This window comes from Myxocyprinus asiaticus, chromosome 45 (genome assembly GCF_019703515.2).
Source record: "Myxocyprinus asiaticus isolate MX2 ecotype Aquarium Trade chromosome 45, UBuf_Myxa_2, whole genome shotgun sequence".
Lineage (NCBI taxonomy): Eukaryota > Metazoa > Chordata > Actinopteri > Cypriniformes > Catostomidae > Myxocyprinus > Myxocyprinus asiaticus.
In genome coordinates, this window is record NC_059388.1 from 12,630,887 (window position 1) to 13,201,978 (window position 571,092).

The 571,092-nt window shown below is 39.6% G+C and overlaps 10 protein-coding genes, 3 long non-coding RNA genes and 3 pseudogenes across 21 annotated transcripts in view; 6 read left to right on the forward strand and 10 right to left on the reverse strand.

Moving 5' to 3' along the window:
* Positions 1-40,201: 40,201 nt before the first annotated feature.
* Positions 40,202-42,158, reverse strand: LOC127435426 (fish-egg lectin-like; annotated as a pseudogene).
* Positions 42,159-56,234: 14,076 nt separating this feature from the next.
* Positions 56,235-67,221, reverse strand: LOC127435447 (uncharacterized). The gene is made up of 3 exons (XR_007896209.1): positions 67,093-67,221; positions 56,472-56,538; positions 56,235-56,336 (listed from the first exon to the last, which is right to left on the reverse strand). It is a non-coding gene; the product is annotated as an uncharacterized LOC127435447 (long non-coding RNA).
* A 7,298-nt stretch (positions 67,222-74,519) lies between these two features.
* On the reverse strand, positions 74,520-76,479 carry LOC127435425 (fish-egg lectin-like). Of its 2 annotated transcripts, none has more exons than XM_051688918.1 (6): positions 76,383-76,479; positions 76,092-76,182; positions 75,721-75,948; positions 75,417-75,628; positions 75,074-75,201; positions 74,520-74,932 (listed from the first exon to the last, which is right to left on the reverse strand). In XM_051688918.1, the coding sequence occupies exons 2-6, from the start codon at positions 76,147-76,149 to the stop codon at positions 74,791-74,793; spliced, it is 768 nt and encodes a 255-aa protein (XP_051544878.1). In that variant the 5' UTR covers positions 76,150-76,182; positions 76,383-76,479; the 3' UTR covers positions 74,520-74,790. The 2 variants fall into 2 exon arrangements, with proteins under 2 accessions (XP_051544878.1, XP_051544879.1); XM_051688919.1 differs by having other exon boundaries at positions 76,092-76,179; positions 76,383-76,472.
* Positions 76,480-100,378: 23,899 nt separating this feature from the next.
* LOC127434919 (uncharacterized) lies at positions 100,379-106,310 on the reverse strand (annotated as a pseudogene).
* LOC127434920 (uncharacterized) lies at positions 105,839-181,680 on the reverse strand. Its single transcript, XM_051687978.1, has 38 exons — positions 181,530-181,680; positions 180,257-180,323; positions 179,251-179,613; positions 178,698-179,021; positions 178,351-178,617; positions 177,823-178,110; positions 177,161-177,245; positions 175,183-175,240; positions 174,650-174,969; positions 166,455-166,730; positions 166,119-166,239; positions 151,538-151,699; positions 150,244-150,356; positions 149,205-149,491; positions 148,939-149,057; positions 147,517-148,105; positions 147,220-147,368; positions 146,188-146,794; positions 145,796-145,904; positions 145,550-145,582; positions 145,410-145,462; positions 145,012-145,228; positions 138,801-138,892; positions 137,893-138,153; positions 137,477-137,767; positions 137,248-137,399; positions 136,953-137,040; positions 134,336-134,451; positions 128,288-128,357; positions 127,621-127,980; positions 126,992-127,315; positions 126,641-126,911; positions 123,325-123,557; positions 112,636-112,902; positions 112,218-112,517; positions 111,616-111,703; positions 108,531-108,597; positions 105,839-108,347 (listed from the first exon to the last, which is right to left on the reverse strand). Exons 2-38 carry the CDS (start codon positions 180,297-180,299, stop codon positions 108,075-108,077), a joined length of 7,836 nt encoding a protein of 2,611 aa, XP_051543938.1. The 5' UTR covers positions 180,300-180,323; positions 181,530-181,680; the 3' UTR covers positions 105,839-108,074.
* On the reverse strand, positions 144,086-154,183 carry LOC127435440 (uncharacterized). 4 transcript variants are annotated; one of them, XR_007896199.1, is made up of 9 exons: positions 150,466-154,183; positions 150,188-150,278; positions 149,205-149,512; positions 148,755-149,057; positions 147,220-148,429; positions 146,240-147,002; positions 145,550-145,904; positions 145,012-145,184; positions 144,086-144,918 (listed from the first exon to the last, which is right to left on the reverse strand). It is a non-coding gene; the product is annotated as an uncharacterized LOC127435440 (long non-coding RNA). The 4 variants fall into 4 exon arrangements; XR_007896201.1 differs by having other exon boundaries at positions 145,012-145,228; XR_007896198.1 differs by having other exon boundaries at positions 145,012-145,904.
* On the reverse strand, positions 165,795-173,259 carry LOC127435442 (uncharacterized). 2 transcript variants are annotated; one of them, XR_007896203.1, is made up of 4 exons: positions 169,315-173,259; positions 168,471-168,526; positions 167,015-167,373; positions 165,795-166,730 (listed from the first exon to the last, which is right to left on the reverse strand). It is a non-coding gene; the product is annotated as an uncharacterized LOC127435442 (long non-coding RNA). The 2 variants fall into 2 exon arrangements; XR_007896204.1 differs by having other exon boundaries at positions 168,732-173,259.
* Positions 181,681-184,822: 3,142 nt separating the features above from the next.
* On the forward strand, positions 184,823-197,578 carry LOC127435410 (integrator complex subunit 13-like). The gene is made up of 17 exons (XM_051688875.1): positions 184,823-185,073; positions 185,680-185,928; positions 186,323-186,397; positions 186,509-186,711; positions 187,256-187,336; positions 187,444-187,534; positions 191,158-191,286; positions 192,413-192,497; positions 192,709-192,801; positions 192,899-192,988; positions 193,463-193,641; positions 194,766-194,930; positions 195,377-195,531; positions 195,658-195,888; positions 196,120-196,259; positions 197,101-197,236; positions 197,338-197,578. Exons 2-17 carry the CDS (start codon positions 185,704-185,706, stop codon positions 197,372-197,374), a joined length of 2,115 nt encoding a protein of 704 aa, XP_051544835.1. The 5' UTR covers positions 184,823-185,073; positions 185,680-185,703; the 3' UTR covers positions 197,375-197,578.
* A 4,558-nt stretch (positions 197,579-202,136) lies between these two features.
* On the reverse strand, positions 202,137-230,252 carry LOC127435418 (ras association domain-containing protein 8-like). Of its 2 annotated transcripts, none has more exons than XM_051688905.1 (5): positions 229,967-230,252; positions 212,900-213,082; positions 210,462-211,354; positions 203,461-203,590; positions 202,137-203,175 (listed from the first exon to the last, which is right to left on the reverse strand). In XM_051688905.1, the coding sequence occupies exons 2-5, from the start codon at positions 213,009-213,011 to the stop codon at positions 203,054-203,056; spliced, it is 1,257 nt and encodes a 418-aa protein (XP_051544865.1). In that variant the 5' UTR covers positions 213,012-213,082; positions 229,967-230,252; the 3' UTR covers positions 202,137-203,053. The 2 variants fall into 2 exon arrangements, with proteins under 2 accessions (XP_051544865.1, XP_051544864.1); XM_051688904.1 differs by having other exon boundaries at positions 212,900-213,086.
* Positions 230,253-237,339: 7,087 nt separating this feature from the next.
* Positions 237,340-248,106, forward strand: LOC127434921 (N-acyl-phosphatidylethanolamine-hydrolyzing phospholipase D-like; annotated as a pseudogene).
* LOC127435437 (voltage-dependent L-type calcium channel subunit alpha-1C-like) lies at positions 244,589-477,837 on the reverse strand. Its single transcript, XM_051688932.1, has 47 exons — positions 477,245-477,837; positions 396,276-396,612; positions 389,831-389,936; positions 318,811-318,950; positions 315,826-315,965; positions 315,058-315,219; positions 314,770-314,972; positions 310,144-310,247; positions 308,944-309,116; positions 304,075-304,165; positions 303,440-303,466; positions 302,852-303,012; positions 301,614-301,839; positions 301,046-301,247; positions 300,830-300,950; positions 300,112-300,226; positions 299,721-299,841; positions 299,411-299,480; positions 297,298-297,433; positions 296,818-296,947; positions 296,648-296,707; positions 296,371-296,477; positions 294,223-294,310; positions 293,998-294,105; positions 293,839-293,891; positions 293,598-293,744; positions 292,960-293,161; positions 292,239-292,397; positions 292,031-292,141; positions 290,897-290,980; positions 283,036-283,173; positions 282,174-282,239; positions 281,904-281,995; positions 272,647-272,803; positions 272,315-272,442; positions 272,081-272,177; positions 271,895-271,997; positions 269,836-269,937; positions 269,621-269,748; positions 269,368-269,502; positions 265,817-266,157; positions 265,636-265,662; positions 264,795-264,911; positions 255,223-255,338; positions 254,989-255,086; positions 254,554-254,898; positions 244,589-253,567 (listed from the first exon to the last, which is right to left on the reverse strand). The coding sequence occupies exons 1-47, from the start codon at positions 477,369-477,371 to the stop codon at positions 253,217-253,219; spliced, it is 6,552 nt and encodes a 2,183-aa protein (XP_051544892.1). The 5' UTR covers positions 477,372-477,837; the 3' UTR covers positions 244,589-253,216.
* Positions 472,136-484,504, forward strand: LOC127435412 (mRNA-decapping enzyme 1B-like). The gene is made up of 10 exons (XM_051688887.1): positions 472,136-472,440; positions 472,876-473,035; positions 473,198-473,238; positions 475,092-475,219; positions 478,370-478,436; positions 479,162-479,285; positions 479,403-479,528; positions 479,624-480,253; positions 481,933-482,100; positions 482,222-484,504. The coding sequence occupies exons 2-10, from the start codon at positions 472,886-472,888 to the stop codon at positions 482,300-482,302; spliced, it is 1,515 nt and encodes a 504-aa protein (XP_051544847.1). The 5' UTR covers positions 472,136-472,440; positions 472,876-472,885; the 3' UTR covers positions 482,303-484,504.
* Positions 484,505-491,737: 7,233 nt separating this feature from the next.
* cacna2d4a (calcium channel, voltage-dependent, alpha 2/delta subunit 4a) lies at positions 491,738-539,643 on the forward strand. 2 transcript variants are annotated; one of them, XM_051687879.1, is made up of 38 exons: positions 491,738-492,256; positions 494,284-494,365; positions 495,697-495,813; positions 496,099-496,158; positions 496,257-496,419; positions 496,508-496,639; positions 500,937-500,997; positions 503,695-503,845; positions 503,964-504,038; positions 504,141-504,230; positions 504,308-504,421; positions 504,507-504,585; positions 504,887-505,020; positions 506,087-506,164; positions 508,363-508,443; positions 508,599-508,673; positions 508,780-508,866; positions 508,960-509,031; positions 509,144-509,205; positions 509,989-510,056; positions 510,144-510,189; positions 510,312-510,409; positions 510,558-510,651; positions 510,751-510,843; positions 511,199-511,329; positions 511,429-511,497; positions 527,921-527,982; positions 529,985-530,032; positions 530,147-530,209; positions 531,358-531,428; positions 531,529-531,604; positions 534,026-534,078; positions 534,171-534,226; positions 534,407-534,427; positions 534,689-534,806; positions 535,762-535,877; positions 539,012-539,094; positions 539,255-539,643. In XM_051687879.1, the coding sequence occupies exons 1-38, from the start codon at positions 492,168-492,170 to the stop codon at positions 539,348-539,350; spliced, it is 3,264 nt and encodes a 1,087-aa protein (XP_051543839.1). In that variant the 5' UTR covers positions 491,738-492,167; the 3' UTR covers positions 539,351-539,643. The 2 variants fall into 2 exon arrangements, with proteins under 2 accessions (XP_051543839.1, XP_051543837.1); XM_051687877.1 differs by lacking the exons at positions 539,012-539,094; positions 539,255-539,643 and adding exons at positions 505,242-505,259; positions 529,847-529,861 and having other exon boundaries at positions 511,199-511,497; positions 535,781-535,878.
* Positions 512,725-524,547, reverse strand: lrtm2a (leucine-rich repeats and transmembrane domains 2a). The gene is made up of 4 exons (XM_051687893.1): positions 524,218-524,547; positions 521,127-521,290; positions 517,195-517,791; positions 512,725-516,083 (listed from the first exon to the last, which is right to left on the reverse strand). Exons 2-4 carry the CDS (start codon positions 521,185-521,187, stop codon positions 515,626-515,628), a joined length of 1,116 nt encoding a protein of 371 aa, XP_051543853.1. The 5' UTR covers positions 521,188-521,290; positions 524,218-524,547; the 3' UTR covers positions 512,725-515,625.
* Positions 539,644-545,450: 5,807 nt separating the features above from the next.
* On the forward strand, positions 545,451-559,484 carry LOC127434860 (serine/threonine-protein kinase 38-like). Its single transcript, XM_051687889.1, has 14 exons — positions 545,451-545,649; positions 546,837-546,976; positions 547,128-547,179; positions 547,449-547,571; positions 551,531-551,614; positions 551,721-551,844; positions 552,088-552,242; positions 552,416-552,518; positions 554,134-554,195; positions 554,297-554,414; positions 554,625-554,748; positions 555,343-555,438; positions 555,550-555,641; positions 557,866-559,484. Exons 2-14 carry the CDS (start codon positions 546,843-546,845, stop codon positions 557,991-557,993), a joined length of 1,395 nt encoding a protein of 464 aa, XP_051543849.1. The 5' UTR covers positions 545,451-545,649; positions 546,837-546,842; the 3' UTR covers positions 557,994-559,484.
* Positions 559,485-561,176: 1,692 nt separating this feature from the next.
* Positions 561,177-571,092, forward strand: part of gsap (gamma-secretase activating protein) — a 19,911-nt gene continuing 9,995 nt past the window's right edge. The window contains exons 1-21 of one of the 2 annotated variants that reach the window (XM_051687883.1): positions 561,177-561,712; positions 561,867-561,928; positions 562,151-562,207; positions 562,370-562,439; positions 562,658-562,705; positions 563,365-563,453; positions 564,304-564,373; positions 564,492-564,541; positions 564,638-564,742; positions 564,913-564,969; positions 565,085-565,131; positions 565,262-565,341; positions 566,590-566,667; positions 567,555-567,641; positions 567,737-567,829; positions 567,894-568,114; positions 568,213-568,282; positions 568,376-568,455; positions 568,616-568,696; positions 569,285-569,419; positions 571,066-571,092. The exon at positions 571,066-571,092 is cut by the window's right edge and continues 32 nt beyond it. In XM_051687883.1, the coding sequence (XP_051543843.1) occupies positions 561,625-561,712; positions 561,867-561,928; positions 562,151-562,207; positions 562,370-562,439; positions 562,658-562,705; positions 563,365-563,453; positions 564,304-564,373; positions 564,492-564,541; positions 564,638-564,742; positions 564,913-564,969; positions 565,085-565,131; positions 565,262-565,341; positions 566,590-566,667; positions 567,555-567,641; positions 567,737-567,829; positions 567,894-568,114; positions 568,213-568,282; positions 568,376-568,455; positions 568,616-568,696; positions 569,285-569,419; positions 571,066-571,092 (1,695 nt within the window). In that variant the 5' untranslated portion in view covers positions 561,177-561,624. The remainder of the gene's footprint in view (positions 561,713-561,866; positions 561,929-562,150; positions 562,208-562,369; positions 562,440-562,657; positions 562,706-563,364; positions 563,454-564,303; positions 564,374-564,491; positions 564,542-564,637; positions 564,743-564,912; positions 564,970-565,084; positions 565,132-565,261; positions 565,342-566,589; positions 566,668-567,554; positions 567,642-567,736; positions 567,830-567,893; positions 568,115-568,212; positions 568,283-568,375; positions 568,456-568,615; positions 568,697-569,284; positions 569,420-571,065) is intronic. The other variant, XM_051687884.1, reaches the window with a different exon arrangement.

Consider the following 571,092-nt stretch of genomic DNA (forward strand, 5'->3'; position numbering starts at 1 on the left):
TGCTTTACAACAAATTAAGAAAATATAAAGAAACTATGTCCCCTCAACAAAACAGCAAGGGTGGAAAAGAGCTATCAATAAAAAAGCACCATAATTTACAATTCCAAGTGAAGAGGTTCAAATCTGGATCTACAGAGCATCAATGAGTTTTAATAAATTCATCTCAACTCCTCTGTCTGCTCAGTTCTATCCTCCCTTACTCTATAATAATGTCCTCAGTGGCCTGCCATGTTCCTTTAAGATAACTTCTCCCAGCCTTCCAATAGGCTACAGGGCTCCATGGTGACCAGACATCCCAGTCAGCAGATTTTATTAAAGTGTCTGCTACTTATCAAAGCTTGGCCTGACGATGATACTCCATAATAAGCCTCTGCAGGTACTGTCTGTGCTTTGTTGGTGATTCCCTGAGCTAGCGACAGCCTCCTTCTCTCTCATCACAGAGCTGGTGCACTATCTAAAGTCTTAGAGATATAGTAAATAGGACGAATGTACTACTAAAGACTGCTGAGACATTAATCAAAGGCACTACGCAGGTTCATGCCATTAGGAAAGTGTTAAAACAAACAAACAGAGACATATATTTGACCTGGGCTTTGGCCTGCCCAAATGGTGGTAAACAATAGACCGTTAAGTGTTTAGGGCATCTGCGTCAAATCTGCTAATGGACAGTCAAGTGGTATCTTTTCTGACTTGACCCTCTGCTGAAGTGTCAGATAGGTCTCAAGGCACCTATTAAAAAAAGATGAAAGACACTGGCCAGTCAGTGTTGGTGGGGGGTGGGAGAATATGAGAGACTCACCAAGTGAGCACTGTATTGATCCATAACGATGAAGTGTCTACAGAGGGTTAATCTTTAATTGTACCCTCTATGGAAAGGATTAGGCGTAAGCTTTGACTAGTCTGATGGAAAAAACACTTTGGCAAATTCACCTGAAGGTGTGTTATAAAAGGATGTTGAGATGGGGGAGAGTGTGGTAAAGACGAACAGGGTTGTCATGTGACATGTGAAAGCTTTCTCTCACCTGCATTGACTATTCCCAAATGTGAAGATGTGAAAATCCAATTAGCACTCTGTTTAAGAGATGGCAGGCATGTTCGCACTCGTTGCCACATGTCTTGGGGCAAAACGGAAGTTGCATGTTTTTTTAAAACTGGGTCTAAGGTCAGATCTTTGACCTATGTGAATTAACAGTCCTTGTGGCCTGTGTTTTGTGTGGCCATAAGTCACCATTAGAATGTATGTACATTCTGTATGTACATAGGGCTGTACATCTAGATTATTAGACAGGTGGAAATTTCTGTCCAGGCAGCAGGCAATTGATTCTTACTGAGGCCACCAATTATGGAATATCTGTGAGGCCCTCAGTCAATATCCCACTGCTGGATGACCAGTGGGTGTGAAGACTAGAATTGCTAAACAGATAAAGCTGCTTATGCATGCTGATATAAATTGCTGTTGAGTCAGCTTGGTTTTAAGATTGGGTAAAAATAATGATAAAGCAAGCAACATTGGAATGCATAATTTCAAGGTATCGAAGTGACCTAATTATATTGAAATATGCATTTACAGTATGCTCAAAATATAAAGCAGAAAACTAGCATGTGGCAAGAGAAAGTTTGATATGGAAACAGCTGCAATAGAGTGATTTTCTTGGAGAGAGCCATAGAGATTAATCCTAAAATTGCTGTGTATCACTGACACATTTTTTATGTACATACATTAACTGAAAGACAATTAATAGTGGAGTACCAAACCATCACATTGTTACAGAACACAGAACGAATGAGGGATTGATCTAGAATGTGTGACAAAGTGACGCATGTGACCATGGTGCAGATGCCATATTGACCAACACCTGCACTGTGCCGGTGTCATGCAGTATTCAATCAACCCATGAAATCCCCACTAAGTCAGGTACACACTATGTTTTTGCAGTCTGAGACAAATTTTGGTGATCATAAAAGATTTTTCTTGTTGTAGGGCAAAATCGACAGTCTTTGATCGCTTAGTGTTACATCTCCAACAATGGCTAATTAATAGCCTTTGCAATGAATCATAGCCTCAGACAAAGTTCTGGAAGTGCTGGAATTTTGCATCACACTTGTACAGTGTGGCTAATCATACAATGGCCAGATAAGATACAACACCCAGTTAACTCTTTTAATAGGGACGACTGGGACCAAAGTACAAGCACCAATCTTAAAGGAATATTCCAGGTTCAATAAAAGTTAACCTTCTTCTACAGCATTTGTAAAATAATACTGATTACCACAAAAAATAATTTCAACTCGTCCTTTAATGGACCGTAAATATCATACAGCTCGCACCTGGCTTTAAGTAGTTGTTTAAAATGCCTGATCAGAAGTGTCTGTTACTGTTACTAATGCTGCAGTCCATTAAACTCGGAAAGTCTGATTTTCCAACTTCCTACAACGCCACTTGAAGTCATAATTCCAACTGGTGCAGAAATGTTCAACTCCGATTTCACCAAGATGCAGGTGCGTGACATTACACAAACATGTCAGCACTCATGGACAAAAACAAAATAAGTGATAAACATTCACTTTTATTAAGTAATATCGATAAATGAGTCAAAGTTCCTACATTCAATTATATTAAAGCTAGTTTAACAAACGCCTGTAGAAACAGGTGTATAGAAAATGGTATATTATACTCTCTTTTCATAATCGTACACCTGTAGCACAAATGCTAGCGTTGCAGCATTGTTTATCAGTTGGGTTGCTAGGAGACGTCTCTGGTAACAGTTAAACACCTGCTAAGCTAACAGGAGTGTTGCAGTTTTGTTTCCTTACATGTCATCTTCTGAGCATCAGGCAATAGAATGCATTTATGGTCAGAGATCGGCGATATCATGTAAGAATATCCCACATACGAGTTGAATGGAACGCAGCATAATGCCTGTTGTAGCTGATCACGTAAATTAAGTCAGTAAAAACAGTATTATATATACATTTACCACATAACACAAAATTCAACATGTTTATATAATTACTCGAAGTACTTGTGCTGAATATGTTAGCTTAGGAAGATCATTTCTTATCTTGCTAACTTAGCATAGAAGGCTAATCTGTTATTATGCTAACTAAAAACACAAAAAGAAACATTTCATTTTACCATTTGTGGCTTTGGTTTTATATGTGATGTGTCTAATAGTTTACGCAACATTAATTTTTGTGTTTTCATGATTAAGACTGCATAAATATTTAAGCAATTTTGTAGGATTTCCAATTAGGCACAGAATAGAATACCAAAAGAACTTACAGTTGAAGTCAGAAGTTTACATACACTTAGGTTGAAGTCATTAAAACTCGTTTTTTAACCACTCCACAGATTTCATATTAGCAAACTATAGTTTTGTCAAGTAATTTAGAACATCTACTTTGTGCATGACACAAGTAATTTTTCCAACAATTGTTTACAGACAGATTGTTTCACTTTTAATTGACTATATCACAATTCCAGTGGGTCAGAAATTTACATACACTAAGTTAACTGTGCCTTTAAGCAGCTTGGAAAACTCCAGAAAATGATGTCAAGCCTTTAGGCAATTAGCCAATTAGCTTCTGATGGCTAATTGGAGTCAATTGGAGGTGTACCTGTGGATGTATTTTAAGGTCTACTGCCTCTTTGCTTGACATCATGGGAAAATTAAAAGAAATCAGCCAAGGCCTCATAAAACAAAACAAAAATTGTGGACCTCCACAAGTCTGGTTCATCCTTGGGAGCAATTTCAAAATACCTGAAGGTACCGCGTACATCTGTACAAACAATAGTATGCAAGGATAAATTACACAACCATCATACTGCTCAGGAAGGAGACGAATTCTGTCTCCTAGAGATGAACATAGTTTGTTTCGAAAAGTGCAAATCAATCCCAGAACAACAGCAAAGGACCTTGTGAAGATGCTGGAGGAAACAGCTAGACAATTATCTATATCCACAGTAAAACAAGTCCTATATCGACATAACCTGAAAGGCTGCTCAGCAAGGAAGAAGCCACTGCTCAAAAACTGCCATAAAAAAGCCAGAGTACAGTTTGCAAGTGCACATGGGGACAAAGATCTTACTTTTTAGAGAAATGTCCTCTGGTCTGATGAAACAAAAATGTAACTGTTTGGCCATAATGACCATCGTTATGTTTGGAGGAAAAAGAGTGAGGCTTGCAAGTCGAAGAACACCATCCCAACCGTGAAGCATGGGGGTGGCAGCATCATGTTGTGGATGTGATAAAATGGCTTAAGGACAACAAAGTCAAGGTATTGGAGTGGCCATCACAAAGCCCTGACCTCAATCTGAGAGAACATTTGTGGGAAGAACTGACAAAGCGTGTGTGAGCAAGGAGGTCTACGAACATGACTCAGTTACACCAGTTTTGTCTGGAGGAATGGGCCAAAATTCCAGCAACTTATTGTGAGAAGCTTGTGGAAGTCTACCCAAAAAGTTTTACCCAAGTTAAACAATTAAAAGGCAATGCTACCAAAAACTAACAAAGTGAATGTAAACTTCTGACCCACTGGGAATGTGATGAAAGAAATAAAAGCTGACATAAATAATTCTCTCTACTATTATTCTGATATTTCTCATTCTTAAAATAAAGTAGTGATCCTAACTGACCTAATACAGGGAATGTTTTCTACAATTAAATGTCAGGAATTGTGAAAACATCCTGGTTACTTTCGTAACCTCCATTCCCTGATGGAGGGAACGAGACGTTGTGTCAATGTAGTGACACTAGGGGTCACTCTTGGGAGCCCTAAACACCTCTGCTTTTTGAAAAAAGGCCAATGGAAATTGGAGAGTGGAATTTGCATGCCACTCCCCCGACATATAAAAGGTATAAAAGGAGCTGGTATGCAACCACTGATTCAGGTTTTGTGCTGAGGAGCCGAGACAAGGTCCCGGCCATTTCAGCGGATAGTTCAGCATTGTGGCAAGAGGGACACAACGTCTCATTCCCTCCATCAGGGAATGGAGGTTACGAAAGTAACCAGGACGTTCCCTATCTGTCACTTACTCGACATTGTGTCGATGTAGTGACACTAGGGGTCCCTATACAAAACGCCACAACTAGCTAAACTGTGTTACGTGGACTGGCGGTGCGAGACGAGCAGACCACTGTGTGCCTCGTAGCCAGCACACCAGGCCATCACGTAACCTCCTGCAACACTCTTATGAGCGTCGAACGGTCCTTCGGGAACATGTCGACTGCCCAAAAAATAGGGGCAGGCTAGCCCAGCCGTGGCTTCTTTTCCTCATTTTTTTCTCCCCAAAAAGAGTGGAATTTGTTAACCGACTGGGGCCATAAATGTCTATGTCGGGGGGGTGTCAATCCGAAGGGGAAGACACCGCAAAGACCACACCCCACCCGGGGAGGGGGGAGGGGGGTGTATTTTGAATGGAAATACATCACATGGTCTTACCGAGTCTCATCAGAAGTATGTCATGTAGAGAAGTCCCATGGTAGGTCCTACCCGAGGGGGAGGAGTTTCTACAAACACGGTGACCAAGGAAGACGCAGTTTACCAACAGGGAAACAATTTAGCCACATGTGAAGCACCTACCTCAGTACAGGGCCTAGTTAGCACACGTACTAGACTGGCAGCAAGTTTCTCCGCAAACTCCTCTGCCACAGGGCTAAGGAGGAAAGTCATCCAGGGATCACAACTTGTGAACATGACTGGGAGTCAAAAGCGTACATCTTCACCTCATGGGAGGGGAAGGGCGCTATGCACAAGCGGTACACCTGGCCAGCTGTCCTGGAACTTACCTGTTCGGACCTGACAACACACAGGACGAAACCGGCTCAATCCGGAGATTATAGAACCTCGCAAAGGTGTTGGGTGTTGCCCAGCCCGCTGCTCTGCAGATGTCTACTAAAGAGGTGCCACTGGTCAGGGCCCAGGAGGCCGCTACCTTCCTCATAGTGTGGGCTCGTAGTCCCACGGGGGCGGCACATCCTGGGCGTGATATGCCATCATGATGGTGTCAAAGACACAGTGGGCGATCCTCTGTTTGGAGACAGCGCTTCTTTTCCGCTGTCCACCAAAGCAGACAAAGAGCTGCTCGGAGCTTCTAAAGCTCTGCGTGCGATCCAAATAGATGCGTAAAGCACATACTGGACACAGCAAAGCCAAAGCTGGGTCTGCCTCCTCCTGGGGCAGCGCTTGCAGGTTCACCACCTGATCCCTAAATGGGGTCATGGGAACCTTGGGCACATAGACTACAGAGAGGTCCCACGAGGGCATGAGGCATGGTCTGGAGGGATTCAACCTCCTAGCGCCTCTCAAGAACCTGATGACCAAGTCGTGCTTCCCCAAATACTTACCATCCACTGCCTCGTGATGTGCCGAAATGGCGGCTACATACACCTTCAAGGTGGAGGGGGACAGCCACTTCTCCAGCCTCTCCTGCAGGAAGGAAAGCACCGATCTGACTGCGCATCTCTGGGGGTCTTCGCATCGGGAAGAACGCCACTTCAAGGCATACAGGCACCTCGTAGAGGGAGCCCTAGCCTGAGTGATCGTGTCAACCACCGCGGGTGGTAGGCCACTTAGATCTTCTGCGTCCCATCCAAGGGCCAGATGTGGAGATTCCAGAGGTCTGGTCAAGGGTGCCAGATGGTGCCCTGTCCCTGAGAAAGAAGGGGAATTCACCAGGGGTGGGGGCTGTCGCGAGGAGTGTGAGGTCCGAGAACCACATCTGGGTGGGCCAGTAGGGTGCTACTAGGACAATCTGCTCCTCATACTCCCTGACCTTGCACAGGGTCTGTGCAAGTAGGCTCACTGGGGGAAATGTGTATTTGCATAGTCCAGGGAGCCAGCTGTATGCCAGCGCGTCTATACCGAGGGGTGCCTTGGTCAGGGCGAACCAAAGCGGGCAGTGGGAGGATTCCCGGGAAGCAAACAGGTCTACCTGTGCTCGACCGAATCGACTCCAAATCAGCTGGACCACCTGGGGCATATCTCCCCTGAGCATAACCTGTCATGACAGCGCGTCCACTGCGGTGTTGAGATCGCCCGGGATGTGAGTGGCTCGTAGCAACTTGAGGCACTGGTGACTCCAGAGGAGGAGACGGCAGGCGAGTTGTGACATGCAACGGGAGCATAGACCGCCTTGGCAGTTGATGTATGCTACCGTTGCCGTGTTGTCTGTTCAGGCCAACACGTGCTTGCCCTGGATCAACGGCCAGAACCTCCGCAGGGCGAGCAGTACTGCCAACAACTCAAGGCAGTTGACGTGCCAACGCAGCTGCGGGCCAGTCCAGGAGCCGTCGGCTGTGTGCCCATTGCATACGGCGACCCAGCCTGTCTTGGAGGCATCCATCATAACCACGACGTGCCTGGAGACCTGCTCTAGGGGAACCCCTGCCCGTAGAAATGCATAGCTGAGTCGGACGGTCCGGGTCAGCCATCGTGATGGGTTGGAAAGCGCGAGTCACGCGTCCAAACTCCAGGCGAGGGGGACCAAGGGGATAATCACGTCGGACGTACCGGCGAGTCCAGGGACATCGAAGCACTTACCTGGCTCCTTATACCCACCATAAGATTGGCCGGGGAGGGGAGAGGAGGAAAATCGTCTCTGCAGTCCATCGGAACCAACCCGGTGTGGGCATGTTTGTGCCACAGCTGGGCACGCTGGAGCGCCGAACCTGCCAAAATGGGACAGTGGACGGTGGTCGTGACTACGGCTGTGCACACCTGACATGTGACCCAGAGAACAAGGAAACCACTCTTTTGTTGAAGTTTTGGGTACCGCAGCCTCTTGGGCATGCGGCGAAAAATGAAACAAAATATTCTCCTCCTGGCCCTCCACCGGGGGATGGAGTGGTCTGTCTACCAGCTCCGTGGAAGTGGGTCTCCTCGCCACTGGGTCGCCCATCTCAGGGGCGCTTCGAAGCCTTCCTAGGGTTCTTGGCGGCTGGCATCTGCTTCCTGCGGTGGGCTCCACGCCGGGCTGCGGGGGCGGGCTGCAGCGGAGCCTGGCGACGAGCAGACGGGGTGCGGGGTCTTGAGGCGTGCTGGGGCAAGATGTGTTGAATGGCCTCCGTCTGCTGCTCCACCGCAGAGAACTGCTGGGAAAAGTCCTCGACGGTGTCGCCGATCAGGCCAACCTGAGAGATGGGGGCGTCAAGGAACCGTGCCTTGTCAGCCTCTCTCATGTCGACCAGGTTGAGCCAAAGGTGGTGTTCCTGGACCACCAGTGTGGACATCGCCTGCCCTAGAGATCGCGCCGTGACCTTTGTCACCCGGAGAGCAAGGTCGGTCGCCGAGTGCAGTTCCTGCATCAATCCCGGGTCAGAACTACCCTCGTGCAGCTCTTTTAGCGCCTTGGCTTGGTGTACCAGCGGCACCGTAGGCCTTAGCCGTCAGAGACGATGTAAACCTACAGGCTCTGGATGGGAGCTTTGGGCCTTATCCACCTGGAGGATCACCTAATACCCCTTGGCCGCCCCACCATCGAGGGTTGTGAGAGCGGGGGAGCTTAAAGATCAGGACCGGGTGGTAAAAGGTGCCCCCAACGATCTTGTCAGTTCCTCATGCACTTCTGGGAAGAAAGGAACCGGGGCGGGGTGCGGCCGTGAACCAATCATCGAGCCGCGAGGGTTCAGGGGAGAGTGGAGGGTTCCACTCTAGCCCGACGCTCGCGGCTGCCCGGGAAAGCATGTCCGTCATCTCTGCATCGGTCTGAGAATGGGCGACCACGCTGCGCTCGATAACTCATCGTCTTCCCGGGCCCCGAATAAGAGGTCGAACTCGCCCTGAGGCGAGCCGGCGTTCTCATCCGAGAGCCCGACCGGGGCAAGCGAGCGTGCTGAAGAATGGGAGGTCTGTGGTGGGCTACCTGGCGGAGGTGGTCCCATTGGAGTCCCCAAATCACCCCCAGTGCTAACCGACGCGGCCTCATACCCGTAGATAGAAGGACCGAGGTGGGGAGCTGCTGGGGTGGCTTGCTTTCTTACTAAGGCAAGCCGCGACCGCAACGTTGCCATGGTCATGGTTCTCACAATGAGGACAAGACCCATCCACGAACGAAGTCTCCACGTGGGCAGCGCCCAGACACGTAAGACAGCGATCGTGGCCATCAGAAGCGGAGAGATAACGACCGCAACCAGGAATAACACACAAACGGAAAGGCATCTTTAAAAAGACGTTCCGTGTGTGCCACTCTTTTAGAGTTGAAAATATACTCTTTTAGAATATACTCTCTTTTTGCTGTTCTGCCGAAGCGCCCAGGGGCGTTCTCTGCAGTCCAAGGGTGCAGAGGGGGAGAAGCCGCTGAAATGTGCCGTAAATCCAGCAGACGAGGTGAATGAACTCGGTGAATTCAGTTCAATGAATAGAACCGATCGGCTCCGAAGAGAAAATCTGAATGAGTGGTTGCATACCAGCTCCTTTTATACTCGTATGTCTGGGGAAGTGGCATGCAAATTCCACTCACCAATTTCCATTGGCCTTTTTTCAAAAAGCAGAGCTGATTGGGGCTCCCAAAAGTGACCCCTAGTGTCACTACATTGACACAACGTTGAGTGAGTGACAGATAGGGAAACTAAGTTTAAATGTGTTTGGCTAAGGTGTACACTACCGGTCAAAAGTTTTGAAACATTTGACTGAAATGTTTCTCATGATCTTAAAAATCTTTTGATTTGAAGGCGTATGCTTAAATGTTTGAAATTAGTTTTGTAGACAAAAATATAATTGTACCACCATATGAATTTATTTCATTACAAAACTAAAATTTTATAAAAAAAAAAAATTAAAATAAGTTTTTGAAATTGATGACTTGGACCAACTATTAAAGAAAAGCAGCCAATAAGTGCCGAACATAGATAGGAACTCCTTCAATACTTTTTAAAAAGCATCCCAGGGTGATACCTCAAGAATTTGGTTGAGAAAATGTCATGAGTTTATGTCTGCAAATTCTTTGCAAAGGGTGACTACTTTGAAGATGCTAAAATATAACACAGTTTTGATTTATTTTGGATTTTGTTTAGTCACAACATAATTCCCATAGTTCCATTTATGTTATTCCATAGTTTTGATGACTTTACTATTATTCGAAATGTGAAAAAAAAAAAAAAAAATTCTAATAAAGAATGAGTAAGGTTTCAAAACTTTTGACCGGTAGTGTATGTAAACGTCTGACTTCAACTGTATTTCAGTTAATAAATTTGCTTCGGGGTCCTGGGGAAACAGAATTTAATGGGGGGAATGATGACTCCGGAAACAGTGATGCTGAAATATCAAGGTAAGCACAGATACAGTGAGCATTCCTCATTAAATACAAGATGCAAATGATTATTTTATAGGAACATTTACTTTCCAGCATTTATCAGCTTTTATCATATGTATAAAACTAGACTAGACTTTCCATCTGCATTATAGTAGTACAGATACAGGTTGTGTCTGTTGTTTGGTCTGTTTCTTTGTGAGAATCCAATTTCCAATGTGTTTGCAAGGCAGATGCATCGACATTACTCTGAGGACCAAGAGCTGATCTTGTCCAAATCCCCATATGGACAATTGATTCAAGGAGCAGAAATGTAAAATATTACCTGTACATGACATTACCTTGTGCTGTCGATTGCATTTCCCTCTCTCCTAATTTATCTCTTGCTGTTTTGATTTTTCTAACATCCTTACCTCCCGTTTTCCCTCCCAACCCCTCTAACTTGTCCTCTAGCTCTAATTTCTCTTTTACATATAACACACATACACATACTAGTCTGATCAGCTTCTGAGTTCCTCGTATTTTTCCCCCATAAAAGCAGATCCTCGTCCGTTGGTTTGCATGACTCCAACAAGAACCGAATACAAATTCAATAAGAATCAAAATATTACAAGTATTGCCTTGTAATATACAGTAACTTGGCTTTGCTTTAGAAGTACAGAAGCCATTATATCTTCTTCTGTCATCCAACACCTTGATTACACACATTCACACCCCCCAGTGGACTCAATTGTAACTGCAAGATTTGGTGAGAAAATCAGAGGGAAAACAGCGTAATTCAGCGCTGCTCATGGCAGGCAAATGCAGAATGGAAAATAACTTTGCAATATTCGAGTAGTGATTTTAATACTCAAGTAGCTAGTGCAGAACGAGTACTCAATTAGTCAATGACTATGAAATTAAATGCCTGTGTATGTTATAATGCAGTTGAAATGTTGATCGGGTTATAGTGATAGCCTTAAAAGTAGCCTCAACAGAGGTCTTTACTCAAGTCAGAGAAACATCTATCACTATGACCAGAACTTCTGGCCTTGGAGGCGCTGGCTTGTGACACCTTCAACATGATATGGGTGCAATCTGGGAGAGCCATTTATTCCCTGGGAAAATAATGTTCCAGAACCTAATCTCCCAGGCCTGCTACTTGAAACCTCCTAATGCTTTAAACCTTTGACACCCCACCAACCTGGGGAGAAAGCTTTATTGGCAGCTTTGAAAATCCCCTGACCTCCATCCCCCTACACCAGCAGGAGACACCTGACATGACATATGACACCCACAAGGCCTCGCCCCCAGTCATCACTTCTTCGCATTGCACTTGGCAGTAATTTGCCCATCAATCTATGCAACTGTGTCACTGCATAAATCAGCAGCTACAGTAGATCGGCAGCTGATATTAATGAGTCATCGTAGTTGTCACCATGGCAATCAGCCTAGAACCTCAGCCCTACCCCTTTCCCCAAGCTGCGGCTCTTTATTGTGATTTATTGGAAGACATACATCGTATTCCACTTCCCTGTCCACACCATTAGGTCAGGCAGAGGGTTTTGACCCCGAGGTTCAACAGAAGGGCTCCACCCAATACTAAAGGGAATAAAATGTGCAAGAATGAATTTGATTGTGTAGTGATGTCCTTTCAGCCATGACTTTTCTCTAGACCTGTCACACTACATTCAATCTGAAGCCACTGATTTTTTGAGTAACTCAAAAAAGGCTTCACCAATTTATTTCTGGCATTTATTGCTAAAATGTGCTGCTTTTGAGATTGCCTTAATGGTGCAGGTAATAAAGACCACATCTTTTTCAAAAGAGTTTCCTTTTAAGCTTCTTTCATTTGTTGTAAGTTAGGGTATAGTTGATGACCCAAAACAGAGTTAACAGAGAGGTCTCCATATGTTTTTGTGTTGTGGGTAACAAGCGTAGTCTGTACTTTATTTCAACAGGCAATAAAAAAATAAAAAAGTGATTTGTACCACAGGAAAATTGGGATCCTCAGTATGCTCTGTCACTCCTTGGCAGCCCAGTTCAAATCTTGCCTGTATGGTTGACTGAGTTGTTTTAATGAATCGTGAGCAACATGGTCTTTCAATGCACCAATGTCCTTTAAAACTCTAAACCACAAGATAAACAACCTCTCCACTTAATAGTAAAAAAAAAAGGCTTAAAGACAAATAATGGCCTGTGGAAAAAAATATATAGGAAAATACATAAGAGCCATTGTTAGACTTCTATAATCATAAATGGTTGTCCTATTTCCACATCCAAAAGGCCTCAGAATGGGTAAAAATAAATTTGTGTCATTTTACAGACAAAAGCCCAGAGGAGACCGAAACATTAAGATATTGAATGTATGTCAGATCCACAAATAGGAACCAGAAGTCACCAGAGGCTTCTGTTGGTGACACATGTCTGTTGTTGTCGAAGATGGGGTATATAGCATAATATATAGCATAAATCAGCAAGTAATCCCCCATGATTCTCTTGTTTACAGCTTGTTGTTACTCTCAAGGGTTGTTGTCCTCCTTGACATTTTAGTCACTGGTGTGCACCATACTGAGCTGACCAATCACTTTACATCTGAATATAGGTCTGATGCTTTCACTACTGTCAGAATCTAGACAGAATCTAGACAGAGACCAGTTAAACTCAAACCGAAACTAAATGAAATTGTTTTTGTCAACTCAAATTGATATAAAAAATAACAATTGAAAGCTTAAACTAAAATATTTGTATGACTCCATAACTTACATAAATTAAATATAATTTACCACACATTAACTGGTCTTAGTTTTTTATATAATGTTATATTAATTAAAAATATTAATATTTTATTTGAATTTTGTTTGAAAATATTTTTACATTTATAATAATATAATACATAAAATTATTTTTGAGGATATGGAAAAAATGTGAAACACAAATGACTTTGCATGTCCTGTAAAAACAACTGGAATCGCCATGATTAGGGGGGTGGAGGGAGGTTTATAAAGACTTAAGTTACAGTATGCAAATGTAAAACAACCAATCAGAGAAAACAGATTCAATGTTTCTCTAACAAGATTGGTTCATAAATATCCTATTTGTTTAACAACACGGCCTTCTCTTCATCTGGGTGCCATGGGGGGTAAGCACTAGTTAAATATTACCAGGCTTCCAGCATCAAAGAGTCTGAACTGCACAGTACTGCTAGGATACCAGGCTTGATGGGAGGTGGAGGTCGGGTAGGTGGGGGAACCCTGAATCATATGGATTTCGGAGAGCCGCAAGAACACCAGCAGTGATTAAGTAATGTCTGGTGGTGAAAATCCCTCAAAGAGGTATTTAGAGAGGCTGGATGCCACTAATGAAAGAAGTGATACGCAGTGCAGCTTAAGGTGCTCTCAACTTCTCTCTAGCTTTGTGCTCAGACTACTTACAACCTGATACTGATCTCAATCACTGCATCAAGTATGCATCCTTCTCTAAAAAAATTTTTTTTGGGATGTCTGAATACTGTATTCATGATACAGTATGCAAACAATACCTGGGTGACATACACTGAGATTTGGAAGTGTGCAGCCAGTAGACACTTTGCTATCCCAAAATTCCACGAGAGTTGAAGAGCTGTCAAATTTAAGAAGTTCAAATATTAAAAAAGAACTGTGAGCTGGCTCTTTTCAAATGTAATTCCTAGTCCTAGAAAGTTGTTCCTAGTGGATAAATTGTACGTGTATACCCGAATAAATTGTGTTTGCTAGGTGAAAGGGCATGGCGAATGTATTATATCTGAGAATTTATTCATGCTACCCAAATGCATAAATACAAAAAGTAATTATTTAATGGTCGAGAAGTAAGTTCTTCTGAAATTCAGTACATACTATGTACTGTAGTACGGGAATTCGGTGCATGTCAGGTGACATATACAATCATTTAGAAAGCACATAAACGAATAATAATGTGAAATAATTTACAGCGAGTAGTCTCATTAGCCTTTAATTTTTTAATAACACTTCATATTAATTTACTTTGAGCGCTGTTGAAAAAATTAGAAGGGTTACAGTGAAATTAATCCTATCATTGCTTTGTCTGTTGAAATCCATTTATATAACCCTGCCAAGAGACACCCTGACTACAGTAACTCTTAAGCATTACACAACAGAGGCTCTCTCTCCATTGAAATTCAACACACCTCTCACCACACTACAGATGGGGTGTTTTAGACGTTTTGTTTAATGTTATCTGTGGTGCTCTAAGAGCGTCTCTCTGGGGTGCACCTTGATACCATTTGCCAACATTCCCCACGACAGAATCAATGGCACTGAGAGCTAAACTTTGAGGAGTGCTCTGTGTATGTGCATTTAATTGGGCTGGGGATGAAACAACGAGGGCCTTTTTTTGCAGGGAGCATCAGTATGTCATAAGGAATCTCTTAAAGGCACAGTGGCGTATCTACCTGTGCAGTACATCCTGAGGATCCAAGCAGACATAGTTGAATGAAGAGGGTGAGTCAGTCAGTAGGTGATGTAATTGACTGGAACAATTATGACATCAGAGCAACAACACATCTCAGATATGCAGGGCCTCTCGAGGTCTTATATCAGAGACCAGCAAATCATATATTACTCTTACGGAACAGTGACAACACCAAAGCGAATCCCCATTATTATGCCCCATCAGGTTATCCTTAGGGAGTCAATAAAATGCAATGGACTTCAGATGTTTTATAAAATAAAACCAGAGCATTGTGATGCCGCCCACTTCCCATTTTGATAACTTCACAGAAAATGACTCTTTTTAAACTGAGCAATGACGCATGGGGGACGTGTGCATTATTAATGGGGGACATGTTTACAGTAAAAGGTTTCCATAATTTTTTTAACCTTCAAATCACAATGCCGTATATTCAATTTTCACTGCTAAAAGTGGAAACGGGCAGTTTGTTAGGAGCCATTTTCACCTGATCTGACCATTTAAAATTACTTCCATTAGAGTTACCTACACTGTTTTGTATGTCATAACATCTAAAATCATTGTAGATGCTTTTATTATTTTAATATTAACAGCATTTCTTCTTACTAATAACACAGTTTGTAGCTGTATCCTGCCATATGGGCATATGTACTGACAGTATCAAAACCAGTTCTGTCTTGATGGTTCACACTGTTGCACACAGTGACAAACTGTTGAAATGTTAATACAGCCCATGCATTATAAAACTGTTCAAACATCTGATAGCTGCCTGTTGCAGCTTTGTTTCATCATTTTTGATCATCCATGTTTTTGTAACATTTACTGCAGCAGGTGTCTTGTTGAGAGAGTGCTAAGCTCACTGTGAATGTCTTTGATATACACCGATGAGCCAAAACATTGTGACCATCTGCCTAATATGCTGTTGGTCCTCTACGTGCCACCAAAACAGCGCCGACCCGCATAAGCATGGACTCTACAAGACCCCTGGAGGTGTCTTGTGGTATCTGGCACCAAGACATTAGAAGCAGATCCTTCAAGTCCTGGAAGTTTCGAGGTGGAGCTGCCTGGAAAGGGCTTGTTGGTCCTGCACATCCCACAGATGCTCAATCAGATGGAAATCTGGGGAATTTGGAGGCCAGGGAAACACCTTGAACTCTTCATTATGGTCCTCAATCATTCCCGAACAATGTGTGCAGTTTGGCAGGGCCCATTATCCTGCTGAAAGAGGTCACTGTCATCAGGGAATACCATTGTCATGAAGGGGTGTACCTGGTCTGCAACAATGTTTAGGTAGGTGGCACATGTAAAATTGACGTACACATGAATGTCCGGACCCAGGGTTTTCCAGAAGAACATTGCCCAGGGCATCACACTCCCTCCACATGCTTGTCGTCTTCCCAAAGTGCATCCTGGTGCCATCACTTCCCCAGGTAAATGGTGCACACCTACACAGCCATCCATGTGATGTAAAGAAAAACGGGACTCATCGGACCAGGTGACCTTCTTCCATGTCCAGTTCCGACGCTCGCATGCCCATTGTAGGTGCTTTCGACGATGGAGAGGGGTCATTATGGGCACTGTGACCGGTCTGTGGCTATGCAGCCCCCAAATTTTCTGTGACTTGTGCCACAGTAGACCTTCTGTCAGTTCAGACCAGATGGGATAGCCTTCTTTGCCCTCGTGCATTGATGAACCTTGGGCGCCCAACACCTTGTCACCGGTTTAAGGTTTGTCTCTCCTCGGACAACTGTCAGTAGGTACTCAACACTGCTGACAGGGAGCAACCCACAAGCCTTGCTGTTTCAGAGATGCTCTGACCCAGATCATCTGACCAAGGCCCTTTGGCCTGCCATCAGAGTCGCTCAGGTCTTTACTCCTGCCCATTTCTCCTGCATTCAACACGTTGATTACGAGAACTGATTGTTCGCTTACCATCTAATCTACCCTGGCCTTGTTAGGAGATGAGCAATGTAATTCGTTTTACCTGTGAGTAGTCATAATGTTTTGGCTTATCGGTATACATAATATATCTATAATATAGTGTATTACTACCATCCATTACAATTAAAAGGAAAAATGTACCTAAAATGAAAGATACCAGTTTGTATGAAGCAAAATGTAGGTTTGTAAATGACGACATCATTTAAATTGTTTAGATAAACTATCCCTTTAAGCTCAATGAACTCATACAAAACATTTACACTGATTATTTACACACCCACCGAAGCACAAACTACTCTAATATTTCCAAAGTCTAGGGCAGAACAAACCAGCCATATTTCGGTAATGAGAGAGGATGAGCCTATGAAAATGAGGCAAATTACTCTCATTCCCAAACAATGTACCACAATGCCCTCAAACACACACAACAACACACATCCAAATGACAAGAGGTGCCTAGCAGCCAGCATTACACTCCTCCTGTCCTAGATTGGTCCTGCCACTACTCAGAAACTGCGAATGGGAAAACATGGCTTAGGTCGGTACAAATTGCTTGGCTGGTTCTTAATGCCAGATGAAGGCTGTGGATCACTTATACACTCTCTGGGAAAGAAGACAGGGAGAGGGAAAGAGTGACAGGCGGCAGAAGAGGATTTTTCCAAGTCATCGCTGCCTTCCTTTGTTGGGCAAATTGGTCACAAAGGAAAACTCTGCCATTCCCGGAGCAGGCTAATTAGAGACATGCTGGAAGATCTATGACTTAAGAGTCCATCCTGTTTCTGGCTTCATCTCTGGGTTTACATGGCTGACAGGCCCCAACTGTCCAACTGAAAACCATAATCCACTGCAGTACTTCAGTACATTTTTAAAAATGTTATACTTTGAGTATAAATAAAATTATTAGTGCTAATAATAAAAGTATTAGTCGATTAAAATTTTGTATCGCGGTTAATCGCATAACACTTCACCAATATTTCTGAACACACTGAACTCTATGGTGTAAAGTGTTAAGCTACAGCTATAGCAAGTCTTCGTAGCAGAATGCATCTTGCACTATGTCTTTAAGAGGGCATCCGCAGGAGAGAGAGAGAGGAAGAAAAGAGGAAGTAGGAGGTGGGAAGGAAAAGAGAGGAAAAAAAGAAGGAAGTGGTTTGCATGTATGTGGGGACTTTTGAAGGAGAATACAAATGTTGTGAATAAGAAAAAGTTAAGAAAAAAATAAAATAAAAAATAAAAAACCCTGAGAAAGCAGTGTGTTCATCTACCAAAGGGATCCTGGATGTGAATTCATTTCTCCTTGCTTACGTGGATCTGTGAGATGATCAAATGACTTTGAGGTCAACGAGCTGGTTTGGAATGACCTCCCTTATTTTTGCTTTGATCTCAGTATACCTGCTGTTATTACGGATTATTATATTTTTTACCCCATTTATTACCAAGTTTTCCATGTACGCGAGTGCCCACTCATTTTTTCTTTTTTGTTTTTTTCTTCTTCTGTCTCTCTATTTCTGTTTATTTTGCGTATACTATATTTTTTTGTTTTCATAGGTTTCTTTTATGTGAATTTTTGTGAGTTGTAATATTTTTTGGGTAAAGGATAGATGGTTGTTTATTTATTAAAGGGGTTTCCTGAATGAATTTTCATTGAAAATTAATCTTAACCTGTAAGAGGATTGATTTTTTTGGATTACTGGAAAATGTCTATGAGGTATCATTAAGTTGGCAGTGCCGGGACGAAAATTATAAGATGAAAATCTTTGTATCTAGATACACTGTGACGTACAACGCCAAGTCAAAGGCATACCATGGTAATCATCACATTATACACATCATATGATTAGATATTCTGCTCGCTTAAAGGTTGAACTTCATCCAATTCTCATGTGTTCCATGAGCTTTAGGTATGAAACAGGATGTTTGCCTCTCTCCTTCCCTTAAGCAAATTCATGCATGCACCTTTTTTTACCCACCCTTGGCAATAATTCCCACACCTGCCGTGCTGGCATAAATAAATGCCCTCTCATGAAATCTGTATGCCTGCAGCTGAGAGAAAGCTAATGACATTCATTACACCACACTTGGTCTGACAGACTGCATGTGTGGATTTTGTGTGTAGGAGGATGATGTAAAATGATTTAGGATTCAAACTGAATCGAGTGTTAAAGGTATAGTTGACCCAAAAATGAAAATACTGTAACTATTTACTCACGCTCATGTTGTTCCCAGTGTTATTTTATACACAGTTATATGTTTTAGTCGTAGTTTTATTCTTTTGAAGAAAATCTCCTTTAAATTAAAAGTCAGTGTTTAGTTGTGTCATATTTGTTAATATTTGTCAAATAGCATTAAATTTAAGTCAACAAATACAAAAATCTGTTGATGAAAGAATGTCATACTGTTCAAGTTCACCTGTTCATTCGCTAGAATGTCTGTGCAGATACAAGTTGTAATACCACAGACTGTTTTTGTTGTGGATATAGTAATTCATTTCACACTCTAAAAAATGATGGGTTATTTTTTCAACCCAAACACTGGGTTGGGCCTGTTGGGTCATTTTATTGGGTTATTTTCTCTCTGTTGGATAGTTTTGGGTATTATTTGTGTAATCCAGCCACTTGGTTAGTGGCTGGGTCATTTTCACTGGCAGTAGAAACTATACACCCCACCCCCCACCCTCGATGGAACAACCCAGTGGTGGCATCAGAACAGCCCAGCTGATGAGTTCCCTGACGTGGACTTTTTAGATCGTTTTCAGGAGTGAGTGGTTCCCAACGTGGACAAATTGGAGGATTTATTTGGTGAAATAAGGTTTGTGTCAGTGTTTTTACCTATAATATAATTACTGTACACCAGAAAATGCAAAGATACCATTCCATAATCAGAACTGGACAGCTCATATGACATCAGCTGTTATTAGATGTCATGCTAGCTTTGTGAGCTTTGGCTTTGCTAGCCTGTAATGCCCACTAGACGCTGAATAGGTTCATTTACTTTTTCTGATTTTTTTAGTAATGCAAACGTCTCCTTTCCGGGAAATTTGCCATTTTGAATCCAAAATATATCACCTACATGATTAATTTAGTTCATACCCTGTATCACCCTGTCTACAATGGACGCGAGTAGTGGGTCGTTGATATGAAGGCCGTCTCACAACACTCGCGTCACAGGTTTCAGAGGTTCAACACACCGCTCTACGCAAGCGTCATGCGGGGCTTTGTCCAACACATGAAAATTGTTAGTGTGTATGGTAAACACTAAAAACGTAATTCAGTTTAGAGTTGAAAAAGTCAGGGGGAAAAAACTATCTAATAACTAAATAATTAACTATTGAATATCAAATCAAATTCTGAGTTTTTCTTTGTACTTTAAAACAATCACCAGTGAGGCAAACACTTGTGTGAAAAATCACAAACTCGTGCAAACTTCGACCTGTTATTGCACAGAAACATTTACATTTATTAACCATGCTTACAGTATTCTGATGACTGTTAGATTGCAAACAATATGGGTTGATATCTTTCTTTAACCTTTTTGCTTTTCTTTCTTATTGTCTTTTTGTAGGTTGGAACAAATATGGCGGAGTACCTCCAGCAGGCTGAGATGTCAAGGCCTTATTCCCCCTATACAGGTGCATCTCAATAAATTAGAATGTCGTGGAAAAGTTCATTTATTTCAGTAATTCAACTCAAATTGTGAAACTCGTGTATTAAATTCAATGTACACAGATTGAAGTAGTTTAAGTCTTTGGTTCTTTTAATTGTGATGATTTTGGCTCACATTTAACAAAAACCCACCAATTCACTATCTCTACAAATTAGAATATGGTGACATGCCAATCAGCTAATCAACTCAAAACACCTGCAAAGGTTTCCTGAGCCCTCTAAATGGTCTCTCAGTTTGGTTCACTAGGCTACACAATCATGGGGAAGACTGCTGATCTGACAGTTGTCCAGAAGACAATCATTGACACCCTTCACAAGGAGGGTAAGCCACAAATATTCATTGCCAAAGAAGCTGGCTGTTCACAGAGTGCTGTATCCAAGCATGTTAACAGAAAGTTGAGTGGAAAGAAAAAGTGTGGAAGAAAAAAATGCACAACCAACTGACAGAACCGCAGCCTTATGAGGATTGTCAAGCAAAATCGATTGAAGAATTTGGGTGAACTTCAAAAGGAATGGACTGAGGCTGGGGTCAAGGCATCAAGAGCCACCACACACAGATGTGTCAAGGAATTTGGCTACAGTTGTCGTATTCCTCTTGTTAAGCCACTCCAGAACCACAGACAACGTCAGAGGCGTCTTACCTGGGCTAAGGAGAAGAAGAACTGGACTGTTGACCAGTGGTCCAAAGTCCTCTTTTCAGATGAGAGCAAGTTTTGTATTTCATTTGGAAACCAAGGTCCTAGAGTCTGGAGAAAGGGTGGAGAAGCTCATAGCCCAAGTTGCTTGAAGTCCAGTGTTAAGTTTCCACAGTCTGTGATGATTTGGGGTGCAATGTCATCTGCTGGTGTTGGTCCATTGTGTTTTTTGAAAACCAAAGTCACTGCACCCATTTACCAAGAAATTTTGGAGCACTTCACGCTTCCTTCTGCTGACCAGCTTTTTAAAGATGCTGATTTCATTTTCCAGCAGGATTTGGCACCTGCCCACACTGCCAAAAGCACCAAAAGTTAGTTAAATGACCATGGTGTTGGTGTGCTTGACTGGCCAGCAAACTCACCAGACCTGAACCCCATAAAGAATCTATGGGGTATTGTCAAGAGGAAAATGAGAAACAAGAGACCAAAAAATGCAGATGAGCTGAAGGCCACTGTCAAAGAAACCTGGGCTTCCATACCACCTCAGCAGTGCCACAAACTGATCACCTCCATGCCACACCAAATTGAGGCAGTAATTAAAGCAAAAGGAGCCCCTACCAAGTATTGAGTACATATACAGTAAATGAACATACTTTCCAGAATGCCAACAATTCACTTAAAATGTTTTTTTTATTGGTCTTATGATGTATTCTAATTTATTGAGATAGTGAATTGGTGGGTTTTTGTTAAATGTGAGCCAAAATCATCACAATTAAAAGAACCAAAGACTTAAACTACTTCAGTCTGTGTGCACTGAATTTATTTAATACACGAGTTTCACAATTTGAGTTGAATTATTGAAATAAATGAACTTTTCCACGACATTCTAATTTATTGAGATGCACCTGTATACTACACTCAACAAAACAGGCCAGCACATAGATCATTTTGAATTCTTATTTTAATTTAATTAATTTTATATATTTTATTAATTTACATAAATAGTTTTCTAGTAATAGACACAATAATTATAAGTAACATTTAAGGGGAAATTTCACCTATAGGCACAGGAGGGAGGGGCAAAGAGACATGAAAGAAAGCAAAAGATGAGAGCGGCACATCACTGAACAAGGGAGGTCCCCCATTATTGTTTATTAGGGTAATTGCCCAAAAAATGCTCCAGCAAGTTGTAGTTTTGAGGCTTCATATGGGTTGACATGCAACCATATTTGCAGAGACCCACTGGGCTGTTAAAAGAACAAGAAATTTCTGTGTGTGGCATGTTTGTTCACTGCCTGTTGTGGTTTGTACGAGTTCTCCCTTATGTTTTGAAAGCAAATAGTTCATTATAATTGTGCCTTGTTAAGGGTCATTATCCATTCTGTGTGTTTTCAGCAGTGGAACCAGAGTTTTCATACTACTGTGGCAGAGAAATGCCCTTGAGACCAAATTTCTAAACAAGCTTTACAGGATAAGATGAGACAAAGTCAATAACTCTGAATGTCTATGGACAACATGCTTACACAGGAAATTGAAATGTTGCTCCCGAAAGCTCATGTACCCTAAAATCAGCCCCATTTAGCCAATTTACTGACAACTGCCATCCTTCATCAGACATTTCAACATAAACTCAAGCATGATCACATTTTCCTATAGCGCTACTTACAGCGTGTTGCTCAAGCAACCTCTGAGACAAAAGTTGTAGGCTCTTGGGAACCAAGTAATAGCATTCACATGAACAAAGCTAAGCACGATTTTGAGGTTGCATTTTAACTCTTACGTTTTTACTCCACTGATGGTTTGGTTTAGTGTTGGGGTTTGGGTTAGTGAGTAGAGTTCATTAAGTATGCCTTCCCGTTGACTGTATTACATCATTTACAACTAAAAATAAATTTTGCTTTTGGCGCCACCCGGAAACTGGAGCTCACACAGTTATACATGTTAGTCAGCTTGCGGAAGATAATGGAATTTTGGTCAAATACATGCTATTTTCTCTGTGTAAAAAATTTACAATATGCCACAAATGGTTACTGATAAACGTAAATGTTTATGGCCGAAATGGCAAGCGCTAACAAGGTAGCTGCATTTAGAAAAGTAAATCAAATATATTATTCACTACAGATACTATATTCTTCTCCGCCATATTAAAGATGTATGTATCCTGCCAACTAAAAAACTCTGGTTAAGTTTCTAAGTTTCTCAGTCTTAATAACGCAATGGGGGGTTTGTCTTCGTAATCTTTTGTCAAAATGTAATAATTTTCTCCACTTTTGGCTTACATCACAAAACCACCCCACCAACCACAACATAGAGACCAATTTTCACCATCCAGTTATTTACCAATGGATAAAATTCCATTCTATTGTTTCAACTTGGAAGTACGTCAGATTATAAAATAAAATGGCATTTTATGCTCTCTGTAGCTCAAGTGCTAAAGCATGGCACTAGCAATGGCAAGGGATTTCCCAGAGAATTCATTAGCTGATTAAATGTATAGCTTGAATGCACTATAAATTGCTTTGAATAAAAGTGTTAAAAGCGTTCGTTAGATCCATAAATATAAATGTCCCCTCATTGTTTAGGAAAATGCGACTTTTGCAACCCTAGCCATAATAAAGTGACTGCTTGATAATATTTCTTTAGGTGTTTTCTTATAAAGGTGATTTTTTAAGGGTAATTAACATAAGATGTGTCTTGGCAGAGATGCTGTGCCCTATCGTGAGTGATTAAGAGGGTGTTCAGTGTTACTGGTGTCAGCATAACATTAATGACAAACAATTTGGCCCTTTGTAATTCAAATAATCTGAACCAATAACAACCACATGCACATAACTGTGGCACATATCTTGGCTTGCGATGCTTTAATTTAATATGAAAATCTCACAGCACGCTTCATTGCAGTGGCATCCGAATATGACAGATTATTGGGAAGTGACTCATTTTCCAATCTCCAATCTGTATCCAGAATACAGACCTACACAGAATACAGGCCTGTTTTCTCAATTGCCTTGATTAATAAAGCTCTAAATCTAACTGTGGGTCACACAGTGCTCTAAAACATAAACACTGAACAGAAATGAGCACGGATGTCATATCAGAGATATTTAAACAGCAGACAATCAGCAAATGTAGACAGAGATCAGTAGGGTGCCAAAGGGGAGCAGATGCACTTTTTGGCCTGCCAAGATGATCCACAAAAATCCATTCGCTGATTTAGGTTTGATAAAAACCCATGACTTCAACTGCCATTGCCAGAGAGTACAGAATCATTTTAAATTAATTAATGATCCAAAACCTCTTCATTACTACTGTGTCAATGATAGGACAGCTTGGATAAAAACATGATGGACCATACATTTTCTATTACCCCAAAACACCCTTTAAACAAAGCATGGCTCTCTCGCACACAAAATTTTATGATACAATGCATGCCACACTAATTGTTGTAGGGAAGGAAAACCATTTCTTCCTCTTCAGCATTTTCTAGATTCCCATTCACATAAACGCACAACACACACATTACAATCAGTGCAGGTCCCTAGACCCTGCACTGTGAGGTGGAGAAAGCCCAAGTCTAATTCTCTCCTAATGGCAGCTTGTGTAGAGAAATACACACAGAGGGAACAATCTCACTCAAGCACAACCACAACCTCAAACTGACACCTAAATTGAGTCAATTGGATTCTGGCTGCACCTCCAGGATAAAGAAAGACAGGGCGATTGTCTAGGTTATTGGGCTTTGGTTAATTAAATGAGTTCACAAGCCTTTCAACTTCACTGACCCCAGCGCCAAAGCTAACAGGACACTGAGATCTAATTGAAATAAGACTGTGTGTTGAAGCTCTTTGGAGATAAACATAAAAACCTTGCAAATTTCTGAATGAAACATTTTATGAAAAGGTACTGGAGGTATGCTGGGGGTCTATACAGTGTTTTGAGTAACAAACACTCAAGGTCTGTCGGCTTTGAGGTGGAATCCACTTTGAATTCACAGACTAGGCCTCCTTTACAAGTAAGAACGGCTGATGCAATAGACATTGTTTAGACAAGTGCTGTGGTGAGGCTTCTAAAAAAAAGAAGAAGCAAAAAACATTCATTGGATTTGAAAATGTTGCCTTCCACTCAAGACTGATGTTCTTTCTCCATCCATTTCCAATGTGCCTGCTTCAGCAGTGGCCTCATGAGTTCATTAAAACAGAAAGATCTATGACGTGAAACCACATTTAGCCTCCATTTCACTCCTGACAGAAATGAGGGAGTGGTATGGGATCAGACTGGGGGCGTCTTTCTAATGTGCCTCGCAGCCTATTCGCTGCTACTTTACATTCAGATGGGACTAGAGAATGAGAGTAAATTGCATTGTGGATATATCAACATGCTGGTCGCTGTGCTGTCATAACTATAGTGCTCTGTTATCAGTTTGAAGCCCTATAGTGTCCTTGTGCGTGCCTCACTTGTGCCCTGCTGGAATTTATGAGTACTCCTTCCAGAGAAAATACAGTAGGTTACTCTATTTGAGTTTTATGAGTTTTAAGTGGTGTTATGTCACATTTCATTCCTTTTTTTATTTCTGAATGTTAATCTTGAATACTTGGTACTGTTTAAAAAATAAAATAATTAAAGCACAGTTTTCTTAATCTGTATCTTTGCTCTATTGTTTTTATTTGCTCTATTGCTTGTAATGTGTTTCTTTGTTCTTATTTTATTATTGTTTTAATTTTTTTCAATTGCTTGTAATGTGTTTCTTTGTTCTTTTTTATTATTGTTTTTATTTGTTCTATTGCTTGTCAATTGTTTATTTGTCCTGATTTTATCGTTGTTATTTTTTCAATTGCTTGTAATTTGTTTCTTTGTTCTAATTTTATTACTGACTGTTTACATGTCTTGAATAATTACTAGAGAACTTAAAAGACAATATGGTAACACTTTATTTTTGATGGTCCCAAATAGATATTTAACTGAATATAAGTGACTTCTTAACTGGCTTGCTATAGCTAGTAAACATTGTTTCAACAAACATTCAGTAGACTTTCAGTAGCATGTATATAGATCTTTATTAATGACCTACTTACATTTATCAAGTGTCATGCAATAGCTAATTAACAGTGTTTCAACAAACATTCAATAGACTTTCAGTAGTTTGTATATAGATCTCTATTAATGACCTACTTACATTATTGTTGAGAACAATAATAAGTTCATTAAAAGGCCATTAATAAAGATCTATATACAGGCTACTGAAAGTCTACTGAATGTTTGTTGAAACACTGTTTACTAGCTATAGCAAGTCAGTCCATAAGCTGTTATTTTGCTGCTGTTATACAGGCTATTGAAAGTCTACTGAATGCTTGTTGAAACACTGTTTACTAGCTGTAGCAAGCCAGTTGATAAGTCACTTATACTCAGTTAAATATCTATTTGGGACCATCAAAATAAAGTGTTACCGACAATATTTACTCAAATTAGTTAATATTTTGTTGGGGTTTTGAATGATCTTATAATTGCTTTCATATGTATGCAAAATGGATATTATTACCCCAAATTAATCTGAGTCGAACCAAATCTAAATCAGAACTGAAAAGGAATCTAATCAAATCAATAAATCTGTAGAATGGGCGAATCTAGACTGAGTCTAGCTTGGGTTATTTCCCTTCTAGTTTGCCCCTCTTTTCCTCATCATTTCCTTTTTTCTCTGAGTTGCCAGTATACAAAAAAAAAAAAAAAAAAATTATAAATAAAATAAAATAATAATTAAAAAATGATATCCATCATACACACACACAAAACACACTGGTGGCAAAAAAAATAAATAAAAAAAAATAAAATAAAAAAAAAAACATATGGAATGATTTAGAAAACAAAAAAGAACATTTTTAACACCCATAATACTGTATTCCCAATTCATAACAGCCATCGTTTCAGAAAAAGCATGATACTATTAAAATGTCCCCTGAAATGCCTAGGTGTGTAAAAACACTCTTTCATCCAAAATCCTGAATACTGAACAGATGAATTGAGGTTGCAGAGATAAAAAGAAAGGAAGTAGTTTTTCATTATTTTCTCTATTTCTCCCACTCAGAGTCAGTGCAGGCCACAGTCACAGACAAGTGCAGGAAAGACTGTCGATTTGTCATGACAATCTAATTCACAGGCATCGAAGAGTCGCTTCACAAGCCATCAGTGTCAGAATGCTCTCTGCCTTTAAAGGATCCAAGTGACAAATCAGTTCCCCCTTTCTCACTGTCTCTCTCCGTCCCATTACTCCTAACAATCTCTTTTTCTGAATCTCCCTCTCCAAGCAAAGGAAACTGCTTTGCACCCTCCTCAACTTCTGCAACCACTGAGCAGGCACTATTTCTCAAGCACCTTACCATTATCTGTGGCATTGTTTGCCTCCTGCTGTTTTCCAAATTTTATCCAAAGCAACATAGATTTTTTAAATGTCTCGGCAAATCTTTGTAATTTTTTTATTTTTTATTTTTTTAATCTGGAATATAAATAGTAAGTGAATATAGCCCTGATTTAACCTTAAAATACATGATTGTATATATTTATTTATTTTTCACTAATATTACTATTAGTAATTGTTTCTGTGCCAAAAAACAGTCCTAATTTATTTTTTATAACCACTTCCAACCTAATTTACAGCTTAGTATGTGAACCATTTGGAATTAGCTGGTTTTCTGCATTAATTGTTCATACAAAGTAAGTGAATCCTTTGATTTAATAATTGGCCGATCCTCCTTTGGCAGCAATAACCTCAACCAAGTGTTTTTGGTAGCTGCAGATTAGACCTGCACAACGTTCAGAAGGAATTTTGGACCATTCTTTCTTACAGAACTTTTCAACTCAGCCATATTCTTAGGATGTCTGGTAAGAATGGCTCTCTTGAGTTCATTCCTCAGCATCTCTATTGGGTTAAGGTCTGGGCTCTGACTGGGCTACTCCAAAAGGTGGATTTTCTTTCTGTAGTGGATTTACTTGAATACTTAGGGTCATTGTCCTGCTGCAATGTCCTCACCCAACTTTCCCTGAGCTTCAGCTGGCACACAGTGACCCTGACATTATCCTGTAGGATATCTTGATAAACTTGGGAATTATATTTTCCCTTGATGATGGCAAGAGGTCCAGGCCCCAAAGCAGCAAAGCAGCCCCAAATGATTATGCTCCTTCCACTGTGCTGCACCGTTGGGATGATGTTTTCATGATGATATACGGTGATCTTTTTACACCATACGTAGTGCTGTAAGTTCTTCCCAAACAATTCAGCCTTAGTTTCATCAGTCCACAAAACATTTTCCCAGTAGCGTTGTGAAGTGTTAAGGTGGTCTTTGGCAAACTTCAGGCACACAGCAATGTTTTTGTTGGAAAGCAGCAGCTACCTTTGTGGTGCCATGGACACCATGTCTGTTTAATATGTTCCGTATATTAGACTCATGAACAGAGATGTTAACCAGTTCCAATGATTCCTTCAAGTCTTTAGCTGTCACTCTAGGGTTCTTTTTTTACATCACTGAGCATTCTGTGGTGTGCCTTTGAGTCATCTTGGCTGGACGGCCACTTCTAGGGAGAGTAGCCTCAGTACTAAATCATCCCCATTTATAGACAGTTTGCCTAACTGTGGACAGATGAATATCTAAGCTCTTTGAAATAACTCTGTAACCCTTTCAACTATATGCAAAGCAACAATTCTTGGTTATAGGTCTTCTGAGATCTCTTTTTTTGCCAGGCATGGTCCACGTCAGCAGACGCTTCTTGTGAATAGCAAAATGTTTGAGTGCTTTTTATAAGTCAAAGTAGCTCTAACCCACACCTCCAATCTCATTTCATTAAAAGAATGCCAGGTTGGCCAAACCCTGACTCTAATTAGCTTTTTTTGACATCTTTAGCCAAGGGATTCACTTACTTTTTACACAGCACTGTGAACTTTTAAAGGGATGTGTTCATTAAAGACATGAAAGATTATAACTGTTTGTGTGTTGTTATTAAGCACATTGTGTTTATCTAAACTTGTGACTTTAATGAAGATGAGATCACTCTTTATGACCAATTAATGCAGAAAACCAGCTAATTCCAAAGGGTTCAACCCTTTGGAAATAGCTGGTTTTCTGCAATAAGTTAAATTTATGGTAAAATACTGGCAGCCAGAAATGTACCATATAAAAAATATGGTGACCATGTTTCAGGCTTTACTGGATGTAATTTTGATTTACTGGATGTAATCCTGTATATTTAACAGTTCACTACCATTTATATTTTTAAATGATATTAATTTGATACACTAACCTTCTGGAACTATAAGAGTCACTTTTCACTTTAAAATGTATTGTAAATCACCATAGTAACTTTAAAAGTCCACATGTTGACTTAAGGTTCATCATGTGGTGTCACTCACATAAACACCATAAGGGTAACACATGTGACACTAAAATAATGCAATAAACATTAACTAAACTAAATAAAATATAACACAGAACACCCCAATGTACATAAATGATATTAAAAATAAGAAGAAACATAACTATTCCCATAAAATATAATGAAATGTGATAGGTCACTCAAAGACTTCTGGGAACACCTGGTTATTTTTTTTCACCATTTTAACAATAGTTTACCGTAAAAGTACATGTATCTCATTAATTATACTCATTAAGTATTATCATAATTATTACATCTAAAAAACAAAATTTTACAAAAATATTTTTTACAATATTTTACCATAAATTACATGTATTATCTTGTTAAATTTATATTCCTTGTTTAACATATATGTTAAGATAATTACCTATTAGCCAATTAACGTTTTTTAACTGTGGCATTCTTTTAGCATTAAAATTATAGAATTTATTTTTTTACAGCATTATCATTTTGAAGCCCTACAGTGTCCTTCTGCGTGCCTCACTTGTGCCCTGCTGGAATTTATGAGTATTCATTACCTTGTCCTAGAGAAAGGACATGTTACTAGTATGGTCCATTATGATTTTTTTTTTTACAGTTGGTGACCCCTAAAACTAATCCACTAGTATTTAACCTACTCTAGTTGAGTATAATATAGGCTTAGATGTCTATATTGGTGGAACAGTCTTGTTGACATGCTAATTAAATTCAAAGAGAAGATTTAATGGAGGTGTTTGGTAGGATAATTATTAATCAACACTAAGATGTGACAAGTGAGCTAATTGATAATGAAATAAAAACGCATCTTTTTATTCCTCTAGTGAAACAGATTCGATTTTGGCTTGTTTCTCACCAAACCTTATCATATGTCACATGTAATTATTTATGACTTCTGAATTATACTTTTGTATTATTTTGAAGCTTGAAGAGGTCACCATCCACTGACATTGCAAGACATCAGTGACCATAAACATTTTTTTCTACATTTTTCCCTTTGTGTACTGAAACAGAAAGAAAGTAATTTGGGTTTAGAACAACACGAGGGTGTGTAAATAATTTTCATTTTCGGGTGAACTATCCCTTAGCATCTCAAACAATCTCATTTAATTGACAAACAATGTGCATCCTGCTCAAGCAAAAGAAAGACCTTAAGATGAGAGCCATAATGGGAGCTACAAAATTCAAAATGAAACAGAAACAACAGCCGGGAGAAAAACACAAGGAGAAAAGGGAGTTAGGGCATCTGCAGATGGAGGTGGGAGGAGAAAATCTTGAGGCGATTGAGGGATAAACTGTGAGTGGAGTCCTTCAGGGTCCACTGCACCGCTAGTGAAAGTGGCCACCAGTTCATATCAGAAACCATGTGGTGACAAGTGTGAGAAAATCTCATTAACTCTCTGCCAAGAGAACTGATTCATCTGTCTTTACATGGTTCCTTTTGGCAAGCCTGAATTACAGTGATTCTACCATGTGCCATTCAGCTCTCTAGTTCTTTCACTGTAGGCTACAAAATGCCCTTTGAGAGCAATTTGGGAGAAAGTATGATCAAATGAACTGGATTTGGACCAAATATGAGTGTGAAGGATAACATAATCACGTAGAGCAACAAGAAATGTCTTGTCTTTGATGACCGTGAAATCAGGAGACGATTAAGAAATGCGCAGAGGCAATTAGTATGAATGCGTGTAATACTCCAGCATTCACTGCATGGATGATATCTGTCAAAAATAAGCCCCTTACTTGGAATCCATTCCATCCTCTGTGAACTACAGATAGGATGACACCGGAACATCCATTATTATGACCAGAGCTTTTTGGTAGCAGCCAAAATGATCAAACATGCCACACGCAAACAGGGTTTGGTCACACGCTGGAACCCTTTACAGTGTTTGGATTTCTTTGTATTTGGGAAGTTGAGATGACATGTCAAGCAGTGACAATAGTGTATACTCCTTTTAACCCTTCAATTGACATCACTTTTCTCTAGTGTTCTTTAAAGGGTTTTGTCATTTGGTGCCACCCAAATCAAAAATAATTATTAGATATGATGCTGATAAGTCAAACTATGAGTGTCATTTATCACACATTGTTACTTTCTGAACAAAATATTCCTTTTTAAATAAAGCATGGCAGCATGTGACACAGAACAAAAAGATAATAAACAATTTGCCATAATATAGAACCAATAAACATTTTAATGTACACCAGATATGTCTAATAAAACATTACCATAAACTGATTTTTTTATTATTATTGCTGTCATTTAGAGCTGCATTTAAATAAATATGATCATATTTTCTGGACAATCTTCATGGTCATATTCCCTGGAACATCACTGGGGACTGAAAGGGTTAAACCTGTTTTAAACAGCATTTTATTATTGTATATGCAGGTATTACCAGAAATATGTATTTTTGAAAAATCATGTCACACAGTACGACTTTTTAAGCCTAAAAAACTATAAAGTGGTTGAAAATGGTGAAAAACATGAAAAAATGGAAAAGACATGATGTGAGGTGATTGCACACAAACTCAATACTAATTAAAATCTCTTAGATATTCATATGCATTTAATCTAAAATCATGATGTTAAAATGACCAGTCCATGTCATAAGCCAACTACCTAATTTCATAACTACTAAGTAGCTAATAATAATAATAATGATGATGATAATAATAATAAAAAGCATGGCATTATTTTGTGGATTTGATTTTACACATTGTTAAATTGTGGTATTGTTTTCTCCATCATAATTCAAAATAACATGTAATATGTAACCTGGGCATTATAATGTAATGTGTTACCCAGAGTTTTTAATGCACAGAAGGAAGGACAATTGCTCTGATTTATTTCTAACATGAGAAACGTGCAAGAAGAGAGTAGTGCACCTGTCTAACGTGTATTTAATATGTAACGCATCAGATCCAATCTGATCTGATAAATGATCTGTCTAAATGCTCTTTGCATTTTCTGCTGAAGCATTTCAGTCAGCGCGTATTTTGTTGCATCCCTCAGCATCCTTAATGTGTGCGTGTGCAACAATCACTAACACTTTATCAACAGTCAGAGCGCAATGTTTCAACAATTTCAGCCGGTGAACAAGTGCCAAGACACTGGAGTACCCTTGCCACTTTTTGTCACTTAAAAAAATAAAATAAAAACAATTTTAAAAAAATCAGTCTCTTACTCTTTGCTTTCATTTTTGTAACTGATGAAGGCTCGTGCAAATGATGAGCATCACTGATTCGGCAACAGTTGAGACACGATATCCCCATTAAAATATCCATTCACTTCAGTGCACTTCATTTTATAAATAAAATGCAGCATTTCGTACCTTTCCCGAGGTTTTCAGTCTGTCCGTCCCGTTATTTCTCATCACCTCCTCTCACGACACCTTTCAGACAGAAGCAGCGAATTCCACAAAAGCCCCCTTACCTGTCAGCAGCTCTAGCAACGGCGGATGAACTGAAAGCGGAGATGTTTTAAAGGCAGTCTTGGCGCGGATGGGCAGTAACTCTCTCCAGGAGATGTTAATCCGCGCTGAGATGTGAGAGCGACTGTCACTCCTATCTGTCCCCGCGAGTCACCCGCTCTCACGAGCCAAACCCAGACGACAAACAAACGCGCATGTCGCCTGTAATCATTCTCATAACCACAGTGCGGCGCTGTTGTCTTCATAACGATAATGTCGCGGGTTTGACAGTGAGGGGTGAATTCGTTGGTACGCCAGAGTTGAAAAAATGCAGACGTCTGATCGGTCTATCTAGCCACTGATCTTCAAATGCCCCGGAACCTGAATGAAAAAAAGCCATAAATGAATGAAAGTAAATGAGGGCGTGCTCACTGCCATTCTATGTTGTCTGTAGAAGCGTGTTGAAGCATAAGGAGATGTTCCGTTATACACAAGCCCAGATGTTTATATTAGTCGTTTTAACTTGCATGATATGACATGACATGAAACTGTTTGCACAATGTTATCAAGCTTATCAAATAAAATAACGGTGTTTTAAAACCTATGTGGTTTCGTGAAATTTGACTTAATTCACAGTAAGAGATTAATTTCGAAGAACAGTCATAAATTCAGCAGAATTAGGATAGAAAAAATAGGATAATGAACAAATATCGCTTTGTATCCTGTTACTGGGGATGAGGAAATAACTTTAACCCTTAACTCTCCAAGTCACAAAATACTGAATGCAATATGCTGCTTTAAAATCGGTATAAAACAGGGCATATTGTGCTTGCGTAACGTTGAATTTAGACACAATAAAACGACTGTCAAATGATTTTAATGATACATAAAAAAAGAGGGACCCATACACAAGAAAACGCAGTTGAACCAATCCAGTTTTCCAGTAGTATCCGAAACCTAAGACAGCTGCCTCATCAAAGGTTTTTGTGAACTGTGAATATAATGACAAGTGTATAGCCAGTTCTCTCTCTCTCTCTCTCTCTCTCTCTCTCTCTCTCTCTCTCTCTCTCTCTCTCTCTCTCTCTCTCTCTCTCTCTGTTTCAGCACTGAAGTAGATTTGAATAACTTTGGTTAGATTACTTCGCATTCTAACTGTGTATGTTGATAAATAACTAGTCAATCCTGGAAGCTGGTCTGATATAAATTGGCCATATTATTATTATTGTTATTGTTATTATTATTATTTTAATACATTGGCCATATTATTATTATTATTATTATTATTATTATTATTGTTATTGTTATTATTATTGTTGTTGTTGTTGTTGTTTTTGTTATTATTATTATTTTAATAAATTGGCCATATTTACTGCAGAATGTTGTTGTGATGACGTCACAACCAGCCCAGTTTGCTGCCCCGCCCCCCTTTTTGTTTAACTTATAGGTTCATAATTATATAATTACCTAAATAATAATAAAAAGAAAACTTGCAGTAAATAATCAAGAATACACTAGCCTATTGTGTTTATTTTTTAAAGGGTTGTTAATAAATTCAAATTTTTATAAATTACTTTGTTGATAGGGGCGTGGCTGAACGTCTGTAGAGAGAGAGGCCTGGAGAGGAAGATTGGTAAGGATTGACACCTGTGGGAAATTATCTCTAACAGCTGTTCTGTGTTGCAGTGAGAGCTGGAGAGGGATAAAAGGGCAATCCAGACTGCTTGAGGGGAGAGAGAGAGAGAGAAAGAGCAACACATGAAGCTGACTATGTGCAGTTGTTGCTGAAAAGCAAACCCCTTTGTGTGTTACACTGAAAAATATGTTGAATAAAAATAAATATGTTGGATTGTTTAACCGGCTCCTACTTCGAAGAGAACTAGTGAACTGTTACAATTACATGATATACAGATACATTAATCACAGTTAATCACATTTATCAATATTTGCTATAAAAATCCCCCAAATGAAGATAATTCATAGACATTAGGCTATTGACCTGTTTCATGTGACATCCCTGTATGACTGCGCCACCATGTTTGTGACCAAAATTCCATTTACCTTCAATGTGCAAAGCGGGAAGCGACAAATGTTGGCAGTTTTTTTTTTTTTCTATTTATAAATTTCAAAAAGGTGATACTGCTGTTTAATTACCAGAGCCAAAATGTAATTTATCTTTCAATAAAGTGTTATCTTTTAAGTGACACAGCTTAATTTTACCAAAGACAAGCAGCGATGAAGGGGGAGAGTGGGGATAAAAACACTTTTGGGTTTTTGCTCATTTATTTAGTCATTTCAGTTATCTGTTAACGTGTCAAATATATTTATAACATCATCGATTTGGTTACAATTAAACTGGAAATGCACATAGGATGATGTTATTCATAACACCCAGACTGTATAAAAGTATGCTATAATTCTAACACATTGTAATAAATAACAAATCATTATAATGTGAATACTGTATTTAGTATATATTTAATGTCAATAAACAACACATCATAATATTATGAAGCAAAGACTTTATTCACACCGCCAGACTACAATGTAAACATATTTGTCATATTCACTAATATGCCTCAGTTGCTTTCTATGTATTCTTCATGAGATAAAAGCAGCTCTTACATTCATACAGACGGGAACGTCACAGATGTTTTGTAATATTGTGACCAAATCAGAACAGAAAACAACACAAAGATTTGTAACTTCTGGACAAGAGATGTTTACGGTGAAGTACCGGTAGGTGTGTGCACTCACCGGGTGACACAAACGTACAGAGATGAATCGTGGATAAAATATATTTACATTTCCACAAAAGTCAAATTTTGAAATATTTGTGCTGACCTCAGACCTGTATTCACCTTTCCTGGAACTTAGCATGGATCAAAAGCATTTTTTGAGGTTTTTCTTGATATCGTTTCACTGGTGTTTTTCCATTCACTGCCATTGTTTCCTCCCGCTGATGGTCACAAATATGGCGGCTTCGGGGAAAAGTGACGTCACTTATACATTGTCACGTCTAGATGTGTTTTTTTTTTTTTTCCATGTTTTGTGTTCATGTCTTTTATTTTAAAGTTTAGTTCCTGTTCCTGTTTAGGTCATGTGGTTTCATGTCATGTTATTTCCTGTTTCCATGCCATGTTTGTTCCTCTTTCCTGGGTCATGTGATTTCATGTTATCCTCCATGTTCTTGTGTCTTGTTTTCATCGGTTTATTGTCTTGTCACCTTGTTATCAGTTCTGTCTTGCAATTGTTTATCATTGTCATGTTTCTCCCTTATCCATGTATTTAAGCCTCATGTTTGCCAATGTCCATTGTCAGGTATTGTGAATGTAACTTTGCTGGATTGTCCAAGTCCAAGTCCAAGTCCATGTCCACGTCCATGTTTTTGTATTTTGTTCACATTGGGAGTTACGGTTTTTGGATTTCACGAATGATAATAAACTGCACTTGGGTTCATCACACATCATTGTCCCTTCACCTACGTTACAAACATTCATCAGTCTATTGTTCTTTTAAGAGAGGAAGACTATTCCACGCGCTACTGACTTGAAAGAAAAAAGCAAACTGGATCGAGACTTATGTCTCTGCAGAACAAAAATGGGCTTTTCCCAATCAGTGGGTGTTTAAAAACCATTGAGATTCCCTACTTTCATTGGATAGTTTAGAAACGGCCATCCTGGTTTGATAACGGCCACATATTGGAAAACACCCATTATTGTTCCGCAGAGACCTATACTTAACTGGATCTGACCAGTACAGAGAGAGAAGTGGATGGCCCAGAAGCACGACAACAAGAGAATTCCATCAGAGTCTCTAGTTTGAGAAACAGACTTCTCACAGGTCCTAAACTGGCAGCTTCAGTGACTAGTACATACTCTTCAGTGAAGAGAAGACTGTAGGATGCTGGCATTTAGACAGAGTTTTAAAGAAAAAGCAACATCTGACACTGGAAAATAAGTAGAAAAGGGTAGAATGAGCAAAATAACTTAAAGACTGCATGGTAAATGATTAGACATGAGTATTATGGATGGATCAATCAAAGTTTGAGGTGTTGAGGTACTTTTAGAAGAGTCTGATCATGAGGTCTGTGAAGAGTGTCCTACAAACCAATCACATCTTTGGGTGCTACAGAAATCATGCAGTGAAACTTCATCTGACTATCTTAATACAATGACTGCTAGAATGTCTAAGAAATCATTGCTACAAGTAGAGGATTCGTGGATGAACAGGAAGTTTGAAGAATGCATCATTTATTACATTTAACTTGTAACATTATAAATGCCTTTACTGTATTTCTTGATCAATTCAAAGCACCATTAGTGGAAGAAAATACAATAAAAATAATAATTCTCTTTCAAAAACACAATATCATGATTCTAAAATGTCCTCCACAGTCAATCCTTCAGACAAAATTGTCAGAACATTGACTGACATAAAATGTGTTCTGTCCTGTTTACAGGAGCTACACATTGCGACACATTGAGAACCAATGTGGCACGGAGTTTTACGATAAGGCCTATGTTCAAGTTGGAGTTTGGAATGACCCATGACATTATTGCCATAAAAAGGTAGGGAAGATATATATATATATATATATATACTGTATATACGCATGGGTGTTGAACAATCACTGTGCTGGAAAATATCAAACTGCACTGCCTGGCCAAAAAACAAAGTCGCTGACTGAAATTAAATAAGCAGATACCTAAGAGCCTATGATTGGATCATTATTGCAGTGATTGATATGTTTCAGCTGGCAACAATTCTTTTAACCTTAACTGACAGAATGTGTAGCTTCTCATTTCATAAACAACCATGTCGGAAGACTTATCCAGTGGTCGTGGAAAAGATGTTACTGTGTTTCAGAAGGGGCAAATTATTGGGCTGCATCAAGCAAAGAAAACAACTAAGGAGACTGCTGAAATCACTGGAACTGGGTTAAGAACTGTCCAGTGCATTATTAAAACCTGGACTGATAGTAGGGAACTGTCAGCTTCACGGAGGAAATGTGGTCAGAAAACAATCTTGAATGATCATGATCGGAGATCACTAAAACTCTTGGTGAAGTCACTTCGTAAAAAAACGACAGTAGAACTCACGGTTATGTTTAATAGTGAACTTAAGAGCATTTCCCCATGCACAATGCAACGAGAACTCACAGGATTGGGACTAAACAGCTGTGTGGCCACAAGAAAGCCACTTGTTAGTGAGGCTAATTGTAAAAAACAAATTCAATTTGCTAGGGTGCATAAAGATTGGAATGTGGAGCAATGGAAAAAGGTCATGTGGTCTGATAAGTCCAGATTTATCCTATTCCAAAGTGATGGGCGCATCAGGGTAAGAAGGGAAGTGCATGAAGTGATGCACCCATCATGCATAGTGCCCACTGTACAAGCCTCTGGAGGCAGTCTTATGATCTGGGGTTGCTTCAATTGTTCAGGTCTACACTCAGCAAAGTTATGTGGCAATAAAATGAAGTCAGCTGACAACCTGAATGTACTGAATGACCAGGTTATCTCATCAATGGATTTTTTCTTCCATGAAGGCATGTGCATATTCCAGGATGACAACGCCAAGATTCAACAGGCTCAAATTGTGAAAGAGTGGTTCAGAGAGCATGAGGAATCATTTTCACACATGAATTGGCCACCACAGAGTCCTGACTTTAACCCCATTGAAAGACTTTGGGATGTGCTGGAGAAGACTTTACGGAGTGGTTCGACTCTCCCGTCATCAATACAAGATCTCTGCCAAAAATTAATGCAAGTCTGGACGGAAATAAATGTTGTGACATTGCATAAGGTTGTGAAACAATGCAATGACGAATGCATGCCGTAATCAAAGCTAAAGGTTGAAATGAAATATTAGAGTATGCAATTTTTTTTTTTTTTTTGGTCAGGCAGTGTATTTCAGAACAGGGTTGTAGCTGAACTCTGCATTAAGGTAGATCTCTTGGAGGACTGAAACCTTTGAAGAAGAATTTTGACACATATCTGAAAAGGATGAATTCATAATTGTACACTTATCAAGCATACTGAAAAAAAAAGAAAAAGAAAATATTCAGCATTACATTTAACTTACTTTATAAAATGGATAGCTGTGCACTGTGTCTAGCCCAGCCTTTAGTCATGACTATATACACACTATAGCCTCTCGTACTTTTTAACATAAATAAAATAAAATAAAAATAGCAGGTTCTATAATATACCACATACTCTTTCAGAAACATTTATATGCAATTTATGCAATTTTGTTTATATTATGACATATGTGGTTGCGATAAATATGAGGAAGTTGATCTCTTTTCTCTAGCTCTGGGGAGAATTTCGGGTAGTATGATGTGTGTTTGTGAGTGGATAAATATCACAGTCATATTTAAAAATGATGAACCTGGAAAGCGTTGTATTCCACATCACCACAAGGCTGCACTGTGCTCTTGTTTAATTCGTCCAGCCAGCATTGATGTGTTACCATGGTGATTTTTTTTACCATAAAGTGCTGTGTTCTGAAAGTCTAAGAGAACAACTGATTGATGCCGTTTCCTTGTCCACCGTAAATTCAGTACAGTAAATTCATAATCTCTCCTATGGGCTGGTATGTGAAACACACAAGGGCATAGATTCCACGGGAGATGGGGTGAGGTAACCCCCCCCCCAATAATCAAAAGGAGCAAATGCAACCAATATTTATACCATGATCAATGGAAACATGTAAATGCTTCGATGCCAGAGTTTGTTCTAGTAATTAGCAACTTCCCACCTTCAGCATGTGGCTGTGACTGCTGCGCATCTCTATCACAGAGATGTGATTGATCTCCTTGCAACTGTCTCTGTCTTCTCCAGCTGCCTTGCTCATCATCCAGTCAAATTGCATCATACTTTACTGAAACCCAATGGGCAAGAAGGTTTGACAATTGCTTGGTTGCGATTTTCCAAAACTTAAACACCAAACATGAGTCAAATGAATCAAAGGCAAATTAACTGTATCCAGAATATTTCTTTAAGAGTCCACGCATTAACTCGCAGAGCTGAAACAGTTAAAAAAGAAAAGAAAAAAAGAATAAGTTACCTCTCAGATGGCAGTTACAATTATTATTTTGCTATTAATATGATTAATTTCTAACTTCAAAGCTGCAAAGACCTTATATCAGGATTTAGGGGTCAGGAACAGGATTGAGAAGCACTGGTCTGGATAGTCTTGTAGTATCTATAGTGTACATGGAGCTACTAACATGGATTGCATGGATTCTTGTACATTATTGCTAAATTATAGTATATCAGTAATGATAATTATCTAGTGATTCGCTGATTGTGTAACAGTATGGCTCATTTGTGCATCTTCATTTAACTTTTATTTACACCTCACATTAGTCCTATAACACCATATTATAGTATTATATTTATCTAGTGATCATTTTATTATGAAGAAAAATAGATGTAACAATCCAACTCATTTGTGCATCTTCATTTAACCTTTATTGACACCTCACAATATTACTACAGTATAACACAATGTTGTTATAACTCATAAAATAAAACAACACTGATGTGATAGACATTATTAAAGCTATTTAAACCTTGTAATAATAAACACATGAATAATAAAGCTTTATTGGCTCAACAGCAAAGAAAGGAAATAGAAAGATATTAATGGAAAAACAAGAATAATTGTAATTTTCTGTTTATAATGATAGTTGAGTTGTTGCAGTGATGAACTTCATGGAAATTCAAATGCATCTCCTGATGGATCCATCACTACAGACGACCCACAACCTCCCCAGATCAAAGCTCACATGCTTATGGCCATTTGGACATACAACAATTGATGTCCAGCTTGAGCCAGCAGGATTGCTTGATGAGACGTTATTTCTAAAATACACAAGTGTAATAGTTCTTTCATATACTGCGTGATTTACATCAGAAAATCATTATCTTATTGAAAAGATCATTTTTGTTCATATTTGACAACTATCTAAAATCAAGTTTTCAAAGTTTTAACTATCAGCTCACCTTTGCATTAAAGTCCCCAGAGTGTCAACACCATAGACACTGCCATCAGTTCCAACTTCAACCATGGACAGGGTTCCATTTATTATATCAAAAATACCAGACCCTCCACAGTTATTACCTGTAACATTCTGTACAACAAAACAAGATATTCAGACAACTCTCAAGAGACATGGCCACCAAGCAACATCTGTTTCCAATTCCTTTACTGTGACAAGTATTTTGCTGCATATACTGTTGCTAAAGCTGCCTAACTTGATGACGCCTACTTTGCAAAACCTAAATCCCTTTCCTCCTCAGTCTTTATCATGAACTGTTCAAACTTTACTCTCAGTTTTACCATTACCTTTATGAGGACGACATTGCTAAAAGAGTTCACTCCCCAACAGCTGTACGGGCCACAGCTGTAGTACTTCAACTTTCCTGGAAGTTTTGTCAAAATAAAATTGTCGCTCGGCCCATTGTTGTTAGCTTCCTTATTTAAGCAGAAGACGTCATCCACAGGAGAAACACCTGCAATAATTTGGTCACCTCCCGCATCGACCTATTTGAAAACAGCTAACAGTACAATGAAGAGATTGATCAACAATACATATTAAAGCCATGTGTTGTGACTCTGCACACAGGAAGGGCATTTAAACTGATTTTACCTGAAATCTGCCTGAAGTTACCATTCTGAAACTTGAAAAGAATGTTTGCTGAATTCACGCCCAGCTCTCCAGCAGGTCCAACACTGAAGTGCTTCAAGGATGCATTTATCCTTATAAAACTGTTCCCAATCAGTAGGAAAACTTCATTTGCATCGTTCACTCCGCCCACTAAGCCTATCCCAGCATCTATCTGCTTCAGCGTACCACTTATCACTTCACACTCTATAGCTATGTGAAAAATATAATAAAATAATCAGTGATTTCAGTTGAATGAGAATGTTTTTTTTTGTTTTGTTTTTTTTTAAATAACGTATTTTATGTTTATTATTATGATACAATTACAAATCCCTAAAAAGACATTCATAGTTTACCCAGAGTGTAGAGGAACTGGCAGCTACAAAGTAGCAGGATGCACTGATAAGCTTTCATTTCGTCACTACGCAGAGTATTTGCCTGGTCCTGCTGGTAAACAGAAATCATTTATGCCAATGAATTTAGGAAATTGTTTGTCTACATATACACAGTTTGACATCTATTTGTCATTTTAATTAATTCCTTATGACCACTTGAAATACATAAGGCAACATTTTTTTCGATATGCAAAATCTAATGAAATGGCCATTGTAATCCAACATTACAGTAATTATTTTGCATTAGCCAACCTTCTCTTGTTCTTCGATGTGTCAGTGGATTCAGCAGTCAATGTGCACCCTCCCCTTCTCAGACTACAGGAGCCGAACTTCTGTTTGTTGCTTCAACGATGTTTGGAAATGTTGAGGGGTAGTCAAGTTTATATAGTTGCAGCTTGTTTCATAATTGGGCACGGGGAAAACCTGCTTTAGGGAATTATGCACTGGAATGAGGATCTATTGTTGCGTGGAAAGATCATTTGCAAAAAATTATGTAATCAGGTATACAACAGCACGTCATGTTCATGTTAATGCGCATTGACTGAACATTTCTTGTCACATGTTTTATTTCTTTTTATTTAGTTATTTATTTGTTGGTTTGTATGATTAAGTGATACATAGACATGATGTTTAAAATGACCTGGTGCAAGCAGTTGAAGAGATACATGCCAAAGATAGTTTTCTTTAGCTCCTTTCATATAGATATTTAAATATTACACAGAGATCTTATGGTAAACGAGAATATATTGCTATTTGGCCTATTGTGTATATTCCATCAAAATGAAAAGTAAAAAAAAAAAAAAAAGTTCTGATCATCATGACATATTTTGCTCATAATCTCCTTGGAGTGGCTTTTAGGAGTCATTATTGTTACTATTGTCAGATAAATGAAGTAATATGGAAAAAGGGCAAAAAAAATTCTGACTAGCACTTTTACTTTAAATTACATGAAAGTGTTTAGTGTTGAATTACCCAAAATGGGAAAGATGCTTCTCTTTTGTTACCCAACTTGATTATGTAAAGAGATGCAAATTGTTTTCATGACATTACAGTGTAAATGACTGTTGTAAGGAATGCGACCTCACTTGAAAGTCAACAACTTGAAAACCTGACCTTCAGCTGTAAAGTCATAAAAAATATCTCAGAAAGTACAAGAACTGACATGAATATACAAAACAAAATAGACACTTTTCATAGCCTGAAACACATTTCTGCCTTATTTAGCAGCGTAATTCTAGCAAACGTTTTTCTTTTTATTATTGTTATTATTTTACTCTGCTGCCTTGTGCTTCACAGAAACCTGGCTGAGTGAAGCCATTCTGGACAGCGCGTTTCATCTGCCGGGCTTTTATCTGTTCAGAGCGGATCGCATCACGGAGTTAACGGGGAAAACGAGAGGCGGTGGAACATGCTTTTACATCAATGAAAGTTGGTGTACAGATGTAACAACGTTAAAGAAGATGTGCTGTCCTAATTGGAAGCGCTCTTTATTAACTGTAAGACTTTCTACTCACCGCTGGAGTTTTCCTCGTTTATTCTGGTGAGTGTGTATATCGCGCCGCACTGCAATAGCTGACTGATCAAATCACAGACACAGAACAACAATACCCGGACTTGGGGATTTTAACAAAGCAAACCTCACACGTGAACTGCCCAAATACAAACAGCACATTACATGCCACACCAAAGACAGAAATATACTGGATCACTGCTACACAACAATAAAGGATGCATTTCGCTCTGTTCCTAGAGCAGCTTTGGGACTATCTGACCACTGTCTGGTTCATCTTCTTCCAACCTACAGACAGAAATTAAAATCTACTAAGCCTGTAGTAAGGACTGTAAAGAAATGGACCAATGAAGCAGAGCTGGAACTACAAGCCTGCTTTGACTGCACTGATTGGAGTGTTTTTGAGGCTGCAGACACCAATCTGGACGAGCTCACAGATACTGAAACATCATATATCAGTTTCTGTGAGGATATGTGCATTCCTACTAGGACTTATTTAACATGTAACAACAACAAACCATGGTTTACAGTGGAACTCGGGCAGCTTCGTCAGGCCAAAGAGGATGCTTACAGAGTTGGGGATAAAGTTTTGTACAATCAGGCCAGGAAAACACTGAATAAGGGAATCAGAGTGGCTAAAAGAAGATACTCTGAGAAGCTGAAAAACAAGTTTTCAGCTAACGACCCTGCATCAGTGTGGAGTGGCATGAAACAACTTACGAATTACAGGGCTCCTACCCCCAACCCTGTGGTGGACCAACAACTGGCTGACGACCTGAATGTGTTCTACTGTAGATTTGAAAGGCCCAATCTCACACCCCAAACCCACTCTGACCTCCACTTCACACAAACACCAACACCTCCTGCAACCCCCCTCTTCCCCCTTCCTGCTACTCAACCTGCACTTAACATCTGTGAAGATGATGTGAGCCGCGTCTTTCGAAAACAAAGGATAAGGAAAGCACAGGGCCCAGATGGCATTTCACCTGCATGTCTTAGATCCTGTGCTAACCAGCTGGCCCCCATCTTCACACAGACCTTCAATAGATCACTGGAGCAGTGTGAAGTCCCATGCTGCTTCAAACATTCCACTATCATCCCCATCCCAAAGAAACCAAAAGTCACAGGACTTAATGACTACAGACCTGTCGCCCTGACGTCTGTGGTCATGAAGTCATTTGAGAGACATCACTGGACCCTTTCTAGATCCCCTTCAATTTTATTATTGAGCAAACAGGTCTGTTGATGATGCCGTCAACATGGGATTGCATCATATCCTGCAACATCTGGACAGACCAGGGACATATGCAAGGATCCTTTTTGTGGACTTCAGTTCGGCTTTCAACACCATCATCCCAGCTATTCTCCGGACTAAATTACACCAACTCTCTGTTCCCATGTCTATCTGTCAGTGGATTATCAGCTTTCTGACAGACAGGCAGCAGCTTGTGAGACAGGGGAAATTCACTTCCAGCACCTGTACAATCAGCACTGGTGCCCCCCAGGGATGTGTGCTCTCCCCACTACTCTTCTCCATCTACACCAATGACTGCATTGCCAAGGACCCCTCTGTCAAGCTCCTGAAGTTTGCAGATGACACCACTGTCATCGGCCTCATCCGAGATGACGATGAGTCTGCATACAGAAGGGAGTTTAAACAGCTGGCTGTCTGGTGCAAATGGTGGAGATGATTGTGGACTTTAGGAGGAATCCCCCAACACTGTCCCCCCTCACCATTCTAAACAGCACTGTGGCAGCAGTTGAGGAAGTTCAACCTGCCACAGGCGCTGCTGATACAGTTCTACTCAGTAGTCATTGAGTCTGTCCTCTGCACTTCTATAACTGTCTTGTTTGGTTCAGCTATGAAATCGGATATCAGAAGACTACAAAGGACAGTTCGGACTGCTGAGAGGAGTATTGGTTGCCCCCTGCCCTCCCTTCAAGAACTATACACTTCCAGAGTGAGGAGAAAGGCTGGAAAAATCACTCTGGACCCCACTCACCCTGCCCACTACCTTTGTGAACTGTTGCCTTCTGGTCGACGCTTCAGAGCTCTGAGCACCAGAACCGTCAGGCACAGGAACAGTTTTTTTCCCCAGGTTATCCATCTCATGAACAGTTAAAACTGCCCCTTTGAGCAATAATTAATGTGCAATACACAGCTTAGTCTTTATATATTATCCAACACATCCTACCTCTTCTGCCATTACATTCCCTTGCACTGTACATAACCGATTTGTATTTAGATCTGCACTACGTATGTGTATGTGTATGTATGTATACATATTCATATATGTGTATATGTATGTGTGTATGTATGAATATATATATATATATATTGTCTATTGTGTATTCTATATATACTTTTTTCTTTTCAAAATGTATCTATTTTTTATTTTATTTTAATTCTTTTTTAAAAGTCTTGTTGCTGTTTTTGTATTGTTGTGTACTGGAAGCTCCTGTCACCAAGACAAGTTCCTTGTATGTGTAAGCATACTTGGCAATAAAGCTCATTCTGAATCTGATTATTAATTTGGATCAATTAATTTGGATCAAAAGGTGGAAGCGGGAGCCGGTTTCAACAGTCAGGTGAGACCGATTTATTAAACTCCAACTTAAATGCCAGGAACTCAAAGTATTGCTTTTCAGCATAAAACAAACACAGTTCAGCTTTTCAGCACAATAATAAACTCTCTCTGCAACAGACATGCAGTCTCTGGTGTGTGCCAGTCTCTCTCTCTTTCGGTGGACTGGGCCGTCTTTTATATCCCCCGACTCTCACTGTGAACATAGAAATGGTAATTAGTCACAATTCATCTCAGGTGGATGTCCTTACCGCTTTCTCTCTCCCCAGACAGGTGCTGTTGCCTTAAAACAAGGAGGTCCCGGGTTCGAGTCCCAGCTCAACTTGGCCTTTCTGTGTGGAGTTTGCATGTTCTCTCCATGTTTGCATGGGTAACCTCCAAAAACATGCAGGTTAAGTGAATTGGAGACTCGAAATTGCCCCATAGATGTGAGTGAGAGTACCCTGCCACTGGGGGTTGTGTCAGGAAGGGCATCTGGTATAAAACCTCTACCAAATCAAATATGTGGTGACTGAGCAGCCAAAAGAAAAAGAAGCAGATTATTTGTGTTAAATTACCCTGGCATTAAATAAAAATGAACTACTCACCACTACGATTGGGTTACTAAAACAACTGCTGAGGGAGTAATAGAAAATTTGGCACCTTTCAATCTCCTGACTGCATGCCATAATCCACCACTCTTTAAGTTTTTCTTTTTTAGTCAGAAAGAAGTATTTAAAAAAAATATATATATATATATATATATATATATATATATATATTATTGTGCATATTTGCCTTTAAAAGCCATTTAAACCCAGCACATCTGTTTTCATTTTAACCATACACATGGCTCTCTTTGTGCCCGCTGTATGTGCATGAGAGAGCTCATGCTCATCTTTTTTTCTTAATTTATGTACGTTGTTTTTCACAGTGTTTGTTTTTGCACTATTTCCTTGTATTCAGCTACTGCTTTGGCAGTTAAAATATAGAATTATTTGTCCTGCCAATAAATCTAGATACAATCTAGACACGACTGATGCCTTGCCGCAGGAGTAAGCCATCTACCCTCGTGCCTCAGACAAAGAAGGGAAAGTGTGCGACCGACAGACCCTTACCTGGATCAAACCCTTCTCTCAAACCACCGAAAATAAACCTTTATGTTAATTTTTATTTATTATTATAAGTAGTATTAAATTAAATATTAACAGTTGAGACAGGTAACAAAAGGCAGATTCGAAATCTGGTCACTCACGCAAAAAAGCATATTTGCAGTGTCTTTAATCTCTACATCACTTTGTCATACTTTTTTTATGGTTCCACCAGACTACTGAGTGCAAAAAGCCAGGCTATCGCAAATAGTAATTGTGCATTAGGGATGAGTAAATTGGCAGCAATAGTACTTTGTAAAAGTAAGAAAGAAATAATAAATCCTAAATAGTCAAAATAGTCTCTTCAAAACTGCTGCTTTGTGCGGTACACAGCCTATCAGGGGTAAGGATGAGGACATTGTGGGCCCAGAGACACAACCAAAGTAGTGGGAATCTTCGACCAAAAGATTAGATTTGAATATTAAAGATTAGATCAACTGTAGGTTTTGAAGCTGAATGAGCAGTTTGGTATTTGTGATGAGTCAATTTAAAGATATAATTCATACATATTTTTACATTCAGATATCTTATGTATGGGGCATAGGAGGCTTTGTGACAGAGAAAAGATCCTGCATGGGTTCGGGGCTTACTATGAGAGAAAAATCAGCAGTCTGAGTGGACAATTTTTATATTCTCCTTAATGTGAGGATCTGCTAACAACAAACAAATCACAATTTACATCACAACAGTGCAGCTTAAAGAAATACTGCTAGCTATAGTTAAGTATAAATGGGATTACTTTTGTTTTTCTTTGCATGCCATCCATATCAGAGAAAATGCAATCTCTGAATTAATATCACAGAATTTGAGTCTTCTTTCTGTTTGTTTATTATGAAATGCTGGTAACATGCTGCTTACTAAAGCTAAATTTTAAGAAAAAATAAAAAAAACCCTGATTAGCCTCTTGTACAGTATGTTAGCCTAAACATGTTCTGTCCCCTTGTTAACTTGTCTTAACAAACCTAGTTTATCTGGCTCAGCTGAATTGTCAGAGTTGATTGACACACACAGGCACGTGCAGATAGTGTCAGACATGTGCAAATAGTTTCCCTTTGCTTCATTCTTGTTTACTGCAGTGTTTTTTTTTTTTTTTTTTTTTTTTTTAAAGAATGCATGTTTTCATCTAAATTGAAAGATAATGAGTTTCCTCATATTTTGTAAAATGAAACTAAACAAGTGAGGTAGTCTAATCTAGTCCTTTTTACACTACAGTAAAAATATCAGTAAAAACATCAAAATATCCTTAAAACAAAATGTAATTACTTGAGAAGAAAAATTACAAAAGATATTAAAAACTAAAGATATGAAATGTAACAAATTTTTTGAGGTTTATGCTTATACAATTTGTCTGACAAGAAAAAAATATATATATATTTTCCCATTGAATTACAGTTAGCTTATTTTCCTTAACCCTTATTATTATTAGAATTGTTTTTTTTTTTTTGTTTTTTTTTCAAGTTTTAAGCTTAAACCTCATTAAAAAAAATTAGATATCTCTGAAAACAAGACTTAACATTTTATGTCATTGTGCTTCTAAATTTAATGTACCTAAGAATGTTTAGATATTTAAAAAAATAAAAATAATGAGTAAGAATATACGTTTTTTCTCGGGTAAGATTTTTCCATTCTTCACCTGCATGCACCCACAAGTTTCATCGTGCAACTGTCTGATTCTGCAGAATTTTATTATGTGTCAACCTGCTCCCAATTTTCTTCCCATCCGCTCCCATTCGTTTTAGGTTCTGTTTTCCACAATCCTGCATTTTTTCCCTTCTGATCTCACAAAGCTACCTATTTTTCTCAATAACATTGTAAATGAAAGTATAAGAGAAAAAAAATAGAGGCTAATTGGCCACAATAAAAAACATAATAAAAGCACATTAAAAGTCAATATGACTTCTGACATCTTCTGAAACCGTAAAATCAATTTTTATGATAAATAGACCAAAATTTAAGTCGCTATTCACTCTTAAATCAAATTAAATCATTGATCAATCACTCAGTACAACAACGACATGTCAAGAAAAAGGTCCCCCTTAGTTGTTTCGCTGTTTGAAAATCTAAGGGGGCAATGGATCGGCTGTTGATACCAGTTGTAAATGGACACACACACATGCATTGGATGTAAGCATGTGAGGTAAATGACACAGATCATATTAAACAAGCTGTACAAATGATTTAAAGTCCAGGGGCTGGATTCATGAAAATCATTAGAAAAAAAATAAAAATAAAAGTTCTTAGGATAAATTATAAGAAGATCTTAAAAAGGTATCTTGCTATTAACATTTAAGGTTTAAGAAAAAATATAAAAAAAATATATATATCACAGTTATTTGGGGACCATTGATGTTTGCACATTTAGGCATTAGGCAATTCATTACAAGTCTTTGGTAACTACTTAAAGTAAATAAAACTGAAAGTACCACAAATACATTTCATAACTAAATGCATAAGCATCAAGTCACACCCATTGTTATTTACTTTGAGAAGTTTCCAAAGATTTTTGACTATTCACACGTGCAGCTGCATTCACCACGAGACACGAGCACTCTATATAGCACAACACACACATGTGAGCATTTGAAAGTAGCCAGCTGTAGTCAAAGAGCACGTGGGTACTGAACTGAATACTTGGTACTGCCAGTACTTTTAACATCGGTGGTTATTAAAATATTGAACTGAACAGAGATTCCGCAGCACCCCTTGTCAGTCGTGGCGGCACCCAGTTTGCAAGCCACTGATATATACAACAGCCTAGAACCAAACACTGTGTGTACGATATATCTGTGATAAGGCTAAGCATTTTGTGTTTTGTGTTGTGTGAGAAGTGGAGCGTTGGTGTGTGATGTCTATGAAGGCATTTTGCTGCTAACACTTTGCTCACGGTAAAAACATGGCAAAAATAGTGGTTGGGTAGTGTTTACTGTAGTTTGCTGAGAAAAACTTTGAAAACATTTTGCTTTTGTATTCAGAGTTGTAACTAGAGTTGTGGTGATTTTTAAAGTCATGTTTATTTGCTTATGGACTTTCCAAAACCTTGCTTGGTGAGGCAGATCAAGAAAATGAAGATTTATACTCAGAACCTAAACTCTAATTGAGACATTTCCAGCTCTGTGCATTAAAGACAAAATGACTGCTAGTGGTTTGCAATGTTCTGCATATTGTTTAAAACTTTTCTCCAGTAAGACAGCTTGACAAATTTTGTATTCAGCTATCTCGCATATTTTACCATTTCTCTTGTCGAGTAACTGTGTCTGATCTTATAGTGCGCTATCCTTACTCCTTACTGTAATTTTCCTTTTGTTTAAAAAATCTACATCTTTATATAATGACTGGCATGTTTTTCTGAGCCATTAGGTCTCACTGGCATGGCTAAAAACTAAAAGATAAAGTTTAAAAAAATTGTAGATGTTGGGGATGTATATGAAAAAGACAAACTAAATGTAACACTACGGCACATTCACAATACACGTAAAAATGTTGTTTGCACATTAAATAAAACATAAAAATATAACAACATTATGTTGTTCAGACAAGCTTTCAGCGCTTGTTAAAATATTCTTAGCTAACCTTTACAATAACACCCCATTATGGTCAACACTGTAGACTGGACACTACCATCAGTTGCTAATACTTCATCCATACTAATACTAATACAGTACTTCAGACAGCAAACAAAAGTGTATCCCGTCTCATCAGGCGTTACCGGCACGTTCTGTACAACACAAGGTGACAAGATTGGAAAAGAATCAAGATGATACAGATGATACCATCTGGAATGTAAAACCTTCTGAAATGTCTTATGTCACTTTGAAGATTTGATCAGACTGTATAAAGGGAAAGAACCTTGTTGAAAAAAAAAAAAAAAGAAAAAGAAAAAATATATATATATGTGTGTGTGTGTGTGTGTGTGTGTGTAAACAAACTCAAATGACAGTTATCTTTCACACAGATACGGTAAAATTAAACAAGCTGTAGAATGATTTAAAGCCCAGGAGATGGATTAATGAAAATCTTAAAAAAAAAAAAAAGATAAATAAATAAAAATATATTCTAAAAAGTTCATAAGAATTTGTCTAGCTATAAACGTTGACAGTTTATGAAAAAATAAATCAGAACATACTTAGAAAAATTTTCGGGAATACAAAATATTCTTAAGAAGAAAAAGGTAGTTAAGAAAGATTTTATCATTAAGAATGTTTTGTGAATACGGCCCCAGGATTCTCATTGTGCAAACAGTAATGTTTCTTAAACAAATCAGGTTGACATTTTAAAACATTTCTGAATAAAATAGTCATCTGAGGACCATGGATGTTTGAACATATAAGCATTAGCAAATTCATTACATCTTTGATGAATAAGTGAATAAAATTGGAAGCACTATAAAGACATTTCATAACTAAATGCATAAGCATCAAGTCACGCCCGTTGATCCGTGCAGATTGTTATGCAGCAAACACAGATAATGAGTTTCCTCATGTCTCAGCCAAGACAACAAACATGATACTCATGACACTGTATTGGATTTTTAATTTGGAGAATATACAGTGTAGAATAGGGATGTTAAATATGGCTGCATTTCCTTTTAAAAGCTGGGCAAATTTGGGTTGTGAGCATGGTCTGTACACTAAAAAGTATTCTTTTAAATACAGAAACAAACTATTGAGAGAATAAGTCACCATACCTTCACGACCATCATCATATTGTTTTGTGTTCAAGAGATATTTCTAAAAGAAAGGCTCAATGGGTTCAAATTGCTGAGTGTATAACACTACATCAGAACTGTAGTTATATAAAAATGCAATGGGTAATTGGAAACCTCACACTGTTTCATTGATACAAATTGCCATGGAAAGTTTGTTACAGTACATAGGTGATTTCAAATCCTGAACTGTCGTATTGCATTAATAATCAAAATGTCATTGCTCTATTTGTAAATTTGTTTCACTGGACCCTTTTAACATGAAGCGGAAGTGGTCATAGTTGGGTAAACTATGGTGGCGATCGGGAAGACAGTAATAATCAGTGCCACTACAGTGTTCCTATTTGCACAAATTCTACAATAAAATGTCTGGATTTGTGTTTCCATGGATTTCCAAAAGATGCTGAACTTTGTACAAGCTTGGTGGGTTCAGGCAATTAAACACAAATAAGATAACTTTGTTATTAAAGGATGAAGGACTTTCGTCTGTGGACGGTATTTTCAAGATGAGGACTTACAGCAGTGGTGCACAGGTGGAATTCTGAAACTCTTTGAAATCTGAGATGTACTTTCACTGTTTCATTGGAATGATTACACATCACAGCTGACACGAGAGAGTGTGTGTTTGACAGGGTTAGATATCGGATGGGCCTCTACACTCCTTCACTTGCTGTGTCACCCCCATCAGGTGTTAGTTGCACCAAGTACAACTAATAGATTTGTTAACTGTGCCCTCTTTTTTGCATTTTTGCAATTTATGGTGACAGATTTGTAGATCGTCCCTTTAATACATAAATATGTGCCTGCTGATTTAACGCTCAACCTCTCAATAATAATTTATTTTAATAGACTTACCTTTTTATAGACTTACATTTACATTTATGCATTTGGCAGACGCCTTTATCCAAAGCAACTTACAGTGCACTTATTACAGGGACAATCCCCCTGGAGCAACCTGGAGTTAAATGCCTTGCTCAAGGACACAATGGTGATAGCTGTGGGAATTGAACCAGCAACCAGTTATGTGCTTTAGCCCACTACGCCACCACTACTCCAATTTGTAACCTTTGTTGAATTTAGAACTGTTGATGGATGATATTGGTCAACATCTTCAAACGTAAATGCAGGCAAAACTTTGAAGGACTGTGAAAACACATATACCTCGGCAGCAGCCATAGTTGCGTTTACCCAACTGTGACGACTTCCGCTTCGTGAATGAGGAAGTGTGAAAAGGGTCCATTACAAGAAAGCTTTTCAGGCATTCATTCAACAGTCTCTTTAGAGTTTATTGGAGCAGAAGAGGTCCAACATTTACCCAACTGCACATAGTACTGCAGTCACACTACAGCAGTTAGTATCTTCTCTCTGTTCTGTAACTAAAAAATGTGCTAAACAGACTCATCCTCCTCATTCAGACTCACCATGAATTCAGTTACAGTAGGTCAAATTTCTTCCACTGAAATGGGTCTGTTCTTAACTAAATTCGAACCACTGCCCCCCATGGCTGAAGTAAGAAGTGTTTTTGAACATTTGGGCACATGTGAACTCCAGTTTCCTGGTGAAATGTCCACAGAGAGGCTCCATTTTTCAGTGAACCATCCTTTTAAGTTGCCATTGATTTCTGAATGGCCTAAAGCTTCTTTGAACCTTTTCATCAGTAATGTCAACATTTCCGTGTGCCCCGCGAAGTACTTTATGGGGAAGTAATAGTAATGACGATCATAATGGTAATATTGTAAAAATTTAATTAATGTTTATTTTATAAAATGGCTACAACAGTGATTGACATGGGCATTATTTGATGTTCCACTTTATTTTCAGATTCTGCGTTCACGTGTAAAAAGAGCCTGAGTCATGACTAAAAAAATTCTGCTTCAAATATATAGGGGAGACTGGGGCTAGTTGTCACATTTTTTTACTCCATTTAATATTTCTCGGGGTATTTCTCATTTTTGATCATATTGTGAAGTCTTGGCCCCCAAAATAGAACACTATTGAACATTAAAAAAAAAAAAAGAAAAAAAAAGAAAAGAAAACAGTTCATTGAACACCTGTTGACCTTTTGTGACAACATAGTCCAATAGCAGTGAATACTTAATAGGGTAAGTTGCCTGCAACTTCAGCTACATTTACAGTAATATTTAGTAAAAAAAAAATTATTAACAAATATTTTAATTAATAAGGTTTATAAATGTATAACATTCAAAGTAAATTTTTTAAATGTTATAATACAAAGTTCTGGGAGTGCCAGAAAGTTTGTGCTGCAGTCATGCAGTATGACTGCTCTTACGATGGCCAAATACCCAGTCAGTGCTGTTAGTCAGGATGATTGGGCCCAAGTCTTGAAAAGATTTTACTCTGCTTTAGACACATTCTTTATGTATTTGGCGATTATAGACTCAAAGTAAATAAAGCTAAAAACACTACAGATAAATCAAGAACTAAATGCACAAGCATGAAGACATGCCTATTGATCCATACGGATTGTTTTACAACAAAACCACATAATGCGTTTCCTATTGTCACACCAAAACAAGCTACAGTCTTTGTGTTCACAGCCTGTCAAGAATTATGTTTATGAAGTCGTCTTTATTTGCTAAAAAACAAATTAATATTCCAAAGAATGAAGCAGAAGGAGGATCTGTCAACTGTTCATTCCTTAGAACAAGAACACATTTCAACTTTTTGGTTAAATTTAATACCTTCATTATTAGGTTGACCCTTGTTTTAATGTAAATGTAAATTTAAGCAATGTGTCCCTCATATTAGGATGAAGAATCTGAATCTACCGTAATCTACCTGTTCAGCAATCACTGTAATAACCAGTGGATGGATTTGTCTATATGGTGTACTTACTATATGTTCACTGATGACAAACAACTGTCTACAATAGAATCATGAACTGGTTCTTAAAGTATTGATTGTGGCCCAAAGGCTGTTGTCATAGATGGTTGTCTATCCTTTTAAAAGCTGGCCATATTTATGTAGTGAGCATGGTCTTTACACAGTTTTTAAAAAAAAAATTTTTTTTATTTTAAATACAGAAACAAACTATTGAGAGAATAAGCTTCATCATACCATTCATGAACATCATCATTTTGATGTGTGCAAGAGCTATTCCTATAGGTAAGGCTAAATTGGGAGAAATGCGAAAATTTAGCAATATAGACCTATTTAATTGAAATGCAATGGGTCATTGGAAAGCGCAGACAATTTGACTCAAATTGTCACAGAAAAGTTTGTTACGTGAGTGATTTCAGATCTGTTATATTGCTAATAATCAAAATACCATTGCTCTATTTATTTCTACAGTTATTTATGTTTTAATTTTTTATTTCAAGACAGCTGTTCCACAATCTCTATAGATATTAGTGGATCAGAAGAGGTGAACCATCTCCCAAACTGCACCTTGGCAAATATGCTGAAGAGAGTGCAGTTGTCTAAGCAATTCTGCAGACAAGTTACAGAACATCTTGCTGTTCTTTAACTTGTAATATGCTAACCTGGAGATTAGAGCTGTGTATGAAACTGTGTATGAAGCTTTGATTGACAGTTTATGAAAGTACAAATCAATTAAAATGATCATGAAATGTTAAAGCATTTTATTACTGAAAGAGATAGAGAGACAGACAGACAGACAATCAGTTGATTATAAAGTGAGTGATCATACAAAGAGGCAGGTATTCATTAAAAAAATATACACTAAAAAAAAAAAAAAAGTGCTTGCTGTTTACATAGGCCTCTATGGCATGTATTTCTTAATCTTTCAAGCAAAATAAACACTCACTGAGCACTTTATTATGAACACCTGTACACCTACTTATTCATGCGATTTCCTAATCAGCCAATTGTGTGGCAGCAGTGCAAGGCATAAAATCATAAAGATATAGGTCAGGAGCTTCAGTTAATGTTCACATCAACCATCAGAATGGGGAACAAATGTGATCTCAGTGATTTTGACCTTGGCATGATTATTGGTTCCAGACGGGCTGGTTTGAGTATTTCTGTAACTGCTGATCTTCTGGGATTTTCACGCACAACAGTCTCTAGAATTTACTCAGAATGGTGCCAAAAACAAAAAAACATCCAGTGAGTGGCAGTTCTGTGGTCAGAAACACCTTGTTGATGAGAGAGGTCAACGGAGAATGGCCAGACTGTTTTGAGCTGACAGAAAGGCTACAGTAACTCAGGTAACCAGTCTGTACAATTGTAGTGAGCAGAATAGCATCTCAGAATGCACAACACATCGAATTTTGAAGTGGATGGGCTAAAACAGGAGAAGATCACGTCTGGCACTTATATTAGGACCATAGTGTTCCTAATAAAGTGCTCAGTGAGTGTATTTAATAACTGTTTGATCTACCTTGTCACTTCCCATAGAGCTCTTTGCATTTGCCACTCCTGTAGGATGATGAAGGACTGCAGCATAGTCTGCAGTAAGTGAGAAGATGCACCTGATTTCATGTGACGTTAGGTTGGTGTTTGTAAAGTCAATGGAGGAATAATTGAGGGATTGCAGACGATTCAGTGTGGTGGCTCCAGTGGGTGTCAGCATGACTTTACTGGCATAAATAGATTCCTCCTCCTCCTGTGAAACAGCCTAATGGATTGATAGGTGTGAATCAGTCTTGGAAATCTGTTTTTGTTAATGAAGTGTATTTGAGTGTGTTTACTAGTGTAGTTTGAGTCAGGGATTCGTTTGAGAATTAATGTTTTTGTGTGTGTTGTAACTCACTTCATCAGTCAAAATAGCTCCCGAAGTTCCTTCTCGTTTAGTTTGTGAAGGTTTTCCATTCCCCTTTCTGAAAAACATGAGTTAATGTTAGATTAATTTCAACACTAACTTCTCAGATAGCAAAATCAGTCAGTCAGACTGGACTGCAAATATAATTAACAATAGGACAGATGGCATATCCACTGGTCACAAAAGCATTTAAACACTTAAGCCACACTTATGTGTATGAATGTGTGCAATGTGTGCAAAATATAACTTTTTTTTTTTTTTTTTACCCAATTTGGAATGCCCAATTCCCAGTGTGCTTTTAAGTCCTCGTGGTCGCGTAGTGATTCGCCTCAATCCGGGTGGCAGAGGATGAATCCCAGTTGCCACCACGTCTGAGACCATCAACCCGCGCATCTTATCACGTGGCATGTTGAGCGTGTTGCCACGGAAACATAGGCTTCACGCCATCCACCACAGCATCCGCGCTCAACTCACCACGCGCCCCACCGAGAATTAACCACATTATAGCTACCACGAGGAGGTTATCCCATGTGACTCTACCATCCCTAGCAACCAGGCCAATTTGGTTGCTTAGGAGACCTGGCTGGAGTCACTCAGCATGCCCTGGGATTTGAACTAGTGAACTCCAGGGGTGGTAGCCAGCGTGTTTTACCACTGAGCTACCCAGGCCCCCCACGCAAAATATTATTCTTGACATTTTCTCCGAACAACACTTTTCTGAGCATGCAATTGCTGTTAGCCAACCAGTCCCATGATTGTATATATGAAGTCAGTTCCCCTCAAGTTAACACATAAGGACATGTTTCACTAATGTCTGACACACAGAAAGTGTCTTGTCTTCATTTTGAATAGTATTCATATTACTTATATTGTTTAAATTTAAACCAAGTAAAAAGTTTGTGAAATGTTTTGCTCTAAAAGTGTACTTGTATATATTCCACTTGGTTTAATATCTAATTCAATGACATTCAAGCACTTAAGTGTAGCTGCCAAGTGTCAGAATCCTGTCACTTTGTCAGACTGGGTTTTTGTTGTGACAGGATCCTGACTCTCTTTTTCTGTGTCTGTGTGGTGTTTAATTTTTTGTGTCCGTGTTGTGTTTCATTTTTTGTCTCTGTGTGAGCGCATGGCTTCGGGTTGTGGTTTCCCTGCTGTGTACTTTTTGATCGGTTTTGTTCCATGTTTGGAGCGTGGTGTCTGGATCCTGACTCTCCTGTCTGGTTCGGTTTTGGTTCTGATGTCGGGGTCCAGAGAGTCTTGCTCCATGTCTTGTCTTTTATTGGCATGAGTGCATTGAGGTATTGCACTCTGAATGAGCCCATTAAATCTTGTGTCCCAGATTGTGTTGAGGGTGGGAGTCTTCTAGAGACCATCAGGCTAGCCATGAAATGTGATGAGTTTATCACTGCCTGTGCCTTGGAAGACTTCCAATCCTCATCCCAACCCGAGGACGGGGGCACCATCCACACAGAAGTGGATGCCTCGACCACTGCTTCCGCACCTCAGAAGAGGAGGAGGAGAAGGAAGAAGCCCAGCCCATCGGCCGAGCCCACTGCGGGTGACAGTCTGGAGGTGTTGGTTCCCGTGGCTGACCACCAGGAGGCGGAGGAGCCCACTGCTGACTGCCAGGAGGCGGAGGAGCCCGCTGCTGTCAGCCAGGGAGTGGAGGAGCCCGCTGCTGTCCGCCAGGGAGCGGAGGAGCCCACTGCTGACCTCAAGGAGGTGGCGGCTGTTCATGCAGCAGTACTTCTGACCTTCTGGAAGAGGAGGTGGTGAAGGGCCCCTGCCACTGTTCATGGCCATGGAGGCCATTTCCCCGCCACTGCCAGCGTCCTTGGCCACTGAGGCCGTTTCCCCGCCGCTGCCAGCGTCCTCAGCCACGGAAGTTTCCCCCTTCCATGTCAGCTCTCACGGCCATGGAGGCTGTTCTCCAGTCGCTGACAGCGCTCACGGCTATGGAGGCCGTTCCCCAGGCGCTGCCAGCGTTCCTGACCACGGCGGCTGTTGACAAGCTTGTCCTGTTCCCTGTGGTCATCAAGTCTGTCCAGTTCCTTGATGCTGTTGACGAGCCTGTCCAGTTCCCCGTGGCTGTTGACAAGTCTGTCCAGTTCCTTGTGGCCGGCACTTAGATTGTTCACTCCCCATTGGCCGCCGCTCTGCCTGTCCAGTCCCAAGTGGACGACGGCTGGTCTTCTGATCCCTGTCCAGTGGCCACCACCCAGTTTTCTGACCCCTGTCCAGCTGCCACTGCCCAGTCTTCTGATCCCTGTCCAGTTACTGCCGCCCAGTCTGCTGCCCTTCCTGTCCTTGCCACCCTCCTCACCTCCCTTGTTCCCTATCTTAAACCTCCTCACAGACCACCGGACCAAGTCCCCTCCCTGAAGCCTTCTCCCCAGCCACCTAACCCCGCCCCCTTCCTGGATCCACATCACTGCCTCCAGATCCTGTTCCTTTCCTGAGACCCCTTCCCAGGCCTCCAGACCCCACTCCCTTCCTTAAACCTCCTCCCTGGTTCCTCCCTGGTTTCCCTCCCTTCCCACCCTTTTTTGGTCTTCCTGTTCTATGTTAGTGCTTGTTCTGTTTGTCTTGTCTGGTGTTTGATGTTCCTCTTTTGGGATGCCAGGAGGCATCCCTTTGAGAGGGGGTAGTGTCAGGATCCTGGCTAATATTTACACACCTAACATTGATGATCAGGGCTTTTTTATCGATCTCGAAGGGATGTTGCAAGCCGCTGGCACCACTTATGATATAATATTGGGAGGAGACTTTAATCTATTGATGGACTCTATTGATCATAGTGAAGCAAAAGTGTGTAAGCCCCCTAGAACAACATTGACGCTTCACAGGATGTGTTCAAATTTGGTGACTTTTGAACCTATCTGGTAGGGACTATACATTTTTTCATCAGTCCATAAGATTTATTCCAGAATATTTTTTTTTTTTATGTTTAAGTCCCTCATTTAATCTGTTGATTGTTCATTTGGAAACATCTTAGTCTCAGATCACACCCTGGTGAGTTTTAGAAGTGTTGCCACATACGGAGAAAAATAAATCATATAGTTGGCACTTTAGTGTATCCCTTGCAAAATCTTGATTTCCAACAAATGTTAAAGACTGAAATCAGTGTTTATATGGAGACCAACTGGTCTTCATATCTTCTGTGGGCGTGGCTTGGGAGGCACTTAAGGCGGTTCTTAGGGGCCGGATCATACAGTATACCTCATTCATCAAGAGATCCAAGGCACGAGAACTCATGGAGTTGGAAAGGAATATTAAAAGTGCAGATGCAGAGCTGAAGCGCCGAATGTCATCTGATGGCCTCAGAGAATTGGCCCGATTGAAATACAGATATAATACTATTTTGTAGTGGAAAGTGGAGTTTTGGTTATTCAGGGCAAGACAGTCATACTTTGAGTCGGGGGACAAAGCAGGGAAGCTTTTGGCTAGATATATAAAGCAGAGAGAGTCTTTTTCTACCATTCCCTCAGTGAAATCTGCTGGTGGTGAAATTTTTACCTCAGCCATTGATATTAATAATGCCTTTAAACAGTTACATCATGATCTTTATAGTTCCACGTCTTCGTCTACTGATGAACCATTAGAACTCCCTAAACTGATGACTGAGCAAAAAAATTCTCTTGATTCTGAGATAACCTTGGAGGAGCTTGACGAGGTAAGTCCTTATCTGCAGACATGGCTCCGGGGCTAGATGGTTTTGCCACTGAATTTTTTAGATCTTATGCTACAGAATTGGCTCCACTTTTGTTAGAGGTTTATATGGAATCATTAAAGAATGGAAAGCTACCCCCAACCATGACACAAGCCTGGATCAGTCTGATTCTTAAAAAGGACAAAGATCCAAGTGAGTGTAAAAGTTACCGTCCAATTTCCCTGATCCAGCTAGATGTAAAAATCTTGTCAAAAATTTTGGCTAACCGATTAAGTAAAGTTATGACATCTCTTATACATATAGATCAGGTGGGGTTTATTTGGGGCCGTTGCTTTTCTGATAACATTAGGCGTTTCATCAATATCATGTGGTCAGTGGCAAATGATCAGTCTCCGTTCGCTGCCATCTCACTTGATGCCGAAAAGGCGTTTGATATGGTAGAATGGGATTATCTTTTTAAGATTTTGGAAATGTATGGCTTCGGGAGTACATTTATTGGTTGGATTAAGTTACTTTATAGACACCCTGTAGCAGCAGTATCAAATCACTTTATTGTCACACAGCCATATACACAAGTGCAATGGTGTGTGAAATTCTTGAACAAAGTACAAACAAACGGAGCACAAACAAATTTATTAATTTCAGATTATTTTACTCTGGATAGGGGCACTCGGCAGGGTTGCCCATTTTCTCCATTATTGTTCTGTCTTGCCCTGTAGCCATTAGCAGCCGAGATAAGAAAGGATGATTATTTTCCAGGGGTGATGGCGGGAGGTGTGGTGCATAATCTTCTGCTTTACGCAGATTATATTTATTTATTATTTGTCTCTGACCTTACTAGATCTATACCTTGCCTCCACAGAATTATTAATTCCTTTTCCAAGTTCTCAGGATACAAAGTCAATTGGTCTAAATCTGAAGCTTTGGCTCTGACAGCGTACTGTCCAGTACCGGCTTTCCAGACAGGCGCCTTCCAGTGGCCCAAACAGGGCATTAAGTATTTGGGGATTTTATTCCCAGCAAATTTGTCTGATTCAGTTAGTGTTAATTTTGACCCTTTAATAAAAAGTTTTTCGAGAGATGTGGGCTGGTGGGCTTCATTGCATTTATCGATGATTAGGGAGGTTAATGTTATTAAAATGAATTATATTCCAAAATTTAACTACCTGCTACAATCTCTCCCTGTAGATGTCCCTCTCTCCTATTTCAAGTAATTTGATAGCATAGCGAAGTCCTTCATTTGGATTGGTAATTGAAATTGCATTTCGATAAATTACATAGGCCGATTGACAAAGGTGGGCTAGGCCTACCCAAGATTTTATTTTATTACAATGCGTTCAGTCTCAGACATTTGGCTCATTGATCACTTCCAACTGAGAGAGCCCCTCCTTGGTTTGTTATTGAACAGGAAGTTCTTGCCCCTATTTCGCCATTGCAAAGTCTCTCTATCAAACTAATCGGAGAAGTTACACCCCGTTATTTTGCATTTTCACTCGGTATGGACAAAAGTGTCCAGAATGTTTAAATCGGACATTTATTTAAATGTTGCCTTGAGCATATGGCAGAACCAAAGATTGTGTATTGGTAAGTCCCCTTTCTGCTAGTCAGAGTGGATTGTGAGGGGGGTTGCTACACTCGGTGACCTATATGAGATTGGAGTGTTGAGATCGTTTGAAAATTTGGTTCAACATTTTGTGATCCCCAGATCTCAGTTTTATAGGTATTTACAACTGCGCCACCTGCTTTGTACTGTTTTTGGGAGTAGCACACACCCTCCTAAAGCGGCAGATACTCTGGGAGAGGAGATTACTGCTTTTGGAAAAGGTCATGAGGCATCAGTGTATTACTCCCTGTTAATTCTGAGTCTGGGGGATGGAGCTTTAACTTCTCTCAAGAGAGAATGGGAGAAAGATTTCAACTTGGTATTGGAGGAGGGAGTGTGGGCTAGGATTCTTAAAAATGTCAAGTCTGCATTATGCAATTCAAAATTTTGCATAGATTTTATTGGACCACCTCTAGATTGTATAGGCTTGGTCTTAAAGACACACCCACCTGCTGGCGATGCCAATCGGAGGATGGAGACATGGCCCATGTTTTTTGGTGGTGTGTCGAGATCCAGAAATTGTGGTTGAAGGTTCAGAATTTTGTGTGTGATGTGGTAGGCACTCTGGTTTCGTTTTGCCCCAGACTTTGTGTTCTGGGCGATGGGGCGGACATCGATGTGGGGGATAGTCATACAGAGAACTGGGTTCTGACCTGTGTGATGATCGCCAGGCAGGTTGTTTTGAGGGGTTGGAGGTTAGTTGGTGTGCCCACATATCCAGAGTGGTGCACCGAGATAGGGAGGGTGGCGGCTTATGAGGAGGTGTCATTAGGAAGATGGGGTGACTTGGATTTGTTTGTCTGGAAATGGGGCAGGTATTTTGAGATTTTTGAGGGCTCTCGGGTGGGGCGTGGAGAGAGTAGTGTAATATAGTTTTAAGTAAGAATGATTATTATATATATAATAATTGTCACATTGTCACAGAATTACAACAACACCAGATGAGATGTGTATTTTAAACCAAAAGAGAGAGTTTGGTTGAGAAAATTCCCTCAGTCTAGTGCAAAAGAAAATTTCAGATCTGAACTCGTGCCAAAATGGAAAGGACCCTATCGGGTTGTGAGGGAGCTTGGACCAGTCAACTACCAAGTTGTGTTAGAAGCCACAGGAGAGGATGGAAAAACTATCCATGTTTGCAACCTGAAAGCCTGTTACCCAATAGCAGAGGATCTGGACCGTCAGGAAAGACAAAAAGTAGTAGACCTTTAATGGGTTATTTTCTCTCTGTTGGATAGTTTTGGGTCATTTTTGAGTAATCCAGCCACTTGGTTAGTGGCTGGGTCATTTTCACCGGCAGTAGAAACTATACACCCCTCCCCCCATCCCCGATGTGACAACCCAGTGGTGGCATCAGAACAGCCCAGCTGATGAGTTACCTGACGCAGACTTTTTGGATCGTTTTCAGGAGTGAGCGATTCTCAGCACAGAAAAATTGGAGGATTTATTTGGTGAAATAAATTTCCTTTATTTGAGGAAATGTTTTTATCTATAATATCATTACTGTACACCAGAAAATGCAAAGATACCATTCCATAATCAGAACTGGACAGCTCATATGACATCAGCTGTTATTAGATGTCACGCTAGCTTCGTGAGCTTTGGCTTTGCTAGCCTGTAATGTCCATAGATGCTGAATAGGTTCATTTACTTTTTCTGAGTTTTTAGTAATGCAAACGTGAGTTTTTAGTGATGCAAACGTTTCCTTTCTGGGAAATTTGCCATTTTGAATCCAAAATATATCACCTACATGATTAATTTAGTTCATACCCTGTATCACCCTGTCTACACCGGACGCGAGCGGTGCATCGCTGATATGAAGGCCATCTCACAACACTGCATCACAGGCTTCAGAGGTTCAAAACACCGCTCTATGCAAGCGTCATGCAGGGCTTTGTCCAACACATAAAAAGTGTTAGTGTGCATGGAAAACATTGAAAACGTAATTCAGTTTAGAGTTGAAAAAGTCAGGGGGAAAAAATAACTATCTAATAACTAAATAATTATCTATCGAATATCAAATCAAATTCTGAGTTTTTCTTTGTACTTTAAAACAATCACCAGTGAGGCAAACACTTGTGTGAAAAATCACAAACTCGTACAAACTTCGACCTGTTATTGCACAGAAACATTTACATTTATTAACCATGCTTATAGTATTCTGATGACTGTTAGATTGCAAACAATATGGGTTGGTATCTTTCTTTAACCTTTTTGCTTTTTCTTTCTTATTGTCTTTTTGTAGGTTGGAACAAATATGGCGGAGTACCTCCAGCAGGCTGAGATGTCAAGGCCTTATTCCCCCTATATACTACACTCAACAAAACAGGCCAGCACATAGATCATTTGGAATTCTTATTTTAATTTAATTAATTTTATGCATTTGATTAATTTACATAAATAGTTTTCTAGTAATAGACACAATAATTATAAGTAACATTTAAGGGGATATTTCACCTAAAGGCACAGGAGGCAGGGGCAAAGAGACATGAAAGAAAGCAAAAGATAAGAGCGGCACATCACTGAACAAGGGAGGTCCCCCATTATTGTTTATTAAGGTAATTGCACAAAAAATGCTCCAGCAAGTTGTAGTTTTGAAGCTTCTTATGGGTTGGCATGCAACCATATTGGCAGAGACCCACTGGGCTGTTAAAAGAACAAGAAATTTCTGTGTGTGGCATGTTTGGTCACAGCCTGTTGTGGTTTGTGCGAGTTCTCCCTTGTGTTTTGAAAGCAAATAGTTCATTATAATTGTGCCTTGTTAAGGGTCTTTATCCATTCTGTGTGTTTTCAGCAGTGGAACCAGAGTGTGCATACTACTGTGGTGGAGAAATTTCCATGAGAACAAATTTCTAAACAAGCTTTTCAGGATGAGATGAGACAAAGTCAATAACTCTGAATGTCTATGGACAACATGCTTACACAGGAAATCGATATGTTGCTTCAGAAAGCTCATGTACCCTAAAATTTACCATTGCCTAAAGTTTCAGGATCATTTTAAATGAATTAATGATCCAAAACGTCTTCATTACTGCTGTGTCAATGATACGACAGCTTGGGAAAAAACATGATGAACCATATATTTTTAAGGCAGAAGTATGAGACTCATTGTAAATAGAAACCCAGTGACAGAGAACCCCATGAGGGCATCTGCAGATGGAGGTGGGAGGAGAAAATCTTGAGGAGATTGAGGGATAAACTGTGAGTGGAGTCCTTCAGGGTCCACTGCACCACTAGTGAAAGTGGCCACCAGTTCATATCAGAAACCATGTGGTGACAAGTGTGAGAAAATCTCATTAACTCTCTGCCAAGAGAACTGATTCATCTGTCTTTACGTGGTCCCTTTTGGCAAGCCTGAATTACAGTGATTCTACCATGTGCCATTCAGCTCTCTAGTTCTTTCACTGTAGGCTACAAGATGCCTTTTGAGAGCAATTTGGGAGAAAGTATGATCAAATGAACTGGATTTGGACCAAATATGAGTGTGAAGGATAACATAATCACGTAGAGCAACAAGAAATGTCTTGTCTTTGATGACCGTGAAATCAGGAGACGATTAAGAAATGCGCAGAGGCAATTAGTATGAATGCGTGTAATACTCCAGCATTCACTGCATGGATGATATCTGTCAAAAATAAGCCCCTTACTTGGAATCCATTCCATCCTCTGTGAACTACAGATAGGATGACACCGGAACATCCATTATTATGACCAGAGCTTTTTGGTAGCAGCCAAAATGATCAAACATGCCACACGCAAACAGGGTTTGGTCACACGCTGGAACCCTTTACAGTGTTTGGAATTCTTTGTATTTGGGAAGTTGAGATGACATGTCAAGCAGTGACAATAGTGTATACTCCTTTTAACCCTTCAATTGACATCACTTTTCTCTAGTGTTCTTTAAAGGGTTTTGTCATTTGGTGCCACCCAAATCAAAAATAATTATTAGATATGATGCTGATAAGTCAAACTATGAGTGTCATTTATCACACATTGTTACTTTCTGAACAAAATATTCCTTTGAAATAAAGCATGGCAGCATGTGACACAGAACAAAAAGATAATAAACAATTTGCCATAATATAGAACCAATAAACATTTTAATGTACACCAGATATGTCTAATAAAACATTACCATAAACTGATTTATTTATTATTATTGCTGTCATTTAGAGCTGCATTTAAATAAATATGATCATATTTTCTGGACAATCTTCATGGTCATATTCCCTGGAACATCACTGGGGACTGAAAGGGTTAAACCTGTTTTAAACAGCATTTTATTATTGTATATGCAGGTATTACCAGAAATATGTATTTTTGAAAAATCATGTCACACAGTACGACTTTTTAAGCCTAAAAAACTATAAAGTGGTTGAAAATGGTGAAAAACATGAAAAAATGGAAAAGACATGATGTGAGGTGATTGCACACAAACTCAATACTAATTAAAATCTCTTAGATATTCATATGCATTTAATCTAAAATCATGATGTTAAAATGACCAGTCCGTGTCATAAGCCAACTACCTAATTTCATAACTACTGAGTAGCTAATAATAATAATAATGATGATGATAATAATAATAAAAAGCATGGCATTATTTTGTGGATTTGATTTTACACATTGTTAAATTGTGGTATTGTTTTCTCCATCATAATTCAAAATAACATGTAATATGTAACCTGGGCATTATAATGTAATGTGTTACCCAGAGTTTTTAATGCACAGAAGGAAGGACAATTGCTCTGATTTATTTCTAACATGAGAAACGTGCAAGAAGAGAGTAGTGCACCTGTCTAACGTGTATTTAATATGTAACGCATCAGATCCAATCTGATCTGATAAATGATCTGTCTAAATGCTCTTTGCATTTTCTGCTGAAGCATTTCAGTCAGCGCGTATTTTGTTGCATCCCTCAGCATCCTTAATGTGTGCGTGTGCAACAATCACTAACACTTTATCAACAGTCAGAGCGCAATGTTTCAACAATTTCAGCCGGTGAACAAGTGCCAAGACACTGGAGTACCCTTGCCACTTTTTGTCACTTAAAAAAATAAAATAAAAACAATTTTAAAAAAATCAGTCTCTTACTCTTTGCTTTCATTTTTGTAACTGATGAAGGCTCGTGCAAATGATGAGCATCACTGATTCGGCAACAGTTGAGACACGATATCCCCATTAAAATATCCATTCACTTCAGTGCACTTCATTTTATAAATAAAATGCAGCATTTCGTACCTTTCCCGAGGTTTTCAGTCTGTCCGTCCCGTTATTTCTCATCACCTCCTCTCACGACACCTTTCAGACAGAAGCAGCGAATTCCACAAAAGCCCCCTTACCTGTCAGCAGCTCTAGCAACGGCGGATGAACTGAAAGCGGAGATGTTTTAAAGGCAGTCTTGGCGCGGATGGGCAGTAACTCTCTCCAGGAGATGTTAATCCGCGCTGAGATGTGAGAGCGACTGTCACTCCTATCTGTCCCCGCGAGTCACCCGCTCTCACGAGCCAAACCCAGACGACAAACAAACGCGCATGTCGCCTGTAATCATTCTCATAACCACAGTGCGGCGCTGTTGTCTTCATAACGATAATGTCGCGGGTTTGACAGTGAGGGGTGAATTCGTTGGTACGCCAGAGTTGAAAAAATGCAGACGTCTGATCGGTCTATCTAGCCACTGATCTTCAAATGCCCCGGAACCTGAATGAAAAAAAGCCATAAATGAATGAAAGTAAATGAGGGCGTGCTCACTGCCATTCTATGTTGTCTGTAGAAGCGTGTTGAAGCATAAGGAGATGTTCCGTTATACACAAGCCCAGATGTTTATATTAGTCGTTTTAACTTGCATGATATGACATGACATGAAACTGTTTGCACAATGTTATCAAGCTTATCAAATAAAATAACGGTGTTTTAAAACCTATGTGGTTTCGTGAAATTTGACTTAATTCACAGTAAGAGATTAATTTCGAAGAACAGTCATAAATTCAGCAGAATTAGGATAGAAAAAATAGGATAATGAACAAATATCGCTTTGTATCCTGTTACTGGGGATGAGGAAATAACTTTAACCCTTAACTCTCCAAGTCACAAAATACTGAATGCAATATGCTGCTTTAAAATCGGTATAAAACAGGGCATATTGTGCTTGCGTAACGTTGAATTTAGACACAATAAAACGACTGTCAAATGATTTTAATGATACATAAAAAAAGAGGGACCCATACACAAGAAAACGCAGTTGAACCAATCCAGTTTTCCAGTAGTATCCGAAACCTAAGACAGCTGCCTCATCAAAGGTTTTTGTGAACTGTGAATATAATGACAAGTGTATAGCCAGTTCTCTCTCTCTCTCTCTCTCTCTCTCTCTCTCTCTCTCTCTCTCTCTCTCTCTCTCTCTCTCTCTGTTTCAGCACTGAAGTAGATTTGAATAACTTTGGTTAGATTACTTCGCATTCTAACTGTGTATGTTGATAAATAACTAGTCAATCCTGGAAGCTGGTCTGATATAAATTGGCCATATTATTATTATTGTTATTGTTATTATTATTATTTTAATACATTGGCCATTTTATCATTATTATTATTATTATTATTATTATTGTTATTGTTATTATTATTGTTGTTGTTGTTGTTGTTTTTGTTATTATTATTATTTTAATAAATTGGCCATATTTACTGCAGAATGTTGTTGTGATGACGTCACAACCAGCCCAGTTTGCTGCCCCGCCCCCTTTTTGTTTAACTTATAGGTTCATAATTATATAATTACCTAAATAATAATAAAAAGAAAACTTGCAGTAAATAATCAAGAATACACTAGCCTATTGTGTTTATTTTTTAAAGGGTTGTTAATAAATTCAAATTTTTATAAATTACTTTGTTGATAGGGGCGTGGCTGAACGTCTGTAGAGAGAGAGGCCTGGAGAGGAAGATTGGTAAGGATTGACACCTGTGGGAAATTATCTCTAACAGCTGTTCTGTGTTGCAGTGAGAGCTGGAGAGGGATAAAAGGGCAATCCAGACTGCTTGAGGGGGAGAGAGAGAGAGAGAAAGAGCAACACATGAAGCTGACTATGTGCAGTTGTTGCTGAAAAGCAAACCCCTTTGTGTGTTACACTGAAAAATATGTTGAATAAAAATAAATATGTTGGATTGTTTAACCGGCTCCTACTTCGAAGAGAACTAGTGAACTGTTACAATTACATGATATACAGATACATTAATCACAGTTAATCACATTTATCAATATTTGCTATAAAAATCCCCCAAATGAAGATAATTCATAGACATTAGGCTATTGACCTGTTTCATGTGACATCCCTGTATGACTGCGCCACCATGTTTGTGACCAAAATTCCATTTACCTTCAATGTGCAAAGCGGGAAGCGACAAATGTTGGCAGTTTTTTTTTTTTTTCTATTTATAAATTTCAAAAAGGTGATACTGCTGTTTAATTACCAGAGCCAAAATGTAATTTATCTTTCAATAAAGTGTTATCTTTTAAGTGACACAGCTTAATTTTACCAAAGACAAGCAGCGATGAAGGGGGAGAGTGGGGATAAAAACACTTTTGGGTTTTTGCTCATTTATTTAGTCATTTCAGTTATCTGTTAACGTGTCAAATATATTTATAACATCATCGATTTGGTTACAATTAAACTGGAAATGCACATAGGATGATGTTATTCATAACACCCAGACTGTATAAAAGTATGCTATAATTCTAACACATTGTAATAAATAACAAATCATTATAATGTGAATACTGTATTTAGTATATATTTAATGTCAATAAACAACACATCATAATATTATGAAGCAAAGACTTTATTCACACCGCCAGACTACAATGTAAACATATTTGTCATATTCACTAATATGCCTCAGTTGCTTTCTATGTATTCTTCATGAGATAAAAGCAGCTCTTACATTCATACAGACGGGAACATCACAGATGTTTTGTAATATTGTGACCAAATCAGAACAGAAAACAACACAAAGATTTGTAACTTCTGGACAAGAGATGTTTACGGTGAAGTACCGGTAGGTGTGTGCACTCACCGGGTGACACAAACGTACAGAGATGAATCGTGGATAAAATATATTTACATTTCCACAAAAGTCAAATTTTGAAATATTTGTGCTGACCTCAGACCTGTATTCACCTTTCCTGGAACTTAGCATGGATCAAAAGCATTTTTTGAGGTTTTTCTTGATATCGTTTCACTGGTGTTTTTCCATTCACTGCCATTGTTTCCTCCCGCTGATGGTCACAAATATGGCGGCTTCGGGGAAAAGTGACGTCACTTATACATTGTCACGTCTAGATGTGTTTTTTTTTTTTTTCCATGTTTTGTGTTCATGTCTTTTATTTTAAAGTTTAGTTCCTGTTCCTGTTTAGGTCATGTGGTTTCATGTCATGTTATTTCCTGTTTCCATGCCATGTTTGTTCCTCTTTCCTGGGTCATGTGATTTCATGTTATCCTCCATGTTCTTGTGTCTTGTTTTCATCGGTTTATTGTCTTGTCACCTTGTTATCAGTTCTGTCTTGCAATTGTTTATCATTGTCATGTTTCTCCCTTATCCATGTATTTAAGCCTCATGTTTGCCAATGTCCATTGTCAGGTATTGTGAATGTAACTTTGCTGGATTGTCCAAGTCCAAGTCCAAGTCCATGTCCACGTCCATGTTTTTGTATTTTGTTCACATTGGGAGTTACGGTTTTTGGATTTCACGAATGATAATAAACTGCACTTGGGTTCATCACACATCATTGTCCCTTCACCTACGTTACAAACATTCATCAGTCTATTGTTCTTTTAAGAGAGGAAGACTATTCCACGCGCTACTGACTTGAAAGAAAAAAGCAAACTGGATCGAGACTTATGTCTCTGCAGAACAAAAATGGGCTTTTCCCAATCAGTGGGTGTTTAAAAACCATTGAGATTCCCTACTTTCATTGGATAGTTTAGAAACGGCCATCCTGGTTTGATAACGGCCACATATTGGAAAACACCCATTATTGTTCCGCAGAGACCTATACTTAACTGGATCTGACCAGTACAGAGAGAGAAGTGGATGGCCCAGAAGCACGACAACAAGAGAATTCCATCAGAGTCTCTAGTTTGAGAAACAGACTTCTCACAGGTCCTAAACTGGCAGCTTCAGTGACTAGTACATACTCTTCAGTGAAGAGAAGACTGTAGGATGCTGGCATTTAGACAGAGTTTTAAAGAAAAAGCAACATCTGACACTGGAAAATAAGTAGAAAAGGGTAGAATGAGCAAAATAACTTAAAGACTGCATGGTAAATGATTAGACATGAGTATTATGGATGGATCAATCAAAGTTTGAGGTGTTGAGGTACTTTTAGAAGAGTCTGATCATGAGGTCTGTGAAGAGTGTCCTACAAACCAATCACATCTTTGGGTGCTACAGAAATCATGCAGTGAAACTTCATCTGACTATCTTAATACAATGACTGCTAGAATGTCTAAGAAATCATTGCTACAAGTAGAGGATTCGTGGATGAACAGGAAGTTTGAAGAATGCATCATTTATTACATTTAACTTGTAACATTATAAATGCCTTTACTGTATTTCTTGATCAATTCAAAGCACCATTAGTGGAAGAAAATACAATAAAAATAATAATTCTCTTTCAAAAACACAATATCATGATTCTAAAATGTCCTCCACAGTCAATCCTTCAGACAAAATTGTCAGAACATTGACTGACATAAAATGTGTTCTGTCCTGTTTACAGGAGCTACACATTGCGACACATTGAGAACCAATGTGGCACGGAGTTTTACGATAAGGCCTATGTTCAAGTTGGAGTTTGGAATGACCCATGACATTATTGCCATAAAAAGGTAGGGAAGATATATATATATATATATATATATACTGTATATACGCATGGGTGTTGAACAATCACTGTGCTGGAAAATATCAAACTGCACTGCCTGGCCAAAAAACAAAGTCGCTGACTGAAATTAAATAAGCAGATACCTAAGAGCCTATGATTGGATCATTATTGCAGTGATTGATATGTTTCAGCTGGCAACAATTCTTTTAACCTTAACTGACAGAATGTGTAGCTTCTCATTTCATAAACAACCATGTCGGAAGACTTATCCAGTGGTCGTGGAAAAGATGTTACTGTGTTTCAGAAGGGGCAAATTATTGGGCTGCATCAAGCAAAGAAAACAACTAAGGAGACTGCTGAAATCACTGGAACTGGGTTAAGAACTGTCCAGTGCATTATTAAAACCTGGACTGATAGTAGGGAACTGTCAGCTTCACGGAGGAAATGTGGTCAGAAAACAATCTTGAATGATCATGATCGGAGATCACTAAAACTCTTGGTGAAGTCACTTCGTAAAAAAAACGACAGTAGAACTCACGGTTATGTTTAATAGTGAACTTAAGAGCATTTCCCCATGCACAATGCAACGAGAACTCACAGGATTGGGACTAAACAGCTGTGTGGCCACAAGAAAGCCACTTGTTAGTGAGGCTAATTGTAAAAAACAAATTCAATTTGCTAGGGTGCATAAAGATTGGAATGTGGAGCAATGGAAAAAGGTCATGTGGTCTGATAAGTCCAGATTTATCCTATTCCAAAGTGATGGGCGCATCAGGGTAAGAAGGGAAGTGCATGAAGTGATGCACCCATCATGCATAGTGCCCACTGTACAAGCCTCTGGAGGCAGTCTTATGATCTGGGGTTGCTTCAATTGTTCAGGTCTACACTCAGCAAAGTTATGTGGCAATAAAATGAAGTCAGCTGACAACCTGAATGTACTGAATGACCAGGTTATCTCATCAATGGATTTTTTCTTCCATGAAGGCATGTGCATATTCCAGGATGACAACGCCAAGATTCAACAGGCTCAAATTGTGAAAGAGTGGTTCAGAGAGCATGAGGAATCATTTTCACACATGAATTGGCCACCACAGAGTCCTGACTTTAACCCCATTGAAAGACTTTGGGATGTGCTGGAGAAGACTTTACGGAGTGGTTCGACTCTCCCGTCATCAATACAAGATCTCTGCCAAAAATTAATGCAAGTCTGGACGGAAATAAATGTTGTGACATTGCATAAGGTTGTGAAACAATGCAATGACGAATGCATGCCGTAATCAAAGCTAAAGGTTGAAATGAAATATTAGAGTATGCAATTTTTTTTTTTTTTTTGGTCAGGCAGTGTATTTCAGAACAGGGTTGTAGCTGAACTCTGCATTAAGGTAGATCTCTTGGAGGACTGAAACCTTTGAAGAAGAATTTTGACACATATCTGAAAAGGATGAATTCATAATTGTACACTTATCAAGCATACTGAAAAAAAAAGAAAAAGAAAATATTCAGCATTACATTTAACTTACTTTATAAAATGGATAGCTGTGCACTGTGTCTAGCCCAGCCTTTAGTCATGACTATATACACACTATAGCCTCTCGTACTTTTTAACATAAATAAAATAAAATAAAAATAGCAGGTTCTATAATATACCACATACTCTTTCAGAAACATTTATATGCAATTTATGCAATTTTGTTTATATTATGACATATGTGGTTGCGATAAATATGAGGAAGTTGATCTCTTTTCTCTAGCTCTGGGGAGAATTTCGGGTAGTATGATGTGTGTTTGTGAGTGGATAAATATCACAGTCATATTTAAAAATGATGAACCTGGAAAGCGTTGTATTCCACATCACCACAAGGCTGCACTGTGCTCTTGTTTAATTCGTCCAGCCAGCATTGATGTGTTACCATGGTGATTTTTTTTACCATAAAGTGCTGTGTTCTGAAAGTCTAAGAGAACAACTGATTGATGCCGTTTCCTTGTCCACCGTAAATTCAGTACAGTAAATTCATAATCTCTCCTATGGGCTGGTATGTGAAACACACAAGGGCATAGATTCCACGGGAGATGGGGTGAGGTAACCCCCCCCCCCAATAATCAAAAGGAGCAAATGCAACCAATATTTATACCATGATCAATGGAAACATGTAAATGCTTCGATGCCAGAGTTTGTTCTAGTAATTAGCAACTTCCCACCTTCAGCATGTGGCTGTGACTGCTGCGCATCTCTATCACAGAGATGTGATTGATCTCCTTGCAACTGTCTCTGTCTTCTCCAGCTGCCTTGCTCATCATCCAGTCAAATTGCATCATACTTTACTGAAACCCAATGGGCAAGAAGGTTTGACAATTGCTTGGTTGCGATTTTCCAAAACTTAAACACCAAACATGAGTCAAATGAATCAAAGGCAAATTAACTGTATCCAGAATATTTCTTTAAGAGTCCACGCATTAACTCGCAGAGCTGAAACAGTTAAAAAAGAAAAAAAAAAAAGAATAAGTTACCTCTCAGATGGCAGTTACAATGATTATTTTGCTATTAATATGATTAATTTCTAACTTCAAAGCTGCAAAGACCTTATATCAGGATTTAGGGGTCAGGAACAGGATTGAGAAGCACTGGTCTGGATAGTCTTGTAGTATCTATAGTGTACATGGAGCTACTAACATGGATTGCATGGATTCTTGTACATTATTGCTAAATTATAGTATATCAGTAATGATAATTATCTAGTGATTCGTTGATTGTGTAACAGTATGGCTCATTTGTGCATCTTCATTTAACTTTTATTTACACCTCACAATAGTCCTATAACACCATATTATAGTATTATATTTATCTAGTGATCATTTTATTATGAAGAAAAATAGATGTAACAATCCAACTCATTTGTGCATCTTCATTTAACCTTTATTGACACCTCACAATATTACTACAGTATAACACAATGTTGTTATAACTCATAAAATAAAACAACACTGATGTGATAGACATTATTAAAGCTATTTAAACCTTGTAATAATAAACACATGAATAATAAAGCTTTATTGGCTCAACAGCAAAGAAAGGAAATAGAAAGATATTAATGGAAAAACAAGAATAATTGTAATTTTCTGTTTATAATGATAGTTGAGTTGTTGCAGTGATGAACTTCATGGAAATTCAAATGCATCTCCTGATGGATCCATCACTACAGACGACCCACAACCTCCCCAGATCAAAGCTCACATGCTTATGGCCATTTGGACATACAACAATTGATGTCCAGCTTGAGCCAGCAGGATTGCTTGATGAGACGTTATTTCTAAAATACACAAGTGTAATAGTTCTTTCATATACTGCGTGATTTACATCAGAAAATCATTATCTTATTGAAAAGATCATTTTTGTTCATATTTGACAACTATCTAAAATCAAGTTTTCAAAGTTTTAACTATCAGCTCACCTTTGCATTAAAGTCCCCAGAGTGTCAACACCATAGACACTGCCATCAGTTCCAACTTCAACCATGGACAGGGTTCCATTTATTATATCAAAAATACCAGACCCTCCACAGTTATTACCTGTAACATTCTGTACAACAAAACAAGATATTCAGACAACTCTCAAGAGACATGGCCACCAAGCAACATCTGTTTCCAATTCCTTTACTGTGACAAGTATTTTGCTGCATATACTGTTGCTAAAGCTGCCTAACTTGATGACGCCTACTTTGCAAAACCTAAATCCCTTTCCTCCTCAGTCTTTATCATGAACTGTTCAAACTTTACTCTCAGTTTTACCATTACCTTTATGAGGACGACATTGCTAAAAGAGTTCACTCCCCAACAGCTGTACGGGCCACAGCTGTAGTACTTCAACTTTCCTGGAAGTTTTGTCAAAATAAAATTGTCGCTCGGCCCATTGTTGTTAGCTTCCTTATTTAAGCAGAAGACGTCATCCACAGGAGAAACACCTGCAATAATTTGGTCACCTCCCGCATCGACCTGTTTGAAAACAGCTAACAGTACAATGAAGAGATTGATCAACAATACATATTAAAGCCATGTGTTGTGACTCTGCACACAGGAAGGGCATTTAAACTGATTTTACCTGAAATCTGCCTGAAGTTACCATTCTGAAACTTGAAAAGAATGTTTGCTGAATTCACGCCCAGCTCTCCAGCAGGTCCAACACTGAAGTGCTTCAAGGATGCATTTATCCTTATAAAACTGTTCCCAATCAGTAGGAAAACTTCATTTGCATCGTTCACTCCGCCCACTAAGCCTATCCCAGCATCTATCTGCTTCAGCGTACCACTTATCACTTCACACTCTATAGCTATGTGAAAAATATAATAAAATAATCAGTGATTTCAGTTGAATGAGAATGTTTTTTTTTGTTTTGTTTTTTTTTAAATAACGTATTTTATGTTTATTATTATGATACAATTACAAATCCCTAAAAAGACATTCATAGTTTACCCAGAGTGTAGAGGAACTGGCAGCTACAAAGTAGCAGGATGCACTGATAAGCTTTCATTTCGTCACTACGCAGAGTATTTGCCTGGTCCTGCTGGTAAACAGAAATCATTTATGCCAATGAATTTAGGAAATTGTTTGTCTACATATACACAGTTTGACATCTATTTGTCATTTTAATTAATTCCTTATGACCACTTGAAATACATAAGGCAACATTTTTTTCGATATGCAAAATCTAATGAAATGGCCATTGTAATCCAACATTACAGTAATTATTTTGCATTAGCCAACCTTCTCTTGTTCTTCGATGTGTCAGTGGATTCAGCAGTCAATGTGCACCCTCCCCTTCTCAGACTACAGGAGCCGAACTTCTGTTTGTTGCTTCAACGATGTTTGGAAATGTTGAGGGGTAGTCAAGTTTATATAGTTGCAGCTTGTTTCATAATTGGGCACGGGGAAAACCTGCTTTAGGGAATTATGCACTGGAATGAGGATCTATTGTTGCGTGGAAAGATCATTTGCAAAAAATTATGTAATCAGGTATACAACAGCACGTCATGTTCATGTTAATGCGCATTGACTGAACATTTCTTGTCACATGTTTTATTTCTTTTTATTTAGTTATTTATTTGTTGGTTTGTATGATTAAGTGATACATAGACATGATGTTTAAAATGACCTGGTGCAAGCAGTTGAAGAGATACATGCCAAAGATAGTTTTCTTTAGCTCCTTTCATATAGATATTTAAATATTACACAGAGATCTTATGGTAAACGAGAATATATTGCTATTTGGCCTATTGTGTATATTCCATCAAAATGAAAAGTAAAAAAAAAAAAAAAAATGATAAGTTCTGATCATCATGACATATTTTGCTCATAATCTCCTTGGAGTGGCTTTTAGGAGTCATTATTGTTACTATTGTCAGATAAATGAAGTAATATGGAAAAAGGGCAAAAAAAATTCTGACTAGCACTTTTACTTTAAATTACATGAAAGTGTTTAGTGTTGAATTACCCAAAATGGGAAAGATGCTTCTCTTTTGTTACCCAACTTGATTATGTAAAGAGATGCAAATTGTTTTCATGACATTACAGTGTAAACGACTGTTGTAAGGAATGCGACCTCACTTGAAAGTCAACAACTTGAAAACCTGACCTTCAGCTGTAAAGTCATAAAAAATATCTCAGAAAGTACAAGAACTGACATGAATATACAAAACAAAATAGACACTTTTCATAGCCTGAAACACATTTCTGCCTTATTTAGCAGCGTAATTCTAGCAAACGTTTTTCTTTTTATTATTGTTATTATTTTACTCTGCTGCCTTGTGCTTCACAGAAACCTGGCTGAGTGAAGCCATTCTGGACAGCGCGTTTCATCTGCCGGGCTTTTATCTGTTCAGAGCGGATCGCATCGCGGAGTTAACGGGGAAAACGAGAGGCGGTGGAACATGCTTTTACATCAATGAAAGTTGGTGTACAGATGTAACAACGTTAAAGAAGATGTGCTGTCCTAATTGGAAGCGCTCTTTATTAACTGTAAGACTTTCTACTCACCGCTGGAGTTTTCCTCGTTTATTCTGGTGAGTGTGTATATCGCGCCGCACTGCAATAGCTGACTGATCAAATCACAGACACAGAACAACAATACCCGGACTTGGGGATTTTAACAAAGCAAACCTCACACGTGAACTGCCCAAATACAAACAGCACATTACATGCCACACCAAAGACAGAAATATACTGGATCACTGCTACACAACAATAAAGGATGCATTTCGCTCTGTTCCTAGAGCAGCTTTGGGACTATCTGACCACTGTCTGGTTCATCTTCTTCCAACCTACAGACAGAAATTAAAATCTACTAAGCCTGTAGTAAGGACTGTAAAGAAATGGACCAATGAAGCAGAGCTGGAACTACAAGCCTGCTTTGACTGCACTGATTGGAGTGTTTTTGAGGCTGCAGACACCAATCTGGACGAGCTCACAGATACTGAAACATCATATATCAGTTTCTGTGAGGATATGTGCATTCCTACTAGGACTTATTTAACATGTAACAACAACAAACCATGGTTTACAGTGGAACTCGGGCAGCTTCGTCAGGCCAAAGAGGATGCTTACAGAGTTGGGGATAAAGTTTTGTACAATCAGGCCAGGAAAACACTGAATAAGGGAATCAGAGTGGCTAAAAGAAGATACTCTGAGAAGCTGAAAAACAAGTTTTCAGCTAACGACCCTGCATCAGTGTGGAGTGGCATGAAACAACTTACGAATTACAGGGCTCCTACCCCCAACCCTGTGGTGGACCAACAACTGGCTGACGACCTGAATGTGTTCTACTGTAGATTTGAAAGGCCCAATCTCACACCCCAAACCCACTCTGACCTCCACTTCACACAAACACCAACACCTCCTGCAACCCCCCTCTTCCCCCTTCCTGCTACTCAACCTGCACTTAACATCTGTGAAGATGATGTGAGCCGCGTCTTTCGAAAACAAAGGATAAGGAAAGCACAGGGCCCAGATGGCATTTCACCTGCATGTCTTAGATCCTGTGCTAACCAGCTGGCCCCCATCTTCACACAGACCTTCAATAGATCACTGGAGCAGTGTGAAGTCCCATGCTGCTTCAAACATTCCACTATCATCCCCATCCCAAAGAAACCAAAAGTCACAGGACTTAATGACTACAGACCTGTCGCCCTGACGTCTGTGGTCATGAAGTCATTTGAGAGACATCACTGGACCCTTTCTAGATCCCCTTCAATTTTATTATTGAGCAAACAGGTCTGTTGATGATGCCGTCAACATGGGATTGCATCATATCCTGCAACATCTGGACAGACCAGGGACATATGCAAGGATCCTTTTTGTGGACTTCAGTTCGGCTTTCAACACCATCATCCCAGCTATTCTCCGGACTAAATTACACCAACTCTCTGTTCCCATGTCTATCTGTCAGTGGATTATCAGCTTTCTGACAGACAGGCAGCAGCTTGTGAGACAGGGGAAATTCACTTCCAGCACCTGTACAATCAGCACTGGTGCCCCCCAGGGATGTGTGCTCTCCCCACTACTCTTCTCCATCTACACCAATGACTGCATTGCCAAGGACCCCTCTGTCAAGCTCCTGAAGTTTGCAGATGACACCACTGTCATCGGCCTCATCCGAGATGACGATGAGTCTGCATACAGAAGGGAGTTTAAACAGCTGGCTATCTGGTGCAAATGGTGGAGATGATTGTGGACTTTAGGAGGAACCCCCCAACACTGTCCCCCCTCACCATTCTAAACAGCACTGTGGCAGCAGTTGAGGAAGTTCAACCTGCCACAGGCGCTGCTGATACAGTTCTACTCAGTAGTCATTGAGTCTGTCCTCTGCACTTCTATAACTGTCTGGTTTGGTTCAGCTATGAAATCGGATATCAGAAGACTACAAAGGACAGTTCGGACTGCTGAGAGGAGTATTGGTTGCCCCCTGCCCTCCCTTCAAGAACTATACACTTCCAGAGTGAGGAGAAAGGCTGGAAAAATCACTCTGGACCCCACTCACCCTGCCCACTACCTTTGTGAACTGTTGCCTTCTGGTCGACGCTTCAGAGCTCTGAGCACCAGAACCGTCAGGCACAGGAACAGTTTTTTTCCCCAGGTTATCCATCTCATGAACAGTTAAAACTGCCCCTTTGAGCAATAATTAATGTGCAATACACAGCTTAGTCTTTATATATTATCCAACACATCCTACCTCTTCTGCCATTACATTCCCTTGCACTGTACATAACCGATTTGTATTTAGATCTGCACTACGTATGTGTATGTGTATGTATGTATACATATTCATATATGTGTATATGTATGTGTGTATGTATGAATATATATATATATATATTGTCTATTGTGTATTCTATATATACTTTTTTCTTTTCAAAATGTATCTATTTTTTATTTTATTTTAATTCTTTTTTTAAAAGTCTTGTTGCTGTTTTTGTATTGTTGTGTACTGGAAGCTCCTGTCACCAAGACAAGTTCCTTGTATGTGTAAGCATACTTGGCAATAAAGCTCATTCTGAATCTGATTATTAATTTGGATCAATTAATTTGGATCAAAAGGTGGAAGCGGGAGCCGGTTTCAACAGTCAGGTGAGACCGATTTATTAAACTCCAACTTAAATGCCAGGAACTCAAAGTATTGCTTTTCAGCATAAAACAAACACAGTTCAGCTTTTCAGCACAATAATAAACTCTCTCTGCAACAGACATGCAGTCTCTGGTGTGTGCCAGTCTCTCTCTCTTTCGGTGGACTGGGCCGTCTTTTATATCCCCCGACTCTCACTGTGAACATAGAAATGGTAATTAGTCACAATTCATCTCAGGTGGATGTCCTTACCGCTTTCTCTCTCCCCAGACAGGTGCTGTTGCCTTAAAACAAGGAGGTCCCGGGTTCGAGTCCCAGCTCAACTTGGCCTTTCTGTGTGGAGTTTGCATGTTCTCTCCATGTTTGCATGGGTAACCTCCAAAAACATGCAGGTTAAGTGAATTGGAGACTCGAAATTGCCCCATAGATGTGAGTGAGAGTACCCTGCCACTGGGGGTTGTGTCAGGAAGGGCATCTGGTATAAAACCTCTGCCAAATCAAATATGTGGTGACTGAGCAGCCAAAAGAAAAAGAAGCAGATTATTTGTGTTAAATTACCCTGGCATTAAATAAAAATGAACTACTCACCACTACGATTGGGTTACTAAAACAACTGCTGAGGGAGTAACAGAAAATTTGGCACCTTTCAATCTCCTGACTGCATGCCATAATCCACCACTCTTTAAGTTTTTCTTTTTTAGTCAGAAAGAAGTATTTAAAAAAAAAATATATATATATATATATATATATATTATTGTGCATATTTGCCTTTAAAAGCCATTTAAACCCAGCACATCTGTTTTCATTTTAACCATACACATGGCTCTCTTTGTGCCCGCTGTATGTGCATGAGAGAGCTCATGCTCATCTTTTTTTCTTAATTTATGTACGTTGTTTTTCACAGTGTTTGTTTTTGCACTATTTCCTTGTATTCAGCTACTGCTTTGGCAGTTAGAATATAGAATTATTTGTCCTGCCAATAAATCTAGATACAATCTAGACACGACTGATGCCTTGCCGCAGGAGTAAGCCATCTACCCTCGTGCCTCAGACAAAGAAGGGAAAGTGTGCGACCGACAGACCCTTACCTGGATCAAACCCTTCTCTCAAACCACCGAAAATCAACCTTTATGTTAATTTTTATTTATTATTATAAGTAGTATTAAATTAAATATTAAGAGTTGAGACAGGTAACAAAAGGCAGATTCGAAATCTGGTCACTCACGCAAAAAAGCATATTTGCAGTGTCTTTAATCTCTACATCACTTTGTCACACTTTTTTTATGGTTCCACCAGACTACTGAGTGCAAAAAGCCAGGCTATCGCAAATAGTAATTGTGCATTAGGGATGAGTAAATTGGCAGCAATAGTACTTTGTAAAAGTAAGAAAGAAATAATAAATCCTAAATAGTCAAAATAGTCTCTTCAAAACTGCTCTTGTACACAGCCTATCAGGGGCAAGGATGAGGACATTGTGGGCCCAGAGACACAACCAAAGTAGTGGGAATCTTCGACCAAAAGATTAGATTTGAATATTAAAGATTAGATCAACTGTAGGTTTTGAAGCTGAATGAGCAGTTTGGTATTTGTGATGAGTCAATTTAAAGATATAATTCATACATATTTTTACATTCAGATATCTTATGTATGGGGTATAGGAGGCTTTGTGACAGAGAAAAGATCCTGCATGGGTTCGGGGCTTACTATGAGAGAAAAATCAGCAGTCTGAGTGGACAGTTTTTATATTCTCCTTAATGTGAGGATCTACTAACAACAAACAAATCACAATTTACATCACAACAGTGCAGCTTAAAGAAATACTGCTAGCTATAGTTAAGTATAAATGGGATTACTTTTGTTTTTCTTTGCATGCCATCCATATCAGAGAAAATGCAATCTCTGAATTAATATCACAGAATTTGAGTCTTCTTTCTGTTTGTTTATTATGAAATGCTGGTAACATGCTGCTTACTAAAGCTAAATTTTAAGAAAAAATAAAAAACCCTGATTAGCCTCTTGTACAGTATGTTAGCCTAAACATGTTCTGTCCCCTTGTTAACTTGTCTTAACAAACCTAGTTTATCTGGCTCAGCTGAATTGTCAGAGTTGATTGACACACACAGGCACGTGCAGATAGTGTCAGACATGTGCAAATAGTTTCCCTTTGCTTCATTCTTGTTTTCTGCAGTTTTTTTTTTTTTTTTTTTTTTTTTAAAGAATGCATGTTTTCATCTAAATTGAAAGATAATGAGTTTCCTCATATTTTGTAAAATGAAACTAAACAAGTGAGGTAGTCTAATCTAGTCCTTTTTACACTACAGTAAAAATATCAGTAAAAACAACAAAATATCCTTAAAACAAAATGTAATTACTTGAGAAGAAAAATTACAAAAGATATTAAAAACTAAAGATATGAAATGTAACAAATTTTTTTAGGTTTATGCTTATACAATTTGTCTGACAAGAAAAAAAAAATATTTTCCCATTGAATTACAGTTAGCTTATTCTGCTTAACCCTTATTATTATTATAATTATTTTTATTTTTTTTTCAAGTTTTAAGCTTAAACCTCATTACAAAAAATTAGATATCTCTGAAAACAAGACTTAACATTTTATGTCATTGTGCTTCTAAATTTAATGTACCTAAGAATGTTTAGATATTTAAAAAAAAATAAAAATAATGAGTAAGAATATACGTTTTTTCTCGGGTAAGATTTTTCCATCCTTCACCTGCATGCACCCACAAGTTTCATCGTGCAACTGTCTGATTCTGCAGAATTTTATTATGTGTCAACCTGCTCCCAATTTTCTTCCCATCCGCTCCCACTCGTTTTAGGTTCTGTTTTCCACAATCCTGCATTTTTTCCCTTCTGATCTCACAAAGCTACCTATTTTTCTCAATAACATTGTAAATGAAAGTATAAGAGAAAAAAAATAGAGGCTAATTGGCCACAATAAAAAAACATAATAAAAGCACATTAAAAGTCAATATGACTTCTGACATCTTCTGAAACCGTACAATCAATTTTTATGATAAATAGACCAAAATTTAAGTCGCTATTCACTCTTAAATCAAATTAAATCATTGATCAATCACTCAGTACAACAACGACATGTCAAGAAAAAGGTCCCCCTTAGTTGTTTCGCTGTTTGAAAATCTAAGGGGGCAATGGATCGGCTGTTGATACCAGTTGTAAATGGACACACACACATGCATTGGATGTAAGCATGTGAGGTAAATGACACAGATCATATTAAACAAGCTGTACAAATGATTTAAAGTCCAGGGGCTGGATTCATGAAAATCATAAGAAAAAATAAATAAATAAAAGTTCTTAGGATAAATTATAAGAAGATCTTAAAAAGGTATCTTGCTATTAACATTTAAGGTTTAAGAAAAAAATATAAGAAAAATATATATAACACACAGTCATTTGGGGACCATTGATGTTTGCACATTTAGGCATTAGGCAATTCATTACAAGTCTTTGGTAACTACTTAAAGTCAATAAAACTGAAAGTACCACAAATACATTTCATAACTAAATGCATAAGCATCAAGTCACACCCATTGTTATTTACTTTGAGAAGTTTCCAAAGATTTTTGACTATTCACACGTGCAGCTGCATTCATCACGAGACACGAGCACTCTATATAGCACAACACACACACATGTGAGCATTTGAAAGTAGCCAGCTGTAGTCAAAGAGCACGTGGGTACTGAACTGAATGCTTGGTATTGCCAGTACTTTTAACATCGGTGGGTATTAAAATATTGAACTGAACAGAGATTCCGCAGCACCCCTTGTCAGTCGTGGCGGCACCCAGTTTGCGAGCCACTGATATATACAACAGCCTAGAACCAAACACTGTGTGTACGATATATCTGTGATAAGGCTAAGCATTTTGTGTTTTGTGTTGTGTGAGAAGTGGAGCGTTGGTGTGTGATGTCTATGAAGGCATTTTGCTGCTAACACTTTGCTCACGGTAAAAACATGGCAAAAATAGTGGTTGGGTAGTGTTTACTGTAGTTTGCTGAGAAAAACTTTGAAAACATGTTGCTTTTGTATTCAGAGTTGTAACTAGAGTTGTGGTGATTTTTAAAGTCATGTTTATTTGCTTATGGACTTTCCAAAACCTTGCTTGGTGAGGCAGATCAAGAAAATGAAGATTTATAGTCAGAAACTAAACTCTAATTGAGACATTTCCAGCTCTGTGCATTAAAGACAAAATGACTGCTAGTGGTTTGCAGTTTTCTGCATATTGTTTAAAACTTTTCTCCAGTAAGACAGCTTGACAAATTTTGTATTCAGCTATCTCGCATATTTTACCATTTCTCTTGTCGAGTAACTGTGTCTGATCTTATAGTGCGCTATCCTTATTCCTTACTGTAATTTTCCTTTTGTTAAAAAATCTACATTTTTATATAATGACTGGCATGTTTTTCTGAGCCAATAGGTCTCACTGGCATTGCTAAAAACTAAAAGATAAAGTTTTAAAAAACTGTAGATGTTGGGGATGTATATGAAAAAGACAAACTAAATGTAACACTACGGCACATTCACAATACACGCAAAAACGTTGTTTGCACATTACATAAAACATAACAATATAACAACATTATGTTTTTCAGACAAGCTTTCAATACTTGTTAAAATATTCTCAGCTAACCTTTACAATAACACCCCATTATGGTCAACACTGTAGACTGGACACTACCATCAGTTGCTAATACTTCAACCATACTAATACTAATACAGTACTTCAGACAGCAAACAAAAGTGTATTCCATCTCATCGGGTGTTACCTGGCACATTCTGTACAACACAAGGTGACAAGATTGGAAAAGAATCAAGATGTTACAGATAGTACCATCTGGAATGTAAAACCTTCTGAAATGTCTTATGTCACTTTGATGATGTACCAGATTTTATAAAGGGAAAGAACCTTGTGGAAGTGAAAAAATAAATAAATATATAAATACTTAATTACACACATATATACATATATATATATATATATATATATATATATATATATATATATATATATAAAAACAAACTCATGACAGTGATCTTTACACAGATACTGTCAAATTAAACAAGCTGTAGAATGATTTAAAGACCAGGAGATGGATTAATGAAAATATATATATATAAAAAAAAAAGGATAAATAAATAAATAAATAAAAATATATTCTAAGAAGTTCATAAGAAGGTATCTAGCTATAAACTTTGACAGTTTATGAAAAAAGAAATCAGAAAATACATAAGAAGTCTTTTCGTGAATACAAAATATTCTAAAGTAAGAAGAAAAAGGTAGTTAAGAAAGATTTTATCCGTTTTTGTTTTTTGACGTCATATGGGAAGCTTGGGAGGAAGGACCTTCGAATAGTAAAAATCAAATTCAATACGTTCTTGACCTTAGAGCAAAACTCCACACTTTGGAGCAGGTAACACAGGAGAATTTGCTACAAGCACAAGAATGTCAACGCCGACTGTAAGACAGGGGCACTCGACTATGGGAATTTGCACAGGGAGATAAAGTGCTTGTATTGCTGCCCACTTCGAGCTCCAAATTTCTCACCAAGTGGCAAGGACCCTTTGAGGTCACACGATGAGTCGGAGATCTCGATCATGAGGTTAAGCGAACGGACGGGAGGGGCACGTCAAACCTACCACCTCAACCTCCTCAAACCATTCCAGAGAGGAAGGAGCTCAGGCCGGAGGTATCTCCAAAAGCAAGTTCATTCACCCCGGTCCCTTGCGGAGACCACCTATCACCGTCGCAGCTTGCAGATATTGCCAGATTGCAAGCAGAATTCGTGGATGTGTTTTCACCCCTACCTGGTCGCACGAACCTCATAGAGCACCATATCGAGACCACCCCAGGGGTGGTGGTTCGTAGCCACCCCTATTGTCTTCCTGAACACAAGAAAAATATTGTTCAGGAAGAATTAGAGGCAATGCTTGAAATGGGCATATTACAGGAGTCGCACAGTGATTGGGCCAGCCCGGTAGTTCTGGTACTGAAGAGTGACGGCTCAGTCCGTTTCTGTGTTGACTACCGGAAAGTGAACGCGGTGTCCAAATTTGACGCTTATCCAATGCCGCGAATTGACGAGTTACTCAATCGGTTGGGCGCAGCTCAATTTTACTTGATGCTTGACTTAACGCATGGTTATTGGCAGATCCCTTTAACTCCAATGTCCCAAGAAAAGATGGCTTTTTCCACACCATTCGGATTACACCAATTTGTGACTCTTCCATTCGGTTTGTTCGGCGCTCCGGCCACGTTTCAGCGCCTTATGGACAAGGTCCTCAGACCGCACATGGCATATGCCACCACATATCTAGATGACATAATTTACAATAATGATTGGCAGCAGCATATGCAACATCTGAGGGCTGTCCTGAGAGCGCTGAGACAGGCGGGACTCACCGCCAACCCGAAGAAGTGTGCAATTGGGCGGGTGGAATTAGGTATCTGGGGTTCCACTTGGGTCATGGGCAGGTGCGTCCACAGGCTGACAAAACTGTCGCAGCAGCCTCGCAGCCTGCCCGGCGCCCAAGACCAAAAAGGGGGTAAGGCAGTTTTTGGGGCTGGCTGGCTGGCTGGTTACTAATGAAGGTTTGTGCCTAGTTATTCACCAGCCCGCTGACTGACCTTACTAAAAAGGGGGCTCCCGATCCAGTCCAGTGGACAGATGTGCCAACAGGCCTTCCTTAAAGTAAAGTCTGAACTGTGTGGGGGGCGGCTTTTTCATGCACCTGATTTCTCTCTCCCCTTTATTTTTCAGACTGATGCATCTGACAGGTGGCTAGGCACAGTGCTCTTGCAGGAAGTGGGGGGAGGAACGGCCAGTGCTATTTATTAGTCACAAGCTCACCTTCAAGGAGACAAAATATAGTACCATCGTGAAGGAGTGTCTTGCAATAAGTGGGCTTTTCTTACCCTCCGCTACTATCTGCTGAGGCGGGCCTTCACCCACTGTTCTGATCATGCTCCTCTGCAGTGGCTCCACTGCATGAAGGATACTAATGCGCAGATCACCCGTTGGTATCTGACTCTCCAGCCCTTTAAGTTCGAGGTGATCCACAGACTGGGAGTGCAGATAGTTGTGGCTGACTTTCATCCTCCTCATTCAGACTCACTGTGATTTCAGTTACAGTAGGTTAAAGTTCCTCCACTGAAATGGGTCTGTTCTTAACTAAATTCGAACCCCATGGCTGAAGTAAGAAGTGTTTTTGAACATTTGGGCACATGTGAACTCCAGTTTCCTGGTGAAATGTTCAGTGAACCATCCTTTTAAGCTGCCATTGAATTCTGAATGGCCTAAGGCTTCTTTTAACCTTTTCATCAGTAGGGTCTAAATTTCCCATCAGAGTGTGGGGATTTTAATGCACACAGTACTTTATGGGGAAGTAATAGTAACGACGATCATAATGGTAATATTGTAAACAGCTACAACAGTGATTGTCATGGGAATTATTTGATGTTTCACTTTATTTTCAGATGTTGCATAGTGCTGCAATTAGCGCGGTCATGTGTAAAAAAGCCTTTGTATTCAGAGCCATGACTAAAAAAAGAGGCAGAAAGACAATCTGTCAAAAGTTAACAAGAAGGAATAAAACGTCTTGGTTACTTTCGTAACCTCCGTTCCCTGATGGAGGGAACGAGACGTTGTGTCAATGTAGTGACACTAGGGGTCACTCTTGGGAGCCCCAAACACCTCTGCTTTTTGAAAAAAGGCCAATGGGAATTGGCGAGTGGAATTTGCATGCCACTCCCCCGGACATACGGGTATAAAAGGAGCTGGTATGCAACCACTCATTCAGGTTTTGTGCTGAGGAGCTGAGACAAGGTCCAGGCCATTTCAGCAGGTAGTTCAGTGTTGTGGCAAGAGGGACACAATGTCTCGTACCCTCCATCAGGGAACGGAGGTTACGAACGTAACCAGGACATTCCCTATCTGTACCTCACTCGACATTGTGTTGATGTAGTGACACTAGGGGTCCCTATAAAAAAACACCACAACTAGCTGAACTGTGTTACGTGGACTGGCGGTGCGAGATGGGCAGACCACTGTGTGCCTCATAGCCAGCGCACCAGGCCATCACATAACACTCTTATGAGCGTCGAACGGTCCTTCAGAAACAAGTCGACTGCCCAACAAATAGGGACAGGCTAGCCCAGCCGTGGCCTCTTTTCCTCTTTTTTCTACCCAAAAAGAGTGGAATTTGTTAACCGACTGGGGGCCACAAATGTCTACGTCGGGGGGTGTCACTCCCAAGGGGAAGACACCGTGGAGGCCAAGGAAGACGCAGTTTACAGACAGGGAAACGATTTAGTGGAAGATATATCACATGGGGTCACCTATGGGGAACCAGCATATGTGGAGCACCTACCCCAGTACAGGGCTTAGTTAGCATGTGTAATGGGTCGGCAGCGAGTTTCTCCACAAACTCGTCTGCCACAGGGCTAAGGAGGAAAGTCATCCAGGGATCACAACTTGTGAACACGACTGGGAGTCAAAAGCGCACGTCTTCACCTCATGGGAGGGGAAAGGCCCTATGCACGAGCGGTACACCCGGCCAGCTGTCCTGGAACTTACCTTTCTTGTACCTGACAACACATGGGACGAAACTGGCTCAACCCAGAGATTATATAACCTTGCAAAGATGTTGGTTGTTGCCCAGCCTGCTGCTCTGCAGATGTCTACCAAAGAGGCGCCACTGGTCAGGGCCCAGGTAGCAAGAGGCCAGGAGGCACTGCGGGTGGTAGGCCACATAGGTCTTCCACGTCCCGTCCAAGGGCCAGACGTGGAGATTCCAGAGGTCTGGTCACGGGTGCCAGATGGTGCCCCATCCCTGAGAAAGAAGGTCCTTCCTCAGGGGAATTCGCCGGGGGGGGGGGGCTGTCACGAGGAGTGTGAGGTCCGAGAACCACGTCTGGGTGGGCCAGTACGGTGCTACTAGGACAACCTGCTCCTCATCCTCCTTGACCTTGCACAAGGTCTGTGCAAGTAGGCTTACTGGGGGAAATGCGTATTTGCGTAGTCCCGGAGGCTAGCTGTGTGCCAGCACGTCTATACCGAGGGGTGCCTCGGTCAGGGCATACCAAAGCAGGCAGTGGGAGGATTCCCGGGAAGCAAACAGGTCTACTTGTGCTCGATCGAATTGACTCCAAATCAGCTGGACCACCTGGGGGTGGAGTCTCCACTCTCCCCTGAGTGTAACCTGTCATGACAGCGCATCCACTGCGGTGTTGAGGTCTCCCAGAATGTGAGTGGCTCGTAGCGACTTGAGGCGCTGCTGACTCCAGAGGAGGAGATGGCAGGTGAGTTGTGACATGCAACAGGAGCGTAGACCGCCTTGACGGTTGATGTATGCTACCGTCACCGTGTTGTCCATCCGGACCAACATGAGCTTGCCCTGGATCAACAGCCGGAACCTCCGCAGGGCGAGCAGTACTGCCAATAACTCGAGGCAGTTGATGTGCCAACGCAGCTGCGGGCCAGTCCAGGAGCCAGCGGCTGTGTGCCCATTGCATACGGCATGGAGGCGTCCATCGTAACCACAACACGCCTGGAGACCTGCTCTAGGGGAACCCCTGCCCGTAGAAATGCAAGGTCGTTCCAAAGGCTGAAGAGGTGGTGACAGATCGGCGTGACGACCATGCGATGTGTCCCGCGGCACCGTGCCCATCTCGGGACTCAAGTCTGAATCCAGTGCTGAAGCGGTCTCATATGCATCAACCCGAGTGGTGTGGCCACTGCTGAGGATGCCATATGCCCCAGGAGCCTCTGAAAAATTTTCAGTGGAACCGCTGTCTTCTGTCTGAATGCCTTCAGACAGTTCAGCACCGACTGTACGTGCTCGTTCATGAGGCTCGCCGTCATCGAGACTGAGTCCAACTCCAAGCCGAGAAAAGAGATGCTCTGTACCGGGGAGAGCTTGCTCTTTTCCCAGTTGACCCGAAGCCCCAATCAGCTGAGGTGCGTGAGCACCAGGTCCCTGTGCGCACACAACACATCCCAAGAGTGAGCTAGGATTAGCCAGTCGTCGAGATAATTGAGGATGCGGACGCCCACTTCCCTTAGCGGGGCAAGGGCTACCTCTGCGACCTTCGTGAAGACGCGAGGGGACAGGGACAGGCCGAAGGGGAGGACCTTGTACTGGTACGCTCGGCCCTCGAAAGCAAACCGCAGAAAGGGTCTGTGTCGAGGTAAGACCGAGACGCGGAAGTACGCGTCCTTCAGGTCTACCGCCGCAAACCAAACTTGATGCCGGACACGCGCTAAAATGCGTTTTTACATCAGCATCTTGAATGGGAGTCTGTGCAAGGCCCGGTTCAGTACTCGCAGGTCTAAGATTGGCCGCAACCCACCGCCTTTCTTCAGTACGATGAAGTAGGGGCTGTAAAACCCCTTCTTCATCTCGGCCGGAGGGACAGGCTCTATCGCACCCTCTATCGGTCGACCGCAACATTGTCCTAAAATACCCAGTCAGTGCTATTAGTCAGGATGATTGGGCCCAAGTCTTAAAAAGACCTGACTCTGTTTTAGACACTTTTCTTTATGTATTTGGTGATTATAGACTAATAAATAGACTAATAAATAAAGATAAAAGCACTACAGATAAATCAAGAACTAAATGCACAAGAATGAAGACATGCCCATTGATCCATATGGATTGTTTTACAACAAAACCACATAATGTGTTTCCTATTGTCACACCAAAAAAAGCTACAGTTTTTGTGTTCACAGTCTGTCAAGAATTATGTTTGTGAAGTCATCTTTATTTGCTAAAAAACATACTTATATTCCTTAAGAATGAAGCAGAAGGAGGATCTGTCATATGTTCATTCCTTAGAACAAGAACACATTTCAACTTTTTGGTTAAATTTAATACCTTCATTATTAGGTTGACCCTTGTTTTAATGTAAATGTAAATTTAAACAATGTGTCCCTCATATTAGGATGAAGAATCTGGATCTACCGTAATCCACCTGTTCAGCAATCAGTGTAATAACCAGTGGATGGATTTGTCTATATGATGTACTTTGTGTTCACAGATTACAAACAACAGTCTACAATAGAATCATGAACTGGTTCTTAAAGTATTGATTGTGGCCCAAAGGCTGTTGTTATAGATGTTATCTATCCTTTTAAGAGCTGGCCATATTTATGTAGTGAGCATGGTCTTTACACAATTTTATTTTTACATTTTAAATACAGAAACAAACTATTGAGAGAATAAGCTTCACCATACCATTCATAAACATCATCATTCTGATGTGTGCAAGAGCTATTCCTATAGTAAGGCTAAATCGGGAGGAATGCGAAAATTTCTATATCAGAACTGTAGCAATATAGACCTATTTAATTGAAATGCAATGGGTCATTGGAAAGTGCAGACAATTTGACTCAAATTGTCACAGAAAAGTTTATGTGAGTGATTTCAGATCTGTTATATTGCTAATAATCAAAATACCATTGCTCTATTTATTTCTAGTTATTTTTTTATTTTTTATTTCAAGACAGCTGTTCCCCAATCTCTATAGATATTAGTGGATCAGAAGAGGTGAACCATCTCCCAAACTGCACTTTGGCAAATATGCTGAAGAGAGTGCAGTTGTCTAAGCAATTCTGCAGACAAGTTACAGAACATCTTGCTGTTCTTTAACTTGTAATATGCTAACATGGAGATTAGAGTTGTGTATGAAACTGTGTATGAAGCTTTGATTGACAGTTTATGAAAGTACAAAACAATTAAATCGATCATGAAATGTTAAAGCATTTTATTATTGAGAGAGATAGAGAGACAGACAGACAGACAATCAGTTGATTATAAAGTGAGTGATCATACAAAGAGGCAGGTATTCATTAAAAAAATATACAATAACAAAAAACAAAAACAAAAAAACAAGTGCTTGCTGTTTACATAGGCCTCTATGGCATGTAGCTTCTTAATCTTTCAAGCAAAATATACACTCACTGAGCACTTTATTATGAACACCTGTACACCTACTTATTCATGCGATTTCCTAATTAGCCAATTGTGTGGCAGCAGTGCAAGGCATAAAATCATAAAGATATAAGTCAGGAGCTTCAGTTAATGTTCACATCAACCATCAGAATGGGGAAAAAATTTGACCTCAGTGATTTCGACCTTGGCATGATTGTTGGTTCCAGGAGGGCTGGTTTGAGCACTTCTGTAACTGCTGATCTTCTGGGATTTTCACGCACAACAGTCTCTACAATTTACTAAGAATGGTGCCAAATACAAAAAACTTCCAGTGAGTGGCAGTTCTGCAGATGGAAACACCTTGTTGATGAGAGAGTTCAACGAAGAAAGGCCAGACTGGTTCGAGCTGATAGAAAGGCTATGGTAACTCAGGTAACCACTCTGTACAATTGTATTTAGAATGCACAACATGTCAAATTTTGAAGTGGATGGGCTAAAATAGGAGAAGACCATGTCTGGCACTTTATTAGGACCATAGTATTCCTATAGTGTTCCTATGAAAGTGCTCAGTGAGTGTATTTAATAGCTGCCTGATCTACCTTGTCACTTCCCATAGAGCTCTTTTCCTTTGCCACTCCTGTAGGATTAAGGACTGCAGTAAGTGAGGAGATGCACCCAATTTCATGTGACGTTAGGCTGGTGTTTGTAAAGTCAATGGAGAAATAATTGAGGGATTCTAGATGACAGTGTTGTAGTCAAGACCACCTAAACCGAGACCAAGTTAAGACCAAGACCAGAGTGTATCGAGACCGAGACAAGACCAAGACTTTGAGGTGTTGAGACTGAGTCAAGACTAAGACCAGACCGGTGCGAGTTCCACACTGCATGACACACTTACAATAAAATGTGGTACATGCAAACCATAGGCACTCCAAAGATCCACATTCCCATTAAAACACCCATAGAAAACAAATGAAGATTCCTCTTCATTCCTCTTCTTTATGTGTGTGTGTATCAGTGTACCATGAGAAATGTCTTGATAAAATAATCAAAAGGCACTGCAGAGGTGAATTTTATGTGTATGAATTTTCCTTTGTTTTCTATGAGTAAACAAATACAAACAAACACTAAGGAGCTGAAATCAACTTATCCATCTTTACTCAACACTCCTTTTCCAAGTTTTATCATCCACCTAAAACAATAACATTTTTGTGCAAGCATCGCATCAGGTTTTCTGGACGACTCTTCCCCTAGAAACCATCATGTACAGAATATATCAAACAATTATTCAATCCTCAAGTCTTCACTTTTCTCTGTCTTTTCTTAAACAAAACATTATTTTTTTTGTTGTTGTTTTTGAACCCAAAACATTCATTGTATAAATGTGTGCAATTTGCTAACCACATGACTAAATCTAGAAAATAGAACAAAGAATGCCAAACATAAGCAAAGCAGCCTATTTAAAATGTAAATTTTACACACTGACGCATTACTCTCCACTCTCTGCTGTCACATCTCTTGCTCTCTCACCCAAGTGAGGGAGCGCATGTAGTGTTTATGTCGGAGCTGACATTTGCTAAAGTTGATGTAACGTAACTTTATATACATTAGCTACATAGCTTTATGTGGCCTGTCACGTAATTGTTTATCACAAGCAAAAACAACTTGGGAACAACAATTTGTCACTACAAGCCCTGTCCCCTCAATCTCTCACAAAGTTAACACTGCATTAGCAACATCCCTCAATATATGTTAACTAAATTAGGTAGCTTGCGCATCTAGCTAGGTGGCAAATAGCTGGCAAGCAACTGAAACTAGCGACCTAAAAAACAGTAAATACATAGGTAGCTAATATGTATAGCTAGTACTTGCTTAATCTCGTTGGGTGAGGGGTGAAGATGAGTTTAGGTACAGATGCTGTGTTCCATTCAAATCGGATGTGGGATATTCCACTTGAGATCTCTGATCTCCAACTAAAGGCATTCTAATGCCAGATGCTCGGAAGATGACGTTAAGGAAACAAAACTGCAACGCTTCTGTTAGCTGAGCAGGTGTTTGACTGTCACCAGAGATGTCGCCTAACAACCCAGTTCATAAACAGTCTGCAACATTGGCATTTGTGCTACAGGTGTACAGTTATCAAAAGAGAGTATAATTTACTATGTTTTGAACACCTGCTACTCTGCTAACATTTGTTAAACACGCTTTAATGTCATGTAATGTAGGAACTGACAAATTTATCGATAATATTTAATACAAATGTAATGTTTATCACTTATTTTGTACATCTTCCTGGGTGCCGACAAGGTTGTGTGACGTCACACCCTTGCATCTCAGCGAAATCGGAGTTTAAAATTTTTGCACGACTTTCCAAGTTGTAATTACGACATCAAGTGCCGTTCAGTTGCACTTTTCCCAGTAGTAAGTTGGTAAATCTGACTTTCCAAGTTGAATGGAATGCAGCAAGAGGCAGACTGCTCATGTTAGTTAGCTAGCTTTGCTATCATCACTTACACTTAGCTTACCTTTCTTTATGCTTCCTTTCTAAGTGCCGATAAAAGTTTGACGTGGTCCTAGCCGTCTCGTTAAGCATTGCATTGCAGAATTTACATACTGAAGTGTGTTTTCTTTTGGATGCTTTTTTTCAGATGAACTCTTTGTAGTTTAGGTCAGTGTTTCCAAACCTTTTTTCTGCCATGGCACATTTTTTACAATTACAAAATCCCATGGCACACCATTTTCCCACATAACCATCATCGATAGTTTTCCTTATCAAGAACTTGTCCATGTTTTCAGTCTGTCTTAGTAGCATGAACTCTTAATGTTTGAAATTCGGCTATGCAAAAAAACACAAGTAACATAGGGATCGCTGTATAATGAGGTCGCAGATGCCAAGAGTGCTAAATGGATAATGAGAAACCAACAAATTTGTGCCTTTTCCAATTTGTAGATTTGTTCTTGCAAATTAATTCTTGCAACGCACAGCAAATAAGTGTATTTATTTATTTATTTACTGTATTTTCCGGAAATAAAGTCGCACCTGACTTAAGTCGCACATGGTCTAAATCACGTTGTTGGTAGAGAGAAAAAAACACATAAGTTACACTAGCAGAGGTTGGATCCGGCAGGCACTAGGACCCAAGAGCAGCCACCCAGATGTCAAACGTGCTCCATGAAGATTACAGTACCTCAGAATCTACACATCGTATCACAGTGTTTTTGGACTTGTTTAAAACAGGAGAATTTGCTTTGAGTAATCGTATGTGTAATATCTTTGTGAGCTACATAAGATATGATGATGATGAATAAATGAGAGAAACTACTGATTGAACCACTGCATCCACATGTGCCTTTACTCCATGTTCTTCTAATATTACAGGTTATGTCAGGAACATAACAACATCAACATGGGAGCGCCCTCCACAGGTAAGAAGGATTACATACATACACTATCATATCTCACATCCCCTTCAAAACAAAATGTTAACACATTTTAACAGCACATTTCACAATATACTTAATTAGGCCAACAAACACTATATTACCTTAATGTTGTCTGATATATCCTTAGAGTACGTAATTTTCACAACAGCATTGTGAAAACATTGAACACTTTTGATTACTTTTTCAGAGTAAAATATCACATTCACATTCTCATAGTCACTTTATCTTAACCAACTCTAGATATCATATTTTTTTCGGTGGTCTTATCACTCTTCCAAACCTTGACCTTTTTACTGGTTCTTCCAAATTCACGGTATCACTGTGTCCTCCACAGGCAAAGTCACTGACAACAGTCCAGGCGAAGTCACTGTAACATCTGGCTTCACAGATTAACTGCTATCAGGTTTAAATCATCTGGTTGTTGACATGATTACTTTTTTGCTTTCAGCAGGTGATGTTGATTTCTTCTGTAGGTATTACCTTCAGGCATTTGAACCTTAAAATACCTTGATTTCTCATGATTCCTCAAAACAACTGCTGGTTGCCATTTGTCTTTTACTCTCACCTTTTCTCTTTCCTTTAGTGATGGTAATTCTTTTGCTCCTAGATCAAAGTATTGCTTTTGTTTCAGCTGCCTTTTCTTAATGCGCTTGTGCACATTGGAGTACAGTTGTGGCTTCAACAGTTTTGCTGATGTCAGCAGTTTTGTTTTCAACCTTCAACCCATAAGCATTTGTGCAAGGCGACAGTTCTACACCATACAGTGGTAAGTTCCTGTATTCCAGTAAAGCAACGTATGGATCTCTTTGACTTTCCTTTGCTTTCCTCAACAGATTTTTCACTGTCTGAATCACTCTTTCACTTTATCTATTCGATTGTGGAAAACCCAGACTGGACGTTGTGTGCTCAAACTTCCAACTTGTTGCAAATGCATTGAATTCAGCACTCGAAAACTGAGGTCCATTATCAGTCAGTACTGTGTCTGGAATTCCATGTCTTGCAAAGATAGATTTTAGAGCTGTCACAACATTGTTGGTTGTTGTCTGACTGAGTTTGAAAATCTCAGGGAACTTTGAGTAATAATCTACACACAGTAGATACTCGCCTTGATCATAATGGAACATATCAACTCCCACTTTTGCCCAGGCTCTTTCTGGAATTTCATGACAGATGAGTGGCTCTTTTGAGTTGTTTCGCTTAAATGTGTAACACACATCACATTATAGCACCACATCTTCAGTCTGTTTAGCCATGCTGGGCCAAAACATCACGTTCTCTTTACCACTCCTAGATGAGACTCATGCACTCTTTCAAGCATTTCAGCTCTCAATCCTTTTGGTACCACAAGTCTAGCATTCTTGTAGATCAGCCTTCAACACAAGTTAATTCTTCTCGGAATGTCCAGTAATTCCTGATTTCTGCTCAACTTTGCGTTGGTGACAGGAGATTGACATGTAACTCATCTTCTAAGAGTTGCTCTGACTGTTCACACAGATAAGCTGTGCTCAGTGTGTCTGTGATCTGTAGTTCTCAGGCTTGTAGTTGACATGCAAATCATAAGGTTGCAGCTTCAGCAACATTCTTTGTAGTCTTGGAGGTGCCTTGTGTAGTGTTTTCTTGAAAACGGTCTCAAGAGGCTTGTGATCTGTCTCCACCTGCATTGACTTGCCATAGATGTACTGGTGGAATTTTTCACACCCATACACAATTGTTAAGAGTTCTTTCTCTATCTGCGCATATCTCTTTTGACAGTAAGTGCTCTTGATCCATATACTACTGGCTGGCCCTCTTGCATCACAACTGCTCCCAAGCCTTTAGAGCTTGCATCCACGGACAAAGTTACTTCTTTGTTGACGTCATAGTATTTGAGTTCTTTGTTCAATTTCAAACTGATACATCTGACACGGTCTTGCAGCAAACTCAGTCTCTTGTCATGCTGTTCTACAGTTTCACCCCAGACTAAGATGTCATCTACAATGTTCACAACTCCTTCTAAGCCTTCCAGCCTTTGGGTTATGCATTTCTGGAAAACTTCCGGAGCTGAGGAAACACAGAAATGTAGTCTCAGAAAATGATACCTTCCAAATGGGGTATTACATGTGCATAGCTTGGAGCTCTCTTCATCCAATTGTACTTGCCAGAACCCATGATTAGCATCCAGAACTGAGAATTCTTTAGAATTTGGCATTTCTGCTATAATCTCTTCCACTGTGCGTAATGGGTAATGTTCTCTTTTTATCGCCCGATTGAGATCTTTAGGGTTGATGCAGATTCTGATTTTAGTTCAGTAAAGACATCTTCATGTTCACTCATGATGTCAGTTTTTTCCTTGTTTTCCATTTTGTACACTCGTTTTATCAGACCTAACTTCATGCATGCTTCTTTGCATAGAATTGCTGGTGCGTCTTGCTCTATGATCTGAAATTCCAGTTCTTGCACACACTTTTTGTACTCACACTTGAGCTTTACTCTGCCCTTTGGCTAACCTGCAGCTTGACTTGAGCAGTGGAACATCTTTTAGTTTAGCAAAGTCTTCTGATGACAGCACATTACAATCTACACCTGCATCCAGTTTAAAGGTAAGCATGCGGTGGTTTATCTTTAGCGTTTCAGTCCATTGTTTGTTTTTATCTTCACTTTTTGAGACTGTGTTGATTTGTAAAATATCCACTTGCTCTTTGTGCTTAACTTCGATGCTGCACATAAACATTTGACCATCCTGTTCAATCTCATGAACTTGTTTATCCATCTTTCTGTATTGATTCTTTTTTCTTTGTGATTTGCACATTCTTCCAAAGTGGTTTTTCAGCAAACATTGCATATTTTGCCGTACGCCAGGCATTTTATGGGCTCATGAACGTATCCACACTTCATGCATTCGTCCTTCTCGCACTGTTTAGAGACAGATAGTCTTTTTACTGTTTTCTTTTTGTCAGCTTTATTCACTGCAAACTCTGCTTCTTTATTCAACGCTTTGTGTTGCTTCGTTAGCACGACAAATTTCCACAGCATTTGCCAAGGTCAAATCGGGCTCTCTGAGCAGCCTCACTCTTACATTGTCACTATTCATGCCACAGACAATGCAATCTTTGATTAACTCCTCTATTAATTGTTCAAATTCACACTCTTTAGCTTTATTTTTTAGGTCAGTTACATATGAATCGATAAATTCATTCTGTCCCTGTGTTCTTGTGAAAAACATGTGCCTCAAATATGTAATGTTCTTACGCAGTTCACAGTATCGTCTGAACTTTTCCTTAAGCACATCCAATGTATCCTCATAATCACCAAAATCCATGGTATTAAATACCTTTATAGCTTCATCTCCTGCAACGTGAAGTAAAGTTGCTCTCTTTATCTTCTCGCTTTTCTCCACAATGCCATTTGCCGTAAGATAGAGCTCAAACTTCTGGATCCATGTTCTCCAGTTTTCCGCTAAATTTCCTTCGAAGCACAAACTGTTTGGAGGTCTTAGCTGCTCCATTTTTACTTTCTTCTGACATCATGTAATATCTTTGTGAGCTACATAAGATATGATGATGATAAATGAGATACAGACTACAGGTTGAACCACTGCATCCACATGTGCCTGATGTTCTTCTACTATTACAAGTTACATCATGAACATAGCAACATCAGCACAGGAACGCCCTCTACAGGTAAGAAGGATTACATACATACATTATCATATCTCACAGTATGTAACAGTTCTCATATTCTCTTTATGTTTCATGAGAGAAGCGAGACAATTAAGCCACATCTGTTCATAACATCTGTAACTCTATGCTGTTCACAAATAAACAGCTTTTAGTCTGTGAGTAAAACAATACACCTGCTGTATTTTATTCATTCATTCGGTTCACTGACTGAATGTTTTTACTACAAGTGTGATGATGAAGCATCATTTTATGGGCATGTGAGGGGTTGTGTTTGTCAGCGGTCTAGAGTTTGTTAGAACAATAATGTTATGATGGACAAAATATATAAACTGGTTGCGTAAAATACTTCATAATGGAAAATATACTAAATTGGCAACTTTAAAACATTCTACCATCTCTATGCCTTCACACAGTGAAGTGGTTGGGAAACACTGGTTTAGGTAGCCAGACCATATTACAGAAGATTTTGCTGACATCTCTCAGACAACCAGTTTCTTCTCCTGTCTCCCGCATTCACTTTCTTGGAGTGCCTTTGGAGGGGGGTGGGGAGGGGTGACAGCCGTTAACAGTAACAAAACTTTCAAATTAGAAATGAGCCAAGTTATTGCTTGCATTTGAAGCAGGAAGTTTTACATCAAATCACAGTAATGATGTTAACAAATAAATCAGACAATGCACAAGCAATTTAGTGCTGTCCCCACAGTTGTGGTCTTGACCGATCTTGAAATAAAATCCTGGGTCCTCTTTGTCTGAGACCGTGACAAGTCAGAGTAAAAAGGCGACCATTCTGTGACGAGACTGAGACCTTCAAAAAGTGGTCTCGAGACCAAGACCGATTTCGAGTAGTAAAACACTGCTAGACGATTCAGTGTGGTGGCTCCAGCAGGTGTCAGCATGACTTTATTGGCATAAATAGATTCCTCCTCATCCTGTGAAACAGCCTAATGGATTGATAGGAGTGAATCAGTCTTGGAAATCTGTTTTTGTTAATAAAGTGTATTCGAGTGTGTTTACTAGTGTAGTTTGAGTCAGAGATGCATTTGAGAATGAATGTTTTTGTGTGTGTTGTAATTCACTTCATCGGTCTAAATGGCTCCCGAAGTTTCTTCTCGTTTAGTTTGCGAAGGTTTTCCATTCCCCCTTCTGAAAAACATGAGTTAATGTTACAGTAATTTCAACACTAACTTCTCAGATAGCAAAACCAATCAGTCAGGACTGGCAAATATTAATAACAATAGGACAGATGACATATCCACTGGTCACACCTATACACTTAAGCCACATTTATTCTTGACATTTTCTCCGAAAAACACTTTTCTGAGCTTGCAGTTGCTGTCAGCCAACCAGTCCCATGATTATTTTAATGGATATATGAAGTCAGTTCCCCTCAAATTAACACATAAGGATATGTTTCACTAATGTTTGACATGCAGAACGAGTGAAAATACTTCTTGTCTTCATTTTGAATAGTATTTATGTTGCTTATATTGTTTAAACCAAGCAAAAAGTTTGTGAAATGTTTTGCTTGAAGTGTACTTGTATTTATTCCACTTGGTTTAATATCTAATTCAATGACATTCAAGCATTTTTAAGTGTAGCTTCCAAGTGTCAGGATTGTGTCACTTTGTCAGTCTGGGTTTTTGTTGTGACAGGATCCTGACACTCTTGTTCTGTGTCTGTGTGATGTTTCGGTTTTTGTCTCTGTGTTGTGTTTCGTTTTTTGTTTCTGTGTGAGCACATGGCTTCGGGTTGTGGTTTCCCTGCCGTACGCTTTTTGTGTCGGTTTTGTGTTTCATGTTCGGAGCGTGGTGTCTGGATACTGACTCTTCTGTCTGGTTTGGTTTCGGTTCTGATGTCGGGGTCTGAAAAGTGCATTGCTCTTATGTCATCTTGGCGGCATGCACTCACGTCAATTGTTTGTGTCTGTCTCTCGTGACTGCGGTCATGCTTCGCGTTGCACGCACTTTGCACTGCATGTCTGGGTCGTGAGCCATCTTCATGTTGTGCTCTCGCACAGGTGTCTTGTCTCGTTTTGTTGCCTGTTGCGTGCATTGTGTGGTGTTTGCCTTGCGATGTACGCTCAGGCTTTGTGTAGTGTAAGAATGCATGGCATTGCTTTGTTGGCATTACCATGCATTCTTTCATCCTGTCTGTCGGTTGGCATGAGCAAATGTTGCCTTATTGTCTTGGCAATATGTGCTTGTGCCATTCGGGTGTTTGTGTTTTGTGAGAGCACATGGTTTTTTTGTTTTTGTTTTGCCTTGTGTCTCTCAGTACTGCGTAATACCCCACCTCCTTGTCTGCCCATTATCAGTTTATTTGTCTCACCTGCCCTGCCTGTTAACCTGTTGATTTCTCTCCCTATTTTAGTCTCCTCGTGTATGCTGTCCTGTGCCAGTTCGTCTTGTTCTCTTGTCCTGTCGGTCCTGTGTTTTTTGCTCCTTTTGTGATTCAGCCTGGCCCATCTGTGTGATTGCTGCCCTGGACCTTGTTTTTCCCCTACGGTGTTGTTTGTGTTTTTGTCTTTGTTTTTAGAAATAATAAACTCTTTTGTTTCACTCTGCATTTGGGTCCTGCCTCTGCTAATTGTGACATTATGAACTGGCCCCTAAAGGACCCAACAGAGATGATTTTTATTTTAAAGAAATCTGGTTTTCCTGCATGCCAGTGTGCTGCACAGGTTAAGTCCGTGTGAGGTATGCCTTGGAGATTTTGGCATTGTCCTCGGGTCTGGGATACAATCAGACCTCCCTTATTTATGTTTTTTTGGCAGGTCTGAATGAGCCCATTAAATCTTTTGTCCCAGATCGGGTTGAGAGTGGGAGTCTTCTCGAGACCATCAGGCTAGTCATGAAATGGGATGAGTTTATCACTGCCTGTTTCTTGGAAGACTTCCAATCCTCATCCCAACCCGAGGACGGGGGCACCCCCCACACGGAAGTGGACTCCTCGACCACTGCTTCCGCACCTCAGAAGAGGAAGAGGAGAAGGAAGAAGCCCGGCCCATTGGCCGAGCCCACTGCGGCTGACAGCCTGGAGGAGTTGGTTCCCGCTGCTGACCGCCAGGAGGTGAAGGAGCCCGCTGCTGTCCGCCAGGAGGTGGAAGAGCCTGCTGCTGACCGCCAGGGGAAGGAGGAGCCTGCTGCTGACCGTCAGGGGCGGAGGAGCCCACAGCTGACCGCCATCTAGTCTTCTGACCCCTGTACAGCAGCTGCCACCCAGTCTGCTGCCCTTCCTGTCCTTGCCACTCACCTCACCTCCCTCATTCCCTATCTTAAATCTCCTCCCAGACCACCGGACCCTGTCCCCTCCCTGAAGCCTTCTCCCCAGCCGCCAGACCACGCTCCCTACCTGAATCTTCCTCCCAGGCTTCCAGACCCAGCCACCTAAAAAAATATTTTATAGATACTGCTGTGGCAGATTTAACAAGTATGAATCCTTGCAACTATCCATTTTAATTAAAAATTACTCTCCAGAGTGAAAACTTTATATGAGATGAAAAATGTTCTGTGATTTGAATGCAGATCAATGGAGGATTCAGTTTTGTGAGCTGTCTAGCACCCCATTGTGTAAAGGCAGATGTGTCTAACAAAACAGGTTATTTCTGACAACATTTGGGTCAATATCAAAATATGTTGACAAACAGCAAAAATAGCGAAAAAAATTAATTAAAGGTATCATTCTATAACCTAACCTTTAATGATATGATATGGCTTGACTATATGTGAAATTGTCAATTGCCTGAAAAAAATTCTTGTCCCCTTCATCTGGTCCAAAACTTCTATGACATGTAAAGTTATTTGTGTATTTATTTTGTACTTATTTTTAATTAATTAGTGCAAGGACAAACAAGTGTGCAAAAAAAGCTAAACAAAATTATTATTAATTTAAATACATTAAAAATAATGTTTGTCCCTTGATTTCATGGCATTGGTGTTATCAATGTTAAATTATTTGCCTTTATTATTATTTTTTTAGTTTTCAAAATTTCAGTCAATACTTTTGCATTTTGTCTTTGGAGTTCACAAAACTGAAATTCACTTGACTCCTGAGTGAAGTGAAACAGTTTGTCATTGCCATGAGTGTTGGTGGTGATACACTGCAGAGTGGATGTGTGTGTGAGTGAGTGATAATGATGGAGCTCCTCAAGACTGTGCTACTCAATCTCTTTTTACTGATGGACATGTCTGTAGCGTTAGTGACAGGACATCCAGACGGATGCCACTCCAGTGTAAGAAAGGGATTCCCATCAACCTCACAGCAACATACATCAGTTACATTAGTTCTGTGACAGCTGGAATGAGAGAGAGATTTTGGGTTTATCTAAAAGAGTGTGGAAGGAAAGAGTAAATTAATATGTGACACTATAATTGGAGCACATATTTTTTGAAGGAGAAAATAAGTAATCTGGAAAGTAAGCATCATAAGATCAGTGAAGCAGATAAACAGTGCATTACATGTAACATTTATTGTAAGATTGTTCTGTGCTGTTTTGTTGTTGACCTTTAGTTGGTAGGTGACAGTGCAGGTGAAAGTGACTGTATGTTGAAGGTGTTTAGCAGTGACGTTGAGATGAGGATGAGTTCAGTTTGACTCTGCTGCTCCTGTAGACTGAGAGGGAGTCTGTGAATGAAGCTCCATGTGAGAGTTGCTGGAGGAGAGGAGCAGAGAGTCTCAGCAGAGCAGAACAGACTCACAGAGCTCCCCTCCAACACCTCCTGATGACTCTGCACCACCATCTGATTCACATACAACTTCACTGTGGGTTTATGAGGAGACTCTGAAATATACAGAGAAATGTTACATATATGACAGATACTGGTCAAAAGTTTTGGCCACCTACGTTTTTAAAAAAAAAATTATTATTATTATTGAATTGAAGGAGTTCCCATGCAAGTTATTTTGAATGAATCTTATGCATAGGCACAATTTGCATTCGACTAATTTCAAGTATTTAATCATAAGCCTTCAGTTCAAAAGGTTTTTCAATATCATGAGAAACACACTCTTTTGGATGTTAGTGTATGAAAGAATAGTAAGTGGTCTGTATTGTTAAATGTAATGCACAAAATGACCATCTAATATTTGCAGAATGCAGAAATTTTAACTATATATATATATATTGTTTCAAGAAGAAAAAATGTAAAATGTGGGGGGAAAATATTGCTCAGGTAAAGTAAAACTGTAATTGTCATTATGTTTAATCTCATAAAATTCAACCAAGTACATAAATCATTATTTTAATTAATGATGCTATAACAGATATATTTATACTGTAGTAGTTTACAATTAGTAATTTACAATAATTTCCTCTAATGATGTCACTCACCTCACACATCCATTTCAGTCCTCCATTACTCTCAATCCTGAAGAAAGATTTGCCCCTGTTTTGTGAATCAACAGTAGAAAAGACAGTGGTGCGGTCCTTGTCTTTTAATTTCCCTTTAATTTTGTGATTACTGCTGCTGGAGTTGATGTGTCGTGATTCCCCGTGAATGCCCCTTTTTTTTCTCTGCAGCGAGTGCACATGCACAGGAAAAAATACACTATGAATTTTCAGACAGTGTGCAATCTGGAGAGGTCATACAGTATATAGTTTGATAGATTGCTCTGCTGACAGATGACAGAAATTCCCATTCATCCATGCTACACGGTTTCATTTTGATGTAGCCAGGGAGTGCAGAGTTTTTTAAATCTTTATCTCCGGTGTAATTAGGTTGTTTTAGCTTTTCGGAGCAGTAACTGCATCTCTAAATAAGTTTACAATAATAAAAATACCCTCGCGATTCATAAGATATCATTTTAAAGGTCAATTTCAACATTATAATCTTTATAATATTATATTATTAAAATACATCACCTTAATTTTGATTCAGGCAATAACATTTTAAACAGTCAATGTCATAATAATATTCTAATATATTGTTTTTAATGTGGATTGATGACAACATATATGCTTCGGATCACTGACGTGCACAGAATGGGGGCTGCAGGGGCACAAGCCCCTTTCGTTTACAAATCTAAAGGTTCCCTTCAAAAATGTAAAGGCGCTCTTTTAAGCGGAGGTGCCTTTAAGAGCATGGAGGTGCCTTTAAGAGCGCTGAGATTTAAGCGTAGGTGCCCCCCTAATTTTTAAGATTTGCTCCTAAGTTTCCACGTTTGGAGCTACTTTAAGCCTTAAGATTTTTTGTGAATACTGGCCTTGAAGTACAATCTCCGTGAACATTCTACAGAATTTGCAAAGATGAATGTAAGTGAAAATATGGTAGGTATAGGCTAATTAATTATAGACACCCTTACAATAGAAACAAAACCAGGTACAGTGCACTTTTAATAGTTTTGAAATTACTCAATGTAGCTTTTTAGGAAGACTACTTGCTGCAGTGCTTGCAGCCTTACGACAGGCCAGCTGTTTGTTCATATTTGTTTTCTTAACCCTAAAAGGGCAAGAACATAATGATAAAGACAATTAATTTATTGATGTTTTCCAACACATTAGGTTCAAATCCAAATAATACATTTCTGCTCATCTCCCAAATATAGCTTTTATTTTCAATTTACAAAATACAAAATACAGTTTTACAATTTGTAGAAATCATGATCGAAAAAATGACATTTGCGTTGATGCTTCTCAATGCTTAATCGCAGCGCAGCAGTTAGCATACAATGTGTATACTATATTACTAATACATTTTATTTGTAAAGTTTAAAAAGTGCTAAAGGCATGCAGAACAAAAATGGCAGTGCTAGAGCAAAAAATAAATAAATAAATAAATAAAAGAAAAAGAAAATGACAGGACAGGAAACAAAGAAAATCACCAACAAATAAGCGGCAAATTAATAGCCTAATAATTTTTGATTGTAATAAATGCTAATGTCTGAAGAAAAAAGTATAGTTTTGCCTTGTTGGAGTAGTTAGTTTTCTTTATTTTTAGGAAGGTAAGTCCATTTAGAATTAAACTAAATTACAAACTTAACTGCTGCAGGGCAGTATCATTGACCATTTTTCTTCATATAAAAATTTTCTATTGTTTATTATTAATAATATTGCAATGCACCTTGATAACGTGAATTTTTTGTTTTGTTTTGTTTGTTGCCAGATTGACTTTTGTGCAGCTTCAGAAGATTTGGCATATCAACCTGGTTTCATAGAATAACAGTTCTATACTAACATTTTTTGCAAAATTAATTTTACGTGCCTCGTTAAACATATCACAGCAGTTTTCTGGTGAAATAAACACAAGAGGTGCAATAACAATGAGGTTTCTTTTTTCACTTTCACACAAATCACAAGTAAAACAGCAGATTAACAGTTCATAAATACCTCTTTTTCACTCAGTTTATCACACAATGCTACCTTATGACATTGAAGCAATTTTTTTTCGAACCCATTACTTGTTATTATCACAGTATCGGTTAGGTTTAGGGTACAGGGATTTCTGTTTTGTTCACCTCACTTTTTTCACACAATCGGCTTAGGTTTAAGTACAGGATTTAGGGTTAGGACGTCAGTTTTGTTTATATATATATATATATATATAAACAGATGGGGTTTTTAAGGATAATGCTCTATCATCTCACATTTGCTTTTTATGACACAATTGGTTAGGTTTAGGCGAAAGATTTAGGTAATGGAGGTAGGTTTTGTTCACTTAATACTCCATAGAGTGTTAACCTTTAAAGCCTCTTCTTTTTGGAAGAACATTTAACTTTTAACCTTAAAACTGCGGTGACACATGTAATAAAACACATAATTTCATTTTGCAAAAATGTTGCCACAATGAGAAATGAGAATGTAATATTTTTACTAAAGGAACGTTGTTGCAGTTTTCTTTTTTCTTTTTTTTTCTTTTTCATGGATCCCAAATCTTGTGCTATAACATTTACTGATTATATGTGTGATGGAAATAGCTGGGCCACGCAGAGTAGCTGTTGTGTCTTTGTATTATTGATTATTGTCCAGAAGAGGGTGCTATGGGTTAATATGCTGGTCTCTGAAAATCTCTGAAATGTAACTTCTGGAAACTCTGAGTCTTCATGCTTACCAGGATTTAAAAATACTACAGTAGCATCACACATATGTGTTTCTGCAACAGCCAGTTACGTTACAAGCTGCTTATGCTGGTCATAAAACTTGTATACTCGCAGTGAAAACATGTTGCTCAAGCGTGATTATCCAAAGCACGCAGCCAAGTTTGTTTATATTAGCACTTGTCACACACACACACACACACACACACACAAAACTAATCTACACTCTGCCCCCTCTACCGGCTGTGCAGTGTCACATGCAAAAATAACTCACTCCAGGGGGCACTGCAGGGGAATTTAGACCCTACTCATGAAAAGGTTAAACATTTTAAAACACTGCATAATACAAGCATGAAATGAGCTCTGATGACTTGTGTTGTGCATAAAAGTGTATTTGTGGCATATAATTATCAATTGGGTAAAAAAAAAAAAAATGAATGTACTGTCGTGGCATGAAATGGTACTTTAAATTTGTAACTAATGCAAGCAAGCAGCCTATCTTTCTAGCTCTTTGGATGGCAATGTTTCACTTGTACATAAAGATCAGAAACTTCAACAGGCTGTGTGAGCAAATCTGGGTCAGTTTTCTTAGACACATCTTATTTTGTAACTTGGTCTACATTCATGATGAATTGTGGCTTTCTAGCTGCACTGGGAGCAATCTTAGCATAGGTGATATTTACATATGTTGTGCCTTCTGATGGTTCCTTGTCTGGTATGGTTTGATTTTTCTGGGACTACATCACAGATGTTGAAATGTTGCTGTTGTGCTGATGGCCGGCACCTTCTACTGAGCTCTCTGCTCCTGACACGCCAACAGAGTAATGTCGGACAACAGCGTACTCAGCAGTAAGTGAGGAGATGCCCCTGATCTCTTCTGACTCTGGTTGGGTTTTTGTAAAGTCAATGGAGGAATATTGAAGGGATTCTGGACAATTCAGTGTGGCGGCTCCAGGTGACAGCATGACTTTATTGACATACACAGGCTCCTCCTCATCCTGTGAAACAGCCTAAAGGATGAACAGCAATGTAGAATCAGTGGTGGATAACAGAAGTATACTCTGTGTATGCTGTGTGTGCATAAAAGGGTTTATGAGTTTATGTAATGCCATATATATATATATATATATATATATATATATATATGTGAGGTTTTTATCTGAGAATGTTATACAAACTTTAGGTATACGCACCCTATCAATCAAAATGAGTCCAGTTGTATCTCCTTGTCTCTTCTGTGATGATCTGCTGTTTTTTCTTCTGCAAAACATGTGCATGAAATAAAATAAAATCAAATGTGCCTAATAATGTGGTTCTTAATATATATACATTGATATAGTTCATTTTACTTTTTTAATTAAAAAAGAAAGTATATTTCTCAGAGATTTGAACTCTAGATGAGAGTCCAATGAGCCATTGTCAGGATCTTTGGTTGATCTGGTGGTGAGTCTTTCTGTTTTGTCGTGCTTCCCTATTTCCCAACGTGTCTTTGTTTGTTTGTTATCCCGCATGCTCGTAGTTTGGTGGGCTTATTATTATAATTAGTTCCACCTGTCTCTTGTTTCCCTTCCCCTTTATAACTCCCTTGTGTTTGCTGTCTTATGCCAGATTGTATTGTGACTTACCTCATGATAGTTTGGTCTCCTGTCAGTCTGTTTGTTCCTGCTGTTTGTTTCCATTCGTTTGTGTTCAGTGCCAGCTTCCAGTCAACCTCCTAATCTTTTCCAAACTTCCATATTGCAGCAGACTCACACCACGCATCATCTGGTTCTTCTCCTCCACTCTTCACCTCTATCCATCGGCTGTGTTCTCCATTCCAGTCTGGCCATTATCGGCGGAAGAGTCCAGGATCTCCATTCCCCTCAGTCCTATGTTTCTGCTGCCATCTGCTCTGTGCATATCAGTGCTGTTTGTTTTGGACTATTAATGTTTGCTAGGATTTAGTTAAAGTTTAGTTAACTTTCCATTGCTCTCTGGGTCCTCTTTTACAGCATCCTAACATTACAGTCTGTCCAGCATGGACCCCTCTGAGCAACCGGATCTGATGTCAGCAGTGTCACAGAAGGGGATTCTGCTGGGTCGCCATGAGACGCAACTCTCCACCTCCAATCAGGTTTTAGAAGCCATGGCACATCAACTTGCTGATCTCAGAGCAGATGCGGCAGCTGCGGAATCAACTGCTGCTGCTACCTCCCCTCTGTCATACCTCCTCCTCCCGCCAGCCCCCTTGTTCAGCCGAGATCGTAGCCACGCCTCAACCCGCCTCCTCCCTATGACAGTGATCCTCTGGCCTGCAGACCTTTTTTATCTCAATGTTCTTTGATCTTCTCATTGCAATCGCCATAGTTTCCCACCGATTCCGCCAAGATCGCGTATATGTCATCACTCACCTCACCGGATGTGCTTGTGAGTGGGGAACAGCCTGTAGGAGGCCCAGGCAGCTTGTTGTGCAAGCTATGAGGAGTTTGCAGCTGAGATGAACAAGGTCTTCGACCAGTCTCTGTAAAGGAGGGAGGCTACACATCAGTTGTGCAATCTTCGCCAGTAGAAGTGATCAGTGTTTGATTATGCCATTGATTTTCATTCTCTTGCTGCTGCCGGGGATTGGAATGAGGGGGCGCAGTGGGACCGCTTCCTACATGGGTTAGCTGAGCGTATCAAGGATGAGATTTATGCCTTGGATCTGCTCCATCGCTTTGATCTGGTGAGTCTGGCGGTCCAAGTGAATAACAATTTGACTCTCTGCCATCGACTCCTCCACTCTCCCCACGCCCCGATATCCTGGGGGGGACACTATGTCAATTGAGTCTGCCCCTATCCGACGCACTAAATCCCCCCCCCCCCACTCTGCTGGATGGGAAGCCAACATCACTATTCTGTGTTCATCAACTCTGGGGCTGAGGGGAACTTCATTGACTCCTCCCTTGCCTTCCAGTGGGGCCTGCCCATCCTATCTCTGCCATCCCCCCAAATGGCCAGTGACCTCAGTGGGAGAACTTTGGAGAGGATTTCTCAGGTCACAGCCTCGGTGAGTCTGCTTATTTTTGGCAATCATGAGAATGAGATTGAGCTTTACCTTATCAGGTCGCCCTTTGCTCATGTAGTATTAGGGCATTCCTGGTTAGAAAAGCACAATCTTCAAGTCTGTTGGGCAGAGGGTTCCATTTCTTCATGGAGATCCTACTGCCTTGAGCATTGTCTGGGAGCTGCATCCTCTCCTGTCTTTTCCTCTCCTATGTTTCAAGTCAAACTGGCAGATCTTACTGAGGTTCCAGCCGTTTACCTGGTATGGGTGTTCAGAAAGTCCTGGGCTGCTTCTCTCCAACCACATTGCCCAAATGATTGTGCTGTGGATCTGCTGCCAGGAACTTCTCCGCCTTGGGCCGTCCTGAGCAGGAGGCCATGGATAAGTACATAGAGGAGTCTTGGGCAGTGGGGCTCATCCGCCCTTCCTCATCCTCAGTTGGCACAGGTTTCATCTTTGTGGGGAAGAAGGATGGTTCGCTGCAACCCTGCATCGATTATTGGGCACGGAATGACATCACCATTAAGAACAGGTACCCGTTTCATATACACTGTAATATATACACTGTATATATTATGGGCGCCAAACAGGAAAGAATGATATTAAACCAGTATCATTGGTAATGTATTGAGTTTAAATCTCTGAGAAACATACTGTCCTTTTCATATATATAATATATATATATATATATATATATATATATATATATATATATATATATATATATATAAATAAAAACAGTATATATTTGTGCTCATTAAATTTATACCACCAGGGGAGCCATGCTATTGTGTTTCCTAGCAAACCTTGATGGCTACATTAATAGTGGAATTAAAAATCCTTGAAAATGTATCTCTGATTTGATTTATTTTAAATAGTAGTCAGCTTTTCATCATGTTATGGCACTAATAGGCTAAGCCCTGGAAGTAATTTATTCCTAGCGATGGCTCTGCAAAGCAAATTACTGTTTTGAGATTAATACCACATTTTAAAGTTCATTAATGTGACAAAGTGTCTAAAATTGTCAAAATAAACTGTCTAAGCAGTAGGCCATTTAAATTAATGACAGCACTTGACCTGGAGGAATCATTATCATCCATTCTCTATGTTAAACAATTATCACATTATTTTCCAACATTCAGTCAGGTATCAAATTTAATGCAGGCACTGCTCATGTCCCCTTCTAATTCACTTGTTGTAATGTTAAGTGACAAAGTGTTTGTCATGTTACCTCACATTTGTTGTGTACGCACCGTGCATAGAGATGCATAATGATAAACAAGAACATTATTAGTGAAGCCCCAACAGCAACTCCAACCAGCAAAGAGAAAATGTGGAAATCTTGAAGGCAATAATAATAAAAAAAAAAATTAATAAATTAGTATTTCAAGAGACATTGATGTTATTTAGAGAATCAGCTACTGTATATTTAATGAAATAAAGCTAATTATTTCACTTTCTTTTTCTGTTTAGAAGAAAGAGTTTCCAGAGTCTACTGCATACTACAACAGGTTTTGGAGTGTGGTTTTTAACTATACCGGTTTGCATTGTAAGCAAAAATCCTTAGAAGAATCCTCTTTTAGGCTACTGTCAAACAACTCACTTTGGAGAGAAGTTTACACTTAGTGTGTGGCATGTGAGGAACATTTTAAGAGATCTGCTTTAATTTACTAAAACTCACATTAAGCCTTTGGCTTATACTTTCTCCAGTGCATCAACTACAAACAATCGAAGTGTAAAAAATATTTAAAACAGTCATTTTTATGATGGCATCTGTAAAATACCAATTAGTTTTAATGAATTATATAGTTTATCATAAGTTTAATTTCTGTATAGGTTAATGCAAAGAACTTACCTGCTGACTCTTGATGATACAGAAGCAGTTGAAACAGTTTGCTGGCAGTGCCATGAGTGTTGGTGGTGGAACACTGCAGAGTGGATGTGTGTGTGATTGAGTCATGTAGAGTGATGGAGCTCCTAAAGACTGTGCTGCTCAAGCGCTCTTCATAGATGAACGTGTTTGTGAGGTTAGTGACAGGACGTCCAGACCGATACCATTCCAGTTTATGAGAGGGATTCCCATCAACCTCACAGAAACACACATCAGTTACATCAGCTCTGTTACAGCTGGAGGAGGGCGAGATTTTGGGTGCATCTGAAAGTATTAAACAAAGAGAAACACAGAAGATGTGATAAGTACTATAATACTGATGAAGATGATTTGATGATGATGAGGATGACTGTGTTGTGAGTGAAGATGCCTTTGTACTCACACTGAATATCCAGTAAAACTGATGCATTTTGTTTGCCATGCTGGTTTTGAGCTGTGCAGTAGTACCAACCACTGTGTGCAGTGTTAGTTTCACTGAAGGTGAGATTATATCCAGTCTCAAGTTGTTCAAACTGAGATCCATTGTCTCTGTACCAGGTGTAGTTGATCACTGCTGGATTTGCATCACTGCTGCAAGTCAAAGTCACTGAACTGCCCTCCAACACAGGTAGGGATGGAATCACTGATATTTTCGTGTCTTTAGGAGTATCTGAGGAGAAAAGATAAAAGATTGATATTTGTAGCTATCCTAAATGTTAGCTGCATTTTCATATAGCCAATTTCACGTAACTCCCAGTGACTGTCAGCAGTAAATGTCAGTTACAAAGGAGGCCTAACAAATGACATTTGAGTTTTCAAAGCAGTATAAAATAATTTTAAAAGGGATTAGATCTATGCTCAACTTGCAGATCCATAAAATAAATAAATGCATAACTATTTCATTGTCAGGTACATTTTATAAAGGTATGCAGAGCCACATGTGCTGCTACCCCACAGACAGGAACAGCACAACATTTGGTAGTCTGTCCCCATAACATATATTTAGATAAATATCAACTTGAGTAATAGTAATATTATCTCTCCTTCTTTCCCTTATTACTTCACTGCAACTCTGTTGCTGAACTCAGAACAGACCTCAATAAGTAAAAGTTGTGTTTATGTATTCAGGTTTCTGATGTGAGAAATCCAACAATTTTAGAGCAAGCTTTTTAGCAGCTTAGTGTCAATAAATAAATATATTTTTTAAAATACCCTAAATGAATATTTTTTTGTTTGTTTTGTTTTTTGTTGTTGTTTGTTGTCTTTACTTTTCATAACAGGGAACAGCCATTGGTAGCACTGAACATTGTGTTAACTTATTACATGTGTCCAAGAATGAGTCACCAATCTGTATTCCTTAAAAAAAAAAAAATTGAAGGTACAATGACCATACAGTGCATCCGGAAAGTATTCACAGCGCTTCACTTTTTCCACATTTTGTTATGTTACAGCCTTATTCCAAAATTGATTAAATTCATTATTTTCCTGAAAATTCGATAAACAATACCCCATAATGACAATGTGAAAGAAGTTTGTTTGAAATCTTTGCAAATTTATAAAAAATTAAAAAAATCACATGTACATAAGTATTCACAGCCTTTGCCATGACACTCAAAATTGAGCTCAGGTGCATCCTGTTTCCACTGATCATCCTTGATGTTTCTACAACTTGATTGAAGTCCACCTGTGGTAAATTCAGTTGATTGGACATGATTTGGAAAGGCACACACCTGTCTATATAAGGTCCCACAGTTAACAGTGCATGTCAGAGCACAAACCAAGCCATGAAGTCCAAGTAATTGTCTGTAGACCTCCAAGACAGGATTGTATCGAGGCACAGATCTGGGGGAGGGTACAGAAAAATTTCTGCAGCATTGAAGGTCCCAATGAGCACAGTGGCCTCCATCATCCATAAATGGAAGAAGTTTGAAACCATCAGGACTCTTCCTAGAGCTGGCCGCCCGGCCAAACTGAGCGATCGGGGAGAAGGGCCTTAGTCAGGGAGGTGACCAAGAACCCAATGGTCACTCTGACAGAGCTCCAGCATTTCTCTGTGGAGAGAGGAGAACCTTCCAGAAGAACGTCCATCTCTGCAGCACTCCACCAATCAGGCAGGAAGCCACTCCTCAGTAAAAGGCACATGACAGCCCGCCTGGAGTTTGCCCAAAGGCACCTGAAGGACACTCAGACCATGAGAAACAAAATTCTCTGGTCTGATGAAACAAAGATTGAACTCTTTGGCCTGAATGGCAAGCATCATGTCTGGAGGAAACCAGGCACCGCTCATCACCTGGCCAATACCATCCCTACAGTGAAGCATGGTGGTGGCAGCATCATGCTGTGGGGATGTTTTTCAGCGGCAGGAACTGAGAGACTAGTCAGGATCGAGGGAAAGATGAATGCAGCAATGTACAGAGACATCCTTGATGAAAACCTGGTCCAGAGCGCTCTGGACCTCAGACTGGGGCGAAGGGTCGTTGTCCTGTTGGAAGATGAACCTAAGCACACAGCCAAGATAACAAAGGAGTGGCTACGGGACAACTCTGTGAATGTCCATGAGTGGCCCAGCAAGAGCCCAGACTTGAACCCGATTGAACATCTCTGGAGAGATCTGAAAATGGCTGTGCACCGACGCTCCCCATCCAGCCTGATGGAGCTCGAGAGGTCCTGCAAAGAAGAATGGGAGAAACTGCCCAAAAATAGGTGTGCCAAGCTTGTAGCATCATACTCAAAAAGACTTGAGGCTGTAATTGGTGCCAAAGGTGCTTCAACAAAGTATTGAGCAAAGGCTGTGAATACTATGAAAATTGTTTTCTTTTATTTTTTTTTTATAAATTTGCAAAGATTTCAAACAAACTTCTTTCACGTTGTCATTATGGGGTATTGTTTGTAGTATTTTGAGGAAAATAATGAATTTAATCCATTTTGGAATAAGGCTGTAACATAACAAAATGCGGAAAAAGTGAAGCGCTGTGAATACTTTCCGGATGCACTGTACATGCCTAACATGAGAGACAGGTCAATGGAAACCTTTCTAATAATTATTACTAATAATAATGATGTAAATCAGACTGACACTGACTTCAAGCAAAAAATAAAAAGGATAAAGAAATTAAAACGAAGGCTTACCCAGTTTATACTGTCTCTTGAACTAAAGTTACTTGTTCCCTTCATAACTTAAAACACACACAAAAAAACAAAACAAAAAAACAAGAAAGGCAATAACAAACATGAGAGAAATGACCTTCAGATGTTGATGAAACAGTATACATATTTAACAGCATTTAGTTAAATTAGGCCTAGTCAAAGCACACTGAGTACACATACATCCCAGATATCATTTTAAGTACTATAAGCCAAGATTATCAATGGGTTCCATACTTTCACAAATGTCCAAGGTTTGTTTGTTAAATTGTGTCTCAACTCCTCTAAATGCAACACGTTACCTACATATTTCAAAGGTGGGCATGGACTCCATCTTCCATTTCTGTAGTATAGATTTTTTTTTTTTTTTTTTTGCTAATAACCATACATAATGAAATAGCTTGTGACTGATATTTATCTCCTATACTTTCAGTGTCCCCCAAAATGCCCACCTTTGGATCTGGTGCCAGGTTAACTGTATACGCTTCTGAAAGAAATTCAAAAATATGTCGCCAGAAGGGCTGAATTTTTGGGCATTACCAAAAAGAGTGGAACAAAGTGCCTTCTGATATATCACATTTATTACAAGTAGAGGATACATCAGAGTAAATGCTGTGTAGTTCGGATCTTGAATAGATCCAAACTACTGTGTAGTTTAGATCTCGTGCAGCCTATGAATGACTTTGAATTTAATCACCAAATGCCTAGCATTAATAGAGCATTTGTGTATATTCTCAAGGCAATTTTCCCATGTTTTGTCTGTTAATTCCGCAACAAATTCCTTTTCCCATTCTTCCTTGATATGATCTGTATTTGTGTTCACCCTTTCTAACAACTGAGCATAAAACAAAGAGACAGCACCACGCTCAAGTGGGTTGTGTTGACTTAGGGCTTCAAGAGTTTGATGAATAGTTACATTTTCAAATCCATTAAGGTGTTTTCTCGTGAAATCTCTGATTTGTAAGTATCGGAAAAAGTCAGAGGGTAATAGTTCATATCTTTGTTTAAGTTGAGTAAATGATCCGAAGTGATTGTCAATTTATAAGTCCCTAATTAAACCCTTTTGTTTCCACTGGGAGAAAACCATTATTATTACATCTTGGGCTGTCCAGATACATGTGCGGGAGATTGAGATAGGACCTGTTTCCATATTTTAAGAGAGTTATGGATTACTACGTTCCCATTATATAACGTCATGGTTACTGGTGTAACCTCCATTCCCTGATGGAGGGAACGAGACGTTGGTGTCGATGTAGTGACACTAGGGGTCAGTCTTGGGAGCCCGAGACACCTCTGGTCTTTGATAAAAGGCCAATGAAAATTGGCGAGTGGTATTTGCATGCCACTCCCCCGAACATACGGGTATAAAAGGAGCTGGTATGCAACCACTCATTCAGGTTTTACGCTGAGGAGCCGATATAAGGTCCGGCCATTTCAGCGGGTAGTTCAGCATTGTGGCAGAAGGGACCAACGTCTCATTCCCTCCATCAGGGAATGGAGGTTACACCAGTAACCATGATGTTCCCTATCTGTCACTCACTCGATGTTGGTGTCGATGTGGTGACACTAGGGGTCCCTATACAAAACGCCACAAGGCTGAACTGTGTTACGTGAACTGGTGGTGTGTGGTGGGCAGACTTGCTGTGTGCCTCATAGCCAGCACACCAGGTCGACACATAACCTCCCCCAACACAGTCATGAGTGTCGAACGGCCCTTTTCGGGGACAAGTCGACTACCCAGAGATAGAGACAGGCTTAACCCAGTCATGGCCTCTTTCCCCTTCTCTTTTTCCACTCCCTAAAAAAGAAGGGGGATTATCCGACTGGGCCGCCAGGTCTAGTTGGGGGGTGTCCCTCCCAAGGGGAGGACACCGCGGAGACCACACCTCGTCCCAAGAGAGGGGGGGATATTTAAGTGGAAGAATACATCACATGGTCTTTCCAACCATGTGGAGAGCCTTCAAGGTAGATCCTGCCCAATGGGGGAGGAGTTACTACAACATGGAGACAGGGGCAGAGGGGCTCTGCCCAAGGAAGATGCAGTTTGCCAGCAGGGAAACGAATTAGCGGAAGATATAGATCGCATGGGGTTAGCCTTACAGGGAACCGCCACATGCGGAGCACCTATCCCAGAACCGGGCTCTTAGTTAGCGCGTGTACTGGGCCAGCAGCAAGTCTCTCCGAAAACTTGACTGCCACAGGGCTCGGAGGAAGTCAACCAGGGAACAACTTTTGTGAACACTACTGGGAATTAACAGTGCACGTCTTAAGCTCAAAAGGAGGTGGAAGGCGCTATGTGCAAGCGATACACCCGGCCGGCTATCCCGGGCTTATCCGCTTGTGTTGCGTGCCACTACCTGGGACGAAATCGGTTCCACCCGGAGGTTGTAGAACCTTGCAAAGGTGTTGGGTGTTGCCCAGCCCGCTGCTCTGCAAATGTCTGTTAGAGAGGCACGTCTGGCCAGGGCCCAAGAAGCCGCTACACCACGGGTAGAATGGGCTCGTAGCCCTACCGGGGGCGGCATGTTTTGGGCGAGATATGCCATAGTTATGGCGTCAATGAGCCAGTGGGCGATCCTCTGCTTGGAGACAGCGCTTCCTTTCCGCTGTGCACCAAAGCAGACAAAGAGCTGCTCAGAGATTCTAAAGTTCTGCGTGCGATCCAAATAGATGCGTAAAGCGTGCACCGGACACAGCAACGACAGGGCTGGGTCTGCCTCCTCCTGGGGCAGTGCTTGCAGGTTCACCACCTGGTCCCTAAAAGGAGTGGTGGGAACCTTGGGCACATAGCCCGGTCGGGGGTCTCAGGATCACGTGAGAATAGCCCGGACCGAACTCCATGCACGTTTCGCTGACAGAGAACGCTTGCAGGTCACCTACCCTCTTGATGGAAGAGAGCGCAGTCAGGAGGGCAGTCTTCAAGGAGAGTGCCTTAAGCTTGGCTGATTGCAAAGCTCAAAGGGGGCTCTCTGTAGACCCTGAAAAACTATAGAGGTCCGATGAGGGAACGAGGCGCGGCCTGGAGGGATTCAGCCTCCTGGCACCTCTTAGGAACCTGATGATCAGATCATGCTTGCCTAAGGACTTACCGTCGACTGCGTCGTGGTGTGCTGCTATGGCAGCAATGTACACCTTCAAGGTGGAAGGGGACAGCCTCCCTTCCAACCTCTCTTGCAGGAAGGAAAGCACTGATCTGACTGCGCATCTCTGGGGGTCTTCCCAACGGGAAGAACACCACTTAGCGAACAGACGCCACTTAAAAGGCATACAGGCGCCTCGTAGAGGGAGCCCTAGCCTGAGTGAACGTGTCTACCATCGCAGGTGGGAGACAGCTTAGGTCTTCCGCGTCCTGTCCAGGGGCCAGACATGGAGATTCTAGATGTCTGGGCGCGGGTGCCGGATGGTGCCCCTTCCCTGAGAAAGAAGGTCCTTCCTCAGGGGAATTTGCCCGGGGGGAGCTGTCGCGAGGAGCGTGAGGTCCGAGCACCACATCTGGGCGGGCCAGTAGGGTGCTTACCAGGATGACCTTCTCCTCGTCCTCCCTGACCTTGCACAGGGTCTGTGCAAGCAGGCTCACTGGGGGAAAAACGCATATTTGCGAATTCCAGGGGACCGGCTGTGTGCCAGCGCGTCTATGCCGAGGAAGGCCTCGGTCAGGGCGTACCAAAGTGGGCAGTGGGGAGGATTCTTGGGAGGTGAACAGGTGCGCCTGTGCCTGTCAAATCGACTCCAAATCAGCTGGACCACCTAAAGGTGGAGTCTCCACTCTCCTTTTAGGGTAACCTGTTGTGACGGCGCGTCCGCCGAAGTGTTGAGGTTGCCCGGGATGTGAGTGGCTTGCAGCGACTTGAGGTGCTGCTGACTTCATTGGAGGAGACGGCGGGTGAGTTGTGACATACAGCGGGAGCGCAGACCGCCTTGACGGTTGACATATGCTACTGCTGCCATGCTGTCTGTCCGAACTAGCACGTGCTTGCCCTGGATCAACGGCCGGAACCTCTGCAGGGCGAGCAGAATTGCCAGTAACTCGAGGCAGTTGATGTGCCAACGCAGCCGCGGACCCGTCCAGAGGCCGGCGGCTGCGTGCCCATTGCCAACAGCGCCCCAGCCCGTTTTGGAGGTGTCTGTCGTGACCACGACGCGCCTGGAGACCAGAGCTCGTAGAAACGAGAGGTCGGTCCAAGGGCTGAAAAGACGGTGACAGACCGACGTAATGGCCACGCGGTGTGTCCCGTGGCGCCATGCCTGTCTCGGGACTCGAGTCTGGAGCCAGTGCTGAAGTGGCCTCATATGCTTCAACCCGAGCGGGGTGGCCACCGCCGAGGATGCCATATGCCCCAGGAGCCTCTGAAAAAGTTTCAGTGGAACCGCTGTTTTCTGTTTGAACGCCTTCAAACAGGCCAGCACCGACTGGGCACGCTCGTTCGCAAGGGACAGGTTCTATCGCGTCCTTCCGTAGGAGGGTTGCGATCTCCGCGCAAGGTAGCAGCGTTTTCGTCTTTCACCAAGGTGAAGTGGACACCGCTGAACCTGGGCGGATGCCCGGCGAAGTGAATCGCGCAGCCGAGTCGGACGGTCCGGACCAGCCCTCGTGATGGACTGGAAGGCGCAAGCCATTCGTCCAAGTTCCGCGCAAGGGGGACCAAAGGGACAACGTCATCAGATGTACCGGCAGGTGGGGCCTCGCGGCAGGGCGGAGCTCGAGTTGCCACACCACGTCGTGGCCGTGCTGAGTCCGAGGACATCGAAGCACTTACCTGGCTCCTTGTGACCACCCCCGGAACAGCCTGGGACGGGGGAAGAAGAGGCCTGTCCTCGTGACCCGTGGAGACTGTCACATCGGGGGCGGATTTGTGCCACAGCTGGGCGCTCAGGGCGGGAGACCGCCGCTGGAGCGCCAACCTACCAAATGGAGTGGTGGATGGTGGTCGTGATGCCAGCCGTACACACCGGATACGTGACCCAGGGAACAAGGAAACCACTCTTGCTGAGCTCTTGAGTACTGCAGCCACTTGGGCATGCAGCACAATTAAATGCAAAAGGTAACAAAAAGATGAAGATCTGCTTACCAGCTCCAGAGCAGCGGGTTTCGTTGTCCCTGGGTCGCCCGTCTCAAGGGCGCTTTGAAGCCTTTCACAGGTTCTGGGTGGCTGCGAGACGGGTGGCGTCTGCTTCCTGCGGTGGGCTCCACGCCGGGGCCAGGCCGAAGGGGCGGGCTGCGGCGGAGCCGGTGCAGTCACCGCAGGGGGACGCCCTTGGCGATGAGTAGATGGGGTGCGGGATCTTGAGCCGCGCCGGGGCAGGATATGATGGCTAGCATCCATCTACTGCTCTACCATCGAGAACTGCTGGGCAAAGTCCTCGACGGTGTCACCGAATAGGCCTGCCTGGGAAATGGGGCAGCAAGGAACCGTGTCTTGTCGGCCTCACCCATCTCGACCAGATTGAGCCAAAGGTGGCGCTCCTGGACCACTGGAGGCATTGCTGTGATGTGGCATGGAGCAGGCTGAGGCGTTGCTGTGACGTGGCATGGAGCAGGCTGAGGCGTTGCTGTGACGTGGCACTCTGGCTCGGCGGCGGCCATGTCGTGGACCTCTGGCTCGACGGCGGCCATGTCGTGGACCTCTGGCTCGGCGGCGGCCATGTCGTGGATCTCTGGCTCGGTGGCGGCCATGACGTGGAACTCTGGCTCGGCGGCGGCCATGACGTGGAACTCTGGCTCGGCATCCGCCTCCCCCACAGTGAACGGGGAACCAATGAACCGTAGGGCAAGGTCGATATATTGAGCCAGGCTGAGGGAACTGCGACCACCAGGCATCAAAAAAGAAATGGACTCATTCAGTCCAAATCTAAAACAGTCTTTGAGGGCAACCTCATTAAAGTCCACCTGGCTGGCTAGATCGCAGAAGTCCTCAACATAGTCCTCCAGGGGACGATTCCCCTGACATAGGCGCAGAAGTAAAACTGCTGGGTTCATGGTGGGTCAAGTATTCTGTAACGTATGCTGGCTGCTGACAATGATGACAATGACGAAGATGACGTGAGGATTAAGAACCCAAGTGCAGTTTATTTATAAACATGATAACCAATAACCCTGACTACAAAACAAAAACATGAATATGGACTAAACTAGACTAGACTTGACTATGGCTTGACTTGACTATGGCTTGACTTGACTATGGCTTGACTTGACTACAGCGTACCAAACACATACCATAACATTCAATACTTGACAACTAGACAATGAAAACATGAGGGCTTAAATACAAGACATGGGAGAACATAAACCAATGAGCAAACAGAACTGATAACAAGCTAATTAAACAATAAACCAATGAAAACATGACACATGAACATGGAGGGAAAACAGAAATCACATGGCAAGGGAACAGGAACTAAACTTTTCAAAATAAAAGACATGAATCAACAAAATACACCTGACAGTATCAATATTATTATTAATTAGCAGTAAGAGGCATTCATTCACCTTTATCCCAGTTTATTGCGAACCCAGAAAATATGTTAACTGTTTTGAGAATGTTTAAAAGAGGTGGAATAGATGTTTCTGGTTTTGCTTTGTACAAAAGTATATAATGTGCATATAAATATATGTTTGGGTTTGCCGTTAATTATAATGGGGGCAACTTCCGCATTCTGCCTTGTGCTTGTGGCCAATGGTTCCACAGCTAGTGCAAACAGATAAGGGGAGAGGGAGCAACTTTGTCGTGTACCTCTGTATATTGTAAAAGGAGCTGGCAATGTCTGGGACCGAAGCCCCTGGTTTATCATGTATAATACTGATCTATTGAATAAAGTTTACCCCAAATCCAAACTTTTTAATAGTTGTAAATATATATGGCCATTCAATTTGATCAAATGCTTGTTGTGCATCTAATGAGATCAAACATGCTTCTGTTTTGTGTGTCCTACAGATTATATTAAAAAGGCGTCTCAGATTTGAGTGAATGTGACTATTTAGCATAAATCCAGTCTGATCTTGGTTTATGATTGAACATATATGCTCCTTAAGTCTATTAGCTACTATCTTACTTACAGTTTTGGTTTCTATTGGAATAAGAGAGATTGGGCGATATGAAGACATTTCCATTCTGTCTCGTCCTGGTTTTGGTATTAAAGCTATATTAGCTTTGTACATTGTTGGGGGGAATCTAGATTGAGAAACTGAATGATTAATCATACAGAGAATCATGAGGGCAAGCGTCTACCAGAATGCTTTATAAAATTCAGCACTAAAGCCATCTGGGCCTGCATATTTGTTATTAGGGAGATGAGTGATAACGTCATTAATCTCTTCCAGAGTAATTTTAGCTTCTAGCATTTCGATTGCCTCTTCACTTATTCAGGGGAGATCTGTGTTAAATAAGAATTTATTAATTGCATTAGTGTCTATATTTCCTTTTGACTTGTACACATCTTTAAAGAAGTCAGTGAAGCATTTATTTATCTCCTTGGGATTGGTTAAGACATCGCATCTTTTTGTTAGAATCTTATGAACGGCCTGGGATGCTTGTGCCTGTTTAAGATGCCAAGTTAGTAATTTATGGAGTGTCTCGCCTAGCTCAAAATGCCATTGTTTAATCTGGTAAAGCAGTTTGGTTATTTTTCTAGAGAGAATAGAATTGTATTTGCTTCTTAGTGTCAGAAATCTTTTTAAGAGTGGTTGGAGAATATTTAGATCTATAAGCTGTCTCTAGTTTAGTAATTAAATTATCTATGTCATTTAATCTCTTTTTATCTTCCTTATTTCTCCTTATTTTAAATGAAATTATGTCCCCTCTAAAAACAGCTTTCATTGATTCCCATAAAACTGAGTCTGTGATATTGCCAATATCATTTTCAGACAGGAAATATGTAAAATGTTCTGCTATATACTTACAGAAATTAGTGTCATTCGATAGTGAATTATCAAATCTCCAGTTGTACGTACCATTTTCCAGCTTCAGTTTTAGATCCAGTGATAGTAGGGCATGATCAGATATTAATCCATTATGATATTGAGTGGACCTGACTGTTTGCAGCAGTTTGGAGTCTATAACAAAAAGATTAATTCTGGAGTCTGATTTATGCACTGCTGAGTCAAAAGAGTACTCACGATCAGTTGGATTCAAACATGCCAGACGTCCACCAAACTGAGATTTTTTAAATAATTTTGTATCACAACTGCTGATTTACTTCTCGTGGTTCGACTAGGTTGTGCATCTTTTGTTGGATCAATGACACAATTATAGTCATTCCCTATAATTACATTTGATAGAGTAGGATCAGGTATCTTGTCTAACACTTTTTCAAAAAATGATGGCTCATCGTAATTTGGCCCTGTCACGGTTCCGGCATGTGTACCGGCTCTAACTTTTGTTTGTTTTTCTCTCCCTCATGTCTCACAGGTGGAGCCAGCACATGTGATCAGCATTTCCATGGGAACGCTGATCGATCTCAGGGAGAAGCTGATCACGGTGATGAGTTACATGCCCGCTTCCACCTGCTTTCCTCTAATTGCTTATTCCTTGTGTTTCCCCTCCTTCTTTGCCAGTTTGTGTTCGCTGTTACTGTTCACATGTTCGCTGTCATGTTCACTGTTTGCTGTCTAAAGTTTCTCTCTTGTGAAGTTGGAGCATGCTCATGTATCTGTTGGTTGCCTGTCTATAGAGGTGCGGTTACCTGCCTGCTTGCGTTCACTCTCGCCAGTTGGTGCCCAGTACTGTGGAAGAGGATTCCTCGACTTCTGCCCGTATCTCTGGAGATTTGTCTGGGCTTTGCTTGCACCACACCAAGCTTCTATGGACTCTCATCGGAGTGCTCCAGACTTCCACTATGCACACACTCGTCTTATGTACACCCATTCCTTCCAGCAGCTTATTGGATCAGCCGTCTGTTGCCGGCGTTGGAAACGCCTATCTGTGATTCTCTTGTAACCAGCGGCTTGTTGGATCAGCCGTCTGTGGCCGGCATTGGAAATGCCAATCTGTGACTCTCTCTCGTAACCAGCAGCTTGTTGGATCAGCCATCTGTGGCCGGCATTAGAAACATCTATCTGTGACTCTCTCGCTACCAGCGGCTTGTTGGATCAGCCGTCTGCAGCCAGCGTTGCAAACACCATACAGTTTCTCCACATTCTCTGTCAATAAAAACTACTCATTTGTCAGCTTTTGGGTCCTTTTTCTTCCCCCAACCCCAAACCGTGACAGGCACATACAAGTTCACCAAAGTGATGGGAACTGAATTTATTTCCCCACAAATTATTAAATATCTGCCATTTTTGTCGGATATACTGTAGTTTGTTTATGAATGAATGGAACATGTTTTTTTCACAATAATCGTGACATCCCTTGATTTGGTGGAAAAGTTTGACTGGTATATTTGAGCTGCCCACACCGATTTAAGAAGAGCTCTTGCTGCTTATTTAACGTGAGTCTCCGGTAGAAATATAATTTCACCATGCAATTTATTAAGATGCTATTAAGACACTTTACGTCTCTTCACTGGATTATTCATACACCGCACATTCCAACTCAGAAGTCTTATTGTGCCATCTCCGTGTGCTTGACCCACTTTATGCATGTCTAAATATATGTGCAAAGGTGAAAATATTCATTGACATCCGATTACAATTTGAATGAACTGAGCTTTTCAACAGAACCATAGCTACAGTATGCATTCCCTTACCTCTCTCTTCTCCTTAAGAACAAATTCCTGAATATAAAGACTCACGGTCAAAACACTTCCCTCCCCCCTCCCTTTCTAAACAGACAAATAAGTGAAAAACTTCGGTACACTCACCACCCATGCAACGTAATCTTCCATATCCCATCGTTGAAAACCAACGTCCCAATCTCCTCCAATTAAACGAGAATGAAGAACTAACATTTATTTCTAAGGTTGGTTTACTGAAAAATAATTGCACACCTTTTAACATTCGTCAACCAATCAGAACCAAGCATTCAACAGCCCTGTGGTATAATATTAAGTAATACATATACATTAATGATAATTTTCTTTCTACAGTATCGTAAACACCAAATAATACCATAATCAATATAACACCAAAATACCCACACGCTGTCCAGTTGGCAACTGTTTTCCAGCACTCATGTACGGCATGTGCGCACTTGCAAGATGAACGCTCATGACACACGATTGCAGCTGTGTGTCTGGTCTACATTCCTGTCTTATATATTAAATATTAGGAACTTTACATTTACATTGACATTTAGTCATTTAGCAGATTCTTTTATTCAAAGCGACTTACAAAATGAGGAACATAAGCAGTTTGTCATACAAAAGTCGACAATATTCGCAGTATCACACTACTAAGTTCTAATCCTACCTGAGGTAGTACAGATGTTAGAGCAGAAGAAAGACACAGAAAGTGTTTTTTTTATAAATATAGATCCATCCAGATGCAGTTAAAAGCATGCAATTTCTTATCTTCGAGCAAATCTAAAGCCTAGACAAACATTAGTGAGACCTTTTAGTTTTAGCTTCAGTAACATTTAAAGATTTACTATACATAATTGACATCTTACAGACTGTCCAATCAGCTCTGTCTTTGGTCACAATTAACTTTTATTGTATGTGAATGAAAGTGAGAGATTGACAATGAATGGTGAATGGTGATCAGACAGTGACAGAGCAGTTTTGACATAAATAATATGCTAAATATCTCCTTTAGAGTTCCATATAAGAAAGAAAGTCAAACAGATTTGTAAAGAAATAAGGGTCTGTAAATGAAAACTATTGAAATAATTTTCATGTTTGAGTGAATTATCCCTTTAATGTCATGTGATCTGTATTTTCCACTGGCTCTGTCCTCTTAGAAATGTGTGACAGAAACTGCTACAGAAAACACTGTGTCGAAATGTGTCACACCAAACTGATCATGTCAGTGTGGATTTACCATACACAGAGTTCAAGTTTGTGAATATTTACACGACACTAGTTTTGCATTATTTTACGGAATATGCTTGGTCTAAGATTTAATAAAGTCTTTTTTTTTTTTTTTTTTTTTTTTTTTGTATTAATAGTCATGATTGTATAGTAAAAATACATAAAAATAAAGTGGTATTACTAAATGTACACTTAGGCACTAATGAAAGTTTCAAAACAGTAGTCGGAATTTTGTATATGTAATAGTTAATAACTATATTGTGAGAGATCAGTTAATTCCAGAATGTTGTTTGCTATAAAATGCTGCTGAATGTGAATAAAGCAAACGAGCATGTCAAATAGACTGTTAATACTCACACTGAATTTTGAGAAACACTGATGAGTTTTGAGAGCCATGTTTGTTCTGAGCTACACAGTTGTACAAGCCTGTGTGTTTTGACTTTAACTTCTTGAAGATGAGAGTTTCTCCAGTCTGTCTGGTCAGGTGCTTCAACTTTCCTTCATTTTCTCTGTACCAGGTGTAGTTGATCACTGCTGGATTTGCTTCACTGCTGCAGGTCAGATTCACTGAACTGCCCTCCAACACAGAGTCAGGGGGAAACACAGACACTGATGTGTTTTTAGGAGAATCTGAGGGAGAAAACAATTCAGGCAATTACAATCAAAACATGAACAAGTCGAAACTGATCTGAAGCCTTGTCTGTTCTTACACTGAACATGCAGCTTTAGGGACTCCTGTGCTGTTTTATTGTTGTCCTGTAGCTGGTAGGTGACAGTGCAGGTGAAAGTGACTGTGTGTTGAAGGTGAGTAGCAGTGAAGTTGAGATGAGAGATGAGTTCAGTTTGATTCTGCTGCTCCTGTAGACTGAGGGGGAGTCTGTGAGTGGAGCTCCATGTGAGAGTTGCTGGAGGAGAGGAGCAGAGAGTCTCAGCAAAGCAGTACAGACTCACAGAGCTCCCCTCCAACACCTCCTGATGACTCTGCACCTCCATCTGATCCACATACAACTTCACTGTGGGTTTATCAGGAGATTCTGAAACATACAGAGATATGGGGTTATTTGAATGACACCTGAAAAAGAAAAGGTAGAAACATGATAGAAAGCATATGATTTTAGAGGTGAGAGTGCATGATAGCACGCTGTTTTGTACGTTTCTGAATATAAAAGTATAAACTACATCTTTCATATCATTAGGAAAATGATGATAAAAACATAATGGAAAATCTTTCTAAGACTAAGTAAAATGACAATGATTGTATGACAAATACTTCTAAACTTTTCTAAACATTCATTTAGCATGTTACATTTATTAGTTAATCAAGACAGAAGTCACTCACCAATGACATTTATAGTGACATAGCCTGTTGTGTAGGTATATTTCAGTCCACCATTACCCTCAATCCTGAAGTAATATTTTCCACTGTGATTTGAACTAATGTCAGTAAAGATTGTGGTGCAGTTCTTCTCTTGTAATTTTCCAGTTATTTCCCCTCTAAAGTGTTTTTCACCAGGATTTCTGGAGTCAAACACTGTATTATCATTAGGTTCATCTTTAAGCCACAGTCCTGCAGCACTCTGGGTGAGGTCTTGGTAATAGTCTTTCTTAATGTCAAATGCACACTTTATGGTCACACAGGATCCACTCAGAGCTTCAATCTTGTCTGGCAGACTGATGTGCCAATCACTACACAAAACACCTACAACACACAACACAAACATGTGAAGAAGGATTTAAAAATAATTTTTAAAACACATTCTAACAGAATATTGTTGTCATAAACACACATTTTGGTTGAACACTGATTTGCTCACTCAACTACTATTATGTCTATCCCAGTAAGAAAAAATTATAACATTTACTAAGTAAAACAGTAAGAATAAAAGCAAGTGAAAAAAGTTTTACAACAACACTGCTCTGTTTTGAATTATATTTGAGGGAGAGAAGTTTGAAAACATAATACACGTGGCTAGAAATGTTGTATGAATGGAAAGACACACTCAAACCTTTCAACAGAAAACTGAGAAAAATTGTTTTCTCTACTGTCCAAATGTCCATCCTTTCATGAAGATCGCCCTATAGGTAAAACAAATAAAATATATATATATTTTTTTAATTGGATCAATTTAGGCAGTGGGTAAATTGGATTATCTCCTGAATCTACTCTCCAAAGAACTGTTTACATTTTTTGTTTTTTATACTCTATTTTGGAAGGGATCGTCTGTGATTGAGATAACCACTTGGGGAAATTTTTAAATGCCAAAAACTGTTTATTGCATGTCAGATATTTTGTGTCAAAGTTGTCAAAGCAGGGTTGTCCATGTTTTAAAATATATTACATAAAAACAATTATGTAAATGATTTGGGTAAATCTAATTAACTGTAAATATTAACTAAACAAGGCCCATTCTTTCCATAATGGTGGCTGTGAAGCCCAACCCTTAAAACTTGTCATTGCCCTCAAATTTGTATGATTACATTCACATACATGTTTCATCACTTAATCAGAATCTTGCACCACTTACAAACATTATAATACCCCTAATTTTTACATTTTAGAAGTTGGTTTATAAATACAGAATAATTAATACCATACTCCAAAGGATTTGGAATGGGATTCACAAAATTTCATAGTAATTGAATAACAAAATTATTTGTATCAATTATTTGTAATTTAGCAAAACAGTTTTGTTTGAAAAGCAAATTGTTAAATTTTCCTCAGGTCATCTAACTTACCCCGTGACTAACAGGAAATACCAGCACTATACAAATGCTTAGAAGTAATGGACACAAAATGAGGACCATTGACTGGGATTGCAAGATACAAACTCAGTTTTTGGAAACAAACTCCTGTTTGGAGAATTTGCAGGTTTATATGTTAATGTCAGTATTGAGTCAGAATCTGTTATCGTTTGGCACAGTTTGGTTCACTGGTCCCCAAGCAATGTTCCACACAATTTGACTTATTCATATTTCTAACTTGATTACATTATAAATACCTTGTTTACACTGAAAAATGAATGTAACAGAATAACTGGTCAATTTGATGAATCCATTAGCTTTAACACAAAAACTTCAAATAAAATTGTTTGATGATTAATATGATAGTAGTATATCATAGAAAATTTGAGGGAGAAAGTGAATCAGAGAGAAAATAAAACTGACCTTCCTGAGAGCAGAGTGTTGTAAACTTCTGTTTAGATCCCAAGTTCTCAGCTGCACTCACGTTGATTTGAGACTGAGAGAAACTACCATACTATGTCAGAATCTGTAACATACTCTACTGACTGACATCAGATGTACAACTTCCCTTTTTAAACACAGCAGACCAGCACTTCCTGTATAATCATGAATTCCTTGCACAGACAGAGACTTGATTTAGTGTGTCCAAAAGATGTCAAACCCTGTAGTGCTGCTTATGCATTTGAAACTGTACCCTGAACTGAACACATTTACAGTTTGTAGTTATTTCCTTTTAAACTGCATGTAAACAGCAAAGTTTAAAACAATTGTTTTAGTGCATTGGATAATTGACAGATGAGTGGATGGTACTTTGCTGCTATCCAGGATGTATCAGGATGGATTAGCATTTACACCTCAAATGTAATGTGGTCATGTGCTGTTTTGACCCCCTCTATCAAATAACAAAACATTTCGTACAATGTTTACACCTGTATTTAGTGCTATTCATTTGTGATCGGATCACCTGAAATGCATCTTAATACCGGTTGTATTAAGCACCCCCTTTTTAGTGAGATCATTCAAGGGGCTGGTGACATCAGAAAAATTAGGCACAAACCTTCTGTAATAGCCAGCCAGCCCCATAACCTGTCTCACCTCCTTGGGATGTGGGCAGGCTGCTATTGCTGCGGTCTTATCAATTTGGAGTCGTACCTGCCATGACCCAAGTTGAAGCCCAGATACCGTACTTCCACCCTTCCAATTGTGCACTTTTTCGGGTTTGCTGTGAGCCCTGTGTTGGGCCTCATGTATTCAGATAGAAGACAAAGGCAGGCCTAACAGTCAAAAACATTCCTCAAGCCCCCTCCTTCTAAGTCGTAAATCTTACTGATAAAAATCGCGCCAAAATCAAACAAAGGGAGTCCAAAACAGACTACAGATCCATGAAGCCTTGCCCTCTAAAGGATCGAGCTCTCAACTCCTATTGGATGAGGCACACAACAGAACGTCCCTCAAACATGACATCATCAGGACTTCAAATAATTCTGAAATGCTTCCAAAGTGGCTTCCAGCGACTTTGTTCACCGAATACGGACGTAGCTTTTTGCTGCTCTCCGGTGCAGCCTCGTGGCATAAGGAAGTAATGTCCGACTTGAAACTGTAGCCATACAATCTCCATCTCGCTGGACGAGTTGAGATTACTCTGTGTTCAACCGAACACTAACGGATCCGAAGGAGACCGCCGAGCAATTCGCATCTTCATCCGTTTGCCTACAGAAGTGAAGAGATTAAAGATTTCTCTTCCATCTTCAATCAAGTCGACATTTCTGAGTTCTCCACCAGCCCTCCGAGAATCAACAGCCGTACCGCCCACCGACAGCGCGAGAAAACGGCCCCCCGTCATCACCCGAGCCTCAAGGAACCGGGTCAGAGTTAAAGGACGGAGGAAAACACATTCTACCTGTGTCCTCATGCGATTCAAGCAAGAGGTTTACGTCTGGGCAGAGATAGAATATTATAGTGTGTTATTCTTGTGTTTCAAAGTTTTTTTTGCTTGTACAGTTTACGGACCGCCATGTCCGCTAATTATTAATACTCAGGGTATTAATTATCACGAATTTGTTTTGCTGTATTGTGGTCCAACCAAATTGGACTGTTGTGCATTTTCGCCATTGCGGGTGAGACAGCAACTGAGTTCATCCATTAAAGAGTCAAATAACAAGAGACTTTTACGAGCCCCGCTCGTAAAACCGCATCTCTGAGTGATGAACACGGCTGTTTTATCTCCAGCTATCATGAAATCAGCTTTAGGGCTGTCACTTAATAATCTCTCTCTCTCTCTCTCTCTCTCTCTCTCTCTCTCACTAACCACACTGACACACACACACACTGTCACACACACACCTTGTGTTATAGAATTATTTTTATTTCCATATCTAATCATATCACTGTTTAGTTTGTAGTTGTGCGTCAGAAGTTTATTGACTGCATTGTATTAATTATTAATTGATATTACTGCATAAATAAACTTTGTTATATTACAAAGAGAAGTGTTTTGGTTTGTTTTGCATACGCCTGTGTCATGCTGACGGGATGTCAGTGCTCGGATTCAAACCTTCATTCATTGTTTTTTTCCCGAAAATCGATATTCTTCGGATGTCGATTTTCCTAAGAAAACAATCTAATATTGAGACTGTTTTAATATTCAGTTATTAGTCCCTGATTTCAGGGTGGTGCCCCGTCAATGTTAATCCTTATTAATATTCTATTGATTTTTGATAATTGATAATTATCTTTGATTGAATTTGAATGATCAATAAGATAGTGTTAATTTTAATGTTTCATCGACGTTAACAATTAACGATTATCTTTGATAACTGTTGATTTAAAGGATTAAAAAAAAGCTAACATTCATTCTCATCAAAGTTCTATTGATTTTAATAATTAATAATTATCTTTGATAACTATTAATTATTGCTAATAACCAAACTTGCTCCTAAACGTAGCGCACTACATTTACTGGAGCCCCATATGAGGTTTTAATGAGTTAGATCCAATTAATTAATTTAAATATTGATTAATAACTACAGAAATAATTATCAATTATTTCTGATAGTAACACTGATCTAAACAACCAGTAAAGCCCTACACCTGCCCACCTCAGCGACCTCAAGACGGCTCTCAGATGCAGCATATGCCTCTGCCAATCATTACTGTATATAATGATGTCATCTAAATAGGCGATCGAGCAATTCATCAATTCGGGGCATTGGGTACGCATCAAATTTAAACACTGCATTGACTTTCCGGTAATCAACACAGAACCGGACTGACCCATCACTCTTATGTACAAGAACAACTGGGCTGGCCAAATCGCTGTGTGATTCTTCTATTACCTCCATTTTGAGAATCGCCTCTAATTCGTCCCCATCACCTTTTTCTTGTGCTTGGGTACGTGGTATGGATGACTATGCATAACCACTCCCGGTGGGGTCTCGATATGGTGTTGTATGAGGTTAGTACGACCAGGAAGAGGAGCGAACACGTCTGCAAATTCTTCTTGCAGCCTGGCCACCTCCGTGAGCTGGGACGTTGAGAGGTGGTCTCCACAAGGGACCGGGGTGAATGGATTGACTTTGAACTTCACCTCCGGCCCGAGCTCCGCCCTCTCCAGAACTACCATCGCCATGGACACGGGGACTACCTCTCTCCATAATTTAAAGAGGTTGAGGTGGTAAATTTGATGAGCTCCGCCTCTATCCATTCGTTTAACCTCATAATTGAGGTCCCCGTCTCACCGTGCGACCTCAAAGGGTCCTTGCCATTTGGCGAGTAATTTAGCTTGATGTGGGGAGCAATACAAGTACTTTGTCTTCCGGTGCAAATTTCCATAGCTGGGCACCCCTATTATAGAACCGGCTTTGTTTCTCTTGAGTTTGGAGCAAATTTTGTTGTGACAACTGACCCATTAGATGGTGCAGTGTTCGTTCCTGTCCCAAGTGACCCACCATTGGATTATGGTGAGCTGCCTGGAAAAGTGTTTCCTGAAGGCTCCTCGGGACTAATAACTGGGTTGTATTTTTGTGGGTCTGAGTGTCCTGCATCACTCGATACAACCGGTCCCTAATAATTGAAAAGTATGGATATGTGAGGGCGATGTCAGGCTGGAGCTGCTGGCCATCAATTACTCTCACTTGGTCAAAGGTGTGCCTAAGGGTTTCCTCACGTGACTGCTCTAGAGGGAAGTCCCCCTCTGGGAATTCCCTAAGGGTGGGAATGCTGGAGGATTCCCCTCCTGCGTCATTCTGACGCTGAGCAGACATGGACGGCCCCGACTCCACCTCCCCAGCATCACGTCACACATCACACACCGTGTTCTCGCTTTGCAGGACCCATCCACACACAGTCCTGTACGTCCCTGCTCAACTGGGGGCATACTGTGGCGTCTCAGCTCCCCATAACTCCAACAGACTGGCCCAGGCTTCCCGGCTGCACCCGTGGCGGAGGACACATCAACCTGGGAAGAACGACAGAGAGGGGTAGGGGAGGGAGCCAGCGGGGTGCCGGTTTGGATGGCACCACTCCCTGTTTCAGGGGAGTGGGTATAGGGCAAGAGGGAGGAGAGGAAGGGGCAAGAGGAGGAGGAAGAGAAGCAAGAGGGAGAGGAAGAGAGAGAGAACTGGACTGCAGCTCGCCGGCTTCCGGGTAGGCTGCCATGTGGTCTTTGGCCAGCTGGGCGATGTCATCCACTGATGTGGGGCGATGGCATTGGACCCACTCCGCGGTTCCTCAGGGCAGACAAACGGTTAGTTGCTCCAGCACCATCAGGTCGATAACTTCCTCCACACTGCGCCCTTCCTCAGCCAGCACCCATCTTCAGCAGGCATCACAGAGCTGCTGGGCAAACATGAACGGGTGGCCGGCGTTGCTCAGGGTGAGGGAGCGGAATCACTGGCGATGTTGTTCGGGGCTATGGCCAACCCGTTGCAGGACAGTGACCTTCACCGTAGTCCAGGCGGTACTCAGCTCCAAGGCCTGTCAATCCTCGGCCTGGGCTTGGAGGAGCTCCTGGAAATGTTGCTCCTGGGCAAGGATGGCTTGATGATAGGTCTCCTGGGTGCTGGTCAGGGCACAGATGACTTCATCCAGCGGTGAGGTGTCCATAGCGGGCCGTCTTCTTCTTTTTTCCCGGGTTTTGGCACCAGTGTAGAGGGGTTAGAGTAGGAAGGACATGGGAGTCGGTTTCACAGTCCACTTGAGTCAACTTTTAATGCAGTTATCTTCAGCTTCACAACAAAGTATTGGCTTTTCAGCTTCACAACAAAATATTGGCTTTTCAGCTCCACAACAAGGTATTGGCTTTTCAGTTTCACAACAAGGTATTGGCTTTTCAGCTTCACAGCAAAGTCTTTAGTACACTCGTAGCGACTCTGGTCTCTCTCTCCGGTCTGTTGCTCTGGTGGCCTTTTATAGCCCGTCTCTGTCATCACTGAAACGAGACACAAGTGTTTAGAATCAACAATCACCAGGTGATGGCCCTTACCGCTTCCTCTCTTCCCAATGACAGACACAACCAGGTCCTGCGCCACAGCCCCCTCTTTTCAAAACACTGACCCTTAAAAGACAGTTTTAATCAGAGATGGAGCAAGAAACCATCTCAATGTCACAGGAAAGAAAAACTATGTTAAAGCTGAAGTATGTAATTTCTTCACAACTTGCACAACCAAACGAACTTGCAAAAGCAAACAGTCAGATAGTCCGGCTCCCAAATAACTCTATTGGTTGAGTAAAGTTGTTGGGACGGGTCTAAGCAGGTCACTCAAAACCAGCAGAGCAATTTTCAAAGTTCAACAAATACATAATGGTTACAGTTTTCGAGAAACTATGAATGGGTTACTTATAGCTGTCTCTGCATATTAAGCTGTAATAGGAGAAATTATTTTAACAGGAAAAGTTATATACTTCAGCTTTAACATCATGCAATTTGATGTCAGCAAACACAAACAGTTATGCAGAAATTGTACAGGAACAAGGATGATAATTTTCAATTTTGCAAAATATATAGATATACAGTATGTATATTAAAAGAGATGATAAAGAAAGGGCACAGCATCTGTTTTCTAGCAATACCACACAAGTGTGTTCTGCTTTCTTCCCCCCTAATTGTAGCATTTTTTGTGGCACATTTATAAGTCAGTTTTCCTGAACAGAAATGTGATTGTCTGTCAGGGGATTACAGATTTTCAGAGGGTTTATTAGTGTGAATGAACAATGTGTGGCTCCTTGAACCTAGTCCTCTTTAAAGAACCAAACTCATACCCCTTTAAGTGGAACACAAAGTGGACGAGTACAGGTTTCTGTCTTCAAAAAAACATTTAATTGATCTTCAGCATCAATTAAACATCTATTATATACGGTGTTGGGTAAGTTACTCTAAAAAAGTAATTAATTACTAACTACTAATTACATCTTCTACAGTGTAATTAGATTACTCTACTAATTACTCTGCCTTTAAAGTAATTGCATTACTTATTACTAATTACTTTCTAAAACCCTTATCAGCCTCGATCAGATGAAAAATATAAGGATAGACATGAAATTGTTCTTTTAATTCTTTCCAATAAATCATATAAAATCAAATAAATTATTCATGAACTGGCCAAAGAATTTAAGGGTGCTGCATTAAATTAGAAAACATAAATTTTAACACGTTAAATTTCGATTTTAAATTCACTATTGTTTTATATAGAATTGTTCTATAGTCTATAAAGTATTTAAATTACTGAAAAATTAAGAGTAATCCCTTACTTTACTTTTTCAATGAAAAAGTAATTTAATTACAGTAATTAATTACTTAGTAATGCATTACACCCAACACTGATTATATATTACATTATAAGTAATATTATGAATATGCAATATCATATTATTACATATTACATGTTGTTTTATCCATTAAAAGAGAAAAGTAATTCAGCACAACTAAATGCTTTGTATTTTATATAATAAATAGGCTTACTAAATAGGTGTACGGTAACCTGTCAGAAATGGGAAAGTCAAGTAAGCCCAGAGTGCTTTGTATTCACAATGCATGTTATTAGCGACCTGAACCACAGGCTGCAAGCAAACCGTACTCAGACCACCCCTCAAAATGGCCAGTTCGGTTCGCTTTAAAGGGGTCTGAGATCGTTTAGTGATCACATATGGGTCAAAAATCCCACTAATAATGCTCAGACTCCTGAAATGAGGCAAGTGTGAAAACACTGTGTCAAAAGCATGAAAACGCATGAAGTACGTGACCAATCTCCACCATTTTTGATGATTAGTTCCTTAAAAGTGGCACTTTATCAGCATTTGTGGTTCAGATGTGTTGCATAAGAGCATTCAACACAATAAGAGCTGTGACATTTAGCAGTACTAAGTGACTAATACAAGAATCCAAGGCACTTTAAACATTTTTAAAAGCATTTATTTAGTTTATAGTATCATTATTATTAGAAACCAAAGGGTGAATTATTTATGAAAAAAAGAACCATTCAAAATGAGAAGAAGAGAGTTCCTATACCAAAAGAGTGAACATGAAGAAATTGCTTGTGTTATATATATATATATATATATATAAAGCTTATTAACGGACAGTAGTTCATAAAATGACACAAAATTCATAACAGATTAACTATAATATGTCTAATGCTGTTCCAAATAAAAGTTTGGTAAAAGCTTGTTTATTGAGTCCTGTCAATCGCATGTCAAGGATATATAAGCTGCTTCACTCTCTGCACTTCCCCATCTCCAACTTTATTTCTTAACACCATTTATCATTGGTAAATTACCTGTCTATGTATATTTCTTGCTTTTATCACATAGTCCAGGGGAATCGTAGAGCTTGAGTACCTCCGTTATAAACAGCACACCAATTCCATTTACAGTATATGGTCTAGGATAACTGTATATGAACCTGTGAACTCATGAAACATATTTGTTGTTTACTGCGTACTTCCTTAAAATTCAAAGTCTCATACTCAAAGCTTTGAGCAGAGAGTTGTAGAGAAGCATATGTGCTGGACTCCTTCTGAGCCTGAAAACAAAAACACTCTTACAGATCATCATCACCATTAAAATGTAACTTTGTTATTCTAATATTTAAAATAAAATTAGGCACTCACCTTTATCTTGGTGGACAATCTGGGAGTGAAAAGGGAATTTTAGGTTACTAAAATGATGTATATTATAATGTTTCTCTATATAGAAATGAACTGCTGAAATTTATATGACATACTGTCTAATTTTGTAGAGCCCATGTCCAACAGTCAGAGCATACAAGGGGAGAATTAATCTTAATATGATCAGGGGTGGAACTGTAGCCTTTTGACATTCCAAAATCACATGATGAGCACAATAAAGATCCGCTTAAATAATTATATATCTGTGAAATACCTGAACAATTTGTCATCAGTTTGTCATTTTTTCATACAATTAAAAGTTACATTTGAATTTAGGTTGGTAAAAATTACCTGTTGACTCCTGAATGAAGTGAAACAGCTGTTTCTCATTGCCATGGGTGTTGGTGGTGACACACTGCAGAGTGGGTCTGTGTGTGAGTGAGTGATGTAGAGGGATGGAGCGCCTCACGGCTGTTCTGCTCAATCCCTCTTCATTTAGGTACGTGTTTGTAGAGTTAGTGACAGGATGTCCAGACAGATGCCACTCCAGTTTAGGAAAGGGATTCCTATCAACCTCACAGAAACACACTTCAGTTATATCAGCTCTGTTACAGCTGGACGAGAGCGAGATTTTGGGTTTATCTGAAAGTATTGAACAGAGAGAAACACAGAAGATGTGATAAGTATTATACTGATGATGATGATGATGATGATTATGTTGATGATGATGATGACAGTGTTGTGAATGAAGATGCCTTTGTACTCACACTGAACATCCAGTAAAATTGATGCGTTTTGTCTGCCATGCTGGTTTTGAGCTGTACAGTAATACCGCACAATGTTTGTAGATACACTGAAGGTGAGATTATATCCAGTCTCAAGCAGTTCAAACTGACATTTATTCTCTCTGCACCAGGTGTATTTGATCACTGCAGGGTATTCATTAGTGTTGCAGGTCAGAGTCACTGGAATGCCCTCCAACACAGATCTGGATGGAATCCCTGATATTGACGTGTCTATAGGGGCATCTGAAAAGCAGAGATTGATATAGGCATTGCTATAGGCAGAGCATGCTCCCATAAATATTAGCTGCATCCCCCTTTAGCCAATAAATAAAATAAATGTTGCAAATGAGCTCTGACAGTTGACAATTTGATATATGAGATTTCAAAGCAAAATTAACCAACAGAGATACTCTGTTTCTGATGCATCAAACAAAAACCAAAAACTGCAGAACAACATATTTGTACATTTTTGTAGCTCTTCAAGTAACACCTCAACTGCTTAATGTTGTTTCAAACCCTTATAACTGTATTTTTTCCATGGAACATAAACAATTTATATTTAACAGAATGGATAAGTCTGTTCTGTCGCTGGTCACCACTCGCTATCATTGTATGTGAAAGAATGACAATGAAAGTAAATAGTGACCAGACAGGGACAGAGCAGTTTGGACATAAATAATATGCTTAATATTTCTTTCAGCATTGCACAGAAGAAAGAGAGTCAAACAGGCATGGAAAGATATAAGGGTCAGTAAATGAAGACAGAATTTTCATGTTGACTGAACCTATTCATATTTTCATGTTTTACAGTAATGGCAAGTTTTACCACTGGCTCTGTCTCTGTCTGGTTAGAAATGTAACAGTAAGTGCTACAAAAGACACTTTGTCACGATTCACTGAACTGCCCTCCAACACAGAGTCAGAGGGAAACACAGACACTGATGTGTTTTTAGGGGCATCTGAAGACATAGACATAAAATACCTAAGAACATTATGGAAATTATACACTATTAACAGTATAATATAACAATATAGGCCTGGTTTGAATGGTAAACATTCTGGCTATTCTTAATGTTTTTAATAGATTTTGATTTAGGCTCATTTATAACCATGCTTATTGAAACATCCTTTGAACATTGAACTTTTTGTAGTTTTGATTGTCATACTTTTCAGCAGCCAGAATTATGTAAAATCGAGATATAGAGCACAGAGATGTTTTGGAGATAGCCTTGGATTTTGATTAAGCTTGGTCTCTGACTGTATGTATCAGTCAATCAGTCACACTGAGGGTAATATATTATGAATATACAGTATACACAGATCTGATACAAAGATATTTTATGGACATTTATGGATAAAGGTATTAGACTACCCATTAGTTATCCCTTTTTGAACTTGAATTTAGTACAGCTTGATATAGTTGTATGAACAGTGATGTTTAATAACAGCAGCAGTCTAACAAGCAGGACATTTTATGTTCTTCTTAGAATTAGTAATATATTTTAGGTTGATTGTTATGATTCAGTCTAAAGTTCTAGCAAATGTGGGTGAATGAGCAAGTCAAATAGGCTGTTGATACTCACACTGAACGTCCAGCAGCACTGATGAGTTCCCTATCTGTCACTCACTCGACGTTGTGTCGATGTAGTGACACTAGGGGTCACTCTTGGGAGCCCGAGACACCTCTGGTCTTTGATAAAAGGCCAATGAAAATTGGCGAGTGGTATTTGCATGTCTCTCCCCCGGACATACGGGTATAAAAGGAGCTGGTATGCAACCACTCATTCAGATTTTCTCTTTGGAGCTGAACGGTCATGCTCACTGAGCTGAATTCCCATGACTGTTCGTTCACCTCTGCTGGATCTGACGGCGCATTTCAGCGGCTTCTCCCTCCTCTGCACTGGTGCACTGCAGAGAATGCTCCTGGGCGCTTCGGCAGAAATAAAAGAGTATATTTCTCTAAAAGAGTTTATTTCTCTAAAAGAGCGGCACACACGGAACGTCTTTTTAAAGACGCGTCTTTTTAAAGATGCGTCTTTTTAAAGATGCCTTTCCTTTGTGTGTTATTCCTGGTTGTGCTCATTATCTCTCGCCTTCTGATAGGGCACTGCTCACATGGAGACAGCGTTCGTGGATGGGTCATGTACTCATTGCGAGAACATGTCCATGGCAACGATGCGGTCGCGGTTTACCTTCGTAAGAAAGCAAGCCACCCCAGAGGCTCCCTGCCTCAGTCCTTCTACCCACGGGTATGAGGCCAGCACGGCTAGCACTGGGGGCGATTTGGGGACCCCAATGGGACCGCCTTCACCGGGTATCCCCTCGCGGACCTCCCATTCCCCAGCACGTCTCATGGCGAGTTCGACCTCTTATTCGGAGCCCGTGAAAGTGATGAGCTCTTGAGCGCAGCATCAGAGAGCGGGCTCGTCCAGTCGGATGCGGAAGCCTAAGATGGGCTCCTCCCTTCGGGTGCGGTCGCCCAGTCACAGGCTGATGCGGAGATGACGACATGCTTTCCCGGGCAGCCGGGATGATTTGTTCCTGGGCTCACGGCACCACTCAAAGCCATGCCCCGCTCCCGTTCCTTTCATCCCAGAAGTGCATGAAGAGCAGACCAGGTCGTGGGAGGCACTTTTTACTGCCCGGTCCCGATCTTTCAGCTTCCCCACCCTCACTACTCTCGATGGTGGGGCGGCCAAGGGCTATTCGGCAATACCCCCAGTGGATAAAGGTGCTCGCGGTGCAGCCACCTGGTGCGGGCGCCCAAAGCTCCCGTCCAAGGCCTGTAGATTTACGTTGTCTCTGATGGCCAAGGCCTAAGATGCCACTGGACAAGCCACCTCCACCCTGCATGCCATGGCTCTCCTGCAAGTCCACCAAGCCAAGGTGCTAAAGGAACTGCACGAGGGTAGTTCCGGCCCGGGAATGCAGGAGCAGCGGTTGGCGACCAACCTCGCTCTCCGGGCAACGGAGGTCATGGCGAGGTCTCTCGGGCGGGCGATGTCCACCTTGGTGGACCAGTAGCACCACCTTTGGCTCAACCTGGTCGAGATGGGAGAGGCCGACAAGGCACAGTTCCTTGCTGCCCCCATTTCCCAAGTTGCCCAGTCCAGCGACACTGAGGACTTTGCCCAGCAGTTCTCAGTGGTGAAGCAGCAGACGGAGGTTATCCGGCACATCCTGCCCCGGCACGGCTCAAGATCCCGCACCCTGTCTGCTCGTTGCCAAGGGCGTCCCCCTGCAGTGACTGCACCGGCTCCGCCACAGCCCGCCCCTTTGGCCCGGCCCCAGCGTGGAGCCCACCACAGGAAGCAGACGCCACCCATCTCGTGGCCGCCAAGAACCCGCAAAAGGCTTCGAAGCGCCCCTGAGACGGGCGACCCAGGGACGACGAAACCCGCTGCTCTGGAGCTGGTAAGCAGACCAATACATCCCCTGGTCGAGGGCGGGAGGAGAATCTTTTTTTACCTTTGCATTTAATTGCGCTGCATGCCCAAGTGGCTGCAGTACCCAAGAGTTCAGCAAGAGCGGTTTCCTTGTTCCCTGGGTCACGCATCCAGTGTGCACGGCCATCATCACGACCACCGTCCACCACTATTTGGCAGGTTTGGCGCTCCAGCAGTGGTCTCTCCACCCCTGAGCGCCCAGCTGTGGCACAAATCCGCCCCCAATGTGACAGTCTCCACGGGTCACGAGGACAGGCCTCTTCCTCCCCCATCCCAGGCTGTTCCGGGGGTGGTCAAAAGGAGCCAGGTAAGTACTTCGATGTCCCTGAACTCAGCACGGCCACGACACGGTGTGGCACCTTGAGCTCCACCCCGCCACGAGGCCCCACCCGCCGGTACGTCTGACGAGATTGTCCCTCCGGCCAAGATGAAGAAGGGGTTTAACAGCCCCTACTTCATTGTACCAAAAAAAGGCGGTGGGTTGCGGCCAATCTTGGACCTGCGAGTATTGAACCGGGCTTTACAGAGACTCCCGTCCTAGATGTTGACGCAAAGACGCACTCTAATGAGCATCCGGCATCAAGATTGGTTCGCGGTGGTAGACCTGAATGATGCGTACTTCCACGTCTCGATTCTATCTCGACACACACCCTTCCTGCGGTTTGCATTTGAGGGTCGGGCATATCAGTACAAGGTCCTCCCTTCTGGTCTGTCCTTGTTCCCTCGCGTCTTCACGAAGGTCGCAGAGGCAGCCCTTGCCCCGCTAAGGGAAGTGGGCATTCGCATCCTCAACTATCCCGACGATTGGCTAATCCTAGCTCGCTCTCGGGATGTGTGGTGTGCACACAGGGACCTGGTGCTCTTGAACCTCAGCCGACTAGGGCTTCAGGTCAACTGGGAAAAGAGCAAGCTCCTCCCAGTTCAGAGCATCTCTTTTCTCGGTTTGGAGTTGGACTCAGTCTCGTTGACAGCACGCCTCACGAAAGAGCGCGCACAGTCGGTGCTGACCTGTTTGAAGGCGTTTAAACAGAAAACAGCAGTTCCACTGAAACTCTTTCAGAGGTGTGGAGAGAGGGTAATATCTTCTCTTACAAGATTTTGCAGTACATCTGTGAATTCATGATGCCATTGATGAAGTACAATTCCCCCTCACCTTCAGCACTCATACATCCCCAGATAAGAACTTTACCACCACCATACTTCACTGTGGGGACCATGCACTTCTCATTGTACACCTCCCCCTTGTGACGAGATACATTTTGGATGCCATTAGATCAAAAAAGATTTACTTTGGTCTCATCAGACCAAAGTATGGATTCCCAAAAGTCCTCACCTTTGTCAATAGCAGTGTTTCCACTATCGGGCCAAATGAGGGCGTGCTAGTGCATGCCAGGGCCAGTTGCGTTCCCTCTGTCCAAACAAGGCCAACCGGGATTTGAGGCGGGTTTAGTGTCAAAAGTGGTGTTTCACCAAACATGACAGGATATGTTTCCAGTGCACAAGGGTACAGGTTCGGGGGAAAAATAACTGAAAAATGCGGGCACTGTACAAATCCGTTAAAATGCACTATGGACAAAGCGGTGCCCAAAGAAATTACTTTCCATGGTTTGGGTGAACTTTCATAGATGGTGTGCTGGGAAATCTTCTCGCTGTTAGTGGAGAGACCACTCGGGACACCATGGCAGTTACAGTCAGCGAGTTGTCAACGCTAACTTATCTTGCTAGCTAACTAATGTTTACATTCGATATAAACTCGATATTCTATATAACTAGATATCATGATACCTCAGCTTGAGCTTTCCTCTTGCTTATGAAATGGGCGGGGTGTGTGACGTTGGCACTGGAGCGGCGTATTATGGGTGGGTTTTAGGGCAACGCTGTGGGGTTATTGGCCCAATGGTGGGAACACAGATCGATTTTGGTCTTGCGGATCATGGTCCAAGGCTACTGGCCCCTGCTGGCCAGTTGATAATCCTGGCCCGCACTGGCCCGTAAGTGGAAAAGCAGCTATTATGGGCCTTGGCAGAGGCTAAACGGGCCTTCTCTACCATGCATTCCACTTCTATGCAAGATGCGTCTTACTGTGTGAGATCAAACAGTCACTCCAGTTTGTCTTTCCCCAGATTTTGCCAGCTCTGAGGCACTAGCTTGGTGATTCTCCCACACTTTTCTTAGAAAAATTCGCTCATCACGAGGTGAAAGCTTACAACGACGCCCTGAAGATTTCAGGAAACTTAACACAAGTCCATACTTTTTGAAATTCTGTATCACTTTTGCTACTGTTTTCTGACTTAATTATAGTGATTGCCTAATCCTCTTGTACCCTTTTCCTCTTTTGTGCAATTTAGTAATTTTCTTTCTCAAGTCTCCTGACAATTCTCTCCCATGTGGTGCAATTATTTTCAGCATTAATTCTGACAGTGATTCAATAGCTTAAGTTACAGTTCCAGCTGTTTGAACAGACTCATCTGCTGATCAACTGCCCTTAATTAGCACCAGGAAAATTTTATAACATTTTATTTTGTTACTGTCAGGAGGGCGTATTCATTTTTGTAACATGCCTTTAATCATTTTGATAAGAAAATCATATATTCCTGTTTAGTATTAACATGTTTCACTGGTAACTGATAAACCTTTGTTTTTCCATCATGATATCATAGGAACCCAAAATATGTCTTATTTGTAAAGTGAGAATTTGTTAGGTTTTAAAAGGGGTGTGCACATTTACGCTGTGTACTGTAGATACTTTATTGATATTAAAGCATAAATAAAAATAAATGGTTTACATTTACAATGAGGTTTCAAGTACACTAAAAACTATGTTTAGATGAAGATGAGAGGAAATTTAGAGACAGTCTGTGAGAAAAAGATGAATTAGCTATTCACACATTATGAAGAACACATACAGTATAATAAATTCTTTCTGTGAATAAACATCTTTACATTTCTTCATGTTTTTCTCTTGAATAAATTAATGATTTGAAACTTTCTGTGTGATTTAAAATCACATACTACTTCGATTGTGGTCTTTGATAAAGTTAAACAAAACATGTTTGGATAAAATTATTCCCACAGCACTGATCATTCATAATAATTTAATTAAATTAAATTAAAAAATGTTTTACTTAAAATGGAAACATGATCATTCATTCCATTTGAACATTTTCTAAATGAGAAAGAAAGATTTTTAAAATCAATGAAGAATTTTGAGGGAACCGTGATGATCTAGCAGTCTTGGCAGCAATGCTTTTTTACTTGTGCATAAAGGTCAGAAAATTCACCTGACTGCTATAGTAGCTTAGTCACTTTCCTTTGATAGCACTTCGTGTGTGACTACATCTGCACTCATGACCAACTGTGGTCCTATGGGAACAGTCTTGGGATGGGTGATATTTTCATACATATGTAGTGTCTTATGATGGCTGAGAGGACACTTCTCTGATCTTTGCCTCTCTGTCTGGTTTGGTTTGATCTTTCTGGAAATCCATCAAAGTTGATGAGATGTTGCTGTTGTGCTGATGGTCAACAGCTTTTACAGAGCTCTCTGCCTTTGTGTCAGTATCTGGTTCACAAATGAGAGAGGATCCAAACAGGTTAGTGCAATTCAGGTCAGTTTATAGACAATAAACAGTGGAAGGTCTGGTGATCGGTGAACCTGAACTGGCTGGCAAGTCGAGTGGATTGCCCGGTGGGGTCTGGGTAGGGTGAGGGGCTGAGGGTAAGCAGTGAGGCCCAGGAGAGAGGCAGGTGACTCCACAGCAGAGAACAGGTGGTTGGGAAACCAGAGGAGAGGGGCCGTGACTTTGGAGGTGAAGATCCTGTAGCTGCCTGGAAGCAGTCAGAGGAGAAATTGTCTGGGAACAGACTGACAACTAAGACAAGGCAGAGAAAAACATAATTAACCTGAAAGATGTTCAGATGGCTGGAAAGCTTGTAGGAGAACACATGACGATCTGGCACAGAACTGAAAACATGAGGACAATATATAGGGGAACAAATGAGAAGGGTAACGAGGGAGACAGGTGGAAATACTGAATTGATAACAAGGCAAACAAGGGAACGGGTTAAAAAACGAGACAGGAAACTGGTGAGAGAGCACATGGAACCTGAAAACAAACAGGCACATGAGGGAACATAGAGAAAAGACAAAAGAACAATTTCACTGGCATATCACCCCAGAAACACAACAGTACCTCCCCTCCCAGGAGTGCCACAGGGTGGCCGACCTGTGACAACAGTGGAAATTGTCAATGTGGGATGGATCCAGGATGTCCCGGGCCGGGAGCCAACATCTCTCCTCCTGGTCTGTTGCCCTTCCAGTCCACCAGGTACTGGAAATCCCAGCCCCTCCTTCTGACATCCAACAGTCGCCGGACACTATATAGGTCCCATCAGCTAGCCGGGGTGGGAGAGATAGGAGGACGGGCAGTCAGACTGACACAGGGATGAACAGCAGACCCTCTGGACACTCCTCCAGGGCGGTGACCGTCCTAACCACTCTCCTGACCCGAGCCTCGATCTCCCACGACACTGCCGCCACCACCATCTCTGGAGGGATGAGCACAAGGCACAAGGGTGAGTCAAATTATCATGAGGGGATTGTTGTGATAGGGCTGCTCCAACTCCCACCTCCAACGCATCTACCTCCACCACAAAGTGACAAGCCGGGTCAGAAAAAATAAGAACAAGGTTTTAAGGTTATCAAATGCTGCTTGAGCCAGCAGCGACCACTGAAACTGAGTTCTGGTGGAGGTAAGATCAGTCAGAGGTGCAGCAACTTGGCTGTTATTCTTAATAAAACATCTATAAAAGTTGGAAATCCCCAGGAAACTCTGCAGTGACTTGCGAGAGTCTGGGGTTGGCCAACTGGATACAGCCCTCACCTTATCAGGATCCACTTGAATTCCCTTAGTGGAGACAAAAAACTCCAAGAACGGAACCGACCGTGCATGGAACTGACACTTCTCCAAGAGTTGGTTCTCAAGCAGCCTCTGGAGGACCTGGCGGATGTGCTGTGTGTGTTCTTGGAGAGACTGGGAGAAGATCAGTATGTCATCCAGATACACAAAGACAAAGTAATTTACCATATCTCTCAACACGTCATTCACAAGAGCTTGGAAGATGGCCGGGGCATTAGTCAATCCAAAGGGCATAACCAGGTACTCAAAGTGTCCTGTGGGTATATTAAACTTCCACTCATCCCTCTCCCTTATGCATACCAAGTGGTAAGCGTTGCGCAGGTCCAATTTCGTGAAGATGGCCACTCCCTGCAACAGCTCAAAGGCTGTAGACATGAGTGGTAGGGGATACCTGTTTTTGATGGTCATGTTGTTCAGCCCTTGATAGTCAATGCAGTGCCGAAGCGAACCATCCTTCTTCTCCACGTAGAAGAAACCTGCACCCACTGACGATGAGGAGGGGTGAATGAGTCCGGCTACCTGAAACTCCTCAATTTATTTCTCCATGACCTCTCATTCCAAGTCCGACAAGGAATAAAGCTGGCTCGGTGTGGAGAAGCACCAGGCAGCAGATATATGGCACAATCATAGGGGCGATGCGGAGGAAGAGACGCAGTCAGAGACGGACTGAACACCCCTCGCAGGTCATGGTTAACTGCTGGAACACCAGAAAGATCTGCAGGATTGACTTGAAAAACAGGAGAAGTGGAGACAGGAGATGGTGACGAACCAAGACAATTTTCAAAGCAAGAAGGGCTCCAAGAATAAATGGAACCCTCCGCCCAAGAAATATGAGGATTGTGCTTTACTAATCAGGGATTCCCCAAAATGATAGGGGTAGATAGGAAACTGATTAGGTAAAGCACAATTTTCTCTACATGATTGCCAGAAACCAAAAGACTCACCAGGATGGAGGCTTGGGTAACTCTCTTCAGGGGTTGGCCACTCAGACCGCTAGCATCCAGAGAAAAATCCAGATCTGTTACTGGAAGACCCAAATGTCTGGCCAATGAAGAGTCAATGAAGTTACCCTCAGCCCCTGAGTCGATGTAGACTAAGCAGGGGTGTTGAAGATTATCACAATGCAGTATGGCATGGAGTGCGTGAAGGGGTCGGATCCACAGAAGTCACACTCACCAGAACACCCCTTACTACTGGTGAGCAGCGCCTTTATGGGCAGGTGTTGACAAAATGACCAGAACCTCCACAATACGGTCCCAGAGTAAGATGTCGCTGACTCTCCTCCTTTGCCAACCGAGTCCAGCCGGCCTCCATGGGTTCAAAGTCAGAAGGTAGGTCAGGAAAGGCAGAGGCAGAGCCAGAACATTGGGGTCCTGCCCAAGCACCAAAGGGCCGAGAAGCACGATGGCACTGGCATAGTGCTTGCTTGTTGTCCACCCTTATAGCAAGGCTGACCAGGTCTTCAAAGTGTGGTGGTAGATCCAAGGCATAGATTTCATCAAGGATGTGGTCGGTGAGCCCATACAGGAAGGCATCCCACAATGCACCCTTGTTCCAATCCCCAGAAGCCGCTAAGTCCAATTGCGAAAATCCGATTGCGAAGTCCGAGACAGAATGCTCCCCCTGTTTGATGTCATACAGCTGGCAAGTGGCCTCCATGCCCCGGAGAGAACAGTCTAAGATCTTCTTCATATTAGCTGAAAATGAAGTAAAACTGGAACAGAAGGAGGCCTGAGCATCCCACACTGCAGTTCCCCACTCATGGGCCCATCCAGTCAGCAGGGTGATGACATAGGCCACCTTGGAAGCCTCAGAGGGGAATGCAGAGTGCTGGAGGGATAAAACCTGAGAACACTGGGATAGAAATGATCAGCAGGATAATGGCTCACCATTATAGGGCTCAGGAGGATTGAGGCAAGGTTCAGACTGCGGCAGGGCAGGCCGGTCATCAGGAGGAGCAGAGGGAGCGGCTGGAGAAGCAGGCTCATGGGTGCTCCGCAGCTGTTGAAGCTGTTATGTAAGCTCCGTGAGACGGGCTGCCATGGCCTCCAAAGCCCCGTTGGAGGCATTCAGCTGTTCCGCATGACAGCAATGAAGGGCGCCCAGCTGGGTGACCAACAGCAGCTCCAATCAGGAAGATTAAAAGATTGTCATCTAGCAAGCAATACATTAAAAATGTAATGAAAATGTAGAAATAATTAAGTAAATAATTATGTGGGGAACCACAAATGTCGATGAGAAATAATGTATTTAATGTACAGTATATTAATCTAATGCATTATAAAATATCCTCTTTTTGTTTTTGTTTTTAGGAGTTCTATAACGTGCACTATGTTTCATTAGGTTTTGTTCGGTAACCAAAAACACTTTTCAGAATAGAAAAATGCTCTTTTCACATCCTGACAGCTTCTCACTTACTGCTGAAGTGTGTCACTTAAGAAAATTATAATAATTTTTTATATGGGAGATTCAGATTTACCTTTCTTCTGAGGCTGAGAAAAGAGATTCAGTTGAAATTCTTTGCTGTCATTGCCATGAGTGTTGGTGGTGGATCACTGCAGAGTGGATGTGTGTGTAACTGAGTGACGTAGAGTGATGGAGCTTCTCAAGACTGTTCTGCTCAACCACTCTTCACTGATCAACGTGTTTATAGAGTTAATTACAAGACGTCCAGATAGACGCCACTCCAGTTTAGGAAAGGGATTCCCATCAACCTCATATAAACACACATCAGTGACATTAGCTCTGTTACAGCTGGATGAGAGAAAGATTTTGTGTGCATCTGAAAAAAGGGTTAGAGAGAGAATGATATGATTTTAGGGTGTCTTGTGGAGAAAAGAACTAATGACACCACAACATTATCAATAATGATAATGATGATTCCATAAGATCATGACTGAAACTAGCTAAATCAATTTAAAGATCCTACATGTAACATGTAATGTGAGGTTGTGTGCTGTTTTGTTGTTGTCCTGTAGCTGGTAGGTGATAGTGCAGGTGAAAGTGACTGTATGTTGAAGGTGAGTAGCAGTGAAGTTGAGATAAGAGATTAGTTCAGTTTGACTCTGCTGTTCCTGTAGTCTGTGAGTGGAGCTCCATGTGAGAGTTGCTGGAGGAGAGGAGCAGAGAGTCTCAGCAGAGCAGTACAGACTCACTGAGCTCCCCTTCAACACCTCCTGATGACTCTGCACATCCATCTGTTCACATACAACTTCACTGTGGGTTTATGAGGAGACTCTGAAACATACAGAGATATGGGATTATATATGAAAGACATTCAACAAAAAAAAAAAAATTGAAACATGATAGAGTTTAAAGATTAGATGGCATGATAGCATGCTGTTTTGTGATTTTCTAAATAGTAAAAGTGCAAATATCTTCTGATCTGCCATCATTTGTAAAATATTTAATTTCAGATATACTGTAATAAGTAAATATATCATCTGGAAAAATGGTGGGAACATCATTTTTGCCCATTGAAAACCTAATCAAGACAACTACATCAAAAATACACCTCTCAACATTTAAACAGGTATGCGTGTGGAAATTTGTAGAAATGTGTAGAAATCATACAATACATACAAGTGTGTACTTAGAAAAAAAGACAGATAGATAGACAGGCAGACATATTGGATGGATGGATGGATGGATGGATGGTCAGACAGACAGATGGATGGATGGATATATGAATGAAAAAATTAATGTAGGATGGATCAACTGATGATGATAGATACATAGATAGATAGATAGACAGATAGATAGATAACTTGTTCCATCCTCTTGTAGTTCAATCTATTTACGTAAATAAACCAAACATGTAGTTTAGACATATTCATTTGGTTATGTTTTAATTGTAATGAGAGCAAAATGGCAAAATCTGATGAAGGATTTCATAAAGGTAGAGTTTCTGACCTTCCTCAGAGCAGAGTTTAATATCTCCTGTTTAGATCACCAGTTCTCAGCTGTACCACCTGCTGATGATTTGACACTGAGCAAAACGGTGCTGTGTGAAGAGAATCAGTAACACAATATACAGACTAGCATCAAATTCCTTTATCATCATGTCTGTCCAGGACTTCCTCTGGTATAAGCATAAATAGAGATTCTATTCACAGGCAAAAGCTAATAAAGATGCATGCAGATTTATGCTGTGGTTACAATGTGCAGCAAATCCAGCAGTGATCATCTACCTGGTAGAGAGAGAATGAAGAACAGTTGAAGCACCTGACTGGACAGACTGAAGAAACTCTCATCTTCAATATCATCTCAACACACAGCGGCTGGTATCACTGTAGAGCTCAGAACAAACATGGCACTCAAAACTCATCAGTGTTTCTCAATATTCTGAATGCAAATTTACAGTATTTTTGACTTGCTTGTTCCCTATCTGTCACTCACTCGATGTTGTGTTGATGTAGTTACACTAGGGGTCGCCCTTGGGAGCCCCAAACACCTCTGATGTTTGAGAAAAGGCCAATGAAAATTGGCTTGCATGCCACTCCCCCGGACATACGGGTATAAAAGGAGCTGGTGTGCAACCACTCATTCAGATTTTTTCTTCGAGCTGAGCAGTGTTGATGTATTCCACTGCCAATCCATTCGCCTCTGTAGAAAGCAAGCGATCTCCGCGGCTGTTGGATTTCATGGCGCATCACAGCGGTTTCTCCCCCTCTCGCACAGATAAGTGCGGAGAACGTCCCATGCATGAAGAACTCACAAAGTCGTGGCGGGCACCTTTCACTGCCCGGACCGGGCTTTCGAGTTCTGCTGCTCTCACCACTCTCGGTGCACTTGTGCCTGCAGAGCACCACCACCTGGGCTCCCATCCAAGGCCTGTAAGATTACATCGTCTCTGATGGCAAAGGCTTACAGTGCCTTTACAGTACCGCCTCTGCTCTGCATGCCATGGCCCTCCTGCAGGTCCACCAGGCCAAGGCATTGAAAGAGCTGAACGAGGGTGGTCCTGACCCGGAAGTAATTCAGGAGCTGCGCTCGGCGACCGACCTCACCCTACAGGCGACGAAGGTCACAGCGCGGGCTCTTGGGCAGGCGATGTCCACGTTGGTGGTCCAGGGGCGCCACCTTTGGCTCAGCCTGGTTGAGATGAGGGATGCCGACAAGGTTCGCTTCCTTGATGCCCCCATTTCCCAGGCTGGCCTTTTCGGCGACACCGAAGACTTTGCGCAGCAGTTTTCAAACGATAAAGCAGCAAACCGAGGCCATTCAGCTCATCTTGCCCCGGCATGGTACAAGATCACGCACCCTGTCTGCCCATTGCCATGGCGATCCTCCTGCGGCGGCAACATCGGCTCCACTGCAGCCTGAGCCAACAGCTCGGCCCTGGCGTACAGCTCCCCGCAGGAAGTTGATGCCCCCCGTCTCACGGTCCGTGACCAAGAACCCCAGGAAGGCTTCTAAGCGCCCCTGAGATGGATGACCCAGAGGTGAGGAGACTTGCGCCACATCCCCCAGTGGAGGGCCGGAGGAAGAATCCTTGGTTCCCTTTTTTGAGTTCGCCACACGCCCGAAGGGCAGTTGTGGTTATGACAGCCTCATACCGAGCATTCATGGCCAGGGCATTGCAGGTGTGGATTTCCCACCTCCACACACCCGGCCGTGATGCACATACACCTACGCACAGGCGGTTGTGGCTGGAAACGAGGACGCTCAGCCTCCTCTCCCATCGCTGACCAGTCCTACGTTGGGTATGCAGAGGAGGCTCCACCCCCAGGTGGTCCGGCTGATTTGGAGTCGATTTGGCGAGGCACAGGTAGACCTGTTTGTCTCCTGGGAATCCTCCCATTTGTGGTATTCCCTGACTGAGGCCCTCCTCGGCTTGAGTTTCTCCCAGTGAGTCTATATGCACAGACATTGTGCAAGGTCAGGGAGAACGAGGAACAGGTCCTGTTGGTAGCGCCCTACTGGCCCACCCAGGCTTGGTTCTCGGAACTCATGCTCCTCGCGACAGCCCCTCCCTGGAAAATTCCCCTGAGGAAGGACCTTCTTTCTCAGGGACGAGGCACAATCAGGCACCCACGACCAGACCTCTGGAACCTCCACGTCTGGCCCTTGGATGGGACGTGGAAGATCTGAGTGGCCTACCACCCATGGTGGTAGACACTATCACTCAGGCCAGGGTCCCCTCTACCAGGCGACTGTACGCCTTGAAGTGGCATCTGTTCACGAATTGGTGTTCTTCCTGAGGCAAAGACCCACAGAGTTGGTGCTTTCCTTCCTGCAGGAGAGGTTGGAAGGGTGGCTGTCCCCCTCCACCTTGAAGGTGTATGTAGCCGCTATGCAGCACACCACGATGCAGTGGATGGTAAGTATTTAGGGAAGCACGACCTGTTCATCAGGTTCCTTAGAGGTGCAAGGAGGTTGAATCCTCCCAGGCCGCACCTCGTTCCCTCATGGGACCTCTCTTTGGTCCTGCTGGGCCTACAGAAAGCCCCTTTTGAGCCCTTAGAGTCAGTTGAGCTGAAAGCCCTCTCCTTGAAGACGGCCCTCCTGACTGTGCTCACCTCCATCAAGAGGGTTGGGGACCTGCATGCATACAGTGATATGTGCCTATCGTTCAGCCCAGCATACTCTCACGTGATCCTGAGACCCTGGCCAGGCTATGTGCCCAAGGTTCCCATTACCCCTTTTAAAGATCAGGTGGTGAACCTGCAAGCGCTGCCCCGGGAGGAGGAAGACCCAGCCTTGTCGTTGCTGTGTCTGGTACGCGCTTTGTGTATCTATTTGGACCGCACAGAGAGCTTTAGATGCTCCAAGCAGCTCTTTGTCTGTTTAGGGGGACAGCAGAAGGGGAACGCTCTCTCCAAACAGAGGATTGCCCACTGGATTATGGATGCCATCGCGATGGCATACCAGGCCCAGGGTGCACTGTCCCCTTTGGGACTACGAGTGCACTCTACCAGGAGCGTAGCTTCCTCCTGGGCCTTGGCCAACAGTGCCTCTCTAACAGACATCTGTAGGGCAGCAGGCTGGGCAACACCCAGTACCTTCGTGAGATTTTATAATCTTCGGGTTGAGCCAGTTTATTCCCGTGTGTTGGTAGGTACAAACAGGTAAGGATGTAGGCAGCTGGCCGGGTGTACCATTGGCACACAAGTGCCTTTCCCCTTCTGAGGGGAAGACGTGTGCTCTTTCATCCACGTGAGTTCCCGGGATCGATGAACCCTGGATTCCTCCCTCAGCACCTGCGGCAAGCAAATTCAGGGGAGGAATTCAATGCCAGGCCCAGTACTTGTGTCAGTATGCCCTGTTCAGGTCATCCCCTGTACTGGGATAGGTGCTCCATATGCATTGGTTCCCTGTCGGTAACCCCATATGACGTAATCTTCCATGGTACGGTCTCCCTAATGGTAGACCCTTGTCTCCCCTTGGGCAGAGTCCCCTCTTCCACTGGTTGCCATGTTTGTAGAGCTCCATCCCCTCCGGGTAGGACCTGCCACGGGGACTTTCTCCACATGCGATACTGCCGATAAAGAAGCGGTAAGCCCATGAGACGTATTTCCTCACAATTACCTCCCCTTCGAGCAGGGTGTGGTCTCCGCGACACGGACCTACCCCGACATGAATACGTTTTGGCCCCAGCTGGAATCAAGTGAGTTCTTTCTCCGGGAGAAGAAAGAAGAGAAAAGGCTGAACCAGCTGGTGCGGCCTGTTCTCATTGTGGGCACGTCTGACCCCCTATGCTTTCGGGGGGCGAGGGTCCATACAATGTGAACGGGGCATTGGGAAGTTTACGATGGGGCCGGTGCACTTCTTACTTGGCACGCAGTGGCCTGCCTGCACCTGCACCGCCAATCCATGTAACACAGTTCAGCTGATTATGGTGTTTCATATAGGGACCCCTAGTATCACTACATCGACACAACGTCGAGTGAGTGACATATAGGGAACGTCTAGGTTACTGTTGTAACCCCCATTCCCTGATGGAAGGAACGAGATGTTGTGTCCCTCCTGCTACGACACTGAACTACCCGCTGTGATCGCCGGGACTCTGTCTCGGCTCCTCAGCATAAACCTGAATGAGTGGTTGCACACCAGCTCCTTTTATACCCGTATGTCCGGTGGAGTGGCATGCAAATTCCATTCGCCAGTTTTCATTGGCCTTTTCTTAAACATCAGAGGTGTTTGGGGCTCCCAAGGGCGACCCCTAGTGTCACTACATCGACACAATATCTTGTTCCCTCCATCAGGGAACGGGGGTTACAACAGTAACCTAGACATTTGCTTTATTCGCATAACATCTTACAGCCAAGAATATTTTGAAATGAATTGATCTCTCACACTATATTTACTGTATGTATGGGATCAAAATCCCTTCAAAAGTATTGCGGAAATAATAAGCATGAATCAAAATAATAAGAGTGAATCAAAAAATAATAAGCGCAGATAAAAAAAATAATAAGCGCAAAAATAAATAAAAAGCGCAGATCAAAATAATAAGCGCAGATCAAAAAATAACAAGCATGAATCAAAAGTATATAAACAGATTTCAAATATGCTGCAAAAAAAAAAATGTAAAGCAAAGTCATCAGAATTGCAAACAAAATCATGTTTTCCTTGGTTATATTACAGGTTTTTTTTTTTTTTGTGCTCTCTGACAATTTGTTTTGTACGCTTACGCTGTATTTTTCTTTGCTTTTGTTTCCAAGTTCTGTGCTTGGTTTTCCAAAACTTGTGAGTAGAGTTTCATGTAAATCAGGGGGCATTTTGTGTCCCTATTGGTCCACTAGTTCTTGATCGACAGCTCCTCCTCTAGCCAATCATTCGAAGAGGGGAGATGACGTCACTCCAATGCAACTCAGACGGCTGTTGCTCAATATTATATTATTTGTGGTTGATAGATACACTGCTTGTGTCTCTTTTCAGTTTCCTTTACGACTCAGTACACTTGACTTTGCATAGTTACGCATATGGGGAGTGCCTTCACGACCTAGTTGAAACCTCTCTATAATAACGGCAATATTCTAATATTGGCTATGGTTTTTGAGCCCCTCCTGTTTTGCCGCAAAACTGTCTGCTATAAAAACAGGTGCACAAACACAAACACAGCGATCATCTCTTGTCTAGAAGCCCTCTACCTTCGGCGTCAATATACACAAGTCAGCGGGCGGAATCTTCGAGGTAAAAACTTTCCGTTCCCCTGCAGTGGAACACTGAACATCGAGGTGAGGCGGTGAACATCACACCGCTTCGCCGATTGATGCTTCGCTGGTGAACGGGCCTCAGCATCCTGATTCTCCGTAGCGCTTTGGCAGGGTTTGTGTATCCTTACAAAGCAATTGTATATGGTGTATTGTATACTGTGTGATATAAATATAAATATATATTAATTTATATATTTATATATCTAAAAGAGTCACTTACGTGTTCGCGTCTTTTTAAAGATGTCGTTTCGTAAGTGTTCTTTGTGCGAGAGGCACATCCCGCCGTCAGATCAGCATGAGAGCTGCGTTTACTGTCTGGGCCACGCCCATGCAGAGTCAGCTCTCATGGAGACAGACTGCCTTCACTGTGAGTGCATGAGTCTCAAGACGCTTCGCTCATGCAGGGCGAGGGATGTGCATGCACCACTGACAGGGAGATGCTCCGCATCCTTATAAGGGCAGTCGAAGAGCTTCACCCTGAGTGGTCTCCCCCAGAGGAACCTGAACAGTCTCGCCTGAATGAATGGTTCCAGCAGTCCGGACGCCGTCAAACGGCAGTGTCCCGCAAATTCTTCCCCGAAGTTCATAATGAACTATCCAAGTCATGGCGTGCAACCTTATATGGCGCGCTCGCGCAGTGACACCATCCTCTTTAATGTGGATCACGGGGAAGAAAACGGTTATTAAAGTGGCACACCTCTGCCCAGCGAGTAACAGAGCGTGGAAGTCACGCCCCATACATCCTTCCAAACTGTGTCGACAAATGTCTGCACTGGCGGGAAAAGCTTACTCAGCAGCAGAACAAGCTGGATCAGCACTCCACACAACGGCGGTGCGCCAGAAATTTCAAGCCAAGCTCCTCAGGCAAATGGACGAGCACGGCTTCGATCCAGAGATATTCAAAGAGCTCCACACCACTACAGATTTAGCACTGCATACCACGAAAGTCACTGCGCAGGCCATCAGCAAGTCCATGGTCAACCTGGCAGTTCTGGATCGACGTATATGGCTGACCCTCACAGAAATGAGTGATAAGGAAAAAGCCACTCTGTTGGATGCTCCAGTGTCTCCAGCCGGCCTCTATGGTGGCTCTGTGAATAAGTTTGCTGAGCGTTACGTCACGATTCAGCAGCAGTCACAGGCTATGAGACACTTTATGCCCAAACGGAGTATATCACAGCCGGTTTGCCCTCGCTCTGTTTCGAGCCAGCGCCCGACTAAAAGCCCCATACCTGCTGCCTCACCGGCACCTGTGTATCAGCACGCGCAGCAAAAGCACTCCTGATGGGCACAACCCTTTGAAGCGGAAAGTAGAGTCCGCGGTTACTCCAAAAAAGGCTCAACACAAAACACTGTTCCCCATCTCCCCACTATTGTTTGTTGGGAAAGGAATATTGTTGTTCACAATATTGTTCAAAATGTTGTTTCTGTGTCTTGCACTAAAATAAATGCAATAAAAAATGCAACAAGTGCAAAAAAGAATACAGCATTCATTGCAAATGCATGAGATGCTCACACATTCTCCATAAAGAGCCCCTTTTTCCTCTTCAAAGCACACACATTATGCGTAACTGCTTCCCTATAGTGAGCGTCGCATCATATCATACAGTGAGCAAACTAAATGCTCTCGGTCCCGTTACACGGATGCGTGGCGAGCCCTAATGGGTATTTCAGAATGGGTGCAAAAATTATCAAACTTGGTTATACAATCCAATTTTACACACCGGCCACCCTGTTTCAACGGCGTTCTATCTTCCACGGTTTCATCCAAAGACGCGCCAGTGTTACGAGCCGAAATATACAGTATTGTGAAAAATGCAATAGAGATTGTGCCAAATTGTCAAGCACAAAAATGGTTTTACAGCCGTTATTTTCTTGTTCCAAAGAAAGACGGTGGGCTTCGGCCAATCCTGGATCTGAGACATTTAAATCGCGCACTTATAAAGTGCCCATTCAAAATGAATACTCAGAAACGGATCTTATCGCATGTACGCCCACACGACTGGTTTGTGTCGATAGATCTGAAGGATGTGTACTTTCATATCCAAATTGTACGACATCACAGGATGTTTTTGAGACTCGCGTATCTGAAACAGCGTATCAATTCAAAGTCCTACCCTTTGGACTGTCTCTGGCTCCTCGCACATTCACGAAGTGCATCGATGCGGTTCTCGCTCCTCTGAGACTGAGCGGTGTACGCATCTTGAACTACCTTGACAATTGGCTGTTCCTGGCACAATCAGAGGCTCTATTATGCCAGCACAGAGACGTACTGCTTCAGCCATTCTGCAGTGTCCGCCTCAGTACAAACAGGGGAGAACACTTCCACTGAAACTGTTTCAGGAAGCATTGGGATTTGTGGCGATGGCATTCCATTAGTTTCTTACACATGAGACCTCTTCAGTGCTGGCTCAAGTGCCGTGTGCCATGACGTGCTTGGCACCAAGGGTGCATGCGCATCAATATACAGTATCCCTCCGCTGTATAGCTGCTTTAGCACCATGGACAGCTCCTGCGTTTTACCAGCGAGGTGTCGCGCTGGGGCAAGTTGTCATGCGGCGCCTAAAGCTATCAGCTGTATTTCTAGCCTTAAAGGCTTTTCAATCAGAAATATCAAACTGTCATGTCCTGGTTCGCTCAGACAACATGACAGTTGTTTCATATATAAACTGCCAAGGTGGAATTTAGGAGATTTCACCCTCAAACTATATTGAGGATTTGGGAAATATCTGGCAAAACAGAAATCAATCTATTTGCCTCAGTGGAGAATACCCACTGTCCCCTCTGGTACTCGAAGTCCCAAGTTGTCAGGCAGAAAGTGGTGACCATGGATGCTTCCAACACAAGTTTCAGGGCGGTGTGCAATGGATGCCTGACTTTCGGCACCTGGACAGGTGCGAGGAGGGCGTGGCACATGCAAATATACATTTCCCCCGGTTTGCCTGTCATATGCAAAGTCCGAGAGGACATGGAAACGGTTCTATTAGTTGCGCCAAAATGGCCCAAACAGCCATGGCTTCCGGAAATGATAGAGATGCTGTACAGCTTGCTCACCATGGGAAATACCACTGAGGAGGGATCTCCTCTCAGGCGCGAGGCACAATCTGGCATCCCCAGCCCCAGCTGTGGAACCTGCATGTGTGGCCTCTGAACAGGGCGCACTGCACACACTAGAACTGACACGTTCAGTCATGAACACCATTTTACAAGCCGGAGCACCGTCCATGAGATGCCTCTACACACTAAAATGGAAGGTGTTCAATGATTGGTGTAAAATTCTAATATTTCTTTAAGGGCGATTAGATGCAGGACTCACCCCATCAATGCTCAAAGTGTATGTGGCAACTATATCTGCGTATCATGCACATGAAGCCGGTGCCTCTATAGGCCAGCATGATTTAATCAAAAAGTTAACTTAACTTTAGTCCTAAAAGCTCTTGCAGGGCTCCCCTTCAAGCCTTTGGACTCTGTTGAACTGCGCATGCTCTCCGTTAAGACCACACTACAGTTGGCTCTGGCCTCAGTAAAACGCGTCTGTGAACTGCATTCACTATCAGTCGACAATTCATGTCTGGAGTTTGGCCCTGGTCTTTCAAGAGCCACTGTAAAACCCAGGAAAGGCTATGTACCCAAGATCCTAACCACGTTCATCAAAGTGCAGGTGGTTCACCTTCAGGCCTTCTTCCCTCCTCCATTTAATTCGGATGAGGAACAATCATTGCATTGTTATGACCTGTACGGGCACTACATGCACATGTTGAGCATACTTGCCAGTTCAGACTGTCTGATCAGCTCTTTATATGCTATGGAGTACGCACAAAAGGAATGTCTGTCTCCAAGCAAAGGCTCTCTCACTGGATTGTTGATGCAATTACCCCGGCTTATGAGTCGCAGGGTAAGACTTGCCCAATTGGTGTTAAAGCACACTCAACTAGAGGCATGGCCTCCTCATGGGCATGGACATATGTTTTGCAGCAGGATGGTCCTCTCAAAACACATTCGCAAGGTTTTACAACCAAGACGTAACATCTCTTTTTTTTTCACAGTCCTCTCTGTTTAGAGCACTTGCTATGCATTAGCCAAATATATATATATATATATATATATATATATACTTATGCCCTTCCCTTTAAGTACGGGGTCCCCATCATTTGCACAGCCGCCTGCAGTCAGGCCGTTATAATTTACCATAAAGTTGCAAGCACTTTCATTACAAATATACTCCCTTCTCGACTGTGCTCATAAGGAGTTAATTCATACTACATGACTATAGTTCATATATTCGTTATGAGTGCTCTCCTCCTAGCCATCATGAGGATCACTCACTGCGGCATGCTCATGTCAGTCGCCGTCCCACAAGACTGCGCCGCCATGTTTCCTCTCTGGGAAGTTATGTCGTGTAGTGCGGCATGATGGAATTCTGTTCCCCATATGCATAACTACGCAATGTCAAGTGTAATGAGTCGTAAGGGAACGTCTCGGTTACGTACGTAACCTCGGTTCCCTGAGATGAAGGGAACGAGACATTGCGAACGCTAGCCGCACTACAAGACTCAGAGTTCTTGAGGCATGAGCGATGCGCTCCTTGTTCTCAGTCAGAAATTCTGAGGAAATGGTGTTTGTGCACCTGTTTTTATAGCGGACAGTTTTGCGCCAAAACAGGCGGGGCTCAAACAACATAGCCAATATTAGAATATTGCCGTTGTTGTAGAGAGGTTTCAACTAGGTCGTGTATGAAGGCACTCCTCATATGCATAACTACGCAATGTCTCGTTCCCTTTGTCACAGGGAACCGAGGTTATGTACGTAACCGAGACGATTTTCTGCCAGCTCTAGGAAACAATGTGTTGTCTGAGTAGGCCATTACCATATGTTCTCAAATGTGCACTCAAATATTGTAAACAGCATGTCATTTTTGTATTATTTATTTGTTTATTTATTTTTGGTACAAATGCTCTGACAGGCCTCAGAACTGTTTTTGATTACAGAAAGTCATTGTTGTTGATATGCCAGAAAATTACATTTGTAAGATTATGTTTCTCTTTCTTTGAATATTAATCGCTTTCTAGCACCTTTCAAATAATGATTAACTGAAAGGCTACATGAATGACATATACAAATATCTGAAATGTATTAAATCAAAATGCAATATTTTATGTACAGATGGAAAAAACACTGCACCTAAACATAAAGACAGCACGTATTGGTAGTCATAAATAGCATAACGTTTTATGCTAATCTGAAAACGCTGGTTTTACATGATGTGTTTCAAATTAATAAATTAAAGAGGAAACAGAGAAACAGTCTGTGAGAAAAAGATAAGAAAATGTATAGCAAGAAAATAAGGAGCACCAGTTTCTTCACAGAAAATACGCATGCAGATTAATTACAGTGTGAAGCTAAATAAATGATCTGAATGAAGAAGTGTTATGATATTTACAGAACTGACCTTTGAAATTTAAGCTAACGTTAGTTCTATTCTTGAGAAAAGATGTTATTTAGTCTGTGACCTGAGACCAGTCTCACCTAAAACAGAGAAAGCAACAGTCAATCTGAGAGCATCATATTGTCATAAATGCAGACCAAAGTTTACTTTTTTGTTTGTCTTTTGCTACACAATAAACTTATTTTCACATAAAGTCAGCATATTGAATAACTGAATAATTTAAAGAGCGACAAAATAAAGAAGGTAATCAAACATAGCTGCTGTAGTTACTGTTCAGGATATTTATTCATTGCAAGACTAACCAGTTTATAAGCATTTATAAAGCCAGAGTTTGTTGAAATGTGACACTAGGGCTCTTGGTTAATTATTGTTTTCTGGTGTGCTTTAACTGATCTCAAGTCTGTCTTTATAAGGATATTCTCAATCTGAGTGACAAACTCTTCAGGAAAACTGTGGGAACCATGGCTAATGCAGCACTTTAAAGGTGCAATATGTAACAATTTTCATGTAATATTCACCTTTTTTTTGCCAACGTGTGAATGGCTTGTAATGCAACTTAAAAAAATGAGCCCTTTCCGGACTTCCTAGGTTGCCTATTAAAGCCTGTAGACTGATTTTCATGCGAAGGGAGCAGGTCGTTTTTGCCGGGAAAATCCAAAGGATGTGATGTTTATGCGCACTCCCAAAAGCCTTGCCTCAGTGCTTCTCTTCCGCTATTCAAGTGTCAACAAACTGCAACACTAGGTAACATTATTTTAGAGATGGAATCCAGCAAACGCTCGTCTCCCAGCACATCACCAACTCCTACACAATCTCAGAGTAAGCCAAAAAAAAAAAAAACCTTTATCTACTGAATCCCATCTGGCTAAGCGGGATCGTGGTCGAGCGAAAAATAAAGTGAACATCGGCAGGACATTTGATTCCTGGAGGGACCTTCGTTTAGTTTTGGGGATCAAAACCAACCCTGAATTCACATTCTTCTTATTGGACATGTAAGCTTACATAACTGCAAATCATGTGAAATATAGTGCCATAAGGATTGATCTGTGTAATTTTAGCTAAACTACAATAACACATGAAATGAATGCTAGACAATGTTCAAGATGATGTAAAAAGACCCATTCATTAGTCTAACATAACTTGGTTATACAGAAAATATATACATTCTATTATTATAAAACAATAGCGCATCGATATATCAAAATGACATTTTTGATGGAATCACATCAATACTGAATTGTGTCAACATATTTATAATGAACAGTCTATTTTATAAACAGCTAAGTCATCATCCACCAAATTTAGCTAACAGCTATTGAAAAGCTGGCTAGCTAGCTAACGCCGACATTGGCTATCGTATAAATGTAGTCAATGTATCATGGAAAGAAAAGTGATTACTTCAAACTACAGTCTTGCATAGTCAGACCTATATCCACACTTGTTTTAGCCCTGTTCCAGCACTGAAGAGTCAAATATAATATAGTCTCAAAGTTTGTAGTAAAACAATCATAACTGTATAATTTGAATTATGCTACCTCATCTGTCATCATGATGCCGGTGAATAACATTGTCTCTTTGTACATTACGTCATTGTTTTGGTCAATGCTCGCTCGCTCGCATCCCTAAGGAGTGTGTGCACGAGAACGAGCAACAGCTTGCTGCAGCTCACTTAACGGCCACAGGTGTCATTAAAAACAAGGGTTTCTGAATCTTACATACTGCACCTTTAAGCAACACTGTGGCCTACACTGCTTCTCCATTTTAGACACAGTATTTTCTGAGACATTTGTTACATGCTACTCATCGTCTGCAATGACATGCATATGTATTTTCCTTAAAAGTGTAATTGTTTGTAGGATTTTAAATGTTTGAGATGGTTTAGATGCGTTTGATTATGCTGTGGCCAGTCTTGGAGTCAAGTATAATATTTGTCATTACAAAAAAGACTAATGAGACACATTATTGCTATTGTGTTAAGATATTAAAATGAAAGACAACAACATGAATATTAAATAAAAAAATAAAAATAAAATTTAATAAAATATTCAAAATTAGATGGTGATAATAGAGAAGAGAAAAATGTATCCATTACACCAAAAAGTAAACATGATCCTACAAAACATCTTACAAAAGAAAATAAATGTCCATAAATTTACACTATTAAAAAAGATGTTAAAATAACAAAATAAGGTCAGAAATAATTATTCATAGTTCCCTATCTGTCACTCACTCGACGTTGTGTCGATGTAGTGACACAAGGGATCGCTCTTGGGAGCCCCAAACACCTCTGATCTTTGAGAAAAGGCCAATGAGAATTGGCGAGTGGAATTTGCATGCCACTCCCCCAGACATACGGGTATAAAACGAGCTGGCTCGCAACCACTCATTCAGATTTTTTCTTCGGAGCAGAGCAGAATGTATGCCGCATTTCAGCGGCTTTCTCTCCCTCTGTGTGATCAGTGCAGAGTACGCCCCTGGGCGCTTCGACAGCCTCCAAAAGAATATATATTCTGATAATTAAGAGTATATTTTCCTCTAAAAGAGCACGCATTGACAGACAGCGTCTTTTTAAAGATGCCCTTCCGTCTTTGTGTAATTCCTGAGTGCGTCCAAAATTTCTCCATCTCCGACGGCCACGATTGCTGCCTCATGTGCTTGGGCAGTAATCATGTTGAGGCAGCGTTCGTGGATGGTTCATGTTCTCATTGCGAGAACATGACCATGGCAACGTTGCAGTCGCAGCTTTCCTTCTTCCGGGGGAAAGCCACGCCAGGCCTTCTACCTACGGGTATGAGGCCAGCTCGGTTGACGCTGGAGGTGATTTGGGGGCTCCAATGGGTACGGCTCCGCCGGGTAATCACTCACGGACCGCCCATTCCCCAGCACGCTCGTCCAGTTCTGGGATGAGACAGGCAGCTAGCCTCAGTGCCAGTCTAATGTCTCTTTCGGAGCTCACGAGATGGATGAGGTTTCGATAGCAGCATCGGAGAGCGCGTTGGTGATGTCAGATGCCAAGGACTCAACCGGGCTGCCACCTTCGGGTGTGTAGGGAGATACTGTACGTTTTACTCATTAAAACTCCTGACTAATATTCACCTGAAAAACCTTGTCTGAATACAACAAAATTTCACTCGATTTCAGTGGCCCCCGCTGGGCATTTCACTAGGGAACTGTAGCTAAATGTGTAATTACGCATGTAATTTCCTAAAAAATGTTGCCACAGTCACGTAATTTTCATTTTTCAATTTTTACAACAGTACAACCCATTGAACACATTGTACATCTATCCCTCAAAGCCTCGTTATCATTCCCATCAAAAATAAAATATGGCGCTGAATAAGGTTCATTGCTGATACTCTGCCATATTAGCAATTTAGGATTGATGAATAAACATTCTATAGATAATAGTAATTTTGCAGTGGGTGGAGGGTAAACCTTATACAGCTCTGGAAAAATTAAGAGACCACTCCAAATGTTCAGTTTCTCTGGATTTACTATTTATAGGTATGTGTTTGAGTAAAATTTTAAATTTTGTTTTATTTTATAAAGTAATGACAACTTTTCTCCCAAAATCCAAATAAAAATATTGTGATTTAGAGCATTTATTTGCAGAAAATGCCAACTGGTCAAAATAACAAAAAAGATGCAGTGTTTTCAGACCGCAAATAATGCAAAGAAAACAAGTCCATATTCATTTTTAAACAACACAATACTAATGTTTTAACTTAGGAAGAGTTCAGAAATCAATATTTTTTGGAATAACCCTGATTTTCAATCACAGCTTTCATGCATCTTTGTACGCTTTCCACCAGTCTTTCACATTGCTGTTGGGTGATTTTATGCCACTGCTGACTCAAAAATTCAAGCAGGAATTTAACAGACACTGGAATGGGATGGCTGCCATACATGTAGAGATGCTGATTTAAGAAACAGTTGGAGTGGTCTCTTAAACTTTACTTACCGGAGAGCTTAGAAAAGAATGTTCATTTGATAACATCCAAAATTGCTTTGAAGATATTAAACATTGGCTGGCAAACAATTTTTTGCAATTAAACGAGAGTAAAACTTAAGTTCTGATTTTAGGTCCCCCCATGTCCTCCTTACCTGGCCTGGCCGCTCAGTTAGGTCCTCTGTCATCAAATGTACAAGATCATATAAGAAGTTTTGGAGTGATTTTAGATTCATCATTACTTTTTAATAAACAAATTAGTGCCGTTGTCAAGGGTAGCTTTTTCTACCTGAGATCGATCACTAAAGTCAAAATTTTCTTTCCAGCAAAGACCTGGAAATTGTGATCTGCTCACTGATTTCATCAAGGTTAGATTATTGTTACTCATTGTACATTGGCCTCCCTCAAACCTGCCTACAGCTGGTTCAAAATGCAGCAGCTAGGCTTTTGACAGGATCAAGAAAGAGGGATCACATTACCCCTGTATTAGCGTCTCTACACTGGCTTCCCGTTAAATTCAGGGTCAATTTTAAAATTCTGCTTTTTGTTTACAAGTCACTATCTGGTCTCACGTCCAAATACATTAGTGATCTTCTCGTCCCTTACTCCCCCACCAGAGCACTCAGGTCTTCTCATCAACTTCTTTTGAATGTTCCTCGTTGTCGCTATACATCCAAGGGTGATCATGCTTTCTCTGTGGTAGGTCCTAAACTCTTGAATAGTCTCCTTTACTATGTGAGGTCAGCTTCTTCAATAGCCATTTTTAAATCCTCTTTGAAAACGTATTTATTTTCTTTAGCTTTTGAATTGGACTTTTAATATGTTAAATTAAGTAAATACTTGATGTAGTTTTTAAATTGTATTCTTTTTATTTATTATTATTATTTCTATTATTATAAAAAAAAAATTTTTTCTTGTATATAATTCTGTCGTATATTTTTGAGTGATTTGTAAAGCACTTTGGGTCAACTTCTGTTGTTTTTAAATGTGCTATATAAATAAAGTTTGACTTGACTTAATTTTTTCCAGAGCTGTATACTCTTGAAGTTATGGGATGGGAATAATTCTAGAATCATGCAATTGTATTTGTATTACAGAGAGTTTGGCTTGAAGTTGTTTAATTAAAGAGCTGAAAATTACCTGATGTATTTTGAGGATAGGGATTCACTTTTCAAACTCTTTGCTGTCATTGCCATGGGTGTTGGTGGTGACACACTGCAGAGTGGGTGCGAGTGAGTGATGTAGAGTGATGGAGCTCCTCAAGACAGTGCTGCTCATTCACGCTACACTGATCAACGTGTTTGTAGAGTAAGAGACAGGACGTCCAGACAGATGCCACTCCAGTTTAGGAAAGGGCTTCCCATCAACCTCACAGAAACACACTTCAGTTAAATCAGCTCTGTTACAGCTGGATGAGAGAGAGATTTTGGGAGCATCTGAAAGAGAAAAACAGGGAAATTTAAAGAAAGAGTTAATGATAATATGACACAGGTGGAGCACATATGAGAAAATAAATAATGCCACTGAAAACTAAGCTTTGCAAGATCAATGAAACAGACAAAAATGTATTACAATGAACAACAATGTAATGTCAGGTTGCTGTGTGCTGTTTTATTGTTGTACTGTAGCTGGTAGGTGACAGTGCAGGTGAAAGTGACTGTGTGTTGAAGATGAGTAGCAGTGAAGTTGAGATGAGAGATGAGTTCAGTTTGACTCTGCTGCTCCTGTAGACTGAGGGGGAGTCTGTGAGTGGAGCTCCATGTGAGAGTTGCTGGAGGAGAGGAGCAGCGAGTCTCAGCAGAGCAGTACAGACTCACAGAGCTCCCCTCCAACACCTCCTGATGACTCTGCACCTCCATCTGATCCACATACAACTTCACTATGGGATATGAGGAGATTCTGAAACATACAGAGATATGGGGTTATATGAATGACATCTGAAGAGGGTAGAAACATCATAGGATATGAGTTTAGGTGTGAGGAGGCATGATAGCATGTTTTGTAAGTGTCTACAGTAAATACAGTAAAAGTGCAAATATCTTTTGATCGGCAATCATCAGTAAAGTCTTTCATTTCAGTTTGAATAAGAAAATATATGGTGGCATGATGAATAGTTTTAAACTTTTCTAAACATTCGTTCAACATGTTAAATATTTGAGTTAATCAAGACAGAAGTCACTCACCAATGACATTTATAGTTCTGTAGGTATATTTCAGTCCACCATTACCCTCAATCCTGAAGTAATCTTTTCCATTGTAATTTGAACTAATGTCAGTAAAGATTGTGGTGCAGTTCTTCTCTTGTAATTTTCCAGTTATTTCCCCTTTAAAGTGTTTTTCACTAGGATGTCTAGAGTCAAACACTACATTCTCTTTCTGAAGTTCATCTTAAAGCCACATTCCCACATTCCCACAGCACTCTAAGTGAGGTTTTGGTCAAATCTTTCCCCCATACCAAATGCACACTTTATGAGCACACAGGATTCACTCAGAGCTTCAAACTACTCTGGCAGACTGATGATGAAATCTCTACACCAAACACCTACAACACATATACAAAGAAGAATTTAAACATTACAACACCAACAACCACTAACCAATGGTCATACAGTACCACCTTTTTCCTATGTCTCCTGATGCTTAGTGAGAAACATGGGCGTTACTTCCGTTATCAAGTAAACACAACTATTGTTGCGGCATTCGTCCATTCATTCTTTCATTGTGGTGTTGGGATTTTAAGTAGAGCGTGTGTGATTTCATGAGGACATACTGTACATCAATTACTATATCAGTGTGATACTGAACGATAATAAACTTCAAAAAAGTCATGAAGACAAAGAAAGCGTGAACAACCGGCACACTGTTTCTCCCAGATACAGTTGAGATTTAATTTAAGCACAAACGTAACATTTTGAGCAAAATTATCGGTTGTTTTAGTGGAGGACCTATGTTAGTTCAGCTTCAGATGTGTGTGCTTGTCATCTTGTCACCCTTCATGTTCAAATCAGACAGACACACTAAGGAAGAGCTGTGAAAATCTCATCCTAGGGTATGTAATCGGTTTTTCAATATTCTGATCAGACGGTTAGTTTAAACTCTATTCGGTGGGTGATTGACTGGTGAGGGGTGGTGCTTCGCTGCAGTCCGGGACACATCAAGACACCGTTTTAAACCTCAAATGCGATGTGGTTTTTGACTACCTCTGTATGTGTTTTTTGTGACCCAATAACAAAACATTTTGCACCCCGTTTACAACTATATTTGGTGCTGATCATTTGCGAAAGGATCATCAGAAACGCGTCTTATTACCAGCTGTGAACAGGGTCTAAAATGACTGCAGCCAGAGCTAGGGAATGCTATAGAATGTCTTCCGGCGGAAGTTCCAACCACATTCATTTCCCCAGTAAGACCCCCAGGAAAAAGGTGGATAAACACAAACACAGTATTAAATATTGCTTTTATAATGGCAGCCGGAGTGGGGTCAGTCTCACATCTCAAACTTTACAACCAACACAGTTGTTTTTTATAAAGCAGACTCAACAGTAAATGCAATGCATTTAGTTGTTGCAAATACAATAAGTCTTACATGGTTTGAAGCACTTAAAACTGATGATCAAATGAAAGAATAGATATACAAACCTCAAAAAATGATTTTCTCTGGTGTCCAGAAATGCATCCTGTCAGTAAAGACTGGCCTTTATGGGGGGAAACACACGCAAATGACAAAAACTGCTGAAAATATACAATTAAGACACACACACAAAATAATAATTGTAGAAGTTTATTAACAAGCAAATGTTGCCCAAATGATCCCTGGCTGGTTTCATTACAAACTCACAGGTTGTGAACTTTCATACATGGCACGCAAATTTGATTAACCTGAGAGAAACTGAATCTGACCTCTCTGAAAGCAGAGTATTTTAATCTCCTGTTTAGATCCCAAGTTCTTAGCTGTAACACCTGCTGATGATTTGAGACAGAGAGAAACTGTGCTGTGTGAACACAGTCAGTTACACAATACACTGACTGATATCATGCATCCTTTATTGCCCAATCAGTCCAGTAGTTCCTGTCTTAGCATGAATAACTGTAGAACTTCTACATTTAAAACCTAATGTTCTTGAAGTAACAACATACCTTTTACACTGTTATAGAACACGTTTACACATGTACACACATGGTAAACAGAATACCAGCATGCACAGTCTTGACAAAAACAGGACATACTAAAGATTCTGTTCTCAAATCTTATAATACTAAACCCTTTTTTAACTGTACAGTCAAAAAAACAACCACCACCTTTCAAATAAATGAATAACTGGTAAGCTGTAAGAACTGGTTCATATAAAAATGAAATATTTACATGTACTGACATTTACAGAAAGTGTCAGTATCCCATATGCACATGTGAAGAATATAGCACTTCCAATTACAGTATATTAATATTTTGTAAGTAATAATATTCTCATTTTTGTGCACTTACTTGAAGAAACTGGCTTGATGAGATTCAAATAGATTGGAGTAGTGAATAAGTTAAAGAGGAAACAAAGAGACAGTCTGTGAGAAAATGATAAGAAGATAAAGACATAGTGTGACACCAGCTACTATAGAGTAAAGATGAATGCAGATTAAATTTTTTGAATTTTGGGTTCCTTGCCACAGTCTTCTTTGGCTTGACTTTTTTTGATGAATCTGCTCAATGAGGACTTTACAGACATTACATCATAATTTTGTCAAGTCAGATTTCACTTGGTCCCAAAGTGATACTAAACAAAAGATCTCAATGAATAAGTATGATATATGCAGGCATGACCTTCAGAAACCAGGGCAACAGTAGTTCTAAGGTCAGATATGAGATCTTAAATCTTGACATCAGCAGCCTCCTTGGTGATCATGATTTCAAACTCAGTTACACTTCCCAGCACCATCTATAGCGCTCTGTGCACGTGTCAAGCTCTAGGAAGTGTAATCAAGCTTGTAATCATGAGCGTGTCTAGAGACTGCAATGACAAGGTGTTTTCACCCTAAACCGATTGGATCGCTTTTTTAAGACATGTATTTAACCAATGGATTACTTTTATGCTGCATTTGGAGCTTCAAAGTTTTGGTCACCATTCACTTACACTGTATGGACCTACAGAGCTGAAATATTCTTCTAAAAATCTTTGTTTGTGTTCTGCAGAGGAAAGAAAGTCACACATGTGGGATGGCATGAGGGTGAGCATGTTTGCAGAGGTTCTATGGATATTTTAAAGTTATGACAATATTCACACCGGTGGGACCCATTTTTATGATTTCGCCTTTGGTCCCACAAACCCATAGGCCGATCCTGCTTTTGGCACCACTGCTGTGGACACTTAACCCAGAAAAACTCACGCGTGCCCTTACATTCAACAAAACTTCCAAATTCGGCCACTGGGGGCAGTGATTCGCATTGTGTTCAGCACAGACCAGTTTAACTTTCGACCTACATTTGTTGAATTCACAGTGTGATCAGACTGTTTTAAATTTCTGTTCACTGGTAAAGAACATAAAAGAGTATTTTTTAAAATAGCTTAATGATTATTTTAGATGCCCACAGTTACAGTATGATGCCTGAAGAGCAATCATAACACAACATGATGAATGACGATACACCATTTATAATGTTCACTAAAAGAGCTGTAACATGTTTTTTTTTTTTTTTTTCTCCCAATTTGGAATGGCCAATTCCCAATGTGCTTTTTTAAGTCCTCGTGGTCACGTAGTGATTCGCCTCAGTCTGGGTGGCGGAGGATGAATCCCAGTTGCCTCCCCGTCTGAGATTGTCAGCCTGCACATCTTATCACGTGGCTTGTTGAGCGCGTTGCCATGGAGACATAGCGCATGTGGAGGCTTCATGCCACCCACTGCGGCATCCACGCCCAAATCACCACGCGCCCCACTGAGAATGAACCACATTATAGCGATCACGAGGAGGTTACCCCATGTGACTCTACCCTCCCTAGCAACCGGGCCAATTTGGTTGCTTAGTTGACCTGTGTAACGTCTGTGTAAGATCAGTGATGGCTAATTACACTTTGTTTGAAAAAAACTTTGTTTGAAAAAAAACCTTTTAGCCTTTTGACATTTGCATATAAATTACTGACCTGGCCTCCACGTTTACATTTATATGGGTGCTAAATTGCAGATGGTCTTTATCACTATCAAAAGGATGCTAAAACAGGTCTCCTCTGAAGTGTCTCCATCAAGCTTCAAACACATTCCACCATAATGGGCGACTCCCCCCCGTGCCAGGCACCAGAGCAGTTGTCTGTCTCCAGTAATTCCAATACACGTCACACACACACCTAAAGACATTTTCTCTATTTAGGCCATAGTAAGCAGTTATAAATGTATCTGCTATGTGCATGTGTTGTATGTATATTCCCCTATTATATTAACTTGGTTAAAACCCTTTACTTGTATTAGTTAGACGTTAAATGCCTATATTCAAGTGTATGAGTGTATCTCTGCTTTAATATCGTCTGGAGGTTACCTTCTTGGTATCAAAATGATCTTCCCTTTATTTCTCACACAATAATGTACACCATGTGATCGTGAAATGCATCGAACAATTCTTACTATGTTTTGAATTAAAAGCTGCACTAGCGGTCCAGATCAGCAATAAAATGCGAATGGGCCATAAACGGAGACAAAGGATGTTTCTCCCGCTCAAAATGCATGCCTCTGATTGGCCACTCCACCCACAAAATGGGTGCGGCAATGAACTATCAAAACTCCAGAGCGCAGACTAATCATCGCTCAAAACTTCTTCTTCTTGAGACCAACCCACTCCAAAACTCTCTCTTGAGTTTAACCTTCTGGCAGTGTTTACCGTCAAGTAACTTTGTGGATTTCCTGTGGACTTCTTCAACTCACTCCTAAAGAAATCATCGAGAACCTCATCTACCGCATCAAGACTCTTATTCAGCAACAAACCAATGCAAGTAACCATTTACAACTGATTAGATGCGCGTTTAAGTTTGAACCCCTTTTAAGGTGAATTGTGCCTCTGATGATTCTCATATAGGTTGTGGTTAACTGATGTGAAATATTGCCATTCTGTGCTCTCTCTCTCTCTCTCTCTCTTTTCCTTACATTCCTTCATTCTATATATGTATGTTTGCTTAGTTTGTTTGTATGTTAGTTATAGTTTCATTTATTAAATCCCTTATATTCACAATTGATTGTCTCTGTGTTCCGCTCACAATTCAAAGTCACTGAATGTTGCTCCTTGCTACATGCTAAACTACTGCTAGCACTGTATAAGTAGGAAGGCTATTGTTCCTTGGCCAGGAAAGTAATCTTCTTAGAGTTGATAAATAATTATATTGTCTGCTCGCTGGACGGACGGATCAAGTAATTGTAATATCGATTCTGCTACAGTTAATTCTAAGATCTAATCTAAATATTTATTATTAATTATAACCAGTTATAATTAATTATAAATAATTCCCTTTTAAGCTAATTTGCTACACCTGGCTGGAGTCACTCAGCACGCCCTGGGATTTGAACTAGTGAACTCCAGGGGTGGTAGCCAGTGTCTTTACCACTGAGCTACCCAGGCCCCTGTAACATGTTTTCTTTGGCAAGGTAGGGTTTTTAAATCCTGTTCACTGTTAAAGAGTAAAATAAATTTACTATTATGACTACTGATGATTTCAGATACCCATAGTTCTGATTCCTTACCTTTTAATACAGGTAAGCTATATTAAAAAATCTATTTAATAGGTTCCTACAGAAGTGAGCAATTGTCTAGCTGATCAAATCTACTGATCTACTACAGTATAGTAATTGTTTTAGAAGTCGGCATTGTTCCAAGTGAAATGCACCATAACATCCTGTGTTGACATTCTATGTACTTAAACTTCCCCTTTCACTCAGCAATGCAAGCATGCCAAATATGAGTGTAACCTTTTTAAAAATATTTTGGATCATCAAAACAGTTGCTTGCAGTTGTATGTTTGTGTCTGAGTTTGCCATTTTCACATCTGAATTGTACTATATTGATTGCCCAATTATATTAAGCACATGGATCTGCACTATTCCAGATGTAAGAAGGTTTATATTTTAATTTTATATGATATGATGAGTAGTTGTTTGGTTTTGAAAACAGTGCTAAGCTATACTCTCAGACCAAAAAATACCTTTTAAGGTACAAGGGCTGTCTCTGGGGTGGTACCCTCAAAGGGAACTTTTTTGTAAGGAGTGAAGAGGTAAGAAATCAGTCGAACAAAAATCTAAGTATAAGAATGTGTACTTTAGAAAGACTCTCCTTAGAGAGTGTGTCATTCACTAACCATGCACATACGCTAGCACATATGTGAACGTTTTAATGCAGAAATCATGATTCATTAATAAGTTTGCATGTAATTGTTTTCTATAATAACTCTATTAACACTTTTTATATAGGCCTAGACTACATTTGATGATATTTCAGACTGCTTCTTTTTATGCAGAACCTACACAGATCTCACAGATCGAACAAAAATACACATAATTTTTATTTGAAATTGAAACTAATGGCAACATTGTTGAGGATATTCTTCTCTGGGATTGGTTTCAGGAACAAGAGTGCCAATTAAATGCATAAGACATCATGAGTTGTTTTTTTCTTTTGATGAGTCACACACAATTTAGCCTTCTTAAAAATAATATTAATAAATATTATACTTATATATACTTATAAATATTATTACCTTAAATATAAAAATGTTTGTGAAAATGCAAGCTAGCCTAATTTTTGATGCATCTTTCAACATGTGTTGGTCAGCCAGGCTGCATTGCTCACATTTTCACAGAACTTGGTCAGAGTTCAATATCACCCATGTAAATTGAGAGCAAAGCCAGTGGTGTTATATTGCCATCATGCAAAACAGGTGTCAACACAAAAAGTCTGCCGTTTTCTTATGTCAAATTTGTACATGGCTGTTATTGTGAAATTAGGCATAGATGCACTCTGAATTGACCTCGTGTTACGAGACACCACGGTGACAGATCTCTGTTTGTTACAGCACAACTCTGTGAAAAAAACAATGACACCAAAAGTGCCTTTTCAACGATCAGTCAAGAATGTGTTGCAGTGCATTACAGAAAATGTTTTATGGGGTGGGCATTTTCCAGCTAAGATTTAAAGGGTAATATTTTGTACTTAATTTATAATATTTAATATATTGTAAAAATAAAAATAAAATAAAGACAAAGAGAGATTTGAAGAGATGAATATTTGTATGGATTCAAGTATAGAGTAAAGCAATAAAGGTTATGAGGAAATTTCACACATAAAAAGAAATTATCTGAATATGTTTTTTTAATGATCTGAATTGAAACTTATGTGTTATTACATTGCAATGCACGTATGCATATGATATTTCAAGCTAAACACTCATGTCATTTATGCTGTATTAATGTGGTAAGTTCCTTTAAAAATTATTAAAGTAAATAAGCAGTAAAATAAGCAGTATTCAAACGTACATTTAAAAACAGCCCTTTCCCGTGGTAAAATCACAACAACCCATGGCGTCTCTTTGATATTTGCTTTATTATACAACAGTTAGTTCTGGTCCTATAAATTGACTGGACTAACTGAATATCAGCATGGCTGTGATTAGCTTCACTCGCTTTGAGGCCTTGTGTGTACAGCCGGATCACAGCCATGTTGATATTCAGTACAACACTGTTGTTCTTACAAAGATTTTACCATGGTTAAGGTATATTAAAGGGGTTTTATTGCTTTAATTAAACAGCATATTGCTTATTTTATACAAAATTTGGAGACCTATAATTATGTCTATGGGTTGTGAGGTTTTTGTATTTGTGCATAAATGTCAGAAGCTTTGTTTGCTGCAGAAGCAACCTGGATATGGGTGGTAAATTCATATGTTGTATTTGATCTGATCTTAGCCTCGCTGCCTGCCATGGTTTGACCATATTGGACCACAGCATAGTCGGCAGTAAGCGAGGAGATACCTATGATCTCTCCTGATTCCCGTTTGGTATTTTTGAAGTCAAAAGAGGAATAATGGAGGGTTTCTGGATGATTCGGTGTGACAGCTCCAGCAGGTGACATCATGATTTTATTGGCATAATCAGACTCCTCATTCTCCAGTGAAACAGCCTAGAGGATGAAAAGGGGTTTTACTGCTTCAATCAGTGGTGAAGCACTTTAAAAAACAAGAACTACTAGAGAAAACCAGAGCAATGTGGATGGGGTTATTGTGTGTGTAAAGATTCTAGTTTTCTATTCTAATTTAATTGTTTATTATTTAATTATTGTTGATGGGTACTGTAGCTTTTGCATTTGTATCTGTGCATGTTTGTTATTACATACCCCATCAGTCACAACAAGTCCCATTTTGTCTTCCCGTCTTATCTTGCAGATCCATCTTCTGAAATAAAACAAAAACTTAAAAATATAACTGCTTGTACCTCATTCAGTAAAAGATAGTTCATCAGCTATTATTATGCAATAGTAGCTATTGATATTTAATATGCCAATAGCATATGGATTGTAAGTAGAGCTATCAAAATTAACGTGTTAATGCATGCGATTAATTTAAAAAAGTTGAACACGTTAATTTTAATTGCATTATCATTAATAAAGCATAACTTAACAGCATAAATACTGGTTGGAAGGGCGGAACCTTTGTAATGTGTCTGCTTGAAGTCATTACACTGACACACACTTCACAACACACACATCAGTGCTTCTGTGTCAGTTATAAAATGATGGAGAATTCAGTTCTTACACTGCCTTCACGTGCTATCCGAATTATCGTAAATCGTTTCCCACTCAGAAGTTGCATGTGAATGACCCCTCAAGTCGTAATTACAACTGGGAAACTCTGAGATAATTTTGATACCTGAGTTTCCAAGTTGGGAGGAGTTGTGTACTTTCAACATGGCAGAGGAGAGTACGGTTTCTGTAGAGAATGACTGATTTTATTCATTGTTAATTGTTAACGTTTGCAGTTTTGTTTTTTTATCCCCTTTTCTACCCAATTTGGCATTCCCAATGCTCACTAGATCCTCGTGGTGGCGCAGTTGCTCACCTCAATCTGGGTGGCGGAGGACAACATTTCAGTTGCCTCCGCAACTGTGACAGCCTGTGCATCTTGACATGTGGCTTGCTGGGTGCATTACTGCAGAGACTTAGTGTGTGTGGAGGCTCCTGCTATTCACCATGGCATCCATGCACAACTCACCACATGCCCCATTAAGAGCAAGAACCACTATATCATGACCATGAGGAGGATAGCCCATGTGACTCTACCCTCCCTAGCCAATTTGGTTGCTTAGGAGGCCTGGCTGCAGTCACTGAGTCCACCCTGGATTCGAACTCGTGACTCCAGGGGTAGTAGTCAGCGTCATTGCTCAGAGCTACCCAAGCCTCCCAGTCATATTCATTTAGGCATATCAGAAACCATTTGATGCATGTTTTACATTTTTACAATGTGAAAATAGCTTGTATTTGACCAAAATTCCATTATCGTCAACAAGCTGAGTAATATGCATTATGCTGTCAAGATAATGGTTCCTCAAAAAAAATGTATGAATGAACCTGATACTGAATGAACGATGGTCCATGTACTCATAATTACCTGTTCAGAAGTTTGAAGTAGGATAATTTCGATAACACATGAAGGCAGCAGGGTGGCGCTATATCGGGGGGGGGAGACAATTTTGACTGCTTTTCATATGGAGATCAAAGTGGCGATGGACGCTGGTGTTTACGCTCTGGCGCAAATCTTAAACATGCTTTCATGACTGCTGTTACAAAGCGGATTGCCACTGTTTGTCAGCTGATTAATGTTGTGGATGATGAGAGTTTACGATATTTAATGCCCATTGCAATGAATGCAACCTATTGGAACTAATTCTTTTAATTAGTCAACCTCACACTTAAACTTTGGGAAACGTTTAATGTAACTTAAATTAGTGCTATTTTAGTACATTTCTATCTTTATACTGTGAAAGTTGTTTGGAAAATGTGAGTAAAGCATTATATTGTTACATATTGTCTTGTTTTCTTTCCTAAAAAGGAAATAAATGCATTTTGACAGGAAAACATATAGTCAGATTTCAGCACTTTCAAAATCTGCAATTAATTGCGATTAACTACTGAAAATTATGCAATTAATCGTGACTAAAACTGACAGCACTAACTGTAAGGTAGGTGCACTCTTATTTGTGAAGCTGCTTTGGAAACTGTTTTTATTGTAAAAAGTGCTTTATAAAATACTGTACATTTAAATTGTATTCTAAGATCATACTTTAGTTATTACTTCAGGTGACCACTGTCAACTTACTTGTACAGGTGTGTTATGATACATAAGATCGCCATAACTGAAGCCCCAACAGCAGCTCCAATCATCAGGGAGTAAATATTAAACCCTGTTAAATCAAGAAGCAACAGTTGATGGCAAATCACAAAGGCTGTATTTTCCAAAGAGTTACAGTACTGTGTCACGCAAATATTTCATCAAATATACAATGGCCCCAAAAGGTATTGGCAGACTTTTGTACACAGTTATTCTCAAAATTATTTTTAAGTAACTGGAATCAAGATGATTTTTAATGGATGTATGAAGTAATTTCCCCTCACACAGGTTTAGTTCATCACATTAAAAACTATGGGAATGTTCCACAAAGTTTGACCACCAGAAAGTGTCAAAATAATTGTTTTCTTAATTTTGAACAATAGCTATTGTTTTATAAATTGAAACCTAACAAACATCTTTTTGTAAAATGTTTTGCTGGGAAAGTGTGTTTGTGTTATATTTATTTCAAAATAAAGGCATTGGTTTTCTTGTTTTTTCCAATAATGCAAAGACATTCATTCATTTTATGTGTGGCTTAAGTGTTTAACTACTTTTTGGGGCCATTGTATCTGAATTACTGTATTTTATTTTGTAAAAATTCATAGCTGGCTGATGCATTGCCATGATAGATTAATTGCAGAGAAATGTACATGCAGTCTGTTGGATTTGAAACTCTTTTCTTTTAGTGCCATGAGTGTTGGTGGTGACACACTGCAGAGTGGATGTGTATGCTGGAACTGAGTGATGTAGACTGATGGAGCTCCTCAAGACTGTGCTACTCAATCGCTCTTCACTGATCAACGTGTTTGTAGAGTTAGTGAGAGGATGTCCAGACAGACGCCACTCCAGTTTAGGAAAGGGATTCCCATCAACCTCACATGAATAAAAAATGATATCCCTACAGTTACTGCTTGAAGAAGTATAGATTTGGGGAGCAACTAACAGAGAAAGAGATTGAGAAATGTCAGTGTAGTAGACAAACTGGACACTTCTCTATAACCTTCCTTTTACAGTTTACATTGTTTACAATAACTGAAGATGGCTAATATATATTAACAATTAAAAAAATGTAAAATCATATGGGTTTCAGGCAATATGAGGGTGAGTCAATAATGACAGAATTTTTGGGTGAACTATCCCCTTAAATTCTTTACATTTCACAATTCCTTAAAACTCACATTGAACATCCAGCAGCACTGATGAGTTCTGGGTGCCATGTTTGTTCTGAGCTACACAGTAATACCAGCTTCTATGTGTTGACTTGATCTTCTTGAAGATGAGAATTTCTCCAGTCTGCAGCTGTTCTAACTGTCCTTCATTTTCTCTGTACCAGGTGTAGTTGATCACTGCTGGATTTGCTTCACTGCTGCAGGTCAGATTCACTGAACTGCCCTCCAACACAGAGTCAGGGGGAAACACAGACACTGATGTGTTTTTAGGAGAATCTGAGGGAGAAAACAATTCAGGCAATTACAATCAAAACATGAACAAGTCGAAACTGATCTGAAGCCTTGTCTGTTCTTACACTGAACATGCAGCTTTAGGGACTCCTGTGCTGTTTTATTGTTGTCCTGTAGCTGGTAGGTGACAGTGCAGGTGAAAGTGACTGTATGTTGAAGATGAGTAGCAGTGAAGTTGAGATGAGAGATGAGTTCAGTTTGATTCTGCTGCTCCTGTAGACTGAGGGGGAGTCTGTGAGTGGAGCTCCATGTGAGAGTTGCTGGAGGAGAGGAGCAGAGAGTCTCAGCAAAGCAGTACAGATTCACAGAGCTCCCCTCCAACACCTCCTGATGACTCTGCACCTCCATCTGATCCACATACAACTTCACTGTGGGTTTATCAGGAGATTCTGAAACATACAGAGATATGAGGATATACTGTATGTATGATCGGCCATCATCAGTAAAATATTTCAAGTCAGTTTGATTAAGAAAACATTTTATATGTATAAACATCAGGGTAAATCTTTCTAAGATTACGTAAAATGGCGATGGTGGCATGATGAATAGTTTTAAACTTTTCTAAACATTCGTTCAACATGTTAAATATTTGAGTTAATCAAGACTGAAGTCACTCACCAATGACATTTATAGTGACATAGCCTGTTCTGTAGGTATATTTCAGTCCACCATTACCCTCAATCCTGAAGTAATATTTTCCATTGTGATTTGAACTAATGTCAGTAAAGATTGTGGTGCAGTTCTTCTCTTGTAATTTTCCAGTTATTTCCCCTTTAAAGTGTTTTTCACTAGGATATCTGGAGTCAAACACTACAATCTCTTTCTGAAGTTCATCTTTTAGCCACATTCCCGCAGCACTCTTAGTGAGGTCTTTGTCAAATTGTCCATCAATCTTGAATGCACAATTTATGAGCACACAGGATTTACTCAGAGCTTCGATCTTCTCTGGAAGTCTGATGGACCAATCACTACACAAAACATCTACAACACACTCAACACAAACATGTGAAGAAGAGCATGCAATGACATCTCAACCATTTTTGTAGCCATATAAACACACCCTTTGTTGACTAGATTTTGTAGTTGAGATGTAGACCTCATTTGAAGGCCATGACTGGAGAATCAGAAATGTTTTGCATATATCTAAACACTCAGAGCAGGAACAAATATTTTCAAAATGTCAAAAAAAAAAAAAAAAAAAAAAATTAAAAAAAAAAAGCCATGCAGAACATCTATATAAAAGCATTAAAATGGTAAAATCAGTAAACAACCTGAATGGATGTTCTATAAGAAGTGATATTAGATGTTGTTTTTTGAAGGTTTAGATCTTACTCCACAATGTCTGCTGACTTTTTGTAGTTATTTTGATATCTGAGCTTTCTGTACTACACTACACATTAGAGAAATCTGATGGATATGCCTCTAAACATTTAGGCCTAGTTTTACACAATAGGCTAAAAAACAAACAAATGCAACACAACACACATTCATGAAGAAAACACAATAAAACTCTTAGTCATTTATTTATAAATGCTGCATAAAAGTGTTTTATAAAAAGTATTTTATTGAAGCAACAATCAAAACATGAATTGGTAAGGGTAAAGGAGAAATACACACACTGTACCTTGTAAGAGAAGGCCAAAAAATATTTTCTCAGAGAGACCCATCTCACTATTAAAAGATGGTTGGACCTAAGTGAGTACAAAGTTAGTTAGTACAAGTGCAAGTAAAAAATAGCCATATGATACATACGTACATATTGTAATAAAGTATAAATACTCTACTTAATGAAGTACTTTACTCTCCTGTTGCTAGATCTACAGATGCCTTTATATCAAGAGGATGTTGTGCAAACACAAGGAGTGTAAGTGAGTGTATTAGAGAAATGCAGAACATTACAGGACTGACTCACAGACTGTGGATCAAAGTAAAAAACGACATTGTTTTTTGCTGAATTGAATTGTTGCTTTAAAAAAATTTAAAATAAAAAAATAACTGGCAGCTGTGTTTGCCAGAATAATTATGTAAAAAATACAGTAAAAATATACCTGTAAATTTTACAGTTTAAAACAGTTGTAATTTAAATGGCCACGATGGCACAGTAAAAAAAAAAAAAAAAAAAAAAATATGTTAAATTTACAGTAAAAAATAAACTTGATATTAGCCTTCTGAAACTGTCAAAATCTGCTTTTTACTTTATAATGTATTGTTAATGACCGTAGTAATTACAGAAGGGCACATGATGACATGAAGTTCACCAATAGTGGCTCTTCCAGGAGCAATAATCAATAAACATGTAGAGAGAGTGCTCGGTGTCACTCACACAAACACTAAACACCATCAGGGTAACACATGTGAAATTAAAATAATACCGTAAACATGAACTAAACTGCATTAAATATAACACAGATCACCCCAATGTACGTAACTGATATTACAAATAAGAAGAAACATAACTATTTCCATAATGAAATGTGATGGGTCATGCAGGGAACTGTGGGAAAACCCGATTATTGTTTTGTTTTTTTTTTTACTGTAATTTTAACAATAATTTATTGTAAAAAGTACATGTACTTTCTTGTTAAACAATGTAAATTTTTACCATTAATTATACAGGACAATCAGACTTTTTACATCTAAAAAATGTAATTAGTACAACATTTTATTGTAAAAAGTACTGTATTGTCTTTTAAAATATATTAAAAATGTTTACTGTATATCTTACATTTAATATTCGTTAATAAATTAATGTTTTATTTCTGTAGCATTTTTACAGTCTTTTAATCTTGGAAAGATAAACGAACCGGGTTTTGGAATCATGTTTTGAGAGTCAAGACACCTGAAAATATTACAACAACAATTAAGGCTCTGCTGTTTTGGAATATTAAAATACTTACCAGAGAAGGCTGATAAAAATCTTGAGAAGTCTTCACAATATAATTGAAATCTTCTGTTTAAATCTGCTGTTTTTAAAGAGTTCCAACGCTCTGCTGTAGGTTAACGCTTACTGGTGATTTTAAAGTGGAAGGAGCTGTGCTGTGTGAAGATAACACACTCACTGATATGAGCTATTACACCTCCCACTTTTACTCAGCAATGACAGTTCTTAATCTTGCTGTTCACAAACAGAGAAATCTATGCAAATTATTATCAAACATATTGGACAATCAATGCCTTCAAGCAAACTGCAATTGCTTTGTCAGTCTTTCCATGACAGCATAATTTGTGTTGCAAGTTCAGTGTTTCAGTGTTATGCTCATGGATTGGATATAGAATTTGTCCTTTATTATAGTGCCAAAAATACATACAAAAAGTGGAAGACATATAGCTCTTATATAATATATTGCATCAATATAGTTCTTGATGCACACAAAGCACTTACACAGGATGTAGACACAAACTCCTGCTCTCGTCTGTTCTGCTTTCTGTTTTGGTAACTAATTAAGCAAGAGCACATATAACAACTGACAATTAATTTATTATTAATAAAAAAATGATAATTACTTGATTAAAATAATTTCTCATTTTATTGAGACTGTCTGGAACAAACGTGACAGAAACTGTAAAACTACAGTTTAACAAAAGTACATAATAACGTGATTCTAGATGATGTTTTAAACATTAAAAAGCATCCATGAATAAATGATGTCCTGCTATGCTTTGAGTATTTAAAACTGACATAGTTTATAAATAAGAGTTTATTTAATTTTAGCCATATCACAACACATAAAAAAGTAATTAACACCACCTAAAAAACCCGACATTGTTCCTTTTGAAATAAAATTGTCTTTAAAAATATTTGAAAAGTAACTTGATTTAGTCAAGTGATGTTGTTGCATTGACTTTTTAAGTTTGGCAGACATTAAGCGTTAAGTTAAAACAAAATTTCAGTTAGTTGACTCAACTCACTATATCAATTAATTAACATTTAAAAATTGTAGTTAAGTCAGTTTAAAAGCACAATGGTTAGACTTGATTTATTTAAGTTTTAACAACTATGAAAAAAGTCTAGTTGACATTAAATTCTTATTTTTCTCAACATATATGACTAAACTATTTAAGAGTACTACTGGACTTTAATTAATAGATTTTTAGAACTTTTGACAAAGTTATCTGAGACTAGCTTTAACTATACCTGGAGAATACAAGTATCCTTTGTAATGTTCTTTCATGCACAGGTTGGTAAAAAAAAAAAAAAAAAAAAAAAAAAACTTTTACTTTTACTGGGAAAAAAAATAGTGTAAAAGTCTCAAAAATTAGACTATTACGTACCAGTAGTACAGTAGTAAGCCTTTTGTAATGACAGCTTAATAGTTCTACTCCATTTAAATGAGGAGCTTGAGATAACTGTGTTATGTTATGACAAAGAATGTATACTCTCTCATAAGAACCAGTTGTTACCTTGATTTTCAATAATATTTTTCACAAATCTGTTAAAGAGGCTATATGATTCCCAATATTCCCATATATTGTGTGTGTGTGTGTGTGTGTGTGTGTGTGTGTGTGTGTGTGTATATATATATATATATATATATATATATATATATATATATATATATATATATATATATACACACTGGTGGCCAAAAGTTTGGAATAATGTACAGATTTTGCTCTTATGGAAAGAAATTGGCACTTTTATTCACCAAAGTGGCATTCAACTGATCACAATGTATAGTCACGACATTAATAACATGAAAAATTACTATTACTACTTCAAAGAGTTCTCATCAAAAAATCCTCCACATGCAGCAATGACAGCTTGCAGATCTTTGGCATTCTAGCTGTCAGTTTGTCCAGATACTCAGGTGACATTTCACCCACACTTCCTGTAGCACTTGCCATAGATGTGGCTGTCTTGTCGGGCACTTCTCACGCACCTTACAGTCTAGCTGATCCCACAAAAGCTCAATGGGGTTAAGATCCATAACACTCTTTTCCAATTATCTGTTGTCCAATGTCTGTGTTTCTTTGCCCACTCTAACCTTTTCTTTTTGTTTTTCTGTTTCAAAAGTGTCTTTTTCTTTGCAGTTCTTCCCATAAGGCCTGCACCCCTGAGTCTTCTCTTTACTGTTGTACATGAAACTGGCGTTGAGCAGGTAGAATTCAATGAAGCTGTCAGCTGAGGACATGTGAGGTGTCTATTTCTCAAACTAGAGTCTCTGATGTACTTATCCTCTTGTTTAGTTGTGCATCTGGCCTTCCACATCTCTTTCTGTCCTTTGTCTTTGAAGATTGTGGTGTACATCTTTGTATGAAATCTTCAGTTTTTTTGGCAATTTCAAGCATTGTATAGCCTTTATTCCTCAAAACAATGATTGACTGATGAGTTTCTAGAGAAATCTGTTTCTTTCTTGCCATTTTTGACCTAATATTGACCTTAAGACATGCCAGTCTATTGCATACTGTGGCAACTCAAAAACAAACAAAGACAATGTTAATCTTCATTTAACAAACCAAATAGTTTTCAACTGTGTTTGATATAATGGCAAGTGATATTCTAGTACCAAATGAGTAATTTATCATGATTACTCAAGGATAAGGTGTCGGAGTGGTGGCTGCTGGAAATGGGGCCTGTCTAGATTTGATCAAAAATGACTTTTTTCAAATAGTGATGGTGCTGTTTATTACATCAGTAATGTCCTGACTATACTTTGTGATCAGTTTAATGCCACTTTGGTGAATTAAAGTACCAATTTCCTTCCGAAACAGCAAAATCTGTATATTATTCCAAACTTTTGGCCGCCAGTATATATATATATATATATATATATATATATATATATATATATATATATATATATATATATATATATATATATATATATATATGACTAAACTATATATATATTATATATATATATATATATAGTTTAGTCATATATATATATATATATATATATATATATATATATATATATATATATATATATATCTTGCCAAAATAAATAAATATGTATTTATAAAAATTATATACTTTTTAAATATGAATGGTGTAATTCTGTTAATAAAATGACACACAAATCTAATTTATGTCACTCATAGTACATTTATTCAATTTATTTAAATTATTACTTGCTGAAATTAGTAAAGGTCATCAGTAGGGGACATGCAGGCGAGTTTCCAGAATGCCATTTTGCCCCAGGACCGTTTTATGTGTATGTCTGAGTTCATAGGGCGATATTTGACTGACGGACACGAGTAACGGCGTATTTTGCCCCCTGCGCTGTCACTGTCAGTTTGGGTTAGCTAGTTTACCTCTTTACCCCCGTTCCGTTTTAAGATTGCGTCCAATCAGTTGTTGTATTTTATGTTTCTTTTTAATTTTCCAGTCGCAGTTTGTGTAAGCGAGTGATTTTCTTGAGTGCACGTTTACCGCAGATGGAAAACTATGTGACGATGCTTGCAGACTAACGCTAGCTGATATTTTGTGATACACAGGTGATAAAATGATCATCTATATAATTATTAATAATTACCTTAAGCCCCCCAAACTTGTTCTTTTCTTAAATTCTTTCTTTAAAAAAGAAAAAAAAAAATACGTTTTTCTCAGAAAGCACGTTTATTTACAACCCGTGTGTAATTTACTGTTGTTTTTTGTTTACGTTGACGAAATGTTCATTAATACTGTTTTATAAGCAAATGTACCTATGTCAGAACATTAATGTTTTATTTTAGTCTCTATAGTTTCATATAAAGTGTTTTTGTAAGTTCGGGTTCTATATCCCTCACATTCTAACATTCTTTGTGCAAAAGTCTCTAAGCCTGCTTTCTATATAATTGCATGGGGGAACAGATCTGCTGTTGACAGCTTTGCTTTAGTTAGTGGACACACATGTATCATATCCTTTAGCTTTTTTTTTTTTTTTTAATCAAGATTAAGCTAGGTTAACGTTTATTTAAATGTATGAGGTGTGTGAGGTACGCAGGACATGTCAACTTTCAAAAAAAAAAAAAAAAAAAAATGTATGTCAATTACCCTTATACCTCTCATTGGGATGAACCCAAGAAGCCATATATTTAATTCACCTATTTTATTTCCCCCAGTCTCTATGCTGCAGGTCCTTTAAAATGAGGATGTTCTCAGTTTCACACAAAACGGCCTTTGTAGTCGATCACTGCCCGTACATGGCAGAGTCCAGCCGGCAGCTGATCGAGTGTGACATGCTGACCAAAAGCCGCTCACATGGTGTGATTCCTCTGGCTCCAGTCTCCAAATCTCTCTGGACATGTGCTGTTGAGTGCTCCATGGAGTACTGCCGGATCCTGTATGACATTTACCCCACCAGGAAACTAGTAAGTGTCATCTAAAATCCCGTGTGGCTGCTTAAATGGCTAATTCAACCAAAAATACTGTTATAATTTACTCACCTTCGTACTACATCAAACTGATTTAACTTTCTTTATTCCATGTAGCACAAATTTGGAAGTTAGGCAGAATGTTAGGGACTGACAGCCGTAGTCACCATTCAGTTTCATTTTATGGAAAAAAAGATACTGTAAATGTGAATGGGGACTGAGGCTGGGACATGCTGCCTAACATCTCTTTTTGTGTTCCATGGAAGAAAGAAAGTCATGTGGATTTGAAACAACATGAGGGTGAGTAAACGATGACAGAATGTTTGTGAGAACTATCCCTTTAATGCACAGTTAGTAGGGACTCTGCTTACACTTATGTGTTGTCTCTCAGGTAAATTACATTGTGAGTGATTCTGAGGTTCACATCCTGAACAGCTGGAAGCAGGAAAACCAGAACACACAAGAGGTAAAGCGCATCTCTTTATGCATATCCATACCAAACACCCTGCTTCTACAAGGGTAATCTTAGCATTGTGCTGGACATGTGTTGAAGTGTTTGTCTGTGGTGTTTTGTTAGTTGATGGCTGCTTTGGCAGCTGTTGGGCCTCCAAACCCTCGTGAGGATCCTGAATGCTGCAGTGTGCTGCATGGACTGGTGGCCGCAGTGGAATCGCTATGTAAGATCACAGAATACCAGCACGAGGCCCGTACTTCTCTGATGGACATGGCTGACAGAGTGGCCAATAGGGGGCGCATTATCTGTCTCACTAATGCCAAAAGGTGAGTACAATTAATACAGTACATAGGGGACTTATCGTTTAGCAGCAGCTTTCTATCCGGAGCGACATACGTTAAAGAAGATTTCGGGACGAAACTTCAGGAGTAACCTGCCATTAAACGACTTGCACAGAGGTGATGTGATCTGCGTAGCTGTACAGTCCCAGATCATTAACCCTAAAGTTTCACCTAAATAAATGGTGAATAATTACATATAATTGCATGGAAGAAAAGACCTGAGCCATATACAGGTGTACAGACCAGAATATCATAGAGACTTGGGAGTGGGCTTATTTGACTTAGGGCAATATGCAAAAACCCATAACACCCTAGAAACTGCATAGCAATGTGCTAAAAAACACTCGGAACACTTTAGCATCCGCATTGCTACACCCGGCAACCACCCACAAAACCATAACAGTATGGCAGCAACAAGCATTGCTCACATTTTCACCAGATAATGAAAAAAAGTCTGTTAATGTTATATTTCAGTTACAAATTTTCTGACATTGCTCTATTAGTAAAAGACTCTGTCTCTCCCTTTCAGTGACACTCATGTCAGAATGCTGGAGGACTGTGTGCTGGAAACCATTCAGGAGCAGAATAAACTGGCTGCAGGGTCTGATCGGTCAGTTATGATATAAAGTAGATTGAACTAGTTTCACTTTGATTCACATGGTATTACCATGCTTATATTTCTGGGTTCTCCTTTTGGTGTATGTTTGACCTGTGCAGACTGATGCCTATTCAGCAGTGTGAGCTTGTGCTGGTCCACATCTACCCACAGGGCGATGACACTCTGGTCTCAGACCGCCAAAAGAAAGAGGTAAAAAGTCTTGTGCAAACAGCTGCTTCCACGTTTTACGTAGTGTAGCTCAAGCGTTTCCGTTAACAGCGTTCAGCGCACCTACATGCAGAGCTTTATTCATGGGTAGGCAGATTATTTCTACTTTTTAGGGCTGTCAGTTTATTAAAACTATAAATCATGTTGTTGGCGTTAACGTGACTAGTCTCAAATATATCATTTGCTGAAATTTGCCTCAAAATGTATATTTTCCATGCCAAATGTAGCATTATACATCAAACATACTGTATAACCTGCAGCAGTCTAGATTTTTAAAATATCTTTTTTTTTTTTTTTTTTTTAAAAGAAAGATAAACATAATTGTTGATAAAAGTCAAAATATTAAAGGTGCTGGAAGCGATTTCTTTCATGAAAATGTATGCAAAAAATGTTCCTACTCCCTGAAAGATATTAGTGAAATAAGTGTCATGAGATATCTCACTAGTCTCTGTGACAGCTCTAGACTCTGTAAACACCAAACAAAAATGTTTCCGAGGACAATGGCGCTTTCAGCCTGTCAATCATTTTGCGCATTCTTCTACTATTGTAGTTGCAGCGAATTATTGAGGCTTAATGCATTTTTATGCCATGTTACTCATAACAGTTGTCAGTTGAGGGTGACTTCAGCACCCCATGTTGCATTATATGCCAATGGTGTTCTAAAATTATTTTTTTTCCCATGTTGGTGTGCCTATAACTCCAAAAGTATTAAATACATCTTAAAATTAGGGCTGTAATCACGATTAATCATGGTACATGCTACATTAAAATATGATCATCAATATATTTTATTTATTCTTTGTCTCAAAGAACTTGCAAGAATTTGGTTAGACATCATTTATTTTAAATCATATATATATATATATATATATATATATATATAAAATTCTTTTTTTTTTTTCATTAGACACATTTCTACATGTATAAATCTTTGATAAAAGTGGACAATGCTGTAATTAAAAGTTGGGCAAAATATTCTGGCATTTTCCAGTGGACTTTTTTCGCTCAAGTTGGCAGATTCAATTTATATCAAACTTTATTAGCAAAGTAAACTTAAGAGTATATTGCCAATGCATTATAGACACTATACATACAGATATGAAACAGACTGAATGAGTTTAATTTGCTGAAGTTTAAAATCTCAAAACTATTATTTTCTCTAGCTGCCGTTAGGGCTGAACGATTTGGACAAAAAAATCAAATTGCAATTATTTTATTAAAAAAAAATTTTTTTTTTGATTGCGATTTGAACTGCGATATGATAAACATAAAACAAAAAACATGTATGATTCCTTATTAAACCATATTTTGCCCATGCTTTACTGCCAACCAGAAATACTGTTCTAGAAAGGGTGTTCACACTTGATTCCTCTAAAAAAAACCAAACTACATAAATAAAACAGTGAAACAGAGGGGGTGGGGGAAAGCATTACAATTACATTGCATCTGTCTGCTTTGTAAAAAAATAAAAAATAATGTTTGTCCAATTTGTGAATTGGTCAGTTCACTTTTAATCATTATTTTTTTGAAACCCAGTCAACTTGAATATTATATTATTGCAATAATAATAATGTTAGGTTAAGAAATTATTATAGAAATATATTATTGTACAATAATTATTAGCATTATTACTATTATAATTTATTATTATTATTATTATTATTTAATAGTAATGTTTTTCTTTAATGATTTATTTTTATTTTTTATTTTTTTTCCCTTTTCTCCCAATTTGGAATGCTCAATTTCCACTACTTAGTAGGTCCTCGTGGTGGCACGGTTACTCACCTCAATCCGGGTGGCGGAGGACAAGTCTCAGTTGCCTCCGCTTCTGAGACCGTCAATCCACGCGCATCTTATCACATGGCTCTCTGTGCATGACACCGCGAAGACCCCCAGCATGTGTAGGCTCATGCTACTCTCCGCGATCCACGCACAATTTACCACGAGCCCTATTGAGAGCGAGAACCACTAATCGCGACTACAAGGAGGTTACCCCATGTGACTCTGCCCTCTCTAGCAACCGGGCCAATTTGGTTGCTTAGGAGACCTGGCTGGAGTCACTCAGCACATCCTGGATTCGAAATCGCGTCAATACTCGCTGAGCTACCCAGGCCCCCACTAATGATTTCTTAACTTACTATGCAGTCCCAGTAATCCCTCAAGCCTTTTTTCAAACCAATTTCAGCGGAAGCCTTTATTTTGAAATCTGAAGGGACAGAAATTTCTGTTGTTTGAAGTTGTGTTGACAACAGCCTTTTAATGCAGTGAAATGCTCTCATCTGCCTTGCTTTCAACAAAAACCCACTCTCATAGGATTATTTTAAATGCATGTAGTAAATTGTAGCGGCCAAACATAGAAGTATGTGACATTACGCAAATGTGCAAATAAAGATCTGGGGCGCTTTAAATAATGCAATCATATCACGATAGCACACCTAATCAAGCTCAGAGCACATCTGTCACTCAGAGGAACCAGATAAATAGAGTTTGTGTGTATGGAGCACAGAACTACTCTGAAACCACATGTATAATGCAATGATCCCATTGTATTTAAGAAAGCACTACACACTACAGACAAACAGCCGTGCACATAGGCGCAGCACAGCAGGCAGCGTGTTGAGACTATTTATTTATTTAATTAATTAAATTGCAGCCCTCGCGGTTTGAAAATCGCACTGGGTCATATCGCGATTTCAATTTTATTTCAGTTAATCGTTCAGCCCTAGCTGCCGTTCAGTCTCTTTCGCGCACACACTGGGTCTCTCTCTTGTGGTTTCGTTTTTGACACTGGTTCAAAAAACAGGGAGTGACTGTTTTCAGGCTATGGGAAGAGATTTGGCAGCTTGCCCGTATTTCTCCCACACCTGGCTCACCACTTGCGGGTGAAGTCTCCATTCTCCATACGGTAAATTCGCTCCCATGTTTATTATGCCCGGGACATGTGTCGTGCGTAATGAATTAGCGTGCACTGCTCCACACTGTACAGGGTTTGCAGTCTAGTCGCCCGTGTACCTCCTGGAAATGTATATATGCTAATTTTAGCAACAAAATAAACAGATACTTCATTAATAGCGTTAATTTTGTATGCGTTAAACAGTCTAGAGATTATTAATCGCAGAAATTAATGCATTAAATTTCCAAGCCCTACACAATATCCTTTTAGATTGTGGTTTAGAACAAACGTTTCTTTTGGAATCTTTATATTTAAGCCTCTCTGTGGTTAAATTGCAGAGTTATGGGGGCACCATTTGTAAATTATTACATTTTACAAATTTTCAATGGTCGAAAGCCAAATGTGGGTCACATGGTATGAAGCTAGTTTTTCTTCTCCAACAAAGCAAAGGTCTGAAGTACCAAAAATTTTAAACAAATGAAAACTATCTTATATTTTGGCTTATTCCTAGTAGCCAACCTTTAATTAGATTACCGCTTTGCATACTCTGGACATTCTCTCAACCAGTTACATGAGGTGCCACCTGGGATGCTTTATAAACATTATCTATATTACTATTTATATCCTAAATTGTAAACATTATCTATATTACTGTTTATATCTTAAATTTGTTAGTATGTGTCTTTCTCTCTGCTATGTGTGTGTGTTGCAGCTCTCGTCAGTGTTGAGCAGTGATGTTCACAGTGTGCGTGCTGGACGCTATCTGGCATCTAAACTGAATGTGCTGGTTCAGCAGCACTTTGATTTGGCCTCCACCACCATCACCAACATCCCCATGAAGGTCAGACTCACTGTCAAACACCTTCCTCTTTGCCAGTCTCTTCTCTGCCTCTCTTCATCACTTGGATGAATATACCAGTTTCTTACACAGCTGCTGTTTTCATGGTTTATTGTTTGTTTTGCTAGCCTACATTAAATGTCTGTGAGCAGGTCAGTACTTCACTAGAGTTACTATTACTATTCCAGATCAAAACCCCTCATCCAGCTCTTGCTAATCTTTGATAATAAAGAGGAGCTTTTAAAGAGCTTTCATTCAATTATGATGCACTAATTTTAAAAGCTTTAACATAAGAATAAATAAAGCTGGGTAATACTTATGAAAATGTTCCAAATTGTATTATTTAAATTAAAGTCAACACGAAATTAGTATTTTCCATATTTACTTTCATGAAACACAGTCCTTATTGTACAGAATTCAACGAGCAAAAGACGGAAAAGTTTTCTTTTTGTTATATTTCATCAAATTTTACTGGATATTCTGAACAACATCACATTACGAAAATAAAATGGGTTGTGAATGTCGTTTCATGTTGACTTTAATAGACATATAATGGTTGGTTTGCAGATTGCAGATCTTTCTGATTAGCACTAGCTGGATGGACAATTGACCCTCTAGAGCCCCTGTTAGCCCCCTGACCTCTCTGTTGGGGCGATCTCTCCCTCTACTCTCTTGCTTTTGCTCTTAATCGCTCTCTTTCTCCTCCTGGGTGATGTCTCTTACCCTAGCTGGGCGTGGCCGAATGTGAAGTGTGTTTCATTGGTCACTTGCGTTTTTGTAACTCAAAGCCATAGTTCCCTGCACACTAGTGTTAGGGTGTTTGTGTTTGAGGACATTACGGTGACCCCAGGGATGAAACGTCCTGCTCCACAAAGTCTCCTGATCCTTCTCCTCTCCTCTTGTGTTTTGAAGCTCCATTTGTAGCTTCAAAGCCTCTGATCTCCACAGCATATGATCCAGCTGGAAGTTTCAGAGGTCTTTGTAGAAATTAGATCTGAGAACACAGTTATGTTGCAAACTGTGCTCCTCAGACATGAAAGCAGCAGTAGATTGTGGTGTGTTGTAGTGTAGAATCCTAGCTGCTGATGTATATGTGTGTGTTTGTGTGTTTTTCTCTGTGTGTGAGAAGGAGGAGCAGCACGCTAACACTTCAGCAAATTATGACGTTGAGCTATTGCACCATCGGGATGCTCATATGGAATTCATCAAGAGTGGTGAGTGTTATCAGTCCCTCTTTCCATCAATAGTTCAACACAACCTTCATTTCATTATATAAAGCAGATGGAAATTAGATCAGAGCAACTGCTTTTAAAGGGACAGATCACACAATAATGAAAATTCTGTCATAATTTACTCAGCATCATAACATTTCATACCTGTATGATTACTGTTATTGCGGTTTGTCTCTGTTTGTTTTGTGTGTAGGTGATTTGCACATGGCTGGCAGCACTAGCAGAGACAGTGGCCTCAAGGAAACAGTCACACTCAAATGGTGCACTCCACGTACCAACAGTGTAGGTGAGTGCTTAGAACTGTGGAACAATGTAGTCCTCAACTTTTTTCAGGTGACTGATATGTTTTGTGATTTTACATTTTTTTATTAATTTTTTGGCAGAGCTGCATTACTGCACAGGGGCCTATCGCATATCTCCTGTTGACGTCAACAGCCGACCATCTTCCTGCCTCACCAACTTCCTGTTGAACGGTACTTGCAAAATTAACTAATGTGAACGTTTTAAAATCAACTTGAAATCAAAATGCAACTGATTTACTTTAATAATCATTCCTGGTCCTATTCTAAAGAAAAAAATTCAGCATAATCTTTCGTCAAAATGTAATAGCTTTGCCTTTGAAACAACTTCCTCTTTCAGTTGATGTCACCAAGCCCTATAATTTTTCAATCCCTCTTTTCAAACCACTTTCCATGATCCAAATAATTCCTGATGGATACATGAAAGTTCCAGGCTAGATTTTTTTCTTAAGTTAAATATCCTGTTTATATCACATTATTGGAGGAAAATGGGTAATGAACTTCATTTCATGTTGACTTCAAGTCACTTCCAATATACTCATCAGAGCTGGTATTTCTTTGCTCCAGTAATGGAAAGAAAAGCTGTTAAATGAAAGTATAGAAATGTAACCTCTATTGTCTCCTATCCTTTTTCTGTTGCCTTTTCAGGTCGCTCTGTGCTGCTAGAGCAGCCCCGCAAGTCAGGGTCAAAGGTCATTAGTCACATGTTGAGCAGTCACGGAGGGGAGATCTTTCTGCATGTGCTGAACAGCACTCGATCCACACTGGAAGACCCGCCCTCCATCAGCGAAGGCTGTGGGGGAAGAGTGACCGACTACCGCATTACTGTAAGCTCAGCCAGCACTGCCTGACCTCTCAGCTTTGACCTTTTGAAAAAACTGACCTCCTAACCCCTTCCCACACAGGGATCACAGATCAGTATCGTTTACATTAACTGCATGTTGTTATGTCAACACATCAAAACATCAAAGCATGGGTAATAAAAATTATCAACATCCAATACAACATTTAGCCCAACAGAAATATTAATGGATTCACATATGTTTACTTTATAAAGAATTATTCTTCATGTCCATTTCCACTAAGCTATAGAACTCAACTAGGAAGCTAGAGTTGCACTAGTTCAGTTCTTTTTCTAAATATGGTCAGAGAATAGTTTAGGACATCATACCATACCATAGTAGGATATTAGCTTTACAAACTCTGTTTAAAGCATAAAACATATGATTTGACTGAAGAGACATTTTGTAAATATATGGTTTGTCTGTCATTTCCATGTGGCCTCAGGTATTTGTATAAGTTTATAGACAGTTCTGGAGCTGTCACTGCAGTAGAGCTGAACGCTTGCATCAGCTGCAAGATGAATATTCTTTAAATAATCTGCTTTCTGCCTTATTCTATGAATGGAATCCACATGAATCAGTAAAAGACACTCATAGCAACTCTATTATGATTTGAAGATATATGTACTAGATAATCTGTAGTTGTCATGTTAACCATTCTGCATTCATGTGATAATACTAAAGGCTAAATCTATATGCGTTCATAATCACATGACATGGTGTTGGAAGATGTTTAATAAAACTCTTTTAAAGTTATTAAAGAACATTATCAGACTTGTGGCTTTTGCTCCATTGTGTTTCTATGGATCTACCAAATATGGATCTATAAAAATATGTTATGGAAAATAATTGCTGATCACTACAATAACAATAATTTGAGCTTTTCCAATATTTTTCTTCATGACTTTATTCATCATGACTATTAATTCTAGCTCTTGGACAACAGACTTTCAAGTGTCTACTTTTAAAAAACACCACAATCATGCCTGTAATACACTTGTGCTCAAAACAAGGGGGCGCAAGACAACATTAGCCAAACTTTTTAGAGAAGCATTTATATTTCCTGTGCCAGGCTGTATAGTAAATTTGCATTTAATCGCTCTCTGTAGGACTTTGGTGAGTTTATGCGAGAGAATCGTCTGACTCCGTTCCCAGACACAATGGTGGATACAGTAGGTAGAACTCCAGTTGAGAGAGCCAAAGCCCAACTAGAACGACACACACGGTACTGGCCAATGATCATCTCTCAAACAACAATCTTCAATATGCAGGCGGTGAGATACACCATCTAATTATTTATTTACCTGTTTAGAGTTGTTCTCCTTTTCTTCAAAGAAATTCTCTTTTTAAGGATTTTCATCTAAAAGCTTATGCTTGAAATAAGTGTTGCAGACAAACATAATCTGTACCTGCCTATGAATTCAACTACCAATTAAAAATGTACATAATTACTCCTTCAATACTGTTTAAAAAGCATCCCAGGTGACACCTTATCAGGTTGGTTGAGAGAATGCTATGAGTGTGCAGAGCTGTAATCTAGTCAAAGAGTGGCTGCTTTGAAGAAGCTAAAATGTCATTATATTTTTGGTCACAACATAATTCCCATAATCTTCCCAAGCCATGAAGACTCCCATAGTTTTCATGGCTTTACTATTATTTAAAAATGTGGAAAATAATAATAGAGTATGAGTAGTTGTTTCCTAACTTCTGTTTGTTCCAGGTGGTGCCATTAGCTAACCTCATAGTGAAGGACACTCTAACAGAAGAGGATGTGCTGACCTGTCAGAAGACAGTCTATAATCTTGTTGATATGGAGAGGAAGAGTGACCCTCTGCCAATATCAACAGTGGGCTCCAGAGGAAAAGGACCTAAACGGTAAGAATATTCTTGTGTGTGTGTGTGTTTGTGTGTGTGTGCCACTAGCATTCCTAGATACCTGTATTTGGAAAAACACATATAGAATGTGTGTGACTATATCTGTTTTTGTTTGTGTGTGTGTAGTGACGAGCAGTATCGGATCATGTGGAACGAGCTGGAGATGCTGGTTAAGACACATGTGGGCGCCAGTGAGCGGCATCAGCGTGTGCTGGACTGTATCGGTGCCTGCCGAAGCAAACCCCCTGAGGAGGAGGAGAGGAAAAAAAGAGGACGGAAAAGGGAGGACAAAGAAGACAAAACTGAGAAAAATGGAAAAGACCCAGAGGAGAAGAGCTGGACCGCAGACTCTGAGAGGTGCTAGCCACAGTACAAATTTACAAAAATAATGAACATGTAACAAACTTTAACTTGGGACATTAAGACAGGACAACATTTAATATGACATTTAAAAATATTTTAAGTACTTTAAATTGCATTTAACAGGCCACAGCTACTACAGATTGATGACTGTGGATTTCAATTTCTTTATTAATGTCCTCCTCTTTGTCTACGAATCTGATGGAATAAGTGCTATTTCATCTCCAGGCTGAAGGGGGTGATGGAGCGTGAGAAGGATGAACAGAGTGAATGTGAGATCATCAAAGATTCGCCAGACTCTCCAGAGCCCCTGAACAAGAAACCTCGCTTGGCCATTGAGGAGCAGCAGCCTCCAGATAAATCTAAAGGTTCACAATTCTGTGTTTTTGAAGGGAAATCAAGCATATCTCATGATGATATATGTACTGATGATTTAGTCACATTGGATCATTTTACAGGTTTTAACATAATCCTTTTAACAATGCAAAGTTGAACAGGACATTTTTTGGTGATACTCGAGAATGTGTTACAGCTTCTAAAAGCCACTTTACATGGTACACTGTTCCCAGTTTATTTTCAGTGTGAGAACATATGCAGCACTGAAAGCTGCACTGCTTGCCAAGCTTGCATCCAAAAATGTTAACGGCCCCAATAGCACATGATTTATCTTCTTGCGGCTGCCATGTGTCATTGACTAATAAGGGGTGATTATATTTACAGCCAAGTAAACTGTATTTAGCTTTTCTATGGTCAAAGAACAACATAGAGTAATAACAATTGGAAATGGTATGCGTTACAAGATACTCACTGTAGTGTGACAATATCACAGTATCACACACATCACACAAGCTAACAAACAAACACTGATACTGAGTGCCCACATACTGAGGGACCTTTTGTGGGACACCATGATTTTTTTACTAATCACACCCTTGATTGAGACTCTTCGATAGAAGCATCAGCTGCCTCAGTCGGTTTAAGCACAACATAATTTTTTATGGTCAGCAAAGACACTTTGATGTTCTTAGTCAGAAAGGTCTGTGTAATCATCACCCATGTGCCTGAGTGAATGGAAAAGCCATTTGCATGACCATTGCATGGTGCACAGTCAGAATGTGGCATGACAAGGTATGGCAGCCTATCATATCCATTCGTTAGTGATCTATGATAAGCAGAAAGAGCTGTCAAATAAGGTCTCTTCTTTTTCAGGTCCTGTCTCTTTACTTAGCCTTTGGACCAATAGAATCACCCAGGCCAACTCCAGAAAGCATCAGGAATTTGCAGGAAGACTGAATTCTGTGAATAACAAGGCCGAGCTTTATCAACATCTGAAAGAGGAAAATGGGTGTGTTAAATTCTTGTTTGTCTAATCAGGTGCCATGCTATCACATTAATCAGTAGGATTACAGTCATTTTGTGTTTACTCACTTTGTCTTTTGTCATTAGGATGGATGTTCATGAGAATGGAAAAGCCACTAGATGATGTGTGGAACACATCTCTTCTCATCTCTGCAGGATCATTGATTGGTTGAGAGACTGATGTAGTGACCTTGCGGCATGAAATCAGATGTTTTTTTGCCAGGCAAAGAACAATGTTGTTTTATAAGGAGATACTTTTTATATGCTTTAGTTTGTACAAAGAATGTGAAATATTCTGAAACGGTAGAATAAAAATGCTTGTAAAGTGTGTTTGGGTCCGTGGTTGAATTTTGTGTGTATTTTGCAGGATGTTTAAGATGTCCTGGTTGATTTACCTACTTATAAATTAACCTAAACATTCAGAAAGAATCACAGCTTTACTTCTGGAAATGCTTACTGCATGTACAATAAATGGATCCACTGCTGTGTGACATCTGCTCAACTGCAGACCACAGGAAAGCTGAGTCAGTAAACAAAACAGATGAGTAAACACAGAGCGTGTAGTAGGACAGATGCTGGTCTGGCTAGTTTAGACGATTTGTAGATACAGTGGCAAGAAAAAGTAAGAGATCCATTTGGAATGAGCTTGTTTTCTGCATTAATTGTACATAAAATGTGGTCTCATCTTCATCAAAGACACAAGTATAGAAAAACAATGTGTTTAAGCTAACAACATACAAACAATTATAATCTTTATTGAATACATCACATTAAACATTCACAGTGCTGTGGAAAAAGTAAGTGAACCCTTGGATTTAATAACTGGTCAATCCTCCTTTGGCAGCAATAACCTCAACCAAGTGTTTCCAGTAGCTGCGGATTAAACGAGCACAATGTTCAGAAGGGATTTTAAACCATTCTTCCTTACAGAACTGCTTCAGCTCAGCCATATTCTTAGGATGTCTGGTGTGAACGGCTCTCTTGAGGTCATTCCACAGCATCTCTATTGGGTTATGGTCTGAGCTCTGACTGGGCCACTCCAAAACGTGGATTTTCTTTTTATGAAGCCATACTGTAGTGGATTTACTTCGATGTTTAGGGTTATTGTTCTGCTGTATCACCCAACTTCTGCTGAGCTTCAGCTGGCTCACAGCCACCCTGACATCCTGTAGGTTATCTTGCAGCAAAGCAGCCCCAAATCATGATGCTCCCTCCACCATACTTTGCCATTGGGATGATGTTTTCGTACTGGTATGCGGTGCTCTTTTTATGCCAAATGAAGTGCTGCGGGTTCTTCCCAAACAATTCAACATTAGTTTCATCAGTCCACAAAACATTTTCTCAGCGTTGTGGAGTGTCAAAGTGGTCTTTGGCAAGCGTCAATGTTTTTGTTGGAAAGCAGCAGCTTCCTTCGTGGCCATGGACAGCATGCTTGTTTAATGTTTTCCATATAGTAGACTCATGAACAGAGATGTTAACCAGTTCCAATAATTCCTTCCAGTCTTTAGCTGTCACTCTAGGGTTATTTTTACCTTATTGTGCATTCTGCGGTGTGCCCTTTGAGTCATCTTGGTTGGACGGGCAGTTCAAGGGAGAGTACTCATAGTCCTAAATCGTCTCCATTTATAGATAATTTGTTTAACTGTGGACTGATGAATATCTAAGCTCTTCGAGATAACTTTGTAACCCTTTCCAGCTTTATGCAGATGATTCTTGTGAATAGCAAACTCAAAATGTTTGAGTGCTTTTTATAAGTTAAAGTAGCTCTTACCCACACCTCCAATCTTGTTTCATTTATTGGATGCCAGGTTTGCCAACTCCAGACTCTAATTAGCTTTTGTTGACATCATTAGCCTAGGGGTTCACATACTTATTCCAACCTATACTGTGAATTTTTGAATTATTCAGTGTGTACAAGAAAAATACAATAATTTGTTTGTTATTAGTTAAAACATATTGTGTTTGTTTATTATTGTACCTTACCAGATTTTAAGACACATTTATACATAAATGCGGGTAATTCCAAAGGGTTAACATTACTGTTTCTCGCCATTTTAAAAAGAGATGAAGGGAGGTTAGTGTTGAGTTTTCTGATTCTGGTGAGGGTGTTATTATGCAATTCTAATGCTTGTTTTCAAACTGTGCACACATATCCATTATAGGTGAAAGTGAATGTTTGGGTGGGTGTTTGATCACTGGCACGCAATGCTTCTTTATCTGAGCAGTACTCTCCACCTCAGCACTGGAAAACCTGCAGCTGCATTTTACTAAGATCCATCCAACAGGGTAAAACAACTAGCCAAGTCTACATTCCACATTCACTGAGTCTGCCTCTCCGAGCACTTCTGTCGGTGAAAATCCACTAGGGAAACAGGCTTTTTAGAACTTAGGTCTTTAACCAGCTGCTCACCCTAATTAACTTGAGAATGTAATTGTTCTGATATATTTAATACTAGCATTGTGGACACTTGTATTGTAACTGAGGATTATGAGTGAATATTTCAAGGATGAAAACAACCTGTGTTCATTAGGTTCTAAATACTCTACCATTTAATTTGTTGACTAGATGATAATGTTTAGGTAAGTGATAATGTACATCTCAAAATAAACTCCAAAAGGATGATCAGGACCCCGATGTGTAAGCTTTGCGATGGGATCCTGATCACCCGTTGGGGTTTAGTTTGCAATAATTACCAACTGACTGTACATTTTTATATTCGTAACACAAAAATTAAATATACATGAAATCTTTATTTAAATAATTTTATTAGCTTCTAGACTAACTTAAAGCTATCATTAAGAAACTAGCACAGCTATGAGAGAAATTGCATGGGGCAATGGTCACTTATACAGTTTTGCGTTCATTGTACGAAAATATTTAACTGCAGAATACTGCGATTGACCAATCAGAATTAAATATTCCAGATAGCCGCGTAATGTAGCTAAACAAACAAATACACACACACACACACACAAAACATAACATACAAGTTCCAGATTGCTTCAATTACCAGTAAAAACAGTGATGGACTAGTCTAATTAATTTTTTATTTTACAATGTTACTGCTCATCATCTTTTCCACTGATGGCATAAATATTTTATGCTGCTCAATTAACAAATCATTTCAGGGTATTTTTTCAGGCATTCAATGCTTCTCTAGAAGGAAGAAGTTTAATGAACATAATTTTTTAAAAATAGAGTTGAATAAAAGTCTCTTGCCCAAAGGTATTTTGGTTCTGCATTAAAGGTCAAAAGTTGTGATCCAGAGATATCAATTCATGAAGCAATTTCCTTTATAACAACTGTCAGCTGAGTTAAATGTTATCGTAGTCACACCTGTGTGCGTAACAACAGATGATAGAAGCAAACACATTAGTCCTGCAGTTTTGCACCTCAAGCCTGTTACAACTAAACATATGTATACAGGCATTTGACACATTTATGTAATAGGTGCCAAAGGTGGAACTTCAGGCCTTGTTGAGTATCTCAGACAAGCTCAAAACAAAGTCAGTACATGCCACAATACTAAAAATAAAAACATTTAGTTCATTTTAGCTGTTCAACAAAGAGACTGTTGTGCATTTTTTTTTTCAACTATGTTAAAAATAGTCCTCTGTATTCTACATAGTGATATGTTGCTGTATGCTATTTATATATTTTTTAATTTTTTGTAAGGCATGCTTCTCAAACATTACCCTCTTCATACAGAGATGACTGGGTTTTGTTAATGTGCCATCCAGGCATCCAAATGCTCTTTTACAGATCACGATAGTGAGCACCACTTCTGTGTAAAATCAACATGACTGCTACATAAAAAAAAATGAAATACAAAAATTATCAGTAAATGTGGAGGCAGATGGATCAATTCTGTTTCAAAGGTTCAGATATATTAAAGGGATAGTTCATACAAAAATACAAATCTGTAAGCAACCTCAACCTTGTGTCGTTCCAAACCTGTTTACCTTTCTTCTTTGGAACACAAAAGATGTTACAACATATGTACCCCATTCACTTTCATTATATGGAATGAAAACATCAATACTTAAATAATAATAAAAATAACAAAAACTATTTGTTTCACAGAAGGAAGTCAAATGGGTTTGGAGTGGCATGAGGGTGAGTTAATGATGACAGAATTTCCATTTTTTGGTGAACTAACCCTTAAAACTGTTAGATGTAAACGCACACCTTATATTTTAAGGTGCAGGTCATGGCACGTATATAAAGAAAATAGCTGAGCTGTTTGGTTTTCTTTTCTTGAACTAAAACTTTAAACACTATTTTCAAAAAGACACAAAATGTTTCATACCCATAAAGATTACCTTAAAATACTGGCTTTAGCAAAATAACCAAGGTGAAAAAAAGTAAATCAGTAGTTTACAAAAATATCAATTAAAATCCAGAAACTGCTACAGCAAATCTAAATGAAATATTTCTTATGCACGCTTCTAAAAGATCTTTACTTATATCCACTGTAAATGTAAAAAAAAAAAAAAAATGGAGCCACAATTAATTTATCTGAATGAGGCTTTAAGGGAGGCAGATCCCGCTACAGTCAAATATATATATATATTATTTTTTTAAATCATGTTGTAATTACATTTTAGAGCTGCTTCCCTTTGCACATAAGCAGAATTTCACATCTCCGCCTTCATGCAGGAACTGGCTCTCCAGAACACTTTGGTTTGATCTGAAATAAAATACAGTTCTGAAAACTGGTAAAAACACTTCAGTTTTGCTGAATTCAGTAAAATAACAGAAAATGTGTAACTGGTGTGATTTTTTTTTGTTTTTGTTTTGTTTTTGTTAGCAACTGATAAAAGTCAACTGTAGATATGCATTTCAGAGATATCAGCTTAATAAAAAGTATGACTAATAATTTGCATTTATTGGCCAAAATGATTTACTGCCATTTCATTGTGACAGAAAACCCACGCAAAATGCATTAATACAGACCAGTAATTAGAAAGACTTGTGCATAGCTGCAATACGTTGTGTACCTGCATCAATTAAAAGGTTGCTTTTTTAACAAAAATCAGGTGCCTTCAATTTTCTTTAAGAAGATAACAAAAATTCCACAAGCTACTTTCATGCAAAAACATCTCTCTCTTCCTTTCTCTCATTCTGTCTTTTTTATTTGCATATCACATGCACCTGTTTTTCCTGATCAGTACAGAAAATGTTTCTTCAGCTTTTCAGATTTCAGTAAAATTCCACAGCAGATGTTTTGGCCAATAAAGTGCTAAGGTGAAACTTCACCCCTCTCCATGAGCTTTCTTCCTGCTGAAGAGCCATAAAATATAAACTGCATAATTTATCATCCATTTAGCATCTTTCCATAATTCCTGCTGCCTACATACTTGCATTGAGAGTGAGGTGTTCCTGGAGATTCATAAACATTCTTGAAATGAAAGACATCATGATCTGACCTTCACCAGAAAGTTGATAGGTAGAACATACAGTAAGCTGAGTCAGCATGTCTTTTCTCTTTTCTGTATGAGTCTAGCAAAGACATGTACAAGGCCTTATTGAGCTTTGGGTCCAGTGAATGTGAGCAAACATTGAGCTGGAGATGTCTTTGTAGGTTCTTTGATAAAGCACTGATTGGGGAAGACCAGTAAATCACTATCAATCTCCAAAATAAACCAATGTGGACTAATTTCGTGTGGAGTGAACAAAAGATTCCTCTGTAAGTGCACAGAGTTTGTTCGTAAAGCGAAAGGTTAATGGTCTGAGATGACATGAAGTCATGTAGGAAATGCAAACTACATTGGGATTTAGATGTTCATGCCCAGTGCAAAATCAGACGTAGATGCCTTCAGGGTTAAAGGTTGTGTTTAGGGGACTCTGTAGAGCTCGTAGATCATTGGGAAGTTGACGGGCTGATCCAAGTCGCTTCAGACATCCAGACTGAGTCTCTGTATCTGAGAAAGACACAAGACAGATCAAGCCCAACATAGCAACACTTGCTTAACCAATGGTGTGAGTTTGGCATGGGACTATATTTTTTCCAACCAATGCAGATAAGTGGGAGGGATTTGGGAAACCTATTTGAAAACATTAGGAAATTCCATTTGGTGACGCTAGTGGCACAGAAATTACACGCTTCACCTTAAAAGCAATTGTATTTTTTTATGAAACGTTTTAAGAGGTGGAAGTTTTGTAGAGACAAAAATGAGGCAGAAAAGAGAGTTTCTGTGCCTGTGTACCTGTGTTGGCTTCCTCCTCAGCAGGATCTGCTGGCAGCACGGTTACTTTGGTGCCAGTCTGTTGGATAAACTGTTGGAGGTTCACCTGCCTCAGCTCCTTAGTTAACTGTTCGAGCTCTTGCTCTCTCTCCTAAATCAATCAAACAATCAATGAAAGGAAACGTTAAAGAATATAACATCTGAAATCAAAAATGAGATCCTAATGAAATTTTTATCCTGTTTACCTGTCAAATTTTCAAGAGCGTCAAAGAAAAAGTGGCAACGGATGCAAAAAATCTGCCTGTTCCAAAACCTGACTATGTCATTGGCGACTAAGGTAGTCTAGTTAGAATTCAATACTGTAAATTAGGGATTTAGACAGTTATACAGTTTTAAAATTAACCACACTATCGGTTAAAAATTAACTGACAGGTTAAAGAAACAACCGAGAGGTAATTTGATGGGTCTATCCAAAGGGCTCTAAAATAATTATCACGTGGAGCAAGAGGGTGTTGTTATTACGTAAACCACTGTCATCCTCTCAGTCAGAAAGACAAGGATATATGAAGCATGCACTGTGGGACCATTTGGTATGTGAAGACGACATGTTCCAATGCAAATTGGAGTTAAGTAGTAGCACAATGCGTTACCATATAAAAGCAAACATCTGCAAGACTTGACATCTAAGAGCATATGTTTACAGCCCCGCATTTCACTTATGTTGCACAGGAGATGGAAGTGTGATGCGCGGATGGACGTCAGTGCTTTCAGAGCATGTATCAGTCGCCGGGCTTCCCGTCAACCGGCTGCGTACCATGCTGACCCCTGTCCATGTATATACAGTACATATATACAGTTGAAGTCAGAAGTTTACATACACCTTAGCCAAATACATTTAAACTCAGTTTTTCACAATTCCTGACATTTAATCGTAGAAAACATTCCCTGTCTTAGGTCAGTTAGGATCACCACTTTATTATAAAAATGTGAAATATCAGAATAATAGTAGAGAGAATGATTTATTTCAGCTTTTATTTCTTTCATCACATTTTGAAGTTTACATAGACTTTGTTAGTATTTGGTAGCATTGCCTTTTAATTGTTTAACTTGGGTAAAACATTTTGGGTAGTCTTCCACAAGCTTCTCACAATAAGTTGCTGGAATTTTGGCCCATTCCTCCAGACAGAACTGGTGTCACTGAGTCAGGTTTGTCCTTATTGTCCTCCAGCATCTTCACAAGGTCCTTTGCTGTTGTTCTGGGATTGATTTGCACTTTTCGCACAAAACTACGTTCATCTCTAGGAGACCGAATTCGTCTCCTTCGAAGGATGCGGTACGATGGCTGTGTGGTTTATACTTGCATACTATTGTTTGTACATATGAACGTGGTACCTTCAGGTGTTTAGAAATTGCTCCCAAGGATGAACCAGACTTGTGGAGGTCCACAGTTTTTTGTTTCTGAGGTCTGAGCTGATTTCTTTTGATTTTCCCATGATGTCAAGCAAAGAGGCACTGAGTTTGAAGGTAGACCTTAAAATACATACACAGGTATGTCTCCAATTGACTCCAATTAGCCAATTAGTCTATCAGAAGCTAATTGGCTAATTGCCTAAAGGCTTGACATCATTTTTTGGGGATTTTCCAAGCTGCTTTAAAGGCACAGTTATGTAAAATTCTGACCCACTGGAATTGTGATATAGTCAGTTAAAACCGAAACAATCTGTCTATAAACATTTATTGGAAAAATTACTCATGTCATCCACAAAGTAGATGTCCTAAATGACTTGTCAAAACTATAGTTTGCTAATATGAAATCTGTGGAGTGGTTAAAAAATTAATTTTAATGACTTCAACCTAAGTGTATGTAAACTTCTGACTTCAACTGTATATACAGTTGTGCTCAAAAGTTTGCATACCCTGGCAGAACTTGTGAAATTTTGGCACTGATTTTGAAAATATGAATGATCATGCAAAAAAAAAAAAAAAACTGTCTTTTATTTAAGGATAGTGATCATATGAAGCCATTTATCATCACATAGTTGTTTGGCTCCTTTTTAAATCATAATGATAACAGAAATCACCCATATGGCCCTGATCAAAAGTTTACATACCCTTGAATGTTTGGCCTTGTTACAGACACACAAGGTGACACACACAGGTTTAAATGGCAACTGAAGGTTAATTTCCCACACCTGTGGCTTTTTAAATTACAATTAGTGTCTGTGTATAAATAGTCAATGAGTTTGTTAGCTCTCACGTGGATGCACTGAGCAGGCTAGATACTGAGCCATGGGGATCAGAAAAGAACTGTCAAAAGACCTTTGTAACAAGGTAATGGAACTTTATAAAGATGGAAAAGGATATAAAAAGATATCCAAAGCCTTGAAAATGCCAGTCAGTACTGTTCAATCACTTATTAAGAAGTGAAAAATTCACTGATACCAAGCAAAAGTCAAGTAGACCAAGAAAGATTTCAGCCACAACTGCCAGAAGAATTGTTCGGGATACAAAGAAAAACCCACAGGTAACCTCAGGAGAAATACAGGCTGCTCTGGAAAAAGACGGTGTGGTTGTTTTAAGGAGCACAATATGACGATACTTGAAATAAAATTAGCTGCATAGTCGAGTTGCCAGAAAGAAGCCTTTACTGCGACAATGCCACAAAAAAGCCCGGTTACAATATGCCCGACAACACCATGACACGCCTCACAGCTTCTGGCACACTGTAATTTGGAGTGACGAGACCAAAATAGAGCTTTATGGTCACAACCATAAGTGCTATGTTTGGAGAGGGGTCAACAAGGCCTATAGTGAAAAGAATACCATCCCCACTGTGAAGCATGGTGGTGCCTCACTGATGTTTGGGGGGGTGTGAGCTCTAAAGGCACGGGGGATCTTGTGAAAATTGATGGCAAGATGAATGCAGCATGTTATCAGAAAATACTGGCAGACAATTTGCATTCTTCTGCACGAAAGCTGCGCATGGGACACTCTTGGACTTTCCAGCTCGACAATGACCCTAAGCACAAGGCCAAGTTGACCCTCCAGTGGTTACAGCAGAAAAAGATGAAGGTTCTGGAGTGGCCATCACAGTCTCCTGACCTTAATATCATCGAGCCACTCTGGGGAGATCTCAAACCTGCGGTTCATGCAAGACGACCAAAGACTTTGCATGACCTGGAGGCATTTTACCAAGATGAATGGGCAGCTATACCACCTGCAAGAATTTGGGGCCTCATAAACAACTATTACAAAAGACTGCACGCTATCATTGATGCTAAAGGGGGCAATACACAGTATTAAGAACTAAGGGTATGCAGACTTTTGAACAGGGGTCATTTCATTTTTTTCTTTGTTGCCATGTTTTGTTTTATGATTGTACCATTCTGTTATAACCTACAGTTGAATATGAATCCCATAAGAAATAAAAGAAATATGTTTTGCCTGCTCACTCATGTTTTCTTTAAAAATGGTACATATATTACCAATTTTCCAAGGGTATGCAAACTTTTGAGCACAACTGTATATATATATATATATATATATATATATATATATATATACATACATACACACACACACACACACACACACACATGGGCAGGGGTCACTTTGGTATTTTTCGACACAAAAATGGTTAGGATTGCCCAGCAGCACAATTTGTGGGTAGGCTGGCTGTTTTTATTCTTCCATTGTTAAACTGCTAAAAGTTATCACCTCGTAGGTTCATATGGCGTGCAAGTGATCCATTCAAAATTTGTTTGTTATGAAATATAAGAATGAAATATATTGTTGAATATACAGTTGTTCATTCAAATGGTGATCTGTCATGTGAGCCTGTTTTGTTTCAGCCAGTACAGAACTTTGTCATGCCTGTTTGGTCACTTGTTTAATTCATGGTTTTAACCATTTAATATTGGCAGTTAGTCAGTTAAAATAATTTGGCAAAATTTGCTTCCCTACTCTAAATACAAGTGTGCCTGGGTTATGTAACTGATGACTGTACAGTCAGCCAGTCGTTATAACAAAATAAATGGGTGGTCAGGACCAGAGAATGTGAGTGGAGTGAAGCAGCAACAATTTCTCCTCCACGCTCAAAGTATTCCATTTTTTCTCCACAATTTGGCATGCCCAATTCCCAATGCGCTCTAAGTCCTCATGGTGGCATATTGACTCGCCTCAATCCGGGTGGCGGAGGACGAATTTTAGTTGCCTCCGCGTCTAAGACAGTCAATCCGCGCATTTTATCACGTGGCTTGTTGTGTGCATTACCGCGGAGACCTAGCACGTGTAGAGGCTCACGCTATTCTCCATCGCATCCACACACAACTCACTATGTGCCCCACCGAGAGCGAGAACCACGCTGTAGCGACCATGAGGAGGGTAACCCAACGTAACTCTACCCACCCTAGCAGCCAGGCCAATTGGTTGCTTAGGAAGTCTGACTGGAGCCACTCAGCACACCCTGGATTCAAACTTGCAACTCCAGGTGTGGTAGTCAGCGTCTTTACTTGCTGAGCTACCCAGGCCCCCCTCAAAGCATTCTTTAATCACTCCGCTCCAGCTCCACTCCGGATTGTCCATTTCCCGCTCCTCGCTCCTGGATTAGAAAAACCCTGCTCCGTGTTCGCTCCATGGCAAAATTAGAACCTAACAACCTCTCCACTGTAAAGTTATTTCAATATGCTTTTAAATATCACAACCCTCCACGCAGAAGATGTATTAAATGGAAAAATAAATACACAATACTAAGAGAAAAGCTACATGTGCTTTATTGGACATAAGCCTAAGACTAAATTTGATTATTTGTATAGCTTACTTTTGAAACATGTCCGCAGCATTCTCTGGATTTTATAAATTAAATAAGTTACTAGACGAAAAAATAAAAATAAATTAAAAATATAAATTACTAAGCGAAAAAAAAACAAGATTACCAGAACGAAAACTAAACATTAATTAAATCAAATTAATAAATTACCAAAAAAAAATATATGTTAGACCTATGTGTTATTGCCTAATTATTGCCTATTATTTTCTATTATTGCACTTCTTTTAATTAACCTTGCCCTATAATAAAAATTACATTCTCAGAATAAGACTATCAAAACTATATGTCTAATGCAGAGTTCACTTTTAGAAATACTAGCTTTTTAATTTTTTTTAAAGATTTTAAAAATCTATCTCTCTCTGTTTGCATTTGCTGAGCTTCTTTATCTGCAAATGTATAATGCATAAATTAGCCTACGGCACTAAAATAAATTTAGATGGCAAGCATTAGTGGTGCGCTCTTGGAGTTAGAGAAAACAATGACACTCAATGACATTTTTTTAAAACCCGCTCTTCGCTCCAGGCAAAATAATGCCGCTCCACTCCTCGCTCAACTTCCACACCGTTTCGTTCACATACTCTGGTCAGGACAGGTTGACTGTACATCATGCTGCTTCTTACATGGCTACCTAATAAATTAATAAATAAATGGACATAAAATATTGATTTGCATTGAAGTTGTGTTATTATGTGAAAAGAAAGAGACTCAGGTCTCTGTCAGAGTTCTGATGAACCTGCTGGTGCTTATTTTGCGAAAATGACCGTCTGACTGCTTGTTATCCTCATTATTCTAATGGTGCAATTACAAATTGGACTGGAAAATATCCTAGTCCTTCACTTCATCTCTAAGCTCTAGCATCTAGATCTTTTACATAACATCTGCCACCACTACCCTCCTCCCCCACCCAGATCCTTAACATGCTGCAAAGCCGATTAGTTGCATTGGTGGAACTTAAGACCAAAGAGCCCAAAAACAAAGCAGCTGCAGTTCACAAGGTCTCAGCAGTGCCATGATTCTACTGCATGGAACACAGTTCTGGGAAAGATTGTTTTTTGATTAATTTGTTCTGTTGCTTGTTTTTAGAGCTTCATAGTGAACTCTGATTTCTTTCAACTGTTATGGGCCTTTTCCTCTGCATGGTTCAGCTCAACTCGACTCGACTCTGCTCGCTTTTTGGGGGGTTTCCACTGTGGATAGTACCTGGTACCTGATAATTTTTTTAGTACCACCTCGGTCGAGGTTCCAAGCGAGCCAAGCCGATACTAAATGTGACGTCAAAACCCTGCAGATCACTGATTGGTCAGAGAGAATCGTCACTACCAGCATCACTGGATTTGCGACACGGGACATCAACCCGCTAGTTTTAAAGTTAGCAACAGCGACAGCAATATCATTTGTTCACGCGACTTTCAAATTGTAAAAAGAAACGGCCGTGCGCAAAACCATGCCGTGGTCAATAAATGAGGTGCAGACATTCCTCTCGTTAGCGACGAAAGAAACGACGCAAAACGAAAAAGTATTTCAGGAAGTGTCTCAGCTGTTGGCCGCACACGGCTACCACCGGACCTACCAACAGTGTAGGGAAAAGTTAAAAAAACTTAAAAGTGACTACAGAACCATCAAGGACCACAACAGCCGGAGTGGTTCAAACAGAAGAAAGTGGAAGTGGTTCGACCAAATGGACGCTATCTATGGCAATAGACCGGCGAGCAATGGGAGGGAGAGTGCCCTGGACTCGGCATTGTTGGAGTCCACGATGGAGGATGGTACGTTTTGTTACGTTAACTCTATATTCTGCTTGAAAGCTTCACTTTATTTAGTTGACCAGCTATTGGAAAGCTTGCTTCTAAAACAACCAGGCCAATTTCACTGTTACACTTGTGTAAAATCACCATGCAACAACTGCTTTATGCAGCACAATGAGCTAGTAGCTAACAGCTAGCGGTCGTGTTATTGTTTATGGTCAGTAATGTTTGTGTCGCGTTTTAGATGATGTCACGGCAGTAGAGGCGGGGCAACATTGACGATCAGCTTATAATCCCACCCAAGTTGAGGCGGCACTAAACTGCAGTGGAAAAGCAAGCTCAGAAAAGTAAAGCGAGCAGAGTCGAGTCGAGTCGAGTCGGACCGTAACGTGCAGTGGAAAATTGCCATTAGTGTAAGTGCATTGTGATCTCCCTTCGGGTAATCTTACCTGTAGCCTTATGTTTGACTGCCCAAGTGAGAGCTCCACAGCTCTGCAGCTGCTCTCCAGCCTGCCGGCCTGCTGCGCCTGCATGTCCAGCTCGGCGTGAGCCTTTTCCAGCCGTGACCGGACCTCTAATTCATCTGCAAGCCGTGTCTCCATCAACTCTTGCTGCAAACGCTCAGCCTCCAGCCCTGCCTCCATGCACTGAATGTGTGCCAGGTACTCTCCCAGTTGCTCCTCACACTCATGTACACGACTGCGCAATTCTTGCAGCTGCTCGTGTAGTTGCCTCTCGTTCTCCTGCTCAATCTGCAGCTCGTTTTCCCAGAATTCCTGCTCCTTCATCTCTGCCTCATTCCTGCGGACCTGTTGCTCCAACTGGACCAGCTCCTCCTCTTCTTCCTCCGTCAGTTGCTGCTGAAGCTCCGTCTCACAGCACTGCAGTTTCTGCTCTAGGACGCGCAGCTTGTCCTTCTGCAGCTGCACCAGGCGGGAGAGCTCTTGAGTAGGGCCTGGCGTGCTGCTGCGGTTCACCGTTCGCTGTTTGGCCTCACCCTCACGGCTCTTTCCGAATATGTCACGTAGCCCTTTGGCACCACTGGTGAAAGTAAGCGACTTGCGTTTTGGCTCACGCCGTTTGAGGGATCGGTCATTGGCTGTGGGGCGGAGCTTTGCCATAGGAGGGAGGCTTTGGCGATATAGGCTGCGTTCGGGGGCCCTTGCAGAGGTTTCAGAGGTGGGGCGCTCGCTCAGAGAAGGTCCTGTACGTTGAAGCACCAACTGCACATCACTAGCATACTGACCCCACTTATTTAATGACACTACAGGATTCTCATGGGGGGCCAGGTGCCTTTCTGTCTCGCGCCATTTTTCTATCAGCGTATAGCGGCCAGTGCGACCTGCAACACAACACTTTGTCATTTACATAATTTGCACTTTATTTATGGGTGTTTCTTCAACTTTGGGCACTTTTAGCACTATGGATTTCTAGAAAGTAAAGTCTCATTTTTCATCTGTCACTATTTTTATTATTATTATTTGATTACTAACAATGTACAACAGTGTATGTACATGCATCACAGGAGATTTATGTCATTTGTCATTTTTTCTGAAAGTCACAAAATTTCCCACCACATTGTCATTTCCAGTACTTCTCAAATACTGTATTATATTTAATAGAATTCCGTGGTGGATATGACGGTGATGGAAATGATATTTTTAATGCATATTAAAAGCTAATTTGATAGTTAACAATTTATGTATCCGAAATACACAAAATTAAATAATATTTTACAACTTTTTGCATACTTTAAAAAAAATAACAGCTTGATTGGAAATGACGGCCAATAAAAAATTCTGCTCACAGGTGCTATTTACCTTGATTTTTCTTTGTTTTCATCAAATGAAAAACTACAGAAATCACTTGTGTCATATTTAATCTCAAGCATGCTCTACACTTACATTTTTGAATACTTTGTTAACAAGTACACTTTTGAAGAAAAAAACACTATTAGAGACAAAATTGTTTGGAGTGGTGGAAATAATGTGAGAACTGTGGGAAAGATGTAAGTTTTATATGTAAAATGTATAACACTGTAAATATTGAAATGGTTTGTTTATTTCACTCTTTGTTTAGTTATGATTTTAAACATGTAATCCTTTGTATTTTTACAATGGATTTTTATAGTTCAATATTAAAGGTCTGCTAAAACAATTAAATCTATACATACAAATTTGAAAAGTACCTAAAATAAAAGACATTTTAAAACATTTCTAAGTTTTAACCTTCATATAGAAAATAGCTTAAATCTGTTAGTTTTAATAAAAATCAACCCCTAGGACATGACATTGCTCGAAGTTGAAGAAACACCCTTATACACCCCTTTTTTTTAAGACATTAGATTTTAGACTGATATTTGATTCATGGTAATTTGCTCTGTGTTGACAACTTGACAAGAACACAGACATTGTTGGCGAAATGCTCTGCTAACATACTGACAAAGATTTAACTTTCCCAGAGAAATGCATTTGACATTCCTTACCAGAGGCCAGTAGCCTCAGTGGCACAGAGATTTTGTTTAATTCCATTATTTCATGACCAAGTCTAGTCTTATTTTTTCCAGTATGGGGTGAAAGGGTCAAACTCTGAGACTAGAATGGGACAATACTTTATTTCACTGTTCCAATCTCTGATCTCAAAGAGGGCTTGTTGTTAAGGAGACAAGCATAGTGACAGTTATGTTGTGCAAAAAATAGGAAAGAAGAAGGGGACCTAGGGTGGAACATTGAAAGCAATTTAAAATTTGTAACAATGTGGTTGATTTCCAAGTTAATTCACCTATCTAACTGCATTAAATTTGAGTGATAAAAAAATACAAATTTAGGTCTAGTTTCTACATGTATATGAAGGTCCACTGTTATGACGTCGCAATGCAGAGTCTCACCTATAGCTTGGGCCAAAGCGATCACAACCTCTTGACATGTGGTGACCTCTGTGACCCCGCAGACGATGCGCTGCACTCCATCCACCCATACCTTCAGCTCCATGCCTCTCATCTGGGTGATGTCATTCCACACCTCCACAGGCACCCATTACGGGTGCTCTTGTCTGCATTCTGCTCTTATCACTGCCTGGACCATGGAAACAGAAAAACTGTGCTGTTACGCTTATATAAGAAATAATTTAACCACACACAAAAGTCTCTTTAATCTGGTAATAGTAAGATCATGAGGGACTTAACCAGCCCTAAATTCTTAATGATTCTTCTCCAAAGTGTCAGACTGGCAGATCTTTAGTTCCTGGTGTTGACTGGGAAGGTTTGGGTACTGCAGTGCTATAGTTTCTCTCTCAGCTTGCTGAAAGAAGCCCTGGTCTGTTATTAATGTCTTAAAGTCTGTAGGCTCTAGCCCACTCTGAAATGCACACATTTACATTCAGCATAGTGAATGATTGACTCACTAATAATAATAAGTTAGTCGTGGTGCAAGAGTAAGTAACTAGGAGCAGTTGGGAGGTTATTTAAACCAAGCAAATAATTGCAGAACAATTCTTTTAAAATTTCACCCTTTTATTCACCATTTGGCCTGCACTCGTTCAATATAAAATGGCCCTGCACTGTGAGAAATTAATTTTTTAAAGTACAAATATTCCATGTAGTCTCTCAATTAATGAGGTATAAAAATTGCATACAAATATTTATTATTATATTTATAAATGAATGAGCAAAACGCGGTGTAAAATCATTTTAGTTTGAGTATAGCATGTCACACCACAGGACAAGTGCTCAAAACTCCCTATTTAAGATTTATTCCATGTCCTATGTAACATTCTCTAATGTTCTTAACTATTTTACATGCCTTTTTTTTGTGCAAGATGAAATGTTGTTTACTGCACATCATTGCTCTGAAGGAAAGCATTTGTCTGGACAGCTGCCTCTCCTCTCCAGTGGCAGTGCGCAGAGGGATGAGAGTGATTTATCTAGCTGTGAAGCGTTCAAGCTGAAGAACTGGTCCAAATAGGCCAGTGTGAATGCAATGGTTGGTGCCCACTCCCATGAGACACACTCATAAAGGATAAGTGAGATGAGCTGTAGACCCTGATAGGTAATACGTCTTTCAGCGTGTGTGTGAGAGAGAAAGTTCTGTTTGTCCGTAGTGTTTATTGTTTTGGGCGTCTGAAAGCTGAAGTGGCCTCTACTCATGAGTTATTGCAGATGTGCATTGGGATCTATCCTGATATACCATCTTCTGTGCAGCTGGTATTAAAAAGTGCAAATTCAGAAGTGTGTGTAAATATGTTAAATGTTGGGGTCAGATGCACCAAAGTCATTTTACTCTTTTCATTTCTACTCCTATTCAGGGGAGATAAGACAAATTTGTGTTTCACAGGTACTTTATCATTTTAATCCTGTCAAAAACTGTTTTTCTCACAAATCATAATCTCACAAAAAAGTACACTACAAATCACCTACTGTTTTTTGTCTAACTCTGGCATCCTTTGATAAATTCTGTCCATATAGGAATTACTGTGATTGCAGCATATATATATTTTGTTTTCACCAAACATCTCATTTATTTTGAGTTTCACTGAATACTGTAGCTAAAGCTACATTTTTGAGCATTTTAACATTTTTTATACATTTTAGACCTTTTTTCCAACTTTCAGGGTTAAATAACAGTTGGTGGTTCAAGTAAGTCTTGTTTATTTCAATGCGTTTTGAGATGCACATATCCAAAGCACATGATCTTCTGTAATGCCTAGGGGCTGCTAACCGTCCTATATTATACGGAAACATCTCGTATTTGAGGGAACATAATTGTGCTCTGTTTTAAATCCATATGTGACGCCGTTTCAGTGCTCATTCTGGAAGAAAGACTCAGCTAAATGATGGTGAGAAAAACTTCATGGTTACTGGTGTAACCTCCGTTCCCTGATGGAGGGAACGAGACGTTGTGTCGATGTAGTGACACTAGGGGTTACACTTGGGAGCCCGAGACACCTCTGGTCTTTGATAAAAGGCCAATGAAAATTGGCGAGTGGTATTTGCATGCCACTCCCCCGGACATACGGGTATAAAAGGAGCTGGTACGCAACCACTCATTCAGGTTTTATGCTGAGGAGCCGATATAAGGTCCGGCCATTTCAGCGGGTAGTTCAGCGTTGTGGCAGGAGGGACACAACGTCTCGTTCCCTCCATCAGGGAACGGAGGTTACACATGACGTTCCCTATCTGTCACTCACTCAATGTTGTGTCGATGTAGTGACACTAGGGGTCCCTATACGAAACGCCACAACTGGCTGAACTATGTTACATGAACTGGCGGTGTGTGGTGGGCAGACTGCTGTGTGCCTCATAGCCAGCACACCAGGTCGACACGTAACCTCCCCCAACATAGTTATGAGTGTCGAACGGCCCTTTCTGGGGACAAGTCGACTACCCAAAGATAGAGACAGGCTTAACCCAGTCGTGGCCTCTTTTCCCCTTCTCTTCTTCCATTCCCTAAAAAAGAAGGGGGATTATCCGACTGGGCCGCCAGGTCTAGTTGGGGGATGTCCCTTCCAAGGGGAAGACACCGCGGAGACCACACCTCGCCCAAAGAGAGGGGGGATATTTAAGTGGAAGAATACGTCACACGGTCTTTCCAACCATGTGGAGCCTTCAAGGTAGATCCTGCCCAATGGGGGAGGAGTTACTACATTCATGGAGACTGGGGCAGAGGGGCTCTGCCCAAAGAAGACGCAGTTTGCCAGCAGGGAAACAAACTAGTGGAAGATATATATCGCATGGGGTTAGCCTTACAGAGAACCGCCACATGCGGAACACCTACCCCAGAACAGGGCTCTTAGTTAGCGCGTGTACTGGGCCGGCAGTGAGTCTCTCCGAAAACTCGACTGCCACAGGGCTCGGAGGAAGTCAACCAGGGAACAAAGTTTGTGAACACTACTGGGAATTAATGGCGCACGTCTTCAGCTCCAAGGGAGGTGGAAGGTGCTATGTGCAAGCGATACACCCGGCCAGCTATCCCGGGCTTATCCGCTTGTGTTGCGTGCCACTACCTGGGATGAAACCGGTTCCACCCGGAGGTTGTAGAACCTTGCACAGGTGTTGGGTGTTGCCCAGCCTGTTGCTCTGCAAATGTCTGTTAGAGAGGCACCCCTGGCCAGGGCCCAGGGAGCCACTACACCCCTGGTAGAATGGGCTGGTAGACCTACCAGGGGCAGCATGTCCTAGGCGACATATGCCATAGTTTTGGCATCAATGAGCCAGTGGGCGATCCTCTGCTTGGAGACAGCACTTCCTTTCTGCTGTGCACCAAAGCAGACAAAGAGCTGCTCAGAGATTCTAAAGCTCTGCGTGCGATCCAAATAGATGCGTAAAGCACGCACCAGACACAGCGATGACAGGGCTGGGTCTGCCTCCTCCTGAGGCAGCGCTTGCAGGTTCACCACCAGGTCCCTAAAGGGGTGGTGGGAACCTTGGGCACATAGCCCGGTCAGGGTCTCAGGATCACATGAGAGTAACCTGGACCGAACTCCAGGCACGTTTCGCTGACAGAGAATGCTTGCAGGTCACCTACCGACGAGCCAGCAGACTCATCCGGAAGCCCGATCGGGGCAGACGAGCGTGCTGGGGAATGGAAGTGAGCGCAGTCAGGAGGGCAGTCTTCAAGGAGAGTGCCTTAAGCTCGGCTGACTGTAAAGGCTCAAAGGGGGCTCTCTGTAGACCCTGAAGAACTACAGAGGTCCGATGAGGGAACGAGGCACGGTCTGGAGGGATTCAGACTCCTGGCGCCTCTTAGGAACCTGATGATCAGGTCGTGCTTCCCTAAGGACTTACCGTCGACTGCATCGTGGTGTGCTGCTATGGCAGCAACGTACACCTTCAAGGTGGAAGGGGACAGCCTCCCTTCCAACCTCTCTTGCAGGAAGGAAATCACTGATCCGACTGCGCATCTCTGGGGGTCTTCCTGACGGGAAGAACACCACTTAGCGAACAGACGCCACTGAAAGGCATACAGGCAACTCATAGAGAGGGCCCTAGCCTGTGTGATCATGTCTACCACCGCAGGTCTTCCACGTCCCATCCAGGGGCCAGACATGGAGATTCCAGAGGTCTGGGCGCGGGTGCCAGATGGTGCCCCATCCCTGAGAAAGAAGGTCCTTCCTCAGGGGAATTCGCCAGGGGGGAGCTGTCACGAGGAGCGTGAGGTCCGAGCACCACATCTGGGCGGGCCAGTAGGGCGCTACAAAGACGACCTGCTCCTCGTCCTCCCTGACCTTGCACAGGGTCTGTGCAAGCAGGCTCACTGGGGGAAACGCATATTTGCGCATGCCAGGGGACCAGCTGTGTGCCAGCGGGTCTATGCCGAGGGGGGCCTCAGTCAAGGCATACCAGAGCGGGCAGTGAGGAGGATTCTTGGGAGGCGAACAGGTGCACATGTGCCTGTCGAATCGACTCCAAATCAGCTGGACCACCTGAGGGTGGTGTCTCCACTCTCCCCTGAGGGTAACCTGTCGTGGCAGCATGTCCGCTGTAGTGTTGAGGTTGCCCGGGATGTGAGTGGCTTGCAGCAACTTGAAGTGCTGCTGACTCCAGAGGAGGAGACGGCGGGCGAGTTGTGACATACAACGAGAGTGCAAACCGCCTTGGCGGTTGACATATGCTACCGTTGTCATGTTGTCTGTCTGAACTAACACGTGCTTGCCCTGGATCAACGGCCGAAACCTCCGCAGGGCGAGCAGAATTGCCAACAACTCGAGGCAGTTGATGTGCAAATGCAGTCGCAGACCCGTCCAGAGGCTGGCGGCTGTGTGCCCATTGCAAATAGCGCCCCAGTCCGTTTTGGAGGCGTCTGTCGTGACCACGACGTGCCTGGGGACCAGTTCTAGAGGAACGCCTGCCCGTAGAAGCGAGAGGTCGGTCCAAGGGCTGAAAAGACGGTGACAGACCGGCATGATGACCACACAACGTGTCCCGTGGTGCCATGCCCATCTCGGGACTCGAGTCTGGAGCCAGTGCTGAAGCGGCCTCATATGCATCAACCTGAGCGGGGTGGCCACCGCCGAGGATGCCATATGCCCCAGGAGCCTCTGAAAAAGTTTGAACGCCTTCAAACAGGCCAGCACCGACTGGGCATGCTCGTTCGTAAGGTGCGCCATCAAGGAGACTGAGTCCAACTCCAAACTGAGAAAAGAGATGCTCTGAACCGGGAGGAGCTTGCTCTTTTCCTAGTTGACCCGAAGCCCTAGTCGGCTGAGGTTTGAGAGCACCAGGTCCCTGTGTGCGCACAACATGTCGTCGAGATAGTTGAGAATGCGAATGCCCACCTCCCTTAACGGGGCAAGGGCAGCCTCTGCGACCTTCGTAAAGATGCGAGGAGACAGGGACAGGCCGAAAGGGAGGACTTTGTACTGATACGCCTGACTCTCGGATGCAAACCGCAGGAAAGGTCTGTGTCGAGGAAGGATCGAGACATGGAAGTACGTATCCTTCGGGTCTACCGCCCCGAACCAATCTTGATGCCGGATGCTCGCCAGAATGCGTTTTTGCATCAGCATCTTGAACGGGAGTCTGTGTAAAGCCTAGTTCAGAACTCACAGGTCCAAGATTGGACTCAACACACCGCCTTTTTTCGGTACGATGAAGTAGGGACTGAAAAACCCCTTCTTCATCTCGGCTGGAGGGACAGGTTCTATCGCGCCCTTCCGTAGGAGGGTAGCGATCTCCGCGCAAGGTAGCAGCGTTTTCGTCTTTCACCAAGGTGAAGTGGACACCGGTGAACCTGGGCAGATGCCCGGTGAAGTGAATCGCGCAGCCGAGTCGGACGGTCCGGACCAGCCCTTGCGACAAATTGGAAAGCGCAAGCCATGCGTCCAAGTTCCGTGCAAGGGGGACCAAAGGGACAACGTCATCGGACGTACCGGCAGGTGGGGCCTCGCGGCGGAGCTCGAGGTGCCACACCACGTCGTGGCCGTGCTGAGTCTAAGGACATCAAAGCACTTACCTGGCTCCTTGTGACCACCCCCAGAACAGCCTGGGACAGGGGAGGAAGAGGCCTGTCCTCGTGACCCGTGGAGACTGTCACATCGGGGGCGGATTTGTGCCACAGCTGGGCACTCAGGGGCAGGAGACCGCCGCTGGAGCGTCAAACCTGCCAAATAGAGTGGTGGACGGTGGTCGTGATGACGGTCGTGCACACCGGATATGTGACCCAGGGAACAAGGAAACCGCTCTTGCTGAGCTCTTGAGTACTGCAGCCACTTGGGCATGCAGCGCAATTAAATGCAAAAGGTAACAAAAAGATGGAGATCTGCTTACCAGCTCCAGAGCAGCGGGTTTCGTTGTCCCTGGGTCGCCCGTCTCAAGGGTGCTTTGAAGCCTTTCACAGGTTCTGGGCAGCCGCAAGACGGGTGGCGTCTGCTTCCTGCGATGGGCTCCACGCCGGGGCCGGGCCGAAGGGGTGGGCTGCGGCGGAGCCGGTGCAGTCACCGCAGGGTGATGCCCTTGGCGATGAGTAGATGGGGTGCGGGATCTTGAACCGCGCCGGGGCAGGATATGCCAGCTAGCATCCATCTACTGCTCTAGCATCGAAAACTGCTGGGCAAAGTCCTCAACGGTGTCGCCGAATAGGCCTGCCAGGGAAATGGGGGCAGCAAGGAATTGTGTCTTGTCGGCCTCACCCATCTCGACCAGGTTGAGCCAAAGGTGGTGCTCCTGGACCACTAGTGTGGCCATCGTCCGCCCGAGAGACTGCGCCGTGAGCCCCGTCGCTTGGAGAGCGAGGCCGGTCGCCAAGCGCAGTTCCTGCATCAATCCCGGGGCGGAACTACCCTCGTGCAGTTCCTTTAGCGCCTTGGCAGACTTGCAGGAGAGCCATGGCGTGCAGGGCGGAGGCAGCTTGTCCAGCGGCACCGTAGGCCTTGGCCGTCAGAGACGACGTAAACCTACAGGCCTTGGACGGGGGCTTTGGGCACCCGCGCCAGGTGGCGGCACTCTGCGAGCATAGGTGCACCGTGAGCGCCTTTATCCACCGGGGGATTGCCCAATAACCCTTGGCCGCCCCACCATCGAGGGTAGTGAGGGCGGGGAAGCTGAAGAGATCGGGACTGGGCAGTAAAAAGTGCCTCCCGCGACCTTGTCAGCTCTTCATGCACTTCCGGGAAGAAAGGAACAGGGGCGGGGCGTGGCTTTGAGTGGCGCCGCGAGCCCAGGAACCAATCAACGAGCCACAAGGGTTCAGGGAGGAGCAGTGAGTTCCACTCTAGCCGACGCTCACGGCTGCCCGGGAAAGCATGTCGTCATCTCCGCGTCAGCCTGTGACTGGGCAATCAATCCCGAAGGGAGGAGCCCAGCTGAGGCTTCTGACTGGATGAGCCCGCTCTCTGATGCTGTGCTCGAGAGCTCATCACTTTCGCGGGCTCCGAATAAGAGGTCGAACTCGACATGAGACGAGCCAGCGGACTCATCCGGAAGCCCGATCGGGGCAGACGAGCGTGCTGGGGAATGGGAGGTCCGCGGGGGGATACCCGGCGGAGTCGGTCCCATTGGGGTCCCCAAATCGCCCCCAGTGCTAGCCGCGCTGGCCTCATACCCGTGGGTAAAAGGACCGAGGCGGGAGCCTCTGGAGTGGCTTGCTTCCTTAAGAAGGCAAGCCACGACCGCAACGTTGCCATGGACATATTCTCGCAATGAGAACATGACCATCCAAGAACGCTGTCTCTGCGTGAGCAGTTCCAGACACGAAAGACAGTGATCGTGACCGTCAGAAGGTGAGAGATAACGAGCGCAACCATGAATAACACACAAGGGAAAGGCATCTTTAAAAAGACGCTTCTTTAAAAAGATGTTCTTTGTGTGCCGCTCTTTTAGAGAAATATACTCTTTTAGAGAAATATACTCTTTTATTTCTGCCGAAGCCCCAGGGGCATTCTCTGCAGTGCAACAGTGCAGAGGGGGGAGAAGCCGCTGAAATGTGCTGTCAGATCCAGCAGAGGTGAATGAACAGTAGTATTCAGCTCAGTGAGCATGACCGTTCGGCTCCGAAGAGAAAATCTGAATGAGTGGTTGCATACCAGCTCCTTTTATACCCTTATGTCCGGGGGAGTGGCATGCAAATACCACTCGCCAATTTTCATTGGCCTTTTATCAAAGACCAGAGGTGTCTCGGGCTCCCAAGAGTGACCCCTAGTGTCACTACATCGACACAACGTCGAGTGAGTGACAGATAGGGAACAGCAGCACTTTGTACAAAAGTACAATACAGAAAAGGTTTAGTTTGAAACGCTTTTATGTTTCATTTGATTAGAATGTTTCATGTACATTTGCCTTGTTATAGGCTAAACACTATTTATTGCCAAAACAACGATACTGTAATCCAAGTAGAAATACACTATTTCATGTTAAGAATTTTCTCTCCCATAAAAATCTATTATAATGCATGGTTGCCCTTGAAGGCATACCATTTTTTTTAGCGATGTACACAGTACTACTGTTTAAAAAACGAATGACCCCGGTTTTAAATGGAAAGATGGTTCGTTGAACTTTAAAAATGGAAAAGGAAAATATTGTCTTTTTCCATTGATTGCAGCTTCGTTCTTTTGGCCAAAAGTAGTGTTTATTAAAAGTGAAGCTTAGTAGAAATTTGGTTCTTGCTGGCTGTTGTATTAAAGAGATTTTCATTTAAAGTATATTAGGGGCTGTTCACACTGAATACGTTTTTGAGTCCGTCCATGCTGTTTTTCAAATGTTTTCCTCTGTAAACAAGCTATTGGTGGACCTCTTTAACCATTGTGCCACAACTCACACGAGGCCCTGTTGGAAAATAAAAATGCCCTGTATTTAAAGCTGAAACGTCTCGTATTTGACTAGTAGACAGTTGGCAACCCTAGTAATGCTCCAATCCAGACAATAAACATCCTATGTTAAGAATAGTAACTCAGGATTATTTAGCAAACAAATCCTGTCTGAATAATGCTTTGGTAATTAACATCAGAGCATGCTAATTTTAAATCTTTTCTCTGGTGTGTTTTGATACTATGCTGTGATCAGTCTCTCACTGGCTAACCTGAAGCCATGAAGATATTTAACCATTCACATGTGCTTTAGAAAACTCTCATGAAGTTGTTAATAAAATGTTTTGTCCCAGCAGTTCAGCGAAGTTACTCAGAGTTGTGCTGTTTGTTTTCATTTCGGTTTTGACTACTGTGTCAAAGCCCTACCCCCAACAGTATTACATGTCAGCTGCAGAGTCTTTAACTGCATTCACATGAGTGATACAGGCATTTGCTCCAGACAAGCTTTGGCTCCACAACCTGAGGCTAAATTTAACGAACTCAAGGCTTTGGCGGCCTGTCACTGTAAGGTAGAGCCCAAGCAGCTGCTAAAAGAGATGTAACACGTCTGCACTCACATTCCAGTCGACATATCTGATGAACATAGATTGGTACAGCACATATGGCCGGATCCAACATTAATCTCGTTTGATGTAACAGTCCCAGCATGCAGTACTGCTCTGACATGCTCTGTCAGGTTAGTTCTTTCTCAATAACCCAGGGCTGTTGAACATAATCGACAAATATTTTATAAAACAATCCTGCAAATTCCAGATGGAGAATCCTTCCAAGGGTCTGCACTTTCAGAGCCACATTTTCTACTAATTCTGATTTTTTTCCCCAACAATATCTAGCATAGATCGATTAGATAGATAGTTGCATGAGTGTATATTGCAAAAACACACAATCTGATTTTTCCTATCCAATGGGCCAATTTCATATGTGGTTCTAAATTTGATGTGTATCTGATTCTCCTCTGCATTCGCAATTTTTTGTCATTGTAACACGACCGATAGGCTAGAACTAGTCTGAAATCATTATTTGGCACTCAGTTAGGGAGTGCATGGAGTTTTCTTTAAGAGAATCATGGAAGCAGTCAGTAGAGCCAAGACGAAGTGAGTTAACTACCCAAGCAAAATTACAATGCAAGTTACAGTAAAGGCTAATTTATACTTACTGGGCGAACAGGCTTTTTTTAGTTCACCTAAAAATTATGACGAAATGCACTGATGTTTTTGTTCTACTAAGGTTTTAGTTTGGTGATTTTCACCTGTTGACATGGTTAGGCCGTGATATTCTTTATTTACAATTGTGCATGCAGCTGAGGAGATTGTAGCTAGCTAGGTTACTATCTTAATGTTAAAAATTGCTAACTTTAGCCTTTGAAGGCAATCCACAGAGTGAAAGACCTGCATTATTGTCGTTACTTCCGTGGCTGGACAGTATGTTAAACACCAGCAAAGCTAAACATACAACAAACTAATTTTAATAAAACACTGCACTTAGCATAAAGGTAGGCTTTGTTCATCTAGTGTGCTTCAGTTCGTTCAGGAGAAAAAAGTTTGGCTTCTTCCATTGTATACATTAGGCTTAACCACTCTGCCTACTAATACATTTCTCAGGCCACGATGGAGCATTAAGTCCTGACTGTAATTGCACATGCCTCTGTGTGCATTCTCTGTGAAGAGCTCAAGTGGCAATGCACTCAATTGCTCTTGGTCAAAATGCCCAACTTGGTTGGGTGTTAATGTATACACACTAGGTTATATGTCTAACATGAATATAAAAAGGTGTGAGAAAGAAAAAAAAAATGGATATGTCAAAATAACGTCTCAAAATGTAAATTCAGCTGCGATGTAAAATAATTGTAAAAGCATACCTGACAGCTCATTTAATGGTAATGTGCCACAATCAGCCTACAGTTAGGCTTATCGTTTTTGTAACACTTATTAATAAATGTAAATGTTAATTGAATATTGGTGTATTTTATGTTGTTGCTGCTGTTTTATGAATACAATCAGCTAATTGGGTGTGCATTACAGTGATTTTACCACAGTTAAGGGGGTTTTAGGCACTCCGCTTCATGTTGTGCCTAAGAACATCCCTTACCTGTGGTAAAATCACTGTAATGCATGGCCCCTCATGGCTTATTGCTTTTTGAGATAGTCTTTAAAAGAGTTGTTCCACTGTATAATATTTTGTCTTGGAGTTTTATCTACAGCACTTCAAAACTTCTACAGGATCCTAATGGTGTGTGGACTGTAGTGGGGGGCTGTTCTAACAAGGGTCCAAACAAACACAAAGGTCTGCTGGAGAGACTCACACCCCCACAGGCCTCCCAGCATGACTGGACACAAACAATCTGTCTCCATGGTGATGGTTTTGCAGCTTTGTGAATCTTTCACATGGCTGGCTGTGACCAGCCTGGGAACCAACAAACACCAGCAATTAAGGAACAATCTCTTTATTTCAACTTTTGTCCATGTCCTACTGTATAACTTTGTCCTTTCAGGAGTTCACAGCTGAACAACGCACAGATCAGTCCATTCGGGAAAACCCTGCTGAGCTTCACAAACTGACACTGAATTTAAGCCATTTACAGGAAAAGTGTTTGTCAGTACAACCTCTGTTTTGAGGATGAGAATCCCTGAGTATGATTCATTAACACATAGTAACTGAGTTCAGTTTCTTTAAGTAACTTTAGTGTGAGGTGAAAATCTTATAGTATGCAGCTTTACATGAGGGAAGGGAACCTAAATATATAAATGCCCTGCAGTTCAACATAATGTAATTATGGACATTTAAAATAAATATTAAGTTTCTGTTACTGAGGGGGGCCTGGGTAGCTCAGTGAGTAAAGATGCTGACTACCACACCTGGAGTCACAAGTTCAAATCCAGGGCATGCTGAGTGACTCCACCCAGGCAACCAAAATTTGCCCAGTTGCTAAGGAGGGTAGAGTCACATGGGGTAACCTCCTCGTGGTCACTATAATGTGGTTCTCGCTCTCAGTGGGGCAAGTGGTGAGTTGTGCATGGATGCTGCAGAGAATAGCATGAAGCCTCCACACACACTCTGTCTCCACAGTAAGGTGCTCAACAAGCCACATAATAAGATGCACAGATTGACGGTCTCAGATGTGGAGGCAACTGAGATTTGTCCTCTGCCACCCGGACTGAGGCAAGTCACTACGCCACCACGAGGGCTTAGAACACAATGGAAATTGGGCATTCCAAATTGGGGAGAAAAGGAGGGAGGAGGGGGGATTCTGTTATTGAGAAAAGGTAGGATCAATCTTGCTTCCCTTTATATTGGATAGTAAGCAACTTTCCATCAATTTTTATAAACAATTTGAAAGTTGTGTTTAAGCAGGAAATCTCTGTGTGAGATGTTAACTTAGCTGTTTTGAGAGTCACTAGCTGCCTTCAACACTGCTAGTGAACTTTGCCATTGAATGGACACTCAAACAATAAATTAATAACTAGATTTGCAAAAACAATCCTTAAAGAATATGGTCAGTGGTGCCAAAACTCGCAACCACAATTCCAGGGTGTAGTTGGTTGCCAGGGCGTTTCTATATGCTAAGGTGTACTGAGTGTTTTTAATGTGTTGCTATGGGACTTCTAGGGTGTTCTGGGTGGATCTAGGTACAGTAGTTGCTTACTAGCCCAAGTCAAAAGGGCCCACTTCCATGTCTCCATGATATGCTGGTCCCTAGATATGGCTCAGGTCCCTCTTACAATGTAAGTCTATGGAGTTCATTGATGAATATTAAAACTTGAATTTAGGTTTTAAAAAAAACAATAAAAACCTAACCTTAAGTAAGTGCATTAATAACAAGCATCACTAATTGCTAGTAAAAATAATAATGAATGAAATGTTCCATTAACAAAACAAGAGAAACAACAAACAAAAGGTGATTTTCTCTGTTTAATGTCCTTGTCTTTCTCTTGACCAGCAGACAAATCCCTTCATTTCCTTGAGTTGGAGACTTTGGGTTCGAAAGAGGGAAGTGAACCGTCTATGATCTACTTGTGAAACACTCCTATGAGAAACCAGCAAAATATGAGTGCAGGTAATGAGTGTCCTGTAATACCACACTTCATTCAAACACTTCTGAACTGTTTAAAGGGATAGTTCACCTAAAAAAGAATTTCTCACCCTCAAGCCATCCCAGATGTGTATGACTTTCTTTCTTCTGCAGAACACAAATGAAGATTTTTAGAAGATCTCTGCGCTGTAGGTCTATACTATGCAAGTGAATGGTGACCAAAACTTTCAAGCTCCAAAATGCACGTAAAGGCAGCATAAAAGTAATCCATACGACTCCAGTGGTTAAATCCATATCTTCAGACATGATGTGATAGGTGTGAGTGAGAAACAGATCAATATTTAAGTCTTTTTTTACTATAAATCTCCACTTTCACATTCACTTTCATATTCTTTCACATTTTGAAAGTGAAAGTGGAGATTTACGTAAAAAAGGACTTAAATATTGATCTGTTTCTCACCCACACCTATCATATAAGTCATAAACATCTGGGATGGCATGAGGGTGAGTAAATGATGAGAGAATTTTCATTTTTGGGTTAGATTTGCACTGATGTAGTCGATCACCTGGACAAAACTAGTCATTACGTACAAACTGACAGTAATCTTATTCAAACAATTTAAATAAACTTTTCCTGGCCTTGGTGCCACAGTCACCTGATCTCTGACCTGTATCACATTTCTAACCAGTAAACAGACCTGGATGAAATCTTTCAGATTTTTTTTTTCTGCAGAATATGTTTAAACATAGTAAAATGTGTTAAACAAAACTGAGAGTACAACACTATTATTGGTACCTGAGAGCATAACTGAATTAGCCTAAATATTTAAGAAACAAACATAAAATAGTGAGAAATGCATAGATGTGTTTGTGTATGATGGCCGTTCTAAATCTGTGGAAATCTGTGGGTGTAGATTCCATGTTAGCCTACCAGTAATGCATCAACAGAAGAGTCTACTGCAGCTAACTCAGATCCTGATCTACAATACCATCATGCATTTGATCATGATATTACATTTTACATTTACATTTGGCAGGCACTTTTATCCAGAAGTGACTTCCAGTGCATAAAAGCTACACTTGTTTTATCAGTTTGTGTGTTCCCTTGGAGAATTCAACCCACGACCTTGACAGTTCTAATGCAATGCTCTACTAGTAGAGCTACAGGAACACATATTACATACAAGTACATCTCTTAAACAGTCCAGAGCATCCTGCATAGTTCCATATCACTACCAATGCACTGCTGTCTACTCTCACCTTCACTCTGCCCTTCTTCTTCTCCTCAGCTTTCCTTTGCTTTATTCTCTCTTCTGCTCAGGAGTTATTTAACATACCCTTGCTGTTGTTTTCTCTGACGCGCTATCCATGATCAGCAGATCTGCTCAGTGAGTGTTTGATGAGCCAGCTGTTGTCATATTAGACTGTGTGTAATGAGAGAACAGTTCTGTGAATGAGGTGTAAAACAGTTATAAGAGTGAGTCAGTCAAGGGTTTCAGGTCTCAGGCTAGCTGCTACGCACAAAACTAAAAAATTAGGCAAACACAGTTTGAAGAGTGAATGTGTCAGTCAGGGTTCCCACACGTCCTGGAAAACCTGAAATTTTGCAAAGCAGTTTTCCAGTCATGGAAAATGAAAAAACAAAAATCCTAAATGTCCTGGAAAATAATGATATGTCCTGGAAAATATTTTAATATACTAAAACTGTTTGATTGTGTTGCTAACAAGGTTTTGTTAAATGTACAAAAACATGGTAATAATCCGGGACTCTGGATTGTTGTCAAATAGAAAAGTTTTTATCACTTTGTCACTGTTGGCAGCTACGCATTGTGAAACAACGTCAACAGTTGACTGTCATGTATGAAGCCCTGTTACATACATTTTCTGCTCATCTGCTGTCATCTCTTCTTTGCTCCGACGGCATAGTTTAAGTTACTACTAGTGCAAAATAGGATTTGTTCCAACATTGCTGTTGTGTTAACTACAAAAATGTTTTGGGGGCCTGGGTAGCTCAGTGGTAAAGACGCTGGCTACCACCCCTGGAGTTCGCTAGTTCGAATCCCAGGGTGTGCTGAGTGACTCCAGCCAGGTCTCCTAAGCAACCAAATTGGCCCAGTTGCTGTGGTCGCTATAATGTGGTTCGTTCTCAGTGGGGCGCGTGGTGAGTTGAACGTGGATGTTGCTAGGGAGGGTAGAGTCACATGGGGTAACCTCCTCGTGGTCTCTATAATGTGGTTCGTTCTCAGTGGGGCGCGTGGTGAGTTGAGCGTGGATGCCACGGTGGGTGGCATGAAGCCTCCACACGTGCTGTGTCTCCGTGGCAACGCACTCAACAAGCCACGTGATCAGATGCGTGGGTTGACGATCTCAGACGCGGAGGCAACTGGGATTCGTCCTCTGCCACCCGGACTGAGGCAAATCACTATGTGACCATGAGGACTTAAAAGCACATTGGGAATTGGCCATTCCAAATTGGGAGAAAAAAAAAAAAAACTACAAAAATGTTTTAAGTTGTAAACTTTAGACAATGACGACAGTCGAAACGCAGATTTTGTTTTTGAAAATGAATTCACACCCCGAGGTGGTAGCATGGTGATGCAACCTTTACACGTGTGAATTAATTTTCAATAATTCAACCGCTTATCCACAGCATTACGTCGTCATGGCAACAAAGTTGTAAAGTTGGATATAACTTTACACAGAAAAGGTTAGTAAGCGATTTTGTCAAATTAAAATCATGTTAACACGCATATTGTTTGTGTCTTGTGGCTATAATTTTGAAACAATGAGTATTTTAACGTTTACGGATTGGCTCCATTCACTCCCATTGTACGTGCCTCACTGGAACCCAGATTTTTATTTTTATTTTTTTTAAATAAAATAAAAAAGGAGTGTCAAGTCAAAATTATTTTTTGTGGTAATCAACATTATGCCACAGATGCAGTCGACTGATCTTAACTTGTATTGAACCGGAATATTCCTTTAACAGACACCCATGAAAGCAGCTGTAAAGCACATTATTTTAATCACAATGGCTGAAGTGGGGCCCCTAAGTCTTGTGAAAGATCTTATAGTCAGTTTATGTAATCATGTCCATCAAAGTCCTTAACAAAAATAACTGCTGTACTACAGATACAGTTTTTCGGTTTCATAATTATTTATTAATTAATATGACTATGAATATTCAGATCAATTGATCAAACTGACAGTAATTACTTCTTACCACATGAAAAAACATGACAGTCTAACTATTGCATACCAGGAATTAAACTCTGTATGTGGAAATTCACAACCAATCCTCTACATTGCTGAGATGACATTGTATTCTTTGACAACATTTGGGAAAAGGTAGACGATCTATTGGCTATAATGTACATAACTTATACTGTGTATAAAGTTTAAATTTGAAGGTGCTGGATTGTGAACTTTGTAGTGAATGATGTCACAGTTTGGCAGAAAAGAGGGCAACACTTCTTAATAACTTTCATAGTTTCATTAGTCATAAGTCATTAGTCAACAATGCATTAGCTTATATAATGCTTAACCTGCTGGAACAATTTTAACTAAAACCAGCCTAAGCTGACCTGCTAAATAGTACCCAAATCCCATCTAAAACCAGCCCAGACCAGCTTAGACCCCCCCCCCCCCAATTGCAATTATGAACAAATCAAATAATGTCATGAAACTTTGATTCCAATATATATATATATATATATATATATATATATATATATATTTCAGTGTACTTGAATTACTGATCTGTTAGTGTTTGTTAATTACGTTATTATGAAAGAGTTTCATTTGTACGATTCAGTGCTGTAATGTTTATAAGTTCAGGGATGGCTGCAGGCCTGCTGCTGTTTTGATGTAAAACAGTGACCATCGCACAGCTATTTTCACCCGTTAAAAACACAGATGAGAATAAAAGCTCTGACACTGACTGAACACTGTCTCGTGTCATGCGTCTGTTCTCGTGCGTGTGTTGATTAAACGCCTCGCAATCGCGTTGTCCACAACTATTTAAAGATGCCCCATGCAAACACGTTTAATGCATGTCGGACCTCTATCGGGCTTTACCGATTGTCCAAAACATGGTGCAGAGAGGTCTGTTTAAAATCATATCCATACCTGCGTGTGCCTGCAGTCGTTCACGAGCCTCAGTCCGGGTCCACTTCACTCCGTCTGTGCAGAACCGAGTTTTGCTTTAATGATCTGATTTATACCAGCAATGTTACCAGAACACTCTCTTCAGACGAATATATTAAATCCGGCCCGGTCCGCATGTTAATATGTGTCCGCTGGCTTAAGTTGTGCGCGTGGTGTGACCCGTTACATCAGCAGCAGCTCTGCGCTTCACTCGAGTAAATTCAGTGAACGGGACACCGCGCGAGGCATCATGGACGGACCGCTTTAAAGCTGCACTGCCCGCACTGAACAAGAGTGCTCAGCACGCGCGCGCGCGCGCACACACACACACACACTGTGAGTTCTGCAGATTCAGGGTTTGTTTTGGAAAGTCCACATTGCTTATTAAAATTACAACTTCATAACACTTTTCCCCACAACTTTGATTAACAAACATCATTAATGTAATGTAATGATGATCATGTAATGATCAACAGATCAGTAGTTCACATTCAAATATATGAATGTCCATTAATTGGTAACACTTTACAATGAGGTTATGCTCGTTAACATTTATAAATAAATTAAATAATGTTATTTCATTATAACAATATTTTTTACAGCATTTATTCATCTTGGTTAATGTTAATTTATGAAAATAATATTATATATATATATATATATATATATATATATATATATATATATATATATATATATATATATACATTAACTAATGTTAACAAATAAAACTTTTATTTACAAAATGTATTAGTATATGTTAAAAACTGTGTTGTGTAAAGTCCTCAATTGTCATGGTAAAGTTAAAGATACCTTTATGGAAAAGGTAAATGTTAAAGTGCCTCATGAAAAAAATGCTCAACTTTTAGAAGATTATATCAGCTCTGTAGGTCCATACAATGCATGTGAATGGTGGCCAAGACTTTGAAGCTTCAAAAAGCACATAAAGTCAGCATAAAAGTAACCCAAATGACTCCAGTGGTTAAATCAATGTCTTCAGAAGTGATATGATAGGTGTGGGTAAGAAACAGATCAATATTTAAGTCTTTTTTTACTACAAATCTTCACTTGCACATTCTTCTTTTGTTTTTGGCATTTCGCATTTTTCAGGCATATTGCCACCTACTGGACAGGGAGGAGAATTTATAGTACAAAAAGGACATAAATATTGATCTGTTTCTCACCCACACCTATCATATTGCTTTAGAAGACATGTATTTAACCACTGGAGTCGTATGGATTACTTTTATGTTGCCTTTATGTGATTTTTTGGACCTTGTAAAGTTTTGGTCACCATTTACTTGCATTGTTTGGATCTACAGATCTGAGAAATTCTTCTAAAAATCTTTGTGTTTGTTCAGCAGAAGAAAGAAAGTCATACATGTCTGGGACGGCATGAGGGTGAGTAAATGATGAGAGAATTTTCATTTTTGGGTGAACTATCTCTTTAAGGCAAATAACTTAATCAGTAATTCACAACTTTATTCATGTTTAAGCCCCAAAAAATTTATCAAATTAATTTATTGCCCAAAACATAGATTAAAACTTACATGAACAGTCTCTTATTTTTAGATTTTCGATTAGAGACGCAATACACGCTGTTCACTGTCCGGGTGATTTTCATTCAGATTAGCAAATCGATTCAAAGAATGACCGCTTTTTGAACCAATTTTGCAGATTCAAAACAATCTGATTGATCAAAAGATTCGACTCTAATGATTTGTTCACAAATCGGACATTACTATAACCGAGCCGCATGCAGTTTATATTACACTTTTAGTTTTTAATCAGCTTTGTTCAGTCGCAAAAGTAACTAAATGTATTGGAGTAAAATTATTAATTTTCTCTTCAAAATGTATTGAAGTAAAAGCAGGGCCGTAGCAAAGATTTCTGGTCCCCCTGGCTGTATATTGCTCTGGGCCCTTCCTATTAGCAAATACAGTTTTGAATTTGTTGTGGGCCCCCCTGGACCTTTGGGCCCCTAGAATCATTACCACCTTTCACCCCACTAGCTACGGCCCTGAGTAAAAGTGAAAGTCATCAAAAATATTATATATATAAGTAGAGTAACAAAGTATGTGTACTTCATTACTATACACCTCTGGTTGAAATGAATATGAAACAAGTAATATTACCTAATGTAGTTAACCAGTGTTAGTGAATACAATCTTATTGTAAAGTGTTACCCATTCATTAATTTATTAATTATCTGAGATATTTTTTTTATGTAATCAATGAATGTCATTATTTAGTGTACTACTCTCAACAAGTGTAGGTACCTTATTTAAGTAGTGCCATGTTTATTGCATGCTAATTAACACTTAATAAAGTTGAAACTATTCTTTCTCCGTTTCACTTTCATCTCTGTTCTAGGCTGTACTTTTCTGAGTAATTTTGAAACTTTGCATTGCATCACTTTTTATATTATTTACTGTGAACTCAATGTAATCTTTATTTATCTTTCACTTATATACTTTATCGAACATATTAGAATACACAGATCAGAGTGCATGGTAAACATGTTCATTGTTGGAGAGATTGTGTGATATTCAGCTATGATGGGATTATCCACCAAGAAATCTGTAAACTATCACTCTGAGTTATGTAGAATAACATGGTATGCATCTGTTTCTGATAGAGACCTGCTGCTGACCTGCCTGACTGCAGGGCACGGTCTCCTCCCTTTACACATGTGTTCTGTGAGGCTATTAAACAACAACACAACATACCACCCTCCCCCAATTTCAATAGTGTTGAAATACTATTATGTATTCTCCTAGTAATAAATCAGTGTTACCCCATTCAGATCTTTGAGTTCTCTACTTATGAGCTGATAAGATAAATTAGGAATGTTAGATAAGGGAGAAAACCAAAATAGTAGTGTAGTGTAGTGGTGAGGACACTTCTCCAGGACCTAGATTGGGAAACACTGTAATAAATCATTAGAAGTTGATAACTGAGGAGTTACATTCATTTTCCATGTATTAGATGTAAAAGAGTTATTTCTATGTATGGTTAAATGTCGAAAAGAACATGTAATCAGATGTTTGTCGAGTTATTCTTCCGTTTATTTTGACATGTGTGTGATGATTTGGAGACCAGGCACCCTTGACAGACTTGAGAGGGCAATGGAGTTAAATGCAGTTGCAATATTTTACCACAGGAGAGCAGTGGACTCAACAAGACTGAATCATTTGTGAATCTTTTTCAATTATAATGCTACTTTCCAGTCACTGTGATTAGAAATGTGAATTAAGTCATTATAAATGTGCATTTGTGACTTTTAGGTGGACGTGAGCGAGAAAAGCACGTACATCGTGCATGTGTGTTGTGTAAATTATGCGGAAGTAACTGCAAGGGTTCACGGTCGTGTCTAGAAGGGATCCCTCTCTCGTCAATCTCGCGAGATTCTTACACGGCGTTAATTTGAAGTCGCACTGCAACGAGGAGCGGTCGTAAAATATTATTTTTAATTGTCTGTTTTTATGAATAGTCAGTTTGATGATCAATTCAAGCTCTAAAATAAATATTTCACATAATAAATTTGATAACTTTAGCTCTACGCTACTTGAGGTCATGAGATTGTTGGTGAGTGGAGAAGGACATCAGTCAGCTCAGTTGTTCAGTGTCTGACTGCACTCCAGTGGTAAAATATTTGCCAATTGTATAAGAAGTCCCGGGTTCTAATATGCAACTTTATATTTTAATAAACAAAGATTGAATCCGCACTACGTGTAAATAGTTTTTGACAGATAGCCTACTATTTGCACTCCTAATTAAATACTAACTGTGGTGTGTTTATTTAGAGTCCCACAGACACCCTGCACCAACCTATCGCTATGAGGAAATCAGCCTTTATATTCATTTTATTCATTATTATAAGTAGTATTAAAGAAAAATATTAAGAGTGGAGACAGGAAACACGATGGGGAAAACTGGGTCAAAAGGAGGGTTAGAACGCAGGTCATCCACATAGAAAAAGCCCATTCATACCATCTTATCACACTAAGCCATTGCAAAGACACTTAAGTAGCAGTTTGTCTTTAATTTCTTTCTTTCCACCAGACTAGGTGTTTACACCTAGTGCAAATAGTCACTCTATGATAATGATAATAATAATGTTATATTATTGATATTATTGAAGTTTCTAATGCTTTCCATAATTAATACGCACAAGCGAAAGCATCTGAACAGAATGCGCATGCGCGAGAAGTTGACGAGAGAGGGATCCCTTCTAGACACGACAAGAGTTCACAGCCCCAGCAGACCGTTTGAACGTAAAACTATGCTGCTGACACTTCGACATGCGGTCTGGAGATTGTCAGCTGTGTGCAGAGGATCCACTGTCTGCTTGCGAGATTGCATCTGTATAACATTCGTGACTAGCAGAGGGAAACATTTTGGAATGTGACACGAATGCAGATGAACACCATTTAAGACCTTCATGTGATGTACTATCCTGTAAGCGTAGAATATTATGTGTTGCTATTTGTTTCTGTGATGAGGCTATGCGTTTATATATATATATATATATATATATATATATATATATATATATATATATATATATATATATAATTAGTTAGTATTATATATATAAAATTAGCTAGTGTTAGGCTATTATTTGTGGTGGTAATGAAGCTGGTATCAAAACATCACATTTCACTAAGACTACTGAAATGTTAAAAGTGTTTCTGAACTCCAACGTCACGTGATCCTGATCTTGGAGAGCATATAAATAAATTGCTAGAAGGGACTTTAACAAAACAGTCACAGTAACAACAATCAGAGAAAGTTGGTGAACTGTTCAGAATTGTATGAACTCTTGCATTAATTTTACCTTTATAACGAGCTGTTTTTCTCATCCATCAATTAATAAATCCGGTGTCGTCTTTATGAAAATGTTTTAATAGTTAAATGAGTGTTTTTCAGCCACAAATGCTCCCTTTGGAATCACATTTGCCATTCTACTCACTTTAATTATTTTCCGATGTCTGTCGCCCTCTTGTGGTACAATATTGTAACTGCAACTGCCTAAATTGTTAAAGCCCTTGATACATAAAATCAGCTGGTCTTCTGGTGCATATTAATACAGCTTTATATATATACAGCTCTGGAAAAAATTAAGAGACCACTGCAAAATTATCAGTTTCTCTGGATTTACTATTTATAGGTATGTGTTTGAGTAAAATGAACATTTTTGTTTTATTTTATAAAGTACTGAAACATTTCTCCCAAATTCCAAATAAAAATATAGTCATTTAGAGCATTTGTTTACAGAAAATGACATCTGGTCAAAATAACAAAAAAGATGCAGTGTTTTCAGACCTCAAAAAATGCACAAAAAAAAATAAAAAAAAAATTTAAAAATGCAAAAACAAAAAAACAAGTTCATATTCATTTTTAAACAACACAATACTAATGTTTTAACTTAGGAAGAGTTCAGAAATCAATATTTAGTGGAATAACACTGATTTTCAAACACAGCTTTCATGCGTCTTTGCACACTTTCCACCAGTCGTTCACATTGCTGTTGGGTGACTTTATGCCACTCCTGGCGCAAAAATTCAAGCAGCTCGGCTTTGTTTGATGGCATGTGGCCATCCATCTTCCTCTTGATCACATTCCAGAGGTTTTCAATGGGGGTTCAGGTCTGGAGATTGGGCTGGCCATGACAGGGTCTTGATCCGGTGGTCCTCCATCCACACCTTGATTGACCCGGCTGTGTGGCATGGAGCATTGCCCTGCTGGACAAATCAATCATCAGAGTTCGGGAACATTTTCAGAGCAGAAGGAAGCAAGTTTTCTTCCAGGATAACCTTGATTCATCCTTCACAAAGACGAATCTGCCCGATTCCAGCCTTGCTGAAGCACCCCCAGATCATCACCGATCCTCCACCTGGTCATCTAATGGTTAGACTGAGACCTGGAGAGCAGTGATGTGCACAGACCTTAGCAGGTCTCATTTTGAATGAGTATTAATTATAAATACTTAACTAATTTATTTGCTTTTTGAGTATTTAACCATTTTCTGGTATTTACTGTACATATTTTTTTCCATTTTTCCTTTATAACAAATAATAGTTTATTTTTTTACATTTCTCACAAAAAGCACCATGGTAATACACTTGTTTATTTATTTATTTTCAGACATGGTCTGTGATAACCCCATGTTTATGACATGTCATAGTAAAACCATGGTAATTTTAAAGTACCTTGGAGTACCATGACAGTATCATGAAATATGAACATGATAAATCATTCAGTACCATGGCATTACCCTGCTAACGTGGTGCACGGTGCAAAGGCGTGATGAGAAAGTGTGAGCGCGAGGCGATCGGCTGTGTTTCGCGAATGCTACAGGGTCCTTGAGTAACGTATAGCATGCGAGTAAGGGCAGCCAGTGGAGTTTCTAGTGCCCCCCTAGGGAGCTGGTGCCCTACGCAGACTGCATAATATGCATATAGGGAGCTGTGGTACTGTGGTAGCCTAATAATATTTTTCTGAAAGTGATTAGTCTAATGGCTTATTAGATTCCAACGCCCCTACCTCCATCGCCTGGCATTGGTCCCGAAAATGTCCGGGTTCCCCACAGCGCCAGCAGACTGGCCCAGGTTTTCCCCCCACACCCCTGACAGTGGAGTCACCAACCCGTGAGGGAGGCGAGAGAGAGAGGAAACTGATGGGTTAGGGAAACCCCTAGAATGGGGCGCCAGTTTTGGGAAACTGCAACCCCGTTTCTGAGGTGCAGGGCCAGGAAAAGGGGGAGAGGAGGGGGAAGGGCGAGAGGAGAGGGGAAAGCGAGAGATGGGGGCTCGCATGGGTACGCCGCCAAATGATCCTCAGCCAGCTGGATTGCCTCTGTGAGCGACGCCAGGTGGTGGCACTGGACCCACTCAGCCATTACATTTGGTAGTTGCCTGACTTGTTCTGGATTACGGCTGACCCACTGCAAGATGGCCCACTTTAGGTCTGCGTACTCCATAGCGTTAGCGACCGTAAGTTGTTGGGCCGTGAGCTGGGCTTCTCCAGACAGCAAGGGCAGCAAACGGGCTGCCCACTGGGTGTTCAGCCAGCCCTACGCTTAAGCCGCCTGCTCGAAGAGCTCGATGAATGCCTCTGGATCCTCTTGTGGCCCCATCTTCACAAGCATGATGTGGGTTGGGGCTATAGCTGCGGCTGGAGTACTCCCCTGGGCCATCAAGCTCCGCAATACCTGATGGTCTTCCGCCTGGGCTTGGAACAGGACCTGGAAACACTGCTTCTGCTCCGCACGTAAGTCCAGAAGGGCCTGATGTTGGGTCTGGTGGATGCCATCAAGAGTCTTGATGACTTCGGCGAATGGCGAGGACTCCATGACGGCGTTTCTTCCTCAAAAAATATCCTGGGTTTCAGCACCACTGTAACAGGTTCTCTCTAAAATGAGGAAGCGGAGGCCAGACAAATTTCCACCTTCCCTTGTCTTTTTATTTTGCATCACTTTTCAGTGTCACAGTAATCTTTACACACACACACACACACACACACACACACACACACACACACACACACACACACACACACGCACACACTCTAAGCTCTGGTGTTCTCTTATAGATTGAACAGGACTGCAGTGATTCAGCTGTTTGAAATGCTGCAAACTAAATTACATTTCTGAGACTGCTTCAAAGAGGCCATATAATGAGGAATACATTTTTCTTTATTTTTGGAGGTGTAAGAGTTCTATGTAATAAGAAAATGCTAACTTTTAGTACTTTTAGAAGAATATCTCTGTTCTGTAGGTCCAAACAATGCAAGTTAATGGTGGCCAGAACTTTGAAGGTCCAAAAAGCATATAAAGGCAGCATAAAAGTAATCTAAAATATCTCCAGTGGTTAAATCCATCCATGTAATCTGAAGCGATATGATAGTTGTGGATGAGAAACAGATCAATATTTAAGTCCTTTTTTTTTTTTTACTATTAATTCTCCTCCCTGCCCAGTAGGTGGTGATATTCCAGAAGAATGTGAATCTTCAAAACAAAAGAAAAATGTGAAAGTGAAGATTTATTGTTTAAAAAAAAAAAAAAAAGGGACTTAAATATTGATCTGGAGACATAAGGATTACTTTTATGCTGCCTTTATGTGCTTTTTGGACTTTCAAATTTCTGGACCCTGTTGACTTGTTTGGACCTACAGAGCTGAGATATTCTTCTAAACATTTGTGTTCTACAGAAGAAAGTCATACACATCTGGGATGGCATATGATGAGAGAATTGTTATTTTTGGGTGTACTATCCCTTTAATAATATTTAATTTACTTATATATGGGGTAATTATACATGGTGTATAATTGAGAATTTACTCTGTCTGTTCTCAGGTTCTGGACTGCTCGTTGCCAGTTCTGGAGCCTTATTTTATCCAGAACCCAGATCAGTGCGGGCAAACCGGCTCATCTTTGCGTGCAACCTAGTTGGGTCATGCTACTGTCCTGGTAGAGATGGAGGGACTGGTGATTCTGACAGACCCCATGTTCAGCAAGAGTGCCTCTCCAATGCCATTCATGGGTCCGAAGTGTTACCACGGCCTGCCTTGCACTGTAGAGTAGCTTCCTCGTCTGAACGTGGTCGTGATCAGTCATACACACTATGATCATCTGGACGCATGTTCAGTGGCAGCGCTTAACACTCGATTTGGTTCTGACCTGGGCTGGTTTGTGCCGCTTGGCCTAGCGGACTGGATGCAAAAGGCAGGCTGTAAGAATGTAACTGAGTTGGACTGGTGGGTGGGAAACCGTATTTCTGGGCACGATGATGTCACGTTTTTTTTGCACACCAGCACAGAACTGGTGCAAACGCTCACCTTTGGATGACAGTAAAGCATTATGGAGTAGCTGGACTATCATGGGGTCCCACAGTCGCTTCTTCTTTGCTGGCGATACGGGATACTGCTCTGCATTTCAAGAGATTGGAAGACACTTTGGACCGTTTGACCTGGCTGCCATCCCTATCAGAGCACACCTGCCAAGGTAAGTGTCAATCAACTAGTAAGTATTTTGTTTATATTTAGACTATTTATTTGTTGGAAATCAGTCTGATACATTATTGATGGGCTGCACTGTCTGTGTTTTCTATTTTGGTTTGTGTGTGTTTGTCTAGGTTGTTTTTAACAGGAGTATAGTAATAATGTGATATAAATTCTCTTGCTTAAAGGGATCATGAAATCTCAGCATGTGGACCTGGAGGAGGCTGTTCAGGTCCACATTGATGTGAAGGCAAAAAACTTGCTGGCCATACACTGGGGGACGTTTGCTTTAGCCTATGAGGTATGAGCCCATCTCTCTCACATAAACACAGACTTTCTTTAATTTTCTCTATCTGATGGGGTTTTTCTGACTGTGTGTAATTGCTGTCCAGCCGCTGTTAGTGGAGCCCGGTCTTGTTTTACTGCATCAGGCTTTACTTGTACGTCTACTTATTATACTCTCTCTGTGGAAGTGTTTGGCATACAGAGGCATTTTGGATTTTTTTTTATTTTATTTTTTTTAGCATATCTTAGGGAACTTATTTATCTACTTTTCTATTTATTATTATTATTTTTGCATTTTTGTCTTAAGATTATGTTGTGTGTTATATACACTACCAATTAAATTGTATTTTAAAGACATTTAATGTAATAAAATAACACAAACGAGTGTATGGGAATTATATTTAGCATTTTTCGTGCATATCGCCACCTACTGGACAGGGAGGAGAATTTATAGTAGAAAAGGACTTAAATATTGATCTGTAAGTTTAGGATTAAGGCTGCAACTCTTACCTTAATTGAGAAAAAAATTGTGGGAACCAACAATTTCATGTTTTTCTCTGAATTTATTTAGCTGACCATTTTATGATGATAAAATATGTCTATGTGTATATTGTATTAATATATATTCTATAAATACATTTCAAATTCTGAATGTTTACCCAGTAAATTAATGTACAAGGTATGAACTTACAGAAGTGGACAATATGTATGACATTTACATCCTGTGAATAAGAAGAGCTCTTCTATCCATCCATTAAATTTTAACCTTGGGGTTTTAGTCAAATTTCCCTCAATATTGTAATTCGGCCAAAATCAGTTACTATGAAGAAGTTGTCAAGAGATTTATTGATGTGTTAGTGGACTGCATTGAAGAGCTTGCCTCATTCACAGACATAAAAAGTAATGCAATAGTTTTTCTTTTTTTTTTTTTTGTCATCTTCATCAGTTCAAGGGAGAAGGATCCCAGGAGAACTATTCTTCATGTGCAGGCACCAGTGGCTCACTGGTATGAGGGCTGCAACTAGAGCAGGAGGTCCAGGCTTTGATCCTGGCCAGTACTGGGCCTGCACTGGAACTGGTGAATGTATGCTAAAACACAAGAGGTGGGGGGATACCTGAGTGGTGTCCCCCCCGACTCTCTAGAGAGTTGCCCACAGGGGTTATGTGTCAGGTGGAGAGGCTTGGACATATATTACATAAAGCTGATGCACTCAAAAACATTTATAATTCAAGGTTACATTTTAATTCTTGTGTTTCAGTTGGTACTTGAACCCAGACCTCAATAATCTTAAGGCAGTACTTTACCATACTGAGCTATCAGATCCACACAACTTTAGCATTTCTTTGGAGCTCTTGTCAGTAATGCTAAATAATCTTCCTTTTTAAAGGACAGTGATATTATTGGTGTTCTTGATGGGATTTGAACCTAGATCTCAAGGCACTGCTCTACCATACCAGATCCACATGTCATGGAGAATTATTGTCAAGAGCTGCAAAGAAACAATCAATTCTCAAATATTGGTCTCTTTTAAAAACCATTGTGATAAAGTATGTGTCTCAGCCAGGATTTGAACCTGAACCGCAAAGATTTTTAAGCTGTACTTTACTATACTGAGCTACCAGATCCATAAAACCATGTGGCTTCTTTGGGGCTTTTCTCAATTATTCTCAATCGTCCCTTTAAAAACAACTGTGATCCTATTTTGTTTTTTGCCAGGACTTGAACCCCAAATTATCTTGAGGCAGCATTCTACAATACTGAGCTACCAGTGTTCAACAACTTTGTACTGTCATTGGGCCACTTGTCCTTAATAATTTTATAGTTCTCAAAAAATTACCCCTTTTAAACCACTGTGAATCTATTTATGTTCCTGGGCTTTGAACCTAGACCACAATGAGCTTGAGACAGTGTTGTAGACCATTAAGCTACTAATTCATCACAACTCCAGTGCCGCTTCAAGACTCTTGTCTTAAATAATTCGGTTTTACTGAAGATGACATTAACTTCTTTAAAGTAGCAGAGAAAAAGGAAAACATATAAAGATAAAAATATTTGGAGAGAATGCTCATACATTCTCTCTGATATTTCATGAATTTTTTTTTAAAGATTTAGGATTAATTTAACCTTTCTTTTTTTTTTTTAAGCCAAGATAGTCAGGCAGTTCTCTACATAAACTCTTAGATGACAGGGAGCAAATCTATTTTCTGAAATATTTTATGTTACCTCATAATACATTTTGCATTACCTCGCTGTAGCTTTATCAGAAAATTAACCATAGTTTTACTACAGTAACCATAGTTCAGTTTTGGTATTTCTAAACCACAGGATATCCAAAAATTTTTTGGTAAAGGCATGTTTTTTTTTTTTTTGTGTCATCTTTTTTTTTTTTTTTTCATGGTAGGACCCATGGTTTTAAAAATCAAGTTACAGTGTCACTATAGTAAAACCAGTAACCATGTTTTTTTTTTTTGTTTTGTTTTTTTGGCAGCAGAATGATTGTTTTATGATATTTTATTACCATAGTTTTGGTTTTCCTGTATTATCACTATGGTTTTGCTTTAAATATCATGGTTGAAATATTGTTACTGTAGTTAAACCATGGTCAATTTTTAGGTTACTATGATTTTACTACAAATACCACAGTTGAACAATGGTTTCTGAGGTAAAAAATATGGTTAATTTTCATAAGGGATGGATAAAGCTATTGTGAGGGAACCTCAAAAAATTGCAACAGAATGCAAAACTTACGGTAATAGAATGCAAAAATATTCCAGAAAATAAATTCACTCCCTGTCCTATATAGGACTCCATAGACAACATCAAAAACATATTTTAATGCATGCTTACTGCCATCCATTGGCCATTTTAACACTGCAAAGTTTTCATTTTTTTATGATTAACATTTTTATTAAAACACAGAAAAACAAAACATAATTACACAAAATCAACTTTTAACACCCGCTATCACCCCTCCTCCTCCCCAACCCCAACAAACACCTCTGTGGTCATACATGAACACATACAAAAGAAAACAAAAACAAAAACCAAACAACTAATAAAGAAGAAGAAAAAAAAAGAAAAAAAAATACATATATATAAAAATCACACACATTGACAATTACCCCTCTCTCTCCACTATTCCACACGAGAACCCTCCAAGAACGCTAAGTATCTACCCCATTTCCCAACAAACAAATCCAAATTCCCTAATCTTCTATAAGACCCTTCTTCTAAGGCCACCACTCTCCCCATCTCCGAGCACCACTCCTGAAAAACTGACTTCCAACCCCTCAAAATCATCTGTCTGGTGACCATAACACTGGTTAGGACACAGTCCTCCAGGTTTATTCCCCACATTGATGACCGCCCCATCTCCCAGAACACAGAGTCTGGGGCAAAACGAAACCCGAGTGCCCAAGACGTCACATACAAAATCCTGAACCCTCAACCAAAACCCTTGCATCTTAATGCACCCCCAAAAAACATGGGTTGTGTCTCCATCCTCCAATTGGCATTGCCAGCAGGTGGGTGTATTTTTAAGACCAAGCCTATACAATCTAGAGGGGGTCCAATAGAATCTATGTAAAATCTTGAATTGCATAAGGCAAACCCACAGACTTGACATTTTTTACAATCCTAGCCCACACTCCTTCCTCCAATACCAAGTTTAAATCTTTCTCCCATACTCTCTTGATAGATGTTAAAGCTCCGTCCACCAGACTTTGAATTAACAGGGAGTAATACACTGATGCCTCATGGCCTTTTCCAAAAGCAGTAATCACCTCTCCCAGAGTATCTGCTGCTTTAGGGGTGGTGTAGCTGTAAATTCCTATAGAACTGAGATCTGGGAATCTCAAAATGTTGAACCAAATTTTCAAAGGATCTCAACACTCCACTCTCATATAGGTCACCGAGTGTATTAACCTCCCTCACAATCCACTCTGACCAGCAGAAAGGGGACTTATTAATACATAATTTTGGGTTCAACCATATGCTTGAGGCAACATTAAAATAAATGCCTGAATTAAACACTCTGGACACTTTTGTCCATACCGAGATAATGGGTGTAACTTAACTTCTCCGGTTAGTTTGATAGAAAGGCTTTGCAATGGCAAAATAGGGGCAAGAACTTCCTGTTCAATACAAAACCAGAGAGGGGCTCTCTCAGGTGGAAACGACCAGTGAGCTAAATGTCTGAGACCGAATGTATAATAATAAAACAAAATCTTGGGTAGGCCTAGCCCACCTTTGTCAATCGGTCTATGTAACTTATTAAAATGTAATCTAGGATGCTTACCATTCCAAATATAGGACTTCGCTATGCTATCAAATTTCTTAAAGTAAGAGAGGGGGACATCTACAGGGAGAGATTTTAGCAGGTAGTTACATTTTGGAATACAATTCATTTTAATAACATTAACCTTCCCAACCATAGATAAATGTAATGAAGCCCACCTGCCCACATTGCTCGAAAACCTTTTTATTAAGGAGTCAAAACTAACTCTAACTAAATCACACAAATTTGCTGGGAATAAAATGCCCAAATACTTAATGCCCTGTTTGGGCCACTGGAATGCGCCTGGCTGGAAAGCCATTACTGGGCAGTATGCTGTCAGAGCCAAAGCTTCGGATTTAGACCAACTGACTCTGTATCCTGAGAACTTAGAAAATGAATTAATAAAACACTGCAAAGTTTTTTTTTCTTTTTTTTTTCTGTTTATTGCTCTCTCTCTCTGTTAGCATTATCTAGAACCTCCTGCAGCTTTGCGTGGGGCCATGGTGAACTGTGGACTGAATCCAGATCAGTTCTTCACTCTTCATCACAGAGAGTCATGGATGATCAAGCAGTGGACCACGCACCCTTTCCTCTAAACAAAAAAAACAAACAGGAAGTACACAGACAATACACAAACATACTCACCTGGACAGAATTTTTTTATGACAGTATTTTGAAACCTGCAGATTGTACTGATCCAGTGGCTGGACTCTGGATTAATTATAAAATAAATGTTGAAAACAATAGTTTAGATGTATGTTTTTTACATAAAATGTCGTGATCTGGCTGTAATAAAATAATGCTGCTTCTGGATTGAACAAATGCAGAAATAAGTGTTACAAATGCAGTATTTACTGTAGATGCTCTTCTGGCTAATAGAATGGAGTTTCTGTTCTTCAGTATGCTAATGACTAGTTGGTCTGGTGTGATCTTACCTGGGAAACACTGCAGAAAAAATTTGAGCATGAAACCATCAATAGATGACCATTGTTTTCAGTAATCACAGCATTCTTAAGATGCAGCACATGAAGGACCAAACCTTAGGAAATTCATTTTATTTGCAATTGTTTAATAACATCATTCCTCAGATAAAAATGCAATATTACAGGAATATACAGCAGAGATTAATTTAAAACTTCTTGTCAAGAACCATACAATCTAAAGATATTTTTTTAGTTTTTATTTACTGGTAGCGTGCGTTATAAGCAAGACACACTCTGTCACCAAAGACAGACTGACAGATACAGATACAAACTGTACAATCACTTATTTACAAATCCAATTTTTTTGTTGGTTTTTCTTTTCACTTTTTATTTGAAAATAGGAGTAGAAAAAGTGATTGAATCTTCAGATTTATGTAGCGTTTCTTTTAAAATCTAAATGAACAAATGAAAGAATGATGGAAATGAAACAAGAGCCTCAGCAAAAGCAGAGGAGGGAAAGACAGACCATGCAGACGTCTCACTGAGGTTTCAATAACACCTGGGCTCAAAAGTTGATTAAATATTCCAAAATGTGAATGACCTCTGATGGTGTTTCGTGAGAGACCTGAATGGTCAGCACGGATGCCTTCGAATTCTACCAAAAGCATGACACGCATCTAATTTTGTTTAATTCAAATCATAAATCTAACAAACTCAGGACCTCGAGACTATATATCCCATCCGCACCGACGTAATAAAAACTACTAAAGCTGCTCATGTGGTCATCAAAATAAAGCAACAGAGACGATCTGTTCAAAGATTCCTCCCTTTGTGTGCGATGAGTCATCATTACTAGTTAAACATGAACCAAATCAGCCCCGACCGCAGGAAAAATAGTGTAACACTGATTATAGTTTCTATAACGTTTTCTTTAACATCTGCTCTAGGCTGAAAGAAAGAAAGCTCTTTAAGGTGCTGTCAAGGAATTATCTCCCTCAGTCCTTCCACCCATTAGAGAAAGAGGGAACCAACCAGACAAAAAGCAACTCGGCCAGATCCAACAAATCAAGCCCAGAGCTCGATGCACTAGGGCTGGGCGATAGGACAATGTTATCGGATATCGACGATGTCTTACAAAGATCCCGATGCCGATTGCAAACAGACGATGATCGACAATACTGGGAAATGGCAAAACCATGGCTCAGGGAAGTCGGCAAATATATTAAACAGTGGCCAGGGTGTGAAAAAAGCACCCGCCACCCGCAAAATTTGACGAGGCTGAATCCAGTTCACAAGTTCCTCGTCCAAATGTATTGCGCGGGTAATTTTGTATCTACCCGCAACAGGCGGGCGACATCTCGGAGTGACACATGACAAGAAATGCTGTTAGCCACAAAGACGCGTGCTTGAAGATAACACACTTTATTATATTTTTAAGAACAGACAAAAGAAAAGCCGACATTGCTCGTATCTGATTCGCTGTTTGTTCAGAGGCGTGCAGCACGAGCCTGTCATGTGGAACAAGCATATGTAAAGAGTTTTTACTATTTTTTTCTTGTTTCATCCGTCTGAAAACTAATAATGTCATATATGAGAATGCTGCAAATTATCTCAGATTATCTCGGGAGGTGCTTTGAGTTTAGTTCGCTTTATTTCCACGTGGTTGGCATACATTGTGAATGCAACTCTGCAGGTTCAGTAATATATATCTTTGTATTAAAGAAACAAAGATGAAAGTGATTAAAATCATAAAATAATACAAGACACGTTCACATTGAACCTAAAATTGAGTTCTATTTTTTTTTCTTTAGGCAGCATTAACTGTATTACCAAAACGCAAAACAAACACAAATTCGATAAGAACACACATTTGGCAGCATTATTTTAGGAACACAAGGGAATTTATTAGGCTTTATTATTATGATTATTATTAACTTTACATTTATGATTGTCTTTAGTTCTTAATCTGTAGGCTATTAGTAATTTTCCACCTGGTGTCATTGGCGGATGCTTGTGTGATGGCAAATGGAGCCGTTGGAGACTGTAAATGTTTAAATAAGGTGGTTAAATGAGATTTTTTGGTCACTTCGTTATTTTATTGCTTTTTTCATTTAGTTTAAAGTGCAATTTGAATTTAGACATGTCTTCTATGTTTTTCGTGTTTCAATGAATGAATTAAATCTTTAAAGCAAAATCAATAAAGCAAAAAAATTCACCGACCCTCGGCAGGGGGGTTGACGATGCAATCGGATATCGCAATGTTTTTTAAGCAATTATCGATAAAATAATTTTTACATATCGCCCAGCCCAACGATGCACTCAACCTGATCAAGCAAAGTATTACCCCCTTCTCTGCTGAAAGCAAGCAGGATGTAAAAATATGTTCACTTCAGTCTTACATGGAAATTTGTGCAATATGGTCTCATATTAACTTTTAGAGGTTAAAATCTTTACTGTTCCACCCATCTCTTTCTTTCTCTAGTGCTACATTCGCTAGGTGGAACCTGAGGCAGGGAAATGCCACTCAAAAGCCTCTGACTGGTTTAGATAAAATCTTCTGCATTCTGTGATCATTTTCTTATTCAGTATTTTTGTCTTGTTTTCCAGTAAAATATGGAAATATTAGGCATGCCATAAAATATTGATTATTGATCAGCACATTATTATCGGCATATGACATTTAAATTAGCATGCTTTCTAATTCACTGTCATTTGGCCTTGTTTAATGTAGTCTGTCATAATAGCATTGGAAGACCAGAAGAAGGTGATATAACATTTACTGAAGCCAGTCGCAGATAAGACATGGCAAACAAGTCCAAACTGTGAATCGAGTCACACACGTCACATTGAATCTAGTCACTGTGAATCTACACACAAATGTTACGAAGGTTTTTGTACTTCTTCAGGAATAAACAAAGTGACATGGATGAGTTTGCAGATTAGTGTATAAAAGTAGTGTAACTGCGCAAACTGAATGATTAGAAATTATTATGCACTTTCTCTGTATGTAGCCTTGAACAGGTCTTTCATTCAAGCTGTCAAAATACATTGTGTAGGCTATATGAAAGATACTTATACACAATATATCATCCGGTAATGTCTAGAGTAAATAATATATGTCCTTTGATAATGATTTGGGTCGCATTTAATAGGAAACTATGCAATGCAATGCAGCATGCTGTATGCTGCAGAATTCTGAGCAGCCTCTGGAGATGGCGAGTAGCAGCAGCAGTAGTGTGTGCGTAACTTTTTGAGAAAATAGTTCTTTCGAATTTTAGAACGCGCCATGGCGTCTGCCAGATGCGTTCGGTGTGCGACACCCTTTACCCTGCCGCTCACACTTTACCAAAGTTGTGTTGAGAAATATGTTTGAAAAGACAAAGACTATTGTGCAATGAGCAGCCCTATTTATATCTGAAAAAAATGACGATATATCTCAATAATATTCAGGAACATTTTCTGACTATTGTTGCGTGAAAAAGGCCTCAATCCCAAGCCTAGTAAATATCCTTAAAACAAGTACGTTTATGCTTTTTTTTTCTTGTTTTAAGCACAAACCTCACAAAATTTAGTTAGATTTATGCTTCAAACAATAAACAATTTGCCATTAAAGAAAAAAAAAAAAAAAAAAAAAACTTACATCAAGATATATTCTCTGAAAAAAGTTGTATTATCTCTCACAGTTTTGCTTGTCAAGTAAATGTATCTTGTTTTAAGGATGTTTTAGATATTTGTACTGGAAAACAAGACAATAATACAAACCAACCCATGAATTTGGTTTCCAAATGTCATCAGTGTATCAAAAACACTGATATTAATGCTAACACACACCTGAAGACCTCTCTTACCTACTACAGGAAAATAAAACAAATCTGCATTAATTTATCATTATGAATAAATTACTAATAATGAATAATTTATCGTAATGAAACTATGGCAAGATTGACATTTTGAGCTTAGGGCGAAATTAATATTTACACAACAATCTAAAATCTATGCATAAATTCATCCTTTACTTGGATTATGTTTAAGATGTATCAAACTAAATGTGGTTTAAATGTGCAAATTGTGATTATTGCATCACCACCTTAGCTTTTAGTTTATCATTAAAACTCATTAACGTACTACATTAACTTATTATAATATCAAATTAACAGTCATGTAAAAGGAGGATATTAGAGATACGTGCTACACAAAGGTTAAACCAGAGGGCAGACATTGCACCTGTCCAGGCTATCTCTGGGTCAAAGGTCAACCCCACAGCACGTCCCTTCAGTCTGACACATGCAGAATTCCCATTAAAACACACATGAACCCAGAAAAATCATACACAGAACTGCCCAGCCAAATATTTGGAATACAGACGTCCTTAATAAATCCACTAACTAATCTGAACATTTTGAAAAATCTTTCCTATAAAGGTAATGTTCCTTCATTACTGGGTTCATCCAAATAAAAACAATCACCCTAAAAATTAAGAAACTACAGTAAGATGCTTCAAATAACTTGGTAAGTGGTACTGCGGTTTACTGTAATGTGTCGTGGATTTGAAGAATTTTGATAATGTTCCATTGCTGCTCATTTACTATGGGTCATTTCCAATAATACTGGAAAACCAAAGGCTGTTTTCCTATTTTCCAAGGGCTATACATTTCCAAACACGGCTTTAAATCTTGCAATGTTGCCAAAAAGAAAGAAAGATAAAAATGCAAGATCTTTCAGTAACCTACTTTCACAACTTAGACTTTATTCTCAGGGAAATTAGTGTGTTTACTGCTGCTACAGACGGTGAACTGAAATACACGCCACAACCAATCAAGAGTTCAATGGACTGATGCACCATTCCCCATCCGATAAATATCTCTCATATATTAAAATATCTAAAATAACTTCTGATTCTCTGAGAGAAGAAAAGCTACAATTAAATGATTTGGAAAAAATTATCTAAGGGGAAAAAAAACAACTCACTGAGCAACCCATAAAATATTAAGTCAAATATTTGGTACATTTTACCCCAGTCCTGAGCAAACAATGCTCTGGTAGAGCCACCTTCTTTTCATTTGCTGTTACTCAGCATTTAATTCAATACAGGGGCTGTTACTGTGTAATGAAAGCTTGTAGCTTATCCAGACAGTATCATATGCAGGTGATCAGAGGGCAATGTGATGTGTCGATCTGAATAAAGCAGCTCTGAAAAAGCCCTGCAGTTTTAAATTACATGATTCATCTCATTGCACTCCTCCCTTAATAAATGCCCGTCTGTCCTGCTTAATAGGCCATCGTACAACTGGAGTTTCAAAAGGAGCTACTGCAGTGAATACGAATGATTTACTCTATATTTCTCTATATCATAAATTTAATTTATCATAAATCTATACATATAAGTCACTACATACATTCTCATACACTGTTTTGTGTAGCCATTTTAACCCTGACCTTCAGCAGATATAGATGAGTTTATATTTTCTCTTCTCATGTGTTAATTCTTCACTATAGTCTATAAAAATATACAATCATTGGCTAATGACGGGAGAGGAGGAGTCTGTCTGCTAGGCCCATTCTTCAGACTCCAGCAAGAGACAAAAATTCAAAGTTACATCCAACCTCTGATCTCCGATCAGATCAAATATCCTCCCCAAAATGCAGATTGTCCATGAGACATGAGAAATTACACATAAAATTTAAGGGATTTCTAATATTTTACTTGCAGCCTCAAACATGGTGATAATTCATGTACTGTAAATGACCAACAACCCACACAGTCTAAAATCAAAACAAGCCTGTTAACCTGTGTGGGTTTCACTGTGATTTCTGCTGAAAAACAGGACGGTGAGTGAATGGAAAGATAAAAAAGAAAGAGGGAAAGTATCAGAAAAAAGTGATAGAGAGAGCTGCTCTTGCGTATCATGCACCTTTCAGCTGGATGAGCACAAGATATGCAAAATCAGTTTCACACCAACAAGATGTGTCTCTCTCCCATCTGTATTTACACCTTCACGATCCATTTGACTCATCATCGTCATCAATGTTTCCTCAATGTTTAAAATGAAAACAAACAAAAAAGTTACTAAAAGCTTGGCACACCAAAATAATCCTCATGCAGAGATAATTTAAACCAACTAAGGAAAAAACATCAAACCAAACTGACCCGCACAAGATTATTTCAAAAGACTCAATACTCAAATGCACCCGATTTCAAGTATGACAGGTTTCTTCAATTTAAAGTTCTGTAACGTAACACACAACAGTGAATATATTCTCTCTGTATCTTAGATTTTTGTACAGCTGTTTTTCTGAATGAAACTGTTGCACAGTCAAAGTTATTGCATTGTTTTTGCATATCTTGTGTTATGCTAGCACATACGCATGCACGCACACATTCATTCTGCATATACTAAACACAAATACAAACACGGCCTTCATACCACACATGCATACCTGCACACATTCATTCTGCATATACTAAACACAAATTCAAACACGGCCTTCATACCACTCATGCATACTTGCACACATACGCACTCGGTTCCGCACTCTGCATATACTAAACATGGATTCAGACACACACATACACAACCAAGGCCTCAAAATATTCCTGGGGCAGCCTCACAATGACACATGGCACGTGTGTTTGGAGATATGAGAGTGTGGTGGTGTAAGTGGTGGCTTTGGAACAGAGCAGGTGGGTTCTAGCTACATTTTTTCATGGTTTTTTTTTTTTCACAAGTTTTGCATTATCTTCAGAGCAGAGATTTCCTGCAAACATTCAGGAACTCATTCACAACCAAATGCACAGGACCGGTGAAAGAAATCTAAGGTATGTATGTAATTCAGGATTTCAATGTCCAAGACCTGGAACAAAACCCCAGTATATTATCTATTCATATACGGAAAGAAAGATTCATATAATCATATTCTGAAGAAGTGTGCAAAACGGTGACATAACTCCTAACCCAGTCTAGTGTGTGGCACAGACAGAAAGACTCCTGGAAGCGGATTGGTCAGGTTTTACATTTGTGGATGTGTTTAGTGGATGCCTTCCATACCGTTTACACATTACCAACACAATACTGACACTTCAACATCTTATTTGCATAATAGATCAAAAAATAGTTCTGTGTATGTGTGTGTGCGCTGAACTGCATGGATACAGTGCTAAACGCAGCGAAAAAAATATTCTTAACAATAACAGTAATAATAATAATTGTAATTAATAACATTGTATAATGACACTGCTGATGTTGGTACTTTCATAATGAGTTGATATTATGGTAATATATTTAGCCCTGTGTGAACTACATTAGAGTTTTTAAACTGATACGCTACCCAGACATCCCTGAAAACTCCACCCTCTCTCTCCTCAAAGTGCACCTTTACTGACCTTCAGAAGCTCTGCTGTTTCCTGTGTGGAGCAGGTGGGGTCATTGACAGAATCGCAATGTTTCATTAACGCCCTGTCAACTGAATGTTTCTGTAGATCAGCAGTGAAGAAACGTCAGTAGTTTCAGAACAAACATGAGTCCAATCCAACAGCAGCAAGGGAAACCATGAGACCTGCCAGTGCTACCTGCATCCAGGTAAGTTACACTGCTCATTAAAAGCTTGTGAGCTACCAATAAACATCATGAGAGAGAGACTGAACACCTCCGAACATGCTTCACCTCTGATAGGAATAAATAAATAAATAACATGTTGTCTGTAAGAGGCATTAGCAACACTGCATCCGGTATAAACTTCTTGAATGCCTTCAATAATATTAATAATTTAGGAAAAAACAAACAAAACAAAAAAATCAGCATCCATCAGTGTGCAGTCCAAGAAAAACAATGTCACAAGTACCCAAAACTGGAAAAAAGGAACTAAAAATGGCAGAATACCGAAGCAGGCTACTGATGCAATGACCTGTATTTTTCACAGCTAACAGCTACCTGAAAGCCATACCGGTACACAAGAGAGAAATTCTGGGAGTTCAGTCTTTCTACTGATAACAGAAAAGCTATGTGCAGGCTAAACCAGAGAATTACGGGTAGAAATCGTGAATTAAAAAAGCAGCAAAACTCATAAAAAGAAAAATAAATTTGTAAAAGGAGAAAAGTGATTTGGGGGTGGTTGCAAATGACACTTCTGAAGAATGGATGGACAGCCCCGTAAAAGGAGAGAGAGCAAGGACAAAAGAGTTGCTAATGTGTCTGAGTGGGCTTTACCACTCCAGTTTGTCCAGAATTTTCTCGAACCTGTGACAGCCCCTGGACGGAAAATTCCCGACACCTGCTCAGCACCACACAGCCACGCCGAAGAACTGCAGGAGAGGAGGAGGGGCCGTTGAGTCTTAAAGGTGACTTCCACCACACACAAGTCAGCACAAACTCACTCTGTTCACCACTGAGAACAAGCCCACAGGTGCACACCGGTAAACAGATCCCACTCAGTGAGCAAGAGCACATCTTTTCCCTTCATCCCCTGCTCAGTTAGGGTTTTTCATTTCTTCCTTACTGCAATCCCTTAATCAAGGTTGTGAGAACTGTGAGGCACTTTAGAAACACACACAAACATGTACACACGCCTACTAGCTCGTGCTCTCGCAAACACACAGAAGAACTAAAACCCAACTCGGTCTCAGCGAAGCAGAATGGCCTTATACCCCTACGGCAGGTACACGCAACAGACTGGTCAGACTGCAGGACAGCAGTGTCCTCGGAGAGAGCTAGGCTAAGACACAGGAAGTCCTCTGTGCTGTTGTTCCCCCTACAAACTTGTCACACACTCCATGTCCTCGTCCTCCATCAGGGCGCTGTTCCGCTGCCCTGCCCCCTCAGAGTGGTCTAACTCTGCCCCCAGCAGTTCATCTGGCTCTGTGGCAGTGGAGAGACCCAGTGCGTGGCTGCAATGAGACTCCTGTGAACCAGTGTCTCTGCACTGTACGAAGGGTAGCAGGTTTCCGTTGGTGTTGGGTGGGGCATTGGCATTGAGAATGTTATCAGCAGCGTTCTCCATCTCCTCCATGGTCATGTCGCAGGCGTCTGCAAGTTCCTGCTTCGCTACCTGGATGAAGGAGGGATCCTGTGCATAGTGACCCAAACCCTCAGATATCAATACCTGAACAGAAACAAAACACAGAGAGAAAGAGTAACAGACATGTGATCTAACCATTTGTTCACTTTGAAAGTGCAAATCCAGTACTAAACAACAAACTCACAGCCAATAAGAACATATTTGATTACTATGTGAAGCTCAGTGCGTTCTTGTGGACTCGTTGGAAGAAAATAATTATTAGGTTGTTGAATTTACATATCGTAGCACATCTCAAAACTAGCACAGATGTATTCTACGTCCTCCTGTCCTTTCGAGTTTGCCCTTTCAAGGTAGTTAGGCATGACTGATTTTCACAAGAACACAAGTCCATTCTTTGCATTCTTAACTTTGAGAAACACCTGTGGGTGCCAAAAAAACGGATGTGTTATTATTCAGGTAAGTTGCTATACATTTATTGACTAACTTACTTGCTCTGCCATATTCTCTTCAAACATTTGATCCGCCATGACAGTAGTTTACAGTTCACACTAAAGTCCACTAAACTGCCCCTTACGACAACATTGAGTCATGTACTTGCATTTAGTTGTGAACTGCATTCTGACACATTTTGGAATGCATCGACACACCCAAAATCAAGCTTGCATAGCTAGAAGTGTCTGCGTTCGCATACTTGCATAGAGTATGTTGAGGGGTTTACAGTGTTGTGTCTGGCTGGACACGGTGTAAAGTTGAATTCAAACTGACAGTGATTAAATTGCTGGAGGCCATGTCGATGCACTGCTTGCCGCTAGTAGGCATTCCAATTCAACTATAGTATCCAGCTGTATCAGGAGAGAGCTCCACTGTCTGCACTCTCATTGGCAGTTGCTGTATTGTGTCTTTGCATTAAGTTAAACAACTCAACTTCATTGTATCGGCAGCAGCCATTGTCATTAATGTTGCCTCAGTTCACCAACTCATAATGAAAATGAATGACTTCTGGTTGCTTTGTCACAGCAAACCACTGTCACTGTGAATGTACCTTATGAGAGAGGGAAAGTGCTCCTTACCGCCTCCACGAGGCTGCCGGCGCTCCCGTGGGCTAAGGATATGGAGTCTTTGCGTGTGATTGGAGGAACTGTGAGGGATACAGGTCGCTGCGTCCTCTGCACTCCCCCGCTGTGGTTGCCGTTACTGTCGCTGTACCACGAACTGCAGTTCACAGACGGCATGCTGCTGTTGAGCTTCTCATATGATCCGTTGCCCTCTAACCGGAGAAACGGAACTGGCTGGTAGCAAGGCCCTCCCCCGCTACGGCTGCTCGGACTTGCAGGGGGTGTGGAACACAGACGTGTGAACAAAGTTGGAGAATGACTCCGTCTTAGTAGGGGACTCAAACCTGCCACAGCCAAAGCCTTCAAATATAAAAATGTGAACATTTTAATGAAAAACACAAAGAAATCCCAGCACTAGAGTGTCAAACGTGTTTGTGTCTATAAGCTCACCTGATGATGTACTAGGTGCAGTGGTAGTGCTGTCTTCTGAGAAACATCAGCTCTGCTCTGCTTTCTCAGACACTCCAAGTGAAAGGAAGACCGTCGACCTGTTTTTGTGCATATGTGTGGTTAAAGAATTTAAAAATGCATTTCACTCCACATCACATTTGAAGCTACAAAACTAGTTACTGTATTGACATTTTTGATATGTATTCAGTGTAATGAATGTGTGGTATTCTTTACCCAGTGCAGTGGGACAGAGAAATGTCCTTCTCCGTGGAGTCAGCCTCCTCTCCTCTCCCACATCCACCTCCACCATAGGAGCCAATTGCTTGCTCTCTTCATCCTGAAACTCCAACCTCACACACACACACACATTCAAAGCATTATGGACAGAACATCAACAATAAAAAAAAAACTCTGAAAAGACAACCACATTCTTTTATAAAATGGATAGTTTTAAATTTGACTGGATAAGCCGCAAACATGAAACATGCACTCTTGTGATCGCACATGGTTTTAATTTTATACTTCTGTGCCAAGTCAGAAAAATCTGTGGTTTTTACATTACTTTAACAACCATAACTGTAAACAGCCTACAGTTAGGCTAATAAACTATATATTAATAAATGTATTGTACATACATTTTGAACATTAGTGTGTTTGTTCTTGGTGCTGTTTTATAAATCAACAGGTAACGCAAGTTTGTGCCAGCATTACAGTGACTTTACCATAATCCAGGGGGTTTTATAGACTGGGTCCATGGCGTGACGCACATTTATTTTTATTTTTTGGATTTTCCCCCTTTAATTTCTCTCACAATTTGGAATGCCCATTTCCCAATGTGCTTTTAAGTCCTCGTGGTCGTGTAGTGATTCGCCTCAGTCTGGGTGGCGGAGGACGAATCCCAGTTGCCTCCGCGTCTGAGATCGTCAACCTGCGCATCTTATCACATGGCTTGTTGAGCGCGCTGCCACGGAGGCTTCACACCATCCACCGCGGCAACCACACTCAACTCACAAATATATATATATATATATATATATATATATATATATATATATATATATATATATATATTCAATTTTTATTGATTCCATACAACAACTTAAATAAACAGAAAATGTGGAATCAAATTATATAAAATTATAACCCTTCCCCCCAAACAATATCCAAATTCTAAATGCCCTGTTTGGGGCACTGGAAGGCACCTGGCTGAAAAGCCATTACTGGGCAGTACGCTGTCAGAGCCAAAGTTTCGGATTTAGACCAATTCACTCTGTATCCTGAGAATTTCGATTATTTACATAATTCTGTGGAGGCAAGGCATAGATCTTGTAGGGTCGGAGACAAATAATAAAATATAATCTACATAAAGCAAAATCTTATGCGCCAGACCTCCTGCCACCACCCCTGGAAAATCATCCTCCTTTCTTATCACGGCTGCTAATGGTTCCAGGGCAAGACAGAACAATAAGGGGGAAAGAGGGCAACCCTGACGGGTGCCCCTATCCAGAGTAAAATAATCTGAAATTAATCAATTTGTTTGAACCGCCGCGGGTGTCTATAAAGTAACTTAATCCACCCAATAAATATATCAAATGCCTTTTCCGCATCAAGTGAGATGGCAGCGACCAGAGTCTGATTATTCGCCACCGACCACATGATACTGATGAAATGCCTAATGTTATCAGAAGAGTTATGGCCCTGAATAAACACCACCTGATCTATATGTATAAGAGGTGTCATAACTTTACTTAATCGGTTAGCCAAAATTTTTTACTATATTTTAACGTCTAGCTGGATCAGGGAAATTGGACGGTAACTTTTACACTCACTTGGATCTTTGTCCTTTTTAAGAATCAGACTGATCCGGGCTTGTGCCATGGTTGGTGGAAGCTTTCCATTCTTTAATGATTCCACATAAACTACTAGCAAAAGTGGAGCCAATTCTGTAGCATAAGATCTAAAAAACTCCTCGGCAAAGCCATCTGGCAAGGCCTTAATTACCTCACCAAGCTACTCCAAGGTTATCTCAGAATCAAGAGCATTTTTTTGCTCAGCCATCAGTTTAAGAATTTCTAATGGTTCCACAAAGTTTCTAATATCCTTATCAGTAGATGAAGACATGGAACTATAGAGATCAAGAATTCTTTAAAAGCATTATATTTTTTTATCCCCTTTTTCTCCCAATTTGGAATGCCCAATTCCCACTACTTAGTAGGTCCTTGTGGTGGTGCGGTTACTCACTTCAATCCGTGTGGCGGAGGACAAGTCTTAGTTGCCTCTGCTTCTGAGACCATCAATCCATGCATCTTATCACGTGGCTCGTTGTGCATGACACTGCAGAGACCCCGCATGTGGAGGCTCATGCTACTCTCCGCGATCCATGCACAACTTACCATGCACCACATTCTGAGCAAGAACCACTAAATGCGACCACAAGAAGGTTACCCCATGTGACACTACCCTCCCTAGCAACCGGGCCAATTTGGTTGCTGAGAAGACCTGGCTGGAGTCACTCAGCATTCCCTGGATCGCAACTCCAGGGGTGATAGTCAGCGTCAATGCTCGTTGAGCTACCCAGGCCCCCCAGAAGCATTATAAATATCAATGGCCGAGGTAAATATTTCACCCCCAGCAGATTTCACTGAGGGAATGGTAGAGTAAGACTCTCTCTGTTTTATATATCTAGCAAGAAGTTTTCCTGTCTTGCCCTGAATAGCCAAAACTCTACCTTCAGCAACAAAATAGTATTATATCATTATTTCAATCGGGTCAATTCTCTGAGGCCATTAGACAACATTCAGCGCTTCAACTCTGCCTTGGCACTTTTAATATTCCCTTCCAATTCCATGAGTTCTTGTGCTTTGGATTTTTTGGGTGAATGCGGCATACTGTATGATCCGGCCCCTAAGAACCGCCTTAAGTGCCTCCCAAGCCACACCCACAGAGAATACTGAGGACCAGTTGGTCTCCATATAGACACTGATTCAGCCTTTAACATTTGTTGGAATTCAGGATTTGGCAAAAGCGATACATTAAAGCGCCAACTATATGATTTCCTTTTCTCCATATGTGGCAACACCTCTAAACACACCAGGGTGTGATCTGAGACTAAAATGTTTCCAACTGAGCAATCAACAACTGTAAATATCTGTAAGACCAAGATTTTTACACATCCTGTGAAGTGTGAGTGTTGCTCTAGGGGGCTTGCACACTTTTGCTTCACTATGATCATGGACTGAATCCATCAAAAGATTAAAGTCTCCTCCCAATATTATATAATGAGGGGTGCCAGCGGCTTGCAACATCCCTTCAAGATATATAAAAAAGCGGCTTCCAACATCCCTTAAAGATCTATAAAAAAAGTCCTGATCATTGACGTTAGGTGCATAAATATTATCCAAAAATTTTCCTAAATCTTCCTAATTTCTCTTTACTCTGTTTGAAACATTTGAATTGTAGATGTTTACTTATCAGCATAATGACTATTATATCAGCATAATGGTCTCCTTGGCAGGAGACCAAGGAGACCAGAGCAGATCAGGCGGATGGCCAGGTGACCAGGGAGACCAGAGCAGATCAGGCGGACGGCCAGGAGACATGGGAAGAGACTTGGGAATGACCTCTGTGGTCGTGGGCGGAGACTCGGGAACAATCTCTGTAGTCGTGGGCATGGGCAGAGACTCGGGAATGACCTCTGTGGTCGTGAACATGGGCAGAGACTCGGGAACTACCTCTGTGGTCGTGGGGATGGGCGGAGACTCGGGAATGACCTCCGTGGTCGTGGGCATGGGCAGAGACTCAGGAACGACCTCTGTGGTTGTGGGCATGGGCGGAGACTTGGGAACAGAAACTTTTCTTCTCCTTCTCCTCCTCCGGATGGCAGAAGTTGACAACGCTGGCTCTGGGACAGACGAGGCTGGCAACGCAGGCTCTGGGATGGGCAAGGCTTCTAGCTCGTTGGCCTTGGCAGGTGTTGGCTCATTGGCCGTGGCAGGCGTGGGCGCTGGCTTGTTGGCCGTGGCAGGCTTTGAGACCACTCAAGCCGGGGTCAGTGTAGGGAGAGGAGGATCCTCAGATTCCTGGGTTAACCTCACATATTCCCTCCATGTGTAGTCTCCCATCTCAGGCAATTCCCTCCACCGATAATAGGTTAAACCTATTCGGTATATTGCCTTGAGATGGGAGTCCTCAAAACCTGTGAGGCTGGCAATGGCTCAGAAGAAATGGGAGTATTCCCTAATGGGTATATCCGCCCAGCTCAATTGAGTGAACATGGCTGCTAGATCCATTTTTTGGTCAGTCTTTCTGTGATGAAGCTGGTGAGGAATGAGGATCTAAACGCAGCTTTATTTACGAAAGGATAAACAAAGAAACTCAGAATATAAAAAACAAAACACGGGAAACCAAGCACAGAACATGACAACACATGTAAAGACTGACAAACTAACCAGGGGAAACAAGGGCTTAAATACACAAGGGAAGACAAGGAACACCTGGGGAAACAATCAGAGAATGAGGAACACATCATGAAAAAAACTACAAAGGACTACAAAACCACAGGAAACAGGAACTAAACAAGAATTTCAATATAAAAGTCTAAGCAGAAACACAGGGAATACATGACAATATTTCTTACGCTTAAGAAGAGAAATAACCTTTGTTCTTTTTATGGGGTGCCCCAACCCATTCACATTCCACGTGGAGAGAGACAATCCACTCATATTAACTTTTGACATATTAGAAAAATTAGACTGTGTGTCAAAAACAAGATTATAAAGACCACATTCCAACATTAGTGCAACAATCAAACCCTGAACTTCCCCCAGAACCAAACAAACAGAAAAAAGAAAAACATGCGCATTAACCCCGCGCACGACAGCTCCAACTGGCGTCCATCCTATGCCTACGAAAATCCCCATGACAGCTTTGCCGTCAGATTGCTCAAGTCCGGTGTTTCTATACAAATTTTGTGAGGCAGAATTACACAGCAAAAGATAATCTGTAAAACAAACTCCAGCCAATAGGCGGAATAAACACAAAGAGCGTGTAGATTCATCCACAGAACTGTCTCGAAGGAGTATTACTCCACAAAACTTTTTGCACTATTGTGTAAATATCACCTCACTGTGGTTATCTTTATTGTTATTAATGTTTTGCTATTATGTGTCTACTGCCAATCCTTAAGAGCTGCTAAACTGTTTTTCGTTGTTTTTAAAACAATGACAATAAAATCTATCTATCTATCTAAAACAAACTCCAGCCACTAGGCGGAACCAGCAAAAACCCAAAAAAACCCCAAAAAAACCACTCAGTTCCCTCGAACAGTCAACTGAATGTTCAGTGAGCCGGTCCACTCGGCTGCAACATGAGTGCCACAAATTACCTAATCACTCCAATGTCTTGCAAGAAATACTCCACAAAACAAACTCCAGCCAATAGGAGGAGTAAGCACAAAGAGTGTGCAGATTCATCCACAAAACTGTCCCAAAGGAGTGTTACTCCACAAAACAAACTCCAGCCGCTAGGTGGAACCAGCACAAAAAGAAAAAAAAAGGCGTTCAGTTTCCTCGACTAGTCAAGTGAATGTTCAGTGAGCCGGTCCACTCGGCTGCAACATGAGTACCACAAGATAACTTACTCACTCCATTGACTTTATGAAGTACATTGCTTGCTGTGGGTATGTGAATGTTTTACAGCCATCCTTAGCATCTATTCTCAATTTGGCCAGGAATATCAGTGCAAAAGCGACCTTCTGTTGATGTAAAAGTTACTTCCATTCCTTGAATCGATCACGTTTCTCTCATCGAATTCGCAAAGTCTGGGAACAAGTAAATGATGTGGTTTTTCCAAGAAAGCCTTCCTTTACTCCTCGCCTAGCATAACACATGATCTTTATTGGATGATCTCAGAAATTTGGCCAGAATTGATCGGGGCCTGCCTCCCTCCGCAGCTCGCAGAAAAGGAACCCTGTGAGCTCTCTCGATTTCCAGCTTATGGCCTGTTATATCAAGCAGATTCGGAAAGAGCCCGTCCAGGAATTTCACCATATCCTGACCCTCTTCGGCCTCAGCAATTCTGACAATACGGACATTATTCCGCCGGCTACAGTTCTCCATGTCCTCCATCTTCTCCCAGACACACTCAAAATCCACCTTGATCGCTAGCGGATTAGCAGATAATTCCCTCTCAGATGACTCCAGATAATCGATCCATTTCTCGACATCCCCCACTCTTGTAACCACCTCAGAGAATTTTGTCTCCATCGCAATGATTGATCGACATATCACAAGATCCTCCAAGTTAGTAATGACCCTTGGTCAGCATTGCTGACATGTTCAACATCTCTCGCCGCATTTCCTGCAATTCTCCGACTAAATCGACTCCCTGACTCGGGGCCTACTCGGCGGCATCAGCTTGAGCACATAAGTGTCTTTTAATGTCTCCAGAGACCAAGGATTTTGAATTCTTTGACATATTGTCCTCCTAGAACAAATATGGAACAGAGTGTATCGAATCTCACCAGTTTATGTCATTAAAAGTGTTAAAACCATCAAAGTGCACAGAGCTCGCCGTTCACAAGTCCGATGGCGTCATGTGACTCCCACCCTTTGCTATATTGAAAGCAATACAACTAAACATTATATGTTTTACCTTGTGAATTTCATTGTTTTTTTTAATGTACGGTAATTTCAAATCAGACAACTGCAACACACTCCGAAAAGGTTGAGACAGGGGTAATTTAAGACTAATAACAAAATTTGATGAGTTAAAATAACAAGACAATGTGAAACAGGAGATGTTAAACAGGTGAGGTAATCGTGTCATAGTACAGTTGAAGTCAGAAGTTTACATACGCCTTAGCCAAATACATTTAAACTCATTTAAAAAAGGAATTTTTCACAATTCATGACATTTAAATCGTAGAAAACATTCCCTGTCTTAGGTCAGTTAGGATCGCTACTTTATTTTAAGAATGTGAAATATCATAATAATAGTAGAGAGAATGATTTATTTCAGCTTTTATTTTTTTCATCACATCCCCAGTGGGTCAGAAGTTTACATACACTTTGTTAGTATTTGGTAGCATTGCCTTTAAATTGTTTAACTTGGGTCAAACGTTTTGGGAAGCCTTCCACAAGCTTCTCACAATATGATGCTGGAATTTTGGCCCATTCCCCCAGACAGTTCTAATGTAACTGTGTCAGGTTTGTAAGCCTCTTTGCTCACACACACTTTTTCAGTTCTGCCCACAAATTTTCTATCGGACTGAGGTCAGGGCTTTGTGATGGCCATTCCAATACCTTGACTTTGCTGTCCTTAAGCCATTTTGCCACAACTTTGGAGGTATGCTTGGGGTCATTGTCCATTTGGAAGACCCATTTTCGACAAGCTTTAACTTCCTGGCTGATGTCTAGAGATGTTGCTTCAATATATCCACATAATTTTCATTCCTCATGATGCCATCTATTTTGTGAAGTGCACCAGTCCCTCCTGCAGCAAAGCACCCCCACAACACGATGCTGCCACCCCCATGCTTCAGGGTTGGGTTGGTGTTCTTCGGCTTGCAAGTCTCACCCTTTTTCCTCCAAACATTACGATGGTCATTATTGCCAAACAGTTACATTTTTGTTTCATCAGACCAGAGGATTTTTCTCCAAAAAGTAAGATCTTTGTCCCCATGTGCACTTGCAAATTGTAGTCTGGATTTTTTATGTCGGTTGTGTAGCACTGGCTTCTTCCTGGCTGAGCAGCCTTTCAGATTATGTCGATATAGGACTTGATATAGATACTTGTCTACCTGTAGAGGTCTTAGCTGATTTCTTTAGATTTTCCCATGATATCAAACAAAGAGACACTGAGTTTGAAGGTAGACCTTAAAATACATCCACGTCCATTTGACTCCAATTAGCCAATTAGCCTATCAGAAGCTAGTTGGCTAATTGCCTAAACTAGGATTGACATCAATTTCTGGAATTTTCCAAGCTGCTTAAAGGCACAGTTAACTTAGTGTGTGTAAACTTCTGACCCACTGGAATTGTGATATAGTCAATTAAAAGTGAAACATTCTGTCTGTAAACAATCGTTGGAAAAATTACTTGTGTCATACACAAAGTAGATGCCCTAAATGACTTGACAAAACTATAGTTTGCTAATATGAAATCTGTGGAGTGGTTAAAAAATGAGTTTTAAACACCTAACTGTATATAAACTTCTGACTTCAACTGTATATAAGGAGCCTCCAAAAACAGCCTAGTCCTTCAAGAGCAAGGATCATTCGAAACTTGTCAATTTTCCAACAGATGCTTCAGCAAATAATCCAGCACTTTGAGAACAATGTTCCCCATAGACAAATTGGAAGGATTTTGGCCATTTCACCCTCTACAGTGCACAACATATTTAAAAGATTCAAGGAATCTGGTCAAATCTTGGTGCGTAAAGGGCAAGACAAAAACCACTTCTGAATGCACGTGATCTCTGATCCCTCAGACATCACCATCTTAAAAAACATAATTCATCTGTAATAGATATCATGAACATGGGCTTGGGATTACTTTAGTAAACCTTTGTGAGTCAACACCATTTGCAGCTGCATCCACGGATGCAAGTTAAGACTTTACTATGCAAAGCAGAAGCCCTACATCAACACTGTCCTGCAGTGCTGCCGACTCCTTTAGGCTCGGTCTCATCTTAGATGGAAAGTAGAACTGTGGAACCATGTTTTTTGGTCCGATGAGTCCACATTTCAAATAGTTTTTGAAAAACACAGCTGTCGTGTTCTCCGGGCCAAAGAGGAAAAGGACCATCCAACCTGTTATCAGCGTCAGGTCCAAAAGCCAGTGTCTGTATGGGCCTGGGGTGTGTCAGTTCCCATGGCATGGGTAACTCGCATATCTGTGAGGGCACCATTAATGCAGACAGATATGTACAAATTTTGGAGCAGCATATACTGCCATCCAGCACAGTCTTTTCCAGGGATGTCCCAGCATTTTCATCAGGACAACTTCAAACCACATACTGGCTGAATAAGCAGAATTATGCTAGATTGGCCTGCATGCAGTCCTGACCTGTCTCCAATTGAGAATGTGTGGCGCATTATGAAGCACACAATATGGCAATGAAGACAACATACCACTGTGCTGAAGACCTGCATAATGGATGAATGAGGGAAAATTTCACTTTTTAAACTTAACAAACTTGTGTCTTCAGTGCCTAAATGCTTAATAAGTGTTATTAGAAGAAATGGTGATGTTTCACAGTGGTAAACACTCGACTGTCCCAACTTTTTTGGAGTGTGTTGCAATCATCTGATTTGAAATGACTGTACATTAAAAAACAACAACAGTGAAATTCACAAGGTAAAACATCATATAATGTTTAGTTGTAGTGCTTTCAATATAACAAAGGGTGAATATAATTTACAAATCACTCCTTTTTGTTTTTATTAGCATTTTTCATACTGTCCCAACTTTTTCGGAATTGGGGTTGTATTAAATGATTCAAAAATACAATACAAATGCAATTCACACAAAACAATTACTTGAATACACCTCTTCTGTGATGAAGCTGAGTATAAAGTCATGATGATATTTTTTGGGGGGCTTAAAGTCAAAAATGTCTTGTGGTGTAACCATCTGGAGATAGTAAAAAAAACAAATTACATTAAATTTTGCATTATACCTAACGCCATTCCTTAACGGTGGTAAAATCACTGTAACGCACAGCCTCTTGTTGCTTATTTCTTGATTAAACATACTGATATTAATCTAGGTGAATAACAGAGAGGCAAGAGAAGAATGGAGTATTACAAGTCAATTGAGAGCATGGCCTGATGTCTCTCATCAAGAAATGTTTCATCATATGTCTCGTCTGTAGACACTTCCTCTGGCCGTATTATAGGGAGACGACTGTCACTGGAATCAGAGCTACACACAGATACACACAAAAACACACAAGTGAGCTATGAGCATGAAAACCTATCTTCATTTGTAACTCTGCAAAAGAGGAAATATTTAAGAAACACCAGCAAAGCAAGGAACCTGGACCTACACATACAGATAACAGCAGTTATTATCTACCCAGGCTCTCTCATAAGGCTGTAATAATGTGCACACAATCAAGCGTAGCAGCTTAAGGTTTGTTTGCCATGGTTTCCAGTATCTAACCACAAACCTTATGTAGCAGTTTTAATAGATTGTGTCACATTATAAAAGCACTGCTATTATTCTGGCATGGAAACCTTATGATTCAAGATTTCAGAGGAGAAATAGTTTGTCAAGGGGCACTTCATCAAGACTAAATAAGAGTGTATCTTTTTATGAGGATTGTGATTTTTAGTTTAACAGCGTGCAGAGCTTCATGAGAAACTGATGAGTTTGTATTTGGGTTGAAATGAAGAGCCCATCCAGTACTGTCTGGCAATAACCAACAGAATGATTAGAAACCAACCAACGTGAGTTTGTCTAGCTACTGATGTTAGGCCTTGCACATGCTTATTCATCTGTAAGCCAATCAGGGAAGCCACTAACAAATGCTGCCAGAATTGGAGGACAATTCTCTGTGCCCTGAGAATTTAGTATGGACAGAGCATAGAGCAGCTTCCCATAACCATGATGTTTCACTCTCTGAATCTTTGTAAGAGGAACGTACCACATGAAAGTGTCATAGAAACAGCTCCTGGTCCACACAAGGTGATCAGAGGGGGAGACAGAATATAGTCAGGGACCAGATTCTGAAAAAACTGAAAATCTAACTTGCATGCCTGTCGCCACCTGAACCACTCCAAACATAAAAACAACATATTCATTCACAATATACATTTTAACCGTACCTTTTGTTAGGAAAGCACCATGTGGGCCGTGGCAGTGGGATGGTTGCAAGAGGTGGTCCAGTGTATCCGTCCACTGTGCTGACAGTAGGTTTAGGGTACCGATGTCCAATGCTGGTGTTGTTGGCATTGTTGATGTTTGCGTTGGATCCTGAGGAAGAGTAACTGCTCGGAGTAAAGGTAGAGTCGACAAGCTTCTGATGAGAGGGAGATTCGGCCTCCCCGGGGCTCCCGGACTTGCTGATGTGTAACGGTCTTTGTGTTGTGAAGGACTGTGGGAAGGATGCGTGGCCATCACTCTGGTGGTAGTAGTTGACGTGGTTACCGAAGAGGCCGCCAGACCGCTGCAAAGACAGACATACAATCAACATAAACACATTAACACTTACATGAACAGTCACATTTACACACCTGGGCCTAATTGCAAGAAACGTAAACCTTGTGCGACCTTCGGGATATTTTTGTCTTTTTCATTTTGGTTTTTTTCGATCATTTTGTCTGTGTAAATGCCAACGGCATAAATTTTGCCAAAGGTATGTATTTTTGGGGGAACTTTTGATATTTCAACCTCAGTTCCAATAACACATCTATAATACACTGTGTACACAAAATAGTTACACTCAGGACCTTATGGACAAAAATGTCCCCATTTAAACCCATTAAAACTGCAATATTTGATCCCAGTGCCATTAAAGCATAAAATCATGAATTCTATGATATGATACTTTCATTGCATGTGTGTGTGTGTGTGTGTGTGTGTGTGTGTGTGTGTGTGTGTTGTGAAAAACAACAGTGGCATTATGTAAACAAACTGTGAGTTTGTTTTTTAAATCTGACACTGCACAAAAAATAATAATGCATCAAAATCAATGTTGTTGCTAATCATTGACTTATCCCAGACTGTGATAATGCAAAAAAAAAAAAAAAAAAAAGTAGTATATGGAAAATAATTCATTTTTTGTGTTTTTTTTTCATACAAAACAACAATGGCATTATATAAACAATCTGGCATTTAAATGGTTAAAATCCTGAAAATGAATTCATATTTGGTAGTTATGATCAGGACTGATGTTGGTTAAAAAAAAATAACTCATTGAAAGTGGAAAATAATATTAATATATAATATTATTATGGCAGTTTTTTGATGCGGACATTTTTGTCCTCCAAGGACCTCTGAGAAACTTTTTTTAAATTGACGCACAAGGCTTAAGAAAATCTTTAATTATGATTTTAAGGCTATTGTCACTAAAGGGTTTTCTTAACTTTATGGGGCTTCTTACAACCGGCTGCTGATCACTCAAAGGCCCCGTTTATACCTGAACATGCATCTCAAAAGTTCCAGTGATGTTTGATTAAATTATATCATACAGATGGTCTCCGATTTTGTCACTACTTCAATTAATACATCAGTGTGTTAAATAGGAATGACCTGATACAATTTTTTGAGACCGCGTACGGATACCGATACTTTTCGGTACTCACCGACACCAATACCTGTTTTTTGTTTTTATATTATTTTTTTATGTTGCAGTTTTTCAAATGCAATACTGTCAGACTGATGATTTTAGGACAGCATATTCATTAAGTTTCATCAACTGTTACTCAAGACAAAGACATAATAAAAAATGTCATTTTCAAATGTCACAAAATCATCAAAAATCTAAAATGTTACAAAAAATGTATATTAAAATAATCGCTATAAACAAAACCAAGAGAGCATTTCAAGTAATTTTTAGCTCTCATATTGTCAAAAATGGTCAAAAATTTAAAATTACACACACACACACACACACACACACACACACACACACACACACTCATGTTGGTGCAGCTATCATTATGAGGACTCTCCATAGACATAATGATTTTTAAACTGTACAAACTATAGATTCTATCCCCTATCCCTAACCCTACCCCTAAACCTAACCCTCACAGAAAACTTTCTGCATTTTTACATTTTCAATAAAACTTCGTTTAGTATGTTTTTTTAAACGATTTAAATTATGGGGACACTAGAAATGTCCTCATAAACCACATTTATAGCATAATACCCTTGTAATTACCAGTTTGTAACCTAAAAAAATGTCCTCGTAAACCACTTAAACCTGCCCACACACAAAAAATGTTTTTATATAAAAACCAACATGTAAAGGCTGTCAAATAATAAGGGCTTTTCTTTTCTTTTTTTCTTTTTTTTTTTTTTTTTGCTAAATTTTTTTGGGGCCAGGTACATTTATGTACAGAATTCTCAATGTAGGGCCCTATAAAATCTGTTTAATTTTTTCACAAATTCAGATTTATTTGATTTTTTCTGAATTCTGTATTTTATATTTTAATTACATTTTATCATAAAAAGGGTGTCTAAATAAATGAATTCATTAAAACTTTAATCAAATTAAAATAGAACAATTCATTTTCAACATAACATTGAATTATCTTTATCATATAAAGTACTTTTAGAAGGATTCTTCACAGCACAATCCAAAATACAACATTGGAGTTATTTTTGTCAAATAAATGTGCTGCACAACACAGCATCATAGATGTAAGATATTGCTTAAATTTAATAAACTTATTATTGATCCATTAGTAGTATGGATAGTAGTAGTAGTAGTAGTAGTTGTAATAGTATTACAGTGAATATGACATAACTATACAGTTTATTATTAATAAACTTCATTTTCTTTTTAAGCCGTTTAAAACACTTGTTATAAAAGGGATAGTTCTGACACAAAATTTGTATTGGATTAGCCATGTTCATTTGACTGCACATCATTTGAAGTCTATATTAATGCACAATAATAAGTTAATAATAATAAGCCATAAACAGCCTCCAGTTAGGCTAATGAACAATATTACTTGCTCTGAGGGTGGTTTGAGTAATCCAAGACACATTGTATCCCATTTACACCTGTATTTAGCACTGTCCACTTGTGATGACTTGTGATGATTACCCGAGATACATTTTAATATCATGTTTAAATGGGGCCAGACACACATGCAAACACACATACTGAAAACACAAAAAAATTCACTCTCTCAGTTCACCCTGCACTCGTATTTAGACAGCAGTGACTATCCAAACTGTCCATAAATGTCCCCCAACATCACTGATGACTGGAAAAAAAATCAGTGTGCTTGTCATATTACACAACTCTCAGATACACTTGTTTATCTGTGTCTGTATGGTATGATGAGGGCAAAGCACTAATTTCTAATGATTTCTCATATATGATAAGCTTGTCAAGTTTGAAAATTACACTCATGGGGAAACTTTACCTAATATGAAAAAAGCATAATTATAATGACTACATTGTCCTATTAACAAATTAATATTTCATAATTGGTCTTCATTGCTTGGAAATAAATCTACTGTAAAGAAGCAGCTTTACTACAGCTTCACCCTCGTAAAAAGCAGATGATTTTTAGACAACTCTGTTTTGCAGGTTTGGCTAATGGTCCCATGCAGGTGGGCAGAAGCTCCAGCAGCAGAAGCAGCAGATGATGTGAGCAGAGTGGGAAAGAGGAAATAAGAGGCAATATCGGACCTTTACCCTGAAGATATCATCCTCGGAGGCAGTACACACGGTTTCCTTAATGGCTCTCTCCAGCTCCTCCTCCACCGTCAGGTCTCCTGATATCGCTCGTCTGATCTCTGGACCCATATCATGCAGTGTACGCAGGCCAGCCTGGTACCAACACACACAAACAGGCATATCCATATGCAAACAAACACACTTAAAAATGCAGTTTGTTTGTAAAAAGATGCTGATTCTTTCAGTTGTGTGTGACTGGTAGTGAACCCACCTGCAAAGAAAGAGCAGTCTTTGGAGGAATTTTGGCCACCAGGCCCTGTTCCTTGCGTTTCTTAAATTTCCTGAAGTATTCCTGAATCAGGAATGTGGCATAGAACTTCCCCACCGTTACTTCATCATCTGTTGAAAAACGCAACACACACTCAAGAAAACTGCAAGGCTGAAAGATCAGACTAACATTGTGGTGACCATCCTGCCCTATCCCACCTCCAGCAGGGGGGACAACTTGGTCCAGCAGTTTCATGCTTGTCCTCTTCCAGATCTTCTTCACGATGGCCCTGAGCTCTTCATTCGCTTGCTCCAGGTTACCTGTTATACACATGCACGTTTACTTGAGTTCTACAACAATTAATAATAATCGCTAATGAAAAAAATTGACAATGAATTTCATTATCTATTAGTACTTTTAGGATATGTGCAGCGTGCATGAAGAAACTATATCAGTGACATCACTGATAAAAAATGTGTTTGCATGATAACTTGGCCAAAAAATGGTGGAGACAAGCTGAAGCGGAAAAAACATAACCCAAGTTGTCCAGCGCACAGGAGCACTTTACGTTAAACATTAAATATCATACGCATACAGCTTAATGTGGGCCATCAGGTGCGTTAAAAGAATGCTTGTGCTGTATGATGCTTTTGACAGTTGCTTCTTAGGTTTAAATGCAAGCATAACTGAAATCCTACATATAATGCAAGTAATAATATTTTAGATAACAGTAACTGTACAGAGTCCCTAATTGATAGAATATAAATAAGAAAATTCAAATTTATAGAATAAAGACGTTACAGCATTCTACCTCTTACCAGTTAACACTTACTGTAGATAGTGGTTTTGTTTTTCTTTATTTTAATTTATAATTGAGTGGTTTAAATTGTCCTGCTGCTTCAAAACTGAGGACAGATTTATTTTTATTTATTTTTTTATTTTTTTTAAACTATATGCAATTTATATTGTAACTTGAGCTTTCAGAATTAACACGTTAACATATGCGATTCATTTGAAAAGTTTAACGCCTTGATTTTTCTTAATCACGATTAATGCATTTACCATTAATACAGCATAAACTAGCATAAACACTTGTTGGAAGGGCAGAACCTTTGTGTTGTGTCTGCCCAGAGTCATTAAACTGGCGCACACTTCACAACACACACAACAGCGTTTCATCAGTTATTCAGTGTCAGTGATAAAATAATGGAGAAAGGACCTCTTAGCGCTATCTGATGTACAAAACAAGTCCAGATGGGACTTGTGGTAAAGATCAAGTATTTTTCAGCCTATCTAAGGCACATTTATTTGCCACAGAAGCACATTAAGTCTTAACTATCACCAAAATGCAGAATGAGACATTATTGTCTGCATGCACTTTTCATGTGGAGTTCAAAGTGGCGATTGACACTGGCATTGCTGCCCTGACACGAATCATAAATGCGGCTTCAGTTGCTGTAGCAAAGCGGATAGCCACTGTCTACTGGCAGATTCATATTGTGAAGGATGAGAGTTTAAGAGATTTAATGCCCATTGCAATAAATATGCAATCTATGCTGAGACTAGTTCTTTCAATTAGCCAAACTCCCACTTAAACTTAGGGAAACATTTAATATTACTTGAATTGGTGCTATTTTAGTACATTTCTTGTGGAAGGCTTTGTTTGGAAAATGTTAATAAAGCATTATATTGTTACATAATGTTTTGTTTTATTTCCTAAGATGGAAATAAATGCATTTTGACAAGAAAATAAGTATATATTGTGTCAAATTTCAGCACTTTCAAAATCTGCGATTAATTGCGATTAACTACATAAAAATTATGCAAATAAAAATTTGAATCGACTGACAGCACAAATATAATTTTTTTTAAAATATTTTATTATGTATTTATCTTTGTTTATATATGTGTTTATATAAATATAAATATAAATATAAATATAAAGGTATAGTAACTTTACCATAGATTTCTATTGATTTTAAATATAACTAGTTACAATTTTAGAAAACATTTAGCATTTTTTAGATATTTTTAAAAACATAATTATACATACATACAATTACTTAATTTATATATCGTTTTTACAAATGAGGACATCCCAAATGTCCCGAAAGGAATATGTTGTCAGATTTAGCTAACGTTTGGAGACAAATCTGTCCCCAAAATATAGTTTAGTATGTACTCACACGTAAAGTTCAAGAGAAGATCATGTGGCCAGATTGATAAAAGCCTATACTTTTAAAGTGTGTATGTGGGTGTGTGACATTATGTTTACACCTTCAGTCTTGATACGCAGGGCTGTCCTGACTAGGGCAAATAGAGTTGCATTGAACATCACTGTTCCGTCACTATTGAGAGGCATGTTCATCGACACAAGTCGCTGCACACAAACATACAGAAAATTAGCGAATGTGAGGGAAGCTTTTTGGAGTTTGTGAGTTTTGTGTGTTTGTTTGTGTGTACCTTGCAAGCCACTCTGTGTGGGCAAAGTTTTCCAAATCCGAGGGGAGGCTGAATTCTGCGCAGTAAAGTCACCACGTCCAAGTGCTTTATCCGACCCCTGCAATTCCATCACCATTAAACTTTAAAGCTCTATTTACAGTCCAGCCTTATTCATTACAAACAATACACTGATCTAGAAACAGCAGCTTGTAGAGAAAGTAACTGTGAGGGATGGCAAAACAGGGAGTGACTGACTTGGCTTCAGGGTCGTATTCCGCCCATATCCTCTTAAACTCATCCAGGTGATGTGGACCCAGAATCGACCAATCACGTGTTAAATAGTCAAAGTTGTCCATGATGACTGCTACAAAGAGGTTAATGATCTGTGGGATAGCAGGGTCATCATGTTGTGTTAAGAAACCCCCAAATGACACCCGCAGCCACAGTTCTCTTAGTATGGATATGGCAAACATAGTTTACAATATCCATAGTAACACAGTATACATATATCCGTAGTAATTTCACAGCTGTTAAATAAAAAACAGTTGTTTATTGGAAAGGAATACTGATGTAATACAAGGACTCACCAGGAAGGCACAAAGCATATAAAAGCTAACAAAGTAGAAGATGGCAAAGTGGCTGCCACAGTCATCACTGGCAGGGCCGATCTCTGACCCCTTGTCACATGGACGGCTTGGCATACAGGCCAGCATGATTTCCTGCCATGCCTCCCCTGTGGCACACCTATACAAATAAATTTGCTCACAGTGAGAGAAAGACAGCAAAAGACAGAGAGAAAGAGCGAGAGAGAGACAGTGAGTTCACTGTACATGCACTTTAATTTCAGTCAGACTAAAGCAATAATTTGTCTTTTTAAAATTACATGTTCTATTTCATTCCTACTGAACGCCAGAGGCAGTGTAAGTACTAGTGCATTACTGTCATGCCAGCCAGATAGGTCAAGAGCATATACTAACAAAGTCACGTGGTGATGTTGGCTGAGCCCTGGGAGGTTATACATCACAGTAGCTCAGCACCAAGCCTCTTTCACTTTCTCACTTATAAGAAAAAATGTAAAAAAAAAAAATGTGATACACTGTGCCTTGTGGTGCAATCCGGCGGCAATTTATCGGAGTAGTTGATATATTTTTCATCATATTTTTCCACAAATATTTTTTTTTATGGAATTGCTTTTCGGTTCTACCAAGAGGAATTTGATTACTCTTTATTTTCCTCTTCCTGAGCTAATTAGCACTCTACTTCTAGCCTTACAGTTCTATCCGAGAGTGATTATCAACTGAAGTGATAATAATTCCTTAATTCCTTACATTTTTAAAGCACTTTTCTAGGCACTCAAAGCATTTTACATAGTACAGGGGGAATTCTCGGGAACGTGACGGCCAAAAAATACGAGGCCAGTCTCGTTGGAAAAGTCTGCCTGAGACCTCACCGAGGAGCCCGGCCCCGGCTCTCTAGCCCACCCAGACCCGGACACACAAGCCTGGGAAGAACCGCAACTACCGCCAGCCCTATCTCCGGAACCAGACCGGTCTCATCCGATGCACCTCGAAGAGACCTTTCTGACGAGACCAGCCCGACATCCATGGGTGGTGCGGTTCCGGAGGTAGCAGCCCAGGACCGCCCGCCGGCCCGCATCTCCCGGTCCACCCGAGACCTTTCCTCTCTAGCCCACCGCCACGCTGAGCGGCAGCCCCGGGAACCAGGGTTCGATTCTGGAGAGGGAGCCTGAGAATAGGCTACCACATCCAAGGAAGGCAGCAGGCGTACAAAGTAGTGATGAAAAATAACAATACATCACCAGTGTGCAGCATCAACCTGGATGATGCGACAGCAGCCATAGTGCGCCAGTATGCTCACCACACACCAGCTATTGATGGAGAGGAGAGTGATGTAGCCAATTCAGGAATGGAGATTATTAGGAGGCTTTGATAGATAAGGGCCAAATGGGGGTAATTTGGCCAGGACACCATGGTACACCCCTGCTGTTTACGAGAAGTGCCCTTGGATTTTTTATGACCACAGAGAGTCAGGACCTCGGTTTAATGTCTCATCCAAAGGACAGTACCTTTTTACAGTATAGTGTCCCTGTCACTATACTGGGGCATTATGACCCACACAGACCACAGGGTGAGCACCCCCTGCAGCTTACTCACAAGATACTTATATGGTTTCTGCCAAAACTTGCTTCACTGAGAGCAGTTCATATTTCGGGGAGCAGATGCTCTATTTGCTGAGACCTACTACATCCCGGAGAATGGAAGCTTCATCCAGATGTAGTGCAGGAGATGTGGCAGTGGTTTGACAGAGTGGAAGTGGATGTTTTTTGCATCAGAGTTGACCACTCACTGTACCTTATGGTTTGCAAGGACAGAAGCATTGAGCCCTTTGGTCAGGACGCACTGTCTCACAAATGGCCGAACTGCCTACGCTATGCGTTTCCTCATAATCCACTGTTGTGGGAGACATTGCACATGGTTTCCCTTCTTGTAGCACCGCGAAGGCTGGCCAGGACTTGGTTTCCTCTGCTTCTGAAGCTCTTAGTAGGCAGTACATGGACTCTTCCCCTCAGAAAGGATCGCCTCTCCCAGATGGAGGGCTGTGTCTGGCACCCTGACCCAGTCTGCCTGCATCTTTGGGTCTGGCCTCTGGGTTGAAACCCTTCTAGAGGATTGCGACCCTGCAGTGGTTTACACTATCACCAGTGCTAAGGCTACTGGAAGCTTTTTTCTGCATTGTATATGGTATGTGGAGTTGATCCTTTAAAACATCCAGGTTACTTGCATAACCTCTGTTCCCTGATGGAGGGAACGAGACATTGTGTCAATGTAGTGACACTAGGGGTCACTCTTGGGAGCCCGAGACACCTCTGGTCTTTGATAAAAGGCCAATGAAAATTAGCGAGTGGTATTTGCATACCACTCCCCCGGACATACGGGTATAAAAGGAGCTGGTATGCAACCACTCATTCAGATTTTGTGCTGAGGAGCCAAAACAAGGTCCCGGCCATTTCAGCGGGTAGTTCAGCATTGTGGCAGGAGGGACACAACATCTCGTTCCCTCCATCATGGAACGGAGGTTACGCAAGTAACCAGGATGTTCCCTATCTGTCTCTCACTCGACGTTGTGTTGATGTAGTGACACTAGCGGTCCCTATATGAAATGCTGCAACTGGCTGAACTGTGTTACATGAACTGGCAGTGTGTGATGGGCAGACCACTGTGTGCCTTGTGGCCAGTGCACCAGGCTGACACGTAACCTCCCCCAACATTGTTATGAGTGTCGAATGGCCCTTTGGGGACAAGTCGACTACCCAAAAGATAGAGATAGGCTAGCCCAGTCGTGGCCTCTTATCCCCTTTTTTTCACTCTCCCCCAGAAAAAGGAATTAACAGACTGGGGCCACCAGGTCTAGTCGGGGGGTGTCACTCCCAAGGGGAATTCACCGCGGAGACCCCACCCCACCCAAAGGGGGGTATTTTGAGTGGAAATATGTCACATGGTCTTGCCGATCTTTGTCGGAAGTATGCCATGTGGAGAAGTCCCATGGTAGGTCCTACCCTGTGGGGGAGGAGTTATCTACAAGCATGGTGACTGGGGCAGAGGGGCCTCTGCCCAAGGAAGACGCAGTTTACCAACAGGGAAATGAATTAGCGGAAGATATACGTCACATGGGGTTACCTACGGGGAACCACCACATGCAGAGGGCTTAGTTAGCATGTGTACTGAGCTGGTAGCGAGTTTCTCCGCAAACTCGTCTGCCACAGGGCTCGGAGGAAATCAACCAGGGAACACAGTTTGTGAACACTACTGGGAGTCAATGGCGCACATCTTCAGCTCAGGGGAGGTGAAAGGCACTATGTGCAAGCGATACACCCGGCCAGCTCTCCCGGACTTACCTGCGTGCCACTACACGGGACGAAACCGGTTCCACCTGGAGATTGTAGAACCTCGCAAAAGTGTTGGGTGTTGCCCAGCCCGCTGCTCTGCAAATGTCAGAGGCCCAGGAGACCGCTACACCCCTGGTAGAATGGGCTTGTAGCCCTACCGGGGGCGGCACATCCTGGGCGTGATATGACATTGTTATGGCGTCAATGAGCCAGTGGGCAATCCTCTGCTTGGAGACAACGCTTCCTTTCCGCTGTGCAACAAAAAGCTGCTCAGAGACTCTAAAGCACTGCGTGCGATCCAAATAGATGCGTAAAGTGTGCACCGGACACAGCAATGTCAGGGCTGGGTCTGCCTCCTCCTGGGGCAGCGCTTGCAGGTTCACCACCTGGTCCCTAAAAGGGGTCGTGGGAACCTTGGGCACATAGCCCGGTCGGGGTCTCAGGATCATGTGAGAGTAGCCCGGACTGAACTCCAGGCACATTTCGCTGACAGAGAACGCTTGCAGGTCTCCTACCCTCTTGATGGAAGTGAGTGCAGTCAGGAGGCCAGTCTTCAAAGAGAGTGCCTTAAGATCAGCTGACTGCAAGGGCTCAAAGGGGGCTCTCTGTAGACCCTGAAGAACTACAGAGAGGTCCCATGAGGGAACGAGGCGTGGTCTGAAGGGATTCAACCTACTGGCACCTCTCAGGAACCTGATGATCAGGTCGTACTTCCCTAAGGACTTACCATCCACTGTATCGTGGTGTGCCGCTATGGTGGCTACATACACCTTCAAGGTGGAGGGGGACAGCCACCCTTCCAACCTCTCCTGCAGGAAGGAAAGCACTGATCTGACTGTGCATCTCTGGGGGTCTTCACATCGGGAAGAACACCACTTAGTGAACAGACGCCACTTAAAGGCATACAGGCGCATCGTAGAGGGGGCCCTAGCTTGAGTGATCGTGTCTACCACTGCGGGTGGTAGACCGCTTAAGTCTTCCACGTCCCGTCCAGGGGCCAGACATGGAGATTCCAGAGGTCTGGTCGTGGGTGCCAGATGGTGCCCCGTCCCTGAGAAAGAAGGTCCTTCCTCAAGGGAATTTGCCAGGGGGGGCTGTCGCGAGGAGCGTGAGGTCCAAGAACCACGTCTGGGTGGGCCAGTAGGGTGCTACCAGGATGACCTGCTCCTCGTCCTCCCTGACCTTGCACAGGGTCTGTGCAAGTAGGCTCACTGGGGGAAACACTTATTTGCGAAGTCCAGGGGGCCAGCTGTGTGCCAGTGCGTCTATACCGAGAGGTGCCTCGGTCAGGGCGTACCAGAGTGGGCAGTGGGAGGATTCTTGGGAGGCGAACAGGTCTACCTGTGCCTGCCCAAATCGACTCCAAATCAGCTGGACCACCTGAGGGTGGAGTCTCCACACGCCATGTTGTGGCCGTACTGAGTTCAGGGACATCGAAGCACTTACCTGGCTCCTTGTGACCACCCTTGGAACAGCCTGGGATGGGGGAGGAAGAGGCCTGTCCTCGTGACCCATGGAGACTGTCACATCGGGGGCAGATTTGTGCCACAGCTAGGCACGCAGGGGTGGGGAGACCGTCGCTGGAGCGCCAAACCTGCCAAAATGGAATGGTGGACGGTGGTCGTGATGACAACTGTGCACACCGGGTATGTGACCCAGGGAACAAGGAAACCGCTCTTTTGCTGAACTGTTGGGTACCGCAGCCACTTGGGCATGTGGCAAATTAAATGAAAAGGCAACAAAAGATTCTCCTCCCAGCCCTCCACCGGGGGATGAAGTGGTCTACTTACCAGCTACAAGGCAGTGGGTTTTGTCGTCCCTGGGTCGCCCGCCTCAGGGGCGCTTCAAAGCCTTTAGTGGGTTCTTGGCGGCTGGCCATGAGATGGGTGGCGTCTGCTTCCTGCGGGGCTCCATGCCGGGGCTGGGCTGAAGGGGCGGGCTGCGTCAGAGCAGGTGCAGTCACCACAGGGGGACGCTCTTGGCGACGAGCAGGCGGGGTGCGGGATCTTGAGCCGCGCTGGAGCAGGATGTGCCGGATAGCCTCTGTCTGCTGCTTCACCGTCGAGAACTGCTTGGCAAAGTCCTCGATAGTGTCGCTGAATAGGCCAACCTGGGAAATGGGGGCTGCAAGGAACCATGCCTTATCGGCCTCTCCTATCTCGACCAGGTTGAGCCAAACGTGGTGCTCCTGGACCACCAAGGTGGACATCGCCCGCCCGAGAGACCGCGCCGTGACCTTCATCACCCAGAGAGCAAGGTTGGTTGCCGAGCGCAGCTCCTGCATCAAATCTGGGTCAAAACTACCCTCATGCAGTTCCTTTAGCGCCTTGGCTTGGTGGACTTGCAGGAGAGCCATGGCGTGCAGGGCGGAGGCGGCTTGTCCAGCGGCACTGTAGGCTTTGGCTGTCAGGGATGACATAAACCTACAGGCCTTGGACGGGAGCTTTGGGCGCCCACGCCAGGTGGCGGTGCTCTGCGGGCATAGGTGCTCCGCGAGTGCCTTATCCACCGGGGGAATCGCTGAATAGCCCCTGGCCGCCCCACCATCGAGGGTAGTGAGGGTGGGGGAGCTGAAATATCGGGACCGGGCAGTAAAAGGTGCCTCCCACAACCTTGTCAGCTCCTCGTGCACTTCCGGGAAGAAAGGAACTGGAGTGGGGCATGGCTGCTTTGAGCAGCGCCACGAGCCCAGGAACCCATCATCGAGCAGCAAGGGTTCAGGGGAGAGTGGAGTGTTCCACTCTAGCCAGATGCTCGCGGCTGCCCGGGAAAGCATGTCCATCATTTCTGCATCAGCCTGTGACTGGGCGACCGTACATGAGGGGGGGAGCCCAGCTGAGGCTTCCGCGTCCGACTGGATGAGCCCGCTCTCCGATGCTGCGCTTGAGAGCTCATCAGCTTTGCAGGCTCCAAACAAGAGGTCGAACTCGCCGTGAGACGAGCCGGCAGACTCATCCGGAAGCCTGATCGGGGCAGACAAGCATGCTGGGGAATGGGAGGTCCGTGGGGGAATACCCGGCAGAGGTGGTCCCATTGGGGTCCCCAAATCGCCCCCAGTGCTAGCCGTGCTGGCCTCATACCCGTAGGTAGAAGGACCGAGGCGGGGAGCCGCTGGGGTGGCTTTCTTATGAAAGCCAGCCGCGACCACAACGTTGCCACGGTCATGTTCTCGCAATGAGTACATGATCCATCCACGAACGCTGTCTCTGAGTGGGTCGTGCCCAGACACGAAAGACAGCGATCGTGACCATCAGAAGTTGAGAGATAATGACCACAACCAGGAATAACACACAAACAGAAAGGCATCTTTAAAAAGACGCGTCTTTAAAAAGACGTTCCGTGTGTGCCGCTCTTTTAGAGAAATATACTCTTTTAGAAAAATCTACTCTCTTATTTCTGCCGAAGCGCCCAGGGGCGTTCTCTGCAGTGCACCAGTGCAGAGGAGGGAGAAGCCGCTGAAATGCGCCGTCAGATCCAGCAGAGGTGAATGAACAGTCAGCTCAGTAAACATCGACCGTTTGGCTCCGAAGAGAAAATCTGAATGAGTGGTTGCATACCAGCTACTTTTATACCCGTATGTCCGGGGGAGTGGTATGCAAATACCACTCTGCAATTTTCATTGGCCTTTTATCAAAGACCGGAGGTGTCTCAGGCTCCCAAGAGTGACCCCTAGTGTCACTACATCGACACAACGTCGAGTGAGTGACAGATAGGGAATGTGATGTTCCAAGAGTCTTGAGCTTTCTTCAACATCTTTTGTATGATGGTAAGGCAGCCTCCACACTGAAAGTGTATGCTACTGCCATTTCAGCCTACCGTGTACTGGTTGGTGGCTCTTCTCTTGGATCTTATAGTCTTTTCTGCAGCTTTTTAAAGGGTGCAAGATGTTTGAGACCAGCCTGGAATCCCCATTTTCCTGTGTGGGATTTGCCTCTCGTGCTTACATTCCTGTGCTCATCTCCATTTCAGCCCTTGCAGAGCGCTGATCTTAAATGGGTGTCCTTGAAGACTGTTTTCGTGCTGGCTATTGCTTCTGCAAAATGAGTTAGCAGGTTACTTGCACTGTCTGTTAGAAAATAGTGCTTGCATTGGTTGCCGGAGGACTCTGGGGTTGTCCTTTGGCCCAATCATTCTTTTCTTCCTAAAATTCTCCTTCCTCAGTTCATTAATCAGTCCTACAAGGAGGCCAAGAAACCATTGCCTGAAGGAGTGTCCTACCATTCCAATAAGGCAATATCATGTTCGTTAGCTGCATTCAGAGTCTCCTTGACAGACATCTGCAATGCTGCCACCTGGGCTTCTCCATGCACTTTTGCTCGTTTTCATAAGGTCAGTGTTGCTGCCCCTCATGCCTTGAGCTCTGCAGTTCTTTAGAATCTGCCTTAATTATTCATTTACATTTGTGCATTTGGCAGATGCTTTTTTCCAATGTGACTTAAAGTGCAATTAGTACAGGGATTGTCCCCCCGGAGCAACCTGGAGTTAAGTGCCTTGCTTACAGATACAATGGTGGTGGCTGTGGGGATCAAACTGGCAACCTTCTCACCACTCATTACACATTACTAGTTCTGTGCTTTAGCCCATTACGCCACCACCACTCATTCAGGTGGGTGACATTTCTAATGGCTATGTTGGTATGGGTCATCCACTAGTACTTACACTGCCTCTAGAGGTCAGTAGGCATAAAACAGAATGCTTTGGTTCTGTGAATTCCAGATGACCATCAGGGTTCTTAGACACTCGGAATGTGCGAGAAAGGCGTACTGAGGCTGGACGCTGAGCTACTGCGATGTATAACCTCCCAGCCTACATCACCACGTGACCTTGTTGCTATATTCTCTTTACCTATCTGGCTGGCGCAGCGATAATCCACTTGTACTTACACTGCCTCTGGCAGTCATCCAGAATTCAAAAAACCACAGTTACATGGGTAACTAGCATTAACACTTTAGTCAGACTAACAGACACAGATAATGCGATTGTAGCTCGGCTTCATCCAGGGCATGTATACACCTTAATCGGACCATACCTGGCCTCTGCATTGTGCGAATGTTTAGTATGATGAACAAATGGTCTACCTTTTTTACTTTAAACACCCATAATAATGCATTATAGACGTGATAGTTACGGGCACTTTATATAAAATCATATGGATATCAATCAGAGAATTAAACATCCACAGCTCATTCTTTTACCATGTTTCAGATAGATCACTGACTATTGTTTTGATCTGTGATGTGTTTCAAATGACTGCATTTATGGCCAATATTTGGGAAGCAATAATTTTGGATTTGCAATTTGAATTATAATATGATAAACATTCATCATCTGATATTGCCACTGCTCAGCGTGTGCCACACACCCACTAGAGAGCACCGCTTTCTCATTCTGACTGTGAATGCAGACTAAAATGGCAGCCTCTTCATGCAGCTGGTTTAGTTATCGTGCAAGGCTATATTGCAATTTCAATCTTAATTCAATCAGTCGTGCAGCCTTAATAGATTCCATACCAATGTCTCAGAGGTCAAAGTCTAGGTTTTCTATACGTGTTTCATGCTTTTTCCTCTTTCCATTTCCATTTTTGTCAAATCAGTAAAGTGTTTATTTTAAAAAAAAATTTTTGTCTAGACTAAAAATGTTCTGATGTTTAGACTTTTGATTATACATACAACTAGTTTGATATACTGGTAATGAGAACTTTCTACAAGAAGTAAAATTTCACATTTAGACTGCAATAGTCACGTTCTTAGTGCTGCAATTCCTTCAGAGGTGACATGCAAATTTAAACATTTAATTAAACATTGGACACATGAAGACTGCAGGTTGACTACTCAAAAACACACTGTACCACTATTATAACTATGCATGTAAACATATTGAGAGAGATAAAGAGGTAGAGAGATACAGAAAGAGAGAGGGGGAAATGGTAGAACTGACCTGAAGAGCAGCAGAACAGCTTGTGGAAATGTCTGAAAGTTGTTGTTGCGGTTGATCTCGGTGTTGTCCCTCAGGGCAATCTTACCAAACATCTGTCGAGTCAGAGATATAGCAACCATCATACATCACTCACCACCAACACTGGACACCAACTAAAGCAACAATAACAGGCTGAAAAATGTTGGGCAAGATCCTACGTCCTTAAGTGAGATACTAAGGGAGAAACGGAGAGCGAGAAAGAGCTGGGAAGGAAATGGTTCAAGGTCTTACCTGCATTCCAATGACGGCATATATGAAGAATAGCATTACGATAAGCAAAGCAACATAGGGAAGAGCCTGTGAAGAAAGAGAGGGAGACAAAGCAAAAGAGTACAGGTAAGACTCAAATCTAACATTCTTAACTCTCTAACACCACGTCTACACTGGAAGCGATTAATGTTGCTATATTATTGTTTATTGTAAAAATTGTCTACTGTACAAACACAAAATAATTGAAATGCATATAACCACAGAATGTTCACAAACAATGGACCAATCAGTTCTAAGCTAGACTTCAGCAACAGTAAAATATGTGAATGTCTTTGTTTCCAACTTTATGTTCAACCAAAATACATTGGTTTAAAAGTTACATTTGAATAGACGAAACAGTTTTACACATAACGTTAGTATTGCTTCAACTGCATATACATACATTTAGAAATGTATTAGGCCAGAAATGTGCTGACTTTAATGTAACAGTCATAAGTTATAAAACAAAATCAATAAAAAAAAAATCTAATAATTCACATTTTAATTTATTTCAGTGGCTAAACAGCTGTGCAGCACATCAAAAATAGAAAAAGGACTTCCACCAACTGGAAGTGCATCATGATGAGAATGCTTTGCTGGTTATATTGGGAATTATCTAGCTTTGTTTAATCACAATGAGCTGCTCTCATCCAGTGTAGACAGTGTAATAAGGAAACCAGTTTGTTAGTCTGTAAATACAGTGGCTACAGGGTGTTAAATGGTGTGTAGTCTCCCATAGCCAGACTTAGACAATTGGCATAAAGTCTGGACCACGCTGCAGCTTATTCTGACCAAGAGGCATCCAATAAGACATAAATGCACTGTCTAATTTCTTTCTCCTCACCTGAAAGGATTTAATGAAGGTCCAGAGCAGAGTCCGAATGCCCTCTCCCCGAGACAGGAGCTTCACCAGTCTCATCACTCGGAACAGCCGAAAGAATGTGATTGAAATCCTGGCGTTATCTTCAGTGTTTTGGAAGCCCTTTTTCAGCATGACACAAACACAAATGCATATTCATAGGCAGACACAGAACAATTCAAGGTGACACATGCACACATTCAAGTCAATATGTCTACAGGAACATGTTAAACACTTCCAATAACAACACACTACAGAGACACAGGAGATGTCTGGGTGGCTTTATGAAAACATGGCAATATTCCAAATGAATGCAAAGCATTTCTACACTGCCTGGCCCAAAAAAAAAAGTTGCATACTCATTATTTAATTGGACCGCCTTTAGTTTTGATAATGGCGTGCATTCGTTGTGGTATTGTTTCGACAACCTTATGCAACATCACAACATTTATTTCCGTCCAGAGTTTAATCAATTTTTGGCTGAGATATTTTATTGATGACGGGAGAGTCGAACCACTCCGTAAAGTCTTCTCCAGCGCATCCCAAAGACTTTCAATGGGGTTAAGGTCAGGACTCTGTGGTGGCCAATTCATGTGTGAAAATGATTCCTCATGCTCCCTGAACCACTCTTTCACAATTTGAGCCCGATGAATCTTGGCCTTGTTGTCCTGGAATATGCCTGTGCTGTCAGAGAAAAAACAAATCCATGGATGGGATAACCTGGACATTCAGCATATTCAGGTAGTCAGCTGACTTCATTTTATTGCCGCATAACTTTGCTGAGTGTAGACCTGACCAATTGAAGAAACCCCAGATCATAAGACTGCCTCCAGAGGCTTGTACAGTGGGCACTATGCATGACGGGTGGATCGCTTCAAGCGCTTGCCTTCTTACCCTGACATGGCCGTCACTTTGGAATAGGGTAAATCTGGACTCATCAGACCACATGACCTTTTTCCATTGCTCCAAAGTCCAATCTTTATGCTACCTAGCTAACTGAAGTAGTTTTTTTCCAATTAGCCTCACTAACAAGTGGCTTTCTTGTGGCCACACAGCTTGTTAGTCTCAATCCTGTAAGTTCTCCTCGCATTATTCGTGTAGAAATGCTCTTACTTTCACTATAAACATAACCGTGAGTTCTGCTGTTGATATTTTACGATGTGACTTCACCAAGAGTTTTAGTGATCTCCGATCACGATCATTCAAGATTTTAATCCGACCACATTTCTTCCGCAAAGCTGACGGTTCACCACTATCTTTCCAGGTTTTAATAATGTGTTGGACAGTTCTTAACCCAATTCCAGTGATTTCAGTAATCTCCTTAGTTGTTTTCTTTGCTTGAATCAGGCCAATAATTTGCCTCTTCTGAAACACAGTAACATCTTTTCCACGACCACTGGATACGTCTTCCGACATGGTTGTTTAAGAAATGAGAAGCTACACACTGCATCAGTTAGGGTTAAAAGAAATGTTGCCAGCTGAAACATATTAATCACTGCAATAATGATCCAATCATAGGCTCTTAAGTATCTGCTTATTTAAATTCAAATGCCGACTTTTTTTTTTTTTTTGGCCAGGCAGTGTAGATGAGCCCTAAAATAATACAGCTTACCAGCTTATCACATAATATAATTTATATCCTACCTGTCATGGAACTATAACACTTCTTACTTATATGTCACATACAAAGTTTCTAAACCTTAGACATAAAATTACTCTCAAACATCATTCACTTGTTTACAATTCTCAAAAATTTGATACTTTACTTATATGTAAATATAAACACAAAATTGCTGACCTTAGTACTATAAAGCTGCTTTAAAATAGCTAATTTCTAATTTGTGACATCATATCTACACCTGCACACACAGCCTGTAAAAAACACATAAAAAAATTCAAGCAAACAGAATTAAGCTCCATGCATGTGGACATTGCACAAAAAAAATCGTTATTTCAAAAGCCTCCAGCTGAGTTCAGAGCTCCGCCAATATGGCGGTTAACTGTAATTCCAGAGCTGACCAGCAGGGGCCGACACTGCACCACACAGAGAGAGAGAGCAATGACCATGTGACTACAGCGCACTAATGACAGGCATCGCAGCCTAGGGAAGGGGAGAGGTCAGGGCGACGGACACACTACCAGCATAAACACGTGCCTGTCCAGTGCCACAGTGATGAGAGAGAACATGTGTGTGCATGCTGAATGACAGTTGGTGAAGAAGGGGTAGAGAAGGTGATGGCTGGAATGAGAGGTGGGGTTTTGGTTACCGTTGGTTCGTACCATTGGTCTTACCACAGAGGAGGGGGGAGAGGAGGAGGGGTCAGCTGGCTTCAAAGAAAGGCAGACAGATGAAATCTATAGCAGCGCCAACCACCCACAGTACACCTGCCAAAGTGTGTGTTTGTAGGTGTGTGTGTACAGTATGTGTCCATCTGTGAGTGCGTTTACATGCACGTTCTTACATTGATTGTGCTAAATAAGCTGACAACGTATAAGGTCATGTTAATGCTTTAAACTTTTTTCTTTATCAGGTTAAGGCCATAAAAAATGATTGCAACACGTAGATTTTTGCCCATTTCCGCAAATTCACTCTGCATGTAAACACCTTTACCAGCTTATCCAATGTGGGCAAGTGTTGTGCACATGCCTGTTTACATTTCGACGTTAAAAGCAGAGAGTAATCAGATGATTTGATTGGTCACGTAAACACGGTTTTCTTGTGTTGTCTGAATTTTTTAATTAGCCGAATTAGTTATTAGTTATCAGTGTGCATGTAAACACACTCAATGTGTTTGAAGTACGTCTGTTGGGTCACTTGCAGGGGAGACGCCTCATAGCATGTCTGTCTTTCTGCCAGCTGAGGGCGCTACAGCACATGGTTCATGTGAGAGGGAGCCATTCGCTGTTCTGCATCCGCAGACTTGAGGATGAGTGAGTGACACACGCAGACACATGCACAGATTTAACATCTCTCATGAGCTGAGTTATTGGGATAATTCACCCAAAAATAAAAATTCTGTCATTTACTCACCCCCATGTCATTCCACACCTATACGACTTTCCTTTTGCTCTATCCATGGCCACCATTTACTTTCATTGTATGGAAAAGAATGACAATGAAAGTGAATGGAGACCAGGGACTATGCAGCTTAGACATTCTACTAGATAACTCCTTTTGCAATGCATGCAAGAAAACAAGTCATATGGGTTTGGAACAACATGACGGTGTGTAATTGATTTTTATTTTTAGGTGAACTATCCCTTTAAGAATCTCTCAGCAGACCCATCTCGGTGTGTATGTTACTGTGTGACTGTAAGTGTGTGTCTGAGAGTGTGTAGGTGTGTGTTGAATTTCTACATGCAGAGAGACTAATCCCATGCAGTGCCACAGTACTCTCAAATATCTGTCTTTATATTTTCATACAGTAATGAGGACTAGATTCATTAAGTAATGTAACTGTAGTAGAACTGCAGAGGATCTGGCAACCCCAACCATGCATGTAGCTCACACATTACAGAACTGGGTCAACGGTATAACTTACTCCATATGGGTGAATCTCATGAAACCTGATGTCCCAGTCATATTTCACCCCAAAATCAAAAGAAAAATTATTTTAGGACCATTAATATTTTTTGCATTGTTATATTATTTTCATGATATTTAAGTGCATTCCCCCCATTAAGCAAACAAATATTTTTAACACTTTTTACACATATAGCCTTTTCCAGAAAATGTACTGCAACTTTCAGGTAAGAGGTCATGTGTGAACACAACACTTTTGAAAATACTGGTAAATGTTGCTCTGGCAATTTCCCTTAATGATAAGTTGTATCAGATAACTTATACATTTCCATATTGAGGGTATGTGTGAACAGGATCATTGAATTAACTAATTCATTAATAAAATATCTATACATATTATGGTAATGATAACTTTTTGTGTGTGTGTGTGTGGGGGGGCGGGGGGGGGGGGGGGGGGGGGGTATGGCCATAATTGTCTTATTTGTTTTGATTTTTCTTTTGATTTGGGGATGAAATGTAACCTGGGCATGTTTTTCATGAGATTCACGCAAATGTGCATCTGTGAGACAGTTACCATGATAAAATCTACACGCAGAGCCACTTTCAGAGGACTGACCAGTATCATAGACATCATCTCACATTGCACAGAAATAGAGATTGAACACAAACTGGTAGTAAACACTGCCCCCTGGAGGCTGGCCGATAAAGAGCCATAAATTCACTTGTTCGCCAATGAGAGTTATATGAACGGGTCTTAAATGGCTCAGCTATTTCAGTTATTGTGATTGTGATTGTGGCCGTATCTGTCAGCCTAAGCTTATGACACAGGGAGCAGGTCTACCCAGAATGTACAGGTGTACAAGAGCACCAAATTAGAAAGAGAAAAGAGACAGAGGAAAAACACTGATAAAAAGGAGGAAAATGCAGAACAGAGAGACAGAAAAGAGAAGGCATTCATAGAGAAGGATGCAATATGGCATCATCAGCAAGACAGAGCTGGCAAACACTCACATCTCTCCACCCCCTGCTTCTGTCCAATCAGACAGTGCAAATGAGAGAGTGCCTCTAACAGGCAGGGAGGAATAAGCACTGAGAGGAGCAGAGCAGCCTCAGGGGGAGGAGGGGTTACATCAACGCTTTTTCAGAGTCATCCGGTTTCACTCTAATCTCCTTGTAGCACTGAGAGGAGGGACTGGCTATCAGCACGGATTCATCAGTATCATATTTCAGATTGCTAATCAGATTAATTAACGGGTTAAGGAAGCATGAAAAAAGTGCTTTCTTTGAGTTTTCTCAAAGAAAATAAAAGGGAAAAAACAAGATTAAAAAAAACCCAATCCAAACACAATGCTGGGTCAAAGGTCATGCGTTCAGATCAAATGAGATGGTGGATGAAGAGAAAACTCCAACCAAACCAAACCCAGTCAGTGCTGAAATGGATGTGTATAGCACAACAGGGTGTATATCTCAGACGAAACTGTTGTCAATCATAAATGACCTTCATAAACGTCTTTTGATCAGAGAGGAACAGCTTAACTTCAAAATGGACCGTTAGATGGGCTTGTAATTTTGTAAGCATATTTTATGTAGCTTTATAACACAGCTTTCTAGAATACATGATTCTGATTGGCCAATTGCAGCATTCTGAGGTCAACAATGTCTGTATAATGACCGCTATACAGTATTATTACACGTCTCTCTGAAATACTCGATTCTGATTGGTCAGTGGCGCAATCTAGCAGTCTGATATGTCTGAGCAACAACCACACATACGGGGATATTATATTATATATATATATATATATATATATATATATATATATATATATATATATATATATACACATACATATTGCTATTTGCACTTCTGGTTAGATTCTAACTGCATTTCATTGGCTCTGTACCTTTACTCCGCACAATGACAATAAAGTTGTATCTAATCTAATCTAATCTAATATCAGACCGGTCATCCGGGTATTGCGAGTCATCTTTCCTAATTCTCATACCACTCTGCGATCTCTACAAGTAAGCTAATAAAATCATTCCAACTCAAATCAATGTTTCATGTCCATTTATTTGACAAGTAGTCTTGTAATAAGATGGATAATGAGTAGTCAGTCATTTATGCTAAATAAACACCAACAGAACTCCGATGCAAACTGGAGGTGGAATTCAGCTGTTCAGCATTTTTATCCTTCTCACATAATTACATCATTTCGATGTAAATCAATATTTCATATCCATTTATTTATTTATTTGGCAAGTAGTCTTGTAATAAGATGGATAATGAGCAGTCAGATGTTCATTTTCACAAAGCATAAATACCAACAAAACTCTGACGTATACCGGAGGTAGAATTCAGATGTTTAGCGTTTTCTTTTTTCTCACATAAAAACATACTGTCATTTCAATGTAAATCAATATTTCATGTCCATTTACTTATTCATTTGGCAAGTAGTCTTGTAATAATCTGGATAATGAGCAGTCAGACAGTCATTATTCAGTAAATAAACACAAACAGAGTTCTCTCTGACGCAAACCGGAGGAAGAATTCAGCTGTTCAGCGTTTTTATCCTTCTCACATAATTACATAATTTCAACGTATTTCATTTCATCCATTTCATTATTTATTTGGCAAGTAGTCTTGTAATAAGCTGGATAATGAGCAGTCAGAAAGTAATTTTCGCAAAATAAACACTAACAAAACACCGACGCGAACCGAAGGTGGAATTCAGCCGTTCAGTGATTTCTTTCTTATCATATAATTACATAATTTCAACGTATATCAATATGTCATGTCCATTTATTCTATATTTCATTAGTAGCTGTGTAATAAGCGGGATAATGTACAGTCAGTCAGTTGTTATCGCAAAATAATACTGCAAAATTATCCCTTACTAACTGACCGAAATTCAAGGCAGCTGATTTCTTACACTGTGCAATCTCTTACTTCTTACATAGTAAAAATATTTCTCAAATCAATATTTAATACCCATTTATTTATTTGGTACATAGTCATGTAATAAATGTGATAATGTCCCAGACTGTACAGTATCCCTTATTTATATTCTCAGAAAATGGAGGACATAGTGTTATCTTTTATGAACAGTAACAAATGTCTAATATATATATATATATATATATATACATACTGGCAGAGAAAAAAAGGTGTTGTCTAAGTTATATTTACTGTAGACATCTAAAAATTTGAAGAAAAGGAAAACATAAATATTACATTTGTGAGACTGTCAACGATTAAAAGTGATTACAAAACATGGCAATTATTACTAGCATGGAAAAAGTTGCCAAACACAAATTTCAAACTTTCTTTGAGAATCTGGGCTCTTCTGTCATAAAGACTTTGAAGGTTTATGATAGACTCAACAGTAATATCAAAACAATCATAACTAATTAATGAAACTAATTTCCAATCTTTCAACAGAACACCTCCCAAAAAGAAATAATGAATCAAATAATGCAATGTCCATATTGACTGAAGTCAGAATATATCACCCTGTGTGGGCTATACAGGGTTATTCATGCCTATGTGTGCAGGTGGAGGGTTAAAGCAACTCATATTTGTTAGTCTGGGGGGTTTGGGGGGAGGGGGGTTGCAGGCAGGCAGATTGAGAGAGAGAGAGATTACTTACGTTAACCTCTGTGATGGCTATATCAACAACACTACCCACTACAATAAGGGCATCAAACGTGTTCCATGCATCAACAAAATAATGCTGGACAGAAAATAAAAGGAAAATGAAAAAGAAAAAGGAGAGAGGAGAAAATAAAGAAGAAAACAGTTACACATGGACATTTACCTCACATAGGACATGAGGGAAAAAATCATAAAATCAAATGACGGGTGTATGAAAGAAAAACAAAATCAAAGATTCCCATGATGACCCGGGACCTGTCATGCTCCACAGCGGCAAACTCTCACAATCACACCCTGAAAAGAACGGTCAGGGCTGCTGGGTTAGTTCAGGTGTGACTGTTAGTTACGACAAAACAACATACATCACAGCCTTGAAGAAGAAAACAAAGCTTGCGCCCTCTCTTTCACAGGTCTACCGACAAATGTTCCGTTCCGAACCCCTGTCCTGCATGTGTGCCCTAAACCTCTCACCACCAGAGGGCGACCAGCCACAGCAGTCATCTTGCCATCAGAAAAGGAAGTGAGGAGACTTGAGGAGACAGCAGGAGCAGAGAATGAAGGGAAGCACAGGGGAATGAAAGACAGCAAAGATGGACGAGAGAGCAAGAGAGAGAGTAGATGAGTAAAGAGAGAGAGAGAGTGAGAGAGAGAGGTGGCGATGTACTTACGTTGATCTCACTCAGAATGACGTCTATAATGCTGCCAATTACGATGAGGAAGTCAAAAACATTCCAGGGGTCACTAAAGTAACCCTACACAGGACGAGGGGGGAGGTGGGGGTGAGGGGTGAGAGAGGGCAGTTAGAGATGCAGAATTGGCCAGCACCAGCGCTCCTCGCACAATCAACATCCCAAGCGCTTGTTAGCCAATCACCATTCAACACAACAAAATCAGCTGATCTACATTCCAGCTTTATTCTAGGCTTGGAATTTCACTCATTAGTGCTGCCTGCCAGTGAATCTTTATGTTTATCTGCACAAAAATGCTCTTTGTTTTATGTAAATGCTCTCATTTACTGGGATAACAAATCAAACTGTTTTTTAGGGCTCTAGTTGAAGCTAAAGAGCATGTCTGTCTCATCTTGGGCAATTCTAAGTGGCTTAGAGGAAAACGGATGGCATCTCTACATACACCATTTTTACAGTATCTGATTTGCACTTAGTAGACCTTTAATGGAGTGGAAATGGCTGCCAAGTTATGCAAGACTTAATACTCTTTAAAAACCAACTGTTGGAATTACTGGCTGTCTTGTGTCTAAAAGGCACACAAGCTGTGAGGAAGAACAAAAATATCTCAACTGGGCGGAAATCATAGTAAAACATTTAAGGTCACAGTTAAATAAGGTTAAATAGGTGAGATCTGATATTTCTGATGATAAGCATAGTGATATCCGCTTGTAAAATTGCACCTTTATGATAAAACAAACAAACAAAACAAGCAAATGAAACAAACAAAACATAAACCTAGTGGATACCTGCAAAATTGGTTATTAAACAGCACACAACCAACTACAGCCTATAACCCATAGAGACATTATAATGCATTATAATAAGTCATCTGTTGTAATTATGCAGATGTTTTTTCTTAATTCATTATACATAATATTCTTTATAGATTTTTTTTTTTTTTTTTTTACAGAGATGTCTAATAATGAAACACAACTGACTGTTTAATTTAGAACTTGTTTTTATCTATGGCATAAAATTAGCCACGTTCGTATAATAAGCAAAAGTAAAGGTGTGTCTGAAGGGGCGGGGTTTGTGGAGGGTGTGTCTGAGGGCGGGGCTGTGCTGTGGTCATACCCTGGGTTTGAAGGCGATGAGTTTGAGGATCATTTCCACAGTGAAGAGACCGGTGAATAACATATTCAGGATATTCATGGCTTTGTTGAAGGACTGAGATTGACCATGATGCTGTAAACACATAATCAGCAAATCCATTCAAAATGTTGAAGATGAATTTGTATTAGTGTAGTTTAAATCCAGTCCATGAATCGCTGAGGATACTGACCTGCATGGCCAGGCAGATGGTGTTGAGCAGGATGAGGGTGAACATCAGGTACTCAAAGTAGGTGGAGTTTACCACGTACCAAACTTTGTACTGATATGGGTTCTTAGGGATGTATCTGCGCAGGGGGCGGGCCTTCAGGGCATATTCCACACACTGACGCTGTACACATATACACGGATGTATGCACATGTTACATACAAACATTATCAAAATACACTCTGTATTTCTGTCAATCACTCTAAGCTGCTTATTTTACAATCAGAGACCAGTGTTATTATCATTAATGAAAATGAAATGAAAACATATTTGTGTTAACTGAAACAAAAATTAAAATTAACACAGTTGGAAAGGATTGAAATGTTTCTAAAATAGAAAACTAAACTAAAATATAAATTACACTATAATTTTGAAAGTAACATACTGTATTCCCTTTGGCAGCCCCCAAAAAATAAACTAAATTGAAATTAATAAATTCTGACATAAACTAAAACTTACATAGTGAAAAGTAACGAAAAATAAAATAACCTGGAATGATAAATTGAAAATAAATTAGCAATAAAAACTAAATTAACATTTTTAAATTACAATAACCCTGCAAGAGACACTATCATTTCAACTATCAAATATATTTATTTGTATCCAAACCAATAAGCCACACTTCTGTATACACTTTTCTAATACTAGCAGGATCTGCACAGTGCAAAACATTAAACACAGGTACCTGGTTCTTGTCCAGCTCACAGTTTTTGTACTCTTGCTCTCCTTGCTCCTGAAATGTCACAATGACGAAACCTACGAATATGTTCATCATGAAGAAGGCGATGATGATGATGTAAACGATGAAGAATATGGAGATGATCACGCGGTAGTTGTAGATTGGGCCGACATCCTCAGCATGGGAGTCTATGGCTCTGTAGAGCAGTCTATGGGACAAAAAGAGAGAACTTCCTGTCAGCCCCTCTGGAGAAGAACAACTACATGATTCAGAATGTAGAGACATCAGGCAAAGTCCTTTTAATGCAAGTCAGGTCACTTGGGAGCCATATTACAAGTACAGCACCTTACTAATGGGGAAAGGCCAAAACTGTCCAAAACTGTTGTCAAAATTATGATAACATTTAAAATCAGCAATTAATTTTGACAACAATGGTATCCTAAATTGTGCTGCTGAAATCCCGAAGAAGAAAAAAACTACTTTTCAGACTGAGGCATGAGGACTCGACTAAACAGACAGACGATGTCTCCATCAAAAAGGTGATTATCTCTTTTATCTGTAAAGTGGGACTTCCATTCCTACAGTTGCAATATTTAGCACTGCGATTTCTCTGATTTATATGTACTGTTTATGAGTGAACGCACCCTGGCCAACCCTCGAAGGTGGACACGGCAAACAGAGCCATCATGCCCTTTAGGACGTCATCAAAGTTGAAATCACTGTTTTCCCATAAACGCTGAGCTTTCTCTGGCTTGCCAACATTCCCATCTTTGTACTCTATGTAGGACCCCCTGTAACACACACACACACATATACACATGAATTAGCCTTGGGCCGTTTGTAAATTAAATGCAAACTTTTTGTCCAGAAAGAAAGTGATGTTACCTGCACTCTGCCTGTGTTTGTTTTGAGGTGTCTGAGCAGGAGAAGAATTTTCCCTGGAAAAACAAAAAGACAATATCAGAATCAGTTAACATGCAATAATATATTACAACACAGATCTGCCCAATACTAAAACATGCTTTATGAGATAGCAGAACTTACCTTAAAGAGTTGAACACCAATGCAGGCAAACATGAACTGCAGCAAAGAGGTGACGATGACGATATTCCCTATGGTGCGGATGGCTACAAACACACACTGGACCACGTGCTGTGGACACATGCACCCCCAATCAAAATAAATACAACTCAGCATATCACAGGTCAGAGTTATCTAAACATAATTGTGCACAAATGTTTTGGGAATGAGAGAGAGAGAGACACTCACTTTGAGGCCCTTGGCTCTGTTGATTGCTCTCAGGGGCCTCAATACTCTCAGCACTCTGAGAATCTTCACTACATTAATGGCACTTGACCTGTGAATCATACCACAGTCAGGCATTGCCAATCAGACCAGCTAATTACTGATCACATGATTAAAACAGCATCAACACTATACAGATTTCCATGTTTAATTAACAAAATGTTCTGTCAATTAGTTAAATATCCCTGGATAAGTGTATTAGTTTTATAATTTAAAAGAAACAATGCAATTTTTTTTTATTTAGTTTTACACTGTCACATGGTCTGATCATAATGCATCAAAAAATATCTTTTTGCATATTTTATTTAAAGGTCACCCAAGCCAGATGCAACTGGATTAGGGGGCAGTTTTTCAAGCATAACTTTGAATTTGCATCAGATTTGGGTTTGTAATTAATATATATATAATATATATTATATACACTGATCAGCCACAACATTAAAACCACCTGCCTAATATTGTGTAGGTCCCCCTCGTGCCACCAAAACAGCACCAACCCTATTGGTGCTATTCTTCTCTTCACAATTGTACAGAGCGGTTATGTGAGTTACCGTAGATATGGTCAGTTCGAAACAGTCTGGCCATTCTCTGTTGACCTCTCTCATCAACAAGGCATTTCCATCCACAGAACTGCCGCTCACAGGATGTTTTTTTTTTTTTTTTCACCATTCGGAGTAAACTCTAGAGACTGTTGTGCATGAAAATCCCAGGAGATCAGCAGTTGCAAAAATACTCAAACATGCCAGTCTGGCACCAACAATCATCCATGCGATTATCTAATCAGCCAATCATGTGGCAGCAGTGCAGTGCATAAAATCATGCAGATAGGGGTCAGAAGCTTCAGTTAATGTTCATATCAACCATCAAAATGGGGAAAAATGTGATCTCAGTGATTTGGACCATGGCATGATTGTTGGTGCCAGATGGGCTGGTTTGAGTATTTCGGGTCACATGGTCTTGTTTTTGCGTGGGATTGGGTTTTAATTTCATGCCTGTACAGACCTCTTACTGCCTTTAAGTCCACCTGGGAAGCTCCTACTGTACATCTGAGTCAGCATTTGTTATACAACATGTTACGCATTCAAGTTGGAAACAAAATATGGAAGAAGCAAAACTAATAAAAAATAACCTGCTGGCCTCACTAACACCTCTTCAAGCAGCAACCTTAAGGAGAAGGATATAGCTGCAGTCAGAGCTCCCAAAAGGGGCGGTAGCCCCTAACCTAACCCTTTTCCTAACCCTAAGCCCCCTTTTGGAGTTGGTGAAACTCCCTTATGAAGTAACCCCCCCCATTCTGAAGTAACCCCACCCTCTTTTGGAGATTCTGCCCTCATTTGGAGATGTCCGGCCTGCAGCTACACCTACTATCTTAAGGCCTGGGTATACTTTGTTTTTCCATGTTCCGCATCAGATCACGCCCAGTCGACCACGTTGCCTTTCAAAGTATACTCTTCTGACCGCAAATAAATACGAACACGCTTGACGCATGCCCACTACAAATGCTTTGTGATACTCTTTAGTACAATCAATGGCAGGCATGTGCGCCGACGATGCACACAGACGAGGACCGCGTCCGTGTGTCGAGAAAATCTGGGCCGACGGTGCGATCAGCAATGCAGACAACCGAAGTATATTGGCCTTTAGTTTTCCACAGGATGTCTCCCTTCCAGGCACTGACCATGCTTAATCCTTCTTAGTTTCAGTGCACAACCAGTCTAGAGCTACAGGGTGATATGGCTTCTTTTTATTTATATGAAATTAATATTATTAATATAATATACAAAGTTATTATTAAGATAATATTGTGTCATCAAGAATTCAGAGTTTCCCACTTGAAAATACGACTTCACTTGTTCATTCATGTGCTCAGAACTCGTAATTACAATATTTCCGACTCCAGTGAAGGGCACATCTAACAGTCTAATGTTGTTAATTCTCTTAGCGTCAGTGATTCCAAACAGAAAACCTCCTGATTGGTCAGACATGAAATTAATAGATTTTCATTGGCTGGAATTAAAAGAAATTGCGCTGGATAGGTTAGTTATTTTTGGCATGAGAAGCACTGGCATTGGTCAGTTTGTGAGCAGCTGGGGAAAGTAGGTGGGTACTCACTGAATCCCAGAGGAGATCAGAGACACACTGACCACCACCAGATCCAGAATATTAAAATAATTCCGACAAAATGATCCCTTATGTAGGAACGCTCCATACGCTGTCATCTGAGAGGAGGAGTGGACAAATGGAGAGACAGCAGGGAATTAGACGAGAATAAAAATGAGAGAAAGAAGGGCAGAGATAGTGAAAAAGTTATAGCAAGGTAGGTATTAATAGCATGGAATGTTTTTAACTTGTGAACAGGTGAACATTTACCTTTAAAATGTAAATTTACCTTTAATATGATCTCTATGGTGAAGATTCCTGTAAACACATAATCTGCATAGCCTAGAATCTAGCAGAGAGAGAGAGAGAGAGCGAGAGACGGAGAGACACATATCAAAGCCTCATAACAGCAGCACTACAAACACGACGATGCATAAGTCAATCTGCTTTTGTGTGTACCTGATTCCTGAATGAGTCATTCTTCACTGGGTCCTCGGCTGCCAGTGAAATACTGCTCAGCAGTATAAAGAAAAGGATTAAATTGGTGAAGATGTTGTGGTTTACAATCTTATGACAAAAAGCCCTGAACCTACAGAGAGAGAGCACAAGAAAATAGGTTTGAGAGACATTTTTGGGTTTAAATATAGGCTAAGTAATGTAATTCACTGATTAAATGTCTATTCTGCACTACACAGCTAAAACACAGTAATTATGGCTACAATGTGAATAAATTAAGTTTTTTGATTGTCCAGCCAAATGTAGATAGTTAATAAATCTTGCTCTATTTATTTCTGAATCTGAGCATAGTTTAACCAAACTTGTATGTCAAAGGACAGATCATAGTCTGAGAGATTTCAGAGATAATATTTCAGTTATAACTCAGTTTGGTTTTGGCTTTGCAGGGCAGTATTGATGTGTATGAGTTTGTGTGTTTCATACTTGTTAGACGGGCTGAAAATAAAGAAAGCTCTGGCCTCTGGCATGGGGACAGCTTTCTCCTTCAGCTGAATGTCTGAAAGTGGTCGCGGACGAGGACCCACTGGCATCTCTGGCTCCTCATCATCATCCTCTCCTGCTACAAAGAGACAGAGAGAGAGAGAGTGAGAGAGAGAGAGAGAGAGAGAGAGAGAGAGAGAGAGAGTTTTTGGAATGAAATCCACACTAGCTGAATTTCAAGCATGCAATGAAAGTCTGGCATCCCTCAATAGTCCCACAGTATTTTCTGCATCACTGAAAAAAACACTGTGTATGAAAAGGGCTGAAAACTAGAGGTGGGAAATGCCACTGACCTCTTGATTCGGTATTACAATGATATTTAGTTGCCGATTTAATATGTATTACGAATTTAAAATTATTGTGATTCTATAAGTACTGATATTCGATGCTACGATATACTGTTTTTTTTTTTCCTTTTTTCATAAAACAAGTCAATCTTGCCTAGGAAGAAATGTTTATTGAAGAACAGTTGTGTCTACAAACTTAGGCATTTTTTTCACTCTGTAATACAGAATATACAGATAAAAGTAAATGGTAAATAACAAATACAAAGTAAGACAACTTAACGTCTCCATCTAAATGTTTTTATGCTCACCTCTAAATGCCAACTCACCTTATATATTCTGTGTAGTTTAACTATTAGAGCTGTGAGAACGCGTTAACGCATGCCATTAATTTAAAAAGTTTAACGCGTACATTTTTCTTAATCGCGATTAACGCATTTACCGTTAATACAGCATAAATAAGCATAAACACTTGTTGGGAGGGCTGAACCTTTGTAATGTGTCCACTTGGAGTCATTACAATGATGCATACTTCACAACACACACACACAAAAGCGATTCTCTGTCAGTGATAAAATTATGGAGAAAGGACCTCTTTGATGTACAGAACAAGCCCAGATGGTACTTGTGATAAAATAAAGTATTTTTCAGCCTATGTAAGTCGCATTTTAATTACCATAAAGCATGCCAAGTCTTAACTATCACCAAAACGCAGAATGTTTTTGTCTGCAAGTGATTTTAGTGTGGAGTTCAAAGCGACTGCTGTAACAAAGTGGATAGCTACAGTCTCCCGGCAGATTAATATTGTGGAGGATTTGAGTTTAAGAGATTTAATGCCCATTGCAATGATGCAACCTATGTGGAGACTAGTTCTTTCAATTAGTCAAACTCCCACTTAGACTTTGGGAAACGTTTAATGTTACTTTATTGTTACTTGAATTGGTGCTATTTTAGTGCATTTCTATCTTAATACTATGGACTAAGGCTTTGTTTGGAAAATTTTAATAAAGCATTATTTTGTTACATATTGTTTTGTTTTCTTTCCTTAGATGGAAATAAATGCATTTTGACAGGAAAAGAAATATATATCGTGTCAAATTTCAGCATTTTCAAAATCTGCAATTAATCACGATTAACTAAAAAAAAAACTTTTTTTTTTTTTTGATTTATCGTGATTAAAAAATTTAATCAACTGACAGCACTAATAACTGTAGAAATAATATATTTTTTACAAATACCACATTTCTGCCAAAATACCATAGATAATATAGGTGTTACTAGAGCAAATCTATAGTACTATTTTGTGAGGGTGGTAATTTGTTGATTGGAAAGCCTTTTCCTTTTTCGTGCATGGCACAATGTTTTCTCCCATTTTCTTAGTCAGTACTGTTTAGAATGTTAGGGTTGTTGATATGGTTTTAAACTAGTTTAATCACCTAAACATTTGCGGTTTTGATATAAATTAAAATGGAGCAGCATCCTGCAGCCTGACATTATACTTCATCTAAAACTTGTTTTTTTCTTCTTTTTGTATAATTATTGTCTATGCAGATATCTTGCATTACATTATTTGAGAGGCTACATAGAATATTTGCACTTATAAAGGTTAATTTGTCACACAACAAAACTATTTATTGACATGAACTGCAAAAAAAGAAAGAAAAAAAAGAAAAGAAATGGTGACCAGTCAACCCTAAAATATATTTATATAACCAAAAATCTTGGTGTTAGAAGTGTTTTCTGTTTTTTCTTACCAACTGCTCTTAAAATACCTGGGAAATCATTCACAGGATATGGATTCTTCTCCTCATTTTCTTCACCTGTGTATTCATCCATGTTAATCTAAAATCGGACAAACACACAATCAAAATCAAAAATTTTACACAAATTACTCTTATGAAGTCTGTTATGACTCCCCCCAAAAAGCTTTTATTTAGATGTGTTTGAAGCACTATATGTGAGAGATGATGGAATTACAATGTTACTGAGACATCCATGCATATAAATGGCCATGTATTTGTGTGTGTGGTGTGTGTGCTGTAAGAGTATATTTGTGTTTGTATGTTGCCTCTTGCAAGTGACCTTGGTGGCAGTTGGCATTTCTCCGTCTGAGGTGATGGATTTTAGCTCAATCTTCTCCTCTTTCTTTTCATCCTCCAGCGGAGGTTTCTCAGAGTCCTGGCGTTTCTCTGGACTGGCCGTTCTGTGAGATAGACAGAAATTGCGCCATGAATGTGTGTAGATGCAGCTTTACAGTCCCGTTAAGCACCTGTATTTTTACGGCTCTTTAGAGGATTAAAAACATTTGAGTAAAATGATACTTAATTTTCTCAGTGTTACACTAATGAAGTAATATCTGATACAGTCTTAATGAGCTCATTAGGCTGCAGACGGCCAATACTCATAGGAAGGTTTTATAGGCCTTCAGACCATCACAAAGCATTGCATTGATTTGAGCTCAGAGTCACTGAACCTGGCCAGCTTCTTCCTCTCTTTCTCCTCCTCTTCCTCTTTCTGTGCTGATGTCAGGCTCTCAGCATCTGCCAGGTTGTCCACGGCAATGGCCAAGAAGACATTCAGGAGGATGTCTGTTTAGAGTTTAGGAGCTTTTACAAGAAATCTGACAATACAGAACTGATGAAATTAAACTGAGAATTAGCAAAGTCAATTAGTAGAATAAAACAGAAGTGCAGTTTTCTGTGATGTTGTGTTCATTAAGGCATTTGCATTTAATTGCTTTGTGTTGTGTCTATTGTGTTGTGTTTTATGAGTAGTTTTGTACTGTGTGTTCTTTAGCAATAATAATTTTAAGTATGAGATGCCATGCTATTTTGAGTGTTTAGTCTCTGCTAACATGTATTGTTTAGCACAATATAGCATGGCCTTAAGTGCTTTATTGCTGTAATGAAATGGGTACTGTATAATAATAATAAGGACACTGATTTTCATTAAGCAAATTCATCATTTTGCTAGAAGATATTGTTCCAGACTTGTAAACAGAAACAGAATGTTATTTTATGTGTGTTGAGCAGTGATAGACACAGTAGTAAGATGATCAGGTAATTTATGTTACTATATTGTGTATTTTAGCACAGCTGGAACGCAGTATTGACCAATCAGCATCCAGAACCATTATTATGCCTTTTATCATGAATCATGTAATGCTGTGTAAAACAAGTTGCGCAGGATACAGTTTCCGCAAATGAAGAGGATGATGAAATAAATACAGACTAGCATGCCAGGGAAGGAAGGCCCTCCATACGCCATGATGCCATCATACATCACAGAGTTCCAATCTTCTCCAGTCAAAATCTACAATCACAAAATACATTAAATTCCAACATGGATGGACTGTGTTTAAAGACACATATGAACAGTGTTTGCTGTGATTTAATCTGCAGCAGAACCTGAAAGACAGTGAGGAGAGACTGGGGGAAGTTATCGAAGGTGCTGCGACGCGTCTCATCGAAGTTGAACTTGCCGCCAAAGAGCTGCATTCCCAGCAGACTGAAGATGATGATGAAGAGGAAGAGCAACAGCAACAGGGAAGCGATCGAACGCACTGAGTTCAGCAAAGAGGCCACCAGATTACTGAGAGAATTCCAGTACCTGAGAGAGGGCAGTCAGCATTAATGTAATGTCACGCATCTACACTTAACACGTAACGTGGAACAACACTTTCTAGTGGAACAGATGACTTTCTTTCTTCCATGGAACACAAAAGGAGATTTTAGGCAGAATCCTAATTAACTTTCATTGCCTGTTTTCCCATACAATCAAAGTGAATAGAGACTGAGGCTAAGATCCTGCCTAACATCTTCTTTTGCATTCCACAGAAGAAAGAAAGTAATTCAGGTTTGGAATAACAAGAGGGTGAGCAAATGATGACAGAATTTTCATAATTGGGTGAACTATCCCTTTAATAAAACACACACACTCATCTTTAACACTGCTAAATGACTTAATAAAACACACCTGGTGATCTTGAAAATGCGAAGCAGACGGACACAGCGCAGAACAGAGATGCCGAGGGGTGACATGATCTTAATCTCCACCAGAATGGTCTCCAGAATGCCGCCACACACCACAAAACTGTCAAAGCGATTGAAAAGGGAGACAAAATAGGCCTGTAGGCCCAGGCTGTACATCTTCAGCAGCATCTCACCGGTGAAGAGAGCCAGCAACACCTTATTGGCAATATCTGTAGGCACATACGGTATACAACATCATCATTCCTCTATTAGAAGGTTTATTTATTGCACTTGCTTTTTGACTCGAAAAGGCAAACTAATATAAAATACTGTAAAATACATTTATCAGGTTTGAAAAGCCTCAGAATAACAGTTATGTTATTTATTTAAACTTCTACAGTAATGTTAAATGCTTAATTATTTCATGAGCTAAAAAAGTAGTGTTGCATATTTAAATAGCTACAGTACTGTAGTGTTGTATAATTAAATAGCTACAATACATGCAACAGTTTCTGCCCACTTTTTTAACAGTCTGGTTGCCAAAGTATGTTTCACATAATTTTTTTTTTCTTTTTTTATAGGGATTTCATAAAATCCTTCATAAAACAAAAAAAGCGACCAAATATACCAGCTCCGCGGTGAATCACAAGCAAAAAAGTATCTAAAATCTGACAAAAAGACAAAGGTACAAGACTGTGTACTTAACAATGAGGGAATGAGCTACAATTCTATGAAGCATTAAGAATGACGTAAACCAACAAAAACTATTGATTTAAAGTGGTTGATTCTAAGTATAGAAAATATATTTTAAATTAATTTAAGAGTGTAGGGAGATTGACTCGACTGCATCATTCGCAGTGGGAGTGGGTGTGGGCGGTCACTGCTAGGCACTTTTGCCGTGATTTTAAACATGTTTGATTTAGCTATATGTTTTTTCAAAAAACAAAGCTGAAATAATGTGGACTGATTGCTTTAGCAGAAGCATATATATTTGATTAACAACCTCGGAGCTCACGGCAGGTCTGACTTTAAAGGTTTATAAGTTATAGTTTTACTTATAAATTATCGGAATTTTACTTCAGAAAACAGACTGCGATCTACATAGCAGTGTCATATATTTATATAGCTAGAAATAGCAAGAATAAAGAGAATAGTGTTGTATATTTAAATACCTACAGTATTGTGGTATTTAAATAGTGCTGCTTATTTAAATAGCTACAATCCACAAGTACTGTTGTGTACCTTGTACATTGGTGAGCCAGTCCGGCTGTTGGTGGTGCTCAGAGGCAATGGTTAGTGTGTTCAAAAATACCAGGAAAATCACCAGCCAGTAAAATACGTTCGACTTCACTGCTGCACGGCACTTTCGCCGACATAACCGATTCCACCGCCGAGAATAACGACTGCAGAAAGTCAGACAGAGAGAGGAATATAAGGTACTCCTGCAACAAAGTTAAGGCTTAAACTCATTGGAACATGAGGCCATTCTTACCAACAGGAAAAAAATATCCCAGTATTAAATAAATGCAGTTCTGGAAATATAACACTACAACAAAGTGTGTTTCTACTGGCTGTGATGGAAATGCTCCCGCACTAGAATCTTTTGGCACTAAGGACCTATAGCAAACAAATCAAACTTGAATAACACTGGCAGTCTGAGTCTGTTAGAGGGTATGCAGCCAATGATTAGAGGGCAACCATGATGCTCAAAACACAACACTGGCATCAAAACACAACAAAAACACCAGACAGACATACAAAAAACACACACATATATGAGGAGAGGTAAGGAAGGCAACCTTGCCTTCAGACAGTATGTAATGTACTAACCTGAATTTGGATTTGGAGATCCTATTTCTGGAATGGAAAACAGAATGTATTATACATACAGAACAGACACGACATCATGAAGGACAGTGTTTCCACAAAGACAGCAGAACAGGGGTGCCAGTCAGGTGGCCCTGCTCATACATCATCACTTTATGTAGAGAGCGCCACTATGTGGAACAAAGATGATGAGCAGGAGCAATTAAGGGGCACCCACAAAGAAAGAAAGAAAGAAAAAAGAAAGATAGATAGATAGATAGATAGATAGATAGATAGATGGATAGATGGATAGATAGATAGATAGATAGAAAAAAGAAAGAAAGAAAGAAAGAAAGAAAAAGAACGAACAACACTGAAGATCATGGGAGTGAGAGGAGCCGCCTGCTGACCATGCCTACCAGCCCTCTAACTCAGTATCTCTTAAAATCTTTTAAACCATCATTCAACCTTCTAACTGAGATCTTCTGTAAAGGTATAAATACCAAAAACAAACTTTTGCAGAAGACTACAAATTCTTGCATAGGTCTGAAGAGCATTTAAGGAGATTGAAAGAGTCTAGAGGAAAACAGAGGAGAATATCAGGAATGGGAATAGGAGGAGAAGAAAAGGAGAGGAAATGAGGTGCTGTGGAGACTTACGCCATGCGAGTACAGCATGTTTCTCCTTCTATATCTCCGGCTGGGGCATTATCAGTGTTCACTGACTCATTTTCACTAGCTGGCATACTCACTGCACGAGAGAGAGAGAGATGAATTACCAATAAAGATAATACTGATTGCACATCAAAAACTGGATTTCACTGAGACAATTTCACATGCATGCTAACCAGTGTTGGGTGTAGTCCAATTACAAAGTGATTAGTTACTGTAATCTAATGACTTTTTAGTCCAAAAAGTAGTGTAATGCATTACATTTTAAATTCTTGTAAACAGATTACAGTTACTGACTTTCAATTAACTTAATTACTTTTAAGTACATTATAGGGTAATGCTTATTTCTAATATTTATTCAGAATCAGTGTTCGGGAGTAACAGAATACATGTAATGGGATTACGTATTATACATAAAATATTAAATATTAGTAACTGTTTTCCAATAGAGTTACAATTTAAATAGTTGATAATCAGAATATAGTATTTTCAATCAATATTTTGATTACTGAAGAGATTGCTTTGCATTTAATTGTCATTTGTTTCATTTAATATCGAGTCTATTCAGTGTGAAAACAATTATCCATTTAAATGATGCAATCTGAGGAGCTTTTGAACAGCGGTAAAACACTTTCTTATGATGTGTTACATTCATACAAGCAGACAGAGGGTGCTTCCACAATGTTATGAGTGAAAAGGTGGATATGATGTCATTGGGGAACTTTCCCTTTGGGAGCTTAATATACAGAATCCACATTCGATCAGATTTCGTTGTTGTGCACACTCTTCAGTGGGGTTTTAAAGTAGGTTTGGAGTTGCAGAAATAGTTATCTTTGTGTACATTTTCACGTAAACCCTCAGATTTATGCTCAGCTAAAATGTTATCTCTAGCCCTCTTACATGAACCTGTTATCAGGTACAGTTATATTTTTCTATCAAGAAAATCCACGTTAGATCATAATTTCTTTATATTAGGGCAAAGATGTCCTGCAAAAATCTTATTCTTGATCAGAATTATCTAAAAGTCATTCGACAAATCTTTAATCTATCTTGATTTAAAAGCAACACTGCATAAGATATTTAGGCTTTTTCAGAGAATGTATTTTTAATATAAGTGTATTTTGTCTTACTGTACTGGCAGATTTTTTTTTCACTTGTTATGTAAGCATAAGCGTAGTTCTAGCAGGAATATCTCAGGATTCATTCTATCAGGGATCTCATCCAATCACAATACAGCCTCCACTTTATAAGCCCACTCAGGTGTTTCTCATAGTTGGCTTACTTCCATTGTTTTTACCCCCCTCCACCCCATCATCACCAGTTTAGATCCTGTCCTGGGCAGGGGTAAACTCCGCTCCCTTGCCGTCACCTCTTCTGGCAGGATCCGACGGTTCAAGCAAGTATCAGAGCGCTAAACCGTTGGACGTGGTTTACACCAAATGATATAAGTATTTCTACGTTCACATTAATCCCAATAATCCTGAATCTTTTCAGATAGAAATTAACTTGTTTATAGTCAAACTAGTGAAAAAACTCTGCCAGTGCTGAAGTAATCCATAGTATTTAGATTATGTTACTAACCTTGAGTAAACTAATGGATTACTCTACAAATTACATTTTACAGCATGTATTCTGTAATCTTCATTGTTAAGGAAAAATGTGAGGTGCTGAGTGTATGACTCGTGTGTAACAATGAGCAAGAAATAATATAGACATTTTAGATTTGTTGAGCAGAAAAGTGTTTAAAAAAGTAACTTAAATGTAAACTAATTAGTAATGTGATTACGTTTTCAATTAAGTAATTAGTAAAGTAATCGGATTATAATTGTAGATAAATAATTAGTAATTTGTAGTAAATTACTATTTTTAAGTAACTTACCCAACACTGCTGCTAACACACACACACACACACACACACACACACACACACACACACAGGAACTAACTACCAACCTGTAAAAAAAATATAAACCATTGTAAATGATGAAGAGAGAATAAAAAAAAAACAGGGAAAATAAATGAGTTCTTACTATTATAACGGTAGATGCACACACGGTTGCAAAATTACACATTTTATTTAGCTGAAAGGCTTAATGTCTTGATCGGGCACCTTTCAAAAGTCTGATGTGTATACACTGTTCTTTTTTCATACCAAACAGACCCAAAAATCCTAATGACAGTCAACCCAAACAAACTATGGCTTCCTTTGTCTATATTCATTGTCAGATGTAACCTTTAACATCTTTTAAACATGTGTGAGAGAAACAAGCTTCAGTGCACTAGAAAGAGCTTAGAAAGATATATATCCACATTTCAAATTCAAACACACGCACATGTACAGGTTTCACGGGTGCTGAATCTTATAACGATAACCAAACACATTTTAATGAGTGGCAAACAATCGAAAAATAAAAATAAAACAAACAAAAAACAAACTAAGAAACTTCCCCTGCAAATATGTAATGTAATAGAAACTGTTATAGGCCAAAACATATGCTAATCTACCAATCAACATGCAGACCATGCATAGGGGCGGGGTCAAGCAGAGACTGAGAATTCCATGCTGCAAACTTATTGGTTCTGACCTTTTTCCCTAATTCTATCTCACAGATTTGTTATTCATAAAACACCTTCACATTATTATCCACACTACACTACCCCTAAAATGGGATTATGTGATTATGTTTGTTATCGGATATTCCGAGACAGGATTACAGATGTCAAACAGTGACATTACATCATCAGTATGCTGATGATAATTAACATATTTAAAACAAAGTGATTGTTATTCCTGTAATTTTCTAACAGATATATCAGCTAAAACAAATATCCTCAGTCTAAACAAATCCAAGCACAGACAGAAGGGGGTAAAGCAACATGCATCAATGTTAGAAGAAATTCAAAAATCGAAAATTCTTTCCAAAAGTACACCTGCATAAACATCTCAACATGACTGTCAGAGAGAAATCAGAACCTCATTTTCAGCACCACCTGAACCATGGTGTGCTCATCAGAACTGTTTCTATCTGGACATCACATGCAGCTCGACTCTTAAGACAAGTCTAATGTGTGTTTGGAATTTTATATAAATCAATTATTCTGATTAAAATACCTGGAGAAAAACCGACATGCTCAAAGTCCAGATATTTCAAACAGACAAACTCATACCACCAAAACAGAGCAAAAGTCCAAATATCAAAACACGCAGATCTTCATGCCCATACGTCATCATTCAGAATACTAAAGCACGCAGGAACTGGGCAGGGGTAACCATCACCCTCCATACCCAGATTGTCCTGACTGAGGGATTGTAGGATGGGTCGGGGGGTCAGAATAAAGGTTTGGGGGCCTGTTGCACTTTTGCCATGCAAATGCTTAAGTAAACCGTGGTTGCTATGGAGACGCACACGCCTTACGAAGTAGAGCTGCTTTTTTCTTCACCTCTCCGCGGATGTACTGTAAACGATGAGTCTTCCCTGAAAACAACAGAGCAAGACTCAAACAGTCAGAGACATACAGGCTCAAACATATACACCGAAACAGAGACGCCACCAGTCCTCTCTAGCCTAAACATTTATCAATGAGTGAGGAAGACTTCCCCAACATAAGACACAAACAAACACACACAAAGAAGAACTTCATAGTACACCTAAATTGCTTACACGTGCACACACACACAAGCAGATTTGAAGAGTATTCAGTGTATACACAGACTGTGTATAGTCTGATAACATCTATCCTATAAAATATAGTATCTCTGTTGCATTGCTGAGGTGCAGTTCCACTTTCTGCCACTAGATGCGTGCCAATATGAGGATTAGACAATATACGGATATCTCAATATGCATGTGTGTTAAGAGTGTGTGTTCCAATCTGATATCAGCTAGGGGTTGGACTTAGAATTCACAATCTCAGGCTCCGAAAGGCCAAGTCAAAAATAAGTCCAAACACACACACACACACACACACACACACACACACACACACACACACACACACACACACATACACACACATACACACACACACACACACACATACACACACAAGCTTGTGGGGACTTCCAATTCACATCTATTATTCTCAGTATAAACTAATTGTAACTCTAAAACAACTTCAACCCTAAAATAAAACCTTAAACCCAAAATTGGCATTTTTTGATATGACTTACAGTACTGTAGGACATTATCTAGATCCTTTCCGAACATTTTATCTCCAAAAGAAGGCTTTGGTACTGTAGTTTTTGCTTCTTTTAAGGGCATTTAGAAAAAGTCATTCATCCATCCTTCCATCCAAGTTGTACTGTCAGTTATGAGTCTCTGACCGACTTGTAATAACGAAAAAGGTAAGCATGTTGAGACAGAGACAGACAATATTCTGCACCATCAAACTTTTGTGCAAAATTGCTGTTTATTCTCTAAAGCAAGAGGTAAAAACTGTTTCTATACCCACAATAAATTTGACCAAATCTAGATTTATAGAAGCAGCGTTTGCTTTTAATTGTTCAGAATACTTTGTATCCAATACACTGTTTAAGATCCATAAGATGTAAAGATATATGTAGATATAAAGACTGTTCACCAGGTCAAGATAAATGAAACTGTAATTCATGCAGATAATTACAGATCCAGAATAGTCAAAAGTATTCATTACAAAAACAAAGGTCAGTCTCTAAAGAATCACTTAATCATAAGATGTTCCAATTATATATATATATATATATATATATATATATATATATATATATATATATATATATATATATATATATATATATATTTGCTCAGACAAACCTCTCGCACACACATGAACATTAGAAACACAGAGTTCTTCCCTGCCCCGTTCTCTTGTACTCACGATTTCTCGGCTTGTCGTCGTCCAGTCCTTCATCATCATTCTCAGGGTCGATATCCTCTGCCTGTGTGATCCAGTCCAGGTAGCCCTTTAGATCCTCCTCCAGCTGCTGTTTCTCACGGAGCTTCTGGAAATCACCGCGAGCTTTGGCCTTTTCTCGCTCTTTTGAGAACTCTCTGAGAAACAGAGAAAGAGACTTCCCCTAAATATCCATACAATAAACCAAACATCTGAATCAGAAGAAATGAATCAATCAATTACACAACAATGCACAACAAATTCCTAAACAGGCAGATAATGCAACATCTGAATATTTTCAATGCATACAGAAACACACAAATTACACTTTGATATTAAGAACCAGGTAGGTGATCAGAAACTCATCTTATTCAGAAACAGAAAGGCCTTGTTTACACCTGGTAAACAAGAGATCACCACTAAATACAGGTGTAAATGGGATCCAAAATGTTTTGTGAGCCGACCACTCAAGCCACATTCAGAGACATTCCAAAAATACACCTGAGCACATTGTATTAGTATTGTAAATATGAATGTGTCCAGGACAACAGCAAAGGAATGCCTACTCACCTAACACTGTACATAAACAGCACCAAAACAAGACATTTTAATTTTGCCGTTGGGTAACAGATTTAAAAGACAACAGTCTTATTGTGGGGGTTTATAATTTAAGTTGTTACATCGTCATGGCAACGAAGTTGTAAAATTGGCTATAACTTTGCACAGAAAATGTTAGTAAGTGATTTTCTCACACTAAAATCTTGTAAACATGCATATTGTTTATGTCTTGTGGCTATACATTTGAAACAGTGAGTATTTTAACATTTACATACTGGCCCCATTCACTTCCATTATAAGTGCTTCACTCTTACGCTCTAAGAACAGAAGGGTTAAGTAATTTTTTTTATTTTTTTTTTGTGGTAATCAACATTATGCAACAAATTCTGTTGAATGAATGAATATTTCTTTAATACCAGGTGTAAATAGGTGTGACTTCACCGCTCACCTTTATTGTACACACTGGCTGTTAAACAGAAAGCACACAGGAAAGGACAAATCATACACCCAAACACACACATAAACTAATCCTCCCCTGCTGAAGATTTGAAGGTCTATTCCAATAAAGGATAAATACTGAGTGAGAGAGAAAAATAAAAAGAGGGAGGGAGAGATAGTGTCCCTTACCCGCTCAGAACACCAAGAACCAAATTAAGAACAAAAAAGGAGCCAATGATGATTAAAGTGACAAAATAAAGCCACGGCCAGGAATTCCCTACAGCATCATTCACCTGGGAATGGGGGGAGGAATGGATGGAGGAGTGTGGGGAGAGAGAGGGATGGAGGGAAGGATCAAGAGTTAAAGAGGGATGAATGAATGATTAGTATGTATCTGGCTAGAGTCTGGCCTATACAAACCCTCTCTGTTTCTGTCTCTTTCTGGCTCTCTCTATCCCAGTGCTTTGAGAAAGAACATGTTTGATGGTTCAATCAGAGTTCAGTCTGAGCTTTTTGTATTGTCCACAGAAAACAGCACGTGCACACACACACACACACACACACACACACACACACACACACACACACACATTCAATACACAATGCTTACCCGCTCAACACACCCAGAACCAGATTTAAAACGAAAAAGGATCCAAAGATGACCAGACTGACAAAATAGACCCACGGAAGCTCATAACCCATGGCGTCCTGCATCTGAGACGAGGAAGGGACAGTTAGAAAGAGAAAAAAAAAAAAGATCAAGTGGAGAAGAGAGGAAGACAAAAGACAAGTGCAGTGAACAGCACATGCTGGTCCCTCAGCAACCCAGTGCATCAAGCAAACCCATCAAGCATAGAGCATCTTCAAAAGAGAGAATGACAGAAAAAGGGGGAGAGAGACACTTTCTGGCGTGTCTTTTCGACCGCATTAGGAGATGTCAACAAGAAAAAACGTCAATCACTTCAAGTATCTGGAATAGTGCAGGATACAGTAAAGATGGGGTGTAGAGCTCAGTAGCAATCTCTCTCTCTCTCTCTCTCTCTCAAACACACACACACACACACACACATACCACACACATCACTATGCAAAAAATACCAAAGGAATGTGTTGAGGATTGCTATTGGAATTTCTATCAAGATCATAAAGGGATCAACAAAGAATCCTTTAAGGATCAAATTATGTCCTGCTAGTTAAACTGATATTCCTTCAGAAATGTTTGTTTCTAGCTAACTTTAAAGATTTAAAAAAAAAATATTTAATGTCTTTTATTTTATATTATTATGACATTTATTAAAAACAAAACTCTCTTGGAAAGACTCTTTTGGAAAGTTGTGTAAAGGTAACATTGATAATATGTAACAAAAATAATATTTCAAGATTACCCCGCTACAGTTTACTTCCGCATTCCATACCCGAAAATCTGAAAAGGGTTCATTCTTACACCATGTCCAAAACCAGAGATTCCAGCGACAAGCAATTAAGGTTGTCCTGGGTCCTGGGGCTTATCGTTTCGCTGGGCCCCTGTCAGTTGTCAGAGCAGGGGTTAAGGTCGTAGAGCAGAACGTTTTCACTCAATGATCATGTGCAACAAGGACGGGTTTAGCCGTTGCGCACCCTCTCTATGTTTACATCAGCTTTTCCCGCAGAACGCGATTACATATGCCCTCCCGAGAACATCGACTGAAAAATACCGTGAATGGGCCCCCCGGGAGTTTGGGGCCCCCCTGCTGCCACGGCCCCCCAGGCTTAAACCCAGGTAAGCCATGCATTAATGCAGCCCTGGGTGTAATCCAATTACAAATTAATTAGTTACTGTAATTTAATTTCTTTTAGTAAAAAAGTAGTGTAATGCATTCATTTTAAAGTCTTGTAATCAAATTACAGTTACTGACTTTCAATTAATTTAATTACTTTTAAGTACATTATAGGGTAATGCTTATTTCTAATATATTATGTAGAATACATGAATTATGGCCCTGTAATGTGTCATTGTGAAGGAGAAATGTGAGGTGCTGAGTATATGACTAGTGTGCAACAATAAACAAGGAAGAAATATAGACAAATATAGATGGAAACGTGTTTTAGAAAGTAACTCTAAAGTAAAGTTATTAGTAATGTAATTACTTTTCAATGAAGTAGTAAAGTAATCTGTTTACAATTTTAGAAGAAATAATTTGTAATTTGTAGTGGATTACTATTTTTAAGTAACTTAACCAACACTGGTCCACACTGAACACAAAACTGTTGTGCAAGGCAGCATAATCCCAACCAGTCAGAAGATATTTGATGTTTAATGTACAGCTATGAAGAGCGGGACTTTGGACCAATGACAGATCACAGTAGGCGGTGCTGTCGCTTGTTGCTTGTCACAGTCGTTAGGACATGATGATAGAGTCTTATTGAATTTTGTGTTATCTTTATTACAAACTCTCCTTCCTGTATCAGAACAATGTCTAGCAAGTGGAAATTGTACCACATTGTATTAGGTTTGTCATGATACCTTAATAATGTCTTCGGGTACGATAGCAGCGATACCAAGACAAGTAGTATCACGATACTGCTTATATTTTCTGAATAATGGGCAAAATGATGTGGCTAGTCTGTTGTTGCATTATTCTTTACAGTTTTATATTATAATTATTGTTGCTGTTTTATTAAAAAAAAATGTAATTTAAAAAAATATTACATATTTTTATATGTATTCAAATAAATAATGAAAATAATGTAATAATTAATTCACTTACACAGCATTGCATCTCAGTATCGACAACCCTTTTCACAGAAAAATGAAGGTAGACTCCCCCCCCACCCCCCTTTTTATATTCCATCTACACTTTATTTTAATTGTCGATCTATACAAATGTGCCTGATAGAGGTCTTTAGTCATAAGAAATGCATTTTAAAACGCTGTGTCAAGATGAATGTAGTTCAGTTTCCAAAAGCGTGACTCAAGATCCCAGTGTTCCACAGATCCACAGCCACAATTGCAGCACTGGGCTCAGATACATGCAGTCAAGGAGCTTTAAAATACATGCAGTTACCACAGTGAGACAGAGGGGTGAATTTACTAAACAGTTGCTCCACTTCTGCGTGTGGTATTTCAGCATTTAAGCAATCTAGTTTAAGCAGGCGTTATCAGCGCTTAAGTCGGGCTGCGTCTTGAGTATTTAAATGAAGTCATTGTCATTCCTTTCTGTGCAAACACTCCTCTTTCTAAGTAAATTAGGCTTATTATACTGTAGATTGCAATTCATTCACAAAAATTGCCCATTACAATTTACAATTTGATATTATCGCCAGATGAAAGCTGGCAGTAAAATGTATTTTATTTAAATGAGATGTCGAAAATGTATGCAAACCAATTATTTCAGCAGTAATTCATCAAAAAATTATCAAATAATGGAGAAAAGCATTATAACTTGGCATATATTCAGATGTGTGGTGTAGTCAAGCACACTTTCAGCATGTGAAAAGATGATTTAGATGTCTGGATCGCAGTATTCAGTGATGTTGTTCAGTCCCGCCAAAGTGTGCAGAAAATGGTGGTCTGCTGCATCCTCCACTTTATTAGCGCTCAGAATCGGCCTGCAAGATCGTAATTTCTCATGCATATTGCATTCTGCAGTGATTTTGTGGGTGCATTAGCATAACTGCCTGATCTGCATACTTCCTGTAGTGCATCAGCCACTTAACCAGCGCAGACAATGCGTGCAAATAACCAGCGTTTTTAACAGGCCGCAATTTATTCTTATTGAATACCCCCAGAATCTGAGCTACATATACCTCTTCACAACCAAGTTCAACACAATACCACTACTATCTGGGAATATTCCTACCAACCTTACAAAGGTCATTATGGTATAAATGTAAATACTAGGGATGCACCGATGTATCGGCTGCTGATATTACAATCCAGAAATAATAGCCATAATATGTAGAAGGGTTGGCACACCCAAGAACATGGAATACTTAATATTTATTCTTTCTCTTTCTCAAGTTAATGCCGAAAAACCGCCATACAGGGATGTGACAGTTGTGAAAGCAATTATAGGCTACGTGATGAAGGAAACAATCCAAAATGCTTTGAAACCAGCAGACTTTGACTTCTGAGACATGGTATGATATCCATTAACGCTGCATGATTGATTGTATTAAAACTGAAATCGCAATATGGCCTTGCACAATTACTAAACCTTAAAAGGCTGTGTTTTAAAATATAGTCTGCATTCAGCGCTTCAGTCAGTGCTGTGTGAGCAAGCATTATACACCTCTGTATTCATTTTTAAAGCATAATTCTAAGTAAAACTGTGATCTCATGACAAAATAAGGTGTGGAAAAATATCGGTATCGGTCTATTGGTTTTTTGTTGAAATTGGTATCGGCCAAAAATTTCCATATCGGTGCATCCTTAGTAAATATGGTAGTACCATTTAAAAAACACGGTGGTGTCATTGGTATCAGTAGTACCGTGGTACTAGTATACTATGCAACCCCACATTGTATTACTTTTGATGTCTTACAGGAGCATTTTTTGCAACTGAATATCACAATATTGCTATTGGGAAATAGGAGATCTAATAGTATATATATATATATATATATATATATATATATATATATATATATATATATATATATTAATATTAACTTTAGAATTGGTTTGATAGAAATTCCAATATGATACCTTTAGGATTTTTGACTAGGTGCACACACTTTGTTACTAACCCTACCCATTTACGTCTCTGTGCTGAATTCTGTGTGTGTATATAGTCATGAGGTGTGTGCTGTGTGCTGTTACTGGAGCAGACTCACCCAGTACAGGACCTCTGTCCAGCCCTCCATTGTGATGCATTGAAACACAGTAAGCATGGCAAATGCAAAGTTATCAAAGTTTGTGATTCCATCATTTGGCCCCTCCCAACCCATCATGCACTGCGTGATGTTGGGAGGCGAGCAGTGTCGTCCATGTGCAGAGCTTGGGGCGCAGGGGGCCGGCTTCTTCTCAGCTATAGGACCTGAAAGAAAACAGACTTTCTTGAAAACAAATGTAAATTACTTCAGCAAGGAAAAACAAATGCTAAGAAAAGATAAAGTCCTGACCTTTGTGTCCATCTCTGAAGAAGAAGCAGGTTCTGTGCATCTTGCCCATGAAGAGCTCGAGGCCGATGATGGCATAAATGATAATGACAAACAGAACAAGCAGAGCGATGTGCAGGAGGGGAACCATGGCTTTAATGATAGAGTTCAGCACCACCTGTAAACCTGCAACCACACCATAACATATGATCACACACATCTTACACCTGACAGTTATAGTCTTGAAGACTGATTGTTTATTACATCATTCCAGCCATGTGCAAATACACTTTATAGTAACAGTTATAACACAAAACATCTGTTCAACTAGTTACTTTGTATATCAATGTGAAGCACCTTGAATATTGTTCTATTATTTTTTTACGTGACAGGAACTGCATCTTCTTGAAGAAGTACGACACTTAATGAATGTGCTTGATAAGATAACCTTTTAATGTAAAACTGAGTCCTTATTTTTATTATGCAGTAATTGTTTGATAAAAGCAAGTTGTGCTATTTTGTGAATGTAAACATGCCTAATGGCTGTTGTTTTTCAGATACAGTAATACAAATCTTTGTGTACATATTTGCAGATAACAAGACTTTTGGAATGTCTAGGACTGTGATTACTGATTCTATATTCTGTAAGAATTTTGAAACACCCTAAAGGAATGAATTGATGTTTCATTTAGATTCATGTTTTCTCTCTCTCTCGGTTCCTCAGCAATGACTCATGGATGACTTACTCAACAACCATCAGACGAGAGAGTCAATGTGTGTGTGTGTACTCACTAGGTACTCCAGAGACGAGTCTCAGAGGTCTCAACACTCTAAAGGCGCGCAGAGCTTTTACATCAAAGCCTGCAGCCTTGCCACCCATTGAAGTCCCACCATCCCCTTTAGTGGCCTGCTCTAATATTGCACTGAAGAGCCTGTGAGAGAAAGATAGAAAGTATTGATAACTTGTCATATTTATTATTTTTTTTTTTTTTTTTTTTTTTGCAGGCTGAAATGGCCGTGGTCTTGGACTTTACACAGACACTTATCAGCATGGACGCAGCATAATGCAAAAGCAAAAGTTTTCCATTTCTGATGCCATTGTAGAAATACCATAATCAAAGACGCATTTGTCACCCATAAAAAATAATTAGTAAATTGACAAGTCCAATAATGGAGGGTTGCCAATATATATTAAAAGGAATATTCCAGGTTCAATACAATTTAAGCTAAATCGACAGCATTTGTGGCATAATATTTATTATCACAAAAATTTATTTTGACTTTGGCAAAAATCTGGGTTCCAGTGTGGCACTTACAATGGAAGTGGATGGGGCCAATCTGTAAATGTTAAAATACTCTCCATTTCAAAAGTAAAGCCACAAGACATAAAAATAAATATGCATTTTAACATGATTTTAGTGTGATAAAATTGCTTGCTAACCTTGTCTGTTTCAAGTTTTAGCCAGTTTTACAACTTTGTTGCCATGACGATGTAAAATCAACAAACACTAAAACCATAAAACAACTGTAAAAATGACAATTTAAACAATTTTAGCTCAATTAATACATGAGTTTTAACAGAAGAATGTGTGAAAGTGCTTTTATGAAATTATTAGCTTCACATTTCTGTCTTTAAACCCCCCAAAATATTGGCCCCATTGACTTCCATAGTAAGTGCCTCACTGTGAACTTGATTTTTGCTTTTTTTAAAGAAAAGGACGAGTCGAAATTATTTTCTGTGGTAATCAACATTGGTAATACTTCATTTAGGGATCATATATTAGAAAGTAATTCATGACTAATAACTACACTTGTAAGTGTCTAGTGATGGACTAGTTTGGCATTATGAAGTATTTATCAAGCCTTTATTGGCTGATTTCTTATTCTTGCTTTTTAGCCCCTTTACATTTGCTTTGGTCATTACAATGAATTTATTAGCTAAAAACAAAAACATATTGCGACGAGGAGGAGGGCATCCTAATCAGCCGGGAGGGGGATAAAGACGAGCTGGTGGCGCCAGTTCGAGGGAGAGAGAGACACACGCGGCTGCTCTGTGTGTGTGTGTGTGTGTTTATGTTGCTGTGTTTTATGTTATGTTTCAGTTTCTTTATACCTCCTCCTTTCCCAATGAACGAGAGGCTTGTCTGCTACACTGGTGCCGAAACCCAGGAAGGAGGAGTCCTCGCCGCTGCCGTCTGCCAGGAAGCGGAGGAGCTGTTACCGTCCACCAGGGGTCAGAGGACTCGCTGCCATCCACCAGGGGACCAGGTGGCTGAGGACCAGGTGACGGCGTGTCCGGGGACCGGTGAGCGAGTTTTTCTCTCTCTCTCCTCTCTCTGTCTCTCCCCTTCGCTCTTTCCCTGTCCCTCCCCTGGTCTCTCCCAGGGCTCCAGAGAGGCAGGGAAGACCTGCCGGCAGAAGGACAGCCGGAAGGGCAACACCTCCCCTCCAGGAAAGGAGGGGAGGGGAGTATGTCATGCCGGAGGTTTCCCTGGCCTGAATCAGGCGGTGGAGGAGTGTGATGAGGAGGAGGGCATGGCCGGGCTGTGAGGACGCACACCCAGCGCTGAATTGTCCTAATCAGCCAGGAGGGGGATAAAGACGTGCCGGGGGTGCCAGTTTGAGGGAAAGAAAGGCACACGTGGCCACTCTGTGTGTGTGTGTTTATGTTGCTGTGTTTTATGTTATGTTTCAGTTTCTTTATACCATTAAGAGTTTACATTGTCTACTCAGCTGGTTCCCGCCTACTCCTTTCCCAATGAACGAGAGGCTTGTCTGCCACACATATCAATAGCTAGTATGATGCAAATGACATCCTTTATAGGTTCTCAGTATTCTGTTTGAATGTGCGGCTTATAAGTATAAAATACATGTAGAATGCATATAGAAGCAGGGAAGGTTAGGCTTAGGTGCAGCAGTAGGGGCAGGGGTGTAGATTATTTGGCAAGGGTAAGAACTCAGCGAACAAAGGCCTAATAAATACCTTATAATTCTAAACAAGTCTGTAAATATTCCCTTACTAGTCCAATTATTAGTCATTAATTACTGTCTAATTTCTGATCCCTAAAATAATGTGTTACCTCAACATTATGCCACGAGTGTTGTCGATTGAGCTTAACTTGTATTGAACCTGGAATATTCCTTTAAGAAAGATTTTGGCTAGTCATGTGATCTCAACATGGTGGCCACCCTGAGGGGGTAAAAAAAAAAAAAGCTTGGTCTAGGCTACTGATATGACTAAAGTCTTCTTCTCATGTGAGTGTACTCACAACTCATGTCAATGAGTACTATTTATTTCTTTTTAAGTTAGTATTACAATGTAGTCTACCTTTAAAATATAATTTGAAAATAAAATTATATTTTAGAAAATAATCTTGTTGACTCCTGCATGATTAATTGCTTGTGTTTTTCCTACTTTGTAAGTCGCTTTGGATAAAAGTGAGCGAGTCTCTTTAGCAGTCAGTGTTTTACAGAAATCTACTTTGGGTTAAGTTTTTTTTTCCTTCCAGAGAGAGAAAGTATATTCAAGGCTCATGTTTTTAACAGTGAAGTATCTGAATGAAGCTGCACAAACACACCCAATGAGCTTTTTTGGTTTTCATTATATTGAAAATATTGTCAGCTCTCACACCATTTCTATGATAACTCAAGATTCACATCAGGGAACACAGCTGACTTGTACACACTTGTGTGAATGTAGCATATGTGCCTGAAAAGGCTTTCAGTTGGGTCATAGGGTCAATGTTTACTGGGTTTACACATGGAGCTTGTACTCACCCTACCACCACAATGATGAAATCCAACAGGTTCCAGCCATTCCGCAGGTATGCATTCGGGTGACACAGCAGCCCGTACGCAATTACTTTCAGAAACGCTTCCACCGTAAAAATTATCAGAAAGAGATACTCCACCCGTTCCTGGAAAGACAAAACAGAGAGAAAGAGAATATTAGTTCTTTAATTGCATCAATCATAATATCTTCATTGGAAAAGTCATTCAGATCTCTTTATCAAGCGTTGGGTTGATTCAACATCCATTTCTCTTGATAATGACATTTTTTATTACACATCAGCTCTATCAGAAGAGAACAGATACTGATACATGCTGAGTTTGAGTGGATTCTATGGCAGAAATGCTGCATCTGAAACTGGCAGATACATTTTTAAGTCTTTGCTGACTGTGAGGATCAGAACACAGATATTTATCTCTAAGGTGATGGCTAGGGTCTCAGGACTCACCTCTCACCTTTAGTTTTATCACTAAAAAAACTCTTTTGTGGAGAGAATACTGAACTGGAAATTGTGATACAGTAGGCCTTAATTTTAAGGAACTAGCACTTGAGCGTAGAGTTAGGCCAATATATCGGATAGTTGCTATTTGGAATTATTGGTTGTCAGCAAAAATCGATGTTGATTTTGCCCGGTTGTCATTGCCCGCCACAGTAAAGAAAGAATAAGATTTTTTTTTACATTCTATAAATCCATTTGAAAAACTATCGGCCGATTGATCAGTTATCTGCCTTTCCCACCACCTTTGTTATCAGTATCAGCAAAATACGCTATCGGTCAACCTCTACTTGAGCGCATGTAGATGATACAGAATTCACTGCAGAGCCGCATTGAACTCAAAACTGCTTAAGAATCACAGAAGCCAAAATCAAACAATTTGTTATTCAGAGCAGAGAGAGATGCACTCACAGAAACACTAGTAAACTGAACCAAACATCAATAAATGTTTAAACTGCATTAGTCACCACACAAAAGTAACACATTCTACAACAAATATGACTAAATTTGGTATTATGTGTGGAAATCACCAAAAATCTGATTAAAAATGAGGGAAAATGCTCAAAATTGACTTGTTACAGGTATGATACCAATTCGCTATTTTGATGGCACTTCCATCCACGGCAACTTACAGAACACTATCCCAGTTGACACAAAACTAGAAACAAATGTTAGACACAGATACAATTATTTAACATTGCTATTGTTCAGCATGCTTTTCTTAGTCTAAACCAAAGCTGATTCAAGATCAGAATGGTGTTTAATTTCTACAGGATCACATAATGAATACAGCTGCTCTCAGATCAGGGTTAAATTAAAGCTGGTAATCACCTACATTACTGTAGACTAAACTCTGAAATCTGGAATTAATCTGAAGCTCTTAAATTAATTAAGATCATTTACTGATAAGAGCCCTCGGCCATCTGCATAATCAACACTACCACAATACACACACAGCACACACACCTACAGACACTCACACATACACAGCAGTCAAAGCACTAAGACACACCTCACAATCACTTTTAGACATAAAGATGAATAAATTGTATTATATTTAATCACAAATTAAATTTGGCAACTTTGCCTTTGTATTCTCTGTGTTCTGTAAAGTGATTGGATAAGAGGTAAGAAGGTTGTCTCAGTACTGTAACCTACAGAACATACCATAGACATATGGTAGAATGGCAATAAAGCAGTATTAAACGGGGGTTCTGAATATATGTTCAGAACCGTTGTCTTTATTTGATCAGGTATGAGTCTAAATAAATAATTGTCACTGTGCATTTTCAAGTCAAAATCAAGTTTAATTACATAATTTCTAAGTGCTGGTCAGGATGAACCAATCACACTAATTTTTTCCCCTCCCCTTTTCTCCCCAATTTGGAATGCCTTATTTCCAATGCGCTCTTTGTCCTCGTGGTGGCGTAGTGACTCGCCTCAATCCGGGTGATGGAGGACGAATCTCAGTTACCTCTGCATCTGAGACCGTCAATCTGTGCATCTTGTCAAGTGGCTTGTTGAGCACATTACCGCAGAGATGTAGCACGTGTGGAGGCCCATGCTATTCTCCGTGGCATCCACACACAACTCACAATGCGCCCCACCGAGAGCGAGAACCACACATTATAGCGACCCAGAGGAGGTTACCCCAATTGACTCTACCCTCCCTAGCAACCGGGCCAATTTGGTTGCTTAGGAGACCTGGCTGGAGTCACTCAGCATGCCCTGGATTCGAACTCACGACTCCAGGTTGGTAGTCAGTGTCAATACTCGCTGAGCTACCCAGACCCCCAATCACACTCATTTGTAATTACCTGCCAAGGATTTTTTAAAATTGTTTTATAGAGATTTCCATTTTAATCTAAAGTACGGATCTGTGGAACTTATTGATGTCAGTGTACAAATATTTCCATTAAGGCAAAAACATCCTGAGATTTAAATGTGTCCCAATAAGGATTCAGCTCTCTAGATGAGTAAGCGCCCCCTAGTGGAAGACCCCCTTTGTGTTTCATAGAGAACTGTTATTACCCAACAACGTTTATCAGCCAATGGAACAGATCGTTCTGCTTGTCTCCACCCCCTATCATCTGATTAGCTGTGTAAGGGAATGTGTGGTGCACCAGTCAGTGTGAGGTCAAAGGCCGTGGGAGCTACTCTGAGACAGTCTAGTCCCCTGAGAGACATTTGGATTTACAGAACAAAATAAGAGCTGAGGGAGACAGAAATATTCCCCTGGCTCGGTTTATAATATGGGTTGGCTGGGTTGACAGGTCTTCGGTTATTTGTCCAAAGTACATTAATTTCAGGGATCGTCCTCTGATCAAGGGTGTAGGTTTGACAAGTGATCTCTGAAACTGACATATACTGCTTTTCCATCATTGGGCATCAATGGTTCCAGAAGCATTTACACTTAATCAGTGTTAGGTAGCTGGCCAAGTTCACTAGTATTTTGTGAAGTTAATAAAAGTTAATAAAAAGCAGTGTATGTTTAATGTATCTTAATGATTTTATAATGAAAGTTTCACAAGTATGGTACATTATTTGTCTACATGTCTTTTGCCCTACTTATGATTTGAGTTGCCGTCCCATTTCAATGCACTACACTGCCAGACTGAAAGTCTCTTTGTTCCTGTACCTCACTAACTAAACCACAGCAAACATACAGCACAATGCAAATACAAATAAGCTGAATTGAATTGATATGGAGACATTTTCAGGGTCAGTATAAAGCCTGACGTTTACTGTAGTTGTTGTAGACTGCTCACTTTATTTAAAGAGACATAAAATAATTTGATGTACTATGAAAACGTTCAGCACTCAAAAACTTCCTTCCTACTCCAGAAAGACTGGACTTTATTGATGGTGCAAAAATGGCTTGTTCTGAACTTCTGCAACATGCTGACATCAGTGGGGTACATACATTAGTGACATGACCACATTTACTTGTCAAAAATGTCTTTTCAGTGTTAAGGTCATGCAATCACGATGAGGTAATAGAAGTAGTACAGATACCACTGCCTGAAACTTGGACTTAAGATGACTTCACCGGAAATGAATCTGCCACAAGCTTACAGTTGAACTGCAGTACACCGACTGACCTCTGCTTGCATCACCTTGGTCAAAGAATGAACTACTCTCTTAAAATGGTATACATAGATTAAGAATGCTCCGACTGATTGGTCACCGATCGGTATCAGCTGATATTTACGTCCTATGACTGGATCGGTGATCGGTAATTTGGGCGATCGCACAAACGGATCGCTCATGTTGCAAAAGACACGCAGCTCCTTTAAGGCTTGAGCAGCACTGTCATGGCATCACGGAGTGTGGGGAATACTGGCATAGTGTTTTAAGACAACAAACTTGATTCAGCAGTTAAGAACATTGCAGTGGGAGAGGTATGGCGATTATGACAAGTTTGTGTACTGTACTGTTAATGTGGTGTTTCACAGGTGACAAGACAAGAGGAAAACAGCACAAGCTGTGAAACGGTCCTTATTATCGTTTATGGCGGCAACTTCTCAGTCTCCGTTGGGAACAGACATACTGTAACGCGAGTTACAAGATGTGGTATAATTCAAACATCTTTATTAAATATCTCCCAATTAAACGGCATTAATAATAGTAGCACCAGTAGAGTCCAGAAACATGCGCTCTTTCTCCGCTTTCCTTTCATCTCTTGCCCTCATGAGAAAGCGCTTGTTCCTCTCATTAAAATTCAAGCAGCAACAATTGAAAAATTAACTATTAATACAATCATCCAACTAAATGAAAAGGCAGGGAAGGAATATATAAATATAATAAGTATTTATACAATATTAAGATACTATAATATAATGTATTCAATATAATGCAAAAATAAAATCAAAATAAAATAAGGAATAATAATAATTATATGAAATAATGACAACAAATCTATAACCAAAAATGTCACATTAAGTTTAATTGCACCTATGGGTTATCAGTTCGTCTTCAGTTTGACACTAAGCTTCATTTTTACATCTTAATATAGAGAATTTTTTGTTAGCCTACACTTGATTTAGTCTTTTTAAAAAAGTATTTTTTTTAATAAGCCTTTTAAACTTTTTAAACTGTTTTTGTCAGCAAAAACTAGGCAAAGTGATATTACTGGAAAGATGAAAATTCAATTAATAGTGACAGTGTGCAGAAAGCTTACATATAGCCACTTATGACAGAGATCCTGATAAAAGGTGAAATGATTGGGATCGGCCGATCAGGTGACCACAAGATCGGTGATCGTTATCGGCTGTGAAAATCCTGATCAAAGTACTCCTAAAATAAATGAGTTACCAACTTAAGCCTTCATCATCCAAATAACAAAGGACAATGCAACTGTGTTCACTTCCGCAGTTAATTCAGTATGTTAATTCTAAGATTTTAGTCATTAATCTTACAGTTAATACAAAATCGTTTTGCTGAAGCATTGGCCCCTAACACTTCCTTAGTTTACTCAATTTAAATCATGACTTGTATTACACATAAATAACTAATACTGGCATTATATTCATTTTAACAACAGCTAATACTCTAGTCTAATTTAATTTAATTTAATTTAATTTTCTTTATTCATCACACATTATACATTTGCACATATACAGTGAAATTCTTCTTTTTCACATATCCCAGCTAGGCTGGGGTCTAGCCTATGTATAAGTGCAGGAATACACTGTTACTTATTTCACATGCAAAGAGGGTGTTTACAAAAAAGTCTTAAAGCACAGCAGCAAAGAAATGGCCTGTTTATTTCTAATCATCTTAGAGAAAGTGGAAAAAAAATTATTTCTGACTTAATTAAATTATGACTAAATTAAGTAAAAAACGAGCATTGTAAGTGGACCTCAGGAAAAAACAATAAATGAAATGCCGCTTTAAAACAAAGAACCACCTATTGCAGGTGTTCAACACACACACACACACACACACACACACACACACACACACACACACTTAAGCTATTCATATTCATTTAGTTCTTTTATTAGCACCAGCTGCCTTTTATGTGCTGAGTGACACATCTGTATCACTACATCAGGAGACAACATCCTTCTCACAATAGTCCTCTTAATAACCCCCAAACTCTCCTTTTATAATAGCTATATCTGTGAGGACAATGAAGATTAAAAGTTGTGTGTATGTTTTAGTTGAATTTACTGTGTGCTTTATTTGACTTGATCATAATTATGAGTTAACACTGCATTCCCTTCAGCAAGACTGACCGCTGCTCTCTGAGAGTGAAAAAGACGTGAGTGAGACAGAGATTTACAGGGCTACTCACTCATGCCCATAATAGCAGCAACAGCACATATAAAAAGGTCAATTTAAGCCTGGAGTAGCATAAGATATCTGTGTGAGTGAGACGGTATTATTAAGACTCTTAGAAGATGAGACGTGTTAGTTTTCCTCTGAACCAGCTGGCACACAGACAGAAACACACATAAACACGCATGCTCAGAGGCATCTGGTGAAGTGCATTCCCTGTGCTCTCAGGTTCTCAAGCTGATGAAAATCATTATGCCTGGTGGATGATATTTAATGCAACCACCTAGTAACCATTCAAAAAAACCCTTGCAACTACCCCCCCCCCAAAAAAAAACACTTAGCATTGGGGTGGCAACTTTTGCATGGGCAAGCACCACTCACATTTTCTTCAGAAAAAGCAAAACAATTATGTGATGTATTCAGTGACAGCAATAAATTAATTTACCTCAGGCATCACAGGTTTGCAACCCTTCTCTCTCTTCTCTCAAAATACAGGTGCATCTCAATAAATTAGAATGTCATGGAAAAGTTCATTTATTTCAGTAATTCAGCTCAAATTGTGAAACTCGTGTATTAAATAAATTCAATGCACACAGACTGAAGTAGTTTAAGTCTTTTGTTCTTTTAATTGTGATGACTTTGGCTCACATTTAACAAAAACCCACCAATTCACTATCTCAAAAAATTAGAATATGGTGACATGCCAATCAGCTAATCAACTCAAAACACCTGCAAAGTTTTCCTGAGCCTTCAAAATGGTCTCTCAGTTTGGTTCACTAGGCTACACAATCATGGGGAAGACTGCTGATCTGACAGTTGTCCAGAAGACAATCATTGACACCCTTCACAAGAAGGGTAAGCCACAAACATTCATTGCCAAATAAGCTGGCTGTTCACAGAGTGCTGTATCCAAGCATGTTAACAGAAAGTTGAGTGGAAGGAAAAAGTGTGGAAGAAAAAGATGCACAACCAACCGAGAGAACCGCAGCCTTATGAGGATTGTCAAGCAAAATCGATTCAAGAATTTGGGTGAACTTCACAAGGAATGGACTGAGGCTGGGGTCAAGGCATCAAGAGCCACCACACACAGACGTGTCAAGGAATTTGGCTACAGTTGTCGTATTCCTCTTGTTAAGCCACTCCTGAACCACAGACAACGTCAGAGGCGTCTTACCTGGGCTAAGGAGAAGAAGACCTGGACTGTTGCCCAGTGTTCCAAAGTCCTCTTTTCAGATGAGAGCAAGTTTTGTATTTCATTTGGAAACCAAGGTCCTAGAGTCTGGAGGAAGGGTGGAGAAGCTCATAACCCAAGTTGCTTGAAGTCCAGTGTTAAGTTTCCACAGTCTGTGATGATTTGGGGTGCAATGTCATCTGCTGGTGTTGGTCCATTGTGTTCTTTGAAAACCAAAGTCACTGCACTTGTTTACCAAGAAATTTTGGAGCACTTCATGCTTCCTTCTGCTGACCAGCTTTTTAAAGATGCTGATTTCATTTTCCAGCAGGATTTGGCACCTGCCCACACTGCCAAAAGCACCAAAAGTTGGTTAAATGACCATGGTGTTGGTGTGCTTGACTGGCCAGCAAACTCACCAGACCTGAACCCCATAGAGAATCTATGGGGTATTGTCAAGAGGACAATGAGAAATAAGAGACCAAAAAATGCAGATGAGCTGAAGGCCACTGTCAAAGAAACCTGGGCTTCCATACCACCTCAGCAGTGCCACAAACTGATCACCTCCATGCCACGCTGAATTGAGGCAGTAATTAAAGCAAAAGGAGCCCCTACCAAGTATTGAGTACATATACAGTAAATTAACATACTTTCCAGAAGGCCAACAATTCACTAAAAATGTTTTTTTTATTGGTCTTATGATGTATTCTAATTTTTTGAGATAGTGAATTGGTGGGTTTTTGTTAAATGTGAGCCAAAATCATCACAATTAAAAGAACCAAAGACTTAAACTACTTCAGTCTATGTGCACTGAATTTATTTAATACACAAGTTTCACAATTTGAGTTGAATTACTGAAATAAATGAACTTTTCCACGACATTCTAATTTATTGAGATGCACCTGTAGATGAGAGAGGGTATGACAAAATGAAATATGGTTGTGGAGAGGCAAAAATGAGTAAATGAGAGGAAGAGTGGAGAGATGGAGGGATGAAGACGAGATGTGAGCTGTACGGCTCTCTGGATGACAGTCCCGATAATTCAATTCTCTGTGATGGGTAGACAAACGGTGCTGGAAGCCAATCAAATTACAGAGAGCTGCACAGGGGACAGAACCTCCTGCTCTCTGTGACCTTACCTTTATGTCCCAGTCTGTCAGTAACCAAGGTAACAGGATTTGCGGTCAGCAGATGTCATGCCAGACACACCTACCCGCTTACAAGTCATTTCTGACGGACGCACTCACACATGGTGTCAGAAGGCAACACAGTGTTCCTTAGTTAGGAACACACACACACACACGCACACACACACACAGACTATGAAAAAAGCTTTTTTCAAATTAATTTAATAAAATGTTGTCATTTTTACTGACATAATGGACAGTAGAAAGAGGACAAGAAATTATGAGAAGAGGGGGGAAAATTATCTTCAAATGGCACTAGCCAAATTTGAACTTGAGTTGCCTGTATTAGCACCAAGACTTGACATGTCATAACACATGCTCTCATCCGATAGGCCACAGCTTTGACAACAGGTTTTATTTCTAATATATTCCTGCTAGGTTTGGAAAACTACAGGTGTGATCATCTGGTTACAACTTTGGCACACTTTTAATTTGTTGCAGGTTTATATCCCCATTCGTCACTGGCAAAGAACGGGTGAGAAACGACACAGTAAATTAGAGATTTAAGCTGATGTCTTGACTCACTTTAAATATTGAATGTATGCAGAGAGTTAAATAACTGCTCTCAGGAGCCGTACACATTGCTAAACCCACAGCATGCGGCTGTCAGTTTCCATGACAACCAGAGCCCATCTTCATCTCCATGGAGACAGCTGGTGAGCAGCAGCATGGCTGCGATGGGACGTAGCGGCCTGCTGTGACTCCTGCATGTGCGGGTGTGTTTGCACGTGTGTAGCTCGGCTCATTTAATTCTGAGGAAACCCACTCTCCATTGTTATCTGGCACCACATGCCTCATTGCAACAGGGAGTTACATGGGCCACATGCACGCTTAATACACCTGTAGTCAACACACAGGGATGGGATGGTCACAGGGATGTCACTGTAGCAGAAAGACTAAACCGTGGGTGTAGAAACCACTACAACATAGTAATGAAGTTACAAGTTTGTCATCCTACTACTTTTCGGGAAATTATTCTTATATTTTAAGAGTTTCATTTTGCTTGGCCACAATAGGAGAATGGATTTTCACAATCCAGCCTCCGCTTTATAAGCTGCACAGCTGTGCCTCATTGTTCACATACTTCCGTTGTTTTCACCCCCCTTCACCAGTTTAGGTCCCGTCCTGGGTGGGGCTCCACTACCCTCATCGCTTCCAGCAGGATCTGATGTTTCAAGCAAGTATCTGTGTGCTGAACTGTAGGTCGGAGCTTACGCCATAAAAGTATCTCTACGTTTGCATTAATCCCAATAATCCTTAAATAAAGTCTTTTCTGATAGAAATGCTTCTGTTGAAGCATAAGTCCACATTATTTCAACTTCATGTTTTAAAATCGTGTTTAAAAGTGGAATTCCTGGTGAAGAACATCTGAAAATCTGCCAATCAGAGAATCGCAGCAAACAAATCATAGCAAAAGAGCTCTGAAAAGACCGCCCACTCATGACGCACTGTGAATGATGCAATTGAGTTTGTCTCCCTACATTTTCAAACTACTTTAATATGGGTATATATCTGAAAATATTGTTTCTATACTTATAATTCACAACTTTAAAATCAATAGTTTTTAAATTTTCCATTGTTTTTAATTCGATTACGGCATTCGCATTGCTTCATGGGTTTGTAGTTCATTCCCTCATTTAAGATGGTAAATACAGAGCACCTTTGTCTTTTTGTCTGATTTTCAAATACTTTTTTGCTTCCAATCAGATTTTGTAATGCTGTGTTTCACCTCGGAGCTGGCTGGTTTTGTTCATGGCTTAGAACTCTTTTATGAAATCCCTATGGAAGAAATTAGTGGGGAAAAAACTTCCAGACACAAGATGGCTAAGAAAGTGGGCGGACACAGTTGTGCTCTATTATGTCTGCATTTCAGCCAATCAGGTAAGACTACTGGGTTAACATCACATAATTAATGTTCATGAGGCATGCTTGAAGCTGATAAGTTTTATAATTAACTTTTTCCAGTTCCTACGCACTAAACCCAAACAAACCTTGACTGAAAACAAACTAAACGGGCAATAAAACCAGATATGAAGGGAGTTCTGGCAGTGGCGTAATTTTTCCAAAAATAACATCAGTGGGTCTATTCATCATCACACTGCACCGATACCAGCAGCCCAGAGCATGTGTGTGTGCTCGAAAAATTATTTATGGTGCAGTGCTCAAATGCTATCTGAATGTGAGTGCCAAATTCCACCCACTCTCCCTACACTAATATAATAATAATAATCAACATGAGGCGGGGATCATATATTTCCCTCAGTGTGTGTACATTTAAAGGAAAGGCCCTGATGGGTCTATTACTGTCAAATTCTCCCTTGACGATGCTTCTCATTTGCTGAGAGGGATCACTGCGCAATGTTTGACCAATCCAATGTGAGTGCCAGAGAAAAGAGGAGGATCGCCCTGTTCCGCTGCATTTTTCACACCACTTCCTAAAATTAACTGCATACTCATCTGTATACCCTCCCTTTCTCTTGCTCTCCCTTTGTCTCTCTCTATCCGTCTCAGCAGGTACCAAAAATATTCTGTCCCACAGGAACAGAATTATCTGCAGCTTCTAGTTCTACTTAAACACAAGTGTGTGTACGTCTGTATGCTGGGTGGTCGTCTAACCTGCTCGTAAAATCAGAGAAAAACACACATGTACACTGTGAGACTAAACCTTGTTCAGCTTAATACTAAACCATTATTTCTTGAGCACACACGGTTTACAATTTGAACTTGAAATTGTGTCAGTTTATTTTTGATGACTCTCTCTCTCTCGCTCTCTCTCTATTTTTGGTAGGTACAACACTAACTGGGCTTTTTCTATTCATTTGTCTTTTCTGCAATTTTAAATGTAATTATATTTTTGCATTTTATAAAGAGTGTTGTTTGTTCAAACAAATGTTGCTGCCATGATGCTAGGGCGTTGTGGGAGGTTGCATAGTAACATTCAGAGTGGTTTGCAGCATGTTGCTACACATTTGCTAGGGTTTGCAGGGTGGTTCAAAGGGGCTTCAAAGTTTAGGTTATGATAGTAACCTAGCTAGCTACAGTCTCCTCAGCTGGCACACGCATGTCCAAACAACACCCACAATTAGTTTAAAACCAACAATCAACGCTCTTCGACTAGCTGAGTCCTCCTAGGTCAAGAATTTCAGCAATGTGTTGTACATGAGAAATATAACCAAAAGAAAAACATCATAATTTTTAAGGTGAACTAAAAGAAGTGTGTTTACCCAGTAAGTACAAATTAGCCTTAACACCTCACCTCAGCAAAGCCACACGATTTGAGGTATCATTCATGCCTGTAGCACAAACACTGTGAAATTGCTCTGCTCTCACTTATCGTGTCTTTTTGCCACTAAATGTCGCTGGCAGTATGAATAGGGCTTTAGGGTTTGTTTATGTATTTATTTTTATTTTAAAGTAAGTATGAGCCTCAGCAAGCACCACTAATGAACAGTTGAGAAGAAATAAATAAAGTGTTACTGTTACTGAGAAGTTTTGGTCATTAAAGTGATTGTTCCAAAAGAAAGGGCATTGCCTCACTCGCTTGTAAGAACCAGAACAGGGTGTGACAGTCAAGGATGTTGGTGCCAGCAGTAGTGAAGACTGGGTATGAAAACAACATCAAGGATGGATGAGTCAGTGGTGCCTTTATCAAAGTAAGAAAATCTTGTTACTCACTAAATTGGCTGTGGAGTTTGGGAGGGTGGAGTTTATCGTACTGTTTTGATGCCGGGTAAAGTTACAAAATGATAAAGCAGCGAGTAAAAACGCCTCGTTAACAGATTAACTGATTTTTTTTTCTCAGTGTGTCAGTTTTGTATAGTGTACAGATAGTTATATGAAGAATAGGGTGAGCAAAAGAGATTTCACAGTTTATGGAACAGTAAAGCACTTGCATCCCATATAAAGTTGAAGAGATAAATGGAGGTTGCACGAGGCGTCTTTTAGATTCTCTCTTTCTTCCTCTTTCTGTATTTTTCTCTCTATCCATCTGTCGGACAGCTTCTCTACGGCATGATTAAAGCGATATGACTCATTCTGCCGTTCCAGTGACTCACAGAGATAGAAACACGGTGGGTTTAAAGGAAGCTGTAAACTGTTGGGACTGAAAGCCACCAGCCCTGTTACATGCCTACAGACAACAGAATTAGATACACACACACTCGAACAGATATATATACAGTTCATGCACATGTTTGCAGTCATAATCACATATGTGCACAAGCACTCTCACCCGCTCATACACACGCACTCATGTATGTAAATCATCGTTCATTTTCAAGCAGTATATCCACTACTAAATGGACTATAAGGTGTTTGCTGGCCAGCAGGACATCTGTCTCTGGGGGACCCAACCCCCAACCCCCACCTCAATGACCAGGGGTCTCTGAGGCAGAATTATCGATCAATAGAAGCCAAGTGCACACAAATAGACATGTTACCTTGAAAAAGACACAGTCAAAAGTGCAGACACTGGCTGTGCATAAACATTTTCTGTTTCAAAAGACATTTGTACTGTTTTTATCTATTCATTAAACTTTTACATAATTCACGTTGTTTCTAATAATATTACCATCTGTCTTTCTCTTCCTTTGATTTAGATTTATATGGAATGTAACATGCCGCAGAGAAAACTTCAGATGACTATAACCTTTCATTCTAATAATAATATTCATCAAATTAAGAAGAATGGAAATAACGATACAACACAAACATACGCAGAAATCTGCCTTTTTGTGCATTATTTAGCTGAAACAAATGATCACAGTGAAACACAACAGCTTACACACACACACACAGAGAGAGAGAGAGAGAGAGAGAGAGAGAGAGAGAGAGAAAGGTAGTCTGCTTTACTGTGTGAAATGTATGTTGATAAGAACCTGTGTGACATACCAATGAAGGGTCAATTTTTTTCAGATATCTGATCTAATAGGCTGCAGTATAAAATCACACCATTACAGCATCTCTATTTCAGTTCAGTGTGGGTTTGGTTGATTTTGTAGCCAAATATGGTCTAATTGTCAATGTCATTTCTCTCTATACTCTCTAAAAACAAGTTTTCATGTACATCCATTGTTGCCATGGCAACACACTTACACAGTGGCTTAAAATAGAAAAAAAGTTTAACAAGACATGCAATATAAGAAAACTGTAGGAGAGTGTTAAAGAGATAGAGAAACTTTGCTGTAGATGAAGAGTGTAATTCTGCTCATCTGATTATGAACATTGAACTTGTATAAATAACTTTTGACCTTTAATAAACAGCATTTATCACACATAATCAATGTGTCAAATGAAGTCATTCAGGTAAAGTCCAGTTACATTTACCTGAATGCTCCTCTGCTGTTTTTCAATCATCCAGCCATTCAAGTCAAAGGAGACATTTAAGCTAGTTTGGCCTAGTCTTTATTTGTGTTGCTCTTAGCATAGTGCATAAGCTATTTGTTAACATTTAAATTTCCCTTTACAGTTTTTATTAAATAAATGAGCCTGTGAACTCTCAAAACAAACTCACTCTTCAGTCTGAATCATCTTAGGAAGTCATTGATGAACAGAATGAGTCAGTGGAAACTGGAAACACACAACGTTCACTGAAAAATTCAGCTCTTCAATTACTGAACTCCACTACAGGACAGAGTGTCATATAGTTCAGAGTCTGTCCTGTAATTTAGAGTCTGTCCTGCTGTTCAGTGGCTGTCCTGTAGTTTATAGACTCTAAACTACAGGACAGACTCTTAACAATATGACAGACTCTTAACAACAGAACAGATTCTAAACTATATGACAGACTCTAAACTACAGTATATGACAGACTATAAACTACAGGACAGATTCTGAACTACATGACAGACTCTGAACTACATGACAGACACTGAACTTTATGACAGATTGTAAATTACAGGACTGACACTGAACAACAGGAAATACACTGAACTATATGACAGACTCTGAACTATATGACACTCTTAACTACAGGACAGATTCTGAACTATATGACAGACTCTAAACTACAAGACAGACTCTTAACTATATGACAGACTCTTAACTACAGGACAGATTCTGAACTATATGACAGACTCTAAACTACAGTATATGACAGACTATAAACTACAGGACAGACTCTGAACTACATGACAGACACTGAACTACAGGACTGACACTAAAAAACAGGAAATACACTGAACTATATGACAGACACTGAACTATATAACATACTCTAAAATTATAGGACAGACTCTAATCTACAGGACAGACTCTTAACTATATGACAGATTCTAAACTACAGGACATACTCTTAACTACAGTATATGACAGACTACAAACTACAGGACAGACTCTGAACTACAGTATATGACAGACTATAAACTACAGGACAGCCACTGAATAACAGGACAGAATCTAAAATACAGGACAGACACTGAACAATAACTATATGACACTCTAAACTACAGGACAGACTCTGAACAATAACTATATGACATACTCTAAACTACAGGACAGACTCTGAACTATATGACAGACTCTAAAATTACAGGACAAACTGAAGTATATGACATACTCTTAACTACAGGACAGACCCTAAACTACAGGACAGACTCTGAACTACAGTATATGACAGACTATAAACTACAGGATAGCCAGTGAATAACAAGACATACTCTAAACTACAGGACAGACTCTGAACAATAACTATATGACAGACTAAACTACAGGACAGACTCTAAACAATAACTATATGACAGACTATAAACTACAGGACAGCCACTGAATAACAGGACAGAATCTAAAATACAGGACAGACACTGAACAATAACTATATGACACTCTAAACTACAGGACAGACTCTGAACAATAACTATATGACATACTCTAAACTACAGGACAGACTCTGAACTATATGACAGACTCTAAAATTACAGGACAAACTGAAGTATATGACATACTCTTAACTACAGGACAGACCCTAAACTACAGGACAGACTCTGAACTACAGTATATGACAGACTATAAACTACAGGATAGCCAGTGAATAACAAGACATACTCTAAACTACAGGACAGACTCTGAACAATAACTATATGACAGACTAAACTACAGGACAGACTCTAAACAATAACTATATGACAGACTATAAACTACAGGACAGCCACTGAATAACAGGACAGAATCTAAAATACAGGACAGACACTGAACAATAACTATATGACACTCTAAACTACAGGACAGACTCTGAACAATAACTATATGACATACTCTAAACTACAGGACAGACTCTGAACTATATGACAGACTCTAAAATTACAGGACAAACTGAAGTATATGACATACTCTTAACTACAGGACAGACCCTAAACTACAGGACAGACTCTGAACTACAGTATATGACAGACTATAAACTACAGGATAGCCAGTGAATAACAAGACATACTCTAAACTACAGGACAGACTCTGAACAATAACTATATGACAGACTAAACTACAGGACAGACTCTAAACAATAACTATATGACAGACTATAAACTACAGGACAGCCACTGAATAACAGGACAGAATCTAAAATACAGGACAGACACTGAACAATAACTATATGACACTCTAAACTACAGGACAGACTCTGAACAATAACTATATGACATACTCTAAACTACAGGACAGACTCTGAACTATATGACAGACTCTAAAATTACAGGACAAACTGAAGTATATGACATACTCTTAACTACAGGACAGACCCTAAACTACAGGACAGACTCTGAACTACAGTATATGACAGACTATAAACTACAGGATAGCCAGTGAATAACAAGACATACTCTAAACTACAGGACAGACTCTGAACAATAACTATATGACAGACTAAACTACAGGACAGACTCTAAACAATAACTATATGACAGACTATAAACTACAGGACAGCCACTGAATAACAGGACAGAATCTAAAATACAGGACAGACACTGAACAATAACTATATGACACTCTAAACTACAGGACAGACTCTGAACAATAACTATATGACATACTCTAAACTACAGAACAGACTCTGAACTATATGACAGACTCTAAAATTACAGGACAAACTGAAGTATATGACATACTCTTAACTACAGGACAGACTCTGAACTACAGTATATGACAGACTATAAACTACAGGACAGCCAGTGAATAACAGGACATACTCTAAACTACAGGACAGACTCTGAACAATAACTATATGACAGACTATAAACTACTGGACAGACTCTGAACTACACTGAACTAGAGGGTAGACACTAAATACAAGACAGACTGAACTACAGGACAGATTGAACTACAGAAAAATCATATTGCGGAGTAGAAAAGCTGACTATTAGTGTGTGTATGCTCATCCTTCCCAGCCTCTTCTGGAACACACAATACTGAGACCTCTGCTCACACACAGCTGATTTTCACCCTTTAGTCACCTCTCACACTCCAGCTTTATCACCACGGCAACATGCTCAGGACCAGGAATGTTAGGAATCTGAGCAAGATGGCTAAAGAGCATTGCCATGACGACAGCACAGAGAGGGATGAGAAACTGATGTCACCAGCGAATAGGGAAGCGAGGAGCTGAAACTAAACAGAGCGTTAAGCGTGGAGAGAGAGAGAGAGAGAGAGAGAGAGAGAGAGAATTCTTCTGAGATGTCATTACATAAACAACACTGAACCATGAATTCATCATTCCTAAGAATTCATTTGCCATGGCAACAGTGCCACATTGTGAGATTGGGGACTGGTGACAGATTGATTCCAGAATGGGATGTGTGTGCCCAGGGAGTCAATCACAGCTGTACTCTTTGAGCAGTGTGTTACAGCATGTCCACTGTGCTATTTAGAGTCTGACTGTGCACACAGAGATAAAGAGAGAATGGATGTTCTTTGATGACTGTCTGATACTCAAGATGACTTCAGTAACAAAACATCGCAGATAACACTTACAAACAATTATTGTGCTGTTACCATGCTCCAATGATGGTAGCGGATGGTAATAGCATGGTACTTGATATATACCATGGTACTGCACAATTACCATATTTATATACCATGATATTTATATGGTATTCCAAGGTACCGCCAAGAATATCATGGCAGTGCCCAAAATAATTATTTGGTTGTAATACCAAATAAGTTTATGTAAGGGAAGACACAAGACTAAGATGAGAAACATTATGTGCTGTAGAGTTAAGGTCTGTTGATTTATCATAGATTATATCATATTTATGGATTATATTCAAGAGTAAATGCGTAAGACAATGTTATGGATTTTGTGTGCTCCGTATAAAGACTGTTTAAATTGTGTGCAGGAGAACTCCTGCTGTAATGAACCTAAAATAAATAAATGTACAAACAGCTGAATTTGGGAAGAAAGCTAGAGGTCCGTGGTAACTATGACACTGGTTGTCATGGAGACGGTGTACTCTGCAGAGCACATTGTTTTTATTGGTGATGATGCCAAAGTAAGGCTCCACCAAACGTCATGAACAGCCAAAACCACAATCCTCCCACACTGTGTGTGGGCAAGAACATGACATTCTTCTGTGTTATAGACTCATTTAAAAGACTGCTTAAAAGTTAAAGAACATGTAGTCACTACTGATCATTGCCATAAGTCTCAAAACACACACAGACACACACACACACACACACACACACACACACACACACACACACACACAAAACGGAATTGGGCATTTGATTAATGTATTATTGTGAGAGTATATATATATATATATATATATATATATATATATATATATATATATATATATATATATATACTATATATATATAATGAAGGTTTGTTCCTGCTTATTACAAGGTTAACAACATTACAAAACTACTTCTAATGCAACAATAAAATGCAAGAGAAGAAAGGAGATAGACAGAAGAGGACAGAAGTATGTAAGAGATGAGAGTAGGAGGTGTTAAGATGGTAAGAGAATGAGTGTTTTATCTCCCAAAAAGAGGCCTCTGACCCAAAGACATCTGCAAGTTGGAGGACAGAGAGATCTGACTTCCTAATATGTATCTAAGACACACAGACACTGCAGCTGCGGGCTGTAACTCATCATTCCATATAACTGATCTGAAAGCAGTTTGACTCTAGTTCAGTTAACTGACACTGCATTTTCTCTGCATGTGAAAGAACTGTGAAAATGACACTGCTTGTCTTTCTTTGCGATCTTAGAGGCATTTGGCTGCATCCCAACTTGCATACTTATACTAAAAAGCACTAAAATATATACAGTACTGTGCAAAAGTTTTAGGCACTTGTGAAAATGTTGCATAGTGAGGATGTCTTCAAAAATAAAATGACAAATAGTTTTCATTTATCACTTAATGTCATACAAAGTCCAGTGAACATAAAAAAGCTAAATCAATATTTGGTGTGACCACCTTTGCCTTTAAAACAGCACAAATTCTCCTAGAACACCTGGACACAGTTTTTCTTGGTTGTTGGCAGATAGGATGTTCCAAGCTTCTTGGAGAATTCGTCACAGTTCTTCTATCTATTTAGGCTGTCTCAATTGCTTCTGTCTCTTTATGTAATCTCAGACTGACTCAATATTCAGTGGGGGGCTTTGTGGGTGCAATGACATTTGTTGCAGGGTTCCCTGTTCTTCTATTTAATCCTTTCTATTTGCAAAAGTAATGTTTGGGATTCTATCATTTACAATTCCTATTGACACACCAAAGCTGAAGATATAAATAACCATCTTAAGACAAATGCTTTTGTGAAACATCTTATGTGCCTAAGACTTTTGCACAGTACTGTACTTTGCTGGTTATGGGAGTACGAGTACGGCTAGCTAACCGTACTAAGAAATTTAAGCTGGAAATGGTTTGTAATAGTATCATACCAAACCAGGTTTAAGTGGAAATGCTACTGAAACCGTAACTCACTGTGTTCACAACCATTCTGCCTGATGGTGGAAAAGTGCCTTAAGATTTGTGAAGCACTAATTACAATCATGCATACTATTTAGGACAGATAATGCACAGACTGGGATGCAGTGATTATCTTCTGCTGAGCATCTGATTTTTATGGGAAGGTACTCTGTGATAATGGAAACACATTCGCTCACAATATCCAAACAAACATTTACACTCCCACTTGTCTCTTGTGACCCAAGCTCTTGTGAGGCCTGAGGACTAGTACAAGTAGTGTGTTCACACTGAAAAATGCAATGAGCAGAATGAATGATGTATTTGTTCAACCGAAAAAAATTAAGTGTGGAATTTTAGACACTTTATGCACTTAACAGTCACAGCTTTTCCTACATACCAGAGGAAATAAAAATTGGTCAACTTGGCAGTCGAAGTAACTACCGAAAATTCTGTGCCGAAGACAGTACCTTATAAATGTGATGACTCCACATTGTGTGAATCATTGATTAATGTAAAAAGCCAAGTCATTTTTGAGCACTCCTATCAAACTTGGACTCAGGTTCAGGGGCGTAGCACCAAATTTTGGGCCCTGGGCACAGAAATATTTTAGGGCCCCCTGACCAATTTGGGTTTGTGGTGGGGATAATATCCATTATAAACATTTTAGATGGATATTTAACAGTGCTAATTCACAACTTTTTTTATTTTCAAATGCAAATATTATTTGAATCAAGCAAAATATTATTATTTTTTAAAAAAAGTAAAAAAAAGCCTACTAACAAAATTAATTATTAGTTTTCTTGTTGGCAATGTCACCATAACATTTCTGAAATAAGAAGAGTGCCAGGTTGTTCAGTCTATCCTGAGACATTTCTGCTCTCAGGTAGTTTTAGAAAGTCTTAACCTGCTAACTGATATTTACACAGGGTTCAATATTAACTTAAAATTAGGGCTGGCCTGGGTATTGTTACAGGTTTCCAGATTCTAGGTATATTTTGGTTATAATTTCCATTTAACTTAAATATAAAATAAATTATTTCTCAGCTCATGCTGTTAATTATGAAGGGATCATCTAACCTTCTAGGTAACCCTTCTAAGTACAATTTGAAAATATTATGTTTACAAATTATATTGTGTCAATTTTTTATCATATTGGTTACATTTTTGCATTTGAACAAATGTCAAATTCATTATATTCCATCAATAAATGTATTGAAACTGTATTTATTATTTTGCATATATATTTGTTACATGTTTATTGTTTACATGCATAAATTGTTCCATTTACAATTATTTACATTGATACTCAGAACACATGTTAAATCGGTACTGTCTCTTTAAATTGACATCGGCATCTGAGCGCAACCACAGGTGATTTTGTTCCTCACATATTCTTTTGGTGGCTTAATGTAAGGAAAATTTCACATGTATCTCATGGAGTTCTGAAAAGAAAAAAAAAAAAAACATTTAGGCATCATAGATACATTTTGCACTGAAGTAAAATATGTTTATACAGTAGGTGCATAAGGGAGATGTTGACAGTTTGATTTGAATTGCGCATGTCACTTTATTAAGCAAGCATCTGATTGTTGTTCACTGTTTAATGAAAAGCATGTAATGATGCAGTAGCTAATAATGTTACATATCACCTGGTGAATATTTCCGTTTAATTTTCTCACCAAAAGCATTTTTTTCTCACATTTGGCACATGCCAGGTGTTAATTTTGGACCATGTTTACATGAATATCAAATAAATATTCACCTAAGTAGCTACATTGACAGGTATGGCTGTAAAAAACTCTGCTACCTCCCACTCTTTCTCCGCTCCTTTTTCTTTTGAATGTCCAATTTTGGATTCATTACTGTAGATACATTAACGGAGTAAGCAAATGACATCATGACGTGTACTCAATTTGGACCGCATGCCACTGATGGACCAGACCACTTTCACTTTTGATGAGGAGGATGGCGGTCGCATGGGAGGAGACAAGGCAGATGATAAGGGAACTCCCCATTTTTACAGGTGAAGTCTTGCAACATTTTATTCCAACCAATAGCATGTTATTATAATGGAATGGAATATCAATGAAGCCTTTTCTGTGGGCCCCCTTCCGCAGTCTAACACCCCTGCTCAGGTTAGCTAACATGCTACAGCTAGCGGTAACGTCAAACGAGAGGATGTGTATTTGAAACAATTTCTCTCAACTGAAAAAGCGTGTATGCTTCCGTGAAGTAAAATAAATGTTAGGCTATGTTCAGACTGCAGGCAAATCTGATTTTTTCTCAAATCAGATCTTTTCAGGCAGACTGTCCACACTATTAATTGAAAGTGATCAAAAAAAGATTTGCGTGTTCAGACATAACTAACCTATTTGCATGGGTTGCTTTGGTAACGACGTAGGCGTACCCACGTGACGATGCTTTCAAAACAGATGCGGGAAAAATGGAGGTGCATCATCTCGCTCTCCAAATAAGCGCCCTGTCCAGTCGCGGTGCAGCACTCCTCCGTCGCACAAGAAAAACTCAGCGACGGAGGAGACTGGTAAATATTGTGATGTTCCATGCTGCAGTCACCGAGTTTTGACATCATCGTTGTGTGTCACATTAAGAATGACACAAAAGACCATTTGAAATCCGATTTGAGCAGCCAGAGTGTCCGGACAATCGCATTTGAAACCACCTCTCGATGTGGTTTGAATCAGATTCGGACAAATCAGATTTCATGTGTTTTTTTGCTGTCCAGACCATCAAAACTCATCTGGATACAATATGGATATGCAAAAAATCAGATTTTTAGTGGCAGTCTGAACATAGCCTTAGTGTTCGATTTGAGACAATACTTTTATAGTACAGTACTCTGAAAATTCAAACACTAAATGGCCGAGTTCATAGTATATAGTATATCAATTAAAACACAACTACACACTTGTATGTGATTTGTTGAAAGCTTAATGCAGTTTAAATAAATCAATTTTTACTTGATTTAAAGGAATAGTTCACCCAAAAATGAATATTCTCTCATCACTGACTTACCCTCATTCCGTCTCAAACTCGTGTGACGTTCTTTATTCTGCGGAACACAAACAAAGATCTTTTGAAGAATGTATGAGGTGTTTTTGTCAATACAGTCAATTGGGTCCAAAACATTCCAGCTCCAAAAAGAACATAAAGTCAGCATAAAAGTAATGCATACTTGAGCGGTTTATCCATTTTTCTGAAGCGATAAGAAAAACAAAACCCCACATATATTCTTCAAAATATCTTCAAAAGAAATTCATACGTGTTTTGGATGACATGAGGGTGATTTAATGATGAGAGAGTTTTCCTTTTTGGGTGTTATCTATTCCATATTATATTATTAATATTATTACATATTCCTTTAACGTTTATTTATATCCTTTTAATTTCAACATCACTATGCGACTACACAAAAAGCATCACTGTATGTAAAGCAAATTCCTTTTTTGCTTTCTAGTTCTCTGTTGTCATAGCAACTTGCCATGTTGGAAGCCTTTGCTGGGATACTGAAAGCTACAGGAACTACATTACCCAGCAGGCCCAGTGCCATAGAGCTAATGGTGTGTGAGCTTAGGGGGTTCTGCTAAATTAAAGCAGACATTCGTTCAGATTTCTTGAAGCCTAGAGGTCAAATTAAATGAAGTGGAACACATAAAAGCACACAAACACACACTAAAACAAGTGATTTTGAAAATGTGTGGGAGAAATGCTTATGTGAAGCAGTTTAATACTCTGTGAACAGGATTAAAAAAAAAAAAAAAAAAAAATTATGTAAAGAGATAAAGCATAAAATGTAGCAAATATGTTCCAAACACGAAAGACTTCCTTCATTTCATGGAACACAAAAGGAGATAACCATTCACTTTCATTGCCTCTTTTTTTCTTCCATACAATGAAAGTGAATGGTGACTGAAACTAACATTCTATTCAACATCTCCTCTTGTGTTCCACAGAAGAAGAAAAAATCATACGAGTTTGAAAACATTAGGGAGAGTAATTGACAACAGAAAAAATAAATAAATAAATAAATAAATAAATAAATAAATAAATAAATATATATATATATATATATATATATATATATATATATATATATATATATATATATATATATATATATATATATATATATATATATATATATATATATATATATATATATTTTTTTTTATTTTATTTATTTATTTTTTACCTTTAAGGTCACGAGGCATGTAGATGATACATATGTGTATGTGTGTTTGTGTTTGTGAATAGAAAGATTTACTGTGATCAATTCTACCTGCACGATAGTTTTTAGACTCACTGACGTTAGCCACTAGGTGGCGTCTGAGAGCACTTGTCATCCTTCCCCTGAAATCTCTTATTCAGCTGCCATACACCCCCACCTCTCTTCTGTTCACACACTCAATCTGTGAGAGGTGTGTTACCAGAATCCAGCCCCCTAAACTAGGTCAGCCTCTTTCTAGCTCTTCTTTCCACCTTTCACCTCTCCACCGTGTGTGTGTGTGTGTGTGTGTGTGTGTGTGTGTGTGTGTGTGTGTGTGTGTGTGTGTGTGTGTGTGTGTGTCCTACTGAATGCTTCAGTACAGAAATAGCCATAAACAGTCAATTTCCTAAACACTTAACTGGTGGCACATTCACAAACACGTATGCAAAAACGTATGCACACGTGTGGTGTAAGGAGCTTAATTAGCTAATACAAACACAGAAGCTGCACTTTGCAAAAACACATACACACAAACATATAATTAAATCATGCAAAAATATTTACATAAACACAACCTATATTCATATATACAGTGCATTCAGAAAGTATTCAGACCCCTTAATTTTTTTCACATTTTGTTATGTTGCAGCCTTATGCTAAAATGCTTTAAATTATTTTATTTTTATATCAATCTACACTCCATACCCCATAATGACAAAACAAAAACGATATTTTTGATAACAAATTTATTAAAAAGAAAAAACTGAAATATCACATTGACATAAGTATTCTGACCCTTCGCTATGACACTTGAAATTTAGCTCAGGTGCATCCCATTTCTCTGGATCATCTTTGAGATGTTTCTACACATCGATTGTTGTCCACCTGTGGCAAATTCAATTGATTGGACATGATTTGGAAAGGCACACACCTGTCTATATTAGGTCTCACAGCTGAAAATTCATATCAGAGCAAAAATCAAGCCATGAGGTCAAAGGAGCTCAGAGACAGGATTGTGTCGAGGCACAGATCTGGGGAAGGCTACAAAACATTTTCGGCTGCATTGAAGGTTCCCAAAAGCACCTCCATAATTCTTAAATGGAAGAAGTTTGGAACAACCAGGACTCTTCCTAGAGCTGTCCGCCTGGCCAAACTGAGCAATCGTGGGAGAAGGGCCTTGATAAGAGAGGTGACCAAGAACCCAATGGTCACTCTGGTTGAGCTCTAGAGATCATGTGTGGAGGTGGGAGAAACTTGCAGAAGGACAACCATTACTGCAACACTCCACCGATCTAGGCTTTATGGCAGAGTGGCCAGACGGAGGCATCTCCTCAGTGTAAGACATGCAAAAAAGCTCCTAAAGAACTCTTAGACTGTTAGAAACAAGATTTTCTGGTCTGATGAAATGAAGATTGAACTGTTTGCCTCAATTCCAAGCATCATGTCTGGAGGAAACCAGGCACCGCTCATCACCTGCGCAATACCATCCCAACGGTGAAGCATGGTGGTGGTAGCATCATGCTGTGGCAGTGTTTTTCAGCGGCAAGGACTTGGGGACTGCTCAGGGTTGAAGGAAAGCTGAATGCAGCAAAATACAGAGATATCCTTAATGAAAAGCTGGTCCAGAGTGCTCAGGACCTCAGACTGGGCCGAAGGTTCACCTTCCAACAGGACAATGACCCTAAGCACACAGCCAAGATAATGCAACAGTGGCTTAGGGACAACTCTGTGAATGTCCTTGAGTGCCCCAGCCAGAGGCGGGACTTGAACCCAATTGAACATCTCTGAAGAGACCTGAAAATGGCTGTCCACAGATGGTCCCCATCCAACCTTAGAGAGCATGAGAGGATCTGCAGAGAAGAATGGCAGAAAATCCTCAAATCCAGGTGTGCAAAGCTTGTAGCATCATACCCAAAAAGACTTGAGGCTGTAATCGCTGCCAAAGGTGCTTCAACTAAGTACTGAGTTTATACTTATGTCAATGTGATATTTCAGTTTTTTCTTTTGAATTAATTTGCAAAGTTATAAAAAATCTTTCTTTGTCATTATGGTATATGGAGAGTAGATTTGAAAAAAATGCTGATTTAAAGCATTTTAGCATAAGGCTGCAAAACAACAAGATGATGGGGTCTGAATACTTTATGAATGCATTGTATGTGTGCAACAGGGGGAGAGAGAAAGAGAGAACGAGAGGAGAGAGAAATTAGGAATCTGGGCCTTTGAAAAGTCATGGCTAAATTAGCCTTTCTAATTGTGTCAGTTAATTTCTGGCCTTTTCCCAAAAGCTTATGATTCAGAGGTCACATATACCAACAGCATACTTGCGTATAAGAAAGACGTACACACACACTGTCTTGGTTACTGCTTCTAATTACAAGGAAGACAATACTGAGTGACATTTAATGGATACTGAATACAGAGATTAACATATAAAGAAAGAATCGATCTCACTTATTACTCCAGTGAATATTTCTGAATATTTTTGAAAGGCAATTTCTGCATAGCCACACACATACCTTTAAGTCTTGGCTACAAAAGAAAAAAAAACAAAACATTTCCATTGTTATTGGCCAGGAAAAAGAAGCTGTTCACTGAACACACGTTGACCTTTTGTGACAACTTTCCCCAATAGTGGGGCATGTTGTTGTTATAATGGAACCTGCAATTAAACCAGTGGTATAGGTTTCACACCTACACGCCTGCATTAAAAAGCCTATTGTAGGCTTTTAGCAACATTTTAAAAAGAATTATGAGGCACAAATGATTCAAGAAACAACAAAAATGGAAAAGGTAACATACAAAAATATCAAAACATTGTTTTGGCCAACAAATATTGTAATTGATAAATTGTATATATTTCTGTCATTTGACTACCAGCCAAGGTAAAAAAGTGACAACATGCCCAGACCTGACTTTTATGAAAAATACGTTCATCCTAAGAACATTTAAACTTGCCTTCGTAAAAATTTTCACTCTTGCTTCAATGTATGCCAGTTTTGTTTATGTTCGCTTGTTTACCAAAGAGCTATAACAAAAACATGATGGTGAAAATTTACTTTGGAGAGTATAATTTGCAAAAATAATTCTAATTCAAGAGGGTTTTGAACTAGGTGATTGAAACCAACCAACAAAACCTCTGGTAGAGAAAACACATTTGAGCAATTGGACTTTTGACTTCAAATCTTATTACTACCTAGTTATAGCCCTAGAGTGAAAAACTCCCCATGTGACAACTAGCCCCTGTCTCTCTTAATCTGATTTTAAAGCAAACAGCTAGTATAATGAGTTCATTCTACCAGGAAAAACAGCAATAAAACTAGTTTGTGAACTTCACAACAGATGGCTGAAAAACACACACATAGACAACCAAATATACACACAGAGACACACACCAGTTGCAGGGTAAGTAGTGGGTGGTGTCGTGAGAGAGTGTGAAATCCACAGCCCAGTTAAGGAGAGGATGGAGAAATGTTTTGTTGTAGTAAAAGACGATAAAAGCAAGCACATGAATGCTGTAGGTGAGTCTGAAACAGATGTGAAGTTCTCTCTAAAGGGGCTGTCATTTTGACAGCGATTTGCAGCAATGAAAAGACCAGGAGTCATTCATTTTCAACGAAAGCTGGCGATATGAGGCGACATGAGCCACAGAGACCGTTGGTGATGTGACAAAGTTGAACAGAGTAACTTTATGTAAATGAGAAGTGATGTGATGCAGTGACTATCAATGTAAGTGCCGATAATGGAGCACAAGTGATCTGCCTCCTGATGCAGTTTGATACTGTAGTGGAGTAGGAACACCTACTAGCAACTAATAGTAACAATAGTCTCTGCAACCTCAATGTGAATGCGCCTTACACTAGGAGATGTTACGTAAATGTGTTGAAAACTCATGAATATTATTCCTTTTTTTTTTTTTTTTTTTATCAAAATTGAATCATGAAAAGGAACTGTATGCCAAGCTGCCTTCAATAACTGAACCAGCTGTCATTACATTACACTGAAATTATTAAAGTTCTGTTCTTTTTTTAAGGAATATTGCGGGTTCAGTAGAAGTTGAGCTCAACTGACAGAATTGGTTGGAATAATATTGATTACCACAAAGTTATTTTCAATTTGCCCCTCATTTATAAAAAATAAAAAAACATAAATCTGGGTTACAGTAAGACACTTACAACGGAATTGAATGGGGCCAAATCGTAAATGTTAAAATACTCAGTGTATAAAAAAAGTATAGCCACAAGATATAAACAACATGTGTTAACATGACTCTTGTGATAAAATCTCTATTCTAAATTATTTTAGTGTGATAATATCACTTATAGGATTTAAAGGCATTGTGTTGTCATGGCAATGCTAAAATCATGTTAACATATCTAATGTTTACATTTTGTGACTCTACTGTGGCTATAACAGCTTGAATGTTTATGAACGTGCCACATTCATTTCTATTGTAAGAACCTCACTATAACCGCAATTTTTGCTCTTTTCTTTTTTCTTTTTTTAATCAATGAGGGACAAGTCTAAATTATTATCATTATGGTAATCAACCTTATGCCACAAATGTCGTCGATTGACCTTAACTTGTATTGAACCTGGAAAATTCCTTTAAGAGCTGAACGAGCTGTCATTACTGTAACGTTCAGGCAGGCTAGCTGAAGACAGGACGAAGATGTATGAGAACACAAGTGCAGTTTTATTTACAGTGCTGGTATCCAAACGTGAATTCAAAACAAAACATAACCAGAACATAAACTAGACTAGACTAGACTAGACTAGACTAGACTAGACTAGACTAGACTAGACACAATACCTATACAATAATCATGAAAAAAAGACATTACACCAACAGTACTCGACAAGAGACAATGGCTAACATGAGGGCTTAAATACAAACAAAAGGGTAAAACCATAACAAGGCATCCAATGACAAGACAGAACTAATAACATATGGACCAATAACAGAACAGAACTGATAACAAGATAACAAGACTAATAAACCAAAGACCAATAAGAACAAGACACATGAAACATGAGGGAACAGGAAACCACATGACAAAGACACATGATCAGACAGGGAAGTAAACTTATTTCAAAATAAAAGACATAAAGTCAAAAACATTATTCAAAACATGAACAAAGCACACATAAACGTGACAATTACATCATTTTTACATGATTTAAGTCATGTACTTTTCAAGAGTGACCTTTTCTGCAATCAAAAGAAAAATCCCAATTGTTGTTGAGTCAATGTCATCTCTCTTTGAAGCTGCATAGTGTAATTTCTGTGCCACTAGTGCCAGAATCACAAAAATAATGACCTGTTTTCCTGGGAATGACCTGGGAAACCTGTTTTCAAACTGGTTTCCTAAAAACATTGTTTGGGCAAACAGGTAGTCTCACCCAAACTCACACTATTGGTTAAACCAATGTGACCATGTCCGGCCACTCAATCAAACAGCAATGTTGACAACGCCACAGAGCCACAGTGTTCACACTCTTCAGAGAAATCAACCTATAAATGGCTTACTTATAGCAGTTTCTGCACATTAAACTGGGACAGGACAAAGTATTTTAACATTGAAAAAATTGCACATATCACCTCATACTCCTATGGCGAAAAGTGCACTGTAACATTAGCACAGCAGGCATGATATTGAGAAGTGTAGTTTGTGAAGTCAAGCTGCCAAGATCATGAACTGCCATGAATCATGTTACAATGTCTGTCAGGACGGGAAAGAACAGGACACTGTGTCATACTTTAACATGTCCATAATAAAACACACTGTGAACAGCACCAAGTGCAGAGAACCTCTAATGCCAACAGATAATCTTTTTTATCAATGACACACACAAACCGCCCGCAGTGATTCCAGCAGCCCATCAAAGAGGCAGAAACATACTCTACGCAAGTATGTGAACGCTGATGTGAGCGCTTGGCTACCGCATTATCAACGTGCGGTCAGGTTGAACACACTTAATGTGCATTCTTGCGGGAACAAACCTCAGTACACAAGGGAGTATTAGAGTTACCTTCAAACTACTGTGCCATTAAACTGTATGTGTTTTTATTCAAGTAACTTGATAAATATATTGACTTTAACTTACTTGCTCAGCAATATTCTCTTTAAAGAGATAGTTCACCCAAAAGGAAAATTCTCTCATCATTTACTCACCCTCATGCCATCCCAGATGTGTATGACTTTCTTTCTTCTGCTGAACACAAATGAAGATTTTTAGAAGATTATCTTAGCTCTGTGGGGTCAAACAATGCAAACGAATGGTGATCAGTCCTTTGAAGCTCCAAAAAACATATAAAGTCAGCATAACCATAATCCATCAGACTCCAGTGGTTTAATCAATGTCTTCTGAAGCGATCCAGTTTTTTTGGGTGAGAACAGACCAATAAGTAACTCCTTTTTCACTGTACATCTTAACAGCAGTCTCCTTGGCGATCATGATTTCAAGCTCGATTACACTTCCTATAGCGCCATCTAGTGCTCTGTACATGCAGCAAGCACTAGGAAGTGTAATCGAGCTTGAAATCATGATTGTGACTAGAGACTGCAATGGCAAGATGAACAGTGAAAAAGGAGTTATATTTTGGTCTGTTCTCACCCAAAACCAACTGGATCGCTTCAAAAGACATGAATTAAACCACTGGAGTTGAATGGATTACTTTTATGCTGACTTTATCCCCTTTTTGGAGCTTCAAAGGCCTGGTCACCATTCACTTGCATTGTAAGGACCTACAGTGTTGAGATATTCTTTTAAAAATCTTAGTTTGTGTTCAGCAAAAGAAAGAAAGTCATAGACATCTGGCATGGCATGAGGGTGAGTAAATGATGAGAGAATTTAAATTTTTGGGTGAACTATCCCTTTAAAATCTTTCTCTACCATGACAGTAGTTTTTAAGAGAAAACTCACTAAAAATGCATTCATAACAGTTCACACTAATCTCGCTATAGCAGCCCTTGCGGCAACATTGAGAATGCAACATGTAGTTGCGTAAAGTTATAAATTGCGGTCTGACACATTTCAGAACGCAATGACCTGTGAAATCAAGCTTGCGTTACAAGATGCATCTGCGTTCACGTATTTGCGTAGACTAGTGTATGTTTGGGCCTAATGGCTACCAGGTGGAATTCTCTATCTTTTGATGTGCTTTACTGGAATTTAGCATGACATACAATTATACATTTGCATTGCTGAAGGACCACCTTGATATGACAACAGTTATAATAAACAATGATGCAAACCAATGAGTAAAAAAGAACAAATCATATTCTCTCTGAGGTGAAGGATGTGCACTTGTTCACTGTGATTGATTTACTGATAATGAAGGATGAGAACATGAGTGATTCATTCTTTCTGAGAGAGAGAGGGGACCCAGGATGGAGGAGCATCCAATGGCATGGATAACATGGAACAGCTTGGAAAATGTATGTGTGTGTGTGTGCGTGTGTGTGTATGTGGTGTGTGTGTGTGTGTGTGTGTGTGTGTGTGAGTGAGTCTAATTAAGTTTGTGAGGTGATGGTAATATATGATTGTTTGTGGGCATTGCTGTTCCTCAGTAGAACAAGGTGACTCTGTCTCTGACACACACACACACACACACACACACACGCACACACACACACACAGTCTCTCCTCTCATTTTCTTCCAAACTCTCCAAATCCATATCTCACATTTATCACTACCACCTTCCTGTCAATACATGACTGGAATAATAAGAAACAGGGTCACATTATCAAGACCCCCCCCACACACACACTTGCAACACCATAACATTTCCTTTAAAAACAAGCTAAATTAGCAAAAAACACCTAGAACTCCATAGCAATGCCTTAGCAACCACCCAGAACCTCTCCTCAGTGCAAGATACATAAAAAAGCACTGTGAGAAACAAGATTATCTGGTCTGATGAAATGAAGATTGAACTGTTTGGCATATATTCCAAGTGTCATGTCTGGAGGAAACCAGGAACCATTCATCACCTGTGCAATACCATTCCAACGATGAAGCATGGTGGTGTTAGCATCATGCTGTGGGGGTGTTTTTCAATGGCAGGGACTGGGGGACTGGTCAGGGTTGAAGGAAAGCTGAATGCAGCAAAATACAGAGACATCCTTAATGAAAACATGGTCCAGAGTGCTCAGGACCTCAGACTGGGCCGAAGGTTCACCTTCCAACAGGACAATGACCCTAAGCACACAGCCAAGACAATGCAACAGTAGCTTAGGGACAACTCTGTGAATGTCCTTGAGTGGCCCAGCCAGAGCCGGGACATGAACCCTGTAGGATCTGACTAGCCAGGCAGAAGGAAATTGAGAAGAATTAAGACAGAATTACACCAAGATGGCCTATAATTCCAGGAAATTCCTCTAAGTATTAAGAAGCCAGGAATTCGGACTGGCGCCAAGGAGTCTGGGCTGACCTGCATCTGGCCAATGTAACTGTCAACGAACAAAAGAAACTTGTCCAGGATAGCACAAAGGTGTCTTTTATACACCCTTCTATTTCCAGTGGTAAGACCAGAAATACATCATGTTAATGGCTGTCACATGACTGATATGGCCATCTCAGCAAGGAGACCCTCACCCCTAAAGGGCAGAGGTGATGGTCAGTATAATCCTCACATGCTAAAACTCATCCAAGACAGAGAGACTGAACAGGCTCTCACTGGATCTGAACTTTTGAAAACTCTCTTTAGCCGGACCAAAACTAGTGCTTTTCTATCATCTCCAAAGACACAAAACAAACTTTTGTTGGGTTTTACAATGCATATACATATATTATGAACTATAACACTATCAAAAGACACCATTGCATCATCATTTTACATTTTGCAATGCAAATAACCGAGTTGTATATGCTAACATGCATCACATAATGCCTAACTGTGGTTAGAATCATAGAATGCATTATTCTGGCTTTGTGCATACATGATGCTCAATTATACAATGTATAATAATGTATATTCAAATGTTAATGTGGAGTGAAGTAACCATACAGAGAAAGTATGTCATGTTTCATAAGTAAATGCTTGCCTGTTTATGTAGAGAATGTTGATGTTAACCGATGTCATGTCTCTTGCACCGATTTCATATATAAAATATATAAAAGTCAGGATACAAGTATTCACTTTTGAGTGGGAAAACTGACAAACCTTAAGAACAAAGACTGATTAATCATCTTCAGAAGGAGGGATAGAGACATGATCACATGGTCTCTGAAAAGCTGCCTCTGATTGGCTTAGAGCCTCTTCGGGGTGTGACAATCTGAAAGGGCTAAAAATGCCAAACCCCTCCTCTAAAGGAGTTCTCTTCTCTGCTCTATGACTCAAACACGTGACGGGGAGTCACGAGTCTCCCTTGTGGGAGGCCTCGCTTCAAAGCCCCGCCTGATCATTCCAGCACCGAACCATCCGGCATCCAAAAACATAGATGGAGAACAACCAGAACTTTGTACGAACCCAGCCAAAGAACCAAAGAACCAAAGCAACACAACGCAACGAAACACAATGCAACAAAACTCAATGAAACGCAAGTATACCTCCAGACTTTTGCTAGAAAGTGCTGATGTTTTATTATATATTTAGGGTAGCCCGATTGCAAATTGAGGTATACTAAATGAAGTATCGATGGTCCAGAGCATGGTCTATAGACTCAAAAAAGTTCAATTTTCTCTGTTACAGATCATTTCCATTCACCTTCTGTTACAGTTCACTCACCAAACTGGTTTTATGTTCGTCTATGTGTGTTAGTTAGTTTGATTTTGTAGATTTGAAATAAAGTCTTGTTTGTATTCAAAGAGGATTTGACGGTGGTATATTCTGATAATCTCATCAATTGATTCTTAAAAGATCTGCGCTCCGTTCTCGAACAATATTTCAACCTATTTGTGATATTATTTTCAATGGCCATGAAAATAGTATTACTGTAAAGAGTTAACAGATGGGTCATATCAACTCCACGTGGCAGATTGATCAGATGTACACATTAATTCTTTCAATATTCCCCTAATTAATCATAATTCCCTTCTTGAGTTAAAATTCCTTACATATTAATTGTGAGCAGATACAAACAGCCTGTTGTATTACATATTTAATTGTGGAGAATTTTTATTCAGATTTCTAATCTGATCATTTGTCATTTATACTTCACATAATGGTGGTCATACATGGCCAAGATTCCTAAACTAATTCCATTTTTCAATTCTTACATATTATTGGTGATGAATGCTGGCAGTTGTAAATATACCCTGCCACAAAGTCGCTACTTTCCTACAATCCAATCAAACATCTCTGGAGAGACCTGAAAATGGCTGTCCACCGACGGTCCCCATCCAACCTGACAGAGCTTGAGAGGATCTGCAGTGAAGAATGGCAGAAAATCTCCAAATCCAGGTGTGCAAAACGTGTCGCATCATACCCAAAAAGACTTCAGGCTGTAATCGCTGCCAAAGATGCTTCAACTAAGTACCGAGTCTGAATGAAGGGTCTGAATATTTATGTCAATGTGATATTTCATTTTTAGCATTTTAGCATAAGGCTGCAACATAACAAAATGTGAAAAAAATTAAGGGGTCTGAATACTTTCTGAATGCACTGTGTGTTTGTGTGTGTGTGTGTGTGTGTGTGTGTATTAACAATATTAAAGATAAGAGAGTGAGAATGAGAGAGTGAGAGGTTTGACTCAACAAGGGTGCTTCATCACACTGATCTGAGAGGAAATTACCGAGAGCCAAATATAATTTCACTTAATTTCATCTTTCAGACATCTTAAGGGGGTAAACTAATGATAAACTAATGATGCTGAGAGAAAAGTAGAGAGAGTTACAGAGAATATATGGGTTATGTGTGTGTCCAAGGCTTAGAGCTCCTCTTCCGATTAATTAGCCAGATGCTTTTTACAGTTTTCACACGCTTACACACATCAGTTAACAGATCTGTGTTTCCTCATGCATTTATTCAGTCATTTGTGTGCTGATGTCAGAGGTGTCACGTGTCATTACTTTTTTTTAAGTAGGCGTGTGTATGTGTTAAATAGACAGAAAGAGAGTGTATGCGAGAGTTGAAAGAAGAAGGTTGATGTGCATCACCGATTATCAAGGTCACAGCTTAATCTGAATCTCCCATTTAAACACTTAAATTTCACACACATTTTTTTATTGATAATGGTGGGGATCTCCTATTGTTTCATATTGAGCAAATTATAAACCTAACCTTTAAATAAACCTTTTTGCAGTTTTACATTTAAATTTAGACAGTATTTAGGGTGTTAATTAAAGGAATAGTTCACCCAAAAATTAACATTTGCTGATAATTTACTCACCCTCATGCCATCCAAGATGTATATGACCTTCTTTCTTCATCAAAACAGGATTTAAAATTTTTAGGAAAGTATCCCAGGTTTTTAGCTTCATCCAATGCAAGTACCAATTTTTGATGTTTCAAAAAGCATATTTAGGCAGCATCAAAGTAATCCACACTCCAGTCAATTAAGTAATGTCTTCTGAAGTTAATCAATACGTTTTGTGAAAAACTAAAATCGTTAATTAAAACGTTTTAAACTTTAAATCGGCACTTCCACCAGCTCTCTGTAGCTGTTTGAATTGACCTAACTCTCGCGTGAAGTACGTTCCTCTGTGGTAAACAGAGCGGAACTTCTGAATTCTCGCGTGAACGTGCCAAGGTGATGACATCACACGACAGCGATGTGAGGCATTCAGTGTTTACAGTAAGCTTAGTTCACCCAAAATGAAAATCTGCTGATAATTTATTCACCCTCAGGCCATCCAAGATGTATCTGAGTTTCTTTCATCATCAAAACAGAATTTAAGATTTTTAAAGATTTTCCTTTAAACAATGCAAGTGAATGTACTAAATTTTTTTGATGGTCCAAAATGCATATTTAGGGTGCATTAAAATAATCCACACGACTCCAGTCGACAAATAAAGTTCTTCTGAATGCAAACGATTGATTATTTTTAGAAACAAAACAATACTTATATATTTTTAACTACAAATGTTCTCTTCCGTACATCTCTGTGACGTGCGCTCATGGGAGGGATGACGTAAGCTCGTTGGTAAGGTCACGCATTATGTGGAGGAGGAGGCAAGAAGGGGCGCTGTACAAAAGTTTAATTGTCTTTACTGTAGATTTGTATTTGTATAAGTGTACTGTTCAAAATGGTCGTTTGGCATGTGTATCCTGGATGCTTCAACCTTCAGAAACCCCAAAGAAAATGCACGCCGGGAAAAATATAAAATTTTCATCAAATGCCTATACATGATCATGAGCGATTGAAGCTCTGGCTTATCGCGCTGAACCTGGATATCAGTACACACCTACATTCTCTCAAATATTGGAGGGTGTGCAGTGAACATTTTACCCCTGAGGATTTCAGACCATCGAAAGAAACAAAGAGTCGATATATGAATCCATCGGCTGTGCCCGTACTGTTTTTCCAGCGAACTCAGGTATGTGTGAAAACTTTGTTATTGTCACGCCTCCCTCAGGCTCTGCACCTCCCTCAGTGCTCTGCTCCTCATCACCTGATTTCTAATTCACCGCACCTGCACTCAATTCACTCGCTCATCGCTGCCTGCATAAATAACTCACCTTCACGCCACTTCACTGTCAAGTCTCACAGAAAAGACACTTGGTTTCACTAAACACAACTTGTGTGGCTTGAATTCCTGACAGTCATATAGCCTATATATTTCTGCTAAAGAAAAAGCACAAGTAGATAATGCAACGGGATTGCTCAAACAAAGGATGGTTATTTTCTGCAGTAATGTTTTTTAATTATTATTTGGAAATTATTTTGTAATTATTTTATATTGTTTTGAAATTGTTTTGGACTGTTTTGGTTTGTGAACGGCGCTTGGTCTGTGGTCTGTGCAAGTTTCTCTTGTAAACAATAACGCACTTCCTGCCTCCTCCTCCACGTGACGCGTGACCTTATCAACGAGCTTATGTCATCCCTCTTATGAGCGCGCGTCACAGAGATGTACAGAAGTGAACATCTGTAGTTAAAAATATATAAGTATTTGTCATGTGTATTTTGTTGATTCATGTCTTTTATTTTGAAAAGTTTAGTTCCTGTTTCATGTCATGTGATCCCTTGTAATGTGATTTCATTTTTTCCCTCCATGTTCATGTGTCATTTTTTCATTGGTTTATTGTTTAATTAGCTTGTTATGAGTTCTGTTTGTTGATTGATTTATGTTCCCCCATGTCCATGTATTTAAACCTCATGTTTTCCATTGTGTCTTTGTCAAGTATTGAATGTGAATGTAACTTTGTAGCCAAGCCAAGCCAAGCCAAGCCAAGCCATGTCCATGTCCATGTCCATGTCCATGTCCCACATTTGTCGTTAGGGTTATTGGATATCAAATTTGTAAATAAACTGCACTTGGGTTCTTCATCTTCACGTCATCGTCTTCATCATCATCATCACTGCCAGCAGCCAGCACACATTACAGAATTGTTTTGTTTCTAAAAATAATCAATCGTTTGGGTTCAGAAGAACTTTATTTTTCGACTGGAGTTGTGTGGATTATTTTGATGCACCCTAAATATGCATTTTGGACCGTCAAAAAAATGGAGTAAATTCACTTTCATTGTTTAAAGGAGGATGCCTGAAATGAAAATCTAAAAGTCTTAAATTCTGTTTTGATGAAGAAAGAAACTCAGATACATCTTGGATGGCCTGAGGGTGAGTAAATTATCAGCAAATTTTCATTTTTGGGTGAACTAGTCCTTTAAGGTTTTACTAACCTTCACTATCAAGTGTAGGCAAAACCTGATACACAAATAGTAACCTCAGCATGATGCCTACGGCACGGTTGTATGGCATAAACAATTGTATTTAGTCTGTGATATACACACTTCAGAGCATAATTCTAACCTTTAAACTCTAAATCTTTTCTCGTTGAGCAGACAAGCAGGTCAGTTCAGCAATGCTAACAAACACAGAAACTTCACGAGACATTTCCCAACCAAAAAATATAAAAGGCAGGCTCTCATTCCCACAGCTAATAGTTATCATGTCTTATTTGTGTCTTTGTTTTTGCATCTCCATCTTTCTCTCTGTAATGGAAGACTGCTGCAGTCAGATATGTGTTCATTTGTAAAGATCAGTCGCTGATTAACCCTTTAATGCATATCTCGCATCTTTAGTGACCCCCCGGTCACTAAAGATGCGAGATATCTGGTGCTGATGTACCTCATCCATTTCTTGGAATTATGCCCACACCTCTTTAGTATTCCTCAAACTTGTATAATGGTAATATATACATATATATTTATAACTGCTTGATTACCAAAAGTGTATAGGGTCATTAAAGACCCAAAATATGTAATAGTGTCTTTTTTTTTCTTTTTTTTTTGTTTTGTGCTTCTATAAATCATATATTTATGATTATTTCATATCTACAGTATATAAGTTTACTATCAGAGGATATATATATATATATATATATATATATATATATATATATATATATATATATATATAAAATAAAAAAGGAATATAAATATATATATATAATGAGTAATGAAAGACAAATGAGTACTATATTCATAAAAATGACTATTATATCATGTTGATTTTCTGTATGACTATGTTGAATTATCAGTATTCCATATGCTTGTACATAAACATATTAATCATGCTATTTCTTAGTCAAGGTGGTGCTGATGTTATTGTGATTGACTTGATATTCATTTGACATTGCTATTTGATGAAGAAGCAACATGGAAGTAAACTATAGCAAGTGTAACACATGAACAATATGATTTGGCTATTGTCATTTGGGTGTACTACTGAAATGTATGTTGTGTGTCTATTTAGACTCAAAAAGTGCCTGAGAAAATACATATGTGTAGCTTATGTGTAGATTATGTGTTATGTGTAGCACAGTGTGTGTTTTACATCCAGTTGCATCTCATGAATTTCAGAATGGAAGTAATGAATCCATTTCTATCACTTGTTGCATCATCTCTTTGATATATGAAAAATTAAATATTAAAATATATCAGAATATATTCCTTTATATTATATTCTAATTGTTTTGAAAATGTTATGAAAATTTGACACTATCTGGGCATTTTATAGTTTTATTTGTGATAGATATACACTTACTAAGCACTTTAATAGGAACATTATGGAATAAAGTGGTCTTCTGCTATTGTAACCCATCCGCCTTAAGGTCTGACATGTTGTGCATTCTGAAATGCTATTCTGTTTATTTCAATTGTACAGAGGGGTTATCTGATTTACCGTAGCCTTTCTGTCAGCTCGAGCTAGTCTGGCCATTCTCCGTTGTCCTCTCTCATCAACAAGGCGTTTCCGTCCGCAGAACTGCCACTCACTGGATGTTTTTTGATTTTGGCACCATTCTGAGTAAACTCTAGAGGCTGTTATGTGTGAAAATTCCAGAAGATCAGCAGTTACAGAAATACTCAAACCAGCCCCTCTGGCACCAACAATCATGCCATGGTCCAAATCACTGATATCACATTTTTTCCCCATTCTGATAGTTGATGTGAACATTAACTGAAGCTCCTGACCTGTATCTGCATTTTGGCTTATTAGATAATTGCATGAATAAGAAGGTGTACAGGTCTTCCTAATAAAGTGCTTAGTGAGTGTACATGCCGGGTCTCTAAAGACTTGAGTATGTAATAATAATATTTGGCAAAACACCCAAGCATTTAAGGGTTAATCCCTTTGCTACACTTAAAGCATAAGAATAATTCAACAGTAACAGTGTGAGAATGTAAATATGTCCCACTCAGCAGTCTGAGGCTTCGCACACAGATTCATCTCTGCTAACTCACATAATCCACACAATACACAGACAGCCATTTGTGTGTGTGTCTGTGTGAAAGAGAGAGAGATGGAGAAAGATAAAGTAGCCTTGGCGTAACTACAGTATATTGTGAGTGTGTGTTTATAGTGTGAATTACATCCAAAATAATAGATAAAAGAAAGAAGACAGTTTAAGAGTCATACGTCTTGGTATATGGACAGTGACTTTGAGCCTGTTCAAGATTCATACTCACATGAAGTGATAAAGATGTACCTTTATGATGAAGATGCTTCAGCTGGAAGACACTAGTGACTCCAAACTGACTCTGCCTTAACGTTATTAAATAAAACTGACACTGTTAAATAAAATAAAAATAGATAAAAGAACAAGATTTAAAAGACTGATTTGTTTCAATAACATATCTGAGTCTCTGCTTTTTTATTGTGCGCTAAACGGGCACTACAACCTTATGGAAAGCCATGAGCTTCTGGAAGAGAGACATTAATTGAGATGAGCTGATGACAGACAAATCACTGAAACGGACAGCAGAGAGAACAGTGTGAAAAGGAGAACCACACACATGCACTAACAGCCAATAGATCCATCTTATTTAACCATATCACCTACTGATTACACCTTGGAGAGAGGCAGAGGGGGGGGGGGGGGGGGATGGACAGAGCTAGTATCTCATTAGTAAAGGAGTAAGGGAACATTTCCATATGAATATAATCTCATCATTTTGTACAACAGGAGTGGCAGTAATCTATGGATGAGATGAAAGTGTATACAGTACATGTGTGATATGTAGGCATATCTCACACTCTGAAGCATAGTCCCTTTAAGGCAAGTCAAGTCGCTCGACAGCTATATTCATAACGCTTCTGGGCAGCTATTTTCTAGACATGCAAGCACCGTTCTAATCTATTTTGAATGTGAAAAGACTGAAACCTCCATCCTGCTCACATACAATCAGGCTAATGTACCTTCATTTTTACATGGCTTGTTGTTCATATAAACCAACTACATTTACAAGCTTTTTTGAGCATGATCAAAAGCCTTGCATTTGTGATGCAAAGGAACAGGGTACGAGTCCTGAAGAGCATGAGAGTTGACACAGGAGGAGGAAGTGTAACTGAAGCAGTACAAAATTACATAGTTGCTTCAGCAATTGCATTTTTCATCTCAAGTTTGCTTTTTATGACACTGTTGGTTCAGTTTAGGTTTAAGGTTTAGGGAGGCTGGTTTTGCTTATTTAAAACTTAGTAGAGCATTAACCTTAAATGTGCTGTAAGCGCTTTTAGCCGTACTACGATTTCCACAAGATCTCAAGCTGAGCCGTTGGATTAGCCACACCCCGCAGTCCAAAGAAACCAAACGAGCTTTATTGAGACCGACACGAGCAGAAACGGTTGTCAAAAACAACAGCAGCAAAATAGCACCCTCAACTGTCAACTGTTATGAGCAACATGGCATAAAAATGGCATTATGCCTCAATAATTTGTTGCAACTACAATACTATGAGCATGTGCAAAATGATTAACAGGTAGAAAGCGTCATTGTCCGCGGCCCCTGGACACATTTCTGTTTGCTGTTTACAGAGTCTAGAGCTGTCACAGAGACCAGTGAGATATCTCAGGACACTTATTTTATTAATATCTTTCAGGGAGTAGTTAAAAGTTTTGCATACCTTTCCATGAAAAAATCGCTTACAACACCTTTACAAACCTTATCTGTTTGAGAGAACATTTAACTTGCTTTAAGTGCCACACAGTGAACATTTCACCTCGAAACTGCTGCGAAACGTGTAATGAACCACGCAATATAATTTTACAAAAATCTCGCCAACTTCTTATAATTTTCATGAGATCGGTCTGTAAATCTCAAAACCTGTTGGTCAACATTGTGATCAAATAACATATTTTTAATCAGCAATAAAATATGACAAAAAATCTTATTTTTCAGGCTGGTCCAGCTAATGTGCATGCATGTTCTCGAGTAAACAGACAGGTGATGTCTCTAATGAAAAGGCAACTGGCATTTTTATCTATAAGGCAGGACCATTCCTACAGCCACGCTTAGCATTACGATTTCTTCGATTCATATGTATACAAGTGACTTGTCTTATATTGGCTTTGTCTGAAGCATACAGGTAAGTGGCTTGTATCTTAGTTGTGTTAAAGCTGTCAAACCCTTACAAGCTCACAACCCAAATCAGCTTTCTACAGTGGCAGCATTAGAGACATAAGAGCAGATAGTCAGTCAGAGCCCAGCACAACTTCACTCCAGTCACTGCTCTCTAAATCAAGTTTACAATACGAAGACACACACGAAAGAAGAAGGACAGAGATAGAATGGGGGACGTGCTGAAGCTCCATCATTCTGCTTTGGATGTGGTTGCTAGGCAGCACACAGATAGCTAACTATAGTTCGGTCTGTGGGTCAAAGGTGGTGGTGTGTGTGTATCTGTCTGTTGGGGGGGGGGGGGGGGATGGCAGATTGAGAGGATGCAGCTGTTCCACATCCCCAAATACCCCCCCCCCCCATCTCTCTCTTGCCTTTCCACTATACGCTTCACTCTTTCTCATTTTCTCTCTATTGTGAAAAGCTAATTTTTTCTTAAGATCCTCAAAAACAGACAGCGAATGTTGATCATGTTGCCTAGCAACTTCAACTTTTTTCGCCCACTGCTGATCTGTGTTTTAACTGGAGTAACACTTCAGGAGAACTGATCCAATGCATTCTACAGGTGCACGTGATCATGTAGAAGGAAGTGAACCCATCTTCATGGGTAATGTTAGGTTGAGTTTGAACAGAATACTAGTGAATTTATAACTGCATACTGCACAGTACATATTGTGTGCACAGTATATAATGAATTTTTTCAACACACTCTCACGCTGAAATTGTCAGGATTCGTACGACTTCTAAATTTGGCTAATTCGTAATGATAAGTGCGACTGCACTCGTTTGAATTCCTATGACTTTCACTACAGCCAATGACGTCGCTGGACATCATTTACACCTATTACGTGACAATTACTTGCTTCTGTCACACATAACAGCTTCCTATCATGTTTACACATTCTACTGATCGGTTAGGTTTAGATTAGGGGTTTGGGTAAAGGCATAATTTTAAGTATGTCCTTAACGCCTTGTGCACGGAACTCGCGCTTACTTCCACATTAGACATCCGGAAATTTGCACGTAAAGTAATACGAATTTATGCGAACAACATCGTGCAAGACCAAACGAAATAGCCAACTCGTAAATTAAGTATGAATTTTCATGAGATCGGGTTGAATTTTTTTTTTTTGTGCTAAAAACAGTATGCTACATTGTCAGCACATGGCCTCAATTTATTTCTTTGTTTATTCAGCAAGAGCAGTCCATTGATGATCTTGGAAATAAATGTTTTTTGTTTTTTTTTTGTGTAGAAATGTCTTATCTGTGTAAAGTTATACCCAATATTACAACTTCACTGTCATGCCGATGTAATGCTGGTAAACACTAATCCATTCAAATCATGTTAACAGGTATTATGTTTACATCATGTGGTTATACTTTTTAAACAGTTTGCAATTTTAACATTTATTGACTTACCCCATTCACTTCCATTGTATGTGCCTCACTGTAACCTTAATTTTTCATTTTTTTCATAAATAAACGAGGGACAAGTCAAAATTATTTTCTGTGGTAAATAACATTATGCCACAAATGCTGTCGACTGAGCTTAACTTGTACTGAACCTGGAATATTCCTATAAGTCCTGTCAGTTTAAATATGGAGTCAATAGTTTAAATAGTGGGTCTATCAATTAATGATTCAAGAATTAAATAAAAAAAATTGAAGTAGATATTGCTTCTGGTACATTAATCACATTAGAAATGTGAAGGTCAGGCACATTGCATTGTGGGATATAGTATCTCACATTGTGTGGTCTGGTTGTATGTTGCACCTTCACCAATGTAGTACCTGTAGGTCATCCGTGTATTTCATGTATACAGAAAATCTGAATACTGTGCACAGTATGAGCAGTATGGTAGTATGCAGTTCTAGTCATAACCACAGTGGTCTTCAGGGACAGAGAATTGTGTAATTATTCAGCAGACGCTTTTAACCTCTGGGTTAAGTGTCTTGTTCAAGAGCACAACAGTGATGGCTCATGAATAGCTCCTTGTTGTGGATCAAACCGAGAGCCTTGCGGTTGTAAGCCCATATACAACTATGTCACATCCCCGTGACATGAAGATAGAATCAGCATTGGGATCCCCTTCCTCTTTCATTCATTCCGCTAGCACCCCATTTCTCCCTCCATCCTGCCCTACAGCTCTCATCTGGCCACAGTCTGAGGCTCAGACTTGGACCTTTTGAACCTGAGGTCAGACACCGTATAATGTCAGTTGTTAAAGTAAAACTACCTACACATCTTCACAATAAACACACTGAAATCATATTCAAAAACGTACCTGAAATCTAAGTAATATTGCCTGGTCTTATTTGAGCAGCAGTGCTAAACATCAGGTAGCAAATTCAAATGTCTGTTTGCTCAAGACACCTGCTTAGAAAAACCACAAGCATACTTGCAGTGGTGTAGCCTAGTGGTTAAAGATCTGGGATGGTAACCACAACCAGTCTACTTTCATGATTGTGTCCTTGAGGAAGGTTCCAGGGGGAATGTTCCTGTAGTAACTGTACTGAAAGTTGCTTCAGATCAAAGAGTCAGCGAAATGACTAATTAGTAAAATGTATTAGTAATTAGGCAATACAACACAAGTTCACAGGTATATTCAAGCTGCTCTACAAAGAAAAAAAAAAAAAAAGAATTCAAAATGTATAACTATATTCACAATTTTTATAGTGTTATAGTAGACACTCTGCAGGCCATCGCTTCAATTCACACATCCCGGGACAAATTTGATTTTTTAAACAAAAAGCATGTTATACAATGACTTGTATATACAATGACTTTAACTACACTTCTTTTAACTATAGCATACATAAAACTACATAATGTTTTATTTTCTTGAGTCATTGAAGGAGTAACATTATGTCCTAAACCAGGTGCAACGCAACATGTTTCCTGAAAATAATTTTCTGTCCACACTGAACATCCAGTGAGAATCTAGTTCGATACAGCACAATCACTAAGTACATTTACTGTACATGCACTATAAAAGTTTGATTTCAGTCCAAAACAGTAGTTAGTCATGTCATATAAATGCTTCGTCCAGCATGTATATACAGTTGTGCTCAAAAGTTTGCATACCCTTGGAGAATTGGTAATATATGTACCATTTTTAAAGAAAACACGAGTGAGCAGGCAAAACACAATTATCTTATTTCTTATGGGATTCATATTCTGTAGGTTATAACAGAATGACACAATCATAAAACAAAACATGGCAACAAAGAAAAAAATGAAATGACCCCTGTTCAAAAGTCTGCATACCCTTAGTTCTTAATACTGTGCATTGTCCCCTTCAACATCAATGACAGCGTGCAGTCTTTTGTAATAGTTGTCTATGAGGCCCCAAATTCTTGCAGGTGGTATAGCTGCCCATTCGTCTTGGCAAAATGCCTTCAGGTCATGCAAAGTCTTTGGTCGTTTTGCATGAACCGCACATTTGAGATCTCCCCAGAATGGCTCGATGATATTAAGGTCAGGAGACTGTGATGGCCACTCCAGAACCTTCACCTTTTTCTGCTGTAACCACTGGAGGGTCAACTTGGCCTTGTGCTTAGGGTCATTGTCATGCTGGAAAGTCCAAGAGCGTCCCATGCGCAGCTTTCGTGCAGAAGAATGCAAATTGTCTGCCAGTATTTTCTGGCAACATGCTGCATTCATCCCCATGCCCTTAGAGCTCACACACCCCCAAAACATCAGTGAGCCACCACCATGCTTCACAGCGGGGATGGTATTCTTTTCATTATAGGCCTTGTTGACCCCTCTCCAAACATAGCACTTATGGTTGTGACCATAAAGCTCTATTTTGGTCTTGTCACTCCAAATTACAGTGTGCCAGAAGCTGTGAGGCGTGTCATGGTGTTGTCGGGTATATTGTAACCGGGCTTTTTTGTGGCACTGGCGCAGTAAAGGCTTCTTTCTGGCAACTCGACCATGCAGCTCATTTTTGTTCAAGTATCGTCGAATTGTGCTCCTTGAAACAATCACACTATTTTTTTCCAGAGCAGCCTGTATTTCTCCTGAGGTTACCTGTGGGTTTTTCTTTGTATCCTGAACAATTCTTCTGGCAGTTGTGGCTGAAATCTTTCTTGGTCTACCTGACCTTGGCTTGGTATCAAGAGATCCCTGAATTTTCCACTTCTTAATAAGTGATTGAACAGTACTAACTGACATTTTCAAGGCTTTGGATATCTTTTTATATCCTTTTCCATCTTTATAAAGTTCCATTACCTTGTTACGCAGGTCTTTTGACAGTTCTTTTCTGCTCCCCATGGCTGAGTATCTAGCCTGCTCAGTGCATCCATGTGAGAGCTAACAAACTCATTGACTATTTATACACAGACACTAATTGCAATTTAAAAAGCCACAGGTGTGGGAAATAAACCTTTAATTGCCATTTAAACCTGTGTGTGTCACCTTGTGTGTCTGTAACAGGGCCAAACATTCAAGGGTATGTAAACTTTTGATCAGGGCCATTTGGGTGATTTCTGTTATCATTATGATTTAAAAAGGAGCCAAACAACTATGTGATAATAAATGGCTTCATATGATCACTATCCTTAAATAAAAGACAGTTTTGTTTCAAAGTGTATTTATTGATTTTTACAATATAAATCACACTTAACAATCCCCCAACCCTCACCATCAAATCACCAGAGTAGCGTCCATACTGTCCATTAATTCAGATAAGAATTGTAAGTAGAAGAACCGAGCATACATATATACATACCTACATACATCAACCTTCAAAAGAAAATAAAAACAGATACGAGTACATACACTCGGAAGAGAGAAAAAAAATTTAAATAAATAATAGGGCATTGTTTAAATAGATTTATCAACATAGTCAATAAAAGTTCACCAAATCTTAAAAAAACAAAATTTCGATCCTCTTAACGAATACCTAATTTTTTCAAGGCAGAAACAAGACATCATATCTCTAATCCATTGAGTATGAGTGGGTGGAAAGGGATCTTTCCACTTTAATAGTATCACTCTACGTGCTAACAAGGAAGAGAAAGCAAGGACTTTACACATTGATGCTAACATCCATGACTCCTCTGGAGCAACTCCAAATAATGCCACCAGAGGTTCTGGCTCTAATCTGTGCTGACGAACCCCCGAAAGGGTGTGAAATATCGATCACCAGTAACGCTCTAATTTAGGGCATGTCCAGAACATGTGAATTAACGATCCCTCAGCACATTGACATCTATTACACATGGGGCTAGTACCAGGAAACTTTTGAGCTAGTTTAACTTTGGATATATGAGCTCTGTGTACTACTTTAAACTGTATAAGTGAATGCCAAGCACACATTGACGATGAGTGGACCTGTTTAAGAACACAGTTCCATGTATCTTCAGAGAGTGGTCTGTCAAGGTCTTCCTCTCAAGCTCTCTTAATGTTATCTAGAGAGGAAGATGCCAGATTGGTCATTAAGTTATAAATAATGGAAATTGAGCCCTTGGCTAATATGTTACATGAAAGGAAACTGTCACAAAGGATTTTCGGAAGGCATCACTGGAAAGTCTAATACAAATGACTTAACATAATGTCTTACTTGCAAGACTCTAAAGAAATCTGACTTGGTAAGACCAAAACGTAATGCTAACTGTTCAAAAGAAGCAAATAAGTTGTCAATAAATAAATCTTTGAAACATTTTATCCCTTTGTCAGACCAACTCTTAAATGATCCATCCTGCATTGAAGGCGAAAATAAATGATTACGGGCAACAGGGCTAAGAAGAGAAGGATCCTGTAAACCAAATAATTTCCTGAATTGGGTCCAAATCCTCAACGAGTGTTTCACCACTGGGCAACCAACCGGAGTGTAAGAAATTAACTGCAATTTAGTTGCAAGAAGTGCTGGAAGGGAAATTTGCTTATAAGCATTTATTTCCATGTCCACCCACGGTTTATTAGGAAAAAGGTGATAATGCCACCAATACAGTGTATTTCGTATGTTAGCTGCCCAGTAGTAAAACTTAAAATTAGGTAAGGACATACCACCATTGCATCTAGACCTCTGAAGGTATACTTTACGTAGGCGGGGATGCTTACCATTCCAAATAAAAATTGGAGATAACAGAGTCCAAAGATTTAAAAAACGACAAAGGAATGAATAAAGGTAAACACTGAAAAAGATAAAGAAGTTTAGGGAGCACCACCATTTTAATGGAGTTAATGTGCCCAATAAGAGTTATATTTAAAGGGGACCATTTAGAAAGATCTTTCTTAATCAGTTCAAGAAGCATGCCAAAATTATGTTTAAAAAGATGCTTATGATGGCGAGTGATACAGTCCCCAAGATAAGTGAACTTATTTTTGACTAGTTTCAATGGTATATTGGAATACTGTAGTTGCGTATCTACCTTGTTAATTGGGAAAAATTCACTCTTGTGCAGATTAAGCCTGTAACCAGAAAACCGACCAAAATTCTCAAGCAAAGATAGAGCTGCGAGTAAAGAAGGTTGTGTATTAGAGATAAAAAGCAATAAATCGTCTGCATATAGAGTTACCTTATGCATGGCCTAACCACAGGTAATTCCAGTAATCTGCTGACTCTCGCGTAGGGCGATTGCTAAAGGCTCAATAGCTAGAGCGAATAGTAATGGACTTAGCGGACAGCCCTGTCGAGTTCCGCGGTACAAGTTAAATGGCTTAGAGTGCAGACCATTGGTCAGGACTACTGCAGAGGGAGCACTATAAAGTAATTTAATCCAACAGAGAAAGACCGGACCAAATCTGAATTTTTCCAACACATTCTGGAATGGCCTGATGCTGAGAGTATACCACATTAAGTAAGCAGCGGATATTAAAAAATGATTGACGATTCTTTATAAACCCTGTTTGATCAGGGGAAATGATAGTGGGGAGGACGTCTTCAAGTCTTGAGGCAAGTACCTTCGCTAAAATTTTAACATCACAGTTGAGCAAAGAAATCGGCCTATATGACGCACAATCTAAAGGGTCTTTATCCTTTTTAAGTAATAAAGAGATACAAGCTTGATTTAACGTTGGGGAAGAATCCCAGTCTTAAAAGACTCAGAAAAAACAGATTACAGAGAATTTTTTAAAGAACTCTGATGGAAAACCATCAGGTCCTGGGGATTTACCAGATTGTAGGGAAGAGATAGCAGCCGCCACTTCCTCCTGAGAAATCGGCACTTCTAAAAGGTTCCAAACTCAGAGGATAAAGTGGGGACATTTAGTCGGCCAAGAAAATCTTCAATGTCCCCCCGCGGAGAGGATTCAGATGTATACAAAGTAGAATAAAAGTCTCTAAACTTGTCATTAATAGTACTTTGATCGGTTGTGACCTCCCCATTATCTAGACGAAGACCACTTATATTTTGCTTTGCTCAGAGCCAACGTAACTGATTGGACAATACTTTCCCAGATTTCTCCCCACTTTCATAAAAACACTCGTAGTTCTCCTCGGAAGGCCCTCAATCTCATTGGTTGAAAGCAAGTCAAGCTCTGACTTCAGTTTAAGATGTCTCTTATACAGGTCTGGCGTGGGAGACCTAGCATATTGTTCATCCAAACTAGAAATCTCATTAGCAAGAAATTTGCTTTTCTTTAGAAAGCTTTCTTTTATTAGCATCATATTAAATAATTTGGCCTTATGTATGCCTTAAGGGCCTCCCACACTATTGAATCTGAATTGTCCGCTGATATATTGATGCTTAGAAAAAAATTAATTTGGTCAGCAGTGAAGGAAACAAAATTCTAATCCGACATGAGCAAAGCATTAAAATGCCAGTTCCTTCTAGAAGGCAAATTCAGAAAGGTCAGGTCAAGAGCAAGAGGAGCATGGTCCGATATAATAATACTTTGATATGCGCAAGACTGAACTCTAGGAATTAGACCGTTATCCAGAACAAAGTAATCAATCCGAGAGTAAGAGTGATGGACGTTTGAAAAAAAAGAATATTCTCTTTTTTATTGTTTAGATAAATGGAGGATTTGATTGCAGTGCATGGCTTAGATGACGAATGGTCCATCACCGGGTCAAGGCAACAGTTAAAGTCTCTCCCAAGTATAAGAGAATGGGAATTTAGGTCAGGAATCAGAGAGAGAGTATGTTTGAAAAAACTGACATCATCGAAATTAGGGGCATAAAAATGAGCTAAAGTTAGATTCTTGTTGCATAGTGTGCCTACAACAATTATATAACGCCCATTCATATCTGATATAATATCATTTGGTACAAAGGGTACATCCTTATTAATCAAAAGTCCTTGCCCTTGCCTGGAAAGAAGAATGAAAAAACTGTCCCTCCCAACCACGATTGAGGTGAATGTGATCCGCGCTGCATAAATGGGTTTCTTGCAAGAAGGCAACCTCTGCTTTAAGCTGTCGAAGATGAGCATGATCTCTGTTTCTCTTCACCGAATGATTTAAGCCCTTGACATTCCAACTAAAAAATCTAAACTCTCTACCCATTAGAGTACATATCAGAGGATTGTGATTGGAGAATGGGAACAAAAAGATTATAAAGAGTAAAATAACATAAAATTAACAAGGGAAAACCAAACATAAAATGTATAAAGTCAGCATGACGCCACCCCATAAGAAAACCCATCCCTCCCATTAAATCAACCCAACCCTCAAAGAACATTACAATAACAGCAAAACTACCTTCTAAAACTAAAAAAAAGTGTTCTGCACACTTCCTTATTTCACCTTACCCTACACAATCCTCAGTCCCTTAAAGCAAAATATCCTCATTATAAAACATACAGATAACACTACTATATCAAGTATCAAATGCAACAGCACAAACCAGTCGTTAGAAATGTAGAAATGTAGAAATGTCCGCGTAATGTAAAACACTACAAATGAACGGTAAACCATTCATGTAATGTCAGAGAACTCAGAAAAAATCTGGTGTTGTTAAGTCAATGTAGTACAACGGCCCTCGTGGTAAAGATAGTAAGTAAAGTCATAAATCCACCGTTCAAGTCTACTGAGTGGCCATCATTACACTCTAAGGGGCGCTATGGTGAACCGTAAAAAATTCCTTGGCCTCATCCACTGATGCTAGCAGCTTTTGCTCACCTTCCTTGGTCAAGATTCTCAACCTTGCAGGGAAAAGAAGGGATGGCTTGAATCCAAGATTGTAAAGCTCTGTCTTTACCCCACAATATTGAGCGCGCTGCTCCACAACTTCTGGACTGTGGTCATCGTAAATGGAAATCGGTTTACCACGGTACTGCAAGGATCCTCTTCTCTTATGGGCCTCTCGTATCACTGCCTCCTTGATCTGGTACCGATGAAAACGAACTATTACCGCTCTCCGCTTCCCTCCCTGTTTTGGCTTAGATATCAGAGCCCGATGAGCCCTGTCAAGTTCCGGGGGAGACGGAAAAATCTGCTCGCCCATAATTTCCGACAGCACCTCGGAAAAGAACACTGTGGGCCGAGGACCCTCAACGGACTCCAGTAAGCCAATGATCCTGATATTATTACGCCGACTGCGGCCCTCCAAGTCTGCTGTTTTGGCTTTGAGCTTAGCGTAGTTCTCAGTTAGTTCAGCATACCACTTCCAGAGAGTGAATTCGCTCGCTGAGGAGGTCTGCGTTGGATTCCAATGATGCTATTCATGGTCCATGGTCCGACACCACAGCCTGGATGAGGTCAAGTTTTGCCTCTACAGATGACAAGGCAGTTTTGAAATCAGCAGAGAGATTGGCTCTGCTAACCTCGCCATGAGCCACGGGCGTGTCGTCTTTAGTGGTGGTATCTTTCTTCGCTTGTTTGGCTGATTTAGATGCCATTTTTCTGCTTCCTTAGTTATTAAACTTGTTATCCCATTATATTCAGAAAAATTAAACAGGTAGAGGATTATTAACTGATAACAAAAAAGATCAGTACAGGGAGCACGAGGTAGACGTGTCTACTCCATTCGCATCCAGAACCAGAAGCCTCAAAAGACATGATCAGTCATATTTTCAAAATCAATGCCAAAATTTCACAATTTCTACCAGAGTATGCAAACTTTTGAGCACAACTGTATGTTAATCACACCACAGTAGGCCTCTGTTTTAGGGTTTATGGCATTAGGTCTTCATGGCATCGAAATTGTAAAATTGGATATAACTTTACACAGAAAAGGTTAGTAAGCGATTTTATCACACCAAAATCATGTTAACCACATACTATTTACGTATTGTGGCTATACTTTTAAAACAGTACATATTTTAACATTTACAGATCGGCCTCCTTCACTACCATTGTAAGTGCCTTACTGTAACCCAGATTTGTGCTTTTTTTAAAGAAATGGAGTGACGAGTCGAAATATCATTTTTGTGGTAGTCAGCATTATGCCACAAATGCTGTTGATTGAGCTTTACTTGTATTGAACAATGAATATTTCTTTAAACATTGCTTTCTCCCCCTGTGAAGTGACCTATGAGCTGAGAGAATCCAAATGCTCCCTATGCAGTGTGCACTTCAGGGTTACAGTGGAGCGTGGCCGGCCACACACTTGTTAGGGCCTCCATCACCCGCCATTAGTACCCTGATGAATTGATTCAAGACATCAAGTCTCAAGATTAAAATTCAACAGTCCAGTCAGAATGAGGGACTTGTTGTCCTTCCCTTGAGGCCAGTACTGGAGGAGGACAAGGAAGACGACACAAGGTCATCCTGAGCTCATTCTGATTAGTGTGTAAGGTAGATGCAGAGAGAGAGAGAGAGAGAGAGAGGGAGAGAGAGTGCTCTTAAGAGTGGGGGCTGATTCATTATTCATAGTTTAGCCATCGTTTGCATTAGAACATCAGCTTGCAGCCACCGGCCTCAAAAACTGGGTTACCTCCCCCGAGCCTTGACAAAGGAGAAAGAGGAGGAGGAGGAGGAGAAGAAAAGAGGAGAAATAGAGAGAAGGATGGAGGAGTACGTGAGGTGTAAGACAGGTCCAGAGGAGGTGAGGAGCAATGTGTCAGCAATCTGCCTGAATTACAACTTTACACCTACACAAGTGTCCTTCACAAACTGTGGTCAAGGAAAGGAGAGCGAGAGCAGAAATTATGTGAGAGAAAGAGGGAGAGAGCGATTCTTCTCACTCGTCCTGAATCTGACATCCCAGAACAATGTGTGTAGAGTGAGTGAGTGTAGGACATGCATGCGTTCTCTGGCGGCATTCGCTTCCCTTTCCCATTTCTTAAGGACACTCTGTACCAGATGAATCTCAGGCACATCAGCGGTGATACAGCTGTACTGCTGGCCACAGGACAAGTCAATCAGTGCAGTCAATATGATTTCATATGATGTGAATGTTTAAATAAAGAGCAGTCTGACGCAGGTGGGCGTTTAGTCACATGCTATTACAGTACTGTGTTCAGGCTGATAAAATGCCTCCCACAGCTCCCATAATGCTTCTGTATCTTTGTGTTTGGCAGTAAATATGCATCTGCAGAAGAAACCCGGATAACACAAAGCATATTTAATATCTACTTTTAAATTCCTCCCATTTTAGGGTCATAATTGTGGGAAGTAAATGATGGTCTAAGTTGTGGGGGTGAGTGGTGTGGGATGAGTGTTAGGAGGCTTTCACACTGGCAGTTTTGTCTGAAATGGCGCACAGTTCGCATGAAAAAATGATAATATGATAGCTGTTTTCCAGACCGGGGAGCAGACCATAGTGCCAAACCGAGACTACCTATAGGAGGTGGTCTGATCTTGGTTGCAATGGAACTGTGGCAAGGTTCTGATGAGTGAGAAAGCAACCTGTAATCGGGTCCACACTTGTTCAGGAAGTAAAATAACTTACACATGCATTTTTGGCGATTTAAGCATGACGACATCATCGGTTGCACAAAAATACCTAAACAGACATGCACCATGAGTGGCAGGGGAACATAAGCAGTGCTGCAAATACTGCTTGCAACCAACTGTCTCCTCAAGAAAGACCATTTGCAAGCATCAGATATAATCACCTTCTCCTGGACATTATGGCATGTAATGCAAAGAGGCGCAAGTGTTGTTCACTCTGGTGTGCATAATGACACCAAATTAATGAAAAAAAAAGAGAGAGAGAGAGAGAGACCTACGTTGTGTTCTGCATCATGTGCATATTTGTGATGATGCAAGTTGATGATGGAAAAGCATGGGGGTTTGACAGAATCTGAAAGAGAGTGAAATCAGACCAACATCATGGGGGATGCCGGGAATACTCACACTTGGAATCGGACTTCAGCAAACGTGCCCGGTATTAAAAAAACACCTTAAATAACAGCAGGGTAAAATGAGGGTTAGCGTGATTCTGAGGTGACTGAGGGGTAAGTGGCTGTTCTTACCGCACACGCTATTCGTTAAAAAAGCTAGACACTATATTTCAATAAGTTACATAGGCTGATTGATAAAGGTGGGCTAGGCCTACCAAGATTTTGTTTTATTATTATGCATTTGGTCTCAAACATTTGTATCATTGGTCGCTTCCACCTGAGAGAGCCCCTCCCTGGTTTTGTATTGAACAGGAACTTCTTGTCTCTATTTTGCCATTGCAAAGCCTTTCTATTAAACTAACTGGAGAAGTTAAGTTACACCCCGTTATCTCGCATTTGCACGTGGTATGGACAAAAGTGTTTCATTCGGACATTTATTTAAATATTGCCTCTATCATATGGCTGAACCCAAATTTATGTATTAATAAGTCCCCTTTCTGCTGGTCAGAGTGGATTGTGAGGGAGGTTAATACACTCGGTGACCTATATGAGAGTGGAGTGTTGAGATCCTTTGAATATTTGGTTCAACATTTTAGGATTCACAGATCTCAGTTCTTTAGGTATTTACAGCTGTGCCACCTGCTCTGTTCTATTTTTGGGAGTAGCATACACCCCACTTAAGTGGCAGATACTCTGGGAGTGGTGATTACTGCTTTTGGAAAAGGTCATGAGGCATCAGTGTATTACTCCCTGTTAATTCAGAGTCTGGGGGACGGAGCTTCAACTTCTCTCTAGAGATTATGGGAGAAAGATTTAAACTTGGTATTGGAGGAGGGAGTGTGGGCTAGGATTCTAAAAAACGTCAAGTCTACATCTAGAGATGCAAGGGTGCGTCTGATGCAATTTAAGATTTTACATAGATTCTGTTGGACCCCCTCTAGATTGTATAGGCTTGGTCTTAAAGACACACCCACCTGCTGACGATGCCAATCAGAAGACAGGGACACAACCCATGTTTTTTAGTGGTGTGTTAAGGTCCAAGAATTTTGGTTGAGGGTTCAGAGTTTTATGAGTGATGAATCGGGCACTCAAATTTCATTTTGACCCAGACTCTGTATTCTAGGCGATGGGATGGTCATTAATATAGGGGATGGGTACATAAAGAATTGGGTCCTGGCTGGTGTTATGATCGGAAAGAAGGGTTTTAAGTTCATATAATTTGATTCCATATTTTCTGTCATGTTTATTTAATCTGTGACTGGAATCAATAAAAACTGTTACTAACAAAAAAAACAAAAACAAAAAAGCTAGATTCAGGTGTCTTGAGATGCGTGTTTAAAAATTATTTTCAACTTGACATGGCATATAAAAAACACAACGTTCCTGCACAAGATGCTGAAGGAACTGCAAGACACTGTGCAACGGTCAAAGACATCAGTCTAGCAGATTTTTACATAGAAAAACAATGAAAAACAGACCAATGGAATGCAAAAAACCTGTTAAGCCCCCAATGCTACCTTCTCATGCTATGAGAATTAAAGTAAATACAAGTTACTGACATGGAAGTTGCACATGAATATCCACTCAAATTGTAATTACCACTGGAAACTTCAGAAATAATTCTGATATGAGTTCCCACATTGGGATGACCATAACCTTTCAACATGGTGAAGAGCAGTTTTTGTAGTAAGTGAGGTAATTATTTATTTTTCGAAATACAGCTACCTTATCGGCTGTGAGTTTTGTCTTATACATTTAGGTATATCTGTAATCACTTGCTGATTATGTAAATTTTTACACTGGGAAAAGAACACATATCAGAAAAAAAATTCATTAACGCCAACAGTTATTCCTATTCTTTCCAACACACTCTCACAGCGAAATCATAAGGAATCTAAATTTCTTTTCTAAATTTGGCTAATTCATATTAATTTGTACAAGCTTCACTACAGCCAATGTTGCTGGACATCTTTTCCATCTAATACATGACAATTACTTGTTTCTGTCACACACAAAAGCTTCCTATCATGTTTACACATTCTACTGATCGGTTAGGTTTAGATAAGGGGTTTGGGTAAGGTAGGATGGCCAGACGACCCATTTTTCCTGGGACAGTCCCTTATTCAAGCACTTTTTCTAGTGTCCCGACTTTTCTGAAAAAATCGTGTTTTGTCCTGTATTTCTGTTGACTGTTCTGGCACCGAGTATGGCTGCTGCATTGCGAGCTCCGACACATCATTGTAGTTTTTTGTTTGTTTTGTTACTTATGTTTTGTTTCTTATGTTTTTTTGTCTTGGATGTTGTCTGCCTTATTGTCTAAAACAGACAAACACTTTTGGACATTGGTTCTGAAATTACACACCGTAAACCGGACTTCAAATACCTCAAAGCCGACCCACTGTTTACAAACACGGCAGCGGAGCCCTTTGACTGGGCAGCCCGGCCACGGAAACACAGAAGGAAAAGAGGAAATAGAGCCAGCGTTCTCATCAGAGTAAGACATCGCGCAAATAGACCCCTGCTACCCAGTATTCTACTGGCAAATGTTCAGTCTCTGGACAACAAGCTCTGCGAGCTGAGAATGTGGATATCTTTCCAACGAGAGACGAGGGTCTGCTGTATTATCTGCCTAACAGAAACTTGGATGTCTGCGGAGATTCCAGAACCCGCGGGGTTCTCCGTGCACAGAGTGGGCAGAACGAAAGACCTCTAGGTAAAAGCAGAGGTGGTGGTGTATGTTTTATGATCAACAAATCCTGGTGTGATCAGAGGAACGTACATTCTATCAAGTCTTTCTGCTCTCCTGATCTGGAATTTCTCATGCTTCTGTGTCGACCATTCTGGCTACCAAGTGAATTCACAGCAGTCATTATCACAGCTGTGTACATCCCGCCACAAGCCGACACAGACCGGGCACTCAAGGAACTGTATGGGAGTATAAGCAAACAGGGAACCGCACACCCTGAGGCCACGTTCATTGTGACCAGGGACTTTAACAAAGGCAATCTCAAATCAATCACACCAAAATACCACCAACATATCAGTTTCAACACACGAGGGGACCGGGTCTCTAGGAGACTCTACGCTACAAGACTGTTTTGATCACATGGACTGGGAGATTTTCCAGTCCGCCTCTGATGATGACATCGAGCTTTATGCTGATAGCGTAACGTGTTTCATCAGAAAGTGCGTAGAGGATGTTGTTCCGACCAAACAATACAAATCTACCCCAACCAGAAACCTTGGATTAATAGCGATGTTCGTGCGGCACTTGATGCGCGGACCTCCGCTTTTAATTCTGGGAACACAGAGGAGCATAAACAAGCCAGTTATGCCCTCTGCAAAACTATCAGAGCAGCAGAACGCCAGTACAGGAACAAGATTGAAGGACAGTTTAACACCACCAACTCTAGAAGCATGTGGCAGGGAATTAATATCATCACGGACTTTAAAGGGAATAAAAACTCCGCCGTGAACACCACTGCCTCTCTCCCAGATGAGCTAAATAATTTTATATTCGATTCGAGGGAAATAACACCGCCCTCGCGGAGAGAGCTCTCGTGGCCGATGCTACAGAGGTTAGTTCACTCTCCGTCTCTGTAGCAGATGTAACCCGATCCTTCCGACGGGTGAATATCCATTAAGCCGCGGGTCCAGACGGTATTCCGGGCCGCGTCATCAGAGCGTGCGCGAACAAACTGGCTGGTGTTTTTACAGACATTTTCAACCTTTCCCTCTCCTTGTCTGTGGTCCCCACATGCTTCAAAACGCCCACCATTGTGCCTGTACCAAAGCAATCCAAAATCACTTGCTTAAATGACTGGCATCCTGTTGCTCTGACCCCCATCATCAGCAAATGCTTTGAGAGACTAATCAGAGATTATATCTGCTCTGTGCTGCCTCCCTCACTGGACCAATTGCAGTTTGCTTACCGCAACAACCGCTCCACTGGCAACTGACTATCAACTGACAGCCTGAATGTCAATACAGTACAATACAACCTACTGTACATTTTATATATACTATATATTTATTGTATAATGTGTATTCTATATTGTGTGTATTTTATACTGTACATTGAATGTTATTATTTGTATATTGTGTTGTGTGTAATTATGTGTATATTAGATTTGTAAATTGGTTGAGTTAATCTGATGTTTATTGTAAATTGGTATATGTCTCATCACTGTCATGACTGCTATGTTGCTTGGAACTGCACCCAAGAATTTCACACACTATTGCACTTGAGTATATGGTTGTGTGACAATAAAAGTGATTTGATTTGATTTGATGTGGCTTTCTCAGTCATGTGAGTATTCTAATCAAAGTTAGCCAAAGATACTGCTTGTAAAACCAATAAAATTGGTTTTTAATAAAATCCAATTAAACTATCCAATCACAATCCCCTATCAATAGACATCCAGTTAGTGAACTGATTGAAGAGTCAGTTTGAAAGAGCACACAGATGAAATTGCGGCTGGAAAAATGTCAAGGAAGCATGCATTTACATTTAATGAGGATCTTCAAAAAGAGTTTAAATTTCTAAAAAAGGAGACACAGACAGAGCCTAGTAAAGTGAGGTGTGAGATTTGTGGAGCTCGCTTTTCCATCACCAATGGAGGCCGCACCAACATTGCGCAGCATGTTCATACAAAAAAGCATGTGGATGCTGCTAAAAGTAAGTGTGCCACACCAAGTGTTAGCGATTTTTTTGTGGAGCAAAGTTCTGAATCTGACAAGGTGCATGCTAGTGAAAGACTTTTTGCTTATCATTCTGTTGTGCATGGCCATAGCTTTGCACATTCATGATCTGAGAAAAGTCTTGCAGGTCAGGCTGGAGGAATTATTCATACCCTCTGACATTAAAAAGCAGTTGGATGCCCTGGTTGAAACTGGTGACATGGGAGTGGATGATTTCTTTTTTTGTAGTGAGAAACTTTTATTCAGCATCAGTGGATTACCTCCAAAATTGGAGCCGCTCATTGGAAAACACAGAAAAACTTGTGTGGGCCCTACTGAGAGACATCCTATAGTGGAAAGACATTCAGAGCAGCCTAGAACACTTCTACTCCAGAATCCCCGCTCTCAGTTTGATTGACGAAACCACGTTCTTTGATGAGTGGGCTTGCGTGAAAAACATTGTCACTCGTCGCATCACTGAGTAGAGGTCTGCACGGGCCTTAAAATGAAACCTGAACCCGACCGATCCCCAAGACCATGTGGTCCTACCCTTCCCGGCCTGAACGATACCATCAGATTTTAAGATGAACCCAAAATCGCTTACTATCTAATTTCTTCTCCTAGCAAGTACTGTTGCAATAGGCTGTATATTATGTAAGCATATAGGCAACATTTGTAACAGTACTGAAACCGTAAAAATACACAGTTTTAACAAGGCACATCAGCACCGTAGTACACTAGAGCAGAAGGGGAAAAAAGCATTGCCTTACCGTTTATTTGCTGAAACTTCACTTGGTGCAGAAAAATCTGGAATAATATGAAACAATGCAACAGTACCCTCTTGGTGCAGAACAATCTGGAATAATATTAAACAATGCAACACTCCCCTCTATGCATCCTGAACTTGTTTAAAATGCTGAATCTTTGTGACAACTACGCTAAAAACAATCTAAACCCAGCGCAAAGAATGAAACAGAGTGCAGGTCTCTCAACATGCGTTTTTGACATTTTGAAGTTCTTTTTAACTTGACATGGTGTTTAAAATATGCCAGTCCTGCGCGAGATGCTTAAGAAAATATGAGACGCAGTGCAAATGTCAAAGACATTCGTCCAGCATGTGTTTAAACAATGGGAAAGCAGAACAGATGCACGCAAAAACACATTCAGTGTGAACGGCCCCTAACTCATCTGTTCTCGTGTGTCTGTGAGTGAAAGCGCGTATGGAAACAAGTTCGGTAAGCCTGTTTATTTTTTCATTAATTACAAACCCGAACCCTACCCGAACCCAAAGTACTACTTGAAAAACTGACTCGAACCCGGCCCGAAATCCGTCGGGTTCTCGGGTTCCGTCGGGCCCAGGTCAGGTTGCAGACCTCTATCACTGAGTGGAACATGAACAAGACTTCCATGTCTGAGAGATGGACAGACGTTTTCGTGAGCTGGAGAGCAAGACCATCAATTTTGGAGTCTTAGCCAAGGTTGTGGAGTTTGTTTTATGCCTGCCTGGGACATCTGCATCTGTGGAGCGTGTGTTCTCATTAATGAACGCAGCATGGACACCAGATAAATCTGGACTCAGTGTAACAGTCATGAAGGCAATGCTTTTTGTACATCTTAATTTTGGACTGGACTGCTCTGCATTTTACGATAAACTCTTGAAAGACAAGTGCACACTGAGAAAAATTACTGCCAGCGAAAAGTACAAGGTGACAACAGTTACCGATACGGATGCACCCTCTACTTCACATTGATCTGCACCTAGGTATGGATATTTAAATTTAGTTTTCCATAAGCAGGAATCTGGTCACCCTAGCTGCACAATAATTTAATATATAGACTAAATTACACACCTTAAAATATGCATATCCTTTGGTCTTAATTTTGTTGCATCAATGCTTAAAACCATCCTACCCTTTTCAGAAAGTAAAAAAGAGAGAGAAAGAAATTTGCCAAATTCATTATTTAATTCAGACCGAAATTATTTGTACACACATCAAATCATAATTGCGGCCTCCAAACGTGTAAGTAGGAACTTCCCATGAGGACTTGAAGGCAGCATATGTATGGGGTGAGTCGAGTGTAGGGTGAGTTAAGTGTAAGGTAGCAATGAGTCGTGGGTGAGAGGAAGATGGGAAGACCAAATTAAATATTCTTTGCTAACTGCACTATTACACACACACTACCAGAACCAAAACACACAGCGCTCTTGATTACAGTGCGTGGAGTGGGGATTTTGTAAACGTATCTGAAAAGTGCCCATACATTTATCAAATCTTAAAAACAGCAATGACCCTCTACATACACAAGTCTTTATTCATTTTCAAGTCCAAAACTGAACAGAAATTAAAATCCACAAAACAGAACTCCAGACAAACAGCAACCTAACCATGTATACAACCACAATGGAAGTAAAAAATCAAACGCTTATTATTGAAGTAAATTAGTCCACACACACTAAATCATCCTTCCCTGAACACACTCTGAGGAACATGAAACAAACATCTGTTGAATTTGCCATACGTGGCCCCGTGCAACCAAACATACAGTACATGCACTGTCTTTTTCCGCTAAGATTGAAGGAGGAGGATATTTACCATCCAAATACAGTCAAGTGTTCAAAAAAGAAGAATCCTCTAAGACTGAGAAAGTCTGATGCTGGAAAGTTTTGCCATAATAATTTTATTATGGCAAATAGAGTCAGACACAGATTTTATTTGCTCAATATCAAGGAATTATACAACAAAACAAACAAAATAAGGAATTACGCTATACCTCAACACCTTTCACGAGACAAAAACTGACAAGGGAGGGATTTCCAAACAGCAGCAACCAAATTAAACATTATGGCATTTTGCTAAACATTTACAATATGTTCCTTTTAAATTGTATTTTAAAATTGTAATTATCTGTGTAAATACAAAATAGATTCAGTAATTGAGCTTTATTTGTGACATAAGGAAAGCTTATTTGAATTGAAACACCTCTGTTTGTTAAGAGGCCTACCGTAACACTGCTCTGTCCCTAAAGGGTAAATATTAGTACCTTAAGGTATAAAAAGGTTACAGTAATTGTACCTTTGAGGGTACTGCCCCAGTGACAAGCTGTTGTACCCCAAAAAGTAATTTTTTTAAATATTTTTTTTCTGAAAGTGATGGGTGGATGAATAAATAGATTTCAAATAGTCCTTTGTTCTTTAAATTTCCATTATCTTTCACTCTCTTATTCTATCTCTCAGAAAAACAGAAAGATGATAGATAAAAGAAAGAGAGAAATAGTTTGACCTCATCTAGAGTGCACATTTCCTGGTAGGCATGGTGACAGCAGCAGCAGACTGAGATGAGAGAGAGAGAAACGGACACCAACTGAAACAACATCTCAGAGAAGGACAGATCATTCTCCTTGCCCTTTCTCAATCACACACTTTCTCATGCACACCAAATAAAAGCCTGTGAACCCACAACTTCATGCATCTCTGTGGCTCCACAGAACACTCAGCAGAGGTATGCTTGTTTATCTGACCAGTTTAATGTTAGATTGGGCTGCAGTATTCAACAGAACAGGTAGAGGGTGCTGTGGAAAGACAGCAAGGGAGAGAAAGAAAGAAATGTATGTGGGTCACTCTCGGCACTGGTGATGTTTTTAGCTGCCTTAAAATACTGCACCATCCCCACAGAGCTCCGACCATTTCCCACTCTTTCTAAACACACACCTTTACCACACATGCACACTTCTTACACACTCACCATGGCACATCTTTACCTCACAGACTCACACACTCTCTTGCCAGCAGGGGAGGGATGCACATGTGTTGTGTGGGTTGTGTGTTGCAGTGAGGGGGAATGGATATTGTCTAAATAAGATGTTTATGTAGATGAAATGGGCAGAATGCAAACTGGCCTGTCGCCACAGTTATAATGACAGCCGTTTTCTCACAGCGCTCTAAAAATAAAAGCCTTTATTTCAGATCTCACCAATCAGATATTGCTCTATTCACTCACATTCACACTCAACACACAACACTCTCAACACATGAACACATACTCAACACACAATCAGCATGTAAACAGATGCATATACTCTACACACCCAACTTATACAATATACTCTACTGTGGTGATGTGGGCATGGCTGAGTGACATCAGTGGAGAGCAAGGCCGGGAGAGGGAGAACGGTAAGAATTGTGGGAAATCACATCTAACAGCTGTTTTGTGTTGCAGTGAGAGCTGGAGGGAGATAAAGGGCAGTCCAAATAGCCGGAGGGGAGAGAGAGAGAGACGCACGCAGCAGTGAACTTGTGTGTTAGACTGAAAAGTGCAGAATAAAGAATTATGTGGACTGTTCACCTGACCCCTGCTTCCTCCTTCATAGTAGAGAACTAGTGATATGTCATAGTGGTGCCGAAACCTGGGATTAGTAGGAAGAAACACCGTCATGGAGTCCTCGCCACTGGCCGAAGTAATCAAGACCCTCGCCGGCATCCACCAAGCCTAATATCAGGCTCTGCTTGAGCTACATGTGGAACAGGAGCAGCGGTTCCAGGCACTGTTCCAGGCTCAAGCAGAGGACCGGCAGGTACTGTGGAGCTTCGTACACCAGGAGGGGTCTTAAGCCGTGACCCCAGACCCACCCATGGCCGTACTGCACGTCACGCTGATGAAGATGGGACATCAGGATGACCCGGAGGATTTTATCGAGCCCTTCGAGCGAACAGCTGAAGCGTGAAAGTGGCCGAGCACCCATTGGGCAGTCCGCCTACTGCCGCTGTTGTCCAGGGAAGCCCAGCTCGCGGCTCAAAAACGGCCAACCTCCTGGTGTACGAGGACTTGAGGAAGGCCATCCTGCAATGGGTCGGCTGCAGCCCAGAACAACATCAGCAACACTTCTGCTTGTGTACGTTTGGCGAGAACAGCTGCCCGTTCGCATCCACCCAACAGCTCCATGACACCTGAATGTGGCTACTGGCTGAAGAATGCGGCACAGAGGAAGTGCTCGATCTGGTGGTACTGGAGCAGTTCATCGCCCAGCTACCGAAAGGAATGGCGGAGTGGGTCCAGTGCCACCGCCCGGCATCGCTGGTTGAGGCGGTCCAGCTGGCTGAGGAGCAAATGGCGGCATATTTGGGGGCCGGCGAGCCCTTTTATTCTCTCTCTCTCTCTCCTTCCTCCCCCTCTCCTTCTCCCCATCCTGTTCCTGTTCCCCGGAAACAGGTAATTATATCCCCAAAACTGGTTCTCCGGTACCGTCGCCTGTTCAACCCGCTGGTTTGCCCTAACCCTCTCCGCTTTCCCCCACAGGCTGGTAAATCTGCTGCCGTGGGTATGGGCATGAAGTCTCAGCCGGTCTGCTGGAGCTGTGGGGAACCTGGGCATTTCCAGGACCGATGATCCACGATGGAGATGGAGACATTGGTCCAGATTCCCGGCATGCCACAGACTGCCCCCGATCAAGCAGGAGCGTACCAGATACCTAGGAGTATTAAGGGGGTTACATACCAAGTCTTGGTGGATTCCGATTGTAATCAAACCTCCATTCACCAAAACTTGGTTCACACCGAGGCTTTGGATACAAGCCGGCGGATGAAGGTAAGGCGTATGCATGGGGATATTCAAAATTACCCTGTAGTGACAGTCATTTTTCAATTCTGGGGACAAAAGCATAGTGTTGAAGCTGCGGTTAGTCCCCGCCTCTCCCATCCACTAATCTTGGGAACTAATTGGCCGGCATTTACTAATTTATTAAGGGGAATGTGTGTGGATGGGTCCTGCAATAAAATGTATCAGCGTGTGGTGTGTGATTCGCTGGCTGGGGAGGCGGTGCCAGGGCCGTCTACATCAGCTCCACATCAGGAGGACGTAAAAGAGGGAGAAGTCTTGGCTTCCCCAGCCCTTAGAGGATTCCCTGCAGGGGATTTCCCTCTGGAGCACTAGTGAGACGAGACCCTTCGGCACGCCTTTGATCAAGTGAAAGTGATTGATTGTCAATGCCTCCAGCCAGACATTGTACTCACATATTCATATTTTTCAATTATCAATGATCGGTTGTATCGAGTGACGTAGGACACTCAGACAAAAGAGGATACAACCCAATTATTAATACCGTGGAGCCGTCTGAAAATATTATTCCAGACAGCTCATTATAATCCGATGGCAGGTCACTTAGGGCAGGGAAAGACACTGAACCGTCTAATTGCCTGTTTCTATTAGACGGTCATTCACGGGGATGTTCGCAGGTGGTGTGCGGCATGCTGTGAATATCAGGTGATGAATCCGCCAGCCACCCCAACCATTGTTCCCCTTCCATTAATCGAGGTCCCCTTTGAAAGAATTAGTATGGACCTCGTCAGGCCATTAGAGTGGACAGCACGTGGACATTGCTTTGTATTGGTTCTGGTGGACTATGCAATGTGATATCTGGAAGCAGTGCCTCCGTGCAACATTTCAGTGCAAAGGGTTGTGGAGGCACTCTTCAGAATAATCTCCCAAGTGGGGATTCTGAAATAAATCCTCACTGACCAGGGTACTACATTTATGTCATGTACGAATTATTGGGGATTAAATTGATTCGGACCAGTGTTTACCACACCCAAACGGATAGCTTGGTTGAACGATTTAATCAGACCCTGAAGAATATGATTTGTAAGTTTGTGCACGAGGATGCTCAAAACTGGGACAAGTGGCTCAAGCCCCTATTATTTGCAGTAAGAGAGGTCCCATAAGCCTCCACGGGGTTCTCCCCATTTGAATTATTGTACAGGCATCGACTGTACGGCATGCTCGACATCCTACAGGAAAACTGGAAGGATGGACCTTCAAACAGCAAAGACTAAATTCAATACATTCTTGACCTGAGAGCAAAACTCCACACACTGGGGCAATTAACACAGGAGAATTTGCTCCAGGCTCAAGAACATCAAAGCCGGCTGTATAATAAGGGTACTCGACTATGGGACATAAAGTCCTTGTATTGCTCCCCACATCAAGCTCTAAATTACTTTGAGGACCCTTTGAGGTCACACGGCGGGTTGAGGAAATCGATTATGAGGTGAAACGAACTGATAGAAGCGGAGCACGTCAGATTTACCACCTCAACCTCTAAAACCGTGGAGAGAGGCGGTCCACATGACTTTGGCGATGGTGGTTCTGGAGAGGGAGGAGCTCGGACCGGAGGTGAACTTAAAAGTCACCGATCGAGTCACCCCAGTCATTGTGGAGACCACCTCTCACCATCCCAAATCACGGAGGTTGCAAGGAGAATTCTCTGACATGTTCTCGCCTCTTCTCGTTCATATGAATCTCACAGAACACCATATCGAGATGACCCCAGGGGTAGTGGTATGTAGTCATACCTACCGATTACCTAAGCACAAAAAAAAGTGGTTTGGGAAGAATTAAAGGCCATGCTGGTATGGGGGTAATAGAAGAATCCCACAGTGACTGGGCCAGCCCAGTGGTTTTGGTTCCTAAGAGTGACGGCTCTGTCCGGTTCTGTGTGGATTATAGAATAGTCAGTGCGGTGTCTAAATTTTATGCATACCCGATGCCTCGGATTGATGAGCTGCTTGATCGGTTAGGCACGGCTCACTTTTATTCAATACTGGATTTAATGAAGGGATATTGGCAGATCCCCTTAACTCCTATGTCCTGTGAAAATACGGCATTTTCCACACCATTCGGATTACACCAATTCGTGATGCTTCCGTTTGTTCGTGAAGCTTCTGTTTGTTTGGGGCCCCAGCTACAATTCAGCGGCTCATGGACAGAATCCTCAGACTGCACACTGCTTACACTGCTGCCTATCTGGATGACATCATCATTTTCAGTAATGCTTGGCAGTGTTACCTGCGGCATCTAAGGGCTGTCCTTAGGTCGTTGAGATGGGTGGGACTCATGGCAAACCCAAAGAAGTGTGCAATTGGGCGGGTGGAAGTACGGTATCTGGGCTTCCACTTGGTCACAGGCAGGTGTGGTCCCAAATTGATAAAACCACGGCAATTACAGCCTGCCCGAGACCTAAGACCAAAAAGGAGGTGAGACAGTTCCTGGGGCTGGCTGGCTATTATTGCAGGTTTGTGCCTAATTATTTGACATTCACCAGCCCGCCGACTGATCTTACTAAAAAGGGGGCACCAGATCCAGTCCAGTGGACGAGCCATGTCAGCAGGCATTCATGCAGGTGAAAGCTGCACTTTGTGGCGGGCTGTTAATGCACTCTCCTGATTTCTCTCTCCCTTTTATCTTGCAGACGGATGCATCGGACAGGGGGTTGGGAGCGGTACTGTCCCAGATGGTGTAGGGGGTGGAGCGCCCCGTGCTGTACATTAGTCATAAACTCTCACTGAGGGAGACTAGGTACAGCACGATAGAGAAGGAGTGTCTGGCCACCAAGCTGGCGGTCCTCACGCTCCGGTACTATCTGTTGGTGGCTCCAATGCATGAAGGATATCAACACACGGCTCTCCACCCTTTTAAGTTAGAGGTGGTCCACAGGCCGGGGACGCAGATGGCTGCTGCGGATTTCCCCTCCAAAAATGGGGGGAGGAGAAAGTGACAGGCCAGATGGCTCCCCGGCATGTGGGGGTATGTGGTGATGTGGGTGTGGCCGAGCGACATCTGTGGAGAGCGAGGCCGGGAGAGGAAGAATGGTAAGGCTTGACACCTGTGGGAAATCACCTCTAACAGCTGTTTTGTGTTACAGTGAGAGCTGGAGGGGGATAAAAGTGCAGTCCAAACTGCTGGAGGGGAGAGAGAGAGAGATGCACTCAGCAGTGATCGTGTGTGCCTTTGATATGTTGTGCTGGAAAGCAAACTTATGTGTTAGACTGAAAAGTGCAGAATTAGATTTAATAGATTTGATGTCTAGGCTCAGTTTCTGTCAGACAGAGCTCCACAGGTGTCAGCATTCTGCTAACAAGAGTGGTGCGATAGTGACTCCTTGTTTAAATGTGAAATGCTGTCTGTATCCCTCAAATGCAATTTAACCAATATCATTGATTCTGAGATCCATTTACTAGCCTTGCTCTAGCACATGGGCACTTATCTTATTCATACCTGTTTGAATGTAAACACACATACTAACTATGGAAGGGAGCGCTAACAGATAAGTGATGAGCTAAGGAAGAGTTCTTTGTCTCAGACTGCTCTGGAGGTTGGCTGCATAGTTACTCTGTTACCACGGTAGCTGTGCATTTTACCATCACCAAGGATACCATATCCATGACAACTTCTCCCCATAAAAAAATTTCCATTCATAGCCTATATTTGATAAGCAGAGCCATGTATCAAATGAAGGTAGCTGTAGGATACTTGTATCAATATGACCTGGCTATTAGGCCATGAGCTGTGTGCTGTGTCAAAATCACAGACACATACTTTCATTCACACAGGTTTAGCACTTTTCTGGGAAAATACAAAATGTAGCTTCAGACCTCAGAGCTGATGTGTAAATGGATAAGCATAGGATACGGCATGCATTTTTGAGAACTCTTTCCACAGCCAAACATCCAGATTATCCACACACTTTATCGTTCTGCAGTCATCCAGGCTGAATGTATTGTATATTGAGCACTGAAGCAGACAGATGGTTCTCAGGCTAACAGAGCTCCACTTTCTCTATTTTAAATCCAAGTTCAAAAATCAATGTAAAATTCTAAAATTCAATTGCTCCTTACTAAAGTTGAGAGCTACAGCTATAATTAATTAATCCATAGTAATTACCATCATTAAAACCCTTACCATCACCAGCATCATCAATCACATAACCATTACCATCAGCATCACAATCACATCACCATCACGTCATCATTATCATCATTATCATCCCTGTCATATCACAAGGCAATTACAATACCATCATCATCACAATCACATCACTACCATTATCATCACTATCATATCACCACCATTATTATCACATCACCATAACATCATAATCACCATTATCATCACTGTCATATCTCCACTACAATCACCAGCAAAATCACATCACCATCATATTCATCGAAATCACATAATCACCATAATATTATCATAATCACCATAATCATCACTGTCATCTCATCACTACAATCACCAGCACAATCATATCACCATCATCATCATCATTATCATCCTCATCACAATCACTTCATCACCATTATCATCACCATCACATCACAATCACCATTATCATCAGTCATATCACCACTACAATCATCACCATCATTATCTTCATCGCAATCACATTATCATCATTCTCATTACTATCAAATTACAACCACAATAACATCATCATAATCAATAGGGATGTTCTTATATCAGCCACCAATCAGTATCGGCCGATAATCACTTCCTATGACTCGATCGGTGTTCACATAATTTTGCCGATAACATCAACCGATAGCCCATATCGAAATTCAGTGACAACTATACAAAAACATGTGATTGAGATTGATTATGTCATGATTTTCAGTGGTACCTTGCGGTCTGAATCATCACAGAAACAGGCCCACACATTTTCTTCCTTTCAAACAGCTAGACAGAGCACAGCTGAATGGAACAGAACGCAGGGTCTTAAAAAACTATTTTTAACTTAACACAGCATATTAAAGCAGCGATGTTTAAGTGGAGAGCACAAAACTCATTTAATTGATCTACAGCCACAGTGGCTGCAGAATACCTAATTTTATCAGCCACTTCGATATTAACTAAGAGCACCTTCTGAGATGGTCTGAGATCGTTTACAATGCTTACATATAGAACAAAACCTTTTGAAGACTGCTGACACAGAGAAGAAAGAGAGAAAACACATCATATGTGCTTTGTGAGCGGCAGAATGCCATTGGCTTTTCTTTTGTCCGTTCTTCAAAATTTGGCGGGTGTTATTTTCACACACTGGTTGACAGAAAAATATATGCCTATAGTGGGCTTTATCTTGTCATATGCACTGGAAGATGGAGGTTTGTTGTGTTACTGCAGTACTTTAGTTTTGCAGGATTTGTTTTTCAGGATTTGTCATGTCAAACTCCTGACTGCCAGGTTTTTGGCAAAGTAGCAAGAGTCAGTAATCCATTTTAAATGTAGCGGTCTACAACTGCTCAAGTGATTATAACAGCCAATTTGCATTATGTGATAGACATGGCAACCCTCAAACTTTCAAAAGCAGCTGTATCGATACACGCATTGGAATAAATAACCTTTCAATGTATTGTTGTATCAATATTTTGAACACAGCAGTAATCACTACCATTATTATCACAGTGACATCACCACCACCATAACATCATCATAATCATCATCATCATCAACGTCATCTCACCACTACAATAACCAGCACAATCACATCACCACCATCATCATCAATCACATCAACACCACCATAACGTCATCATAATAACCATTATCATCATTGTCATTTCACCACTACAATCTCAAGCTCAATCACATCCCCATCATCATCAAAATCACATCAGCACCATTATTATCACTATCACATCACTGCCACAATAACATAATCATAATCACCATTATCATCATCATCATCATCATCATCATCATCATCATCATCATATCACCACAATCAAGAGCATAATCACATCGTCATCACCATTATCACAACAAAATCACCACCACAATAACATCTTCATAATCACCATTAACGTCATTGTCATATCACCATAACCACCATGAGCCCAATCACATCACCATCATCATCACAATCACATCATTATTATCACAATCACATGACCATCACCATAACATCATTATAATCACAATTATCACTGTCATATCACCACTTTCACAAGCATGATCACATCATCATCATTACAATCACATCACCACCATTATCACAATCACATCACCACCACCATAACATCATCAATCACTATAATCATCAACTTCATATCACCACTACTATCACGAGCACAATCACATCATCATCATCATCATATCATTATTACCAACACAATCACATCACCACCACCATAACATAATCATAATCACAATTATAATCACGATCACATTACCACCACCATAACATAATCTTAATCACCATTATCATCACCGTCATCTCACCAATACTATCACAAACACAATCACATCATAATCATCATCATCACAATCACATCACCACCACTATAACATAATCATAATCACCATTATTATCACCATCATCTCACCAATACAATCACCAGCTCAATCACATGATCATCACAAGCACATCGTAACCTTTACCGTCACTAGCACATCACCACCATAACATCATCATAATCACCATTATCATCAATGTCATATAATCACTACCATCATAAACACAATCACATCATCATCATTATCATCACATCACCACCACCATAATATTATCATAATCACCATTATCATCACTCTCATCTCACCAATACAATCACCAGCACAATCACATGATCATCACAAACACATCATAACCATTACCATCACCGTCACATCACTGGCATTATTATCACTATCATATCAGAATAAACATCACAGTTATATTACCACTACCATCACCATATCACCACCATTATCATCACCACTAGAACTACCACCCTCATCTCCACCATCATTGAAATAATCAACATCACCACCACCACCACCACCATCATCACCATATTTTCTTTTCCACCATCCAGGGGCATTGCCTGAGTTCACAGGGCCCAGGACAGATTTGAAGGGTGGACCACCACCAAGGGTAGACTATAACATAGAGAATCTTAGTGGACCTCCGTATAACAGGGCCTGGGACAATGTCCCAGTTGCTCCCCTGATAAATGCCCTACCACCATCACCATCATCATTACCATCATAATCATCAACATTATCATCACTACCATCATCATCATCGCTCATGTCTGAGTGTGTGCTGTAGGGCAGAGCGACTCTTACCAGGTTGGAGTTGGTTGCGTTGGAATCGTCCTCAGGGAAAGGGATGTAGACAGCTAAGGCCACACAGTTTGCAAAAATTGTCATCAAAATGATGATTTCAAACGGTCTGAGGAATCATTGTTAAAGTAAATGACAACAGAGTTGGTTCAGACAAGCAAAAAGACAGTATACACACACACACACACATAAACACATGTATTTTCTCACAGTAGTCTGTAATACTAATTAATTAACATTCAGAAAACAACATGCTACAATCTGAAGTGATCATCACACACCCAATATGAGCACAATTTTGGATATCACTTTGGGAAGAAAGTGTCTGCCAAGAACGTAAATACTGTACATGAACTACAGATAAAAAAAGAACCTTCATAAGTACTGACTGCTTTCTAAAGTGATCTCAGTTTCAGGGCCAGCATCAGTGCTCTGGCTTTATTCACTGTGTGTTGATTTTCAAACAGTTGCACCACAGATTTACAATATAGCTCTGTAACAGTATTGTGGGGATGGGGGCGTATTTGTGTATCTGTCTGCGGGAGAGGGAGAGCAGTAAGGCTCGTCACCTGGACTGTCATTATCATTAACACCTGTCTCCCGTTATAGTGATGGTGAAGGGAGACCTGAAAAGGCAGACAGACACATCAGTCGACAGAAAGAGAAAGCAGAGAGAGAGTTGTGTAGGGCTTTACTGGTTGTTTAGATCAGTGTTACTATCAGAAATAATTAATAATTATTTCTGTAGTTATTAATTAATATTTAAATTAATTAATTGGATCTAACTCATTAAAACCTCATATGGGGCTCCAGTAAATGTAGTGTGCTACGTTTATGAGCAAGTTTGTTTATTAGCAATAATTAATAATTATCAAAGATAATTACTAATTATTAAAATCAATAGAACACTGATGAGAATCAATGTTAGCTTTTTCTTAATCCTTTAAATCAACAATTATCAAAGATAATCGTTAATTGTTAACATCGATGAAACATTAATTAAAATTAATACTAGCTTATTGATCATTCAAATTCAATCATCAAAGATAATTATCAATTGTCAAAAATCAATAGAATATTAATAAGGATTAACATTGACGGGGCACCACCCTGAAATCAGGGACTAATAGCTAAATAGTAAAACAGTCTCAATATTAGATTGTTTTCTTAGGAAAATCGACATCCGAAGAATATCAATTTTGGGGAAAAAAAAACGAATGAAGGTTTGAATCCGAGCACTGACATCCCGTCAGCATGACACAGGTGTATGCAAAACAAACCAAAACACTTCTCTTTGTAATATAAACAAAAGTTTATTTATGCAGTAATATCAATTAATAATTAATACAATGCAGTCAATAAACTTCCGACTTACAACTACAAACTAAACAGTGATATGATTAGATATGGAAATAAAAATAATCCTGTAACACATAAGGTGTGTGTGTGACAGTGTGTGTGTGTGATTAGTAAGAGAGAGAGAGAGAGAGAGATGATTAAGTGACAGCCCTAAAGCTGATTTCGCGATCGTGGGAGAGAAAGCAGCTGTGTTCATCACTCAGAGACGCGGTTTTACGAGCGGGGCTCGTAAAAGTCCTGCGTTATTTGATTCTTTAATGGATGAACTCAGTTGCTGTCTCACCCGCGATGGCGAAATTGCACAATCCAATTTGGTTGGACCACAATACAGCAAAACAAATTTGTGATAATTAATACCCTGAGTATTAATAATGAGCGGACACGGCGGTCCGTAAACTGTACAAGCAAAAACCTTGAAACACAAGAATAACACGCTATAATATTCTATCTCTGCCCAGACGTAAACCTCTTACTTGTATTGCATGAGGACACAGGTAGAATGTGTTTTCCTCCGTCCTTTAACTCTGACCCGGTTCCTTGAGGCTCAGGTGATGACGGGAGGCCGTTTCCTCGCTCTGTCGGCGGGCGGTACGGCTGTTGATTCTCGGCGGGCTGGCGGAGAACTCAGAAATGTCAACTTGATTGAAGATGGAAGAGAAATCTTTAATCTCTTCACTTCTGTAGGCAAACGGATGAAGATGCGAATTGCTCGGCGGTCTCCTTCGGATCCGTTAGAGTGTTTGGTTGAACACAGAGTAATCTCAACTCATCCAGCGAGATGGAGATTGTATGGCTACAGTTTCAAGTCGGACATTACTTCCTTGTGCCACGAGGTTGCACCGGAGAGCAGCAAAAAAAGCTACGTCTATATTCGGTGAACAAAGTCGCTGGAAGTAAATTCTGGACGCATTTCAGAATTATTTCAACTCCTGATGATGTCATGTTTGAGGGATGTTCTGTTGTGTGCCTCATCCAACAGGAGTTGAGAGCTTGATCCTTTAGTGAGCAAGGCTTCATGGATCTGTAGTCTGTTTTGGACTCCCTTTGTTTGATTTTGGCGCGATTTTTATCAGTAAAATTTACGACTTAGAAGGTGGGGGCTTGAGTTATGTTTTTACGACTGTGTTAGGCCTGCCTTTGTCTTCTATCTGAATACATGAGGCCCAACAGTTGGCTGTGTGTGTGACTACTAATATTGAAGTGAACTCTCATTGACTTGCTTGTGTGTTTATTTGGCCACAAAGAGCCCTTTTTGTTTATGTTCTTTCTGATGCTAAAGGAGTAATAATAATACTCATATTGACTGTTTCTGCTGCCTCCTGACTCCTCCATTTGCCCTGAAAATACGAACTCTGTTACAAGTATGTAACCATGTAAACCAGTTTCAGTCTGTGAAGTGTGTCAGAGCCCAAACTCTTTATTTGTTCATATCCAATTTTTTTCTTTTCTCTTCCATTAATAACACGGCCAACCTCGTCAAGGATCTGGCCTTCATCAAGACAACAATCTTTAACCACTCCCCCTTGTCCTTCTCTCCTCCTCTTCTCTCCACCCTTTCTCTCTTTTCACTGGCCAGATTGTTTGTTTGGCTTTCAGTTCTGCTGGAAACGCAATCAAACTGTGTCATCATATGTTATAGGAATGGATTTCTCTGAGATGGGTGTTGAGTCGCATGGCACGTGTCCTGAGGAGAAACAGATGTGTTCTTGTTTTTCTGGATGTTTCTGTTGTATATACTGTCTGGGCCTTGAGTTACGGCTCTCTGGGGTTAGTTCAGAATTACAGAGCCACAGACCCTGTAACCCGTTTAGATAAAAATGCTTGTAGATCAGTAGTTCAGGTCCCCAAGGGAGTGAAAACAGACCTCTGCATGCAGAAACATACTGAATTTGATCTAACATCCCTTTAAAGGGTCTTGCAATGTTATAAATAACACTATATATGAAATTTGCTTGACAGTGTGTGTTCTGTGAATGTGTTTGAGTGAATGTTTAGAGGGGTGTCAATATGTGTGTGCGTGTTTGTGTGTGTGTGTTTACATGTGTATGTGGGAGGAGTGAATATTTAGAGTTTACTTGTGTGTGTTTGGGAGGGTTTGGGTGGTTTACGAGGACATTAGGTTACAAACTAGTAATTACAAGGGTATTATGTTATAAATGTGGTTTATGAGGACATTTCTAGTGTCCCCATAATTCAAATTGCTTAAAAAAAAACATACTAAACAATGTTTTTTTGAAAATGTAAAAATGCAGGGTTAAATTTAGGGGTAGGGTTAGGGGATAGAATCTATAGTTCATACAGTATAAAAATCATTATGTCTATGGAGAGTCCTCATTAGGATAGCCACACCAATGTGTGTGTGTGCCCTCATTAGGATAGCCACACCAACGTGTGTGTGTGCATTTTCGTCAATCAATCAGTCAATCAACCAATCAATCCTAACATATTTTACTGGTCAGCAGCCTTTCGCAGTGCAGAACTGATTATACGAAATCACGAGAGAGAGAAAGAAAAGGAGAGAGAATAAGAAAGTGAGGAGGTGGAAATAACTGAGGAACACACTGTCCTTCAGCCTCATTAAAGGGAGGGCATTTGAAGAGGACATCTGTATGACTCATCAAAGCTCTTCTTAATTCATCTTGATTCTTTTAGGAATTTGATGCAAGAGATACTCGCATCTAACAAACACACTATTACAAAACAAGCTATACCACAGCTATGAAACATGCCCTTACAAGATTCTTTGCACTGCAAAAATAAGCTCAGAAGCTGTATTTGAAGTGGTTTATATACCACAAAAAAGTGTGCTTTTTTGGGTGGGTCAAAGCTGGTAATTGTTAGTACTATATTCATGCGACATTGCATCTTAAGGCTGAAAAATCCTCTCCGCAAGTATGTGAATGCAAATGCTTCTAGCTATTCAAGAACAATTTTGTGCATTTTTGCGTTCCAAAAAGTATCAGACTGAAATTCATAACACAAAGCAAGTACGTGTTGCATTCTCAAAGTTGCTTCAAGGGGCGCTATAGGAAACATTATTGTGAACGGTCCGCCTCTACGGTGTCTTTTCTCTTTCAACTCATCTACTGTCATGGCGGAGCAAGAGAATATTGCTGAGTAAATAAGTTAAAGTCAATATATTAATAGCAACTTAATTAAATAATAACACATCCATCTTAAAACCTGTTGATGTTCATTGACCCCACCCATGGGTTTGACTTGACTTTGCTTAAATGAGTTCACATTTACTATATAGTTTGCTGTTCAAAATTGTTCATAATGTTGACAAATTATACATCTTTATAATTTGTAAACATTATTAACTCTTTTTTTGACTTGACTATATAGTAAATGCGAACTAATTTAAGCAAAGTGATATCAGTTCTGGGGGGACACATCAACAGGTTAATGACACATACCTTTGAAGGTAACTCTATTGCTAAGTACTGAGGTTTGTTACTGCCAAAGTTATCGCAGCATGTGTTGACAATGCATTGGTCATGCCACTGTTTTTTACAATTACCCCAAATCATTATGCTCCCTCCACCGTACTTCACCACTGGGATGATGTTTTCATGTTGGTATGCGGTGCCCTTTTAACGCCATACATTGTACTGTGTCTTCTTCCAAAACAATTCAACCTTAGTTTCATCATTCCACAAAATTTTCTTCCAGTAGCGAGTGTCAAGGTGGTCTTAGCAAACTTCAGGCGTGCAGCAATGTTTTTGCTGGAAAGCCTCGGCTTCCTTCATGGTGTCCTGATATGGACATGCCTGTTTTCCGTATCGTAGACTCATGAACAGAGAAGTTAACCAGTTCCAATGATTCCTTCAAGTCTTTAGCTGTCACTCTAGGGTTCTTTTTTACCTCATTGAGCATTCTGCAGTGTGTGCTTTGAGTCATCTTGGCTGGACGGCCACTTTTAGGGAGAGTATCCATAGTACTAAATCATCTCCATTTATAGACAGTTTGTCTAACTGTGGACAGATGAATATCTAAGCTCTTCGAGAAAACTTTGTAACCCTTTCCAGCAAATATTATTGATCATAGGTCATCTGAGATCTCTTTTTTGCAAGGCATGGTCCACGTCAGCAGATGCTTCTTGTGAATCGCAATCTCAAAATGTTTGAGTTCTTTTTTGTAAGTCAAAGTAGCTCTAATGTACACCTCCAATCTCATTTCATTAACTGGATGCCAGGTTTGCCAACTCATGACTCGAATTATCTATTGTTGATGTCATTTGCATAAGAGTTCACATACTTTTTCCAATCTACACTGTGAATGTTTGAATTATGTATTCAATATGTAAAAGAACAATACAATAATATGTGTGTTATTAGTTAAAGCAGATTGTGTTTGTTCATTATTGAAACTAAGATGAAGTTCACACCAGATTTTAAGACAAAATTATACATAAATGCAGGTAATTCCAAGGGGTTCACATCCTTTCCACTGTAAATATATGACCCGTGCATACTCCCTATAATCTATATAGTGCTATAATCCCTAATCAACTAACCCAGCTACATTCTGTCTGAAGGGGCATTTACAATGAAAGGAATTTGCAGCAACAAAGAGACCAGAAGTCCCTCATTTTCAATGACAGTTTGTGATTTGTGTTCAACTTTATGCTCACATGATCCACCACCTGATACAGTTGGATACAGCAATCAAGTAGGAACGCCTACAGGTAATCAACAGTACAGAGACTTGGCAACCACAAGTGATTTAATTGCTGCCAGTGTGAACACACTATTGAGAAGTTCATGACAGTAGTCTGTAATACTGATTAATTAACATTCAGAAAACAATGTGCATTTTCAGCTACCTGCTGAAGCAATCATCACAAACCCAATATGACTTCTTTGGAAGTCACTTTGGGAAGAAATTGTTTCCCAAGAATGTACCCTTTTAAAACAACAGATAAAAACAGTAACTTAGTAAGCACTGACTTCTTTCTAAAGTCAGTTTTAGGCCCTGAATCAATGTTCAGGCTTCCACTGGTGTGTGTGCTTTTTTCAAACAATTGCAGAACAGATATAGTGTATTTAAACAACCCTGTACCACAGCCCTGTTCAGTAAAGGATACTTCCATTCCACGATACTGATGCACGCCCTGCGAATGGGGTTTTTAAGAGTGAGGCAGAGAAGGGCTCGGGGTGGGCGCGTGGAGGCAGTGCTGGCCTGTTTCTTGGGTTTGGTGTAGTGCTGCCGTTTGCGCTGCGTGGAGCTCGCAGTGGAAATTGGGGCTCCAGTGGTGCCCATCAGCTTGGCCTGTCGTGCCGCGTCAATGGCTGCCTGCCAGCTGAGGGGGGCACCAGGGGTGGGAATGTGTTCAGCTGCAAGACCCAGCACCCCACCCCCCACATGCTCATCCTCATTCAGACTGGCAACCGGAGCCAACGACGGACTGGAGTAGTTGGAGCCTGTAGAGGGAGAGAAATAGAAAGTGATTGAGAGTATGTAACAGTGAGAGAAACCATAAAGACAAGTTGCCATGCAGAGCACTGTCCTATTTTGTTCAGTATCACAAAAGACATTTAAAACTGTCAGGACGCTGTAAATATGCTTTTATGTAGGGATGCACCAATACAAAATGTCTGTGCAGATAGCGGTATATGATTATTTAGAATTACATCTGCTGATACTTTAGCTTTAACTCATCATATTGCTTGCAGTGCCAAGCTTTAATGTGAGTAATAAAATAAGCTGTGTTAGAAGTTTTAATAGTAGTTCCACCTTATGAAATTCTAGCAGTGCAAAGCTTACAAAACTGCAACTCTGCTGTTATTGTCACCCAGTTCAAAATCCACACGAGAGATATTTTCTTACACACACAGTTGTAGGCTAATTGTCCGACATAATCGGCTAGGGAATAATCGTCACTGATCATTGGCTGTTTCTGACAATGTCCAATAGTGCAGATAATTGCTTTTATCAGCCAATACCAATGTATCAGCCAAGCATCGGTGCATATCTACTTTTATGATATTTTTTAATTGAACTGAATTGAATAGAATATATTTTATTGACCCCATGGGGAAATTTGATTTGGACTCAATGTTTGTCACTTCCAAGACACCCACTAAAGTTTACAATCATTCATACAACATCAAATTACAATGCTATACAGTACTTTACATACAGTGCACACCGTATTAGTATAACCACTGCATTTATATATTTGTAGCTCAATTTTATTTTATTTTTTTAGCCCTGTGTTACATTATAATGACTTAACGTAGGCCTATTTAAAAAAATAAAATAATCAATACTACTTTTGTCAATGGAGTAGGTAGGCCTGTTAATGTATCCAAATATTAGGCTAATAATTAGTATATTTAGTCATAAAAATTTTTTTGAAATATGTCAAAAAACGATTTTATTATTTTGTAATGATTCATAATTATTTTTCAAAATATGATGACACAAAATGTATTTGCAAATCATTGACGCCAATGCATCTAATGGGAACATTTAGCCTACTGAACCAATAATTTAGCTATATATGAAATCTGTCACCTAAATAGGCCAATAGTGGCTCACTATTAAATAAAATATGGTAACAGAGTTAACAAATTAATGGCATATAACACATCATGAACAAATAATCTTGTTAAGGAGCATTCAAGCCTACCTTTCCAAGTGTAGCCTCCAAATACTCCACAATATACATATTGTAATTGAGGAAGAAAAGAACTAACTTATTTTGCTTGTGTGGATGCAAAGTCCAATATTACATGTCCACTCAATATTCTTTGTGTGTGTGTGTGTGTGTGTGTGTGTGTGTGTGTGTGTGTGTGTGTGTGTGTTGCGCTGACACCTAAAATAGCAGAGGAGAAGCAGCATCATGCAAGAGCAAAAGTTACCCATGCCATTGTAGAAATGCGCTATTATTCGTAGAATAATGACGAAGAAAGCCAAACTCGGTATAACATAAACAAGAGCACTTGTTTGCTCATTCATGCGCTCCGCGCCTGTTGCAAAAGCGCACGTGATCTGAGATGGCCCCTGTTACACATCGAGTATTATTATAGTCATTATAATCATTGATTGCATTCCATAATCGATGTGTCGTATGTTTGTCATCACATGGATGCATTTTTACACCCCTACCAGGGCTCGACATTAAGCATTGTCATGTGCTTGTCCTTTGGACAAGTAAATTGGTCATTTACTTGTCCAATTAAAAAAGTTACTTGTCCAGAGAGAGAGAAAAAAAAAACAATTCTGTTATATGTTTTCCAACATTATGACAGTTGCCCAACCTATATAAACCCAAGTTATAATTTTACTCGGGGGTAAAATTTTTAATTCTAAAACATTTGTATAATAAAAATGTTTTACCTCGTTTTACAGTATTTAGGTGGATATATATATATATATATATATATATATATATATATATATATATATATATATATATATATATATAAACTGTATGATGACATAATGAAATTCCTTTTATCATTACTCACCCTCAAGTCTTTATGATTTTCTCTCTAAAGTCTAACATTCTGCCTAACATCTCCTTTTAAATTCCATGAAAGAAAGAAAGTCATAGGCCTACAAGTTTGCAACAACACGAAGATGAGTAATTACTGACAGAATTTTAATTATAAGTTTACTCAACAGTTATAAAAATAATGGCCATTTAATGTTGACAAAATGCATAAAAGAATGTTACCAGATGGATCCCGAGACAGAACCTTATACTGTATAATATGTATATTAAAGATAGATAATAATATATTTTAATATTATTTATTTTATTAATATTATTGTTTTTATATTATTAGGCTTTTTATGTATATTACATATTAACATTGACTGATTCACATGGCAGAGAAAAATACCTGCATACATCAGATGGAGCCCCAGAGAGATTAGAGATGTAACAGGGTGCAGGGCAAAACTAAATGCTCAAACACCTGAGTAATTCTGTTAGCTTTGCACAAAGCATTTTTGCTATTTCTTTCTTTCTTGTCATGAGGGAGCGCCACGATATGAAAGGCGGCAAAACTAGATCGCTCCAATGTCGCGCCCCTGCAGCATTGATAAAATTGTTGATCATAAACAGGAGTGATAGTTTAACGCATTACTCACCTACAGAGTGTACAACGCCATTCACATGTTGAATTAACAGGTTTATAGTTCTGTAACATCTTAAGTTTAGTAAATACAGGAAAAAATGCGCATCATCACTGTGTGCACTTACACAAAACACTCAACAAGCGTTCGCTGCTGCACAAGAGAGAAAGAGAGAGAGGAATGCAGACAAGCTGATTTACTTGCGCAGATTCTGAAATTACAGTTTGATACAAAGACAAGATAATTGAATTGATTTGTTCATCTGTATGGATTGGTTTACCAATTCTCAGCTAAATGTTTAAGTGAATAAAAGTGTGCGGGAATTCCCCGCATTATGAATGTGGAACATATGGGAATGATTAAAACCGTGCTCTACTCACAAGCCCGCGCCGAATTTCAGGACCTGTTAGATTAATTTCAACAGCAGAATATAAACTTTTTAAATAAGTGGCACAGGCCTAGGTTATATCACAAATAGAGCCGGTTATTTTTACTTTATTGATGTTTTAATCAGGTTACTTGTCCCATCAAATTCTCTTTCACTTGCCCCTTCAAAAAGTCATTTTTTCAAATAGACAAGCGTTAATGTCGAGCCCTGACTAATATTATTAAGCATAAAAAAAACTAATTTAATTTGGGTGTGCAAGCTGAAGTTTTGGGTGGTATTTGCACACCCTGGGACACCCATTGCTATGCCACTGCTTGTGGTAAAAAAAAATAAAAAATACAAAAATCTCCTGTTTTCTTTATATTTAAGGTTAAATAATTGGTATCACACCAATAAACAAACAACTTTATCTCAGAATGATAGATGGTAGTATTTTTGTAAAGTAAACTTAGAATAGCAGTAACATCTGAATATTTAAAGAAATAGTTCTGCCTGTTTGAGCACACATTCTGTATACAGTGCATCCGGAAAGTATTCACAGCGCTTCACTTTTTCCACATTTTGTTATGTTACAGCCTTATTCCAAAATGGATTAAATTCATTATTTTCCTCAAAATTCTACAAACAATACCCCATAATGACAACGTGAAAGAAGTTTGTTTGAAATCTTTGCAAATTTAGTAAAAATAAAAAATGAAAAAACATCACATGTACATAAGTATTCACAGCCTTTGCTCAATACTTTGTTGAAGCACCTTTGGCACCAATTACAGCCTCAAGTCTTTTTGAGTATGATGCTACAAGCTTGGCACACCTATTTTTGGGCAATTTCTCCCATTTTGGCAGGACCTCTCAAGCTCCATCAGGTTGGATGGGGAGCGTCGGTGCACAGCCATTTTCAGATCTCTCCAGAGATGTTCAATTGGGTTCAAGTCTGGGCTCTGGCTGGGCCACTCAAGGACATTCACAGAGTTGTCCCAGAGCCACTCCTTTGTTATCTTGGCTGTGTGCTTAGGGTCGTTGTCCTGTTGGAAGATGAACCTTCACCCCAGTCTGAGGTCCAGATCGCTCTGGAGTAGGTTTTCATCAAGGATATCTCTGTACATTGCTGCATTCATCTTTCCCTCGATCCTGACTAGTCTCCCAGTTCCTGCCGCTGAAAAACAACTCCACAGCATGATGCTGCCACCACCATGCTTCACTGTAGGGATGGTTTTGGCCAGGTGATAAGCGGTGCCTGGTTTCCTCCAGACATGACGCTTGCCATTCAGGCCAAAGAGTTCAATCTTTGTTTCTCATGGTCTGAGAGTCCTTCAGGTGCCTTTTGGCAAACTCTAGGCGGGCTGTCAAGGTTCTCCTCTCTCCACAGAGAAATGCCGGAGCTCTGTCAGAGTGACCATCAGGTTCTTGGTCACCTCCTTGACTAAGGCCCTTCTCCCCCGATCGCTCAGTTTGGCCAGGCGGCCAGCTCTAGGAAGAGTCCTGGTGGTTCCAAACTTCTTCCATTTATGGATGATGGAGGCCACTGTGCTCATTGGGACCTTCAATGCTGCAGAAATTTTTCTGTACCCTTCCCCAGATCTGAGCCTCGATACAATCCTGTCTCGGAGGTCTACAGACAATTCCTTGGACTTCATGGCTTGGTTTGTGCTCTGACATGCACTGTTAACTGTGGGACCTTATATAGACAGGTGTGTGCCTTTCCAGATCATGTCCAATCAACTGAATTTACCACAGGTGGACTCCAATCAAGTTGTAGAAACATCTCAAGGATGATCAGTGGAAACAGGATGCACCTGAGCTCAATTTTGAGTGTCATGGCAAAGGCTGTGAATACTTATGTATATGTGATTTCAAACAAACTTCTTTCACATTGTCATTATGGGGTATTGTTTGTAGAATTTTGAGGAAAATAATGAATTTAATCCATTTTGGAATAAGCCTGTAACATAACAAAATGTGGAAAAAGTGAAGCGCTGTGAATACTTTCCGGATGCACTGTACATTGTAAAGAGGACTGGTGAATTAAAACAGCCCTGTACTAATTTGTTTTTATTGAGACAGACTGCTGTTTACTTTCACACTGAGTTCTGTTTGTTAAGAAAGAGTGAACCATTTTGTAATTGAAGGGTTTAAACATAACTGCTTCAGTTTCTTGATTAAAAGATGAGGTTGAATAGTGTTGAAAGCATAACTAAAATCGATAAATGCAGCCGAACATAACCTTCAGGATCCTCGAAGTGTTTTAAAATCACAAACATAATGCTATTAATATTATCATCTGTACCCCTTCCTTTTCAGTAGGCAAACATTAGTGGGTCTAATGACAATTAAGTTCAGTTAGGAAACTCTACATGGCGTGGGCTGATAAGTTGAACAGGTGCACCTCGTCCTACGCACCCAAGAAGCTTTTCCCTCATGTCAAAATATATCAAGCTGCTACTCGCCTCATGCAATACACCAGGAAATGGCTACAACAGCGCAGTTATATGTAGCATTATCCCTCCACTTCCCCAGCACCACAGGTCTAGATCTGCTTTACAGGGGCTTTATCTTAAGATGGTACAGTAGCAGCAGCATGTCTCTTCTGTCTCAGCAGCATCATGTCTTCATGCATATTGACCCATGTCAAGCAGCAGCAGCAGCAGCAGCATGCATGCATAAAGCAGATCAAGTCCGCCAAGACTAAGCTTACTTCACTGTCACTATCATTAATATAAACCTTTAATCTATCTCAGAGAGTTGTCCCAACTGAAATTTACTATTAACATCTGCCTTAAGCATCAACACCACACACTTCTCAAAGCATTTATTCACAACTGATGTAAGAGCTTGATAGACTGGTATATCGGCAAGGCTCATTAATTAGACGAGATTTGGCCACTGAATCCAATTTTGAGTAAAATAAGTTTCAATTTCCACATTTTTCTTGTACATCTCATTTGCTATCCATACACTGAATAAATACATATCATTATTACATCTGTCATCTGCCACCCTGCTCTCTAGATATCGGCATCGGCCACTAAAAAATCGCAGTCAACCACTAATTGTTCCAGTTTAACCATATGTGAAACACTGGCTTTTTAGTTCATCAGTACTGATCAGTAAGCCATGTGAGCTAGCCAATAGCAACAGAATATTCTTATGACTTCACACATGGCAGCCCTGCAGGACTTTTTCTCATCTCCAACTGCAGTCCAAGAGGGTAAAATCCAAATAGAACCATTAGGAACCATCCTACTGAAAAGTGTGTGTACCACAAGCCTGTAAGGAATGAGAGACAATGAGATCACAGTAGTAAACCACAAAACTGACTATTTATCCCTCTGTCTTTTCCACTACTTCTCTCTCTCTCTCTCTCTCTCTCTCTCTCTCTCTCTCTCTCTCTCTCTCTCGTGCGCATGCTTGGGAGGTTTGGGAAGCTGAGTGTGTTGGTGGGAGTGAGCGTGGAAACTTTCATTGTTCCTAACTTTCTTTTATATGTTTATCATTTTTCTTTTTTCCCCTCGTTAGTCTACATACTGAACTTGAGGTAAAAAAAAAAGGTTTAGTAACGTTTTCTTTAGACGCCGTTATGGCATCTAATCCTGGGCAGGGAACACCTGTCACTCCATAATGGGTGTAGGTGTGTAGGCCTGGCATTTCTGTGGAAAAGCTACTCGTGGTTGTTGGGGAGCAGGTAGGATTTGACAACATAGTTTCTGCCTCACGTATGAATAAAGCTATTGTTGTTGTTTTTTAAAGTGAGTCACTGGTCAATAAGTTGACTGTGAATGGATTATGGGTGACAGAAACTTTTGTTCCAGTAACCCCATTATCTGCTCCAGCAACCAAAATCTCGATTTCTAATGTTCCGCCTTTTGTTTCCAATGACACCATTACTAAAGAACTGTTGAGATTTGGCAAGATCACAAGCCCTGTGAAAATGATCCCTTTGGGTTGTAAAAACACAGCACTTAAACACGTTCTTTCTTTCAGACGTCAAGTGTACATGTTTTTGACTTCCCCGGAGCACACTTTAGAGGTTTCTTTCCGTGTTAATCACGGAGAGAATACTTGTACGCGAGCACTGAGAATCTCAGATGTTTTGAATGTGGAGACCTAGGCACAAGCGTTTTTTGTGTCCACATAAGGACTCGACAATAGACCCGAGCCCATCTACATCTGGAGATAAAGTAGTCAGTACTGTTCATAATATGGAGAAACAGAGAATTGAGCAGGTTGGAGAAAATACTGATGAGGTGATTGAGAACAGTGAAAAAACTGTGAATGATGAACAACCTGGTTGTAGTTCTGTTACTAATAAAACCATGAATGCAACTGATATTGCTGGTAAGGATGATCTTCAGTATGTGAGTCTACAGAAGTAGCATTGGCAGGAGGCTCTGAGGAAGGCTTATACGATGGTGTTAATGTTTTATCTCAGTGTACTGATGACAGTTTAAGAGATAAGTTCTCTAATAAGATGAAAATGGCTTAAAGAGATCTGTATACTGTTGAACAAATTAATCAGTTTCTTAATGAAACAAAAGGGAAAGCAGGTGTTGACGTAGCAGATTTTTTTCCTGATCTTGAAAAGTTTGTGTCATCAGTATCGTGGGCAAGGAAAGTAAGTAGTCAGGAAGAACTTTCTCAACAAAAAACGTTTTCGCCTCAAAAAATATATCACTGCTATTAGACAGGGAAAAAAATACTGGAAAGGAAAGGCTAACGAGGAGAAAAACTAAATTATTAACATATAGTTTTTCTTTTCCTTTTTTCTGTTTTCTTCTTTCTCTCTTCATTATGGAGATCTTGCAGGTTCTCTTAACATGAATGGAATGAGGGATGGAAGGAAGAGGGATTTATTTTCAGAGTTTATACGTCTAAAAGATTTGAGTGTGATTTTTATTCAAGAAACACATAGTACTCAGAGTAGTGAAGTTGATTGGAGTACATGGTGGGGAGGTGAAATATATAATATGTATACTGCTTCAAAGATAGATATATTTTGTCCATAACTGTCCTTTAAGCAAAGCATTTGGTGTACACGGTGGGGAGGTGAAAAAGTTTTTAGTCACGGAACTAATCTGAGTGTTGGAGTTGCAATATTTTTTTCTTCTACAGTTAGTCAAAAGTTTGTCTAAGCAAGAGATGGAACCTGGTAGACTGTTGCTTGTGAGGGCTGAAATTAATAATATCTACTTTTTGTTTGTGAATATTTATGCTCCTAATATAGGAGCAGATAGAACACAGTTTTACAGTAAGTTGGAAAAGATTTTAAAACAACAACAGAATGGAGACCATATTATCTTAGGGGGAGACTGGAATTGTAATGCTGCAAGATCTTCCATGTCTTACCTCTAAACAAAAGGACTTTTTAGAAACTGAGATCACCTTTGATGAAGTAACTGCTGCCGTTATGGGACTGTCTTCTGGTTGACCGCCAGGTATAGATCTCCCTGTTGAATTCTATAAGCAGTTTTGGACTAGAATCGTACATGATTACTTTGAGGTCATTGAAGGAATTCTTCAAAGGAGCTGCCAATGAGCTGTTTTAACTTTGCTCCCAAAAAATGTTGACTTAACTGTTTTAAAGTTTTGGAGACCTGTTGCAATTTTATGCTCTGAATATAAAATCCTTTCAAAAGTTTTAGCAAACAGACTGAATAATGTATTACATGGAATTATACATAAAGATCAATCCTATTGTATTAAAGATAGATCCATTACAGACAACCTACATTTAGTGTGAGATCTTTATGATCTGGCATCTTATAATAACTCTATTATGGGTTTTCTGTCTTTGGATCAGCAAAAAGCCTTTGATAGGGTTGATCATGATTTTCTTTTTGATATTTGAAAGCCTTTGGATTTGGGGATGGTTTTATTTCAGAGATAAAGTTGTTTTATAATGAGGCCACTTGTATGGTTAAGATGGCTGGTGGCTTTAGTACCCCAGTAAGTGTTAAGAGGGGTATTAGACAAGGCTGTCCTCTTTCTGGACAGCTTTACAGTTTTGACATTGAGCCTTTACTTTGTAGATTAAAAAGTTTTTAATGGGTTGGCAGGTTAATGCATTTAATTCTCAACATTCTTATAAAGTTCCTGCCTACGCTGACGATGTTACTGTTATAATAAGAAACGAAAGAGATGTTCAAGTTTTGAGAGAGAGTATGGAGGTTTTTGGAAAAGCTACTTCCAAAATTATCTGGGAAAAGTGTGATGCCTTATGGTGTGGTCGAAATGTTACAAGTCCATCTCTACCTGGTGGTTTAAAATGGGGTAAGGCTGGTTTTAAATATTTAGGGGTGTTTTTAGGTACTGAATTGTACAGGAGACAAAATTAGGAGGGTCTTGTGGAGAAAGTATGTGTTCAGTTGTCTCGCTGGAAATGGCTGCTGCCCCAGTTATCCTACAGGAGAAGGGTGTTGATCTGAATTAACCTGATCGCCTCATCCATGTGACACAAAATGATGATCATTAAACCTCCTGAGGACCTGGTCAGAGAGCTTCAACAACACCTTGTGGATTTTTTTCTGGTCGGGTCAGCACTGGTTGAAAGCTTCTGTTTTATATCTGCCAAGACAGAAGGGAGGACAAGGCCTAATTGACATCAAATCCAGAATTAAATCTTTTAAACTTCAACTGATTCAGAGACTTTTTTATGGAAAAGAGGTGAGTTGGCGTGATGCAGCCTGTGCTCTTTTGAGGAGAGCAGGCAAGATGGGTTTAGATCTGCATCTTTTCCTTATGGACATTAACAAACTGGATCTGTCTGGCTTAATGGCCTTTTATAGGTCTGTTTATATTCAGGGATTCTTGTTAATTTTTCATGGGAGCTAAATGGAAATAAGCATTTATGGCTGAGAGAAGAAACTTTACTTTTCAACCCTGCCTTGGACTTAGATATTTTAAATTCAATTGCTCTAAGGAAAGTTATTTTATCTGCGAAGGTCACTAAACTTGGACATTTACTGTCATTGAATGGATGGATATCTGCAGAGTCTTTAGCTTACAGACTTGGCATAAGGTCAATTCGTATGGCAAACATTTTCTGACCCAAATTTCTGATTCCCTGCCACCAGACTATAGACTTTCTTTAGAAACTTATGATCCAGGAGTGGATACCTCTATCTTCCCAGAGCTGAAAATTAAAGTTGCAGCTGGAGATTGGCAGGAAATAGAAGGTGGCTTGCTATTTCTTGTAACACCTATGCTGGGTTCTTTTGGAGACACTGGAAAGAAAGGACTTTATGGACTGTGTGTGAAAGGACTACATCTGCCTGCTCTTCAGGATGTCAGGGAATCTCGCTGGAAAGAGGATTTTGGATGAACTTTTTCCCCTAAAGGTAGCTGAGGACCTTGTACAAGCCTACTATTGAGAAAAGATCTGGAGATCTTCAGTGGAGGATTGTGCATGGTATAATAGCTACGAACAGACACGGAGCATATCTTGATCCACAGGTGGGAGAGGGTTGTCCTTTTTGTGGTGTACAAGAAACAGTGTTTCATTTGTTTTTAAATTGAGTGAGACTGGATTTTTGGTTTAACAAACTTGTGGAGTGGTGTCAGAATCTAGGAGGAGTATTCAGTCCTATGATTATTATTTATGGTCCTAAATATGAAATATGTTTTGTTAAATTTCCTTTTGGGGCAAGCAAAAATGGCCATTTGATTACCACGAAAAAGAAAACTGAATAATACAAGGAGTACTGATGTTGTTTCAATTTTTTAAGGTTTGATCAAAACATGTCTAAAAGTAGAGTTTACTTATTATTAGCTGATTGTTGACTTGGAGTCTTTTAGATGTAAATGGTGTATTAATCAATGTTTATGTGATGTTGATAATGATGGTTTGTTACAGATTTATTTTTAAATATTGTGAATGTTTTTTTTATGAATTGTATTGTTTTTATATTGTAATTTTTTTGAGTGCTTGACATTTTTTTACATTGGTAAATAAAGAGCCATTAAAAAGTCAAAGTCTCTCTCTCTCTCTCTCTCTCTCTCTCTCTCTCTCTCTCTCTCTCTCTCTTCAATAAGTGTTTCAGCTTACTGAATGAGCCAAAGTCTGGGTTAGTCTGGAGCATCATGTAAGAATGACATCAGCGTATCTTCTGTTTCTCCAAAAGTTAAACTTGTAAAACTGATTCAGAATAAATTCAGTTAAGATGTTTATGCTCTATAAGAAAGAGTGCTGAGTTTTGTTTTATAACAGGAGTGGATTCAGTGAAGTATGTTTGAGAGCAAGTAAGGTGGGCTACTTGTTCTGTTATCAGATTCTTTAAATACAGGAAATCAAAGTCTTCTTAATGACATGCTGCCTCTCCCAGAATGCTTTCTCTAATAACCTTAGCAACGTCGTGTTCTAGATGAGGGACTTTCAAAAGGAAGAATCTCAGTAATTCATCCTGAAGTTTAGTGCATTTTGACTCACTCTTTAGAGCAGGGAATTGCTGTGAATCAAATGCACTAAACTTCAGGATGAAGTGAGAGAAAGGAGTATGTGTTTTATTTATATGAAATCCCTTGCACCTGCATGTGTCATGCCAATCTACCACTTGTTGTAATCCTTTGTCATAATCAGTTGTTTATTTAGTTATGAGCTGAATGCAAAGTTAAACACTATTAAAGGCCACGTCCACACTAATACGTTTTCGTTTGAAAACACATATTTTTCTCTACATTTTGTTCTTCCGTCCACACTGAAATGGCATTTTTGACAGCAAAAACGCAGCTTTTTGAAAACACTCTCATGTGATCCATTCAACCCAAAACAGTCAAGATGGTGGCCCATGTTTTAGTGGCATTGTTGTGCCTGATATTCACTTTGATAGCATTGTTAAAGATAAATGTTACTTTGTACAACCTTCACATTGCACTACTTCGAAGGCGACAGGAAGTTTACTCGGAATGCTCTCTGACAACAGAACACAAGGACAATTGCGTTTCGCACCGTACGTGGAACGCCAATTTTTCACATGCACAGTAAGGGGATTTAAGAGTTTTTATACGTTTCAGTGTGGATGAGAAACATTTGTAAAATGCTTGAAAATGGCAGTGTGGATGGAGAGAGTTTCAAAAGCAAAGATGTGCTAGTCTGTTCTTGTCCATTCTTGCTTCATGAGCCGCTGATATCGCAGCGCAGCACTTCATTTTCGATGAGTCCTGCAAGTAAACGTTTCCGCTTTGAGTCGGACGCATTGAGCAGATGACAGCCTATATTTTCTTGGTTTATTTTGTTCCTTCTTTTCCATTTTGAAACACATGATGTAAATAAGAAAACACTGTTATCAATGTTTAAGATGTTCATCCAAGAATACCCACTTCTTAATCCACAATGATGGTGACTTTCAAACTACATAATTAAGGGAAAAGGGCAAACACACAAAAAAACTCAAAAACATATCAAATGGCACTACATGTCAAAAAGGTTGCCGACCCCTGCTCTAGAGAGATACCCTTTTTTCTTAGTGGCAGTTAAGTTTGGTCCTTATCATGAAATATATAGTGCATGGATGTGCATATAACCAGAAACAAACAGCTATACACACATACATATGCAAACATTAATTCAACCAGGACAAGTGCAAAAAAAAACAACACACATTTATAATCCCACATTCATTCACAAAACAAATAAAGTGTGAACGATCAGCTCTGACAGGTACTAAAGCTGTTCATTTTGGAATCCATATTCCTGATGGATGAACTGAGGTGGTTCAATCAATGCAGAGGAGCCACAAGTTTCCCTTTATCCTTAGTCATCTGGGAACAGTATTAGGCTTCTCAGCACTTTGGAGTAGAGGGTCACTTTAGACCAAGTGTTGTTTTGCATTACCGTAAACAAAAAAAAAAAAACAAAAAAAAAATATATATATATATATATATATATATATATATATATATGAAATATTTGAGAATGTATACCTGTTTGCAAATTCAGTTTAGTTCTAAATGAGGAAACAAAGGAGACTGAAATGAGTTTGGGGAGGGGAATAAATGTGCTAGGAGAAGCTAATGTATGTTGAGGAAGTGCTAAAGGATATTGGGAAAGGGCTAAGAAGGAGAAAAAACAAAATAGGCCTAGTATGTTTCCAAAATATACTGTAGATAAAAAAAAGTTTTGTCTTTTTTTAACCATGTGTACCCATTTTTCACTTCAAAAGCTCACATACAGTACCTCATGTGTTAATCTAGTGCACTGCATGTATGAGTGTATTTTAATGCCACATACACAGTCATAAACTCTCAAACATTGTTTTATGAGTTAACATTACCATTCATATATTTATCTCACCACACAAAAACACATACACTCTTTTACTCTCTCGCTGTGCTGTACAGTTAGAGCATTTTCACTGGCAGAAACTGTACAAGAGAATAAAACATTTCCTCTCTGCTTTCTACTGGTGTCATTCAGCTCTGCTTTCTAGTGCAACCAGCCCACTGTCAGCCCACTGTCACAACTGAGAATAAAGACACCTGTCAGTCATACTGTAAGAGGAGGTGTGGAACTGTAAAGGGGTGTGGTTAAAAGAGCCAGAATTTTTATTTATTTTTTACAACAGGGTGAAGACACTGATCCAATAAAGCCCATCGACTGTTGGATGTTGGTGTTTGTTGCCCTTTGTTGGGGCAGTGTGAATTGGCCTTATAACGTGAACATGTCAACACCCAGGGAGATGTACACAATTGATGATAAACATTCTCTTTTAATCACATAAAGTGCATCAGCTAGTAAAAATTCCTACATGACATGACAATAAAACCAATTTGGTTGCTGTGAGATATCGTTGTTGACAACTGAACTGCAAAGCCATCATCATTGTACAGAGCAAATGAACACCTTTATAGTCGGAAGTCAGCCATATCAAGTAGGAATATCCAACACATGAATTGGAATGGAACACAGCATAACCTTTGAACATTTAAAAGGCTGTTGTGCCACTCAAACAAAGCAGAATAACTTTAGACAGAAGTATAAGCACTAGAGTGTGCACTACAGTCACTCAAATCCCAATGATTACAACAAAACTTGAAATTTGCAGGCCTATCTTTAACTACACATTGTCATATGACCAACCAGTCAGTAACTGCACTGTGTGAGTTAAGTCTCAGGATCCTTAAGTACAACATAACATGACACATTAACAGTTATTGGTTCATTTCGAGTTGGACATGACAGGAAGTCAGATTCCAGGTCATTCAGATTAATTCAGTAACACGTTCAAGTACCGTTAATAGAACCAAAAATCCAAAAATGGTTCCGGTATTTATTTATTTTTTAAATTAACTCTTTTCAAATAAGAACCTGTTCTTGGTTCCCAACCCAACTCTGCAAACATCTGTCTCTGAGAACACACCCTTGTACTATCATCATCACAAACCAACTTTAATCTGTCATCATGACAAAGTAATCAAAGATTATTAAATCAATAGTTCAACAGAGAAAAGGTGTGGATGGAGGGCCTTAAACCCTTGTAAGGCATTACTACTTACAGAAAGATCTAAACACAGGAAAAGACACGGGACCCTGTGGACCTCAGAACATTTGACACACACACACACACACACGGACCAGTATTAATAACATCCTTTTTCAATTTTATCTGCAGAGACACAAAGCCTGAATAATCCAGATTCACAGGGAAAATGTGATGAGGAAGTAAGAGAAAGCTAGAGAGAGAGAGTGAAAATGACAGAGAAAAAAAGAGACCTGTGTGATGTGGTATAAACAGTTCCCAGCAAACATTCCAGTGAACTGTGTTTCCATTTAACATTTCAATTTATATTTTTAAAGGCCCGTTTAAAAATACAGTGAAAAAAAAAAAACAAAAAAAAAAAACAGAGAGAGTAACAGGTTTCATGGATCAGTAATATGTTGTTAAATGGGTCATTGACAAATAAGGTTGTCTTGAGATGATTAAAAAGAGAAATCTTTAAAAATGTAGATTAAAACGTCAAGTTGATTTCATAAATTTTTGAAAAAAACATTTATAACGTATTCAACAAAAACATTGTTGTAATGACTTTTAAAATGTCAAGTGGTGCAACTAGTAAAAGGTATTAAAATACTTTATTTTATCAAATATATATTTAAAACATTCCACAAATATCAGGAATATTAGTCATGAATGAAGACATTTTCTTAGAGTTACTCCATTTGACCTGAACAAAATGTGCCTTTTCATAAACGTCCAAATATCTGAATAAAAAAAAAGAAAGAAATTTTATCTAATGGCTTTTGACACTCAGTCATGGGGGTCCTCTCCCTTTTATAGTTTTTTTTTTTTTGCCACATGAAAACAGAATGGCTACTTGTACTGTATGTTGGTTGAACCACCCTGACTTTGATTTGATGAACAAAAGTTTTTCAAATATTAATACAATTTTAAAACAAAAATCTGTTTTCACATTATCTTCTTAAGAAAAAGATTAATCCAAACTACTTATTCCAACATTTTTTTTTTTTTTTAATTCAAGAAATTCTGCTTTTAATGAGATAAAAATGTATATATGTATATATTTATTTATTTATTTATTTGTATGTACAGTCTCCGGACAATTGCACTACATAGACATTTTCGACTTTAAGCGCCAGACAAAAAAAATCAAAATGACTTTGCTAAAATGACTTAGCAATTGAGAGCATGCTCTACATAGTATTTGTGTGTTCCAGTTACTCTTTTGTGTGAATTGCATTTTTACTTTTGAATAACGTAATAAATCCGAAAAAAAAAAAAAGTGTCACGTCATTGAACCAAATATACTTATTTTATATATAACAACAAATTAATGTGGACCAAAACTTGTTGTGTGAGATTGATTTGTGTGTAATGAAAGTTCTATTTCATTATGACTTTATGTGCACATGGATAATGTGGCAGGGTCATCACTGGATGATGTCACACATGCAGCAGTGAGCTGTAAAGCATGCTGTTCATGACTCAGCAGGGAATTTTGGGAAATGGAGTTTTATGCCTATGACACTCTACAGCCATAAAACTGAAATAAATATATGAGTGATAAAATACCCAACGGCTGGAGAGAAAAAAAAAATGAAAAAAAAAAAAACGATAAGGTAATGATGGTGAAATACACTGTCTCTATTACTCTTTTTGTGTTATACACACACACAGATTAGAGAGTGTATATAGTGTAATATAGAGAGAGTGTGTGCTAGTTTCAATGGTAGTGGTTGTGTTAGGAAGCACATTCACTCCTGAACGCTGCCATAATTGTGTGTGTGTGTGTGTGTGTGTGTGTGTGTGTGTGTGTGTGTGTGTGTGTGTGTGTGTGTGTGTGTGTGTTGTGAGTGGGCGGGGCACACTGAAGGTGTCATCCATTACCATCTGTTCTATTACATCACTGCACTCAAAGCCAGCCAATCAGATTAACAATATCAATCACGCTACACTGGTCTCTCAGCTACAGCACACACATATGCACCTAAGCATGACCAAAACCTTAACAAAGCATAAATCCAATACAACATATTGTTCACATGCCCCAGGATGTTTTCATATATAATTTGCTGTCATTCCGCATTAACACACATGCACACCTGAGACCTACACACACACCTGAGGCATACAAACACAAAATCACACACCTGAGACATAGACACATACACAATTGCACACCTGAGACAGCCAGACAGCAGTAAAAAGTTATTTAGCCCTTGAAAATTAACCTGTTTTCTGAGTGATTTGAATTGGTTGTTATAAAGGAGAAGGGCTTTACTGGTTGTTTAGATCAGTGTTACTATCAGAAATAATTGGTAATTATTTCTTTAGTTATTAATTCATATTTAAATAAATTAATTGAATCTAACTCATTAAAACCTCATATGGGGCTCCAGTAAATGTAGTGCGCTACAAACTGGGTTTGGTTATTAGCAATAATTAATAATTATCAAAGATAATTATTAATTATTAAAATCAATAGAACATTGATGAGAATCAATGTTAGCTTTTCTAATCCTTTAAATCAACAATTATCAAAGATAATCGTTAATTGTTAGCATCGATGAAACATTAATTAAAATTAACACTAGCTTATTGATCATTCAAATTCAACAATCATCAAAGATAATTATCAGTTGTCAAAAATCAATAGAATATTAATAAGGATTAATATTGACGGGGCACCACCCTGGAATCAGGGACTAATAATCATATAGTATAACAGTCTCAATATTAGATTGTTTTCTTAGGAAAATTGACATCCGAAGAATATTGATTTTCGGGAAAAAAACAATGAATGAAGGCTTGAATCCGAGCACTGACATCCCGTCAGCATGACACAGGCGTATGCAAAACAAACCAAAACACTTCTCTTTGAAATATAACAAAGTTTATTTATGCAGTGATATCAATTAATAATTAATACAATGCAGTCAATAAACTTCCGACTTACAACTACAAACTAAACACTGATATGATTAGATATGGAAATCAAAATAATCCTATAACACATGAGGGTGTGAGAGTGTGTGTGTGTGTGTGTGTGTAAGGAGGGACGTGCACAAAATGGCGGACTTGACTCTCGTGGAGAGTATGTCACGCGAGACTTCCGGCCAGAGAATATGGTCGTGAATGTGGGCACAGAGAAACCAGTCAATGGTAGCTTAGGGACAAAGCTGAGCTTTATCACGAAGCTATCTACTAGCCAAAAATGTGTGCGAGAATGTTTGTGAGGGGTCGCGCGCACGTGTGTGTGTGTGTTAGTACGAGAGAGAGAGAGAATTAAGTAATGGCCCCAAAGCCGATTTTGCGATCATGGGAGAGAAAGCAGCTGTTAGTTTATCACTCAGAGACGCGGTGGACGGCTCGTAAACCGTCCCGTGGTCTTTGATTCTTTAATGGATAAACTCAGTGTGGCGGTCTCACCCGTGATGGAGGAAATGCACAACTGTCCAATGTAGTTGGACTACAATACAACAAATCTCATTCGTGATAATTAATACCCTGAGTGTTAATCACAATGAGTGGACTCGGTGGTCCGTAAACTGTACAAGCAATAACCTTGATACACAAGAATAACACACTATAATATTCTATCTCTGCCCAGACGTAAACCTCTTACTTGAATCGCATGAGGACGCAGAATGTGTGTTCATCCGTCCTTTAACTCCGACTCGGTTCCTCGAGGCTCAATCTTTCAATCTTTGATTGAAGATGGAAGACAAATCTTTTCTCTCTTCACTTCTGCAGGCAAACGGATGAAGATGCGGATTGCTCGGCGGTCTCCTTCGGATCCGTTAGAGTGTTCGGTGGAACACAGAGTAATCTCAACTCATCCAGCGAGATGGAAATTGTATGGCCACAGTTTCAAGTCGGACGTTATTTCCTTGTGCCACGACGCTGCACCTGAGAGCAGCGAAGAGCTGCATCTACACACGGTGAGCAAAGTTGCTGGAGCATTTAAGGAAGCATTTAAGAGGTATTTCTACTCCTGATGATGTCATGGTTGAGGTGCGTTCTGTCGTGTGCCTCATCCAATAGGAGTTGAGAGTTCGATCCTTAGTGAGCAAGGCTTCATGGGATTTGTAGTCTGTTTTGGACTCCCTTTGTTTGATTTTGGCGTGGTTTTTATCAGTAAGATTCATGACTTGTTATGTGGGGGCCTGAGTTAGGTTTTATGACTGTGTTAGGCCTGCCTTTGTCTTCTATCTGAATACATGAGGCCCAACAAAGGCTGAACTTTGAATATGTCATGGATAATGTATGGTCAAAAGGCCATTATTGCTAAATAAACCCCTTCAGGAAGATTATAACCGGCTTACTGTACATTATCCCATATTACACGGCTAATTCACAAATAAATTAATAAATGGACTTGAAATTGATTCAAGTTTAAATTATTTTACTATGTGAGAGAAGAAGAAAACAGCAGAGTGATATGAGAGACATGACACTAGGCCAGTTATGCAAGCCTGGGGCAACAGTCAATTATACAGTTTAGTGGTCATTATACTGCTGCATTTGACCAGTCAGAATCTAGTATTCCAGAGATCTGTGTAACATATATTATATAGTTATTTCCAAATGAAATCCATAACAAACAGCAACATTAAGGACATTTTGTTTTTTCATTTTTAAATTCACATTTAAATTATCTCCTGAATTTAAATGGTCATTTTTCCCAGTGAAATCTCACCCATTTTTTTGCATGTGTGTGTGTTTCAGAGCTCAGATTATATATGAACAGATATAAGTATAATCACAATCAGACTACATAGAGCACTGAACTGACCAGTTTTAACACAAACTTCTCAATGTTGTGCCAACAGTCCTTGAAGATCCACGCACAAACATGCAGATTCTAAGACCGCGTCCTAACTGTCGCATTCCACATAGTATATTAGAACATGAAATACTATGTTCTGACTGGCTGCAACTGTGTCTCGGGACATGGCATTTTCGCTTTCAGAGAGTACAGACAAATTACTTTTCGATGGAAACTGCGTCACGCTTGGTTGGGCCATGATGTAAACACTCCTTCTGAGGCATGCTTGAGGCATTCGCTGTAAACTGCAACAAGTATAACCTTGAAAATGTCTATTTAATAGTTCATTTTCTCTGCTATGGTTTTAATGTGATGAGGTAAACATAAATTAGGTTTTTGCAATACAATGTGTGTTTGTGTAATCAAACATTTAACTCCCCTTCCCTTTCTTCCCTGGAGTTATGGTTTTTATCCTTCCATCCATTCTGATGTTCTAAAGTAGATTGCTCACAAACATTTAGACTACAGGACCATGAGATAAGGTCACAGTCCAGTTATTTTAAGAAACAGACATCAGTCAGTGCAGAGTTCAAAGCATGTCTGTTTCATATTGGTCATCAACACACACACATATGGTTAGGTGCCAGAGAGTGAAAGATTCAGAGAAATGGTAAGATTGCGGCTCAGCCCCAAACAATCTACCCTGGGATTTAAACACACTTTCACACAGAGGAATAATAACCTATATAACCAGGGACACAAAATCAACTTTTTGCTGTAACAAACCTGTCATGATTTGGTGGCTTATTGCTTACCACATGGAGTTACAACAAAAAAACTAGTGAGTGATGTATGGCCGTGCTAAAGTCACTGACACAGTGCTAATGTGTTTTAAGTGGTTGGCAGGGAGTTGCTATGCAGTTGCTAAGGTAGTCAGAGTTGTAAAAATCCCATTTATTTTCTTCTTAGGCAAAATTAGTTTTAACAATAAATTATAAACTTTAAATACAGACCTACCATGAGCTCTGAGGTTGCTAATCGATGGTATATGCTTCTGTTGAAGCCAAAAGTCTGCATTATTACTGCGCCATTTAAATAAAAATAAAAAGTTTAATAGTGGTATAAACGTTTTTAATAGCAGAATTCCTGGTTAAGAACTCCACTACCCATGTTGCTGTAGTAGAGCAAAGATCCACCAATCAGAAAATGACAGAAAACAAGCCACGGCAAAAGAGCCCAGCAGTGACTGCCCAGTCCCATGATGCACCATAAATGACACAATCGAGTCAGTCTCCATACACTCTCAAAATACCATATTTGAAATATGAATGCATTTACTAATGTTTAAAAATAGAACCTTATTGTACCGTGGTAACAAAATAAAATATAACAAAATTTATATTAAATTGAAGCAAAATGACTCACAGATGGGTTATTGTTGAAAGTTATTCAAAATAACTAACATGAGTTTTTTTTTTTTTACTTTTGAGAAAATAATGTCCCTAAATCCACATATGCGGACATCATGTTTATCAGCACGCTCTTGCACGAAAAATAAATGAATTTTTTAAATTGGCATATCAAACGAAACTAGAGACACTACTCTTTACACCCAAACAGGTTTCAATTAAAAAAACTTAAAGAGATTTCTTACCAGAGGCACTTTTGTTGGCTCTGCACCCATAGAAGCGCTTCATGGAAATGGACTCATATTGTTGTGTCACGTGGTGCACCAGAAATGTAACCCATAAATGACAGTAGACTCTTGTGAACAGTTTTCAGTCAGATTCTGTTCATTTAAATTATGCATTGTGTATAGCGAATCCAAAATACAACATCCACGCATGTGGACGTGGGGTCGCACAAGGTTAAATCTGTATTTTTATTTATTTCCATTTTTAATTTTTAATAGAACTCTTTTATGAAGGATGTTATGAAATCCCTATGGAAAAATGAAAGGAAAAAATACTTCCAGAACCAGGATGGCTGAAGAAGTAGACGGGCACTTTTGCGCTCTATATGGTGCACGATTTGAGGTATACTTCATGTCCATAACATGAACAGTGCACATCTGCGGGACGAGATACATGCTGAAGTTTGTTCAAATCACTAGTCATAAATATGGGCCAGAGTAATAATTATGCTTGCCTTAGTAAGCACCACTAAAAACTTTGGGATTCATAGCTAAACATAAGTTGGTAAATTTTGCCCAGGGGTAAAAGTTGTTAGAAGACACATAAAAGAACAGCCAACTAGCCACCGACCTTCTTTTTAGTACAACCCCAATTCCAAAAAAGTTGGGACAGTATAAAAAAATGCTAATAAAAAATTTGTAAATTATATTCACCCTTTGCTATATTGAAAGCACTATAACTAAACAGTATATGATGTTTTACCTTGTGAATTTCATTGTTTTTTTAGTTTTTTTAATGTACAGTAATTCCAAATCAGATGATTGCAACACGCTCCAAAAAAGTTCAGACAGTCGAGTGTTTACCACTGTGAAACATCACCATTTCTTCTAATAACACTTATTAAGCGTTAAGACACTGAAGACACAAAACAGGAATTTTCTCCCATTCATCCATTATTCTGGTCTTCAGCTGCACAATTGTACAGGGTCTTCATTGCCGTATTGTGCGCTTCATAATGCCGCACACATTCTCAGTTGGAGATGGTCAGGACTGCAGGCAGGCCAATCTAGCACCCACACTCTCTGCTTATTTGGCCAGTATGTGGTTTGACGTTGTCCTGCTGAAAGTTCTTGAACGTCCCTGGAAAAGACGGTGCTGGATGGCAGTGTATGCTGCTCCAAAATGTTTACATATCGATCTGCATTAATGGTGCCCTCACAGATGTGCGAGTTACCCATGCCATGGGCACTGAAACACCCCTGGCCCATACAGACACTGGCTTTTGGACCTGATGCTGATAACAGCTTGGATGGTCTTTTTCCTCTTTGGCACATGGTCAGAACATGACGGCTGTGTTTTTCAAAAACTATTTGAAATGTGGACTCATCGGACCAAAAAACACGGTTCCACTGTTTTACTTTCCATCTAAGATGAGACCGAGCCCAAAGAAGTCAGCAGCACTTCTAGACTGTGTTGATGTAGGGCTTCTGCTTTGCATAGTAAAGTCTTAACTTGCATCTGTGGATGCAGCGGCAAATGGTGTTGACTAACAAAGGTTTACTAAAGTAATCCCAAGCCCATGTTCATATCCAGATGAATGATGTTTTTTAAGACAGTGATGTCTGAGGGATCAGCGATCACGGGGATTCAGAAGTGGTTTTTGTCTTGCCCTTTATGCACCAAGATTTGACCAGATTCCTTGAATCTTTTAACTATAATGTGCACTTAAGAGAGTGAAATGCCCAAAATCCTTCCCATTTGTTTTTGGGGAACATAGTTCTCAAAGTGCTGGATTATTTGCTGAAGCATCTGTTGGTAAATTTACAAATCTCAAATGATCCCTGCTCTTGAAGGACTAGGCTGTTTTTGGAGGCTCCTTATATACTATGACTGTTATACTAACGGGAAGGACGAGAGGCGTGGATCCAAACACAGTACTATTTACGTTTATTAAACTCAGAAGATGATGAAGGAACAACGATGAAAATCAAACACTGGTACAAAAGGAAACAAAACGCAACAGCAGCTTGCCGGCTAACTTTGAATGTAACATACATCAACTAACATGATAACAAACAAACAAGAACCAACGAAGACTAAGGGAAACATGAAGGCTATATATACACATGAAGACTAATGACTAAACGAGAGACAGCTGGAAACAATGAGGGATGAAATCAGGAACACAGGCTTGACAAGGAAGACCAAAATACATTTCAACATAAGAGTCCTTGGACACAGAAAGATGACAAAAAGGGGTTCACACTGTGACAATGACAAGATTGCCTCACCTGTTTAACATCTCCTGTTTCACATTGCCTCATTATTTTAACTCGTCAAATTGTTATTAGTCTTAAATTGCCCCTGTCTCAAATTTTTTTGGAGCGTGTTGCAATAATCTGATTTGTAATTACTGTACATAAAAAAACAATGAAATTCACAAGGTAAAACATTATATAATATTTAGTTGTAATACTTTCAATATAGCAAAGGGTGAATATAATTTAACTTGTCCCAACTTTTTCGGAATTGGGGTTGTAGACGGTTTCTCTTTTATTTGTTTACATCATCAAGTGTCTTACATAGTTATGTAAACCACGCATTAATTTCTAATTCCTCAAAAAGTTATTGGTCCACTGGCCAGTAACTCTGTTCTACTCACTCACCAAATTCTGCGCTTGGCACTTTTTTTATGCTCCATGTCTTAACCGGATTTTATTCATACATTTGTTCACTTTTTAAAATGGGTAAAAAAAAATATATATATCCTAAAAACTGGAATGGAAACTGGAATATTTGTTCTTCATTCTGAATGCAAGCTGAACTTGATTCCAACCCAAGCCACAAATCTGCATTCACAGACGTCTGAACAACTGCTTCATATATATATTGGATGCATGTCTGTATGCTGTCATGAAGCCTTTCATGCACTCTGTAAAATGTTCCGTCGTGACGCAGTTTGGACGGCCTGTTTAAATCTAACCGAAGTACATTTCATGGAATTTGATGCTTCCAGAAGAAAAAGTCAAGGCATGAATGAGAGTCCTGGAATTCTGAACTGGAATTTGGCCCAGACAGTGCTGAGGGATTCAGTAATCTCTGACACGAAAAAGAGCCTTGCAGCCCAAACCCCACCGGTCCAGATTAACACTGCCTTTAACTCTTGAGCATTAATGCTCATCTGTACAGCCACGTTTCTTTTTTAAACCCTAACACACACGCACTGTGTCTAATCTTCATCTCACTCTTTCTGTCTGTGTCTGTGCTTTCTCCCTCTTTCTCTTAATTTATGCCTTTGTGTGTAACAGCTAAATATGAACTCTCTTTAATAATGTATAACTCACTGAATATTACATAACTCCTCAGATCATTTCTTTTGCTCTCTCTCTTTCCTTTTCTCCTTCCTCCACTGCCAGTATCACTCCATCTTTCCTGCTATCCATTCTGCCCATGTCATATGCCTTATACTGTCTGTCTCCAAATACCTCTCCTCTTCTCAGAAGGGTAGGGGCTAGTTGCAATACCTGTGATTCTAAATTAGTCTCAACTTTCCAAAGCAGTGTTTGCCAGTTTTTATCATGTTTGGGTGAATTCACACACCTGTTGTTGTCTTTAAAGCCTCTAGATATATTAACGGCTGCATATGAATCCTAAATAAAACATTGCCTTAACAAGCAGTATACGGCGGTAGGAGGGTATAAAGGCATTTTGAATTAAATGTTTGCGTAGCATCCTGTCAACTGTGATGCCTTCATCTGGTCCATTTTTTAGCATAGATGTATGCCACAATCCTTAACTTGTGGTTAATTTGTTGGTGGAAAGAATAAATGTCCATGAATCCAATGAATGTCAATATTTCAATTTATGATTCAATTTCTACCAAAAAAAAAAAAAAAAAAAGCATTGTTTCTTTTAAATGTGGGCTTGGTTACCTCCAGAGTTCACATTAATTAGTTTTAGATCATTAGACATGGCATTATGGTGACTTGGAAGTCTATCTGAAAGCTGTTTCTTTAAGGTTAATGTATATTTACTGGGCAAACAGTCTTCTTTTAGTTCGCATTAAAATTATGACAAAATTAAGTTTTTGTTCTGTTTAGGTGTTTGGAGATATTTCCCCTGTTCGCACACATCCCTGTAATTCTTTACATAGGAGAACTTGGCTTGTTACAGTCCATTGATGATTGGTTAAAACTAATCCTGGGTGTGTTTTGGACATGACGTTTCTAATTTACATTTGCACATGTGAAGATTGTAGCTAGCTAGGCTAGTTTGATGTTAAAAATGGATAATCTTTAAGCCTGTCTAATCGAGGTTGTTTAAAATTACGCTTTTCATATAATGCTCAACACAAACTTTGCGTTGCGTGGTATGAACGTATGCTCCGTTCACCTTTGGTGCTTTAGTTCGTTCAGGAGAAAAAAGTTTGGCTTCTTCCTTTATATAAATTAGTCTTTCATACAAAAATGCTTTCTGTAAACCCATTGACTGACTGGGCAGTGAGAAAGCAAAGTAGCACAGTAGTAACAGTGTCATCATAAATTACATTAACAGAGTCGTGACCAACAAATAGAGCCACAACTCCACGACTTGATCAATACAACAGTTTCTATTATCCAAAATAACTTTTAATATGTGAAACTTCTTATGTTTCAATGTATTTCGCCCTAATCAGCCTGGGATTGTAAACAGTTGTTTAGCAATGGAAAAGCTGTACAAGAATGGCGGCACTCGCTGCTGCTGAGACTTAAACTTACACTTTGGCAATTTGAAGTGATGTTATTCCTGACGAGAACCAATTTAAACACAGGCAATGCAACTCGCAATCTTTCTCAATTGCTCTCTTTTTCTCGCACACACACACACACACACACACACACACAAAACCTTGTTACTCCAATGCCGAAAAGCAGCGCATCCTCTGTTGCTAGTTCTAAAGTGACGTTTGACATAGCAATGAAGGCTTGAGCTGTATCAAAGCTAGATACACTTGGTCAATACAACAGTTTCTATAATATCTGAAATATCTGTGGGAAACACCCTTGTGCTCCCCCTCCCCCTCTCTTAAGCTCTCAAACACGTGGACATACATACATTATACGCATTATGCACACATTTACTCACGAGCGAAAAACAGAGCCGTCACGTCAGCACACACCTGCATCTCAGTAGGGTTGAAAACAGTTGTTAAGGTTTACATCGGAGAAGCTATATACAAAAATGGCGACGCTTGCCGCTGCTGAGAAGTGCTTACATTTACATCTTGGCGATTTTGAAGCGACGAGAGCTGCAACAAAAAAGGTAACCCAAGAAGCGATTTCTCTCAGTTTATGAGTTTCTCTCTTTCGATCCCTCAAAAACAAACTCACACACAAACGCACTACCTTGTTACTCCAGTAAAGCAGCACAAGCCTCGCTATCTTCCTATTAGCAACGAAGGCTCAGACTGTATCAAAGCAAGATGCTGAATCCGCGATGGACGAAAGTAGTTCCACTCACAAGAGCGTTTTAGGGATGAAAACGTCTCTGGTTACACATGTAACCTCAGTTCCCTGAGATGAAGGGAACAAGACATTGCCGTAAGTACTATGGGGAAGTGTCTTTACACAACCTTGTTGAAACCCTTATACAATCACGCCAATTCTCTGATTGGCAATGGTGTCTGAGCCCCACCACTTTAGGCGTGCATCAGGCCTATATAAGCGGGCGCTCAGTCACCATTTCTTCAGAATTTTCTGACTGAGGGACAAGAGTGAGTCACTCAATTATGAAACTCTGAAGTAGTTGGCAATGTCTCGTTCCCTTCATCTCAGGGAACCGAGGCTACATGTGTAACCGGAGACGTTTCCTATTGAATCAGTTCACTCGACATTGCCGTAAGCACTAGGGGGAACAGAATCCCATCACGCCGCACTACGTGACATTACATTCCCAGAGTTATAACACTAAATAGAGACATTAAAAGGAGTCACAGGACACAGGCAGATGACTTATAAGTCATATTAGAGTATATATTAATAGTCCCAAATGGCGGATGCCAGATGGAAATGAACACAGTCTGTAATTTATATGAACCATATAGACATACACAGTATGGTTTATTAACCCTCTCACAACATATTTGGAAAAGTAGGTTTTATTTCTTATGGAAGTACTTATTGAAAGAGTATGATGCCATAGTCCTGTGGGAAGGTGACCAACATGAGTATACCGCAAGTGAATAACCCTCATGATGAGCCAGGAGGCGAGCACTTAGAATGGATATTTGAACTATATTGTCATATAGTATGAATTAACCCCTTCACGAGCCCATCGGAAAGTACTTGTGACTTTATGGAAACTGTCTGTATGCAGGTGGTTGTGTAAAATGACGGGGAAGCCCATACTTAAAAAGGGCACAAGTTTGTTTGGGCAATGGGCAGTTCAACATTACATAATCAGGAGGCTGTGTTGATTATATTCGGTTGCCCACTCATAATAAGGGCTTGGGCTCACCTGCTTGAATGTAAACAGCACTTTATACATAGAGGACTTTTGAGGAGATGAACACAATGTCTAGGTTATAAAATCTCTCGAATGTGTTTTGCTAAGACGTCCTGCTGCCAAACATATGTCCTGTAAGGACACACTATTTGTGCACGCCCACGAAGAGGCCATGCCTCTGGTTGAATGCGCTTTGACGCCAATAGGGCAATTAAATGGTGCAAACAAACCACCTTAGGCACGTAGCCTTTTATAGGTTTAAAGTTGTTTAAATGACAATCCAGCCTTCAGTGTTCATCACAGACTGAGCCAATTCTGGCTGGTCCGAAGTGCTCCATTCAGAGGCCACACGTATTGGTTCCACAGCTCTGGCTGGGGATGCTAAACCATGCCTTGTGCTTGAGAGAGGTCTCTCCTCGGCTGTATTTCCCATGGAGGGCCGTCTAGTATTTCTATCATCTCCAGAAACCAGGACTGATTGGGCCATTTCAGCAAAATTAACAGGACTGATTCCATGTCCTCTCGCACTTTGCCGATGACAGAATGAAGGAGGTGCATGGGGGGAAACGCATACTTGCATTTCGCTGGCCATTTGTGAGCCAGCGCATCCCAAGCCCCAGACATGGAGTACCAAAGGGGACAGTGGGCGTTCTCCACAGAGGCAAATAGGTCAACTTCCGCTTTGCCAAATGTTTCCCATATCCTCATTACTGTCTGAGTATGAAGTCTCCATTCCCCTGATAATGCTCCCTGGCATGACAACAGATCCGCTCCGAAATTCAGATAGCCCGGGACATGTGTTTCATGCAATAAGAGGAGATGATGCCTGCTCCATTGGAGGAGGCATTGTGTCATGCTCATTAATTGTGGCAATCGGAGTCCGCCTTGGCGATTAATGTACGCCACTACTGTTGTGTTATCCGAACGACTCAGCACATAGTGATTCACATTGTCGGAATGAAAAGCTCTCAAATCTAGAAAGATAGCCAGTATTTCTAGGTGATTGATGTGCCATGCCTGTTTCACACCTGTCCACGTGCCAAAAGTCAGGCGTCCATCGCACACCGTGCCCCAACCTGTGTTGGATGCATCTGTGGTCACCACTTTTCTTCTGAAAATTTGACCCAGCATAACACCCTGTTGGTAGAAGGCCAGTGCTGTCCATGGTGCTAGAACAGCCAGACAGCGACAAGACACCACGATGCTCATGCGCCCGAGGCACCAGGCGCAATGTGGAACATGCCGCTTGAGCCAGTACTGGAGAGGTCTCATGTGTAACAGACCTAATGGTATGACGGCGGATGCTGCAGCCATAAAACACAGCAATCTCTGAAATGACTTCAGTGGCAATGTATTCCCAAGTCTGCACTGAGACAGACACCAAAGAATGTTCTGTATGCACTCATTCGTGAGGTGTGCACACATGCTCACGGAGTCGAGACGAACCCCTAAAAAGGAGATTTGCTGGCTGGGTGAAAGTGTGCTTTTCACCCATTTGACATTCAGACCCAGATTTTTCAGATGGCAAAGCAGTAGTAGTGCCTCTGATTGGGCTAGTAATAACCAATCGTCGAAGTAATTCAAAACACACACACCATTCATTTTCAATGGGGTGAGCGCCACATCGATACATTTCTTGAATATTTGTACTTGTACAAGATCTGTTTCTGAGTTAACATTTTGTATGGGTGCTTCGCGAGCACATGATTCAAGCATCTCAGATCTAGAATGGGCCGAAGTTCGCCGTTTTTATTCGGGACAAGAAATTAATGGCTGTAAACCCCGCTCTGTGTGTCGCAGTCTGGGACAGTCACTATCGCGTTTTTTGCGAGGAGACTGCGAATCTCTGTGTGCAAAACCGGCACATCCTGTGGTCGGACCACAGATTGCAGATCGCCGGTGAAGTGGGGTGGCCGACGTGCAAACTGAATGGTATAGCCGTGCTCAATCGTTTATAGCACCCAGACTGACACGCCTGTGAGGGCTCGCCATGCGTCCGCACAGCGGGACAACAGGTTTAATGATTCACTTACTATAAGCGATAAAGCGCCGCTCACCATAGGGAAGCAGTTGAGCATGATACGTGAAGAGAAAATGGCCCTTTTTCTGAGAATGTGTGAACGTCCCGTGTTTGTACAACGGGCACTTTTTTCTTTTGTGAGAACAATCTCCGTTTGAGTAATACACACAGAAGCAACATTTTGAACAATGTCCCTTTCACGATGAACAGTAACGGGAGAGGGGAGAAACACTGTGTGCCTCTAATCAAGCCTTCTTCGGCTCTGGGCCATGAATAACAGTGAGCTCTGGGCTCCTCTTCACAGGGCTGGCCATGTCAGTAACATTTCTGTTACCCGGCCGGAGTTTTTTCGTCGGCGCGTTTTCACACTTAGACAGCAGATGCTTACACTTGGGCCACGGCTTGCGTGGCTTCACTGACAGCTCATTAGTCAGTAAGAAAATAATTTTTTGATGGGCTGACCAAAATTAGATCGGAACCGTGCCGGGAAATGGGAAGTGTTACTTCTCTTTGGTAGAAAGTGTTTTAACGCTTGAGATTGCTTTTGTGCCATACTAAAGTGATCTGATAAAATTTTTATGGTGTTGCCAAAGAGACAGTCGGTCGATACCGGGGTGTCGAGGTGGACGGCTTTTTCTGCATCACGCATCTCCGTGAGAGTTAGCCAAATATGCTGATCCAAAACCACCAGGTTGCTCATCGTTTTGCCAATGGCCTGAGCGGTAGCTTTCGTGGCTCATTGTATAAGCTCTTCCAGCCATTGCAGATGTCAATCGACACAGCTTGGTAGGGTGGACGGGGTGGGATTTCCATCCCATGGCAGTATTATGGCAGAGGTGAGCTGCATCCACCTGTTCTACAGGAGGAAATTTTGAACAGCCTTTTTTATCGGCGTGGTCCACTTTAGTGAGGACGGCAGCACCTCTGACCTGAATGCACAAAGAGTAAGGCGCACACCAGGTTTTTGTGAGCTCCGCATGGATCTCAGGGAAGAATGGTGTGCTCTTCCAGGCCGTGGTCTGTTGAGGACAGCCAGTTTGCAAAAAACGTATATCCAAGTGAGACTTTTCTGGCTCTTCTTGAGGAGACCACTCAAGACCGAGCTCTTCAACCACCCTTGCGAGGACGCAAAGAAGCTCATTGTCCATGGTGTGTGCATGCTCTTCACCCTCGCTTCATTTATAACACATTTTAATGTCACATTAACATCTTGAGCGTCTTCATATTTAGATGTACTTCTAAACACCTCCCACAGTGGTGTGGCAGGTGTCTGAATGTTCGCTAAAAGTATACCATTGCTCAGTTGTTTTGAAATTCTTTTTACCTCAGAATGATGAAGAATTTCTCCTGAAGTATATCGGGGCCTTTATTTGGCAGGTAAGCTTTCACACCTGAAGCCATTCACACATAAAATCACACTCTGGACTGCAACAGGAACTGGGTTGAGCTGACCTAAACTCTGAGTTTCAGTTCTGAGATGTTATTAGGCAGTTTAACAGTCATCATCACACACACTCACAGCAGCACTCTGGAGGGCTAAAATAGGGATAGAAGGAGAAAAAAAGACAGCGGCTGTAATTGGGTTCACATATTTTATTCAGGAGTGCATGAGTAGCTCTAATCTTCCTCCACTGCCCTAAACCAAGATTAGACAGACTCCAGAGACCACTACCTTCTCTCTCTCCATCTCTCGTTCTCTCTCTTCATTCCAGCACGCTGCTTCACCCATTCTGAAATAATTAACTGCTATAAGTGAAATTAATTACGTTAATTAGAACAGCAGAGTTATTTTGGGGTCCAGGAAGACACAGAGGAAGGTGTGTGACTGCAATGACCCCTCTACACACCTGTGTGTGTGTTGGAAGAGAAAGGTGAAAGTTCACGCAAGTGTGGGTATAATGAGCTGGTGGAAAAACTTATAGGCAAAACTTCTCATAAAAACGGGTGATTCAAGCCTTGTGGGGAAATAGCAACAGCGCCTTTTCTGATATAATCATTCTGAAATGGTTCTTCCAGGATGCATTTAACAGAAAGGGTCAGATGGTTCTTTGAAAACCTACTTAAGGCAAGTTTCATCTATAAAATATGACTGCCAGACTCACAAAGATGTCGTCATTGACATTTGTTTCACACACCAACCACAGACCGGCAGAGAGTCAAAAGCAGCAACTAATGGAAATCACAACAGAGAAAAAAAATGAGAAAAAGCTTGACAATTCTACTCTCCCTCCTTCTTTGCCAGTCCTGAAATGCCTTCTCTCCTGACCCTGAAGTATTTTACCTCATTGCTCTGAGCTAGAACATTAGATGAAATCCCAAGGGCTGCTTAAGTGTACAACTACAGGAAGAGCAAATCAAGCATTCTGTAGGTCAGGCTATGTACCATAGTCCTGTGTGTGTGAATGTGTGAGTGCGAAGCCATGATATGAATGCCTCATATGAAAATTACAGACCTTAAAGACAACATAAACTAGCATTTGCAATGTATTTAACTTCTGTATTGTGACATATCACAGGGTGAAACGGAATGTTGAGCAAGAAATAATGTAGAGCAGGATGTGATTTTATCCCATTGGAATTTGATTGGATTGTAAAATTTAGGCTACGATATTATCAGCAGTGCTTGCTAAGGCAAGCATCACTATTGCTATAGGTTATACAACTCCTAACCCTAAGTATTAAACTGTGGCGTGTATGAATAATACGTTAAATCATGCGGCTTGTTGAGGAGAGGTGTGCTATTACTTTTCAAAGCAATCAGATTTACAATTTCTGACTGGCGGATTATAAAACGGCCATAAAAATCCCTTAGACTTACACTGAAGGAGGGACATGATTCATAACTAGGGACCAGAATATCATAGTGACTTGGGGGCCAGCTCTTTTGACTTAAGCAACCACCGAGCAACCACTCAGAACAGCCTAGCGACTGGATAGCAACAGACTAACAACATGCACCACTCACATTTTCTTCAGAAAATTTACAAGTCTAGTTGGACATTATTATTCAGTTTCAAACATGGTCTGATTTGATTTCTCAGAAATATTCTAAAAAATATTTTTCTTCATTAAAATAACATGCACTGATCGTGCACAATATCACTATAGGGAATTTGTTAAAGGAATATTCCGGGTTCAATACAAGTTAAGCTCAATCCACAGCATTTGTGACAATGTCGAATACCACATTAAATTATTTTCACTCATCCATCCTTTTCTTTAAAAAGAAAAAAAAAAGAAAAAAATCGAAGTTACAGTGAGTCACTTACAATGGAAGTGAATGGGGCCAATTTTTGGAGGGTTTAAATGCAGAAATGGGAAGCTTATCATCTTATAAAAGCACTCAAATTCATTTTTCTGTTAAACTCATGTATTATTTTTAGCTGTAAAGTTGTTTAAATTGACATTTTTACAGTCATTTTAGGGTTTTAGGGTTTGTTTACATTACATCTTCATGGCAACGAAGTTGTAATATTGGCTATAACTTTTGCCTATAAATGTTAGTAAGCAATTTTATCACACTAAAATCATGTTAACACGCATTTTGTTTATGTCTTGTGGCTACACTTTTGAAACAGTGGGTATTTTAACGTTTTCGGATTGGCCCCATTCACTTACATATATATATATATATATATACACACACACACACTGGCAGCCAAAAGTTTGGAATAATGTACAGATTTTGCTCTTATGGAAGGAAATCGGTACTTTTATTCACCAAAGTGGCATTCAACTGATCACAATGTATAGTCAGGACATTCATAATGTGAAAAATTACTATTACAATTTGAAAAAAATGTTCAGAACTTCTTAAACTACTTCAAAGAGTTCTCATCAAAAAATCCTCCATGTGCAGCAATGACAGCTTTGCAGGTCCTTGGCATTCTAGCTGTCAGTTTGTCCAGATACTCAGGTGACATTTCACCCCACACTTCCTGTAGCACTTGCCATAGATGTGGCTGTCTTGTTGGGCACTTCTCACACACCTTACAGTCTATCTGATCCCACAAAAGCTCAATGGGGTTAAGAACTATAACACACTTTTCCAATTTCTGTTGTCCAGTGTCTGTGTTTCTTTGCCCACTCTAATGTTTCTTTTTGTTTTTTGTTTTTTTGTTTCAAAAGTAGCTGTTTCTTTGCAATTCTTCCCATAAGGCCTGCACCCCTGGGTCTTCTCTTTACTGTTGTACATGAAACTGGTGTTGAGCGGGTAGAATTCAATGAAGCTGTCAGCTGAGGAAATGTGGGTTGTCTATTTCTCAAACTAGAGACTCTGATGTACTTATCCTCTTGTTTAGTTGTACATCTGGCCTTCCACAACTCTTTCTGTCCTTGTTAGAGCCAGTTGTCCTTTGTCTTTGAAGACTGTAGTGTACACCTTTGTATGAAATCTTCAGTTTTTTGGCAGTTTGAAGCATTGTATAGTCTTCATTCCTTAAAACAATGATTAACTGATGAGTTTCTAGAGAAAGCTGTTTCTTTTTTGCCATTTTTGACCTAATATTGACCTTAAGACATGCCAGTCTATTGCATACTGTGGCAACTCAAAAACAAACACAAAGACAATGTTAAGCTTCATTTAACGAACCAAATAGCTTTCAGCTGTGTTTGATATAATGGCAAGTGATTTTCTAGTATCAAATTAACAATTTAGCAGGAGTGATGGCAGCTGGAAATGGGGCTTGTCAAGATTTGATCAAAAATTACTTTTTCAAATAGTGGTGGTGCTGTTCAGTAATCAGTAATCAGTACAGGTGCATCTAAATAAATTAGAATGTCGTGGAAAAGTTCATTTATTTCAGTAATTCAACTCAAATTGTGAAACTCGTGTATTAAATAAAATCAATGCACACAGACTGAAGTAGTTTAAGTCTTTGATTATTTTAATTGTGATGATTTTGGCTCACATTTAACAAAAACTCACCAATTCACTATCTCAAAAAATTAGAATACATCATAAGACCAATAAAAAAAACATTTTTAGTGAATTGTTGGTCTTCTGGAAAGTATGTTCATTTACTGTATATGTACTCAGTACTTGGTAGGGGCTCCTTTTGCTTTAATTACTGCCTCAATTCGGCGTGGCATGGAGGTGATCAGTTTGTGGCACTGCTGAGGTGGTATGGAAGCCCAGGTTTCTTTGACAGTGGCCTTCAGCTCATCTGCATTTTTTGGTCTCTTGTTTCTCATTTTCCTCTTGACAATACAGGTCTGGCGAGTTTGCTGGCCAGTCAAGCACACCAACACCAAGGTCATTTAACCAACTTTTGGTGCTTTTGGCAGTGTGGGCAGGTGCCAAATCCTGCTGGAAAATGAAATCAGCATCTTTAAAAAGCTGGTCAGCAGAAGGAAGCATGAAGTGCTCCAAAATTTCTTGGTAAACGGGTGCAGTGACTTTGGTTTTCAAAAAACACAATGGACCAACACCAGCAGATGACATTGCACCCCAAATCATCACAGACTGTGGAAACTTAACACTGGACTTCAAGCAACTTGGGCTATGAGCTTCTCCACCCTTCCTCCAGACTCTAGGACCTTGGTTTCCAAATGAAATACAAAACTTGCTCTCATCTGAAAAGAGGACTTTGGAACACTGGGCAACAGTCCAGGTCTTCTTCTCCTTAGCCCAGGTAAGACGCCTCTGACGTTGTCTGTGGTTCAGGAGTGGCTTAACAAGAGGAATACAACAACTGTAGCCAAATTCCTTGACACGTCTGTGTGTGGTGGCTCTTGATGCCTTGACCCCAGCCTCAGTCCATTCCTTGTGAAGTTCACCCAAATTCTTGAATCGATTTTGCTTGACAATCATAAGGCTGCGGTTCTCTCGGTTGGTTGTGCATCTTTTTCTTCCACACTTTTTCCTTCCACTCAACTTTCTGTTAACATGCTTGGATACAGCACTCTGTGAACAGCCAGCTTCTTTGGCAATGGATGTTTGTGGCTTACCCTCCTTGTGAAGGGTGTCAATGATTGTCTTCTGGACAACTGTCAGATCAGCAGTCTTCCCCATGATTGTGTAGCCTAGTGAACCAAACTGAGAGACCATTTTGAAGGCTCAGGAAACCTTCGCAGGTGTTTTGAGTTGATTAGCTGATTGGCATGTCACCATATTCTAATTTTTTGAGATAGTGAATTGGTGGGTTTTTGTTAAATGTGAACCAAAATCATCACAATTAAAAGAACCAAAGACTTAAACTACTTCAGTCTGTGTGCATTGAATTTATTTAATACACGAGTTTCACAATTTGAGTTGAATTACTGAAATAAATGAACTTTTCCACGACATTCTAATTTATTGAGATGCACCTGTACATCAGTAATGTCCTGACTATACTTTGTGATCAGTTGTATGCCACTTTGGTGAATTAAAGTACCAATTTCCTTCCGAAAAATAAAAATCTGTACATTATTCCAAAACTTTGGGCGCCATTGTGTGTGTGTATATATATATATATATATATATATATATATATATATATATATATATATATATATCATTTTAAAATCAATTAAGAACAAGAAATAATAATAAAAAAGTAATAAGATACATATTTCAAAAAAGTAAAAATTATTAAAATGAATAAAAAAGAAAAAGAATACAGAAATAAAGATGCAGTGCAATCAGTAAGTGCAGCCCAGTGCTCAGTGAATAAATGCACGGCTAAATTTATTATTTTTAACTGGCTTGATCCTAATAATCTGTGATGTCTGACAGGTTTATATTCAACAAGCAAATCTGCAATGTATTTAGTTACTAGGCCATTGAGTGATTTGTAAATGAGTAATAATAGTATTATAAAATCAATTCTAAATGTGATCTGAGGACTGGAGTTATATGCTCAGATTTTTTGGTTCAGGTGAGAAAAGGGTTAGTTCACCCAAAAATGATAATTATTTCATGATTTACTCACCTTTAAGCCATCTCAGATGTGTATGTCTTTCCTTCTTCAGTAGAACCGAAATGAAGATTTTTATAAGCACATTTCAGCTCTGTTTGTCCATACAATGAAAGTGAATGGGTGCCGTGATGCTGCTGGCTGTTTGACCGTCCAAAAAGCATATTTAGGCAGCATAAAAGTAATCCACACAACTCCAACATGCTGCCTAAATATGCCTTTTGGACTGTCAAACAGCCAGCAGTCTCACGGCACCAATCACTTTCATTGTATGGACAAACAGAGCTGAAATGTGCTTATAAAAATCTTTATTTCGGTTCTGCTGAGGAAGGAAAGACATACACATCTGGGATGGCTTAAAGGTGAGTAAATCATGAGAGAATTATCATTTTTGGGTAAACTAATCCTTTAAGGATGTAAACTGGGTGAATTCTGACTTCATACTGTGGAGAAAAAAAATAAAAATTTCAGGCCAGGAATAAGGTCTGACAGGATGGAAATTTTGTTATTAGAATGATTTTACTCCTGCTAGCATCAGTGTATTCATAGTAGACCAAGGACAAGGGGCCCCAAAGACCATCAGAGACATTAGACACACTAGAGTCAGAACCTACATATCTCAAATCACATTTTACAACAACGCTGCTGAGATACCAACATGATCACACGGGAAGTCGGCATGCTGTTTCCGAAAATTCCGTTACCCTAGGATCGGCAACAGTATGCCGACTCACTGACCTGCCCTATCTCCCATCGGACGTATTTGGAACAGCTCAACAACAATTACTTTCTCTCGTGGATTGACTGGTAACATGTTGCATCAGTTGCATGGGAGACCACAGTTCAATCCCCAATCAAATGAGGTAGTAATCACGTTTGTATAAACAATCACGAGCATGATAAGGAGGTTGCATTTTTGTTCCTAACACTGCATTTTGTCTCTACTAATGGTTAAGTTTAGATTTGGGTTTTGGTTGGGGGGTAGATTAAATAAAATTTCTTTCACTGTTTTACTGTTCAGCAGAAAACAATTATTTTTACAACTGGTTTTCTGGTGACTTCTCCTGGACATAAATGGATGTCACACTTGTTTATATGCTCTGAAATACTTACCGCTTTAGCCTCTGGAGGCAGTGTTTTCAAATTCGGTCAATGTATACCGATTTCGCCTAAAGATAAATTGGCACACACTTGCCGATTTTTATGTGAGATCAGGCTGGAAATACAGGGACAAAATAACACTCAAAAATAAACCATTACATTTCTGAGAAAAAGCAGAGAGGTTTAACATGAGATTACACACACACATCTGCTTGGCACCCTCCGAAAGGTGAGCAAGATACTGATAGAGAGAAAGCTAAAGCTGACAATAAAAAAATGAATCTCCCTCTCTCTTTCTGATTCATATTCCTGTAGTGAGCACCCTCTCCCTCTCTCTGTGCTTATAGTGAGTCTGAAACAGGCCAATTCTGCATCTCTATCATGCTGGCACGGAGACAGGAGAGTCCACAGTGTATCTGTAATGAATACAAATCCCGATACATTACTCCTGGCTGTAGCCCAGCCCCAACACTCAACCACTTCATGTTCCCCAGTGACCAAACTGCTGACTATTAATCAGAGGTGATAAACTGAGGTTTGTGTCCTGCTGGAATATGCAACTGGATCTCAACAGAGCACAGATTTCCAATATGGCTCAAATACAATGGGACAAGTTATTCATCATCTGGTTTGTGGGACGGGATTCTGGTTTTGATCCCGATTTACAGAGGAATGACCCAACCAGACAGTTATGACATGGTCTTGGTATTTGGGCTCAAATATGAGGGCAACCATGATGCAAAATGACTCTAGAAACATTCAAGCTAAGTTAACATGAGTTATTTTCCACTAGTGTCATTTCCAAACATACTGACAGCTTCTCAATGGATAATAAACTTTTTCTGTATTATCTTTAGTGAATTTTGAGTAAATATTGTGATTTGGTAAATATTAGGGAGGTGCCAGAGTAGTCGACTAATCAGCTAGTCTTCCAGCAACTGACAAGTCGATTAGTGGGGTCAACTACTAACATTTATATTTTTGGTGGTGGTGGTTATAATGGGAGAGGCATTTCTCAAATGAATTAAGAGATGCAACTTCTTGGAGAGTGTTTTTGCATGATGTTAACTTGCTGTGCTTAACAGTGAATAACAGTCAACACAGTAAAACCCTCTGCAAGAAGTTTCGTCTCTTAAATACTTTCGGTTTAGACCTTTTATGTGCTGCTGTTACAGCAATCAAAAAGCTGAATCAACAATGCAATTCAAGATGATCACTGTCGGATGTTAAATCCTCTGAGTAAAACTCATGTTTTTGTGAGGTGTGGAGAGATTAAAGGATTTTGCTGATTCTCTCTGACACTGCTTTAATAAATAGTTGTAGTAAAAAAGGTTTAAACTGCTTGATGTCATGAACTAGATATGTACCCGCAACATTATCTTGCAGTTCTGCGCTTTTTTTTCTCCCTTTTTTCTCCCCAATTTGGAATGCCCAATTCCCAATGCGCTCTAAGTCCTTGTGGTGGCGCAGTGACTCGCCTCAATCCGGGTGGCGGAGGACGAATTTCAGTTGCCTCCGCATCTGAGACCGTCAATCCGCGCATCTTATCACGTGGCTTGTAGAGCGCATTACCGCGGAGACATAACGCGTGAGGAGGCTTCACGCTATTCTCCGCGGCATCCATGCAAAACTCACCAAGTGCCCCACCAAGAGCGAGAACCACATTATAGCGACCACGAGGAGGTTACTCCATGTGACTCTATCCTTCCTAGCAACCGGGCCAATTTGGTCGCTTAGGAGACCTGGTTGGAGTCACTCAGAATGCCCTGGATTCGAACTCATGACTCCAGGGATGGTAGTCAGTGTCAATACTTGTTGAGCTACCCAGGCCCCCAGTTCTGTGCTTTTGAATGTGCAGCGAGGATAGCCCTGAAGTACTCTGGTTACACCGAAGCATGTCATTCTGCGTTCAGAATACGCAAAAGTGGTTTAGTGCCACTTTTTTTGGAGCCTTTCTTATTTCTTACTATGATAGTTTTGGGCAATAAGATGTTATAAATATTAAGCCTATTTATTTGTTTGAATATACATTCTTTACCATGTTGAAGTGCTGCACTTAGCCTCTGTATATTCCTCTGAAACATGTCTGATTGGGATTAATTACACATTATCCTTAACACAGACTAGTCGACTTGTTCAAACAACTGACCGAATAGTCGATTACGAAAATTGGTAGTTTTGAACATTCCTGGTAAATATTTGTTTAAAAACTTTTCAAATAATTTTAGCAATGTATCATTTGCCAACATTTTATTATACATATCTGCATTATATTATATTGACCATTGGCCCACCCTTCTCTCTAGATACTGGCATCGGCCATTGAAAAACACATATCGGTTGACCAATGTTCAGATAATAACCTGTGCCTGTTGGGGTTCATTCTCTCTTGTCATTCTGGCTTACCCTGGAGGCTAGTGACATAAATCAGAGATCCAGGTTCAAATCTTGCTTGGGGCTCTTCCTGTCTATAATCATGTAAGTGCACATCAGTACCCACTTTACTCTAGCATGGCCATTCTTCCATTGTCTCTCTGTCTGTGTGCAACTGGTAACGTTAAGGAGATGCCAGATGAAGAGTTCCTCTGACCAAGTTAGGGTGAAATAATGCTGTGCTAACACTGCCTTAACATCTGGTTTCTATTTTGGGTCATTCTCTGTGCCTTTTATGTCCATGAGGAAAATCATCTCATAGTAAAGTTAAAACATGAACTTAAATTACTCCCAAAAGGATTGAGTTTAGCTGTATTTATTTACTCAATAAATAAATAAATAAATAAATGTGTGTGCGTGGGTGTGTGTGTGTGTGTGTGTATTTTCAAATTTTCTTAAATACTGCAAGCATAACATACGTAGGGACTGCTGAAAGACTGAAATTATCCCTCTTCTTTATATATCTAACATTTGTTATGGAAAAAACTAAACAGCTAACTAAGCAAAAAGAGAGACAATGTGTGATTGAGTGAGACAAAAGTAAAAGGAGATTTTGCTCTTTGGAAAACTGCCGTCCATCCATCTTTGGAAGCTGAATTACTTCCCCACCATATCCTACAGTAATCCTGGATTCAGCAAAAAAAAAAAAAAAAAAAAAAAAAACATTCTTCATCAGGCATGCAACACACCCACAACCCCTCCTGGAGCAACCTTCTAATACACCTGAAGGGCACCTTGAGGAGATTCAGGCATCTCATTAGCAGGACACACTTCTTCTACTTCCAATCACAACACAGCAAATTGTGCCCTGGGATAATGTATTTCACTCAAAATGTATTCAAATAATAAATCAATTAATCACCTGCCTCGTAATGACAGGTTCAAGTTGAACATACATGCAATTAAGCAAACTACCTACATATTACCTAGAGCCTGTTCATCTATAATCAGATAGGAGTCAAAGATATGTGCAGCTGCATAAACAGAAACAGAAAGGTCAAATCCCCTCCCCTAAGAATAAACACTGAGATCTATATTACACAATTAGTCACTTTGGCACTTAAGATGCATTTAAATACTGCATTGATGGAAATCCAGCAGGTTGATTTTATCCAGCAGATCAGGACCATTTCTAGCTACAAGTGGTATAAGCGGCTGCTTAGGGCCCCCGAGCTACCAGGGGGCCCTGCAAAGCAAGGTAGTTTTTTATTATTATTATTATTATTATTATTATTATTATTATTATTATTAAATATACTAAAAGCTGTGAGTTGTTAATTTATTGTTTAATTTTTTGTATTTTGTTTATTTAATATATTCCAATTTTAAGTGCATATATTTAAAAAAACTGAAGACTTTATTGTGGTGTCATTCAAGGTGCTCCAAGTAGGATTTCACTTAAGGCCCCCATATGCTCAGAAATGGCCCTGCAGCAGATGATATATAATACCGTTTCAGAGACAGACCTAAGGTCCTATGGTACAAATAACTTGGTAGACCTTTTTACATGTCTATTCTTAAAACACACAGACTTTGGAAGTTAGGTTACATTGGTCAATTGGAGCGCAGAGCATGGCAAAATTCAGCAGTGATCCAAGGCCTTTCAGGATGCTGATGGAACATCAGCACACTTCTGGGAAACATACGGCTTTGTTTGGAATGAAATGCTAGTGTTCTAACTGCATACTGTGCTGTATACACTATTGGTTACCATTTATTAGAATGTAAAACATTTCTCATTATACAACAACATTTCAAACAGTAGAATAATGCATTGCTGTCTTCTTATGACCTAACTACATTGTATGTTTAAGCAAAATAATCCCAGAAATAAAATGTAATTTTGCATTTTTAATCCAAATGTGTTAAAATTGGAAGTCTAATCAAATACTGAGTTAAGTTTATCAAGTGTTATCAAGGCGAATATGTATTCTATTCATACTGAAAATTCACATACTGCATACAGTTAAAACATTCTGCATAAAGTGCGAAAATTATTATGAACATAGGCTTACTCTTTATACTTTTTTGAGCAGCAGAACATCCTTGTTGTGCAGAGCAAAATGAGTTACAGTGTATGAAACCAGCCAATCAAACGCGCTGTGTGCAAAAACTGCTGGTTATTCAGAGAATGCCTTACACTGATGTCATTAACTTTGGCCAGTAACACAGTGCAATTTGGCACTGCCCTTGTTTGCACAAATCAATTCTTATTAGAAAAACAAAATCTATGACATTTTATTATAGGCTGGAAACACAGTAACAGTCAAATTAAACCTTGAACTATTTGAAATTCTTCAAATTGGTCCTTTCTCTACGTCAATAGACCAACTGAAAACAAATCTTGACCTTAGCAATCAGTGAGTCACTTTTGATGCAATCTCTGGCCATTAAAAGAGGCAAACGTCTGCAGCTGAACATTGTGTTATTGCTGAACTACTACTTGGTTTAGACAGAACATAACTTGAAAGTTGCTGCCAGTGGCTGAAAATTCAAATTCCATCTTTTGCAGAGCAGGAATACAGTAAATGCATCCCTGGCACTGCTGTGGTATCTGCCTGTGTCCTTTGAGAGAAGACAAGGTTCTCAGCTGTCTAATATACCACTAGAGATCACACAGGATACTACTTGAATAATTTGTGTGAAAGTTCATAAAATGCAAGGATGCAGGACCAGAAAACTGAAGGTTTCTGAAGCCTAGTGCAGTGAATATTTTATCCACATGTTTTTAGGTTTGCGGTTTGTGAGCCAGTGCAGCAGAATATTTGAGTCTGCATGGCTAATGTACTGTAGTATATAGATTGATGAAGGGTTGTTAACCTCGTTCCGTAACAGCCCACTACCAGTCACAAGTTTGGACAAACCTGACTGAATTTATGTTTTTCATGATATTGAAAATCTTTTGATCTAAAGGCTTATTTTTAACAAATATGAATTAAGCCAACATATGATTTCCCATACAAACTAAAATGATAGTTTTATCAGGGTTCCCACTCTTTTCAAGGAACAAATTTCCAGGACATTTCCAGGTCATTTTATGTGCACAACGGGTGTGATATTTAAACAAAAACACACAAGAGGTCATGATGTATGTTGTGGTTATAGAATGGTTATTTTTTCTGAATTCATTACATTAATTTTAAAGCACGCAGCACGTGAAGATGATATAATATTTTTCATTAAATCACAGCCTTTTGCAGTTTAATAATTACCCTAGGACATATCACATTTTAAATGGGATTATTTGTGCATTCAAACATTCTTTTTCATCCCAAATACAGGTATGTCAAATTAGGAGACATTCCGTTTTACAGCCAATGCAATTTTATGACTGGATTCAATGATTTCGTATTGTGGAAATCATAGGCCCTACATGTGGTAACCGCATTATAAGTAGACTGGGATCGTTAATTTATTATTGAAAATGAATTCACATCCCGAGTTGTATAGGCAACATCACCATGCTACCACCTTGGGTTGTGAACTCATTTAAAAAATAAAAAAGCAGCAGTCTGACCGTCGACTGACATAATAATAGCCACAATAGGTAGAAGGGTTGGCACTCCTACGAAAATGTAATATTACATTTATATTCTGGTCTCGTTCTGACGTTAATGCGGAAAAACCGCCATTTTCACGTTGTGAAAGCGGTACTTACCTATAGGCTACATGATGAGGGAAACCATACAAAATGCTTTGAAACCAGCAGACATATGACAGTTTGGCCTGTCATGTGTTCAACAGATCCAGACCATGCTCAATGGAAATTATTAATTGTTAGAACATTAAAAAAAAGCTTTTATACCTCTTTGTACATTTTTAAAGCATAATTCCAAAGTAAAATAAATGATCTAATGACAAAATTCTGTAAGGGGCAAAATATAATTTTGGCATGTTTTTTTGCTAAAACCATGTCAGCCAAAAATTTTCATATCTGTGCATCCCTAGACAAAACTATACGAATCTGTGTATTTGACAACTATCCCGTGTCCAGATCATCACCATGTTTTTGCACATGTAACAAAAACCATGATAGCCACACTGTCAAACAATGTTTTATATACTTAAATATTTCCAGGACAAATAATTATTTTCCAGGACATTTAGGTATTTTTCTTATTTTCCATTACTTTTCCACGACCGGAAAACTGCATTGCAAAATTCCAGGTTTGCCAGGATGCGTGGGAACCCTGTTTTTTGTTATTATTATTATTTTCAAGAGGGTGAGTTGGAACCGACAAGCCAACAAGTGACCAGCATATATGGGAAATCTCTTTAAAATGGTTTCAAAGGCATCACAGGTGGCACATCATGAAGTAGGTTAACCTAGACAAAGGCTGCTACTTTGAAATAGCTAAAATATAAGATAGTTTTGATAGGTTTGTTTCACAAAATGTTTGGTCACTATGTAATTCCCAAACTTCTGTGTGTTTTGATTTTTATAGTTTTGGTAACTTTACTATTATTCAAAAATGTGGTAAAAAGTAACAATAATACTTTAAAAGAATGAGTAGGTGCATCCACACTTTCAACTGGTAGTTTAATGGTAGATGCACTACAATGTCCATGTGGTTATAGGGTTGAGTCTCAAGGGCTAATTCAGTATTCAGATTAGCCATATGGTTGTAGGCCTAATATTCAGAGGGCTATGGGTTTGAGTCCCTGGGGCCTTGGAGCAGAGCTGCAGTGTGCCATGCTGATGTGGCTGGAACAGCAGGTGTGTGTTTGCATTTGTCAGAGAGTGCCAGAGTGAGTAAACTGTTTAGATAGAGTCCATCTATGCTCGGCACTGTGGAGAACACAGCAGAGTTCAGTCAGCAGCTTTAGCACTGTACACAAAGAAACGGAGAGTAAGAATGCATGGAGGAAGATGTATAAAAGAAAAAGATGTGGCCTTTAAAAGTGCCCCTCTATGCCTCTCTGCTGCTCTTTTTATCTCAATGGCCAGGTCTCTTGTGTGTCATATCAGCACTTTTAGCCACTTCAAGCTAGAGTGTTTCTGACCCAAAGAATGTTCACGTCTGGCAAACATTGGCACTCTCTAATCAAGGCTACGTTCACGCACCCAAGTCACCATCTCACTCACCACATGCAGATTTATTACTGTGTGAGTGTGTGAGTGCCGCATACATACATCACTGCACTTTTAGGGCTCTTTTCATGAGTCGTGATTAATCGGCCAAGGACGCTGATAAAAGAGTCATGACATGCCTGAAGGTTGAAAGAGTCAAGTCAATCATATTTATTTGTGTGGCACGTTTCACAACACACATCGTTTCAAAGCAGCTTTACAGAAATTTATGCTGTAACCAAAAAATATTCTGTAATGTCCATAATATCTTAAAGAGAGAAAGAGAGTGTTTGATTTGAGGAAAAAACAGAAAAGGAGGAAGACAGACTTGTGTAGTCAGACTTTTGACTTGCAGCCAGAGACTATTTAGGCACAGACAGAGCAATGATACTGGTACTAAAATGGTATTAAAATGAATGGGAGAAATTGGAACACCCAATATGGCAGATGTAGAAAAAGAAGTCCCGCCTTACAGGTAAAAGATCCAATCCTTTCAGATACAGACATCTTTCAACTCGAAAATCGCGTTTTTTAGTATGATCTGAGCTAACAAAGCACAATTTATGATACCAGTGTTGTCAGATTTTGCTGCTTATTTGAAACATATTCTTTGAAAGTAATCCTGACCAAATGTTTTGGAGATTTTGGTCTTTCCCTGTTCTAAAGATGGTCACTGAGTGGACAGACTTGCCTTGAAAGGGACTTTGCTTGCAGCATTAAAGGGACAGGTCACCCAAAAATGATAATTCTCTCATCATTTACTCACCCCAAAATGGGCGGTCACACTAGGCTTTGAGTACGCAATTTTGAATATGCGTACTCAACGGACCAGGATATAATGTCACGCGCGAGGACTTCAGTTGCAAGTAAATAATACATCACAAATAACAAATAATAATATATTAAAAATTTACAAATATATTGTCTACTCACTTTCCTGCAACAATAAAACATGCAGCTTTAAAATATACTGTATATTCTTTGTATTGAGCCAAGAGGTCAGCATGATGTTTTGATCTTCTATTGGTCACGCGTCCTCTTGTTGTGTGAATTCACGGTTCAGAGTTCACCAAGCCTTAACTTTGGTAAGCAGCACTGTACGAAATTTCTTCACATGAGGTTGCATTTCTGATCTCCCGCATTCAGATGCGTCTTAATGGAAGTGCGAAATGTAGTGTGACTGCCCCTTAACTATGACTTTCTTTTTTCAGCAGAACACAAATGAAGATTTTTTGAAGGATATGATGTGTGTTTGACTTTCAGTGCATAAAGGTAATCCATACACCAACTCGAGTTGTTTAATCCATGTCTTCTGGAGCGATATGATCGGTTTTGGGTGAGAAGCAAATATAACTCCTTTACTTCCTTGCGCTTGACACAAGTAAACGTGTGTGCGTCAAGTGCAAGGAAGTGTAATTGAGCTTCAAATCATGATCATGCCTAGGTGACTGCAGATGTCAACTTATAGTGAAAAAAGGTCTGTTTTTGGTCTATTTTTCACCCAAAACATTTGTATCTCTTCAGAAGACGTGGATTTAACCACTCAAGTTGTATGGATTACCTTTATGCAGACTTTATGTCCTTTTGGAGCTTTAAAGTTTGGACCCCATTGACAAACAGACATCATATTAATTTGTTCCCCCGAAGAAAGAAAGTCATACGAGTTTGAGACGGTTAAGGGTGAGTAAATAAAGAATAATTATCATTTTAAGGTGAAATATTCCTTTAAGTCTGGTCCTCATTGCTGCTTATTCCGCAACCAATCACATTGCATTTTGTTTTTACAGTACATGCCGTTAGGGGTGAGATTGCCTGAAACAGATTATATCGTACTAAAAACCCACCATTGAACAAATACATTCATATGTGTGAGTGTGGCAGTCTGCCCTGAACGGTTCTAAAGAATGTCTCGAGAAATAGTGAAAAATGTGTATATAATGAAGGGAGACTGAATGGGCCACAGCTTCCTTCAGCACCATGGCTGGGGTTATTATTTCCTACGGCAGCCTGTGTTTGTGTGTCGTTATGTGCCGTCACAGGGAATTAATGGAGTCCTGGGTGATTAGCACTGATGAGAAGCAGATGGCTGCAGAGGTACAGTAAGACAACACAGCATTAGCAGCTAGCATGCTAGCCCAGATTATGCTGCAACTGACATTGTTCTTGTGCCGCAGCTGTGTGCTAAAAACTCATAAAAGAAGGACTTTGAACACAATTGAAACAAAACACATTAACATACTGTACACACTCACAACCAATCTATTTAGTTATTTTAAAAGAACAGACGACTATTTGGCACTTGGGTTCTTTAACCAGGGAAAGAAGAGGTAAGTTCAGATCCATGTGCAAGAACAGAACTGGGCCTAAACCCATACGATCCATCACGATAAGTCGTCACAATACACTTGATTGCAGCAACATGGCCGAGGGATCTTGTTCCTTCTATTGCCTTGTAAACACAGTGTCTGTGTTTCTATGGACCACCGAGAGTTTTTTATGCCCATTGTAGATTGAGCTGTTTGCTGAAGCGGTGAAGGCAACACATTATAAGCCAAACTGAATCAGTCATGAACGATTAGCAACACCCTAAAAAATGTACTGTTAGCTCATTAACTGGTTTAGTATTGATTGAGAAACAAGTATTTAATGGAGGGCTGAGAGGAAAGAGAGAGAGATAATCATGAAAAAACAGTGTTTCTTTGTTCCTGTTCAACAAGAAATATTCTTAGTCTAATACAATTACTCCAGAAATCAAATCTTAATCAAATGCAGTAAAAAAAAAAAAATACCATGCACATCAAGAACACAACATAAAACTTTAATTAGACCTCTACACAGCTTTTCTACTGATAAATGAATAAAATGCTATATAAAAGAGGTTTATTTTGTCATTTTTGTTTGTTTCGTTGGCCAACACAAGAGTGGTCCTGGACAATTATACTATCAGACTGGATGCTACAACACAAAAACATTTCTGGTTCTGATGCTGGATACTGACTGGTCGGTGCAGCATTCCAGCTGTGCTAAAATATACAATACAGTAACAACAATTATGCAAAATACCTGTTCACCTAGCTACTGTATATATCACTGTGCAGGTTTACATGTCAGGGACTTTATCATCTAGTAGAATGGTCTTTATGTAGTAACTGTTTTACACAAGCAATAAGGCCATGCTATATTGTCACAGCATACGGAATAGGCTTACTGCTGAATTAAAATTTGTTTAGCTACAGTTACATTTTCTTTCTGTATGAAATTCTTCAACGCAGGCAATCACAGAATTAAGAAGCATTAAGAATTTAACAAGAATTAATTTTATTATCATGCATAATCTGTTCCTCAAACTGCAAATGAGCTCATAACCTGTTTGCATGGGCAATGAATTGCCAGAATAACATAAAAAAAAAAAAAAACAAGCAAACCACTCTAGATACCATATGTTTGTAAAACAGCAAAAAGGTAGATTTGTGTTAATCAATGCCTTATGCTCTCATGGGCACCTACAGACTGACAAGGTCACAACACAATGTGTTTTTATCAAATTTATGTATCCAACATCACCTGAAATCATAAGTGGAAAAGAAGCTTTTAAAACAAATGTTAAAGAATGCAAAGCAGACTGTCTCAATTATACATAACTTGTTTTGTGTTATTTCATATGCTTGCTTAAAAAATAAAACTTGACAAGACATGGTAGTCGAATAATTTCATTTTAGAGTTGAATAAATTCTAGAAGTCAACCAATATATCGCCAAGGCCGATAAATCGGCAGATATTTGGTATTTTTTAAATGATCTGCATTTGCCGATACATTTTCCTATTTGGCCGATTTGTTTCTTAAGCCGCAACAGAGCCAAGAATCGCCTGTTTGCATGTGAAAGAGCCGTATGAGACATGTAAATGACCAATCACAGTTCTTTTGTTGTTACATGATATTGTGTTACCACAATAATAAACCAGTGTGCAACAGAGTCTCATTAAAACGGTCCCGCATATTAGAGCCACGACAGACGCACCGGAGCTCAGATGTTTAAAGTGCTCGGCTGTTTCATTCTCTCTTTCACTTTTAAACAGTTCTCTGTAACTAGAGATGCTCTGATACAATTTGTTGAAGACCGATTCAAATACCAAGTACTAGAGGTTGACTGATATATCAGTTTTACTGTTTAATCTGTGCCGATAGTTGCTTTTTGAAAATTGGTTATCGGCAAAAATCTATGCCGATAGTTTCCTTTTTTTTTTTTTTTTTTTTATTCCTCATCAATATACCTCATATGGTGAAGTATATAGGCTATAAAAAGTTTAATTTGATAAATACTTACATAAAGAGCATTATAACAGAGCCAAGTCTCTGTCATTTGTAAAATAAAAGTCCCCTGTATTTTCGGCATCTTTATAATTAAAAGTCCCATGTTAAATACCAAATCTTAATTTTCCTGATTATTATTGAAATTTTTGTTGCATGATAAACTTCTTTTGGGCTTTTATCCATTTTGGACTCTTGTAGACTCAATGTCTGTGCCTGTCATAGTAAGGAAATACTAAGAAATCTTTGATCATTTTATAAATCGATTTTAAAAAACTATCGGCCAATTAATCGGTTATCGGTTCTTTCCACCACCTTAGCTATCATATTGGTAAAATCAACTATCAGTCGACCTCTACCAACTACCTAATTTTAGGTATCAGCCGAGACCAAGTACCTATACAAGTAGTTTTGTGGATGTACATGTATGTCATTCAATTTATATTTAATATCTTTGTAAAGCCAATATTAGCATTTTCAGTAATTAAAAATGACAATTCAGGACCATTTTACCAGGGTGTGTCTTACTTTTCAAAGTAATCCAGGTAACATGTATGTCACTTTGTGTGATAGTCTAAAATATAATTTTAAGTATATTTTTTTCATGTGCAAAGACTCGTCACACAATAAATGTGTCTTTAGTGTGAGAATCACCTTACAAACACTTCTACAAGTAGTATTATTTTTTTTTTTTCAAGGTTCGCCATGTTGTGTAAGTTGCTATGGCGATGAACACCGGTAAAAACCGATCCACCTTGTTGAGCCCGAAAAACTAGAGTTTGCTCAAACTAAACTCAAACTTACCTGGCTAGCCACTGAAACCGGCTTCGTGCAACAGGCCTCTGGCTTCAGTATTGATTGATTGTTTTGGGTTTATTGTGTTGAACCTGAAAGAGTTCGACGTACATTTGATGCTTTATCCTGTGTTGTTGTTGGGCTAAGTAGAACTGACAGACAATAACTATCCCTTTTTCAGCATCTTCTTTACACATATCAAACATGATTTTTGGAGTTATGGCATTTAGGACAACAATGACTGTCTGGCGCGAGTCTAAAAAAAACGCTCTTTTGCTCTCCCTTAAACCAAGTGTGCGGAGAGAGAGAGAGAGAGAAGCCGCATATATCAAATGAAGATAAAGGCACAGAACACTCATTTGCTAGTTTCAAATGGTTTTCTTTATTTCTTGCTTTATGTCAAAATGATGGAAAACATTTAACATTTTAATCATGGATGTCTGACAAGCGCTTGTGAAAGTGATTTTTTACTAGGATTTGGAACCGAGAACCAGTTCTTGTTCAGAACCGGTTCCATTCTTTACAGAATACCGGAATCAGATGATCTTCGTGACTTTCGGTTCCGTTAACGGTTCCCCTTTGTGAATTTTCCGCCGATGCGGCTGGAGCACCGTACTGAAATACTCTGACAGTGTTTCAAGCAGTGCATTTCTGCAGCAGCGCTGGCCTTTAATGGGTCAAAAGCATAAAACACACAAACAAATGACTCGTATGAGCCGGCTCTGTTGAATCTAAAGCGCGAAACAGACAGCGCTTCCGGAACAGTCCGATTGCCAAAAGGCTGACTCATATTAGCTGATCCTTTTGAATCTAAAGCACACTTACACTGATAACTTTTACATACAAGCTTGAAAGTACAACATTACACAACAGAACACAGTCTAAACTGTCTCTGGAACTGTTATTGTCATGTGACTTTTGACCTGTGAGACTTTAATCAAGCAGTGGTTATTGACTGGTCAAATGACAATGTTTAAATAAAGCTACACAAGTTTTGTAATACAAGGAATTTTATATTTAAAAAAATGAATGAATGAAATATGCCATCACATTTCTTGTTTGTTTAGAAACAGTCCAGATATAGCCTAGTTAGGATCAACTATCGGATTGGATAGCAAACATACCTTTTACAAGAATTGTATGACATTTATTTCTGATTTGTTTTATCTGCTCTGTAGAAATCTTAAAGGATCTCATAATTTGGCAACAGACTGCAGAGGACAGTAAATCCAATATGAATTTCATTTCTCATTTTCAAATAATTCTTCCTCAAAAGTACTAAAAGAACTACTGGAATCATTACTGGAACCATTAAGGAACCGGAATCGTTAAGAGGAATCGGAACAGAATCGTTAAATTCCTAGATTCCCATTCCTATTTTTAGAGGACCTCAACTAAATTCAACGCTTTTTTAAGGTTCTTATATTCGTGACTTGGATTTGAATAATATATTTCTTGTTTTTTAAAGAAAAACGTATAAATGTTTCATGGACAAATGTTAAAATGATTCATGGACAACATAAAATGGTTTAGCTGAGCAAGAATTGTTTTTGCCCTATTTCAGTCATTAATAATCATCAAGATAATCAAGACTCCTTTTACAATACTTCACTTCATGAGCATGGAAATCACAGAGTGTAAATAAAGTAATAAAAGACTATGTCCCTGAGCAAAGTGAGAGCTGCATGCTTCAATTTTCACAAATGGATTCAATTTTCCTTGATCGTTTGAAATAAAATTAGCAACTGCATCTCTCTTCTGAAGAATCCCAACATTAAAAACGAGTGGCTGAAGTTTTAAATAAAGAAATAAATAAATTAACCAACTATTTTTACCAAGATCCTTGATCACTTTAGTCTGATCTTAACAGTTTGTGCTGCAAATTTCGGAGCAGATTGTTTTATGAACCTTTAACAATGTAATGCAGGCTTTGCAAAGTGTTACTGAAGGATGAAGCAACACCAGATTGGAGCTAACATCAAACCCATAACCCATTATGAAGTGCTGTTACTTATTTGCTGTTATGTAAAGAAGCAAATCATAACAGAGGACATTTATATGGAGGTCTAAAGGTACAGAATCAAAATCTGCTTATTTAACTCAAGGATCAGAGAGAAGCTGGAAAATTATACCTTTCTATTACAAGAAACCTTGACTAACATTAAGTGCACTTCAGAGGAATAAAATAAATAAAAATATACAAAATGTAGAATATGACCCCTTTAATATTTTGTCGCTGGCTATTCAACATTAACATCGTGCTTTATTTTGTTGTCATGCCAGCCTTTACATAACTAGAGGGCTGATTAGCCATTTTATTTATTTATTTATTTGAAACAGGTCTTCTATCCACACATTTTCACCTGAGGGAGGAAAGATCATGTGCGAAGATTGAGTTTGACACCCTTGCTGGGCAGCCTGTCAGTTCGGCAGCAAATGCTACAGAATAAAGTCTATGTATGCATCTACAGTATTTAACTACCCATATTAAATTTGTTGAAAAAGAAATACATCCACCAGTTCTCGCAATGGTTTCATTTTTAAGACTTTGAACAGATTCGAATTCTCTCAGTTGCCATGGTGAGGATGACTTGCTGTGACACAACTGCTGGATGGCGCCAACATTTCAACACCTACTGTATCTACTCATCTCATGCATGTGTGTCTATGTGAGCAAGAGTGTAAGGGAGGCTGTGAGTTTGAGTGTGTTTGTGTCTGAGAGAGTGTGTGAGAAAGAGAGGGAGTGAATGAGAGATTTGATGTTAGTTATCTAGTCTAATGAAGGAAGCCTAAAGGAGAAATTCAACATGCAGCCAACACAGAGACAGGCAGCAGGAGGAAAATAAAGAGGAAGCGAGACAGACAGGGAGAGAGGGATATAAACAGCTGGTAGAGGACAGGCTGGGAGAGACATACAGCAGGTAGGGGGCAGACAAACCCTCAGTCACTTGAACAAACGTTTGTGACAGGGATACAGAGAGCCGGTATTCGGAAATTATGCTGCATCCATCCATAAAACATTTATGGATCACTAAACAGAAAAGACTAAATTAATTTATCAAAGTCCTAACATTACCATGGCACTGCATTACACACTTGGTTCTGAAATTTTCAGAAGGTTAATTTTTCTGAATGCACTAGGAAAAGTTAGACTCAAAGAAAAAAAACAGAAAGCGTGTTTGAATGAATTTAAGCAAAATCCTCTGTAGTTGGTTTGGGTAAATATAGCGTATAAAGAGTTTTAAATTTTGTAAAGACAATATGAGTGGCCATCTCTATTGATGTTCTGGTCCCTATATATGGCTCAGGACTCTCCTTCAAAGTAAGTGTATGGAATTTTTGCCCTTTTTTTTTTTTCATCTGGCAGGCAAAAATCATGAGCCTGCTTGCTTAAAACGTTTTGATTTCAGGTATCAAATTTATAACACGATTTCAGGGATCACTGATGTCTGTAGCACAAACCACACAGGTTGTTACGCGCTGAAGCTAAATACTTAAAGTTAGTTGAGGTTAGAGATTTTTTGGACTGTTTTGGATCCATCATCGAGATTGAGCTCAGTCCTGTTATTAGCCAGAGATGGCTTGAGTGCATTTTGATGGAGACATTTTGATGGTGTGTAACGCTGGCATGACTGATGTGTTACATAAATCACTCTGTAATATGCCCCTGCCATCTTGGGAAGGAAACCCACTCAATTCACTACACAATAACACGCATCCATCACTCCCACATTCAATATCCCCAAACAAGAAAACAATACTACCAATGTGTAATTAAAATCCAAGCATGTGCATCATTAATTCCGTTAAATGGAAGGTCTGGTTATTTTGTTTCATAAGGTGAGGTCTCGAGTATGCAACATTATTTGAACCTCTACCACATACAAAATGGCAGTAAATTAGTGGTCGACCTATACTCACTGAGCCCTTTATTAGGAACACTACACTCCTAATAAAGTGCCCAACATTGTAGACCATCTGCCTCAAGGTTCGACATGTTGTCTATTCTGAGATGCTATTCTGCAATTGTACAGAGCGGTTATCTGAGTTACTGCAGCCTTTCTGTCAGCTTGAACCAGTCTGGCCATTCTCCGTTGACCTCTCTCATCAATAAGGCGTTTCTGTCCGCAGAACTGCTGCTCACTGGATGTTTTATGTTTCTGGCACCATTCTGATAAAACTCTAGTGACTGTTTTGGCATGAAATTCCCAAGAGATCAGCAGTTATAGAAATACTCAAACCAGCCCGTCTGGCACCAACAATCATGCCATGGTCGAAATCACTGAAATCACATTTTTTCCCCATTCCGATGGTTGATGTGAACATTAACCAAAGCTCCTGATCCGTATATGCATGATTTTATGCATTGTACTGCTACGACCTGATTAGCCATTTAATAATCGCATCCTAATAAAGTGCTAAAAAATATATATATAATAATAAAATAAAATAAAAATAAGTGAATAAAATATATATATATATATATATATATATATATATATATATATATATATATATATATATATATATATATATATATATATACGGAAATACACAATAAGACAAAAAAAAGAACATATGTACAAATATGCTATATATACAGATATACAGTTTTGTGCAAGTGAATGTAATGGTAGAAGAGGTAGGGTATATTAAATTAATATGGGTGAATTAGGTATTGCACTTGATTATATTGCACAGTCCTTGGTGGCAGTTTTAACTGTTCATGAGGTGGATAGCCTGAGGGGAAAAAAACAGTTCTTGTGCCTGGCTGTTCTGGTGCTTAATGTTCTGTAGCGCCGGACAGAGGGCAACAGTATTTATAAGTATTTACATAAGTATTTACAGTATTTCATTTACTAAAAATGAAAAAAAAAAAAAAAATGCGTTTACTATCCAATGACAAGATTGTCAGTAGATTTTGAATCTTACACAATATAACACATGTATTCACATTACTACACCAAAATTTTAGCAAAATGATTTTTAGGTGCCTCGTTGCACACATCGCAGCACTTTCCTGATGAAATTAACACTAGAGGTGCTACAACAACAATTACTTTATTTCCATTCATTTAACCCTGCCCCTTCAAGAGCCTGTCATGTACACAAACCTGGCATAAGTCGAAGCTTCAAACGTAGAGAAGTGCATTTCTGGCTGTTCCCCACCCAAAACCCTGTTCCATACCCCAAACTACCTTGGTTACGGGGCCACTGGTTTGAATTTGTACATATCGGAGCATATTAACAGCAAATTTGCAGTTGTGTTTGAGGAATTTCACGCCTGAATGCTTCCAGAGGTGATCATTTCTGAATAAAACATCGGATGCTTGGCATCGGATGCTGAGAATGTGGCTGGATTTTATATTTTAATGCAGACATTTTTCAGAAGTATCTTGGGATATACAGCATGAGTAAATGTTCTTTATTCTTTATGTTTAGTGTACTGTGATTCAAAATGTTGAAATATTGTGATCTTTTACTCTGCATTGGACTGCATTGCTTCAGCCTCGTCATAAGCAAAGACCACGATGTGCTGTGTGCGTGTGTGCGCTGGTTATCTATTAATGTTGTCATTTTTTTCGACATGTCCCGCCCCCACTTCCAGTTTCAATAGAATATACGTCAAAACCCCGAACAGAACTGTGCTTGTCAAGGCACTTCACTGCGATTTTAACAACTACATTTAAAAGCTTGTTTAACTGTGAACAAATGCGCAGGAGCTTAACTGAGAGAGAACTGAGGTACTGGTACTGAAGAGCATGCAAGTCTACAAGTAAGCCAAAAGTGTCATAGAAGCACCACAAAATGTGGTTGCTTCAGTAATTTTTTTATGTTTTTTTTTTTAATTTTATTTTTTTTTTTTGCTTTTTATGACACTATTGGTTAGGTTTAGGTTAAAGGTTTAGGTTGGGGAAGTAGATTTTGTTAATTTAAAATTCGATAGATCACTAACCTTAAAAAAAAACTCATCTGTTTGGGAGATTTAACTCGCTTTTAGAGCCACACAGTGGACATTTTGGCCTAGCGGACAATGTAGATAACATGATCAAAACTGTATTCAATTGATAGACTACAGCACTCAAAAACCATTATGAAACATGTTTTGAGGGCTTGGTCAAGGGGAATAACAGTAAAATGGTGCATACTATGTGGACACCTGTGTCAGTTGGATCAGGTCAAGGCCAAAGGTGACAAATGTGCTACTATTACATCAAAGTGCTCGTCAGACCCATAATGCCTTGCTTTGGCTGAGCGAAGTTCAAACTGATGAATTAAACATGCACACTGAGTACACTGAGAATTCTGCACTACCTAAACTAGGCTGCAAGTAGGAGGGACAGCTAAAGACAGGCAGAGGAGAGAGGGACAGAAAGAGAGAGAGTTATGAAGGAGAGTGGAACATCCACAAAACACTAACGCAAAAGTCCCAACCAATCTTTTCCCAAGGTCAGACCCACCGGTAAAACTTCATCTTTATTCTGACAGTCGTTTTCGCCTCAGCCCTACAATCCTTATGATATTGCTCTTTGGATTTGACTCAACGTCCCACACAATTTCTGCTGCAAAACCAACACAGGACTTGAGCAGAAAAACAACTGTGGGCCAACATCTTGTGCTCCCTCTCTCAACTAATTATGGTACTGTTTAATATCCTGAATAAGGCAGTGTGCTGTAAGACTGAGGGTATAAAAGAGACAGCAGTCTGCTGGGAGCTGATCTGATATTCACTCAGAGCAGACGCATCAGGACTGGCCTACATACCCACATTTTTAGAAAAGAAAAAAACTCTTAACTCTTTCATAACTCCTTCCCTCACATGCTTTTTCAATTTCTCTTTTATTAGTGGTGCTGGCTAAGGAAAGCATCACTATTACTAGTGCTCATACTTGGGGTTAGGCATTTCAACAAAACCCTAAGCCTAAGCATTAAAATTTGGCGTGCCACTCATTCTGCACCGTTTGGCCTATGGACCTCAAACTGTGCTGTTTTCAGAGAGGAGGTGTGCTGTTACTTTTCTAAGCAATTTGACTTACGGTTTTCACCTTGCAGAAAATCAGAGATTTACACTGAAGGATTAAACCAAGCCATATTTTGAGACCAGAAAATCAAACAAACGTAGAAATTAGCTCTTTCAAATCAACCACCTAACAACCACTCAGAATACCCTTGCAACTGCATAATACCACTCACATTCTCTTCAGAAAATGTCAAAATTTAGTTTCCTCTGACATTCTGTATTATGCCAGAAATGCTGTCAATAGAGTTGAACATATATTAAACCAGAAACACTCCTTGTAAGAACAAATATTTATGAATTTCTATTAGGTCTCTAAGCAGTCTTGGTTTTGGTGGCAATTACTGATTTCACTTAATTCTTAAAAGTTTGAAGAAAATATCAGAATCTTTGATTTGAAAACTATTCTATCATCTTCACTCTTATCACGTACCGGATACGTCATGATGGTGCCGCGGATGGCCGCCTCGGTGTGGAGCGCTTCTATTGTTTTGTTATTTTTGTTTGTTTGTCCTGTATTTAGTAATCTTTTTTCAGTCAGTTTTACCAGAGACAAACTGTTGAACATTCGACAGCACACGCCAGTCAATATTTTCCCGGATTTTGAATATTCAGACGTTTTGTTTGACATTCTAGTTGGAGGCGTGGCTGTGTTGTTTAATGAGACGCAGAGACGCAGGTGAGGGAGACGAGCAGGCGCGCTGGTCATGCTCCGTCGGCGCGGCTTTCGAACAACGCTGCCGAGCATTCATCTCCCCCTTCAAGAACTATACACTTCCAGAGTGAGGAAAAAGGCTCGGAAAATCACTCTGGACCCCACTCACCCTGCCCACTACCTTTTTGAAATGTTGCCTTCTGGCCGACGCTTCAGAGCTCTGAGCACCAGAACCATCAGGCACAGGAACAGTTTTTTTCCCTCAGGCTATCCATCTCATGAACAGTTAAACTGCCCCATTGAGCAATAACTATGTGCAATACACAGTTTAGTCTTTCTTATATTTATCCAACACATCCAACCTCTTCTGCCACTTCATTCCTCTGAAAAAAAACAAACAAACAAAAAAACAAAACATTTGCACTGTACATAACTGATTTTTATTTACACTGTACATAACAGATTGTATTAGATTTGCACTACCCATGTGTATGTGTGTATGTATGTATGTGTGTGTCTGTACGTATGTGTATAATTCTTTTTATTTTTTATAATTATCTATGTCATGCTGTTTTTGTATAGTTTTTGTATTGTTGTACGCTGGAAGCTCCTGTCACCAAGACAAATTCCTTGTATGTGTAAGCATACTTGGCAATAAAGCTCATTCTGATATTCTGATATTCTGATATGTTCATACTTTTGTCCACCGATTGATAAACAGCAAAGTGTACCAAAACTCTTTTGTTTCCTCTCACATTTGCAGAAAAGGGGGGTACATTTAATAAGTAAAATTATTAAAGTTTCTCTCAATTACTAAAAAAATCTCTTAATAATCTCACAATAACAGTAATAATGTGTCAATGTAAGATTTCCTTGTAAATCGCAGAAGGAGGAGGTGCCTTTTACAGCACGTGCAACAGCAGATCAGGGCGAGTTCCAATCGAAAGTGATCCTCTCTATGCCCTAATCACTCTGAATGGTAGAGCCTTTAAATTAGGTACTCTGAAAGGATCATGGCACTGTATGAATGTACCCTTTGCTAACAGTCTTGTGGAAGGGCCCTTTGATAAAGGATTAATTTTCTCACTTTTGTTTGGAACAACCCTTCAAGTGCTGTCTCCTTCCTGCTGTGCCTTTCAAGGGTGCAAAAATGCAGTTGGGAATTTGCACACGGGATCATCCAAAGTTGCCTCAGACAAGTAACAGGTCAGGTAAAAAGTCCACTCTATGTACAGTATTGTAGTGCAAGTTCATTAAAAAAAAATTATACTGGATTTCTACCGCAATTCCGACATCGCACACTTAGTGCGTGTAGACAGCTTTGTTAATTAAAATGGGAGCGGTCGCGTTGTTTTTAGTCTAGATAAGAATTTAATATGTCTTTTGTAGAATACTGTCAAACTAAAGGAGCCGTCTGATTCAACCAAAGTCAGTTTACTTTTTGTTTAAACGAATAAGACTTATTAATTTCAAAAAAGTACCATGGAATTAACATTTTTGGACATGGAGGCTACCATGGTAACCATTCAGAACCACGGTATTTCTATCTTGACACCATCATTGTACCATGGTTCTGCCACATTACTGTTGTAAGTTCCTATATCACATAATATAGTAAAATAACATTACATTTATATGAAAGGAAATGAAGGAAAAGTACTTTAGAAAGTGACAGTTCTATAGGGGGGATGATGAGGTCAGAGTGGAAGCAGCAGAGATGACAGGATGAAGTGAGGGAGCAGAGATGGTACTGAATGATTATTATATTCATATTTTATGATATTTTCATTGTACTTAAAAAAAATATCATGGTTTTACATATATTCACACCCCTTTCATGACGCTTTTTTTAAGTCTGATGTGTGAATGACTAGTGCTAAACCATGGGGGTTTCAAGACACTTAAAACACAAGGAGTTGTTCGCCACATGAACCGAGTGCAAATGATCTGTGTGTGTTTTTAATACAGTATGACTAAACACAAATTAAATAACAAAATAAAAAAGAGAGAGTGGAAACAAACCAGAGGTTTTTAACTCATTCAAACTCATAAAACAGACTGGAAAAATCTTTAAAGACTGTGTGTGCAAAATCCAAGAAATCATAGCTTCTCATATGGAAACTGTTACAGATTAAATATTAAGATGATGAACTGACATTATAGTGATAATTATGACCAGTTACAACTCATTTAGCTCTGTCCAGACCTTTTCACGCATAGATCGCCTACAGCTCACTCATGCAGTCTTTGCTAGGGGGACAGCAATTCAGGGGAGTGAGAGATGGTTATTAGACTACAGTGTCGTGACCCGCTGCTGACTCACATGTTAACGGGGGGCTTTGGTTCTTTCTCATAATGCTGAGGTCCCCTGCGGTGCCAATGTGTCGCAAACAGCTGTTTTCTGCGTTATTAACATGTATGCATTTATTCATGCAGTCTGTCATCCTTCCATTTAACTGCTGCTCTATCCATTCATGTGGCCTTGCTCTAGATGTGAAGCACAGATTCTAGTATTACCAGGAGCATCAGCTAAGTGGCAGCATGTCTGTGTGCATGTGGTAAGAGAAAGTTTGTGATCCCTTTGGAATTAGCTGGTTTTCTGCATTAATTGGTCATAAAATGTGTAAGTATAAACAATTAATAATGTGCTTAAGCTAACAACACACAGATATTTATAAACTTTCATGTCTTTATTAAACACACCCCATTAATCATTCATAGTGCTGTGGCAAAAATAAGTGACATCAACAAAAGCTAATTAGAGTCAGGAGTTGGCAAACCTGGCATCCAAATAATGAAACAAGAGTAGAGGTGTGGGTTAGAGCTACATTTGACTTATAAAAAGCACTCGAACATTTTGAGTTTGCTATTCACAATAAGCATCTGATGACGTTGACCATGCCTCACAAAAAAAGAGATCTCAGAAGACCTACGATCAAGAATTGTTTCTTTGCATAAAGCTGGAAAGGGTTACAAAGTTATCTCAAAGAGCTCAGATATTCATCTGCCCACAGTTAGACAAATTATCTATAAATGGAGATGATTTAGTACTGTGGCTACTCTCCCTAGAAGTGGCCGTCCAGCCAGTCTGCTCAATAAGCATTTAAAAAGAACCCTAGAGTGACAGCTAAAGAATCATTGGAACTGGTTAACATTTCTGTTCATGAGTCTACTTTATGGAAAACATTAAACAGCCATGGTGTCCATGGCAGGACACCATGAAGGCAACCGCTGCTTTACAACAAAACCATTGCTGCATGCCTGAAGTTTGCCAAAGATCACCTTGACACCCCACAACGCTACTGGGAAAATGTTTTGTGGACTGATGTTGTAAGTAAGGTTGAATTGTTTGGGAAGAACATGCTGCACTATGTATGGCGTGAAAAGGGCACACATACCAACATGAAAACATCACCCCAACGGAGAAGTACAGTGGAGGGAGCATCATCATTTGGGGCTGCTTTGCTGCTTCAAGGCTTGGACCACTTGCCATCACAGAGGGAAAAATTAATTCCCAAGTTTATCATGATATCCTAAAGGATAATGTCAGGTTGATGTGCACCAGCTGAAGCTCAGTAGAAGTTGGGGGATTCAGGAGGACAAAGACCCTAAACTTCAACGTAAATCCAAAAGAAATTCAAAAAAAGACAATCCACCTGTGACAAGGTCTCTGACTTCTCAAGGAGGAAGCGAGGGCTGGGTAAATGTTTATCACAAGTTTAACACACTTTTCAGTGTAACATAAATGGGGTTGCTTTTAAGCTTAATAAATGCACACACACACACACACACACAAGAACTCGGCTGCGTGTGCCAGACCTTAACCAAATAGAGATGCTGTGGAATTACCTCAAGAGAGCTGTTCACACCAGGCATCTTAAAAATATGGCTGAGCTTAAGCAGTTCTGTAAGGAAGAATGGTCTAAAATGCTTGGTTGAGGTTACTGCTGCCAAACGAGGATCGACCAGTTCTTAAATCCAAGGGTTCACTTACTTTTTCCACAGCACTGTGAATGTTTAATGGGATGTGTTCAATAAAGACATGAAAGATTATAATTTTTTGTGTGTTGTTAGCCTAAGCACATTGATGTTTGTCTATACTAGTGACTTTGATGAAGATGAAATCACATTATATGACCAATTAATGCAGAAAACAAGCTCATTCCAAAGGGTTCAAATGCTTATTATTACCACTGTATGTGTGTGTTTAAAAACAGTGGGTCTTACAGCAATTTACTGATGTTTCACAATGTGTTACTGTCTTTTATAGGTCTAATTGAGTTTCTGTTGTTATGTTTGAGAAAAACGGCGATTAATTATTTACATTATGAACAATGAAGTGAACAGTGTTTTAAGGCAGAGCACCACTAGAGTATTACTAATGGCTAAGGCAAGCATCACTATTACTTAAGCTCATACGCAGGGTTAGAATTTAAACAACCCCCTACTCTGAATACTGAGTCTGAATACCTAACAGTATGTGTCCAATTGTGCGTGTTGAGCAAGGCTGGGCGGGCGTTTTCAATTCATTCCTTTGGGAGCCAGGCGACATCAAGGAGGATTGTGGGATTGATAGCGATGCAGAGCAAGTGTTGAGTGCGGTCAAAAATTAAAAGGTGTTTTGATGCTGTTATCCACATGCTCGAAATTGGTTTAAATAATTGCATTTAATTAATATATAACAATTACGTAATTGCATTTCATGTTTACATTGGATAGGAGTTATTTTTCACCATCTAAGTATCCAACCTTTTGAATATAGATACAGAATGCAGAATTGTTTACTTTAAGGTGCTATATGAAATTAAACTAAACTTAATTTAATTAAAATCTTATTTCTATCATTTGTTTTTAGAAAGACTAGTAACATTGTCCTAACCACAGAACTGAGGAGTCATCCATGATCTTACCTATGCTTATGGCATTGCACTGTAAATATAAAGGCAAGAACATAAAGAGGTTTAAAGACTTTAACAAATAATGGACAAAGATAAATTTCACAGATCCTGTGTAATAATTTATATGTTCTGTTTGAATGATGTTTGATATTAGGAATCTAAAAGATCCCACCTTATAGATTAGCATATTTAATGTAAAATTACACAATTATGTAATGCAGATGTTAAAATATATCACCTTACAAGTCATGCTCTGGAATAGAGTGTACCAGTTAGTAAAGTATTCTCCACAACAGTAGGAACGAAGTGGCGTAGTGACTAAGAGTGAGCCATGAGATGCCCTCCTCGAGCAAGGCACTTAAACCCAGGTTGCTCCAGGGCGGATTGCCCATGTAACAAGTGTACTGTGAGTCACTCTGGATAAAAGCACCTGCCAAATGACTACTTACAGTATTCAACATGTAATTACCTGCATATTATAGTAACATGCCACAGTAAATCTCAATAAAGTAAATCTGTAAAAAAACACACTAGCTTGAAACATGAACACTGATGATCCAGCACAAGAGCAGATGATTCGTGCTCAAGCTGATACCTCAAGTGCTGTACTACTGCACAGAGTGCTGTTGAGGCACTCCAGCGATTGTTCTGTTAGTACACCTAACATGTCCCACAATCCCACTGTGATCAGCACCAACTGCTCCACATATTAAGAAGTCTGACTGACCATGCTGTCTGATTAATTGAGCATCCTAAGAAGGGCTTGTGGATATGGCTTCAAAAATTATATCTAAATATTGTTCAGCCTATTGATGTTATTCAATATATATCTCGATAATTATGTATTTGCTTTGAAATGGCTGATTTTTTTTTGTTTTTTTTTAATCAGTGGAACCATCATTTCATCCAAACAGCCATTTTTGCCAAGTAGATTCTATATTTTAAAGGCATTAAAGGGGTCATGACATGCCTTTTAATATAGTTCACTTATAATATATTAGTGACGTTGTTTGCACAAAAAACAGTCATTTATTTGTAAAACATGATCATTGTCCACTCTCATCCTATTCCTGCTACTTCTTTAAGACTTGACAGTAAATGCCCACTGTTTTGATTGGCTCTCTGCTTTTACTGACCTGCACTCTTCTTGCCATCTCACTGCTCACCACTACTGGGCGGGCAACAGAAGTGATTAATGGTAAAGTATGTCAAAAGATTAAGGAAAATTTGATTCCTCATGTCATCAATCAAGAATTATTACTGTGGGACCAAGTCAAGTTTATTATTATAATATAATACTGAATTATAATTATTATTTTGAGTATTAGATTTGTATTATATAAAAGTAATGTATTTCTGTCCTATTTACTTCACCTTCACCTGGGGCTTTTATTTTGACACTGAAAGTGCAGCTTCAATGTGTGTTTGACAGTTCTGCATCTGGCTGAAATGCTGTCATCTCCTCCTTTTCTGTTATACTGTGCCATGTTAGTAAATTTGAATAAATTGTAGAGGTTACTAATGTTTGGAATTGCTCGAGTGCTTAAACCTTCCGTACTTTGATTTCATAATTAATGTGAACTGCTCTGGGAGCGCTGCCCCGCGCATGCACACTGATCAGTGCCTCACTCGTTTATTCTGAAGCACACACAGACCATGTTTATCTGTCATTAAATCACAGTCTTTTAGCGGTTTAATCATATATGACCAACTTGCTATTCTGATGTTATTTTGATTAATCGTGAAGCCCTGAAGGATCATGAAATTAGTTTACTGAGGTGCTCTTTATGAAACTTAATGGCCAAATAAAAAGTGGATAAAAATCATTGCGATATTGACGATATTGCTTCATTTAATATTGTCAGCAAAAACGTTGCGATTATATTGCAAATATTCGATATATTGGCAAAAAAACAAATATCGATTTTTTTTCAAACTTATGGACGATTCACGATTAGATTTTTTTCAACTTTTAAATGTACTTCAACATGATTCAAACTGTATGTTCTTTATTAGAATGCAAGGCAATCTGATTAGAGAAATCCAAGTTCTTTTCATTATAGGAAACAAAGGTGTGCAAGAAAAATGTACAAATGCACCAAATGGTATTGACGGTGACTACTACCCCTGGAATCGTGAGTTCGAATCCAGGGTGTGCTGAGTGACTCCAGCCAGGTCTCCGAAGCAAGCATATTGGCCCGTTTGCTAGGGAAGGTAGAGTCACATGGTGTAACCTCCTCGTGGTCACAATTAATGGTTCTCGCTCTCAATGGGGTGCATGGTAATTTGTGCATGTATCACGGAGAGTAGCATGAGCTTCCACATGCGGTGTCATGCACAACGAGCCACATGATAAGATGCGTGGACTGACGGTCTCAGAAGCAGAGGCAGCTGACACTTGTCCTCCGCCACCCAGATTGAGGTGAGTAACCACGCCACCACGAGGACCTACTAAGTAGTGGGAATTGGGCATTCCAAATTGGGAGAAAAGGGGATACAAATTTAAAATATATATTTTTAAAATAACAAATGCACCAAATGCACCACAGGGGGAAGTTGTCAACAGAGTGTAAATGTAAAATACCATAAAATCGAATAAACCCAGATGTTCAGAAATAATAAAATAAGAAAACTGCAAAATAATAATTTTATCCAAACCAAGTATATCTAGAAAGTTATCTAGAAATCAATATCTATAAATTATCGAGTTTATCTAGAAAGTACTCATTGCATATCAAACAATTTGTGTGTATATTCATAAACCCCTGCAGATAGAGACACGCCCTCTAGCGGTTCACGCTGAGCAGAGCAACAATATGAAATAATTTATCATTACAATTCAACTAGCAAAGTTTGTCAAAATGATCGCTCACCAATGTTGGCTATAGATGCAGTACACTTGAAACACGTCACAGAACAAATAAATAATTAGCGATCTGTCTGAATCTAATGGCAAAAGGAGTGGCGGATGTTTGATTCTCCCATATAGAGACTCTCCATGATTTGAAATGAAGCGCCCATAACCGTGGACTAACTTGTGTCAACACACAAATTCGAATAAAGCGGAAACATCTGAAAAACCGCCCAGCCCTACGCCAAGGCCTAATCCTAAAACATGGCATACAATATACTGTATATGCACATGTCAAACTAAAGGGACAATTCACCCAAAACTGAAAATTCTGTCATTATTTACAAAAGATAAAAAGTCATACGGGTAAGGAACAACAGGTTTATGTGAGTAAATGATGACATTATTGTTGGGTTTTGTTTTTTGTTTTTTTGGCTGAACTTTCCCTTTAAGTTTCAGAAGTGAGTGAGTGACTAAACAGAATGAGAGAAAACAGACACGCAAGGCCTTAAACTCAGACCATGCCCAGTGCAACGTGCCAACAGTGCTGCTTGATATAATTTGTAATATTCAGTGGACAGGAACTAAATCAATCGGATCTTTGTGCTTATGTTTCAGCATACATAGAGTTCACTGTGGAAAGCAAAAAACTGGAGACATTGCCGTTTAAAGGCAGATTCTCTAAGCCACAGCAACTTCCTCAAATTCACTGTGCTCACCAAGGTTTATGTTGATGTACGTTTGGCTGCCTTAAGTATTCGTTAAGTAAACATTAAGCCATGCTTTGAACTTACAACAGTAGCAACAACAAATACCTGACGGATTCCAGGAATCTAACAACCTGGATACGCATGTGTCGAGTCTTTGGTTATCTGGATGTGTTTGAGTGAGAAATATGAAAGAAATACTTGATCATACTGCTCGGCCCAATGTGGAGGACAAGTCCAGGACAGCTCCTGTCAGACAGGGGGTCATCCGAGATGGCGTCCTGGAGCCTCGTCAGACATTTTGAGATCTATCATAAACATATTAATTCAGCTAATGTCCTGAATTGCCTGTCATATGAACCAGGCACAAATCCGGAGAAGGAAAGAAGCCAGATACCACTGCCCTCATTACCTAAGCGAATCTTAAATCAATGAGTATCAGGGGAACCAAACAACCTTCAAGAGAGAAAGAGGTGAAGGAGAGAGATTGAAGTAACATCAAAAACTTAGTGGCATGACTACATCACAAATTACTGTGTCAGAGTTACACGACATCAGCAATTATTGTATCATTTCAGCATTTTCGCCTTGAAGAAAGGCATTGACTGCAGGCTCTGACTGCCGTGCGTAAATAATGAAAACAGATCAAGAGAACAAGAGTTTATCTGCAAACATAAAAATGTGTATGCTTGTGTGTCACAGCTACTGCATGTTCAGAGCCATTCAAACACTTCATGAGTCATAATTAACATTCCAGAGACTGATGGTGTATCATAGCCCACAAAACAGCCTTTCCATCTTCCTGCTGTTGGAGTGTTTGTGTAGCAGAAGAGGTTCATGTTTGTCTGTGACACGGCTCTGCTCTGGACCTGTGATTGACTGAGGCTGTGTTTACCTGAAAGCCAGCCCTCATCAGCAGCGGTAGACGACAACACAACACAAACATGAACATCTGCTGGGCTACAGGCCACCACTGAGATCCTGCTCTATTAGGACACAAATGTGCAGACTGCTAATGGATGGATAATTCAATTTAGTGAAGGTGGAATGCTTTAAAGGAATAGTTCACCCAAAAATAAACAATCTCTCATTTCTGACTCACCAAACCCATTTGGAGTTATTAATGTATGGAACACTTAAATAAAAAGAATCTTTGTGCAGGTCTTTTCCATGAAATTATAGTTCATTGTGACCACTAGGTTTGGGTATTGATACAGATTTCCTGATTCGATTCTGATTCAGTTGCTCTCGGTTCGATTCGATTCCGATCTTGATCTCGATTCGATTCAATATCGATTCATATGGGTGCATTTCTGTTACAATAATTGCTTAAATATAAAATTAATTCTCTCTCAGCTAATGTTCTTACTTATAAAGAAACCTTCATTATAAAGAAAGCTTGATCTTGGGATTTAAGAATCAATATCAAGAATGTTCAAACGAACATAGCGATGCATCGGAAAATCTATATTTTTACCCAGTCTGCAGGGGTGCTTTAAGGTACCTCTGGGCCCATAGGCTCCCTGGTCCGCAGAGGCCCCCTTCCAGTTGTTGAGCATCTCCCGATTAAATGGCCGCGACCTGGGCCCCATGGGAGTTGTAGGCCTCTGGGCTTCAGCCGTATAAGCCCCTGTATTAATGCGCCCTTGCCAGCCTGTAGTGACCACGTCTGTCAAGCTCCAAAAAGGTCAAAAAACACCATGAAAGCAAAGACGGATTAAGAACTGAGAGGCCCATGGGCTGGTACACCATGGAGGACCCCCTCCCCCATTACGTGTCATGTAAATACGTTCACTTTTATGTGCTACAGGACGCTTGCCTTTTTCAAATTGACAGAACAAAAATTTGGAGCAATGTCTTACACTGTCACTTATATATACTTTTTAATTATGAACCAATCCAAAATCATGCATTATTAATAGGAATGTGCATGGTATTCAAACACCAAAATCACTATTTGGTTATTCTGCACGTGTTTAGAGGTCTTCAACCCGATCTGAGTCCGATGGTACCCAACAAACCTACCTGTTTTGGGCCAGGTTCAGGTCTGTTTTTCAAGTAGGCTACAGGGCAAGTTAAGGGCTGTTCACAGGTGCATCAAGGCCTTTTAAACACGTACTGTACGGACGTCTTTGATCGTTGTGCCACAACTCACTGTAAAGTTTAAAAGAACTTTGATATTTATAAACGCATCTCAAGATACTTGCATTCTGTTTTACAATTCGTTGTGCAGGACTGTCGCATTTTTTTTGAGACACTGTTAACTTAAAAATAATTTCAAGATTTATTAACGCATCTTGAGACACCTGTATTCTGCTTCACCATTTGTTGCGCTGCATCAAGCTTTTTCAGCACTGGTGTCCAGATTGTTTTTCACCTAGCCAAGTTTTAGTGCTTAATAAACTGTGATTCCCCCTTTTGCTCTGATGTGCAGACAAAACAAAGTTAAATGCTGAATCATTCTATAATCCATAGTGTTTGCTGCCTCATGGAAAGTGAACCTGCATTCGGCCGAACAAATGGTATTTCACATAAGGCTGTCATTTACGTGGATTTATAATAGGTATCTTAAAATAAATAACGATTTATTTAGAGCTCTGGGCCCTTTGGGTTTAGAGGCCCCTGGGCAACAGCCCAATCGGCCCAGTGGTTAATCCGTCCCTTCATGAAAGTACCATGCACTACATTTCAAGTCTTCTAAAGCCATACAAAACTGTTGCTTTGTGTGAGGAACTGCTTGAATTTAGCCAGCCTTAAGTTATTCATTGATTATTTTCCCTTCAGCTGAAGATCTGAAATCTCATTTGCATTCTGATTCAATAATTGATGGCAAAACGCCACTTCTTGCATGCATCATAACCGAATGTGACATGCAAGCTGGTCGAATATGTGGAATGGAGAATGAGATTTGAGAGCTTCAGTGGAGGGGAAGATTTTCATTCAATAAAAATGATCTGTTCCTCACAAATCAATCGGACGGCTTTAGAAGACTCACCCTGCATCCCAATCCACACCCCATCCGCTCTAAATAGTAAACAAGATTAGAATTAAGGTGTCCCAACCCACAGTATGTTAAGTTGCCCTGTTAGTCTACTATTACCAGTAGAATTACAAAGTGTAGATCCATGAATACTTGTTCGGGTTAATATTGCCCACAATCTCTTGCTCGACGGAAGAGGAGTTTGACCATTCGCTTAAGGACTACAATTGTCATACGTGTAAAACTACAAACAAGGCATCTCATTAAATTGCAAACACTCAAGCGGGGCCATTTACAGTGATCAGAAAATGTTTATCATCATGCATTCTTTTATGTCCACCTACTTGCATTTGTATTTCTTATTGTGGATGCTTTTGTGTGTTCTTAAGAGATTCTTGCTCGAAAATAATCTTTAAGAAAATGTTTCAGCACCATATCGATTAAAAACAGGATTATAACAAACAGAATATTAAACAAATTAACACAATTGTCTGTTCTCTTTTATTTTTTCATTTACTGAATCACTGTAATATAGAGGTCAGGTTCTCTTTCAATGGACTATTGTAATGACTTAAAAAGTAATACGCTGCCAAAGGAAAAACAATGAAAAAAAAAGTGATGTCATTTAAGTGTTCTGTCTTTCCGACTTGGTATAACATTCAAGTTAAGCAGATCATCCTTGATTTTTACTTTAGTTGATGATGAGTCATAAGAATCACATCTGTTTTCTGTGTTATATTTAATCAGCAACACATTGTGACATCACACATCGAATACAGATAACGACAGGAAAAGAGATAAGTTTGCTTTGCAAACTCTCCACATGAAATGCTGTTTTTTCTCCAATATGGTAGGAAGCATTGTAGGGTATATTGTAGATGAAATGCAATGAAGAATAAAATGAATCACAGTAAAATGAAATAAGGAACCTGCATGTCATGATAACTGTAACAGCATGATTGACAGTCGGTGTACGGTGACAGGATGAACTAACAATGTGACTGAGGGGTCTTTGGTTTCGAGACACAATTCTATGTGATAGTATGTCCCAATACTTGCACACTTTTTTGCTACACTCTAAAAAGTACACACTTTAAGGGCATAGTATAAGTAGTCAAATTCCTTGGAAATAACACCATATAGGGGGCGAGTAAATAATGAAAGAAATCTCAACTCTTCTTTTTAGAACAGAAAGTGTGTTGTGATGTTACGGTATCAATAGGAAAGATGTAAGATTCAACTCTTAAAAATAAATAAATAAATAAATAAATAAATAAATAAATAAAGAGTCAAAATAAACATCGGCTCTGTAAAGCTGCTAAAACAAAGCTAAATTTAGAATCTAAATTTAGATAAGTCCTTTTTTCATCATGTCATCCAGTCTCTATTTTAATACCAACGAAGAGTTTATTTAAGTTCTTTTTATTTATTTATTTTTTATTTTTTTCCTATCAAAATGGCTTGTCAGTGTGCATCCGTGTCCTTCACAGACAGCGCTAACGCAACATCCTAATTTCGGTGTAATGATGAACTGTAACTTTTGGCATGACAGATGTGCAGTAGGCCTAAGGGGGCGGAGCTACATTATTAACAGCAATTTACAGGCTTTGCTCGGATGCGTTTGTTCACTCAGGTGCGGCAGGTGCGCGCGCTGGGAGTGGGCTTATCGCGAGCCGCGCTGTTGCTATGGGTCGGCAGCTCCGTTGCCACGGCACCGACATTGCCTGGATGGAGGGGGATCTTGAGAAGGGAAAAGACTCGGTGTTCAGCTCCGCGCTTTTTACAAGCATTTAATCCGTGAAGCGCACAACCTGCGCGCGGAGTCCTGGGGAATTTACGCCTGCTGCGACACAGTCTGATAAGAAGGAATATTCAACAGATGCATACGAGACTGAGGGGGCATAGCTCCTCAAATGAGATGCTCTGAAATGAATAAGCCTGTTATAGGTTATAGGACCGTGTAAGTGTATTGATTTCAGCGGTGATCGATGCAGTTTGGCCCGCGCGAAATGATTAATAAGCCATTTTAACAGCTGATATGATAATCGACTGACATCTATGTGCGTCTGTGACCACATGATCTTTATGCATACGTCACCCCTGCCGTGTCTATCAGCAAACAAACGAACCAACCAGCAAGTTTATCAACTATATAGGCTAGACGCATTTCCCTCCAGGCATGAGTGATTAGATGTCATAACATTTGTTGATTGTCCTCCAAAGGTGATCAGTGATCACCGTGATTTCAAGCATCACTCAGCTATTACTGCGCATAATGTGTGTGTGTGCGTGTGTGTGTGGGTGATGAAAATGGAAGGGTTCGGGTACACCCCCGCGTCATGCCCATGATAACGCAAACAGACTTATCAACCCCCCCAACACTTCCATATGGCGCACACACAGTTTCCAAACAGAAGGAACACAAATGAGAAATTACCTTGATGGTTTTCAAGGGTGTCCTCCGGTATGTACATGTTTTTGCTTTCATTTACCATAGGCTATATGTAGTCCAGCTTTATCCGAAGATGAATGAAGAAAAAAAAAAAAAAAAGAAAAGAAAAAAAAAAAAGAGCGGAAGGAAAAAAACAACCCACTTGGAGGTGGCGGCGGGGGTAAAGAAAAAAAGTGGTGGAAAAAAGCAAAGCGTAAGATATTCCTTCTCTTGCGGCTTAGTTAATATTACCTGATCCCCATTATGGAGCTAAAGATCAGGAAAGGATAATCGCTGGAACCACCTAAGAAAACGAAGCAGTGCATCTTTGAAACATCCGGGCCCTACCTAAGAAACATGATACACGATGATCGATAATCGCATCGAATGGCTCAGAATCGGTTCGGATACGATGCTGCAACAGCCCGAAGAAACGCAGGAAAAGCGGGCGCTGCCGTAGTTTCAGAGACCGTGCAAAGCGCATCAAAGGGTGAAAGGTGTGAATATTCCAGATCTCACGGGGTTAAATCTTCTGCTATGATCGATTCCATTTGTGATGTTCCAGAGCAGGCGTAGTTCGTGTCGCGCCTGGTTAGGAAATAGAGTACAGAATCGGCCGCGTCCAGTCCATATTGGAAAGAAAGAGGAGTAGTCAGACTGTGGCCCTGCGGAGAGAGAGAGCGCACACCACCAGCCTCTCTGCAATGATCTGACGACCAAACCCCCTCCCCTGTAGACTCCCTGACTGCTTCCAGATGTGACTGCGCTAGAAAAGAGAATAAATCCTCTACACTTTTCCAGACGTGCTGTATCTCTGGAGGGAGAGCAAAATTGGAAAGATCCTCTCCAATGCAATGCAATTCAATGCAAAACTAGTTTCAACATGGGCTCCTGCACAGTTCTGAATCATTTTAGAAAATTATTTGTTATAGATGTTGAGCTTGGCACCCCTGCACGTGAACACGTGCAAGAATATGGCATAAATGCATGCTGCTACATGTTCAGACAATGGCCTCTAATGAGGACTTCCTAACTTGCAGATGGGTTGCCACTTCTGGCGTGAGTGTTTAGTTCGCCAGCAGCAGGTGTCGGGATGATTTATCAGAGCTATTGTACCTGCCAGATCTTCCCATGGCAGGACTGTCTGTTTCCTGAGCTTTTCCGAGAGTGCCGGGCTTTGATAAAGGGGACGACGGGGCCTGGGAATTTCTACAAGATGACTGAGAATCTTTCATCAGCAGTTGGCCTAGTACATATTTAGCAGGCCCTTCCATGGTTATGCACCTCCCTCTGGCCATGGGAAAACTTAATATGTCCCTAGAGACATCCCCTGCCCCAAGATTGTCCTCTCCCTCTCTCTCTTTCTGTGAGTCAGAAGAATCATAACGCAGTAACATAAAGAAAAGTCATATAGAATTTATTTCTAGGTCGATGAAAAAAAAAAAAAACACTTCTAGTTCACAAACATTCAGTCTACATGTTCCTTGACTGAAATCCCTTAAAGTGATAGTTCACCCTAAAATGAAAATTCTCTCAACATTTGCTCACTCTCATGCCATCCCAGATGTGTATCACTTATATAGAAATATCTCAGCTCTGTAGGTCTATACAATGCAAGTGAATGCTGGCCAGAACGTTGAAGCTGCAAAAGGCACATAAAGGCAGCATAAAAGTAATCCATAAGATTCCTGTGGTTAAATCCATTTAGAGGCAATATGATAGGTGTGGGTGAGAAATAGATCAATATTTAAGACTTTTTTTCACTATAAATCTCCACTTTCTTCTTCTTTTATTTTTGGCGATTCACATTCTTTGTGCATATCATCACCTACTGAGAATTTATAGTAAAAAGGACTTAATTATTGATCTGTTTCTCACCCACATCTATCATATCGCCTCTGAAGACATGGATTTAAACACTGGAGTCTTATGAATTACTTTTATGCTTTCTTTATATGCTTTTTGGAACTTTGAAGTTCTGGCCACCATTCACTTGCATTGTATGGAACAACAGAGCTGAGATATTCACCTAAAAACCTTCGTTTTAGTGTTCAGCATAAAAAGACAGAAAGTCAAACACATATGGGAAGGCATGAGGATGAGTATGATGAGAAAATTGTCATTTTTGGTGAACTATCTCTTTAAGCATCTTCAAATAATTGATTAACTTAGTTTTTTAATAAAGGACAGAAGAAATGTCCAGAATGTGTTTTCAGTGCCATCCTGTAACCACAATTTTTTTTTTTAGGAAGGAGGGAAACTAAATGCACCGCCTATTGGTTTTCAGACCCATATTTCAGATGTCAAGACAAATCATGCATTTTCTATCAGCACTCTGAATATGATATACAACTGTGGTCATGGCTCACAGCCACAGGCAAAATGATACTTTGACTTACACTCTAATTATGGAACAATTAACTAATTAGCTAAACATAACTGAGGCAACGCATCCTCTTCCCCACGGTTTTCCTTCACTGCATGTTAGGGAATTAAAATTATACTAATCACATAAAGAGGCTTAAAAGGTTAGCATCTAAAATGCAATAATCGTGTTAATTTACTGTCTTTTGACAAGTGTATGTGCATAAATTCAAGATTTGTCAATAATACTGGAAACACTGCAAGGGCTGTCTCTGGGAATGGTTTTGGAACCTGGAGAGAACAAGGATAAGTCACGAGTAATTGTAAAGTGCTGCCCTCTGGTGGCATTTGAGTCAAATATGAATTAAATTGCCTTTATTATTATTATTATTATTATTATTATTATTATTTGTCATGTTGTAACAAGTCTTTTCCAATTCAGTTGCCCTACAGGGGTTCAGTGTCTTGCCTAAGGGCACAACAATATTATCCAGTTTGCATTCCTGTAACTTCAGTGTTGCAGTTAGGGTTGCCACCCGTCCAGTAAAATACGGGATCGTCCCGTATTTAAAGATAAAATGATGCGTCCATTATTGAATCAATATGCGACGCGATTTGTCACGTATTTCAGCTGGTCAGATAGCGTCACGGTGAAATCGTTCCAGATCGCCAATTTAACGTTGATATAAGTTGGAAAATTTGCTTACTTGGGTAAGGGACCGTCTGAAAAGTCCACACATTGTGCTAAAACGTGCTAATAGTGTGGAGGGTGTGGTAAGGGACCATCTGAAAAGTCCACAAATGGTGGTAAAACTGTGGAGTTATTTCTATATAAATGTTCAATAAGATCAAACAATGTATGAATACAATCATAAAGATAAGTACAAGTGAAGGAAAAATAAAAAATAAAATAAATAAAAAATTTATTTATATATATATATATATATATATATATATATATATATATATATATATATATATATATATATATATATATATGTGTGTGTGTGTGTGTGTGTGTGTGTGTGTGTGTGTGTGTGTGTGTATAAACCTTCCAAAATGTATACATAAATAAGATAAAGAAGACAAATAATCTAAAAAATTAAAATAAATATATTTTTAACATATAAATTATGTATTTTGATTTTTTATTTTTTTACGTCATGGGTCAGGAAAGTTCTCATTTTAGCATATAAGAAAGGATATACAATTTTAATTAATAACGCATTTTAAGTGGTCGCATTTATTGCTAAAACTGTGGAGGATGTGGTTAGGGGCCATGACCCCCCCCCCCCCCCCCCATTTAAGGGTCCCTTATTTTAAAACTTAAAAAGTGGCAACCCTAGTTGCAGCATCAGTCTAGAAGGCAGAACAGCCTTTTTAGGGACTATAAAGTCTCTGGATGCTTTAGACAGGACATATATTTGTTTATGTTTATAACAGGGGGACTGGATGAGTAATTACAAACATTTAACACATCAACAAACCATCATGCCTACCAGAGCACAGATAGCAATGCGATAATTCACAATCCTCAATGCTCATTTCTGAGTCATGATGCAAATGAAAGGCACTGAATAAGGCGGTGATCTCAGGTGAGGTCAAGCCAGCTGCCGCTGCAGGGGGCGTAGCGGATCGGTTATTCTGGCTCGATTATTCCGTTCCTGTGCGCTCAGTCAGGCAGCAGCTGCTTCTGTCTGCTTGTCAGCACAAACATGGCGAGAGTGGCAGCAGATCGGGAGCCAGAGAAGTGAAATAAAGCGCTTTAGTTCTGTTTTACTGATTTTAAGAGTCACTGAAATACACACAAGTGGCACGAAACGTAAAATAAAGTGCTTCGGTCTTTTTTTACTGAGTTGGATATTGTTTAAAACACAGATCAGGATTGTTTCGATATTTTCAGTGCAGGTAAGTTTCACTCCAACACAATGTACAAGACAGCAACAACTCATGAAGGCCTCTTTTATTTAATTCATAAGCTCAAATAGGCCGGATCTGTCCCATTTAAAGACGTATACAGGCATATCTTTTTCCATTTGCTAATGCATGCATCACTATTGCTATTGCTCATACGTAGTGTTAGATATTTGAACAAACCCTTAAAGGTGCTAAGTTTGAGAAGGCCATTTTGCTACAGTTGCTTTTTTGTTAGCTGTTAAAATCGCTTACAGCACCTTAAACCCTCAGTTTTGTTTTATTTTATTTTATTTTTTTATAAAACTGAATAATTGTGTTTTCTTAACGTATACAGGCCTGAATTCATTTTAATTTTTAAACTATAACGTTATTAACTTAATTATTATTTAATATCTAAATGTATTTATATATATATATATAAAACAGGGCTGGAACCATGACTGCAAACACAGGTGGTGGCGGGGGCGGTAGCTGTTTATCCATGAGTCTCTCCGCCCTGAAGAGAATGGATCCCTACATCAGCAGCATCACAGACCTGGCCAGCCAAGTAGCACTGTACACTTTCAACAACACCACCAATGAATGGGTAAACAATGTCAACACCTTTAATGACTAGTAATGGATGAGTATATGAATTAATACTTTTATTAAGGTGTGAACACATATTAAAATATTAGATTTATTTTGTCTGCATGCAAACATCTCACATTGTAAAAAGTAATGTGATCGTTATTTCCATTTCCTGCAGGAAAAGACAGACGTGGAGGGAACTCTGTTTGTCTATAGCAGGTTTGTGAGTTTTCAGATGTGTTTCTAGCAGTGTAGCAACACACATGTATGTGTGGCTAAGAGATCAAAACCTCAACCTTGTGATTATATATATATATATACACACACACACACACACACACACACACACACCAATCAGTCACAACATTAAAACCACCTGTCTAATATTGTGTAGGTCCCCCTCGTGCCACCAAAACAGTGCCAACCCGCACCTCAGAATAGCATTCTGTGATCCTATTCTTCTCACCACAGTTGTACAGAGTGGTTATCTGAGTTACCGTAGACTTTGTCAGTTCAAACCAGTCTGGCCATTCTCTGTTGACCTCTCTCATCAACAAGGCGTTTCCATCCGCAGAACTGCCGCTCACTGGATGTTTTTTGTTTTTGGCACCATTCTGAGTAAATTCTAGAGACTGTTGTGTGTGAAAATCCCAGGAGATCAGCAGTTACAGAAATACTCAAACCAACAATCAGCCCTGCGATTATCTAATCAGCCAATCGTGTGGCTGCAGTGCATAAAATCATGCAGATATGGGTCAGGAGCTTCAGTTAATGTTCACATCAACCATCAGAATGGGGGAAAAATGTGATCTCAGTTATTTGGACCATGGCATAATTGTCGGTGCCAGATGGGCTGGCTTGAGTATTTCTGTTCCTTGTATATTCATTTCCTTGTTAATGAGAGAGGTCAACAGAGAATGGCCAGACTGGTTCGAACTGACAGAGTTTACGGTAACTCAGATAACCACTCTGTACAACTGTGGTGAGAAGAACAGCATCTCAGAATGCTACTCTGAGATGCGGGTTGGTGCTGTTTTGGCGGCACAAGGGGGACCTACACAATATTAGGCAGGTGGTTTTAATGTTGTAGCTGATCAGTGTATATACAGTGTGTATATATATATATATATATATATATATATATATATATATATATATATATATATATAGGGGTTGCACAGACTAGTCAACTACAACTAACATATTCGACACCATCAGCCTGACCTCTCTCACCACATGATTTATAAAACACGTCTGTAGGAAATAAAGTGGGTGTGAAGCCCGGTGGCTCTGCACTGAAAAGGCACAGTGGCTCAAATATAGGCTGTTTTGTTCTTGTCAGACTAACAATAAAAGATACACACACAGAATGCACTTCATAACTGGTGTTTGTTTACTGAGTTGCTCTGCTCAACAACGCAACGCATCAACGTGTTGACAACAATCTTACACATTCTCCGTATCTGTATTGCACATGCACATAGCATTGTATCAACACTGATAATCAGAACATTCCATAGACTACTTTGATAAAGATGACACAAATGCTGTGGTATCCTGCAATATATGCAAATTGGACTTCAAATATAACCGAAACACTAGTGTTATGCTGACCTGAATGCTGTTTGCTCCTTCAAGTTGAAGTCCAGTGACATGACAGTATACATCCTGATTGTCAACTTTGTGTGTTGGGACATCATATATGTTATCTTTTAGCTACGTTACGGCTCAACGTATGCCTACCTATTGTGGCACACTTGCATTACGATTTAAGTTTATTTAATCCGATCTGTTAACATACAAAACAACACTCAGACAGTCGCTCACTATTACTATGCGCGTTTCTGTGGCAACCTATAGGACCCCAGTTGATTTGGGGGTGAAATAACGTCATGACTAGTCAAATTTGACTCAACTAATGAACTTGACTAGTCTACTATTAAACATTAGTAGTCATGCAACCCCTTATATGTGTACTCACACAAACACAGTTGTTTACGTCCTTCAGACTTACAAACTGAAGTTTCCCCACTAGTGTTATGGTTTATAAATGTTAATTCTTTGTGTATCAGGCTTGCTTTCCCCAGACATGGCTTCACCATCCTTAACCGCTTGAGCATGGAAAATCTGACTGAACCCATCACTAAGGACTTAGATTTCCAGCTGCAGCATCCATTTCTCCTGTACAGGAATGCCCGATGTGAGTCTCTCCATCTGTTGAATCCCTCAAATGCGCGGGTGTTATTGATGTTTAGCTCATTGCCTATTGACGGCCTCAAAAACTCCTTTGCCAAGAATTGATTGTCTTGTATAAATACAATGATGCATATGTCTGGGTAATTTTTTGGTTGGTTGTTCAAGATTTTTAGTCTTGTCTTACATTTGTCAGTCTTCATTCAATCCGACATAATGTGGTGAAAGTATGCTATTCCATTTGAATATGTGCATTTCATATTTTGATATAGTAATATTATTCACAATTAATGTTTTCTGTCATTTAAAAAGGCAATTCATTACCGTTTTATTACCGCTTTAATGGTATTACTTTATGCATATTGTTGTGTCCACTCAAGGAACTAGTGTTGATTGATTGTTTTGGAAAGTATGCGTAGAGAGAGAGAAGCCGCATAAATCTCGTGTAATGGTAAATGGATCAAATGAAAACTTATACGCTAGTTGTAAATTTTTCTTTCTTTAAAATGACTGACAACATTTGAAATTAGCTGTTAAAAAAAAAAGTCACGGTTGACTGACAAGTGCAAGTCTGGTTAAAGCGTTCTTGCTCTCACAGACATGCACGGAGAGAGTGTGTGTGTGTGTGTGAGAGAGAGAGAGAGAGAGAGAAGCTGCATATCAATCAGGTTAAGATTGATAAAATGACAACTGATACGTTACATACTTTGGGTTTAAATACCCAAATTGCTGACATATTTTCAAACTGGTCTTAGAAGTGCCACATCATTATATTCTAATATGTACTTGTACTCAGAAACATTAAATGATGAGACCGATACTAATTGCAAGTGTTTACCCACCAGTGTCAGCCCGATAGGAGTTCTACCAAAGTAGTATCAGTTCATCCCTAGTGTGTGTGTGTGTGTGTGTGTGTGTGTGTGTGTGTGTGTGTGTGTGTGTGTGTGTGTGTGAGAGAGAGAGAGAGGGAAAGAGAGAGCCTAGAGTTAGCTTCCTTCCAAAAACTAAAGAACTTTACAGAAGTAAAAGTGTGTCTGGATTGAGAGAGCTGTCAGACTGGCGTCTTCGGTGTTAGAGAGAGAGAGAGAGAGAGAGAGAGAGCGAGAGAGAGAGATCAGAGATCGCTGGCAGACATGCCTATATGAGAGGCCACTAGAGCCACAGTGCCTTATATGGTGCAGAGGAGTGTGTGTGTTTCTCTCCCAGTTTCCTGCCAGCATCACAGACCCAAGCAGCCAATCCTGATTAGATAAAAACCCTCTTACACACGCTTCCAAGTAAACTCTTGATAAAGACACAGAGATACATGCAGAAATTACTGCCGATCAAATGCTTTGTAGTTGTCGGTTTGTTTCCGCTTGTGCAAAACTGATGTTTTTGTAGTTTTGCAGAAACAAATGATGGGAACTTTATGCTGTCTGTTTCCATGTCTTCATTTAGGTGATATTTTACTGGTCAAGGGTTTCACCGATTACTTATTTGCAAGTGGATTACAAGTTAACGAATGTTAATGTCGGACAAAACTAAAATTTTACGTTTTCTGAAGAAGACTTGCCACCAGGGTGTTTCTACGCAGTTGGTAAGGTGTTCTGAGTAGTTGTTGGTTCTTTGCTATGAGATCATTGTTTGGTGTTTACTTACCGGCCCAAGTCAAAAGAGCCTGCCTCTGAGTCTCTGTGAAACTCTGATCCCTAGATATGACTCAGGTCCCTCGTTTATGGGATTTTTTATTTTTTTTATTTATTTATTTGCCCATTTCATCATCCACTAAGTGAAAATCATACATTTAATCTCTTAGAGAAGTTGAAACACACCTCTCCTCAACAAACCACAAGATTCCTGTCTATAGCACAAATGTTTTGGGATGAGTTGCGTACTGAAGTTTAATACTTCGGGTTAGGGGTTTGTCCAATTGTGCACCCACAGGCACATGAGTGCAGAGTGTGCTGGATTCTGTCAGCTCATCTTTTATACAAACTCAGTTGTGATTTGTGATGGTGTAATAGCAGAAGACTTTAAGCAGGGCTCTTACCTCCCGGCTGCACATGCGTGTAGCCCAGCTCTTTCTCAGAGACCAGCTTCCCTTTGAATCGCACCTCCACTTCCTCTTCCAGTCGCTCGTGTTTCAGCCTTCGCTGGTTGAACAGCCCCCGTAGCATCTTCAGTCTATGAGGGTTGAATCCTCTGCTGATAGAAGCTTCAGTCTGTTTGAAGCTGGTCAGAAATTCAGTCTCCTCAGCAATCTCCTCGTGGATTCAACTCCATTCAGTAAAACGTGCAGCAAATGCACTCCGTCGGATTTCACAAACACAAGCTAGGGCACGGAGTTTTTTTTTTTTTTTTTTTGCTAAGTTCAACCTTAAAAGATCTTGCAGTGTGCTCTCAACCTTCTCTCGTGGTCTTCCTACTGGCTTGTTCTCCTTCCCCTGCTCTCTCTTTTTCTGAGTGGTGTGTGTTCGTCTGTTCCCAGGCAGTTTTTTGTTTGTGTTTTTTCACAGGCGTTGACCAATGCTGTGCTCCTTGCTCTGAAAATGAATGGTACAAGGGGGCCCCTGATCTCTCTCTCTCTCTCTCTCTCTCTCTCTCTCTCTCTCTCTCTCTCTCTCTCTCTCTCTCCTCTCTCTCTCTCTCTTTCTCACTGCTCTGTTTTGGGTGCTGTTATCTCTCAGCTACTTGTGGAGGTGAATTGAACTGGTCTTGATTCAGCTGTCAGCACCGGACTCTAAGATTAGTCCTCAAACCTTTTTATCATGATGGTTAAACGGTTTGAACCCATCACTAAAATCTCTAGCTGTTTCCTGTGTGGTCTTTCCTTAAAATGAACAGTGACCGCTGATACTACTGGGTGCTTAGAGACTTCTGGGTACATAGATTCTAGACAGGCACAGCACTTGGCTTTGCTTCTGCTTGGGGATTTGGGAGTTTGGACTCTCTGGGAAAGGAATGTCAAGTTAAGTGGAGTGGGTGTATGTACAGTGACATTGTGAGTGCATGTGTGCGTACGCTACGGGATGCTGTCAGTTTCATTGGTTATTTTACCACTAATAATGTTCCAGCTAAGTCTGATCATGTGCTAAATGTTGATAATTTGTTTTCTGTAGGTAATGTCATGATGGTTTGGAACAATATTGTGTTATTTATTTATTTATTTTTGCAGTGTCCATCTATGGCATCTGGTTCTATGACACGGAAGACTGTCAGCGTATCGCAGAACTCATGAAGAAGTGAGTTTATTATCCATTTGCAAACTCACACCTTTCTCTTCTCTCATTAGGGATGGGAATCATATGGAACCATTGCGATTATGGTTCAGAGTCCAGTTCCACTTAACGATTCTGATTCCATTAACGATTCGTAGTCGTAGTGTAGTACTTTTAAGAAAGCACCACCAAATAATTTTTCCTAGCTTGAGTAAAGAACTACTCAATCATTAGACCAGATGATTCAAACTTGTAACTCAACTCATTCATTAAAAAGAACCGGCTCATATGAATCAGTCATTTGTTAATCGGACTACACTGCACGGTCACATTGTATGTTTGTTGTGTGCAACTAGCAAAGAGAATGCAATAGAAAGATGAGTTGTTTATTCATTGACTTTGAATTACTTTGCATTTGTCTTTCTCTCTGATCACAGACTGCAAGCTCACAGGTTAGCTAAAACACAATTTCTTTTACCATGGTTCTGTAGATTTAGTAGGGGCACAGCGCCACTGCTGAAAAGTGGTGGAGGAAACACTCATATAGTTCGGTGTGTTTTCATTGATGTTAACGGTGGACATTCAAGAATCGTTAATGGAAACAAATGTCAAATGATTTGGCTTCAGTATTTATTTTTTAATGGGAGATATTCAGCTAGTTCTCTTGATTCACCTTAACTATTACTTAACTCTCACTTTCTCACAAAAACACTCTAACGCTCTTTTTCTGTGTATGTTGCGTGTATCAGTTTGGCAGGGCAGGAACAGCAGCTACAGGCACAGATAGAGAGCGGCTGCATCTCACCACGATCAACAGAGCAGGGAGTGGATATAGTGCAGATGCTCACTAAAGCACGACAAGACTTTGACAAGGTGACACACACTTGTATTAGGTCTTGTGTGGCATAATTATACAAGTATACTCTATATGCATTAGAGGTCAGTATTGCTCAGCTGAGTTGAGTACTATTTTTTCTTCTTCTTCTTTAGGGCAAACTCAGCTCTGAGCCGAAAGAGATTGGAAGTGGTGGAGTCATCTATGGAAACCCACATCTAATCAAACCCATTCCTCTAAAACCAGCACAGGACACACACATTCAGGGACAAACACAGCAGGTATGCTACTCACTCATTCTCTTTTGGTCACTGCTGCACCACAGCAGATATAAAATGTAATCTTAAAAAAAAATCTTTCTCTTTGTCTTTCCCAGGATGGAGAGATGAACTCAAAGCATCTCTCAGTGGTCACTTTGTTTGGTGCTCAGTCAAAGCCGGAGTCAGTCTTCCCACAGCCCAGCTCAAGTGTCAGCAGAGTGGGTTCAGCGCGGCCTGCAGTGGCTCGCTCGCTGTCTTATGATGACCCGGCCCCGGCAGGGGGCGCTCCGGCGTCCAGCACTCCCATGCAGCACTGTCCAGCCATCCACAAACTCATGTCTGGGTCACTGCTTCAGCCCTTGTCTGAATCCCCAGAGAGTCGTCTGTGTGAAAATGGGGCAGTCCAGAACCAGCTTGACCCTATTCAGAGACTGCTCATGAACCCTCCTCTTGTGGCAGGGGCCCCGGCGCTGCCTGCCCTACAGTTAAGCCAAGGAGAGAGCGGGGTGGGGCCCCAATTCCACCCTAAGGCAAAAGCCACAGGGCCAATCCCACCTCAGCACTTGTTGTATGTACCAGTAAAAGTGCCCCCTACTGGTGTGGGAGGGAATGTGGTTTCACCTCATGAGCTCCTCCAGAGGCTTACTTTGGTGCAGCAGGAACAGGAGCTTAATCCCCGTCAGGAGCTCCTACAGCCCAATTTGGCCACCAGCAACTGTAGTATCAGCAAGACTAATCCGACACAGGTAAAATAAACCACTATTCATCACTAGATAGATGAAGCCCCATTCACAACGACTTTGTTGCTGCATGTCGCCAGTCACTGTACTCGTTATCGCCAGTAGGCATTTCATACCTATACCTGTTGAAAATCTGATTACAGATAAGATATATTGCCGGTATAATTAAGATATCATTCTAATTTGACAAGAAATCAGCTTTCTTGCTGATAAAAATTCTGCAGGGGAGAGTGTTTTAATATAAACTGCATCAGTACTCATTGCATCAGATCATGAACAAGATGAATAAACTACCAATGTATGAATCAAACTCACTAAGAATGCCAACAATATCTGACACTGCTTTTCACACACCAATTTTAATTATATACATGTATCAGGCATGTGATCGGAAAAAGTCAAAAAAGTAGGAAAATGTATCCAACTTTTTGTTCATAATACTTATATTAATTAATTAGTAGTAAGAGTTGTCATTCTTTCGAAATAGCTAATCATGGGTTTCCAACTCTTATGAAACATTTTGGGCCATGTTACGATTTCAGTCTTAATTCAATCCATAATGCTGCCTTTATGGATATCATACAAATGTTTTGGAGCTCAAAGTCTGTAGGTTTCGAAGTTTTGGATGCTCGTCTCCATTTTTGTCACGTCCGTAACACAAGTTCAGTCGCTGCCGAATGTCACTCCTCATTTGCATAAAGTTAAACTTCTCTCAAATGTATCATGTCCTTTGACAGGCCCACATTTTGTCCCTAACGGATGTTGTTGGTTGTGTCGTCAAAAGTGGATCTGCTCTCATTGAAAATTACTTAGATCATTTCTCTGTGAGACGCTGGTGGTGTGAACTGGGCTTGAGAGATAAAAAGAGTATAAATAGGGTGGCCTGGGTAGCTCAGCGAGTAAAGACGCTGACTACCACCCCTGGAGTCGCGAGTTGAATCCAGGGTGCTGAGTGACTCCAGCCAGGTCTTCTAAGCAACCAAATTGGCCCGTTTGCTAGGGAGGGTAGAGTCACATTGGGTAACCTCCTCATGGTCGCAATAATGTGGTTCGCTCTCAGTGGGGCACGTGGTGAGTTGTGCGTGGATGTTGCGGAGAATAGCGTGAAGCCTCCACATGCGCTATGTCTCCGCGGTAACACGCTCAACAAGCCACGTGATAAAATGAGCGGATTGACGGTGTCAGATGCGGAGTCACTACGCCACCACGAGGACTTAGAGCACATTGAGAATTGGGCATTCCAAATTGGGGAGAAAAAGGGGAGAAGAAAAAAGTATAAATGGTGCTACTGACATACAGAATAAAGTCAAATTAAATATTGTACATGCGTGGATATTGCACGTGCTTATGGCACATAAAAAGCTGTTGTGCTCACAGGTTTTAAATCTGGCCTGCAAAATAATGAAATAACTTAGCAGCTCGGCTGAGGGCTGTTGCTAAAGGTGCTCCGCTGTGCTGTAATAGATGGAGTGGATGGGAGGTGTTTTTAACAGTGACCAGAAGTATTAATTGCATGCTCTTTTCAGTCACCACCTCCAAGGCCACAAGTTTTAACCCAAGGGCAGTGCCAGTCATTTTGGTTAAGCCAATTACAGACCACAAATCATTACCTTCTCACACGTTTTAGATGTGGTACAAAAATTATTCTGAAGTCATGTCTTTAACCTGTGATTTATTGTGTGCAGGTGATCTCACCGCAGCGTATCCCAGCAACTGTAGCACCCACACTCTTGCTGTCACCAAGTGTGTTCACTCAATCTAAATTCACCAAAGCTGTATTAGAACCAGAACCAGCTGAAAGCAGAGCACTTAGCAAGAGTCAGCTACAGGCCACACTGCTCCATCTCATCAGGGTCAGAACCAAACCTATGGTCTTGCCATCTATAATACTCATATAATGATAATATTGTTGATTAAATGGAATCTCTGCTCTGTTTCTAACACTTTGTTTCTCTCTTTCTGTGCGTGATTCAGAATGATGCCTCATTCCTTGACACCATCTATGAAGCATATGTCTCCCGTCTCGCAACAGACTCTAGCTCAAAACCTTTCTGAAGCAGGAACACCCTCTGAACACAAGCACAGCTTGCACGCCGTAAACACATCCCATCTACATCTTATCTCAGGACTACCCCTGCTGTTGTGAGCATATCGCTTGTATCATCTAGTGAGCTGAGTGCCTCAGTACCAAATTAAAGGGATAGTTCACCCAAAAATTTAAATTCTTTCATCATTTACTCACCTCCATACCATCCCAGATGTGTATGACTTTCATTCTTCTGCTGAACACAAACGAAGATTTTTAGAAGAATATCTCAGCTCTGTAGGTCCATACAATGCAAGTGAATGGTGAATGGAAGTCATCATAAAAGTAATCCATAGGACTCCAGTGGTGTAATCCATGTCTTCTGAAGCGATCCAATTGGTTTTGGGTGAGAACAGACCAAAATGTGTAAATCTTGACATCTGCAGTCTTCTTGAAGATCATGATTACACTTCCTAGCACTCTGCACATGCGTCAAGCACTGTAATCAAAGTGTAATCGAGCTTGAAATGATGATCGTGCCTAGAGACTGCAATGGCAAGATGTACAGTAAAGAAATAGTTACGTTTTGGTCTGTTCTCACCCAAAATTGATTGGATCTCTTCAGAAGACATTGATTAAACCATTAGAGTTGTTTGGATTACTTTTATGCTGACTTTGTGCGTTTTGTAGCTTGAAAGTGTTGGACCCCATTCATTTTTATTGTTTGGACCTACAGAGCTGAAATATTTTTCTAAAAATCTTTGTTTGTTTTCAGCAGCAAAAAGAAAGTCACACACATCTGGAATGGCATGAGGGTGAATAAATGATGAGAGTATTTTCATTTTTGGTGAACTATTCCTTTAAAACAGAAATACCAGTATGGTTGCAAATCAGTGCGATCTTCAGCACACTCTAAATTGGATGATCAGAATTTCAAATCAGCCTTTTTTATTTGATGGGTTTCACTAGTGTGAATCTTAAATATTTTATTATTTTATGAAAGGACAATTTTATAATGGATTTTACATAAGGCTTTCAGATAACAGTGCAGAAAATGTGAAATCTGTGTAAAGGTTGAATAGTGGAAAGACATTCTCCTTTTTATGAAGGCATAATTTTGACCCTTGCACATCTAAACAGACCCAAGTAGGAATGGGGAAAAAAGTTTTGGACTGCACCATAGACTCGTAATAATACAAATGACATGTTGACTGATAGAAATTACGATAGGCTCATAACTGTTCAACATAACTGTCTTGGTTTCTACCATCTTAAAGGGATAGTTCACCTCCAAAAGGAAATTCTATCATTATTTACTCACCCTCATGTTGTTTCAAACCTGTATAACTTCCAGGGAACACAAGGAGAATAACATATAACTTGAATTGCATATTTCTTCCATAGGTCACACTTTATATTAGGTGGCCTTAACGACTATGTACTAACATTAAATACATACAAGACTATGTATTTACTGTGTAACTACATGATGTTCTGCAAAATTCCCACATTTGCTGCTACTGAGGTTAAGGTGCGGGTAGGTTTAAGAGTAAGGGTAGGGTTAGTGTTAGGATAAGGGGTTAGAGTTAGGTTTTGGGGTAAAGTTAACAGTGTAACTACAAATGTAACTAAATGCAGGTACTTTAAATGTAATTACAATGCAACAACATATATGTACATAAGTACATTGTATCAAATGGTTAAGTATCTTAGTAGTTAAGGCCACCTAATATAAAGTGGGTCCCTTCCATACAATGAAAGTAAATGGTGTCTAATGCTCAAATTTGCCTAACAACGTCTTCTGTGTTACACACAAAAAAATAAATAGTCTGAAAGGTTTGAAGCAACATGAGGGTGATTAAAGTCATTTTTTGGGTGAACTATCCCTTTAATATCACAGCTGATACAAACAGAAACCACCCTCATTCTTGCACAAACCAGCAGGAATACTTTATCTATTTAGTCACATTTTCTTGCAGAGAAAAAAAGAATATGGATTTTGTTTAAAAGATATACAAACAAAAAATGTACATATATACAGTATATTCTATTTTTCTGTGGTGTCTCTTTTGTTCTCATATTAACATGCTGGCATTTATTTTTTATGCCCCTTTTTTCAAAAAACAAACCTCTTGTCATCAGTGTTTCACAATCAGCGAGTTAAATTTAAATACACTGACAATTGTATTGTCTTCCATTCTTTTTCTTATTAAAATTATATCCCAACACCCCATATGCTGCAAGTTCTCATCTTATTGGTTCTCTGGTTTTGATTTTAGAACACATTTACATGCACACAAATATACTAATAACTACCAAAAATTAGCTTATTCAAAATTCTGATAAGGCAAAAAAGCTGTGTTTAAATGAGGTTTGAAATCACAGAATTATTCTTTGCTTTTGATGTCAAAATGTTCACACTTGCTGTAATGGGGACCAAGGCTGTCACAAGGAAAATCACACGATGAAGCAGGAATGGCGTTCCATAAGAATGTTTATTATGTCGCAGAGGTGCGAAATGTGCAAATAAATAGTGTAAGAGCGAACGTAAAATCCAAGGTTACTTTAAACTAACAGTCTAAAAACTAGAACTGTCTGGAGCACTAAAACAGCACCCACTCCCATCCCTAACAAAGAAAGCCAGAGTCTTCGGCACTCAAGCAGTTCTAATAAACAACCTTGTTTAACTTGCTCCAGACATGATCAGTCCAATTTAGTTCTAAATAAAATGAACCCTCACACACTTATCAAATTACATTGAATAAAATAAGAACAAGAGATAAATGAGAGTTAAAAACAACAATAAATGGGTCAGACAAAAATAAAGGAGCATTTGCACATTAAAACGGTTTTCTTAAAATTAATAGCCAAAATGAGCGCTCCCCCATTAGGTGCGCGCTTCCCTAATCTGATTCCCGCTACCTGATTGGTACCTATCCCTACACCCAACCCTTACCCTAACCATAGTAGGAGCCATTGGTCTCTAACCCTATCCCTAAAGGCCACCCCTACCCTTAAACATAACCATACTATTGTGTCAAAACCAGCACAACCCCAGTAAAGCTGTCAGTTGTTCTTGCTTAAAACGTTTATGACCAGACCCCAATAAAGGAAAATCGTTTAAGGTGTGTACATGACCTAACATGTTGTCGGTTTATTAAGCATAATCAGTGTAAAACTGTGCATGTGAACACACTCACTAATGTATGATTTACTCAAATTTAACAACAGGCTACATATGGCTCTGTTATGGCTGAAATTAAATGAAGCCTTTTAGAAAGGTTTCAGAATAACACGCATGCTAGCATTCATAACAGTCAATAGAGGGAGTGTTGACTGTAATCTGAAGGGTTTATCCGACCTTCAAATGTCTATTAACAGTGAAATGTTTCTCACTTAAATACCTGTTTAAAACAATATTTTCTATAAGGAGACATTCTGCAATCCGCCAGTCTCTCCAGTTAATAACTGTTTGTATGGGTTTATGTACAGTGGTTTTAAGGTCAACCACCAGAAGGTTGCTATTCTAAGCATTAAAGCTGATGAACTCATAAGCAATCGCAAATAAGAGCTTTAATCTAAATAAGCAGCAATCATGCTGTTGGCATGCCAGGAATGCATGCGCTGCAGTTGCATAAATTGGAGTGGGGTGTGGATGAAGGATGCAAACTATACCCTTTATACTTAGAGTGTTTGTGTGTGTGTCAGCTGATAGCGTGAAAACTCCAGCAGTAGCTGTAAACCCACTGATCTGTAAGGTCTATCCCACTCCCCGGTCTCTCCATGCACTGTCCCATTTCGACCCATCTGTTCAACTGCAGGAAACAAGGAAGGGGCCCCAAGAGATTCTGCGTGTGTTTGTACCCTGTGTAGCTTGGTAGGTCAGTAATTACAATTTGGTTTTATTACAGCTTTCATGTTTGACATCAGTAGGGTCCTGTTTCCTGACATTTAGATAAAGGAGTACTATATCAAGACCTAATAACACCAAACAATCAGTAAAACAATGCACAAGTATTTACAGAATGCTATGTTGGGATCTGCAGATTGACTAAAATATATGGAGAATATACAATATTTATTTTTTAGCAGAAATATAAAAGTTGAAATATATGTTCTTGGATTGATACAGAGAGATTAGAAGAGTTGTTCCAATAAAAAAGAGGCTAAACTATATTCGTCTTTTTCTCTATACGTTCTGCTTTCCTCTCTTTACAGTCATTTATTTATTTATTTTTTTACTGTATAGAAGAGTTCCAAAAATCCAACCCAACATACACACATACTAATAAGTTTAAAATGTTTATTTCTCATAAGAGCAGGGCAGTTTTCTATGTATACCTTAATTACTGTCACTGTGTCCGCCTTCATCGTGTGTGGTCTGACTGAAAGCCTCACCTCATATCCAGTAGCATATACAACTCATTGCTGGTGTGTATGTCTTGAGGATGGAAGCCATGATTGAGACTAACTGGGTCATCGGGAGAAATCCAGAGCACAACATCTGGACACTCATACTCCAGTGTATGTGTATGCGTAAGGGAATCAGTATGTGGATTGCTGTTTTAATAATGCTGTATAAATAAACTGAGTAATTTATCTGTTAAAACCATTCTGCTGATATTACAGTCAAATGAGATTTCACTGGAGGACAGATGATTGGGAAGGGTGGATCAGTCCCAAAGAATCAGTAGTTCCGGTACTGATGTTTTTAAGTTTTATCTATTCTAAACTAGTGACTTTATTATTTATTTACCATGAAAATTACAGCATATCATAAGTGTATAATTATCTTAGAAAACAGTTGTGTACGATGGTGTAACACATCAATGGAAAGGAGGAGGCGAGAACTGGCTTATAATATAAATAATAGTTTAATTATAAACTGAACCAAAAAGACAAACACACACAGGTGTCAGACAGCTGTCCGTAACTCTCTCTCTGTCGCACTGTCATCTCCAGTCAACCCTTATCCTCCTGATTAGGAGCCGGGTGTGTAGAATCACGACCCAGCCCCGCCCTCCGCCCTCCGCCCTCCGCCTTGCCACATTCCTCCCCCGTTCTCTCAGGCTGGGGAGCCCCCGGCATGACCTACATCAAGGGGGGGGGCGTGCCTTCCGCCCCGTCTGCCGGCAGGTCATCCCCGTCTACCTGGATCAGGGGAGGGGACAAGGGGAGGGAAATGTGGCACCTACACGCTGTAACGATAATCGTGCCAAATTAACAAAAACATTTAAAAAGAGAGTGAAAAGGCCAACACAGAGCGGGAGAGAGAGAGGAGAGAGAGAGAAAAAAAATTAACTTGCCGGTTCTCCGATACGCCATAGCCTGGTCCTCGGCCACTCCTCCACCCTCTGGTGAATGACAGCCACGCCTCCACGGGTGGATCGGAGGCAATCCTCCGGCCCCTGGTGGACAGAACACCCCGCCACGTTTTCAGTGGACGGAAGGGTCTCCCCTGCCCCTGGCAGCGGTTCTCCCGCTCCAGGCGGTCGGCCAGGAGCCCCTCCCCGCTCGCGGTCAGCGGTCTCAGACCCCGCCACGTTTCAGCGGCTGGTTGGGGTCTCCTCTGCCCCTGGCAGCGGCCCTGACCGCTCCAGACGGTCAGTTAGGAGCCCCTCCTCCCCTCACGGTCGGCAGCCGTTCCTCCGCTTTCAGGTGGCCGGGCTTCTCCGTCCCCCGGCGAAGACTCTACTACGGCGCAGTGTACCAGTGTAACACATCAGTGGAAAGGAGGAGGCAAGAACCGGCTTGATAATATAAGTAATAGTTTAATTATAAACTGAACCAAAAAGACAAACACACACACAGGTGTCAGACAGCTGTCCATAACACTCTCTCTGTCGCACTGCCGTCTCCAGTCGGCCCTTATCCCTCTCGAGCTAATCAGCCTGATTAGGGGCCAGGTGTGTAGAATCACGACCCGGCCCCGCCCTCCGCCCTGCCACAGATGGGAACTATTTCTCCTTTCGCTCAACTTAATGCACAGAAATGCTGAAATACACAAGTAGTCACAGACAGCAATCACGCCGCTCAGTCACAGTGCTCATTCAAACAAGAGGGAGCAAATAAATAGCATCTGAGGTTAATAGAGCTGTTCAGCTTGTAGTCCAAAACCCCGAAAGATAATTCACCATGGGTTCCCTCTGGATTTTCCTATGGGGTTTTATAATGGGGTTTTTGAATTTATGAGAAAAATAAGGTCTGTGGTAAACATTACTTGACGATACGCGACATTTTGTTCTACAACATAAATTACACACTTTCATACCTCAAACTTGAATTTCAAAGCAGTATTGAATTACATACGTTTTTAGAAAATGCACAGCAGCGGGGCCTGATTAGCTCAGTGAGAATTGACAATGACTACCACCCCTGGAGTTGCGAGTTTGAATCCAGGGCGTGCTGAGTGACTCCAGCCAGGTCTCCTAAGCGACCAAATTGGCCCGGATGCTAGAGAGGGTAGAGTCACATGGTGTAACCTCCTCATGGTCGTGATTAGGGGTTCTCGCTCTCAATGGGGCACATGGTAAGTTGTGCGTGGATCGCGGAGAGTAGCATGAACCTCCACATGCTGTGAGTCTCCGTGGTGTGATGCACAGCGAGCCACGTGATAAGATGCGCAGATTGACTGTCTCAGAAGCAGAGGCAACTGAGACTTGTCCTCTGCCACGCAGATTGAGGTGAGTAACCATGCCACCACGAGGACCTACTAAGAAGTGGGAAATGGGCATGCCAAATTGGGAGAAAAGGGGATAAATTAAAAATAATAAAAAAAAAAATGCACAGCAGCTTCAGAATTCACATTTGAGGTATGAAAGTGTGGAATTTATGTTGTAGAACAAAACGTCCACGTGTCGACAAGTAATGTGTACCACAGACCTTATGTTGCACATAGTGTAAGTTAAAAAATCCTAACCAATAGGAAAATCCAGAGGGAACCCATGGCGAATTAGACTTCCAGGTTCGCCTACAAATTGACGTCACGAACAGCTCTATAGACACTAAACAACGACAAATCTAAATATAAAATGTATTATAATTGGCTTATGTGATTTTTGTTTTAGTTTATTCAAATGAAAAGTTGTTTAAACTGATAATTTTTGTAATTGTTGTTAAATTGTCTTTCTTGATTCACAATATTGAATAAATTAAAGGAATATTTCAGTTCAATACAAGTTAAGCTCAATCGAAAGCATTTGTGGCACAATATTGATTACCGAAACTTACAAAATTGTAAAATTGGCTACAACTTTACACAGAAAAGGTTTGTTATCAATTTTATCACACTAAAATCATGTTAAAATGCATATTGTTTATGTCTTGTGGCTATACTTTTGAAACGGTGAGTATTTTAATGTTTACGGATTGGCCCCCATTCACTTCCATTGTAAGTGCCTCACTGTAACACAGATTTTTGCTTTATTTAAAGAAAAGGGAGGGGCAAGTCAAATGTATTTTTTGTGGTAATCAATATTATGCCACAAATGCTGTTGATTTAGCTTAACTTGTACTGAACACAGAATATTCCTAACATGATTTTAGTGTGATTAAATGCTTCCTAAATTTTTTGTGTAAAGTTATAGCCAATTTTTAAACTTCATTGCCATGAAGATGTATTGTCAACAAACCCTAAAACCGACTGTAAAAATGATGATTTAAACAACTTTACAGCTAAAATAATACATGAGTTTCAACAGTAGAATTAATGTAACTGCTTTTATAAAATTATAAGCTTCACATTTCTGCCTATAAACCCTCCAAAAATTGGCCCCATTCCCTTTTTTAATTTTTTTCAAGAAAAGGAGGGACGAGTCAAAATAATTTTTTGTTGTGATCAACATTATGCCACAAATTCTGTCGACTGAGCTTAACTTGTATTGAACCCAGAATATTCTTTAATTGAAGTCTTTCAACATACTTTTTTGCTTTCTTAAAATCAAACAAAAGCGAAACAAATGAGCTTGAACGTTTAGGCGAAAACGTTGATGTTCGCGGTTAGGGACAGCAATTCACCACATGGCCAACGAACACAACAGAGAAAGTCACAAAGCTTTATTATTTAAAACGAAATAAAAAAAATATCTGGGTCCCTGCATGATGATATCAGACATACTGAAGAATTTCGTGAAGTTCTTGTGCACGTATTTGCATTTTAAAAATTCCAACCGGATGGTTATTTCCCTTTTATTTGCACGTAACCCGCAAAGCTTAAACTTTTGTATTATGAGGGGGTGATGACCAGGGCGCTTTGGTTTAAATTTTGTTATTGTCTATCTTATACATAATGCTGTTTGTGTGTATTTGTGTTTGATAACAGATGTAACAGATGTTTTGTTGATGTTTTGCAGATGTTGAGACTGCCTACTACTGATCATGCATCTCCCGCGCTGCCTGACGGTGCGTGATACAGCGTGAAACTGCAGGATCCGTATCTCTTTCTCACGAGTGTTTAAAGGCCACGGCCCGGTTGAAAAAAGTCCCTTAAGTTACCAAAACCCTTAGTTAGATACTGATCATGTATCTCCAGCCTGACGGCGCGTGATAAGTGAAACTGCGGGATCCGTTTCTCTTACAGGCCACATCTGTAAATGATAAAAACAAAAGTCTAATATTTTTTTCATTTAGGCATTTAACAAATAGTTATAAAATGTATTTAAATAATCTTTAAAATTATTTTTTTTAAATTACCCCAGAAATCGCAAAAAAAACAAACAAAAACTTTTTCACCTTTATGAAGTAAATGTGAGTGGTTCTTACCCATGCAAAACTCACTGCGGTTGTTGACAGGGCATTGTTATGCCTTTGCTAGGATGTTCTAGGTGGTTGTTAGGTGGTTGCATAATGCCCAAAGTCAAAAGAGCCTACCTCCAAGTGTCTTATTATATTCAGCCCCTATGGATGTAGAGGGCAAGCAAATGTAAACCTAGGGGATTTTTTTGCCCATTTTATCATCTGCCAGGTGAAACAACAAGCCAAAAAATTTGAGGTATCATTCATGTCTGTAGCGCAAACAGTGGGCGACCAATTATGCACCAAAGTTTAATACTTGGGGTTAGGGGTTTGTCTGCATCCCTAACCCTAAACATGAGCAATAGTAATAGTGACACTTGACTTAGCAAGCAACTCACTAAGTGCTTAAGAGTGTTGGTGCGATGTAACCGTTTGTGTGTTTCCTTCTCTCTGACCTCACAGAGCAGGGCTGTCTCCAGAATCAATAATAATCCTCTTTGACACAAAAAACCTCCTCTCTCTCTCTCACTCTTTTTTCTTTATCTCTCTGTCCCAATACATCTGCCCCACACCCACCCTACATCTTCTGTCCTTCTCTCCCTCTCTCTCCCACAGAGGGAGGTGAGTGTAATCCATGTGGATTATCATAGTGGGGAGGGCAGAGTATGTGTGTGAGCGCATCCGCTTCTGTTTCAGCGTCTACAGTTCCTCCCAGCTGCGCTGAACACCGGATGAGGATGAGAGAGATAAGGATAGAGAGTGAGGTGAAACTGCAAAAGTTGCAGGTCAGACAAGATGAAGACATCATCGGTGGAACTCTGAGAGGATTCCGGTAAACAAGAAGAACTTTCCCTTTTTTTCTGTTTTTGATGAAGAAAACATGTGAAAAAGTGAAGGATGGAAGGATGAGGTATAAACATCATGGGGGATAATCAGTAATGGAGAGAACAGAGCCGGACGTTATTATTTCAGAAGAAGATTCTGGAAACTCTTCTGTGTCACCCCAAAACACACATCTAAAGCTTCTGGAGTGTCTTGTGGGCTGAATGCACCAACGCAAAATCTGATCTCAAGTCTGGACTGAGGTTGTCTTCAGGATCCTGTGAGCTGGAGATCACACATCCTGCTGTTTTATGCACGTGGCAGAGGTTGGTGGGTAGGATGAGATGCACTGGCGTTGCGCTACTCTGGGTGCTGTTTTCAAGCTGGACCATCCAAACGCAAGCTCAGATGAGGATATCGCCTGAAATGTGAGTCCAGTTCCTCTCAGCACAAGTTAACGTTCTTCACTCTCACACCAACTACCAACAAATACAAAATCTATCCTGAAAACACAGAAAAAGACCTTTAGCTTTCTAGGCCCCTTTATTGCCACAAATGTAACATAAATTTGCACTTAATTCTCTGCCCTTGAGCATCTTAAAACGGCAATGGCAGGCAAACACATCTAACTTTTCTGAATAAAGTGCATTCTATGATGAGCCACATTTGCACAGAAAGGTAGTGTGTTTGCAAGAATGACAATGTCTTAATTTAAATACTCATGACTCAGTGCTCTTCCAGCACATATTGCCTCTGGTCAAGTTTGACTGCAGGTGGTTAGTGAATAAGATGCAGGTTTTAACACTGAAATACCATTCCCTAACGCAGGGCTATTCAACTGCATTAGCAAGTGGGCCATATGGAAAAAAAAGATTTTTGTAAACTAAAATCTTCTATCAACAGATATCATGTTATAGCAGGCCTATACATTTCATACACTATATAAATAACACATATGTGTTTTTAAGGCTCCATTTTTTTTTTTTTTAATCATAAGAAATATTTCCACCTAACAGAAAATTCTGAAACAAATACAGGTAAATTCAGACAATAAAAAATCAACTTAAAAGTTCTTTCAAAATTGGTCCATAACAAAGATAGAGTCATGTATATTAGACTGATACTAAAAATCGAATGTCTTGACCAAATTAACAAATAGAACTTTTCTGTTTCTCCGAACTCACGCTTGGCAGTCGTTCATGGTTAAAGTTCTTTAATCTTCACATTCCGTCAAAATGACGGATAATGATTCGTTGTAGCGCAACCTCTGAAAGCATCTAAAAAACTGCACGAGACACTGTAAAAGTATTGAGACGTGGTGCAAAGTTCATCTAGCACAATTTTACATGGGAATTTTTTTTTTTAAAGCGTGAACAGATACAAAACGCGTTTGGTGTGAACAGCCCCTAAGACAACTGACAATCAAGCGGGACACTGATCATTTTAAACGGGCTGGATTTGGCCTTTCGTGACACCAGTTGAATAAGCCAAACAAGAAGTGACTGTTTTGAGAATTGGCCTGAGAGAAACCTAGCGCAAGAGAGAGAGAAATAGAGATAGCTGTTCATGGTTAACCTGTGCCCTGACTCACAATACGACTCATAACACTCCTCTGAGACCTCATGCAGAACCGAAGTATGTCTCCAAAGCTCAGCTTAATGCTCGCAGGTCATGACCTACACACCTCCCTTCACCCCTTGAATACAGCCAAAGGCATCGTAAGCCAAAGCTTGACCTCCACTGGCAACATTGGCTTAAAATCACCACACACAGGCTGTTTGCGCAGACTTCTTGATTCCTACAAGAGCTGATTAATTTCCTGAAAACACACACATTTTAAATCTTCACAGTGGCACATCAAAAGCTAAAATTCCCTGTGTTGTATTAATGTTAGCAATGTTTTCCTCTACCATCGCTTTTGGTGACTGAAATATTTTGAAATACTAAGAATGAGAATCAATAGGGATCACTGCTCTCACAAACTCAGCAAGTCTCTTACATTAAATTGCATTAAAAGAAGATTCTTCTGATTTCTCATATTTTCTTCCTGTGGCGTGATTTTGATGAGATTACAGTGAGGGTTCAAGAAGAAGCCTCAAACACCCTCGCAAAGTGCACATTATGTCCTGACCTAATTGCCTCTTATACCCGTACAGCTCTAATGCTTCACAGCTAAAACACACTCACAAAACACTTTGTCTGACTGTGGGAAAAGCTAATGTCCCTAACACACACGTGATGAAGTTCAGAAGTCTAAGGGAGTTTCACACGCCTCAAACAGCAAAACAAAGGTTTTTCATGAGAATCATCCATTCATCTATGCTATTGATTGCTTTTTAAATAAATGTTTTAATGAGAACTTAAGTATAATTCAGCTAAACAATATAACAGTAAAAAAAAGAAGATAAAACTCTTTGTTTGTTCATGTTCATGTATATGTTTGTGTTTTGAACAGAGTTCAACAATGGGCCAATGACTTTGGAAAACAGCTTTCTGCCTTGTCAAACAGATACTCAGGCGCTCAACTCTTACAGAAGGTTTGTCCATTATGACAAGTTTGACCCTGCTTCCCTCCCTTTAACTAGTTTAGCAGTGGTTCGATTTTCTTCTCCTGATAACGGATGATTATTGAAAAGGTTACTTTGCACCCACATTTCAATCCTAACACCAAAGCCATCAAGGACATTTCTGATATTGTCTGATAAAACCTGCTCCCTCTATAGATCATCTGTAAATCACTACATTAGCAATGTGTCTAGCTGCTGGTAGATGTCACATACAGCTGTCTAGTTATCTGCCGTCTGTGTGGATTCACACTAAACTCTAATTAACACTACTTTTACTGTTAGCCACAAAGATGGTACCAGCCCATGAGCAGCCCATCTGCCTACCAGAGAGAATGATAATGACCAGTTTCTACCCAACCTGAATATGTTGATGTTTTTTTACCTTAAAGGCCTTTATTAGTGCAGTAAAATAGCAGGATGTGCATGAATAGTTAGGCAGGAAGAGGATTAACCTTCCCAGACTGCTGCATCTCCTCCTCTCCCTCTTTTTTGTTTTTGTGCGTCTAATCTAAGCTCAGAATAAAGCCTGGTACTCTGACAGTCTTTTGTAGAGGTGGATTATCCCTGTCTGACCTCCTGTTCCAACACCATGACCTATTGGTGGAGAGCAGGAATCACTGCTTTGGGCACACATTGAGATTCTGCTCTCTGCCTTTGCTTCTAAGAGCTTCTGAGAAATCTTGGATTTGGGTGTCTCTTTTCTTATTTCTTAAGGTGCGGATAAGCTGGAACAGCTCTGCTCTGAGAAAAATAGACGTGTGATGGCAGTAAATTATAAAAAATAAAACAAATTCAGGCTGAGGTACTGCAGTGTGTTTGTGTGTCGGTAGGTTACCTGAACGACTAGTCAACTAGTCTGAGACTGGTTTTGGGTTCCCCTAACCCTGATAGAATTCGTTTTTTTAGGGGGCATTTACATAAGATGCGTTCTTGCAGCTAGACAGAGTGCAATGGAACAGAACAAAATTTTAAAAGTTTAATTTGACATGCAGTCTTAAAAACACAATGCTCATGGCGGGCTGCTCAGAAAACAGTGAGAGACGTAAAGCAATGGCCAATTATCTCTGTCTGAATGTGTGTGATTTACGAAACATCTCAAACCTAAAAAATATATATTATTGTATTATTCTTATATTTAATATATGAAAAAAAATCAATTCTTTTCTTATTTTTAAAGTTTAATAAAGGTTTAACAGACTTTTGTCTTTCAATTTCAATGTATAATTTCAGAACTGGAAGTTTATGTTCATGTGCTTTTCTGTTTTGCTGTGCCATTTATCATATTATCTCTGTGTGTATAGAAATATAAAGATGTGGAGCCCATTGTGAAGATGGTGGAAGTGGATGGTTCAAAGATGGTGAAGGAATTTGCTGAAGAGATGGAGAATATGCTGGGCAGGAAGATGAAATCAGTCAAGGTCAGAGATATCTGATCATATTGGATGATACTGTACTGATCCCGTGTAATTACAAACAGCTTCAGCATCTGTGGTTCAGCCACTGGAATATCATATTTATCCTGATATTATTTCATTGTAAATTGCATATTTCTATATTGTGTTGATTTTTATATTAAATAATTTCCCTGGTTTAATTGTTAAATTGTCTGTGTTGTAATTTAATAACTTTATGATCAATGGGAAGTTTCTGAATTCTATTTATGATATTATGAATAATAATTGTGTGTGTGTTTTGCATTCCAGAGAATGGCAGAGGCAGCAGAGGATGCTGATTTTTATCACGAGTATAATGCCACATTACAGGTGAGCCATTTATCCATCCATCCTCTTATTCAACAGTTCATCTCTCCATCTATGTTTATGTTTCTGTAAGATGACAGAGATGTTGTTTTCTTCTGCAGTTTGACTACTACAATTCAATGATGATAAACACCCTTGATGAAGATGGGAACTATGTGGGACTGGGGGGTGAATTTCCACTGGAACAGAATGAACACTTCAACAAACTGCCAGTTAACATCCAACAGAGTGTCATACAAGTGCCCACCAATGTCTATAATAAAGGTGCAGTAAACTCTAGTGAATATATACAACATTCCAGCCATGACTAGAAAGTGAACATAAAGCAAATATCTCTCTGTCCCTCTCTCAGATACTGACATTCTGAATGGGGTGTTTATGTCCGAAGCATTGAATGACGTGTTTATCAGTAACTTCGAAAAGGACCCGACTCTCACTTGGCAGTACTTTGGCAGTTCAACTGGCTTTTTCAGACTTTACCCTGGTAATCAGCACACAACAGCTCTTTCTTCACTCTTTCAACCCACCACTGCAGGTCTACCGCATGAGTGCACAACAGTGATTACTCCCAGTAACATGAAGGTGGAAAACACAACAGTGTTTGAACATGCAGTTCTGCTCATGCAGACACAGGACAGACAACTGAGGATGTTTGACTGACATGGAACTACTGGTGTAATTAGTTGTGAGAATGACTCAGCCTCCTCTCTCTGTCTCTCTCATTTATCATCATGTCATCACAGTACTGACACAGTAATCAAGCGGCCAAACGCAGACTTCTCAGAGTTAATGAGATCTTACTCACAAATGCACACAAAAATCATTCTCTTTCTCAGTGGATAAAAAAAGAGATACGGAGAGAGTGAACATGCACACACAGAATGGTAGTGTTGGGTTTGAGTCCACCTTAGTCGAGTTTGAGTCAAGTCCGAGTCTTAAAACATTCGAGTCCGAGTCGAGTATGAGTCCAAAAGGGGCAGAGTCGGACTCAAGACCGAGTCCATTACAGGCCGAGTCCGAGTCGAGTCCAAGTCCAAATGAATCTGTTTATGAATCTGAATTCAAATTGTAACCATAAAAACAACATCAACATTTGAAGCTTATTTTAACCTTCACAACTAAGAAAACACAATTGTCAATATAAATGCAAATGATTAGTTTCCTGCTGAACAAACTTTAAAGTGGTTTCAGAATGAAAGCGTATGCTTTAGGTGTTTGAAGACAAAACTGTCCTTCAACACACTTCTCTGTTGGCATTTCAATTATTTGTTGCTTCTTCCCTTCAACTCAAACATAGACTAAAGAAAGTGAAAGCTGCATTAGTCATTAAAACCAGAGTTATTGTTTCGAATTTAAATTTTGTTTTTTATTTCTACTTCATTTTCAATTTGTCCTTTCAATTTAGATTAGTTTTATCTAAAATGATCCCTGTCTAAAGAAATAATATATACGGAGATTTCTTTTTTGTCTCTATCTGCCTACTGGTTTGGGAAAATAATGAGTCAACACAGTAGTAATTAGCACTGCTGAGAAGTTACATCTCACGACTTGACTGCAAATGCTACATCCGAAAACACTGGTAAAGCCCACTGCTAATATTAGGGCCATTTAACACGCACATGATTGGTAATTCACGGAAAAAGTGGGGCAGTTCTACACACTGCTTGTGCACCTAAAACCCTGATGCATCCATGTGTTATCATTTAAAAAATATAAGAGGTATAATAAACATTTATTTAGTACTACCTTGAAGAAGCTATCTGACAACAGATACTCTCATATATTCCACAAGATGAAATAATAACTGAATTTAAACAAATTATCCTGTTAAAATGTTTACATTCCCTTGGTTCTAAAAGCATTAGTTCACCCCAAAATGAAAATTCAGTCATTGTTCACCCCTGTGTTGTTATAACTCCATATGATTTTCTTTCTTAACACAATGGGAGAAATTGTGAAAAGAAAAGAAAAAATGTGCTCAGTGATGTCACACAATGGCAGTTTCAACCCGATCTCATGAAAAGTCGTACATAATTTACGAGTTGGCTATTTTGTATGTTGTCGCATGATGTTGTTCGCATAAACTCGTACGATTTCATCGCGTGCAAATTCCCGGATGTCTAATGCGGAAGAAAGCGCGAGTTCTACGCACAAGGCATTAAGGACATACTTATTAATATTATGCCCTTACCGAAACCCCTAATCTAAACCTAACCGATCAGTAGAGTGTGTAAACATGATAGGAAGCTGTTGTGTGTGACAGAAGCAAGTAATTGTCGCGTATTAGATGAAAACGATGTCCAGCGACGTCATTGGCTGTAGTTCTAAATTTCAAATTTAGAAAAGTCGTACGAATCCTGACGATTTCGCTGTGAGAGTGTATTGGCAGTTTATGGCGACCACTTCTTCAAGTTTCAAAAGGACACAAAAGTATAATTCAGAAGTCTAACAAATTATTGTATGCGACCCATGTCTTGTTCTGAAGGAATACGATAAGGTTTGGTGAGAAACAAACTGAAATCTGATGTATTATTAAGTGAAACTCTTCACCGACTATTGATGAGACAGACTGCATGGAAGCTTTAGAGCTACTGGCACAAGAGCAAACCCTTTAATAAGGTGTGTTGCTTTCTCTATGATTAATGACTGTTTGTGTATTGCTCATGAGTTCCTGCTTAGTCCTGAGCTGTACAGCTGCCCACATTTCTTAAGAAAAATACTGTACATTCTTTGGTTTCCCAGCATCTTCTGCAAATTTGAGTTCTTCCCAACAGTGGCTAAATGATATAGACATCCAGCTTTTGCACAATTAGGACAATTGACGGTCACATACACAACTATTACAAAAGGTGCAAACATTCATTGATGCTCAAGAAGGCAACATAATATTGATTATCACAAAAATTAATTTCGACTCATCCCTCCTTTAAAAAAATACAAAATCTGTGTTACAGTGAGACACTTACAATGGAACTGAATGGGGAAAATGAACATTCAGAAAACACCCCGCTTACATTTTCACATGTTGCACGAATACATGGATCGGCCTCTTTAAGCTCGTTGTTGAAAACGCATTTTTGCATTATTTTGGGCATTTGCGCTGACTGACAGGACGACATAGAGCGAATGACGTCATTGCCGTGGTAACCAGATTCATTTCAGATGATTTTCTGAAGACTAGAATGAATGTATCATCAAATCATCGTGCGACGCAACAAAATTGATTTTCTTCTCTGCAAATGATACCAGAGACATTAGCGAGAAGGACAATGAGGAGATTTAATTTAAGAAGAAAAAAATCAGTGACCCTACCAAACACCGGGACTGTCCTGTGTAATAAACTGGGACGTCTGGTCACCCAATCTATAATTAAATTATAAACAAAACATTTCACTGCCCAAAATAACTTTTATTGTGGAAAAACAACTGTAAAATAGCTTATTTTAAGTAGCTCATCAGTGCTTTTAAAATAGAAAAACAATAAATATGTGCTGTTTATCTGTTTTTCAGAGTTGCAGTCTGCTTTAGCAATAAAAAAATCTTTCCTGACTATTTATAATGTTACAGTTAATTCATCAAGGACCAGTTTAAGTTGACAACACTGCTTGGACCCCAAGAGACTACAGATGCCTACATGTGTGGATACACTACACCTAAAAAGACTTTATAGCCCAATATTAATAATATTTTTCAGAATTTTTATTTTGATATGTTGTTTTAGTAAACTGTGAAGACATGATGTGGGTGTCTTGACTTAATGAAGTTCTTAACTACAATGAAACCGTGATGCGAGCACCGTCTTGGCTGCACAACCACCGCGTGCGATTTTACCAGTTGTCAGGTCCTGTGCCGTGCGAAACTGCCTTGTAGTTTCTAGTATATTCACTTCATGTGTTCGTCGTACCAGCCACCTCAGTAATCGATGTTATACAGCAGTCTCTGTAGTAACATTCAAGCGTATTGGTTGACTGAGTGTGCCGCTCTGCAGGTGTGTTTGCTCAACATGGTGAAACAAACTTTGGCTATGTCTACGACATCAGGGGATGCTACAACTGCTTGCAGACAGTGTCCGTTTATTTCTGTTTCGTTATTTTTATTTATTTATTTTGTTCATTACATCACAGATTAAATTCCATGGACTCGGCTGGACTCGAGTCCGAGTCAAGTCCGAGTAAAAATGCATCCGAGTCCAAACTCAAGTACCCCAACTCAACAGTATGGCCATTAAAACAAAGGGACTATCTGCAAAAAGATGCAAGAAAAAATATTTGTATCTGTGATAATTAAGTTGCACAATTAATATAGGTAAAAACATGTTAAATAGCTGTGGCTGAAATCCTCCATTCACCTTTCTAAATGTGGTCAGTCCAATTGAGTCACAACTTCTGCAGATCATTTGCTTTAAACTGATAGTTCTGTCACCATCTAACCACCCTCAAGTTGTTCAAAACTTATATGACTTTTGTCTAGTGGAACACAAAAGGAGTTATTATCAAAATGCCAAAGCTATTCTTTTCCATACACTGAGAATGCATGTTGGCTGTCAAGTTCAGCTGAAAATTGTCTTGGTTTATTAAAAATAATATATTAGAGAAAGATTTGAACCTGGGTCTCCCTGGGCACACTAAAAATGATCTATACCACCACCCTAGCATGCCACACACTTGTATAAGGAGCAACTAATTTGTTTTTGTCCTTTGGTCATACTTGGACTGCCACTGGTGCCCCCTGAAATATAAATGAATGACACCCCTGTTCACATATTTTTTTTATATTTTAAGGTATCCAGTGGACACCTGATGAAAATGGAGTTGTCACTTTTGATGCCAGGAATCGCAACTGGTGAGTTATGCACATTGTGTTAATGCTACACATGTCTAGATGCACAACAGGATCACACAGGAAATTGATATGTTGCTTCCGAATGTTCATGTACCCTGAAATCGACCCCATTCAGCCAAATTACTGAGCAGCACCATCCCCCATCAGACATAATTGCACTGTAAAAAAAAAAATCTGTTACATTTTGTCAAAATACTGGCAGCTGTGGTTGCCAGAAATTTACAGTAAAAAATATGTAACTATGTTTCAGGCTTTAAAATGTATTGCTAATCTCCATAGTAACTACAAAAGGCCACATGATGATTTAAAGTTCATCAAGAGTTCATGGGTAGAGTCACGTTGGGTTAACCTCCTCGTGGTCGCTATAATGTGGTTCTCGCTCTCAGTGGGGCGTAGATGCCGCGGAGGATATCGTGAAGCCTCTAGCATGCTAGGTCTCCGCGGAAGCGCGCTCAACAAGCCACGTGATAAGATGCACGGATTGACGGTCTCAGGCGCGGAGGCAATTGAGATGCGTCCTCCGCCACCCGGATTGAGGTGAGTCACTACGCCACCACTAGGACTTAGAGCACATTGGGAATTGAGCATTCCAAATTGAGGAGAAAAGGAGTGGCCCTTCTTGGAGCAATAAGTCATACACATGTAAAGACATCAGGATAACACGTGACACTAAAATAATACAATAAACATTAACTAAACTACATAAAATATAACAAAACATCCCAATGTACATAACTGATATTAAAAATAAAAAGAAACAACTATTCCCATAAAATATAATTTAATGATGATGGGTCATGCAGGGACTTCTGGGAATGCCTGATTATTGTTTTTCACCCTAATCTTAACAATAGTTTACCATAAAAAGTACATGTATTCTCTTGTTAAACATAATATACATTTTTACCATTAATTACATGGTAAAATTATACTTTTTACATAAAAAAAAAATGTTTACCATATTTTACCATAAAATTACATGTATTGTCTTGTTAAATATATTATCATTCTTTGCTATATATGTTACAGTAACTACCCATTAACCAATTAATGTTTTTTACCATAGCATTTTTACATTCTTTTAACGTTAAAATTACAGACATTTTTTACAGTGCATGCACACATTTCTCTTTAGCACTACTGATAGCCCATTGAGGAAGCAGCCTAAAAGACACGGCTTCTGGTCCAGTGGGAAGCAGAAAAGTAATCATGTTCACATAAAAAATGCTGAGTGGGATTCAGAGGTTGCATTTTTGATCTAAAATTAAATTTTTACTCCACTGAGCATTAGGTTTAGGGTTGGGGTTTGGCTTAGGGGGTGGAGTTAATAAAATATGCATTCCTGTAGACTGTAGTACATCATTTAAAACTAAAACCAACTCGCTTTACAACTTGCTTTTGGCATTGCATTTCACCCGGAAACTGGAGCTCACATATGCCCACATGTTCAACAACACTTCCAACTTCAGCCACTGGGGGCAGTGATTCAAATTTTGGTATGCACAGACCGATTTCAGGAGCAGAACATTTGACCTACTGTCATTCACAGTGTAATCAGTCTGATGTGCCCTTCAAGTGGAGTCGATAATATTGTAATTATGAGTTCCGAGCACAAGAATGACCCAGTGAAGTCCTATTTACAAGTGGGAAAGTCAGAATTCTAGATGATACATGAGTTTCTGAGTATATTAATTTGTTATATATGACAGCCAACTAATGACTCACCCTTCATGGTTTGTTTTAAGCAAATTAATTATTTGTTAGATACCATGCATTAATAAAACATATATGTCATGTATAAGTGATGCAGATTTATTCACTTATGTTTATTCACCGGTACAACAGAAAAGAAGTTTTTGCCATTGTTCATTGTGTATTTGCTTGAGTTTGGCTTCTTCTGTATTTTGTTTCCCACTTTATTGCATGACATATCGTAGTAACGAACGCCCAACTCGGAGGTACGAGTGTCCCAGGTCCACTTGAAGGCAGCATGAGAACACACTCTGGTTGTAAACTGAATGGTTGGATGAATGATTCTGCTGGAAGTTTGCCCAAGTTAGTCACTTCTGAACATCAAGTACTAAAGGAAAGATTAGTGATCTGGCCGCAGCCTAGCAGGTCTGAACAGCAGGTCTGATCTGAGTGAAAGACTTTAATCCTTATTTCTTTCCGTGACTGACTTCTACCTACATTTCTCTGCCCAGTTTCCTCAAACACCTTCTGCTAGGATTAACACAATTACAGCTAATGTACACAATCTGTTTAGCTGTCACGAACAAAACACAGAGGCCCATTGACTTATATTCCTATCTCTGGACAACAAATCATGTTGTAATCTGAGTGGATCTGTAAGACTAATAAGTTACATAAACACAAGATGAATAAAATGTGTATACATGACTATTGCTGGAATAATCAGTCTCAATTTCCATCTCTTTCTCTCTCCTACTCTCTCTCTCTCTCTCTCTCTCTCACCTTCTTATTGTGATCTTATTACTTCCTTCTCTCAGAACATTACGCAGATGCGATTTCACTCACTGTTATCCGTTTGAGGAATTATTAATGTGAAAGGTCTTGACTGTTTGCCAAAGGCCATCTGAGAAAGTTTTCTTTGTCTTTTGAAAACACAGTGTGCGACCAATTATCCTAAATCAAAGAATTAACAGACTATTTCTGTTTTTTTTCTCTCTCTTTTAGGTACATCCAGGCTGCCACGTCCCCCAAAGATATCATCATTGCTGTGGACATAAGTGGCAGTATGAAGGGTTTGAGGCTCACTATTGCAAAACACACCATCAACACCATTCTAGACACACTTGGCGAAAACGACTTTGTCAATGTCATTGCGGTAAGAACAGAAATCCTTTAGAGAGCTTGTGGCTTAATGACTACTCCCTTATTACAATGCTAGTCTATACTGTTTTCTCTCTCTCTCTCTCTCTCTCTCTCTCTCTCTGTTTCTCCAGTACAGTGATTATGTGCAGTATGTAGAGCCTTGTTTTAAAGGCACGCTGGTACAGGCCGACCTAGATAACCGAGAGGTAACATTTTCTCAGTTTGCACAGTGCAGTAAATTCAGTTGCCAGTGGAGATCTTAATTTCTTAATTGCTGCATTCTTCTCCCATCATTGCCTTGTTTCTAGCACTTCAAACTGCTGGTGGAAGGGCTGCAGGTGAAAGGTGAAGGAAAAGTGAAGAAAGCCATGAAAGAGTCCTTCAAGATTCTTAATGAGGTGAGTGTTTGAGTCAGTGTATGTCTGTCCACATGGAAATGTATTTATCAAATGTATCTCTTTGTGTGTGTGTGTAGGCAGCAGCAGAAGAAAGAGGTAGTTTATGTAACCAGGCAATAATGTTGATCACTGATGGAGCCATGGAAGATTTTCAACAGGTGTTTGAAGACTTTAACTGGCCAGACCGCAGGGTACCAAACAAACAAACACACACAATCACCATAGATACATGCTTTCCCTGTATGTATCTGAAAATCGAATATACTCTTTAAACAGGTGCGTGTGTTTACATATCTGATTGGACGAGAGCTAACCTTTGCTAATAATGTCAAATGGATTGCCTGCAACAATAAAGGTGAGATATAGTCCTACCTAGGCAAGTGAGATCTAGTTTTGGGAAATGTAGGTATCAAGCTTAGACACCATGTGTACTGAAAATACTTTGCACAGTACGTACATTACATACTGACTTCTCAGTGTTTTGCTACACAGTTGTAGTCTTCCATGTTTTTATGTCTGCTTTAAGAGAACTATAATTCTTATTAAACATTTGTAATAGAATTAAAATGTAATATTGTGACTCAATGCCCTCTGCTGGTCATAGACGAAAATCAATCACATTGTCTCATTACAGTTGTTTGTGTGTTCATAATTAGGTTACTACACCCACATCTCTACTCTGGCAGATGTACAGGAGAATGTGATGGAATATCTACATGTGCTCAGCAGGCCAATGGTCATCAACCATGATCATGACATCATTTGGACAGAGGCTTACATGGATAGTGTGGTTAGCTGATTACACTTTTTTCGCTCCCTTTCTGTTTATTTCTTTTTTTGCAAAAGTTTACATCTAAAAAGTCATGTTTCATATTGTCCCAAGCTTTCATTGTGATCATTTTTCATTAATGTTGTAGCTCTCATGTTGTGAGTGTGATGTTATTATTTGTCTGTCTGTTACTTTATTATGTGTGTCATTCTTGCCTGTTATCCTCTCTCATCCCATTCCAGCTACCCAACACAGCCGAGGTAAACTCGTTTTCATGATCCGCAGTGGAGTATATACAAAGTAGTATATAGTTCTACTAGAAATCAATTACACTGTATATTATTATGTTGTTGCAGTTTAGTGTTAGACACACATTTCCCCTCCCTGGTAAATACAGTTTAGTTGTATCCAGTTTTCAGAAATTCTGACGTCTGTGAAGGTTTTAGTACATCCAGGTCATTGTCAAATGTCTGGTAGATTTCAAGTAAAATGCAACTGGACTTCAAACATATCCTGTTTGCAAGTCTAGTTGTGCCAGTTTGTTTTTGCAGAGGACAGTGTGTTCTGACAGGTAATTAAAGATGTGATTAATCTTGTATTTAAGAAGATACAGAGGAATAATATATTTTGTTGTTGACTAGGCCCACAAAGAATCTGGAAACTTTTTCTACTTTTGTCTGTGGGGTAATATTTGTGGAATTTTGTGGTTTGGATTTAAATATGGTAAAATGTTTTAAACAGTAAAATGTGTTAAACTGAAAGTTTCATTAGATTAGCCAAGATTTTCTATTTAATAAATGACCAGTCAAGAGACAGGGGCAATATGTAAAACTGTGTGACGGAGTTAATGGTGGGTGTTCGAAACTTCGAATGCAGCAGAAATCTGCAGAGCTTTCTTCAGAAATGTGTGGATGCAGATTCTGTGCAGATAAAAACAATAAAGAAATGATTCCACCTACCTGGCAAGGTACACTTATTGTGATTATTGAAGGTGTCGTTCAGGATGCCGTTTACATCAGATGCCTGTCTGGGATTTACCTTAAATTCAATCTGTGATCTCTCTCTCTCCCTCTCTCTGTCTATTCAGCTTTTTAACACACAGGCTGAGAGCTTGCTGTTGATGACCTCTGTTGCCATGCCTGTGTTCAGCAAGAAAGAGGAAACGGTGAGACAAAAAAAAAAAAAAAAGATTTCATCAACTCTCATCTTTCAAATGACACCTGAGTGAACTCCCAATTTGGAATGCCCAATTCCCACTACTTAGTAGGTCCTCCTGGTAGCGCGGGTGGCAGGGGACAAGTCTCAGCTGTCTCCGCTTCTAAGCCCGTCAATCCGCACATCTTATCACGTGGCTCGTTGTGCATGACACCGCGGAGACTCACAGCATGTGGAGGCTCATGCTACTCTCTGCGATCCATGCACAAATTACCACGTGCCGCATTGAGAGCGAGAACTCCTAATCATGACCACGAGGAGGTTACCCCATGTGATTCTACCCTCCCTAGCAACCGGGCCAATTTGGTTGCTTAGGAGACCTGACTGGAGTCACTCAGCATGCCCTGGATTCAAACTCGCGACTCCAGGGGTGGTAGTCAGCGTCAATACTCGCTGAGCTACCCAGGCCCCAATATATTATGGAAACTTAAAGGAATATTCCGGGTTCAATACAAGTTAAGCTATTCGACAGCATTAGTGGCATAATGTTGATTACCACAATGAATAATTTTGACTTAAAAAAAGAATGGAAGTGAATGGGGGCAATCCGTAAACATTAAAATACTCTCTGTTTCAAAAGTATAGCCACAAGACATAAACAATATGCGTGTTAACATGATTTAGTTTGATTAAATCGCCTACCAACCTTTTCTGTGTAATGTTATAGCCAATTTTACAACTTTGTTGCCATGACAATGTAATGTCAACAAACCTTAAAATTGTTTTAATAACTTTGGCTTTACAGCTCAAATAATACATGAGTTTTAACAGGGGGCTGACACTGTCATGGTGGTACCTTACATGGTATATGCCCATGATAATCAAACAGTGGCATGATATATGTAGCCTATTTCAAAATACCATGGTATTACCTTAATTGGTATACCATCACAAAGCCATAGTATCACCACAGTACTTCTTTGTAAGGGTACTGTCATATTGGTTGTCAAACTCTTTAGTAAAGTTACATCATGACATCATATTATTCATTTTTTTCAAGGGCGTAGATTTGGCTTGAACATTGTGGGGGTTACAGTGTGAAGAATTTAAATATTTCCATTGATCATGGCATAAATATTGGGTAGGGTTGTACTTGCTTGCATTGATTATTAGGGGGGGTTACCTCTCCCCCATCCCCTCTGGAATCTACGCCCCTGATTTTCTTATACACTATAACAAGCTAAATTTATCAAATAGTTGGTTTATTTTTCAATATCCAAATATAAATATTATTTGAAGTGAATATCTAAGAAACACTGCAATAAATGTTAATTTAACGTTTTTCATACACATAAGATAGTACACATGCTCCACGTGCGCACGGTATGTGAAGCTGCGAAACCACTTTTTATAAATCAATGAGTCTAAAATAATTAGACAAAATCATTCAATATTTGTTACAAACCCCTCTTAACATATTTATAACATTTATACCGCTACATTATGACTGTATAAACGGACTTTTGTACCTAAAAGGGGAGTTGAATAATAAATTAAAAACTCAGGCGAGGCACCCTCAATAACAGCTTTCACGAGACTGATGAAAAGCGCGAGCGATCGCTGTGGACTTCAAACACGTCATTAAAGCGTTATTACTATTTAAATATTGTCCGTTCTAGATCATTTACAAGACGTGCTTGCAGATTATTTTTATTATTATTATTATTATTGTTGTTGTTGTTGTTGTTGTTGTTGTTGTTATTATTATTATTAATATTATTATTATTATTATTATTATTATTATTGTTATTATTATTAATATGATTAATATTATTATTTTATTATTATTATTATTATTATTATTGTTGTTGTTGCTATTATTATTATTGATATTATTATTATTATTATTATTTTATTATTATTATTATTGTTGTTGTTGTTGTTGTTGTTGTTGTTGTTGTTGTTATTATTATTATTTTATTATTATTATTATTTTATTTTTTTATGGAAACAGAATGAGCAAATTGTAATTTAACCACTTGAATAAAATGTAAAAATGAATTTAATATAAAACTGAGGTTTTGCAGAATAATTGGTTGAATTGAATTTATTAATGACATCGAGACTGGTTAACAGCTGTTTCAATATTGCGCTCTCTCTCTCTCTCTCTCTCTCTCTCTCTCTCTCTCTCTCTCTCTCTCTCTCTAGCTGTCTCATGGTATCCTTCTTGGTGTGGTTGGCACTGATGTCCCTCTGAAAGAACTCATGAGACTGGTTCCACGATATAAGGTGCCTCTCTACCTGCTAAAGCTGATCAAATTTTTGTATTGTAGATACTATTGCACTATGGCTGATGTTTAGACTGCAGACTGAACTATAAGCAAGTATGTTAATTTGCATATCTTAAACCATTTGTAATTTTGACTTTTGCTGTGCTGATTTAGCTGGGGGTTCATGGCTATGCATTCCTGAATACTAACAATGGTTATATCCTCTCTCATCCTGACCTTCGACCTCTGGTAAGCTCCAAACCTCCTTTAACTAACTGCACTGCTGTTAATTTTCTATCACATCAAAGTCGATGTTTTCTACCCTTAATGTGCATATGTTATGTGTTTTTGCTAGTATAAAGACGGTAAGAAGCTGAAGCCAAAGCCGAACTACAACAGTGTGGATCTGTCAGAGGTGGAGTGGGAGGATACAGAAGACGCAGTGAGTGGAAATCACACACAAACACATATTGTACCATTTAAAGATCAACTGCTGCAAGATGTTTGTGTGTGTGTGTTCATTTACCCTGTCTAGTTGAGAACAGCGATGGTAAAAGGGGAAAATGGGGCACTGTCTCTGGACGTCAGAGCAACAGTAGACAATAGAGTGAGTGAATATTGACCTTTAATTTTCTTCTGATCAGTTTAATATAGATTGATTCATTTCATTTTCTCCCATAATAACCATGCTGAAACATGTTTATGTCTTCCCTTCTCAGAGGAGAGTAGTTTTCCTGAAAAACGATTATTTCTACACAACCATCAATGAAACTCCATTCAGGTAAGCTTATCCATGTTCACTGTTTATATTGAACATCTAAAATATGTTCATATAATGTATTTTGACAGTAAATCTTAAATATGTTTAAATCTCTGTTAACTTTATGATTAAAGGAATAGTTCACCCAAAAGCAAAATTCTCTCATTATTTACTCACCCTCATGCCATCCCAGATGTGTCTGACTTTCTCTCTTCTGCTGAACACAAACAAAGATTTTTAGAAGAATATTCCAGCTCTGATGGTCGATACAATGCAAGTCAACATGGTCCAAATCTTTGAAGCTCAAAAGCGCATAAAGGCAGCATAAAAGTAATCCATAGGTGTGGGTGAGTAAAGATCAAAATTTAAGGTCTTTTTTACATACAAGACTGCGAATACCAAAAACAAAAGAACTCTTAAGAGACGAGCGCTTAGTAGGGCTGGTTGAAAGTGGAGATTTAGAGTAAAAAAAGGACTTAAATATTAATCTGTTTCTCACTCACACCTATCATATCACTTCTGAATACACAGACTTAACCACTGGAGTCTTATGGATTACTTTTATGCTGCCTTTATGTGCTTTTTGGAGCTTTAAAGTTCTGGAACCTATTATATGGACCTACAGATCTGAGATATTCTTCTAAAAATATTTGTTTATGTTAAGCAGAAGAAAAACAGTCATACACATCTGGGATGGCATGAGGGTGAATAAATGATGAGAGAATTTTCATTTTGAGGTGAACTATTCTTATAGTTTTTTTTCTGTGGAGTTTTGTGTTATATATCGTGTGTCCATGTTTTCAGTCTTGGAATTGTGCTTACCAAAGGTCACGGGAAGAATGTTTTCATTGGAAATGTATCAGTCGAAGAGGGTACAGATTTTCACATTTTTACCTACAAAGTAAACTACATTTTCCTGTCTGCCGTCTAAGCTTTGTGTGTTTTTTTGTGTCCAACAGGGCTTCATGATCTGACTGCATCTGATGTCACTATTGCTAATGAATGGTGGGTTTTAGGGTTAGCAGTTGGGGTTAAAACGCAAGATTAGGCTCTTTTTTTGTTTTGGCAGTTTATGTGGTGTCTGAAGTGATTTAATGTATTTTGATTGAAGCTTTTTGATGTTTCAGGACATACTGTGAGACAGACATCGATCCACATCATCGCAAACTTACACAGTTTCAAGCTGTGGTTCAGTACCTGATGGGGAAAGAACCAGACCTGGAGTGTGAGTTCTGTCTGTAGAGGCTTTTAGATGCTAAACGAGAAGTTTTAGTAAAACACTATCTGATTGATGATTGCTAATAGGACATATTCAGAGAGAGATTGTCAATCTATGATTGAGTAGGACAGAGAGGTATATGTCTGTTCCCCAGGTGATGAAAGACTCTTGCAGCAGACTCTGTTTGATGCAGTGGTCACAGCTCCTATGGAAGCCTACTGGACAGCGCTGTTGCTCAACGCCTCCGGGTACGATTTCCCACACACAGCGTAACAGACGAGTTTCATTAGTGTAAAGCATCCTCAAGCGTGACCTTTCTTATTCCTTTGCATGCCTCCATTGCACAGTATTGATGGGGGTGTGGAGACAGCGTTTCTGGGCACACGCTCTGGCCTCATGAGGATGATCAGATATGTCGGTGTAGAGAAGCGTGTGGCAAAGTGAGTACCTTTAATCAAGAGCTCCTGCTGCCTGTGTCACGACTCAGCAGTGAACAGAATAGACTGCATCTGCATTGTCATAGGTTTCTTACAGCCACTTACTCTCACTGTACAAAATAAGAGTAGGCAGAAGAACAATAGTACAGTATAGTACTTCACATTTATATACATTACATATGCCTTTTACTCAAGCAACAAGCAGTTAAAAGTAGCAACTTCTAACTAATGTAGTAACTAGTAAACATTTTGGGTAAGTGTAGGAATAGCATTGCAATAGTGAGTATTTTAGAGGGAACTGAACTGTTATTAATAATCCAGCTGCATGAATTTTCTCTTTTTGGTATTATATTTACAGGAAATTCCTGTCTCCATCGGATAAGGAGAATCTTTTTACTCTGGACCATTTCCCTGTGTGGTACCGGCGTGCAGCAGAGAATCCAACTGGACGCTTTTTATACTATGTACCTACAGAGGACAGCATTGGAGGTAAACTGCTCCCCGCTGACCACATCATAAAGACTGCAAGTTTGACTTTACATCCTGTTGTGCATGCTGTGCTCAATTATTTCTCTTCCCCCACAGCAGACAGCAAGTTTGTGATTGCTGTCACGTCTGTTACAGTGACTGTTAACAAAAAGACAGCAATTGCTGGAGGTAGGACCTTTAATTCTTTATTAGTCTGTGCAGAGGCAAAACCGCCCATTGAATTGCTATTATCTTAGTGCCCCTATATGAATGTGCAAGAGTTCACCTCCTGAACATCTTTATACACTTTAAAAGTAAAAAAACAAAAAACAAATGCCTCAGCATGACCTTTGCTTTGATCTTGATTGGTTGTACAGTATTAACGCATTCATGAGAAGGAAAAGATAAAAATGAATGGACAAGAAGCGAGGCTTAGTTTGTCCGTGTCATTTGAGTTTGAGGATCTTCCGCCATGTTGTGTGACTTTGAGCAAACACACTGTTTAAAAACAATTTGTACAAACTGTATGTGTGTGGGTCGGGTTTTGCCTACATTGTGGGGACTAGCTAATGGTCCCCAATGAGGAAAACAGCTTAAAGGGATAGTTCACCAAAAATGAAAATTCTAACATTATTTACTCACCCTCATGCCATCCCAGATGTGTATGACTTTCTTTCCTCTGCATAACACAAACAATGATTTTTAGAAGAATATCTCAGCTCTGTAGGTCCATACAATGCAAGTCAATGGTGGCCAGAACTCTAAAATCTCCAAAAAGGAGATAAAGTCAGCATAAAAGTAATCCATAAGACTCCAGTGGTTTACTCAGTTTCTTCTGAAGCAGTCCAGTTGGTTTTGGGTGAGAACAGATCAAAATGTTACTCCTATTTTACTGTAAATCTTGCAATTGCAGTCTCAAGTCATGATCATGATTTCACGCTTGATTACTCTTCCTGGTGCTTGACATATGCACAGAGTGCTAGATGGCGCTATAGGAAGCATTATCGATCTTGAAATCATGATCACCAAGGAGACTGCTATCTACATGTACAGGGAAAGTTTTATTTTGGTCTGTTCTCACCCAAAATCAACTGGATCGCTTCAGAAGACATTTATTAAATCACTAGAGTCTTATGGATTACTTTGATGCTGACTTTATCTTATTTTTGGAGCTTTTGGAGTTCTGGTCACCATTCAATTGCATTGTAAGGACCTAAAGAGCTGAGATATTCTTCTAAAAATCTTCATTTGTGTTCTGCAGAAGAAAGAAAGTCATACACATCTGGGATGGCATGAGGGTGAGTAAATAATGTGAGAATTTTCATTTTTGGGTGAACTATCACTTTAATAAACATAGTAAATAATGTCTTAATGAAAATAGGTAAATCCACATCATGATAAATAACAAAGAAAAAAAACTGTTTGTGTGTGTGTGTGTGTGTGTGTGTGTGTGTGTGCTGATTCGTACACCTCAACTTTTTACGGAAATACATTCTTTATTCATTTTTTAACACAGAATTAAATCACATCTCACAAATCATATTTCAAACTGCTTTTTATCAAGCGAAAATATAAAGAAGGATCTCATATCAGTCTTAGAAAAAAGGTCAGTGAAGAAAGAGTCACATCAATAAGCTATAAGATATTAAACCTAAATTTCATAGAGTTGCTTTCAGTTCTGTCAAATGGACAAATCCTTTCCTCTCATCCAACAGGATTTAGAAAGCTTTTATTTAGCAAGGGTGTGTTGTGTAGTGTGTGATGTGTCCCTGCTCTCATGTGTACGATTGGGACAGAGTTCAGGCAATGTAGAGAGTAAACACACCCCAGCTAAGTCATTGCACATTTATAAACATATTCCTTCATATTCACTGACATTACATAAAACTGATCTGTCGGCTTATATTCAGATAAAGCGCATTGCTGACATCATCAATAAACAAGCATGTGCTCACTTTTGAGAATATTTGCATAAGTGCAATTTGACAACGTAATTGTCCAGTGGCAAAAGTGCTTTTGAGGTTACAGGGTATGTGTTTTTTCGCCCCCGTGCAGAGTACGGGCCAATGACACATGCTGTATAAAATAAGAGCTAAATGAACAGTAATGTCGGGAGACAATGCATCCACTAGACAGAAGTCCTCTCTTTAGTAATTTTCTCTGAATTCAAAGGCTGGAGTAACTTTTTTTAGGAGTTCCACTACAAAAGGAATTTGCACAGGAAACACTTAATATCAACTGGGCAAAACGTATACTAAGTTTTTGCCATTAAGTAAATTTTCATAAATAGTTTGTAAAACACAGATCAAAATATATACATATATTCAACATACTTTTGAATAAATGTATATCTGTATTTATATATATTCAGCTTATGGCTGCCTGCAAATATCACTGAACACAAAGTCCTGGACTCTTAACTGCTGGTGTGGGTCATAGCACACATATTAGTTACACTTTCATTGGCAACTTTTTGCCAGTAACCTTACCAGTAATTTGCATTGGTAATGAATTATGTGTGGGAGAGTTTGTTGCTATAGTTACAGTGGGAGAGCATCTCTTAAATCCCGATGAGGTGGTGTGATGTTTGCTCCTCAACCTACTGCCTTTTGCTCATCCTTCCTAGAGATGGCAGCATAGTGCCTAAACAGCCAATGATGACCATACTCTTGATATTATTAGTAACATTATAATCAGATTCTATTTTTTTTTTTTTTTTTTTTTTTTCCAATAATACAGAGGGGGAAATGTTTTTGTGTGCAGTCAGTTTTGGCTCACTCTCTACTCTGAAAGAGCTTTTTTCGATCAGTCACTGATGTTGATTGCAGCAGAAAAGCTTATTTTGATATTATCTGTGGGTTTCTGCAAGTCCAAGAGAAATGCATCTAAATAGTTTACTCTAAACAAATTCTGCCCTCAAATAAAAGCGGATTATGCTAATTGGTCCACAAGCAGAAAATCACACAGGCAATCGGCTCCATCGACAGCCCAAGAGAAAAGATCTGGCTAAAACAACTATGACAGCCTAGTCCAGAATTAAACAACAGATCAACAAAGACATTGATTTATATTGCACAGAAAAGTCTATCTTACTAAAGGTACAGTTTATTTGTTTCTCAGCCATTGTCTTTCTGTTTTTGTGTAGAGGGTAGCCATCCTCTTGGGCCACTGTGCTTTTTTACCACCAAGTCTTATTCCAAGGTGTAATTAACATTTTCAATAGCCAGTTTAATTAGCCCATTCAGCCACCCTCCACTAACATCAACATCCTCAGCCTGCTCTACATTAGCACTTCACGATACTTCAAGACACTTCACGATAGACACCAGGGCTGGAGTCTTCTAGTCTTACAAAAAACACTTCTGACCTCTAGAGATGAACATGGAGAAACAGCAAATAGTAAACAAAGAACCAAACAATGTTATAAACACAAATTATTAGCACACAATACAGAGGACAAACTTAAAAACATGAAAACTGGAGTCACTTCACATTGTATAGAATATATTATATCTGATAAATAAGGAGGTAATATTTCAGATATGATATGTGGGGGTTACGTTCAGTTCACATGGGATTAGGTTTGAAGGTAAGGGTTGTCTGATAGAGTTAGGGATTACGATTAGGGTTGGGGGTTAGGATTGAGATTGGTAGGGTTCAGTATAAGGATAAGGATTGGGGGTTAGGGTCGACATTAAGAGTTAGAATTAAGGTTGAGGTTAGGGTTGAGGGATAGGATTGGGGTAGGAGTAAAAGTCAACATTAGGGATTAGGGGGTTAGGGTTAGGCATAAAGTTTAGGACTGGGATTAGGGTTTGGTATAAGGATTAGGGTTGGAGGTTTGGATTAGGGTTAGGTTCAAGATTGGGATTAAGTAAAAGGATTAAGGTTGGGGGTTAGGGATCAGGGTTAAGGTTTAAGATTGGTGGTTGGGTTGATGGTTAGGCTGCTACAGAGGCTAATGCTAATGACAGCATATGATCCTCTAGAAACATCAAAGTTCAGAAAGGTGAACAGAATTATCCACACTTCCTCTGCTGAGATCCTCTCAACCTTGCGGGAGGGTGGGGTAGTTCTAAAGTGCTGAGTGGTCCCTCTTGTCCTGTGGCATAAAGGTCAAAGTTTAGCTAGAATAAAATGTGAGTCTAAGAGTGAGAGAGGGTCTCAGGAAGGACAGAGAAACAGGAAACAGGGATGACGAATTCTCCACTAGGTAGCTAAGCCATCATCCAATGTGCAGCTAATCCAGTTAAAGGTTCACTATATTTGCAGCTGACCTCTGAACTCTGACCCCCCCCCCCCTTTCCCCCCATTTCCCTATGCAACTGATGAGATCTGTTTGTCCTCTGGGTCGCCTTCTGCCTCGGCGTCACCCATCAACGGCTGCCTTTTCTTCAGCTCTCGCTGGTATTTTGCCATCAGAGAGGCATAAATACAGCCGTACGCTGCAGCAGCAACCATCATGATACACACGATTCCACAGACCACACCAGCGATCACCACTGTACCGATCGCCCTGCGAACACTGACCGGCCGATATCGTTGTTTCACACAATCTGGTAGCTCCGCCTCGGTACGCACTGCTGCACCTTCGGATGACGGAGAGGGCGTTGTTCGAGCGCATGGTGGAGATCCACCTTTCGTGCCCCCAGTCCTGCCCCCATTCTCATCCTCCAATTGCAAACAGTAGTTGAACATCTCCACAGGTACGCCTCGAATGTCACGCCCCCTCAAGTCCTTCGGAAGTGTACACTCAATCGCATCGACATAACCACCTACGACAGCGAGCAAGAGAGAGAGAAAAAGAAAAAAATCAACATTTGAGCTCTCCGGGGTAAACAATAGTTCTCTCTAATGAATTTAAATGACTGCTTTAGGCCCTCCAAAATAGCACCATGTATCAAGGAGGGTCAGCAGCCCTCTTCAGTTGGCGTGTGTGTGTTTGGAAGAGCGGAAGTGCAGTAGCTGGTTTATAATTAATATGCTTGACATGCATACAGAGTTGGAGCCCACCATAACTATAGTCTGTCTTTTTATACACACACACATAACTAAGAGCTTTGTGATTCAGCTTCTCTGGTCTGTTTCAATCCCCCTACTTTTTCAAAGCTGCTTTAAAATAGAATGAAATGAGTCTTTCTGACTCAGAGTAGAATGACTGAGGCAGAATAAGAAACAGAGAAAGTGAGAGGTAGAGGCTTCCCAAGTCCCCTTTTACAATGATTTTATTTTGGGGTATTTGCCACATTTTATTGACACAAATGGTTGGAGGGGAACAGAAAATCATTGGTGAGAGAATAGGGAATTGGATCGGGATTCGACGCAGGAATCTAACGTGTACCTCCCACTATATGTATGGAGCACATGCACAAACCACTAGGTCACATCTATATCTGTAGGCTTAATTAACCACTTTTAATAAACAAACTTGTCCTATGTATGTCATATGGCAAAGAATGAACCTAACCCTAACAATTATAAAACACAGGATAGATCAGACTCTAAAATCTTACTGGAAGAGCCATGTTCAAAGCCATTTTAAAATGCAGATAAATGCACAAACATATGCTAAGTTGCTACTGTTAATAACATACATAAGCCTACAGTTAGGCTTATGAGCTGTATTAATTGGCAGAACAATTGTTTATTCCGATTTTTAATATTAATAAATATATTTATTGAACACTGGTGTCTTTTATAATATTGCTGTTGCTGCCATTTTGTAAAAGCAATAAGCCACTTCAGACCATGTGTTACAGTGAATTAACCATGGTTAAGGGGTGTTTAAGCCTTCTACCCATAGTAAGGTCACTGTAATGCACAGCCTGTCAGCTTCTTTAATGTCTTGTTTGTCTGCTTGAAGAGAATCACACACACATTCCTTACCTCGGTATATCAGCCACTCCATCCAGTGCTTGAAGTCTCTCAGGTTGCAGTCGCACTCCCAGGGGTTCATGCCAAGCTCAAGATGCTGAAGGTTGACGAGAGGTTCAAATGTGGCTCTCTCCAGTGCGTGAAGTCTGTTCCCAGCCAAGGAGAGCCAGGTCAGCCCTTGCAGCTCGTCCAGCAGGCCCAGCGGCACTGCGGCAAGGCCGTTCAGAGACAGATCCAGCTTCCTCAGCTGGGTCAGGCCACGAAACAGCTCACGATCCAAAACTGTCAAGCTGTTGTTACGCAGACTCAAATCACTCAGGTTACCCAGCTCAAGGAACAGCCTGGAAGGCAGGTTGTCTAGATAGTTGTTGGACAGGTCGAGTGTCTCCAGGGTGCTCAGGTTGGCGAAGGCAGATATGTGCAGGGAGGAGAGACGGTTATTGGTCAAGAGGAGGGTATGTGTACTCTCCGGAAAAGAGGTCAGAGTGGGCACATTTACTAGACTCCGCCCACTACAGTTTGCTTCCAATGAGTTGCACACACACTCTGAAGGACAGCCAGCACATAACTGCAGTAATGTAGCACACACACTCAGCACACCTAACAGCCCTGTGTGAGAGAAGAGAAAAAGTGTATATTTTCTGAAACAGTTGAGATAAGCCACTTTGTCCTGCTTTGACTGAAATGAAAGGTGTTGATTTAGTGCCACTAAATGTGTTATGAAGCCATACGGTAGCTTTGTTTCTAGTTATTTGTAGAATCTAAAGGCTTTCAGGATGTCAGGATCTACCCTTTTTTGTTCTAACTGGAAGCTTTAGTTTAAAGAGTGTACGGTGTAAATATAATGGGCCTCTAAGGTAACAAGAGAAGTTCCCTTTCTCTGTCTCAACTAAACAAACCTTTGCCAACTGTTCAGCACCTCTCTCTTTTATGCAGCAGTGTATGAGTGTGTGTGTGTGTGTGTGTGTGTGTGTGTGTGTGTGTGTGTGCGTGAGACGATCACATGCTATCATTGAAGACTGCGTTTCAAACGTTGAGTCCCCAGTTGTCTCAGTGTTAAATGTGTATGTGTGAGTGTTTGGCAGTGTGCGTGCAGACAGATGCAGTTACAGCACTCAGATATCTGATCCTGACCACCCTCAACACCCTGATCCCTCTATAATCAGAGACACATAAAAACCATCAGAAATGCACAGACATGCTCTCTCTCATACACACTCACACAGCTCTGTGTAATCTCAATCATTTCATCATATCCCATTCTCCCCAGCGCTAACTCTCTCCCCTTTTTTATTCTTTCTTCTGTTTGGCTGAGGATAAGTGTGTGTCGAGAGGCATACCATATGACTATTGTTATTAGAACCCTGTTATGCTGCTCTTTCTCAGGACCCGCAGCTTAAAGGAATATTCCAAGTTCAATACAAAGTCTAGCTCAGTCGGCAGCATTTTTCTTTAAAAAAAGCAAACATCTGGGTTCCAGTGAGGCACGTACAATGGAAGTGAATGGTGTCAATCTGTAAACATTAAAATACTCACTGTTTCACAAGTATAGCCACAAGACATAAACAACATGCATGTTAACATGACGATAAAATTGATAACTAACATTTTCTGTGTAAAGTTAGTTGACGTAACGCCGTAAATCCTTAAGAAAATAAGGACGATTTAAACAACTTTACAGCTCAGATAATACACAAGTTTTAACAGAAGAACGTGCTTAAAAGCAATTTTTCAAAATTATAAGCTTCACATTTTTGCCTCCATAGTAAGTGCCTCAATGTAACCTCAATTTTTGCTTTTTTTTAAAAGAAAAGGAGGGACGAGTCAAAATATATTTTTTGTGGTATGTCACAAATGCTGTCGATTGAGTTGAACTTGTGTAGAACCCAGAACATTCCTTTAACCAGGTGCTAAAACATCGATATAGCGCTGTGCTTAGTGTATTTTTAGCACAAACATCCCTCCTTTCAGTGAAAATTAGAATCATTGTAGATTGCGCCTTATTCACAAAACTCAGCGCATAATAAACGTCTTGTTATTACTGCCTGCAGAAAGCAGGTGATACACTAAATTTTACTTAAAAGGGATGTTTGTGTACATTTTCTAGCTCTCATGGCAGCAGTAATCCATCTCATGATGGAGAAGAGCGTTATAAACGCTCTGCATTTTAAAGAGACATTCAGGTGCCTGTCTTGGTGACAGCATGCAGTGTTGAGGCGATGCTGTATAGTTGTTCCAGTGAAGTATGCCAGATTGTGGTGGTGCTGTATACTCATCAACTGAGCACTCAGAACTGAACCGAACCGCATTCAGCACTGATTTTGTTTATTTTTTTATTTATTTTTTTATAAATTCATAATTAATTCCTCCTCTGTCTCATGTTCCTTATTTTGAAAACAATTATGCAGGAAGCCACAAAGAATCCCATGTGTTTGTATGCTTGTCATCATGTATATACTATAGATATATTATGCACATATTAAACTTACAGATTACAAGAGTGACTTTAAACCAGCAGGTCCATATTTTCACTACTGTATACACCAATCAGCCACAACATTAAAACCACCTGCCTAAAATTGTGTAGGTCCCCTCGTGCTGCAAAAACAGCACCAACCTGCACCTCGGAATAGCATTCTGAGATTATATTCTTCTCACCACAATTGAACAGAGCGGTTCTCTGAGTTACCGTAGACTCTGTCAGTTCGAACCAGTCTGGCCATTCTCTGTTGACCTCTCTTATCAACAAGGCATTTCCATCCACAGAACTGATGCTCACTGGATGTTTTTTGTTTTAAGCACCATTTGGGTAAATTCTTGAGACTGTTGTCCATGAAAATCCCAGCAGTTACAGAAATACTCAAACCAGCCTGTCTGGCACCAACAATCATGCCATGGTCCAAATCACTGAGATCACATTTTCTCCACATTCTGATGGTTGATGTGAACATTAACTGAAGCTCCTGACCCGTATGTGCATGATTTTATGCACTGCTGCCACACGATTGGCTGATTAGATAATCGCATGGATGATTGTTGGTGCCAGATGGGCTGGTTTGAGTATTTCTGTAACTGCTGATCTCCTGGGATTTTCACACACAACAGTCTCTAGAATTTACTCCGAATGGTGCCAAAAACATCCTTGCTGATGAGAGAGGCCAACAGAGAATGGCCAGACTGGTTCGAACTGACGTAGTCTACAGTAACTTAGATAACCCCTTTGTACAATTGTGATGAGAAGAATATCATCCCAGAATGCTATTCTGAGATGTGGGTTGGCACTGTTTTGGTGGCACAAGAGGGACCTACACAATATGTATGCGGACAATGCGGCAGAACTATGTGTTTGTGTGTGTGTGTTGCCTCTGCTTTGCTGCATGCAGATCTTTAATCAGAGACATATTAACTAAAGCCGTCCTGATCCATCTGTTGCTGGGGCAGCTGGTGATGTTTGCCACACTCCTCTACAAACACACATGCACACATACCAGCTTACCCTATGGCATGCACATGAACATACACTTCCTTTCCTCCCACACACATGCACTTAATATCATAAGTAAAACATTTTTTTTTACAAATGCATCAGTTTGGTTTCTAATAACACATGAATAATCTCTGCTGAAAAGACAAACGTAGACCAGCATGGTTTATGGAGCATGGTTCAAGCAGGTTTATGCTGGTCTAACTGGTGGGCTAAGAAGCCTGATGAAGACACCAGACACTGCAGATCAGCATCCAAAACACAACAAATGCTGATCTTTTCTGCAGGGATTATTTTAGATCATTGATTAACATCTGTTTTAATGTTTGTGGTGCATTTAAAAGCTCGTAAACTGCACAGGAAGCATTTAAATTGTAATGAATGGAGTACTCAAATTCTTTTGATGCCCAACCCCTTTAGAAGAGTGTGTACAGTATATGTGTGTGTCTGATGGGCTTACCTTGGCTGTCCGGGTTTCCTCTCCTCCTGCGACTCACTGCAGGTGCAGTGCTGAGCTGCATGTCTGTGCTTCTACGACTGCAGCTTTCTCAGATCAGCTGGGGCATCAGCCGGCCCTGATGCCAGCCTCCACGGGCAGCGATACGGGGCCAGGCAGTGAAGACACTGCAGAGAGTGTTTGAGGGTTAATATGACTGTTTAGAATGAGCGTTTGTCTCCTGCCTCTTTTAGCAAGTATGAGTTTGTGAGCAGTGTGGTTTGCATTTTTTCATTATGCGCTGTAGATGTGGTGAAATTCAACTAAACTATATTGGTAACAGCAGTGTCACTGTCATGCCATGGCTATTTTACTCTTGTCTGCATGGAAAATCAAAACTAGTTTATAAAAGGAATAAATTAACAATTCACTTCCAATAGCATTTTTTCAGTGGACCTCATAAGAAATAAAAATCACAAATGAGATCTCTTTAAAGGAATAGTTCACCCAAATATTAAATTTCTCTCATCATTTACTCACCCTCATGCCATCCCTGATGTGTATGACTTTCTTTTAGAAGAATATCTCAGCTCTGTTGGTCCTTACAATGCAAGTGAATGGTGTCCAGAACTTTGAAGCTCCAAAAAGGAGATAAAGTCATCATAAAAGTAATCATTAAGACTCCAGTGATTTAATCAATGTCCTTTGAAGAGATCCAGTTGGTTTTGGATGAGAACAGACAAAAATGTAATCTAGCGCATGTGTCAAGCACTAGGAAGTGTAATCGAGCTTGAAATCATGATCGTGCCTAGAGACTACAATGGCAAGATTTACCGTGAAAAAGGAGTTATATTTTGGTCTGTTCTCACCCAAAATCAACTGGATCGCTTCAGAAGACATGGATTAAACCATTGGATTTTTATGGATTACTTTTATAATTACTTTATCTCCTTTTTGGAGCTTTAAAGTTCTGGTCACCATTTACTTGCACTGTATGGACTTACAGAGCTGAGATATTCTTCTAAAAATCTTTGTTTGTGTTCAGCAGAAGAAAGAAAGTCATACACGTCTGGGATGGCATGAGGGTGAGTAAATAATGCGAGGATTTTCATTTTTGGATGAACTATCCCTTTAATATCTCAGTTGTTTCTCAGACTGGAATGAGATCAAATGGAGACATTTGCTTAAATCATCTTCTTGGATGTTTCTTCTGAGAAAAGACCCCAGTAATCTCACATGTGTCTCCTCATTGTTTCAGAAGAAATCTGTGCTCAGATTTGCCAAAATACATGAACTGAAAAATTCCACATCACATTCTTCAAAGAGCAAATTATCTGAGCAATTCTATCCACATTACTTTTTTTAATTTATACTCTTACAGTACAGTATGTCAACAATTTTCTCAGTGGTTTCTATTTGTATTTCTCTCAAGGAGTTTTAACATAAACATCTGAGTTGAGTTAATTTGATACAGCACAACTGAGATCTCCATTAAATCTCCTGAGTTATGAAAGAGCAACCTTTGAGCAATAAAATTTCCCTTTGGGTGCACAGCAGTGGTACTTACTGTAACAGTTCTCCACCTTACAAAACAGCAGTACAGAACTAACATGGTAGATGTGATGCCGTTCGTTGCGGTTCAGTAATATGACACGGACAAAGCTTCAACACTTACTGTACAGCACATGACAGAGGTGGGAATATTATTATTATTATAATGACGTAACATTATGTAATACTAGTTGTGTAATGCAATGCTGTGAATGTGTGTGTCAAATAATATTGAGCCCAAGGTTACAAGTTGCTTCTGTTTGCGGCAGGCTGGTGTGCTGTAAAATGGCTGCGGCTGTCTTAGACTCCCTTTCTGTGACACTTCGGCCTTGGCACCTGCCACATCCATCAGAGAGAGTGTATGTGTGTGTGTGTGTGTTTGCGCAACACAACACCAATTCACCAACCTGTCATCCGAAACTGCACAGAGGAAACATGTGCAGACATTTAGATCTTATATTGCAAGTGTGTGTGTGTGAGACAAAGACAGAGTGAAAGTTTATGTTTATGTGAGTGTGTGAAGGTGTTTCTGAAAAGGCTTTGCAGTTGCTCAGCATGTGAATATGTTCCACACTTTATGTTTCCTAGAACATATGAGTGTGAAAATATGTGAGTGTGTGTATTTGTGTGTATGTGAAGAGAGGATAATTAGTTGGAGGGATGGTGTCATTTGACTCACCCACACACTCTCTCACACACACTTCATGTAACAGTCTCTCACTTTAGCAGCATCTCTCGCCACGTAAATTCAAGTGCATATTTCACACATTCTCACCCCACGTCTTACTAACTTCCTGTGAAAGCACAAGGTCAGTTGTGTGCATGTGTGTCTGCGAGCATGCATGTGCATTACAGTATGTATGTGCCTGTGTTGTTACTCTGTGACTTACAACACACAAGTAAATAGAAATGCCCTTTAGATGTTCACCCCTAAACCAATCCGGCTGGTTAATTTTTCTCTCTTTCTCATGCATACACACACACACACAAACGAAGTCCATCAAAGTCAACAGCTGTAATAAAAGAACGAAGAAACGTTGGAAGCAATGACATGGAGGCCACGGCCATCAATTATTAAAAGCAGAAAAACACAAACAAAGATGCACACAGTCACATAAAGACACATAAGCACACTCACTTAAACAATATGCATGTACATTACATACAAACTTATTACACAAATGTATGTTTTTTGGTCCTACCGTAAATGTGGTTGTGTATACATGCATATGTTAAAAGATATGTTCAGGATTCCAAACTGTATTGTATTGTTGATGCCATCTCACTCCTCCATGCTTAAATACACTCAAAATACACTCATTCCAGCACATCACCTGCAGTCACACACACACACACACCTTTACATATCCTTTGTGTCTTAACAAAAACTGGACATCAAATGCTGTATCCATAATCCAAAACAGCATCATGCGATCTGTCTCATAAAACCTCCCTCTACACAACAGAAATCTTGCGTTTCAGTAATTATTCACATTCAAAAAGGAAAATTTTAATGTTTGTATGTGTATCTATGTGTATTAAAGGTTAACTGTGTTTCACTCACCGTCTTTAGATGCCGTCCTTCTCAGTGTCCCCCCAAGCTCAAACACACTCACATACACATGCACGCACACACACACGGCTGTGGGAGAAATGAGCGAATCGCAGCTCTCGTAACGTTCCAATATGGAAATGAAAATATCCTTCCGCTGCCAAGAGCAATGGCTGCCACTGAAGAAAAGATGGATTGGAGGAAGAAAAAAAATAAAATAAAGAAGAGGTAGATGAAGGAGGGGAGTTAAATCCTGCGCAATGCCTCGCTGTAATTCTCAGAGAGAGGAGGACGCAAGAGAAAGAGAAGGGGGGGGGGTGCTATTCTCTGTGGTTTCCAACAGAACGGCTTGCCTCTGTATTGGTGTATTCAGTCCACAGAATCCACTTGAGTATGTGTGTGTGTGGCAGGAGGTTGTCTCTCAAGCGCGTGCTGTTCTCAGGCTAGCCTTTAGTGCGCATGTGTGTGTGTGTGAGTAATTGTGTGTGTGTGTGTGTGTGTGTGTGTTGCTTTCTCCATATGTGCATGTGGTGAGGCGTGCAGTGTAAGCGTGTGCCAGCCTTGTCAAAGATAGTAACATTAGTGAGGGATGAGGGGAGATAGGAGGGGTTGAGGAAACAGCTGATTCTTTATAGATGGATGGATGGATGGATGGACGACTAGATAGACATACAGACAGACAGACAGACAGACAGACAGACAGATAGATGGATGGATGGATGGATGGATGGATGGATGGATGGATGGATGGATGGATGGACAGACAGAATGACAGAAAGACAGATGGATGGATTGGATGGATGACTAGATGGATGGATGATATATGAATGAAAAAATTAATGGATGGATGGATGGATCGACTGATGGACTAGATAGATAGACAGACAGACAGACAGACAGACAGATAGATAGATAGATAGATAGATAGATAGATGGATGACTGGATGGATGATGGACTAGATAGATAGACAGACAGTCGATAGATCGACTGATGGACTAGACAGATAGATAGACAGGCAGACAGATGGATGGATGACTGGATGGATGGATGGATGGATGGACAGACAGAATGACAGAAAGACAGACAGATGGATGGATTGGATGGATGACTAGATGGATGGATGGATATATGAATGAAAAAATGAATACATGGATGGATGGATGGATGGATGGATCGACTGATGAAGACTAGATAGATGGATGGATGATGGATGGATGGATAGACAGAATGATAGATAGACAGACAAATGGATGGATGAATTGGATGGATGACTAGATGGATGGATGGATGGATATATGAATGAATGGATGGATCGACTGACAGATAGATAGATAGATAGATAGATAGATAGATAGACAGACAGACAGACAGACAGACAGACGACTGGATAGATGGATAGATGGATGGACGGACGGACGGATGGATGCATGGTTGGATGGATCAACTGATGGATGACTAGAAAGATAAAAAGACAGATAGATAGATAGATAGATAGATAGATAGACAGACAGACAGACAGATAGACGGACGGACAGACAAGCAGACAGACAGACAGAGACAGATTGATAGACAGATGGATGGACAGATGGATGGATGGATGATATATGAATTAAAAAATTAATACATGGATGGATGAATTGATTGATGATGACTAGATAGATAGATAGATAGATAGATAGATTTAATCAAATACATGGCCATTTTTTAACATCTGCACTCTAAACACAGCTGACCAGTCCAAATGACATTCATGTATACAAACATTCTTGCTATTGCCAGGCATGCTGTACACACCGTGTACTTCAGAAGACCTCAGTGCCAACCACAGGCTTTGACATGCCAGACACTCACAAGAAAAAGCACTACAGCTCCATTAAAACATTGCCATACCATTCCTCTCCCTTCCAGAAGCTCTGTATGTTCTGAAGTGTGCATGTGGTGTGTACTTTGATGATCCCGTGTGCTCTGCTCACATTGAGGACAGAATCATATTTTGGTGATGAGTCTTCAAGGTGTTGGTTGGGGCTGTGCTGACATCATGTTACCTAAGCAACAGAGGAAAAGAAACAGAGAGAGAGAGAGAGAAAGTGAGGGGGGGGTTGAGGGGGTGTTTTTTGAATCACCGTTAGCGTATGCTACTTGAGCTCTTTGCAATAATCACATGCAAACCTTGCCGTTTACACACAGACACCCTGCAGTTTAGTCCTGTCATATTCGAATAGTCATCAACAACATTAGCATAATTTGGCAAACATAAATATGATTTACATATTGAAATACAGCAGAATCAATCACCAAGCCTTCAGAACTACACATCAGGCAACTGCTTCCTAGTTAAAACAATAGATGAAGTACAGCATAGTCACAAACTTATCCACACACTCAGCTCATTTCCAGGACTAGTCATTAAGCTTATTGGGACCAGAAGAATCTCAGTCTTAATTAACTAGGTATTGTTTGAAATAACTGAAATACCACATTGTGAATCCACATAAATACACACACACACACACATTTCTGATTATGTCATTTCACAGATTGCTATTTATGCCTGCATACATTGCACACTTAATCTCTCTCCCTCTCTTTCACATCATTTATCTTTCTCATTAAAGATTTTGCCTTTATCCATCAAATGATTTTCTGTATTTCTGCCACGCTGTAGCTCTAAGGGTTTAGTGATGGCTTCATGCTTTATAACATCGTTGTGTTTGTTTTTGTGTGTGGGATGTTTGTGTGCCAAAGAGAATGACAGAAGCTCAGAAACTGGGTATTTACTGAATTATCTTGCCTGCTGGAGTCACATGTCCTCCGTCATTCACACTTCGAACTGAAGTCAGTTGGGATGTGTCTGCGAGCTCGCTCATCACTATTTTGGGTAATCTTCATTGCAGGGTTGTCTAAATCTTTAGGATCCTGGAAGAGATGTGGTGACTGTAATCTTCAATATGGCTGCTGGGTCTTTTCATTCAAGAGATTGTCTCCCCTTTGCAAACCATCTTCCTGTCTCTGAGCAGTTATTACCAACACTGTCTTCCACTCTATGCCTCTTTATTATCAAACTCTATTAATTAGCTTAAGTGTGTTAAATGGATCTACGCGGGTCTCTCTTTCTATGAATTATTGAAGTAAAGAGATTTTTACTCAAACGAACAATTTACTGTACGTTAATCAGACCTGTCAGCTCACTGCTACATTGAACTGTCCTCCTAATCACACAGGGTTCTTAAACAAAAATAAATTTAATATAAAACTTGTTATCTGTAAAACTGTTTATGGGGTATGTGAGACATACTGTTCGATGTAAAGAAATAAGTTTTGAGTTATTTTAAGGTATCAGGTTTGATATACGAGTTACTGGGTTTAAGGTAATACATCTGAAGTATGATGTATCAGGGTTGACAGATATCTGGTTTAATATGTGAGGTGCAGAAATTGAGAGATGAGATATCAGCACTCTTTGAGAGTGGATGGCAACTGATGCATGCTGGGATAATATGTCCGGCCGTCAAATTTGACACGGTTCTGTAAACACAACAACAGCAACTACTACTACTATCAAAACAAACCTGCCTCACTCATTTTATTCACTGTTTTTCATGCCTACCAATATATTTACGCATGTGCACATGTTTTTCATTTAATAGCATCTGTGATACTCGTTGGATATGAAAATAAATTCGCAGTCTGTCTCTGTTTCTGTGACTCTCATAGCCACTGGGGCCCAGATGTCTCTTGTGATGTTGGAGAAGAGATTCTGGTCCATTGCCAATCAGGTACTAATATGTCATCTATATTTATACAGTAAAACATTGCTAACAGTTATTGATTGTTGTGTGCATATGTGCATTTGCGGTCAATTCTGTATGAGTGTCTATGTACATGTTTTGCTAGCCTTAAAACTGCCAAAAGGTGATTGTAAATGGTATGGTAGTGATGTAATTATAACAATTATATTATAGGTGTGCTCTGATTCATTATGTTGTCTTATTATATTACATTATATATCCAGCAGTCTAATATTTCTGAACAATGAATGCACATTCGGCAGTTACCTGTCATCTGGGTATTGCTAGTCAGCTATCTTACTTCTCGTATCACTTTGCTGATCTCTATGAGTAAGCTAATAATTATGCAATAAGGCATGAGAGGCCATGCTATATTATGAATATAGGCACGGCTGAAGGGCGTTGTTAGGCACGACGTGAAGCGGAGTTATATAAATAGAATTTCCGTGAAGACATCAGAGCTGTGCTTTATCATGTATAAAACACGGCTGTTGACCAATCAGCATCCAGGACCGGAACTATCCATTTCATAAACTTATTTCAACTCAAATCAATATTTCATGTCCATTTATTTATTTATTTGGCAAGACGTCATGTAATAAGCAGGATAATGAGCAGGTAGACGGTTATTTTCGCAGTATAAACACCAATAGAACTCTGACGCAAACCGAAGGTTTTTGGAGACTCTACTGTCTCTTTCTTCTCACATAACAATTGTTCCCACAAGCATATGTACAGAAGTGTGTGTGTTTGTGAATATGTGAGCTGGATGCATTCAGTGGTGGGAGGTGAAGACAGACACAATGGTGTTAATGGTGATGCTCCTATCACTGGCTTTTGCTTGATATTTATCATATAAACGAAAGAGATGGAAAAGTGTTAAGTGAGGGGTGTGAGAGGAGGTGCTTGAAAAAATGGGGAGACGAGGCGATATCACTACCTCCAGATTCCCTCGGGAGGACACTCATTTCCTTTTTCATTTGCCTTTTTATTCATGCACCCCCAATTTTCCATCTCTCCCTAAACACTCTTCCACTTCAGCTGGCACATCAGCACTGTGTCTGTCCTCACTCTTGACTGCTGTCATATTAACTAATGCTGTATCCACTAATGTTGCAGCTAATGGAGAACCAGCAATGTAGGTTATTCTTACTGTTTTAATATTTGAAATGTTAAAATCCAAATCCATTTAGAAAATCTTTAAGGATCATCAGCATTGCATGCCAGCACAACATTGAGTGAACTATAAGATGAAACATGCATGTAGTGGGGAATAGACTGACAATAATGGCATGCATTTGTCTGCTTTTCACTCCCATCTTTCCAGCTTTTGACTGTTCTGTTACTGTCTCCGCATATATCAGAGTGTGATGTGTTGTTGCTGTTTTGAATTTGAAATATGTATGAATAATCTTTAAAAATTAGTTCCATCTTTTTCTGTCAAATATTTAGGATGTGCTGTCATTCGATAGCTCTAATGTTAATTATGGTAGATGTGTGCACTTTGTCTAACTGGCTTGTTGTGGTGTTAAGTCCCTCAACATGCATTTAATATCATATATGTGCCTTGTGTTCCATTCTGTATGCAAGTTTTTCTTTTAGGAATTTAGGTTATTGACAATAGTTTTACTAAGTACACAAAGGCAGTGTTTCTGCTTTTCACTCCTCCTGGTACTCTCCTGATACACGGCTAGAATGAAGCACACAGGAGCCCGCACAGATCATGTGATGGCTTAAAGGCAAAACAGTTATGTTATATGCAGGAGTTGGATTTGAAGCTGTCAACCTAAGCCAAAGACTTTGTATCTTTGTTCTTTTCACTGCTACTTCATCTTACCTGGATGGATATCAGGCTAATGACACAGATGTATGTAATCATTACAAATGCGGCTATAAGCAAATTATACAATAAAGCCTCAACTCTCTTAATACATATATAAATGCTCCAATTCTGTCATCTACAATCTCTATCTCTCTTTCTTTTTCACAGTGTTCAGGAGTAGAGGGGGTTTGTCCTTTAAGCTGTACTGATAATGCGGTGAGCATCTTGATGATTTATAGTGATGGACAGTAATAGAGAGTATTTGTTGCCATTCCGCATACATTTTCTCTCTTTCTTTCTTTCTTTCTTTCTTTCTTTCTTTCGTAACAGGATATTAACTGCTTTGTCATTGACAATAATGGCTTCATCATCATCTCTAAGGACAGGACTGATGTAAGAACAATTGTGTTTTAAAGTTTTTATGTGACAAGTGTTTTTTGAATCTTCAAATATTGCAATAACTTATATTACAATAAAACAAATTATTAGGATTTTTATTATTATTTTATAACTATGTAAAAATATGAAACAAAGATATATATATATATATATAATTTTTTTTTTTTTTTTTTTTTTTTTTTCAGAATAAGGGAATTTAAAAATTTTGTTTTCCAAGCCTGTCTTGGAAATAAATATAATCTCAAAAGTCATGGAAGTTTCTATGAAGAATATATATTTTCTGATTTTTCTCTGCTCTAAAGTATTTCATGATCTAGACATTGCTCTTGCATACAGATTAAAGCTTGCTCGCAAACCATAGTGATGTCCTTTCTCAGTAAACCATTCTTTTAAATCTGTTTGTTTTCTGTGAATTAGTCGCACCGGTTCACAACTCGGTCAAAATGATTCATTTGCAAATCGGTCTGAATCAAAATCTGTATCGAGTTATCACAAAAGTCAATTGGTCAAAATTGGTGGGAACCCTGGAAATAGAAAGGGCCTCTTTTTTATGTGTGTCCCTGGAGATTTAGCATAAGATGGGGAAATGACATGCAGCAAAAAATGTATCTAAAGTTCAGTTTAAATGATTTAGCAGAAAGGAGGTCACCGTAAAAAAAAAAAAAAAAAAAATGTAAGTCATGAAATGCAATGGGCCTTGAATAAGGACTTTGTGCTGTGAATAACAGATTAAAAAAAGCGCTGTTTAACATTGACTCAGCAAAGGGAAATGACTGAGGAAATGAATGACTAAATAAATAAATGCATGAGGTGTTTTCCATCATTAGAAGGGCTCGAATAGGAGAGCGAGAGAGAACAGTGCATCATCCGTGTAAATATAGAGGAGAAGAGGGATAACAGGGGTTATCTGAATAATTTAGCATGCTGGGTGCAGTAAACGCTGACTCTGATGTAGGACTGCAGCTTTACTGAGTCCACATGCTGTTTAAAATTTGATTTCAGTATTTTATCAAGCAGTGAAGTCAACATGCCCATGACATTAGAACTAAGAAGTGTTCCTATCATGAACGTCCAGGTAAAATAAATAATAAATAACTGTAAAGTCTTGAAGTCACCTGTTTCTAAACTCTCTGTATCTATAGGTTGGCAGGTTTCTGGGGGAGGTTGATGGGTCTGTGATGTCACAGCTCTTAAGAATGGGCATGTTCAAAAGGTCGGAGAAATTTCCACCGTCTTTATTTCAACTTTTTATGTCTCCTCCAGACATACATGTGTTAGGATGTAAATAATGTGCATTTGTGTGTTTTCCACAGAGTGTCTCTCTATGACTATCAGGCCATGTGTAAGGTGAATACTCACTCAGCAAGCAGTGCTCGACCCCTGCTCAGTGTAAGCATCTTCCTGTCCGTTTTAATTTACCTCCAACTAAAACACAACAGGCAGATATTACATTTCAATTTCATAAAGGAAACACAAGTGCTTGCAAGGCAGCAACAGAATAGTGTTCAGGTTTTTAGTCACCCAGGTATAGGAAATGTTTGGTTCTGGGTAAATGAAATGCCACATAAGAGCCACTATGCCGTTGTCACGACACTCAGCATGCATCTTGTTTTTGTGACACCATTTTTCCAGTGCATAAGCAGCCTAGCTACATGGTTAAATAGATACAAAAAAGGAAAGGCCAATCACAATTCAGTATGCAAATATAACAATGACGTCATCACTGCGGGTTCAATGTTGAATGGAAAACATTCTATCGCTTTAATCTTAATTTTCTATTCAGAAAAAAAAGCACACCTAAAGCTGAAATAATCTACACAAAACTGAATGGATTCTGTTAATTTTGAGCTGAAATAATTGCAGAAGTTTTAATCTTCTAGGGTTTGTCTAATACTAATAGTGTTAGGGTCTAGAACAAACCCCTAACCAAAAACTTTAAAGAATATCAATACAGTGCTACCTTGCAAGCACTATAATTATCAGTGTTATGCAATTTAAAAACTCTCTTTAAAAAAATCTCTTTAAAAAAGCTTTCCTTTTCATATCTTGGTCAGCATTCGCCTAAAATGTCATGTTATTGGTTGTGATAATATTTCTGACTCAGGGAGACAAACCTGTTAGACTTGCATCAGGCTCATTGGACTAATAAAACAACTATACATTTGTAAGGCAACTGTGACCATATGGGCAACGGTTATAGGTAAGGGATGATCTAGATATAGGCTTGGCCCTCACTCAGTGACTCTATGGGATGGTGTAGAGAAGAAGGCGATAAGATCTATGTTTTATGTCAGTCATAAGCTCAGACATATCGCTTTATTCGTTTACCCTTTAAGTTCGGATGCTGGACATTTTTATATTAAAATATTAACAACTACAGTCTTGATCAACACAAAATAGGTATCATTTGAAAGCTCAGAAGCTGTACTTTATAATGCATGTAGGCATTATGACTGAAAACTGAACAAGTGCTTTGAAACTTTCAGACAAATCAGAAGTGTACCATTTTGATAAAACATAAATACATTTTGCACTGTACATATTATTGTAATGAGTAAAAACATCAAACTAATGGCTAAGTATTTGTCTTTGACATACATGTTACATATATACAGTTGTTGCTTATAAGCCACGTTTCACTTACAACTTTACGGAAAAATAAACAGAACATAGAATATTATATGCCATTACTTAGGGGAGGTGATTATCTTTAAAACGAGCCCACCCACAAAGTAATCCGATGCATGGATCATTAAATAATCCACACAAAGCACAATGTGCACACAGCACATAATGTACTATCTGGCATCTTGCTATCTGGCTACAAACACATTAGCTTTCCTGGATCAGATGACGCCATCGGAAATGCTCTAACTTCATGGAACACTAAACCAATTGGATTGGGTTCTGATTGCTCCAACCAGTGATGATAGTCCTCCATATTTGCATAGAGAGTAATGTGATCAGTCACAGTAATTACATATGGCAACCAAGTCATCATGACACAGACTCAATGATGACACAAATGGCACAGAATGAAACTCATTCTGTGAAATCTCTTTACTAATATCATGTCTGGATGCAATGCAAACCTTTAGTCATTGTTGTGTTTGCATGTATGATTCGTTCTTATGTACAATTATTATATTTTATTTGTTTGGAGAGACTTTTAGACACTTTTTGGACACTAGGATAAATTATTTTGTAATGCTATAACTTTTGATTGCTTTGTCATATCAACACAAAATTGTACTCAGTTACAAGTGACATGATTGGGAACAAAACAAAAGCATTTCTTCGGAGGTACCTTATTTACACCCTGAGATATATCATGTAAAATCAGAACAATAAAAAAATTATTTTTGGCTCAAGGTTTTTGTGATTTTTCAACATTTTCTTAGGCTAAGAGTCTCAGAATTGATCATAATCTATATCATTCAAATATTGGAAAAGTGTTCTTTTAAATGATACTAAACACTTGACCCTCCTTGCTTTTTTTTTTTTTATTTATTTTTGTCAATTTTTTGGTCAAGTAACTGTATAATACTTTAATTTTGGGTTAGCCACTGAAACAGGAAGTCTTTAAAAACACCCTCAGAGCTTAAAGTGTTAATTGCTTTATTCATTTAAACCACACAATGAGGACTTTAAAACATTTCAGCATTTTCTGTGAAGCTGCTTTTAAACTATGTGTGTTGTGAAAAGCCCTTTACAAATAAAAATGACCTGACAAATTCTCACTGTAATAGAAATGAAAGGATGCTTGATTGATTGCTTTTCCCCCTCATTCTGCTTTTCTTCCTCTCTCAGCCATTTTATAACCTGCTGGCAGGACTGAAATGGTTCCTATCAAACTTCCTATTGTACGTGAGGCTGTTTTAGAACACTTTCTACTGTTTAAAACATAAATTACTCAGTTTGTCCCTTGTAAAATCAGACATTTTCCCTCTGCAAGGTTTTTACTGGACTTCAACATCTACAGTCTGTGGCAGTCAGATTATTTTGTGGAGGGTATGTGTAGACTCATTAGTTAAAAACTGCCCGTAAAGTAAAGCCATCACTTGACATTCATCATGCATTTGTATTACCTGTCTTTATTGTGCTGCTTTCTTGTCTTCCCTCATCATCTTCATCGCCTGCTCTTTAATTTCTATAAACCCTGTATCCTTCCTTCATCTTGATGTGTCACAGCAAAGACTTCATTCCATTCATGTAAGTGCTGTCCTCCTCACCATGCGTGTGTGCTATTGCTTGTACTGTTTGTGAAGGAGAGAGCAGAGAAACACTTGGTCATGGATTTCACAGCGATATTCTTCATCAAAAGTGACAGATATTTTTACTGCTGTCTAGACTATTGAAATCAATGTAGTTTATCGCTTGTTTACTTGATGAAGTTCGTTAAAAAAATTAGGCATTGTAAATTCACATGTATCATTTATCTTAAAAGATAACTAAGTTTGCTTCACTCTGTAGCCAGTAAGAAATCAAGGAGTGGCATTCTGCAGCCATGTGACACGGAGTATCCCAGCTTCATCTATGAACCATCAATCAAAGAAACCAACAGCATCATTAAGTGTGGGAGATGTCAAAAGTAAGAGCACACACACATCCTTTGACTTTGACATGGAAAAGCCAGCTCTGACGCCTTCAGTCCGTTTCCTTTCTTTTTGACGCTCTGATTCCCTCTAGTGGTGGTGACAAATATGCAGATATGAAGGAAATTTAAATTTTAGGCATATTGCTTCATTTTCACAGAGAAAATGAGAATCATTTACCATTAATGTCCAGAAGTGCTCTCCTGCACACATTGTCTCTTACAATATTAAGAAAATACTTTCTTGCTGGTATGTGCTAGTTACTAGTTACGAGAAAAAACTACACGGTCTCACTTCACTTCAAAGCGCGAATTAAACAATGTTTTCAGGAGGTTTAACTGTTTTTAAAAGGAATATATATATATATATATATATATATATATATATATATATATATATATATATATATATATATATATATATATATATATATATATATATATATATATATATAAACTAGAAATCGCTCGAGCAGCTTAATGTTGCGATGGCTACCTCCTCGTGCAAACCTCTGTTCTCGAATATTCCGTGTTCAATACAAGTGAATCTCAATCGACAGTCTTTGTGGCATGATGTGGACTAAATTTCTGCTTTTTTTTTTCTTTTTTCTTTTTTTTTTTTAAGAAAAGGAGGGACGAGACGAAACTTTTGTGGTAATCAATATTATGCCACAAATGCTGTCGACTGAGCTTAACTTGTATTGAACCCGGAATATTCCTTTATATGTGGTTTGAATACACTGCTTAAGCGTCCCTTATGTAATATGTCAAATAAAAACTGAAGTTAGATTTACTCCCTCTAAACGCTTTCACCATGTCTACACAAGGCGCCTTCATTGACACGACGCCACGCTCCAGTGCAGACAGCTTCATTGATTATCATGTTAAACTTGTAAATACTTGTAAATTGAGTAAATTAGATTTCTTTCATTCTTTCTGTTATTGCATGCAGGATGTTTGTGATTCAGCAGATTCCTGACAGTAATCTGTTGTTGCTGGTGATTCAGGCAGATTGTGACTGTTCTAGGCAGTACTCACCCATCACCATGGAGCCCAAAGAGGTCAAATATATCCTTAACACGCAATCCAGGGTTTCCAGACCAAAGGAGATCTGTAATTTTAGCCATGTCAGGAAACAAAATACAACCCCAATCCCAAAAAAGTTGGGACAGTTTGAAAAATGCTAATAAAAACAAAAAGGAGTGATTTGTAAATTATATTCACCCTTTGCTATATTGAAAGCACTACAACTAAACATTATATACAGTTGTGCTCAAACATTTGCATACCCTTGGAGAATTGGTAATATATGTACCATTTTTAAAGAAAACATGAGTGAGCAGGCAAAACACATTTCTTTTATTTCTTATGGGATTCATATTCAACTGTAGGTTATAACAGAATGGCACAATCATAAAACAAAACATGGCAACAAAGAAAAAAATGAAATGACCCCTGTTCAAAAGTCTGCATACCCTTAGTTCTTAATACTGTGTATTGCCCCCTGAAACATAAATGACAGCGTGCAGTCTTTTGTAATAGTTGTCTACGAGGCCCCAAATTCTTGCAGCTGGTATAGCTGCCCATTCGTCTTGGCAAAATGCCTCCAGGTCATGCAAAGTCTTTGGTCGTTTTGCATGAACCACACGTTTGAGATCTCCCCAGAGTGGCTCGATGATATTAAGGTCAGGAGACTTGTGATGGCCACTCCAGAACCTTCACCTTTTTCTGCTGTAACCACTGGAGGGTCAACTTGGCCTTGTGCTTAGGGTCATTGTCGTACTGGAAAATCCAAGAGCGTCCCATGCGCAGCTTTCGTGCAGAAGAATGCAAATTGTCTGCCAGTATTTTCTGATAACATGCTGCATTCATCTTGCCATCAATTTTCACAAGATTCCCCGTGCCTTTAGAGCTCACACCCCCCCAAAACATCAGTGAGCCACCACCATGCTTCACAGTGGGGATGGTATTCTTTTCACTATAGGCCTTGTTGACCCCTCTCCAAACATAGCACTTATGGTTGTGACCATAAAGCTCTATTTTGGTCTCGTCACTCCAAATTACAGTGTGCCAGAAGCTGTGAGGCGTGTCAAGGTGTTGTTGGGCATATTGTAACCGGGCTTTTTTGTGGCATTGGCGCAGTAAAGGTTTCTTTCTAGCAACTCGACCATGCAGCTCATTTTTGTTCAAGTATTGTCGTATTGTGCTCCTTGAAACAACCACACCGTCTTTTTCCAGAGCAGCCTGTATTTCTCCTGAGGTTACCTGTGGGTTTTTCTTTGTATCCTGAACAATTCTTCTGGCAGTTGTGGCTGAAATCTTTCTTGGTCTACCTGACCTTGGCTTGGTATCAAGAGATCCCCGAATTTTCCACTTCTTAATAAGTGATTGAACAGTACTGACTGGCATTTTCAAGGCTTTGGATATCTTTTTATATCCTTTTCCATCTTTATAAAGTTCCTTTACCTTGTTACACAGGTCTTTTGACAGTTCTTTTCTGCTCCCCATGGCTCAGTATCTAGCCTGCTCAGTGCATTCACGTGAGAGCTGACAAACTCATTGACTATTTATACACAGGCACTAATTGCAATTTTAAAGCCACAGGTGTGTGAAATTAAACTTTAATTGCCATTTAAACCTGTGTGTGTCCCCTTTTGTGTCTGTAACAAGGAAAAACATTCAAGGGTATGTAAACTTTTGATCAGGGCCATTTGGGTGATTTCTGTTATCATTATGATTTAAAAAGGAGCCAAACAACTATGTGATAATAAATGGCTTCATATGATCACTATCCTTAAATAAAAGACTTTTTTTTTTGCATGATCAGTCATATTTTCAAAATCAATGCCAAAATTTCTGCCAGGGTATGCAAACTTTTGAGCACAACTGTATATATTATATGTATTTTACCTTGTGAATATCATTGTTTTTTTTTTAATGTACAGTAATTTCAAATCAGATTATTGCAACACACTCCAAAAAAGTTGAGACAGGGGCAATTTAAGACTAGTAACAATTTACAAGTTAAAATAACAAGGTGATGTGAAGCAGGAGATGTTAAACAGATGAGGCAATTGTATCATAGTATATAAGGAGCCTCCAAAAACAGCCTAGTCCTTCAAGAGCAAGGATCATTCGAGACTTGTCAATTTGCCAACTGATGCTTCATTAAATAATCCAGCACTTTGAGAACAATGTTCCCCAAAGACAAATTGGAAGGATTTTGAGCATTTCACCCTCTACAGTTCACAATATCGTTAAAAGATTCAAGGAATCTGGTCAAATCTCGGTGCGTAAAAGGCAAGACGAAAACCACTTCTGAATGCCCGTGATCTCTGATCCCTCAGACATCACCATCTTAAAAAACATCATTCATCTGTAATAGATATCATGAACATGGGCTTGGGATTACTTTAGTAAACCTTTGTTAGTCAACACCATTTGCCGCTGCATCCACAGATGCAAGTTAAGACTTTATTATGCAAAGCAGAAGCCCTACATCAACACTGACCAGCAGCACTGCCGACTTCTCTGGGCTAGGGATTACTTTAGTAAACCTTTGTTAGTCAACACCATTCGCCACTGCATCCACAAATGCAAGTTAAGACTTTACTATGCAAAGCAGAAGCCATACATCAACACTGTCCAGAAGCGCTGCCGACTGCTCTAGGCTCGGTCTCATCTTAGATGGAAAGCAGAACAGTGGAACCGTGTTTTTTGGTCCGAAGAGTCCACATTTAAAAAAGCTTTTGAAAAACACAGCCGTCATGTTCTCTGGGACAAAGAGGATGAGGACAATCCAAGCTGTTATCAGCGTCAGGTCCAAAAGCCAGTGTCTGTATGGGCCAGGGGTGTGTCAGTGCCCAAATGATTAATAAGTGTTATCAGAAGAAATGGTGTTTTCACAGTGGTAAACACTCAACTGTCCCGAATTTTTTGGAGAGTGTTGCAATCATCTGATTTGAAATTACTGTACATTTTCAAAAAACAATGAAATTCACAAGGTAAAACATCATATTATGTGTAGTTGTAGTGCTTTCAATATAGCAGAGGGTGAATATCATTTACAAATCACTCCTTTTTGTTTTTAATTAGCATTTTTCAAACTGTCCCAACTTTTTCAGAATTGGGGTTGTAAAATGAAAATGAATATTTGAAAAGAAAATACTTGTTTACTTGAGTTTTTCTTAACCTCTGAGCACACAACGCCTCAGTAAAATGTGACCGAATGAGATCTCAGAAGATACGAAGACGGCCTGAATCTTGCCACGCTTACCACCCTCAAGTAAAGTCACAAACACACTTACTAGACAGCCTTTCATTTTCGTTGAACGACTGTCATGCTTGTCTTCTTTTATTAAAATCTATCAGTAATTTAAATCCACTCATATAGTCTACTTCTCATAGATCTCTGGTACATATTCTGTGTCTCTGATCTATTTCAGGAAAATGCCAAGGACTGTGGTGGGGCCGTGATAATAAGCCTGTCCATCATGCTGTTCCAAGCCTGTTTATTGGTTTCTGCGCTCATCCGTCAATGACAGACAGTTTATTAAACTTCCAAGACAAAGTCACACATAGGACGCACACTCAACTCATGCTGTTTTATACACAATAATATGAGTTTGGACAAGAACAGATGATCTCAATGTTCTACTGTGTTATGTCTTCAACATCAAGTGTATGTAGCTTAACAAGTTACTTTTTATACATTTGTGGATTTTTTTAAGGAGAGCTGAGATTTGTTGTACTGTGACATTATGGAAGAGAATTTACAGAATTTATATGAAGAAGGAGAAAAATGTGCAGATGCCTCATAATGTGCATAGATATAGGTGTGTGTGTGGGGGGGGGGGGGGGGGGATTTGGTCATGGCTTTTCAAAGCTTTCTTTGTAGCCAGAGGTGACTGTTGGAGTAATAAATGACCATCATGACATGAATATGTCTCTCAGAGGTTGTTTGGGGAATTTAAAGATTGATTTTATTAACCTTTGTGGTTCATGGTTGTCTGTTCAGCAATTGCAGTTTTTGGACAACCGTTATGACTATGCATAATTAATAAAAACATATTATATAAAAATGACTCAATAGTTATTACTGACTATTATAAATTTCTGAATAAAATACAAAAATGAGTCACGTTTACTTATTTGCATTAAATATATTGTAGTATGTGTGTTATTTTCTCAGGTATAAATGTCTGAGAAGTTTTCTTTTTTTATTGAAGTGTGTATGTGGTTGATTTTGTTTTTTCTGATGTCACAGGCTCACAGCACATTTGCTGTGGTGTTTAGGATGTGAAGTTGCTGTCAATGAAAATACTGCATTGCATGAATCCCATGTGTCTTACTGTACACCTTAAACTTAATTTTGAAACAATTCTAAACATCAAGTCTCTATGCTGAAGTAAACAAAGACATTTCTTGTTGGGATGAATAAAGTATCTTTTATGATATCTTGAAGGTATTGTTTCTTGTCAGATCTTGCATCACAGAATGTGATTAAAAAAAATTATATCATATTTATGATATTATCCTTCTGAGATATATTGTTTTGAACATACAGTTGCAATTGAAATTATTCAACCCCCCCAAGACAGTAAGGATTTACAAAGGTAAGCTTTTCTGATGACCCAGAATTTTTAAACTTTACATCTATATCAGTTGAGTGACACATTCGAAGTCAGTGTGAATATATAACCTAATGTTTGTAAATAGCAGGATTTTTTAAAAATACAGCCATGTCATAATTATTCAACCCCTATTGCATTTAGCTGTTTCTTAATATGTAAGGCTACACAAGTAATTGTTTTAAAACAAAATTAAGTCATCAGTCTGCAATGGCACTTATTTTAGTTTTAAAATTTAAGTTTAGCATTGTAAGAAAAAATGTATTTCTATGCAAAAAATGCAATTAAAAATAAGCTGTCTCAAAAGATAATAGAGGAGATTATTTTATTACACAAGAAAGGTCATGGCTAAAAGTACATTTCCAAGGCACTTCAATTTCCAACAGACAAAGCTGGCAGCACCATTCATACATTTTTTTAAATATGGTACAACAGCAACCTTCTTGGGGTGTGGAAGAAAGCAAAACTTCACCAAGGGAAATGTTGACTTGAATATTCAAGAAGTAATAGGAAAGTAGGAAAGAACTGTGGAGTCCTGGAAGAAGGTTTTATAGATGTATGACACTAAACTGAAAATGAGTTTTACACCCATGGGTCAGCTGTACATCTGGAGTAAGATGACAAGATGATGACAAGAACGACACCATCCCCACAGTCAAGCATGGAGGTGGGTCAGTCCTGTTATTGGGGTGTTTTGCGGCTGCAGGAAACAGCTATCCTGACACCATGGATTCTTTCAGGTATCAGGCCGTTTTGGCATGAAAAATGTGATGCCTTCAGTGTGAAAATTGAAGCTCATGATCACTGGACTTTCCAGCAAGACAATAACACCAAGAATACATCCAAGCTGTCCAAAATCTGGTTCAGGGATAGGTCGTGGAATGTCCTTAAATGGCCCTTTCAGTCCATCATTAAAATCCCATTGCAAACCTTTGTTGGGATTTCAAGGAAGCAGTGGCAGCACAGAAACTAAAGAAAGTCAATGAGCTGGAAGCTTTTGCTCATGAGAAATGTGTAAAACTTCTAATAGAGAGGTGTCCGAAGCCTGAGAACACTTACCTGAAATATTTATTTGCTGTTATTAAGGATAAAGGATGCTCCACAATTGATTGACTTTGGGGGTTGAATATTTTTGACATGACATTTGCGGAGAGAATTAGTTATTTTTTATTTTAAAATGTGGGTAAACTGAACTCTTTGTTCTCAAAATCACTCAAATGTGTTTTCAAAACTTACTTTGACTGTTTAATGAGGTTTTAGTTGATGAGTTTTAATTCACATCACCAGAATATATTGCTGGTCAGGGGGGTTGAATAATTTTGATTGCAACTGTATGTATGTCTCTTAAAATGTCACGATATTAGGTCCTAGTTTGTCTTAAAAGGAATATTTCATGTTCAATACAGGTTAAGCTAAATCGACAGCATTTGTGGCATAATGATGATTAGCACAAAAATGTATTTCAACTTATTCCTCTTTTTAAAAAAAAAAAAAAAAAAAAAAGAGGAAGCAAAAATCTGTGTTACAGTGAGGCACTTACAATGGAAGTGAATGGGGGCCAATCTGTAAAATATTAAAATACTCACTATTTCAAAAGTATAGCCACAAGACATAAACAATATGCATGTAACATGATTTTAGTGTGATCAGATCTCTTACTAACCTTTTCTAGATTTATATCCAATTTTACAATTTCGTTGCTATGATGACGTAATGCTGTACAGGTGCATCTCAATAAATTAGAATGTCGTGGAAAAGTTCATTTATTTCAGTAATTCAACTCAAATTGTGAAACTCATGTATTAAATAAATTCAATGTACACAGACTGAAGTAGTTTAAGTCTTTGGTTCTTTTAATTGTGATGATTTTGGCTCACATTTAACAAAAACCCACCAATTCACTATCTCAAAAAATTAGAATATGGTGACATGCCAATCAGCTAATCAACTCAGAACACCTGCAAAGGTTTCCTGAGCCTTCAAAATGGTCTCTCAGATTGGTTCACTAGGCTACACAATCATGGGGAAGACTGCTGATCTGACAGTTGTCCAGAAGACAATCATGTAAGCCACAAACATTCATTGCCAAAGAAGCTGGCTGTTCACAGAGTGCTGTATCCAAGCATGTTAACAGAAAGTTGAGTGGAAGGAAAAAGTGTGGAAGAAAAAGATGCACAACCAACCGAGAGAACCGCAGCCTTATGAGGATTGTCAAGCAAAATCGATTCAAGAATTTGGGTGAACTTCACAAGGAATGGACTGAGACTGGGGTCAAGGCATCAAGAGCCACCACACACAGACGTGTCAAGGAATTTGGCTACAGTTGTCGTATTCCTCTTGTTAAGCCACTCCTGAACCACAGACAACGTCAGAGGCGTCTTACCTGGGCTAAGGAGAAGAAGAACTGGACTGTTGCCCAGTGGTCCAAAGTCCTCTTTTCAGATGAGAGCAAGTTTTGTATTTCATTTGGAAACCAAGGTCCTGGAGTCTGGAGGAAGGGTGGAGAAGCTCATAGCCCAAGTTGCTTGAAGTCCAGTGTTAAGTTTCCACAGTCTGTGATGATTTGGGGTGCAATGTCATCTGCTGGTGTTGGTCCATTGTGTTTTTTGAAAACCAATGTCACTGCACCCATTTACCAATTAATTTTGGAGCACTTCATGCTTCCTTCTGCTGACCAGCTTTTTAAAGATGCTGATTTCATTTTCCAGCAGGACTTGGCATCTGCCCACACTGCCAAAAGCACCAAAAGTTGGTTAAATGACCATGGTGTTGGTGTGCTTGACTGGCCAGCAAACTCACCAGACCTGAACCCCATAGAGAATCTATGGGGTATTGTCAAGAGGAAAATGAGAAACAAGAGACCAAAAAATGCAGATGAGCTGAAGGCCACTGTCAGAGAAACCTGGGCTTCCATACCACCTCAGCAGTGCCACAAACTGATCACCTCCATGCCACGCCGAATTGAGGCAGTAATTAAAGCAAAAGGAGCCCCTACCAAGTGTTGAGTACATATACAGTAAATTAACATACTTTCCAGAAGGCCAACAATTCACTAAAAATGTTTTTTTTTTTATTGGTCTTATGATGTATTCTAATTTTGAGATGGTGAATTGGTGGGTTTTTGTTAAATGTGAGCCAAAATCATCACAATTAAAAGAACCAAAGACTTAAACTACTTCAGTCTGTGTGCATTGAATTTATTTAATACACGAGTTTCACAATTTGAGTTGAATTACTGAAATAAATGAACTTTTCCATGACATTCTAATTTATTGAGATGCACCTGTATATCTTAAAACAACAGTAAAATTGACAATTCAAAAGACTTTACAGCACAAATAATGCACAAGTTCTAACAGAAGAATTAATGTAAGTGCTTTTATATAATTATAAGCTTCACATTTTTGCCTTTAAACCCTCTAAAAATTGGCCCTGATCAGTTCCATTGTAAGTGCCTCAATGCAACCATAAGTGGGCACGTCTACATATAGACATATATATATATATACACACACACTGGCAGCAAAAAGTTTGGAATAATGTACAGATTTTGCTCTTATGGAAAGAAATTGGTACTTTAATTCACCAAAGTTGCATTCAACTGATCACAATGTATAGTCAGGACGTTAATAATGTGAAAAATTACTATTACAATTTGAAAAAAAAAATTCAGAACTTCTTAAACTACTTCAAAGAGTTCTCATCAAAAAATCCTCCACGTGTAGCAATGACAGCTTTGCAGATCCTTGTTATTCTAGCTGTCAGTTTGTCCAGATACTCAGGTGACATTTCACCCCACACTTCCTGTAGCACTTGCCATAGATGTGGCTGTCTTGTCGGGCACTTCTCATGCACCTTACAGTCTAGCTGATCCCACAAAAGCTCAATGGGGTTAAGATCCATAACACTCTTTTCCAATTATCTGTTGTCCAATGTCTGTGTTTCTTTGCCCACTCTAAACTTTTCTTATTGTTTTTCTGTTTCAAAAGTGTCTTTTTCTTTGCAGTTCTTACCATAAGTCCTGCACCCCTGAGTCTTCTCTTTACTGTTGTACATGAAACTGGCGTTGAGCAGGTAGAATTCAATGAAGCTGTCAGCTGAGGACATGTGAGGCGTCTATTTCTCAAACTAGAGACTCTGATGTACTTATCCTCTTGTTTAGTTGTACATCTGGCCTTCCACATCTCTTTCTGTCCTTGTTAGAGCCAGTTGTCCTTTGTCTTTGAAGAGTGTAGTGCACACCTTTGTATGAAATCTTCTTTTTTTGGCAATTTCAAGCATTGTATAGCCTTCATTCCTCAAAACAATGATTAACTGACGAGTTTCTAGGGAAAGCTGTTTCTTTTTTGCCATTTTTGACCTCATATTGACCTTAAGACATGCCAGTCTATTGCATACTGTGGCAACTCAAAATCAAACACAAAGACAATGTTAAGCTTCATTTAATGAACCAAATAGCTTTCAGCTGTGTTTGATATAATGGCAAGTGATTTTCTAGTATCAAATTAACAATTTAGCATGATTACTCAAGGATAAGGTGTTGGAGTGATGGCTGCTGTCTAGATTTGATCAAAAGTTACTTTTTTCAAATAGTGATGGTGCTGTTTTTTACATCAGTAATGTCCTGACTATACTTTGTGATCAGTTGAATGCCACTTTGGTGAATTAAAGTGCCAATTTCCTTCCGAAACAGCAAAATCTGTACATTATTCCAAACTTTTGGCCGCCAGTGTATGTATGTATATACATTTTTTTTATTTATTTTTTTTGGTATGAGGATAGACTAGACTACACTCAAATCAAATAGAATAATGATAAAAAAAAAAACATTAAAAAAAAACATTATACTGATCTATATTCTAAATCTAAATGCTTAAACATTTTTGCTGGATTTCAGAGTGTTTTTACACAGTAAATATGGCCACTTCTAAACTCTTATTTTGGAAAAATAAAATGCACTTAGCTTTCAAGGACTCTTAATTTGTCAGCGCGAGTGTGTGTGGGAGGGGGAGGAGTGTCACAGATTGAGCGCAGCTCCGCCGCACCGCTCAACAAACATCAGCCTTCATAGAGGAATAAACACGAGCGTTCACTGAGCGTCTCTCCTTCAGTCTTCAATTCAAGTCAAGGCCATTCAGCTGGCTTTATTTTACCCAGATTCTCATCTACGGGTGTCCTGCAAGCTGTCTAATCTGGAGGAGGACGGGGAGGTGAGATTTTATAAATATGATCATAGAAATAAATCTCACTGGAGCTGTAGTAAATCATCAGCTTTAGGCAGACTGACAGTCGTAATACATGCTTCAGGAGCAGATGTGTGACGACTGATTTTGTATACAGAATCGCAAAGCTGGTAGGACATACATCGCCTGTCCATCACGATGATGTTGTCTAATATGTTTTAATGGACGAGGCTTGTTTTAGTCTTCATTCAGTAAGACTAAGCCGCTGTAATAGGAGTGGTCGGTCCGCTTTTATGTATCTGTTTTTATAAACTTGTCAAACTACATGTTGAAGTCCACAAGGTCACGCACGCAACGCGAGGCCGAGCGCGCTAAAATCACGGTTTGTTCACATTCATTGAACATCGATGAGCAGGTGCAATAAGAGCAATTATTCAGGATTTTGAAATGCTTTTGTACACACATAATTAATGTAATATTATATTGTTTTTGTTGTTACTGGGGGTATTATGACTTTATAATAATAAAAAATAGTTTATATTTACATTATTATATTAAATTATATATTAATGTCTTATATTACGCACTATTATTATTTTTTTTTTTACTGTTTTATAATTCTTTCATATTGCTTTACAAAGCACTTTATAATAATTTACACTTAATTATGATTTATTTATATTATTATTGTTGTTATTATTAATAATATAATAATAAATTACAATTAAAAAATAAATATTTTACATTTACAGTATGCAATATTATTATTGTACTGATTTTATAATAATACAACCGTTTATATTAATTTACAAAGCACCTAATAATAATGTACACTTAATTATGATAAATCAATTTATTATTATAAAATGATGATTATTAATATATATTATAAATTTATTATTATAGCTATTAATATTATATATATATATATATATATATATATATATATATATACTTTTATCATTATTAATACTTAAAATTTGCATACATTTATAAAGCTATTTAAATAGTAGTAATTTATGCTTAAATATGATGAATCAATTGTGTACAATGACTGTTATCTTTATTATTTAAGTATTCCATATGCACATGTAGTCTTAGTGGTTGGCACATTAAATCTTCTAGTTTGTTCCTCTGTTGCATACTGTCACTGTTGAAGGTGCATTCATTTGTATTCAGAGATCCCTGCTTTGCACATTATTTTCCTGTCACAGACCAGCATGGCCATGACGGGAGGTATGGCTGCGCCACTCCCGATGAGTAACCACACTCGTGAGCGAGTGACGGTGGCCAAACTCACGCTGGAGCACTTCTACAGCACCTTGCTCACCCAGCACGAGGAGAGGGAGATGAGGTAACCATGGCAACAACGACCCACTACACCTGCTTCCTCTAACTGTTTCACAATACTGGTTCAATCAAGTGTTTGTTGATCACATTCAATTAGAAGAAAGCTTCTTTGTTGTGGCTGGTTGTGAAGCAGCTGTTCTCTCTGATGTGTTCAGGCAGAAGAAGCTGGAGAAGGTGATGGATGAGGAGGGTTTACCTGATGAAGAAGTGAGATGTCCATCAATACATGTGCCCTCGAAGAAGCTTATTAAAATGATTCTGCACTTTGTCTTTTTAATGAAGAGAGCAGTTGATTCAGTGCTTATATTCTGAATCACTTCCTGAGTTAATGAAGAAAAAAAAAACATATCTTATTTTTCTGTGAATATAGAAGAGTGGTTTGAATATGCCGTTCAGGTTTAATGTATGACTGAAATAGGGTTGTTGTGTTTGATTTAAGATATTTTGCTTCGTGTTTGTTTGTGTTGACGCTGCAGAAGAGTATGAGGCGTTCTCTGCACGCCCGTAAGGAGACGGAGTTTCTGCGACTCAAGAGGACGCGCCTGGGTCTTGATGACTTTGAGTCCCTCAAAGTGATCGGGAGAGGAGCATTTGGAGAGGTGAGGACTTTTGTGTCTGTGTTTGTCTATAGCACTGTTACAAAACCTAGAGAGTTGCCTCTCTGTCTGTTTTCTGCCTATATAGGCACTTACCTCCTAAGGCAGCATCGTAACTAAAATGGAATTTCATGAATGATTGATTTGGATCAAGGCAACTTTGTGTGCTACAAAAATAGTGCTCTTCATGTGCCCACGGGAGAATCGACAAATTATTTCAATAGAGTTTTAAGTTAGCATGTTGCTAAACTAACTGCACAAAACCATAGACTATTTAGCAGAAACAGACCACTCCTATTAAAATGAATGAGAGAAACTGGAACGCCCAGTGGTTGTAGAAAAGGAAGTCCCACCTTACAGGTAAAAGAGCCAATTAGCTTTTAGTTACAGAGAATGCCTGTCAATGAACTCGAGAATGCACATGCGCATTAGCTGAATCAGCCTGAAAAATAGCATTTGTTTAGATTAACCAGAGCTAAATAAGCACAATGCTTGATACCAGTGTTGTCAGATTAAACTGCTGATTTGAAATAGGTTCTTTGAACGTAATCTTGACCAACCATTTTAGAGATTTCGGTCTTTCCCCATTCAAGTAGATATGAGCTGACCTTTAACGCCACTTGCTTACATAGAAAATAGCTGCTCAGGAGCTTTTTAAAGAATTGCCTTGAAAGGGACTTTGATGATACTCAAGTACTCATATCTGTATTTTTCAATATTTCATTATTTAATATATTGTATTTTATTGAATTTGAGTTAATCCAGTATTTATTTTATTTATAAATATATATAATATATATATTATACATACTGGCGGTCAAAAGTTTGGAATAATGTACAGATTTTACTGTTTCGGAAGGAAATTGGTAATTTAATTCACCAAAGTGGCATTCAACTGATCACAAAGTATAGTCAGGACATTACTGATGTAAAAACAGCACCATCATTATTTGAAAAAAGTAACTTTTGATCAAATCTAGACAGCAGCCATCACTCCAACACCTTATCCTTGAGTAATCATGCTAAATTGTTAATTTGATACTAGAAAATCACTTGCCATTATATCAAACACAGCTGAAAGATATTTGGTTCGTTAAATGAAGCTTAACATTGTCTTTGTGTTTGATTTTGAGTTGCCACAGTATGCAATAGACTGGCATGTCTTAAGGTCAATATCAGGTCAAAAATGGCAAAAAAGAAACAGCTTTCCCTAGAAACTCGTCAGTCAGTCATTGTTTTAAGGAATGAAGGCTGTACAATGCTTGAAATTGCCAAAAAAACAAAAGAAGATTTCATACAAAGGTGTGCACTACACTCTTCAAAGACAAAGGACAACTGGCTCTAACAAGGACAGAAAGAGATGTGGAAGGCCAGATGTACAACTAAACAAGAGGATAAGTACATCAGAGTCTCTAGTTTGAGAAATAAACGCCTCACATGTCCTCAGCTGACAGCTTCATTGAATTCTACCCGCTCAACACCAGTTTCATGTACAACAGTAAAGAGAAGACTCAGGGGTGCAGGACTTATGGTAAGAACTGCATAGAAAAAGCCACTTTTGAAACAAAAAACAATAAGAAAAGTTTAGAGTGGGCAAAGAAACACAGACATTGGACAACAGATAATTGGAAAAGAGTGTTATGGATCTTAACCCCATTGAGCTTTTGTGGGATCAGCTAGACTGTAAGGTGCATGAGAAGTGCCCGACAAGACAGCCACATCTATGGCAAGTGCTACAGGAAGCGTGAGGTGAAATGTCACCTGAGTATCTGGACAAACTGACAGCTAGAATGCCAAGGATCTGCAAAGCTGTCATTGCTGCACGTGGAGGATTTTTTGATGAGAACTCTTTGAAGTAGTTTAAGAAAAAAAATTTCAAATTGTAATAGTAATTGTTCACGTTATGAATGTCCTGACTATACATTGTGATCAGTTGAATGCCACTTTGGTGAATTAAAGTACCAATTTCTTTACATAAGAGCAAAATCTGTACATTATTCCAAACTTTTGGCAGCCAGTGTGTACATATATATATATACAGGTGCATCTCAATAAATTAGAATGTCGTGGAAAAGTTCATTTATTTCAGTAATTCAACTCAAATTGTGAAACTCGTGTATTAAATAAATTCAATGCACACAGACTGAAGTAGTTTAAGTCTTTGGTTCTTTTAATTGTGATGATTTTGCTCACATTTAACAAAAACCCACCAATTCACTATCTCAAAAAATTAGAATACATCATAAGACCAATAAAAAAAACATTTTTAGTGAATTGTTGGCCTTCTGGAAAGTATGTTCATTTACTGTATATGTACTCAATACTTGGTAGGGGCTCCTTTTTGCTTTAATTACTGCCTCAATTCGGCGTGGCATGGAGGTGATCAGTTTGTGGCACTGCTGAGGTGGTATGGAAGCCCAGGTTTCTTTGACAGTGGCCTTCAGCTCATCTGCATTTTTTGGTCTCTTGTTTCTCATTTTCCTCTTGACAATACCCCATAGATTCTCTATGGGGTTCAGGTCTGGTGAGTTTGCTGGCCAGTCAAGCACACCAACACCATGGTCATTTAACCAACTTTTGGTGCTTTTGGCAGTGTGGGCAGGTGCCAAATCCTGCTGGAAAATGAAATCAGCATCTTTAAAAAGCTGGTCAGCAGAAGGAAGCATGAAGTGCTCCAAAATTTCTTGGTAAACGGGTGCAGTGACTTTGGTTTTCAAACAACACAATGGACCAACACCAGCAGATGACATTGCACCCCAAATCATCACAGACTGTGGAAACTTAACACTGGACTTCAAGCAACTTGGGCTATGAGCTTCTCCACCCTTCCTCCAGACTCTAGGACCTTGGTTTCCAAATGAAATACAAAACTTGCTCTCATCTGAAAAGAGGACTTTGGACCACTGGGCAACAGTCCAGTTCTTCTTCTCCTTAGCCCAGGTAAGACGCCTCTGACGTTGTCTGTGGTTCAGGAGTGGCTTAACAAGAGGAATACGACAACTGTAGCCAAATTCCTTGACACGTCTGTGTGTGGTGGCTCTTGATGCCTTGACCCCAGCCTCAGTCCTTCCTTGTGAAGTTCACCCAAATTCTTGAATCGATTTTGCTTGACAATCCTCATAAGGCTGCGGTTCTCTCGGTTGGTTGTGCATCTTTTTCTTCCACACTTTTTCCTTCCACTCAACTTTCTGTTAACATGCTTGGATACAGCACTCTGTGAACAGCCAGCTTCTTTGGCAATGAATGTTTGTGGCTTACCCTCCTTGTGAAGGGTGTCAATGATTGTCTTCTGGACAACTGTCAGATCAGCAGTCTTCCCCATGATTGTGTAGCCTAGTGAACCAAACTGAGAGACCATTTTGAAGACTCAGGAAACCTTTGCAGGTGTTTTGGGTTGATTAGCTGATTGGCATGTCACCATATTCTAATTTGTAGAGATAGTGAATTGGTGGGTTTTTGTTAAATGTGAGCCAAAATCATCACAATTAAAAGAACCAAAGACTTAAACTACTTCAGTCTGTGTGCATTGAATTTATTAATACACGAGTTTCACAATTTGAGTTGAATTACTGAAATAAATGAACTTTTCCACGACATTCTAATTTATTGAGATACACCTGTATATATATATATATGTATGTGCTTTTCATAAATATTTCTGCCGATTTTGCATTCTTGGATTGCCTTCTCTGCAGACATGCAATCTTACCTTAGAAATTGTCCAAAACAAGGTGTCTTCAAAGGCACCTTAATGTTGCTGTCTACCTTTATCATCAGCCTTTGTGTTTATGTAGGCAGCTCACTAGTTTTTGGAACAGAGCTAATGTGTGGTTGTGTGATGGTGTGCATGTTTATTTTTGAAACAAGAAAGATGTTGATGATATGCCACTAGTTTTAACTTACCCTTCTGTAAAAAGGAAGTTCTCAAAATATCCTTTAATGTAAAAAATCCTCTTACTCAGGTGCGCCTGGTTCAGAAAAAGGACACGGGTCACATTTATGCCATGAAGATCCTCAGGAAAGCAGACATGCTAGAGAAAGAGCAGGTACACATTCTGGTCACTTCTACTCAATACAGAAGTCCCAAATAGACACCTGTCTTCCACACTGATCCATTGAGAACATCTCTCCTAACCTGTATCCTTTGGGCAGGTGGCTCATATCCGGGCAGAGAGGGATATCCTGGTAGAGGCCGATGGCGCCTGGGTAGTAAAGATGTTCTACAGTTTTCAGGATAAACGCAATCTTTATCTCATCATGGAGTTCCTGCCTGGAGGTGAGAAGATATGCGGGTTCTTTACTGTGAAAAATACCCAAACCATGTATTACATTTCAGATAGGCCTATACTTCACTGGAGGACATTTTTTTTTTTTTTATTTATTTTTTTTTTACCAATAATGCATAAAGACTAATGAGACCTTTAGATGCCAGAGGCTGTAACTTTCATCTGTGTGTGTGTGTGTGTGTGTGTGTGTGTGTGTGTGTGTGTGTGTGTGTGTGTGTGATGTGTGTGTTTAGGAGATATGATGACTCTGCTGATGAAGAAAGACACTCTGTCTGAAGAGGCTACTCAGTTTTATATTGCAGAGACCGTCCTGGCCATAGACTCCATTCACCAGCTGGGCTTCATTCACAGAGACATAAAACCTGATAACCTACTGCTTGATTCACGGGTGGGAATGCACTTCTTTATACCTCACTTAATTTCTTGCTGTATTTCTCACTTACAAAAACATTCATGTGTTTGCAGTGGTCAGGTTCAACTGAGATGAATGGTTTTGTGGATTGCTATTTTACTCTGTGAAACTAAACACCTCGTAACAGGCCGTATCTTTATGGTTTGTAGGGCCATGTGAAACTGTCAGACTTTGGTCTCTGCACAGGCTTGAAGAAGGCCCATCGGACTGAGTTTTACCGGAACCTCACGCACAACCCTCCCAGTGACTTTTGTGAGTAACCAATATGTATTAGTACAAATATTATAGACAGTTTGTTTACTGCTGTGTGACATGCATTACTTCATCTAAAACTATATCAAATATTTTTTTGTTTCATGCAGTTAATGGCACCATATTAATTAAGAGTTTACATATCATGTAGTATTTGTACTTTTTACAACTCATTTGTCATACTGCAGGACTTTTTAAATGAACTGCAAAATGCTAGAGTAGAAAAAGAAATGGTGACCACACAGTCACAGCATCAAAAGCACACAAAATATACACTTACCCTCCATGAAAATGTAACACTTTAAGCCCTGAAGGTGTTTTTAAAGATTCCCAGGTTTCAGTGGCATATCAAAATTAAAAGCTTATAACTGGGCAAAAATAATTTTTTTGGTATCATTTTAAAGAACTTTTCCATTTTTTGAATCATAAAGATTATGATAAATATTGAGACTATCAGCCTAAGAAACTGCTGAAAAATCACAAAAAAACGTTTTTTTTTTTATATATCTCGGGGTGCAAACAAGGTAGCTCAGAAAAACTTTTTTGTTTTGTTCCCAATCATGTAATCTGAGTAAAATGTTGCGTTGATATGACGAAGCAATCAAACGTTTAGCATTAAAAAAATAATTTATCCTAGTGTCCAAAAGCCTCTCCAAACAAATACAACTTAATAATTGTACATAAAAACTAATTACACATGCAAATACAACAATGACTAATGGTATGCTCTCTCTCCAAAGCATGCAGGAATGAGTAAAGAGATCTCATTCAGTTCCATTCTGTGTCATTTGAGCCATCATTGAGTCGTGTCATGTACTTGGCTCCATCTCCTAGTGGCCATATGTAATTAGAGTCAACGATCCTCTCTGCCCATATTTGGATGACTTCCACCTCTGGTTGAAGTGATTAAAATCCTAATAGGATTGGTTTAGCATTCCATGACGCTGGACAACTTACTACACAATTTCCGATTAGGCCATCTGATCCAGGAAAGCTAACGTGTTTTTAACCAGATAGTACATTATGTGCTATGTACACTTTGTGCTACGTCTGAATTACCTAATGATTTATGCATCCGATTACGTTGTGTGGGCTTGTTTTAACGGAAATCCATAAGTAATGGTATTTGATATTTTATGTTCTGTTTATTTTTCATGAAGTTATAAGCGACAATGCAGCTTGTAAGCAACACCTGTATAAATGTAACATGTATGCCAAAGACGTGTACTTAGCTATTACTCGCTATATTTTTGTCTGTGAGTAAAACAAATAGGCTCTTTGAGAGCTGTCCTAAGACATATGACACATGGCTATTTGATCAGTTTCATGTTTTTACCGATTACAATAATATGTACAGTGCAACATTTTTAATAAATTATCAAAATGGAACACTTCTGATTTGTCTGCAAATTTCAAAGCACTTGTTCAATTTTCAGTCATAATGCCTACATGCATTATAAAGAACAGCTTCTAAACTTTGAAACGATACCTATTTTGTGTTGGTTAAGACTGTAGTTATTCATGTATTAATGATAATTTCTTTCTTGCCCAGGCTGATCCGAGCTTAAAGGGTTAACCTAATAATTACGGTCATGTTATCTGTCTGCTCCTTCAGCCTTTCAGAACATGAACTCAAAACGGAAGGCAGAAACATGGAAGAAGAACCGGAGACAGCTGGTAGGAGAGAGCACTTTGTGTCTGTGTGTTGCACATAGAAAGCCTTGTCTTAAACAGAAAATTCCTGGTAGCAACGGTGACTCTATTCCTCTTTCACACAGGCATATTCGACCGTTGGCACGCCAGATTACATCGCCCCTGAGGTCTTCATGCAGACAGGTTACAACAAACTGTGTGACTGGTGGTCTCTTGGAGTGATAATGTACGAGATGCTGATAGGTTAGAAACTTCAGATTCTAAAGAACACTAAATGAACTGCTTTATATCAGGCCTGTCTACTCAGTACAGGTAAACTATGGTATATGGAACATGCAAAGACCTCTGTAGTGACTGCAAATTCTTTCCAGTTTAGTATCTTTCTGCAAAACCATTTTACTGTAAGTGATTTCCTGCTCTAAAACAGGTGTTTGTTTTGATTTCCTGTTCCAGGCTACCCACCCTTCTGTTCCGAGACGCCACAGGAAACTTACAGGAAAGTCATGAACTGGCGAGAAACGCTGATCTTCCCCCCTGAGGTCCCCATTTCAGAGAGAGCCAAGGACCTGATCCTTAGGTCAGACACATTTCTCAATCTGTAACACAAACCATGGAGAAAACGTGAGTCAATTTACAATGCAAAGACAAAATGCTGGCCGTTTTTTGTTTTGTTTTTTGGTTGTTTTCTTAAAGGTATAGTTCACCCAAAAATGAAAATTCTCTCATCATGTACTCATCCTCATGCCATTCCAGATGTCTTTTTCTGCTGAACACAAACAAAGATTTTTCGAAGAATATCTCAGCTCTGTAGGGCCATACAATGCAAGTGAATGGTGGCCAGAACATTGACGGTCCAAAAAGCATATAAAGGCAGCCTAAAAGTAATCCACACGACTCCAGTGGTTAAATCTATATGTGTGGGAGAGAAACAGATCAATATTCAAGTCCTTTTTTACTATATATCTCCACTTTCACTTTCACATTCATCTTCTTTTGTTTTTGGTGATTCGCATTCTTCATGCATATCGCCACCTACTTGGCAGGGAGGAGAATTTGTCAAAACCTAGATCTTCATTATTTGACATAATTTAATAATCACATATTCCACTTTTATACTGTGTTTATACTGTATAATAACATTTAAAAAGGTGATGAATGGGGATTTTTCTAGATACTGTGCAGATGCAGAAAACAGGATTGGATCAGGAAGTGTGGATGAAATCAAATCTCACCATTTCTTTGAGTCAGTGGACTGGGAGCACATCAGGTATATCTGCACAGATTCTGAACAGAACTGCAAAATCAAACTTATTCTTTGAATGGTTAAATAGAAGTGTTATCTGAAGTAACTGAAATTATGCTGTTTCCTTGTGCACAGAGAAAGACCTGCTGCTATTTCCATTGACATCAAGAGCATTGATGATACGTCGAACTTTGACGACTTTCCAGAGTCAGACATTCTACAGCCAGGTGAAGATTGTTTTGATTACAAACTAAAACTTCATATTAGTAATCCAATACTGAACATACAAATAAATACATATTTACATTATATTTTTTCTTTGATTTTGCAAATGTCAGAGTTTGTCTTAATTCTGCTCACTCTTACTTTAAAATGTACAATTTACATCAGTACATGGAGTGCAATGATTTGGAATTAGAAGAAAATTCGACTTTTTTGTTTGTTCAGTACAAGAAGGCATTCCAGAAGGTTTAAAAAGCAGAAATGTGAAGTTCATATTTTTGTTAAAGCATTTATATTAGGACTGTCAATTTAACAGGTTAATTCATAAGAATAATTTTATAAAAAATAATGGGTTAAAAAAATGTACGCAATTAATCATGCCCTTGGACCGTAATAAGGAATACTACCATTGGAGCAGTTCAAGCTTGAAGTACCATCTTCATGTTTTTAGCAGGGGGCAGTAAGCACAAATCCAGCTATACAGGCAATAAACCCGACTGAGAGCAGACAGCACAAGATGAGGACGCGCTCTTGTGTTCAAACAACTCAGAATACACGAGTCTCCAGATGTGTTTTTCTAAGTTTCATACTACGCTTAACTTGACACAGTGTCCTAAAAATGCTGTGTTTATGAAGCAACGCAACCAAAGTTAGATGCTCCAGAAGCGTCCATCTGATGCATGTATACATAGACGTGTCCTTAGAAAAGCCCTTATCAAAAATCTATCTTGGACAGATTGACAAATTCAGTTGCAAAATGGACTGCTGTGGACAGTAGGCCAATGATAGGCTTAAGGCCCGGGTATACTTTGTTTTTCCACGTTTCAGATCGCACCCGGCCGACCACGTTGCCTTTCTGAGTATACTTTTCTGACCGCGAAAGAATAGTAACGTGTTCGACACATGCGCAATACAACTGCTTTGTGACACTCTTTTAGTACAGTGAGTGGCCAGCATAGACGAGGACTGCGTGCACAATTAAAAATAAATCTAGCTCACAGATAAGGACCATGTGCACGAGTCAAGAAAATCTAGGCGGCACGCGGTCAAGCCGTGTGGCTGTGCTGATGATGCAATTTGTATCACTTATACTGTGCGCAGAGCGATCCGCAATGTGGACACCCAAAGTATAGTTTGGCCTTTGTTCAGTGATAAGGAAACAAACATATCATATTGCCTTCTAAAACCAATTTATGGGTAGCTCAGCAAGTAAAGACGCTGACTACCACACCTGGAGTCGTGAGTTCGAATCCAGGGCGTGCTGAGTGACTCCAGTCAGGCTTCCTAAGCAGCCAGTTGGGTGGGTAGGGTCATGTTGGGTTAACCTCAACGTGGTCACTATAATGTGGTTCCCGCTCTTGGTGGGGCACGTGGTGACGCCGCGGAGAATAGCGTGAAGCCTCCACACGCACTAGGTCACCGCGGGAACGCGCTCAACAAGCCGCGTGATAAGACGCGCGGATTGACGGTCTCAGACATGGAGGCAACTGAGATTCGTCCTCCGCCACCCAAATTGAGGCGAGTCACTATGCCACCACAAGGACTTGGAGAGCATTGGGAATTGGGCATGCCAAATTGGGGAGAAAAAAAAAAAAGATAATTTAAGGGGGCCTTTTTTTTTTTTTTTACAGATATTGAGTATATGCGATTAATTGTCATTAATCGGCATATCGTGTAATTAATTCAATTATAAATTAGCGATTGACAGCCCTAATTTATATATATATTTGTAATAATTCTTCAGTACAAACTGACTTGAACAGTAGAGTTCGATTATTCGATTAATCTCCATTTGAACATTCTGATATCAATTCTTAAAATTCCAAGATCAATCTTTGGTGCGTTCTAATCGACCTACTGGTGAAGTGGACTTCACATGGTATTCAGCCATCTTAATTAAGATGGAAGGGCATTCCAAATGGCATAGGGAATAAGGGTACATCGATCACTTCACAGGAAGTGAAAAAAACATCTTTTCTGTACTTCATGAAGTCTGGCTAAAATATGTTGGAACTTACCACTCAAATATACCCAAATGAGTCATAATCAAATCAAATTGTATCGAAATCAAATCAAGAGATTGTGAATTGGAATCAAATCAAATTGGGAAATCTTTATCGATACCCAGCCCTAGTGGAGATTACAAACATTGTGCCACCCTGAACGTATTTTTGTGGGCACTTCATTGCTCTGTTTGTTGTTGACTGATCTATTCATCTCTCATTGCAGTGACAAATGTAACAGAACCAGACTTTAAATCAAAAGACTGGGTTTTCCTCAACTACACCTACAAACGGTTTGAGGGACTCACTCAGCGTGGAACCATCCCTACCTACATGAAGGCGGGCAAAGCATGAAACAGGGAGTGATATCAGCCTACTTAGAACTGGCTTGGAACTTAAAAGACTATTAAAATGCAGATGTCGGCCTCTTGCTTCTTTCAGAGGTTCTCTCTGTTCCCATGAGCCCGTCTGTATAGAAGCTTATGCACTGCTACATAGTAGACCTGTTCTCACAGGAGTCCCTGGTGATGATAAAAATGAAAAGTAATTAAAAAAAAAAAAAGATAGTAATAATTGTATCGCCACCCAAACACATGGAAAGACTCCTGCTGTCCTGCTGCTCTGCTAAAAGGAGACATAAAGTTGTCCAAATGCTTTTTAACACTGGATCACAGGGTCACAAATAAAAAAGGGAAGTAGATACATCACTGAAGCCTTACGTTTACATTACAGAGGGTGTAACTTTTATCCTCAAACCTCTTAGGTGACAAAGCTGCAATAAAGTCGATTTCTCTCAGTCACTGTTTAGCTTCTTACCCTGAGGAAGTTGAGCATCTGTATAACACCAAATGGAGGACGTACATGTTTAACATGTTAGCACATAATTAACTACCTAATGCTGAATAGTTTGTTTTTGTTCATTTGTTTTGTTGTGTGATTACAACCTACCTAAATGAAACTTGAATGTAGAAGACAAGATGAACTTTGAGTTCATAAGAATTGTGGTTCCTCTTTAAATCGGTGCCAGTGAGTAGCCAATCCTCCCTTTATCTGTTCCTGTGCATTTCACACACACAAAGTGAACTAGTTGTTTCATTTTTGTTTGTTTTCTCTTTTTGTTTGATAGTGGGTGTGGTTTACCTATGCAATCATTTTAACTTCTTTTGTTATGCATGTTAAAGGTAGCTTCAATCAGTGGGAATTTTTGAGGAAAGACCGATGTTGAAAGCTGTTTTGCTTCTGTAAAGGGCAGTTAAGCTTTTGTTTCGGTGTTTTCCAAATCTACATTTAAAACATGGGTTGAAAAGAGAATTAAATAATCTTTTAATTTGCAAGAACATTTTAGCATATAATCAACAACACTAACTGCATTGTTAGACAAGAGATTGACAAAGCTTCTACACATTAATGAATAGTACATAATGCCAGTAAAGGCGAATCAATGTATAACACAAAACTGATGATTAAACTTCCAGTATAGATCATTTTTAAAGCAAAGAGATAATGGTGATAAGAGAAAGGTGATGGTTAAGTATTAGCATTATTGTTTATAGAAATTTTGAGAAATCATAGGCATCAGTGGAATAATTTGACACTCATTGATTTAATGGTCACTCATCTCTAAACATCTCTTATAAGCATTCTTAACTGACATCTGCTGTTGTGCATGACTACTGTTTACTGGCCTGATAGGCTAAAGAGAGAACAAATGCTGTAGCTAAGGGGAATTTGTAATGTGTAAAAGATTTGGTGCTGGGGTTTTTTACTTTTGCCATTTTGTTATATGTTGACTTGATGGAAGTGTAAAAATTAAAGAGCAAGAAATAAATGTTTAAAATATTACAATACGTTTTTCACCTGTGATTGGTCAGTTGAACCTACAAAACAAGGTTATTTAAGTAATTTCACTTTTATTTCAATGTTATTTTTAACGTTCTTTCAGTTTAGTTCAGTTTCTATGAGTTTTCCACTGATGTCTAGTTTCGGTTGAGTTTTACCAGTATATTTAGTTTTTATTTTAGTTTTCATTTCAGTATTTTGCACGTATCTTTGGTTTAACAGCATGTTTAATGAAAACTTGTAAAAGTTTCAAATTTTATAGTACTGTATCTAAAACAAAAATCCATTTGTGGTAATTTTGATTTGACTTATGTTAGTTTCAGAGTCATGAAAAATGATTTTATTTAAGTTTAATATTTTCTGATTATCTTAAAGGAATATTATGGGTTTGATACAAGTTTAGCTCAGTCGACAGCATTTGTAGCATTATGTTGATTACCACAAAATATAATTTTGACTCGTCCCTCCTTAAAAAAAATAAATGAAAGCAAGAATGGAGGTTACAGTGAGGCACTTACAGTGGAAGTGAATTGGGCCAATTTTTGGAGGATTTAAAGGCAGAAATGTGAAGCTTATAATTTTATAAAAGCACTTCAATTAATTCTTCTGCTAAAACTTGTGTATTATTTGAGCTGTGAAGTTATTTAAATTGTCTTTTCTCCCCAATTTGGAATGCTCAATTCCCAATGTGCTCTAAGTCCTCGTGGTGGCGTAGTGACTCGCCTCAATCCGGGTGGTGGAGGATGAATCTCAGTTGCCTCCGCGTCTGAAACCGTCAATCCGCGTATCTTATCACATGGCTTGTTGAGCACGTTACCGTGGAGACCTAGCGGGTGTGGGTGCTTCATGCTATTCTCCGCGGCATCCACACACACAACTCGCCACGCGCCCCACCGAGAGCGAGAACCACATTACAGCGACCACGAGGAGGTTACCCCAATGTGACTCTACCCTCCCTAGCAACCGGGCCAATTTGGTTGCTTAGGAGACCCGGCTGGAGTCACTCAGCACACCCTGGATTCGAACTCCAGGGGTGGTAGTCAGCATCTTTATTCGCTGAGATACCCAGGCCCCGAAACAGTGAGTGTTTTAATGTTAACAGATTGGCACCCATTCACTTCCATTGTAAGTGTGTCACTGTGACCCAGTTTTTTGCTTTTTTTAAAGAAAAGAAGGGACGAGTAGAAATTATTTTTTGTGGCAACAACATTATGCCACAAATGCTGTCGATTGAGCTTAACTTGTGTTGAACCCGGAATATACCTTTAAGTTTTATTTTTATTTCTATTTTAGTAAACGAAAGGATTCAAAGGTGCATTGATGATAAGTAAGCAAGCTCGCTGTGTAAAAAAAGACAACCGAAAGTCAAGCGCCCCCTGTAGTGGGGATTTCTATATAACAAGACTCTGCATACTTGTTAAATTAATAAGCTAGAATTTTTATTTATTTATTTATTTATTTTTTAAAATAATTGGCTTACTGTGATGTTTTGGCGTTTTCACAATTTCTGAAAACACTTATGCTATTGTTTATAATTATTATATATTATAATATTTATAATTATTATATTAATATCTAAAACTAGCTAAATATAATCTGCCCGAGATGGCACAGTAAACGTATCGAATAAAACAACCCATTCTGTACTACATATGATTGTGATTTCTGATTGGCCCACTGGTGCTCAGAATCCGCCTACGGGCTCATACGGCAGATCCTCAAGTTGTGACGGGATCGACTGATTCACGGACTTTCGGTTCAGTTCGAGTCTAGTACGAAGAACCGTGAAGACTTTCCACACGAGTTTGACCATAGCAGCTTGACCATCATCATCATCAGTTAAACCCGTTCATCCCGAAACTTCCAAAGTCCGATGCGGTACGAGCGATTCATTTAAAAGAACCGGTTCACAACAGCGATTCGTTGTTTACATCTCTAGTAAATAAACGTGTCCATGTTGGATGTGGGTAAAGTAGAGCAGTGAATTCTAATACATTTGAAACGCGTACATTGTAAAGGTGTTTAGACAGAACCATTGTGCGCTTTTATGGCTTTCGGTGAGGCGTGAAATCAGGTCATTTCCTCAATCGCAGGTCTAGAACTTGCTTTCTGATAAATCGGTGCAGGAGGACATTAAAACACACACATGTTGAGATTAAATCCCACTTTCGATACCCAAAAAGATGTCGTGTCAAGCATTCTGGCGAAGGAGGAAACTGTCAGAGGGAATATAGGTAAGCTGCACTTAGATAATGGAGCTCGTTGTCTTGTTTTATAATGATAACTTAAGTTTTATTCTTAACAGGTAAGACTGTCGCAATATTTATTGTAGTTTGTATTAACATGCACTAAAGTTCGCTAATGTTAACTTGTTTAAAATGTCTACAGGTGTTCTTGAGCCTCGCATTTTGACCGTGGAGAGAGATGGAGGTGTGGTGTACTCATGGAGAGTATGTTTAGTTTAATATGTCACTTTAATTTGACAGGTCACGCGCGCCACGTTCCATTCATTTGTCGCGAGCGTTGCATGCGTGCATGCGTGTCGCGAGCGCTGCATGCATGCAAAGCTGACTAGTTGGTGGCACTGCTTTATTTTCCTCTGATCAACTCCTTAGGTTTTTGCTTTTTAAATGTTATTATTTTATAAACTTATCTAACATCCCTATCTTTAGGGGGCAACAGGGACTACCAGAATTGGGAAATATGATCCTCACAGCACAGAGAATAAGGTACACCAGGTTGAAGACTTTGGCCATGTACCTTCAGCGATGTACACATTATTTTGATGAAAACACACTGGAGTCAAATTCATAACAAATATGAGAAATACCCATACATGCCAGTTTTCTAAGATATGAATGTCTAACCCTATGCTTATGTTGTGATCGCAGCTCCTCTACACTTTTGACAAGCAGGTGTGTGTCAGCAGTTGCTCTTTAAATAGAGAAGAAACACTGCTGGGTAAGATAGATGGTTAATCTAACAAAGACTATCTGCATGTTGCACTGCTGGTTTAACAAAACTGGGCAATGATTCTAACTCATATGATGCACACATATATTTGAGGGGTCAAAAATGCGTGATTTTATTGGTAGCATTGTTTCATTTTGTTAATTGTTATCATCTCTTGTGGTTTCAAATGGGAAGTTGTTTACTAATGTGAGCTGTTTCTGTGCTAGCGGTCAGCCTATCACAGACTACACAGGGAGAAGGTCGCCTTAGACCAGGTAAGGGACACAGTTTAATATAATTGAAGTACAAAAAATGTCTTCTACTACTTTGTTTTCTATTTAATACATTATTGTCATATCCACTCATACCGTATCCACCGTTACATACTTCGTTCCTATTTCTGAACTATTTGTACGGCTGTACCATTTGAACTGAAGCACTGATAGAGGAAGATTCTCCTTTTCAATGTTACTCAAATATGATTTCATTTCTCATATCGGTTGCTGTGGTAACATCATAGTAATGTTTTGTAAATGTATCGCAAAGATTTCCCTTTTGTGTTTTTAAATAAAATCTTTTTTTTTTTTAATCAGATACATGGTTTATTCTGCTTGATGGTTGTTTGGTTTGTTGTTGACACCTCTAATAGTTTTAATTTGAAGAGACTGATTGGCAAATATATACTGATTTGACCACATATAGTGATATTAGAAGGAACTGTGCCAGTAGTTAATGAAACAACAGATTTACATGGACACTAAGGATCTAAATGCATAAAAAGGGGTGTATAAGCACGGTTAAATGAGCCACTGCATGGTGCATTTTAATAAATAGAAACAACAATAAAACGAGTTCCGAGATTTTGAAACCTACTGTATGTTATCAAGGTTATCCTTTAACCTCTGACATATTTGTATTTTTCTTTCCACTTCAGTGTCAAAATGTTTAACGCTTCTCATAGAGATACACCCGATCAACAACACAAAGGTCCTGAAGGCTGTGGACTGCAGGGTCAAAGTTCAGGTAATCCTAAATCATCATGTGTGAACTAGTAATGAAAAAGCAATAACACATCAGGTGACTCAAAGATTAAAAAATAACCAGCCCCATTAAAGAAATAGTTCAACCAAAAATGAAAATTCACTCCTCGTTTACTCACCCTCATGCCATCCCAGATGTGTATGACTTACTTTCTTATGCTGAACACAAACAACAAATTTTAGAGGAAAGTCTCAGCCCTGAATCTTCATTCAATGTAAGTGAATGGTGGCCAGAACTTTGAAGCTCCAAAAATCACATAAAGGCAGCATAAAAGTAATCCATAGGACTCCAGTGGTTTAATATACGTTTTCTGAAGCGATGCAATCATTTTGGGTGAGAAACAGATAAAAATTTCAATCCTTTTTTACTATAAATCTCCACTTTCACATTCCAAAAGTGAAAGTGGAGATTTATAGTAAAAAGGACTTAAATATTGATCTGTTTCTCACCCATACCTATCATATTACTTCTGAAGACATGGATTTAACCACTGGAGTCGTATGGATTACTTTTATGCTGCCTTTTGTGATTTTTGGAGCTTGAAAGGTCTGGTCACCATTCACTTGCACTGTAAGGACCAACAGAGCTGAGATATTCTTCTAAAAACCTTCACTTGTGTTCTGCTGAAGAAATAAAATCATACACATCTGGGATGGCATGAGGGTGAATAAATGATGAGAGAATTTTCATTTGAGGGTGAACTATCCCTTTAAGCTGACTGTGTTATTACCCCTTCTTGTGTTTAACTATTTAAGGGATTCATTTTTCTTTACAAAGGACAGGAGTAAGTCACATTAAAATTGTCTTCTATCTCACACCTCCCCCTTTCTAGTTTCTTTATCCTAAGACATGGCGGACCTCTGTACTGGAGAGTCATTTGCTGTTGGTGGCAGAGGATGGCTGTATGTATTGTGGAAATGTGTTATTAGAAGGCCATCAGACTTTAAGCACTGAGTTTATATAAGACAGTAGGTCTACATATATTTTAATTTGACATGAACATTTATTTTGTTTCTACAGATGTTGATCAGTACCACATAACTCTAACAAGGCAGGAGGGGTACAGAGTGGTAAGGGCTGTCATATGTGAGATACTGTGTGATGCAAATGAATCTAATGGAAAATATATTTGGAGTAAATGTATATACTCCTGCTGGTTTAAACAGGTAATGCTGAACCCTGCGCGTCTGGGCAGAGACCGAGTGGCAGAGGAGTTCTGTTGGGTCCAGTGGGATTCGGACACTCAAAGACTCTACTACCTCACTGCACGGGTCTGAACCAAATTTTTTATTCAATTCATTTTATTTTCCCTCATTGAGTAGCCTTACAATCTTCCTCTCCTGATTATTTTAAATGATTGGTCTGAAGTAAGATTTGGGAATTGTATGAATCAATTGCATTTCACATATTTCCAGTATGTCTTTTTTTTTTCTCCCTACAGGAGAAACACACTCTGAAGTGTGTACAGTTTTTCGCCGATCGCAACTTTGAGACTGTGGTAAACATTTTTTACACATTTCGTGGTGTCATATCTAAAGCTTGTTACTGCCTCATTATATCAATAATTGCAGAAACCTGAATGATTAGAAAACCAATTATTTTGTGTGCAACAGTTTGAGCTGCCATTGGAGATGGCCAACATTCCTAATGCTCCTGTGAGGTCAGTGTCTTCCATACATTTTTAAGACATTAAAAACCAAATAGTGAAAAAGCCCAAAATATATACAATAGGAATCATCTGATGGACAAAGCTGCCTAGAAAGATGAAGCAATGTCTGTGTTCTGTACAGGTTTGTTAACTTTGGGTACGATCACTATCAGGAGCTGAAAGAGGAGGGACTCAAGCTAGAGGTGTTCACCGACCCAACAGGTAAGTAATATAGCATATGCTTTTTTTTTTTAAAGGGATAGTTCACCCAAAAATGAAAATTTTCTCATCATTTACTCACCCTCATGCCATCCCAGATGTGTATGACTTTATTTCTTATGCTGAACACAAACAAAGATTTTTAGGTGAATATCTCAGCTCTGTAGGTCCATACAATGCAAGAGAATGGTGGCCAGAACTTTGAAGCTCCAAAAATCACATAAAGGCAGCATAAAAGTAATCCATACGACTCCAGCAGTTAAATTCAAATCTTCAGAGGTGATATAATAGGTGTGAGTGAGAAACAGATCAATATATAAATCAATTTCTTACTATAAATCTCCATTTTCACTTTCCCTTCCACATTCATCTTCTTTTGTTTTTGGTGTTTCACATTCTTCATGCATATCGCCACCTACTGGGCAGGGAGGAGAATTTGTAGGAAAAAAGGACATAAATACTGATCTGTTTCTCACCCAACCTATCATGTCACTTCTGATGATATGGATTTAACATATACTAGAGTCATTTGGATTACTTTTATGCTGTCTTTATATGCTTTTTAGACCTTCAGAGTTCTGGCCACCATTCAAATGCATTGTATGGACCTACAGAGCTGAGATATTCATCTAAAAATCGTTGTTTGTGTTCAGCAGAAGAAAGAAAGTCATACACATCTGGAATGTTATGAGCGTGATCAAATGATGAGGGAATTTACATTTTTGGGTGAACTATCCCTTTAACAAATGATCATGACACTATACTGTGAAATAATGAAATAAATACCCCATATTTACATATTGTGTTTTTCACTTTGCTGACTTGTCATTGGAAAGAGAGTAAGTTTATGTTTCCCCCTACACATCTCATGAATAAAGCTATTTAATCAGAAAGGTGCTTAATTTCATAAATGATTGTATACCTAAAACTGTGTAATATGACATTATTATTAGAGTAAATTATTCTCTGTGCCCTCTTGTACTGCTTCTGTCCTCGTTGCTTCCTTTTTAATTGAAACACAAAATTTATATATTCATATAATCGCACACAAAAAAAAATCTTTTTCAGAAAATTGCATTATATATTCAGTGCATACTGATTACAGCTTAGCAAATCACTGCCATGATTTCTGCTGATTACCAATGCATTTCTGTTGTTTTTGCTTGAATATGTTTTCTGCATGCAGTCTATTTAATTTAATTGGAACCTATATATCAGATACCTTTCTAAATCTTTAAACGTTTTGAACAGGGACCATGTGTGTGTGCTACAGTCCTCCGGTGTGCTGGCATAAGAATTCAACATACACAATCGCATTTGTGCACAGAGGTACCAATATACACATGCATGCATCAGTAACTCACTCCATCTGATTAAAGTCAGAGGCAGCAAAGCTTTAGACAGTATTTACAAAACTGCAAAGTACTTATCACTAGGGATGTGCACAATTTATAGAGTACTCGTTCTGCACCAACTAGTCAACAATTAAAGCACTACTCGAATATTGCAAACTGATTTTGTCCTAATCTTTTGCCCTGTCACATTTTTATTCACAAATTATCAAAATGTGACAGCCTTTCTGTAGACTCATTTTATAAAGTATATACACATTACCACAATGCCGTTAGAATTGGTTTCTGTTTAAGCTCCGGGTGAGTGCAAATGTTTTATATATTTTAAAATGTAATAAACTGTAAATCTGTAAATTTACTGTAAAGCGATTTACTCAACTACAAAATAAATTGTAAACAGTGAGTATTGACGCTGACTACCATCCCTGGAGTCACGAGTTCGAATCCAGGGTGTGCTGAGTGACTCCAGCCGGGTCTCCTAAGCAACCAAATTGGCCCGGTTGCTAGGGAGGGTAGAGTCACATGGGGTAACCTCCTCGTGGTCGCGATTAGGGGTTCTCACTCTCAATGGGGCGCGTGGTAAGTTGTGCATGGATCGCGGAGAGTAGCATGAGCCTCCACGCGCTGTGAGTCTACGCGGTGTCATGCACAGCGAGTCACGTGATAAGATGCGCGGATTGACTGTCTCAGAAGCGGAGGCAACTGAGACTTGTCCTCCACCACCCGGATTGAGGTGAGTAACCGTGCCACCACGAGGACCTAGTAAGTAGTGGGAATTGGGCGTTCCAAAATTGGGAGAAAAGGGGATACGAATTTAAAAAAATAAATAAAAATAAAATAAAATGTATCTATCTCTCCTGACAGGCTGCAGTAAGACTTTCACTGTATCTCTAGAGAAAGACTGCGCACCTGCTAATGAGTCAACCATCCATCCTATCTTCATTCATCTGGGTCAGTACAAGATATCATGCCTGCTGCATCCCAGCCTAGTTAATTTCGTCACTTACATTCAAACATGGAAAGCCGTTTCTTTTCATTTGTTTCAGGTTATTATATAGCGGTGTACCTGGCAGGTCATTTCCTGCATCTGATCAACTGCAGACAGCAAGATCTATTGTGCTACAGTCTTTTCCTCTCAGGTGGGAAATTGATAATCAAATGTATTGTGTGTGTGTGGTATTATTGTGTGTATTCTTCTCACAGGGGCAGATGGTGATATTGAGGCTTTGGGCTCGGGCACTGAGGTTGTCAATGTGTCTGGTGGCAGACTGCTTGATGTCCGAGCTGGCAGGATGTACAGCACAGAGCTCAACCACGACATCCTGCTTGAGCTTCTCAGTTCAGACAGGCCTGAGGCCCAGCGGCTCGCTGCCCTGCACTGCATGCTGGTCTACCTGCAGCCAAATCCTGTTATAGAGTTGAAGGTGAGAGACAGAGGGGGAGAAGAGCGTGAGTTTTGTAATGAGGATATGTGTTGAAAACTCACGTGTGATTGTCATTTCTCATTTCTCTCTCTGTCCAGATTATTAACTGGATCAGTGAGAATGTCATGAGCTTTGATGCTTTTGATCAGATTCAGGAATTCATTCTAGGTGAGTGCTCGTGTGTTCATATGGCCTCTCTCTGCTTTTCATGGTAAACTTATATCAGTTTAATCGATACTCAAGGGCTGTTTCTCATTGCAGCATCCCTGTACAGAATAAGCTACCAGCAGTGTGTGAGCCTAGACAAAGTGTTGCCGTATTCTTGCGTGTTTGAGAAGAAGGTAAACACAAAATCTCTTTGTTCTTTGTGACTCTAATTTGTGATGGGGAGTGTACTAATCTTCTAACAAAGGAGGGGAGTGTTCAGGAAACCGGTTTTCATTTTACACTTCTGTTTGGTGACGTTAGTGGTGCAGAAATCAAACATCTCTTGTTTTCAAGGAGCTTCCTGTGGCTCTAACTGCAATCCCTGGGGTAAAATGCACTCCTGACCTCCTCTGTCAACCATTAATCAAAGGAAAGGTAAGAAATATTCACTTACACATTTAAACTAGATCATTATGGGTGTATTTTTTAAGAGAATGTCCTACACATGACAGACCAGAATGTAATTATAATTACTTTTGATAAAAATGTAAAAATGATAAGATATTCCAAACAGAAATGAAGGATGTGGTTATGCATTTGATTTACCAATTTAAATTTCTGTTATGTGCACTTAAAATAATTTAGCGGTCCACAAAAAGTTGCAGTTTGCGTACAAAACACTAGGTGGAAGGAGAGGTACAGATCAGTGCTAGTGTAAATATTGAAACATTTCTAACGGATGAACTGAAATCCATGTCCAAGCAATTCAATCTGTCTTGGAGAGGTGTTAGTAGAAACCCCAACAACAGGAAATGTTTAAGTGATGAAATGGATTCTGAATAAAATTCTACATGTAAAACAGAACAAGAATGAAAAACCCCCTGTTACATTCGCCAGGGCCTCAGTCCACGCTGATCATCTGCCAAAAAGGATTTATAAGCTTCACTGCTCTATATATGAAATATCTGTTCTGTGATAATGGTATAATATTGCTGTCATCATTTTATTTTTGATGGGTAAAAGGCCAAAAGCCTGCAGGGCTACTGGGAGGAGCTACAGCACGTCTTGGACAGGATGAGGTACTTTGAGGTAGTCCCGAGCCCACGCTTCAGAACAACTCTAATTAAAGAGGACTGGACCAGATTACAAGCAGCTCTGGTGAGCACCACAATAATAGATCTGATTCAGATGGGCTTATATGTTTGAAAGCAGGTGTACTGTCTTGGGATCAGTACAGATACAGGAAGAATCATTATGAGCACCACTATATTCACAATAAAGCATGCCCTTGAGTGCAGTATTGATTTTATGAAACGGTTACTGCATAGTTCAAATTTTAAGGATTAACGTTTTCCAAAAAGAAAAAAAAAAAAGGTATTTTACTAAAGAAAATTCAGGTAAGTGCCACTATTCACCTAGAAGATAAAGTCCCTGCCAGTCGGCTCTCATGGTCAACCCTCTACGGAAACGTTGGAGAAAGGATCGCCATTGAATAGTACATTTTTGTTTTTACTCGCCAGACTTTTAACGACATGCAAGCGTAATGCAACTGAAAACTGAAAAAGATGTTAAGCTAACCAGGAAGTGGGCATCTTAACATGTATTAGTATTTATATGTATGACTTCATGCAAGATAATATGCAAGATTGTACATTTTATTTAACATTTTGCTTTTCATCATTTTAATCCATTTACAAATGTACAAATTGGGGCCTGGGTAGCTTAGCGAATAAAGACGCTGACTACCACACCTGGAGTCGCAAGTTCGAATCCAGGGCATGCTGAGTGGCTCCAGTCAGGCTTCATAAGCAACCAAATTGGCTGGTTGCTAGGGAGGGTAGAGTCACATTGGGGTAACCTCCTCGTGTCGCTATAATGTGGTTCTCGCTGTCGGTGGGGCGCATGGTGAGTTGTGCGTGTATGCCGTAGAGAATAGCGTGAAGCCTCCACACGCGCTAGGTCTCCGTGGTAACACGCTCAACAATCCACATGATAAGATGCGCGAATTGATGGTCTCAGTTGCGGAGGCGACCAAGATTCGTCCTCCGCCACCCGGATTGAGGCGAGTCACTACGCCACCACGAGGACTTACAGCGCATTGGGATTTGGGCATTCCAAATTGGGGAGAAAAGGGGAGAAGAAAAAAAAAAAGTACAAATTTATCATTTCACATAAATTTATATTATGTCATGAAATATGTTTTTTTTTTTTTTTTTTTTTTTTTTAATTGGAGTTGAAGTATTGGAGTTTAAGTAAAGATATTTAAAAATGTGTGTCTGTCTCTTTAAATATTTATAATTTACACATTTATTACACTTACTAACTTGCAATATTTTGTTACAATGTTTGTTTATAGGCACTTGGACGATTTAATATGTAAACAAGCACTTAATTGGTACTGTCTCTTTAAGACAAAGTGTTTACGTGAGCTTCCACTAGTAAGTGTTTATGGTGGAATGAGCGCAGTGCACATTAATGAGAGAGAAGTTACACAGTTGTTTTCACTTGCTCTGCAGCATCAGCATAGCGGATCTAGTCCGCCAAGACCAATATCCTGTCAATATGTCATACCCACATTAACATGCTAAATATTTCCTAGAGTTGTCATGACTGAACTGAGGTAAATAGTTGGCCTCTATAGGTGCTGCACTGTGATATACACAGTAGCTAGTTGAACGGGTAATTTGTGTCATTGCTGTTCCTATATTGTACATTTTAGCATGACTGAAATTCTGTATTGACCAATGTACATCAGGAATTAGAATTATCCATTTTATAATATTCCTTTTTGTTTCTTACTGCAGAACTCTGAAAAAAAGAAATCTCCCCGC

Excerpts from the sequence above, each read along its gene's own strand:
- LOC127435412 (XM_051688887.1), top strand. The coding sequence starts at position 472,886 with ATGACTGCAAACACAGGTGGTGGCGGGGGCGGTAGCTGTTTATCCATG. Across the intron at positions 473,239-475,091 it reads ACTCTGTTTGTCTATAGCAG|GCTTGCTTTCCCCAGACATG; the intron begins GTTTGTGAGTTT and ends TTTGTGTATCAG. Across the intron at positions 475,220-478,369 it reads CCTGTACAGGAATGCCCGAT|TGTCCATCTATGGCATCTGG; the intron begins GTGAGTCTCTCC and ends TTATTTTTGCAG.
- LOC127434920 (XM_051687978.1), bottom strand. The coding sequence starts at position 180,299 with ATGGGTCTCTCTGAGAAAATATTTTTTGGCCTTCTCTTACAAG. Across the intron at positions 145,463-145,549 it reads TGGCACTCCTGGGAGGGGAG|GTTCCATGTGCTCTCTCACC; the intron begins GTACTGTTGTGT and ends GTTTGTTTTCAG. Across the intron at positions 126,912-126,991 it reads CCTAAAGCTGCATGTTCAGT|ATTCTCCTAAAAACACATCA; the intron begins GTAAGAACAGAC and ends TTTCTCCCTCAG.
- LOC127434860 (XM_051687889.1), top strand. The coding sequence starts at position 546,843 with ATGGCCATGACGGGAGGTATGGCTGCGCCACTCCCGATGAGTAACCAC. Across the intron at positions 546,977-547,127 it reads CACGAGGAGAGGGAGATGAG|GCAGAAGAAGCTGGAGAAGG; the intron begins GTAACCATGGCA and ends TGATGTGTTCAG. Across the intron at positions 552,519-554,133 it reads CAACCCTCCCAGTGACTTTT|CCTTTCAGAACATGAACTCA; the intron begins GTGAGTAACCAA and ends CTGCTCCTTCAG.
- cacna2d4a (XM_051687879.1), top strand. The coding sequence starts at position 492,168 with ATGAGATGCACTGGCGTTGCGCTACTCTGGGTGCTGTTTTCAAGCTGG. Across the intron at positions 492,257-494,283 it reads ATGAGGATATCGCCTGAAAT|AGTTCAACAATGGGCCAATG; the intron begins GTGAGTCCAGTT and ends TGTTTTGAACAG. Across the intron at positions 510,410-510,557 it reads GAAAGAACCAGACCTGGAGT|GTGATGAAAGACTCTTGCAG; the intron begins GTGAGTTCTGTC and ends TCTGTTCCCCAG.
- LOC127435418 (XM_051688905.1), bottom strand. The coding sequence starts at position 213,011 with ATGAGAGGCATGGAGCTGAAGGTATGGGTGGATGGAGTGCAGCGCATC. Across the intron at positions 211,355-212,899 it reads CGCTTTGGCCCAAGCTATAG|GTCGCACTGGCCGCTATACG; the intron begins GTGAGACTCTGC and ends GTTGTGTTGCAG. Across the intron at positions 203,591-210,461 it reads AGTCAAACATAAGGCTACAG|GAGAGAGAGCAAGAGCTCGA; the intron begins GTAAGATTACCC and ends TGATTGATTTAG.
- lrtm2a (XM_051687893.1), bottom strand. The coding sequence starts at position 521,187 with ATGCAGCTCAGCACTGCACCTGCAGTGAGTCGCAGGAGGAGAGGAAAC. Across the intron at positions 517,792-521,126 it reads AGGAAACCCGGACAGCCAAG|GGCTGTTAGGTGTGCTGAGT; the intron begins GTAAGCCCATCA and ends TCTCTCACACAG. Across the intron at positions 516,084-517,194 it reads GGAGTGGCTGATATACCGAG|GTGGTTATGTCGATGCGATT; the intron begins GTAAGGAATGTG and ends TCGCTGTCGTAG.
- LOC127435410 (XM_051688875.1), top strand. The coding sequence starts at position 185,704 with ATGAGGATGTTCTCAGTTTCACACAAAACGGCCTTTGTAGTCGATCAC. Across the intron at positions 192,989-193,462 it reads CACCAACTTCCTGTTGAACG|GTCGCTCTGTGCTGCTAGAG; the intron begins GTACTTGCAAAA and ends TTGCCTTTTCAG. Across the intron at positions 195,889-196,119 it reads TGGACCGCAGACTCTGAGAG|GCTGAAGGGGGTGATGGAGC; the intron begins GTGCTAGCCACA and ends TTTCATCTCCAG.
- LOC127435425 (XM_051688918.1), bottom strand. The coding sequence starts at position 76,149 with ATGAAAGCTTATCAGTGCATCCTGCTACTTTGTAGCTGCCAGTTCCTC. Across the intron at positions 75,949-76,091 it reads CCAGTTCCTCTACACTCTGG|CTATAGAGTGTGAAGTGATA; the intron begins GTAAACTATGAA and ends TTTTTCACATAG. Across the intron at positions 74,933-75,073 it reads CTGGGGACTTTAATGCAAAG|AAATAACGTCTCATCAAGCA; the intron begins GTGAGCTGATAG and ends TGTGTATTTTAG.
- LOC127435437 (XM_051688932.1), bottom strand. The coding sequence starts at position 477,371 with ATGCTACGGGGGCTGTTCAACCAGCGAAGGCTGAAACACGAGCGACTG. Across the intron at positions 300,951-301,045 it reads CTCTCCTCACTGTCTTTCAG|ATTTTGACTGGAGAAGATTG; the intron begins GTTCTGCTGCAG and ends TTGTGATTGTAG. Across the intron at positions 269,938-271,894 it reads CCTGCGTATCAAGACTGAAG|GTAACCTGGAGCAAGCGAAT; the intron begins GTGTAAACATAA and ends TGTGTATAACAG.